Below are 496,086 nucleotides of genomic sequence, written 5' to 3' on the forward strand. Positions count from 1 at the left end.
ATGAATGAATGAGTGAATAAACCTACAGGACATAATGCAGAGCTGGAGGAAGGCCAAGCCACATCTGCCCTTTTTCTCTTCCAAATCTTTGCAAGACTGAAAGATGAGAGGCCATGTAGGGCAGTGGTTAAGACCATGGCTCTGAATTCATGCTCCACGACTTCCTAGCTGCGGGAAGTGGCCGAGTGACTTAACCTCTCTGTGCCTAGGCTTCCTTCCTGTAAAATAAACACAGTAAATTCTCAGAGCAGTGCCTGGGGGGGGCGGGGCGGGGAGTAAGTTCCACACAAGTGTTAGTATTATTATTTTTGGCGTGTTAATGGGAAGGCAAGCCTGCAAGACAAACCGGAAATTCTCTGCTGAGGGTGAATTCAGATAATTAGCCTATTGGTTTCATTCGCATGTGAACAATCACCTTTTCTTTCTCTTTGCCTTCTGGAAGCTTTAAACACTCAACTGCTCCGCCATCATGCCATTCACTGGCAATAGACAGAGACCTGAATTTTAGTTGTAGCTGCCAGCAGTGAGAGCTCTGTGCCTTTGCTGAGCCCTCTCTGGACTCAGTTCCTTTGCCTGCCCACGCGAGGTTGCAGGAGCGGAGCTCCAAGGCTCTTTTCTCATAAAACGGACTACGGTCCGGCATCAGCGGCCTCAGAGTCCACGTCGGATGCTGGACGCCACTGTACCCCTCGTACTGGGGTCTCACGACCGCTCCCAGGAGTTACCGGAACCCCGCACACTGCGCGCTCCGGCCGTCACCCCGCACAGTCCGAGGGAGTTGTCTCTCGGGCGCCCCCGCGGCAGGGATGTCGGTGTCCGGAGCCAGCGCGCCTTCTCCCGCAGCCTGCCCCGGGGCCTTTTATAAGTAGGGGCCGAACTCTCACTAATGTTTAACTCGGGGCCGAAACTTGCAAGCGGCGGGGCTGGACGCGCCTCTGGGTGGCTAGCCTGACTTCTGCCTGCCCTCTCCGCTGCAGACCTCAGTTCCGACGAGACGCCGAAGATGAAGGTGAGTAGCACGCCTCTTGCTTCCCCAGCTCCAGGGTTGAGCTGTGGGTGCCTCTTCACCAAACTCTCCCCAGATTGTCCCCAACACCCCTCGGAACGGGACCAGGGCCTCGCATTAGGCGGAAGTTCCCGGACCACCCTCTGACAGGTGAAGGGACGTCACCGAGTTCTCGCCTGGCTCTTGGACCTGCGAGGTTTCTGCTAGACCCAGGTGCTGAGGCTTGGACGACCCGGAGAACCTCCCATAAAACGCACGCCTGAACCCTCGCTTAGCTTCTGACGTGCAGGCGTAGAGTGCTCAGAGGCCACAAGTTCAAGGGCAACCGCTCTTACTTTTTCCGAGTGGCTCACTCCAAACATTCCCCCAACCCTCCGAGACCCTCTTCCATAGTGCGCCCACAGGCAAATTTGGCTGGCACAGGTGCAGCCTAGGCCCCGACCCTCTTATCCAGACTGGGGCTAAAGGGCTTCTTCTAATTGGACACGATCTAACCGGCTTACAGACACAATGGAAGGTGCTCCTGGGACTGCTGGGGACTGCTGCGCTCGTCACCGTCATCACCGTGCCCGCGGTTCTGCTGAGCAAAGGCAGTAAGTTTGAAATATTTTTTAAAAGGAATACTACAGTTGGAGACCAGGATCTGGTTCTGTTTTACCACACGGAGGAGAAAGAGGGGTTTTGCTGGGGGCTGGAACTGGCGCGACAGGTTGTAGCTGAGGCTTCCCAGGCGTTGCAGCTGCCGCTTGCAGGGCAGCAGGTAGATTGACTCACTTTGCAGGGTCTCCAGCATCGAGGTTTTGAGAGCCTCGCAGCCTCCGCGTTTTATGTGTAATGAAAACATACATCCTGAAATTAGGGGGAAGTCTTAGGATTTTTTGTAATACATTTAAATTACATTTTAAAAATGGTCGTGGTTGTGATCTTCAAAGAAAAAGAGGCAGTGTTTAAAGATCCGAAATGCCACGGGGGCTGGCTGAGGAGGAATAAGAAAGTAAGCCCCAAAGTGCAGTTTTGAGAAAACAGTGCCCAGCGCCTCCCTGTAGTTTCCCTTCTGGAACGATGGCAATCCGTCGGAGAGGGATGCGGGAAAATAACTGTTTGACAACTTATAGAAGTTATAAAAGTTAGTATTGCAGAGTTGAATCATAAAGCTGGTGTACTAGATAATAATATTCAGAGGGGGGTAGAATCAGTGATGCGTGGTGGGTTCTTTCATTTAAAGCCACCTTCACTTACTATAGTTTAGCAACTGTTCCAGTTCAGCCCTAGCTCTTAATATAAAGCATTCATATAATGGAATACACACTATTGGATGCAAGCAAGTGAGAACTGGGTCTCCTCTGACCCAACTCTCCATTTAAACATTCACTTTCATTTCAGTGTTACACATTCTAGGCAGCTAGCTAACCGAAGCATTGACGCTGGATGCTGTAGACAACCAGGAAATGGGTAGATGGCACCTATATTCTGAAGGTATCTTATCCAGATTTCAAGGTAGCTGTTCAGAATTAATTTCTAGAGCTATCAAAAATCATGTTTGCTTGGCAATTTCAGGGTCAGGGCAAAGATGTCAAAGGTTAACTAACCTGGTGTGTTAACCTATTGATAATAACTTTAATTACTTAAAGCAATGGTTATGACCATTTTAGACTGTTAAATGGCAGGTATCAGTCCACTTACATTTGACTCTTTGTTGTGAACTGCTGAAATACAACTCTTTTCATAAAATGACACTTTGTATATTCCCACACATAGAAAGCCAAAGGACAGGCCATCCATATGGTCAAATATCTGCATGTCTTAAATTGTGTTCCAGACACTGTGCTAGTTGCTGCAAAGACAGACTAAATTTTATAAATATGAAGATCTCTGACTTTAAGAAGTGTACAGTAGTTTAGTGGAAAGCAGATATGCAAACAAATCAAAGTAGCCAGAATAGCCATTTTTTCTCCAAAATATCAATGAGGCACAGGAACAGTAAGTAAAGGTAATTATCAGAAATTTTCTTAGCTTGATGAGCCACTTGAGATGGGTGATGAAATTGCCTAGGGGTGTGAGTCACACAGCTGTTTTCCTTGGGGTTTGGTCACATAAACTGTGCAGATTCCTGGTGGTTTTTGTTTTTGTTTTTTTTATTCTCACCCAAGGAAATATTTATTGACTTTTTCTTTTAGAGAGTGAGCGAGGGAGAGGACAGGAGGGAGAGAAAGAAGGGGGGAGAGAGAGAGAGAGAGAGAGAGAGAGAGAGAGAGAGAGAGAGAGAGAGAGAGAGAAGAGACATCTATATGAAAGAGAAATATAGATCTGTTGCTTCCTCTATAGACCCTAACCCACAACCTAGGTATATGCCCTGACTGGCAATCGAACCTGCAATCTTTTGGTGCACGAGACAATGTTCTAACCAACTGAGCCACACCGGCCATTGTGTGAATTTTGTTTTGTTGAGTGACTCATGAAGCCTAGGGAGAGGCTGTCTTATTATTTTTCTTAAAAGAGCACTTAGTGTCCTCCAAATAAAACTTGAACAAATATTTCAAGAATTTCCTCTTCAATGAGGACTTCTTGAGAAATTCATGTGTCTCCACCAATGATTGTGACTCAATAAGGTAATTTAGAGAGAGGCTTGAGCAAATTAATCTGGGGTTAGAAGGATTACTTCTGTGAAATTATGGGAAAGACTGTCTCAAGAGGGTCCTTTTGTGAGAAGGCTTGAATGGTTAACATCAGTCTCTAGAAGTAAGATTTTCCAGAGTGAATGCCTTGAGCATCAACACAGGGATGCATCATCTAATCTGGGATTGTAAAAAGACTCAGCAAGAGAAGAAGGTAGGGAGCGGGAAAAGGAGTACAATTTTAACCTGTAGGTGATGGAAAACTGCTGGAGAATTCTGGGCATAGCTGAACTGTTGAGTGTGGCAGTGGGAAGGTGGGTTGAAGTGGAGCAAGGCTGGAGGGAAGACGAGAGAAGTGTCCCAGAGACTGATGGTGCACAACAGACTATGGAAGCTATATAGAGCTACTGAGAAATGTGAATGACTAGATTTTGGTCATTGGGAACATAGGAAGTAAGGTGTGTGTGGCTAAGGATGCCTCTTGGGCAACTGGGTGGAGATGTGGTTTCACTGTGTACTTTATTTACACCACCTCTCAAGTTATTTGTCTCCTCATGTTTCTTAATTGGCATGTACAACATGTGTATTTGAGGAGAGAAGGGAAATCATCTTGTTTTGAGTCCTGGTTTATCACAGCATGTTCACTAAATTAGCTTCACCATTCCTGGGCTGTATGTACCATTGTAAGGGGCAGCATTCTTACAAACGAACAAGAGTTTTCACCCAAGAACTGTTCTGTATATCATCAATCTAAGTTTAAAATCAAACAAATACCTGGAAGTAAGAGAGGAAAGAGGAAATATAAATGGAAAGAAAAAGTAGAGAAAAGGATGAAAGAATAGTTTTGATAGAGAAAAACAAAATGTTAGCTATGTGGAAAGCAACAAAAGAAACAGCCAAAAGTAAATAGGGAGAAATGAGCAAACCCAAGTTCATCCCCTGAGAAGCTGGTTTAGGGGAAAGTTAAGTGTTTCCATGTGAAAGGATGACTTCAGCAGAACCAGACACAACCAGAAAGGCGGTGGGGAATGAGAGACAGGGAGATACTGCTTAATACTACTGTCATTTTTTTTTAGAATAAAAACTCCTTTATGTCAGGAAGTATGCATGTAACTAAGCAAAATGAAAAATTCACCTCCTTCTTTATACATAATAAATGATTGTATTTTGTTTTAAATTCCTCAAATATCCTGTTAAAAGTATATTACATATTTAAACATTCAGTTTCCCAGAGAATCAGTTGTAAAAAAGTATAAAAGTACTTGACTCATAATGGAATAATAGGAATTATCATAATGGCTTAGTAGTGGCAGTAAAATCTTCTCACTCCATGTTTGTGATGTCTTTATTTCCCTCGTTAAATTATATTATAGGCTAAGTTTTTAAAATATTTGTCAAATAATTTTATTATTGTATTTTGTTACTTGACAAATGGTTTTATTGTTGAGTTTTATTATGGGACAGAAACATACTTGTTCTTTCTTTTGCACCTGCTTCAGCAGTAACTTTCCTCAATACCCTTTTTTCAGTGCATAGGAAATTTGACTGCTCACCCAGCCATTCATAATAAAAGAAAACCCAAATGTGAGGGAGACAGGAATAATCAGAGAAAGAAAAGATAACATCTATGAAGTTTGCCTGAGGAAGTCCAGGATCTATTCCAGGCTTAAAAGCACAGAAATAAGCCTGAATGAAAGCTTTGTGTATATCAGGGACAATTTCTAAACAGTGAGCTCTGTAAAGGCTCACATTGACTCCAGCTAGCCTAGTTTACTATTGTCAACCTTCGTCCAGTGCTGTGAGGTCAGTGGGTTGGTCTTTTTCAGGCCAGCTATTTTGGCTTTTGGTTCCCCAGCCATAGTATGTGCCTTAGATTTTTCTCTCTTAGATATCTTGCCTCTCAACACAAAAGGGATCAGAGAGAAATGGGGAAGGCTGTTTGTCCAAATGATGGGTAGGGAAAGAAAACATAAAGGGACTGATGACAGCTAGATCTGTACACTTGAAATTTTATGACTTAACACAATGCTGAGGCCTACAGAGAATGTAACTGTAAATGCATGCAGGACCACCTTGCTTGTGGAAAGGAAGGAATGCAAATATGCAGTAACAGTGACATTATTCACTGTGGGCCAGGTATGGGGCTGAGGGCTTCCAATATATTTCTCATTTGATCCTTATGACACACTTTTGGAAAGCTACTATTATCATCTCCATTTTTACACCTGATTTTCAGAAACTCTGAGAGGGTGCTTTAGTTATTTATTACTGCATAATGAATTATCTCAAGACTTAAAACAACAAACATTATTGTGAGGTTACAGCTTCTGCGAGTCAGGAATTTGGCTGTGGCTTAGCTCAGTGGCTGTGGCTCAAGGTCTCCCATGAGGCTAAGGTCAAAAGGTCATCTGAAAGGTTGACCTGAGCTAAAGGATCTACTCTGAACCCTCTTACATGGTTGTTAGATAGAGGCCCCGCCATGGGGGCCTCTCCTTAGGGTACCAGGACAGCTGGCTTCCCTTAGAATGAAGCATCCTGGAGAGCAACCAAGTAGGAAGCTGCAATGCCTTGTATGACCTAGCCTCAAGTGTGACCAGTGGTATGTAACCATCACTTCTGCTGCATTCTGTCTGTCATACAAAGTAACCCTGATACAAAGTAACCGTGATAGGGCATTACACAAGGGCCTAAATACTAGCGGTGGAGATCACTGGGGGCCCTCTTAACCAAAAAAGTAAAGGAACTTGTTCTAAGTTCCACAGAGTTGGGACTAGGCAATGTGACTGAGAGCCGGTGTTCTTAAACACAAGTTATTGTTAGCTTGTGATCCAGTTTAAAATTAATGAGGCCATATTAGCATAAGCATTACAACCTCCCATCCACATGCCTATATTATATTTTCATGACTGCTAATCCATGGATGCTAAGTATTCTGAAGAAAAGTACCTCCTTTCTTACGTAAAGCTGTAGATGGGCAACACCTTCCAGCTCAGGACTGACATCCCACATTTTTGACTGGTCTTATTTAGTGTTTTCAGCAGTAGTAAGTCCAAATTTACTACTTGCACTGAATCACACTTGCTTTGTTTCCAACACAGGTTATACTATTTCATTTGATCTTCATGAAATAACTCATGTCAAAGACAGAGGTATCAATAGCTTGACTTTTTACACTGAAGTAATGGAAGCATAGAAGTTTAGGGCTTTGTATAATTGGTAGGCATAAAATAGATGAGGAGAGGTTAGGAATGGTATAGGAAACAGGAATCAAAGAACTTTTATGTACAACCCATGGACATGAACCAAGGGGTGAGGAATGCTAGAGGGCTGGGGGGTGCAGGGTGGAGAGGGAATAAAATGGGAAAAAAATTGGGAAAGCTGTAATAGCATAATCAATAAAATATACTTTAAGAAAATAAGTTTAGGGCTTTGTGAGTAAGTACTAGAACTTGGGAATCCAAGTCTTTTGACTTTTGGCTTTTCCTGAGTCTGCTGGTTTCTGTGAATAACTATTCTTAAAAAAATGCTTTGGTGAGAGTTTTTCTAAGTTAATGATAAATCACTGTTTTATGGCTTGATGCTAGCCCTTTTATTCTTGTAAACCAGTACCTTGTAGATATGTTTACCCTTAGTCTTCTCAGTGCCATTGTGACCTCGAATAGAGGATGTGTCCCTCCATCTGAGAGTAAAGTGAAACTGGAGCTTCTGAGTTGGCTGTTTTATTTTTGCCAAGTACTGTATTTGAAGTTTTACATTGTACTTCAAAATTATAACTTCCTAGGAAGTTTATTCTTAACTTAATAATAAACCATTTGCTTTACTCAAAAGGACACATTAATGTGCACATTTTTTTCATTATTTTGTTCACTGGGGGAGTTAGTAGACCCACAAGCTTAGGTCACATCATTCAGCATCTAAGGCCAAAGGAGCAGAAGTACAATAACTTAAGGCAGAGCCAAAGGCAACGGAGACTTTATTCCTGGTACGCCGAGGGCCATGGGGCTCAGGATGTATAATGGAAGAAGAGGGGGTCTGAGGAGTGGGTATCAGGTGGATACTACCACCCACCCCTTCTCTGACTTCACACTGGTTCCCCCCAAACTGGCTGAGTGGCTCCTGTCACCTTAATACCATCTTGGTAGAGCTGATATCTCCTCTTCTTGTTTCCTCAGCTGTGTAAAACCCCACCTGTTCAGGCTCAGGTCCATGGGTTTAATGAATGGCTTCTATTTTCCTGTGGTTTTTCTTTATTCTATTTATTTTCCTTTTATTCCATTTAAAACCTCTTCAGGGCAAAGGCCCTGTGGTGGCCAGATGCTGTATTGGTTAACTCCTCAACACACACTGAACATTCCCAGCATGGCAGATGTCATTGCAGGGACAGGGACCTGGTCCTAAACAGTAGATATGAGGAGCCGCTGCCATGGATCTTTACAGTCCATGGGGCAGGTAGGCAGCAGGCAAGCACAGGATGCTATCACACAGGAATGTGTACCAGGACAAAAACAGTGTGCCGGAGAGGACAGAAGGATGCAGAAAAGCATTTCTTTTTATTTCTAAGCCTGAGTGTGGCAGGATCTTATTTCCATTTCTGTAATATATCTCTGACTCCCGTGTAGATAATGGTGGAGGGAGATGGTGAGAGGTGGCCTGTCCAGGTGAGACATGGCAGATTGGAGTGGGTGGTAGAACAGGAAAAGTATTTTAAAAAAGGCAGGATGTATTTTGTAGGTAAGTCATAATGTACGGAACCATGAAGAGTGAGGAAGAGTAGAGACAGGGATGACTTCTTGAACAGCTTGCTGGATCATCAAAGTAGAGAATTCTCTCTTGCCCTCATGAATCTATCCTTCTGACAAGAGCCAATCTGCAGTGGTTCCCCTGACCTAACTCTCTCTTCCTACTGAATCCTCCTCCCCTTCCCATTGCAGAGCTCAGGAGGGCCTTCTGAGTCATGTACCCAGCACACACGTGTCTGAGGAGGTAATTCTCCAAGTCAGCACATATTTATTGAGGATTATCTTTGTGTCAGGTACTTTGGTAGTCACTAAAGAAATCATAGTGATAGGTAAGGACTTTGTCCCCAAGTAATCCACAATTTTAAAGGAAACATAAACATTAACTACAACAAAAAGTGCTAAATGTCTTTTTAGCGTATGATCAAAGCAGTTTGGCAGTATTAAAAAGCAAATGATAAATGCTGTCCAGGGAAGTGAGCACAGAAGGCAACCAAGCACGAACAGTGAACAGTTTACAGGCCTGAATGCAGGCCTTCCGATCGTGCCCCCGTCAGACTGGCACCCAGGCATGCAGCCACCGAACGTGTACCGCTCGACCACGCACAGCCCCTAATTCTGTACGAGGAGTGTGTCAGGACATTGTGGACTGCAAGTAACAGAAAGCCTGATTAGAGTTTGCTAAAAATTTGGACTTTTCTTATTGTGTTATCATTAGCTTTTTATGTAATTGGAAGTGCGGAATTAAGGCAGTTAGCACAGTGATCCAACAACATTCTCAAGGACCCAGGTTCGTTCTGTCCTTCAGCTCCGCATTTCAGTCTCAGACTGTGGTTAGCTTTTGTTCTCAAGCTTGGCTACTGTAACGACATAGCGTTTGCTCACACTGCTATTTCACAAGGCAGAGGGGGACGCTGTTCCTCATGCATAACCTGTTTGTTTTATCAAAGAGAAAAACCATTTCCGGAAGTCCTTCAGCCCAAGGCAGACTTTCCTTCATGTCTTTTTTTGTCAGATTTGTGTCGCTTGTCCACTTCAAAACTGATCATTGGCAAGGGGAATGAATTACCAAGCTTTGGACTCACTAGATCAATCAAGACTCACCTTTCTGGGATGAGGAGGAAACGCCTTGGAAGAGGAAGGTGGAAGAGGAAGGTTAATTACTTAAATTGAATTGGCAATTCTAAAAGAAAGAATTGGAGGTTGTCATGTAGGCATATTATATTTTTTAGCATTGCTCTTTCTTCACTGCATGAAAAAGACTTAGTTTGCTAACAAAAGAAAATGGATGTCAAGCCAGCTCCTATTGCCAAAGAATCTGAGCATATAATTCAGTCCTCCCCCTCTCACTTTCTTTCCTACCCACCTGAGTTTATAGCAAAATAAGGTGTTCAGATGCTGCCTTTTTTTATCCTGAGGGCATTTTGAGCCTAACACTTGCTTTCTCCTGGCATGCAAAATGATAAAGAATAGGGGAGACTGAATTCTACAAAACTGAAGATATAAATCTGAGACTATATAACAGAGTGGGTCAGAAACACCTGAGGGAAATTACTCTCAATGAGGGAAATTTTCTCATAAAAAGCACATACGGACTCTCATATTTTATCCAATTCATAATGCGAAAATGTGGCACAAGCAGTCAACATAAAATAAAATGGACAAAGCTTAAAAATACATGGTAAAAACTAGATCTGCAAAAGTTGACCCAGAAAGTAGGATTTGGAGTAATTCATGGCCATAAAATAGAATAAGTAGATTAATAAAAATAAACAAAATAACCTCACAATGTCTAGAAGCTACCATATGTTTAATCTGACATGGTTGTCAGACAAAAATAATCTGATGACTCAAATCTTTGTAGTAATATTTCCAAGGAGGAAAAAATTAACTGCATGAAAATGATTCATTAAAATGAAAATGTCTTGACTGTCCTGAAAATCAAATCCATAACCCAACATCACGTGACCTGTTGGTACTGACCAGCAGTGCTTCCATATTTCCCGCTTGCTCACTTGCCCACTCTCCTGATAGACTCTCCTGTGTCTCCTCTTCCTAAACCTCCACGCCCCCCATGCTGTTTCTTAGTTGATGACATTGCTTCCTATTTTCATGAAAAAATGAAATTCCTCAGAAAGCCACCAAAATAAAATTCCTCAATTCCCTCCAGCCTGGAAGCACCTGTGCACTCACCTGCACTGCCTCTCCCAGGACAATGGATGAACTCCCCTAGAACCAGCCCTTCTTTTTGCACTGACCCAATCCCCTTTAGCTTCCTCAAAAACATGTCTCCAGCTACTTCCCTGGCCTGCTGCATCACCATTTTTCTTCTCTCTATATAAACGTGATTTAATCTCCGACATCCTAGAAGGAAGGGAGGGAGGACCTCCCCCTTCAGACCACAAATCCCTGTCAATTTCCAGTCCCTTTTCCTGTTCCATGTGCCACAGAACTCTTTAAAGAGTTTTCTACTGCCACTGTCTGCAGTGTCTCTCCTGGCTCCCTCTTAACCCCACTGGAATAAGCTTTATCTTCACCCAGCCACTAAAACAGCTCTATTTTCATCGAAGTCCCTAACCTCTGTGTTACTAAATGCAGAGCTCCATTTTTCTTCTGAGTCTCTTGTGCCTTCTCAGTTACCATCCTCCTTCTCCACCTCCCTCTGGAGTTCCCCTCTCTCCTAATTTCCTTCCACTCCCCTACATGCTCCCTTTCCTTCTCCTTAGGAGTTCCTCCTTGTGTCAGACTTCTAAACTTGAATCACTCTCCAGGGCTCCATCCTGGACCTTCTTCCCCCTTTCTGCTAGGTGATCTCATTCACTCTCAGGGCCTTAAACACTGTCTATAACCCGACAATACCCAAAGTTTTTATCCCCAGGCCAGATCCCTTTCCTGAACTTGATGTGCATGTATACAGCTACTACGTGCACAGCTCTATCTGGATGTTTTCTGGCATCTCAAGAAGCAGCTTTCAAGAGTATTTATCCCTTCAAATCTACTGCTCCCTTAGCCCATCTTATCTCAACAAACAGCAATTCCATTTTTCCAGCTGCTGAAGCCAAAATCCATGCAGTTCTCCTTAACCCCTCTCTTTCATTCACAATCAATCAGTATCCAACCGGTCATCAAATTCTATCACTTCTCCCTTCACATTCTTTCAGAATTTGGCTGTATCTCACCACCTTCACTGCTACCACCTTAGGCCAAATACAGCATTGCCTTTCATCTGAATTATTATAAAAATCTCCCTATTTCTTCTCTTACCTCCTAACATTACATTTTCAACACAAGCAGACAAAGTGATTGTGGTAGACAGAATTTTAAATGACTCCCAAAATTTTCTCACTTTCTCGCATATACTGATTTCTGCCTAATCTCTGAGATTGTGAGTATGATGGATTTATTTCTGGTAATTAGGTTATGTTCTATAGTACACTCCACTTTAAGAAAGGGAGAGGACCTAGCAGGCCTGACCTAATCACACGACTCCGTTAAAAGCAGGATTTTTCTGGCTGCTCACAGGAGGGGTACCCAGAGATTTCAGGCACAATAAAAGTTCTGGTGTGCCACTGCTGACTTGGAAGATGGAGGAGACCATATGGCAAGGAATATGGGTGGCCTGCAAGAGGTGAGAGCAGCTGCTGGCTGGCAGCCAGCAAGGAAAGAGGTTCCCCAGTTCCACAACCATGTGGAACTGAATCCTGCCAACAACCTGCATGAACTTGAAGGCAGCTTTTTCTCCAGAGCCTCCAGGTGAGAACTCAGTCCAGCCAACACCTTGATTTCAGCCCTGTGACCCTGAGCAGAGACCCCAGCCACACCAGGCTGGACTTCAGACCTATAGAACTCTGAGCTAATATGCCTCTGTTGTATTAAGCCACTACATTTGTTATGCAGCAGGAGAAAATTAATACAGTGATCATTTTTAAACCTAAGTCAGATTCCATCCTTCTCTGCTCAGAACCATTCGATGGCTTCCCACCTCTCTCCGAATAAACAGAAGGGTCCTCACAATGACCAACAAGGCCCCCAGGATTTGAGCTCCACGGCCTTGACTCTCTGAGTTCCTCTCCTACTCTCTCCCATCTGCTCACTCACCCTGCCTCTGACGTTGTACACTTTGCTGCTCTTTCTGCCAGGAACCCTCTTTCCTGGGGCTGTCCATTGCTCACCCCCTCATCTTCTTCAGGTCTCTGCTAAAATGCCACCTTATCGGTGGGACCTCCCCTCACCATACTGTTGAACACAGCAGTGTCCCTAGACCTGATGCTCCTTTTCCCCTTCCCTGCTTTATTTTCTCTGTGGCACTTAGCACCTAACATGCACATTACTTACTTACTATTTGTTCCTATGTATCCCCTATTATGGGAAGCTTTCTGAGGGCAGGGTTTTTTTGTGATCAAGGCACCTTTATATCTAGTACCTTCAACATTGAAGAACACGATGTGTGCTTTTACTAGTTTCCCAGGGCAGCCATAACAGATTGCCACACACTGGGTAGCTTAAAACAACAAAAACTTATTCTTTCACAGTTGTGGAGGCTAAAGTTTAAAATCAAGGTGTTGACAGGGTCTTGCTTCCTCTGAACACTCCAGGGAATAACCCTTCTTGGCTTCTTCTTAGCTTCTGGTGGTTCGTGGCAAATCCTTGGTGTTCCTTGGCTTGGCACTGTATGGCTCCACATTCTGCCTCCATCTCCATATGGCCTCCTTTCTTCTGTGTCTCCGCATGGTCTTATCTATCTTCCAAGTCAACAAAAGCTTGTCTTCACACGCCTTCTTGTAAGAACATCAGTCATTCGATTAAGGGCTCACTCTAATTCATTATGACCTCATCTTAACTGATGACATGTGCAAATCCCTATTTCCAAATAAATTCATGTTCTAATTTCTAGCTGGACATGATTTTGGGTGGGGGAGGGGAGACACTCTTCAACCCCATAGAGCCTGACAAGTATTTGGTGAATTAAAGGCACTATTTAGTGCTTATATAAAAAAAATTTCTTTTAAAAAATATTGATTGATGAAATATGTTTAATGTTGCTTTGCTTCTGATTAAAATGCTTATATTACACTCATAAAGATAAGGTCAAGTCATCCAGTACTAGGTCCTGTGAACCTCCCATCTCTAGAGCACAGTGCTAACAGCCATGTGTAAATATAAAATCAATTCATCCTTCCCTGGAAAGGAAGTTGTACCACCCTTGTTCTCTCTTCCCTGGTATATCCAGTCACTCCCATCATCTTTTTAAAAGCTCAAAAAAAGCATTCACAAAATCTTGATAACAAGCTTCTTTTCTTCCTTTTTTTCCATGCTTCCAAGATTTAAAACATAACATAATCCTGTGCAACTCAGGCCCTGCAGTACACATTTTCAAGAGTATGTTGTTGTCCAGTGCAAAGATTCAATGACTCTGTTACAATGAACGCCCCCACAGAGCTCATTTTCCTCTCCTACTTGCCCCTTCCTCACGCTTTAGTCTTCTCCTTGGCTCTCAGCGAGACAAGGGGGCCTGCCTGTGCCTCAGGTCCTGGTCTTCTTGATTTGTTAGGGACTTTGTTTTTGTCTCTTCCTCCTCAGCATCTTCAATCATTTTCACTGCTTACTTCTACCTTGTCCTTCAGCCTGCCTGGGTGTATCCATCTTTAAAAAAATATTTACCTGATCCTGTCACTCCTCAGGCCATCTCTTGTCAAATAAGCAGTCCACATCTGTGGCTTTCATTTTCGCATGGTCCCTCCGTGCATGTCTCAATCGACCCCTTTCTATTTATACCATTTTCCCTCCTCATCATCTTTAATGCTTATTTTCTATACCACATATTTTGCCAACTAATCAAATAATTGTATACCATTATTTAAATCTTTAATCTAAACAGTCTTAACTGGAGTATACGTATACTTCCTTTCCAGGAAGTCACAGAGTTGCCATCCTTAGGAACAGTCCAGAGAGAAGGTTTTCAGAAAGATGTGGTTTCCCTTTGACTTAGGAGCACTAGAACAAATGATGTTCCAATGTAACCTACCAAATGACCGAAGTCCAGATGTTACTACCACCCTACCTAATGACATTAGTTTCAAACTTTGAATTCAAGCACTTCCATAAAGTCTAATTCATCTATTCCAATTCACAAAAACTGCCAACATGGCATTTACCAGGTGTAGTCCCTCTCCTAGGTACTTAGGTTATTTAGAAGAATGGTTACCTCCACAGTTTTGGGGCCACAGTGCTTATGTGGCCTGGTGCTACATCTGAACTAAAACTTGGTGCTACAAGTCTCTCTGACTAGTGAGTCAAGAGACTTGAGTTCAGCTATATTGTTCATTCTATCTGCACCTCAGTTTCCTCACTTGTACAATGGGAATGCAAATAAGTTATTAAGTGTGCAGTGCCCAGAATAGCCCAGCACACTGGAAGAACTCTATAAGCATTTGTAATTACTATTCTTTATATATTTTTAACTTTTTAATTATTTTAACAGTCCCTAAGGCAGGTACTATAATAACACTTGTCTCACACTCTTGAAAGTTTTGCCTGGAGTGGGCCATTTCTGTCTCAGTTTTGTTTCCCGATGATTATTTTTTTTCTTGAATCATGGAAGACACACACTTGGCACACTTGTTTGTTGACTATGCCTATAAATCTTTCTGGAAAGTTCTTGAATGATTCCATATTACAGCTTCCGATTTCCTCACATGCTGAGGTTCTCTAATCAGTTTTTTTTCCTAACACAAACTAGGCACTCTTAGCTTGTACTGTAACACGTTCTGTTGATGTCTTACTACAACTAGTTCAGAATAGTGTTCACGAGAAACCAGCCCTTTGCTAAAATAGTTGCATGTGTCACAGGTTTGTGGGTCATTTATCCGTACAGTTCAGAAGTTTCCATCTTTCAACTCTTTTTCATTATGGTGGCTTAATGTCAGTAGACACTGTAGGACGTAAAAACCTTGTAAATATTGTTTGGCCATTATTGTACTGGTCTTGTATACTCCCAAAAGAGTCCTAACAAAGGAAGAGGGAGTGATAGTAATCAGAAAAAAATAATAAAACAATTTCCATTTCATAAAAGAATACAGCAGGCCTGACATCCTGTTTACTGGAGGCTTCCTGTGTATGCTGAATCTCCCGACTCTTTGCAGGGGTGAAGGCAGAATGAATCTGGTGGTGTAACCTAGCAGTGGTGTTGGGATTTAGGGAGGGCAGGGAGTTGCAAGTATTAGTCCAGGGAAGAAAGACTACTTTAAATAAAGACCTGAGGAAGGCAAAGGAGTAGCAAGCCTTGGGTATATCTGAGGGAAAGAACATTAAGGCAGAGAATATAGCAAGGTCAAAGTCTCTGAGGCAGCAATAGATCCAGTGTACCTGTGGAACAGCAAGAGGCCACTGTGGATGGAGTGGAGTGAAGAGAGAGGGGGAGGAGGAGGAGGTAGGCTGGAGTCATGACAGACAACCCTTCTCCACATTAAATTGTTCTCTTTTTTCTAAATTGCTAATTCAGAGAAATGTGCATTGTATCATTTGGTTGGCTTTTCAGAGCAGACCCTTGAAAACACATTAATAATGTCCTTAACAAAAGTTTGGTCATCTGATACTCTAATCTTAGAGCAAATGCTAAAAAGTGTGCCATCCCACATTCTGCAAGCATCTGCTGTAGAAAAATGCAACGGCAATGCATTTTTCAAAGGGCACTTGATGTATCTTGATGTTTGTCTTATTGAGAAGGCAAATCTGATTATTGTGATTATATGCTAATGCTTCTTGTGTATGGTAATCAGAAAAACATCACTCTTCACAAATTCTCTAAGTCAACTAACTCCAACATTTTCCCTCCATACAACTGATTCCCACTATGGATGCTATGGATGGCATTTGCCATGTCAAAGGGAGAAAGTAGTGTTCATTAGCACTTAACAAATGATTAGATTGTACTTATCCTAGATATTTTCTTATTATGATGCTCTTATTAGGATCACTTGGGATATGAACATGGTGAAACTAAATGGCTATTACTTTAGTGCAGTGAAATTCTTAAATTCAGCACCACTGCTAGGTCCTCCAGGGGAGAGATTCTTCTATTCATCTTTGCATCATGAATGCCCAGCACACAGTGCGACATACCTGGAGGGTTTCCTGAATTTTAAGTCCTGAGCTCAGCACTTTACATATGTTATCTCATTTAATCATGGCAAATCCCTATGGGCTAGGTAAGGCTATTATTCTCATTTTATAGATTTAAAAAGTGAAGTTATGAAAGACTCAGTGATTTTCCCAAGCCTCCAGAGGGAGAATTAGACCTGGGCTCACTCAATTCCAGGCTCTTCAATGTCAAAGCCACTAGGACCCAACCCTTCACTGGTATTTGTTGAATTGATATAGATGAGTGGTAGCCTGCATAGGCTGCTGGGTAACACGGGCAGTGAGGGACCTTCTAGTCAATTTCTCCTTCCACCTTCTTGATTTTTCTTCCTCTGTGCCTATGTCAAGACTGCTATTTTGCTACATCAAATTCTAAAGTAACACCCGTTTTATTTCCCTAGTATCAATGCAAAATGTTAACTGATTACCATATGAAACACAAGAACTTTATAACCAGATTATCTTTTTCCTGTGTTTAACAGCTTTATGAGTTTATGAGCTGATAGAGCACATTTCATTTTAGTTGCATTTTATTAGCCATTTATTTATTAAACAGTTTATCTTTGTAAAATAGAAATATTATGTATCATAGCTTGATACAAACAAAAAAGTTTATTAGTAGTGAGTATAAAAATATTTAAAATATTCTATAGCCCTAAAGGAACAATTGATCAAAGCAAGAAGATTCCATGGGTTTATACTACCCTTGTACTTGGATCTAACCATTGTGGAATTACTTATGCTCAGAAATGACTTGGATCCCATAGCAAGGATTCATTAAGATGCACACACTTTGCTCTGGCTGGGGAGGTCAGTTGGTTAGAACATTGTCCTGATACGCCAAGGCCATGGTTCCTTCTCCAGGCAAGGCACATGCAAGAATCAACCAATGAATTCATAAATAAGTGGAACAACAAATATGTATTTCTCTCTTTCTCTCTCTCCCTAAACTCAACAATTAATTTTTAAAAATGAAAATGATATCACACACTTTGATGAGAATTCATTTGTAGGTTTAATCATTTTAAAAGCTGCTATTCTACCATTTTTGACTGAAAAAATGACATTTTAATGTGGTTCAACCTAATAGTTGCTCTCATCAAAGAAGTAAAGCATAAAATTGTTAACCTTTTTTTTTATTTTTAAATTGAGGAAGAAATTAATCTAAGAGTTTCTATGTGTGCTGATGGGTAACATATGATTAACTGCTCTACTTGGCTAGCACAGTGCTTTGAACTGATAAGTCAAATGAACGACATGTCCCAGGCCCACCAGGAAAATCACACAAGCAGCCAAAGACCTTCATCTGTTGCCACAGCAGTACACTGTGAGTGAGCAAGTAGACAGGAAGGAGAGACACGAGTGTGTCCTCTAAGTGTTTGACAGAATAGGTTGTAACTTGGCAGCAAACTATGAACTTGCTAAAGGTCAAAACCTGGACTTGGCACTTATATCTCACAGAACTCGCTTAGCTAGATGTTTCAAAAGTGTCTCCCAATGTGCGCTGCTTATCAAATAGCAAGGCAAAAAAAACAAGGAACATTTGTTGCTCTACTTGCTCCAATTTAGCAGTGTTGTTCTGGGCTGGGTAGCCAGGATATGGAAGCTGACTTGCAGGGTTATCAAAGGAGCCGAGTGCACCTAACACAAGACAAGGGTGGCCTGGGCCTGTCATGGGTGTCTTGGGCCATAGCAAGAGTGTGGCATCAATGTTGATATCTGGAACATCAGCAGACATCATAATCACACTGGGCCGATTATGAAAGGAAAGGAGACTGAGCGTGGTGCAGAGGATGGGTTCAGAAAGGCTATGGCATAACGATAAAACGAGCCCAGCAGTGTCTGAGGAGGGCAGGCAAGTACTCAGTGAGAGTCCCATTATGAATATGAAGAGCAGCACTCTGGGCAGCAAGTAACATCACAGGGAATTTTACCTCAATCAATTCAATATTCCAGGTGTAATTGTATTATTCTGGAAAACCTGGGTAAATACACTGTATGTGATCTATTAGAGATACTCAATTCATTCTCTTCTTACAAAATCAAGTCAGTGATAGATGTTCTGTGGTGATATGTCTGTTTTTTATATGTCTCAGTTCAGGCTGCTATAACAGATGATCATAGTCTGGGTGACTTAAACAAAAACATTTATTTCTCACAGTTCTGGTGGTGGGGAAGTCTAAGGCACCAGCAAATTCAATGTCTGGTGTCTAGTAAGGGCCTGTTTCCTGTGTCCTCTCGGGGTGGAGTCTCTTTTATAAGGGCCCTCATCCCATTCATGGGGCTCTACCCTCATGACCTAATCACCTCCCAAAGGCCCCACCTCCTAATACCAGCACCTTGGGGTTAAGATTTCAAATATGAATTTGGGGGGGGGGTCACAAACATTCAGCCTGTTACAGTAGATAATATATGTATGTGTGTAAAAAAGTGAGCTAAACTCTATGTACAGGTATACCTAGATATTTACAGGTCTATCTTGGTAATATTAGGACTGTGAGTGTCTGTAACCATTTATATCTTGATTTGTACTAATTTGGGATGTGTTTTATGTATATTTAAGACCAGTATCTCTTGATATCAGGGTATATGAGTTCTGTCCAGAAGGTATCCAGCCATGTTATATGAAAAAATAGAGACATTTATTGAAAAAGGTATAAGAAATGTTGTAAATAGGGCAATGATACCTAAGTCGCCTTCAAAGTAGGCACCTTGGGACCTCACACATTTCTTCCAATTGCCATCAGCTGCCCTGTCTCTCATTGATTCCTAAATCTCATTGGTGGTCTGAAACCTCTACCTTTTCAAAGGTGACTTTAGTTTTGGGAAAAGCCAGATGTCACAGGACACTGGATTTAGGCAATAGGGGTGCTGAGTCACCTAGGTGATGTTTCACCAAAAGACTCTGCACAAGTTGTGACGCATGAGTGGGCACATTGTCCTGATGAAGCTGACAATCACCAGTTGCCCATAGCTGTGGCCTTCTGAATTATCTGTATAGTTTCTGTGGAGGAATGTTCAAGCATAACACAAACTTTGATGCAGATTCATTGCTCTACTCACTCAGTCATTTTGAATGCTACAGCCACACAGTACACATGCTCACACAACAGTGTTTAGTGCCCTCACTGACTAGTACAGTAAAGTCATCATTGTTCACATATGTGCATTCCAGTCTACTCTCCTTGGCTGCCTGATTACATCGATGTTGCATAAACTGTTCTCATTATATTAACAATGGCTGGACTTTTTCCAGATAGACCTCGCATATCCTCAACAGTATTTCAGTAGTACTTACTTTATAGCTATTTGATGTATGAAAAAATGATTGGATGAATACAAACAACTGAGGGCATTTAGTGAACAAATCTAGATTTGTAGTTTTGTAGTCTAGTATGTTTCAAACAATGCTTTTTATGGCACAGACTTTACTCTTGTTTGAATGTGGACAAATCCAAGGGCTAGTTTTACTCATTTAGTGTATTTCTGCTCACAAACATAAATATCTTACTAACCTTCAGAGGTAAAATAAAATAAAATGCAGGTCTGATTTGACAAAACAAAAAAAAAGGTTTTTTTTAAACCTCTTCTACTTAATTAACAAGCTAGGCTTTAACAAACTAATGAAGTAATAGAATAAAGTGCAGCAATTTTATTTACTTGTAATTAAAGGTTTTATAGGCAGAATCAAGACTGTGCGATGAGATCCAAAGAAATAAAATCTTAAGAACATGTTTTGGAAGAGGATTCCTGTAAGAATAACCTTTCCATAGGCTGTAAAAAATTAGGAAGAGAACGTACTGCTGGCTTCACAATCCCCAAAGAGTAAACTGCAGTGGTAAGAATGTTATGATGGTAGCTGATTTCGGGAGTGTGTGTTTGAATGCATGTGGGAGAGGTAGAGAATTTGGAAAAAGATTTTAAGGTATTCATCCTCAGTGGAAGATGTAGGATTGAGGAAGAAGAATCACATCATCTTTACTATGCTTGTTGGAAGATATCTTGTGTCAATCAACAAAAACCAAAAACTTTTTTTGTGTGTGCCTACTTACTATGGCATAGAACTGTGCTAGTTGTTAAAGTTGATGAAAAAAAAAACAAAAACAAGGCCCTACATGAGCTAGCTGTATAGATGACATAGTAGCTGTAGGCATGGAAAAACAGTTATCACCAAATCATTGTTATAAGAGCCAAATGAGTAGCACAGGAGCAAAAGTCAGAGAAGGCAGAATTGAAATCTTCATTAAAGAAGTAGAAATTGGAGGGTGGAGGATTGTGGCAGCCAGGGAAGCAGTTGAAGACAGTGCAGGAAAGTGAGTTAGGACAAGGAACAGAGGCAGAAAAGCCTCAGAAGGCCTACTGGGTTCAATAGGCAGGTCAGTGTGACTAAGTAAGAAGGTTCATGCAGCAGAGAGTAGAAATGAGTTTGGAAAGGGAGTCTCATGTTACATTGTGGAGGGCACAAATACCAGGCTGAGGAGTTTGAATCTTCCTGAGGCATTGAGGAGTCACCGAAGAGCTCACCAGGATGAAAGTGGTATTTTACAAAAATCCACTGGTGCAGTGGAGGGATCAGATTGGAGAGAAACTGATGACAGGGGCACCTGGAGAAAAGGTTTCACAGGAAGAATCAAGAGGATTGTTTGGATGGGGTTAACGGTGAAAGAGAAAGACATCAAAAATGATTTTCAGATTTTGAATTTGGGTCACCAGTAAAAGATAAAACCACACAAACTTCCCAGGTAAAGCTAGTTTTGGAAGGAAGACAATTATTTTAGATAAGGTAGGTGTAGGACTACCATGGGACAACTCCACAAAAAAGACTGAACCCAGCTGGCAAATGTGTTTGGGGCATGGTAATAAGTGCAGATTTTGTCATTTATTTAAATGGAAAATGTGCCTTAAACTCCAGAAGTCACATTCTCTGGAGTTCCCTGGAAGGAATAATATGTAAAGAGAAGAGCAGAAAGCTGAAGGCTGAGTATCAAAGCATTTCTGTCTTAGAGATCAATGGAGAAAAATATTGTAGGACTCAAAGTAGATGATGGAAAAATAATGGTCAGTGAGATAGTAGAGCTGAGGTGTCCCAGAACCAAGGCAATGTTTTCATGAAAACTCCCACCAAGTTAAGGAAAAGTGACGACAGAAACAAAGATCCCTGAATTGGTTAATCTGCGTGCCTTAAAGGTCTGTGCATTGTGAGAGGGCTTGAAAGAAGACCTCGGGGCTCAAGAAAGGCCATGTAGCCTTTATAGCTATTGACTGGGAATGCCTCTGGCCCAACTGGTATATGCTATAATTATAAAATACATACAGGATTTCAAAGATTTAGTATTAAAAAAATAAAAAGAATGGAGTTATAGCAGCTCTACCTAATGCATAGAAACAAACACAGAAAGGCTGCCAAAATGAAGAGACAAAGAAATATGACGCAAATGAAAGGACAAATTAAAACTCCAGAAAAAGAACTAAACAAAATGGAGATAAGCAATCTATCAGATACAGAGTTCAAAACACCGGTTATAAGGATGCTTAAGGAACTTAGTGAGGACCTCAAGAGCATAAAAATTATCCAGCCAGAAATGAAATATACTAATTGAAATAAAGAACAATTTACAGGGAAACAATAATAGAGTGGATGAAGCTGAGAATCAACTCAATGATTCGGAACATAAGGGAACAAAAAGCAAGAAATCAGAACAATAAAAAGAAAAAAGGATTAAAAAATGAAGATAGTGTAAGGAACCTTTGGGACAACTTCAAGTGTTCCAACATTCACATCATAAGGGTGCCAGAAGGACAAGAGAAAGGCAAGAAATTGGAAAGGTATTTGAAAAAATAATGAAAGAAAACTTTCCTGATTTGGTGAAGGAAATAGACATGCAAGTCCAGGAAGTCTCAAGTCACAGAGAGTCTCAAACAAGATGGATGCAAAGAGGCCCACTCTAAGATACATTAAAATTAAATGCCAAAGGTGAAAGATAAAGAGAGAACCTTAAAAGCAGCAAGAGAAGTTAGTCACCTACAGGGAGTTCCCATAAGACTGTCAGCTGATTTCTCAAAAGAAACATTGTATACTAGAAGGGATTGGCAAGAAATATTCAAAGTCATGAAAAGCAGGGACCTACAGCCAAGATTGCTCTACCCAGCAAAGATATTGTGTAGAATCAATGGGCTGATAAAGAACTTCCCAGACAAGAAAAAAAATAAAGGAGTTCATCATCATCAAAGCATTATTATATGAAATATTATAGGGACATATTTAAGAAAAAGAAAATCAAAACTATGAACAATAAAATAGCAATAAATACATATTTATCAACAATGGAATCTAAACAACAAACTAAGCAAAAAAAAAAAAAAGAACAGAGACAGAATCATGAATATAGAGGGTGTTTTGATGGTTGCCAGATGGGAGAGGAGTGTGAGGGAATGGGTGAAGAGGTGAGGGTGGTAATAAGAACATAAACAATATCCATGGTAATGTAAAGTACAGTATAGGAAATTAAGTAGCCATATTTGTGACCCATGGACATGAACAATGGTGTGGGGATTGCCTGAGGGAGTGGGAGTTGCAGAGTAGAGGGAGATTAAGGGGGAAAAAATGGAATAACTGTAGTAGTATAATCAATAAAATATAATTTAAAAAAGAATGCTAAAGACCTCAGTATAACATTTAAATATTGATTATACATTGAAATATTTTGATATATTGGGCTAAATAAAATTTGGTATTAAAGTTAATTTCATCTTAAAATTTTTTAAATGTTGCTAACTAGAAAATGTACTTACATTATTTTTTCATTGGATGTCACTGATCTAGACATTTATAATCAAGGTCACTATTATAGCATTAATATACAGCAAAATGCACACACTTACATGTGCTTTAACAGTTAATGCATTTTTACTCCATCCACAATTTGAAATCTTTCAAAGTGTGCTCTGCATTTTGTGAGTGTACTTCTGTACCTTGTAACCAGTGTAGATTGTAGAGATCCATTTGTTTATTTTATGCGAAGCTTTAGTTATTTCATCTTATTGAACATTTGTTTTTTTATCAACCCGCAGGTGACGCTACACCTAATGGTCTCAGAACCTATACTCTAAGTGATTATTTAAAAAGTACTTTCAGAATGAAGTCCTACAACTTGCAGTGGGTTTCAGGTAAGGATTTTTTGGGGGGAGCAGGCAGATTTTTATGCTTTTGTTCATTGTAGTTAGGCTGAGTACCTTTTATGGCACCAAGAAGATACTCTTGTTTTTTGAACCATATGGGAGAGTCTTTTTCTACCTCAGGGTGAAAAAGGACTTAAGTGAGAAAGAAACCTTATTTCTTTGATTATGTACTATAAAAGTTAAATGTGAATTGAAACCTTGACAAAGTATTGGAAAAGTGTACGTATACTAGTATAATATTCATCATTTAATATTTTTCAAACTTACAAGTGCTTATTTAGTACTTGTGCAAACTTAAATCTTAAATTTGATTGCATAATTTTTAGCTTATGGGGATGTTTAATAGCAACTTGCAATATTGATCTGGCTGTTTTCTCTCTTTAGACCACGAATATCTCTACAAACAAGAAAACAATATCTTGCTATTCAATGCCAAACATGGAGACAGCTCTGTTTTGTTGGAGAACAGCACATTTGTATGTTTAATCCCATAATTAAGTCATCCTTTAAGGAAATTCTGGGGACTTTTTCCATACCTTTTAATTCCTGAGTACTATTGTTTCACATTGTTGGACTCTCTCTGCAGCATATGACAGTGGATCTTTCCTCCTTGGAATGTTCCCTGCCTTGGCTACTTTTTAGTCTTCTTTGACAATTCTTCCTCTGCCCATACTCCTAAATGTAAGTGTGCTCAGGGCTAGGTCTTTATTTGTTGGCTTCCCTCCTCGTTTTGCATGCTCTCCTTCAGTAAATTTCATACGTGTCCACATCCCACCTCAACCTCTCTTTCTAACCTTAATTCTCCAGCACACACTTTTTTTTAACACTAACCTTTGCTGAAGATGTACCAGGGGTGTCCAACGTTTTGACATCTCTATGCCACACTGGAAGAAGAGTTGTCTTGGGCCACACACTAAATGCATTGCGAGACATAGTCACACACACAAAATAAATCTCACAATGTTTTAAGTAAATTTATGTTGGACTGCACTCACAGGCATCCTGACCTGCACACAGCCCAGGGGCCACAGGTTGGACACCCCTGAAAATCTTTTTTCTAATTGTTTGCTTCTGCACATGAGTGGTCTGCAAGCATTTAAAACTCTGTATTTCACACTAAACTCATTATTTCTCCTTCACTCTCCTAGAAAATCAAAAGCATCCTATTCCTCTTCCTGAATTTCCAATCTTGGTAAATAGTGCTCTCTTCCAAGTCATGATACCCTTGATTCCTCCATCCTTCCCTACATTTAGCCACTCAACAAATCCTCTGCAATTTCAAGTGTCTCTCAGATTTCCATTTCCACTGTAGAATCCTGGTTCAAGGATTTATTTCATCTTGTCATAGTGAGTATTCTAATTTGTGTAAACTGCCTCCCAACTGCAGACCAGACCACTGCATTGCCCACGTCCGAGGCTGACACAACTCCTCTCATCCCATCTTGGTCACTGTGCCATCAAAACACCTTTGAAAAAGCAGATAAGATTCTATCACACCTATATACAAAAACAGTCATAGTTCTGCTGCTTATATTTAGGTCCCAACTATTTTTCTAAATTTATGTCTTCTCAGCTTATACTTTGATATACCCTATACTGTATTTAGGTTACACCTAGCCTTTAGACAGTCTCTCAATATGCATACACTTTTTGCTCATGCTTTTCCCTCTACTGAGAAAGTTCTTTGTTTCTAATCTCCTCCCTCACAACTGTCTTTCCTTGGTTAAAATGAACACTTCCTTCCCTGTTTCTCTAACCCTGATTACCTTCTACCTTACATCGTGGTCATTTGTGTGGGGGAATGTGCCATTTCTCCTAGATGGTGAGCTCCCAAGGCACAAGCCATATGTCTAGAAGCATACCCTCTATATAGTAAGTGCTCAATAATGGCAGTTAAATGGAATTAATTGTTCTTTTTTTTCTACTTGATTGACAGGAGAAATTTGACTACTCTATAAATGATTATTCAGTATCTCCTGATAGAAATTTTGTCCTCTTAGAATACAACTATGTGAAGGTAAATGAAATGTGTTCTTATTTTGACATTTAAAGAGTCCTATGAATGTATGATTTTATAACTGAATTGAAGGCTATGGATATTTAAGATTGATATCTTGTAGTATAACAGGAACTAAAAACTCATTGATTCAACATCAAAAAGAGAAATGGACATTCTCATTCATCAAAGATAAGTCCAGCAAATGTTTTAACAGAAATTTATTTGAGTGTTTTAAAATACTAAAAAGTGTAAGTAATATTATAATGTAGACACTAAAACAAAATAAGAACTTATAATTTAAAAGTAAATTTACATGTTTGACTTGTACATCCAGTAATATAACCCCTTATTTTAGTTGTCTCAGTTTTCATGTAGTAAAACTCTCAATAAGTATTTGCTTTAAAAAGAATTAAACTTCTCATCCTTCAGAAGAGACACTGTAGAGTGACTCACACAGCCCACTTCCCAGCCTTCTCATTCCACTACATGCAAACCGTTCTAAAGGGGCAGCCTCAGCCCTGTAAGAAACACTCAGCTTCCTCCAGTCACCCAGCCCAACATCAAATTCTCACACATTCGGGAAAGGTTACATTTAATCGCATATCCTCTTTAGGCTTAGGGTGGCTGCAAATCATCACTGCACTTTTACTGCACCTTGTCAGTTATTCATGGATTTGGCAACAGTGTTCGAGTATAGGAAGTTTTGAGATATATAAGAAAAATTAAAAACCTTTAGATATCCTGCACTGAAAAGAATATACAAAGCTGGGGATCCCCACCTCTGCTTTTTCCTAGAGTAAATGATAAATACTATTATAAACACATTATCTCACACACCACTGCTGCTGCACGCAGGGCAAGCAAACCATCCCGTATTCCATTTCCCACTTTGGGACGGTGACTCCCAATCATAATATTTACCCTGGATTCACTGTGCTGGGCTCCATATCCTGGACATGAAGACTAGATGATTGTGTTCTGCTAAATTTATCAACTATGAGCAAATCAGAGTCCTACACCAACTTTAGCACATCTGTTCCCAATTAATGGGTTATTGTTTGTTTAATTCAGTGGTTCTTACTGCTGTCTGTGGCTTAAAATTACTTGAGTTTGAAAAAATGTTCAGTGTCCAAGTCCAATCCTCAGATCAATAAACTGAAGTCTCTAGAGTGAAACCGGCATCACTATTATTTTTTCAAATAGTAGATTATTCTAATTGGCAACCAGGGTTAAGAGCCACTGAATAACAGGTATCCATGTTAAAGGCTAACATATAAAGACTGTGACATTAAGATAGAGATGGAATAGTAAATGCCAGCTCAATTTACTATTCAGCCAAGTTCAGCAAGTGCCATTTGATGTGCAGTAATGGATATATTTCCCTGATGGACCTTAGCTGGACAACAATCATTGGTAATTTGTGTTTGTTGTGGCGCTGAAGTTTACTAGCGTATGTGACTGCTTTTGCTGTTTCACTCTGTCCTTTCCTCCTGCCATCCACGCTTTCCAGGCAGTATCCAAAGAGCTCCCTTTAAAACCTAAATTATATTCTGTTATGCCTGTGCTTAAACCTTCATGGTCATTGACTTCAAATCACCCTCAGAATAAACCTCAAACTCTAACACAGCCTCCTCAGAAGCCTGGGTGAGTGGACCCCATTCTGCATCCCCTGAACCACTCTCTCTGCATTCACCATGGCTAGCCAGTGCTTCTCACCCTTCTGTGTCCCTTAGAATGACCTGGGGAGGTTTTTAAAAATGCAGATCCATGCAGCCTGCCCAACATCAGTTAAGCCAGTATAGCCATGGGTGGCCCAGGCACGGGTAGATTTAAGGGCTCCCAGGTGAGCCAATGATCCGAAGTTAAGAACCTTTAAATGCACAACTTTTTATTTAGTCAAACATCTCTTTCATTTCTTTCTAAGAGCCAAAGCACTTGTCACTGCTTTCTTCTGGAACCTTCTTCCCCCAGTCATCATCTGGCTCTTCTTTTTCAGTAATTCAGGTCCCAGCTTGCTTGGGTCATTTTATCTAACATTACCCTCTGTCACTCCGTTTCCATGCTCTCTTCATAAATTTATTTCAAAGCACTAAATTATAAGACTATTGAAAGTAGTGAACTGTGCCTCCTATTTGACTTCTCAGAGCATCCAATGAAATCTTCCGCTCAACATAAATTTGTTGACTAATCAGTGCTTAAGAAATCCATCCGGAACAACAACAAAAAGAAGTCTAATTTTATTCCATTCCCTTGGAGGTCTGCTACGCAGTTTTCTTCTCTCACATTTCTTTGCATAGCTTCTCTACGGCTGAGTTAGTGCTTCTAGAAAGATGAATTATTCCTTCTAAGTTACTTTTTAGAGTAATGATTACTTCTAAGTGGCTACCAAAAAATGAATGAACACAGTAATAAATAAGTAGCACCCAGCTTGGTGCAGAGGTTCCCCTGGCATCTTTCCAGCACTGCCTGACGCTCTAGAGATGGGAAGAGTAGCGTGGTCTGTCACGTGCTGCCAATTCCAGGAGCTTTGCTAAGCCCTTCATATACGTTCTCATGAACCTGAGATTTTTGTTGTCTTTTTGACATTTTCCTACAGAGAAAATTGAAGCTTAGAAAGAAACTTGTCTGCCATTACACCTCAGAGACTTCTCTTAGTCCATTTGGGCTTGGGTAGCAAAATACCACACTGAGTGGCTTAACCACAGATATTTATTTCTTTCATTCTGGAGGCTGAGAAGTCCAAAATCAAGGTGCCAGCAGATTTAGTGTCCAGCAAGGTCCTATTTCTGGATCATAGCTGGCCATCTTCTCTCTGTGTCCTCACGTGGCAGAAGGGGCAAAGAATCTTTCTGGACTCTCTTTTTTAAGGGAACTAATCCCATTCCTGAGGGCTCCACCATGACCTAGTCACCTCCCAAAGGCCCCACTTCCAAATATCATTACATTGGGGGTTAGGATTTCAGCATGTGATTTCGGGGAGGGAGGCAGAAACATTCAGTCCACATCAAGACTTGAATCCAGGGCAGAAGGCTCCAAAGCTGTACTCTTAAACATGATCCCTCCTGTGTCTGTATGCTTCAGCTTTTCTCTGCCATGATGCCTCGTTCACCTATTTGCCGTGTGGAAATCCTCTGCCACTGAAACAGCCCAAGAATCACCTTTTTCATAGGGCTTTTCCCCTCCCCAGTACCTAACTTATGATTCCTGCCTCACCCCACCCACCTCCATTGTATTCCTTATGATTCTTTTCTTGTATTTACTTGTCCATTTCCCCCCATTCAACTACAAGCTCCTCAAGGAGAAGGAGCCTATCTTAGCTAATAATGCCTCATGGAGGATACTTGCCAATGTTTATATCCTAAGTAGATTGATGAGTCTGTTTCAAAAGATAAAGTGAACATTCCAAACATGCTGGGCTTCTTTTCAAACACTGAGATGGATCTTATCCTGGAATGATCTCAAACCTTCTTAAATATCTCAGTGTTGTTAGCCTGTACCACACCTTTTGGCTTCAGCAGGTATCATACTCCCCCGTTTCCCAGAAACAAGCATAGGGTGTGTCAAAATAATCCAGGATTCAAAAAGAAATGTAGAACTTGCAAAAAGAAGGGACTTAATAAATATTTGTTGACATAAAATGTTGGAGGAGTGATCAATGATAAGAGGAAAATATTCTTCAAGGTTAAGAACCCTGGCTTGTGTCTCATCCCTGTTACTGCACAGTGAGTCCTTGGGTTACCTTATTTCATCTATTTCATCCTTATAGGTAAAATCTATTATTTTAACTGAGTTTCTTCCTTGAATACACACTCTGGGGCTTACACTAGACCAAGTGACCAAGTTCAAGGTATTTAAAGGTAAATAAGACACAATTTCTTTCCTCTAGGACAGGGGTGTCAAACTCATTTTCACCGGAGGCCACATCAGCCTCAAGGTTGCCTTCAAAGGGCCGAATGTAATTTTAGGACTGTATAAATGTAACTACTCCTCAACAGTTAAGTGAGAGCTCGATGCTGCCACCAGGTAGAAACAAGGTGCTGGGCCGGATAAAACAAGGTGGAGGGCTGGATTCGGCCCTCGGGCCTTGTGGTCGCCACCTGTGCTCTAGGAGTATGGTAGGAAAGACAGACATATAGATAAATAATTTCACTTAATTTACCTTTGTATTCACATGTAAATAATGTTTCATAAGTACAAATCTGTAGTCATGTATATTTTTTATCTTTAGTCTTTTTTTGCTTCAGATTTTTTATTTTTTTGTCTCATTTTTAAACTTGTTTTTCAAGGAATTCTCTCATTTTCTTTCATTTAAAATTTATGAGCAAAAAAATGTCTGTAATAAGGTCTTATAACTTTTTAATGTCTGTAGTCTGTTGTGGTATATCATTTTTATTTCTGGTATTAGTCATTCACACCTTTTTTTCCCTCTCACCCCATGTTCACAATTTTTCTAGTCTTCTAAAGAGGAAATTTTTGGCTTTGTTGAATTACCTCTATTGTGTTTTTTTCTATTTGATTACCATTTTTACCTAAAGTAGTATTTTAAATAATAATAATTATTTCTTTTCTTCTGAATTCTTTGGATTTGGTTTGCTTTTTCTTTTTGGGCTTCCTGAGATGCTTGTTTAAAATACTGATGGTATAGATATTTCAATTTTAATATAGCTAGTTGGTTTTCAAAATATCTATACTATTTTATATTTCCATGATTGATGTAGAAAAGTTAACATTTCTCCACAACATCACCAGTAATAGAATTACAGCTATGTCAAAGATTTTGCTAGTAAGGTGGTTGAAAGTGAATATGTGCATTCTTCCTAAACAGGTGAATTTAACATAGTGTGGTTAGTGCTAGGAATAAGGTTTGCAGAGGAAGTGGCGCGTTAGCCCACGATAGTCCTGGGCAGCCTTCTTGGCAGAGGTGATGTCAAAGTTGGGTTATAGATGAAGTCCAGAGGAATTTGTAATAGATAGTCTCTAAGGCTTTTTTTAAATTCTAAAATTATAAGGCTCTAGATAGGGAATATATAAGAAAAGATAACATTCAAGAATTGTAAAATGTTATGTTACTTGGTCTATCATTTTGAGCTCCTATAGCAAGTTGTAGAACTATCAATAATCACAGGTGCCTGAAATGTCTGTTTTCTTTTATAGAAATGGAGGCATTCCTTCACAGCTTCATATGACATTTATGACTTAAATAAAAGGTCAGTGACTTCCTCATAAAATATATCATGCTTTCTAGTGTAATAATTTAAAAACCAAAAAAACCATACTGTGATTTATTCATTTGGTAGTTGTTTCCTTTTATTTTTTTTTTCCAGGCAGCTGATTACAGAAGAAAAAATTCCAAATGACACACAGTTGATCACATGGTCATCAGAGGGTCATAAATTGGTTAGTGAGTTTCTTTTATTGTCAGAAAAATAATGGCTCAAATCTTTTATAGGCAGAAGCTACTAATTCTGATACAGAGCAGATGCTTTGGAAGCCAAAACTTCACTATCAAATATAGTGTTATTGCCTAAAATAATATTTCACTAGTCAAACATAGTAAATATAATTCCTGAATGTCTCTGAACTATCATCAGGGAATTGTTTATTTAATGGGAAAATGTTTATTAAGCTCTTAAATTCTAATTTCTGTTGTACTTAGGGTTTATTTGCTATTATTGTAGTTTGTGGGTTTTTTAATAGTACCTGCTTTCTGCTAGTTCTGTGACCCTCTCTGTGCCACTGTAGATATATCTTCTTGATTTGTAGCTAAGAGAATGTCCAAGGCCAAAAGAATCTAAAGAGGAAGTCAGAATGTTTATCTGTAGTTGAACTTCTCCCTCCAAGCACACAGCGGCACCCCCTCAGTCATCTCCCCCAAGGAACAATGCAAAGTACACATTGTTCTATGGAATCGGTCAGCTTTCCCAGTGTTCTTATGTACTTCAGCATCCAAATAGTGGCGGTTGTGAGTCTCTCCTTTTTAATATATTGAGTGATTTTTTAGGATTAATTGAGGTTATAGCTTGAATACTGATAATTTAATAATATTAGGGGGAAGAAATAAATGACTTTTCATTTTGCACAAATTGAATAACCTAAGGTAATCATTATACTAGTGCACCAATATTGCTTTAGGATAAAAGAGTTGATAACTGTTTTCTTGAACTTCAGGATAAAAATATATCATATCATGTTATTACATTTCAATATTATTTTCAATCTTCCTAGGCATATGTTTGGAAAAATGATATTTATATTAAAAATGAACCAAGTGCATCAAGTCACAGGATCACATGGACTGGGAAAGAAGACATAATAAATAATGGAATAGCTGACTGGGTTTACGAAGGTAGAGACTTTAAAGCATTATTAAATCAGAATACATGTAAGTTTTTAAAAACAGTCAAACATTTCTTTAAAAAGTGAGAAGTTCAAGGTCACTCTTGCATCTTTTAAATGTCATCAAATTGCCTTTAGCACGCACACCACCAGGTATCTTGAAGAGGAAGAATTTCTTAGCAGGAGTTAGTGCTGCTTCTGTCCTCATTGTTTCTCAATGCCCCTATTGTCTTGGGTCTACCGCAACAGAGGGCCTTTCTGTGCAGGCAGCTTTTCTGGGGCATAAAAGCCTGCAGATTATCAGATGTTTCTCTACCCAGGCCTACCTACCCCAGAAGTTACTAAAGAAAGCTAAGTACTCCCACAACATTCCTAAAGATGACAAAAAACTATTTGAAAGTTGCAGAGTAGAAGGGAGGAAAACGCCTGTTTTATAAAGGATCTGTGTTCATTTGAATTTGGACAAATTATAATTTTCTGATTTTAAAGAAGAAAAAAATTTAAAAAGGCTTAAGAAAAAAGTGGATCAAAATACGGCACTAAGATGATTTTTAAAAGAATAATTTTTTTAGGATAGTTTTAGAAAATATAAAAACACTTCAGCCCTGGCTGGTGTGGCTCTGTGGATTGAGTGCTGGCCTTCAAACCAGAAGGTTGCAGGTTCAATTCCAGTCTAGGTCACATGCCTGGGTTGCAGGCTAGGTCCCCAGCACAGGGTGCACAAGAGACAACCACACATTAATGTTTCTCTCCCTCTGTTTCTCCCACCCTTCCACCCTCTAAAAAATAAATAAATAAAATCTTAAAAAACACTGCCAAGACTTAGAAGATATTAGAAAAATAGTTTTCATGTCTATAGTTGTCAAGGTAAAAGGCATTTTGAGACTGTTTCAAACTGTTCACAAAGTTGCCTCATGCTTATTAATGATGACTCCTTATTTCATCCTATTACTTCTTCTTCATAGTTAAAAATTGTTTTTCTTCATAATCTAATTTTAGTTGGCTCCCAATTTAAGTCAAGTTTAATTAAATGAGTAATGTTGTTTTTTTAAAAATTACTTTAAAAAAACAATAAATTCCCATGGCTCAGAAATAAGTGTGTGATTAAAACTTATAATGAAATTTACTGAAACTAGTCACTTAAAAATTGAAAACCATCTTCAAAACTTGATGGACATCACAGCACAGCTTCCAGGGTCCCTGAAGTGAATAGGGTAGTGCCTCTTCCCAAAGTTATAACCTGACCATTTCTCAGGAACAGCTAGGTGTAAGGTAAGGACCCCCTAACACTGAAGTCTTCTCTAAGGTAGATAATTGTTAGAAGGATCTCATTTTGCCTGTTCATGACTAAACTATTCACAATCAGAAGAATGATGAATGACTTCACATTCCAATGTAGACCTGTCTCTAAAAATGACACTTTGGTCCCTATAGGGAAATTTCTATAGTTGCTTTTGTAAATATACAAATGAGCCATACTTAGAAAAGAACACACCAGTTTCTCCACGTATCAGATCCACCCTATCCACTGCAGCCACGAAGAGCTGTTGGACTCAGAAGAGAATATATTTTGAGAGTCTGTAGGTTCAGAACTAAGAGAACAAACAAAGCTGCGAGGTTCAGACAGGTCCATGGACCACACTAGGGACACTCCCAGAGGGGCCTCTACTCTGGAATTTGTGCCCTCCATCTCACCCAATGTCCCCAAATAGCTTTCTCTCTTTGTGTCTTTGTTTTCACTTTGTCTTATTTTGTGATATTCTAATGGATTACTCTAATTGATTACTTTTAGCTAATATGTATTTTTAAATGATAATACTTGATGTTTTAGTATAAAGCTAATTATATGATTTCACGCTTGAGTATGAATGTAATTAGCCTAACTCAGAGCTGAAAACAAGAATTTTGGTGAGAACAAGTATGAGAAGGTGTGGAGAAGGAAATAATTTTGGAAGATGGAACACTCTTTACCCCTCTGAAGTAGCAGTGTTGACATTGGGGGTGTGGGTAATTCAGTGCAATTCAAATTGAATGCCAAGCACCTGTGAGGTGCTGTGCCAGGCATTAGGAACACAGGGACAAATGCTACTCAACTGCTGCTCTCAGGACATTCAGACCAGAGAGGGAGACAAAGATGCCAACAAATAATTGTCAGGAAGCAAGTTAAGTGTCCTATTTGGGGGAGGACACAAAGTCCAGGGTCATAAGGAAGGTCAGGGTGGTGGGATGAGAGAGATCACAGGATCGTTCAGAGTACGGGGAGAGGGGTTGCTACAGACTCCTGTACTCAGACAGCTTGCTATCAGGAAGGGCTGAAAATTTTTTCTTTCCTTTTCTTTTTTCTGTTCTCCCTACCCATGATCTCTTCATTCTCAGGACTTTCAGTTTGACCAGAACTAGTTTGTTGTTTTTTTTTTTAGTTGAAATAAATTTTATATTTTTTATTATAGTTGACACACAATATTATGTTAGTTTCAGGTGTACAACCAAGTGATTAGATATTATATAACTTACTAAGTGATCATCTCTCTAAATCTCACACCCATCTGATACTATACATAGTTACTACAATATTATTAACTATATTCCCTATGCTGTACTTGTCATCCACATGACTATTCTGTAACTATCAATTTGTACTTAATCCCTTCACCTTTTTCAGCCATCCCCCAACTCCTCTCCCATCTGGCAACATCAAACTGTTCTCTGTACCTATGAATCTGTTTTTGTTCTGCTTGTTTATTTATTTTGTAGATTTTATTTTTGATAGGTATGTATTTATTGCCATTTTATTATTTTGATCTTTTTTCTTATTCTTCTTAAAGAATACCCTTTAACATTTCATATAATACCAGTTTGGTGGTGAACTCCTTAAGCTTTTTCTTGTCTGGGAAGCTCTTTATATCTCTTACAATTCTTTTTTTCCCCAGAGACTTTCTAGAGTAATTCTTTTTTTTTTAAACTAGGTTTCAAGTGTACAATTCTATAATATATCATCTGTATATTGTACTGTGTTTTCACCACCCAACGTCAAAACTCCTTTCATTACCATTTATCCCACATTGACCCTCTTCTATCTACCCCCACCTCCCTGTCCCTCTAATAATCACCATACTGTTATCTCTATGAGGTTTTTTTTTCCTTTCCTTAATCCCTTCACCTTTTTCACCCAGGTCTACAACTCCCTTCCTTTCTGACAGCTGTCATTCTGTTCCCTCTATTTATGAAACTGTTTATATTTTCTTTGTTAATTTATTTCATTCATTCAATTCTACATATGAGTGAAATCACATGGTATTTGTCTTTCTCTGACTGGTTTATTTCACTTAGCATAATATCTCTAGGTCCATCTATACTGTCACAAAAAGGTAAGATTTTCTTATTTACTGCTGAGTAGTATTCCATTGTATAAGTGTAATACACTTACACAATGCTTTTACACTTACAACTTTTTTATCCACTCATCTACTGATGGGCACTTGAGCTGCTTCCAAATCTTTGCTATCATGAATAACACTGCAGTGAATATAGGGGTGCATTTACTCTTTCAAATCAGTGTTTTGTGTTTCTTTAGATAAATTCCCAGGAGTGGAAGTGCAGGGTCATAAGGCAGTTCAATTTTTTTTATCTTTTTAAGGAAACTCTATACTGTTTTCCAAAGTGGCTGAACCAATCTGCATTCCCACCAACAGTGCCAACAGGGAATGAGGGGTCCCTTTTCTCTATATCTTCACCATCAATTGTTGTTTGTTGTCCTTCAATTCTAAATGATAACCTTGTTGGGTGGAGTAATCTTGATTGTAGGTCATCGCTTTTCACCATTTTTAATATTTCTTGCCAGTCCCTTCTGGCTTGCAAATGTTGTGTTGAGAAATCAGCTGAGAGTCTAATAGGAGCTCCCTTGTAGGTAACTTACTGCTTTTCTCTTGCTGCTTTTAAGCTTCTCTCTTTGTCTTTAACCTTAGGCACTTTAATTATGATGTGTCTTGGAGTGGGCCTCTTTGGGTTCATCTTGTTTGGGACTGTTTGTGCTTCCTGGACTTGTAAGTCTATTTCCCTCACTGAGGTTAGGGATATTTACTGCCATTATTTTTTCACATAGCATTTCAATTTCTTGCTCTCTCTTCTCCTGACAACCCCATATGCAAATATTAATACAGTTGAAGTTATCCCAGAGGTTCCTTATACTGTCTTCATTTGGGAGGATTCTTTTTTCTTCTTGCTGTTCCAATTGGGTATTTTCTGCTTCCTTATGTTCCAAATCTCTGATTTGGTCCTCTGCTTCATCTACTCCACTGTTTATTCTCTGTAATGTATTCTTCATTTCAGTTAATGTATACTTTATTTCTCACTTTTAAAATGTTTTCTAGCTTTGTTTATATGTTTTCTATTTCTCTGTTGAAGTTCTAAGTTCATCTACTCTTCCTTAAGTTCACTGAGCATCCTTAGAAGTGTTGTTTTGAAATTTGCATCTAGTAGATTTCTTATCTCCATTTTGTTTAGTTCTTTTTCTTGGGTTTGGTTTTGTTTGTTCATTTGGGACATATTTCTTTGTCTTTTCATTTTAGGAACATCCCTGTGTTTGTTTCTATGTATTAGGTAGAACTGCTATGTCTCCCAGGCTTTGTAAATTGACTTTATCTAATAGGTGTTTTGTAGGGTCCAGTGGCACAACAGACTCCTAGATCATGCAAGCTAGGCACTCCAGGTGTCCTATGTGGGCTGTGTACCTGTTGTAGTTGAGACTTGATTCTTGTTGGTATCTCAGTGGGAGGGATTTATTCCTTGGCTGATTGGTTATAAGGACTGTGGAAGATCAGCTGTTCCAGGGCCTACCCAAAGGAGCAGGACTTACTTCTGCAGGGCTCTGGCACCCACTGAGTCTGCCCCTTGAGTGTATCACTTATGAAGGTGGTTGGGTGGTGCCAGGATGTGTTCTGAAGCTGTCTACCTGGTGCTCTGGCTCTCAGACCTCCTCAGAGGTACAGGCCATGGTCAGCCTGCACCTGTGTTCTGCCTGGGGCTACACAGCATGAGCTAGAAAGCGATTCACAGAATCCTGCTACTTGTGCAGGGCTTGGAGGTGCCCAGGAGAGGCCAAACTGCAAATTAAGTTTGGCTGGGTCTGGGGCCACTTAACAAGAGGTACAGGGTATGCCGAGACCAGATGCTGCTTATTTGAGAGATTTTAGGAAACTCTGAAACATGAGCAATACAGGTCATTTGTATGGAAAATCCAATGAAAACTGCTTGAGTGGGTCTACAATTTGGGTGGAGCAGTGTCTCACAAAATCACCAGGTTGGGTGAACAGTATTGACCAGGTTATGGAGATTCAGATATGGTGCCCATCTACTAGCTAGGTTGAGAGAGGTCTAATAAAAGGAGCAATGGATTCTGCTAGTACTTCTGTCTGGGAGAAAACTGCCTCCCTAGCTCTCATCCTGGTGCCAGACAATTCAGTTGCTCCCTGTATGTTCCTGGACCTTTCAAGCTACTACCCCAGTGTTGGAACTCAGAGGGAGTGAGTCCTATTAAGTCCATGTGTGGGCCCTTTAAGAAGAACTGCCTGAGATTCCAGAATCCCTCCATTTCACTGAGCCACAATCCCTGCTGCTTTTTACAGCTAAAAGTTATGGGAAATTCTCTTCACGGCACTGGAACCCTGGACTGGGTGGCCTGGTGTGGGGCTGGGACCCCTCAGTCTTCAAGAGGCACCTTTGCAGCCAAGCTATCCCTCCTGATTTTTATCTGTCACATATGGGTGTGCAACCAGTCTGTTTGGCATCTCTACCCCTCCTACCAGTCTCAATGTGGCCTCTTCTTTACATACTTAGTTGTAGGACATCTCAGGTATTTAGCTGGATTTCATGTGGTTCTGAATGATGACAGTTCTGTAGCTTAGTTGTAATGTTGACATGGTTGTGAAGGATGTGAGTACCACATTTACCTATGCCTCCATCTTGACCAGGAAGCCTCAACCAGAAGTAGTTTTATAATAGTTTTAATATGTCATCAATATGGAAAAAATGTGTTCTGTATTCCAAATAACCACCAATTCAAAACAAAGAGCACCACCTGCCTCTTGAACTTACAAGAAATTTTAAAAACCATAACCTTGCTGTAATTGTATTAATTTTAAGTAATGGCATCTTGATCTTAGACTAGAACCAATAGGTAGAAGCCACAAGGAGTGAGACATCAACTCAGTATATGAAGTTCTTAGTGGAAACCTCCTTGACTTGAAATCACAAAGCCTGCATCCTAATTCACTCAACCCCTCTCAACCTTAGGTACCTTCTCTGTAAAATGGGCTGTGAATAGACTCACCCAGGGATCTCTGGGAAGATTAAATTAGATAAGTGTTTTGTAAATACTGAATTGTTACATAAATGTAAGTCAATGATATGGGTGTAAAGCAGTCAAGGGAGGAGCAGGCTTCCTTACCAAGAAAAGGTTTTCTGTTACTAGAGTTGCTGAAACAGTCAGGAATGACTGTAGAACATGGAGATGAAAAGCATGGACTCACACTGAACAAGTCTGGATTTAGTCTTCATTCTATCAGTCATTGCCTGTGTGATCCTGGGCAAATTACTTACTCTCTTTAAGCCTAACTGCCCCTCTTTGCTCATCTGCACAGTGAGTTGTCATGTGGATTAACTGAGATAATAGATGTCTGTTGCTTATCAATGTCTGTTGCATTCATTAAACACTAGCTGCTTGTCATAGTTATTATTGTATTTTATTGTTACTAATATTGTAATTACTACTCTTATTATCATTATTGAAAACAAGATTTTCGAAGAAACTTGTAAGGAAGCCTCAAGAATCAGAAAAGTTATTGGGATAAATGATTTCCTAATATAAGATTCAAGTTTCTATGCTTCTGTTTCTACCTTTACACTCACAGCAGAACATAAGATTCGTGGATTAAATCTGCATAAAGGATTAGGAGTTTCCATCTAGTCTACTTGAGTCCTCTATTCCCCATTGATAAAAGAGGTTCTGGCATTTTAAAAGCCACAGATTGGAAGTCCCATGAATAGGATTCATAATCAACGTAGGAAGGAGCTACGTTTGCCAGAGACTGAGAATGACACCAACAGTGTTCTGGAAATCAAGGCCTTTCCTTTCCTTTGCATCCTTCTTTGACCCTCTTTTCTCACCCATCAACTTATACATCAAAGCACGGAGTTACTCCAAGGAAGTCTTCAGTTTCTAGGCTAGGCAAAAGAGATATTTCTCAGTAGTGGTCGCATGGAGCTCCTTGCCATTCTAAATCCATCCTTCCCATATCTTGTTTATGCCAAAAGTAGTAAACGCTGGGCACCATATTGGTTTAATAGCATGGAGCCACACACCACCCACCCTGTTGGGAAGATTATACTGGCATGTTGACTGTTTGAAAATTACAAAGGAGAATCAGCCCCTTGTGTGAAATTTACTTTTAGTACGTTTTGCAGCATAAAGAGTGCATATTAAATATTGTGTGCTAAAATATTCTAAAACAGTCCAACGGGTTACTTATTTTTATAATCCAGATCTATCCTTAAAGATTTTATTTTTATTCATTTGTATTACTCTGATTTTGGAAGCCCAGCAAATGCAAAGTGGTTCATTAGTTGAACTCTACTGTAATTACTAAAGCTAATGAGAAAAATATTTTGAATGCCAGAGCCAATTTATCAGCTACTTCTAGTAACAGAACAATTTATGTCTTTTTTTTCAGAGGAAATCTTCAATACCCACTCTGCTCTGTGGTGGTCTCCAAACAGCACATTTCTAGCATATGCCCAATTTAACGACACTGAAGTCCCGCGTATTGAATTCTCTGTCTACTTTGATGAGTCACTGCAATACCCAAAGACTATGCACATTCCGTATCCAAAGGTCTGTGCTCCTATTCATATAGTGGTTCTGTGATTTGATGGGAAGGGAATGGTTTCATTTAATCCTTTCTTGCTAATGAAAATATTGTCAGTCTCTCTTCAACAGCTTGCTGTGATTACTCTTGCTGAAGTCAACAGCATCTGGCAATTTTAAAGTATTTTTATTATCCTAGGAAAGAGTGTGATTTAAGGTTTTGTAATTTCTCCAAAAACTTTGAGGAATGACAAGCCGAAAAAGATGGGGAAAATGCTTTTGAAAGAGGTAGGGGGACTGGGACTGAAATGTTTGAATGAAGGAAAAGAGAGGCTATAATTGAATCACAAGCTCATCTCATTTGTAGAAATTGGAATGTGCCCTAGATGAAGTTGAAAAGCTTGATTATATATCAGGTTGTATTACTAATTAACAGATACATGACTAGTTTTAGTGGTTCTATTATAGATTTGGCACTCGTGTTAATTTCACACATCCTACATTTGGAATAATAGTGTCATGTCTTGGTTTTCAAGGCTGTTCTCCGTCTCCGGATGCATGTTTATAAAAATTGAAAAGCTTTCTTAAGCAGTGTAAGCTGAGGAAGATGGGGATTTAGAAGGGAACCGTGATTCTTTACTAGGATCATATTAATAATGGCCACCGTGTTGTCCATAGGAAAATCTAATAGTAAAGTGTTTTTGTTGCTATAAGCAATTTGGAAAAAGGGATTTTTTATTTTTACTGACTCACTCAATTTGTTTTATGAAGGGCTGCCATTTTAGGAAGACAGAGGAAGTTAAAAGAAAAAAAGATCAGAGACTAAATATGGAGATATATTTTCAGTGAAATGTTATTTTTTGACGAGTGAAACTGGCAAAAAACAAACAAACCATAAAATGTTCTTACTAAAAATATATTATTTCTAACTAATTTGTCAGTAGAAGATCTATGTATGCATGTAAAAACGTTTTATAGATTTCTGTCATAGTATTTATTGCAAAGCTCCAACATGGTGAACCTGAATTTAGAGTGAAAATGGTGGTTTTCTAATTAGCATTATTGGCTCTCGACTCAGGGAAACTAATTTTCTGGGTGGATCATGTCTTTGGCTGAACCCAAGGAATTCTTCATAGTGGTCAGCCAGCAGACTTCTTGTCTTATGGGGTCAGGTTATATTTGCAAAATATCCGAAATGATTTTAAGAAATTTATCCCTGTTTGCATAAAGTATACATAAATTATGAATATTTCTTATTGAAATAGGAGTATTTTGGGCCTTATGTGTTTCTGCTTGAACATGAAAAGGTTGTATTTCGTGACCCTCCCTTATGTTCATTTTATCTATTTTAAATTGTTTGAATGTGTCTGATTGTTATAATTTTATGGCTGTAATGCAGACATTTTGTACAGTTTTAAACATTGCAATGATCTTACATTTTTTGTCAATATCAATTCCATGACTGTTTTTTCCTAGGCAGGAGCTGCAAATCCAACTGTAAAGTTCTTTGTTGTAAATACTGACAATCTCACCAACCCAGTTTCTGTACAAATCACTGCTCCTGCTTCTATGTTAACAGGGTAAGAGTCTTGACCCAAATGCATGGACAATTGTATAACTCCAGGGGCAACATTTTAAAAGATGAATAGCAGAATCAATGGTATTCTCCCATGGTGTCCCTCAGGCTGGCAGTCATTCATTCTTTCCCTCAACCACTCTTCATCAAGCACACTCATGTCTCTGTGCTGGGCAGGGTCAGTGATGGGGTTACACAATGAATAGAACAGCCAGGATCCCTAGTATCGTGGAACCTACAGTCAGGGTCATGGAGGTGGACAAGAACCAGGGAAACAAAGATATGTATAAAAAGTCAGGTGGTGACAAATGTTTTGAAGATGCCCAAAGCAAGGCAAATGTGACGCTGATGATGATGGAGGTGGGCAGGGGTGTCAGGGAAGGCCTTTCTGATGAGATGTTCTGTGAGCATTGATGTAAAGAAAGGGTAGGGTCTCACCACATGGATAGCTGGGGTCACTGTATCCAGGCAGAGGAAGAGCAGGTAAATGTAAAGACCCTGCAAAGAGAACATGCTTGGTGCATTAAAAGAACTGTGAGGAGGGCGAGTGACCAGAGCTACCTGAGTGAAAAGGAGAATGATGGGAATAAGGTCACATCACACAGGATTTCCAGGTTCTCTTAAGAACTAGAGACCTGATGCAGTAGCTTAGTTGACTAGAGCATTGTCCCAATCCATCAAGGTTGCAGGTTCAATCCCTGGTCAGGGTACATACAAGAATCAACCAATGAATGTATAAATAACAGGAACAACAAATCCCTCCCTCCCTCCCTCTCTCTCTCTCTCTCTCTCTGTCTCTCTCTCTCTCTCTCTGTCTCTCTTTCTCCTTACCTCTCCCTCTAAAAATCAATAAATAACTTTTTAAAAGAACTAGAAAACTTTAGGGAAACTGTGGATTAAATTTAAGGTGCCTCATATGCTGATGTGCCTCAGGAGATCAGTTGCTTAAATAATCCTTGGCGGTTTGAAATTCTACCACTAGCACCCTCAGCCCTTTGTTATTTTCCTGTAAAGATAACCACCACATTGCACGGAATTTGGGCCTGTCATGTTGCTTCTGATTCATTTCTTTTATTTGTACTGGTTTTGTTGTTGCTTTTAAATAAGAACTAACATGTATTGAGCACTCACTATGTGGCAGACACAGGGCATTGTCACAGGCTTTATTACATTAATCTTTAAAGTAACCATCTCTTTCCAACAACCATTATTATATGCCTATTTTACAGATAAGAAAGTGGGACCTAGAGGTTAAGAAAATGACCAAGTAGGATTCTGCATGCAAACCTGTTTTTCTGACTTGGAAAACAGAGCTTGTCAGCACTGTGCTAGGTGCCTCCCTCTGTGCGCAATCAGCGGGCACCCTCAGATTCCTGAAGTTGTCATCAGGGCAATATGGAAGCATCCCCATCTCAGGGTTGCATTCACTACATCGGACATGCTGTGGGCTTTGCTCTGTCGCCATTAATTCATCGACTTGTTTAGAAATATTTATATTAACCTATTTATTCTGAGGGGAGACCAGTTATCAGTAATTATTTTTTTCCCTGAGTTTGTCCAAAGATATAAAAATTTACCCAGGGGTTTTACAATCTGCTCTTTGGACCCATCCCACCTTCTGTTCAATCAACATTGATTGAGCACTCACGACTCACACACAAACGTCCTCAGAATGAGCATCTGCCCTCCTAAGACATGATCTGGTAGAGGGTACAAAACATTCCGATATAGGACTCTAGGAACAAATGTGACAGAGGTGTAAACAGAAGGCTGGAGGCATTGGGGATTTTTCATGACCCCAGGAATCCAGGACAGTGCCCTGGAAAATGTGCAGACTGAACAGGGCACAGCGGGGAGGAAGAGCCATGAAGTGGGAGGAACCTGCATAGGAAAGTGCAGGGCTGTCCAAGAAAAAGAGCAGCAGCCTCTGGTATGACCTCTAGGTCTACAACTAATACCTGAGGGGAGGATGAACCATGAGCACGTGCTCTGAAAAATTAGATCCAGAAGGGGCTTTATACCTCATCAGCAGCTGGCAAACTTTTAAAGACCCAGAAATCTTTGTTCAGTGAGCGAGCACACAGAAGTGCAGTGTCAGAAATAAATGGCCGGCTGCTATCCAGGTTGCAGGCCCAGTTCTCACCGCCACTCCTCCCTCTAGGAGTCCCAGGAGATTAGACAGAACCACAGAGCCTCCAGAGCACCACTGTGAGACACGTACAGGTGAGAGTACTGAGGTTCACACTGGGTAGGGAGAGTTCTCCCGAGGTGACTCAACTCGATAGCTGCAATGGCTGAATGGCTTTACAGCTCCCAGGACACATCACGTTCAGCTTGTCACCTACCCCACCCCATTCTCCTCTCCTGAGGGACACAATAAAGACGTGTTATATGTCCTCTGAACAGTTCATGACCCTGTAAAGTAGGGACAATAAGGTCTGCGATTGTCACACAGGAGATAAATGACCTGGAGTGAAGTACCCTGGCAACTGGTGACACCCTACAATAAAGGAGGCAGATTAGGAGCTCAGTTCTGCTCCATCTCACCCCACCCATTCCTCTCCTCAGCGATCTGTCAGAGGCCCCAGGAAGGCTGGCATCCCTGTCAGAGCAGAGGGTGGCATGGAGCCCACGGGCAGCACTGGCAGGACGCCTGCTTCCTTGGGGGATTCGCTGAATTAATCACTGCACCGTCTGCACTTGCTCTTAGTAGCAATTTTCTCTCCAATATTCTTTCCAGCTAGTAATGTGTACCTTATTTTAAGCACCTTTAATATACTAAGGGAAACGTTTATACAAATTTGGGGCATTAATGTCACTCTCCACACATTTATTAAGTGCCTACTGTTTGGAAGTCAACAGTCACTTTACCAAGGCATCCCCTGTATTATGACTTTCAAAAGCAAGTCTCTCCCAGTGCATGTAAATATGATTTGCTTTATCGAATTCAATTATTCAGTTTACACACACTCTCTAGGAATAAATAGATTTCCTGGAGTGATGAGTGTTATCCTGAAAAGAAGCAAGAGGGTGCGAGCTAGCAATGTTTACCAGAGGGATTGTGCGAGGTTCTACAGAGGGAGCGACAGGGAGCAGGAAATCTGAAGCCAACCGCTCCAACACTTCCCAGTGCATGACCTTGGGCAAGCTCCTTAACCTCTCCTCACTGCCATTCCCTTGTCTGTGCACCACGAACTCCGGCAATCCAGCAGGTGCAGTCGTCATGAGCTTTATGTTGAGCCCTTAGAACAGTGCCAGGCACGTCGTAGATTCCACATGGGCATGACCTATTATTGTGTCTGGAAATTACTCCATTGCTTTAGTATTAAAGTCAACCATATTGTCTGTGTGCTAACTCCCTTCTAGAAGTTAGAACTGGTTGAATCTGTGTTGATCTTGTCTCACAGGGAGGTCAGGTTGCCTGCACAGTCCCACTTTTACTCCCCCCAACAGCCATTACGTAATCAAAGTCTACTCGATAGTTGCCTGTTTTTGCACAATGAAATCAGCATGTAGTGCAAAGTATAAATGATAATCCTGCTTGTTGGGTTTTTCTGGTTTTAAAAGGGGATTTAAACTTTTTGATAAAAAGTACAATTGAGCCATTAGTTTCCTTATTTTTTTTTTTTTTATGATTCACTGACATCTGGTCCTGTCAGGATCTCAGCTCAGGGGTGGGATTTGCACCCTCATTCTGTCTCCTCCTAATTCCAAATCCTAAAGGAAAACTGTGATTGAAGAGAAGTGTGTGTATGTTAAATTAAAAAATCGCTGTGTGCTCTGCTGGTGAACTGTCGTGTTGGGCACTCACAGGGAACAGAGTGCACCTTGGGCAGTGGAGAGTGACAAAGGTAATGAAGAATACGGGTTCATGAACCTTCAATTTAGAAATGGGCAGGGAAGATGCCAGATGCATGCGAGTTTCCTGGCAGAGTTCCCAAATTCCATTACTCAATGTTTTCAAGTGGGGAAAATTTACTTTTCTATGGCTAATTTATGAACCCAAGAGCATAATTAATGGCTGTTTGTAGATAAAGTGCTTAGTACCAAGCGACCCCCACTAATCATGTGTAAGAGTTAACTTCCCCCCTCGTCTGTCCCTTGCCCAGCCAAGCTGTAACTGAACACAGGTGCAGCTGCTGGTCGCTTCAAAAGCCAATATTCGAGAGGCAGGTCTTGATATAAAGGAAAGTGATTTATTTTCAGGGCTGGTAATCTGGAAGATGGGGGACTCTGTCTCGAAGTCCATCTCCCTAGGAAGATAGGGCACTCACATCTCGAAGCCCATCTCTACCTCTCAGTGAAGGCAGAGCTTTTTGTAAGGAGGGAGAGGGGAACAGAACTAAGAGATCAAAGGAGGGGGTTGAAAAGTTCTCAGTGCAGTCCATTCTGATAGCGCAAGTGATGGTCTGGTGTGCATCATCCTGGCTCCGTGGTTGAAAGTCAGGAAGTCTCCTGGAGCTGGGAGGCCTGAGGTGGAGTCTGTATCTTTTGAAGTTAGTGCCTAGGATTCTTATGCAAGCATGCTGTTTATCTACATATTAGTCAGAGTCAGCACTTGCAGAAACAGTGTCAAAAGAATGGTAAGGTGGGTTACAGTTTCCCCCTGTTTCACTACCCACTGTTACAAGGCCACCTTAGGAAAGGGGAAGGCTCTTTCTCGAGCCTGGCCGCTCATGATAAGCACCTTAAGGCTAGTGGAAGCAGTGTGGAAGGAGGTTTCCTAGAAACCATCCTGGACAGGGGATGCTTGAGTAAGACCTAAAGGAGTTAGAGCACGGCAGTTGTTTCAGACTGAACACAAGCGGCACAAGCGCAGCTGGGAAGGCTCAGAGGATGTTCATGGAATACCAGCCAGCCAGCTGTGCAGACAAGATAGTGAATAGGTTCTTAATAAGCAATGGAAAGGACTGCAGTGGAAAGGAATCCCTGGGTGAAGGAGGTTGATGTTCTTTCAACATCTGCCACCTATATGGACAACCTAGAGGCCCTCATACTCCTGGGTGTGTGAACAGACTGTGTTCCCAGCTGTAAAAGGGTAAAAGTGATGTGGTGAGGGGCTTACAGTGCTTTATACAGCACCTGATCCATCCTAAGTGCTCAATAAGTACTTGGCGTTTGATTTAGTGTCTGTGAAGGGAGTGGAACGAGGAAGTGATCTGTGAATTCTGAGGAAGGACAGACTATTTAGACCACAAAAGACAGCATAGGATTTTTCCCCCTTTCTTCAGAGCTGCATTCCACAGAATTTTAGTGAGTGCTTGTCCTTCTAAGCCCTGGTGTTATGCTGTGAGCAGACAGTCGTGGTCTTACCTCAGAGAGCAGTCGACACAGTGACAAGAGGAGGGATGGGGGAAGCCTGTGAAGGAAAGAGCAAGGGAGGGTCTCAGAGCATTCGTGGGAGAGGGAATACAGCCACAAAGCCAGATTAGAAGATGCGGGAAGAAAAGATTCCTTCAGAATCCTTCTGACAAAAGGAGACAGGCTTTGATCGAACAGTGAAAAGGGCGATTTAAGAACAGCATCACAATGGGAGGTGGGGAGAACAAATCAAACAAAACTTCCAGAGCACATAGTGCTCTGCAAAGTAAATTATGAATTCCTTGCATCTCCATACAGATCAAAATGTAGTTCTGAAAATGTTTAAAGGTATGTGTGGTGGGAGGATGCACCCTAAGAGATACCTCTATTTGAATAAATTTACTTTAAAATACCAAAGGGTTTCTTAGTGTCTTCATATCGCTCATGGTTTGACTCTTGAGAGGTTTTATAAAATATAAGTATTTGATTTCCAAAGTTTGTAAAGATTCGAGTCAATTTTTTCTCCTTTGAAAATTCAATTGAGAAAAAGGGCAGCTGTAGTTTCACCCAAATAAGAAGAATTTTCTAGAGAAGCACTCAAATTACCAGAATACACTCAAAACTCAGTCAATGTCACTGGCCTCAAGGTAATGTTCCCACAGGACAGGAAGGAGATAGGGAAATGTCACTTTCGACTCCCAGAACCACCAAGGGCCAAGTTGAGCATTTGAAATATCCTGAGTCATGTATGCTAAACCACCATTTGATGTTAGCTGCTTTTTTTCCTGTCAAAGTTATTTTAATTTCCATTTAAAATCAAATTATACTTTGAGCTTTAAGAAAAGGTGTAATATTATGGTGTTAACATAACCCATAGAAAAAATTTGTAAAAGCTAATTTGAGTCCAACAGAGGATATACCTGGAAGTAAGACCCCCACACACTGAGAAGATGCTTTGGAAATTGGCAGTTAGCACCTTCCTTTATGCACCTGGAGTTAAGGTGAGCACGTAGGGAGGACTACGTGAAGGTGGAAGAAAGCAAGTCAGGATTGTGATTGGATTAGAGGATAGTTAGCATGATTATGTGCTCTCTTGAGGGTGGTTTTGCTTTTGAGGAGCTGAAAACAGACCTTTCTAAGGTACACTAGAGCAATGGACAGGGCTTCCTTAAGGCAAAGGTAAACCTTTTACTGAAGAAGTTAGACTGGGGCATGACTGCCCACCATGGCCTCCCCAGTTAGGAACTTATGGTCAGATCACCCTGTGAGGTTACTTCCCGTAGAACCTCTTTTTTTATACAATGGCATTACATGCTTTCAGCAACCATTTAAAACTGTATTTCCTTTCAGATTCATTTCATTGAGTAAAATGTCCATTTGTGCCAAGATCTGGAAATGATTATTTTCTCTTTCCTTCTTCCTCCTTCCTTCCTTCCTTCCTTCCAGGGATCACTATTTGTGTGACGTGACATGGGTAACCAAAGAAAGGATTTCTTTGCAGTGGCTCCGGAGGATGCAGAACTATTCAGTAATGGATATTTGTGACTATGAGGAGTCCAGTGGAAGATGGAATTGCTCGGTGGTAAGGTTAAATGGGATGTTCTGTTTCTGAGGTTACATGTCATCATGGAGGAGCTGTGCAAAACAGGGAGAAAGTGACAGTTTGGGAGTCAGGATATGAAGTTCGAACTTCTGTTCTTTCCAACTCTTTGACCCTCAGACAGTATGTAAGTCTTAACTAACTTTTAGCAATCTGGTACCTGTTGGTGCTTCTATTTCACATTCACTCACTAGTCACACTGTTTTAGTTGTGGATGCTGTCACTTGGGAAGGGTGGTGATTGGAAACTGAGAAGGCAGAATTTGATGTCAAAATTCAAAAGTCCAAGAGGACCAGGCTCTGAAAGGTCAATGAAGTGTGTTTCAATAGAGAAAATACAGGAAATGGATAATGATGGGCTGAGTATATATATGAGACAAAACAAATATCAAGAGGCTACAAATCTATACCATACCAGCAAAAAGCTGGTAGGCAGCAAAGAGCTTTAGAATTTAAATAGATAACTACCAGTCTGAGTGGGTGGCAACACTGAAGCACATGCAAGTTTGATCCAACCTTGAGGTTCTGGGATGAGGTAGGGTGAGGGTACAGCCAGGGGACCACGAGGTGCAGCCAGGCTGGTGGATCGCGGTTAAAGCTCCGTTGGGAGCCAGTCCCCACAGGAGGAGTAAAGCCTGGTAGAGGTTTGTGGGCATCAATCAGGGATACCTCTACAAACTGCTTTTCTGGTAATGGGTCCTGTGCACCTCCTCTAGCTGTTTCCATCCTGGTTAGGCACAGGACAGATTGTCACCTTAGAAAGTTTGGGCAACCCATATCTTGATTCATTCATTCATGTCTTCATGCAGCAAGCATTGAATATCTATTATATTCCAATGTCACTGTGAAAGAAAGAAAGAAAAAGAAAGAAAGAAAGAAAGAAAGAAAGAAAGAAAGAAAGAAAGAAAGAAAGAAAGAAAGAAAGAGAGAAAGAGAAAGAGGGGAGAGGAGAGAGGGAGGGAGGGAGGAAGGAAGGATTAGACAGCATGCTTTTCCTCCAAATTTTATCTTCTATTAAGGAATTCCATTATAAAAATCAACAATAATAGTTACCATTTCTTGAATAGTCACAGTAGCCACACACTGAGGAGACTGAGACTCAGTAAGGTTAGGGAGGTTGCTCTGGTCACATGGCAGCCAGAATGCACACTGTAAAACCTAAATTCTTTGATTTCTGCCAATTGAACTGCCCTAATACCAGGGCATTGTGCCCTAAAAAAGTATAAGCAAAGTGCAAGGAATATAGAGCAAAGGAATATGACCAATTTGATTGAGGGCAGATATAGTGGGGTGGGAGATGTTGTGGGAGAGACCTGGAGTCTCTTATTCTGGAATAAGCTGCCACATGTTGGGAAGCTAAGGGTATAAAGGCCCTCTGAGCAGAGGCTGTGCATTGTGAACAGCTCGGAGCATGCAGGGTCTGCAGATACACAGGACTAGGGCTTGGAAGAGAAGGACAATGGTGAGAACTGAAGTCAGAGGTCCAGACTAAGGCTCAGGTGCCATTCTGAGGAGTTTGGACATATCTTGTAAGACATGGGGAGCTATTTGGTGGTTTTAAAGAGGGTAGGATCATAATGAGATAGAACTATCTGTTGTGGGCTGAGCAAAGTGGAGAGATGACTGAAAGAACAGAAGAGCAGCAGAGTGTCCAACCAGGAGATTAGGGTAACATATCAAGCAAAGCCCGAGACCATGAACTGGGACAGTAGTGGTGGACAAAGACGAGAGAAGTCAAAGAACCAGATGACAGGGCTGAGGCGGGTGACTGGCTCCTCAGAAGAGTAGGAGACTAGAATAATTCACAGGTCTATGGCTTGGGTGAATTGGCCATTCACCAGGAAAAGAATGAAGGAGTGAGAACAAGCTGGTCAGGAGGGAGGAGAGAGAATGAGATTGCCCCCAGTTCTATACCTGTTGAACTGAAATACCAGGAGGGCTTCCAAGACAGCAGGTGGGTTTTGACCCAGGACAGAGCTCTAGGTAAAAGAGGTAAATGATTTAATATGGTTGGATATTTTTAAAATGCCAACACAGATATGAGTATATGAATGGAGAACTTTTTAATTATTTTAAGTGAAATTTTATTTATATTACCACAAATCACAGCTAAAGGATTGAACTCATGTCTCACTTCCTTTTAAAACATTTTGTCTTGTTTCCTCCCCAGGGACGACAGCATATTGAAGAGAGTACTACTGGCTGGGTTGGAAGAGTAAGTATTTAAGAGACAGATTTTTCTGTAGTATGCATCAAATACTCAGAGCTATTTAATATGTAGATATATCAAACAAGGGCCCTGTGTGATTTGTTAATAATCGAGATATTTGTTGACCTGTTTCTCAAAATATTTAAATGCTCCCTGCAGAGATAAGTTCTTATAGAGAATATTTAACATACTCAGCTGGAAAAAGTAAGGGGGCAAGTGGAAAATCAATGAAGAGCATACACTTGATCTCAGCCAAAAGGCCGAGAAGTGATAATGAGGAGCAGGCAAAACAAAGAACATACTCTGGGCACATTGTAGCTCCTGGTATGTTAAAAACAACCACTGCTGAAAGGCGGCCAAGGTACTGAATGTGCTTGTTGACCTCATATTTGAAGTTATGTTCTTTGGAGGCAGAAAACATGATTTGCATTTATAGTGTGCATGAATGCAGAAGATGGGACTACTCATACACCCAGCAGAAATTCAGTGACATACACTTCATCCCCCCATGCAGCTCTCTTTGGAGGAAATCATACTCATGTGGGTTCACACTTTGATAGTCCCCAGATGCAAAGCTGATTCCAAGAAAGAAGGATGACCCTCAGAGATTTCTCAGGCTTCTCACTCCCAGCACGCTCCACCTTGGGCAGCATCATTGACCAAGGTGTTGTAAGCTATGGAGTGAAGCAAGCTGGTGAAGGAACTCCCACCATTATGGCACCTCATGTGAAAGATGACGATGGAATCTCACCTAATTTTTGTGACCACTCCCATTAAGTCCCCTTTAAGAGAGAAACAAAGTGACACAAAACATGTCAAGATTTCTCCTCTCATTGGGTATTGATGAGAGTCCCCCATGTTCAGGAACATGGCCCCTTCCAGCTGGGCTGGGAGCTCTGAGAGCATTCACACGTCCTTTTTCTTCAGGCATTGATTGGGCAGAGGGGAGAGGTTTGCCAACATGAAAAGTGGTTTCCTCCATGGCAAGAGACGTGCTACACTTCCTCACGACTCTCTGAAAAAAATATGTTTTTTCCTCTCTGTATTTAACCAGACAGATGCCACTTTTCACACATTTCTCCTAGGCACAACTCCATCCAGGGGAAACAGGGAAATGTATTAAAAAGATAAGGCTGTGAACACAGGTCTAGAGAGGGGAATGTGTTTCAGAGCTCTGTAATGAGAACACCAAGTGTACTGCACGCCTCAGCTTGCTCCATAAATGAATTCGCTTCGAATCACTAAATAGAGCAGGGAAGCATTTTTCTTCATTTCCAAAATGGGAGCTGAGGAGAGGGAAACATCAAGGGAGAAGTGCACCAACAATTCTAAAAGACCATCTCCTACCTGCTCTCAAATGCAGTAAAGAAATCAAAGTTGTTAAGTGGCATATTCTTTTCAGGCTGGGGTAGATACTCTCCTGCTTAAACTACATTACATTCTGAGAATTTTCTCTATTGAACCGTAAAAAATGGAAATTCTGTTCTGTATTTCCATACAACTATTTTTGGTAAACTGTTGATCTTATTTAGCAAAATGAAAAGACTTATAATAAAATGATAACCCTATGAATGTTTCTGTGCTGAAATATAAGACACATTTCTTATGGCATCTGGTCCAGAAATAGTGAAGGACTTTCTGACTTTCAAAAAGAAATCCGTGCAAAAGACAGGCAGAAGAAGAAAATCCCTCAAATTACAAACCACCTCCAACCTGAAACAGTCAAATATAATATTAGTGTGTTTCAAGAAAGCACATTTGTGACGTGGAAGAAATTTGCTTCTTGAAACTGAAGAGCGAGGGCTAGTTTTTGCACACTTGTAGTCAGGAGTCAGAGTTATCCTCCACAGAGAGAAGATGTCCAAGAAGAACAGTAACCACTGCCATGTGTAGAGTACCCCACGGCAGCCTCTTCATGTGCCTTCTCTCATTCACTCCTCACAAAAGAATTTTCTAGGCATTAGATCTTTTTGTCTGCATTTTCTAGAAGGAGAATTTTTTTTCCAAGACACTGTGGTTTCATTTGGCAAGTAAATGAAGCATGGGTTTTATGCGTGGGTGTTGTAATTTCTAAAACTAAAGTTGGTACTGAGATGAGACTAATGTGCTTTAACATTTTTTTCTAATATTTTCTAGTTTAAGCCTGCAGAACCCCACTTTACCTCTGATGGGAACAGCTTCTACAAGGTCATCAGCAATAACGAGGGCTACAAACACATTTGTCTTTTCCAAGTAGATAAGGAAGTAAGTATTCTTACACAATTCCTTGCAGGTTGATCTCCCCCTTTTTTTTTAACTGACTTGAAGTGGAAGTCATTACATAAAAATTGATGAATGTGTACAAATAGTCAGACTATTTCAAATTCCTTGGCGGTATCTAGTAAGGTGGATGGGCTTGGGAGACCCAAGAAAAAGACTGGAGATTATCTGAACTCCTGATATAAATGATTTAATCCTCTTCTTAATCTTGGTTGGAGAGTCTAATCAACCTTTTTTTTTTTAAATCCCAATCAGTATTGCACATTTATTACAAAAGGATCCTGGGAAGTCATCAGGATAGAAGCCCTTACCAATGATTACCTGTGAGTAGTCTAGGATGTAAACGAATTTGTCATAATCATGCCCTCTTTGCTGAGAAATAGGAAAAAATCTTGTACAAATAAAGAGTAGTCTGTTTGGAATGTGTTCAGTACATTTTTTCTTTTTAACATATGGAAGCCTTAATGATTTTCACATATGCTTAGCAGATTTGATACCCTGCCACCAAGCAGCTCTACCTCTTGCTCTTACCTGCTTTGCATTAGAAGAGCTGTAGCCTCTTTTTCTGAACCATCCTGGAACACTGAACTAGCACCCAGGGGCATTTTGTTAAATTTCAACTGGCGCTGAATTTTGGGAAGGCTTGAAGAGTCTATTTCCTCTGTCCGTGCCTCGGCCTTCCTCTGGGAACTGGAAAGCTTCGCCGAGCCTGTCAACTCCCACGAGCTGGTGGGAAAGGGAGTGTTAATTTTCATTAGAATCTCAGGCACGTTTATAATTCCTTTCCGGTCTCACCATGGAAGAATGCGCCCACTACCCACAGCAGTTTCTGAAGGGTCTCTTTAGATGTGGCTCTGCTGCTCTCAGGAAGGTGGGCCTGCTGCCACCTAGCAGTTTGTGTTATAAATCAGAAAATAGGGAAAGCGGTATAGGCAAATTGTGTCTCAACTTTAGGTTGGCTGTCCAGTTAAATTTTTCTTACAAAAGACTTCTTTTGAGATGTTAATTGCCAATTTAGTTAAGGGAGCAATCCCTGCACTGAGATATTTTAGCCTGATAAATAAAAAGAATCTCCCATTTAGAGATGATGGGGAAGATGGCTTCTGGGGGCAAGAGGGCAGGGAAAATAATGAAAGAAGAGCAAGTGCTCACATGAGCACTAATGCTTGGTGTTAAGTTAAATGGAGTGTACTTGACTTTTCTTAAAGAATATAATTAATATATACTTCATTTATTTTCTTCCCAGATACTACATTAGTAATGAATATAATGGAAAACCAGGACAAAGAAATCTTTATAAGTAAGATATTTATCAAGTTGACTTGAGTCTTTTAAGCTGGTGCACAATTTCTTGACTCTTTTTTTTGCGGGGGGGAACTTGTCCTAACTAATATATTAAACTGAATTTGCTCCCAAATGCTTTTATTCCTTTAGAAATCAATCTGCATGTCAACAAAAGAAAATGATTTCATTAGATGTTTTGTGATATTTCCAAACAATGGGAGGTTTGAGGTTATTAATCAATTAACGTATATTTTTCACTTTTAAAAGTTTTTGAGGATTGTTCTGGCAATCTGACATCTTGGAATATATGGCATTATTTGACTTCTTTCTTTCATTTATCCTTTAACCAAACACTTAATTTCCATCATTGGTTTTACAGAATCCAACTCAGTAACTACACGAAGGTGACGTGTCTTACTTGTGAGCTGCACCGAGAAAGGTGTCAGTACTATTCTGTATCATTTAGTAAAGAAGCAAAGTACTATCAGCTGAGATGTTCGGGTAAGTCTGAACTGGCTACAGGGAGGTAGCGCAGCAGCGAGTACCCAAATGTCTATCTGAAGTAGCTCCCTCCATCCCCCGGCCTGCGAGCTTTCACTACCTTTCCACTCCCCAGCTGACGGCCCCTCTTCTCTCTGGAAAACCTTCTTACTACCCTCTTAGGTTAGGGTCTCCATCCCTAAAGTCTCTTTCTGTGTCCAGTTTAGGAAACATTATTTCTGTCCTGCTCAATTCTCTCTTTTTGAATCCAAGGAGTTCTTGAAATCATATAAGTCCTCTTCTTATCACTCATGTCTGAATGGTGAGTTAATCACCTTTTTTCCCCTTTTAACCAAGAGGCTTCTTTAGACTGAAAACAATCACACCCCAGAGCTCATATATCAGAGGCACTTCATCCTTATATATGCACATATAGTGTATTTTTTTAATTAAAAATTTTTGCACCTGCCCTTTTCAATGAGAAATGTATGTGGATGGTGCCTGTTACCCAGCAGGCTCACTGCTCTGTCATCTGTTTCTATTGTTATTATTGGGTTTTTTTTATTATAAATGAAGAAGCCTGAACAAGGAGAGCCAATAGAACTTCCACAGGTCACACAGCTACTAAAGGCAGAATTGGAACACGGGCCTCTGCCTCCCGAGCCCTCCATTAAGCACTGTGCTGATTACTTCTTAGCTGAATTACTCCTCAAAGTGACAGAAAGAATCTGGGTATTCTGAACAGAACTGTTTCTCACCAAAATGTGGTCTCCAAACCAGTTATCTGAATCTTTCTTTACTAGCATATTTTATTTACTCTTGTATTTTTCCTAATGGCTCTTTACTATGGCTATTTTCAGTCACCATTTCTTGGGCAGGTGTTTTATAATAAGCATTGTGCTAAAAGTTTTATATTCATGATCTTGTTTGATCCTTGAGAAAACTCTACAACGTAGGTAATACTGTGTTCATTTTATATGAGGAGATTGAAGCATAGATATGTTGTCTTAAGTCACACGGCAGGTTAAGCCAGGATTCAAACTCAGGTCTGTATAATGCCTTCACTGTGGTTCTGCTCAGGTAAAAATTAGTATTATCCAAATGTATAAAATTAAATAGCTCAAAAAATAGCTTTTCTATACATTACCTTCTTCTCTGCAGCTACCACAGTTGGGATAAATACTGAAGATATGGAAGGGTGAGAAAAACACGTTTGCATGCCAGGAAGGAATCGCTTAGCCAAGTCAGGCACTCTGCAGATGTGCCTCCAGGCTCTAGGCCTCCGCTGCGGGTGCGGCGGGAGGAGGGAAACCAGCCCCTCCCCTAGGCGAGGCTGGCTCCAGAGCCCCGCCCCGTGCAGGGCAGGCCCTGACAGCCAGTGTGACCCTCCTCAGACTGTGAATTTAGAGCAGGGAAGCATAGCAGCTCTCCAGGGGACCCATGGCTTAGTGCACAAATGAAGAAATTAGGCACAGGAATGATAACGTGACCAAGGCACCAGCAGGTCCAGAAGTTCATTTCTTCATTCTCCTGAGCCCGGTACTTTTCTGGTAATATTTCTCATGTTCTCATTCAAATTGCACTTATTTTAAGGAAGGGAAAGCAGCTAACACTTACCAAGCCCTTTATCCATTATGATATTTATTCTATCAAAGTTAAATACTATCAAAATTCTATCAAAGTTAAATAGTAATAAATGCTATTTTTGAAACATATGCTATCTTCTTTTTTTTTTTAAGAATACTTCACTAAAATGCATTTTTCCTGATTGTGTTAACAGGCCCTGGTCTCCCCCTGTATACTCTGCATAGTGGCAGCAATGATACAGGTATTTTCTCTTATTTCACCATTCATTTGTTTTTTAGGAAAGTGTGTGTAGATAGAACCAAAGTCTACTTAGGATAGTGAGATTTTATTTGGGTTTAGAGTGTCTTAACAGTGACACTGAACACAAGGTTTATAACCTGAAGCATGTATAGGCCCATCAGTGAATTGCCCACTTGTTTGTTATGCTTTGCACAATCCAGCTTCTTCACATTGTAATGAATTTCCATATCTCGAATATTGTTTAGAACTGAGAGTTCTGGAAGATAATTCAGCTTTGAAAAAAATGCTGGAGGATGTCCAGATGCCAAAAAAAGAACTGAACTTTATTACTTTGAATGGAACAAGTAAGTTAAATTTCTCTTGGAATAGAATTTTTCATGAAAACACCAATAAAAATAAAAATAAATATAATAACTTGATCTGAAAATATGTATTTCAGGGTATATATAAATCTAATTTAAGGTTATTTTCCTATGAACTGTTTTGTCACAAGAACTACTAGTTTTATATTCTTTTATGTTAAAATACAGAATCATTTATCTCAATTGTAACTCTGTTTGACTATTAAGTCTTAATTGTGTCTTTAACTTAACAATATCCTCATGTACTTTACCTTAACCCAAAGAGATCAAAAATATCTAAGATGATTGTGTAACAAAAATTAAGGCTGGCTATAAAACGTTGAAACTTCAGTCTCAGGAGATAAATCTTGAATTTTTCTTCACCCTTTTGCGTCAAGAGTTATCCCTGTCCTGGTTGCCTGATCATGGATTATATTCAAGGACCATTAAGAAAAATGGGTTTCTTTGAGGAAAAAATCTTGTAATTTGTTCATTTTTATTTGCTTGCTTGTTTTCTTTTTAAGGACTGACAACTCATAAAGGAGCGGGAAACCCATCAGGATTTATTTTAGATTTATTTTTTAAATACAGGATAATGATAGAAAAGACTCAACTCATCTAATTTTAAATGTCAGGAAAAGCACTACAAAGTGTAGGGTACTTCTGAAGCGTGGCCTAGAACGGTGCTATTCAAACTGAGTATGCATTATGTGTCTCCAGCCCCGCTACCTTGTTATCAGGCACATTCTGGTCAGGGTAGGCCCAGGATTCTGAGTGTGTAAGAAATGCCCAAGTACTGCCAGAGCAGCTGCCCCTTGATTCAGGCTCAGCTGGCAAGGGCTTCGAGTTCTGGAGAGCTCACTGGACTGCCAAGTGCAGAAGGCACTGAATACTGAAATGTGACCTTGTATTTTAGTTGGTAAACAGTGGGGAGCTCCAAAGGTTTTACGTCCAGGTAACCAGAAGATTGGGTGGATAATGTGATAGAAAGGGAAGGACAGAGCTGCCAGAAGGGGAGGGTCCAGATGGAACGTGATTATACCTTTCAAACTCTGGCAACAGAAGGCCCTGGGAAGTCTGCTAGGAGGGGGCAAGGGGAGATGGGACTAGGGATCAGAAACAGTCCCCCAAAGAACAGGCTGCACATCTTCAAAAAGGTGGAACTAAAACACTTCCAGTAAACTAGTGCTGATTCAAACAAAAGACAGATTAAAGGGTGTGTTTGGCATATTCATTAAAAGCATTATAATCAACTGATAATTTGAAATGTAATAGAGTAAAATGTTTGTTCTTATAAGCACATTTAATCAAAAGGCATAAAACAATTAGTAAAACACAAATTGAAGAAACTCCACATAAAGATTTGACTCCTACATCTTTCTTTTTTCATCAACTAAAATAATTGTAATAGAAAACAAAAACAAAGAAACGCAAGAAAGAAGTCTTTCTAGAGAGAGGGAAAATTTTCCCTGCAGGTCAAATCTATTGAAGCTGGAGGTGATCTTATTAGAATATGGAACTATCACTTTTTTCTCTTTTAGATTGATTAGCCAAGTTCATTATCCTGAATTTGGGAGCAAAGATAACCATTTCATTATTTAGGGACACATTTTATTAAACTGACATTGAATCAAGCACAGAGGACTAAACAGAGCTGTGAAAGGTCATGGAAAAGGTGCACAGCAGTTTGCTCCGTGTAAACCTGACTTCATGCTGTGAAACGCACAGCTGGAAATGGGAACTCAACTCTGGGGTCTGAGAAGGCAATAAGAATTACAAAAATGTCATTAAAATAGGGTTGGGGCCAACTAAATATCCTAAACATCTTCAAGGAAATTCAAGAAGAGGAAAACATTTTGGAGGCAAACTTAGAACATAGGCCATAAACAAACTAGATAAGTAGACCCGATGCCAGAGAATAGAACCATCAAAACAAAATAGTAGCAACTTTGAAATGCACTTTTATCTTATAAGACACTAATGTATTTAATAGATACATTGAAACAATTTATATTGTTTAATCTGAACTAGTATTTTAACCTGAAAGAGAATGGTTTTATTTCTTAAAAACATGCTGAATGCAAGTGGTTCATTTTCTTTTTCTATTCAAATTAAAAAAACTGTTAAACTCTAGATATAATTTATTACTAACAGATAAGGAACCAAAATCATGTGCTAATCATTGTTCTTAATTCACTAATTAATCTTTCTGTTTGTTTAGAATTTTGGTATCAGATGATCTTGCCTCCTAATTTTGATAAATCCAAGAAATATCCTCTACTAATAGATGTGTAAGTATTCAAGAGGAGGGAACTAAAAATTTAGAAGTTAATTATCAGACTTTTTTTTTGGCCTAATGCAGCTTACTGAAAAATGAAGCAAAACACATCCTTTCTCTCTCCCTGCATCACTGTGCCACAGTTGTACTATTTCCTCCACCTATTTTGCAGTCACAGACCCAAACATGCATTTTCTACCTTCTTTCTAATGGAGAAGAGAGACCCTCTTCTTTCATCATAAAAGCATAAGGATTTTGTTTTGATTTGTTCCCTTGAATTCCAAGGGAATTCCAAAGGAATTCTCAAGTCCCCATTTTCATCCTTTCATTGTGGAGATTTTAATGAGCAAGATGGGTATAAATAGCCTCTATCGTTTCCTTACCCCCAAATTCAGCCAAAACATTTTCCTTGATTGCCTTTGTTTCAATAGGACATCAGGTTTCTTTTTCTTTAGTTCCAGAAATATCACTGCCTGGTATTTTCCATTCCTCTTTTTGGTGAAGAGAATCATGTGATACAGGAAAGTATTCGTTACAATCCAAACTTCTTCAAATCTTAAAGTACTGAAATCACCAGTTTTCCAGCAGTGACTGTGAACTCATGTAACCTCTAAATATGGCAGCTTTGTAAAATATCTTTGATAATTATTAGGAATACATTTAACTTTAATCCTTCTAAAATTGCGCTGACTTCACCCATAATGCCACAATTCCACTCTTCTTGTTTGAGCGTGACTCATTTCCCTGATTAGAAACAAAACAAGTGTATTTATTGGGTGCCTGCTCTGTGCCAGCTAATTTGCCTGGTTTTGTTTACACTGCAAACTCATGTGGTAAATTCTATTGGGTCCATTATCTAGAAGAGAAAACTGAAACTCAAGTTCAGGAACTTGACTTTTCTGTTGTTATTAGCCAAAAAAAAAAGAAAGAATAAGAAGGAAGGGTACACATATTAGCATTAGACACAACCTTGTTCCATTGTATTTACAGTTTCATGTAAACAAAACATAAAAGCTCAAGGAGAGCGATATTTTAAACTTCCAGATGTGCTATTTGATTTTCACTAAGCCTAGTTTTGACTGCAGTGACACTGATTTCCTTTAGGCTTTAGCCTCAAGTCTAAAAAAGGACCCTTTAGAAAAGAGCGATATTTTGTCTTCTTTAACTACCCAGTGAGTAATGATTAGTCATCTACAATAAGAAAGTTAAAAAAAGAGATAAATTTAGCATCTATTTCTTTTTAATGATTTTGCTCTTCATACCTTTAGATATCTAAATCCTTGTTTTCTATTTTTAAAAACAATGCTGTTTAATGTTAGGATATGCTGGGTAACTCGATACATAGCTGCTACTAAGGGAAGCTGTTATTTTGCTGAATTTAATATCATTGAAAGAACCAAAGCATTTCATGTTTAAAAATGTTACAAAATGCAGACGTGCCCAAGAAATGCATGATTGTGTCCTTTTTAAAGTTAGAATGTTATAATATTTATTTTATAATTAAAGTAATATGATAATTTGTGTAAAATTAAAGTTCTTTTGACGGCCATCTCTAAGGTGAGGGAGGAAGATGTTAGTGAAGGCATGAATCAGACCTTGTCGAAACCTATGAGAGGGCAGTGAACAGCTGGGTGTGAAGTGGCTGGGGAGGGGAGAGAGTTATTGGAGAAGATCTTGGTCTAGGAGTCTGATGGTGCAAAGGTGGCATAGTTAAATGAAAAGCAATGAGCGGGTGATGGGAGCTTCTCTTTATTAACGAAGGGAAATGAGAGGGCTTGAGAGAGATTTTGCGTACAGTTGTGTGTGGGGTAAGTTTAGCTTGTGAAGACTGTAGATACAAGGGAGTTAAACTTGTTCATAAACAGAAGGCCGAACAACATACTCGATTTCCAATACAGTCTATTTCTGTCTCTTTTGAAGTTTTAAAGAGTCATGGCCATTCATCCTTTGGTCCGAGGGAGCGGTAGTGTGCAACGTGGTGTTGAAGAGTGGAGGAAATGCTATGCGTATCATATAGTAGTCAAAGTCCTTAAGGAAGTTCCAACCTAGGAAATACACTTGTGCTCTAGGAATGTTTGTAAGCTGATAGGGAACAGTATTTCCAAAGCTGCATTTGTTGTCGTCCTAATTATTTTTTCATAACATAACTCCCCTATCCCAACTATCAGAGAATTTATTTCTTTGATTTTCAAATTATATATGACTTAGAAAATGTTGGCCAAAGAAGTCCACTTGATAACAGTCTTCAAAAATGAAATATTTGCCATCTTTGAAAGAAGTGCTTGGCCATTATAGTCACATTGCCAAGTTTTAGAGTACCTACTGTGGATACCTTGGTGTCTGGCATGACTTCAGGCTCATGATCAGAAAGGATGCACACAACTTGTCCACAATGAATGTACATGCAAGTATTCCTTATTAAATTCAGGAAAATCACACAGGCTAAAAAATTTTTTTTCCACAGGTATGCAGGCCCCTGTAGTCAAAAAGCAGATGCTACCTTCAAACTCAACTGGGCTACTTACCTTGCAAGCACAGAAAACATTATAGTAGCTAGCTTCGATGGCAGGGGAAGTGGTTACCAAGGAGATAAGATCATGCATGCCATCAACAGAAGACTGGGAACACTTGAAGTCGAAGATCAAATTGAAGCAGCCAGGTGAGTGACTAGGAGATAAATTCAAAGCTCATCTGATTACCCCTCCCCACAAGTTATATTTTAAATTCATAAAGTACAAGGAATTTCAAGTGACCTGCCATGAATTTGTAATTTTTCATCCTTGCAGTGGATTTTTTGTGAAGATAATCATGTTTAGATAAAACTGTATGTCATTACAGGTTTATGTAAAGTTAAAAAAAAAAGATGTTTCCTAAATCCCTGTTGGTGTGTGACTGTAGAAAGGAAGTTGACTTATATGCTACTGCCTCAAAGGAACAGAGTCTCAGAATTCACCAAACACATGGACACACTGAGGGATACATGTACACCTGGGTAACATCTAATGAAGCAAGCAAACCAACCCTGCAGTTAGGGATTAGTAGCGAGTTCAGTGTTCATTTACTCTGGAGTAAGGTGAAGGCTATGAAGCCCTAGAAGTGACTCCCACCGCCGGCTGGATGAGGGTTACCTTACGTTGACTACGGGAAAAATTGTGAAGCACAACCCTCATTATTCACAATTATAAAAGCTTCATAAAGTATGAATCACATTTACTTCTTATGCTCTCTGGTGGTGGGACTATAGAGAAATGTGATCTGACTTAGATGGTTACTCCTTAATGTACACGTAAACGTGGAAAATGTTTCACCTGCATTGCCATTGAAGCTGTGCAGCTAAGCTGGGGAGGTGGATGTTGGTATTCCATGTTTCACATAAAGAAATGGACGTTCTTAAGTTAGGTAATTTGCCAGAGTCAGTCAGGATTTGAATCCAGGTCTGACTCCAACTCTTATATTCATTTGTATTCAACTGGTAAATGTGAAATGTAATCTTTGAGTATCTATAACCAAGTTCATGGATATCTGCAGAAACATACATAATAAGTAGGTGATTTAAATAATATTGTGAAATCATAAACCAAGAAATGAAGAAAAATCATAAGTGATTAAATGGGTGGAAGAAGAGACCTTTAAGCAAAGGAACAACTGAAGAAATGTCAATTTATTGAGCATCCCTGAGTCTCTTACACAAACATTAAGAATTAAATATTTTTGCCCTGGCTGGTGTAGCTAAGTGGGTTGAGCGCAGGCTGCAAGCCAAAAGGTTTTCAGTTCAATTTCCAAGCAGGGCACATGCCTGGGTTGCAGACCAGGTCCCTAGTGGGGGCCAAATGAGAGGCAACCACATGTTGATGTTTCTCTCCCTCTCTTACTCCCTCCCTTGTCTTCGATCTAAAAATAAATAAATAAAATCTTTTTAAAAATTAAATATTTTCCTTAAATCCAAAAAATGGAGAGTATATAAAAAAGGACAAATATGTTCAAAAGTGAAGCTATATGGCCCTGGTCAGGTGGCTTACTTGGTTGGCGCATCACCCACGCACCAAAAGGTTGTGGGTTCAGTTCCCAGTTGATCAGGGTTTGATTCTTGAGGCAACTGATTGATGTTACCCTCTCACATAGATGTTTCTCTTTTTCTCTCTCGCCCCATTTCCTTCTCTAAAATCCATAAATATATTCTCGGGTAAGGATTTAAAAGAAGAATGAAACTGTAATATTTTTTAAATAAATTTTTATGTATCCAGATTGGTCCTCTGTGAGAAAGGGCATCGTTTTCAGGGCCTCTCAAGGCTGACCAACACAAGGTCTAAAATTACAGAATTGAGTATCCGCAATAGAATACTGTGGTTTTTAAAAGTAATGAGCTGTAGTGTGCCTATATAATGGAGTAGTTTTTCAGCAACCAAAAAGAACTATACACAACCACACAGATGAATCTCATAGACAGACTGTTGACTGAAAGAAGCCAGGCATGAAGGAGTATATTCTACATGACCCAATTCACATAAAGTCAAAACCATGACACAGATTTAGGTGACATTTTTATGGAATCCAATAAAAGGAAAATATTACATTTTTTTTTCCTTTTGTAGCAGAGAAATGACCCAGAGACTTCTGGGTGATAGTAAGGTGGTATATCTTTGTTTGAGGGTGTGCTAACTTTGTAAAGATTAATAAACCTGCACACTCATGACTTGGTGTATAGTTTTGTACATATCTATTCTAAGTTTTAAAAGTTTACATGAAGAAGACAGTGAGTTGAAAAGTACATTAAACTCTTTAATAATATTGCCTAATTAATATTATTTAACTTGGGGCAGCCTAAGACATACATTATCAATTGAAAACACAGATTCTAAAGTCACATATAAGTCAGAGCAAGGGTTTCCCATGTCCCTCAATACTACAAAGTTAAGTGTCCCAATTGCTAGGTGTTTTAAAAAGTAAATAAATCATCTTTTGATGTAAGGCTAAGATTAACATTTTTAGCATAAAACATTTTTCTTCTTTCTTTACCTAGAATTCAATCCTGAACACAGCTGTGTGGCAAAAAGACTTCTTAATCTATCAGGGCAAAGTCTTTCTGATTTATTGTGCCTGAGGTAACTAATCCACACCCAGCATTAGAAGGGATTTATTTGCAGTGATGTCAAACTCATTTTCACTGGGGGCCACGTCAGCCTCCCAGTTGCCTTCAAAGAGCCACAATAATTTTAGGACTGTATAAATGTAACTACTCCTTAACTGTTAAGGAGTGGAAATTGCATCCAGCCATTTGAAGGCATCTGTAAGGTTGACGTGGCCCCAGTGAAAGCGAGTTTGACACTCCTGATTTAGGGAATGGTTTTTAAGTTCTCAGGTAGGGGGAGCTCAGATACATTTCTAAGTCCTACCCAGATGTTCTCCATGCCCCTATATTTCTCCATGGCAGAGACATTCTCTCTCAAACTGAAAAACATCTGGAGAGATTTAAATTCAATTATGTAAAGAAAAGTGCATCTGGGCTGCAAATTTTTGTACAAAGCTGTGAAAAAAAAACTGCCAGGATTTGTTTTCTGTGAATCATACACCATACATACACACACACACACACACACACACACACACACACACACACAAATTTTATGGACTCCAGCAAAAGTGATCCTATTCATCTGGCTCTGAAGGTAAAAATGATAGACATTTGTCTCAGGTATTTATTTGATTGCTGGCAGTAATGTATCTTAGTTTCTAACAGAATGAAATAGAGAACAAATGTCACACTTGTGCATTTATCTTCATTTTCTACATGCAGTGTAATACTAATTCGTAGACTTCTTCCATGTATTTTAGACAATTTTCAAAAATGGGATTTGTGGATGAAAAACGAATTGCAATTTGGGGTTGGGTAAGTATTTGTTTGGCTGATGGCTCTACACACATTTCTTAGTGAATACAACCCGGGGCTGGATAATGCTATACCTTTTGTATGGGAATATTTTAAGATGAAAATCCTGCCTCTCATTTCAATCTAAGAAGGTCCAAGTAAAATGCCTTAGATCTCTAGACAGTGAGTTCCTACCAGCCAAGCTTACCCCTTTGTCTATTATTCTGTGGGAGGGAGGTGAGGATGAAAAGAAAGAGAGAGGGAAGGAAGGAGAGAGGGCAGGAAGGAGGGAGGGGGACTTATCTCATGAGTCAAAGTCAGTAAAGATTTACTGTTTATTGTTTTCATTTTTTCTTTAATTGTGCTACCCAACAACTTTTCAATGCTTTTCCCCCCACACTACTAAGAAAAGGGACTAGGGCTCTGAAAATGTAGTCTTTAGATACTGCCCAATTAAGGCCAATTTAAGCCTCTTGTACCATGCTTTCTATCTCTAAAGAGGCACAGTATATAAAGATGTGAGAAATGTGGAAACTGCAACTCGCCTACCATATGTTCTTAATTCCTTTACCTCCGTAAAAATAACTGTTTCCATTCTTTAGTCATATGGAGGGTACGTAACCTCAATGGTCTTGGGAACGGGAAGTGGCGTGTTCAAGTGTGGAATAGCCGTGGCGCCTGTGTCAGCCTGGGAGTTCTATGGTACGTAATTGCTCTCTCATGCAAAGAGATCCTGAGTGTAGACCTTGAGTTCAAAAGACAAAACCATTCCTTTTTAGGTTTCAGTGTTTTTACAGTGAATAAGATGATTTATCTTACGTGTACTTTACGGACACCTTTAATAAAATAATCTCATTTATTCTGCTGTCAGAAAGGTTGGATGGCATTATATGTTATCTACACATTTAGTTATCAACAAATTCTGTTTCCAGGTTTCTTACCAACAAGTCTCATAAATAAATTCTGTTTTCCAAATTCCAAAACATCCCCAATCCTACATTTCTACAGAGAAACCTTTCCTTAGCTTTATTCTAACTTGAGTGTTGGGCTTAAAAGAAGCAGGGAGCTCTTCCTCTTCTGGTACAGATCAAATATAAGCAGGGCTTTGGGCAGAAAGAGGAGAGTAAGAGACAGGAATTCCTGGGAGGTTTGTTTTTCTCCATGGTCTCTAAGCAAGTGAAAGCAGCTCTAGACCATCATCTTCATTGTCGAGACAATCTTATTCTATTAGGCATCATATGCATGTAAGACTATAATTCCCAAGGGGGATGGAGTGAGTAGTGCAACAGTGGGTAAGAGAAAAGAGTCGGAGGTGATAAGGAAATGACATTTTTTTTGGTGCCTTTTCTTACCCCAGTTCAAGTTCTCTATGTAGTGTGAGGACAGAATCATTGATAATGAATATGCTCATTAAATATTTTAGGTCCTAACATATGGTAGTACCAATCTTGTGGAAAATGTTTTTTAAAAGCCTCTCCAAATCAGGAGAAGCCAACGTAAGAAAAATACATTGCTTTCTTTCTTATAAAAAATTGAAGAACATAGGGTTTGATCCTCACACAGTGGGTTTGTTTTTATATAACACTTTTCTGCCTGATATTAATAATCATTCTATTTATTGGATGGCTTGTTTTTGGAGACCTCTGGTGGTTAATAAAATAATAGAAACAATCTTTTTGAGTTTAGAACCATTTAATGATAAGAAGAGAGCTTCACTAAATGTAGATGGACCAATCTAACACATAAGAACTCTCTAGAATTCTTATGTGTGTAGATTTGAACAATTTTACATAAAAGATCACAGAGCAGGAACACATAAATGGTATTTTAAGGCATATTTCTAAAAGTTTAAACTGCATTATTCATTTTTAAAATACAATTTTAAAAATCTCACACCTTCTTACACTTATAAATTTGGTTAGCATAGGGAGAAAGGGTTATTATGTTCTAGGACAAGAAAAATTAAAGTCTGTGGTAGTTTGAGGAAAAATTTATTTTGCCTTTAGAGGAAATTCCCCTCACCCTGTCAAATGTGCAATCTAAGTTATTCATATTTAAATATCAAAATATATAAGCATTTTATGAAAATCTTATAAAGCATCCTTTAAAATATTACATTTCCTATTTTAGTGTCATCTAGGTATATACAATTACATACAGTTTATATTCATTGTAATCAAACTGATAAAATACTGCTCTTACCAATTTTGGAGGAAGATATTTAGACTTCCATAGAAATGGCATGTAAAAAGAAGACACGTGAAACAATTAACTCTCATTATCAATGCAGTTTTTAATCTACAATGCCAGTCATACAAAAAGGGTAAGAATGTCACTTAAGGTTGTGGTTTTGATGATACATTCATTTAAAGAATGAATGAGATCAGTGTTAAAATCCTGGTACCATTACAGTGAAATCCAAGCCATTAACTTAGGTGACACAATGGCAACCTACTATTCTTAAATTTATTTGTTTACTGTAATCTGGGCATTTAAGGGGCATCTTTCAAAACACCTATTTCAGATTTTTTAAGTTGTATTGGAATTCAGCCACAGCAAATTTTCTCCCTGATATTTTAGGATATATATATGTGTGTGTGAATATTATATATATAATATATGATAGATATGATATAATAGATGTGATATATAATTTAATTTTTAAAATAGAGCAAAAACATATTTAATAACCCAAAATAACCAAACCAATCATGCATATGTTTTTCTATCATATCTGTAGATTAAACAGTTTATATCATTTCAACAGACACTGATGTAATCTGTTTACAATACTCAACTACTACTACATCAAAATTGATGCATCTCTACAAAATGAAAGAAAATTAGTGTTTAACTTGCATTATGATGAAGTAGCTGAGCCAATATGGGGTTATACAGCAAATAAATGATAACCGAATTCTCTTTTTATCATAGGGAATTTCGACCTGCCAAAAAATGATTTAAGTAAGCAACTAGTAATCGAACTTTATTAGAGATTTCCAAAGTGTAACAGCATATTCTAAATTAGGGCTTACAATGTGTCAGGACTAAAACATTCAAAGCAACTGTGGCATGAAGTGACTTCCTAATTAAGATTCTTTGAGAATATCAGGTGAAAATGTAAAGATTTCTGACCTCCTAGCACCTCCTGTTTGACTCTCCTGAAGGTGGATTATTGATGGGGTTTTATTGATGGAGATCATCTAGCGTGATCTCTCTCTGCCTCATCACGAGGGCTGTGTGGGGATGGGCCAGGGTGAGTGTGGAAAGGCAGGGTTCTGAGCAGGTGCCTGGCCACAATAACAAGCCAGACAAAAGTGATCTGGAGGAGATACTTCTGAGGGTCACGCTATAGACCTATGCAAAGTTAAGGCATACCAAAGCACATAAAGTAACCTCCAAAAAGGAAGAAAAGTTCTTTTTTGTATGAATTAACTTTTTTTCTTTTCTCCATTGAAGACTCAGTATACACAGAACGTTACATGGGTTTCCCAACTCCAAAAGACAACCTTGACCATTACAAGGTAAGAAATGAGGAACCAGATCCATGTTATAACCTATTTATAAGTGGTTTAAGAACATTTAAAATTGTATCTATCCATAAAATATATATATTTTTATTTCCAACAAAATTCGTGTTGAAAAAATAACACAGGTGGTTTAAAGATACTCAAGTAGCTTCTCCCACTATATTCTGCATAATTACAGTCTATCATATGCTATATAGGTCACAATATGCATTCATTTGGAAATACAAAGCAACACCAGATAATTACTTTAATTATAAAAATTTCAGTTTAGAAAACATGTCAAATTCAGCATATTTTTTGAGCCCAGAAGACTCTAAACCTTTAGCTATCTATTACAAGTTTTATGGTATTTTGTAATTGAGATGTATGCACAAGCCTATAGTTTTCTTATTCATAGCCAAATATGTACAGTTTTTTTCACACAAGAGTTCAGTAATGCAAGTGAGGAGAAGGTGCAGTTGGGTGATACCCTGAAAAGTCCTTGAACCCTAATTACTCAAGTGCATCCAACAGGCTGGTTGCCTGATGGGAGACTCAGTGGGCAGGTTGCTCTGCAGATGGGCTCTAGCATTTGAAGTATGATCTGGGTGGCACTGTCACTGGCAGCCCCATGTGCTAGTGTGGATGCTACCACAAAGCCAGAGCTGCACTGGTGTGGATGGAAGTGTTAGGCTAAGTAGTAGGGACCCTTCTAGCAGTTTGGCCCATCCAGAAGGTTCCTGATTCTGTCGTGTTAGTCAAAAACCCTGAAACTTCAGATGACAAGACAAATCACCCGATGTTTACATTCTTCAAAGGAAATTCAAACCTCTTCCCTGGGCAGTTAATTAAAAAGAAAAAAGAATAAGAGAACAAAAGAGAACAATAAGAGAAAAAAGAATTTAAGAGAACAATTTATCTGTGCCACAATTCCCAAGATATGGGCTTTGTATTGATATATTTCTCTGGGCATTATCTGTACATTTTTGAAGATGTTTTTTACTATGGATTCTAAAACCATTTGATCAAAACAATAAAATTCAAAATTTCTAGTTTTGCAACATAAGTCAAGGCAGCATAGTTAAGTAAAACTAACTTTCAGTTTTATTTAACTAGGCTGGTGCGGGGTCGGTGGGGAGGGATATACATCTGTGTTTGTTCCTGTGTGTGTTTTTCAGTCAAGAAGGAAAAGTAACAACCTGTAAAGTGAGATGCACAAATCATCTTCCACTACAAAGCAGCCCTGTAATCAGGCTGTCCCCATTTTGGCTAAGTGTCCCACATGATACTTTGGACTCAATTCTCCCAGCTCTTTCTCCTCCACAGCCAATAAGCTGCTTCAGACACCCTTTCCTTTCTTCATAAGCTCATTGTTCCTGTCACGTGACTACCTCTCCTTTTACAACAAGAACCCAATTGCTCCCCCCTTAGCTTTCGTTCTACACTCTGTGCCCTACAGAGCTATGAGATCAACCCCCACCCACAGCACTGTAGTGGGCCTTCCCTGTGCACTCAACTTTCACCAGGTGTTCAACTCCCTTCTACAGTGTCCCAGTTTACCTGGCTGGTTTGGTGTTCTCGGAGTATTTGGGGCTCCTTTTTGCGGCTCTGTCATCTTTTCCCTCAGCTTGGAAGGACATTTCCTTTCCATAGAGACCGGTACTGGTCTCTGGAGGTGTGGCATCCTCTTTGGAATGTGTGACATTTTCCTCAGGTCTTTCTAATCCTCCATTTATCTCTCCTGGACTCCCATTTCCCCTCTGTGCTATTATTAGCGATTCAAGTTTTTACTCAAAGTTATATTCTTTTGATTACTCAGTGTGAAGTATAAACCTTAAAACTCTTCAAGGTTTAATTTTAAAACTCTTTGAAGGGAAACATTTTTATAAAAATGTGTCTCCATTACTTCTCTCATTTTACAGATGGGATTTTCTTATCAATGACCTGAACAGGATACTTATATTTGAAAACCATCCCTCCTATAGTACACTGTATTTGTTGAGTAGCCAAAGGGTCTTTTTAGATAGCCCAATGTACTAAAAACAAGCTCCCAAAACATTGAAGGTATACTGTCCAGAAACCTAACCCTGGCTCCAGGTGGTGGATAATGAGTCAAAAATTCACTGAAAACTCCCATGTTAAAAAGTCTTTGAACCTAGAAGCTCATGGTCAAATCCAAACTCTGCCATCAAAAGAAGCCTACCTCCCCAGATGAGCATCTGCCAACACGGCATTTCCTCTTAAATCAGCCCTTCTCTAATAGCATAATAACTTTTAATCTGCCATTGCATCCTCCTTTTTTAGACTTTCGTGTAAGCTCCTCATTCCCACAACGGTGGCCTCCTTCCTCAACCTACCCCCACTGCGATGGCCATTTCCATCTCCCTTCTCAGGTGTTCCACCGGGTGAGGTAGTCATATAAACAGAAGTCACTTCCTACTGCCAATGGCAACACACGCACACTGGGTGCACCAAGTTACTCTTTTGAATCACTGCACAGATGGCACCCGAGGACTGTTTAATCCTTCCACCGCCAGGAGTCGGGTTTTCTTGGCACAAAATTCATGGCTGGCAATGGACACACTAAAACTGCCAGTACCAGGGAGCTAAAGGTTCCCAATGTGTTACTCAGAAGAATTATTTGGGTGGGCAATTGTTAAGGTGGGCAGGAGAAAGTGAGGCAAATGCATTCACAGAATTCTTTCCACCCTGATTTATTACTTCCTCTAAATGTGGAGAACTGAATCTAAGCGCCTATATTTGGTGCACAGCAGGCTTTAGAATAAAGCTGCCCTCCTTTGTTTTTTAAATGAGCCTGTGCTTTTGTCTCTGGCAAGGATATATTCAAAAATTCTATTTTCCTCCAAGGCCCCAGCTGCCCCTCTGGACCCCATCTTTTTTTACTTCTTTTTCCCAGGTGGTTTATGTTGGTGTTCTCTCTCTCTCTCTCTCTCTCTCTCTCTCTTTCTCTCTCCCCCCGCCCCCTCCATCCTCCCATTGTCTTTGAAAGGACAAAGAAGATAATTTCTTAGAGGCTTTCAGTGCCCTGTGCATTTCCTGGGTCAGAAGGACATATTTTGAAAACGATTCCCACTTACTCTGGCTGGTTGACTCTCTTCAGCACATCCAGGATAGAGAGGCCCCAAGTGGGTGCAAGAAGCAAAGCCTTAAACTTTGTTCACCTTTTCAGTTAATGAACCATCAGTGCAGTAGCCAGCATTAGAGTCTTCAGGAGAGAATTAATTTTTAATAAAACTCAAATGAGGAAAAAGATTCATTCTTGGGTCATTGATGACCAATATTTGGGAGAATTTCAAGAAACCCACATCACCAAGAGAAGCACATTTTGTGAAATAAAAGTTCTACTTACCATTTAGGAAAGGTGCTTGGTGAAACCATTTGTAAATTCCAGTGGCACAGCCAGGGAGGCCACGGAGCACCCTGCAGCTCCTGCACTGCTGAAAGCCCGCCTGTGCTGCTCTCACAAAGGCGGGCGCCACGGAGGCTACATCCAACTAGGGAATGTGCTGCTTCCTGCCCTTACAAAACTGTTGTGTGGATTAGGGGACCCTGAAACTAAGGCTTGGGCCCCATGCAGTGACAAAACAGTGACTCCGTAAGACTCTTTTTGTTGATAATCACCCATCACTGCTAAGTGGCAAGGCAGGAGCACATTTAAAGGATACCAGAAACTCAAAGAAGAAGGAAATGTTCATCTCCTTAAAACTCCATAGAGATAGTCCCAGAAGCTCCAAGTTGGCAGCTAAAATGTAAGGGTGATGAACACAGCTAATAGGCAGTGTCGCTTTGTACTCACACATTTTTCTGCAGTGAGTCTCAGTCCACAGCAGATAAAAATGCTGACAGACTTGAGCAAAGAGTTGGCCAGGGAGACACGCCTCACCTCCATTAGCAATAATAAGCAATTAGCAACTGTGGCCAAACCTTGAGGAGTGTGGGTTCCTGACTAAATTGCTGCCTCATTCCTAGTATGGTCAGTCCCAGGTCTTCCAGTCAGAACCATAACAAGTATCCACATGTGGTCGACTTTCATTCGCCCATTTAAGGCCTTTTGGGGTTTTAACTGTTCAGACATTAGCTTGTTGATGAGACAAAACCATGCCCACAAAATTTTTAGAGATAAATAAAAGAGAGTAGGTAATAAAGCATGAACTTAAGTAAGCCTAAGTGCCTAATATGTACGAAAAAAAGTAGTGATTGTCCAGTTGTGACTGTAGAATCCCAGGAATTCTGTACCTTCCAAGCAGGAATGGAGGGGAAGGGAAGTGGACAAGAAATTAGGGTTTTGTCTTTCCACCACTCCTCTCAACCAGGAGCACCCTATTTCATTTATTTCCTTCATTTATTAAATGCTTGCTTTTGTGACCCAACACTATTCTAAGCTCTTTACATGAATGGGTAGGTTCAATTCTCCCTCAAATTCTCTGAGTAAGTGCTTCAAGTATCTCAATTTTACTGACACAGAAACCAAGGCACAAAAACGTCATATAAAAGATACCGAGAAGTAGGAAAGGAAGAGGGCATTTATCTGAGGCCAATCTAGAGAGATTCAGGAAGATGGAGAGGATGAGCATAGATGCTCTCCACAGGCTGCAAACAGGGAGGAGGCCCCGTGGCATGGTAGACACGTGAGTAGCAGACTGAGCTGGTTTTGTGGGGATCTGTGAAGCAGGGCCGAAGAACTGAGGGGTAACACCAAAGAAGGGTCGTGGGAAGTGCAGGCCAAATGGGGGTCAGTAAGGCAGGACATACGACTGGGGAGAGCATGGATTTATAAATACACGTAGGAGCAGAAGGTAAGATCGGGGGCAAGCGGAATGAGACCCAAGTCTTGAGCCTTGTTGTCGGGAGAAGAGGGCAGCCTGGAACACACAGAAGGGACTGATTTAACTTGTAGAGGAGATTTATTTTGCATTTTGCTCAAAATTTGATAGGCTTTTGGCAAGTGTATGAAACAGTCATAGATTTGGCAGTCTTCTGCTAGCAGATTTGAAATGTTCAATCCTTAAGAACTGCTGCATCGTTAGGTTATGCAAAACAGGGTGCAATTTTGTAAATATGCCATCTTGTACTGATTTGACATTTGTTCTATTATCCCAGAATATGCCAAAGGGAGAGAGACCTTCAGATTTAAGCCAAACCTTAACTTGTTTGTTGAGTGCTGATAAAATGTTGACTGCTGTGTGATCTTTAAAGAAGCCAGTGCGGCTCGCTCAGGCCTGAGGCAGAGCCCCCTGTCGGGCTGGTGGGAGCTCTTTCCTTGGCATCTCGTGGGGACAGTTGTTTGATAGATGTAAACAAGTAAAACATCTGATATAGTGGGTTGAATTAATTTCTCTTAAATATTTTCTGTGGCCTCTATTTCCTGTGGCATTAATGGTGCTTCCCCAAATAGCATCATTTAATGTTATTTTTAAAGGCTTTGATTTCAAGTGGGAGGATGCATAGAGAAGTTGGTACACCAAGGTAATGTGTCACTGAAGTAGTGGGCTGTCCTTTAGACCATGGCCATTTACTCTTTCTGTGAGGTCCTGGAAATGGTGCTGTGTTGCCTGGCTCTGATGTGAATGGGCTTTGGGATTAGCCCTGTACTCTAGTGCCAGCACTTACTAGCAGTATGAGCTTGGGAAGGCTAAGTAAGCTCTCTGAACCTCAGTTTCCTCATCTGAATAATGGGGATAATCAGACCCACCTCACAGGGTTACAACAAGGATTAAGAGAGATACCTGTGCCAGCCGTGATGCAAGCTTTCAAACCATGGCAGCCGTCCCCACTGTCCTCAGCAAGCACATTGTCCTGATGGTTCCCGGATGGCACAAGGGGTAGCTTAAAAACTGTTAGACCTTCTGTCTCTCACAGTATTTCCCCGCTCTTATCAGCTCTCTCTTTTATTTCAAAAATACAAAGATTTATTTGTTGGAAGGTAACTGAGGAACCAGCATGATCCAACGAAGTGCTACAGATGGTTCTTCTTGGGGCTTGAAGGAAAAGCTCCTTGCAGAGATGCTGTGGAGTCGGCACTGCCACTGGACCAATCCTTCCCACTTTGCTTTGCCAGGCTGTTGCTGGCAGCGGGGCTCTCCGGAAGTTTTTAGCCTCAGGAGGGTGCCAACTGCACCACCATTGCATCTTTGCCCATTTATCACTCTTAGCTTCCTTTTTAGTAGTTAGTGATAGACTATTCGGCTTCTAACTTAGTCATCCATTTCCTTTTTTACTTCTGTTTCCATCAACAGGCAAGTGGGGATTATCCTATTTGGGTGGGTTAAAATAGCACAATTAAATTGTTTCTAACTGTTAATCATGCATTTCTTTCATGCATTCCTTTCCCTGGCTTTGGGTGTGGACTTTCACAGGTTAAAGGGTACCATACAGTGGACCCTCAAGAGTCTTTTTTGAGAAACCAGAATGCTCAGTCTGCTAGGAAGTGAGGCGAGGTTACACAGCTGCATCTTTAGGGGGGAAGAATGTTCTCAGCAGGCTGAGCGCCTTAAAGCAGCATGCGCCTCGGGCTGCCTGTCTCCCTCCTCGCACAGAGAGGTCCCTCTTGAGGATTCTCCCTGCGAGCAGGGGGATGTGGGCTTTGGCAATGGCATGCTTATCTTGCAGTTGCAGGGGAAGCTTTTGTTTTATTTTTCTTTTGCTGCATTAAAGTATTTGTCTTTCTTTCTTTGTAGTGTAATATTGTTAATGTAAAACAATTTGCATCATGACACTTTTATCACAGTTTTCGTCTTTTTCTCAGTATGTTGCATTTCTCACCATGTCTAGTTCATCACAGCTACAGTGTGTACATCACAACATTTATCTTAGGCTCAGGGTTTTACTTGTTTATAAAAATTGTCTTCTTTCAGCCTGTATTCACTCCATTTAAGAAAAAAAAAGGCAGCCAGAAACTGTTTTGGTCCAAACTCCAGTAGTTATCACATTCCTTGCTAACTGTCCTGTGTATTTATATGTCTCCTAACCATTACTCTGTGTTTCAGTGTCAAGTCTCAGTTGTATGGCTCAGGGAGGTTGTAGTAGCAGCTTTTGCTGTTCAAGTTGCCAAGCAAGGGAGGACTGCAAGGCTTTTGGAGGTGAGGTGAGGGGACGCCAGCATATATTTGAGTCAGGTCTAGGTGTTAAAGTTGGCTGTCTTCTGCGGGCAAAGAGCTCTATGCAATGTGGTGAGAAACTAGGTGGAGGACACGGCAGTGCTACCAGCACGGGCTGAGACAGGGGCTGGCAGAATGGGCCCGGCAGAGGGCTCTAAAGGGCACCAGGGCCTGGGCTCAGATTCTTAATGTTCACTGTCGGGGCTCAAGTCCCAGCTTCTCCTGTCTCTGGCTTAGAATCCTCTGCTGTCCTTTAGAGAGGTTGATTCCGATCCTTTTCCTCTCTGAAGGACAGAAAACTGCTCAGGCCTCTGTTGCTGCTTTAGGCTCTGCCTCATGGGCACAGTCAGAAACCATGCCTCATAAATCTCGCAGGGCTTGCAGATCAAGATCTCACCCAATTAATTCAGTCTGAGCATAGGAGCCAAAGGGTGCCCATTGTATCTGTGTACTCCAAATTCCAGGAGAATTCATTAACTGTTTATTTCCTGCTGCTCAGTTGCTGGAAGACCAGATTACACGCAGTGTAGGACGCTGCTGAAAGGGCGCTGTTGTCAGACTTTGTGTCCAGCCCTGTCACTTTCCACAGATGAAACCTGGTGCGAGTTACGTGCTTCTGAATCTCGTCATCTCCACAGAGAAAGCAGGATCTCATAGGAATGTTATGAGGATTAAATAGAGCAGTGTTTCTATAAATTTATGATGCCTAGCACAGTAACTGACAGTAAACAATAAATGTTGGCTACTATTACTAATGGCCTGGTGTATGCATTGAGAGCAGGCAAAACATATCTTGGTACATTTCTGAATAAGAATATTTTATTCCACCTACCCCAGCTGTTCCCACTTGCCTCTGCAAAATTGAACAAAATATAGTGAATAGTACAACATAGGTGCTTAAATTTCTTTCATTTATTCACTTGATTAATATTTAACACTGTATTAGATGCTAAGGATAGAGTGATGAACAATAGAGACAAATATTTTTTCTCATGGATCTTATTGTTTAGTGGGGTATTTCACAAACAAATACTGGTGGACTAGATGAAAAAAGAATGAATGGATGGAAGAACGAATGGGGTAATGTTGGGGTGGATGGATGGATGGGTGATGAATGGATGGACGGACTCACACATGGATGGATTTACCTGGGACTTCTCACCAGATAAAACAGTTCTTTAAAATGAAGTAAATGTTACTTTTCACAGGTCCTAGGTGCTGATTCCTAGGGTCAGAAATGGGTCAGAAATGCAATGTGGTCAGGACACGTGGGAACGAGTCTGCTCAGGAGCGGGAGGGCATCTGTTCTAAGCTTTTCAGGACGACTCGGCTTTGGGAGCATCAGTCCCTGAAACACGCTGGTTAACTCTGTCCTGAAAGTTGTAGGCAGAATGTCTTTTCTCCAGGAACGCTGTGTCACAGCATTCTCACATCAGCGTCAGCAATTCCTAAACAAGGGGTGGGGGCCCATGTCTCTTGACTCCGATTTCTGTAAGGAAGTACGAGGAGTTGTTCTCGTTCCCATTTTATGGAAAACAAGGCTCAGAGCCCTGCCCATCTCCCAGTGTACAGCTCGATGATAGAGAACTTGAACAAGCACTCTGACCTTAGCCCTGTCCAGCTTCATGCCAGACAACCAGGTTCCCGTAAAAAATATTAGGCTGATACTGGTGTTCGTTACAAAGATGTCTAAAAGATGCAGACCTTGGCTTTGGCTCACCAAGATGCTGTGGGACTGTCTGGATGATGGTGAGCCTGCAGCGAGAGCTCTGGCTCTTCCCTCCCAAAGAAGCAGGCTCCAGCTCATGCCTTCATGCTCAAAGGCACTAACATGTCTATGCCACATTTTTACCTTCATCCCAACTTTGTAGACATCCCTGAATGAAGATCAGATGACCAGTTCCATACTTTCAAAGGCTTTTCCATCCAAGACCCCACCCTCATTCTGGGGCCACAAAGCAGTCTTCGAAAAGCAGACTGCCCAATATTTGCCCCTATTCCCCTGGCTGATTTCGGAACAACTTGATCCAATTGCAACATATTCCCTAATACGGAATGAAGCAGACAACAACGAACTGATTTCCAAAGGCCGTTCTTGATCTTTTTCACCCATTTCCCCTCCCATATGTTACATTTGCCTAGATTTTAAACATCTGCTCCCAAAGAGGTATACTTGCTTCTCAATCAGAGCCTAGCAATGTGGATCAAAGTTCACGTGACATATTGCAGAGTATGTTTACTTGCAAATGCTATGTACAGGCTCTTTGAAATGTAGCATGTATGGCACCATGTGACACATGGTTGCCATGACAATATACTTTTTGGCTGAACTACAGCATAAACCCATGGAACATATATTGCTAATATGAGACTCTGCCCTGTGCTAATGCACAGGCCACAGCCAATCTAGGATCTGGAACTCAAAGGATTTTGCATGCAGCCTGAGCGGCAGGTACCCTCTTCTTACATGTGCAGGGGAGATGTGGCATCTTCCCTCTCCAGTCCTGTCTCCCAGGCACAGGGCATGCTATGCATTCTGCCATGCATGCAGACAGCATTTGCTTGAATATCGGTTTGCTATATTTTGTATCAAAGGGGGCCCCAGCTGAAAACATTTTATTTTGTAAACTGAAGTGAAAAATCAGTTTATGGCAGATCTTTTTTTGAATAATGACATTCTTTTTTCCCAATTCCAGAATTCAACAGTCATGAGCAGAGCTGAAAATTTTAAACAAGTTGAGTACCTCCTTATTCATGGAACAGCAGATGGTGAGTTTCAGTTAATTAGACTTTTTAGTATCACAGACAGGTTTGCAATTTCACTACTGACAAAACAAAAGCATGAGGGGCAAGACTGTTACATCTACTTCAATAAAACAGTGTTGCTTTCCACAACTCACTTGTCTTGGGCTAAATGGGATGCTGAGTCCTGGAACTTCAAACAGCCCCTTTCTTTTTATGCCTTTCCCACCCTTCCATTATTGGAAACTGGAGCTGCTATTAGTGACTTTATGTTTCCTTTCTCTCCCCGCAGATAACGTTCATTTTCAGCAGTCAGCACAGATCTCCAAAGCCTTAGTGGAAGCTGGAGTGGATTTCCAGGCAATGGTATAGTAAAACTTTGTGCAGGGAGAAGGAACTTACTTTCTGATGGGTTCTGGTTCTCCTCTTTGGGATACTGTGCCCCACAGAGGTCTCAGGAAACAGGACAGGATTAAAAGGGGTTTTATGCTTCCAATGAGAAGTTGGAGAAGTGACATCCCTGAGCCATCAGCAGAGTAATGTTGAATAATATTAGAGAGCTGGGAGCTGAGAAGCACAATATTGCAAATCCTGTGAGTGTCAAACACTGCTTTCCTACTCATGTGGTGGTTTAGTCAACCTATTTGATTCCAAAGTAATCACTTACGCAGTAAATGCATGGCAGAGTAATTCTGATGGGAAGCATGATAATAGCCCAATTCAAATATGAAAATCTATTTCTGTCTATTATGTATTATTGGCCATTCTAACAACAATGGGGCATTAATAATCAGTACACTTCAGGTTTTACCATTGCCATATTATCTTTTCTTGACCAGCCACGGGCAATAAACAATTAGACTGTTTTATAAAGTTGGAAATGGCTAAAGCAGCTGTTGCCTAGACAGAAAGAGGTTTCTAGATATTAAGTGGAATTCCTTTTCTGCACTAGACATTTTCTGATTAAAAAAACAATATATACACATGCATATGTGTGTCTATGTGTATATGTAGGTGTGTTACATTAAACGTTTTTGTGTGAAATGCTGTCTTGTCTGTATTAGCTAGAACAGCCTGCTTTTCCTCACTCTCTTCAAACACGCAGCTCTGTGCTCGGTTCGAATGGTGCCCAGTCACTCAACACCCCAAACTCCTGCTAGACACCCTTAGGGTCAGATTCATAGAACAGGTTGTGGTTTATTTTTTCACTATTCAAAGAAAAGACATACTGTAATGAAGCAGTTTTTAAGAGTTAATTTATGCCTCCATAATATATGTTTTCCTGGCCATGACGTTCTTCCAGTCGCTAAATGCTGTAGGAGTCAATAGAGTTTTGCCTGAGGGCATCAACTCCTTCTACTCGAATGTCACACACAGAGATCAAAAGAAACTTCTGGTGAGAAATCTCAAGTGTTTGAAAATAATACATTTGACTTTTGACTTCACTCATGTTAAACATTTATATGGAATACTAAAATAGATTTTTCTAACTCCTGATTTTCCTATATACTGACATATATTAGGAAAAAATTGCCTTTTAAAAACTTATTTATTTATTTTCTCATTTATCGATTTTAGAAGGGAAGGAGAGAGAGAAAAAAACCATCAATTTATTGTTCTACTTATTTATGCATTCACTGGTTCATTCCTCTGTGTGCCCTGACAGGGCGTCTAACCTGCAGCCTTAGCGTATTGGGACAATGCTCTAACCACCTGAGCTCCCTCGCCAGGGCCAAAACTGACATTTATTTATTTATTTATTTATTTATTTTTTATTTCTTTATAGATTTTATTTATTTATTTTTAGAGGGGGGAAGGGAGGGAGAAAAAGAGGGAGAGAAATATCAATGTGAGAGAGAAACATCATTGGTTGCCTCTCATATGTGACCCAGCTGGGGACCAAACCTGCAACTCAAGCATATGCCCTGACCCAGAATTGAATTAGTGAATTTTTGCTTTGGGAGATGACACCCAACCACCTGAGCCACACCAGTGAGGGCCAAAACTCATTTATTTTAATATAGTTTATCTTACTACAGTGCAAGAGAAATTCGACACTTGATGATACTTAATCAAAACCAGTGAACTTAATGGGATAAGCATCCCTCCTGTGCTTGACATGGTTCTAAGTGTCCTTTGATTCAAATTTGAAAATGGATTTGGATATTTTCATTAGAATATACATATCCTTAAAGCACTGTGCAGGAAAGCCAAATTCACAGTGAGTTCTCTCAACACCATCTTCTGTAGGACAGAACAAAATGCCCGAGAAAGGCTCTGGGGAAATCAGAACTCTTGGATTATGTTTCAGTTCATACACTGATTCAGGAATTAAAACATCCTGTTTTATTCTCCACATGCTTATTTGAATTGATTGGGGGAAAAAGACAACTGATTGCCTAATTCTGACCTTTTTCTTTTTCTCTCCAGTGGTACACTGACGAAGACCATGGGATTGCCACCAACGCCGCACACCAACACATATATACCCACATGACCCACTTCATAAAACAGTGCTTCTCTTTACCGTAGCACCTCTGACAGAACAGCGTGCCACTTACAGTTTATTAAGACCACTTTGTTCTCATTATCTTAAAACCACACTGTCAAGATGATCTTTAAAAAAGATACTCAAATCAAGAAGTTTAACGTTAAATTTGTCCCCAAATTTCATATCTACAACCCTAACCTGGGACTACTGTCTTTGCAACAGATTATGGCCTTCCAAAAATTTGAATTACTCAGTCTGGTTTTATTATTTAAAATCATTTCTACATCAGTTGCTGAAACAATTATGAATTGTTTTTGGGGAAGTTTTGCATAGGTTTCCTGGCAGCATTTTTTTTCCCCAATGGACTAGTCCAAATCTTGTTCTCTTCTTTGAAGAAATGGCAAGATGTAGGCAGTGAAATCACTGAAGTGGGGGTGAGCAAAGACCGGTAGGGAGAGAAGCCTGCAGGGCATGGCTGGCAACCCAGGGCCAAGCATGCTGACCTGACCAGTCTGCTGTCAGCTCCTCTCAGACATGAGCTGTTCACAGCCAGAATGCCCATTTTCTGAGAAAGACTATTCAAACTGTCTCAGGAAATCATCTGTGCAAAGCATTGACTTCTGAGTAAAACCACAGCAGCTGAACAGACTCCAAGGAAATGAGAGAAACTGCCATCAGTGCAGGCCCCCCCAGGTGCCAGTAATGGCTACAGGTGCTACAAAAACACAGCAGGGGTGATGGCAAAGCATTTTAATCATACTTTAAAAAAACGCTGATGTTTCCTCCTGAAAGAGGCAACTTGGAGCTAGGATGTGAACATCAGCTTGCCCTGTTAAAAGATGAAAATATTTGTATCATAAAGCCTAACTTAAAGCAGTCCTTGCATCCATTTTCTTATTTCTTTGAGTGTCTTAATTAAAATAATATCTTTACACCCTGGCTGGTGTGGTGCAGTGGATTGAGCGCTGGCCTGCAAACCAAAGGGTTGCCAGTTCAATCCCCAGTCAGGGCACATGCCTGGGTTGCGGGCTGGGTCCCCAGGAGGGGGCGCATGGGAGGCAACCACACATTGATATTTCTCTCCCTCTCTATCTCCCTCCCTTCCCCTCTGTCTAAAAATAAATAAATAAAATCTTTTTTTAAAAAAAAGAATATTTTTACTTCCTTGGACTTGTTTTTAAAAATTAAAAATAAACTATAAAGTTCTGTATTACTGTTCCCATCCTACATACTATAGAGTTGCTCCTGGTCATTTAATAAATGAGCCTTCATTTTTTTTCAGAGGTAATGAGTTTTGTGTCTCCAATTAGACCTAAGTCACTTTGGCATATGGGCATATTTGTCTGAAAAGGCTCTTTTATTTTGTTTGTTATCCCAAATAGCCTTGTAAACACCGTGAGTTCAGTTCTTATCAAAAATAGATACATAGAAATGTGTTAAATTAAGCAGTTCATAGGATTCTTATCCAATTCATATATAATTTCTGTTACTATATGTTTATCTATATGTGTAGCTTTTGAAAAAACTTAAAATAATGTTGGTTATTTATATAGTAAATCACAATTCTATTCCAGGTAACTCTGATGAGGCTCATGTTGTAACAACAAATATCAATGATATCAACAATATCATCTTGGTAGCTCAGATGGCTCAGTAGAATTAAAGAGAGTCAAGTCAATCGCTTAAGGCTTTGACAAATTTTGGATCATACAACTATATTACTGAAAGCATAGATTTCAGAGGCTGACTTTAGCCTAGAAAAGTGATGCCTAGATTAACTGAGGAAACATGACGTTTTGCTCAATTACTTGCAAAATGTCTTCATTTTTAAAAAATTGATTTTATAAACTTAAACTTAGCTTCAGACCATTTGCTGGGAAAAAGTTATTTCAGACAGAGTAAGCTGTAGTATAAATATCTTAAAATGGAAGAAACGGGAAAAATCTGTTAATTCAATATTAAACTGATGAGTCATACATAAGAATGGACAGAGGATTGTAAAATTAGAGCTTCAACTATATTTCCAGAGCATGCCACTGAGTAGCTTCACTTCAAGTCTCAAATCCCACTTATCCACTGGAATTATAAACTGACATTCAAACCCTGTAGGTCTCTTGTTACAATTTTATTTCTTGATAGAATTCAATCATAGCGAGTAGTCGTACCAATTTTTGCAGAGTTCTATGTCCAGAACGGTAGTCATAGAGCATATGTTCACATCATAAAGCAAATTAAATACAAACTCTTTTATCTTAACTGAAATCATACATGTATAATATCAAATATTAATAACACCATTGTACAATATCTGATAATGTACAATGTCTGACTTGGTAATATTATAGAAGTCATGTACAATATCAAAACTAAGAGTCATTATTCTTTTAGTGTCTAAACATGCTAAATATTTTCTCTGGGGACCAGAGGTAATAAAATAATCCCAGCATATATTTTTTGCCTAATTAATAATGTAAATGATAATAATGTGACTGACATTAAAGTAGATTTCATTTGACCTTCCGAGGAGAAGCATTACTCTCCAATAGGAGTTTTAAATTAGCATTTTGGAAAAGGAAGCTAAAGAAATTGACAGCTTAGAGGTAAATTTAGTCTGCAAGTTTGAAACACCCAGGAACTAATGATGCTGGAAGGTGTGTGGACTGGCCTGGCGTAGACAGCTTCTGCGGGCACGTGGACACTGGGATCCCTTTCACAAACAACCTGTTGCAGAGCACCAACACCCAGGAGTGCATGCACCAAAGGAAGGGGGGCTGCTTCACCTCTCTTCCATGGATCGAGTTTGCTTAAGTTTTGATCAAGCTTTACAGAAAATCACTTTAAAAGTTATGTTTAAACATTTTGTGTTGGAAACCTTGCTAAAGTTATTACATACCTCTGTGCTTTCTAAAATAGCAAGCATAGAATACAACTCAATGTATCCTCAATGACTCAAGGTCATCACCATAAAGATCAATGAATACATCAGCATGAATATCGTTCTAGATGTTTCCTTTCTTATTCACAGGTGGTCACTGAGGCTACCAGCTCCACCACTTGGCATTTGCTGATTTTACTCTAAGTTGATGTAAGAATTCCAATTTATAAATCTACTAGATTTTTATAATATTTAAGACTTAATGATCTCTAAGTGTAAAACATACCAAAAACACAAGAATGCCTTTTTTCAGAGCGCAAAGTGAGAGAACTTTTTTCTACTGAATTGTGACAGTTCTTTTAGCAGTGTCTGAGAACCTTTTTAAATACAGCCTGAATGACCTGGAGTGTGTATTCAAGATTTCTGAGGGACACAAATGTTGAGAATGGGAGATGAACATACTAATAAAGCACAATGTCACTATCTATAAGAAAAGCTTGGAGGATGGTATTAGTAAAATGAATGTCATGCTCAGTAGAAATTTATCATCTTTCTGAATGTCACCTTTATATGATAATATTAATATTTAAGCCCAAGAATTTGAATTAATAAAAAGAAAGATAATTTTCTTACCATTAAATTGAGAAGAAAATCTTTTCTTGTATCACAGACTTGAAACTTCAACAAACCCAATCAAAGTTCTTATTCTACATAATCTTTCATCTGAACAATCATCCCAAATTTGTGGGATGTTTAAAATACAAGTATAGTGAGAAGTGTGACTCATCAAACAACCAAAACACTAACTATTCCATTAAGTTTCTCCTACCCAAAGTTATGATATGTGTGACTAATAAGCAAGGGAATAAAAAGGATTTTATTGAGTAGGTTTGGTTTCCAATGTTAATCACAGCTATATGAGTGACAAAGAAAATGTAATATAGCTGAGGAGAAATATTACACATCTTAACCCAAGTTTGGTCATATGAGCTAGAATTGAGTGCCCCGTTAAATGAGGAAGGCTTCTACACTTTGCCTCCTGCTGGAGATACAGGATACAGCAGCTGAGATTACATGGACATGGTTAGCATCTCAGAGCCCCCATTTTCAGTGAGAAACATTTTAAAGACCATTACTTAGCCTCCTTGAACCCCAGTTTCTGAATTTGAAGTGTGTGTATATATATACACATTATATTTTGCCATGTATAATGTATAATTTTTGCCCAAATTTTTGAGGGAAAAATAAGGATGTGCATTATACATGGGTATAATGATTACATACCATGGGTATAATGAAGGGTATCATAATCCTGTGTATAATGCACACAAAAATGTGGGCATGCATTATACACAGAAAAATATGGTATAGTCTGTTCAGAAGGTATCCAGCCATGTAACATGAAAAATAAGAGACATTTATTGAAGAAGATACAAGATACAAGAAACATTGTACATAGGATAATGATGCCTCAGTCCCCTTCAAAGTAGTCACCCTGAGACCTCACACAGTTCTTCCAGTCACCGTCAGCTGCCCCGTTGTATTTTCCTGAATCTCATCAATGGTCTGAAATCTCTTCCCTTTCAAAGATGATTTTAGTTTTGGGAATAGCCAGAAGTCACAGGGAGCCAAATATGGGCTGTGTGGGGGCTGAGTCACTTGGGTGATTTGATGTTTCACCAAAAAAACTCTGCATGAAACATGCTGTATGAGCGGGCACACTGTGGTGATAAAGCTGCCAATCAGCAGTTGCCCAGAGCTACTGCCTTCTGAATCCTCCAAATAGTTTTCACAGAGGAATGTTCAAGCTTAATGCAGAATTTGATGCAGATTCACTACTCTATTCACTCAGTCATTTTGAATGCAACAGCCACACAGTACACATGCTCACTCAGTGCATCTACCATCCCAACTGACTGGTACAGTGAAGTCATCATTGTTCATGCATGTGCATTCCAGCCCACTTTTCTTGCCTGCCAGGTTCCATACATGTTGTACAAACCATTCTCATTATATTAATGAGTGGCTGGACTTTTTCTGGACAGACCTTGTCGTATATGTGATATAGGTACTGTGTCTGGCATTGTGTCTTATGCCCGGCACCTTCCTTTCCCCTTCTCCCTCCCCCTAGTCACAATTATTGAGCTTCTTCTCTCAGTCTGATGCTCCATAGACTGCATGGGCTTTCACTTGAGACTTCGGTGTCCGCAGGTGCTAGACACGCCTTCAAAAAGAAGCATTTATTTTTGTTCAAATACTAGCATATAAGTGAGAATCTTTTTTGGATCTTTAATCCTTTTTAATAAACTGATCTTCTGACACACTGGACTTATAACTCTGTCCACATCCTTTGCTGGGGGGAAAAGATCACAGAACTAGGCCCTAGAGAGTTACAAAGGAGAGGGGGAAACACTATTCCTACTTTCAGGGAGCTATAAACAAATGACAGAAGTAAGTCACATGGCAGACATCTATGACTACAGCCATACTTGATGGCAAGACAATGTCGATACAAAGCTAAGTCTGTGGTAAAAGTGGATGTAATGAAGAGAATAAAAGGATGGGCAGAGGGCAGGTGGTTTTGGACCCAGATGAGCCAGACATTGGCTGAACTTTGTACTGAATATAGCTTTCATTCATTCATAGTCTCAGAATTACTGCTGATATCATGTTTTTCAGAACATTTTTTTCAAATAAAACCCAAGATATTTTATACCCAGGAGTTCTCTACATAAAAGGATTTATAACAAAGCTATCATATCTGGAGTGACCAATTAAGGACCCAAGGAGCTCTGTTTAAGCCTCTGAAAGTCATCCTGGGAGCAGCATCCCTGAGGAAGCGGTTCTACTTTTTCTCCACAGTAATCTCTACGGTGCAGCCAGACTAAACTTTCCAAAAACCCATGCTTCTCCATTACTCAAAACTCTTAATGGATAAAATTCAAATATCCTAATAGAGAATTCAACATGATTTATGTTTTCAACCTGTGCTCCTAACTTTTCTTACAGGTCTCCACTACCCTCCTAACACTCCAGCATATCGAGCTGTTTGTTGGCTTCCAAATATGCCATATACTAAATATGTCAGGATCCAGTTATAACACATACTTTAATTCTTTGTTTCATTTTTATTTCAATGCTGACATGTGATGGGGAATCTCTGCAGTTCTTGGAGTAGATTTCCTGCCCCATTTCCATCCTAATTCATATGCTACCTCATATAACATTTTCCTCAAACTCTGCCTTACTCAAAGTTCCATCCTTGATTTATTCACTGCTTTAATCATAACACCAACTTAGCTATGTTGTCTGCCCTGCCCTTAAAAGCAAGCATCGCAGTGCCATTTTCAAAGTTCCAGCCCAAAGGATAGGGGCCAATGAACCAATAACAACTGAATTGGAGTAACAGTTATATCAGTGGGCTACAGCTTTTTAAGGAAACACCCAAAGAAATCTCTAAAATAAAGTATTACCATAACCTGGAATGTTGGGTTTCTTCAAGAGGACTGATTACAAGTAGCCTTTCAAAGTAGGTAGTTAGAGAATCATCATATTATCCAAATTACATTCATAAAATTTTCAAGTGGTTGTCATCTCATTTCATTCTATTGTGTGAATATATGAGATGGATATTTTGGAAAATATGGAGAGCAGCCTGACAATTATAATAAAATGGTCAAGTGCCCAGGAGCAAATAGGCTAAAGTTAAACAGAAAGAGAAGTAAGTCAATGCAGATAACAAACTCACAACTATCAACAAGTGAACCTAAAAACAAACTAAGTAACAAGTAGAACAGGAATAGAATCACAGAAGTGGAGATCACGTGGAGGGTTATCAGTGGGGAAGGGGAAAGGGGAGAATGGGGGGAAAGGGGAGAATGGGGGAAAAGGTTCAGGGAATAAGTAGCATAAATGGTAGGTAGAAAATAGACATGGGGAGGTTAAGAATAGCATAGGAAATGGAGAAGCCAAAGAACTTATATGTATGACCCATGGACATGAACTAAGGTGGGGGAATGCTGGTGGGATGGTGGGTGCAGGGCAGAGGGGAATAAAGGGGAGAAAAAATGGGCCAACTATAATAACATAATCAATAAGATATATTAAAAGAAAAAAGAAAAAATGGGCCCCACTTTCAAGAGCCAAAAGAAATTCTCTAAGATCTAGAGATCACATTGAAATATGAGTTGCTTGTGGCTTGTCAGTGGGAAGTTTCGTTTCTATCAGGCTATGTATGAATTTAAACTACACTGAGGAAATATTCAGATTACATCTAGGAAAAAGCTTCCCAATATTGAAAGCTGTGAAATGGTAGCAATTTCAAAGTAAACTCACAAGTCAAGAGAAAAATATTAACCCAAATGTTCTGAATGCAATTGTCTCCCCAACAAACAGCCAGATGGCTACAAGAGAATAAGGGTCAACTGACCTACTGTGATAGACAGGGAAGAGACAGATTTTAAGAAATGCTTTTGCCATGGTGGGTAAAAAGAGAAGTGTAAGAAGTTCCAATAATGAGAAATCCTACTAATGACATTGGACACTCTTATGGGTCATGGTGAACAATGCTATGGGACCAGTACTGCTCTATGGGAAAATGAAGACATACATTCTAATACAGCTCTCAAAATGTTCTGTTCATAAAGTTCAATCTGTATTGATACTCTTGAAATGTCTACCAAGTTTTCTTTATATCACGGGTGTCTAAATTCAAGTATTAGATTCAAACAATCAAAATGTTCTACATCAATTTACTAATTAACTCTACAGGATAGAAAAGACAAAACACTTGGGTCACAATTTAAAATGTGCAAGAAAATTAGTTAGGATAAATATTTATTTCCACATAACATTTCTTATTGTGAAAAACACAATATCCTAGTCACATTTACACATTACTTTGCAATAAATTACATTCAAGATAGTCACTAATTTTGACCAGGAATCTGAAATTAGGAGGAAATATATAGCACTACATTTTTCCTATATTTTATATGATTTCAAAATATTAGGATTAACATAGGGATATCAAGATTCACATGAAAACAAAATGACTATAAAAATACTCAGAAATACAGAATTTCATCAGATATGATTGCTTATTCAAATAGGTGATCATGTGAAGGTTTTATTTCACTATGATCATTTTGAACAGAATGGTTATTAATATATTAAAACACTAAGAGGCTGCTTATGGGACTGACTGGCATGTACAACTAGTTTAAATCATAAAACAATGGGGAATGTTTACGATATAGTATCTGTATTATAAAATACACAAAGGCAACATATTAGAATGGAAAGTTTCTGTATTTTTCCCTTGGCATTTATAAACACAGACTTTATTAACGGCATATTCTTCTTGTATTTTTTAGGCTTATGTTCCATAAAATAAATGGCTCCTTAAGAGATTGTGAGGGGAATTTTTCAGAAGGTATCAAAATGTTGAACCTAATGAAGGCTTTGTGATAGTTTTGTTTCCCTCATAAGCTTAATCACAAGAGCATTTGTTTTTCATTGCTGTTGTTGCTCACTTTCACGCACACTTATACACAAAATATGTAATTAATAGCTTTCAGGACAGGGCTTTAAATGATTATGAAATTGGACACTGAAGATTATAATGTTGATGATCACTGATGATTATTAGGAAACAAGAGTACTATGAGACATAGTCTTTGTTAATTTGACATTCATCTAAAACAAAAGAAACACTGTATTTTTAGTAATGCTCAAAAATTCTTGACTTTTCTTCCTGTGGATAAGCTTAGTAAAGATGATTTCATATGAACTGAAATATCTACAGAAGCTTTTCAAACAGAATCTAAAAATTTCATTTAAAAGATTATTTTTTACAACATGTATTTAATTAAAAAGTGGAAAAGAGCTTTACAGAAAAAAATGTCAATGAGAGACCCATCAGTCTAACATCCGAACGTGATGCAGGAGCAGCATTAGCAGCACACTACTTTTAGCAGCAGAGCAACTGCACAGGAGTGGGGTTTCATGTGCAGTGACTCACCGTTGGTATTCCACGAGTGTGTGTGTGTGTGTGTGTGTATGTGTGTGTGTGTGTGTATACGTATGTATATATGTGTGTGTGTATGTATGTGTATATATATGTATATATGTATGTATATGTATATATATATACACACACACACACATATATATATATGATAGGTTTATTTGGAACATATCTGTTGCCAATAGGAGAGAAATTTAACAGCACATTTCTGATAAAGGTGTTTGGGAAATCTCACAAAACTTGGTTTTCTAAAGAATTTCCATACAAGACTAATATTTGATTATGTAAGCACAACTTGAATCTTAAGCAAATACTACTTGACTCTTTGCATTAATGTCTGATTCTTTTAAACAAGTTGTGAATAGGTCTCTCTGTATTTTGTCAAATTTAAATTTTAGTTACATACAAATTCTGAAGTATTAAATGTATCATATTAAATCAAGCAAGTGCATAATTCAGTTATTAAAAAATGCTTTCCAACTAAATTTTTGATTTGGGTCTTTTGAAATAAGTCACTAATGCTAATCTATAAAAAATAAGACTACCTTTCAAAATTCTTCTCAATGAAATTACCAGGCATCTTCAGGTCACTACAGTAAGAAAATACAAACTAGGTAAATATTACTTATCTCTTTAAGAAAGCTATTGCTCTCATAAAACTGACAATGAGGATCTAGTGTTTACAAATGCCTCACACACACAAGCAATGCAGAGGTTCTTGCATTAGCTACTGTAAATGCTCACAAGGGTGTCTCAGTGCTCAGAAGTTTAAACACAGAAATGAAACAAGTAGTGCACTACTTACAGTATGAAGGTGGGTTTGGGATGAGAGACAGAATTTACAATACATGATCAAAGCAGTTTTATTAATAATTGTGGCACTCTTCTCATATATTTATAAAAAATAAATTGAAGATCAAGTCATAGACAAGTCTCCCTGTCAACACCTTTCTGTGAGTCAGCTTTCTTCTCTTTTCGGCTTTCAGTGCTACAGAGGGGAGAAAAAGGAGACATTTATTACTGAAATCCAGCATGGCTACTGTAAGATCTGTTTGCTCAGACACAAAACCAACCGACCCCAAAGCAGTACAAGGGAACCTATGCATTGCTTTTTCATGCTCCAAAGCATACATAGATAGATAGCAACCATTAAAATCCCCTGTACTAAGTGAGATAGAGAACAAGAATTGCAGAAAGGGAGGAATTCAAAAACTGGACATTTTTAAAACAGTTTCCAAAGCAGACAAGATTAATACCATGGTTTTCATTTGGGCAAATGAATCACTGCTGATTAGTGAAAACTCCAGTCATGCCTTGTCTTAAGATAGTACTGGCTCTATAAATGACACAACCAAGGTGTCACAGAAGCTATTTCTGGGCTCTACTGCAAGAGGCCCTTCCTTGGTGCATGAACTGGATCCTGGTTCTCGGTGAGAACTGCGTCCTGGTCAGTAGGAGACACACCTCTGCAGGCCTGGAATGAGGCGGTCACCCTTTGTGCTGCCCGCCAGACACCTATGCTGCCCCTTCACAGACAAACTCTGTCCAGCACAGGAGCAATGTCTTACCTTACCTCTTCCAGCATCAACTGTCTCAAGCGGCTTCTATTCTATCTATTCTTCACTTAATTTTATTAATGGGCAAGCTGGTAATGTGACTCTCCCATTTGCATCTTCTTTTTATTCAGTATCATTTATTTTTCCTACTCTCATGTTGACAGTTTTTATGTAAAATTCGAACAATGTGCTCCTATCCACGAAGCCCACACCAAATGTGTGTGCTCCCAGAAGGGCAGAGTGCTGCCCCCCACCAGTTCCAGCCCCGGGCAGAGCCTTCCTTATCCGAGCTGCTCTGTGTCCCCCTCTGCTGCTGGCACCCTCTGAGGCCCTGAGCTCGGACTACCCAGGCATTGATACTGCTAACTTTGGCCCTTAATGTGAACTTATGAAATGGTTGCTGGTGGGGAAATCCTGGGCTTTATAACATTCTCCAAGTCACAAAGTGACAGTTGAAACCCTTTTTTTTCCACAGGGCCTCCTGTGCAGCTTTTATAATGGTCAATAACTTAGACACATTCTGAGAGTGTGTTTTTTTAAATTGTTTTTTCCTCCAATTCAAGCTAGAAACAGCCCTTCTCAGTTGTCACCACCACCCGGCACCATCAGGTAAGAAGTGTCGGAGCTTCTGCCATTGGTGGCACGCTGCCAGTGCTGAGAGCTGGTGTGAGCGAGCGTCTATGGCGCTCAGGTTTATGCCTGCCACACTTCTCAGCACACACTACTTACAGGTCAGAGTGAAGCAACTTTTTTCCCTTCTCTTCTCTCCTTCCATGAGAAGAGATGACAGTGTGCACATGATGTGTTGAGAGCCTTAACTCTGTATTTTTAACTTCTCTATCTAAATGACTCACTTTCTTCTACTTTAAGTTTCTTTCCTATGACAAGTGTCTGCTGCCCCACTTCCAAATTAACTTTTCCTTGGGCTTTACCTGACTCTAGTCTCATCTGCCAAACAGAGCCAATGGAAAGGGCCATTAGCGGGCAGTGAAGGAAGCCGGGGGCTTGGAACACAAAATTGCATTCAGTTCCCAGGAGCTAAGAATGAGCTCTATGACTTTGGCTTGGCCATTTAACTTCGCTGGAACTTTGTTTCCTTGTCTGGAAATTAGTTGGGACTAGGTGACCAAGTTCACATGTAGTACGAATGCCAAGCTTTTGAGGCTGGTATGCTCAACTTTAATGAACTCTTCTTGTCTTTTGAAAGATAGAATAGCAGATCCTGTCTGTGGGAGACTGAGGGGACAGAAACACACTGGCCCCCATACACACACAGTTCCTGTGTGCACAATGTCCTGCTATATAATCTTTTGATAAATGAGCACGTTCCTCGTGCATTATTAGTCACCAAGGGTGGACAAAGAGACTCAGAATGTCAACTTCATTCACAGACATGCTTGCAGCTGATGTCCTGCTTTGTTCATACTGGGTGTTTGGTTACAAAACCACTACCGATTATGATTGGGATTTTTCTTCTTTAAAACCAGTAATTTGGGTATTAAATTAGATTTCAGCACACTATGAAGCAGAAATTTTATAACCACCTCATAGTATCTATAAAAAATATCAACTTGAATTTTCTTACCCTATGGCAATTACTCTATTCCTTGTTATACTGATTTTTTCAATGCCCATCAGTTCTAAATTTTCATTATAATAAACAACATATATTTATTAACTATATATCATATCTATTATATATTATAATAAACATTAATTGCCATATATTGCCATTATATGTCATATATATGACATGTATTATATATTTAATGTAATATGTATTATATTAAATAGTATTTTGCAAAGATGAAGGTATACAAGATGGATGAGACAGTGTCCTTGACCTTGAGGAGTTACAATTTAAAATTAAAGAAAGTAATATTTTCAGAGAGAGCAAACCCTGACCTACCACATGTATGCTGCTAAGCAATCTTGAAACTGTTATTTTTCAATAACACCAAAATAGTTCTTATAAATGACATCAACCAAAAAGTTATGACAAGGCCTAGCAAATCAAAGCAAGAAAGAGAATCCAGGATAGAAGGTAGAGGGAGTGGGGGTACATGAGGGAGCAGGAAGGGTGTCCCATTTATAGGTTTAAAATAAATGTCAGTCATGGGAATTTGTGGAAGATTTGAGACGGTTGAATGCTTCTTATGGTATGATATGGATCCATAGTGCAAACTCTGTCTCTGGTTTTCTTTGGTTCAAGCAAGTGTTTTTATGTCATGATATTTTAGGTACTCTTTAAAGTAAACAATAAAGTCTAGTAATGCTTTTCACTAGAAAAACCTAGTTGTTTTAAAAAAGCACATATCTAGATTACTTTTGACAGGAGATTAACTCTAGTGAACAAAGTAATATGTTTTGAGCAGGTCTAGTTTTAAAGATCATCCTTTATATTTTGATATAACCACTTGTTTTTTATTCTTTGAACACATGTTCCCACTAGCATGAGATTCAAACTACTGTGGAATGAAAGTTTATTCATTTTTTTTATCTTTAGATGTGATAAAATCTGTAGGTTTCCATGTGAAAAAATATATCTTGGTTAGTGGTAGTCTCTCATTTTCATAACAGTGGAAAATGACGGGAAGAGTGTGGCTTCCAGAAATCTTAAAACCACCAATACTAATAACAGCAATACCTTCCCCAAGCCACTGCTTTCTGTTTGTATCTGTTGGGACATTGAAGTATGATGACCAAGAACCATAAAAATTTAGTGCCTGCTAGACTATACCCATTGGCAAAAACAAGCTTAAAGACCAGGACACCAGGGTCTGTATTTCTTGAGACCCCACCCCTAGTTTTCCATCCTTGCATAAGGCCTAAACACATGCCCAACACAGAAACCTGGATACCTTTTTTAGTGGAGTTTGGAATAGCAGTTATACTTTCTCCATTATTTCATTCATTTTACATTATCAAGAATATTTTATCCAGTTTAAGTGAAAGAAGGATCTAAGAACTAACTGCAAACTCTACCATATCTGTGGAATGTCTAATTTAATCCTAGTTCAACAGTGCTCTTCATACATGGGACAAGCTCCCCTGCAGCTTAGTGAACGGATTGGTGGAAACAGAATAGGTGAGCAACTGCTATGCTTTCTAAAACTGACATCCAAGATCGATATTTCTTGGGAAGGTACCTGGCAACACTGGGAAAAGCAGCACTTGGTTTTGCCCTGATGGGAGAGGCCAGGCTCTGGGGCCACCCTCCCTGCTCCCTGAGTCCCCCACACCCACCACCCTCTTTTATCCTGGATTCTCTTGTTTGCTCTGATTTCCTAGGCCCTGTCATGACTGCTTGGTAATGTTTTGGGTTCACTTTTTTTTTTAATCAGAGAAATGCCATATTTTTAATATTAAAGGGTCCATAAGCAATATTTCAAAGAGTTTGAGAAGTTACCGCTCTCCTAACTCTGATTTTCTTCCAAGATTCATAGCAAAACTGAGTCAGTGTGAAAATGACTCTCCCAGACTGTAGCAGGGATCTTTGGGAAAGGAAGATACAGCATGTTTTAGAATAGACTATGACTTCTGCTTGAGCTAAGCAAAAATATATATAAAGATTTTAAAGTCCAGTTAAAAGACAGAAAGTATCTACCAAAAGTCTTTGAGAGAGCCTACTGAGTAATTTACATTAAACTCCTTTGAAGTGTTAGAGGTAGTTGACAGAGGGGGTTGGGTGCAGAGGGAAGGAGGAAGACAGACACAGAGAGACAGAGACAGAGACAGAGAATGAATCCCCAGGTTTCTGGGAGTGAACTCTGCACATCTACTGTTTGTCTTGTTTATGCTGTTGGGGTTAGAGATGACACTGAAGCAGCATGCCATTTTGGGGTGACAAAAACCAGCAATAAGAGATACCCTCTAAGCATAATGTAGCCTCTTTTTCCGGCCCATGTTTCCAAGTATTTTTCAGGAAGGAGACAAAGCCTGCAGGTTTGGAAGCATGGTGGTGCAGAAATGGAAGTGCCCAGTGTTGCAGCCTCTTAATGCAAGGGATAAATCTCCTTTTCCAATATGGAAATTTCATGTCATTATTAAATACAGTTCTGTGAAGTATGTTGATTTACATAGGATGTATCTGTATAAATCATGTGGTGGAAAAGTTTACTCAAGTTTCAACCCTTTTTAAAGAGCTGAGTCGTCATAGGAATGCCATAAACACTCAGGCTGACACCGGATCTAAGCCCACGACTCTGCATGTCTTTTGCCTCCCCAAAACTCACACAGAGAACAAAGGCTGACCAGGTTTTAGGAGACATCACTTAACATAAGGAAATACAATTAAGGAATAGGTTTGAGGGAGAGAGTCTTACCTTTGGGGAATCAGCTTCTAGAGTGATTAGGAAGGGGAGCTTATGACAAAAATGTAATATAAAAATTAAGTAGAAAAAGTTAATTTAAGGTCATGAAAATAAAAGGAAATTAATAATTATTCACTGTCCCAAATCCCTCAAACACTCTTTAATAAGAAGAGATATTAGCATAACAGAGATTTTTCTTTAGATCAGCATCTAAGAAGGCTGATGGTTTGAACTCTTATTTATAAATTCTGGAAAATTCCGTTGGAAATCCTATGATGACTCTTGATATTTAAGGACACATTCTTCCCCCAGCATGCATTTAAAATTACCATGCACAACTACAGGAATTGTTTATAATATTTTCATACAGTAAGTAAGAATGAACAGAATTTTCTGGAGCTGAAAGTTTTGGGGTAAGAAGGTTAGGGAAGATTTTCAAGTGTATGAGTAGGAAACTGGAAATGTACTGAATATGAAACCACCATTTCATGTGCCATGTGAGTTTTAAAAAGGACATGAGGGAGTGCAAAATGTAGTCAGACATCAACAGTGTTCTTGGGAAGTGAGTGATAAGGGGATACAATACAATCCTACTGCAAAAGAGTAGGCCAAAGTGAATGTCCAAAGATGTCATGCATTGGGACTCATTTACAGTACCAAGTCCCCCCACTGTCATCATTTTGGAGTGAACTTTTAATTTGAAAGGGAGATGAAAAATATAACAACCAATGTGATAATTATAATTTTTACCCACTTTTAAAAAGAATTTTCTGAAACACTTTAGATATAAATTTGATGAAAAGTTATTACATTTTTGCTAATGGATTCATGTCATAAGAATGACTGGGATCAGTTTAAATTCACATTATTTTAGAATTCAAACCTTTTAGAAGGAAAGCTTGACTCCTTATCTTTTGAGTTATCAGCAGTAATCAGAAGGTTCCTCCACAAGGCAGTCTTTGACATTTCATCAGAAATATTGATCACAGATGGATCATCTCTAGATTGTTTACCGAAAATGAAATAAACATTAAATAAGTAGTTGAAGTTATCTAGTGATAGGAAATAAATATAGGACAGTCTTATATAGTATAGTATTTATGATAATTAAAAATTAAGAAGTATCAAATAGTTTTCTCAATTATTAAAAATGTTATGAAAAATGAAAATCTAAACAAAATATTCTAGCTACATAGAAACTGTTTTTGGCTACAGTTATCCAAATTCATTTCAAATTGTCATAGTCGGGTCTGCACGTCCGCTGCTTAGCCCCTTCCCCTAACGTTGGTAGCACAGCAAATCATTCACTACTCTGCTCACATTCTACAGTGATTTCCACTCAGAGTAAAAGCCAAGTGGATGGACAATAAGGCTCTGTTCCCACCCCCACCCTCCAATTGCATCAACTGCTCTTACACCCCTGCCCCTTTCTCTTCCACCAAAATGTAGTGGCCTCCCGACTACTGCTGACTACACTAATGCTCCTTCACATGCTACAGCCCTTTCCCTCCTTTGTTTAGATGCCACCTACTCAGGACTTCGCTGATTCCTCTGTTTAAAATTTCTACTTCCATCCCCTCATAGCACTCTCATTCCTCTTTTTTGCTTCTTGTTTTTACTGTATATTTCATTATCTGAAATACTATACTATTTTACTTTTTCATTCACTTATTTTCTGTCTCTCCCTACCTCTAGTCTTCTTGACTATAAACTTCATGAGGGATTCTTATAAGTACCGTGCACTAGCCACTGGAGCTCCTCATGAGGGATTCTTGACTATTGGTCCACTGCTGTTCCCCCAGAGCTTGGCACTTCCTACTTACTCAATAAATATTGTTGAATAAATGAAGGCAACCTGTGTATTTGGCAGAGGTCTTTCCAATGGCTAGGGGAGCTTGTAATATCAACACCTGTACAATGTTGGGTGCTTTTTTTGCATTTAAAATGGCACCAGTTATAGGTCACATTCATAATGCTCCAAAATATTTCTGGGCTACAAATAACCAAATTGCAGCAGAGATAAATCATAGGCCACGTCAAGGAAAGTTTCACTGAATAAGAAAATAGCACTCTTCTTACTACACATAGAAAACGTACTCTGCTGTGAAAAAAAATTAGGTTCTAAAGAAATCCTAGGCTGACCTCACATGACCCTTACTGGAGTTTGCTCACCAGAGAGCAGCAAATCCAACTTTTAAGAGAAACATTAAGGGTCTAGAGCAAAACCTTGGCCCCTTTTGTTGTCCAGTCTGGACAAGTGTTCTTTAATTCCTCTAAAACACCCAGCCTTTCGTAGCTCAAAGCATAAGATCAAGTAATTCCCCCCAAAATACTAGGTGGAACCCAGTTTTTTATGCTATTACGTGACAGTCTTATGAACAAGCAAGTATGGAAAATGCTTGATTAAACAGTTGAACTTTTTTTTAATGCAGTACTACTTAGATTTTTTAATTTGCCGATGTGATTTGTAAATGTCCAAGCCGGAATACAGTATAGGACATTTTCCAAACTTATTCAACCACATAATCCTTTTGAAAGTTCAGGTACCATGTGAAACTAGGTTTCTACAGAATGCATTGAGAATATGTTGATTCAACTAAATAATCAAAAGGATTTTAAAACTTAAATATTATTTTCAAAAAGATAAAATACTTTCTATATTTGCTCTCATGCCTAATTGGTACATAATTATATTTTTTAAATCTAGGGTATATGATTTTACAGTTAGATCCTCAAGATCTAGAAGATTCTCTCCTATTTTTTTAACACTATGACAAAATTTCCTCTTCAGAGAAAAGTCTTCTCTGCTTTTTTATTGGCATCGCCTTATATTTTTCTTAAGTACTTTGAGATCATATATAGAATTTTTGGCCAAACACTTTTTAAATTTTTTATTATAATTTGTAGGAATTTGTTTTCTTTTGCTATGCCTTTGTGCATGAAGACAATTCACATATTTTAGAGATGCATAAACATTTCCTAAAGTGATTGGTAAAACAGAATCCTTTAACTCAGAAAATAAATTATTTCTTTGGAAGTGCCTTTTAGCAACAATGTCCCAGAGTTTAAACATTTAGCTATGGTCAGTTTAGTGAATACATAGCTCATTTATCCCAGAACTGAATCTTCACTTGTCTTCAGGTACTATTTTCAGAGGATATGAAAAAGAGCTTTTATATCCACTAAAATATGAAAGAAGAAAAGACTTCAAACAATAACTCACTACCTCTCTTCATTTTAAGCTACTTGGCCAGTCACATAGCTGTTAGTGACAGAACATAGTACGGGGACAGGCTAATCTAATTTCTAGTTTCAGTTCTTTCTACTCTAATACAACTTCAGTAAAGCTCTAGAGGAATCCTTATAGTACAAAAGTTTTAAGTAGAATATATATAACAAAACGTTCTATTCCTCAAATTGCATGTTTTTACCTGTAATGCCCTTCCAATGGCAGTTGTACTGTGCCCTCATCTTCCATAGCTAGCATACTTTGTTCTTCCTGGAAAGATAAATGTGAAATATATAAAGTGAACCTGATGAGTCTTCCTTTTACATTGAGAAAAAACACAGATTAATGTTTCACTGTCTCATTAACCCTAGGACCTTCCACTTTGTTTGCATTTATTAATGCTAGCACAGGTCCCTTCAACAAAGAAAGCATCAGCTACCAAGAACATAAGTAATTAATGAGAGTCTCCTATCACAAAGTAATTTAAATGCTAACAACAATCTCCTTCATGTCACTCAATGTAAAATACGGTTTAATTTCTGTAAAAGCTCAATCTAATTTTATAAGGACAAAATTGTTTTCATTGTTATAAAATTGAAATTATATTCCCAGAATGCTCTATTAGAAGGGCATGAGAGATGTATTTAGAGCAGTGATCTTCAAACATTAGTTTATGTTAGAATCAGGAGCTTGTTAAAAATACACATTGCTGCCCTGACTGGTGTGGCTCCATTGGTTGGGTGTCATCCTGCAAGGCAAAAGGTCATGTGTTCGATTCCAGTCAGGGCACATGCCTGGGTTACGAGTTCGGTCCCTAGTCGGGGTACATACTGGCATCAGCCCTACTTGACATCTCTCTCTCACATCAACATTTCTCTCACTCTCTTTACTCCTCCCTTTCCCTCTCTCTAAAAATAAAATCTTTTAAAAAATAAAGATTACTGGGTCCCACCTCCAGAGTCTCTGATTCAGTGGGTCTGAAGTAGGGCCCAAGAATTGACATTTCTAATAAGTTTCCAGGTGACACCGATTATGCTTGTCTGAGAACCACTACTGTAGAGACTTCACGGACTTGCAAAGAGACAGTAGAATGTCTCCTTGTATGGACCAAGACTCCAATGTGTTTTCCCCTTAGGAATGCATCGCAGGCTCTGTTTTATGCTTCAGATTTCTTTTTCCAATGACAATATCTCACCTTTTCCAAAGAGTGGAAATACTTTATATATATATATACTATACTATATACTATATATGTGAAGAAACATATATGAAAAAGCTATATATGAGGAAGCTATATCTTTGGGACAAAGATATCTTATGTTACCATAATGAAATGTCCTGGTTTAGTTTTCAATAGTATTATCATCACCTTTTTTCCATATACACATGCAAAAAAGAAATTTAATTATCTGTAGATTATAGCTCCAGGTTAATGCATTTATTTTCAAAGTTTCAATTAGTGATGTTCAGATTCAATTAGCAATGGTATTTGGGACCATTTAGAAATGTTAGAATTATTGGCTCATACTCTAGAAATGGGATTTTAAGTTGTATAAAGATGAGGAGTTAGGTAACTCCCTGACCAAACGGGAACTGAAAAGAAAAAATAGGAATAACCAGGAGGCTGATTGCCTTCCCTCTTTCAGTAGCTTAGCAGTAGCTTGGCTGATTTAAATCAGCTTCCAGAGAGATCATGACCTTTGGCTGATATCATTGTTTTTGGCATGCAAGGCTGTTCCTAGCACTCTCAGAATATAGACCTTGGCCCTCAACTTGCATGTTGCCTAATCTGAAGTGCCCTAGCCATATTTCTTCTTAGTTAAGAAACAGTGTTTGCTAGAGCCTCTTCAACTAACCTACGACTATATAACATAATGTAGGGGCAGGTCTCATTTTCACTCTTAGAGTGCTTGCTTACATACCCAACCAGCTAACTAAGGCAGACTCCTATCTGCTGGGACCTTGGCCATGCTGCATGCAGAATACCTATGCTCTCCACAGTTCTAAGCCTAAGCTATGGAACTGTGGAGAGGCCAGAGAAGTGCATGAGTTCTGCTGCTTCTCTGCTTATAAGCACACCCCTCCAAATCCTATATTACATTTATACTCTGTGGTACCATTGGAATGTATCTGTGACCCCCTTTGCATTAGGGAAATTAACTCTATTCTCTTCTTCTGTTGTTCTTTAAGGATAATTTTTCTTTAAGAACCATCAGATATACTTTATTACTTGTGTATTGTGCCTATTCCCCTTGGCATTTGGCAGTACTATTAGAACAAATTTATGGTGAGTAGATAGTACCATTGGTTTTAAATCACACATTTAAACACCTAAGCCGGGCAAATCTGTAGCCTGGAATATGACATGACTTGCAAATGGGTTAGCCACTCTACATGGAACATAATACATATGACATTAACTCATGTGTACACCCTTGAGGCTATGTGCAGAGCATATGATTCCTTCCAGACAGACATGACTATTTATCTATAGAAAAGGTATGAACAGGGATGAAAATAAAGAGGAAACACTCAGTGCTCCCAAATGCTATTGAAGTAAAACCAAGAAACAACCAAAATGCAAATCTTTACTTGATTATCCACTAAAAGGTAAGGTTGGTGTATGATATCTTTTATGGCCAAATTTGAATAAAATGTCAAAAAGTCAGGTAGAATGGTTTAATAAAAGAGTAAACTTCCAAAAGCCAAAGAAAAGAATAATGTCATCAGTGCTTAGCTGACCTGGCAGCAGAAAACCAAGGCTCAAGATTCAATCTAACAGCAAAAAAATGGGACCAAACCTTCAGGAATTTTGTTTTTGCCTCAGATGATTTTCCACTTTTCTCTCAAATTGCTTTCAATAATTATTTTGCACTCTGTGGCTTGTTAGCATGTGTGGGCTTTATACTAGTCATAATTCTATCCAAACAAAAACTCATCACCTCTAAAGATAGCATTTGTAAGCCATGCTTATCTGAAGAGAAGGTGGCAGAGCAGCCGCTGCCTTCCGTGCCAGAAGGAGGCTGGGTGGGCCCCTGCACTTGGGATGGAGGGCCGGCTGCATCCCAGGCAGTGCTCTGAGGCAGCCAAAAATTGAGACTTTCTGGGGAAGAGCAGTCAAATCAGGCACTAGTCGTCACGACAATTACAACCTAGTTTATCTCATACAGGAAAAGAAAGAGAGAGCATAAAACTAACTGGGTATTCATTGCTTTGTAAGTCCAAACTACCTTAAAATGAGGTCCACTAGCCCTTCATTTACACAGCATCCATCAAAAATATGCTGAATCCCATCTACAACATGGTGAATATGTTAAAAGGATGATGATCATAGATGACCCAAGAATATTTGAAGGGTTTTGCCGATTTGACTAGAGGAATATTCATACTACAATTTGAACAGCATCTTTTAATTATGATAGTCCAAAGCATTTTTTAGATACTAAATAAGTGAATTACAGTTAATGCTATAGCCAGTAAGAGGCAGGAAAATTGAGGTTTTTAAAAAATTTATTCAAAAGCACTCAGACATTTACTAAGCATGTATTATGTGCTAGGCACACAGTAAGAATAATAATCCAGGAATTGTTTATGAATATATTCAATAAATATATATTAAACATCACCTACATGACAGGTAGTCTTCAAGGTACTAGGGGTACAGCAATAAAAAGAAAGATAGATAGATATAAACCCTATTCTCAGATGATGAAAAGCATCATGTTAAAAAACATAGGGACAGATGCCCTGGCTGGTGTGTCTCAGTGGATTAAGCACTGGCCTGCAAACTGAAAGGTCGCAGGTTCAATTCCCATGCCTGGGTTGTGGGCCAATGTTTCTTTCCCTGTCTTTCTCCCTCCCTTCTCACCTCTCTAATAATAAATAAATAAAGTCTTTAAAAAAATAGTACAGGGACAGAGGAAGTAGTATCTGAGTCCATTTTATTTTATCAGTTTGGTAGTAGAAAGGAAGAAACTCTAGATGAAAAGAAAATATGTAGGCCAAGGATAAAAGATGGTTACAAATAAGATGTGTTTGCATGACAATGAAAAACTAGTCTGGCCCTGGCTGGTGAGGCTCAGTAGATTGAGGGCTGGCCTGCCAACTGAAAGGTTGCCAGTTTGATTCCCAATCAGGGCACATGACTGAGTTGCAAGCTAGGTATCCAGTAGGGGGTATACTAGAGGTAACTGATCAATGTATCTCTCACACATTAATATGTCTCTCCTCTCTTTCTCCCTCCCTTCCCCATTCCCTGAAAATAAATACATAAAATCTAAAAATCAAACAAACAAACAAAAACCCTAGTCTGGCTAGAGTCAAAGGCTTGTGCTGAATATTCGTGGAAAATAAAATTAGAGTTAAATTGTGTTTGATGTATATGATAATACATATAAAATTACATTATGAATCTGAATTATATTTTTTGATAACATAAAAAATACAATTCTTAGCCCTAGTTGGTGTGGCTCATAGGATCAAGTGCCAGGCTGCAAACCAAAAAATACAGTTCATATACCAAGAACCTAGCAATTTTCTACCTTTAGTGGAACAGGTAGCATCTGGTACTATGTCCATTTCTCAGGTAAAGTCTTAATCTATGTAGGAGCCCTCAAATTGCCCAAAGTACAAATAACAGCAGACAGTCAATGTTCACAAAGATTCTTAGAGTATTGGAGAGCGAAATATCCGGCAATTTTGGAATTCATAGGTCTTAAGAAATGTGAGAGATTTCAGAAATCAAGTTTAACCCCTTCATTTTATCTAAGACATTAAGAATCTACCATTTCCTTTCTCGATTACTGATAGAATAGATAATGCTGCAGATTATTACATATAAATATAGATTATACATACACATACAATACTTGGAATACCATAAAATATTATATCTCTAAGATGTATGTCTTAAAACTCCCAAAGATGGAAGAGCCAGTACATACACTACTCAGCTTAATGGTGAAAGCTAGAAAGAATAAAAAGGGCAGAGGAGTAGTCCACACAGAATTCATATAAGTACATGGATGTAACATGTTTTTCATCAGAATATTTGACTGTCTCTATGTGAATATTATAAAATACAAAAATTCTCATTAAGTAATCTTAGCTTTAGAAGAGTATATTCTAGAGATAAAGATACGGTGGTTTTAGGAAGAGTCTTATCTCAAATTTAGCATTGATCAGAATCACCTGGAGGTCTGCACAAAACAGATCACTATCCTACCCCCAGAGCTCTGAATGGAAAATCTGGCATAGGGTCCAAAAGTTTGTCTTTCTAACAAGCTGCAGGTGTCAGCTGAAGCAGAAGTCCTGGGACTACACTTTGAAAACCCACTGACTGAAGGAAAATATGCTTACCTCTCTTTAAGAGTCACTTAGAAATAACATTTGTCTGTGTAATAATTAGGCTACATGTCCCAAATCCACAACCAATTCTGACCTTTCTTAGCAGTAAGATGTGTGCTGTAATTTGCTTAATTGTACTTGTTTTTAGATTGCTTTTGCATCTTCTTGGCCCGGCTAATGATCCTGTTTCACACAGATCACAAGTCTCACTTGCCCCCTTTTTGCCTCTTTCTGTAGCATATATGTTAAAGTGAATGTCGCATAGACCAAGAGGTGTCACATCATGATCACTGCCCAGAGTTGAATTTCCAGGATTTATCAAACATTAACCACCTTCTCCCTCCACCCAGGAGCAAACATTCTGCTGGAGCTTTCTGCTTTTAACAGCAGCCCTTTTGTCAAATGTGTACAATGTCCTAGAGAATATTTAAGTAGCAAGGAAGGCATGTTGGTACTCTGAGCACATTTGGACATCCAGAATTTGATTCTGCAGTCTTCCCTTTACACAGAGCAATGTGCAAAATGTCAGGGTTCCAATATTCATTTCTATCCTGATTATAATCCTTTCTTTCTAAAAACTGAAGCATATGCATATGCATATGTATGAAGTACATGAAAATTTGGAACAGAAGCTCTGCGACCTTGGACTGGCCTGTGTAGCTATTTATTCTGCTTAACGCATTATTGAATTTTAAGGTTAGACTAATGTTTTGTCAATGCCATAAGACCAGAAGTGGGCTAATGATAGGAAAACCCTGGAGGATAAAGGTACAAGCTTGTAACCATCAAGAGGACGAAGGGTGAGCCTTCTTTAAATTCAAGTCTCAGGGTGCTGATTTCTGCTTTTTATCATCTTCCAGATCAAATCAAAGTTACTCAATTAATTTAAGTAATTGCAGAAATGCAACATTTCTAGAGAACTTGTCCATTTACCACCTTCATGCACAGTCTCTAGCAAAACTGGGCCTCGGCATAGCCTGCCACAGTAAGGAGAGCACACTGTTCAGCAGAGTCCTTGCCCTCAATAAAGTGAAATACCGAGGTCCAGGTGACCACGTAGAAAATCAACCTGCATATAAGTTTCAGTGTGTTCCTCCTTAAATCTTCTTATTGACTATATTAATCACACTCTTTCAATACTAATTCCAAGTTAGAAAGTGAGTATCTTTAAACTTCCTTTTCTTCTTGTAGTTGTCAGATGGAGAATTACCTTTTTATTCCTCCTGGTCAGACCTATATTTTAATGTTCAATTATAGATTATTTCTTCACTCTATTACTAGTTCTCTTGTTTCTTTCCTTGTACTGAGGATCACATGAAAGTGTCATCATATTAATCTATTTGAAATGTTAAGGGTTCTTAAACCTCCCTGATTTAATGTACTGCAAAGTCTTTTCCCACTTTTTCTCATACACAGATCTGAAGGATACCACTGTAAATTTGCCTCAATTAGTCTTTAATGTATTTTTGTGTCCTGTTGGAAAACATGAGTTCTAGGAAATTTAGCAATATTTAATTACTTTTAAAATCATCTTCATAATAAAAAAACAGTAAACACCCACTGGAGTACAGTAGATCTGTATCATAAAAAGTTTAGATGTTCATCAAATAGCATCTCTGCCTATCTGAAGTCAATCAATTCCAAAATGGATGTTTGGTACACATGCATATAAGTACCACACATATGTAGCTATGTGAGTGGTTCTGGGCAATGGAAATGGCAGATTCTAATAGATGTATGATTACTATCAAATTTGTTCCTATTTCACAGACATATAAAGGAAGAAACTAAAATTGTCTAATGATGAAATATATAATATAATGTTATACAAAAATACCATTTTTTATTTTACAAAATTCTAAAAGGGCAAAAATATTCCACAGTATGTACCTAGAAGGAGAATGCCATGGAAGGATTATTATAGGAATGAGACTGTCGCTACCTTTTTCCTATGGAAGTAGTAAAGATATCTGACAGGAAATCAAAACCAAAAAATAAAGCAAAATTATGTTTGTAAGTTACTTAATAGTATTCTTATTATCAGGAAGATGATGGGAAAACTTATAGATTTTGAATTCAAATTATCATCTTTGGAATTTAAAACTTCTTGGAAATTGTTTTCAACTGAATAGTTTTAATTACATCAAGTACACATAATTTAAGTCTTCAAAATTTCTACATTCTGGTGCCCATTTTATTTACATTTAATTTATACCAAATCATGTTGTATTTTTCTTGAATAGTATCTGATGATGAGAGCAAAACTTTACCTAAACCCCCAAAAAGGAATAGAGACTATCAGAATATCCTCATTAAAGTATTATTTTCAAGCATATCTCATGGTGGGCTGGAATGGGAGTAAAAGAGAGAAAACTGTACTTGAACAAAGGTTAAAATTAAAAAAACTTAAAATAAATAAATAAAAATATCAAAAAGAAAAATAATTTTTTATATTTTTATATTTTAATTTTACATTAAATTTACTAGAAATATGAGTATAATAGACCTTTACAATATTTGATAAAACTGAAATGTTCATACAGTATTAAAATACATCATCACGATCAATTTCTAAATGCGGGGATCCACATTCTGTAGATGATGGAACACCGCAGGATAGTGAGGAAATGCCAGACAGTCGCACATTATGTAGCCATATTTGTAGCTGCACAGAAATCTCATTAGACTTTGTTTCCTAATTGGGGTTCAACCAATGACTGGATAAAACTTAAGAACATTGAAAGGTCTGCGAACAGGTACCCCCAAAAGAGAAGAATACACCCATGGTTTGAGAAATTATACTGCAGGTAAGAAACTAAATATATTTACTAACCACCTTGTAGAATAAAAAAAAGTGCAAAGAATGTACAATTTTCATCAGATATTTTCTTTCATCATCATTTCTAGTCACATGCAAATTTAGTTCCTATGTTTTATAATTTATGGGTTCAATCATTTTGCTAAATATTGTACTGGTCACTCTTTTCATTTATACTCTTCATAGGTTTTATATACTTTAAAAAAATACTATGATTACTAGCCTTCAAAATAGGCCTGGACTTACACATGCATTTTACTCCATAAAACTTATATAGTTTTAATACATGAAACAGAATAGGATAAATCAGTAGTCTGTCAAAGTAATTTAATCTCAAAAGTTTCTCAAACAGTAATTTTAAATCACTTTGAAAGCAGGTCAGATCATCATGTTTTCCTCTTAAGCATTTCATCTATTTCAAGAATAAATCATTTTATCCTTCGATTAAAATTATCTTCTGATTAAAACTTTGTGCCCTAGAAAAATACCAACAGCAATAAGGTCTCCTTTTCATTTCTCACATATTCAACCAGAAAGCAATCATTGAATGACCATAATTTGGAAATAATTAAGCATCAGTGAGTTTCTTCCATCAAACATCTGAGTAATCCGAAAAATAAACTGTACAATCTGGATGATAATGAAGTATAAAGTATTTTCATATTTCACTAGGGATTGATTTCCTACGTATAATATTCATGCTCTCTGTTTGTTCAAGTTCTAACTTTAAGATTTTAAAACATTTAATCTTCCAAACTTGTCCACCTTGCAGTTGTTAACCACTAACCATCTAAAGATAAACTCAGAAATCTAGTTTCGTAAAGAGCTCCTGTATGCAGGTGCTTCTTTTTCTTTGTAAGGTATTTACTCGGCTACGACTTACTTCTTTTTCAGCATCTTCTAGTTTCTTTTTCTTACTCTCAGGCATTAAATCATCTAACCAGCTGAGTTCCCGTTTGGTAAACAAAAAGTCCATCAACTTTCTTACAAATACCAGAGCTAATACCTGAAATAAATAATAAAATAGTGTAAAATAGGGAAAATTATTAATGTGATAGGTTTGTCTGTTGGTAGAAACAAGTCAATTTCAATTAGGACTGAGATAAATTTGAAGATATATGTATATAACAGATTTTGTCTCTAATTTTGCTTCCTTCATTTCTTTCTTACCACATGTTCCACATAATAGCTATGATGTCACCTACACATTATAGAAGTCATTTAAAGAAGCCATTTGAAAAACTATAAAATACATTCAACTGTTTTCTTGAATACATGTAGTTAATAGTTTGCTTTATATTAAATAAGTATAAAACATTCTTAACTATGCTGATAATATTTAAAGTTATAATCATTCAAATTCACTATAATTTTGAAGTACTTGAAACTTCTCCAAAATATTTAAGGAAATTTAATTTTTAAAAATCCCCCTAACTTTTCAGACTTGCTGGTGTATTTTTTAAAGTTAAATTTGGAAAGTTTGCATTTCCCACCCAACTTCAATTAATTCAAACTACTACCAACATTCAGAATGATAGAGACAAAACTAATATGAATCACTGCAATTCATATATAACCTTAAACCCAGTCTTAGTCCCCAGCTTTAGTGGTTCAAGTTTATACCAGGGTTTCCCATAATTGTCCAGAATGACTCTATTGTTCCAATTTCAGTTCGTGGGTTTCCAATAAGAGCAGAAAATTACAGGAAGAGAAAAAAAGAAGTTTCATACCATCATGGGAAAGACTATAGCAGCTCTTGAAACCTTTATTATCCACAAAAGGACAAGGCAACTCATCTGAATGACTGTGAAGAGATGGACTTTTCGAAGTGGTACATGCCTTAGGTATATAAAGTCTGGTTGATGTTTTGCAGGCATCCAGAAGAGCTTTATTCTATCAAAAAACTAAAAGATAAACAGGCTACATTGATTTTTACAGACAACAATAAAAGTAGAACAAGTAAACATTTGATGTGGTCCAATATTGTTCACCTGGATCACATTTAAGTTGACATCCGGGCATCTGGACAGCAGGATTGTTATGCATACACTCTGAAATACTATGATTTCAGTTTTATAATACTCCACTTTCTTGCTATAGACCCAGGTTATAATTTAGAAGAGTTTAAAAATATTAAAGACAATAATACTAAATGTTGCTAATCTAGAAGAATATTGCCTTGGGAGACAAAACACCATCATCATCCTCTTTTTCATTGTCACATTACAGCCTCTTCCTTTATTTGCCCACTTAGCACCAGGATTTCCTGGACTCCCCATTCTCAGTCCTTTTCTCTCCTGGGACGGCTCCCTACCCATGGCTTCAACTTCTACATCCTAGATAAAGACTCCCACACCTAGATCTCTACTTCCACTCTCTGTCTCCTGAGCTCTCCTACCACATCCAGCTCCTGAGTAGGATGTTGTGACCTCCCTATATTGACTCTGCTATTTGGGCTTTGCCGCACTGATCTCCAACAAGGTTTGGTGCTATTTTTTACAAATTGAATATCTTAGCCATAAAGATTTAACCTAGATGAATTGTTAATAAAGTGTTTTTAGAGCAAACTGTGTAAAGTCAATTTACAAATAACTTCATAAATTTTCTATACTGCATTGTCAAACCATTTATATATGAGGTCCGTCCAGAAAGTATTCAGCCATGTAACCTGAAAAATAGATGCATTTATTGAAGAGGATACAAAATACAAGAAACATTGTACATAGGACAATGACGCCTCAGTCTCCTTCAAAGCAGGCACTTTGGGACCTCACAGAGTTCTCCCAGTCGCCATCAGCTGCCCGTCATATTTTCCTGAATCTCATTGACAGTCTGAAATCTCTTCCCTTTCAAAGGTGATTTTAGTTTGGGAAAAGCATTGTGGTGATGAAGCTGCCAATCACCAGGTGCCCATAGATGTGGCTTTCTGAGTCATCCAAATAGTTTCCACAGAGGAATGTTCAAGAATAACACAAAATTTGATACAGATTCATTGCTCTATTCACTCAGTCATTTTGAATGCAATAGCCACACATTACACAGGCTCACTCAACAGTGTCTACTGCCCTCACTGACTAGTACAGTGAATACAGTGAAGTCATCATTGTTCATACACGCACATTCCAGTCCACTCTCCTTGGCCTGTCAGGTTACCTTGATGTCACCCACACCATACATTGTTATTTTAACAATGGCTGGACTTTTTCTGGACAGGCCTCATATTTTTCAATTGCATTTGATAAAAATTATTTTTATCTGAATAAATGTTATTTGTTTAAATTTACATAAAAGAAAGTACAACTTTTTATATAACTATATATAAATAACTATAACTATATAATGTTGTTATAGCTTTGGCTTGGTGGCCATTTTTATCCATGAAAGCTAATTTTCTCAATTAAATTTTTATATATTAAATTTTCAGAAAAACCTTAAATCTTTAATCACATTTTACTTACTAACAAACTGCATTGCATGTTACTTCATTTTATGTGTATTTTTGGCTTAATATTTCTCAGGCCAAAGTTATTAGTTTTGAATGTTTCCAACAAGAAGTGATTATTTAGAATATGCTTTTAATCACAGTTTTATTTCATGCCATTTCTACAGTATATCTGTTATGCATTTTTAAAAGAGTACTATTGGATATTATTCATTAGCTAATTTACAAGAAAACTATAAGCAATTCTTGTCAAATATTCCAGAATTACTCTAATATGCCAAGGAACAAATGTGCATTGAGTCAAGTGTTAGGATCAAAACATCTCCTTTTACCAAAATCTGCTTATATGTATAATAATCTCAAACTCAACATAAGCCCATCTTTCCTCTGTGTACCCCATCTTATGGTATGGCATGATCTTTCCTTGGTCTTCTAAACCAGAATGACATGTACATTAGCTCATATACTGTTCATTTATTTATTCATATTCATTATTGCCTTCCAAAAACACTTATTGAAAAGCTTCTCTGCAGAGTACTAAGTGCTGAATTTTTTCCTGATTCATCCCTCTCCATAATTCATTAGGTGTTTTAATTTCTATCTCCTAAATATATCTTAAAATTACATGTCATTAAACCAGCAAATAAAACTTGGTACATGATGGTAGTGGGAATAGGGAAGAAATAAAGTAAAATCCCCTGGCTTATTATTGAATGTTTCAGTTTCTATAGAATTTATTTTCCTCAGTCACCATTTCTCCTTTGTGAAGTTATGTGCTTGCATAAGTGTACATCAGTGTGTGGGTGCTTCAATTGTTATTGTTTAAATGGCACATTTGCTTTCCTTGGGACTCCTGAAGTGTTGGAATGAATATAGAAGCGGTTATATATCTGAGTACAGAAACAGCATTCATGAGAACACTGTGCTCTGTTTTTTCTGCCATGCTGCACAGTGAGCAGTCTGGATAATAAGTTTCTTAATATTGCGAAATGATCAGGTGAAATACAGGTTCCTACCACACACAGAGTAACTAATTAGCATGCTCTTTGAACTGCTGGCATTCAGCACATGTTTATTACTACTTCAGTAATGACAATCGTGATAAATGTAGTCTGAGTTTTGCATTTGGTATTTATCTTCTAATATCAATTTCCCATTTTCACACTGAGTTAGCCACAAAATTCCAAATATGGATTTCAAACCCCCTGAGCTCCAGGCTCTCTTAAATGTTCACTAACCCTCTTCCTCAGTGTGACACCTTCCTTGCTGTTCCATTTGTGCTATTTAAGACTCATTACATTTTTTCTCATGGGCCTTTGATAATGTTTTCCTCAATTTTCATTGGAGAGAAATAATTCTAAAATCTGATATTCTTGTTTAGTTCTAAACCTTATAAGTATAAAATCATGTAAGTAGAATTAGGGGGAAATCTGTTGAAATCTACCAAAATGATCTAACTTTGTTTCTTAAACTTCTGCTCCTATTATTTATGTGAGCCTGGGGCCTAATAGTAAACCCTTTGCAATTACAGATGAAATTAGTACCCATGGAACTTTTGCCAAAGGCAAAAAAAAAAAAAAGCAAAACAAATAACTAAAATCTCTTTAATACTCTTCCCTATCTGCCTTGTCAAATCAATTCTTTCAAAATACACTTTCATACATGCAATTATAAATGAGCCATTTAAAACTAATTTGAGTAAAATTTAAATGCATAACACTTCTCAACCATCTCCCCCTCCTAAGCTCATGTTACCCAGTGTTGGGATGAACAGAGTCATCCTATCCACTTTTGATGTTTGATGATCTTACAATGACTTCATATTAAAGTTTGCCTCAGCTCTAACACCTAGCACTGTCCTAAGGCCTAAGTGGTTTTCTTTCTCCCAAAGTCAGAAGCTGGCTCGTTGTTCCTGCAGGAAAGAGTTCCTGTGCTGCCTGTTCCTCAGTGTTGAGAGTTTGGCTGAGGTACTCAGTGGTATGGTTGCCTTGGCATCCATCTTGTTTGGCCTGGTGGCCTGCATTGATCTTGAATTACATCAGTCTCTCATGTAATTGCATTCCCTAAATAAAAGCCCACAGAATCACAAAAATGGAAGCTCCTGATATGACTTCCCCAACAGCCCTTGTGATCAACAGTCTCCCCTGCCTCCCAGTGCCTTCCCCTGATTGCCCCTGAGGTAGGACTCCCAGGGACTTACCAAAACCCTGCTCTCTAATTTTGAATTTACCCATCTGGCCTTAGCCCAGGAACTCCAAAACATTCTACCCACAGATCCTAATAAAAACATGTATCCTAGGTCCTGTCTTCCTCTCTCTGTCTTTACCTTGACCTTGCAGTCAGGCCCAAGGCCAGGTACTTCCTCCAGGACCTGTGAGTAACAAAGTTTTCTATTTCAATTTCTCTTATGGTCTGTTGTTGAACCTAAGCTCACCATCCCACACCCTGTGCTCTTAAGTGTTAATCTGATAAATTCATAACATTCTGTGAGATGACTTTTGTTTTATGTCTTTGAACAGCAATGAGTCAAACTGTGTGAAAAAAATGACAATTTATATTTTCCTTTCACTCAATAAAAATAAACTATACCATAATATTAATAACCCTCCTAATTAGTCTTTTTTTCAAGAAAATTTAAGTGTTTTAGATCAATAATGTCAAGTTACAAAACAATGTTATTCAATGACAAATTTAAGTAGAAATCTCTGTTAGTTTCCTAATGTTACTGTAACAAATTATTACAGCTTGGTGGCTTAAAACAACACAAATTTATTGTCCCATAGTTGTGAAGAACAAAATCAAGGTCCTTGCTGCACCAGCCTTCTTCTGAAAGCCGTAAGAAGGAAACTGTCCTTGCCTCTTCCAATCTCAGGTGGCTCCTGACATTCCCTGGCAGCAGAAGTCCAATCTCTGCCTCTATCTTCATGTGGCCCTTTCCTGTGCCCTCTCTCATTCTAAAGTCCCCAGTGATTAGATTTAGGGTTCACACTAAATTCTGGATGAGCTGTCTTGAGATCCATAATTAATTACATCTGCAAAGACTCTATTTCCAAATAAGGTCACAGTCTGAGATTCCAGGCAGAAACAAATTCTGGGGAACACTATTCAACCTACTGCAGTACCATAAGCAGGAACAATTTGCCAAAAGCCTCTATAAAGATTTAGAAAACACTTGCGTTGTTTTAAAATGCATCTACAAATTCTTTAGTGTTTTTCTCTTCAAAAGTCTAACTTCCTTCTCCTTGTGTGTGCGAGCTAGCCACAGTGATTTTGTTTCCGACAGTAAAAAGTGGAAGTGACCATGGGCAACTTTGGAGACTAAGTCAAAAGGCACGGTGACTTCCTCTCTTCTCAAATCGCCCACTCTGATGGAAGTTAACTTGCATGCCATGAGGACCCTTGGGTGACCTATGGAGAGGTCCATCTGGGAAAACTCTAAGGCTTCCTACCAAACACTAGGCAGGAACTGATGCCTCTTTCTCACAGCTGTGTGATATGTCTCTTAGATGCAACCCTCGGCCCTACTCAAACCTTCAGATGACTACAGCCTTTGTCCATATCCTGACAGCAACCACATGACACGTTTTGAGCCAGAATCACCTGGCTAATCTGTTCCCAAATTCATGACCCACAGAGGATGTGAGATAATAAATGATTGTTGTTTTAAGACACTAAATTTTACAGTAACCTGTTATGCAACAATAGAAACTAATACAACTATATTTATTCAACCAATACTTCATTAAACAATTAATAAGGTTTTCCTTATACTTTGAAACTGCCTTACCTTATACCTTTATTTTTAGTTCAATATTTAAAATCATCCTATAAATATAACTATGATAATAATAAAAACACAAATGCAAAAGAAAAAATCACCTAGAATCTCACTCTTAACAAATCGGTTTTAATTCTCTGTCTCCTTTTTTTTTAATATGGCTAACACTCATAGCTTTATAAACCCATAGTAGGTTCAACCTCTTCTCCTACTTTTTCATTTTGCCTATGACATATGTTTTTCTGCCATGTTACTTTTTATGGTCATCAGTAATTATCACTTCTCAGTGAATGTACCATAGATTACTTAATTATTTAGTGATGTTGGTTAACTGGATTGTTTCTAACATTTTGAAAGTATATGTTGCAATGAATATTTTTGTGCATAAATTTTTTTTCTATTCTCATGGATATCTATAACCATAATTACAATATCAGAGATTAAAAGTATTTATATATACTTTGAAATGTACTATGATTACTTTTCTAAAATAGTTGTGAAATCTAAACCTTTTAGTTTTAATACACTAATGGTAAACATAAGTGCCTTAAGATTATGCTGGTGAGGATCTTTAACTTCTGTAAATTCTGATCAGTTTAAAAAAATTAATTATGTTTCAAAGCTTGTTTCTAACATGATGTTATTTTCTTAATTATCACATGACTTAGCATCAATAGATCTTAAGTCCTCATAGATGTGCCTGTATTATTGTTAGTAATTTACCTGAATTCCCTTTAGAGATGAAGCACCCATATAAAGAAATACTCCATACAACACTGGCATGGGAATAAACTGTAAAAGAACAATTGAGGAAAAGGTACAAGTTATTTTCAAATAGGATATTTGGCTTAAAGATGAAGAATGGAGCTAATACTCAGACGTTGTTACTATATTATATCAGATATTATAAAATTGCAGATTGTTTAATTTTTCTCTTTTTCTTGGAATAGCTCAGCATCATCCTGTCTCTAGAGTTATTTATATAACATGTAAATCAATTCTTGCAAACATGCTTGTGAAATGATTAAATAAGAATAAACTTATGTAAACTAATTCAATTAGATTTTCAAATTATGGACAACTAGAATTTGTTATAATAAAATCTTGGAAATATCTGATAAACTTACAGGACAAAATAATTACTCTTTAATGCTCTTATGTTATTAGTTTTATGGAACACATAAAACAGTGTACGTGGCCATGACCATGACATTGCTCATTTCTGTACCTCTATCTTATACTAAGTAATGTTAATTGCAAATAAAGCTTTCCAGTGATTAGAAAATAAAAGCCTAATTTTGTGTAGGCCTGCAGTGAATTTAGGTCACAAGTTAGTCAGCAATAAGTGACTCTTTCCCACAACTTTGTCAGTAGTTCAAAATTATGGTAATAATTTACACATCATTTTACTTTGCCAGACCAAATTCTTATGTATTTAAGGATTTTAAAAATACAGCACATAATTTTCCCCATTAAGTTATATAAACATGGCAAAGAAATTCATCACTTTCATCACATGCCATAAAATATTTGCATATTGGTGTAGTTTCAAATGAAATTCCTTAAACAATAATAAATATATTTTGCCTTCTCTCAAATTCATAAAGGCAGATTTTATTACCTTCAGAATGCTGGTCATAAAGACTGATGAACCCATAAGAATAAAAATCATAAGTCCAGTAACTCTTTGCTCCCGAATGCCAAGAAATTTGGGTTGTTCTCCTGGAGCTGAACATTCTGATTCCAGCTTTAGACTGTTGACATGAGTGATGGAGAGAACAGTGGCAGCTACAAACCACGGCAGGCCCATGATGGAGCACACACCAAGCATGACAGCCACCATTAATAGATCCAGGTGGTATCCACAACCTTTCTGTTAAAGAAAAAAAGAGTATTCTCATAGAACCTGAATTTGTACAGAGACAACATGATCACCATGAAACGGTAGGAATAGAGGGAAGATGCTATATTAAATCTCATACAACTGATTCTAAAATGCAAAATAAATTAAAGATAAAAAGGTAAACAGCCTCAAGATATATAATTCACTTGAAGAAATATTGCAGATGTGTTCTTATTGCAATTATGATTATAGTGCCTTCTCTAACTTCTAAACTTTAACAGGCTTAATATATTTTTAGGTCAATGTTATATTAGCTTCCATGCCATTTTTATTGAATAAGTAAGGTCAGTATCAAATACAATCACTTCCATAGTTTCCTTATATAGGAGAGTCAATTCACAATTAACATTACTCACAATTCATTCATTGTTGATTAAAAAAATCATTAAGTGCCAACTATATATCAGGTATCAGGCTGGGAAAACACAGTAAAAGACTGTGACAACAACAGAGCTAAGAATGAGCTGATCGAAGACAGAGACCACTTCCTGGATCTTCCTGAGATCAATTTTTCTCTAACACAGTTTCCAATTGCCTTCTTCTCTTTCAACGGGTGACTTTGGGAAAAATAATATCAGGAGAACATGTATATATACTATCTTGTTCCCATTTGTTTCAGTTTCAGTGACAGGAAAAATTTAGCTTCTCCTTAAAAAATCATAGTTTTTGTGTTTTCTATCTTCTCTGGGATCCTACTCTATGACCACTAACTTCCCGGTATTACAAACTTAAGTGCTTCTTTGGACCAAACAGGAAAAATGGACGCAAGGGGCATATGGAAACTCGGGGAACTGAAGACTGATCTCTTGGAGAGGGTGATTAGGTCAGTCCTATCTGAGGAGAGAATGAAAATGGGGAACAGAAGCATTAATCTCTCTCTATATCCCCTTCAGGAAACTGACAAGTAGCAAAGGGCTTGGCCTCATTTAGATACCAACTCTTAGGAAAAGGTAGTATAGTAAAGTGGTTAAGGGTTTAGTTTCTGGACATAAGTGGCCTGGAATCAAATGCTAGATCAATCAATGACCTTGGATAAATGATTTACCGATATTTTTTGGATGATACCCACCTAGGTCTTAAAGGAGGAAAACAGGAAAAAGTTTTTGAAGAAAAAAATGTGGAAAAATATTTAAAAACATAAACAACATAATATTTCACCAATGTAAATGTAAACAAAACTCAACAGCAGCATTAACAACCACTATTCCTCCCAAATTTTAGGGCAGGGGAGTGCATCTTATAGTCTGAAAACTATGGCATTCTCTTGTACCTGCTTCCCTATTTGAAAAAATGGTGATGATGATTACCAACCTCATTGGGTTGTTGCAAGAATCACATTATTTAATTTTGCAAATAATTCAGAACAATAGTGCGTGTATGGTACACACCAATCGAACGTTAGAGGCTATTACATTCTAGCAGTTGAACAATGAATTTCTCTTTTGTCCTCATTTGTTTCAAGGCTCCTCAATAAATGTATATATCTTAAGGGCAGGTAATTTATCATATAATTTCTCTGTATTTCCCATAGTTTTTAGCACAATCATTGGCACATGATAAGCAATCAATAAGTTACAGACTTATTGACTTTTTAAAAAGGAAATATGCATCATTGAAACATCTTTTGGAATAAAATTTAATATGTGTAATTTTTAAGTAAGTGTAGCTGTTAAATTTGTTTTCATAATCATAAGCAGACATCACCAATTCTTCTAGAAGAATAATTTTGCCTTTTTTTTTCCACAGGCAGTTTTACCAAACTGCAAGCAGTTTGTAGTTAGTATGAAAGCTCATATAGCCTGGAGTGAAACATATTGAGTATTTGTTGCATAATTGTCATGATAGTATTTCTTTTCTGCTATTTTGCTTTGTTAATTGTTGTATTAAGAAAAACACCTTAAAGTCAGTTGTACTTCCCTTCCTTTCTGCCCATCCCTGCCAAATCATAAAAGTGCAGGAGGTGATAAGGAGAAAATGGGAGATAACCACATAACCACATTTTCCTTGTGCATTGCCATCAATTCAGTGGGTCAGCTTTGTCAGAGCAATGTTCCAATTCAACAAAATGCCTTGTGAAGATGACACTAGAAAATTTTCTTTTTGAGTAATGCAGGAGAGATTTTCATTACTAAGAGCTGAGGAGTGAAAAGAGAAACACCATGGTATCTGCTTCAACAAAAAGCTTCACCAGAGCCATAGTATGTTCCTCAGGTCCATTTGCAGAGCATTTTGGAAGATGCAGTGGTATGGAATAGAACTCAAATGTGGGTCCATTTAAAGGACAATGTCTTAACCAGTTAGAGGACTGTTTTGTCCTAGAGACTCTGGAGTGAGAGAGAGAATAATGAAGGACTTACTCAAGCTCCTGCCTCTGAGGCAGTAGAGTGTGAATGATGCCCCCTGGGGTTGTGCAAAGCTCTAGTGCTGCTGAGAGAGAATGGAACAGGTGCTAGCAATAGGGAGATAAATGTCAGAGGGCATAAGACTTGGGGCCTTGAGCTTGCACACTCGGACCCATGTTCACTATGGCTTAAAAATATGAGGAAGGAGTTCTTCATGATAGTGATTTCCTATAGCTCTTATTTAGTGTTTTAAAAATGAGATACAAATGTAAACAGTAAGATTCTGGATTGTAAGAAGCAGACAAAGTAATGCTTTCAGGGGAAATAATTTCCTTAGAAAGCTAGCTTTGTCAAGTACAAGTACATAATGAAAACAAAAAAAGAACCCCCTCCCACCTCAATGATTATGTTGTACAACAATGGGAGCATCTTAATTTGATATGACTCAAAGAAATAAAGCAATTCTGGCACTTCCACTAATTAACCATTGTCCATCTCCTTCCCTTTCATTTAAAATGTCTCTAAAAATTTGGTCTTTGTAACCAAATCATTAGCTGAGAGACATGACAGCCAAAGGGAAGTATCCCTTTGTCAGACGGAGAACTCTGCACCTTCTAACATATTTCTGTAGAATATTTTTTCTGAAATAAAGACAGAACCAGAGCTTTTATTCTCACATTCATCCATGAATCATGGGAAATGGACATATGGAAGGAAAAGGCAGCATAGCAACAGGTGATGCTACAGCAGACCCCACTAAAACCAACATGCAGCAAGACAAGAGGCCAGCCAAGAGGACCATCTGATACCCAGATGCCACTGCTGAAAAAAATTCATTTTGAAGCTTGGCAGCAATTTCCTGCATCTGTCAAGTTAACCACATAAAAGACTATAGATTGACATGAAGAACCAGGCTGACAAAGAGGGCAAAAAAGAACATATCAAATGCCATAATCATCAAGAGAATGTGGTGCCAAATGAGTGTTACAAATGCATTCATTTACTCAAGTGATCTGCGATTGTATTGCTGTTTATTAAGAATGATGTCAAAAGAAGCCTGAACTGTCTACAGAAACATGTAGAAAAGCCCACAGTTGTATCTGAGCAGAAACTTTCTTTTTCTGTAAAATAATATCTCTCTTCCCACTTTTAGAGAATACTTAAAAAAAAACAAATATTTTTAATGCTTTTCAATATTCTACTTCTCTTAGGAAGAAACAAACAAGCAAAAAATGCTAGATAAGAATATGGATCTATATTTATATTAATATAGGTGATAATATACATTCTCAAATTTTTATATTTGTAGATTTTACATTTTTTGTTAAAGTATAGTTGATGTACTATATTATATTAGTTTCAGGTGCATGACATAAATTCAACACTTATGTACCTTACGATGAGATCTCCATGAGCAACCCAGAAGATCATGGGGTACAGTGAGTTGGAGTTTGGCTAATTTTGAGCTTTTTCATTCTGAGAGAGGAGTAAGTTACTGAACAAGTGAGTTGGGCCTCACCGCTGCAGGTCAATGCAGCTTTCCTGTCTGTGTAGCAACACTCACTAAATAATGAAAACCATTTTTAGTGGCATGAAAACTCTAAAAGAAAACCAACCACTAGTTTTGGTAATGGAAATAAAGAAAAAGTGGAAAGACTTACGAGATAAGTTAGGAGAGATAAGGAATGAAAAAACTAAATTCCAAGGTGAATGGGATATATGATGTAGACCTAGGCTTAGATACATAATGTGGAATCCACCTGGTACTTGGTACAGAAATACAAAACATGCTTCATTGAACTATTTCTGGGAATGCTTCACCCAAGGCAAAAATGGGTTTTCGAGAGAGAAAAAAAAATTAGCTGAAAATGAGGTTAACTTGTGGTCTGGAGAGACAGTCAAGAAGTACTTCTCTTTTCATGACAATGTGGTTCTAGTCAGAGCTGGGAGACTGTGCGAACATTTCAGAGAAGCAACGGCAGGGGGAACGGCTACGGAGCTAACCGCTGCTCTGAGTGAAGAATGTCCCGAGAAAGTGAATTTTCATTATTGTCAACAGGAAAATCAGCAGCAGTAGACCACCAAAGCTTATAAAAGACAAAGGTTATAGGCTAACAAGGGAAAAAAGTGCTCAGTGTAGATAAAACCTGCCTGTACTGCAAGGAACTTCCTTTGCAAATATCCAAATCCAAGGAGGAAAATGGGGTGCTCAGACTCACAGCGGTCAAGAACAGACTGGCTCTTTCACTTGGGGAAATATAGCTGTTTATAATTAAGTCAGCTTTGTTCTGTTACTTACTAAATCCATGCTGTTGAAGGGCAAAACTATGAACCTTTTGATTACATGGTTATTTATTTGTATAATACAAAGTAATGTACAAACAATATAATATAGTTTACTAATGTATCCTCAAGTTGATTTTAGTCACAAAAAAATTAAATGTTTTTGTTCTACACTTAATTCTATAAATGCAAGTAGCTGAAAAACTATGTAAAGAACGCTTTCTTGTATTTTAGTTATTCCACATGGTATGTAAAGAAGGAAAACACTGCATTTGTCGGTCTGGCATTTGGCAAAGACTGTGGGTGTCAGGGGCCTACCACAGGCTCATAAAGAACAGAAGCAAGTGCTGTCCAATTTACAAGGTTGAGAAACTGGAAGGAGCAATGAGAGAGAGTGGTCAAAAACATAATATCACCTTCAGCAAATGTTCACTTACTGTCACATTTGCTTTAATATGATTCCATTAATACTTAGAAAAAATACTGCTGCCATCAGTTTAGCTGATAACCTTTAACAGGATAATTTTTCAGAGAAACTCTGGGATTTCTATCTTATTAAAAAAACAATTTTTTTCTTTGAAAGAGAACCAATGATTGTACAACTTATTTTCTTCTTAAAATAGGAGTCTTTCAGTTCATTTTAAAACCTGTGTTACAAAATAAAATATATGTACAGCCTTTTAAAATAATAATGCAGATTTATATTGTTGACATGGGGTAATTACCATGATAATACCCTTATGTTAAAAAATGCAAATGACATCTATAGTATGAAAATATATACTTGGGTCTATGACAAAATGTTAACTATATTATCTCTGGGTAATGAAATTATAATATTTTCCCACTTTTTTTCTCCTAACTATTTATATTATCTAATTTTTTAACTGAAATCATATATTACCTTACAATGAAAAGTATAAATGTTTTCAGTTTTAAAAAAATAAACTGATGTTTAGGCAAACTGTTTTCCTACTTCTTAGAGAGTAACAGACTAACAATGTAAAGTACTTAACACTTGTTTTATTGATCTATTCAATCAACTATGTAACTTTAATAATTAAGTTGTGGTGGCACTTGCTTTTGCAGAAGGCTAATATTTTAAAAGCAAATAATACTTTTAAGTGATTGATATTAAATAAGTAGGCTGTTAAACTTGGAGGTCTGAATTCCATGTGTTGAGGGCTGTAAATGATTCAAAGTTTCCAATGTTGAACTGCACAGTTCAGTGGCATTTTGGGAGCCAGCTCATATAGGCTTATCAGAGCCAATTGTTTAATTTTCAAAAAAATTTCCTGCCAATTGATGTCACACTGGTAGCATAAAATGGGACACGATGGGGGTATTCATACCATGGAAGTCAGCAAACATTATGAATAAGGATCTCTCTCTCTTTTTGATATGCAAAGGACTGGTTGTTAAACATACCAGCACTACTGGTTTAGTTTCTAAGACTTTTATGAGATATTTTTGTAAAATATATCCTTAAGAATTTTGACAAAAACAAGCATGAACTTTCAAAAGAGATTTTAATCACTCACAAGTTATTTTCTACAAAGAGAATGAAAAATGCTTTGTTTTAAGATAGACTCATTCTCTCTGATATAGACATAAAACTCCTTTTTAGCAAGACATTACAAATCATTGTGCTTCCTTACATTTATGTTATTCTACTTCCCATCAAATAGTTCAATCAGAGATTTTAATCTTTCTAACAAACATACTTATAAATTCTGTAAAGCATGATTTCTGTTGCTCTAACAATGGACCTTTTTCTAGAATTTAAAGAGAGTATACATGATACCAACACAAAACAGGATGGTGCATGCTTTGTTTTTATAAAGTTTGATTTAGATAATTTGTAACCACTCAATGATTTTGATTTTATTTAACACATTCTTATAAGTGATAGTACTCACATTGCTTATCTCAAATTGTATACCAGTAAACAATTTTATCATTTGCAGTTGCAGAATGATAGGGTCAGAATATAATAAATAAAATATATGCATATATATTCTCTTGATTAAAAATAAAAGAGAGAGGAGTCATTGAGATCTGCAATAAAACTCAATAAAGGTGTCACTTAAAAACTTTAACATTTACAAATGGGTTTTGTTGTCACAGGCATTATAGACAGAAGAATAATTGAAGAAATGAGAATATCTGAAGATGTAAGTTGTTCCAATAATGAATACAATCTAATAGACATAGTTGGACTCAAATCAAGAACTAGTGAAATCCTCAATGGAAGATAAATTGATAAAGCTGCACTTCAGCAAAGTACATTATTACTATTTCATTAAAATATGTTAGACATGGTAAAATTAAAATTTAGGCAATGTTTTTATTTTAAGCCCTGGAGATAAGGTTTCAGAGTTTAAAGCTCAGCTAAGTGCTATAAATGAATTAAGTCATTAAAAATAATGAAGTTTAAGTTTATTGTAAGACAGAGTATCCTGAATACAGACAATAAAAATTATGAACCTTAAAACATTATTTTAATATTTCACTGTACAAATGACTACAGAATATAAAGTAGAAGAACATCACTTGATGTCAATCAAGTCACCATGATTTACATTGAAATTAACATTAAGATATACCTTTAGCTTATGCTCTTTTCTGTTGATGATGACAGCTGTAATCTGCTGGTCCATGAAAATTAGAATGGTACAAAGCAAAGCTGGAATAACAGCAGCTATTACTGTCCACCATGGATTTGGACCTACAGGTGTAACGAACCAGCCACGGTCATCTCGGGTGGGCTATGAAAAATAAAAGAATGTGCATAGTTATTAACTGGATTAATGAGCACTTAATCAAATTGTATTTGACAGATACTACCAGGAAAACCCTAATCATAAATGAGTCTGCTGAGTGAGCTATAAAATTAATAATACTAATGTTTACAAAGTATTTAAAAGGTACAGGCACCATTATAAGTGCTTTAGATATTATAACTCATTTTTCCCTTCACAATAGATAAGGCGATACAGATAAGGACACTGGGACATGGAAAGGTCCTGCAAATTGCCCAAGATCCCAAAGCTATGTAAGTGGTGGATATAGGATTTGAATTCTGACATACTGGTGAAAAAACCTGTGTTCTTAATCAATACTCATATTAAATAAAATAATATCATTTACAATTGGCAAGTTTATTTATATTTACAAATAGTATGTTGACAACTGTGTGTAACTGTTATTTTAGATGGGTGCACAGGCCATTATCTGACAACAGCAAAAAGACACTGTGACATCAGGGGTTCAGGTAAAGGCTCTAAACATGGCTGGTACCAAAGACAAACCCCAGTGCAAGTCTTTCTTTCTTATTTATTTATTCATTTATTTGTTTGTATATTTATTTCCTCACCTGAGGACATTTTTTTCATTGTTTTGAGAGAGAGAGAAAGAGAGAGAGAGACATCTATGTGAGAGATACATCAATTGGTCACCTGTCATATGTACCCTCACCAGGGATTATACCCACCACCTGGGTATGTGCCCTGACCAGGAATCGAACCTGCAACCTTTTGGTCTATAGGAGGCTGATCCAACCACCTGAGTCACCAGCCAGGGCCCAAAATAAGTCTCTTGACAAAAATTCTGAGGGAGTCCCCGATTCCACTTGACAAGTAAGAAAATCGAGGCTCAGGGAGGTTCAAGTAACTGGCCCAGGGTCACAATCTTAGTAAGAGGGTCAGAATTCTATATCAGACCTGTTTTTATTTGTTTTCCAAGCCCTATCCATTGGGCAATTCTGCATCAAGATAATACATTTCCCGTATTTCAAAATGCTTCCTTATCTCTTAGCAGTGTTGTATATAGGTATTTCAACTGGAAATATTGACAGGAAAGTATTTTCAAGTGGCCTCTAGGTTTCTATTCTGTGGTTCCTATGTTTAAAATAATAGACCAAAATTTTACTCATGGTATGGGCATTTTATTAATCTATATCTTTATATTTTCATGAAAATCCCAAGTTCTAGAGTTATAACCATTATCTAAATGAAGATTAGGCCTATAAATATGAAGAAGTAAACAGTAAATGCTGTCATAAATTCACCTTGAAAACACTTGGTACTTGTAGTTTTGGAGATGGGATTCCAATGGCATAATCAATTAAAACCATACACAGAATTGTAAGAAAGACAGCAAAGTCACTCACTATGGATCGAACCTAAAAATAATGAAAACATTTGTCACTTGAAGAAACTAAATAGACAGGAAGACTCAGGAATGTAATCTACAGTCACACTTTATAAACACTTTATGACATAATATCATAATACATTTTATGCATACTATAATATTATCATTAGCTTTGTCAGAACATGAATATATATTTACATATCTTTGTCATTAAGATGAATATACAGTCGACCTTTCCAGGATAAGGCATTGTGAAAGAGCTATAATGGAGATCGTGTTATTTTTAATATTTATTTAAAAATCTAAGTTTATTATGAAGATAAGTGCATGAATATTGAGAACACAGACCAAGGCCATGTGGCAGGAATGTGACAAAATTTTAGGACTCTTTCTCACACAGGCAACACTTTAATATGATAAACCTGAAGCACCATAATATAAAATTATCATTTTTATTAAAGAAGCATAATATTTTAGTTAGTTTATCTGGGATATAAGTATGGCAGCAAGGAATATGCACAACAGAGTGGGCAAATTTAAAAGTTACTCTAGGTAAGTCAGTTTTAAAGCCATTTCTCATGCATAAATTTTTCTTTAAGCAAAAATCCTTATATAATTATCAACAAGATCTGGCTTCTGTATTAGTATGAATCTATGACACACAAACGAACACACACAAAAATGCAGAATATTATTGTTTTAAGCTCCCAAAATAATTTAATCAAATTAAACTTTTGAGGGAAAAAATACCTTCACCCTATGGAAAGAGGTAACAAAAACAGAAGTTTTTTGCAGAGGATACAGTTCTTGAAATATTTTCCCAGGGTGCAATTTTGATTATAATCTCAGCTCATCCTTAAGAAGCTTGTTTTCTTGGGTCTTTTTTTCTCATTTTTTATTGGCTGAGTCAGATATTATAGGTGTTACTTTGCAGTGTTAAATATTGAACTAAGCTGTTTCTCTGTTTACTTTCCTTTCCAAATATGCAGATGCAAACGTGGTGGGTTTGGGGGAGGGTCTGACACTTTAAAAATAAAAAAGAATAGTATTCCAATGAGTTTTGCAGGGGCTTTCCCAATTAGAGAATGCAACAGTGGCTCCAACGAGGTATCTGTCAGCCTGGAATAGTTCCCACTGTTCACTGGGCAAGGGAAGTGACAATCAGTAATGCAGAGAGTGCTTTCAGTTTCCAAAACCTAGGAGTTCATCTTTGGGATTTGAAGTTATGGAGAAAAGCCTGGAGGTCAAGTGCCCTTCCTAGCACCTGTCTCAAAAGTGCTTTCACTTTACCTCCCTCCCTCACCTATCTCCCCTCCTAATCTGGCAGCTCGCTTACACAAATGTTTTTTAGTGGCCCCTTTCATCACAGCAATTGCTCTTCCTTTTGTCTTAAAACATGTATGACTATAAAACATGCTTTATGTAGGTTTACATTTTAATCAAGAAAACTGTAGTCTAAGTACCTTGGTTGGAAAATAGCGGCTGGTCTTGAACTGCTTCAGGGTGGCTGACAGAGTAACTGTGGAGAAAAACAGGATCACTGACCAAAACAGAACATCTGGGACGTATGGGTGATCGTGACCGCAGGCTCGTCCAACATACTCTCCGTGCAAAGACTTGCATTCCTGCCAGAGGAGGTAAAACAAATGGGGTGATTAAGAGAAAAACAGACACAGCTCTTTCAGCAGTCTAGCATCTGAAGATCAATTGCAGTCGAGTTGCCGAAGCACTTCCTCTGTGGCTCTCACAGTGATTTAACAGACAGCACATTATACTCGACGAATTCTGTCAGGATAGGTCAGGGAGTAAGCAATATCAAAGGTTTATATTGTGTAAAATTTGAACATGAACCACTTTTAAGATGTTTGCCTTTTAAAATTAAATTTAAATCTATAAAACTAATTGCTGTACCAATCAATGTGTATTTAACCTTGTATCGACTAAGTTCCTAACACCATAGTTGTTAAAAACCTGACGCACTTGATAGTGAGAGATTACTAGGGTCAGACACTATGCCAAACCACTTAAATATATCTTAATTAATTTAAATGCATCATCTTAATTAATTTTCACATCAAGCCTATAAAATAGGTAGGTGTTATTATTTCAATTTCATGTCTGAGAAAACAGAGACAAGAAGAGTTTAATCATTTACTATGACCTCACTGCCGCTGGTAGCAGCAGAGCTGTGATATAAATATGGTGCCCATGGTGGAAATACTATTGCTTATTAAAGAAGAGCATGATTCTGTAAAATTATGGAGTCCAAAAGCTACAAAAAAGATGAGAAACTTTGAGGTTGGCCAAAAAGTTTGTTTTTTTCTATATGATGCTCTAGTAGCACTTAGTTGTCTTTAACTTCATTCAAAACAATTTCATTAGATTGTTATGACAGCTTTCATATCAGCAGGCATTTAAAAAAACATCAAAATTGGTAAATTTTTGTGTAGGCATTTAATATTGAAGATGGAAGAAAATATACATTTTCAGCATATTACACTTTATTACTTCAAGAAAGGTAAAAACACAGCTGCAATGCAAAAAAGATTTGTCCCGTGTACGGAGAAGGTGCTGTAACTAATCAAATGTGTCAAGACTGATTTCCAAAGTTTTGTGCTGCAGATTTCTTGCTGGATGATGCTCTGTGGTGGGTAGACTATTTGAAGTTGATAGTGATCAAATTGAAACATTAATTGAGAACAATCAATGTTACATCACACAGGAGATAGGTGACAGACTCAAAATAGCTGACAGACTCAAAATATCAAAATCAATAAAGTTATTGATGAAAATGAAAAATGTGTCTTTTATTTTATAGAACAATACATTCGGACTTTTTGGCTAACCCAATATTATTATTGAAATGAAACTGTGAGTCAAGGATTGGGCTCGAACTCAGATCACAGAACAAAACAGAAAATGTTACTCTATGCAAAGGACCGAGATCATATTTAGCACAACTTCTCCACAGTCTTTTTTTTCCTGGCGTATATTTTTATAAGTCCTGGAGGATCGTTTCTAATTACTGCCTTGGCCATGAGGTGGCAGCAAAGTCAAAAAAATTCTCTTTGTCCAAGAAAAACTGAGCAGTTTAAACACTAACATTTAGAAAATGAAAATTTTATTTTAAAATCATTTTGGCGTCTCTTATTTTAAAGAGTAGACTACTGAGATATTTTTATTTTAAAACAGAGAAAATAATTGTTTAAATAAACCAGTGACCTCATCAATCCTAGAGATATTCTGGACCAGAGCAGAAATGAAATGGTGCCATGGTACAGAGAGAGCTTAAAGAAAAACATAGACTGACAGATCGATCACCAACATAGAGTCCACTTACTGAACAATGCCTCAGGCCCTGGAGTCCCTGTATAACAGAAAACAAATACTTTCTAAAGATTCTAGAATAAACCACAGATAACTACACTATTATCCAAGAAAAAACAACCAACCAGTAAATCTAGTTGGGGCAGCTAACCCTAAGGCTAGTATTCTTAAGAAATTTTGTTAGTACACCTTTTAATTATCGGAAAGAATTCTTTCCCCTTTTCTAATCTAACTGCAAATACCTTCCTTGCTAGCTAAGGTTGAATTCCAATTATTCATATTAAGCTAATACAGAGCACAACAACTTGGCTAATTGAAAAACCAAAGAAAAATCCCTCAGGTCTTAATTATAGCTTTAATTTTCCCTTTCTCAAACTCTGTGAAAAATAAAGTACCAAAAATGAATTCTTGAGGGTTTTTTGTTCCTTCTCTTGTTCCTGCTCAGAGATACCAGTACAGCAATTACCAGACAGAGTAATGGAAAAGCTGAGCAGTAAAATGGGGAAGTACTGGTCAAAGGGCCCAAGGGTTCAGTTAGGCAGAATAAATAGTTTCTGAGGACCTAATCCACCGCATAGTAACTATATTTAATGATACTATATTATTTAGTCAAAATTTGCTAAAAGAGTACATTTTAACTGTTCTCACAAAAAAGAGGCAACTATGTGAGAGATCAGTATGTTAATTAGCTTGATTGTGGTAGTCACTTCATGATGCATACATGTATGGAAACTTTATGAGGAATACCTCATATTCACATTAAATGTGAATAATTTTTGTCAATTATACCTCAATAAAGCTGAAAAATAAATAAAAACAAGACATGTTAAATGGTACATTTGTGATATAAGACTATCTTTTCAAAATAATAATTAAATATTTAGGGAACATTCACTATGCACACAACAGTTTGGGAGAACCAAAGAAAGCTAAAGTTCTTTGCCCTTGGTGAGTTAGCAAGGTAATAACTATCATGACATGTAAAAATTCAATTTAAAAAATCTGTCAAATTACTATACAAAGTAAATGTTATGTTATTATCTTTATGAAGTAGTTATAATAGCCATTAGCACAGAACTTTATTAGTAAAATGGTTTTGGTGATACTTGTGATGATGCTTTTTTAAAAACCCTGGCATAAAAAAATTTTTAAAAAAGAAGTCCTGGTATAATAATTAAGACAAAAGAATCTCAATGGTCTTCACTGACTTAAAAATTGTAAAATCTTTTCACTATGTAGCATTCCTTTTGGTGATAAGGCTATTTCTGGTCAAGATTAGCCATTATCTAATGCAAAACTGCATAGCTATAAAAAATATGAAAATTTCTGACAGAACTTTAAAAATAAACTAAACACGGTGCTAGATAAACTTTGACTGCAAAATACTGTTCACTGTACTCTGCTCAACTCTGAAACTTCTAATACCGAAAATTAACTCACGGCAAGCCGGATCCATTGTTCTGTGAGTCTTGCAGCTATATTGAATGAATATTATTATTTAGTATTAAATTATTCAGAAAATATAAAGCACATAGAGTAAATTATCATGTTAAATAATTTGGAGATGGGACTACAGGAGTTTTTGAATTGATTCTTTAGACAGAATATCCTTATCATTTCCGAAAAAGAAAATATAGACAGAAGATATACCTCTGCATGGATCAACCATGGCGTAGTTATCAGTGGTCATCCATTACATGGATGAGTGAGGGCTTAGTCTAAAGAAAATTACATGGACAAAAATAAAGGTAGTAAGAGATAGGTCAAGACTGGATTTTAAACAGAGTGTAAATAATTTGATTTTGATTCTAAAGAAAATATTTAATGAGGAAAATTGACAATATAGGCAATAGGTCAAGTGCTCTTACAAAAATCCCTTTTATATTTGAAAGTTGCTGGGAGGGTGGACTTCAAAAGTTCTCATCACAAGAATCAAAATTCTGTAACTATGTATGGTGACAGATGTTAACTAGACTTATTATGGTCATCACTTTGTAATATATACAAATATTGAATCATTATGCTGTATGCCTGAAATTAATATAATGCTGCATATTAATTGTACCTCAACTTTAAAAAATCACATTTAGAGTTGTATATTTGTAAAACAAAAAACATTTCTTTGTTCCACTAATTGTCTCACTTACTAAAATGATGTTTCATAAAATGAACTAGAATTCACAGTTTTATGCTGATGTTACAATGGGATTTGAGCTTATACAAGTAGGTAAAATAGAAGATGCTTGGGATCATAATGTTTATAACTGAGGAGAATAAAAAAGAAACTATGATGACTCAGATTTTTAAAAAATATTTATAAAAGAAGACCCCTTTCAATTTTTCCAATTGTGAGATTTGACTAAACAGAAGTAAGGGAAGCAAATACAGATGAAAAAATAAGTGCACAAGCATAATAACAGATTCAGAAGAATGGAGAACTATAGCTGTGAGAGAAAATAATCACAAAACTGAAATGAGCAAAATAAAAGTTTTTAAAAGGAACAGGATTTAAGGTGCAAAATATGTTGCAATCCTCTTTCCTGAGTGGGAGTTAAGAAGAAAATACAACTAAGAAATCTCTTCCTGAAGGAGGTGCCAGAATTTTGTTAATAGATTGACTTCTGTTCTTCCCAAAGACTTCAATATTTACACTAAAATAGTAACAAACAGCCCCTCACCATCAGCATATTCTGAACAGCTGGAGCAGTATTACAGAGCAAAGTAGAAGAGTTTGAGTTTCTTTACACAGAAAGCCAACTTAATTCTGCCATATGGTTTCATGTAGGTCAACACCGTTCTTAGTTAATATGCCTTCAGTTAGTCTACTCACATTATGTGTATGTGTGCTTGTAGAGCAATTTAGGCCTACTGACTATTAGAAAAATTTAATAGTGAAAGAAAACCTCAGTTTACTGATGAATACTTAAAACAAGTAAAATTAAGGAAAAAAACAACACTTTTACAGTAGTATGTATTCAAAAAAAATTACATTAGTGGTGATAATTCACTCACAATGTTAACAAAAGCCCCCAAACCATAATGCAATTCAAAATATGACTTTTTTTCAATGTCTCACTTACTGACACAGTTAGGTTCTCCCAAATTATGTCAGAGGCAGAAACATTGGACTCCCTCCATTCCTTTAGTGTGTCATTGCTGGGATTATGGGGTTCCACACAGTTACATCTGAAAAGGCAAAATATGCAGTTTGTGAAATAAGCATCTTTTTTGTCATTGTACTCTAAGCAAATGTGGAATATGTCTTTCTTCCCTAGTCATGACCTTCCTCCAACTAAGAGATGAGGTTAGGTCATCCTACACTATTCTGGGATAGACCATTTCCAGAAAGCAGAAGAGATGTATTTCCAGGGCACTAGACTGCTCCATAGTGTTTCCTGGGAAGAGGTCATTCCCTCTCTGTCCCAGTCAAAGAAAGTTTTTTAAAGTGAAGGTTAGAACACAGGGCTTTGGGGACTTTCCAAGTCTGCATGCCTTCTAGACTTTAAAATGACCATTTGTCTCTAAATCATAAGTCAAGAGGGAAAAAAACCTAAACATCCAAATCTATGTTATAGTTTACTTATTTTTTAATATTATAAAATATATAACTGAAGTTGGAGTTATTTAATTCATATTATAAAGATCATTAATAACTTTGCTATGTGATTCAAAATTAAAGCTAGTTTGAAGTCTAGATATCTCAGGACATACTATCCCCCCCCCCCCAGTATTGAAGATAATACTTGAGTGTAGGGTTTTTTGTTATTTAATTTTTGTTCAAATACAGTTTTCTGTCTTTTACTCCCATCCCAGCACATGAAAAGAAGCTCAATATTGCTAGCTATCAGAGAAATGCAAATTAAAACCACAATGAGATACCACTTCACACCAGTGAGAATGGCCATCATAAACGCAACAAACAAAAAGTGTTGGAGAGGTTGTGGAGAAAAGGGAACCCTAGTGCACTGTTGGAGGGACTGCAGACTGGTACAACCAGTAAGGACATACTATTTTTATTCTGAGTGATAGCCATATTAAATATAGAACAATCAATACACATAAGTTTTTGAGTATCTACTACATATAAGAAACCACAATAATTGCTGGGTGGGAATAGCAGCAGAGAGAATAACAAAGAGTGATATTATTATGTAATAGAAAATAGTTTCTGATCTCATGTTCTTTATAACTTTATTACTCAATGAGAAAACACAAGAAATGGTAACCAATAAATTAAAGGCTTTAGAAAGTTAACTTCAATTTACAAGTGATTTATTTCCAAAAATTCATTCACAATCCTAGTATTAGTTTTTCGGAAAGCTTTTTCTTATAGAAACATTTTATAAATTGTGGTTGGGCTTCCAGATTAACCCACATATGCTGCATAAAATGAAAATTAGTTGTACCGAAGTTATAGTGGAATTAACAGAACTGTAGGACCTACCTACCATTTCTAACATTACCTCTGTAGGAAAGTATCTTCCAGTTTCTACTTAGTAAATCTCTCTGCCTAAGCAACGGTCACTCTTCAACATCAGGAACTTAATCTGTTTTCTTTACCACTACTCACTCATTACTGAACACTCACACTTGAGTGTCTATTATGGCAAGAAGATCCACCTGACTTTGGCAATATGGACAGCATGGTTCCTCCTCTCACTAAGGGAGGTTAGAGGATTTCCAGCTGAGCTCACTCAGCGCTGAGCCTCTAAGAGGACAGATGGTTCCAATGAGAAACTTGGTGACAGGATTTTAAGGGAATGGATATGCAAGCACTAGCTACCACGGGTAGCTGCAATGACCTCTATGACTACAGAGGGAGAAGCTATAGCAAAAGGGAAACGAAAGTACCTAACATGCTGTAATAGACATTTATCAATGCAGGCTATTCAAAGCTATAGGTTCCAAAGTCCCAAATTGGCCCTATGTAGTCATGGAAGACAGGCCTTTGTGTCAGAAAGCTCTGTTCTTTACTGGCTGTGTGGCCATGAGCAAATTATTCAAGCATTCTATTGTGAAGATTAAGTAACTTGATATATATGAATTGCTTGGTATGTATTTAGGCAGTTTTGAAACTGTGGCTGCTATCATATCATGATCACTATCAGTATTAATTCTGGTTCACTTTTTCAGTCTTTCACAAAATGCAGTAAAACTATTAACTTTCACCTTGATGTAACACGAAGAGAACACTAGGCCTTCTCTCACATGCTGATGCTCTTTTCATTTTACTTCCAGTGCTGCAAAGAGGTTTTACTTCAATGCTTCAAGAGATTTAAACTTTAGCCAGCATTAGAAGAGTTTTGCTACTATTGCTACAAATCTACAGAAAAAAATTTCCTGTTTTTGGCTCTGGGTCATTAGATCACTGGGAAAATATACTAAAGATACTACTATATGCATAAAAAGAGAATAATTTATTTAAAAATGTAAATTATTTTTTAAAGAAATAACACTAAAGCCATTAAATTGCTGAATATTTTCTAAAATTGAGAACCAGATCTGCTTCTGACTTAAAAAGGACTGAACTCACATACTTCTTTCCTCTCATTACCCAGAGTTCATTAAAGCAAAGGAATAGTATAAAAATAAACATGCTGGAAATATCAACAAAAGAGATATGTAAACCAATGAAATATGAAAAGCAAGATGTTTAAAAAAGCCAAACAGAAGAATAATAGCAATAATAGTACTTGTACCTACAATCCTTAAAATACTACTATTATGCATATGAAAATAAAGAGGGACAAGTGACTTGGCTAAGGGGACACAAGCTGACAAAGTCAGAGCCAGAATTTGAAACTAGGCAGTCCACTTTTAAATATCAGCTACAGTGGAGGAGGGATCTGGCCCACCCAGTAGAATTCCAAAGAGTTCTGGACTCAGAGAAGGGCTCACACTCAACAAAGAAGTAAAGTAAGAGTTGGAGCTGAAAACACAGGCACTAACTATTGTTCATTTCAGAAATCCTCCCTGCATACTGCATACACACAAACATGACTGCATAGAATGGCATCAGACTTTTCTCTCAGAAATACTATGAACAATACGAGGCAAATTACTTTGAACTTAGAATTTTATATTGAATCACACCATCAAATTAAAGGGAGAATTTTTTAAATGTTGATATTTTTGTAGATTTTACTGTTTTTCTTGCATGCATTCTTAATTAGAAAACAAATTAATAAATAAAAAAGAAGTTATGAAATGAGGAAAAGAGTAGATTCTAAAAGATTGTACACAAGAAACTGATAGAATAAATGAACTCAGCAAAGTTGTGGGACAAAAATCAACAGGTGAAAATCAATTACACTAACAATGAACAATCTGAAAAGGAAATTAAGAAAACAATCCCATTTACAATAATATCAAACATAATAAAAGAGTTAGAAATAAATTTAACCAAAGAGGTGAAAGGCATCTATCTACCCTTAAAACTATAAAACATTGCTGAAAGAAAAGAAAGAAGACACAAATAAATGAAAGATAAAAAAGTGTTCATGTACTGGAAGACTTAGTGTTGTTAAAATGTCCATACTACCCAAAGTCACCTACAAATTCAATGAAATTTCTATCAAAATCCCAATGGCATTTTTATAGGAAAAAAATCCTAAAATTCATATGGAACCACAAAGGATCCTGAATAGCCAAAACCATATTGAGAAAGAAGAACAAAGATGTTGAATGCCTTACATTTTCTGATTTCAAAACATATTACAAAGCTTCAGTAATCAAAAGAGTACAGTACTGACATAAATACAGACATATAGAACAATAGAACAGAATAGAGAGCCCAGAAATAACCCCCCACATACACAGTCAGATGATATTTGATCAGAACATCAAGACTATACAATGGTTAAAAAAAAAAAAGACAAATGGTGGATATCCATCTGCAAAAAAATAAAATTGGACACTTGTCTTACACCATACAACTCAAGATGGATTAAAGACTTAAATGTAAGACTTGAGTCTATAAAATTCTTAGAAGAACAGAGGGGAAAGCTTCACGACATTGGTCTTAGCAAGATTTCTTGGATATAACATCAAAATCACAGGCGACAAAAGCAAAAATATACAGTGGGACCACATCAAACTAAAGTTTTTGGATAGCAAAGTAAACAATCAACGAAGTGAAAAGTCAACCTTTGTAATGGGAGAAAATATTTGAAAATGATGTATTTCATAAATCATTAATATCCAAACTATATAAGGTGCTCCTATAACTCAACAGCAATAAAATAAATAACTTGATTAAAAAGGGGCTTACATGATTGTGTCTGGCAGAGCTGTAAAAAGGAGTGAAGACCCCAGATCTGGGACCAACTGGTTAAGTTGTAATTTGCTCAGAAGCGCTCAGAAACATTCTCTTCACTGATGTATGCTCAAGGAGCTCAATGTTTCTGCTCATGAAATTTCCATTTTACTGGAACATGAATGTTGACTACCAGATCATCCTGAATGAGGCAGTGCTGCTTTCCCGAGCAATTGTTCATTCCAATGACTCAAACCTATTGTGCCAAATGTTCTAAGAAATTAGAAATTGGGATGTATACCTATATTTTAATGATGGAAATTATAGATTAGTTTGGTAAAATACCCTGTTTTTATTGGGAGACCTTATTTTTATAAAGAGTAAAAATAAAGCTGTATTAAAATTATAAATAGAAGTATATCTCAATGCCTAAAGGAGATATATTAGCAATTATTAAGACTATAAACAGAAATCTATCTTAATGTCTAAAGGACATGTTAGCAATTATGAAACAATATTTGTATTTCTGAGAACTTTCTGTTGTTTCCCATTCTATTTTCCAAAAACAAAGGAAATCTTTATGTTTTTCCTATTTTTGTGTTGTTTGTGATTTGTGTATATGTTTGCAATATGGCTGGAATGGAACTTAAAAAAAATCTAAGCTTGGATCTGGCTGGGATGGCATACCATATTTTTTTATCTAAAGGATCTATTTTTCCCTTTTTACTTTATACTCAATACATAAAAACTATTTTAAAAATGTATAAAAGCCCAAGGTGTTCAGGTGGTCTGTTCTAAAATACAAGCACTGATTTTATCAGGATGTTTTCTTTGTCAGCTTTGCAGAAGGGGCAGATCATTCAGGGATTTCCAACCCCCCTCCCTTTTTTATTAATGCCACCCACCATCTTATTTATTTAATAAATCTGGAGCTCTGAGTGGAAAGAGAAGTAAAGCCTCCATTTGGAAGTAGTATGGAAATGAATCTTCACTCTGCTCCTTTGGACCTATGTGAACTTAGGAAATCACATAGCCTCTTTGAACTTTTATTAACAAATTTTACATCAAAAACAATTACAATAAGTGTGCCGTGTCGTGTTGAGGCTTTAAAAGGGCACTTAACATAAGTAAAGCTTCCAGTACTATTCCTAGAAATGTAATAAATGTTCACTATAAAGTGCCTTATATATCATTGTTCTGTGGGTTATAAAATGCTTTGATACAATAACAAATCTCAAATCATTCCCATGAGTGGTAGGACAGGTATTTTTGTGCCCATTTAAAAATTAGAAAGGACAGCTCAGCAGCTAGCTGGTACTATGGAAAGGATGAGGTAGGATATGGGATTTCTGGTCTGTACTCCTTATAAATGGAGCCTGTCGGAGATGGAGTAGGCAAAGGAAGCTCCTTTAGTTAATATTGTCCTATTTCCAGTCGAACTGTATTCTGTAGCAACCACCACATGCATGATGTGAGGCACTTTGTTTCTAGTTTGATAGTTTGATTTCTACATTTTACAGGTGGAGGAAACAGCCATACATGCTGATAGAATTAGATTTGAATGCAGGTCTGTTTGACCCTGAGACCTCTGCTCTTCAGTTAGTATATGCTTCCTCTGGATGTAAGTCTGTGCCATTTCCATCAGCATAGCCAGATGAACGAGATGGCTCCCATACAAATTAAGGAATCCACATTTTACTGTGTGGGCTTCCTAGCTTCCCCTTTCACAACCTGTCTCTTTTAAGATATCCCACCCCCCACAATGCCCAGCAGCAGCCCTGCCCTGTTATCATGATACTACACCACCACTCTCTAGATGCCCGTTTCTCATAGTGTCATCTAAACCTGGCCTGGTATGACCTCCTTCACTTGGCTTGTGTCTGTGCCATTCTCTCAGGGCCCTGGTTTGTTTCTCAGAGCGACTTTACTGTGTCAGTGAGGACAATGCTAAAATGTGTCACTCCATTCCCAGGAGTACACGGACATTCTCACAGTGCTGTTCTGAAAATATTAAGAAAGTTGTTATAAAAATGGTGAGTTCATAGAAAAAAAAACAGTTTTTTGGAGAGTCAGGTGTACTAGTGGACCTTGGTCACCTGTGCCTCCTTGTCAGGACTACCTTTTATTAATTACATTCCTCATCAGTAAATGAATTTCAAAATGGAAAACTACATTTTTAATCTAAAAGATATATTTTATACATCATAGATATCACGGATAGCCAACCAACAACGAAATCATTACTGTTTCCTGAGTAAGGTGAACGTGACAACTGCTACCTTAAGGAAACAGGCGCACTGCTCCTTTCCTTGGTCCGCACCTCTGACCGGTGAAATCGCAGCAGACAGTTCTCAGAGGCCACGTGCTGGGACAGGGAGTAAGAAAAAGATCTCTCTACCCAACCCTTCCCTTGTTGGTTCAAAGAAGGCTCTAGCTATTTAGATTTTATGTTCTTAAACATCAAAGGCAGATATTCTAAATAAATAAGTCAATAAAATGAGAAGAAAATCCCCACTTCTCTGTTTTTCACCTATACTGTTGAACTTAGTCAAATAACTTCAATCCAAAACTATAAAAAGAAGAGAAAAGGAAAAGAAAAAAAAAACACTAGAGAGAGCAATATAAGGAGATAGAAAGTTTGGATTAATTCTTCTGTCAATTGCATGCAAAGTAATTTTTAGTGACTCTAGGCATAAGATGGAAGTATTAATGCAAAAAAGCATCTTTAGGTACAAAAGTGCTTAGAATGCTGAACTTTTGTTCTTTAGCCAGTCTTCTTATGCGAAGTCAAATCCATGCACTTGACCTGAGCAACTTTGGACAAGTTACTTAACTTCTCTATATTTGTTTTCTTAAAGTGGGGATAATGATAGTAATCAATCTCACAGGGTCATTACAAAGGTAAAATGAGTTGATATAAGTAAAAGCACCAGGATCTGGCATAAGTAAATCTTATGTAGGTGTTAGATATCGTCATTATTGTCATTGTTGTTATTATTACTGTTATCAGACCAGAAAGTCCAACAATCCAAAGGCAATACAATGGGTAGTATCTGCACATTTTTGTATTTTTAAAAACTCCAGTATATAATGTCAATAATTCTGACTTACGGTATTGGACTGTTTGGCTTAAAATACACTCTTCACCAAATACTATCCTTTACTGTCCACCCCCTCCCCCAAATGTGTGTGCTCTAAGCCATCTTGTTTATGTAAATGACTACAGAGTGATCAGATAAACACTGTAATTAAATACCCTCATCCAAAAGTCTTTGCTTTGGTTTCAAGGCTAATGAAGGTGATCAATCTTCCTTCCAGAGAAGAGCCTGTGGCTGTCTTCTGGAAAGCATAATTTGGTAGAACTCCCTTCAACATTATTACTAATTTTAGTCCTGGGTTACAGATGATCTCTTTTTGTCTTTGTAGATTATTAGTGCCTTCCTGTGTGTGCTGAGCAGTCATGGTTTGTGATTCATTTTCTTTTTTGAAGTCTCTTTATTGAGTAAATTAGCCCCCTGAGTGCTGTGTTAATGGCAAGCTAGGTATTAATATTGTATACAGTATAAAATCAGAGAATTATGATCTATCTGTAGAAGCCAAACATATTTTATGTCCATTTTTTTCTATTTCAAAAGTATTTTGAGTTAGCAAAATAATAAAACCACACTATAGAACATTTATAAAATAAAAAAATCTTTCATAGTCTTTCCATCGACTACTGTAATTTTTGACATATTTCTTTCAGTAGTTCTTCTTATGTTTTCACCATATTTGTGAACATGCAGTATTTCTAAGCCCCACCAGTGGGCTTTGAGAAGCAGTGTGACATGCTCTGTGTTGGGTTGTAGGAGAGTAATTCTGGCGGCTTCATACAGAACAGCCTGTGGAAGAGGAAGTGTAAAATCAGGGACACCAGTTGGAAGGCAACTGTAATGATCTAGACAAGAGATTATTGAGGTAGAGAGGGTGGTATGTAGTGTTTAAAGTTTATATAGAGAGCCATTATATTTGTTGAAGAGTCTGGGTGGGTGAGAGAGTAGTCAAAAATAAATCCATGGGTTTTTTTTTTATCTGAACAGCTGAAAGAATGGAATTGCCATTAACAGGGGGAAAGACTTCAGAGAGTTAGCTGTTACAACTCCAAACATAAATAGAACTAAACTATAAGCATTTACTCAGTAAACTAGTTTTCTAGGGCTGCTATACCAAAATACCACAGACTGGGTGGCTTAAACAATTGAGTTATTTTCTTACAGTTCTGGAGGCTAGAAGTCTGAGATCAAAGTGTTATCAAGGTGGATTTCCTCTGGGGCCTCTGTGTTCAACTTGCAGATGCTACTCTCCTGCTGTGTCCTCGCATGGTCTGTTCTATGTGCAGGTGCATTCTGGTGTCTCTGTGTGTCCAAATTTCCTCTTCTTATAGGACACAAGTCAGAGTTAATTAGGACCTACCCATATGACCTCATTTAACCTTAATTACCTCTTTAAAGGCCTTGTCTCCAAATACAGTCATATTCTAACAAAGTGAGGATTAGGGCTTTCATAAAGTGAATTTTGGTGGAACACAATTCAACCCATGACACCAAGTGATATGATTTTGGAGTGAGTCAGAACCTCTCTTACTCCCTAAAGTCTGCTTTTATAATTGAAAAAAAATTTTACTGTAAGTGGTTTGTTCTTTTAAATACAAAAATGAAATTTTTAAAAATAAAACTAGTCTCTTACTAATCATCTTTAGAGCAAGTTTTTATAGACTGTGAAGACACCAGGTAGGTACCTATGCAATGAAGAGATGAGCAACATAGTGGGGAGAGTAGAAGCAGCAAAACTGGCCTCAACATAAACTTCACTGTGACTAGTAATGAACATTCATTCACAGAACATATTTTGTTACCCTTCACATAATATTTGAACAGTCTTGCAGAGAAAATATTTATAAAGATAGTTTTTTAGGTGATATATAAAAACTATTTTGCCTAAAACTGAGAGCTATGACAATAGAATGTTTTTACAGAGTAAACTTCTTTCTTTCCAAGAGTTATATATACATCTCTTCACTTGATGCTTTCCTGTTTGTTAAATAATAAAGATAAAGTTCATAAGCTGAACACCTTATATAACCAAGCATTGAACTTATACATGGAAAGATTATTCTAAGCTAACTGAACCTGGCTAGTTCTAGAAATACTGAGTAGAAACAGTGTTCATAGCAATTAACATAATAACTTCCATAGTTAAAGGGAAGTGTTTCTTATTCCAAAATAAATTATTAGCAATGGCTTTAAGCATTCTTTTAGCATAACTGAATCCATAAAGTACACAGTGGTGATACTTAAAATATCCAACAATGAATGAATAATGTAGCAACATTTTACATGAACAACATTAATTTGCTCAAAATATCCCCAAAAGAATGACAGATACCCTGGGTAAAATATCAAATCATATACAAAGGGCCAACGCTAGCATTATATTAATCTCATAAAGAATTCACGACAATATGCTGAACAGGTGAGATAAAGTTGAGCACAGAATGAGATCACACCATCTAACAGAGAAAGCAAAACACTGAGAAACATGGGCTCTACTCTTTGGTGTGCCTCTATGACTGTCAATAAGTCATAAGCCATTAACTTGCTCTATTAGATAGATTCTATCTGCTCCATAGGATTTTAGTAAATATAAATTGATGTATTTAAAAAGGTGTTTTAATTGTTATTTTCCCTGGAATTAAAACTTTAATTTATAAAATAAAACTTCAGTGTACTTATTTTAACTGATATTTAGAAACAAACTGCTGGACAGTTGCTAGAGCAATGGTTCACAACTCTTTACAGCTGTGTATTTCTATTTACTCTGTCAAATAACTTCATGCTTTCATTATTCATTTTTTCATTTACAATGAGTTTTAAGGATATAAAAATCCAGTGGAATTTTTGGAAGACTATTTTATTATAAATACCCAATTTTAAAAAAAATGTTGCTTATTTAAGCTTTCTCTGATTTTCTCTGATTGCATGGGTATCAGTGGTTGAGAAACAATGATTAAAAAAATTTCAATTCCAGCAGTAGGAAGAACTGTTAAGAAGCTGGTAGATCCCACTATCTACAGGCAAATAATACTACAATTTGTCTCAGAAAAACAAGGATGAGGGATACCATTTTTTCAGTTGCGCATATGGACATGTATATTAAAAACATTTATTGGGAAATATGGGCAAACATTTCATGCTTTTTTAATGAAAAAAAAACTGTACCATGGGTGCTTCACTCTTTTAGATATCTAAGTGAAAGTTTTGGAGGGAATAAAGTTAGCCTTCTATGAATCATTCTCTCTGAGAATGGTCATCACGTCTTAATGAAGTGAAATACTGTGTATTTGATATGCAAACATATGACCTATGGCCATTCAATGTATTTTTTTAAAGATTTTAAAAAATTTATTTAAGAGAGAGGTGAAGAGAGGGACAAAGACAGGGAGAGAAACATCAATGTGCAAAAGAAACATCAACTGATTGACTCTTGATGCACCCCAACCGGGGACCAGGCCCACAACCCAGGTATGTGACCTGACAGGGAATTGAACTGGAGACCTTTTGCTTTGTGGGACAACATTCAACCACCTGAGCCATGCTTGGTTAGGAAATTCAATGTATCTTAAGGAAACCATCAATCCTTGCTTAGCACTCTCCCTCTAATAGGTATGCTCATGCAAATTTTTGCCTTTTCATAGCTATTTGACAAGAAACTATGAAAGATAAATCTACTTAAGGTTTGCAAATCTACAGTTACAGAGAAAGAAAATAGCAGCTGGAGGTAGATCTGAGAAGTAATATTGTTAAAAGATGCTTAACAAAGGCTTATAAGTGTCTACTAACCCCCTGGATCTCTGGAGGCAGAAAAATGAAGAGACAATCTTCTAATTCAAAGATTCATAATTCATTAGGAACAATAAGGATAAACAGGTAACTAATAAACTTATACTGAATATTATTGCTACTGGAGATAAGACTTTATTAAAACAAGAATTTAGTTCAAAAGCAGGAAGGAAAAACAAAGGTAGCAAGTGTTTGGATTAAGAATCAACAAAAAGATGGTTGTCAGAAATTTCTTTATTGAAGAATGACTTATTGAGAGCTTACTATTATATTTATTTGATTCAAAGATGTCAGATAATCTACTTTCTTAATATCAGCTTTTTAATAGAGAAAAAACTCTATGTTAAAGGCACATACAAGTTGCAAGAAGCATTTCAGAAATATAAAACTATGAACAAACATGTTCATTTTATGATATGTGCCATGCTGCCACAGGGGTTACAAAGGTGTGCCTGCCTAATAGTCATAGAGATTAATCTAGTAGAGATACACATATATTACACAAATAAATACATAAAAATACAATTATAAAGTTATGTTGCAAGCAATTCTGGATAAACTTAGTCAAGTGTGTATGTAGTAAAAAAGTGATTAAAAAGTTGAGACACAGGGGTTTCTCTAAATGTGAGTTTTACTTTTTATTTATTTTTCACTAGTCAGAACTAACAGGTCGATGAGCTTTGATAACCTCCCTTTCATCCCCTTTCTCCCCACACCTCTGATCAACGTCTGGACCCGGGCTGCAGGCTGCAGTCCTGCCTCGCTTCCAGATGACTCTCCGCCATGCTGGCACCCTGTCTAGGTTTCAGTCAGAACTACTTCTATGAATTCAGTTTGTATATTTTTATCCCACATTAAGAATCTCATAACATCTCAAGTTTATTAAAACTTTCTACTTGAAATCTTTAAGGTTCATGTTAAAGATACTATAAAACAGCCCTATTGTCTTTATGGTCAAACATTATTCATCAGATGATGTCAATTATATTACAACATGTTCAGTTAATCCATGTGCATTAAGTACTACTATATTCTATACTATTATGCTGGGGCTACAGGAGATAAAATTGTTATGTTTTCTGCTCTTTTAAAGGAGGCTTGAATGTAGTTAAGGAGATTATAAAAAATATTCTTCCATGAGTATAAAATCACACAATAAATAACATTTATCCAAAATAAATCATTGTCCTGGGTTATGTAGAGGGATGAGGCTGAAAACAAAAACAAAAAGATAGGTGGAAAAAAAGCCCTTCCCATAACCTGGTAGTGAGATCACACTTGATAACAGCTTGGTAATTATTGGATATTATTCAATTCTAGTATGCTAATATATTGGAAACTAGGGTGATAGACCCTGCTCTTTGCTTTGCTCCAACCAATTGCAAAGAGTTAATAAGATCCCTAATCTTTCTTTAGCTAGCCATATTTGAAGATGTTAAATTATTACAATATATTTGAAGACACATTTCATCTCTTATGAGCAGAATGCTTTATTCTATTTTTGCCATTTCTTAGAAACAAAACAACCTAGAAAAAGTTATTTCCACAAACTCATTACTTATTGCTAACTTGACAAATTCAGCTTGATCATCCAGTGAAATGCATATATTCTTGAAGTTAAAATGATTCTCTTGACACTTGCTGTTGGCACAATGAAAGGAAAGCCACAGCTTCAAATACAAGGTCTACATAGTACCCCATTATAAGATTCAGATGCCACAGGTACAAGGCATTCTAGTCTTAAAGACATCAATACATTTTGTTAGTTGGTCAACAAAACTATGAATTTAAGGAGATATGCATATAGGAGGCCCGAGTATAAAAAATTATCTTTGAAAAGTAGATGAGGCCTCTTTTTCAACATCTTACACCTAGGCAAAATATGTAAGTGTAAAGGCATGTTAAAATTGCAAAGGCTGCAACTCAGATGTACTGCATCTTAGTTTTGACACTTTCTAAGAATTTGTCTCACAAAAACCATGAAAGCACAAGGCCAGCAGCATGAGTAAAAAACTCTAGGTGAACATGAGTATAATGACACTTAAAACTTAGGTCAGTGACAGGAACAGAAAACCACTGAAAATGTCATGTGAACTTCATGAAACACAAAATGTTTTGTGCAAAAGTGTGAGATTATACACTAAATTGTCATTATTGTTAGCAGTAACTTTTACTTATTTTCTTTAATGTACATGACTAAAAGTATGCTGATAAATTTATGCATTGCATGCATACCAAAAGAAAAGATTAGTTTTGCTTTTCCAAAGAGCAAGTAATGGCAAAACCTGATCAGAGTCATGTACACAACATGAGTGATTCAGGAAATGGGTGTGAAACAAAACAGAAGACAGTGCAGTAACCATGTTTCCCAAGGTGACCGTTACTCTCTGTGTTTCTCTTACACCCATTTCAGGTCCAGGAGACATTAAAAGCTCACAACCCATCAGAATGAATACATGTTTCCATGCCTCCTAACTCCCCAATTTTGGTTGAGAAGGGCACTTAGGCAATGGAACACAGTGATTAGCCCACATTCTTACTCAGCCTTCTAATAATTAGGTTTCAGATGTGCACACTGTGATAGAGTATGAAGTATATTCTGGTGGGAATCTTTTTTAAAAAAGCAGAGATGGAAACATAAAGCAAGTCAGGGCCTGTGTCCTCTCATCCTGATCTCCATGACAGGCAGGAACCATGGATAAATCAAACAATTTTTTCTTTATCAAATTAGTCTCTGAGTATTTGTTTTACTTAACCCCACAATTTGTCTTGATCTTACCACTCTTTGATTCCTGGAATTTTGCAATCCCATGTTTTTCCACCCTGTCTCTATTATCTCTTATCTCTCTTGCCTCTGTCTCTGTGTCCTCATTTTTAAACACATGCAGCTCTCTTTTTTTATCACAAATTATCATTCTCGTGATCTCATTGTCTGCTTGTAAGGCGCTGTTTTTCACTTTCTTTGACACCAAAGTGGCCTACACATACTTTTCTCATTTCTTTACCACCTACTTCCATCTTAATTTTTTGCAAACTGGCTTCTAATCATTTCTCTCTTCTCCACTCAAAAGAGTGTCTTAACGTTAACAATGACCTCTCTTTTTTATTCTCTTGATCTCTATAACAAATCTCTCTAGAGATTTCTTGATACAATTTTGTTCCTTGCCTTCTAAAACCTGATATTATTCATGTTTTCCCCTTTCTGCTGTCTCTTTCTAATTTTTTATCTGTTGATTACAATTTTTTTATTCTTCTACCTTCGAGCTGTGACCATTACCAGGGCTCAGTCCTTGCTTCTCTGATCTTTTCCCTTTCTAGACTAGGGTACTTGAAACTGTGATCCTCAGTCTGAAGTACCTTAGAAACTGCCATTAAGGGTACAGGGGACAACTGAAAAGGTGGATAATTGCTGCCTCCACACCACTTCAAAAAGAAGAATTCTGCTTTCACCTATTTTATTTGTTCATATTGTTTTTGAGAGCTTATTTGTATTCATCAGTGCACTGAAAATTATATCAGAGTTATCAGACCTAAGTCTGATTTCTCATTTGCCACTATCCATATGACTTTGAACAGATATTGCAAAGCACTGATGAATTGCTTGCATCTGGGCCTGTACCATTCCCTCCTTCTGAACCTCTCTGCAGCCCTATTCCTCAGCACCTTTCTAACTCCTACTCATTTTTTGGTCTTCTATGTCACTTCATCCAGGAAGTCTTCTCTGAACCCAAAATTTGAGTTAGGTGGTCCTCTGATATGATACTATAGCATTCTGTACCAAACCCTTAACACAGCACTCATTTCATTATGTTGTCTCTTTGTCTGCATTCCCTATTAAACTGGAAGCTCATTGAGAACAGAGGATTTTTCATGATTTCCTTAGCACCTGACATAGTTTCTGGCATACAGTAGGTTTGAAAACTCAAGCAGAATTAAGTATACATCCTAGCAAGGATATTCAAATTAGGAGACACTGTTCTTTTTGCAACTGAAGATAAATGGAAAGGCAAGTATCCTTGTTATCACTCATTCTGATCAAACTGCTCTTCCCATCTGCCTGCTTGCTGAGTGTCCCTGACACCTCCTTCATCCATTTCTGAACCCCATTCACAGCACCCTCACTATTTGCTTTCATTAGGAAAGTTATTTTGTTCCCACTCTGATTTTCTTGCCCCAAAACAGAGGTATACTATAAAGCTAGCTCTGAAGACCAAGAAAAAGTACTAAAAATCACGGTATTTCCAAAATCAAACATTAAAAATCATATAGTCACATCAATAGATACAATAGACAAAATCCAGCACCCATTTATGATAAAAACTCTCAGCAAACTGGGAATAGGGGGAACATACCTCAACACACGCAATGAAAACAAAGGTGTTTTCCTCAAAATCAGGAACAAGACAGGGATGTCCACTTTTACCACTCTTATTCAACATAACACTAGAAGTCCTAGCCACAGCAATCAAACAAGAAGAAATAAAAGGCATTCAAATTGGAAAGGAGGAAATAAAACTGTCATAATTTGCAGATGAAATGATAATATATATAGAAAATCCTAAAGATTCCACCAAAAAACTAGAACTGATAAAGCAATCCAGTAAAGTAGCAGGATACAAAATAAACATTCAGAACTTGGTTGCATTTTTATACACAAATAATGAACTACCAGAAAGAGAAATTCAGAAAATAATACCATTAACAATTGTATCAAAAATGCCTAGGATTAACTTTAGTCAAGGAGGTAAAACACCTATACTTTAAGAATTGTAAGATATTAAAGAAATAGAAGAAGATACAAATAAATATAAGTATATACTACGTTCATGGATAGAAAAAATTAGTATCATTGAAATGTCCATCCTTCCCAAACCAATCTATAGATTCAATGAAATTCCTATCAAATACCCATCATGTTTTTAACAAAACTAGAACAAATAACATAAAAATTTATATGGAACCACAAAACAGCAATTTTGAGAAAGAAGAACAAAGTTGGAGGTATCACACTGCCTGATATCAAACTATACTACAAGGCTATAGTAATCAAAACAACATAGTGTTGGCATAAAAACAGACACATAGATCAATTGAATGGAATGAGAGCCCATAAATAAATCCATACCTATATGGTCAATTAATATTTGACAAAGGAAGCAAGAACATATAATTGGGTAAAGACAGTCTGTTCAATGAATGGTGCTAAGAAAATTGGACAGATACAAGCAAAAAATGAAACTAGACCACCTTGGTATATCATATATAAGAATAAACTTAAAAAGAGATTAAAGACTTAACTGTAAGTCTTAAAACCATAAAAATCCTAAAAGAAAATATAGGCAGTAAAATCTCAAACATTTCTCTAGTAATATTTTTTGTGATATAACTCCTCAGGCAAGTGAAATAAACAAACAATAAAACAAACAAAGAAACAAAACCAAATGGGACTACATAAAACTAAAAAAGTTTTTGCATAGCAAAGGAAACCATCAACAAAATGAATATACCACCTACCAAATAAAAGAAGATATTTACCAATGATACATCCAATAAGGGGTTAATATCCAAAATTTATAAAGTATTCATATAACTTAACATAAAATAAATAAACAATCCAATTTAAAAAGTGGGCACAGGATCTGAATAAACGCTTCATCAAAGAGGACATATAAATGGCCAATAGACATGAAAAGGTGTTCAACATCATTAATCATCAAAGAAATGCAAATTAAAACAACAATGAGATACCACCTCATACCTGTCAGAATGGCTACCATCAATAAATCAACAAACAAGTGTTGGCAAGGATGTGGAGAAAGGAGAACCCTTTTGCACTGTTAGTAGGAATGCAGATTGGTGCAGACACTGTGAAAAACAGTATGGAGTTTCCTCAAAAAATTAAAAACAAGACTTCTTTATTACCCAGTGATTCCACTTCTGGATATATGAGGTCTGTCCAGAAAAAGTCCAGCCATTGTTACTATAACAAGAACAGTTTGTGTGACATCGATATGAATGGAGCCAAGGACAGTGGACGTGAACGTGCATGCATAAACAATGATAACTTCACTGTACCAGTCAGGGGGTGCAGTAGACACTGATGAGTGTGCATGTATACTGTGTGACTGTGGCATTAAAAATTACTGAGCAGCCCTGGCTGGCATAGCTCAGTGGATTGAGCACGGGCTGCGAACCAAAGTGTTGCATGTTCAATTCCCAGTCAGGGTACATGCCTTGGTTGCAGGCCATGACCCTCAGCAACCGCATATTGATGTTTCTCTCTCTCTCTCTCTCTCTCTCCCTCCCTTCTCTCTCTAAAAATAAATGAATAAAATCTTTTAAAAAATTACTGAGCAAGTAGAGCAATGACTCTGCATCAAATTTTGCGTTAAACTTGAATATTCCTCCACAGAAACCATTTGGGTGATTCAGAAGGCCTTAGCTATTGGCAACTGCTGATTGGCAGCTTCATCACCACATCATGCCTACTCAGGCATCACATCTCATGAAGAGTTGTTTGGCAAAATGTCGAATCACCCAGGTGACTCAGCCCTCCTACAGCCCAGATTTGGCACCCTGAAGCTTCTGGGTTTTCCCCAAAACTGAAATCGCCTTTGAAAGGGAAGAGATTTCAGACTGTCAATGAGATTCTGGAAAATATGACGGGGCAGCTGATGGTGACTTGAATTGTGTGAGGTCCCAAGGTGCCTACTTTGAAGGGGACTGAGGCATCAGTGTCCTGTGTAAAAGGTTTCTTGTATCTTGTATCTTCTTCAGTAAACATCTCTATTTTTCATATTATATGGCTGGATACTTCCTGGACAGCCTCATCTATCTGAAGAAACCCAAAACACTAATTTGAAAAGATATATGCACCCTTATTTTCAGTGCAGCACTATTTTACAAAGCCACTATATGGACACTACCCAAGTAACCATCAATATATATGTGAATTAAAAAGTGGTGGTACATATATGCAATGGAATATTACTTGGCCATCAAGAAGAATAAAATCTTACAATTTGAAATAGCATGGGTGGACCTAGAGAGTATTATGCTAAGTGAAATTACTCAGAGAAAGACAAATACTATACAATTTTACTTCTATGTGAACTTTAAAGAACAAAATAAACAAAACAAAACAAAATAGAAACACTCATAGATATCCAGAACAGACTGATGGTGCCAGAGGAGAGGGGGTTGAGGGTATGGATAAAAAATGGTGAATGGATTAAGAAGTACAAGTTGGTTACAGAAAAGTCACAGGGATGTACAACACAGCATAGGAAATATGGTCAATAACATTATAATAACTATGTATGGTGTTGGATGGGTAGTTGAAATATCAGGGGAATTAGTTTATAGAGGATATAATTGTCTAACCACTATGCAGTATGCCTGTAACTAATATAAAATAATATTAAATGTAAACTATAATTGAAAAATAAAGTTTAATAAGTAATTAAAGAAATAGATAAAGAAATAAAATTGTATTACTTTCAGTTCTATCATTGCATCTTTCTTAACAAAATTGCACTATTTTGGTCTAGTTTCAATAATTTTAACTTCCTCTAATAACAAAGAAAGATAATAAATCTTCAAAACATTTGAGACCATATTTAAGCAGTTAATAAAAACATTGGTGGTTGATGCAGAGGTTATAACTGTCTCATAAAGAACTCATAAAGAATATATTGCTTCAAATATTTGCTATATAAAAATGATACAAATGCGACAAAAAATTCAAAAAATTCAAAAATCCAATTTATATTGGGTTGGCCAAAAATTTGTTTGGATTTTCTCCATAAGATGGCTCCAGTAGCACATAGTTGTCTTTAACTTCATTTAAAACAATTTTGTTAGACTGTATTGTGACAGCTGTCATATCAGCAGGCATTTTTTTAAAGATTTTATTTATTTATTTTTAGAGAGGGAAGGGAAGGGGGGGAGAGAGAGAGACACACACACACACACATCAATGTGTGGTTGCTGGGGGCCGTGGCCTGCAACCCAGGCTTGTGCCGTGACTGGGAATTGAACCTGGTTCGCAGCCCACATTCAATCAACTGAGCTACACCAGCCAGGGCAGGCATTTAAAAAAAAAAACTTATCAAAATTGGTGAGTTTTTGTGTAGCCATTTTAATATTGAAGATGGAAGAAAATATGTAACATTTTTGGGATATTATATTTTATTATTTCAAGAAAGGTAAAAATATAACTGAAATGCAAAAGAAGATTTGTGCAGTGTATGGAGAAGGTGCTGTGACTGAACATGTCAAAGTGATTTGCCAAGTTTCAGGCTGGAGATTTCTCACTGAACAACACAGCATGGTAGGGGAGACCGCTCGAAGCTGATAGTGATCAAATTGAGACATAATTGAGAACAATGACGTTATACCACATGGGAGACAGCTGACATACTCAAAACATCCAAATCAATAAAGCTATAGATGAAAATTTAAAATATCTCTTGTTTTATGAAAAAAAAATATACAGATTTTTTGGCTAACCCAATATAATGTCCACACACAGTATAAAATACAGCCTTTGAGAAATTCTAAACTATTGGCATTCTAAAACTAGAAAGGGCAATAGGTCCGATCCCATTTTTAATCCTAAACTGTATATTAACTACAACAGGCAATATCTGAGTACTTCCATCATAAATGTCATAAGTTCTAAAAGCAATATTATATATTTTTAAATTGGGGTTATTTTGGCTAATACAATTACATGGGTTTAAGGTATATAATTCTATAACACATCATCTGTATATTGTATGGTGTGTTCATAACCCCAAGTCATGTCTCTTTCCATCATATTTCAATTCAGTGATTTTTGTTTAGGTTTTTATCATTTTCAAACACCAGTCTAATACAATTTAGACCCAATGAATCTCTTCCACTTCATTACTCTAAATCTGAAATCTTATATTTTCACTGTTTCTTTTGGATTATACTAAATTTAAAGGGCCCTGAGCCCTGGCTGGTTTGGCTCAGTGGACTGGGAATTGGCCTATGAACCAAAAGGTCACTGGTCTGGTTCCCAGTCAAGGCACATGTCTGGGTTGTGGGCCAGGTCCCCAGCGGGGAGCGTTTGAGAGGCAACCAATCGATGTTTCTTTTCCTCCCTTCCTTTCTCCCTAAAATGAAATAAAAATAAAATCTATTTAAAAATTTTTTTAAGAAAATGCCCTGAAACAACCAAAATCATATATGTTTTGCAAAAAATAAAATGCCTATATAGCAAGATTAACCTTGGTTCACTATCTACTTAATAGGGAATTCTTGACAAATAGAATCCCCAAAAGCTGTTCTTGGCAGAGTTGTTACACTGAGAACTCAAGTATCAGATGAGTGGCTCATTAGGTGACTTTTAAAATCCTGTTCAATCCTGAGTGTCCAGGATTTAGGTTATGAATCAATTTAATGCACTCTATCTGCTGAGTAAGTTCCTCATATTTCTTATAACAATAGCAATATTTGTAAAAAGAAAAGCTCACAGCCAACAGGGGAAATGGTACTTACGAGTACTGTGTCAGCAGTTCCAAATCATTATGCATGTTGATTGGATATGCTTCACTGAGTTCAAACAACTTCTCTAGGGCTTCATAAATGAAAATGATGCAAATAAGAGAAGCAAAAGCTTCTTCAGTAAACCGAGTGATATAGCAAACAAGGGAGCTTGCATCCGTAGCCACAAGTATGATACATAGGGTTGCAGTCCAAAGTCCAATACTAGCTCTTAAAGACAGGTATGACAGCCCATATTCTCTAGGAGGAGAAAAAGAATAGTATAAAGAAGGTCATTTAACAGCTTGCTACCATTTGAAACAGATGGAAACAAGTCTAATTCATGAAGTGCAAGTAAATAAGCTTCACATCCCCTGAATATCTAAACTCATGACTTTGTCTAAAGGGAGCATTTAAGGGGATACAACTAACAGGGGTTCTCAGGGTTGAGAACTGAATATAATTTTTTACAAACAATTACAAAACATTATACACAAATCTTTTCCCTTTTTCTTCATTTTCATGGAGAGACAAAAATGGCAAATGCAATCAAATCAGCCACTTCACCTCTCCCAGCAGACTGCAAATGTGATGTTGGGAGAACTATAAATACAGTAGAGAAACAGAAAGGAGCCAGGGGCCAAAAGTACATAACACTTACTTGCAAAACTTAAACAAAATCTTTTCAAACACCAAAACTGGTCCTGTACTGCCTAATATGGTAAGAGGCTGTCCACCAAAGAGAGAATAGGCTATCCCAGTCATGGATGCTCCAAAGAGAGATTCGATTGCACTCTGTGTAGAGATATAAATTATGTCATTATCTAAGTTGTATAGGCAACCATTATAACTAGGGAGAAATGCTTAAAATACATGGGGATATTTTTTTTCTTTTGTTTTGAAAAGCCTAGCAACCTTGGGCAAGATGTGGGATAAGAGAATAAAAAATGAGGCAGGCAGTCAGCAGAAAATAAATGGCAGTGAATAGGGATGTGGCTTCTCCATCTTCCTTATCTTGCTTTTCTTTTGCTTACTAAAAGTTTATGTATTTTCTGAAAGAGAATGGACAGAAGCACGACCTATATAAATGGGCTATAGACCTCCTGTGAAGGAAGAACCACAGCCTAAAACTAGCCTAGGATTGGGGGCCAGAGATGAAATGAGAAGCTTCTGTAAGACTCAGATTTAATTGTTATGTGATAGTCTACTTGCAGATCACCAGGTCTACCAGGCATCCAGGAAATTCACATGATGTTATCTGCCAGACCATATATCAGATATGTTCTCATAAAGGAATCCAAAATAAATGCTCACTTATCTAACTACGAATCTCAAAAACTGATGAATTTCAAACTTCAGAGAAAAGTGTAATACATACTATACGACCTTCAGTGGCTTCTCCCAGCAGTCCTCCAAATGTGATGACAGGAGACATACACGCGCAGTAGAGAAATAGAAAAGATGCTAAGCACTGCAGGCTGAAAGCATCTCTGAAGTCACTCCAGAAGTATGGAGCTTTTCTTTTGATATCTAAAATAAGTCCCCCAAAAATCCTAAGACAGGGGGGAAACACAATAGTGAAATCCAAATATAAAAAACATACAAGTCAAAATGCTCATTATCTTTGTTGCCAGGTCACAGTATAGGTTTTCCATCAGCTGAGATGAGACCCAATATTAATTAATCTGCTACAATGTATTATCATGGTTTACAGGGATGGCTTTGCACCTCTGTTTCCTCAGTTCCTAACCAAATGTGTCAACAACCAAAAAAATCCCAGGTTCTCTCAAACAAGGTTCAGAGCTGTTCAAATTTCAAACAAGATTTAGAATTACTGTAATTTCTGTGCCATTTCTACATCAACTTACTCCTGAACACAGGCCTACTATTGCAATTGTTGGCAGTATTTTCTAATTATTTGCATTGTATTTAATAAGCATAGATGAAAGTGACGGAGGGAGGGTAAACTGGCTTTTTTATATTCCAATAGTGAACATAAGCCTATAGAAAAAAAACAGTGTTTAACCAAGACTCCAGTTATCTACTCTCTCTGGCAAAAAATAGAAATAAAAAATAAACAAATGAAAACCTTTACCAGATACTGTTTCAACAGGCATCAAAATGGCCTTTGAATGAGACAGACAGGTCCACAGTTGTTTTCAATGTCAGGCAAAGGCAACTAACTAGGAAGAGAACTATCAATTTGAACTAATTATTGCCTAAATATATCCCAGTATCTGTCATTCACAAGACAATAATGACTTTACTTGGTATAAATTCATTTTTTTTTCAAATTTATCCAAACCACCATGAAACACTTGAAAGAGGATTAGCAGCAGGGAGGGGAGGAGATAGTATTAAACTGTGAAATGCTGCCTAAAATTTGAGGACTAAAATGTTTTTGGTCTATTAGGAATAAGAACATTAATGAAGAGGTATTCTCATTCTTTGAATGTTTAATAATACCATACAGATGTAACATTTGACTATGAAAAGCTCTCTGTGCTTCATCGAATAAAAACCCCGTGTTAAAATGAATGTGACTACAGTTAAGTTCCTACATGGAGGTTAAAAAAGTACCTATTTTATGTTCCCATACACTGCTGGTATGCTGACTATACTTAAATTATAGGACAATATTAAACTTTTGTTATTTATTTTCTAAATAGGAATATTCATTTGCAATCTAACAGTCACTTCCAAAATGACTGTTCTCTTGAGAAATACATTTACTTTGCCTTATAAATATACATCTTCAGAATAACTAAAAATTTTGAATATTATTTTTAATTTCCCTGAACTGACTGACATGCACATAATAGTACCGTATTAGTAACTTTCTCACTATTATGTGATTTATAGAATCATTTTGTTTTCCTAGTGACTTCTTCCATCAAAGGGACACGGAGTAGAAAAGGTTGAGAGGGTAAATTTTTAATTGGAAAAATGAAAAGGACATTTGAAACTCAGAAACTCTTGCAGAGAACCTGTGAAATTCACACACACACACACACACATACACACACACCATCTTAAGTTCCTCTACCTGCGTTATATAAAACATATGCATTTTTTTTATTTTGGGGATCATTTCTGAATGATCCATTAACTTGCCAAAGTCACAATTCAAAGTAGATTTAGTCTACTAGTCTATTTAATCATTCATTTATGATTTATATCCCACCTAATCCCCAAAAGAATTTGAGGTGGTTATAAACTATTCATTAGTAGTTAATATTTATAGGCTTGATAGCACTTTCTATTAGAACATTGTACGTATTAGACCATACATTAGTCTAAATAGTTCTTATATTACTGTGTAATCGTGTGCTTTTAGCGGCAAAAATCTAAATCCGGAAGTGGGAGGTCATTACAGAGAACAGTGCAAGAGCAGCCCAGATCAGATGTACACCAGGAACTCCGGGAGAGCAGATGAGTAATGGATACTTCAAGCCATGTCAGCAACAGAATCTGTGGAAGAACTCTGGAGAAGCGAAGATACCGGATATTGGTGACCTGGGAGGATTTAGGAAGCAGTAAGGAAAAGTGAACTTTGAAAAAAGTCTAGCTATGTGGCGCGTTACACCTGAGAGAGAGAAAACTATTACCACCAAAAATAAAAAAACAGCATTTGAAAATATGAAAGCAAACAGAAGGAGTAACAATGCTTCTATTAAAGGAAAAAGGAAAAAATTGTTTGAACCATCTCAAATAGGTATGCAGCCTGAGGAAGACATTAAAGGACATTTCCTCAGAGACAAACATAGATAAAAAGAAAGAACAGAGGAGAATTAAAATGCACAGAGTTGTCAGACACCAGGAAGTCAGCTTAGAAAACAGAGTGGAAACAGTACAAGAAATGGCCTTGAGGGGAAGGGAGTACCAATCCTGCAAAGCCTTTGCAATTGCCTTCAATTATAATGGAGGCTGTGTGCACACATTCTCTGAAGAGAGACCCACCCAAGGGTTTCTGATTTTCTGCTCACACATTGCTTGGAGAGAGACAAGCTGTCAAAAAACCATAAAGAATCATTTTAAGAAATAAATTGAAGCTTTCATCTCGTCAAAAATGTGTGATTAGAAAAATAAATCATATAGCTCTTTCAAATTACAATCATAAAAATAAAAATACTGTTATATACATCCTACTTGCATGTAATGACATAGAGTCTACAAGACTGAGTTCCTGCTATTTATTTTTATTTCCATCTTGAACTTGAAGCTTTCAATGAGCTCTTTGGAAGAGACAACTGACAGTTTTCTTATTCATTCTAAGAATCCGTGAATGTATTTTATGCATAGCAAAATAAAAGACTGGGTAAAATAATATGGAATGGTGTAGACACTTCTGACTAAATAATAATGACAATCATTAGTAACTACAGAGAAATAATATTAATTGGCTTTATTACTCCCAAAGAACAGGTATTCAAAGTGTTAAAAAAATTATACCTCAAAACAGCAATTCCTGGCACACAAGAATAGTATGGCATGTGGTTTTCAAAGTCACATACATGTGCCTTTGACTCACCTTCCTGTTCGCTGGAGTTCAGGTCCACTGTGTCCTCCATGGGGCTCTGCTTCCCCGTGAGCTGCTGTTCCATTTGGTACAGCAGGAATCTTCCTCTTCTCCTGTTGGAAGTGTGCTCGTTTTTGTTTGTAATACCAGATGCTAGTTTTAAATAACAAAACCAAAAATTTTCCCTTGAGGCAATATGCAGCGTAGCTAAGAACTCCAGCAAGTTAACTAGTTTCCCAAAGTTTCATACCCATTAATTTGATTGTGATTGAATTAAATGGGGTTTTGGACATTTATTTATTCTTTCATCTAATAGTTATTGAGTGCAGAGTGTGTGCCATTTATTATTATGGATGCTAGAAATATTCAAAGGTGAGCAAGAAAAGCATTCTATTAGTGAAGACAAGCAATTAACCTATAACATCAGGTAGAGATAGCTATGAAAAAAATAAAGTTCGACAAGGGGACAGAGTGACCAGGGTTGGGGTGAGGAGGTGGTAGATATGGTAGTGTAATATGCCTGGCATAGTCAACTGTTTGATAAACACTATTATCATTAGCTATTTTTTAACTGCATTTCTATCTTAGGTTCTAGCTGATATCTTCCTACCCAAGGAATTATTTATAACATTGTCCTTTCTGACTCATAGAGATCCTAAAGACTATCACAAAAAGGAGCTTCTAACAGAATCAATGCCAAATTAACTGAGGTTTATACAAGTGCCGTTTTCCCGTAAGTCTGGTCCACCTACTTTTGTCATTGAGAGAGATTTTTGAAAATCATAAAAATTCTATCTATTGGTAATCTTAGAGCACACCAATGTATTCAAAAGTACCTAAAAATAATAAAAAAATTAAATGGTGCAATTATAATTTTTACTTGACTGTCATTTTAAAATAATATAAACATATAAATGTGTTTTTCATGTTTATTGTAAACATGAAGAACAAAAGTGAATTATCAAAGGATCTTATGTACAATAGGACATTTTTCTCATGTTTTGAACCTGTACATTTATTAGCCATTTCAACAATCTGAGAGTATCATGATGGTACCTTGAAATGGGATATGAACAATGGGTACATAAAATAGTACAGATTTAGCCCTGGCTGGCGTAGCTCAGTGGATTGAGCTCAGGCTGCGAACCAAAGTGTCACAGGTTCGATTCCCAGTCAGGGCACATGCCTAGGTTGCAGGCCATGGCCCCCAGCAACCACACATTGATGTTTCTCTCTCTCTCTCTTTCTCCCTCCCTTCTGTCTCTAAAAATAAATAAATAACATCTTTAAAAAAATAGTACAGATTTAAAACATGAGAAAAATAGGCTTTAAAATGCACAAAATATAAGAAAGTTTATTGTTTAATATTTTTACAATTTTCTAGGAATATGATTAGATACAATGAACTGAAGTGAAATAAAGGATTTCTGTGAATTAATAAAAAAATTACCTTGGTAAGTAAGTAATTAGCATATAGTAAATGACTATAAAAGTGACCATCAGAATGTTCACTAACCAATCACTTAAGGAAAAAACATTTCTTAGCTTCCTCAAGTCTTAGAAAGCAAGTGATATTGTTGGATCTTCTGGGGAATTATCCATTAATGGATAAGTTAAATCATTATTTTACAGTGGGAAAGGCTATACATTGATAAGGCAAATAATAAACCATGAGGATATTTGCCAGTCAAAAGAATCTGTTTCCTCAAGAAGTGTTCATTTTGTAGTAAGGGGGAAAAAAATTTTGAAAAGAGAAGTTTGTATGAATATAGTGCCAGTGAATGCTTTGAAGAATAATATAGAAAATATTTTTGTTCAGAAACATACATATTTTGATATTTCAAAACAAATCAATTGTTGAGTAGATATTTGACCACTCAGATTTTTATTAATTCAATCAACAGACACTTAATTGAGAGTCAATTTGTGTCAGGTACTAGGCCCCACCACTGTGAACAGTGGACAAATCAGGCCTGTGGAGTTCACATTCTAATGGGGAAGGCAAACAATAAACAAATAAGTACATTAATTCTAAGGTACTTCGGAACGATTAAAAGCTATGGAAAAGTAAAATTTAGAGCAGAGTAGGGGTGGCTTTGAGGTACAGGATAGGCAGTGGGGAGGAGGGAGTGGCAATTATAAATACAGTGGTCAGGCAAGATCAGTGAAAAAATGTCATTTGAGAAAAATTTGAGGGAGTCAGGAAATTATCCATGACAATAACTGGGGGATATTCAAGCAGAAAGAATAGCCAGTGGGATAGTCTTAAGGCAGGAGTGTGGCTGATCGGTTTAAAGAACAAGAAGCGAAGAGGCCAATATGGTTGAAGAGGAGTGAACGAAGAGGGAAGTGGTAGGAGATGACTTCTGAGAAGTAAAGGGAGACAAGATTGTATAGGTTTAAGAGACCCTTGTAAGTGTCTGGCTTTTATTCTCAGTGAAATGAGGAACTTGTGCAGGGTTTTGAAGACAAGAGCAGCATGAGCTAACTTGGAGTTAGGCTGGCGACTGTGTTGAGAACATGTTCTAGGGGCCAAGGGTAGAAACAAGACCAGTTAGAAGGCAATTTCAGTAATCCAAGAGTATTATGATGGTACCTTGAAACAGGATGGTAGCAGTAACATTTGTGAGAAATTGTATAATTCTAGATAAATGTTGAAGGCAATGCCAAGAGTATTTTCTGGCAGAAGAGAAGTCAAGTATAAGAGAAAATAATAAATGTTTTTGGCTTGATCAACTGTAAACCTGGAATTAGTACAGTTGTAAGTGCAGAGTTAGTCCTACCAAGATGGGATGGTACAGATAGAATATAATTTAAGAAAAGATCGGTTTCTTATTTACTTCAGGAAGCATTATATTGACTTTTCCTAACATAAACTGCAAAGATGTATATAGGACAGAAAGTCGACAGTTTACTGTTCAGTTCAAACTTAGAACATGTTAAGTTTTAGATATCTAAAAGACATCCAAGTGGAGACACAGAATAAGCATTTGCATAAATAATTTTCAAGTTCAAGGAGAAAACTAAATTTGAGAGAGGATTTAAGGCTATGGAAACTGGAAGATATTACCAAGAGGATGAGTACAGGTAGTAGAGAGAATTATGACTAAGGACTGAGTCCTTTATCACTTCACCATAAAGAAATCAGAGACAAGAGGGAACCAGAAAAGAAGACTGGGAAGGTGTGATACCAAGGTGCAACGAGGAAAACTTAGAGTGTGGTGCTTTGGGACCAAGAAAGAATAGCAAGGAGTTATTAATGCTGTCAAATGCTGCTGATTGATAAGCTAAATAAAATGCAGATTGAGAATTAACCATGGAATTTTGTATTGTAGAGATCTTTGCTAACTTTTATGTAAGTAATTTTAGCAAAGTGATTGATGTAGTCAAAAGACTTATTTGATTAGGTTTAAGAGAGAATTGGAGGAGAGGAATTAGAGGCAGGTAGTACAGAGAACTTTCCAGTGGCATCTGGTTGCAGTGGAAGCAATACTCACAATTCCTTTTTAAGACACAAAAATTAGCAGTGTTGTATGCTAACAAAAATAATATAACACAGAACAAAAAAAATTGATGACACAGGGGAGAAAAAAGAGAATTGGTGTATAATGTTTGAGTTGGTGTGAACAGATGGGGTCTAGTGCACTGGTAGAAGGCTGACTTTGGATAATTCATCAGTAGTATTATACAGGAGGCAGAGTCTGTTGCTGCAGATGCCAGCAGATGGGTAGGGGTGGTGGTGGAAGTCTGGAAATTCTTTTAATCATTTCATATTCCTTAGGGAAATAGAAAGCAAGTCAACATCTGAGAGTGAAGGTCAGAAAGGATATGATGAGGGTTTGAGGAGAGAAAACAGGTGTGAAATGTCATCTAGAGAGAATGATTGGACTAAGGTAGTCGATGAACTTGCAACATTAAGAGCTCACTTGAGGTAGGTGGTCAAGAATTATGTGAGATCAGCCAGTGTAATTATGTGTTTTCTTTCAGCCACATTCAGCTGTAACAATGCAGGTAAGACTAAAAAGTTGAATTCACACAGGGTTATAGTTTTGACAAGCAAGTAAATGGCATGAAAGAAACAAAGAAGTTGAGAGTATACAAAAGGGAGTGATTATAATGACTGATACAAGTTATAATGATATATATAGGGTCATTATTGAGGTGACTGGTTATTCTCTTAACTGAAAGGAAAAGTATTTGAAAGTCCTTTTTTATACATTTCAAAAGAATAAAAACCATGGAAAGTAGTCCATGGGGGGAAGTATTATTTGAACAAGTATGAAGTAAGAATGCTTAATATGTTTGAATTCATTTTGCTCCATCTAAAAAAAGAAAACACAGTTTCATAGTATGTTACAACATACATTAAAAATTTTAATCTTGTACAGAAGCATACAGCCTATATCTAATTCAAACTCAGCATAAATTGTGCTAATATGATAGCCATTGGAAACAAGTAGCTATTTAAATTTAAGTTAAAGTTTAAAATTCACTTCCTCAGTTGCAGCAGGCACAATTCTAGTGATTAGTAGTGGCTTGGCTTATTATATATCATAAACATAGAAAAGCTCTGTTCTCACAGAAAGTTCTTTTGGACATGCTGATATAGAATGTCAATACAGACAGGTTAGAGCATCTGTTCAAGGTTGTACAAAAATAGATAATAGCAGAACACAGGTGTCATGATTCTTAATTCAATGTTCTTTCTACCACTACCTCCCAATAGCCAGAATCCCATAAATTCTGGTAGAGATTAATAAAAATAATTTTAAAAAATACAGAGCCCCCATGCTTCAACTTGCCTCAATAACATCATTTCTCAAAGTCAAGATGTTTTAAAAAATGCTCGTCTTCAGTTTTAATGTTTGAAAAACTAATTGATATTAAAAAGTGATTTTTAAAGTCTCAGTCTCAATATATTGATATTGTCATTAAATTTTCCAAATAAAATCAATTAAAGAGTTTCTTAGTACTTCAGGAAGCATTACATTGCTTTTTCTACTATTGTAAGTACAAAGATGTATGTACACAAGCACAAAAATAAGACAATGCATAAGCCTTAAAATTACTCCTTAAGCAACTTCTTTTTTAAAAAAAAGATTTTATTTATTTTAGAGAGGGAAAGGGAAGGAGAAAGAGAGGGAGAGAAACATCCATGTGTGGTTGCCTCTCACACACCCTCTGCTGGTGATCTGGCCCAAAACCCAGGCAAGTGCCCTGTCTGGGAATCGAACCAGCAACCCTTTGGCTTGCAGGTCTTCGCTCAATCCACTGAGCTACACCAGCCAGGGCCTTAAGCAACTTCTTTAATTTTAGTAGTGGGTCAATTGAAAGTATGTGGCTATACTTACAGAATCACAAAATTATAATTGCCAAGAAAAGAAAATTATCTTTAATGCTACAAAATGACTTCAGAATGAAAATACAGACTTAAGACAAATATCAGCTTATTTTCCTTAAATTGATAGTGGGATTAAGATGACTTTTTAAAACACTCATGTCTGAGTGGTGTACCTGTTCATTTGCCCACCTCTGGCTAACCCGAAGAACATCTCTATCCCGGGGTGGGCCAATTAGGCCATCTATTACTGCACCTAGTGTAGTTAAGTCAGACCAGGCTGGACTCCGTAGGGACGAGAGCCAAAGACAAGGCTGAGCAGATGACAACTGGGACAGTTGTAGGAGGCAGATTCAGTAGAAACAGAGGTGACACTATGAGTGGGCGTAACAAACATTTGATGGTGAGTCTTAACAAAGTCATGCCCCCAATGAAGTAACCCTAACTAATTACAACAGTCTTTGTTTCCATCTTTCTGGATTCTATATATAATGAGTACATGTACATTAGATCTTTATAGGCAGAATTTTTATAATTTTTATACCATGTACTCACACAAAAGTAATATAAACATATAAATTTTAATTAAAATATTTCCCAATCATTAAGATGATTAGAAGTAACAAGGAATTTTCTGTGTAATATGACTAAGCCATGCCTTTGAATTTTCCTAATACATGCTAACTTCAAGCCATGCATCAGAATATAGGAAGACAGTAATGAGCTTTTTCTTAACCATATTTTATGTCTTCATTTAAATTTAATTTTCCTCCAGTATAATATGTTTTAAGGTGGGTCTAAAGTTTTTCCAGGCATAGAGGACTGTTTGATTTAGTAGCATATCATCCATACACCAAATTTCTCAGTGAGGTATGTTGGATAAAATCAGGAAGACTTTGTAACTCCATGCCCCTGCCTTTAAAGGTTAGTTTCTAGTACCAGTTCTGAAGTGGAGAAAAGAGGGATTCCTAACACCAACAGGCAATGCTCCAGACACCAGCTGGGTGTCCTACAATTCAACTCAATTTGGACACTATCTCCCCAGAGATAGCATCAGGTACCACAGGTTGAAGGCTCAGTCCTGCAAGATGGCCCCCTCACCCCCAACGCCCACTTCAGATGCCAGTTGCAATCTCAGGTTGTTAACTGAGCTTCTGACTGACTTGGGAATCAGAGGTTCCCAAGACCCTCTGTTTGGGCTTCAACCAATTTGCTAGAGTGGCTCACAGAATTCAAAGAAACATTTTACGTATTAGGACACTAGTTTATTGTAAAAGGACATAACTCAGGAACGGCAGGTGTTAAGGATGTGTAAGACAAGGTATAGAGAAAGGGCAAGGAGCTTCCTGTCCTCTCCTCTCCGGGTGCATGATGCCCCTCAACCTCCATGTGTTCCACAGTCTTGAAGCTCTCCAAACCCTGTCTCTTTGGGGTTTTATGCAGGCTTCATTCATAGCCATAACTGACTAAACTTCTGGCCATTGGTGATTGAACTGAATCTCCCACCCGTGTCCCTTTCCTGGAGGTGGGCTAATCCCATGGTTGGTTTCACTAGGAATCAGCCCCCATTTTAAGTGAGTTCCAAAAGCCACCTCCGTAACATAACAAAAGACACTTTTGATGCTCTCATCACAGGAAATTCCAAAGGTTTTAGGAACTCTGTGCCAGAAGCAAGAAGAACTCCAAATTTGTATTTCTTATTATACAGCACAATATTACAGAGATTATAATTTAAATCACTTGAATCCTGTTGATAGGTTGTAGTATTTCGGTAGATGTTTGTAAAAGGCAAAAATTATAAACTTTTGAGTATTTTCAAATATACATACCTGGGAAGGAACATTTTTTGGAGGCTCTATACGAATGCTTGGATCCCATTCTCCAGGAGGGAGAACAGTAACCTGATCCAGAAATTCATCAATTCCTGAAACCAAGTCATTACGATCTTTAGCTTTGTAAGCAACATCATGAAACACCTATAGAAGGAAAAGAAATATCATTAATAGACTTTTAAAAAAAATTATAAAATCTTAATGCATTCAGTGTTTTCATTTCCTCGTCATCTCACATGTGAATATACAATTTGAAGAAACAGAAGTTTTTAATGTAACAAAATATTATAATTTAGTTTAATATATGAATGCCCAAAGATATATATTTTTTCTTGGAGTGCTAGAATGAATGTTGGAATTTCTGGAGGCAAGAATAAGGAAAAGGGCAAGGAGGATGGAAGTGAAGAGACCAAAATTCTGCCACCCGAAAGCTGCTTTTGAAGAGATATTGATTTTCAGCTATTTATTGAGAAACAAAAGACTCAAAAAGAACCTTTGATCTCTCCCGCTTCCAGCCCAAGAGATTCAAAGGGAGAAAACTGCTTCAGGAAGATCTTAGAATGCAGCCTTAGCCTGATTTGAATTCAGTATAGTAAACAAGAGGGCAGGTGCCAGTTTGCTAGATGCCCTCTGTGTCCCATTGTTTCTGAGTCACACCTAGCAAGGATTTTCCTGCCTGGTATGTTTCACGCTTCTTCAACTACCTGTAAATGGCCCATTCTCACTTCTGAAATCTAATACCCTGTTCCCACGAGTCCTGTTCTCTGTACACAGTGTCTTAGATACCCAATTTTGCCTCACTCTCTTTGGAATTTTCTGCCTGTGTGAATTCCCCACATGCATGTATTAAACTTTTATTTTCTACTGTTAATGTGTCTCTGTTAATGTGGTTATTGGCCCAGCCTACAAGACTTAGAAGGTGGGAGGAAAAGTATTATTATTTTTTTTAGCTCTCACAGAAGGAAGCTCATTAAAATAGAATTAATGATTCAAACACACCAAAGGTTATTTATGTATAGTAAATCAAACTTTCTGAAAGATGCCCTTGCTTAAAAATAGAGACGCAAATTTATAGAATATATTAGAAATTTTAGTGATATTTACACCCTGGCATACATAAACTAATTCAAAAGGTTAATTTTTTTCAATCATTAAGTAATAATAAGGTTATAAAATAGGGTTTTCTGGTATATATCTATACAGTTTGGAAAGTATATTTCCACTCAAAGTATGAGCTACATTTATACACACACACACACACACACACACACACACCCTGTGGTAGTCATTTTAGCTACAGACAGATAATGCAGGTCTTCTAGAGACAGAGTAGGAGTGCAGCCCTTGCTTTCTTCCATATTAGGGTCAGGTATGCTCTATTTAGGTGTATATATGTCACTTTCCAGTGGAAGTTATGAGCCCCAGTTGAGATTTATCACATAGCCTTTTGTCTGCCATAGTGACTGAGAAAACAGGTCAAGCTGAAGCTTCTATGAGCCCGAATGGCTATAATTAGCAGAGCCTCTCTGCTAGTTTGTGATGGACACAGAGCATAACAGAAATAAATCTTGGCTGTCATAAACCACAGAGATTTCAGTTGGTTATTTCTAGTTGGAGATTTCTAGTAAGATCCTTACTAGAAATCTCTTAAGTATGAATAACATATTTAACATATAAAAAGTAGGTAAAACAAAAATAAATGGGAAAAATTAGTTTATACTAAATATAATATAAATATTTCTGACATTTTCTGTATTTTGGATAATATGAAATTTAACAAACATTTGAGATTTGGGACTAATGTATTATTCTTTATGCTAATCTATATTACATTAACCAAATGCCCCAAACTTTACAGGAAAATTTTACTTTCACATACTCCTTTCTACTTTTAGACCATGTGTTTTAGTGAGTGGTTTGACATTCTAAACTGCTAAAGAAGTGATAATGATTTTCAAAGACTTTGTCTTTACCTTCCAACTAAGAACATTTCACACACACACAGATCACTGGTACAATAAATACACACTCCTTTCCTAGAAGAATATAAAGATATCAAAGATGTATTAATGGTTTAGTTATATTTTGAGAAAGAGAATTTTTAAATATGAAAACACAGATTTTCCTGTCATAAACCACTGTGTTTATGGCTCAGAATAGCTGTCCTCTTCTAAAGATCTTTATATGGCCAGGAGACCTAAACTGAACTTTTAAGAATTGCAAATGTTCTTAATCCGAATCAGAGTTAAGTTGCTCTACTCTTTATCTGCTAATTGCTATTCTCTTGAAATTTTTCTTGATTTAATCTCATTTAATTTAAAAGATGCTTCAAGAGATCACATGATCTTATACCTGCTTTAGACAGATGAACATCCAAATTCATCCAGAATAGATGATTCTTTATTATTTCAAAGCTCCTCAAAGGCGTGTATATATAGATATACATACATACATATGACATATATATATACACATATATATCAGTTTGATTTTATAATAAAAATTTTACTTATTATTGTTTCCCTATCATTTTCCCCAATAGCTTAATTACTTTAAATTGCTCTTCTCCCTTCTGTTTGTCTAGCTACCCTAACATCCTGATTTCAATATACATCTGACTTCTTGAGAAGCCTTCTCTGATCCACTCTCAAAGATTAGACACCTCGTTAGTACTCCCCTGACATCTTGTCCTTTTTCTTGACAGCTTTCTCTGTAATTATAATTACTCATTACAATTGCTAATTATTTAATTAGTTGTCTAATCCCTTTTTTCCTAATAAACATAAGCTCTGAACACTCATTCAATAAATATTTATCAAAGTATTTATGTGCTAGGGATAGAGCAGTGAACAAAACCAACAAAAATCCATTCCTTCATGTAGCTTACATTTTAGAGGGAGCGGGAAAATAAAAAATAAGCAATATAAGTATATAGTTTGTTGGATGGTGGAAAGTGTATGGAGAAAAATAAAGCAGAAGAGAAGAATAATGGTATGATGGGGATGCTGCAATTTTAAATGAGTTGAAGGAAATCCTCAATGAATAGACATTTCAGCAAAATCCTTAAGTAGTTAAGGATGCAAGACATGTAGCTATCAGAAGCAAGAGCTTTCCAGGCAGATAGAATAGCTGGTGCAAAAATTCTCAGGTAAGAGAACACATGTCATATTTGAGAAATAGCAAGGAGGCCACTTCCTTAAGGAGGAGTGAGCTAGAGGGAGAGTAACAGGAGATGAGTTGGAGAGGTAAGGTAGAGGAGGCAGAAATACATCCTGTAGGGCTTTGTAGATTATTATAAGAACTTTGACTTTACTCTGAATAAAATGGGAAGCCATTAGGGGGTCTTGAGCAAAATACTGACTGTGCTAACTTCGGGGTTGAGAACAGAATAAACGGTGCAAGGGCAAAGATAACAACTAGGAGTCCATGGCAACAACAGAGTAATAATGGGGATAGACCAGGTGATACGAGTGAAAGCCAGGTGATAACAGTTCGGAAAGGGAGAAGCAGTAGCATTCTGGAAATACTGTGAAACTAGACCCAAGAAGGTTTACTGATGAATTAGATTTGGGTGTGAAAGAAATAGAAGGGTCAAGGATGCCTTCATGGTTGTTCCATGAGGCCAGCAAACATGCCTTTAACTTCTAGCACTTTATCTTCAATGAACAGTGGACAATAAATATATATTTATCACAATAACATGAAATATGCACTAATATTATCATTCCCAGTTCGAAGATGAGGAAATTGAGGCAGAGAGAGTTGAAGTTAACTTGCCCAAGCTCGTACAACTAGGAAGTGTCTTCCCTTTTTTCTTTTCTTTACTTTCCTTCCTCCTCCCTTCCTCTTCTTTTTAAAAGATAGGAGATTTGGAACATCTTTGTCAGGTAATAAAAATAATATAGTAGAGTGGGAGAAACTGATAACATAGGAGCCAGAGTGGATAATTAAGGAGCAAATTTCTCCTCAATGCAGTGGGAGGGAAGAAGGAAGGATCTAGAAAAGAAGACTGAGAAAAAGCACCAGTGAAGTAGGAAAAAACAAATGAGCAAACAAACAAACAAACAAACAGCAAATGTGTTTGTTTTGTTCCTTCAAGTCTGCTTTTACTATTTTTGGACCTCTGTTCCATACATTGCTTAGAATAAGCTTATCAAGCTCCTTGACAAATCCTGTTGGGATTTTGACTGGAATTACATTGATTTCTCTCACCGCCGTTGCCTGCCTAGATTGTTGCAATGGACTCTTAAGTGGTCTCTGCTTTTATTCTTGCTCCTCTACAAGGGCTGAACCCAGGAGTTCAGTGATCCTTTTAAAATATAGAATATATCATGTCATTTCTCTCCTCAAAATCTTCCATTTGCATCCCAACTCAAAATCCTTACATGACCTACAAAACTCCTACACAGACTGATTGGTTACTTCTCTGATCTCATTGCCCACTGTTCTCTCCCTTTCTACCTCCTGTTCCACTGAGTTCTCCTTCTAGCTATTCCCCGGATATTGCTGGCACACTCCAGTTTCAAAGCATTTGCTCTTGTTTATCTTTTTCCTTGGAAAGCTCTTCCCTCAGATATCTGAATAGCCTGCTCTTCCTCCTTTAGTTCTCTGCTGAAATGTCTTCTTGGTAAGGCCTTCCATGACCACCTACTTTTTATTTGCAGCACTCCCCATCCCACCGCTGTCTCTCTTCCCTGATTTCATGGTGTCCTCCATAGCACTCATCACCACATATCACATTTTCTACTTATCTATATGTTAATCTGTCTTTCCACTAGACTGTTAGCTCAATGAAAGAAAGGATGTTGTCCAATTTGTTCACTGATACATCCCCAGTAACTGCAAGAGTGCTTGATAAATAGTTCACATTTGATAAATACATATTCAATGAAATAATGAAGAACAAAATGAGGGAGGGATTTGTCCTACTAGAGATGAAGATGAATTATAGTAAAGCTGCTGTAATAAAGACAGTGATGAGACAGAAATGGATAATTTTTGTTTGAATGTAGGCATTGCTATCCATTGAAATAAATAATGAAAAAATCAATAAATAGCACTAAGCCAAGTGATTATCCATATAAAAATGAAATTGGATCTCTACCCACATCTTACCAAATGCAATTATAGGTAGATCAAAAACTTACATGTGAGAGATAAAGTATAAAACCCATTGAGCATAATACAGAAGAGTATATTTATGACCTCAGGGTAAGGGATATCACAAATTTCAGAGATTTAGCACACAACTATTTTTAGCTGTACTTCACGGGAAAGAAAGAAAGAAGGGTGCGATAATGTCAGAGCCAATAAGATATCAAGTGACATGAGTACGAAAGACAGGATACACCATTTGAAAATGGTGACCTTACTTAAAGCAGTTTCAGTACAGTGGTAGTGATGGAATCACTGCAATGTGCCAAGAGATGAAGAAAGCTAAGATATTTAGGACCGGGTAGAGCCTGAACCTTAAAAGTTCTTGAGATTCAGATTCAAGCAGTACCTCAATGGTAGATGGTATAGTAAGCAGTAAGAGGTTTTATATTAAGGATGGGAAAAACCTGAACATTAATTTCAAATGAATTTCTTAAATAGCTACTATCTATTGGCTGTCTTTGCTGACTGAATGGAGTCACTGCTGACTTAAAATCTAGATGACAGAGAGAGAAAATTGTTGGCTCAAAAATGCAGAACAAGAAAAAGAAAAACAATGGCACTCAGCAATTTTCTTAGTTTTCATTTTTGCTTTTATTTTCATAAAACTGTTATTTGTGCTAATATACAATGGCTTTATTATTGTTCTATTTAAACAAATATATAATTTTTTAAATTCCCAATTTCAAGTTCTATTATGATCAACATTGACATACTATCTACATAAATAAAAGGTCATTGAAGTGTTTAATAATTTTCAAGGAATCAAAAGAATAATACATTGGTAGTAGTGCTAATAAATAAAATCATATGTTTTATCTCTAGTAATACTCAACAGAAAAATAGAAAATAAATGATTGGAGTAATTCAAGACAAGGTATTACTAAAAATGATTTAACACATTCAGTCTTCAGCTCCTTTATAAAAACATTTGAGCCCTGACTAGAGTGGCTCAGTTGGTTGGGTGTCGTCTCACAAAGCGAAAGGTCATTGGTTCAATTCCTGGTCAGGGTACATGCCTGGGTTTCAGGTGTGGGACCCGGGGACACACATGGGAGGCAATTGATCAATGTTTCTCTCCCTCTCTTCCTGTCACCCTTCCCCTATCTCTAAAAATAAATAAGTAAAACCTTTAAAAAAACTTATTGAGTCTATTTTTATTTTTGTTTATTTTATTCTTCAGATGTCACATTTAAATGAAATCATATATGATTATCTAACCACTAAGCTATATACCTGAAACTAATACAAAGTGATATTGAATGTAAACTGTAATTGAAGAATAAAATTTAAATTAAAAAAGAAATGTATTGAACTATGAGTGCCAGACACTATAGTAAGTCTGAAGATACAAAAGAAAAAAACAAGATTTCCCAGTACAGAAAGGAAAAACACACAAAGAGCTCATCAACAAATGTTTATTTAAGCTCCTGAGAAAAATAAGGGCACTAAAATGAGTAAGTGGTAACTGCTTTCATGGAATTAACAGTTTGATAATACAATCCAATTCACCATTTTCTTAAAGTGAACTTTATGAATCAACATGTTAAATTTAGTTCTTAATGTGTACAATTACTTAATAGCCTTCAAAGCACTTAGATAAGCAGAATAATTTTTCCTCATTGGCTTTGAACAAAAAATATTATTTTCTCTTTTAAAAGTTTTTAATCATTGTTGATAGTCAATGAATGTACTATTGTAATTAACATGTCCTATTGTCGTCAACAGATCTCTTCTTTTGGAGTAAATTTCCAACTGACTTTCTCTGCCATGACTTTCCATGCCACTGTTATCAGGGAGTTACCAAGTGCACTAAAGCTAAGCTCTAAGTCTAAATAATTCATGTCTGAATCCCCTTTAGGTGCCTCATTAATCAAGGAAATAAATGGAAGTCCTTATCTGCTCTTATTCTAAATCTAAAATTTAAAAAACATGAATGTTTCTCTGTTATTCCATGTCCACTTGATTAGTTAACAACCTGGACACTGACATCTTTCCAATGAGAAAATCTTAATTCCTAATTGGAGGAGGTTTAGGAAGTGAGAGACCTTGGGTATGTATGGCACCTGCCATGACACAATATGCTCTTTTCACCATGTAACATGATCCATGCCCCAGAGATATCTTAAAGTTATACCCCAATGTCTTACATGTGGAAACATAACATGAAATATATGCGCCCATGAACTTATAGAATACAAATAACAGCGTCATTTATTTTGCAATACTGTAAAATTGCAAAGTATTAATCAATGTGGAAATACTACAAGCAAAGATACTGAGTGTTATCTCATAAAGAGTTCTACTAGAGCAAGTTTGTGATCCTCATGAAGCCCTTTTTTTACTCTGTTATCTTCTCCCAGATTTCTTCAATAAAATGTTACATATTGTAGTGGATGAAATAGTGTCCTCATAATGAGGTGATATATGCATTGAGAGGATATATATATATATATATATATATATATATATATATATATCCACCTGAACCTGAGAATGTGACTGCATTTGAATTACACCTTTGCAGATGTAATTAAGGTAAGAATCTTAAGATGAGGTCATCCTGGATAAGGATGGGCTCTAAATCTAGTGAGTGTCTTTATAAGACATGGAAAAGTAGATGACACAGAGAGACACAAGGGAGAAGGCCCTGTGAAGAGGGAGGCAGAGACTGGGGTTTTGCTGCCACAAGCCAAGGAGTACCATGAGCCACCAGAAGCTAGAGAGACAAGGGAAGGTTTTCCTCTAAAGCTCTCACAGACCCACCCTGCCCCAAAATATGAGAAAATGCATTACTCTTGTTTTAATGATCCAGTTTGTATAATTTTTTATGGCAGCCATAGGAGACTAATATACTCAATAAGCTGTTTTTTTCTGAAACTGATGAAAAAAATGTGTTTCTTCTAACTTTTGGTTTCCTATATGTAGATATCAACAACAAACTGATATAAAACCATAAAACATAATTTGAGCAGATAGAGTAATTTCTATCAAACACAAGTTCAAATTTTCAGATTTCATAAGGCTATGAAAAATGATACACAATATTAATTTGCTCTTTTTACAGACTTTGAAGTATTCAAAGCTATGTAAAGTTCAGTAAATACATCATTAAATTATTTAGAAGAGATTCTAAAATTGTACAATCCCCATTTGTTATTTACTATTAAGTATTGAATTTATGCCCCTTCTGTGATCTTTTGCATCTGCTCCTCCTTAATAAGAAGAACAATAAAGCGATAAAAGTAGATCTCAATAAGGTGTTGGGGAATACAAGAAACCAGTTATATAATACTACATTTTATGTTCTTTTTTACATTTTTGAGATACAGCTTTGAGAAGCTGACAAAAGTTGTTTGCAGTTCAAAAAATCAACGTACAAATCTTCTACCTAGAAAATGTATGTGCTATATCAGAGGAATCACTTGAAATCCAACTATTATTTTCTAATGGTTCAAACACTCCCAGGTTGAGAACGGCTACATAAGGCCCATGGATGTTGCATCATTTTTATTGTCATGTATAGTATTCAGATAATCTGCCATTGTTTTTTCTTGAGAACTTAAAATTATTTTGCCCACTCACTGTGGTTGCATACAACCCTGAACTTACTAAAAAGCAATGAACTGTACTCTTCAAATGGGTACACATTATGTGCCATATGACTTTTATTTCAGTAAAGTTGTCAAAATTTTTTTTCAAGGCCTGACCAAGGTGTCTCAATTGTTTGGGCATTGGCCCATAGGGCAAAAGGTCACAAGTTTGATTTGGTCCAGACACCCAGGTTGCAGGTTCAGTCCCTGGTCAGGGTGCATGCAAGTGGCAACTGATCAGTTTCTCTCTCATAAATGTTTCTTTCCCTCTCTTCCTCCCTTCTCCTCGCTTTAAAAATAAATAAATAAATATTTTTAAAAAAACATTTTTAAATTACTTTCCCCAAAACAAGATTTGCAATGATAGTAATGATAATACTACTTGCTCTGAAAACATATATAAGGGGAATATTAATACATATATTTTAAATGTTACTAAATAACAAATTTTTAGACTATGAGATTTCAAAGCATTATATTCATGTGTGTGAATTTATTACCGCTTTTAAACAAATTTTTCCAAAAGAAATTTCATAGTGAAATCACAGAAGAAGGGATATTCAATACAGAGAAATTGAATTCACAGCAAATTGCCACAAATACAGGAGCCCCCAAAGTTAGGTGTACCTAGTGGGCAAAATGTTCCCAAAGAACTTGAATAAATACCTCATCTGTCATTAGGGTTGCAATTGATCTGCCAATCTCATGGTACTGTTGACCCTTTCCCAGGGGTCCCAGAAGAATGAACAAAAATCTGTAATTAAGAAAAAAAATAAAGCAAATGTTTCATGGTAGAAATGTAAAAATTATTTTAGTAGTACAGAATCACTCATCTAAAAGGAATTACTGCCAATGGGGATTTCTATATCAAACACTTTGGTATTTTTTCACCGTTAATTATTTTGAAATATTTCGTAATGCTTGACTCTTATGCTCTTAAGCAATGGGAATCTGTGGTTATTTTGATCTCAGTGTTTCCCTCATTTCAATACTGGTAGAGCCTACACAGTTGTTAGTGAGAAATGCAAGGATTCTATAATTTTTAGAGTAAGGTGACAAAATTAAAATCTGATTAAAACTTTCTGAATCATAAAAAAGAGAATTCACTAATAAACAAATTATAGAACTAGGTACACAGGGGGAAGGTAATATAATTTCTTTGTATGAACAAAGAAAGAACATATAATCAAAAAACAATAGGGTGTGTAAAATGTACATAAATAGAAAAAAAGTGTCATCAGGAATCAAAGACAAGTTAGGCAGGAAAAAATGGGGAATTAATGCTCTATTAATTCCAATGCTGGAGGAATAAAAACACTGGCTGCACTGTGATATTCCATCTAAATAGATTGAAAGGCTGGCAAACTTATCATCACAACTGGAGTTTTTGAAGAAATCAACACGTGCTCTACCTCTGCAGAACTGGTAGTTGTCCCGTCTCTGAAAAGGAAAGTGCTGCAGGGAAATTGTGAAGAATTTTAAATGTCCTATCTTCTACAATGTAACCACTTGTTCAGTGGTTTATGCTCTGAAGTATGAAGACGAATGTCTTTTTAAGGTATACAAAAATAGGTACTATAATTGTACACTTCATTTACTTATAAACTTTAGCAATTATACATGTTTTTACATGAAGCATATATTATACAGTCCTATAGGGTCTGACAGGAAGTTTTTGTGTCAGTTGAAAGTGAATCCAAGTCAATTGATTCTATATAGAAATGTCCTTTGAATATTTCAAACAGGAATAGTTTAGTATGGTAGCAGATGCTTTATTAACTAGCACACTTTTAAGAAAATTCCAACCTATGTACATGTCTCTTTCAGGTTTCTGTTCCAGGGCTATTTATAAAGTCCTAAAAGATTATTTTCTGACATTTTTACTATGTGTTACTATTATAGTCATGGAGTGACCTTTTGTCCTCCCAAGAAAGGATAATTAGGAACCTCAAATGACTTTCTTTATTCTACTCAATATTTGTCTAACTAACCTTCTATTTTTCACTGTTCCTAATGTTTTTAGTCTCTCCCTATACAGTGGCTCTACCATGCCCCTAATTTTTCCTCCACTGTTCTCTCCACATATTTTGCTCTGTCAGTATGAAATAAGGTCACCTAAACCTTGGCTGTTTTCAAAGTGTAGATGCATAACCCCATTATGACATTACTTTTGGGAATTTTTCTTTTCTTTCCTTTGAAATACAGGAACCATCATAAATGGCCATCATTTATTCAGAGTTCATCTGACACTATCTTAAATGGTGGAACAAGAATGCACTGCTTGGAAGACTAAAAAGGAATTTTAAACTACTAAAATAATACCTCTACAATTAGTAAATTTGACATCTTAAATCTTAATCCCAAACTCCCAGAATCTCTGGATAGGTTACAGAATAGGCGTGTAGAAAAATTAGCTTTGATCATACAGTAAGGTGCCACTTTAATGCACTCAGGTCATCCTTACCTTTTTATATAAATGTTGGTTTGCATCAGAAGTCTCAGTAGCCCTCCAAAAGGATGAACTTCTTTTTGTGACCTGACTGGTAACCAGGTTCCTTCCTTGAACCAGATTAGGGAATATGTACTCGAACACTGAATCCCACTTCAGTGAGCTGAGCTCTTACACAGTGAGGCTCTCCTGACTAAACTATTCCATATTTTGGGGATGTCTTATCTATAATCAAAGCACAGAGTAATATGATCTCCTATGTTTTGAGTTGAGGCCAAAGGTTCACAGAGGAAACATTTTACAAACCCAGATGCCACAGCAGCTGAACTTTATGTCATCTTAACCGAGCTGAGGCACTGGATGTTTGGGAAGAGGAGGCATACTAACAGTATCTGAAATGGAGCATCAAACAGCGGGCACCAGTCATGTGAAAGAGGAGGCCCCAAAGAGATATGTTTTTCTATGAAAAGAAGATTGGAGTGAAAGTCTTTATATAGAAATCACATTTGATGGAGGGGGAAGGGAAGAAAACAAGGTTCCTGGCTGAATTTGCTAGGAACCCAATGTGCTGAAGTCAATGATATTTTTCTGTACATTTTTTGCCTGTGGACAGCCTTATGTCTATAAAATGGAGATAAATTATAAACAATTACAATTCAGTTTATACTATCTCTAAATTGTTATTGGTTTTATGAATAGTTCAATGAAAAACAAGTTTAGATAATCAAATTAAATTTGTACTTTTGATTTGGATTCAGACATATTACCATGATGCTACTACCAATGATCCTTCAGAGTCTCCACTACATATGGGAGGTATGCTGTGCCTAGGACGGAAACACACAGCACATCAAGACAGCAAGGACTGGCTTCATCTTGCCAGTTACATGTACTATGAAGGGCCCTACTCATTCAAGCATAAACTAAGCCTTGAAAACTTTGGTTGTTTTGAGTTTGACCACACTCATATACAGGATCTTATTTAGCCCACAGTCAAATGCAATCTTTGAGAAAAGCCTAACACTTTATTACTTTTTATCAAAATTATAGGAAAGGATTTACTTGGTGATGTAGACCAGGGTATTTAGAGATGAGGAGTATGTCTACAAGAAAATATAAAAGTTTGAGGGGAAGGGGTAAAGAAAAGAAAAACTTTTGAAGAACTTTTCTGCCTCTTCCACAAACAAAAAGAAACAAGAGTTTTGTGGATTAGTTTCAAGAAAAAACTCTGAATAAATTATATTTATTCCCTGTTTCTTTTCTCTATATTAAAAAATGGTTTAAGAAAAATGCAAAAGAGGCTCTTATACTTTTTACCTGGTTGGGATGGGGACTTCAGCCAGTCCTTGAAGCAATACAGCTGGAGACAACCTGACAAACGCAACTACAGTTCGATCCAAAAACTCCAACTCCCCCACTAAGATGTTTGAAGCTTCAGCACCTGGAGGAATCTTTTTCATAAAGTGCAGATCAACCTGTAAGTGTCACGAAGTAAGAAAAGATAAATCAAAGTTGGAAAAATTTGTTCAATTGTGAACAGTGCTTCACATATGGTAATCCATCAATATAGTTTTAATAAATATAGGTTATATAAATATACTACAAATAAAATTTTTTAAGTAGTTAAACATGTCTTTTGCCCTTTAAAAATATCTTTATTTCTTTACCTGTGTATTTTCCTAATTTGTCATCAATAAACTGAATAGTCTAGTTTCTCTATTCAATATCTCTAAAAGAAACTTCTTCAGTATCAGCAATCTTGGAATTTTCAGGAAGAAAAGAGCATGCACTCAATTAAGTTAATATACTTTAATCATAATACAACTAGGATTTTCCAATAGATTTAAATATTTTATGTTACATTACCTGAACTTTGTGCACAATACATTTTAATTAATAAATACTCAAAATATGCATATTCAAAGGAAATATAAACACAAGTGTCCTTACAGAGTTAATTATGACTTTCGTCTTCACCTTTATTCCATATCCTTCACATTCTATACTTAGCCTGATCATTCTTCAATTTTAATTTCTCATCAGAGAATTTAGATACAGCAAAGTAAACAAGAATGAAAATATTAACATTTGTTGTGGCTAAAGAGCCATAGTTGAATTTCTTGATATGAGATGTCTATGATTGAAATGAATGCACACAAAACAAAAGTGATCCTTAACAAGAGAAAGTGCTTAGAGTAAAGGGTGAGGACTGAAAAATGAACGTTAATGTTCTTAAGAGTAAATACTACTTGTTATGCACAGGGCCTCAATGCAAACCAAGCAGTGACTTTAAAATCAATTTTACACAGCCTGTTTCTTGTTTCTAATTCATTTGAGTTGCTTTTTATGGAAATCACTTTGTAGGGAATCTTGGGAATAAGATTTTTATCTGCTGTAGTGATTGATTTTATGTGTTTGCATTAATGAAATGGGGGCCAAAGATCAAAGTGGGAATAGCCTAGGGAGAGAGAGAAAAGAGCTCTGGCAAACAGAGATGGGATAGAGATTTTTTTTTAAGACTAGATAGTTCTTTTGCAAGTTTAATACTTTGAGAACAATTTTTCCAAGAAGTTTAAAATGAAAATAATTAAACCTCTTAAGAGTACCTTAGAAAGTTCATAGGCTAGACTTTAAGTGACTACATTAAATATTCTGCTTTCCAAAATCAAGACCTCAGCACAAGTATTTAGAAGGCTTATAACTACATAATTTATCTGTAAAACAAAGGTATCACAAACGATAAAACCCATTATGTGGAGCTTACATTTTATCCCAAGGAATATAAAAATAATCTATAGTACTCCATTAAAATATCCAACGAAACCAACGTTCTATTTTAAAGAAAAAATGATTTAACAAAGCAAAACTGCCTGTAAAAATTATGACAAATATTTTAAAATTCCAAAGTCTTCATCTATAAATATATTTCCAAATACACATTTGTAAACCCATAAAGCACATACCTTGGGATATTATATGTAAGTATTTTCATCTTATAGAATCTAACCTTTTGATTTAAAGACACAAAAGTATTTATTTACCTTAATAATAGAAGGCTAAAATTTATAGGAATTATTATCATGTCTTTGTATTTCTTTTTCTAGTTAGGAGAAATGCATATGTTGAAATGTTTTCAATTACTAATGCTTTATAACTTCATTATAAAGCATAAATTCTCAAGAAGGGAATAAATTACCTATACATTATTAGCCTTGTGAAAAAACATAATAAATCTTCCTAAGTCTTTCAGAGCTTACAAGAGTAAAGAATTAAGTTTTCCCACCAATGTCAAAAACAATTATGCAATGTTAATATACTGGAACAAAATTTAACATAAAAAATAGCTTTTTAGGAAAATCTATAATCGATAAACAATATCAGTCATAATGATAACACCTTTGGTGACTTTAATGAAAAGTCTAAATTCCAATTGAAAAACTTTCTATAAACTCATTTGTTGCTTGAAAAGTGCTATAGTCTTAACTATTGAAGCCTGTGCCCTAGACAGGTGGCAATTATACAAACAACTGCTTTAAGATGTAACTTAATTAAATCAAGAAGTACATAGTGTGCTAAAATAGTTTAATTTTATAAAAGGAAATATATAGTCTTTAAACATGATTTTATTTTTGTATTACATAATTCCTGATATATAAATAATTCACATACATGATTTAGAAAAGGCATTAAATACAAAGAATTTTCAGGATTAACAAATTTATCTTTTTACCTTAAATATAATAAATTATAGTTAAATAATAGACATGTGGAATAACCATTATATTACACCCATTATAGTATATTATTCTTGAAGTAGTTATATATTTGGGAGGGTAACAGATTATATAATATATTATTTAATTATATTACTATATTGCAATTATATATTATTCCTGGGGCAGCTCTATATTTTTGCATGTATATTAATATATAATTCATAAAAATCCTTATTTGGCAATATAGCTACCTTTTAATACAACAAAAAGTCACATTTAAGGACAATAATTTGACCTGTAATACATTTATTATTTACAGGAACAATAATTGAGGAAGGAACTAGGTTGAATGCATCCCTAAGACAATCCTCAAGTAGATTAAAACACTTGGAATGAACATAAAGAAAGCCTGAAACTTTCTGCTCTAATGAATAGGACCTTAAAGAAATCAAGGTATACTCTTACAGATTGGGATTTATACCCCTGGTCCTGAGCTCTTCAGAACTTTCTGCTAAGAAGAGAAAGATGTTTCATTCTGGGCATTTGGTGCTCCGGTTGTGGGTGAGAAACAGTTATATCTCCAGGGAACAAGGTTAGACAGAAGATGGTGGTGGAACTGGGGATGTCTGGACAAACTACACACTGAGATGTGAAGGAAAAACAGATAGGACTTCAGGGGAAAAGTTTGTCTTAAGCCCATTACGGAAAGTACAAAAAAAATCAATAGGGGTTCTCTGGGGAGAAATGGTGCTGTGACACCAACAAGCCAGTGATCTTAAGCAGCTGTATTAAATCTCTCTGGGATTCAGCTTTCTCACCTTCTCAATAAGAAGGTCTCTAAGTTTTCCTGGAGTTCGTGGATTTAACAATAAAACCCTTTATACTATGTTTCACATACTCAGGATAGATGCAGAAGGAAGTTCTTTCTACATAGAAAATAATGTGAAGTTTTCTTTGGATCATTTGAAATAAAAGAAATACCACCAACAGTTGGGAAATACCAAATTAACCACCCTCTCTGCAAGTTGGTTTGAAAAATGAAGACATAGAGTGTTTTAACACATCTGCTTTTTAAAAACATTACAGAAAGTGACAACCTGACAACTTAGATTATATTCATAAGCATTCCTAAATTAGGCAGTTTGATGGGCCTATCCATTGAAAGGGTTAAAAAATGTAGATTGAATGTAGATAGACTATAGGATTAAGTCGCTTGAAATGAATACACTTTTTTTACCCTTAACGTCTCAAAATTCTACTGGGGTTTAGAAACTACATGTAAAAACTGAAAATATTTAAATGGACAAAGTAACCTGGAGACTAGCTGAGCTGTGTTAAAATTTACTACCAACTGAAATCATTAGGCTAAAAAACCTTCTCTTACGTACCTGTAAAATTTGGCATGAAATTTTATTTCCATAATGATAGATCAATCATGTTTGTTCTTTTCAAGCCCTACTGCTCTGCACTTCTGGGTTATAAAGTAATTAGTGTTACTTGATTATTCAAAAGCATCCCCAAACTAAGTGCTTAAATTATTTTGAATCTCACAGAATTCATTCAATGGTACATCCCAAATACTGTACAAGGGACTAGAGATCTAGTGGAGACTAAATCATATTAGATTCTGGTTCAGTATTTGTTTTTGACATTATACCCACTAATAATAATAATAATAGTAATAGCCACCTTGTATTGAATGTCTGCTGTATTTTCAGCACTCTGCCAGGCACTCTATATATTTCATTTGATTTTTACAATATAGCTATAAGTAGTATTATTACCCTTATTTTACAAATGAGAAAGCTGAAGTTCAGAGACATTCTTCAAGGTCAGATAGTTTATAAATGCAAGAGTTAGGATTCCAGATCTCAAGCCCTTTCTCAAAAGCCATATTCCCTCCAATGTGCAAGCCTGTGGATGAGAGACTGAGGAATATAGAGGGTTGGCACGGCATGCAGGGCTCTAGAAATTTAACTTGCCTATTATAAAATGAAATCGACAAGTAGTTGTAAATGCAATAGGAAGAAGAGGATTAAAGGAAAGAAAATCTGTTTTTCACTCTTCTGTAGTCAAACTGTTTTAGGGAACATAATGATAAGACTACTGTCTTCAAATGGCAAAATTTATTTTCTTTCAAATATAATGAAGCATTTTTGAGGCTGCTAAAGAAAGATCAGACAACTCAAAGCAAAACTGTATAGAGATATAAAGTTCAATGTGAAAGGGTTATATTCTTTTTTAAAAAGGTTAAATAGTAATTTAGTTGAAAGAATTTGATTTATTATCATTGTTTTTGAGAATGTTAAATATGCTCATGGTATACTGTTAATGCCTACATAAATAAATAAGCAATTTCTTATGTCACTGCTTTTAAGATATTATTTCAAATGAAGACTATCAGAAAATAAATGTATGGCAGTTTGCAACAATTTTATTCCAACTTAGAGATGAATGAAGATGTAATGTTTTAAAAAGATATTTTTTTGGAACAGCAAATGGATTACATTTGAACTGGCTTAATGTTTGAATCACATGCCTCCACGCAGTGAAATGAGCTTTGACCCATCGTAGAAACACAGCCCGAGTATGCCCTCACCTCTCTCTCTTGCTGGTGTGGAGGTCCTTTTTCTTGCCTTTGTTTCATCCCACATGGACTAGTATGCCCCTTTTGTTGGCCTCCCAGTCCCTGCGCGCATAATTAACAGACTTAAGCTGGTACACTGTGTTCCCACAGAGACTCCACCAGGCACCAGAGGGAGAGCATGCACATGACCAGACCTAGACCACTTAGGCTTTGGCAGAGAGATTCTGAAACAGCAACGAGGAGCTGATTGCTATTATACTTTTCAGAAGCTTGAGGCAGTCAACTTCTACTGCTGCCTCCCATTACCACCTCTTCCCGCTGTTACATTCATCGCCAGTGCTAAGGGCTTTATGGAGGGGAAAACACTTTGAGTTACTACTGTTTCAGCCACTCAGATAAAGAAAATTGTTGACCCACTTCATTGTGGGTCAGTATTGAAACTCCTCTTTCCTGTTTAAGTGTTAGTTTGCCATAGCCTACAATTGCACATATAATACGTCAGAAATTTGCTAGCCAAAATTACATTATTTTTACAGAATAATTTAAGTAAATGATTTCATTTGAATTAGCTCTAATTAAATATATCCCTCAAGAGCCCATCTTTATTATGCTTTTATTAGAAACTTTGCTCAGTTCCACTATGTTCTAGTGTGTTCCTACACTAATGCCTTTCTCTGAACTGTGACAATGAAAACTTTATATGATTTGCTTTTCCATAGAGGAAAAAATAATTTTGAAAAAAATAGACAGATATTAAATAATAAACTTCTGTTAAATTAGCTATGAAGTCCAGTTATTCTTTTTACTGGAAGAGATATATTATACTGAATGGCTCATACCTAAAGACTACGCATAAAACTTACACATTTGGTTTTATGAACAAGTAGAATGTTACATGTGAACTTAAATGCTAACACTATAACAACAACATCCTGCTTTGGCTAAGTAACAAAGACTGTGCATGCAAAAAATTGTGTCAACACCTCTTAAAGTGTGTAGTAGTTTCCAGTAATAATACTGTAGCTTACTTAAATGAGAGAGAGAGAAACTTACCTTGCTAAAGTCAACAGTGCTGTTTTCTCTGCTCACATCATTTTTATTTTCAACAGAGGCTGGAGCAGACTGTGGAGAAACAACCTGACCTGCTAAAAGAGATAGTTATTATAGAATACAAACAATTAGTTACATAATTCCAGACATATTGAATGAAATATGAATTAAGCTAAACTAATGTAGGTTTCTTAATGAGTTTATGAGGTAAGCACGAAGGGTCAATATAACTAGATCTCTATCAATAAAAATATTTTCATTTATCAGTTACAGATAGAAATAGGAGAATTCAGTCAAGAAGAGATAAACAAATTCTCAAATTAAAACTAATTAAGTAGATATTTCTTATTTAGAAACATGACCTACAAAAATTTTAAAACTAATTATGATTTTGAAATATCATTAATTTTTACATTTCATCCAATACTGATTTTTATATATTTTTAAAAGATAAGATAGGCATCTTATCTGTTATAATTTAAGCTTAGACTGAAGAATTTAAAATGCATAGTTTTTAAAATGGGTAAATATTTATCTGAAAATTACACAGCATATTTATAGCTTCTATTGCATCTGAAAAAAAACAAGCTAATGAGAAAAAACACTTTGACCATAACTTTTAGAGATTTCCATATGAAAGCTTCAGTTAAAAATGCCTGTACCTCACACAGTATGAAAACTATGAATATGATTTTATGCTTTCACTATTTTATTGTATAAGCATACAAATATAGGTCTGCAGAGAAAAGATCAATAAACTTGAATTGTATTAATTTTCCATTAACACTAACCAGAAACTTAATTACTTTGTCACCTTTCCCCAATTATAGGGAAGATTACGAGGTTAAGTGGGCAGTAGAGCTGGGAAGGTGACAATGGCTAGCAAAGGATAATTAAGTTTCATTATTCACTAATTATGAAACATTTTTTAATTGCAACTATCTGTAAGCTCTCCTTGTTTAGCAATTAAATGATAAAAATTAATGAGGTTCACAAAATTTCACATATTTCTCTTCTTCCTTAACCTCTCCCCACCCTTTTCTTGTGAAATGAGTGACAATGACCCCTCTTTAAAGCCATGACCATATTTACCATAATCGACTCCAAACTACTGCTCTTACTGTCATCAGTCTTATATGTCAGGAATATACTCTCTTGGGTCTGCCTCATTCTTCTCCATATCCACCTACATTTCAACTGGATTCAAAGTTCACCTTTAGTCTCACCTCCAGTTACTTCTGTCTGTACTCATCTGAACTTCTCTGAACTACTAATGCATCTACGAATAAAACCATTTCTTTAAATTTTCTCCTGAAATCCTATTTATTCATTGCTACCTAGAAATTACCAACTACCCTGGCTGGCATAGCTCAGTGGATTGAGCGCAGGCTGCGAACGAAAGCATCACAGGTTCGATTCCCAGTCAGGGCACATGCCTGGGTTGCAGGCCACGGCCCCCAGCAACCGCACATTAATGTTTTTCTCTCTCTCTCTTTCTCCCTCCCTTCCCTCTCTAAAAATAAATAAATAAAATCCTTTTAAAAATCTTAAAAAAAAGAAGAAATTACCAACTATGATTTAAAACACTAATTTACTTTTAAATATTACTAGAATTTTGCTTTGTGCACCATTAAGCTTCTCAGGGGTCATTCATTAATAGATAACATTTTTTTATGTTTTAATATTGTTATATTGCCTGAAAGTAATGGGCTTAAGATTCTTCTAGAACTGAAATAGTCTTTGCTTTCACTAAACAAAGTAAAATAATACATTTGGTGAAGATTTTTAAAATTATTTTTAAAGAAAATTTGCCTTTAACCACATACATAAATTCTGATGACAGCATATTCCAAATTACGTATATAAACTTTAGAGCAACACCAGAGTTAAGCAGAATAATCTCTTTTCATTCTCCCATTTCTAACTGCGATGTGCAGCTATGACTGTGCACTGTTCATTAGCAGCCATTTATCGTTCTCAAAATAATAACTGTAATTTTAAAAAAATCTTTTACATAATGCATTTGTGCTACAAACAGATGTCTTCAATCACCAGTTTCACATCATTCTCCATATTTTCATAAGTTAGAACATTAGATAGATTTAAACCTAAATTTTCTGAGTGTTCTGTAAAATTGAGTGTTGAAATTCAAAGCATGAAAAAAATTAAATAAACATATAATGTGCTTTCTTGTAATAATGTATTTCATGTGGTATAAAACTACATGGAAACCAATTATTTAATTCAGTCAGAAAAAAACACAAAAATGAGTCAATCTGATGCAAAGTAATAACTTCAAAGAAATTTAATTATAGAGTATGCTATAATTTAAATTGAAAAAACTAAATACCTTATGTTTCCATAAATATTCTTTGAATATAGAACATTTCACAAATTAATTTCAGCCTACCTGATATGTTTGCAGCATTGGTACTTGGATTTGCCTTGTGAATATTAATGTATTTTGAGGTTTATAGTTCTATGAAATTCTTGTTACAATATGATGAAAATTTTACACAATATTACCTCATAAAGCTGAGAATTAGGAAGGGATTCGAGCCTATTTTCTATGAGTATTTTAAGTGATATGGATATTGACCTAGTGGAGAGTACTTAACTAGCAGGAAACACACTAAATGGTAGTAAATCCTTGATTCTTTTGGATTTTAAATATGTACATAGACTATATGTTAATACGGAGGAAGAATGCACAAAAACTACCAGACTATAATACAGATATATAAAACACAAATTTGGTATCTCATTGATCAGCAGTAATAGTTAAATAACAATAGTAAATATTAGTAGTTAAAATATTTAATCACATCAAATGGCCTGCAAAGTTTAAAGAGTGCTCCAAAACTTATTTTCAATATGTATATTAATTTGTTAAAATGAAAAAATACACATTAAATGTGTACATCTTTAAGGTAGTATCTGAAAACTTGGCAGGATACAGAAAAGTGTACAGGTAATACAATTTTAAAATTAAACCGATAATTTTGGTTTGGGTTACTTTGGAAAAACTTATAATTTTTTAAATAAAGCTTAAAATTTTACTACCTATCTATCCAACTAAAATCCCCACATGAATTATAGTCTATCAACTACTGGAAATCTCATAAATTAGAATATTTTTTATAATTCTGTCATCAATTATAATCTTTATCTGTCTAAATACTAATTTCTTTAGATTATTTCAATTATCACTGTCTTTAAAAAAAAGGTGATGAGTCTGAATTTCAAAATGACTTTCATTACCTCAAATACTATTACATAAAAAGAATCAGTAAATTTAGGTTTTAAGAGAGCACCCTTTATTTTCTCACTGATGTCTAAAACAATAGTAGTTCATAGAATAACAGTTTTCAGGTAAGGACTTTACCTTCAAACAGAAGTGAATATGTTTTCTAAAAGAATAACAAAGGATTTGCTAGAGTATTTCCCCCTCCAGGACAAAATAGCATGAAGTTAGGATTTAGCACTCACATATATGTGTGGAAGCTTTATAAATGCTAATTTTATGATAATTTGTCTAATTACTAGGCCACAATGCTTAAGAACATACATTTTTTTGTCTACTTTCTTGCATGACCCTCATTTCACACACAAATCACTGTTCATATTAACATATCCCATAAGTAAATGTCATTGCAATGTTTACTCACATCTGTTATTAGCATGAAGATGACTATTCAGAAACAATGAAAAAATACTAACTTAATAACCTTATTACATTCAGGGTAAATTATTCTAAAACTGGTGAAAAATGGACACCATTGGTAAGAACTGGGAAGAGTTCATGACTATTTAAGTGTATACATTTGAGAAACCTAACATAATCCTACATATTTATCATATGTATTTGTTTTTCCAAACCTTTAAATTCAAAGAGTCCACCATTTTTAATGTTATCCATTTTAATATGTCACATACCTTATCAATTAAAGTGCACATTATGTAGTATTCATATTAGCAACTGCTTGAATAAATTTTCCTTCGAATCATGAATTCAGTTTTTTCCTCTAGATCTCCATGTAGGGATCACATATCAGTCAGATAAAAAGTTATTATAGACCAGTAATTTTTCCAAGGCAAATCAGGAAAGATGTGGGGCAAGCACAGGAGAAGCCTGAGAGTAACTCAGGTGGCTACTATCTAGGAAATGGAAGCTCTGCCTTTCTCTTGCAACTGCACACATTTTTTAGAGGTTCACTGTGAAACTGGCATAGACATTTCTCTTATTGTCAAGTTGTAGGGGGTAACATGAGAGTATGCCAGAAGTACTAATTTTACTCTAAGTAATATCAGTATCATTAAAACACCTTATTGAAACACAAAGGTAAAATACATTGTCAAAAAATCTTTAAGTATTATATTCATACATTTAAGTCCTTACCTATAGTCTCCTTCTTTAAATAAGTTATATACATAACTATTGTAAAACAGCAGCTTTTAAACTTCTATTTGGCCAAATTCAAATCAATAGGTGAATAATATATTACTTAAGGTATATCATTATTTGATTCTGCTTAACATACTGAAAATCATGTATAATAGAAGGAAACTGGGATGAAGACATGGAGGTACATTACTAGTATCCTAGAGACCAAGCTGGTTTACACTACCTCAGAAAACTTCAACGCATTTAGAGTACCCAAAGGGTAGGAGATGAGGGAGGTACAGAGATGAGATGAGCCTGTTAGAGACAGACACAAGACACAGCAAAATAAAGAAATATAAAGATGAATGACAAAGTTACATACATGTGTAACAATACATTAATTTATGGGAATAGAAAACATGAAGGAAAACCTAGATATTTAGAAAGTGGTAAGTGAGCCACACTTCACAAACATAAAAAGTATGCACATATTTAAACCTGGAAAAATTATTATGCCTGAAAATAGTTAATGTAACATAAGAAATAACAAATTTAAACACATCATACTAGAAATATTTTTGCCATTAAAAATCTAATCTTGGCATTCCAAAACTCAGTAGCCATAACACAGCCTCTAAACAGACCCATTGATTGTGTCAATGATTTCATCCTGATATTTGGGAAACAATGGAAAATACCTTCATTATGCAATATTTAATTCTCTCATCTAAATGAATCTTTTACTATCACTTGAATCTTTTCAAGTGATTCTAAGATTTGTTATTATAGCTTTTTTCTTCAAGATAGAATATTATAAGGGATAATCTTTAAAGTCTAGGTATCTTACGATACCACAGTGGTTAAAAAAATAAGAAAGCATATAAATACTAAACACGCATAAAAACATCATGTTTCTGAAAATAAAAAGTCCAACATTTATAAAAGTAGTGATTACAAGCCAATAAAAGTGACTTCCAAATGCCATAAATGAAAATCATCTGTCACCCATACACCTACATCGCTGTACAGGCTGGAGTGTGTGGGGTCTGAAGAGCCAGTACATGCCCCATCCTTCCAAACCTGAATGTTCTCCCATAACCTGAGGCTCTGAAAGTAAGTCAGAGACCTCCTGCTTTTTAATTCCTTCTGAGATCTTAAATAAAAGGTACAACTGGAAAGTGTTCAGAATAGAAAGGAAAAAAATATCTGAAGAAAAAGAATTCAAGTTAGAATTATCAATAAAAGACCCAGTGGAATGAAGATACCCTACACCTAAGAAAACTGATTCCTAAATTATTTTTTAAATATAAACTTTATCACTAAAGTAATAATATTTTATAATAGAGTTGTAATCTAAATGTCTCAAGATATAATTGCATGCATGACCTAAATGACACATACAAATACTGATATATTTTTTCTAGATAATTTAACATAGAAGTCTTATATTTATTTTTAGAAAATCCTCCTAGTTTCAAGGAATTATTTGAATATTCTTGATAAATTTATTTTGATAATTTTCTACCCATATCCTTTACAAGTTCTAAGGTTAAAGAAGACATTATTTTCCTATTACTTTTTGCTGTTGTTTTGCCGAAAGTAACTGTCATTTTTTATTGAAACAGAATCAGACATTTAATTCTCACAGTTTTGATGCCTAATGAAAAGTGAAAGTTAAACACAGCATGGTGGCATGAAATATGCATGGTGAATCCATAGTATTCTGCATCTTAGCCCTTAAGAGAATGTGCTGAACACCAAGAAAACAATTACACAAAAAAAACTAGTGTAGTATTTGGAGATGACATTGAATAAATTATCACAAATCACTAAAAAAATTGAACAAAATATTTTAGACTTCAGAAGGAGAGAAGCAAGGAAATTACTGCCTTACAAATATATAAAACCTATACTGGGAATAACCCATATTTGAAATTCAGATTGACTTATCTAAATGTTTAAACCTTGGGACTGCTACCCAAGGTAGCATGCTAAAAGAACAAGTCAATTAAGAAAGTAGAAACCTTATTCTATATCATTCTTTTAGACTTATTTACGTAAGAATCAGTTCATTCTTGAGGGAATTCTTATTGCTTTGCCTCTAAAATAAAAGTATATCAGAGAGGGGTTATTTCTATCCTATGCTTGGGAAGAAAAATGTTTTCTGTTTTCAAGTTTCTAGAAAATCTTCACTCTAATCCCTAGTCTATAATCTTAAATGAAAAGTCAGTCTTTTTACATGAAATCCTCTACTGAAAGGATTTTTCCTTTTAAATATTTTATTGTTTGTGCTATTACATTTGTCCCAATTTTTGCCCCTTTGTTCCCCTCCACCTAACCTGCCCTCACTCCAACAGTCGATCCTCACACTGTTGTCCATGTCCATGTCCATGAGTCATTCATACATGTTCTTTGACTAGTCCCTTCCCCTTCTCTCAACCAGTCTCCCCTCCCCCTCTCCTCTTACTGCTGTCATCTCACTTATAAATGGAACCTGAAGATAATTTTTAAATAGTAAGAATATTATTCTATTTTATACATTTTAAAATCTATTTGCATCTCTCTGTACTACTGCACAAAAAATTTAAATCTCTATTGCATATTTTGAAACAGAATCCATAAATCTATGTTGATGTCTATGAATTTTGATGTTTATTTATCTAGAGTTTGTCAGTTCATAAACAGATTGAGAACCTTAGTAATAAAGGTCTTTCACACTTTATTCACTTCTGGACAGATTTAATTCTAAATTGGTGAAGTCTATACATATTTTCAGAAGTCTCAATATACATATTTATGCAAAGTATGTGAGGAAGCAAAACAGAGTCATAAGGAAGTGTTATCAAGCCTAGACTTAGAAGACCACTTTTGACAGCATAGTCTACAACGATATTTAATTGGATGTATGAATCTTATTATAAATGCTTCCAAGTTTTTATTACTCTAAAGTACGCCTCAAAAGGATCTGTATATGTTCAGATAAAGGCTGATTGTACAGAGGTGACAGAATCACTTCAGAATTACTCACACTCTAGTTTTCAGAAAAAGTAAGCAGTTGTCTGAGCAAGACAAAAGACATGTTTTCAGAAAATTTTCTATTTGTATATTTCTATATGTCAACTTGTGATTCAAGTCTATAATTCCATCAGTTCTTTCTATATTTAACAGAAGTTTAAAGCAGTAACAAGTAGTGTGTCCAGGTTTATATGATATGATAATAAATGTCTCATATAGTAAATTTAGCACATTCTTTCCTTCAAGAACTTAATGAAATAAATTATTTTATAGCAAATATTATCCCCAGTGAAATTTGAGATATAAATTATGGCTAGTTCATAGCCCAAGATCCTTGCATCTTTGAGTACATGTGCATCCTTAATGTAGACATATATTTTATTGTCTGCTTTCCAGTGTAAGTAATGAAGTGAAGACACGTGTTTATTTCTTTTTAACATTCTTGCATTCACCAAGAGTTAATTCATTGGGGGAGTATTTTAATAAGGTTTTTGGAATCATGTGGACATAAGCCCATAGTCAAAATTAGTAAAATATCCAAGTCTGTTTTCTTAATATTATCACGCCAACTAAACACTAATATTGCAAGAATAGTAAAACTACTACATTTGGTACATTGTCTTGAAATATGAGAGCTACATTTTGTTATTTTATATATATATCATATTTTAAAGCAAATTATGACTTAGAATATGAATGCATTTTAAATATATGAGATAATACAAAGCAAGTTATAAATTCTAAAGATGTTCAGTGGAATTTACAAATACAAGTTGGAGTAAACCATAAAGTGCTTCTAACACTTCTTTGAACTTATAAGCACAACTATAGACTCTTCTGTATAATGATGATTTACATTCAGTCATTGAAGAGTCTTTAAAAAATCAAATGAGTCTTTCAAAAATAATTTTCCATTAAAAACTGGTTCTATGTTTTGAGACAATAGTACCATCTTCATTGATTTATTAAAATATTTATTCTACTTGTTTGTGTATTATATTTGATTCAGTAATATGTAAACTGATAAAAATTGCCATATAATGCAAAGTCTGAGGAAAATTCATGTTCAAGCATTTGTATTTAGGGCATTGCCAAAGCATGAAAATAGTAATGAAATTACATAAAATAATCCAGGCTGACAATACATATAATTTAGCCCACTTGTAGAAATCAGAATCTTTCTAGTAAAGCATTTGAAATTACATTTTATGATTTATCTTTTAAACTTAGAAAATTTCATAGCCAATAGAAGTTTAACAATTCATATTATCCTCATGTAACTTCATTTTCCTTCATAAGACTAATGGAAAGGATAGATAATAAGAAGAAATTCATAAGCAATTTCCTTAATGTAAATGATGAAGGGCCAAATGGATACAAGAAGGAACAAAATACACAGGGAGGGTAAAACAGTGTGAAGCAGAACCATAAGGAATAAGTCATGATTGCCAGAAAACAATGGTTGTTGTCTTTGGTATTTGCATGTGGAGATGGTAAGTGAGGTGGCCCTATGGATGTTGAAGATCCAGCAGTGCAAACAGCAATAAGCCCATGAACTGGAAATTAGGATTAATGTATGCAGAGCCACAGCAGTGTACTAGCTAGTCTTTTCAATTGTATTCTCTAATGGAATTGTTGACTACGAGCAACATGAAACCAGTATATTTTTTCCATAAACACTAAATAATGATTATATTCATTTTAACTCTAGGACTGTAAGTCAAAGCATTACATTGCATTCTCAAACTATGAGACAAAGACTAAGACTTGTTTGGGTTGCAACTAACTCAGTTATGTTTGGTACCTTCTATAACTTGGAGTCTATAACTTCTTATTAGATAAAAGTTTCCCTTGCATTCTTTCATAAACCTTTTAGGAAAATTAAATTCTAGTTACAATTTTTACAATCCGATGCTTGATAATAAAACTCCACACACACAAACATATACACATATGATATACGAAAAGAAGCAATTTTACAACAATCTAAATTTCAATAGATCAGTTTCAAATAAAATATATTTTAAAGGATTTAGAAGCACCTTGATATTTCAGACACCTATATAAACATAAAGAGTAAAATAAAGAAACATTTACCATTTTTATCCATGGAATTTGGTTCTGATTGTTTCTTGCCAATATCAGCAAAGGAACGAACAATGGGGATTCTATTGGTGAGTTTTTTCTGATTCTGGTGGTGATGCTGTTTCATCAGTGCTTCGTGGACTCTGTGGCGCACATCTTCATTGAGCTGACCTGAGCTCACTTGTTGGTCAAGGACCATATCTGAAGAGGGAAGGCAGGAAGATTAGCACTGCTTTCCTGTAGTGCACCAGCCGGGAACCACCGTGTCTAACGTCCGTCCTCTAGATAATATTATACATCTTCAATTAGAAATGCATTCTTTAAAAATCCCTTAGAACTTTGTGGAACTGTTGCACAACAAAGGCTTGGGGAAATTTATATTACAAATCATTCCATTTTAAATATGTAATGATCTTATAGAATATTATATTCAGACAGATATATTATTAATATGGTCTTTCTCCCTTTTTTAGTAGAGAAAAACTTCCATGTTTCTTCTTTCAGTGAACAAAAGTCCACCTGTAAAAATCTGATGCAGGAAGGCTTAGAAGAGTGTCTAGTTAGTTTCATCTGAAGAGTAAAGAACTCTTTCACACTGATATAAAGTCAGCCTTCTCAAACTTTCCTTGAAAACATGTTTATATTAAAAAGGCCTTCTATAACCATAAATCAAAGTATAAAAGGAAGATTTCAGAAGGCTATAATTAAGTAGATTAATATTTATCATATGGAGTGTCAGAAATACCTATAAAATAAGTAAGTAAATAAAAGCATTTTAAGTTTCTTGGTAATACAAAGATCATCTCATGAACCCTAGTAATCTGCTTTTAGATTATCAAATATTAACTCTATTTGATTTTTTTGAGACACTAACTCCTTATTTGAAGCAAGCAGATCACAATGAATTACCTTCCACTGCCCCACTGAACACACTAAAGATCTGAAAATTGGCAGAATTCTCCATTATAAACAATGCTTTTCTTCCATGTGAAAGGGAAATGGACTAGGGAAATAGATTTGGGTCATTGTACCACATTCTAGCTGTGTGGCCCTGTAAAGCTGAATAGTCTCAAGGTCTTTACTTGTAGGATAGAAATACTATCTATCTCACATGTTGTTGCCAGGACTAAGAACATAATGCACTAACTGGAATATTGAGGCCATCGGTAAAAAAATCCCAGTACAAAATTTTATTTGCAATTTTCATTAAATAGGTTATAGGTCCCTGGTTTGAATTCTGAGGTTTTAATACATCCATCTATATTTTTTAATAGTATATCAAGTGGAGGCAAAGTTTGGTTTATCAATAACAGAAAATCCAAATCAAACTAAAACAATGAATTTCATTGGCTTGAAAATCAGGAAGATCAAAATTAGGTTGGATTTGATTCCATGTCTCTGTGATTCCATCAGTGTTCTGCTTCTCTAGGTGGGAGCTTCAACCTCAAGCTGATTTTCCTTATCACAGGGTAGCTACCAGACAACAAGGAAATACATATCCATACATTATTTGCCTTTTTGTGACTTTCTCTCAAAAGAAAAGTTATTTTTTTGCCTTGCCCAGGAAAAATGTTCCTATGTCAACTAATATGGCCCTGCCTAAGCTGAACAAATCACTGGCAAAAATGAAGGGCCACCACAACTGGTTTAAACTAATCAAGAACTACCTTTCACTCTACAGTAAATTCTCTCTCTTTTTAAAAAAATATTTCATTTATTTATTTTTAAAGAGAAGAAAAGGGAGTTGGAAAGAGAGGGGGAGAAACATCAATGTGTGGTTGCCTCTCATGTGGTCCCTACTGGGTACGTGGCCCACACCCCAGGCAAATGCCTTGACTGGGAATTGAACCAACAACCCTTGGGTTCACAGACCCACACTCAATCCACTAAGCTACACCAGCCAGGGCTACAGTAAGTTCCCTAAACCAGAGATAGACAAACAGTTTCTATAATGGGCCAAATAAACATCTCAGGAGCGTGGATCATCCAATCTTTGTCACAATTACTCAGTTCTGTCTTTACAGCACAAAAGTACTCAAAGACAACATGTACACACATAAGCATGGCTGTTTCATTGTTATGGACAATGAAATTTGAATTTCATATAATTTTCATGTCACAAAATTTTAACCTTTTTTATGATTTTTCAGTCACAGAAAATGTAATAATTATTCTTAGCACATAAGCCTGACAAAATCAGGCAGTGCTCACCTTTGCTCTATCACTTTGCTGTTTAAAATGGAAAGGGGTAGAATGCATATGTGGAAGTCAGCTGTAATGTGGTGTCCACTATAATTACCTCCAAAGTCCCTTCCAATTGCAAAATGAATGATACTATAGAACAATTAATGTATATCTCAGTCTTTTGGGCATCAGTAATTGGGCATATAATTCTCCTGGAATAATTTGAAATAAAGAAAAAGATAAATTGTCAACATATGTGACTTTACACTGAAACCCTATTAAGATTGAAAAGTACATATAAAATATGCATTATATACTTCACATTGGGAGTTGTAAAGTAGGTTATTAAAACATCAAAGTTAAGCCAGTATAAAGTAATAAGTCATCATATGTATCCCCAGTTCAACATTCCAATCAGAATCAAAATGATTAATATAATAAACCATGTAGATAGTTATCATTTTTAATTTCTACTAATGCACAGTCTTTCTAGGCTTGAGCACTACAAAATCCTGTAAGTCACTAGCTTCACAGTTTTTCAGAGATAAGGTCTTTATTTGAAAGAGTTACACAAGAGAAAGCAAATGAGAAAAAAACACTCATCTACTCATTAGTCACACAGAAATACACATAAACTCCTCTGAGCTGTAATTGCATCAAATAGTACCTTAATGAACTGGGAAAGCTAATCATCTTGCTTAAGAATATAAGGTATACTGAGGTGATGTTTAAGTGCCAAAGGGAGTCTGATTCATTAATCATTTACATTGTTCTCTTCACCACTATAATATATATTAGTATTAACCTTGAAAAGTAGGAAAGGATAATGGACCATAATGGCTTTGGGCCCAGAGTCAAGTCCTACAATCTCAGCAGCTATGATGCCTAAATAATACAGTTTAGCCTGCCAAAGCACAATTCCAGGATCTGGATGATAAAAGGAGCAAGAAGAAAAAGGATAAATAGATCATGCTCTTCTAGCACTAAGATGGCTCTGGAAAAACTAGCAGCATTTGTGGAAAAAGGCCTAAGAAAAACAAGATATTACTTTATATCTTAATCAGGCAATTATTTATTTTTTGACTCAAAGTATATTTTTTTAATTTTAAATTTTTTATATACAATATTTTCACCCAGTCCTCTAACCACCCTCCCCTCTGGCAACCATCAGTTTGTTTTCTGTATCTATAAGTCCATTTCTCTTTGGTTTAGTCATTTATATTGTTTTTTAGATTCCATACATAAGTGAAATCATATGGCATTTTCCTTTCTCTAACTGACTTATTTCACTCAGTATAATACCCTCTAGGTCCAATCAGGTGATTATTTTATTATGATCAATCCATTTAACCACTGAATGAAAACCTCTAGAGACTATGATATTTTACAGATTCTCTATAAATCTCTGAACTCTCTAAAGATTATCATATAAGCTTTGTCCTACAAAACCATATAGTCATAAAAATGCTAGGGGAGGAGTAGGAAATAGGATGGATTCAAATTCTACAGTCTGGTTGACAGCACTACCAGAAATATACACACTAAAATTGTAAACTACTACAAGAATACTGACTTTCCAGGCCAAGTACTGTATATTACAAGCACATTGAAAAATGTATGACTGTTTGTATATTACACTAAATGGAGAAAACTATGGATTTTTACTTCAAAAAAAGATTTTAGTCAATAGAAGTTATTTTAATGAGTTGAGAGCAATAATTGATAACCTTCCCATGTTACTAACTTTGATTTAGTTTTAGTTTCTTACTCTCACTGACAGAATTAGGTTAAAGTGTACAACTACAGAAAGAATATTTTCATTATTCATCTTTATAGCACTGTATTTCAAAGAGATGAACATAGACCATATAATTGCCTATAATTTATAAAATTTAATTAAGAATAATTTTTAATATAACTGATTTCCTTATCTGACTAAGTTATGGTAAGAAGATGTATCTTGAAAATTTTGGATTTAAAAGAGTTAAGCAATATTTTGAACAAAGAAGTTTACATTTATTCTGAGTTCTTTGAAACATTGGGAAATAGACATTTTTAAATTAACTTTATCCAAAAGAAAATCCCACTTTAATTATACCAGAAATTCTTGACAGTCCTGCCAGATACAAATGGGATTTTCTCCTGCTAAGTCTATAAAACCTCTTTAAACAATTATCTGAGTCTTAAAAACATATCAGAATATTGATATAAAAATCTTTCATCATTCTAAAATAATATCTGGATCCTACTCCTCTGCTAGAAAATATCTAAAAAACATGAATGCTGCTGAAGCTGGGCATTTGCAAAATACTCAGGTTTAGAACCCTTAAAGGTAAACTACAATATCTAGCTTTTAGAAAACTAGAATGGGTGACTAATGTTAGTAACTGTCTAACATATTAAAAATATGATAAATAAGAGTTAAAAAGAAAATTTCAGGTCTTGTTAATCACTATGGTCATAAATTGTCATAAAGTAAAATAAAATCAAATTTATAATTATAAGTTAATAAAAAAATGACAATTCTTCCCCTTCTTTACCCCATTATCCCTCTGGTTACTGTCAGTTTGTTCTTTATCTCAACGTCTCTGGTTCTATTTTGCTTGCTTGTTCGTTTTGTTGATTAGGTTTCACTTATAGGTGAAATCATATGGTATTTGTCTTTTACCACCTGGCTTATTTCACTTAGCATAATTAATAGTCTCCAGATCCATCCATGTGGTAGCAAAAGGTAGGAGCTCCTTCTTTCTTTCTACTGTGCAGTATTCCATTGTGTAAATGTACCACAGTTTTGATCCACTCATTTACTGATGGGCACTTAGGTTGCTTCCAGCACTTGGCTATTGTGCACTGTGCTGCTATAAACATTGGGGTGCATAGATTCTTTTGAATTGGTGTTTCAGGGTCCTTAGGGTATAATCGCAGCAGTGGAATTGCTGAGTCAAAAGGCAGTTTCATCTTTAGTTTTTTGAGGAGATTCCATACTGTTTTCCAGAGTGGCTGCACCAGTCTGCATTACCACCAGCAATGCAGTAGGGTTCGCTTTTCTCCACAACCTCACCAGAACTTATTGTTTGTTGATTTGTTTATGATGGCCATTCTGACCAGTGTGAAGGGGTATCTCACTGTGGTTTTAAAAGGGGTAGGATTGAGGGTGGGAGGTGGGTGGGGTGGGGAAAAGTGGTGGCAGTAAAATGAAGACAACTGTACTTGGACAACAATAAAAAAAGAAATAAAATGAATATAAATTTAAAAAATTATTCCCATCTCTGTAAGTGGCCTCAGTGATATATTACTTAAAAATACAGCTTAATTGTCACAAAGTAAAAAATGGCAGCAAGTAAACAATAAGAAAATTACAAGTTATAGGGAGAAAAGTTTAAATGAGATTTTATTGAGGGTAGAAATAAATATCTTTGAATTAAATAAGTCAAATCAAAATCACTCAAAGAGAAGAGTCTGTTTTCATTAATAATTGAAAAGGAATCTAAGGATATAACAGTCAACATAAGTATTTTCAATAATATTTTTCTATGTGGTATTAGCTCTAAACTAGTATCTTATGAATGACATTTTACAGACTGATCCACACAGAAAATGGGGCATTCAAGTTGGACTACTTTGGAGACAGAAGAATATAAACTAATTAGAAGAGCATAAAGAAAACTAAAAAGCTATTTGGGATATTGGGACTTTCACTGAACTACTTCCATTTGTAAGGATAGACTCAGAAACTATAATTTGCTTTTAAAAGCTAGATTTAACACAGATAACAGCCTTGAGCTGAGTTTGAGGAAGGGGGCAGAATTAAAGAAAGGAAACATAAATTTAGACAATAAAACTGAATTAAGGTAATAAAATAAACAAGAGAGTTTTAGTCAGACTAATGGGAAATTTCCTGGTAGGAATAAATTTCTAAAGATAGCAGTAGAAATTATATGTTTTAAGAAATGTAAAGCCTGGTAAAATTATGAATGGTACTTTATGAGGCTAATTTAGCCAGACTGAGAAATTTTACAGCTTCATTATATGTAGTCAATCCAACATTTATTTGGATTAATCCATTTTCAAAGGTAATGCTATCACTAGCACAAGTAGCAAAAATAAACTCCTTACTTTGGGCACAACCTATAAACTTCTGAATTTCAGTAACTTTAGGTATGAAGTAAGGATAACAATAATAATACTAAGCCCCAAGTTTGTTTTGTGTATCAAAAAGACAGTGTAAAATTACTAAAAAGAGTTTCCTAAAGTGCAAAATACTATGAAAAGTCCAGTTATTTGATCCCCAATTAAAATATTTAAATGTTTATTAGAGAACTTTGGGGAAGGTGGGTCCAAAATGGGGACATAGAAAGACCTTGAATTCACCTCCACCCACCAACATACCTCATATACAGCTATACATAGAAGTATTCCTTCTAAAGAAGAACTAGGGCTAATTGTACAGTTTCTGCACAACAAATGATAGAGGAACCACACTGAAAAGAATAGGAGAGACAGAGACATGGTAATGATAGGGACTCCATGCACAGCACAATGACCTTTAATAGGAAGAACATAGCTGATTGCCCCCTGAAGACTTGCCTGGCCTGGGGCTCAGTGAGGAGACAGCAGGTAAAAGGCACCTAACTATACATGAAGGAAATCCATTTGTTAACACAAGAGTGTCTACCAATAGGCGAAGAACAGCTGGAAGTCTCTGTAGGATCAGAGGCACCAGTGAGTACCATTTTTTTTACATTCCCCCTTCACTTTTAATATAGCAAGTGGGAGCATAGTCCAGGCTTCAAGAAATCTGCAAAGACTGCCCCAGTGCACCTGTACCTCTGGCTCACACTAGCTTAAGCCATCATGCCAAAGCAACCCTAGTGCTACTCACTTTGGAATCCCCATGGCCAATGCCTATTCTAGTACCAGCTGTCCTGCCAAAAGCACCCCAGTGCAGCATGCACTGGAAAAGCTCAGCCCATGTTCCCTCCAACTCCAGTCATCCTACTTGGTGCACTCCCAGTGTGGTGCACTCCAGGACCCCCACAACATATGCCTGATCCAGCTTTGCTGTCAAGGGGGAACTATTGCAGCAGACTTCAAGACCTCCCAGGTCCATAAGCCCCAGCTTCAGAAATCTTGCCACTGTGCATCTGGCATGGCATGCTCAGGGACCCACCAGCCTGTGCCTGCTCCAGCTGGCCTGCCAAAACCACTTGGTACATGCAGTCTATTCAGCAGTTGTTCCCACACAGGTCCACTCATTCAAGACTGAGAGAGGTAGCTGTTTTGCCTAACTCATAGAAACATACAAAATAAGTAAAAAAAAATGAGGAACAAAGGATTATGTTACAAGTGAAATAAGAAGATAAAATACCATCCCCTCAAAAAAAAACAAAACACTAATGGAACTGAGGAAAGTAATTTCCTTATAAAGAGTTCAAATTAGCAGTCATAAAAAGTACTCACTGAAAGGAAGAGAATGAAGGAACACTGTGAGAATGATGTCAAAGATTTAAAAATATAAGAAATACCCAAGCAAAGCTGAAACATACAATAATTTAAATAAAATGGGGACAACTGTAATCGAACAATACTAAAAAAAACCCAGAAAACAAAATGCACTAGAGGGAATCAATACAGACTAGATAACACAAAAGAAGAGGCTGGTGATCTAGAAAACAGAATAGTAGAAATCGCTCCATTAAAAACAGCAAAAAGGGAAAAGAATCTTTTTAAATAGAGAATACTTTAAGGGTTCTCTTGGACAACATCAAATGTACTAACATTCACATTGTAGAGGGGCCAAAAAAGAGAAAAAGCAAGAAAGGGACAGAAAACTTATTTAAAGAAATAGTGACTGAAAACTTTTATAACCTAGAAAAGAAACTAGATATTCAGGTTCAGGAGTCACAGAGTTCCAGACAAAATGAATCCAAAGAGAACCAAGCCAAGATATATTACAATTAAAATGGCTAAAATTAAAGATAAAAAGGCAGCCCTGGCTGGTGTGGTTCAGTGGATTGAGTGCACCCTGAGAATCAAAGGGCTGCCAGTTTGATTTCCAGGCAGGGCACATGCCTGGGTTGCAGGCCAGGGCCTCAGTGGGGAGTGCACAAGAGGCAATCACACATTGATGTTTCTTTCCCTCTCTTCTCTCTCCCTTCCCCTCTCTAAAAATAAAGAAATAAATAAGATCTTTATAAAAGGACAATCTTCAAGGTAACAAGAGAAAAACAACTAATCACATACAAGGGAAACTCCATAGGACTATAAGCTGATATTTCAGCAGCAACTTTGCAGACCAGAAGGAAGTGGGAGGATATAATTAAAATGCTGAGAAGAAAAAACCTACATTCAAGAATACTTTACATGGCACAGATATCATTCAGATTTGAATAAGAGATAGAGTTCCCCAGACAAGCAAACTTTAAAGGGGTTCATCACCACTAAAGCAGCCTTTAACAAGAAATGTTAAAGAATCAACTTTAAGCTGGAAAAAAACATAGCTGCATATAAGAAAACATGAAAAAAATATCTTATTGGTAAAGGCAAATATATATATAATAAAGGCAGTGAAACAGCTACTAAAAATGTAGTGAAAAGTTTAAAAGATAAAAGTTGTAAAACCAAATATAACTACAAAAGTAGGGGACACACAAAAATATGATGTTAAAAACATAAAACAGGGAGAGTAAAAATGTAGAGCTTTTAGGATATGTTTGAATTTATGTGACTATAAGTTTAAAATAGACTTATATAGATATATATGAATTGCATAGTAACCACAAACCAAATACCTATAACACACAAAAAATAAAGAGAAAGGAACACAAATATAACATTGAAGAAAACCATCACACTGCAAAAAGAGATCTAGAGAAGGAAAACCAAAACAGAGATGAACTACAAAAATAATAAAATCAATTAATAAAATGGCAATAAGTACATGTCGATCAATAACTACTTTCAATGTAAACAGACTAAATGTTCCAATCAAAAGATATAGACTGTATGAATGGATAAAAAGTACAAGACCCATCTATATACTGCCTACAAGAGACTCACTTCAGATCTAAAGACATACATAGATTGAAAGTGAAGGAATGGAGAAGATATTCCATGTGAGGGGAAAAAAAGAAAGCTGGAATAGCAATATTGACATCAAATAGAATAAGCTTTAAAACAAAGACTGTAACAAAATACCAAAAAAAAAGGTTTCTAACTCATAGGTCAATCTAAGAAGAGGATATAACATTTGTAAATATTTACTCAATAATCATAGGAGCCCCTAAATATATAAAGCAAATATTAATAGACAAAGAGGAAGAAATTGACAACATTACATCAATAGTGGGGGACTTGAATACTCCACTTACACCATGAATGGATCATCCACACAGAAAATCAATAAGGAAACATTGGGCCTAAAGGAAATATTAGCAGACATGGACTTGATATAGATAAAACATTTGATTAAAAAACTACAGAACACACATTCTTTTCAAGTGCACATGTAATATTCTCCAGGATATATCACATATTAGACCACTAAACAATAAATTCAAGAAGACAAATCATATCAAGCCTGTTTTCTGAACATAACCATATGAAACTAGAAATCAATTCAAAGAAGAAAACTAGGGGAAATCCCCACAAACACATGGAGATTAAAGAACATCCTGCTAAACAAGCAATGTGTAAATGAAGAAATCAAAGAGAAAGCAAAAAAACCTTCAGACAAATGGAAGCAAAACTTTCCAAATCTATGGGATGCAGCAAAAGGAGTTCTAAAAGTAAAGTCCATAACTATACCTGCCTACCTCCATAAAATCATAAATAAAGAATTTAACTTTACACCTAAAGGAACTAGAAAAAGAAGAAAAAACAAAATCTAGTTAGTACAATAAAGGAGATAATAAAGATCAGAGTGAAAATAAATGAAGTAGAGATAAAAATAGAAAAGATGAATAAAACTAAAAGCTGGCCCTTTGAAAAGAAAAAAAATTAATAAACCTTTAGCTAGATTTATCAAGAAAAAAAAAGGCCCAAATAAATTAAATCAGAAATAAAACAGAAGTCACAAATAAGACCAAAGAAATAGTACAATTATATGCCAACAAATAGAAAACCTAAGAAAAAATGGTTAAATTACAAGACATACACAACCTTCCAAGCCTAGACCATGAAGAAATAAAAAATCTGAAAACACCAATTACAAGTATAAAGTTAAATCACCAATTTTAAAACTGCTAAACAACAAAAATCCATGACCAGATGGCATCACAGGTGAATTCTACCAAACGTATAAAGAAGATTTAATACCACCTCCTCAAATTATTCCAAAAAATTAAGAGAAAGGCATATTTCCACATTTATTTAAGAGGCCAGCATTAACCAATATCAAAATTAGAGACACCACAAAAAAAAACAAAATTAAAAACCAATATCTCTGATGAACATGGATATAAAAATCCTTGACAAAATATTAGCAAACCAAATTCAATAATACTTAAAAGGATCATATACCATAATCAGGGGGAATTTATTCTAGATACTTGAGGGTGGTTAAATGTGGTACACCAAATTAACAAAAAAAGGATAAAAGACATCATTTCAACAGATACAGAAAAATCATTTAACAAAATTCAACATCTATTTATGATAAAAATGATCAACAAACTAGGTATAGAAATAATGTACCTCAATATAATAAATATATTACCACCGCTCCCCCAGCTAACATTATATTCAATGGTGAAAAACTGAAAGCATTTCCTCTAAGATCAGGAACAAGAAAAGGATGCCCTTTTATTTGGTGTAGTATTGAAAGACCTAGCCATAGTAATTAAGCAAGGGAAAAAATATAATAAAATGCACCCAAATTAGAATGGAAGAAGTAAAATTGTCACTGTTTGCAGATGACATGGTACTGTGTATGTAGAAAACCCTAAATACTCTACCAAAACAACTATTAGAAATAATAAATGAATTCAGTAAAGTCACAGGATACAAAATTAATATATAGAAATAGGTTATGTTTCTATACACTAATAATGAGCTATCAGAAACAGAAATTAAGAAAACTGTCCCATGTACAATTGCATCAAAAATTAAAACAACTAGGGCTAAATTAAACCAAGGAGGTAAAAGACCTATATTTTGAAAACTATAAGACATTGATGAGAGAAATTGAAAACAACACAAATAAATGAAAAGGTACACTGTGCCCATGGAAGAATTAATACTGTTAAAATGTTCAAACTAACCAAAATAATCTTCCCTACAGATTCAAAGCAATTACCATCAAAATAACAATGGCATTTTTCACAGAACTAAAACAAAGAATCCTAAAATTATAAAGAACAACAAAAGACCCAGAAGAGTCAAAGCAACCTTGAGAAAAACAAAGCTGAGGTATTGTGCTTCCTGATTTGAAACTATACTACAAAGCTATAGTAATCAAAATAATATGGTACTGGCATGAAAAACAGACACATATATCAATAGAATAAAATTGAGAGCCAGAAATAAACCCACATATATATGGTCAATTAATCTATGATAAAGGGACAAGAATATACAATGGGGAAAAAACAGTTTCTTTAATAAATTGTGTCGGGAAACTAAACAGCTACATGTAAAAGAATGAAACTAGACCACTATCTTACACCACATACAAAAATGTATTAAAACTAGATGAAAGGCTTGAATACATGATCTGAAACCATAAAGCTCCTAGAAAAAAACATAGGGAATAAACTCTCTAACATCAGTCTTAGCACTAATTTTGGTTCAGCCTCCTTAGGCAAAGGTATTGTAAGTCAAGTGGGATTACACTAAAATGAAATGCTTTTACACAAAAAATGAAATCGTCAACAAAATGAAAATAAAACCTATTGAATGGGAGAAAATACTTGCAAACCATACATCTGATAAGAGCATAATATCCAAAATATATAAAGAAAGTACACAATTTAATATAAAAACTCAATTAAAACTGGGCAAAGGACTTGAATTAATATTGTTAAAATGTCTACGGTGCACACCTGAAACTAACAAGATATGTTGACTTGGGGCAGTGAATACACAAAGCAGTGTACAGATGTATTGTAGAACTGTGCACCTGAAACCTGTGTAATTTTGTTAGCCAGAGTCACCTAAATAAATTCAATAAAAAGGAAAACAAATTTATTGGGTATAAGCAAGACCCTATAATATAAAGCTAAGAAATTGAGCTGGACAGCTACTATACACAGGAAGTTTGCTAATTTTTAATTGAACCATTTTCAGTCGTGATGTAGTGTGATCCATTATTGAATCTAGTGTTTTTCTAAAAAATAATATACTATATTTAATTTTATACAGTCTTTTAGGCTCTAGTTACATATTTTAAACTGTAATAACCACTTCACAGATGTTGCATGAAACTTAAAGAAAGGCTTACCTTTCTTGTTTTATTTTTACTGAATATTATAATTCAAGATATCTTTCTATACTTAGTTTTCATATGTATTATAATATATGCATTCCTATCAGCACCAGCAACCAAATAAAAAATTTTAAATTAATCAAACTGCCATTAAAATTTGGACAACATCCCCTGGAAGCCTACTCTTGCTACAGACAGCAGTTGCAGTGTAACAAAAGGAACATGAGGCTAAAGTCAGAGCCCCCTAGATGGAGCCTGGGCCATTAGTATTTCAGAACTTCTATTTTCTCATGAAAAATGGGAATGACACTTCATGAGGCTATTCTGAAGGTTAAATTAAATATCTCATTTTTCTAATACAATAGTCTCTCACTTTTGTGATTGAAAACACATCTTATCTGTTTTCTTTTTTTATTCCATCTCTACAATATAATTATGACATTAAACTCTCCCTTAAATCTTTCCACTTCACAAAAAAATTCCACATACACATGCAACTGCTTTTATTTCTCCTCCAAAGTAGGAATTTTTTAAAAAAAATTGTCTGAGTCCTTGCTTTGCTTTTATTTTAAAAATGTCCATTAATAATTCAGTTATACTCTTTCAAAACTCATTTTTGTGTTTTTTGTATTATTTTGTTTTTACTAATTTTTTTTTGCTTTCCAGACCAGAACATACTTTCTTTACCTCTATTTCTAGAGTAACAGTAAGATGCTTCCTAAATATCAGTACTTGTGTTATACAGCCATCAAAGGCTTCTAATACAAATCATTCACCCCAAGGGCTAGTCATAGTATTAAGTTACAAACTAATCTCAATTGCATCACCTGGTATACTCTGGAATTTATAAATTATCATTCCTTTCTGTTCTTTTCTAAACTAACATTTTTTCCAATTTACTAAATGAAATGTTTTCATATCACTATTTCATGCATTTTTTAAAATTTTTATTCATTGATTTTAGAAAGGAAGGGGGAAAGAGAGAAACAGAGAGAGAGACATCAACTTGTTGTTCTACCTATTTACACATTCATTGGTTGATTCCCGCATGTGCCCTGCTGGGATGCAACCTGCAATCTTGGTGTATGGGAACAACTGTATAACTTACCTGGCCAGGGCCTGTTTCATGTGCTTTAATATTGAAAAAATTCGATCTCTAACTTCATTATTTTTTCCTTAAATTTTCTAATAGTGACATTCTAATTAAATACAATAGTGAAAAACAACAAATACTAAATGGAAGTCAGAATACCTAGATTCTTGTTCCAGACTTGCTATTGGACCAGTTTAACCATATTTTTCTGAGATTCAACTTGTTTTATCTTAAGTAAGGGGATAAGAAAAGTTATTTTTACAGCCTTATATGCTGATCATGAGAATTTTCTGAAGGTCACATATGTATAAAATTATAAGGAAAAGGTAATAAACAAATTCGCTGTAGCCATAAGAGTGATATAGGCTAAGGGGAAAAAGGATATACCTGCAATTTCTTCTAAAGTATTGGCATGCATGTCCAGCAACACGGTTCCATTCAGAATACAACTTCTCAACTCAAACAAGCTGTGCAATGACAGAGTGGCCACATATGGTTTGCTCCACCTCTCTCCCCCATCCTCCACATCTTCTTCAAACTTCAACCACCTGTACAAATAAACATTATCAGAACACTGAATATTATGTTGTAGATCAATGATGCTTTATGCCAATAATAAAAAGTACAAATATAAAGATGTTCACATTGCTTCTTAATTTCATGGGTTTTGGATGTAAGTAAAAGCTAGACCAAGTCATTCAGTTTATATTATTTTAATGTAATTTAACAAGCATTCTTTTTGTCATTGAATAACATATTGAAACAAAAAACTCATATTATTTTCTTTAGTTTGTCTAGCTCTGAAAAAATATTTTAATATGTTCCCTCAGTGGTCACAATGAATCTGTTATGGAACTAAGAAAGAGTATATATATACTTCATGAAAAACAATGGTAATTGGAGAAGATGCAAAAGAAAATAATACTCATTCATCTTTAGTGAGAGGTATTAAAACTGACTATTTGGGTCTCTTGATAATTTTTCCATTCAATTAAAGAATCTAGTATAATTTGGGGCCTATTCTATAGGAAAATACTTATTAGGCCTGTTTGGATAAAATCTAATGACTATAGTCACCTCATAGGTACTAAACTTAACAAGATCTGAGAGTCCTCATTCCCTAGGCCTTTCTGCCAGGAATGGGGAATAGAAGAACCTTGATATCATGGGGCCAAATGGTACACCACTGCCCACTTGCAGTGAAATAAACAGTAATATCCGAGATTGTTTCTCAATATAAATGGAAGTAATAAAGAGAAGCCAATAATTTTACTGCTTTGGCACAAGCACCAAAGCTCTTCTTCTTTTTGGGACTTGCTGCCTAGTCCTAGTAGATAACTAATTTAATTCCAACATCTATAATGAATATGACCATAAATTGTCCTTCCTTCCTCATCCTCCACCATTTTCCTCATTCTTTTTCTACTTATTTTGCCCTAACTTCCTCTCTCAATGCAATATCACTCAGATTTTCTATATGATATTATATTACTGTTTTATGTAACCAAATGATCCTACTCTAACAGAGGACAAATATGTTGCAGTATCTATTTAGGGAAGCAGTGGATCAGCCAAAGATAACCAACCAAAAAGGCTAGTCAGAATGATCAATGTGCAGAGTTCCAAGAAAAATAAAGACAACTATGTATCTTTCCTCACTGTTCAGGGAGCAAAAAGTTTGTGGGAAGTGAAAAAAAAAACAATTGGGAAGACTAGCTTACAGATAGAGAAGAATAACTATGCCTATCATAAGTTTATAAAATCCTTGAAGGTTAAAAAAATTTACATTTAAGCCCCAAATCACTGACAGTATCTCTAAAATTGCTGGCAGTTTTATAGGATATTTTATTTACATAGTTAAAAGTTTTTCATATTAGTTATTTTTAATATTTTCAGATCTTAACAGGGCAATAATACTTCATAAATCATATGATGGTCATAGCATAGTAGTATCATTGATAAACTATAATTGGTTCTCTTTACAGCAAAGAATAGGATATTACTACCTACCTCCCATCTAACTGGGTGAGGACATGTGCCTGTTGACTAGTTCTGGACATCAGTAATTTTCAAGATGGAGGCTGCTCTACCAGCTGGGTCTCTAAGTAGCTACAATGAGCAGATGTGTAGTTTCCACTAATCCATGATGAACATGTGTCATGAGACATGAGAAAGCCTTTGCAATTTTAAGCTGTGGAGACTGCAGGGTATTTTTTAAACATAATTTAGGCTATCTTAAACTGATACAGATTACCATTTAAGCTATTTATACCAACCTCAAATCATAATTATAATGATGATGACGGCAATAACAATTTTAACTAAATATAATAAATTAGTATTTCTCACCAGGTTTAGAAGTAAAGCCATGGTTACATTATTAATGTTAATATCTCAGAGGAGAAGAGAAGGTAATGTGAAAATCTTGGACTAGTTGAGAATAAAAAGAAATCTAGGTTTTGTCCCTACCCCCAGCTAAACTGCCCTGTGGCCAAGGGAAAGTCTTTGAGTTTCCGTAGGCCATGTTTTTCTCATCTATAAAATAAGACAAATTCAACACATTAAAATCTTGCCCAAGATCCCCAAGCCAGTGATCTTGTCAACCAGATTCAATTCCAAGTTGTTCTTCTCCAGAGTCTGTGCCCATTTTCCACTATAATACAATTACTTTGGTTGAATTTATGGACTTTCGCAGCTGAAATATATTTTGCTAATGTCTATAGTGGAAATAATTGATTTAACATTTGATTTTCATCCTTGTCTGGAACAAATCTCAGGTTAAAAGTTTTTCTGTTCTATCCTTTTTTACATTATCTATAGACATGGCACCAAGAGAGTGGATACAACTTTTATTAACCCTCTTATCACTTTGTATACTATTCACATCTGATGCTGGTTTTAGACAAAAAAAAAAGAGGCAAAAGAAGGGAGTCTATAGAAGAGCTGTTATTATGCTGTTATTTGGACTGAAGAAACATGTTTGATTTGATGTTTTCAGTCCTTTGAGTAATAAAGAAGACAGGGTTATGAAAGGGTGTAAAGGGACTATAGATTTCTCACAACTAAAAAATGTCTTCAATTAATGTTTCCAGAAATATAGTACTTTCTGTCATCCCTACCTATAAAATTGTTTCTAAAACATTGTATTTAAAAATTTTACTCAAGTAAGAACCTCTGAAACATTTTTATATTACTAAAAAGTTATACTGTTTCTTAATTATTCAAGTATAAATCTATAAACTAATCCACACAATAATATTGTTTGTGAGTTTTGATAACACTAATAATAAATTCACTTCTAAAGTACTCATGCATTTCTGGACCTATATAGACTATGAAATACTTTCTTATAAGGAAAATTATAGTTAAATTTTATACTTCTTTATAGGAAAATTTTATACTTCTAGATAACAGTGAAGATGATTAAATAAGTAATAAAACACCCAACTTATTTTATCTTGGCTCCTTTGAAAGTAAAAATTTAAATTTTTTTTAAATGGAGTTTTCTTCTTTTTTAAGATTTTATTTATTTATTTCTAGAGAGGGAAGGGAGGGAGAAAGAGAGACAGAGAGAAACATCAATGTGCGGTTGCTGGGGGTCATGGCCTGCAACCTAGGCATGTACCCTGACTGGGAATCGAACCTGCTACACTTTGGTTTGCAGCCCGCGCTCAATCCACTGAGCTATGCCAGCCAGGGCTATAATTTAAATTTTAAGAACCCTGGAAAAAATTGTGTGGGGGTTGTGTGTGAGGGTATAGTCCCGTGCATTTTTGTCTCACAATGGAGATACAAAATTGTTCTATCACCACAAAGGATCATCACAAGGATAGAACAAAACTGTTCCCTCATCACAAAGGATCTTGCTCATGTTCACCTTTATATTCTCACCCCTCACCATGCTTCTGTCGCGTCAGTCACTAATCTGTTTCTCATCACTATATTGTTGTCATTTTAAAGATATTATATAAATTGAATTACATGGTGTTCAATCTTTTGGGACTTTTTTCACTAAGCATATGCCTTTGAGATTCATCTAACTTGTATATACCAGCTGTTTGTTACTTTTTATTGCTGAGCTGTATTCCATTGCATGGATGGATATACCAGACTTTAACCACTCCTCCATTGAAGGGTATTTGGATTGTTTATGGGTTGTTGTTATCACAAATAAAGACCCTAAAAACATTCATGCAGAGGTTTTTGTGTGAGCATAAGTTTTAATTTCTCTGGATTAAATGCCCAAGACTGTGACTGCTGGGTCATATAGTAAACATCTGTTAAGTTTTATTTTTTTAACTGTCAAACTGTTTTCTAGAGTAGCTATACCATTTTACATTCATACCAGCAATGGATGAGAGGTCTAGTATCTCCACATTCTCATCATTTGCTTTATGATGACTTTTTTAAATTAGCTATTCTATTAGGTGTGAGGTGATATTTCATAGTGGTTTTATTTTGCATTAACTTAATGACTAATGATGTTGAACATCTTTTTGTGTGGTTATTTTTCATTGTATCTCCTGTTTGGTGAAATATCTGTTTATGTTTTGCCTATTTTTCTAATTAACTGTTTTAATACTGCTTAAATTTGAGAGTTCTTTCTATATTCTCTATATAATATTTTTGTCAAATATGTGTTTTACAAATATTTGTTCTCTGTAGCTTGTTTTTCATCATCTTATTAGGGTTTCTCACAGCATAAAAGTTTTTAGAGTAAAGTCAATTTATGGATATTTTCTTTTATGGATTGTGCTTTTGGTATCATGCCCAAAAACTCATCTAGCCCCAAGTCCTGAAGATTTTCTCCTATGCGTTCTCTAAAATTTTCATAGCTTTACATTTTACATTTATACTTATGATTTACTTTCAATTAAATTTTGTATTCACTGCAAGGTTTACATTGAGGTTAATAATTTTTTGCCTATAGATGTATAATTGTTCCAGTACCATTTGTTGAAAAGACAATTCTTCTATTTAATAGCTCCCTTTGTCACAATTCAGCAGTATTTTTGAATTGGATTTTCTCAGTTCCTTATTCTTCTGCATCAGTCTACATGTCTATCTAAAAAGGCATTTTAAAAACAAATCCATGTTGTCCCATTTGTTTATTCTTTCCTTTATATCCCTTATCCTAGGGAATGTGTCAGTGAAAATATTGCTGCATGGGATATCTGAAAATTTCCTGCCTATGTTCTCCTCTAGGACCTTTATGGTGTCAATGACTTATATATGTCTTTTATCCATTTTGAGTTTATTTTGGTGTATGGTATAAGTTGGTGATGTTGTTTCATTTTTTTGCATATACTTGTCCAGATCTCCCAACACCACTTGTGTAAGAGGGTATTTTTATTCCATTTTATGTTCCTGCCTTCTTTGTCAAATATTAATTGCCCATAAACACATGAATTTATTCTGGGCTCTCTATTCTGTTCAATTGGTCTATGTGTCTGTTCTTAGGCTGTTGTAATCAAACCACACTGTTTTGATTACAGTGGTCTTGTAATATAGTTTGATATCAGGTACTGTGATCTCTCTCACTTTGTTCTTCTCAAACTGAAAAGCTTCTGTGTAGCTAAAGAAAACTCATCAAAATGAAAAGGAAACCAACCATATGAGAAAACATATTTGCCGATGAAGGGTTTGATCTCCAAAATATATAAAGAACCCACATGACTCCACACCAGGAAGAAAAACAACCCAATTAAAAAGAAGACTAAGGTCCCTGGCTGGTATGGCTCAGTGCATTGAACGCCAGCCTGCAACCAAAGGGTTGCTGATTTGATTCCCAATCAGAGCACATGCCTGGGTTGTAGGCCAGGTACCCAGTATAGGATGTGAGAGAGGCAACCATGTATCAGTGTTTCTCTCCCTCTCCCCCTCCTTCCCTTCCCCTCTGTTTAAAAATAAAATAAATAAAATCTTTTTTAAAAGGAAGGCAATCTGTTTTTAAAAAATGGGCTAAGGACCTGAACAGACACTTCTTCAAGAAGGAAATACAGGGAGCCCAGAGACACATGAAAAAATGCTCAACATCACTAGTCATCAGAGAGATGCAAATTAAAACCACAATGAGATATGACTTCACACTGGTCAGAATGGCCATTATTAACAAATCAATAAACAACAACCACTGGTGAGGTTGTGGAGAAAATGGAACCCTAGCACACTGTTAGTGGGAATGCAGACTGGTGCAGCCACTGTGGAAAACAGTATGGAGTTTCCTCAGAAAACTAAAAATGGAACTAACTGCTTTTTGACCCAGCAAGTCCACTGCTGGGATTATACCCTAAGAACCCTGAAACACCAGTTCAAAAGAACCTATGCACCCCAATGTTCATAACAACATTTTTCACAATAGCCAAGTCCTGAAAACAGCCTTAGTGCCCATCAATAAATGAGTGGATCAAAAAACAATGGTTCATTTACACAATGGAATAGTATGCAGCAGAAATAAAGAAGGAAATCCTACCCTTCAAAACAGTGTGGCTGGAACTGGAGAGTATCATGCTAAGTGGAATAAGCCAAGCAGTGAAAGACAAATACCATATGATCTCACTTATAAGTGTAACCTAATCACAAAACAAACAAATGAGCAAAATAGAATCAGAGACATGGAAATACAGAACAAACTGACAGTGACGAGAGGGGAGAAGGGAGGAAGTTAACAGAGGAAAGAAGGGGAAGGTGCAAGTCAAGGAACATGAATAGAGGACTCATGGGTACAGACAGGGGGTCAGGATTGACTTATGGGATGGGGGGCAGGGCAGGAGAGAGCAAAGAGGAAAATGTGGAGCAACTGTAACTGAACAACAATAAAAAATAATGAATAACCCCCCCAAAAGCAAACAAAAATAAATACATAAAATAGCCCTTTATTTTCATTTAAAAAATGCAAATCCAAAAGGTATTCTTTCCTTTAGAATAATTTCCTTCAAATTGGGCACTTGGCCTTTTAGGAAGGAAGAATGAAATCTCTGGGAGTTCTGAGCAGTTTGGTAGTTCAGTAGACCAAATATACCTTACCTGTGTGAATGGTTTCATATAGCCACAGGTTTCATGACCATTACAGGAGGAAATGGAAGATCCTCTCCATAAGAAGGAACCCGCAAATTATAAATATCGTTACTAAATGTTTCAGGATTCAGTGCTTCATGCCAGTTTCAGAATAAGGCCAAAACCTTTAAGTTATTTAAATATTTTTAAAGACTACAATAAAATTTGTATTTAGACACAAATACATAAGCATGGTTATTTTCTGTTTTTTTTTCTTTTCATTGCATTTTATACTTCAAAGATAGAAATTAACAGATTTGGGAATGCACCAAATCCTGTTTCAAGATCTGTAGTCATTGAATATTCTGTCAGTTGCAAAATGTCTGATTGCTATTAATGACCTAAAGTGCTGCAATTTATTCCAGTTTTCAAATAAACTTAGCTGACACTTGTTTGATTAGCAAACCAAAGCAAACAAGAGTCTTGCGGGCATGAATGAGAAGTAATGGACAATGAAAAAAAATCAAGATTACAGGTCAACTGCATGACATTTTCTAAGGGGAGGGGCAGATTTAAACTATGAGAATATTTTCACTTCCTTTAGTTTGTCCAGATCTGTTTTCATCCATGATTAACACATTGGAATCTCTTTGTACTAAACAGCATCTGTTTGAGAATTAAGTTAATAATAATCTCTATAATACTCATATTAAAAAACTACAAAATAAAATTCTGCAAATTAGAAATAGATGTTTTCCATAGACATTAACTCTTTCTCTTTATTCTATTCTCACTAATTCTGTTGATCTTTCTAAAGAATTTTTATTCCCTCATTCTATTCATATAGTAAGTAAAGGAATTACTATATCATCCAAAATTATAGCCTCAGGGGAAGACATGGATTCTCAAGAGGAAACATCCTCTTTGGGGTAGAGCTGGGGATAGGGTGGGGATTAGAGTGGGAACATGGTTAGTGCAGGCCTGGGAATCACATATGTAATCCTGAAGGGCCTATTTTAACAGGAAAGGGGAAATATGAAATATATCCAAATGTAGAGTTTATAGACATTAGTTGTTTTTAATCCATATTATCTTCACACCTCACACTACACTGAAAAATCTTGATAACTTGAAGCTTTGCTATTTTTGAATATCAAATGCCTTCACAACATCAATAAAATAATTTTGAGGTAATAATCCTTTCTACACTATCAAGTATGTATCAGAGGCATAACCACTATGCCCTGTTTTTCCTCTTCGGAGCTCATTTGTGGAAAGCACTTTTAAAGGGCAACCACAGTGAGTCAAGCATGTCGTCTCCACAATTGCACAGCTGTGGTATCTCTGAGCACATTTCTATTAATAACACTATGCTATTTATAAGCAGAACATTCTAATTGTGTTGATTTCGTTAGGCCTTGTCATATGGCTTCTTTTGGGGTTTTTAAAAGTGAACAGCTGGTTTTCACAAACATTTATTAAATAATTATGATTTAAAATTTAGCTTCAAAATCTAAAACTTTGCTCAAGTTTTACTTGGCAACAACAGTGGGCATAAATTATTCAAGATGTGATGTATGACAGGTGCAATGTTCTGATAAAATGTCCTTTTTCCTTCTACTAGGGTAGAAAATTATTAATCCCTTTAGAATACTAATCAAAAGAGCGTAGTGCTTCAAATGGTTATGTTAGTGAATTTTAGAATTAAGTTGCATTTGAAAAATCCGGTAGAATAATGAATTAACTAAAATTAGCCTTTTAAAATGAATTAAGGCCACCAGAACAAAATTTCTTCTGCCACTTTAAAACCCACTGCATTTCTAAGTCTTCAATAAATATGTTCAGTTCTTTCTTGGTCTCAACCAAAATTCATCTACCCTCCCGTTCAATGTCTGTTACTATTTGATTGCTCATCAGATATCTCCCTGAACCTCATGTATAAGGTTTCAGAAGCATGGCTAAGAATACAGGTCCTATCTGATAATATTCAAGAATACTAGTAATTAACTGGATCATCTCTTTTATTCTTTATAAATAAATAGCAATATATTTTGGTGGTTTAGGATAAACAAGTTTTCAACTCAATCTATTGGAACATCATAAAAATCCTACCTGCTCAACTGTGACAAAGTAAATGACCAGATTCTAGCATTGCTCTGTCATCTCCTAGCTTTATGAGACTGGGAAAGTTACAAAGAAGTTACTGGCTAAAATGAACAGAGAGGTATTTGACCTGGAAGGTGAAATATCAACAAGCATTTTAAGAATAAGGGAGTTAAACACATATTCCAAACTTCTCAGCTCTATTGAAGGGGATGAAAGTAAAGAAAGAAATATTAAAGAAATCCTTCAAGTAATCCAGGAACGCCTACTTCTTATAACCAGTTGAAGACATGTTTCTAGTCTTACACAGGAAGTTTTGCACTTTATATTCCTTATAAACAAATCATAACACCAGTTATATCACTAATTTGTGAAGATTATTTTTTGTCAAGCAAAAAAAGATGACTATATGTATTATGTATATTAAAAACTCCAAAGTATTTAGTTTTTGATGTAATTGAAAGAAAAATATAAGGTAAAGTTTCTCAATCTTAAAATTAACCAAGTCATATAAAAATTATTTTAAATTTGGTTTATGTTTAAAATATTATAATAGAAAGCAGCAAAGAAAATTGATTAATTTAGTAAATCTTTTATTTAAAAAGGTAATTTACACAAAATAACATTCCATCAATTTAATGTATTAAAATAAGCTAATAAAGAGAATAATGATTTTACATAAAATGTGTAAATAAAAGAAGCAATTAGTTCATAGGCATAAAATAAAAACACGAAAAGATGTTCAATCCCACTAATAATTAACAAGTGCAAATTAAAACATTGAGGTTTATTTTTCATCTATAAAAATAAAGTTTGATGATTTAGTGTGAGAAGGATTTGGGGGGAAATAAGCACTCTCATACAATGTTAATTAGAGTATAAATTACTAAAAAATTAAGAAAGCAGTTTTTAAATACCTACCAAGGTAAAAAAAAACATGCTCTCTTTGGTACATTTCCACTTTTAGAAATTCACCCTACATAAATACCTACAAAATAATGCCAAAAAATGTATGTAAATAATCACTGCAGCAATGACCATAGTAAAAAAATAAAACAACCTAAATCACTATCAAGCCTAGCTAAATAAGGTTTATCCATATAACTCAATGTAACACAGTCATTAAAAGATGTAAATCTGTATTGATAACATGGAAAATGGTCCAAATATATTATTAAGTGAATGCTAGGAAGTATTGGGGGTTTTTTGTTCATTAATCTATTTCATTCATTAGATTTCTCTTGTAAATGAGATCATATGGTGTTTGTCTTTCACCAACTTACAATTACATTTTCAAATACCCAGTTTTAAGTATAGTCATCACCTGATAAAGTTTGGTGATTTTGAAGGGTTTTCTCTTTTAATTTAATTTTATATTATTACTATTTTTTAACATTTTATTGTTTATGCTATTACAATTGTCCCTTCTTCTTCCCCCCTACCTAGGCCCCCCACCTTTCCATAATCAGTCCCCACATGGTTGTCCATATCCATGGGTCTTTCTTATATGTTCTTTGACTAATCCCTTCATCTTCTTTCATTCAGTCCCCACTCCCTCTTCCCCTCTTACAGCTATCAGTCTATTCCATGATTCTATACCTCTGGTTCTATTTTGCTCCCTAGTTTATTTTGTTCATTAGATTCAACTTATTACTGAGATCATACGGTATTTGTCTTTCACCGCCTGGCTTATTTCACTTGCATGATGTCTTCAGTTACATCCAAGTTGTTACAAAGTTTGCGAGCTTCTTCTTTCTTTCTGCTGCATAGTATTCCATTGTGTAAATATACCACAGTTTTTTAATCTACTCATATACCTATGGGATTTAGGCTGTTCCAAAACATGGCTATTGTAAATAGCACTGCTATGAACACAGGGGTGCATAAATTCTTTTGAATTGGTGTTTCAGGATTCTTAGGGTATATTCCCAGGAGTGGAATCACTGGATCAAATAGCAGTTACATTTTTAGTTTTCTGAGGAAACTCCATACTGTTTTCCACAGTGGCTGCACCAGTCTGCATTCCTACCAACAGTGCTCGAGGTTCCCTTTTCTCCACATCCCCTCCAGCACCTGTTGTTTGTTGACCTATTAATGATGGCCATTCTGACTGGTTCGAGGTTATATCTCATTGTGGTTTTAATTTGCATCTCTTGATGGCTGGTGGTGCTGAACTTCCTTTCATATGCTTAAGGGCCCTCTGTACGTCCTCCTTGGAAAAGTGTCTGTTCAGGTCCTTTGCCCAGTTTTTTAATTGGATTCTTTGTCTTCCTGGTGTTGAGTTGTTTGAGTTCTTTATATATTTTGGAGATTGAATGCTTCTCCAATGTATTGTTGGCAAATACGCTGTCCCAAAAAGTCAGTTCCCTTTTCATTTTATGATGGTTTCCTTAGCCATGCAGAAGCTTTTTAGTTTGATGCAGTTCCATTTGTTAATTTTTTTTCCTTTATTTTCCTTGCCCTAGGAGATACATTGGCCAAAATATTGCTATGTGAGAGATCCAAAATTTTACTGCCTATTTTTTCCACTAGGATTTTTATGGTATCAAAGTTTATATTTAAGCCTCTTATCCATCTTGAGTACATTCTGGTGTACTGTATAAGTTGGTGGTCTAGTTTCATTATTTTGCATGTACCAGTCCAGCCCTCCCAACACCATTTATTAAAGAGACCATTTTTACTCCATTGTATGTTCATGTCCTCTTTGTCAAATATTAATTGACCATTAAGACTTGGGTTTATTTCTGGGCTCTCTATTCTGTTCCATTGACCTATGTGACTGCTCTTATGCCAGTACCAGACTGTTTTGAATACCAGTGGCCTTGTAGTAAAGTTTGATAATAGGTATTGTGATTCCTCCAACTTTGTTCTTCTTTCTCAAGATTGCTGAGGCTATTCGGGGTCTTTTTTGATTCCATATAAATTTTTGGAGTCTTTGTTCTAGACCTATGAAATATGCCATTAGTATTTTAATAGGGGTTGCCTTGAATCTATAGATTGCTTTGGGTAGTATGGCCATTCTAATGATGTTAATCCTTCTATTCCATGAACACAGTATATGCTTCCATTTATTTGTAAATTCCTCAGTTTCTTTCTTCAGTGTTCTATAGTTTTCTGAATACAGGTCTTTTCTCTCCTTGGTTAAATTTATTCCTAGGTACATTATTTTTTGTTGTTGTTGTTGCTAGAGTAAATGGAATTTTTTCTTAGTTTCTCTTTCTAATAGTTCATTGTTGGTATACAAAAATGCCATCAATTTCTGACTGTTGACTTTGAATTCCCTACTTTGCCAAATTGGTTGAGTAGTTTTTTGGTAGAGCCTATAGGTTTTCTATGTATGCTATCATGTCATCTGCAAATAATGACAGTTTTACTTCCTCCTTTCAAATTTGGATGCCTTTTATTTTTTCTTCTTGTCTGATATGCTCTGATAAGGTTGAATGAGAGTGGTAAAAGTGAACACCCTTGTCTTGTTCCTGATCTTAAGAGGAGATCAGGAATGCTTTTAGTTTTTGCACTTTGAATATGATATTTTCATATATGGACTTTATTATGTTGAGGTGTGCTCCCTCTATTCCCACTTTGCTGGGTTTTTTTTTTAATCATAAATGGGTGCTGGATTTTATCAAATGCTTTTTCTGCATCTATTGATATGATCATGTGATTTTGTCTTTCATTTGCTTTATATGATATATTACATCTATTGATTTGCAAATATTGTACCATCCTTGCCTCCCTGGGATAAATCCCACTTGATCATGGTATATGATCTTTTTAATGTATTGCTGGATCTGGTTTGCTAATATTCTGTTAACAATCTTAGCATCTATGTTCATAAGAAATGTTGGCCTGTAATTTTGTTTAATTGCTGTGTCTTTACCTGGTTTAGGAATTAGGATAATAGTTGCCTCATAATAAGAGTTTGGGAATCTTCCCTCTTCTTGAACTTCTGGAACAGTTTTAAAAAAACAGGTGTTAATTCTTCTTTGATTGTTTGGTAAAATTTGCCTGTGAAGCCATCTGGTCCAGGTCTTTTGTGTGCTGGGAGTTTTTGTATTACAGCCTCAATTTTGCTAATTGTTATCAGTCTATTCAGGTTTTCTGCTTCTTCTTGATTCAGATTTGGAAGAATTGTTTGTTTCTAGGAATGTATCTATTTCACCCATTTTGTCCAATTTCTTGGCATACAGTTGCTCATAGTGATTTCTTACACTTCTTTGCATTTCTGTGGTATCAGTTGTTACACCTTTTCCATTTATTTTGGGGGTTCTTGCTCTTTTTCTCTTGATGAATCTAATTAAAGGTTGGTCAGTTTTGTTTATCTTTTCAGAGAACCAGATTCTGGATTCACTGATGTTTTGAATTTTTTTTAATCTCTATGTCATTTCATTCCACTCTAATTTTGATTATTTCCTTCTTTTTGCTCCCTCTGGGCTTTGTTTGTTGTTGTTACCAAAGTTCTCTTAAGTGTTGGTTTAAGTTGCAATTTGAGATTTTTCTGTCTTCTTTAGGTAGGCCAGTAATGCTATGAACTTCCCTCTTAGGACTGCTTTTGCTATGCTCCATAGATTTTGGGTTGTTGTGTCCTCATTTTCATTTGTTTCCAGATACTTTTTGATTTCTTCCTTGATCTCATTGTTAACCCATTCATTATTTAAAAACATGTTGTTCAGCCTCCATGTATTTGCATGTTCTTGAGTCTTTTCTTGAGGTTTGTTTCTAGTTTCAAGCACTTGTGATGTGAGAAGATGCTTGATATGATTTCAATTTTATTGAATTTGTTGAGGCTCATTTTGTGGTGTATCTTGAAAAATGTTCCATGCGCATTTGAGAAAAATGTATATTTTGTTTCTTTGGGGTGAAATGTTCTTTAATATCAATTAAGTCCATTTCATCTAAAGTATTGTTTAATGCCATAATATCCTTATTGATTTTTCATTTGGAAGATCTATCCATTGTTGACATTGTGCTGTTAAAATCCTCTACAATGACTGTATTGCTCTCAATTTCTTTCTTAAGATCCTCCCAGATTTTCTTTATATATTTAGGTGCTCTTATATTGGGTGTATATATATTTAGAAGGGTTATATCCTCTTGTTGACTACTACTCTAAGTATTATGTAGTGACCTTTTTTGTTTGTTGTTATGGACTTTGTTTTTAAGTCTATTTTGTCTGATATAAGTATTGTTACCCCAGCTTTTTTTTCATATCCATTTTCATGGAATATTTTTTTCATCCCTTCACTTTCAGCCTATATAGATATTTTGTTCTGAGGTGGATGTCTCGTAGACAGCATCTAAGTAGGTCATGATTTTTATCCATTCAGTTACTCTATGTGTTTTGATTGGAATATTTACATCCATTTACATTTAAGGTTATGTAAATATGTAAATCCATTTACATTTAAGGTTATTATAGATAGGTACTTATGCATAGCCATTTTACCAGTACAAAGTACTTCTGTCCCTCTCACCCACCCTCTCTATTAGTCTTTCTATTTAAAGCAGTCCCTTTAGACTCTCTTGGAGCTCTGATTTGGTGGAGATATACTTTTTTAGCATTTTTTTTAAATATGGGAAGCTCTTTATACTTCCTTCCATTTTAAATGACAGCCTTGCTGCATAGAGTAGTCTTGGTTGTAGATACTTGCTTGTCATTACTTGGCATATTTCATGCCAGTCCCTTCTGGATTATTGTTTTTCTGTTGAGAAATCAGCTGATAGCCTTATTGGAGCTCCGCTGTATGTTACTAGCTGTTTCCCCCTTGCTGCCTTTACAATTCTCTCTTTATCTTCAAATTTTGCCATTTTAATTGTGATGTGTCTTGGAGTAGGCTTCTTTGGGTTCATCTTCATTGGGAACTTCTGTGTTTCCTGAACTTGCATGATTTTTTCCTTCACCAAGTTAGGGAAGTTTTCTGTCATTTTTTTCAAACAAGTTTCCTAGCCCTTGCTCCCTGTTTTCCCCTTCTGCTATCCCTATGATGCAAATATTGTTATATGTTGTGTTGTCCTGATGCTTCCTTAAACTATCCTCATTCTTTGTAAAGCTTTTTTTCATTTTGTTGATCTGACTGGGTGTTTTTTCCTACCTTGTCTTACAACTCACTGCTTTGATCCTCTGCTTCATCTAGCCTGATTTTAATTCCTTCTAGTGTATTCTTCATTTCTACCTGGTTCTCATTCATAGTTTCTATGTCCTTTTTCATACTGATGTAGTTCCCACTAAGTTTCTTGTAGTTCTCACTAAGCTCTTTGAGCATCCTTATAACCATTATTTTGAACTCTTTGTCTGAAAAATTGCTTGCCTCAATTTCATTTAGTTCTTTCTCTGGAGATTCCTCCTTTTCTTTCATCTGGGGGGCTGTTTCTTTTTCTCCCCATTTTAATTGCCTCTTTGTATTTGCTTCTAAGTATTAGATTGATCTGCTTTGACTCCCTTTCTTGTGGAGTAGCTTTATGTGGTAGGAATCCTGTAGGACCCGGTGGTGCAGACTCCCTGATTTCCTGATCTGGATGCTCTAGGAATATCCTTTGTGTGAGTTATGTGACTCTTCTCTTGTATTTTGGGTCCTGATTGTTATTGGCCCATTCATTGGTGGGAACTCCCCTCTAGTTGGCTAACTAAGAGGCTCAACTCCTACCCCATCTTGTACACTGTTGTTTAGGTGCTAGCGGAACAAACAAAACAACACAAAAACAACAAGACAAGCAACCCACCAACCACAACAGCAATATCAACTACAAAAGAGCAAAGAATAATAAAAATGGTAAGATAAATGGAATAGTAGAGAAAAGAGAAAAGGAAAAAGAATATGAGAAGAGCAAAAGAAAGAAAAGTGATAATTATAGGAGAAAAGAGAAGAGAACTAGTGATGAATCAAAAGAGGAAAATGGGGAGAAGGAACCCAGGAAGAGAAAAATTAACAAAAATAATACAAGGAAAGAAGGGAACAGTGGAGTAATGAAAGGTGAGAGTAAAATAAGAGGTATAAAAGAAAAAATAGAACACCAAAAATAGAAGAAAAATGAAAAAGTAGATACAAAAATAATGAAAAGGCTACAAAAAAGAAAAATAGTGAAAATGGTGAAAAAAACAAAATGGATTTGTCACTGCAGAGTTTGGTCCTTGCCTTCTGATTTCTCCCTTTGGATGCAGCTCTAACATCTGAGTCTGGTGTAAGCCAATGTCAGGTGCTGTCCACATCTTGCTCTTGGCAGCCTTATTGAACCTATAATCAATCCATAGCTTATGGCTGATTCCTCCAGGCTTTGCTGTTCCCAGGATTAACCAAGCTGCTCTGCAAAGTTGGCTTTTATCAGCACTGGATCCAGGGGTGTGTCAGCAAATGTCCCATGTCACCACAGGATCTATCTCTGCCTTTCTCTGTCTGCCAGCCTGCTGTCAATATTAGGCTAGTTGCAGACCCAACTATTTCTGAGAAGGCTTCTGATGGAAACAGTGGGCTGTGATTCCTGGATCTTCTGTGGCAGGTGCCTTTCAAACTTCAGGGAAGATAGTGGGTATGTTTCTTCTCCCTGAGCTACTAGTCTGTCTGGGATTTTGTCCCCCGTACTTGTCAGGGCAGGGCCCTAGTAGGCCTTGTGAGCCCAGCTTTTGGGTTTGTCAAATGCCATAGGGTATTTCTATGGCTCTCCTGTGAGAGGGAAGTGACAGTCTGTTTCCCAGGAAAGTGAATGGCTTGGCTGCATACTTCAGGCAGTCTCATACCCCTGAGTCTATTTATGTTGCTGTCTCCTTAGCAGGGGTTAAGATGCAGGATCGGAGAAAAGAAATAAAAACAAACAAACAAACAAACAAACACCAAGATAGAGTCAAACTGAAAATAGAACAAAAAAAGTGCAAGAAGGAGCTAAGAGGATTCCAGAGGGTGCTGGAATGGAATCCCACAGGGCAAAGTAAATGATTTTCCCCTGGAAAGGGCTAGCTTTTCTCAAGAAAGATGGCTGCTGTGGAGCCCATGTATATCTCACCCTGAAAAATTCCACAGCCACCCTTCCAAGTCTCTCCCCAATGCCTCCCACTCTAGATTTCCCTCCAGTGCCTCTAGTCCAACTGCCTTCTCTTCACTGTGAGCACAAACCCCTTGCTTTGACTGTTTAGGGAAAAAAAAAGATGGTGGGATAGTCTCCAGTAGTTTTTGTCTCTCCACAGCAGAGAAAGGCTCTGTGGCTTTTCATCACTGGTTTTGCTATGTGATGGGCTGTTCTCGGCACTGCTTCTCTGTGTTTGGGAAACCAGTCTGTGGTCCTAGCTTCTCTCCTCCCATGGGGAAGCTCTTATAGCTGTGCTGCCTCCTCAGCTGGCCATCTGTGTAAAGTAGGCTGGACCCTTTAAGATGTCCCAGTCCTTTTTAGCAGTCTATGGGTGGTCTTTTGCCATCCCTGGTTAAGTCTCTTTTTCAGGTAGCCGTTAGTGGGATTTGGATAATTGTTCTTTTCTTTAATTTTATTTCCAGTCTGATTCCAGGACAAGGTATATGATCTATCCTCCTACTCTGCCACCATATTAGAGGCCCCCTAAGAAGTTATTTTCTTTTCACCCTAGTGTTTTAAATCCTTGCTACTCAAAATGTTGTCTTCAACCCAAAAATATTCGTGTGACACCACCTGGAAGATTGTTAAAATCTGACACTGTGCCTGAGGCCTACTTAATCTACATTTCAACAAGATTACATGTGATTGGTATTCACAATAAAATTTTAGAAGCAGAGAGTGACAGTCCTAGGTATGCCCACAATTCCTTGGGCCTGCCTGTATCACAGAATTTATTATAGACCATTTACAACATTGTTTACTTGTCTAAATCTCCAAATTAGACTGTGAGATTATTAAAGGCAAGTTCTAAGTTTTTTGTTGTTATTGTTCTATATCCATTGCATCTGGCACAAAATAGATTACTCCAAAATCTTAATAAATGAGCAAGGATAAATAAAAAGTAAGTGCAAAATTTAGTTTATTATTTTTATAGTAATTCAACTATATAGCAATATAGAAACATTAATTACAAATGATAGAAAAAGTAATCTTTAGAAAGTAACTTTGAAAAACCACTGTGTTTGAGTGTATACATATCCTAGAAACACATTAAAAAATATATTTTATCCTCACCAAATTGTACATAAATCCAGGACTATACCTAAATCCTCTTATAATGTTTATCCTTCCTTTTTTTAAAAACCCCCCACTCAAATTATCATATAATATCACTAGTTTGGGCATAAGTCAGCAATCAAAAATAAAGAAATAAATTACTTTTAGATTTCTATTGTTTTCCTGATGACACACAAATGATGCTATTGTTTATCTCTAACTGCAGAGACTGCAGCGCTGCTGGCTCTGCATCACTATTTACTATAATTACTGCCTTCAGAGTTCATTCTGACCCATATCCCATTATAGGATATGTGCAGGCCAGCTGAGCAATTTTGGAAATTAGCAGCACTCATGGATGTTTACCAAATCCTAGCAGCAGAAAAGTGTTTTTCTAATAGCATGAAAATTCTTTAGTATACATTTACCCTTCAACAAAGATCCTCACCTGGCTGTTTCACGCCACTCAGCATCTTCACCTTCACGCCAGCAAATCTCATCCAGCTCTGTGAAAAGGTCATGAGGAATGTGCTCCTCATCATCATCTTCAGTTCCAAGAATAAACTGTACCCGCTGTGAAGGGGTATCTATGGAAAACCAGAGACATGAATATGCATTATCAAGACTTCATGCTCAAAATGTACTGGCTACCTCCTTCATCACCATTCCAACAACCCTACCCCCACTACCACACTCATCTAAAGTAAACATGGGAGTTAAAACTAAATTTAGCATTATATTAGGCCTAGCAAAATTTCAGAGAATAAATAAAATAGTAAATAATGTATAGATATCATCAAAAATAAAATCAAATGTGAATGTTATTTTGGATTATTTATAACACTCATGAAAACTACTTCTATTTCTCTCTCACACATATCTCTCATCATATATTATATATATTTTTAAATATCCAAAAGAATAGACTATGGTAAAATTCACTTAAACTACACTGAATATAATTTACCAAAAACTGCCTTGTGATATTTCTTTGCAGTCACACCCAAGTCTCTCCCCAACCTCCAGCAATGACTGATCTGGTCTCCACTTCTTACAGCTTTTCCTTTTCCAAAATGTCATATAAATAGAAAAATATGACACATAACCTTTGATGATTATCATTATTCATTTAGTATAATGTCTTTGAGGTTTTGAAATTTATCTGTGTCACTGAGTGTATCAGTAGTTCATTGTTTCTACTGCTGAGGAATAGTCCATTGTAGAAACATACAGTTTGCTTATCCATCTACTTGTTGAAGGATATTTAGGTTGTTTCCAGTTTAGGGCAATTATAAATAGAACTATTGTAAGTATTCTTCTATGGGTTTTTCAGTTAAACATAAGTCTTTATATTTCTAGGGTAAGTATATAGGAGTAGGATTGCTAGGTTCTTTCTCTCTTTTTTTTCTTTTTTGCTCAATCCCTCCACCCTCATCCTCGCCCCACTCCCAAGCTGTCAGCTTACTCTCCATCTGTGAGTCTGTCTTTATCTTGCTCATTAGTTCAGTTTGTATAAATAAATGTTTGTGGTAAGACCTGAACCCTACTTAACTCATTAGCCTTATTTTCTGCCACTCTATTCCCTATTCTGTTCTAGTATATTAGCCGTCTTTCAGATTTTTAAAACTATCATGCCTTTTCCCACTTTAGTGTCACTGCATACACCATCTCCTCTCCTATATATTGTTCAGTGTCTACTTCAATGTAATAAACACTTGAGCAAGCCTACCTAACCAGCCTTGCAAAACACATACACAAACACACATATAAGAAAATTCATATGCAAACAATTAAATAGGATATCTGTTATCCTAATTCATAGCACTCAATACTCTTTGTCACACTTATCTCAATTATAATTTAAAATTTCTTGTGTTATCATAACAATATGTAGTAAATAGAACATATATCCATCTTCCAGAATTAGTCTTTTGGAAGGAGGTAGGGCTAAGTCCCAAGAGAGGAAACTATGCATGTGAAATTATTTTTCCTATTATAAAGCATTTTATAAATGTTATTGATAATAATTAATACTGATGCTAGTGGGATGGTTATAATGATAATATAGGCCTCTCAAAACAGAGAGATTTAGTATTTGACACCCATAACTTTATACAGTGATGGAGACAAGGAGCACATTGATGGCAGCTCCTCTCTGAGAAATCTTGGGAAATAGCTGGACATATTAGTATGAATATGCCTTGCCTTATAAAAAATGAACAAAGAGAAAAAATTGGGAGTCTATAAACATTACAAGTCAATGGAAAGTCAAAATACCTAGATGGACCAAAGGAAAACCATACCTCTGAAAAATATCTACATCAGGATCAAAATAAAATGTCCATAATTTGTGGGGATCCTCACTAGACTATGAAAACAGACTCTACCAAGAAGGAAAACAAAAATGAATTAGGAAAGAACAGATGAAAATGTAAAGAAAATAAAATGAGATAAAAAAGAAATATAAGGAAACTAAAAATACAAGAGCAAAATCAATATCCCTAATAAAAGTAGTAAAATGCAAAACTGGTGTGGCAGATAATCAAATTAATAATATAGAGAGGGTGATTTTAAGATACAAAGGAAAATGATAAAGAGCAGATATCATAAATCCAGGATGCAGATAATTAATTCACAGATAAGAGAGCATAGTAAATGGAACAGAATTAGATAAAAGAGAAAAATGTTCTCTATGTGGAAAAGTATCTGTGTAATCAGATTAAAAAGGTCTTTTAATATACTCACCATTAGGCCTATCTTAGCAAGTTTTCTTAAATAAAAGGACACAGAAAAATGTCTATAAGCACTGAAGTTCCAAAGAGAAACTCCCAAAATAAAAAGACAAAGACTACAGACTTCTCCTCAATACTTAGCAAAAACAGTTATTGGATAAAGCAATATCTATATGGCATCACAAGTAAAATTGTTACCCCAAACTTCACATACCATTAAATTACTTCATATCTGAATACAGATGAGTGGGGGATTGTGATTTGAGGGAGGTTGGGAACTGTTTAAAATAGAGGAGACTCTAAACTGCTTGAAGGATGATGAGAATAATCCAGTTGAGAGGGAGAGGTCATTTAGGCTATAAATTGTTTAAATTTCCAGGTGGGAGAGAACAGGAAATAAACACAATTGAAAACAAAACTCCCTTATTACATTAAAAGGGGAAAAAGGATAGCTGCAGATGTGAACATACAGGCCTGTATATTTTAGAGGAGAGAGTTGAGTAAGTTCTTTCTGGTGACATATTTTCCTTCTGAGGTACAAAGCATCTGCAAAGTGATGGTGAAAAGGGGTATATTGGAGAATAGCAAGGAAGGTTAAAAATTTTTTTTTCAAAATTCAAGGAAATGCAATAGAAGTGGGAAGAGGTGTTGAAGCTCCACTTAGATCATGAGTTCAAATGGTTACAATCCACCCTGTTGCAAGCCTGTGTCCCATAGAGCATGCCTACTTGGGGGGCAGGGAGAAAGCAGAGACATGGAGGAAACCCAACATTAGTATCCATTTTTTTTAAACTGGGGGTGAAGATAAATAACACTGTAATAGGGAGCCAAAGATTTTTAGAATATTAGCAAAAGTATTACTAAAATTACAAGCTACAAAATCACAGTAGGATAAGAAAATAAATAAAGATTATTACATGGATAGAAAAAAGGTAAAGAGATCAAGTAGTTGCACAAGCAAATAAGAAGAGAAGTGGTGCTCAGAGAGTAGGGTGAGTGCATTAGTGAACTTAGAGGTGGAGTAATTAGGGATGGGTAAGTAAGCTGAGTGCAGTGAAGAAGGTCATAGGAGATGGGGAGGTCAAGGACTAAAAGCTTGGTTCTTGCTTACATCATGTACACAGGCTCTCATGGCTCTGAAAAATTGTTAACAATGGCCATATCACTATATGTAGATATTCTGTACCTACTTTGAAAGGAAGAACATTCAAAATAGTAGAAAGTTTATATCCTAAAATGAAATTTGGATAGATTAGCAATAGTGTAAGTGGGAACTTTGTAAAGTATTTCCCTCTGGATTTTCAAACTACTTAGAGTAATGACTATTATTTATATTAATTATCAAGAGATTGTACACCTAAGAATTTCTATTTAAGTATATTTTCCTCAATCACAAATCCAAGACAGTTCTTACCTTCACAAAGCAAATGCATAAGAGAAAAATAAAGATTAAGCTTTCTCTCTCCCTTCTTCCCAATCTGTCCAACACAACATATTTTAGAAAGGTTTAAACCATTTTATGACTATGAAGTATACTGTTAATCTGGATTGCACAAAGAAGTACAATATTATTACAGTCACAAATGTAATAAAAACAAGGCAATTCTTACCGAAGAAAGGTGACTCCCTTCCATCATCTAATCCCGAATCTCTCTCTCTGTCTCTCTTCCTGTGTTTATGACCACGATGCCTATGACGTCGATGGCTTTTCCTTCCTCCCAGGGGCACATGAACTCCAATAAATAGTGTCCGATGACCTTCATTACAAGTAAAAGCACAAATTAAACTCTAAATTATTCACAAAAGATGATAATTTACATACATGTTAATGGAAACTCGGTTTAAGTCAATCCAGCACATAGTTTTTGTGTTTATGATGGGTATAAATCTTAGGGGCTTGGTACTGTACTTTGATACTATATCTATTTAAGTATATACCACAGGTTATCACAAACACAATACTAATTATTTGGTTATATATTTTATAGTCACCATTAGTTTATTAACTGCCTTAATCTCTCTGTGTCTATTTCCCCAGTTTATAACTATACTATTGTCATTTAAAAATTCATTCTGGGACTTCTGGCCAAGATGGAAGTGTAGGTAGACATACTGTGCCTCCTCACACAACCAAAATAAGGACAACAAAAATTTAGAAACAAAAAGCAACCAGTAATGACAGAAACTTGAACTGTATGGAAGTTGGACAACCAAGGAGTTAAAATAGACACATTCATCCAGACCAGTAGGAGGGGTGGAGTCTGGCGGTTGGGTAGAGAGGGGCCACAAGAAAAAAAGCAGCGGCTGGCAGACCCTGGGCACAGGGTGGTGGTGGATGAAACCAGCGAGATGGTGGATTGTAGAGGGGCTTGGCACACAAGGCAGCTGGCAGACCCAGTGGTCCCACATTTGTGTGCAGATAAACCAGGTGAAACTGGGGAGCAAGACAGACTGCACAACCCAGGGTTGCAGTGGGGGAAATAAAGCCTCAAAACACCTATTGAAAACACCTGTGAGGGTTGAGGTGCCAGGAGAGATTCCCTGCCTCACAGGAGAGTTTGTTGGAGAGACCCACAGGGTCCTAGAACATACACAAACCCACCCACATGGGAATCAGCACCAGAAGGGCCTAGTTTGTTTGAGGAAAGTGACAGAAAAGACTGAAATCCAGCAGAGAGCAGAGTAAGCGCCATTGTTCCCTCTCTAACCCCGGCCCCACATACAGCGTCACAACCCAGCCACTGGGTTGACCCATCTGGGTGAACACCTAAGGCTCCGCCCCTTACAATGTAACAGGTGTGCCCAGACCAAAAAAAAAATGGCCCAAATGGAAGAACAGATCAAAGTCTCAGAATAAATATAACTAAGCAACCAAGAGATAGCCAACCTATGAGATGCACAGGTCAAAGCACTGGTGATCAGGATGCTCACAGAACTGGTTGAATTTGGTCCCAAATTAGATGAAAAAATGAAGGATACAATAAGTGAAATGAGGGAAAATGCACAGGGAACCAATAGTGATGGGAAGAAAACTGGGACTCAAATCAATGGAGTGGACCAGAAAGAAGAAAGAAACAACCAAACAGAAAAGAATGAAGGAATAAGAATTCAAAAAAATGAGGAGAGGCTTAGGAACCTCCAGGACATCTTTAAATGTTCCAACATCCGAATTATAGGGGTACCAGAAGGGGAAGAGGAAGAGTAACAAGTGGAAAAGTTATTTAAACAAATAATGAAGGAGAACTTCCCCAATCTGGCAAAGAAAATAGATTCCCAGGAAATCCAGGAAGCTCAGAGTCTCAAAGAAGTTGGACCCAAGAAGAAACACACCAAGGGACATCATAATTACATTGGCCAAGGTAAAAATAAAGGAGAGAATCCTAAAAGCAGCAAGAGAAAAGGAGACAGTCACCTACAAAGGAGTTCCCATCAGTCAGATGATTTCTCAACAGACACCTTACAGGCAAGAAGGGACTGGAAAGAAATATTCCAAGTCATGAAAGGCAAGGACCTACATCCAAGATTGCTCTATTCAGCAAAGCTTTCATTTAGAATGGAAGGGCAGATCAAGTGCTTCCCAAATAAGGTCAAGTTAAAGGAGTTCATCATCACCAAGTCCTTATTTTATGAAATGTTAAAGGGACTTATCTAAGAAAAGAATATAAAGAAAAAACATGAATAGTAAAATGACAGCAAACTCACAATTATTAACAACTGAACCTAAAACAAAACCAAGAACAAACTAAACAAACAACTAGAACAGGAACAGAACCACAGAAATGGAGATCACATGGAGGGTTAGCAACAGGGGAGTGAGAGAAGGAGAGAGGGGGAAAAGGTACAGAGAATAAGTAACATAGATGGTAGGTAGAAAATAGACAGGGGGAAGGCAAGAATAGTATGGGAAATGTAGAAGCTAAAGAATGTATGGCACATGAACATGAACTAAAGAGGGGGTATGTGGGTGGGAGAGGGCATGCAGGGTGGAGGGGAATGAAGGGGGTAAAATGGGACAACTGTAAAAGCATAATCAATAAAATATATTTTAAAAAAGACTAAAAATTAGCCATTACAGTTGATAATTAATGTTTATCCAAAATTTCTTGACCACATTTTGAGTAAATGGGGAAATAAGTAAAAATTGAAGAAGTTTAGACAGTGAATATTCCCTAGAGTTGCAAATGTAGGTTTTACAGAGAGGTGGTACTTAAACTAAACCTTAGATTGCTAAGGTTTTTAACAGTTACTGATTAAGATAACAATTCCCAGACAGACAAAAATAAGAAGCACCATGAAACTTGCTGGCAAGTCCAAAGGGTCTAGTTGGTTGGGTATGGCAAATGTTGACCTTGTTTGTGGAATGTTAATCTGATGGGCCATAGCCAGAAGTAATGTCCTAAGAAGTTGCCAAATCAAGACTAAAATAAACAATCTGAAACTCTATCCAAAATTAATCAGGTAAGAAGAGGATGCCAAGAAACACAGCTGAAATGATGTCTTGAAGATAGTACGTGCAAAGTAAACCAGGCTGAAGAAATTTCCTGAGGCAGAATCTTGCAGGGCTGATTAAAAAGTCAAGACATATTTGGGTAAATAACTATGAGTGTAATTGATGGATTATATAATAAACTATGTTTACCTTTGTTACAAACTGCAGACTCTTCCAAAGTGGCTATACCATTTTGCATTCCAATCACCAATGAATGAAAGTTCCTGCAGTACTGCATCCTTACTCGCATTTAGTGTTGTCATTACTTTGGATTTTAGCTATCCTAGTAGGTGTGTAGCAAGTGATAGCCTGATTGTTTTAATTTGCAATTCCATATTCTCAAAGTATGATGTTGAGCATCCTTACATATGTTTATTTACCATCTGTATATCTTCTTTGGTGAGATGTCCTTTCAGATCTTTTCCTATTTTGTAATTGGATTGTTTATTTTCTTATTGTTGAATTTTAAGAGGTCTTTGTATATTTTATTGATTTTTAAATTATTTTTAAATTTATTTTACTTTTTACTTCATTGTTTTTACTTTTTGTCTTTCTATTTTTAGATAACAGTCTATTATCAAATACATCCTTTGCAAGTATATTCTTCTAGTCTGTGGCTTGTATTTTCCTTTGCATAATTGCCTTTCACAAAATACAAGTTTTAATTTTAGAGATGTCCAATTTAATTTTTCTTTTATGCTGTATGTAAAAAGTCATTACCCAATTCAAAGTCACCTAGATTTTGTCCTCTGGAATCTAGAAGTTGTATAATTTTTGTTTTTACATTGAGCTCTATGATCCACCTTGAGTTAATTATTATAAAATGTGTATGATCTGTCTAGATTCTAATCTCAATACCTAATTCGCTTTCAGGTATTTGCCCCAATGAGTTGAAAACCAATGTCCACACAAAACTCAGCACAAAATTGTTCATATCTGTTTTATTCATAATTGTCAAAAATGGGAAACAACCAAGATGTCCTTTAATAGGTGAATGAATAAACAATGGAGTATTGTTCAATAATAAAAAGGAGCTATCAACCACAAAAAGACAGCAAAAACAAAAATGCATATTGCTAAGTGAAAGAAGTCAATGAGAAAGCTATATACAATGGGATTGCAACTACATGACATTCTGGAAAAGGTAAAACTATAAAGACAGTTAAAAAAATAAGAGCTTGCCAGGGATTCAGGGGGAGGGGTTGGAGTGAATAGGTGGAACATAAGGCATAATTAGAGAAAAGTGACACCATCCTGTGCAATACTGTAATGGTGGAGACAAAGAATGAACCCCACTGTAAACTGTGGACTTTAGCTAATAATAATCTATTAATATTGATTCATCAGTTTTAAGAAATGTACCTCACTAATGCAAAATATTAATAATAGGGGAAACTGCAGGGAAGAGCATAACTCTATACTTTGCACAATCTCTGCAAACCTCAAACTGCTTTTAAAAATAAAATCTTTTAATTTAAAAAATTCAAGACCTACAGCTACTCATAGCACTGAGAAATTTATCTTATGAGAAAGCAAAAGCATGAACAAATAAGGGAATATTTGTGTTAATGAGTAGATTACATATAAGGGGGAGAGGGCTAGCACTGTGTTCTTATGGTCATATATTTTAGGGAAATTTGTGAATTTAAGATACCTTCATGATGGGGAGCACTTGAGTGTGGACAATTTGGGAAATTCAAAGGAAACAGTTGGAGATATATTTAGGTTGGTTTAAATGAAACATATTTATGTGATTCACAGTCACTTCCACGTGAGTAAGGTATTGTTAGCTATCCTGGAGTAGGAATGGCTTTCAGCAACACTCCTAGTATCAATTGGGCCAAACTCACCTAACATTGTGACACAAAGGTTCAAGGGTAAAGTAGTCACAATATCAGAGGCATCACAGCCTGGAAGCATGTGGGTAGTAGAGAAGAAGCAAGGTTTCAATAGTACAGAGCCAGAGTTACTCTCTGGAACATTCTTCCAAATCTTATAGGTCATACATGCAAGAAGCTTGATAAGCATTTTCTTAAGTTTTAAGGTCACCTCGTAATTTTTCATGAAACTGTAAGTAAGTTGTAAAGTTGAAAGAAACTTTTCTGGACTATCATGAATAAAAACAAATTTTAATTAATCATGATCAAGACTGGATTAATTTTCTATATACTCAACAGAAAATAGTATTTTAAATGTTTGATACTAGAGGTAAAAAATGTAGGAGAAAAAATACAGATGTACGTCAGGCAGTTAATTAAAAATATTATGTTTTTTCTCCAAATGTTATAATTTTGTACTTTTATATTTTCTTTTTTTTAATATTTTATTTATTTATTTTTTAGAGAGGGAAGGGGGGCAGATAGAGAGAGAGAGAGAGAAACATCCATGTGCGGTTGCTGGGGGTTATGGCCTGCAACCCAGGAATGCACCCTGGCTGGGAATCGAACCTGGTACACTTTGGTTCCCAGCCCGCACTCAATCCACTGAGCTACGCCAGCCAGGGCTTATACTTTTATATTTTCAAATAAATATTTGTTTAAAATTTTCTATTCTAAATAAATATTTGCCTCTGTGCCTAATTTATATTCAAATTTTAAATTATTTTTCTCTGAGAATCCAGAAAATAGCATAACCTTCAGGCCCCATAAAACCTAAATCTGCTGGTAATATCATCTGATGTGGGCAGCTCCCAATTTTGTATCTCCAGTGCAAGCCTTTTTTCCAAACTCCAAACTGACATATCCAACTGTTTACCTGACACAAACACGGCATGTCCAAAGGAAATCTTAAAATAAACATATTCAGAACTGAACTCCTAATCTGCTGCCATCCCAACTCCCTCCAAAAAGCTGTTCCTCCACAATCTTGTCCATCTCAGTTGATGACAAAACATTTTTCCAGTTGCTCAGACCAAAACCTTGGAACCATAAAAGACTCCTCTTTTTTGTTAAGCCATAACCAATCAATTGGGAAATCTGTTGGGACAACTTTCAAAATACATCTAAGAATTATTCCACTTATTATTTTACTTCACCACTCTGGTCAGGGCCATATCACACCCAACCTGTGTTATTTCAATAGCTTCCTAACAGGGCTTCTCGAGTCTATCTTTAGTCCCGGCAGTCTGTTCTACCACACAGCAGCCAATGTCATCCCCTTAAAATGCAAGTTAGATCATGTCATTCCTCAACTAAACTTTCTGATGTCACTCCATTGCATTCAGAGAAAAAGCCGAGGGTTTGTTAATGCTTTACAAGGTCGTCTGTGATCTGCATGCCCCACTCCTGTAGTTCCGAATCCCCTCCTGCCGATATTCCCTTCACTCCCCGTCACGCCAGCCATAAGACCTCCTTACTGTGCTCACTGCCATCCTGGGAACTTCCCACTGTCTTGTTAAATATATTCCAGCTGGACAAAAAGATCCAAAACAGTGCTTGATAGTTCTTGGTGCTCAATAAATTTTGACTGAGTATATAAGTCTTTGCATAAGTAGACATATTTTAAGTAAAACATATAAATAATAGACATACTGTATTATCTAGTAAATTCATTCATAAAAGTAAGAACAGAAACAAAGCTAACGGCCACAAATCTCATTGCAACAGTATTGAAACTACCACATTTATGGTTATAAAGCCATAGAGAAAATATTTTCATGTTTCTGCACGATTAAGTTATCTAAAGCAAAGAACAGTGGAATCTGGGTTAAAGGATAAGCTTCAGAAGTTAAAGATTCACTGAATAGAGATCTTAAAGAGATATAGACACATCTCTCAGATTTATGTATTCACATTTTGAAGATAATGAAGCCCCAGAGCTACTGGTTTATATTTCAAAGGGTTTAAACTGGGGGCCTTCCCCCTTTTTCCTGAGATTGATTTGCGTAAGAGAGAAAAGATTTCTCTCCCTCTCTCAGTAAAGGAGAAGACTGCTATACAGTCTTCTGTATCCAAATTCCTATCCAAATTCCCAGGTTCGTAATCTTAGAGCTCTCCTCCTGTGTGTGCCACCTCACACTGAAGGGGAAGAATGGGGCATGGAGACCAATGTGGTTATTGCTGTAAGTAATAATAACAGTCTGCATCTGACCCCAAAACCTCATGTTTGCTTTCAGGACAATATTAATATAGGTATAAAAATTATCAATGGGTTTAGAGGTTTTCTACAAAGATTGTATGAGATAACACAATAGACAAAAATATTAAACACAAGGCCTATAACACAGTAGATACTCATATTTGTTAGTTCCCTTTCCCTTTCATTGTCCTCATCTTCAGTGTCTTAAATGAATGCAAAGGCAAAATAAAATTTTCCTGTCCCATTTCATTGTCTTCCTGCTTCTTTCTACACTGACAACTTTTTTATCCCAACTGTAATAACCTGACTTAAGGAACTAGAAAGTGAGCTCAGAGTCTGTGGAAAACAGTATTTAAATAAAGAACATTTCCAGGTTAATATTACCATAAATTTTTCCTATAATGCTATATTCAAAATTGAATTTTAATTCTCATAGATATTACTTAAGAAGAAAAAAATCAAGAAACTCAGTAATAAATGTTATTATTCTGAAATGACTTGGAATTTATTAAACCTAATCTAAATTAGTTTTAAAAATTATTAATAATAATTTTAATTTTATGATAAAGACCAAAATTGTAGTTTAAAGGGGGCACCCTTTCAAATGAGCATTTTTTAAATTAGTCAAAACAGTTTAACAAATTAACTTTATAGCATGCTTAAAAACCCAAAAGTAATAAAAATGCAGATCATTGAGATGTGAATATATTCTGAAAATATTAGGAAGAATGGAACAGCAATACTGAGAGTTGTGGTTTTTTTAGAGATAGGCATAGAACACTAAATTTTATGTAGAATTTACCTGTATGTTAGTTGAGGGAAAATACAATTTCCCCATTAGAAAACAAAGGGTTCATTGTTCAAACAACACTGCTTTTTGAGCACAAATCTTGCTAACAAATCTTGGGTTTTGATATTTAAATTGTGTGCATATTATCTTTTTGAGAAGGTCCAGGACTACTGTAAATATTTTTATTAGATAAGAGATACCAGTAGTAAAACAACTGTTGATGTGGCTGTGGTCATAGTATACTGTTTACAAAATGCAGTGAGGAAAGGGATGCATTTGGGTATGGAAATGTGATTTACTGTGATTAATAATAATACTAACAAACTATTCTCTTTTATTTAGCTGGCAGGAAAGGAGTCAAGCTTTCTGTTTTCTATGCAATGAATACAACACAGCTGGTACATAATTAGTGAGCTGCTACAGCCATTTTGTTTAGGATGCGTCAATCTTGGGAAAAGGTCAAATACATTAAGCTAACTGAGCATGTGATCTTTTTAATTGCATGGAGAGCCTAACAGTCAGAAAACATAACAAGGCATCATTTATCATAATATATCAAAGAACTCTAAGTAAAACACAAATTCTCACTGAGGGAAAGCAACAGAGAGAAAGAAAAGAGACCAAGAGGGTGTGAGTGACTGTGTGTATGCAAAGCAAAGACATACTATTAGGCTGCTGCCCTGTTGTTTCTTGCAGTTGTTTTGCTGAATGAGAAAGTCAAACACCAGTGCTGGTCAGAGTCACTCGACCCTAGGGCCATATTTGCAACCAATGCAAAACAAAGGCTGCATGACTGTGGCTATTCTCTATAGAAAATAGATATTTTGAAAGTGCCAGAGTTACTCATGAAAAAGCCACAGTTTAAAAAAGAAGTTGTTTGAGATTTATAAATTTAAATGTTACTGTGACATATTTTCAAAAATACTATTTCCTATAAGTTTCTAACACTGTCTTGAGCAAAATAGCAACTGTAATGCTTTGTACCTTGAGATAGCAATATTATTTTTTAACTTGGAACATAGTAAGCCTCAACATTTCTTGAATAAATGAATGAATCCTAATACATATTTTCTGAGAAAAAGGGATGGGGGAACTCACAATTTTGATAGGTTATATGACAGGATATGACACCTGCACTTAAAAAAGGAAAACCATCCAATCGTTGAGAGCTCAAATTCAAAGAGGACAGCAGCAAATAGTACAAATAAAAACAGTAAAAAAAAAACTGCATTAAAGCTGTTATGTGGTACCAGGCTTTAAATTCTGTAGGAGTTCATAGCAGAGTGAAACCAAGGATAACCTGGGCAAGTAAGGAAAGTTTCTGGAGAAAGTATGACTCGAGCTGGGCTGCAGTAAGTAGGTTCTGGATTAGCAGAAGAGTAGGAAATCTAAAAAAAAAACAGATAGTGTGGGCAAAAAAGAAAAGCTTTTAGGGGATGTTGGAGCAGGGCAAAAAGTAGACATAGGGCATCCATTTTTGTAATAACAAAAGCTTGCAATTTCACTATTATTTTAAAACACGTATTTTTTGTTTTATTTTGCAAGGAAGAGGGAGAAAAGAGAGGGCATATGTCCTAGGATACTTAAAAAATAAATACAAAAGAGAAGGTGGTACTTCTTACCTCCTCAACCTCATTTTAACTAAGTCATGATTTCTGAACAGCCTGCCACTTTGCTTCAGGGAAATGAGCAAAAATGCAAAACTATAAAATTTTCCAGATTTACTTTTGCACTGTATTAATTTGAAAGACATGCACATGTAGAAAGTGGCTTATTCAGGGAATTATAGTAATAAAGGACACAAAGGATTGCTTGGAAAAACTGAAGAGTCGTTGAGGAGGAAACAGATTTCCATGAAGACAGTTGCAAGATTCACCTGTGAAACTGAAGGAATTAAACAAAACATCTAAAAGCAAAGATGAAAAACACTTTTTATTCCTGTATGGATGTTTGCAAATAAGTAGATGCTGTGGTAGATTTTGTTTCTAATGGCCACAATATTTTTTGCAGTTCCTCCCATCAAGAGTAGAATCTATTCTGCCAACCTATAAATCTGGGCTTGTCTATGTGACTTGTTTTGACCTATGAGACATTAGCAAATGTGATAGAAACAAAGGCCTGGAGAGTACTTGGGCATTGGTTTTTCCCTCTATTGCTTCTAGGAACTTTTATGTCACCATGTAATCAGGTCTATCAAATATGTCTAATTTTATTATACATAACCACCAATAAGTTTTCCCTTAGCACCTTGAACTTCCAATAAAACTTTTCAAAATTCCAATTAAATAACTAATTATATAATCAGGTATATGATGCCTATGATAGGATCTACTGGAGGCAATATGGTCTGATTAATCTGTTTATATTTTTAGTATCTGGCATATTAAGAGTGCAGCAAGTATTTCTCAAACAATTAATTATTAAACCTTAACCACTTTTTACAATATTTTATGCTGCAGTAGACTGAAAAATTTAAACACTGGCTCATAGAAAAACAGGCTTAGAGGAATAGTATTTGTATCGGCAAGTGAAAAAGGGCAGTGTGGGAACACACATGGTCCAGAGATATGTATTAGCATACTTAATTTGTTTTCATCAGGAAGTAAACAGAATCATATGTTATTTCCTTAAACATTCCTTGCAATAAACATGGGTTCATACTGACATATAGAAACTGTTTCTTACTTTTCAATTTTTTTACAGGAAATTTTGGATGAAAACAATGACTTGCACACTACTATACACACATGAAAGCTGGCACTAGTCTCCAGAGTCAGGTGTGTACCTCTCTTCTTAGCTATGTGTTCAGTGAAAACACTTTGATGCTGTGAATTTGGCTCATTAAAATTGGCAAATAGCACAAATCAAGGCTGTGTAGCGGGGCAGGGGATGTTGAGTGGGAGGGTGATCAGAACAACACTGCCTGGTGCCTGATGAAACTATAAAGATGAAACTTCCTAATTTTTCTTTTTCTTTCTTTTTTTAGGTTGTCGACAATTTTCTCTTTTTTTAAGATTTTATTTATTTATTTTTAGAGAGGGAAGGGAGGGAGAAGGAGAGAGAGAGAAACATCAATGTGCGGTTGCTGGGGACTGTGGCCTGCAACCCAGGAATGTGCCCTGACTGGGAATTGAACCTGCAATGGACAATTTTCTGTACCTAGAGGTGATATGATCAATTTACCTTAATAAGGCTGACTTCACTTTCTGGAAAGATCCACTTTGCACAGTTCAGTAGTTACATGGACATTGAGTAAGTACCCACCTTTGAGTGGAGAATATAAAATAATCATTTGGGGTGATGGAAAAGCATAGGGCTAAGATGTTGGAAAGTGAAATTAGGGGGCATCCTCCCTCCTGCATCCATTTTTATCCTCAGGTTTAGGCAAGATCCAAAGAGTCGATTTGGAAGAAGAGAAGCTAAAGCCAAATTCCTTTGCTCTGAGAGTTAAAATTACTAAACCATATCTGAACACAGTACAGTGTTATAAATGAAGACAAGTAGGAACAGATAACATTCCCTTACTTCCACCCTCATCTGGAGGAAACATCACCACTGGGAAGGAAGTTTGGCCTGTTTTCCAAATTCAACAGCACCCACTACATTACAAAGGGTGTATGCACACACACACAGCTGGCCTTTGCCATCATGTAATTGATGCTAAAGGCCTTTCTGACAAAGTCACTTAGGTACTAAGGAACTTACCTTGAGTGGAGAAAGGCACACATGTGTGCCCTTACAATAAGGGATATTAATGGCTTGGGTCACTAAGAAGTTTAACATTTAAGGTTCAAGGTGGGTTTTGGTGTGTATGTATATAGAAGAGAAGGTAGTGTAGCTAATGGGACAACACTGTCAGATAAATTATGAAGATGAATAGCTTTAGTGGACAGGGCCTTGCACCAAATGATGGTAGGCAGTCACATAACTCTAGTGCAACTTGCATTATCTCTACTTCTTGGATGCCACCAGATTTCTTCTACCTGGTGGTGGAAGAAACTGAAAATACACTAATAGGCTAGGCTATCCAGTGTTAAATGTTTGTTGAGATCAAACTTGAGGGGCAAATCTAGCATATAAAGTCCATATTTTTATCTTTTATTTTTCACAGCCGATTCATTGGTACCTGGGAAAGGATCTGGCATTTAATAATAGGCATACAATGGAGAGTTGGAGGAATGAATAAATGAGTTAATGAATGAATGAATGAATGAATATGAAGTTCAATTTATTCTCACTGAGGGTAGCAACAGATTAGAGACAATAAAGTCTGATTTAACCACTTAGATGAATTAACTCTTGGGAACCTTGGGAGAATTCCTGAAGAAATACAATATACTTCCATAATACTATCAGGCAGGTAGTACCTCTGAGTCATTACATTTTGAATGTTAACCAAATATGATCTAATTATATATTTCAAGATGATAAAGTCAGACATAACCTTTTGATTAAAAAATTTATATTAGGTGGTATTTTTCAAACCTCATCTACCCTACTTTAATTTCTTTTTTCTTCAAAAAATATATAAGCCACTTAGGGAAAAACAAATACCTTATGATCTCACTTATAAGAGGACTCTAATGAACAAAATAAACTAATGAGCAAAATAGAACCAGAGGCACAGAATCATGAAATAGACCGACAACTGTAAGAGGTGGGGACTGATTGAAAGAAGGTGAAGGGATTAGTCAAAGAACATATATGAAGGACCCATGGACATCAACAACGGTGTGGACATGACTTGTGGAAGTGGGGGGTGGGTTGGGTGAACGGTGGCAAAGGGGAGGAAGTGAGACAACTGGAATAGCATAAATAATAAAATATTTAAAAAGAAAGAAACAAAGACACAAAATAAGTTTCCGTGGTTTTCAAGAGGCATAAATAATTTATAGGACATTCTTAAACCCTTCTTTTATACAGGGTGAAGAGTCCTTTTCAAATGTAAAACTAATGAACTTTTCTTGTCAGTCAGAATTAACAAGGAACATACATTTTAAAACACACTCTAAAAGTTCTCCTAAAGATCATAGAATTCAGAGATGGAAAAATCTTTAGAGATCATCTAATTGCAACCTCTCATTTTAACATATGAAGTAAAAAGGAGTTGAAGTTAACATTTCTAAAACTAAATATTTCTAAATAGTCATATCCAATAGAGCAGGGGTGTCTAACTTATTTTCACCAGGGGCCACATCAGCCTCGTGGTTGCCTTCAAAAGGCGGAATGTAATTTTAGGACTGTATAAATGTAACTACTCAACAGTTAAGCGAGAGCAGGGCGCTGCCGCCAGGTAGAAACAAGGTGGAGGGCCGGATTCAGCCTGCGGGCCTTGTGTTTGCCACGTGTGCAGTAGAGCAATTCTAAAAACTTAATAGATTTTTTCCTCATATAAAACTTTACTATTTTCAGGTAACATAAAATGATAGTCTATTTCATCTTCCATATAAGAATCTTTCAAATACTTTTAAGTTAGCAGTCATGTTTTTGCTAACTACACCTTGAACTATTTTCTCAACTAATATTGTACGAGATGACCTCTACTCTGTCATATTCATCCTCTTCCATGTACCTATCTTGGGTTTATTCATTGTATGAAGGTCCACAGGACACATCTGGAGTCCATATGGATTCCTGCAGCACTTATAGGTGGAAGAAACATTCTAGGAAGTGAATCAACTGGGGAGATTATGAAGAATGAGGGGAAAAAATCAGGGACATATGTGGAGAAAAACCAACATTTAAAAGATAGTTGAAAGGTCAAGTCAAGGAACATGTATAAAGGACCCATGGACAAAGACAACTGGGGTGGGGGAGGATTGGAATGTGGGAGGTAGGGGGCCCATAAGGCAGGAGAGAGCAATGGGGGATAAAATGGGGACAACTGTAATTGAACAATAAAAAATAAAATAAATAAATAAAAAGATAGTCGAGACCTGTCAAAGGTTTGAAGAAATAGATGGAACTTCCCACATTATATTAATAAGAATATATTTGAGTATAATCATTCTGGAAGACAATATAAAAATGTATCAAAATATTAACTTTATAATCATTTGACCCATTGATTCTCCTGAGAATTATATCAGGGAAATCAAGTGCACAGAGATACACATACAATCATGTTCATAGCAGCTTTGTGTAAAATAGGAAAATGAAAAATAGTCCAAATGTCCACTGATAAGGATTGATAAATTAAGCATCATAGAACCATACAATGAAATATTAGGTGCAATTTAAATAGATAATATTTATATTAACATGGAAAGATGTTGAACTTTTTGAATCAGAAAAAGAGTAATTTAAAAGATAAAAATGAACTATAATTCCATTTATATATGTAAATTAATTATCATTACATGTGTTTATAACACATAAATTAATATTTTGCTTAAAGTATTTATGTTGTTATTGGGTTCAGAATATTAACAGTATTATTAATATTGGTGGTGGCATTTGGAATTGTTTTGTTTGCCTTCCTACAAATGTTTACATTGCTTGAATTTTCTAAGTTAATATTATTTTAATAACTTTTAAAACAATGAAACTGTGAGAGGTATTTTAATTTTGGGAAAAACAAATGTCATACAGAGTAAAAGGGGCCAGTGGATAAAACAGAAAATACCAAGGAAGACATGATGGAGAAGAGAAGCAAAGGGGGAGAGATGAGAAAAGAGATGTAAAAACAAAGGTTTAGTTAAAAGTTTTAAAAGCAACAGAGAAAACTAAAGCATTTCCCTTAAGGTCAGGAACAAGACAGGGATGTCCACTTTCACCATTTCTATTCAATATAGTACTGGAAGTCCTAGTCACAGCAATGAGACAAGAAGAAATCAAAGGCAGCCAAATAGAAAAAGGAAGGAGGTAAACTGTCATTATTCACAGATGACATGGTATTGTACATAGAAAACCCGAAAGACTCCACCAGAAAACTACAAGATCTAATAAGTGAATCTGGCAAAGTAGCAGTATACAAAATTTATATTCAGAGATTGGTGGCATTTTTATAGATCAAAAATGAACTATCAGAAAAAGAAATTGGGAAAACAATCCCATTTATTATTGTAACACAAAGTAAGACACTTAAAAGTAAATTTATCCAACGAGGTAAAAGACCTATACGCAGAAATTTATAAGATACTGAAGAAAGAAACTAAGGAAGATACAGATAAGTGGACTCATATAGTATGTTCATGGATAGGAAAAATTAACATCATTAAAATGTCCATACTACCTGAAGCAATATACAGATTCAATGTAATTCCTATTAAAATGCTAATGGCATATCTCACAAATCTAGAAAAAATATTTCAAACATTTATATGGAGCCACAAAAGACTCCAAATAGCCTCAGCAATATTAAAAAAGAAGAACAATGGTATCAAGCCCTGGCTGGTGTAGCTCAGTGGATTGAGCGTGGGCTGCGAACCAAAGTGTCACAGGTTAGATTCCCAGTCAGGGCATATGCCTGCCATGGCCCCCACCACACATTGCAGGCCATGACCCCCACCACACATTGATGTTTCTCTCTCTCTCTCTCTTTCTCCCTCCCTTCCCTCCCTAAAAATAAAAAAATAAAATCTTTAAAAAAAGAAGAACAATGGTATCAAACTATTCTATAAGACTGTAGTCCTCAAAACAGCATGATATTGTCATAAGAACAAGCATATAAATCAATGAAACCAAACAGAGCACAGACATAAAGCCTTTATTGTCAATTAATATTTGACAAATGAGGCAAAAACACACAGTGGGGTACAGACAGTCTCTTCAATAAGTGATGTTGGGAAAATTCGACAGGTACATGAAAAACAATGAAACTACACCAACTTACACCATACACATACACAAGAATAAACTCAGAATGATTAAAAATTTAAATTTAAGTTGTGAAACTATAAAAATCCTAGAAGAAAACATAGGTAGTAAAATTTGAAACATCTCTTGTAGCAATATTTTTGCCTATATATCTCCTGGGGCAAGTGAAACAAATGAAAAAAATAAACAAATGGGACTATCTCAGACTAAAAAGATTTTACACAGCAAAAGAAACCATCAAAAAATGAAAAGGTAACCCACTGAATGGGAGAACATATTTTCCAATGATACATCTGGTAAAGGGTTAATTTCCAAAATATATAAAGAATTCATCCAACTGAACACCAAGAAGACAAACAACCTAATTAAGAAATGGGCAAAGAACCTGAGTAGACACTTCTCCAAAGAGGACATACAGATGGTCAATAGACATATGAAAAGATGCTCATCACTAGCCATCAGAAAGATGCAAATTAAAACCACAATGAGATATCACTTTACACTGTCAGAATGGCCATCATTAATAAATCAACAAATGATAAGTGCTGGTGAGGATGTGGAGAAAAGGGAACCATTTTGCACTGTTGGTGGGAATGCAGACTGGTACAGCCACTGTGGGAAAGAGTACTGAGCTTCCTCAACAAACTAAAAATGGAACTGTCTTTTGATCCAGTAATCCCACTTCTGGGAATATAGCCAAAGAAATCCTTAACACTAATTCAAAAGAATATATGCACCCCTATGTTCACTGCAGTGTTATTTACAATAGCCAAGATTTGGAAGCAGCCCCAGTGCCCATTAGTAGATGAGTGGGTTAATAAAAAAGCTGTGGTTACATGTACATCGAATTTTGAAAACTGTTTTCCCTATGACAGCATCTGATGTCTTCATTTAAAATGGAATTCCAAAATAAAGAACAGACTGACAGAGTTCAGAGGGGAGAAGAGAGGGAATTTCAGAGGAAAAAGGGAAGGGTTTACAGGAATGAGTATAAAGAACACATGGGTGTCCTTACTCATGGGTGGAAAAACTAGGGGTGGGTGGAAATGGGAGGGAGAAAAGGAGGGCTGGGTGGGTGGGTTGGGATGGGAGTAAAAGATAGAAAATTGCACTGCAACAATTAAAATAAAAATTTTTTAATATTTTATTTATTTATTTTTAGAGAGGGACGGGAGGGAGAAAGAGAGAGAGAGAAACATCAATGTGTGGTTACTGGGGGCCATGGCCTGCAACCCAGGCATGTGCCCTAGCTGGGAATAGAACCTGCGATGCTTTGGTTTGCAGCCCGCACTCAATCCACTGAGCTACGCCAGCCAGGGCTAAAATAAAATTTAAAGATAAAAAATAAAATGGAATTCCACAGTATTGAAAAAAATTAGAAAAAATATTTTGATAAAAAGTTATCCATGTTCTATTATACATCATATTTAACTGTCACTGCTATTAAAATAAAATGAAAAGGGCTGGGTGGGCTGGAATGGGAGTAAAAGGGAGAAAACTGTACTTGAACAATGATTAAAATTTAAAAAAATAAATAAAAATAAAATGAAAAGAAAAAGGGAAACTGTGGTACATTTACATAAGGGGATATTACTCAGCTGAAAAATAAAAGAAAAAAGAAATCTTAACCTTTTGCAACAGCATGGATGAACCTGAAGATTATTACACTAAGTAAGTCAGTCAAATAAAGGCAAACACCATATGATCTCACTTATAGTGGAATCTAATGAGCAAAATAAACTGACTAACAAAATAGAAACAGAGGCATGGACACATGGGACAGACTGACAGCTGTTAGCAGGGAGGGTGGTTGGAGGACCAGATGAAAAGTGAGGGGATTAAGCAAAAAAAAAATATATATATATATATATATATATATATATATGACACACAGACACAGACAACTGTGGGGCGATAACCAGAGAGAAAGGTGAATGTGAGCAAAGGAGAGATAAATTGGGATGAAAAAAGAATTTGCTTTGGCCCATGGGTACATGATTCAGGGAGTGTGCAGATGATGTTTTGTTGAGTTGTACACTTGAAACTTTTATGGTTTTGTAAACCAATGCCCCACCAATAAATTCAATTAAAAAAAAAAGGTATGACAAAAAGATAAAAAGCAACAGAGAACTCAAAATGGTGAGGACAGAGAGCCACTGTAGTTGGCAATAAAAAGTGCTTTTTTAAATAATTAACATAAGTTAATAACTCAACTTACTAAAAATGACTTTCATTTTCATGATCAATATGTTGTTATTAATTCTGTTGGTATTGCTGGCACTATTGTTTTGTATTAATCACTGCGATGTCATAAAATAATTTCCTGCTATACTATCATCTAAATAAATCATGACAATTCATCATTATAAGAAAAAACTGAGTTATACAAAGAAAAAGTAGGTATAATTCTAAATACTTTATCTAGAAATTAGAAATCTTTTGTTAATTTTGATTTCTAATTAATAACTGTACTGATTTTATCACAGATGCTTCTAAGGTAATTTAAAAGAAGTTTTTAAAGTAGTCAAAAAGAATATTCATATTTTCCTGTGACAAGAACAAACAAAAATTTAATTTACCAGCAGAATATTAAAATTTTACCTTCCCCTCATTAGGATTTCAATCATTTTGGTTTCCTTTATTATCTTCCCACCTGAAACTCATTAAGGGGTAGAAATGATAGAGAAAGTAAGGAAAGAAAATCAGATTTTTTTCATTATGCCATTAGCAGTTTTGGTGTACTAAGGCAGTAGGAATGACCAGGTAAACAGAAAAGAGGACAGATGGAAAGGGGGAGTAAACAAAGTTTCTGAGAGAATCAAGCACATTACCTCTTTTGACTATTCAATACATATTCATTATTATTAGCATTTATATCCATTGATAATTTTAAATGTAAACATTTATGTGCAAAGTGGCCAATGTGATTTATTTCCAGTACTCTATTGACAGCTCTAGTATCTAAACCTCCTTAGAGAATAAAGAGTATAAAGCAGTGTTTGTGTCCCATTAGAACTTAATTAATATTGGTGAATGACGATAGCTTCAAGAGAAAAGTCCTAATTGACTGGTTGTCTACTCCTGCTTATATTGTGAGAAGATGCATCAATGTGGACATTGCAATGATTGTGGTCAGAAAACCACTTTAGTTCTCTTAAGTGCTGAGGAATGCATTGAGTGAAATGAAGAATGTAGGAGGTTGTTACCACTGATAAATCAGAATTATGTTTTGTAATTGCTTTGCACTAGGTGCTTTAATTACATTATCTCTGGACTTTGGGTCCACTTTACAGTAAGTGGTCCAAAAGGAAAATAAACTAGTAAACCAACTATTTTTTTCCTCAAGTGGAATGAGCAAAAGAATATGAAGATGGGGCATAAATTTCTCTGTTAAATCCTTGGCTTTAAAGTAATTTAACACCTTCTAAAAGCAACTATGATATAGAAAATGTCATTTTTATTTAATATGTAGGCTTAGATTTAAAGATTAGTTTAAATTTTCCACTAAAGTTTTAAATTTATGAATTATTGAATAACATTAAAATGCAACCAGATTTATTTATCCTAATACAGTGAAACATAATTAGAAACTACTGTATTTACATGTTGCTTGAAAGATAATTAAATATTTGATGAGTGTTAACTATGCACCTAATTATATTTTATAAATTTAATTTCTTACATGATTAGTTACATATTATTGAATTATATATAAATGCAATTCAATACAACACATTTGTAGCACCTATCTAGTTTAAGAGGAAGTGCTGGGTATTGTGAGAAAATGTAATTTTGAGTAAGGTGAAGATCTGTCCCTCAACAAGCTTATAATCAAATAAGAAAAATAACAAATATATATAGCACAAGGAAGGGTGTAAACTCAGAAAGAGAAGTTGGGAGGAGAAAGATAATTATTCCACCAGGAGGGATCAGGTAATATGAATATATGGGGAGAATTGCCATTCTAATTCTGTGTGGAGGAAAATCACTAATAAATGGAGATGAGAAGGCACCAGTTTGGTATAGGGCAATCTAAAAGTTTTTTAACAGAAAGTCTTTAATAATTTTCCTGAGGTTTTACTGCCTTTTCTATGTTTTCAGATTATAAAAAATACCAGGTATTTTAAAATGAAAAATAATAGTCACTAAATAGGTTCTTTATATATCAATGATTTGGGAGGAAATAAACCTGTGGAGAAAACATGAGCTGTAACAGGTGTAATGTTAGGTAACAAAGAAATATGAAGAGTACAGGTATAGGCATTCTGTACCATGTACCAAAATTAATTCAAAATGAATCAAAGACCTAAATATTAAGCCCAAAACTATAAATTAGAAGAAAGCATTGGGGAAAACTTTATGACAATGGATTTGACAGGTTTCTCCAAAGATGATACACGAATGGCCAAAAAGCATATGAAAAGATGCTCAACATCACTATTAGGAAAATGCAAATAATAGCCACAATGATATATCACTTCACACCTATTAGGAGGGCTAATATAGGAAGGGAGGAAGGAAGGAACTATGGCAGGAAGGGAGGGAGGGAGGGTGGGAGGAAGGGGGAGGGAGGAAAGGAAAGAGAGAGGGAAAGAAAGAAAATCACAAGTGTTGGTGAGGATGTAGAGATACAATTCTTGTGCACTCTTGGTGGGAATGTAAAATTGTTTATCTGTTGTGGGAAACAGTATGGCAGTTTCTCCAAAATTAAAAATAGAATTAACCTATGATCCAGCAATCCCACTTATGGGTTATCTATTCAAAACAACTGAAAGCAGGATCTCTAAGACATATTTGCACACCCATGTTCATAATAGCACTATTCACAATAGCCAAGAGATAGAAGCAGTCATGTCCATCAACACATGAATACATAAAATATAGCATGTATGTGTGTATATACGTATATATACAATATGTATATCTATGCACACTATATATATACACATTATATAGTGCACAGTGTATGTGTATATACATACTATATATGTATATCACACATAGTATATACATATATAGTATATACATAGTATATGCATACATATAGTGTGTACAGTGTGCGTGTGTGCACATGCTATATATAGTATGTGTATATACACGCCATATATACATACTATGTGCACTCATATACTATACATATAGCATAAGTGTGTATGTATACATATTATATATATACTACATATATATACACAGAGTGTGTATATACACACTATATATACACATACACACGTATTAGTGTATAGTGTATATATATTCACACTATATACTCCATAAACCATGAAATATATTCAGACTTCAAAAGGAAGGAAATTGTAACACATGCTAGAACATAGATGAACTTTGATGACATTGTGCTAAGTAAAACAAGCCAGTCCCAAAAAAGCAAATACTTCATGATTCACTTATATGAAGTATGTAGTCAGATCCATAGGAACAAAGGGTAGAATTGTGGTTGCTAGCAGTATGGGGGAGGAGGAAATGGGGAGTTGTATAGAGTTTCAGTTTTCCAAGATGAAAAAGTTCTGCAGATTGGTTACACAACAATGTAAATATACTTAACACTACTGAAATAAATACTTACAAATGGTTAAGATGGTCAATTTTATGTTATGCATTTTTACCACAATAAAAATATTTTTTTAATTTTAAAAAAATCCAGTTGTTTGACAGTATCACCTTGACTGGAAATTGGTCAGTCAAAATGGCTATAATAGCAAACATCTTTAGCTATTATTTTCCTCTTTAGTATCATCTAATTATTAATAGGACATGCTATTTTTAGTGACTTGTCATTAATTTACTTTTATGCCTGCAGAAGGTATAACAGTGGTCGTATGTGAAGTCCACACATTCATTCTGAGAAAGGCTGGACCAGGATGAACAGCGAAGAGAGAGAATCAAGGTGAGTAAGAGTAACTGAAGGAGCAACGGTGATTTTTTTGGGCCCATTGGAAACTGACCCCACCTATTCATCTATCCACCCTGGAGTTTCAGGCTCAGTACAGTGTTGCACATTCTTTCATCCTTTAATCAAACTTGCTCGGGAACATACCCTGAAATGAACCCATCTTATCAAGTCCTCCAACACACTTGCCACTTCTTGCTCATTTAATCAATGTAGCAAACCAGTGTGACGCTCTATAGAATACTCACTCAGTCCAAATCCCTTTGGACTCTATCATGACACAAGAAAGTAGCATTAGCACAACCCGGGAGCAAGACCATAAATATATATTGTTGTACTTCCCAAGAGAATGTTTATTTCTGGTTCTCCTTCTTGACAGTAATTTTAAAAATGTAATTGCCAGATCACAGCTGCATACCATGCACCTGAGGGCATGTTAACCTCCTCTGGCAAAGATCGTACAACTGATCCAGCAGCTGTGATTCATGCTACCATTTGGCTGCTTTTGCAATACTCCACTACCTCCTCTAGGATTTGACAAGTTTCTGTAGTGGCCAAGCTGGTACATACTTTAGATGTTTAAAAGTGACAGGAATCTCTGCCATTTCCCATCAGATACAATACAGATTTTCATTTACTATCATAGCCACAGCAAGGAGTTTCAGAACCTTCTTAGTCTCTGCAATATTTCTCAACCCCATAGGCTAAGAAACCAATTTTAAGGTCCTGCCAATTACCAAATATGTCCATTAGTACTGTTCAGGGGCCAGGGAAATTATCAATAAAAAAGTGGGTCAACTTCTTCAGGAAACAGGCTCTGAGGAGTATTCCAAGGGTTTGTTGAAGAGTGTGGTCAACAATAACATCTGGGAGGAAATATGGGCAGCAGCATTGGGTAGTGAAAAAAATGAATTATGGTACAATTGCAATGAAAGCTTCAATTGATTCCATAGGAGACTCTGAAGCTGAGACAACCCTTCAAAGTTGTATCAAATTGAGACTTTTAAACTTCACTGACCATGAATTGAATTCATTATGCCCATAGGCAATAGGCAGTGCCCTTCAGCTAAAGGTAATTTCTGGGGGAGAATTTAGATATGAACCAACAGCAGGCAACACCTATGGCAACTGGCAAAATAAGTGACCCCATCCTTAAAACGGGCATATTGGTGATTCATCATAACATCCACCACGAGAGTTGCCAAGTTTAAAAATTTCAAAAAGATAAAAATATTACATGGTATACCTATACAAAAAGTTATCCCTTGTTTATGTAAAATTCAAATTTAAGTGAGCACTGTGTATTTTAGCTGGCCACTGTGTCTACTACACATGTACTAAAGGGCAAGTACAAAAAAGAATTTCAAAGATATTAATACATTACTCCTTTTGTAATCTTAAACTTTAGACACTACTAATCACACAACGATGTGGGAACCAAAAATAAAAATTGGTTAATCTGAATAATTTTTGCTCTACTCAGAATCCTGAGTGGTGTAATTATAGGGATTCAGTGCTGCTAACTACATTGTAGTATTGGAAGCAGAAGGATGTTTAGAAAGAACACTATTAAGGTGGGTGGATTGTGGGAAACACAGTACACAGTATACAGAAAGGGAAAGATTAGAACAGAGGCAGCAGGAAAACAGGAAGGGATGAGAACAGACACCCCTGAAATAGATTCAAAGAATTTATTGACTATATGATATAGAAAAAAATAAAGTTAACAGAATCTAGTAAAACTGTATGCTCTTGATTTTATGTAATAAAAGGATAAGACCGAGAAAAATGATACAAGGTATATGTAAAACAAAAGGATAAATAGTTTCACAGGGAGAAAATTATACACTTGACATATCATTCATCACAATGTGTAATATATGTGAATACTATAACATTAGAGTATTCATATGCACCAAGCTATTGATTTTGGTCAGTTAATCATTTTCCATTAAACATATTTCATGTGGAACTTTATACTTAACCACCTGGCATTTCTACAAGCTGTAGTCAGGATGTTAAATTACAGGAGTAATTTCATTAGCTAAGTACATGTATATGAGGTCTGTCCAGAAAGTATCCAGCCATGTAATATGAAAAATAGAGACATGTATTGAAGAAAACACAAGATACAAGAAACACTGTACATAGAACGATGTCACGTAAGTCTTCTTCACACTAGGCACCTTGGAACCTCACACAGTTCTCCCAGTGTCTCTTCCACTGTTCAAAACACTCTGCAAAATCCTTTGTTGGAATTATCATCAGCTGCTCCATCATATTTTCCTGTAGCTCATTGATGATCTTAAATCTCTTCCCTCTCAAAGGCTATTCTAGTCTTGGGAGAAGTCAGAAGTTGCAGAGCACCAAATCTGGGTTGTAGTGGGGGCTGAGTCACCTAAGTGATTTGCCAAAAAACTCTGCACGGGATGTGATGCATGAATGGGTATATTTTCATGATGAAACTGCCAATTTCCACTCACCCATAGCTGCAGCCTTTTGAATCATTCAAATAGTTTTCGCAGAGGAATGTTCAAGCTTAACACAAAATCTGATGCAAATTCATTGCTTTATTTGCTTAGTCATTTGAATGTGATGGCCACACAGTACACACACATGCTCACTCAGTGGCATCTACAGACCCCACTAACTAGTAAAGTGAAGTCATCATTGTTCACACATGTGCATTCTAGTCCACTCTCCTTGGCTGCCAGGTTACATTGATGCCACACAAACTGATCTCATTATATTAACAATGGCTGGACTTTTCCCAGACAGACCTTATATACACAGTTCTGAGAAACAGTAACTATCAAATTTAAAATTTTAATTGAAATGGTGATTGACACAAGCTGGGGGGGGTAGGGGAAATGGGGAAATACTGGCCAAAAGGTACAAACTTCCAGTTATAAAATGAATATGTTCTAGGGATCTATTGTGCAGCATGCTGACTGCAGTTAACAACACCGCATTACATATTTGAGTGTTGCTAAGAGTAGTCTTTTTTTTGAAACTCAAAATGAGAATTTTATTATAATTTGTGTTATAAATACCTAAGAAACTATTTTCTTTATACTGTTATTGCCATAAACATCTTAGCTTGTGTACGATTTCACATACTTGAAAAATGTGTTTCTTGGCTTTAGCCCCTAGAGACCCCATAAGAGTAGTCTTAAATGTTCACCACACATACACAAAGAAGGTGATTATGTGTGGTGATGGATGTGATGGAATTAATCTTATTGTAGTAATTATTTCTCATTACATTTGTATCATACACCTTAAATTTCAATTACATCTCAATAAAGCTGGAAAAATTAAATTCATTAATTAAATTTTAATTGAAAGAAGATTTTATGAAATGTGTTTTATCTACATTACTGAAGATACTCTTCAAAAGTAGAGCTCTGGTCTTTTATACAAAGGGAGAAACTACCACCACCATTACCCCTAGTAATGCTACCTTCCTAATTGGTGCTCTTCCACTACCCATTTTATATTATGCTGTCAGTTGATTTTTCCTAAACCACACCATCTATCACATTGCTCCTGCATTATTTTCTGATTCAGAGCAATTTTTTGTGCGTATCACAGCAGAACCCTCCATAGTATCCTCCAATGCTTGGATGTTTCGCTGTGTAGTATGGTTTGGGACCAAACACAATATTTAGAAAATCAATATAAATAAGGGTTTCCCTATTTTCCTTCAAAACTCTAAATGTAACATTACACTTGCATTCTGTGATGTTAATTTCAATCACCAGTAAGCCAAAATTATTCATTTCTGGGATTAAAATATCCACTATAAATATCAATAAGCAAAACAAAATCTGGTTTATGAATTGTGTTTTGCCAATCAGAAATCTCTTTTAATAAGCATCGTACACTGTCTCCCAAAGAAAATGTATATAATTCATGTTTATATAACTAAAATGACATTATAAAATATTATTTTTGCATTATGTATTTTCCATCCAAATGGGCCATTCAGGATTCTACTATAATTATTTGTAAATTATTAACTGTTAATTTCCAATTATTCATGTGTGGATGATCCATCATAGTCTTTCAACCCAAGATGGCCTTTCCCTGGAACTGAGTATATTTTTAGACTAACTTCTTAGTTTATTAGGTTTCCTTGTGTGTGTTTAGTAAATACAAGTGTAGCTGAAGTCATAACACAGGCAGGAAAATAAATCTGCTGCTGATATAATGGCATTTCAAATCCAAAAAAATAATTATTTTATGATCCATAATCCCTTTAGGTTTTGCAAATTTGTACTCCCTTCAATTCGTATAATGAGTATGGATAGCATAGCAAATCACACTACATGCACACAGTAAGTATAACCTTTCCAGACCTGGATATTTTCCATGCACTAAACAAAATGTCAAGCACATAGTAGTTATAGTTGTGGAAAGTTGTCTCTAAACATTATTTTTATTCTCCTGTTATTTAATTGTTATAGCTAAGGATAAAACAAAAGAACAATAAATTTAATTACAATTTAAGTGGTTATATTAAAATTCTTAAGGGGAATAAACCCTTACTTCTCAGCTGTGATGGATTATTAGCAGCTCTTTCTGATTAGTTTTACTTAAGATTACCTGGGTTTCACTTTTCAACCAAAAGATGAAAATACCATCTACCTTGTATCTCACTAGTAATAATTTCTGGTTAAAAATAAAAATGAACTAATAGTGTATATACATTAAATTGTGATGTAATGATAACTGTCAACACTTATATAACTCTTATGTCAGGTACTATTCTAAGTATTTTCCCCTTAATTATTATACAAATTTTAGAAAATATTTTCCATTGTTATCCTTATTTTAACATTTGAGAAAAAGAAGGTGCAGAGAAGTTAACTAACTAGCTGAGGCTTCTGTAGCAAATAAGGCAGAACTAATATTTGAAACCAGTACAACTTGGTTTCAAAGCTACTACAAGTCCACACTGCCTCCCTGTTGAAGTATCTGACCTTTTTTTTATTGTTGTTCAAGTACAGTTTTCTGCCTTTTTCCCTTCTTATTGAGGACACAAACAAATGGTGCCTCCAGCTCTCTCCCATAGATACCTGAGTAAAACTAGAACACCAAAGTGTCTTTAACTCTTCCACTAAGAGCCGACTCTGACAGCGCAGGCTAAGTTAGACAACCCTGCTGTCCTATTCTCCCCTCTTCCATAGTGCCACATGTGCTAGTATGTCATTTATTTCTTTTAATTCCCCAGTTGATTGTAATTCTTTGAAACAAGGAATATTGAAAGAGTGGAACACAACACAGGCTGGAATGTAGCAGAGGTTCAGTAAATGTCTCCTGGGTGAATGTTCTTACTGCTTTCAGGTCTGCCTATTGGCATTCCAGACTGCATCATATCCACCAACCACCACCACCATTACTCTAATATCAACTTTTGCAATTATCCACATCATGACGAATTTTACATTTCACTTTGAAACAAAGATAGGAAGAGCTATCCAAGCAGGGGAAATGTCTTACCTTCTAAATCTTCTTTCTCAAAGTGTGTTTTGAGAATAGAACGAGTTCCACCCCTATCCACAACTGCCTCTTCATCATTTCTCTGTGGGATGGGAAAAAAGAAAACCAAATGATAGTACATACATTCTCTTAATTGCAGAAAATAAACTTTTTTCAGAGATAAAAATGTTATTTATAAACTATGTTAAAGAAATAACAATATGATTAAAATTAATAAAGACATTTTAAGGTTAGAAGCTCATTTTCTTGTTTTCAACATTTTTAAATTAAATATATTGAGGTGACATTGGTTAATAAAATGTCAAGTATACAATTTTATGATACATATGTACGTTGCATTATGTGTGCTTACTACCCAAAGTCAAATCTCCTGTCATCATACTTGGGCCCCTTTAGCCTTTACTAATCCCCTCACCCTTCTTTCCCTCTGGTAACCGCCATACTGTTGCCCATGTCTATGAAATACTGCCATTGCAACAACATGGATGGACCTAGATAACATCACGCTAAGCAAAAGAAGTCATGCAAAGGAAGTCAAAAACCATATGATTTCACTCATCTTAGGGTATAAAACTAAAAGCAACAAATGAACAAAGGCAAACAAACATAAACACATAGACAACAGGAAAGTAAACTTTTAATATGATCTAATATTTTAGGGATTCAATTAAGTCACTTGTACATGATTATTTTATTTGATTGTCAAGTGTTAGTTTAAGGAATATAAAATTAATTTGGCTGCACATATTCAGAGAACGAATATCAACCAATTTTCCATGAAATTGAAGGCAATCAAACAGTCCAGTTGGCATCATTTATTAGTGAGATGAAAAACAGAAAACAGTTTTCTTGTCAATTTAGTTACATGCATTTTTATCTCTGATAAAGATTTCTTCTTAACGAGATGACATTTTGAACTATACATAGAAAATATGAAAATCATTAGTATTAACACCACTAATGCTACAGTTGACATAATTCCACTGCCATTAAAAAAGGGGTTGGGAAGATCTAATCCCTTGAAAGCAATTAGTAGCAATTATTAGGTAAACTACAACTCTAATTATTTTGCTTCAATATAATGCATTTTATTCAAACTAAACTGTAAAATCCAGTCAGGTGCATTAAACTTCCATTCAGTTTCTATTTTTTCAACCTATTTAAAACAGCAAGGCAGAGGTTCTATGTCTGCATTTTGTAGCAATACACTCATTTGGTACTCAATAAAATAATGGAAGGGAGGGGGAGTACAATTCACTTTGACCATGCAGGAATGAAAAAATACAAGATATTGAATAAAGTAAAATACACTTTGATTTTGGACACCTATTTAAAATTGTCTTAAAAGTGAAGACTAACAACAAAAGGAGAAATGAAAAGGTAGACTAAAAGATGAATGAATCTTCCAAAATTTCTGTTTCTTCTTTGAAAGGTTAATTCCTAAACATAATCTTGATATAAAAATTTAGTCTCCATATTTTACAAATCAGTACTTTCAACTGCAGAATTGGAGACAATATATTTCAGCCTAGAAAAACCAGAAAAATGGAAAGCAGAAGGACATGTTTTAAATCATGTAGTCCCTTGTCTTTCAGAAAATGTGAGCTGAGTCAGGTCAGGGCAAAGTGTTTGAAATCAGAGTAAAAGAACTCTACACTATGGATGAGAGAAAAACTAAAAATAAAGACAGAATTCACAGCTCATTACTTTTCTGTTTGGCAAAGTTTTAAAGATCTGTTGATTTGAGCAACGAAAGCAATAGAAAAAACTAAAGACATGATTTATATAATATTGCTGAATGAGACAAATGCAAGTTTCAGCCTCTTTAGACTCTGTTCTTGATACATTTACAAAACAAACTTATCTTGTGTACAAGACATACTCAAATATAAGCTACATTGGAAAGCATCTGTGCCCCTTGGGCCATTTTTAGGAAGAATGCCAAGAGCTAAATCAAGTGTTAATTGTCAAAGGTCAAAGGGAACGGTATTTCACTATATTTTACAATGGAAATCTTCCAAAACAATTGCAGATTTCCAACAAAATGGAGGTACAGGTAAACATGGCTCATCTCCTCACACAACCACAGCAAAAATTACAACTAAACTACAAAATAACTATCACCCAGAATCTTCAGAATATTGAACTGTATGGAAGTTCAACAACAACGAAGGAATTAAAGAAATCACATTAATTCAGATGGGTAGGAGGGGCAGAGACATGGGGACATGGAACAGGCATGGAACAGTCCCACTCCCATGTGTGGTGCATAAAATCGGGAGAGATATTTCAGGAGCAAGGGATTCCCAGCCCCACACCAGACCACCCAGCCCAGGGTTCCAGTGCCTGAGACAGAAGTCCCCATAACTTCTGGCTATAAAAAGCATTGGGGGTTGGAGCAGTGGAAGAAACTGCAGGATTCGCAGGCGTCACCTCTTAAAGGGTCTGCAATGGACTTAGGATGTATGCAGACTCACTGTCTGGGCTCCAGCACTAGGGCAGCAGCTTGACAGACACCAGTGGTACACAGGGAGAAACAAAGTGTCTGCCATTAAAGTGAGCACCAGCAGACAGCTTTCTCCCAGACAAAACTCCAGAGGCCAGGCAGCAGCCATTGTTCATTTCCTGAGGCCTCTACCACACAGACCCACAGACTGGCCGCACCATATCTGAGACTCCATCAACCTGGTTCACACAGATTGCCCCACCAGGTAATTACTTAAGGCTCTACCCCATTGAATTTATGAGTGTAATTTTCTACAACAGGCAATGCTACTAGGACAAGGAGTCAAAGCAGCCCTACCTAATACACAGAAACAAACACACGGTAGCAGTGAAAATGAGGAGATAAAGAAACATGGCCCAAATGAATGAACAGATCAAAACTCCAGAAAAAGAACTAAACAGAATGCAGATGAGCAATCTATTAGATGCAGAGTTCAAAACACTGGTTATGAGGATGCTCAAATAACTCACTGAATACTTCACAGCATAAAAAAAGTCCCAGGCACAAATAAAGATTACACTAAGAGAAATAAATAAAAACCTACAGAGAATCAACAGTAGAGTGGATGAAAATGAGAATCAAATTAATGGTGTGGAACACATGGAAGAAAAAAAATTCAATCAAAATAGCAAGAAGGAAAACAAGGACAGAGTAAGAAGCCTCTGGGACAACTTCAAATATACCAACTTCAAATCACAGGGCTGCCAGAAGAAGAAAAGAAAAAGCAAAAAATTGAAAACTTGCTTGAAAATATAATGAAGGAAAACTTCCCTAATTTGGTGAAGGAAATAGACATACAAGTCCAGGAAGCACAGGGAGTCCCAAACAAGTTGGACCCAAACAGGACTACACCTAGACACATCATAAGTAAAATGCCACAGGTTAAAGATAAAGGGAGATCTTAAAAGCAGCAAGAGAAAAGCAGTTGTCTACAAAGGAGTTCCCATAAGACTATCAGCTGATTTCTCAAACGAAACTTTTAAGGCTAGAGGGATTGGCAAGAAATATTCAAAGTGATGAAAAGCAGGGAACTATAGCCAAGACTGTTCTACCCAGCAAAGCTATCAGTTAGAATTGAAGAGCATAGAAAGAGTTTTCCTGAAAAGAAAAACTAAAGGAGTTCATCATCACCAAGACATTATTATATGAAATGTTAAAGGGACTTATTTAAGAAAAAGAAAATCAAAATTATGAACATAAGATGGCAATAAACACATACCTATCAACAATTGAATCTAAAAAAACAAACTAATCAAATAAGAAGAGAGACAGAATCATGGATATGGAGAACATTTTGATGGTTGCCAGATGGGAGCAGGGTTGAGGGAATGGGAGAAGAGGTGAGGGCATTAGGAAGTACAACTAGGAAGTTACAGAATAATCACGGGGATGTGAAGTACAGTATAGGCAACTGAGTAGCCAAAGAGCATATACGCATGACCCATGAACATAAGCAAAGGTGTTGGGATTGCCTGAGGGAGTCGGGGGTGCTGTGTGGGAGGAGTCAAAGGGGGGAAAATTGGGATGACTATAACAGCATAATCAATAAAATACAAATTTTTAAAAACATGTATTTTCTAACATATTTCACCAGATTATTTACATACTCTGCTTTAATACAATGCATTGTTACACTTCATTAAATAAGAGATACAGAATTTTAAGTTCTTGGTTTTCTCATTCATCTCATTACTTTTTATCTGAAATTATGAAACCAAGACATTGATATTAACATATAGATTCAATGTTAATATTCAACATATGTATCCATTATTTAATCTATAGAAATTACCATTTTTTCAATACCAAGTAGGTGCAGGATTTTAACTTCTTGGTTTTCTTGTCCATATCCTCATTAACTTTTATTTTAAATTATGAAATAAGTAAAATTAAACATTAACATTTAGATTCAGTATTAACATTCAACACTTGCATCCATATTTATTCTGGAGTTAGCCTTTTTTGTTCATTAACATGTAAGCTAAAGTATTATACAAATATAAAAGGGTCATCTCTTTAACCTCTAATCATACTATGCTGTATTAAATAGGACAATAGGTGTGAAAGCATAGGCTTGGATATTAACATATCATAAGAGTTCAATAAAATACTCCTTGAACTGAAATCTAAGCATATATAAGTCAAGTATAACTTTGAATTGCACTTAGTACGTTAGATTTTCATGAAATAATTGAAGCCACCTATTTTAACTAGTATATTACTTTGAAATTAGTTATTTAAAATGTGGTACCTACTCTAAATATGATTATACAACCTCTAGTAATATAAATTAAATCTATCTATTGTATATACTGTTTTAATTAAATCATATAAAATATATTCTAAAGTGGCCCAATAAGCCCCTCTGGCTACTCCCATATGTATTTGTAATAAAAGCCATTGAGTTCCTTTCTAAAGTAACTAATTAGGGAGGTGGCAATTAAATTTCATTCACTTATGCTAAGTAAATGTGTTATTTCATCTTTACATGTGTAAGAAAAAATAAAACTAAGAATAAGAATTGGAGACTAAAATGCTCTATCAGGGCTACAAAGGTACAAAGTGAATCATCATGTAAAAACTTTAACATTTCTCTTATCTTATTTGCTCAAAAACTCCACCCATGCAAACTTCAAAGATTACCCAGGGAAGTACACGGTTAGGTCAGGAAAGTTTGTTAGTTGACATGAAATATCCTAGGGTCAACTTTGGGGTTCAAAGGTTCAGGGGTGAAAGTCTTCCAATGCTATGCTAATCCTAGCTCAGAATTAATTTCATCACAATGTACAGAATTGTACTTATTACTGTCACTATGACCTAAAGAATATGATCTCTCCTAGAGATCACTGAAAAATATATTTGCCAGTGATACCCTGGATAAGAGTTTGATCTCCACAGTATATAAAGAACTCACGTGACTCCACTCCAGGAAGACAAACAACCCAATTTAAAAATGTGCAAAGGACTTGAACAACTTCTCCAAGGAGGGCATACAGAGGGCCCAGAGACATATGAAAGGATGCTCAGCATCACTAGCCATCAGAGAGATATAAATTAAAACCACAATGAGATACCACTTCACACTGGTAAGAATGGCCATCATAAATAAATCAACAAACAAGTGCTGACAAGGTTGTGGAGAAAAGGGAACCTTAGTGCACTGTTGGTGGGAAATGCAGATTGGTGCAGCCACTGTGGAAACCAGTATGGAATCTCCTCAAAAAACTAAAAATGGAACTGCCTTTTGACCAAGCAATTCCACTGCTGTGATTATACTCTGAAATACAAATTCAAAAGAACCTATGCACCCCAATGTTCAAATAGCAGCACAATTTAAATAGCAAAGCGCTGGAAGCAATAAATGCCCACTAGTAAATGAGTGGATCAAAAAACCATGATATGTTACACAATGGAATACTACACAGCAGAAAGAAAGAAGGAGCTCCTGGACCCTTTGTGGATGGGTCCCAGCATGGATGGAACTGGAGAGCATTATGCTAAGTGAAATAATCCAGGTGGTGAAAGACAAATACCATATGATCTCATCTATAAGTGGAACCTTATCAACAAAACAAACAAGCAAGCAAAATATAACCAGAAACATTGAAATAAAGAACAAACTGACAGTAACCAGAGAGGCAAGGAATAAATAAATGAATAAATAAATACATTAATTAATTAATTAATTAAATTGAACCCAATCAACAAAACGAACAAGCAAGCAAAATATAACCAAAGACGTTGAATTTGAGAACAGGCTGCTACAGGGGAGATGGGAGAGGGTAATGGGGGGAAAGGGTGAAGGATTTACAGCTATAAAGGACACATGGACAATAACAAGGGGGTGTAGAAATAGGGAAGGAGGTAGGGAGGGCTGGGGTGGTAGGGAGAAGTGGGGGGAAAAGGCAGAAAACTGTACTTGAACAACAATAAAAAATGTTAAAAATTACAAAAATAAAAAAATAAAATGGAGAATAATATGATAAAGTCTAACATATACCTAGTTGGAATTCTAGTATATAAGAACAGAGAAAATGAGGGAGAATACTGATTGAAAATAATAGGTAAAAATGATAGTCATGAATCCTTAGATTCAGGAATCACAATGAATAACAAAAAGGATAATTAAGACAATTTATACCTACACATAATATGTGAAACTGCAGAATGATACTTTTTTAAAGTGGCAAGGAATAAAACATCACCTACAAAGAAATGATAAGCTAATCAAAGTACAAGCTAGAAGACAACAAAATAATATCTTCAGGATACTAAAAATAATAATTATTAATCTGTAAGAGAATATCCAGCTGAGATAACATTCTTTTTTAATTGTTTATTTTAATTATATTTTTCCATTACCATTTATCCCCCTTATACCCTCTCCCACCAGAGAAACAGAAACAGACAATTTATTCAATTTATTATCATAGTATTCTTTCTAAAGGAATAATTAAGTACATAGTTCAAGAAGAAATAAAATGATTCCAAAAAGGATGTCTGAGCTGCAAGAAGGAATCCTGAGCCAAGAAACTAAAGGACGTAAAAAAATGTAAAGAAAATAAAAATAACATAAGTTGAAAAATCAACTCCTCTAAGGTCCTTTCTAGTTGGACAATACTTGAATTTTTTTATATTAAACTATTTCTACTTCAGTATAATAATCAGTTTTGATCTCTATTCAAGTACCTACTTGTGCTTTGGTGTAAGATAACAGTTATTATCCTTGCATATATCAATACCCTTCTCCTTTTCTGACATCTGAAACCCAGCGATCTTTACTATATGTTATAGACTTATAAGAAACATTAGTATCAATTATAGGAAGGGAATAAAGATATACATATACATTTTAATTATTTATCTATTTTTATTTTTTATTATTATTCAAGTACATTTGTCTCCATTTTCACCCCACCATGCCCTACCCCCACCCCGCCTATCCCTGCCTCCCAGCCTGGAACCCACCCATTTGGTTTTGTCTATGTGTACTTCATATATTTTTTAATAAAATTAGCAATTACTACCTTTTTCATCATCAATAAAGACCTATTCTTTACAACTTTGTAAAAATCTACAAAATTAGAGTACTGCAAAAGTATTTAGCCTTCTCATCATAAATCAGGACAGCTCCAAGTTGGCCTACATACACAGTAGTCAATTATGTAAATTATTTAAACTGAAATATGCCCTTAGTGTCTGTATTTTAATGATTAATAGGTGAATTGGATTTGAATAATCAATAATTTGCAAACTGAAAATATAAAAAAATTTCCTAATATTAGAAAACCAACAAACCAAGCCAGAGTGGGAATAATAAAATAATATTTGTAAGGTATTATGGATTAAATAAACAAGGAAATTTCAAAATATTTTTAGATAACTAAAATCATACTGAAGAATAAGATAAATAAAATATCAAAAGGTGAACTTCAATGATAAGAAAAGTAGTGAAAAGAAATAATTTTAAAAGTAAAGGTCGGTGATTTTTTTTTCTTTATCCTCAGTCATTGTTTATTACTGATATATTTTACCATATCATTAATAAAGGGGTAGAAATCTTAGGCATGCATATACTAAAAAAATGACTTCCATTACATTCAATATCCACTTTAAGTGAAGTGGTTTTCCTAATTATACAAATGTCAAAATGTGGGAGGTCTAATAAAGAACAAAAATAAAAATAAAAATATAAAATTTATGGTCTTAAATTTTCTAATTATCTTAAAATACAAGGGACATAAAGAAAATAAAAATACCCTAAAGAAGGAAAATATTGAATTACATTTAAAATCAGAAGCAATGAGAGGACATTATATAATTTAATAACATTCTTCTGAGTACTCAAAAGAGATTAGACTAAAGGCATTTGTAATAAAATAAAATCTGCCCTTTACTTTCATCAAAGTTATTGATGGCCTCATCAAACAAGTAAGCTAACCAAAACACAATTTCAATTCATAATAAAATTTATTAAATGACTAGAAATATGTTTTTATGACTCATCAACTGTTATTGGATTTAGAACCCCATAATAGTTACCTAATCATAAGTACTACATGTCTCTATGCAGAAGAGAAATGATAATAGTGTCAGTTCTTTCCCAGGTAGCAACCTTCAAAGTTCTTTGCTTCTTGTTATGAATATGGTTTGAAATCAGTTCAGTAGTATAATAGATTATCTATGAAAAAAAAGTATGCTTCAAAATGTGTTTCTAATTCTACTTTGCTGGCATTAGCTTTTCCCATTTCTTTCAATGAGAAGTTCCAATTTCATGCTTCCTAGGCATACAACATAAAATTTACAATGTAAATCATTTTTAAGTGTACAGAAGTGCTAACTATATGCACATTGTTGTGCCACAGATCTCTAAAATTTTTTCATCTTGCAAAAGTGAAACCCAACACCCATTAAATAACTTCCTCCACCTCCTGGCAATCACCATTCTACCTTCTGTTTCTGTAAAGTTGACTACTCTAGGTATGTCATATAAATGAAATCATATATTTGTCTTTTTGTGATTACATTATTTCATCTTGAAAATGTCCTCAAGTTTCCAGCATGTGATAGAATTTCTCTCTTGTTTAAAGCTATATAACATTCCACTAAATGTATACGCCACATTTTGTTTTTCCAGTTATCTACCAATAGATATTTAGGTTGATTCCACCTCTTGGCTATTATAAATAATGATGCAATGAACATAGGTGTGCAAATAACTGAGATCCTATTTTCAATTATTTTGGATGTACACCCATATGTGGAATTATTGAATCATATGGTAATTTTATGTTTAATTTTTTTGAGGAACCTGCCAACATACTGTATTTTTGAAAATTGTTTTGTAACCTATGGACATCATTTTTGCATTTATTCTTATTATAATACATCTTATAAATCTAATGACCTAATGGCCTCCTACAATTATGTTTTTAATTTGTATATAGTTCTATGAGCTTTATCACATATACATATTCTGTAAGCACTACCACATTGATATAGAATAGTTCTGTTACCCCAAGATACACTTTGTGTTTTCCTCTTTTAACCTCATTCTTTCATATGTTCATATCTCTGTGTTGACTTTGTATCCAGAAACCTCACTAAACAATTGGTTTATGAGTTCTGTTTATTGGTTTGTTAGATTCTTTGGCAATTTCTACATAAACAATCATGTCTGTGAACAGTTTTATTTCTTCCTTTTTAATCTGTTTGGTTTTCTTTCCTTTTCTTGCTTATAGCACATGCTAGGTCTTCTAGTACAATGTTGAATAGAAGTGGTGCGAGTTCCCATCTTTGCCTTGATCCTCATCTTACAGGGAGAATTTTCATTCAGTCTCTCACCATTAAGTATCACGTTTAACTGCAGCTTTGGGGAGATGCCCTTTAAAGGTGAAGAATTTTCCTTCCATTCCTAGCTTTCTGAGAGGCTTTTTTTTTCTAGAATGGATATAGAATTGTGTCAAGTACTTTTCTACATCAGTAAAATTATCATGTGCTTTTTCTTAGTCTGTTATTGTTATAGATTAATTTGATTGGTTTGAAAATATTAATCCAGCCTTATACTTTCAGGATGAAGCCCACCGGTGATGATGTATTATTCTCTTTAGAAATGTATGGGCTCAATTTACTAATATTCTGTGGAAGATGTCTGCATCTATGTTTATGAGGGATATTGGTCTGTACATTTTTTTTGTACTGCTTTTGTGTGATTTTGGTAGCATGGTAATTCTGGTTTCATAAAATGAGCTGAAAAATGTTCCTTCCACTCTAAATTCTGGAAAGGATTTTATAGAATTAGTGTTATTTCTTCCTTAAATTCTTTTTGCAGAATTCTCCAGTAAAAGCATCTCAGCCATATATTTCTAGTTTCCAGTCAGAAATAGCTAAGATAGTAAAGGTTAAAGGGGGCCAAATATATGGTGATGAAAGATGATTTGCCTTTGGGTGGTGGGCACGAAATGCAGTATGCATATCATGTAGTATACAAATGTACACTTGAAACCTTTATAATCTCATTAATCAATGTCACCCCAATAAATTTTATTTAAAAATGCTTCTCATTTGGATTCAATTTATTTAAATGTTAAATGACTATTTAGTTTATCTATTTCATTCTGAGATTTGGTAGTATGCTATTTTCAAGGAATTGATCTGTTTCTTCAAATTGACAAATTTATGCACATAGACTTTATCCTAGTATTCCCTTATTAACTATAAAATGTCTTAAGTATTTATAATAATATTCCCTCTTTCATTCCTATTGGTAATTTGTGTCTTCTTTTTTTATCAGTCTTGATAGAATTTCATTTATTTTCTTTCTGAAAGCTTTTGGGATCCCTTTAATCTAAGTCTACTGAAATTTCATAATGATGTACCTTCATGTGAGACTGGTTTTATTTATTGTGCTGGGCTTTTGGTGTGACCTTAAATCTTGAGACACATGTCCTCTATTCTCATAATATTTAAAATTTATTTTAAATTATTTCTTTTCTTTTTCCCTGTTCTCTCTTTTTAGAACTGCTCTCTTGGCTTTTGGACCTGTGTTTTCTAACATTCTCATTCATTCTGTCCTATGTTCCATTTTTCTGTCAGCTTTATAGGAGATTACCTCATCTTTACCTTTCAGACTTTCCCTTTAGTTTTTCATTTCTGCTATCATATTTCTAATTTCAAAAAACTCTTATTTGTTCTCTCAATGTTATTGTATAACAGCACGATCTTTTTGTTTAATGGGTGAAGTATCTTGTCTTATCTCTTTAATATTATCAGAACTTGCCAAGTTTTCATTTCCCATCATGCTCTTTGCTCCCAGGAGATTTAGTTTTACTATTTATTTTGTCCTGTTTTTAAATTGAAGTATAACTGGCATATAACATTTATATTAGATTCGAGTTTATGAAATAATTATTTTATATCCATATACATTGCAAACTGATCATCACAATAAGTCTAATTAACATCTGTCACCATACATAGTTACAGAACTCTCTTTTCTTGTGATGAGAACTTTTAAGATACACTCTCTTAACAACTTCCAAGTATGTAACACAGTATTATTAACTATAATCACCATGCTGTGCATTACACCTCCATTTCTGGAAGTTTATACCTTTTGATTTCCTTTATTCATTTGCCCACTTCCACCCCTGCCTCTGGCAACCACCCCTCTGTTCCCTGTATCTATAAGCTTGAATTTTTAAATAGTTTTCTTCTTTCTTTCTTTTTTTAGATTCCACATATAAGTGAGAACATATGGTATTTGTCTTTCTTTATCTGAATTATTTCATTGAGTATAATGCCCTCAAGTTCCATTCATGTTGTAAATGGCAAGATTTCACTCTTTTTTGGAGGGGGTTGGAATTTATTTTTCTTGTATTTCTTTTTTTTTATTTTTTACTGTATATTTCCATTACCCTTTAGTCCCCTTATTCATCCCTACCCCCAGGAATCACCAGGTGGTTGTCCATGTTGTCCATGTAATGTCCATGTAATGTTGTCCCTGTCCACAAGTTCAACCCCTCCTCACCCTCACCTCCCCCCACCCCTTATCTGTCATCCTGCTGTGGCTGAGTTTTATATATAGATGTATATATATCACAGTTTCTTTACTCATTTGTCTGTCAATAGACATGTAGGTTGTTCTCATATCTTGGCTATTGTAAATAATGATACAACAAACATGAGGGTACATATATCTTTTCAAGTTAGTGCTTTTGTTTCCTTTGGACAAATACCCAGATATGGAATTGCTGGATCACATGGTAGTTCAATTTTACTTTTTTGAGAACTCTCCTCTCCATACTGTTTTCCATAGTGGCTGCACCAATTTACATTCCCTCCAACATTGCACAAGGGTTCCTTTTCCTCCACATCTTCACTAACACTCATTTCTTGTTTTTTTTACAATAATCACTCTAACAAGTGTGCAATGACATTTTACTGTGGTTTTGATTTACCTTGTTTGGATAATCAGTAATGCTGAGCATCTTTTCATGTACCTGTTGGACTTCTGTATCTCTTCTTTGGAAAAGATTCTCTGTTTGCATCCTCTGCTCATTTTTCTCTGTTGAGTTGTATGAGTTCTTTATACATTTTGGATATCAGCCCCTTAACAGATGTGTAATTTGTAAATAGGGTTTTTCCAATCAGCAGGTTGCCTTTTAATTTTGTTAATGGTTTTCTCTGCTATTCAGAAGCTTTTTAATTTGAGCTAGTCCCACTTGTTTATTTTTCCTTTTGTTATCTTTGCTTTTGATGTCAAATAAAAAAACACACATGTGCCTCTATCTTTTATGGTAGAAATTTTGCTTAGAAGTGTCATGATGACTTCCGGCAAGATGGAGGCATAGGTGGACGCACCATACCTCCACGCACAACCAAGATTAGAACAACAACAATTTAGAGGCAAAATAACACCCAGAACTGAGAGAGAATTTATCTGAATTGAAGTCGGACAGCCAAGAAGTTGAAGTAGACCCGTTCATCCAGACCACTAGGAGGGGCAGAGAGGAGGAGCAGATCAGGGAGAACTGGGTGCGTAAGGCAACCGAGCGCATAAGCCTTCCGGGACGCGCAGTGGTGGACCCTGAGTACGCAAGCGGCGGCTGGCAGACCCAGTGAGGCGGCATTGTGGACCAGGGCAGAGTGCGCAACCCAGGATCCCAGGGAGGTTACTGACACCCCAGGAGAGCGGAACTACCACCATTGTTCCCCCCCACCCCCGCCCCCACATACAACGTCACAGCCTAGCAACTGGGGTGCCCAGCCCCGATGAACACCTAAGGCTTCACCCCTCACCGTAACAGGAGCGACCAGACCGGAAAAAAAAAAAGGAGAGAGACACGTCTCCAACAGAAGAACAGATCAATCCCCCAGGACTCATCCTTTTGAGCAATCAAGAGATAGCCAATCTATCAGATGCACAGTTCAAAACAATGGTGATCAGGAAGCTCACAGAAATGGTTGATTTTGGGCGCAAATTACATGAAAAAATGCAGGTTACCATAAAAGAGATGAAGGAAGATGCACAGAAAACCAATAGTGAAGGGAAGGAAACTGGGACTCAAAACAACAGAGGGGACCAGAAGGAAGAAAAAAACATCCAAGCAGGAAAGAATGAAGAAATAAGAATTCAAAAAAAAAAATGAGGAGAAGCTTAGGAACCTCCAGGACATCTTTAAATGTTCCAACATCCGAATTATAGGGGTACCAGAAGGGGAAGAGGAAAAGCAACAGATTGAGCACATATTTGAACAAATAATAAAGGAGAACTTCCCCATTCTGGCAAAGGAAATAGACTTCCAGGAAATCCAGGAAGCTCAGAGAGCCCCAAAGAAGTTGGACCCAAGAAGAAACACACCAAGGCACATCATCATTACATTAGCCAAGGTAAAAATAAAGGAGAGAATCCTAGAAGCAGCAAGAGATAAGGGGACAGTCACCTACAAAGGAGTTCCCATCAGACTGTCAGCTGATTTCTCAGAAGAGACCTTACAGGCAAGAAGGGGCTAGAAAGAAATATTCCAAGTCATGAAAGACAAGGACCTACATCCCAGATTCCTCTAACCAGCAAAGCTCTCATTTAGAATGGAAGGGCAGATAAAGTGCTTCTCAGATAAGGTCAAGTTAAAGGAGTTCATCATCACCAAGCCCTTATTTTATGAAATGTTAAAGGGACTTATCTAAGAAAAGAAGATAAAGAAAAAACATGTATAGTAAAAGGACAGCAAACTCACAATTGTTAACAACCACACCTAAAGCAAAACCAAAAGAAACTAAGCAAACAACTAGAACAGGAACAGAACCACAGAAAGGGAGATCACATGGAGGGTTAGCAACAGGAAAGTGGGAGGAGGAGAGAGGGGGAAAAGGTACAGAGAATAAGTAGCATAGATTATAGGTTGAAAATAGATAGGGGGAGGATAAGAATAGTATGGGAAATGTAGAAGTTAAAGAACTTATAAGTATGACACATGGACATGACTAAAAGGGGGGGATATGGGTGGGAGAGGGAGTACAGGGTGGAGGGGAGTGAAGGGGGAAAATGGGACAAATGTAATAGCATAATCAATAAAATATATTTTTAAAAAAAGAAGTGTCATGATCTACCGCTTTAAGAAAGAGAAGAAAAAGAGTGAGCGAGAGATGAACAGAGGTACAAAGGGGGAAAATGAACAAGTACCTATCAATAGTAACTTTAAAAGTTAATGGATTAAATGCTCCAATCAAGACATAGGGTAGCTGAATGGATAAGAAAACATGACCCACACATATGCTGCCTATAAGAGACCCACCTGAGAAAACTACAGAGCACTGAAGAAAGAAATTAAGAAAGACACAAATAAATGGAAGCATACACTGTGCTCATGGATTGGAAGAATTAACATAATCAAAATGCCCATACTACCCAAAGTAATCTATAGATTCAATGCAATCCCTTTTAAAATACCAATGACATATTTCACAGACACAGAACAAACATTTCAAAAATTTACATGTAACCATAATGACCCTGAATAGCCACAGCAATCTTGAGAAAGAAGAACAAACTTGGAGGGATCACAATACCTGATATTAAACTATACTACAAGGCCATAGTAATCAAAACAATCTGGTACTGGCATAAGAACAGACACATAGATCAATGGAACAGAATAGAGAGCCCAGAAATAAACCCTACTCTCTATAGTCAATTAATATTGGAAAAAGGGAGCAGAAGCATTAAATGGAGTAAAAATAACCTCTTCAACAAATGGTATTGAGAGATCTGGATAGCCACATGCAAAAACCTGAAACTTGACCACCAACTTACACCATACACAAAAATAAACTCCAGGTGGATAAAAGATTTAAATGTAAGTCATGACACTATAAAAGAACATAAGCAGGAAATTTTCAGATATTCCATGCAGCAATATTTTATGTCCCCTACAGCAAGGGACATAAAGGAATGAATAAACAAATAGGACTTCATCAAAACATTAAAAGCTTCTGCATGGCTAAAGAAAACAACAGTAAGATGAAAAGAGAAACAACCATATGGGAACTATATTTGCCAATGATAACTAGGACAAGGGTTTGAGCTCCAAAATATATAAAGAACTCACATAACTCCACACCAGGAAGGCAAACAACCCAATTAAAAAATGGGCAAAAGACTTGAACAGACACTTCTCCAAGGAGGCCATACAGAGGGCCCAGAGACATATGAAAGAATGTTCAGCATCACTGGCCATCAGAAAACCACAATGAGATACCACTTCACACCAGTCAGAAATGGCTACCACAAACAAATCAATAAACAAGTGCTGGTGAGGCTGTGGGGAAAAGGGAACCCTGGCACACTGTTTGTGGGATTGCAGACTGATGCAGCTACTGTGGGAAACAGTATGGAGTTTCCTCAAAAAACTAAAAATAAAACTGCCTTTTGGCCTGGCAATTCCACTGCTGGAACTATACCTTAAGAATCCTAAAACACCAATTCAAAAGAACCTATGCACACCAATGTTCAATCAGCATCACAATTTATAATAGCCAAGTGCTAGAAGCAACCTAAGTGCCCATTAACAAATGAGTGGATCAAAAAATTATGTTACATTTATACAATGTAATACTACGGCAGCAGAAAGAAAAAAGGAACTCTTACCCTTTGTGACAGCATGGATGGAACCAGAGAACATTATGCTAAGTGAAGTAAGCCAAGAGGTGAAAGACAAATACAATATGATCTCACCTATAAGTGGAACCTAATCGACAAAACAAACAAGCAAGCAAAATAGAACCAGAGACATGGAAATAAAGAACAAACTGACAGTGACCAGAGGGGAGGGAGGAGGGGGGTAACAGGGAAAGAAGGGGAAAGGGCAAACAAAAGAACATGTATAAAGGACCCACAGACAAAGCCAAAGTGGGTAGGATCATGGGTGGGAGGCAGAGATGGGTGAGTGGGGGGGAATAGTGGGGGAAAAATGAAGACAACTGTACTTGAACAATAAAAAATAATAGTAATAAACTTTTAAAATAAAAACAGAATTATCACTAAAATAAAGCAGTGTCATGATCTTTGGTTGTGGGCTCATATTTAAGATATAAAACTAAAAAGCTAATTGAAAGCCCTGAGCGTGGACAGGGAAGATCAACTTTGAGCATGCTATAAAGTGATTTGGTTTGGCTATTTCACTGGGGAACCACAATGTCAATATATCTGTGACTTCCCTCTTGAGATTGTTAGATTCCAGCTGGATGCCCCAATATCGCCTGGTGGATAAAAGCCTGGCTGCCAGCTTTCTAGGAGCAAAGTGGAAGGAAAGAGTTGGAATCACAGCATTCATATTGAATCCAGCTGTTTTGAATATGGTGCTTTCTGATCTTAACTGAACCTGGGTTATTTAGTCCATAAATATTCTGTTTAACCCTCTAAAGAATAAAACTCCAGGCTATTGCTGTAATAGAGATGGGATATTTGCCTGATTAGCTAAAATTAAGGAAGAAGAGAATCTGGAAATGTGATTGGATTTTAAAGCAGTAGTGTTGACTTTAGCACAGAGATTCTCTTAGAGGTAGCCAGTGTCTTTTCAGTATAAACTGAGTTGGTTCTCCGTTTTTGTCACTGCCAGTTTACAATTTTATTTTCTCAGTTGTCAGATCACTCGATAATTTCCTTCTGCATTTTTGCTTACAAGATTTTGTCACTGGTTTATTTCTTCTCTCAGTCTTCCCACTTTTAGTTATTTTTAGAAGAGAGAAAAGGTTAAAAAATATTGGTCTTTTTAATGGGATTTGGGGAGAAAAAGAAAAGTAGTTGTGTGTATTCTGTCCGATAATTCCAACTCCTTATGGTACTTCATTTTTAATCCTACCATATTTCCAGAATATATCAACAAGGTTAATAAATTCTTATTACTATTATTGTACTACTAATATATATTCTGCTACTCTTATAGTTAACTATAATTGTTAACATATTTCTAATTTCCAGTTCATAGTAAATAACTCCTTAATGAGCTTCAGAAACCTTTTTATTTTTGACTGACCTAAAGCATACTTCAGTACTCTTAAATTTATATGACATAATCTATTTATTGAGTCAATATTTACTAAAAATTTAACATGTGCCAGAATCTGTCCTACATAGTGGGGATACTGAATTAAAAGACATTACTTGTCTTCTAGGATACAACATTGTAAGTAAATGACATATAAGTATGTATTTTTCATATGCTATACCAGGAAGAGGCTTAGTATTCTATGAAATATATAAATGGCCACCTACTCTCACTAATTGATGCTTCAACTGAATCTTAAGGGACAAACAGGATTATCAAGGTAAATTAGTAGAAGAACAGTCCAGGCAATTGGCTCAAGAATGATGGTATCAGTGACTTCAAAGAAGATAAATTCCCACTCTTTTTAATTTGACAGATTTTTTTTTAGGCATTTCAAATCATTACAACATTCTGGCACAGAAAACATTAATACTACTACTTTTACCATAATTTTTTATATGAGGATATATATTAAGATACAGTCAAGATTTACAGTAAGCCAATATAGAGCTAGAGCTAAAATTAAAATTTTGGTTTTCTTTTTTTAAGTTTATTGGGGTGATATTGGTTAATAGGATTAAGTAGGTTTCAATTGCTGGTTTTCTGGTTACCATCAGAATGGTCAATCATTGGATAATTCCAACTCTACATTGTGAAACTGTCAGTCACTTAGCTGTCTGATCTTTCACAATGTTGCATATAACTGCAGTAGTAATGATAACTAACATTCATTGTAAGGATTATAGTGTGCCAGGCACAGTAATAAAACTTTACACACATTTACCCATTAAACAATGAGCATTCTAGGGCTTAAAGAGGCTAAAATACTTTCCCAGGAATCTTCAGTACTAAGAGGTAGAAATTGAGTTTGAACAAAGGTCATTATTACACTTAACTGATATGGTATACTACAATGGTATCACATTATGAAATTCTTTAATTTAACTTAAAACACTTCAGAGTCTAGTTCAAGTCTATTTATACATCTCAGCTACTATGAGCTCCTAATGGTCACCTAAGTCATATAGGCCATATTTCTCTGTGAATATTTCATATTCATTTCCCATTTTATTATTCAACAAAAATGTATTTATTAAGTAGACAATGTGTCAGGCATCATATTAGTGCTGGCTATAAAGAAATAAAAAACACACCCTGGCTGAGTGGCTCCACTGGTTGGAGCATTATCCCATACACCAAAAGGTTTTAGGATCAATTCTTGGTCAGGGCATACATCTAGGTTGCGAGTCCAGTCCCTGGTTGGGATGTGTACAGGATGCAACTCATCAATGTTTCTCTCTCCCATTGATGATGATGTTTCTTTCTCTCTCTCTCTACCCCCTCACCCTTTCTCTTTCTGAAATCAATATAAAACATGTCCTCAGGTGAGGATTAATAAAAAATAAAAAATCCCACCTTTGCCATTAAATAGTTCATACTCAAGACAGGAAAATCAATGACTACAATGCAGCATGTAAGAAATAAGTTTTTAAAAACCCTACCTATCACTGTAGGGATGAGGAAATGTTTCAAAAGGAGATGATGTGCAATCTAAATAAATGCTGAAGCATAAGAAAAAGTAGGCAAAACCAAAAAGGAATGAGGGGCCTAATGCAGAGAGGACAGCATTGGTTTTTTTTTAATCCTCACCCACAAATATATTTACTAATTTTTAGAGAGAGAAAGGAAGGGAGAGAAAGAAACATTGATTGGTTGCGTCCCATATCCACCCCAACCATGGATCAAACCAGCAACCTAGGTATGTGCCCTGACCAGGGATAAAAACCACAACCTTCTGGTGTACAGCAGGGATCCCCAACCCATAAGCTGCTGGACTGGGCCACACAGCAGCAGGTGAGCACTGGGCAAGCAAGCAAAGCTTGAAGCTTTGCTGCATTACTGTCTGAGCTCCGCGTCCTATCCCCTATCTTCACTGTCCCCAGCCCTGGGTCCGTGGAAAAATTGTCTTCCATGAAACCCGTCTCTGATGCCAAAAAGTTTGGGGGCAGCTGGTGTACAGGATGATGTTTGACCAACTAAGCCACCCTGTCATGGCAAGAGGACTACACTGTAAAGGCTTGAGAGAACCTGTCTCTCTAACTAGTAGAATTTAGACCAAGTTTAACTAAAGATGGCTAAATTTAAATGCCACTTCCTCATTCCTCAGAAAAGTAAAAATATAACTACCATATTATCCAAGAATTCCACTTCTGGGTATATATCCAAAAGAAATACAAATCACTACCTCAAAGAGATACCTACACTCCATGTTCTTTGCCATATTATTCACAATAGCCAAGATACAGAAACAACCAAAGTCTGGCAATAGATAAATGGAGAAAATTAATACAACAGAATATTATTCAGCCTTGAGTAAGAAGGAAATTTTGCCTTCTGCAACAACATAGATAGGTCTTGAGTGCATTATGCTAAGCAAAATAAGTCAGAAAGAGAAACTAATATTTTAAGTTCTTAACTCTGAAAATTACGGTGAAGGTAATGGGAAGCCATAGAATGAGTTCAGGTGGTCAAACGTCTGTTTCTGCTTTGCATGTCAGAAACAGTACTCTGGCAGCTGAGTGGTGAGTCAGTTGCTTTGGAGATAGGTGATAGGAAGAAAAAGAAATACCAATTAAGAAATTAGTCCAGGAGAGAAATGAATATGAACTCTCACTGAGGTCAAGACAATGGGGAAAGGAGGGGTAAATTTTGAACTCCTTAGGAGAAACAATCTACACATTTTGGTGAGTAACTGGATCCAAGGTTGGGATACAGAGGTTGAAAATTATTATGAGGTCATCATACCAGGAAAGATAAATAGATTTTGAAAAGAAAATAGTAAGTTTAATTTGAGACATACCAAGTTTGAGATGTAACATAAATGAGCAGAGATGCCTATCATGATGCAGAGTCTGGAACTCCTGACAGAGGTTAATATGTAGATCTGAGCTATAGATTTATAATTTATCAGCATGTAAAGCAGCAGTTCTCCATTCTGGCTGCCCATCAGATTCACTTGGAAAGCTTTCTGAAAATATAGAAGCCTGGGTTTTATCTTCACAGACTTTATTTAGTACTTCAAAGGTAAGCTTGAAGCATCAATGTTTTTAAAAATCTAAATATGTGGCTCTGATGCATAATCACAATGAACACTAGTGGGTAATTTAACTTATGACTATAGATTGGATTCATGGTTCTCAAACAGTACATTGCACCACATAGGGCATATTCAGAAAAAAATTATCAAATAGATTGGGATCATAATAACAACTAAAATTTATTAAACACCTATGGCAGGAACTGTGCTGATGACTTTATGTATACTGTTTGCTGTGAAAGAGAAAGCAGAAAGGAACATAATGAAAGTCAAGTCTCACCTCTTCTATGATATCTTCCATGGCAATTTCAGTTCACATTGATGTCTTTCATCTTAATTCATCATTTAGAGTATCACTTATACCTGGCTATCTAATTCAAGTGTATGTAACTCCAAGCAGCATAATACAATGGTAAAGAGCAAGAGCTCTAGAGCTAGACTTCCAGGTTTGAACCCCAGGTTATCCTTTCCTTTGTTGGCAATTTTGATCTTAAGCAAGCTACTTAGTTTCTTTTGTAGTATGCTATATATAATTAAAGTATAATGTGTGTGTGTATATATGTACTAAACATGGGTATATATGTGTGTGTGTGTATAGGTACAAGGTCTGTCTCGAAAAAGTCCAATTTTGTTAATAGAATGAGAACAGTTTGTGTGACATCAATACAATGTGGCAGCCAAGGAGAGTGGGCTGGAATACACATGTATGAACAATGATGACATCACTGTACTAGTCAGTGTGGGTGTTATGTGCCATTGAGTAAACATGTGTACTATGTGGCCATCACATTCAAAATGATTGAGTGGAGCAACAAATCTGCACCACATCTTGTGTTAAGCTTGAAAATACCTCCATGGAAACTATTCAGATTCAGAAGACCACAACTATGCACAACTGCTGATTGGCAGCTTCATCATGACAACATGCCCTCTCATGCATCCTGTCTCATGCAGAGTTTTTGGCAAAACATCAACTCACCCAGGTGACTCAGCCCCACCACAGCCCAGATTTGGCACCCTGAGATTTCTAGCTGTTCCCAAAACTAAAATCACTTTTGAGAGGGAAGAGATTTCAGACTGTTCATGAGATTCAGGAAAATATGATGGACAGCTGAAGGCAATTCCAACACAGGATTTTGCAGAGTGTTTTGAACAATGGAAGAGACACTTGGAGAACTATGTGAGGTCCCAAGGTGCCTACTTTGAAGGGGACTGAGGCATCACTGTCCTATGTACAATGTTTGTTGTGTCCTGTATCTTTTTCAATAAATGTCAATATTTTTCATATCACATGGCCAGATACCTTCTGGACAGACCTCGTATATAATACTTTACATATATGATAATGTAAGTTCCTTGAAGTAATGGATTTGTTTTATATCTTTTGTAGGTTTTTCATAATTCTAGAAATTAGCATATTAGTATCCCCATTTTACAGATGTCAATACTGAGGAAAGAGAGATCAGTTAACATTCCTAAAACAGACATTGCCAGTAAAGTGGAAGATACGGGATCCAAATGAGTCCAACTCTAGATCTCTAACTCTTAACTACTGTACTGCACTGCCTCCCTCCAGGCTGTCCAATACAGTCAAATTCCTAGTAGATTGAATGAGATTTGAAAGAAATAGAAATATATGGTGTACATTTATGCACAGCACACTTTGCAAAGCACTTCATCGAAACCAGGCTCTATTGCCCTTTAGAAAGAGAACCTTGATAAAGAAATATTCAATTCTCTTTTTAACTTATTCTTATCTATATTCCTGGACTATCATTTTAAAAAAAGGCTTCAATGGGGAAAGGATCACTTTACTAAAGTCTTTTATCTATTTTTGAGGGAAAATGTTTAAATATATTTCCAAGGTTTCTTGCAGACACAGGTCTATGATTTCAAACAAGAACTGAAAATGTGTTTGCTCTCTACCATATGCACAGCTCTTTCCTGAGTGGTGTAATGTCACAAGGGTTAGTAATAGCAACCTCACAAGAACTTCTAGAAAACAGGGTTTCCTAATATTACAGACATCTATTAGGAAGAAACAGAGTATTCTCAATTCTCTGGGTCTGCTATTGTTCTAAATATAGAGCAAGAAGAACAAGTGTGTCTGATTTCATTTTTACTCACCAGTTTTACTTCTGACATACTTTATATGGACAATGTACTAAATGAGAACATCAATTTCAATTTTTGTACAATTCTTATGTACAAATGTCATCTTCCTGGGCCTGATAACAAAAGTCACATCCCAGCTGTTACATCTAAAGGAAATCTGCTCTTGGATATTACCCAGCTTTTTAACTAGCCTCAGGAAATACTGGAATGCTTCTGGTGTACAGAGTAGATTTAAAGGTCATATTAAGAGTATTAGCAATGATGGTTTACTTTATCACTTCTAAATGAAAATATCCCTGTGACTTCCATTATTATAAATAGCAATTTCTATTTTCAATTTTCCCTAAGACAAAGTCCTTATTATTCAAATATTCACCATAGTGACATGCATATTCATTGTATTAAAATGATCCCTTTAGATTGTCCTTGGTCTAGGAAATGTCAAAAATAAAGCCAAAGCTAAATCAGATTACCAACAATAAAACAGAATTTACATCAGGGACAAGCAGGAGGTCTCTTAGGATCTGAAATCTAGGACTTCTAGTGGTTGTGCATACACCGAGAAATGCTCTCAAATGCAATTTTGATAGAGAATTTTATTAAAATCCTTCATTTTGCTTCTACCCCCTACCTTGTCTACTAACTACTAATAATCTACTCAGGAATTTAATTTTCATTTCCAAAGTCTCAGGAGGGTTAGAGCTATGAAAATGACTGTAAAATATAGGTACTGCTCTTTTGTTTTTTATTTTATTCTCTTCCAAGAATAAGTAGATCAGCATAGAAATGCTCTTAGTTTAGAAATCATAATCTAATACTCAAGACTTGACTCTATCTGGTCCCAACAAACCTTCCCTGCGATAATCGTCTAACTTACCCCACTGGGCCATGGCCAAAATGAACTATCCGTACTACTCAAGTGTATTACTTGCTTTCTGCTTCCCTATCTTTGCTCATGTTGTTTCCTCTGTCTGAAATGACCTTTCCCCTATCTTGTTCAGTCTTCAAGATCTACCTCAGAGGCTACCTTTTTCATATTTCCCAAATATTCCATTTAGCCTGCCTCTCCTCTCCCCTCCCTACTCAGTTTGAAATATCCTACCCATTGTGCTCACAGAAGGATACTTTTGCTTTTTTCATCTCTCTTTTGAATCTCTGTGGCACTCACTACTTTCCTCATTGTGTTATAGTTACAGGCAGTTAGAGTGTATGACTCACTAGCTATGACCTTCTGAAGGAAGTAACCCATCGGTGTTTATATCTTTGCCCAGTACTGTGACCAAAACACTGTAGGGTTCTGTATGATTGTTTGTTTTAACAAATTGAATTATGCTGAGGTTAGTGTGATACTGTGCCAATTTGGGGGAAATAGCTGTACATTAAGAAAATTGCTCAAGAGAAGACAACTAAAATGCAAAGATGTCACAAAATGTAACACTTAACCATTTAGATTTCATCCTAATGCCAAATTATTCACTTGTACTTAGAAGCATGACAATTTTTTAAGCAAATAGATGTTTTTATATTAAATAATCATCAGTGATTCAAAATATTATTCTTTATCAAATAGAAACTTGAAATATTCTATTCATATACAGTACTGTACAACATATTTCATATTAGTACTTCATTTATGATAATATTCATTAAAAATATAATTACTAAAGCAAAGTGCATTTAACTTTCAGTGAAGTTTTAATTTTTTTTTATTTTTTTGAAGATTTTATTTACTTTTAGAGAGAGGGGAAGGCAGGGGGAAAGTGAGAGAGAAAAACATTGAGTTGCCTCTCACATGCCAGCCCACCCCCCTGCCAGGAACATGGCCTACAACCCAGGAATGTGCCCTGACTGGAAATTGAACCTGTAATCTTTCAGTTTACAGGCTGGCAGTCAATCCACTGAGCTACACCAGCCAGGGCATCAGTGAAGTTTTTTATCCTAGGTTTTTTTATGATTTAAAAAATAACTCACATCATGAAATCTAAGCTATATAACTTGTTTCTATTATTTTCTTTAAACTTTGATTTTACTCCTTAATTTTACTATTCAATTATAACTAAAAAAAGACCCAACATTGCTATTAAATTTTCCTAGAAGCCCAAAAACTTTTTGATAATGAATGTACTTGGTATAACATAAAAAAAAGCAAAGGATCTACATACAGAATACTATAGAAGCTTAAATCAGCCTAGTAAGCAGATGCAAAAAACTTTAAACACAAAATTTTTCATCATTACAATTACTATAGTCAGTAAATGTTAGAACTTAATCAAAGGTAGCATGTTTTCTTTGCTTACCTTTTTTTATAATCATCTTTATGTGGTGTACCATGTTTTTGACTCAATTTTTATCTGATAAGGAGAATGAGAGAGGGAACAAAACTAAACTTCATGACTACCATTACCAACACTTGCCAATAAGCCATCCTATGTCTTTGAATGCATATAATAATACCTGTCAATTGTTAATGTTGGCAGTGATGTGCTTGTTACTCTTCTAAGTGCTGTTATACAATACACATTAACTCACTTGGTCTTCACAACTCTTTGAGGTAGTTGCCATTACTAACACCCTACATTAACAAATAAGGAAACTGATTCCCAGCAAGGTTAAGTAACCTGCCCCAGATCACACCACTGGTAAGTGGTATAGCTAAGATTTCAACTCATGAATGTGGCAGTCTGGATGCTTACCCATCAGACTATACAAACCAGAAGAATTTACAAATCAATTTTTATGCTCTAGTACCAGAAAACAGGTGCTTTGGAGGCACTATTGGGCAGCATGCCCCAGCTTGGGGTCCTGAGGAAACAAGGGTTTTGCATATGCTCTACCCACCCCCGATGCTTTCCACCAGCATACTAGTATGAAAGAGCAGAGAGCAGTCCCTGGATGTCCAACAGCCAGCTGGCTAAGGCCCACTTCCGTACTAGTTCCTCCCATTTCCCTTTCTCAGAGCCTGAGGTGAAACTTATCTCCTCCCCCCCATTCGTACAAAGGACTTCCCAAATGACTTTGTTGGCAGTAAACACTCCCAAGCTTGCTACTCTTTATTTCTAAAAGTTTAATCCCTATGAAGTCAAAACTCCCTTTCAAAATACATAATTATGCACAGCCTGGAATTAGACTGGATTGGTCACATTCCTGTTTTGAGCTAACTCTTGGGGACCCTGCTTCTGCCACCTGCAAATGAGCTAGACTGACCTTCGCTCTCAAAATAAATGAACAACTATGGCTTATAAAATGTACAAGGTCATTTTATTGATTCAATTTATAATGTCCTGGTGAAACAAATTATGTGTTATAAGAACTAAATGCAGTTTTCAAAATTATTAAATGCTTGATTATATAGTTTGACTCAATCTTTTATTTCTCTAATACCAAGACATTTGCATGAGAAAAAAGAGTTATGAATAACTCATTATAGGATCATCAGTTTATAAATTAAAACTGATTGTAGCATACAACCATTGAAAGGTCAATTCAAAATGTAGACATAGCTCATGTACATTTTCTCATTATCTTGGTAGCAGGAAACAACTTTCTTTTCTGTATTCCCTACAACAACCAAGAGAGAAATGTGCAAATGACCAGTTTGCACATAATGAGTACTGAATTGAACAGTTCCTCAAATAGTTGATTAAGATAGCTTATCTTTAGAAATCTTTATGATATGTAATGAAATGCACATGTAAAGTGGTATAGACAGAGACAACCATTATAAAAAGAAGGTGATATATTGTTATTAGGCAGACTTACAGTGAGTTTTACCATTCAAAATGTCAAGATCATCTTGCTGGACAGGCAAAATGGTTGACACTACACTTAAATGTCTGTGACATTCTAACCAATCCTTACTTTTTAATGTAATGTATTTCGACATAGCAACAAGAGAGAATCTCTCCTATTTGTAAAAGAATAACTCTAAGAAAGTAAGCTTTTTCATCTTACAAAACTTTTCAGATATCCTTATTTGAGTACCATGCAAGGAAAGAAACCAAAAAATCTTTATGATTTGGCTCTTTTGAAAGGTCATAAATAGAGTGAAAATAGCAGAATGCTGTGAAACCAATACTTAGAGGAATCCCAAAGCAATGCCAAGAAACAGAATGTACTCACAGTGACTAATACATGCAAATACTGAAAATAAATTCTAACAGATTAAACAGGTTTTGTAGCAACTAAAAGGTATATTCAAATCATTCCAAAACTAATCAAGCTTAAAATATGGCAATCTTCCCTACTAATACGAATATAAGCTGGCTAAGTAGCCTGAATAACATATAAATTATAGCCAATATCAGTAGGTATAATTTTTCAATGTGGTTTTAATTAAAAAGGAGAATTGAATTAAATAAATCACTGTTTTGGACTTCCACTTCAGTCTTTTGACAAATATATTCATTTTCCATACTATATCACTTCACCCTAAAGAAGCCTTAAATCCTAATCATGCCTCAAAATCACAAACACAAAACTATCTTTCTCTTGAGAAATGCTGCAGCATTTTACCTCTCTTTGCTCATATAATATGGAATGCCTAGTGAAGTAACCACCAAGTCCTCTAAAATTGAGGCAGAAATATGTATAATACAAAAAAAAGTAAAATATATTTCCTTCATAATCAGAATGTCAAACACAGGCACAGTTTCTAATTACTCAAGCATGTAATTCTCAAATATATGCTACCACAGACCAAAGTTAATTGTATTATAACTTGATAGGTAAAAACAGTTTAAAATAAGAGTGCTTCAGGATAAAATGGATATATAAATCCAAATTCTTTGCTGTGATGATTCTCTACTCTTTGTAGTTAATATCCCAAGTGTGGTCAAGTATTTTCATTCTGAAAGTGAAAGTAAGCAAATGCAGAAAGAATATCTCTGGGTCAAAAACCTTAAACAAGCTTAAATGTCACAAGCTTTCTTTAAAAAAAAAGATTTATCATCTGCTTTCATCTGTAAGCAATGCATTAGTAGATGTCGATGTTAAGAGGACAAAGGACATCATTATTTCAATAGACCTGAGAAATTATTAAAAACAATGCCTTTTAAGACAGTTTAGATACTGAAATAAAAATTTCAGGAAATCAGCTTATAGCTCAGATGCTAATAAACATGACTCTACTCATCACACTGGTGTTGCTGTGTGGTTGCACACTATAATGGTGGCAACATCTATTTCTAACCAGGAAATTCAAAATAAAACTGTTTTAATATGTCACTATATAGAAGCAGGTAGATATAAAGTATCCTTATCAACTTGAACAATGCATGCTCTTTTTATCATTCCCAATAAAAGATACAGTATTCATCCTTAATCTGGAAAAATCTGTAAAGCCCCAAACCCTGATTATAATCACACAAAAAGAATCTTTTCCTCAATCCCCACTTTCCCACATAAAAGCTAAAGTAAACACAAGCTCAAATACATACACACATTTCCAAAAATCATATTGTTTAGTTGGTGTCTATTACTCTAAATATTACTTGTTCAAATATCCTTTGGAAAATCTAATAATAAACAATCACATAGGTTAATATATCCCAAATGATTAAGGGCTAGAAAAAGCGATAACTTTATAATCTAATAGTATTATCGTAACTCATGAGGTCATACCTGATGACTTAGAGACTGAAAAGGTTCACAGGTTCCAGACTGCATGACCTTTCTATTTCCAGAAACCCCTAAAGATTGCATTTCCTGTCTTACAAAAGATAATCACAGCCATCTCTATGTCTCAGCATCTTCAGGGCTAGTGAAGAAAACATCAAACAGCAGATTAGTCCATCAGTATCTTTTCCGGTATTTTTTTTAAGCCATAATGAAGATATCAGATCTCATACACGAGTACTGCTTATTGTCTCCCCTTTGCAGTTACAAACACCCTGTATTAAGGGAGAATGACACAGTTGTGTTTGCTATTTGCTGAAGCTGCTAATGCTCTCTGAAAATAGTAAGCTTACTGCTTAGAGCAATTCTGCATCATCAAACACAGAATGATCCACATCATCCAGATTCCCCACTTCTGCTACTACAAAGATTTCAATTGCCAGGAGAGTTTTATTTTTTTTCCAGCTCTTTAAAAATAAGTAATGTTCTGTTTAATTAAGTATCAATGTATCTGTTGCAAATATCATGTTAAAATGGCAATTCTTAATTATCAGGCAGTTCTCTCTATATGTGACTAAGCTGTAGAATAATGATTTAACAAGAAAAACCGTCCTTTTTTAAAGGTAATCTTCCCTCCAAACTTTGTGTATGGTCAGTCAGCCAATCTGTTAAAATGAGAAGTCCCTAAACCTGAAATTTTTTTATTCTGTCAATCTTCAATAATTGTGTGTAACAGTAGACTGATAAGTAGGTAAAAGCATTTCACTTTTCTCAGGAACTTTTTTTTTTCATATTTTCCAGACCAACATGCTGCAAATCAAAATACCTTTATATGTTTATTTAACATCTTCTGGAAAAGACAATGTGCAAGTATCCCGAAAGTGCGTGGTAAGTCTAGGAATGAAACCTGTATTAAGTTATTGACCTTTTTCTTGTGATTTTTCATTGTGTCTTATTTGTGCTCATTAAAGTTCCTATAATGCTTTCTTTTACTACAAAATAGTAGAATCAGGACATTTTAAGACTGATAAAGTAGTCTGATAATAGAGAACCAATATCCTCTAAAATTATATTTAAAAATATTTTCTCTTTACCAAGTGACAAAATTATGTTTTAGAAATAAAACAAAAATAGAATAAAATTATTGTCAATCCATCTGAATTTGAAATTAGAACAAGTACAACTTATTACCCTAAAAGAGGTTTCCCATTATGGATAATCTGAGTTAATAAACACTTCATTTGTATACCTAGCAACACTATTTATATACCTGTGAAATAAACTAAATTAAATTTAATAACAGCTAAAGTGCTATACAGAAAATGTTTTTAGATAAATGTAGACTCGTAACAAATCAGTATAATTTCCCTCCTCCCACTCACAACATTTGATAAGCATAATATGTATTATCACGAAAACTAGTCAAAATGAGTCCTAAGTATTGGGGCTTGAGAGGTGGGGGAAAGGGGCGATGTTGGTCACAGAGTACAAAGACCAGTTATGGGAGGAAAGTTCTGGGGATCCAATGCACAGCATAGTGGTTACAGTTGACAATATTCTACTAAATACTTAGAAATTGTACTATGGTGCTGATCATTTTGCAATATAAAAGTGTATCAAATAGGTGAGTGGCAAATCAATGTGCTGCACACCCTAAACATACACACTGTTACATCGATTGTATCTCAATAAATTTGGGGGGAAGTTATTATACCCTAAAATTATATATTTATTTGTATAAAATAAGGAAATTAGGCTTCTTTAAAGCTTGATCCGTACCATCCCCTTAGAGAAATTACTGCTTCTAACTGCATAAGTTCAGACAAAGGGTTTGGTATTTTACCTAAATGCACACAATGACCTGCTTGAATGAAAAATTATATGCAGGGAAATATGTCTCATCTATGCAGTATTTATTCTTTTACTGCAATAAAAAAAGGTGCTCATTCTTGAAGACCTATCTTCTCTCTAAGGCTCTCATAAACTACACCACATCCCTTTCTATATTCACATATAAAATATTAAACACTGTCTACATGTCAGATACTGTACAGGTTCTGGAGACCCCACAAGGACAAAAATACATCATTACAAAAGCAGATAATTAAACAAGAATGTTTTGTTTTAACAGAAGAAACAAGAGATATGAGAGCAACAAAAGAGCATCTGATCCTGATCTAGAGAACAGAAAGGATCTCCCGAAGTAATTACTATTAAAATGGAGAAGATCCTGAGCAGGTCACATTCAAGAATGATAAGCACAGCATCGTTACACTATAAAGGGTAAGCAGGACAGAGAGGTAAGCGGAAGTGCAATAACCCGAAGCCTCAGAAGCCATTCAAAGAGTTTGAGGTTTATGCTTAGGAGAATGAGAGGTCATCAACATGATCAGTATCATAGCTTTAGACTATCCTGGCTCCACTGGAGAGTCCATTGAGTAAAACAAAATTGGAGGAAGAGTGACAAGTTACAGAACTTTGAACAGGGATAAAGATCACAGTAGGAATGGACAGAAATAGATTCCAGATATGCTTGTTGGTTAAAAGGGATAGGATTTGGGCATTGCATATGAGAGGTAAGGGAATTAAATGGGTCAATAAAATCTAGTCTAAAGGCTACTATGACTTTTACTACAGAACACAGATATATACAAAATTATTCAATGTTGACATACTAAGATTTTTTAAACAAACTATCTCAACATCATCTAAATCCAGCAGAAATTTTAAAGTAGGTAAAATAATTACCTATTTAGAAGCATAAAATGCTGACAGAATGAAACATTAGTATTCTTCCAAAGAAAAATTCTGCAAATATATTTTCTGTTGACTGATGGTTGGTTAAGTTTTAAGTTTTAAATTGGGTTAAGAAGAATATAAGTCCTGTTTTAAATTAATTATGTGAACTAGCACACTCACATCAAACATACTTCCTTCACAGAACATAAATCAAACAAGCATCTGGCCTGTTCTGGCCATAGCCACAAACCAAATAGTTCGTCATGCCTCCATGTGAATCTGTTAAAGCCTTTATCCTTATAATGCTTTTTTTCCCTGTTGCTTCTAACACTAATTCCTTTCTGTAAAAAAATATACACAGAAGCAGAAAGGCTGTATTTTTTTAACAACTGCCATAGTTTCTGAATTTCATTCATTTCATGGTACGCTGCTTAAGCACAATGAGGTCGATAAGAAGTAAAATATGGTCCCTGGCCTTAGGCAGCTTGAAGTATGTTCAGAGGGAAAAAAAGCTGTAAACAGATAAGAACAGGGCAAACATATAAGTTGTACATACAAGTTTCATGGGAGTTGAGGGTTCTGAACGCTTGCAGAGGTTTTCACGGTTAATTTTTTAATTCAATTTATTTGTTGCCCAACCCCACATTTTTTATGTTTATTTACAGTAAGCAGCTATAGTACCGGGTCACATATAATAAAGAATGTATCTCAAAGTCACACATGTTCTAGAAAAAATTATTGGAGAATGTAGGTAAAGTGAATACTAAAAGGGAAGGTCAGCTGTCCCTCAAGAATCCTCAGTGAATGTGTCAAGGTGTGTTCCTTTTAAACCTGCACCCTAAGAGACACAATTTTGTTCATTTACCAAAATTTACTAATGTATAGTACATGACTGCTGAGGTATTATTGTCTCTCAAGTCCATCACCTTGGAAAGCCACACTGCAAACAGAAGTCCTTTTTGTGAACACAGTACCAAAGCTAGATGGGTCAGTTATAAAATTCAAATATTTGATGGTTCAAAGTAAAGATATCTCATCTATATCTAGATAGGTCATCAGAGGTGTTAGACAGGCCGAGCACCCAATTCCCTACATTGGACTTGATGGATACTATCAGCATTTGACCCAGTGACCTTCCTTTGTCCATGATCTCCTGGCTGCTGACTATTCTTCCTAGCTGAATAGTCTTTCTTTAGCAATGTTAGTACTCAAATTGGTTTTAATGAACTGTTTTAGGTTTGAGGGTCATTTGGTCCTTTCAGGCAATGTTTCATAATATGTTTTGGCTTTAAAGTTTAATTTTCATAAGGAAATCTCACTATCCTACATTCAAATACTTGGGGAGCAACTTGCCATAACAAAAGTCTATCACAACATAGACAAGGAATATTTTTACACAATGAAATGAGTCAAATATTGTCAATGTTCAAAATTCCAACCAATAGGAAAATGTATCACAATAATTATTCTTATATTTTTTATTTGAATAATTTTATATTTCTACATACTTATATAAAATTTTTTTAAGTCTCTGAAAAATACTGCCCTGGCCAGGTTGCTTGGTCGGTTGGAGCTTCTTTCTGTATAGTAGCCAACCTCCCAGCCACTATACTGGTCCTTTGCCTGATAGGAACCAGGCCGCACAGCAGGAGGTGAGCGATGGGTGAGCAAGCTTCACCTGTGTTTACAGCTGCTCCCCATCTCTTGCATTACTGAGCTCCACCTGTCAGATCAGGGGCAGCATTAGATTCTCATAGGAACATGAACCCTACTGTGAACTGCACATGTGAGGGATTTAGGTTGCATGCTCCTTATGAGAATCTAATGCCTGATGATCTGAAGTGGAGCTGAGGCAGTGATGCTAGTGCTGGGGAGTGGCTGCAAATACAGATTATCATTAGAAGACAGGTTTGACTGCACAGAGACCATAATAAATCAATTGCTTGCAGACTCATAGCAAAACTCCATTGGTGAGTGGCAAGTGACAATGGAGCTGCATCTGGTGGCAGGCTGTATAGCAGCAAGTGAGTTGATGTACTTCAATTGTACAGCTGCATCTGGTGGCAGGATTTAAGTCAGAATCCAACATTTATTTTAGCCTGAGCATGGCCCACACATTATTTTATTTACCACTTCTGGCCACGCCTCTTTCACACACTCTGCACTTGTCTCAGTCACAGTTTCAGTAATCCCACAAGCTAAACATAGCCAAAATGAGTAAAAACAAATGTCACTGGAGAACTTCTTTGGAAAGGGGAAGGGACCCAATGATGATGCAGCAGAAGACTGTAAGACTGCCAACAAAAAGAAAGCTGCATTTAAAAGACCAAGAGTCCTACCTAAATTACAGGTTCATTTTAACAGGTGACTCACATTCTCGAAGCCCACTTTGTATAATATGTGGTGACCAACTATCCAACGAAGCCATGAAACTTTCAAAACTTCACCACATGGAGACCAAGCACCCTGCATTAAAAGACAAGCCTTTGGAGTTTTTTAAAAGAAAAAAAATGTAAACATGAAAAATGGAAGCAATTACTGAAAGCCACCACTTTCTCAAATGTGTCTGCACTGAGAGCATCATTCTTAGTGGCTAACTGCATTGCTAAAGCTGAGAAGCCCTTTACCATCAGTGAGGAGTTGACCCTGCCTGCTGCTAAGGACATTTGTTGTGAACTTTTAGGAGAGGCTGCAGTTGAAAAGGTGGCACGTGTTCCTCTTTTGGCCAGCACCTAACTAGACAAATTGGTGAAATAGCAGAGGATATTGAGGCACAAGTGTTAGGATTAATGAGTCACTGTGGTACGAAATCCAGGTTGATGAGTCTACCGATGTTGACAAAAAAAAACGATGATGCTTGTTTTTGTTCAATGTATGTTTCAGGAAGACATACATTGTATTCCCATAATGCATGGGAATACATTATGTGCACTTTCGTTGCCAACCAACACCACAGTTGCAGAACTATTCAAGTCTTTGAATGATTACATATCAGGAACCTGAACTGGTCATTTTGTGTCAGTGTATGTATGCATGGGTGGAGTGGCTGCCATGGCTGGACAGCTTTCTGGTTTCACTACTCCGGTCAAAGAGGTCACTTCTGAATGTGAATCTATGCACTGCATCATCCATAGAGAAATGTTGGCTAGCCAAAAAATGTTACCTGAACTTAACAATGATTTGCAAGGTGTGATTAAAATTATCAACCACATTAAAGTACATACATGTAACTTACATCTGTGCAGCTCTGTGAGGAGATGGGTGCAGAGCATACATGTCTTCTCTTATACACAGAAATGAGAAGGCTTTCTAAAGGGAGATCACTGGCCACACTTTTTGAGTTACAAGAACTGCTCCAGAGACTTCTTTTTTTTTATTGTTATTCTGTTACAGTAGTCCCAATTTCTCCCCTATTGCCTTCCTCTGCCCATCCCACCCCCCACTCCCACAGTCAATTCTCACCCTGATGTCCATGTCCATGGGTCATTCATACATGTTCTTTGACTAGTCCCTTCCCCTTCTTTCCACCATTATCCCCACCACTTTCCCCTCTTATTACTGTCAGTCTGTTCCATGTTTCTATGTCTCTGCTTCTGTTTTGCTCATTAGTTTATTTTGATCATTACATTCCTCTTATAGGAAAGATCATTCATCTTTCATAGACTGACTTATTTTCCTTAGCAAAATATTCTCCAATTTCTTTCATGCTGTCACAACAGGTATGAATTCCTTCTTTCTTTCTGCTGCATAGTATTCCATTGCATAAATGTACCACAGATTTTTGATCCACTCATTTACTGACGGGCCCTTAGGCTGTTCCCAGCACTTGGCTATTGCACACAGCACCGCTAATGAACATAGGAGTGCATCGGTTCTTTTCAACTGGTGATTTGGGATTCTTAGGGTATAATCCCAGCAGTGGAATTGCTGGGTCAAAAGGCAGTTCCATTTTCACTTTTTTTGAGGAAATTCCATACTGGTTTCCACAGTGGCTGCACTAGTCTGCATTCCCAACAGTGCACTAGGGTTCCCTTCTCTCTACAACCTCATCAGCACTTGTTTTTTGTTGATTTATTAATGATGGCTATTCTGACAGGTGAGAGGTGGTATCTCATTGTGGTTTTAATTTTCATCTCTCTGATGGCTAGTGATGTTGAACACCTTTTCATATATCTATGGGCCATCTGTATGCCTTCCTTGGAGAAGTGTCTATTCGGGTCTTTTACCCATTTTTTAATTGGACTGTTTATCTTCCTGGTTTTGAGTTGTATGAGTTCTTTATATATTTTGGAGGTCAAACCCTTCAGTGACACAGAATTGGTCGCAAAACTTGCTTACTTGTGTGACATAATCCACCTTCTCAATGAACTCAATCTGTTACTTCAGGGGAGAACAATAACTGTGTTGAAGTTAGCAGGTAAAGTGGTTGCATTCAAAGCCAAACTGGAATTATGGGGGTGATGAATGAACATTGGGGTTTTTGACATGTTTGAAACATTAGCAGAGATTTTGAACGATACTGAGCCAGGGCTATCTTTCTCCCAGCTGGTGCATGATCACCTATGCCAACTTTCAAAAGAGTTTTAACATTACTTCGCAACCACAAAAGACTCCCAAACTTGAGATAAATGGATCTATGACCCATTTATTAATAAACCAGGTGAACTAACTTTGTCTGCCCTAGAAGAGGATCCACTGCTTGAGATCACAAATGACAGTGGCCTTAGAAGTATATTTCAGACAACTTCAAATCTCCATACATTCTGGATTAAAGTCAAGGCAGAATATCCTGTGATTGCCACAAAAGGACTGAAAAGCCTGCTTCTGTTTCCAACATCCTATCTTTGTGAAGATGGGTTTTATGCAGTGACCACAACCAAAACGAGATATGGAGTACACTGGACATAAGCAACATACTTTGGGTGTCACTGTCTCCCATCACCCCGAGATGGGACCATCTAGTTGCAGTAAAACAAGCTCAGGGCTCCCAATGCTTCTTCATTATGGTGAGTTATATAACTATTTCACTATATATTACAATGTAATAATAATAGAAATAAAATGCACAGTAAATGTAATGTGCTTTAATCATCTAGAAACCATCCTCACCCCACCAAGTCCATGGAAAAATTGTCTTCCACAAAACCAGTCCCTGGTGCCCAAAAGGTTGAGGAGTGCTGCTGTACACCAAAAGGTGGCAGGTTCAATCCCTAGTTAGGACACATACATAGGTTGTGGGTTCAATCTCCAGTCACGGTGCATATGGGAGGCAACCGATCAATGTTTCTCTTTCTCACATCAATGTTTTGTCTCACTTTCTCTCTCTCAAATCAATAACACATCCTCAGGTGAGGATTTAAAAGAAAGTCTCTGAAAAATGCTAATTTATGCACAGACAAAGGATAACATTCTAATGCCTCGAACCACAGGTTCACAAGTCCCTCTTCTGGAGTGTTCTCACCACAGGGTCCACTTTGCTTCTTTTTCTCTTTTTTTTTTAAGGAGAATTTAAGTCTTACCTCCTAAGTAAAATTTTCCTCAACTGCCCTAAACCTAGATGATTACACCTCCCTCCAAAGCTCTATTATTAACCTCACTCATTTGACACTTAGCTTATGTAACTTCACATTTATTTGAACTACTATTTTGCCAGCTTACCATTTACAAACTAGTTTCATAATATTCATGTGTGTGTTTTACCTCCTCCTTAGCCTGTAAATTCTTAAGAGAGAGGGCTTTTAATTTGCATACATACACATTCAATAAATGTTTGCTAAACAAAAGAGTGAAGAGCTATCTCTTCAATGAGATTATAAATCTACTAAAGGCAGGAAACACATTTCATTATTCTTTAAAATCATAGACTTCAGGGCATAAGTGCTTGATATTATTTATTTTTTCAAACAATGACAGTAATAATTACCAATCTATAGAAACACAGCCTGTCATTTTTCAAATTAAATTTAAAACTTTTTCTTTGTTAAGGAGAATGAATAAACTATTGGGTTAAATCTATATAAATGTGTTTTTCATTTTGTCAATGTACAGTGAAAGTTTATATTTGTAACTCACTGCATCATATCTGATGGCAGAAAATAAACACAATTTAAAACATATTTTATATAATCTTTCTATGCACACATAGTCTATATTCATATATATGATTAATATTTATATAACATGGTCATCACCTCTTTCAAATTCTGGTTTAAGGGAATTGATTCTATGATATTGATCCCAGACCTTTTAGTATACAAATGGTGCCTGCCATAGTGTAAAAGAGTACCTCACAAGCTAGGTTTTGGTGCATAGTCCCAGGAACAGAGTAGATGGATTGGGCAAACATGCACTGTGATTTAGACACAGGAAAAATGCCAACAGTGCCTAAAATTCTCAGCTTCAGCTGTAATTCCATATTTTACTGGATTAAGAAATTATGTTGCCTAGACAGAGTTTTTAAATCCTTTCTGAAGGTTAGGATGTGCTGTGAATCCATTACGTTCTTTGGAAAACAAGAAAGTTTTAAGTAGCCCAGGAAGATGGGGTGTTTAGGGCAGAGCATATACCAAAAAGAATCTGGGTAAGCATCTCCATGGAAATGCTCCAAAAGAAAGGTGAAATGTCCAAAGGTGTATTTGTTTTATATGATTTTGCCAAGAGCCATCTGTACTTAGTGCATAGTCGAATTGCCCACTAAAGTGTCGGTTTAACTAGGAAAAAAATTTGCTGCCCAAAAGCATTAATAAAAAATATATTATAACATCTGAAAGACCTTGCTTTGAAAAGACTATGATTTCTAAAACTTAATTACTGAAAACTCAATATTTTCTGGTAGGACAGTACTTTATTTATTTTCATAATTTCCTCTTTATTCTTTCCTGATTAATGAAGCCAACACTAAATTATATTAACAGCATTGTGAAAACAAGTTTTTCTGTAGTTGTTAGTGGAACACTAAAGAAAGGACATAAAAGTGCCAAAGACATACTTTAGTTGTTTCCAACCCCCCAAAATTTATTTTCCATAACATCAAAGAAATAGTTCCAAAACACAATTTTTTGAAATATAGCTTTGATTATAGAAATTTTATCTAATAAATTTAGAAAAACAATAAATGAAATAATGTAACGGTTGAGGTCTTAACTATCAAACCTCATTGAATTCTAATGCATTTCAAACTCTACACAAGAGATGTATTTAAAGACTATTTGGGTCAATAACTTCATAATCGTTATTCTAGGGTATACTTTTTGTTATTCTAGATTTAAAAAATGAAGAAGATATTCTCTCTTTAAGGGTATAAAATTACAAAATTATAAGCATAGCAAAGGGTCACAAGTCAAATGATTTTGCCTCATTGAAAATTAATGACTAAGCTTTCTAAAACAGATGGTTTTTAAATCCTATTTCTTTGTTTTTGTTATTTAGACATAATTAGAATATGGAGAGCTTTTTCTTGGTAACACTATTAGTGTTTACTTTGAACAAAATTTTAAACTTTTTTAAAGTAATTTTCTTACTGTAAATTAAACCCATTTTCTTTTATTCTGATCATTGAATAAAATGTAATTATACTGTTATTTTTATGAGTAAAAAGTAATTACATTAAGGGAAAGATGAACATTGCTTACCATGTCTCTTAACATGTAGACATTGCTTAACAAAAGTCTACAAGAAATTTTCTTTGGAAATAGATTAGAGAGAAAAACCAGTAAAATTAGGACAGACTATATTAGAGTTTTAAATTATAATTTACTTTATGACATAATTGAACTGACACTTGCTAAATTGGCTTATATGATTATCACAATTTAAAAATCCAAGATACTATTTTAAGAGCATATCTATTTCTTTTTCCTAACCACTAAACTATGCTAGTTCATCACTGAGAACATGGGAAACAAAGAGCACAGAGAAGAAAAACTGACCTGCAGTTTTAACACATTAGGAAGATCGGCTGAAAGCATTTTGATGGGTGTCCCTCTAATACATACACACACAGAATAATACACAGGTTTTTGTAGCATTTTCCCTCTTAGGAATCCATCATGTGCATTTACTGATTTTCTGAAAAGTCTTGCACACCCCAGTGCTCCTGGTCAGGGCCTCAGTCCACTGCAAGGACCCCTGCCCAGTTAGCCAACGCCATTCCTGACATTTCATTGTTGTAAAATGTGCTGCAATACAATTTTGCTCAGACATTTGGTTATTTTTTTACTTTAAATGAGTTACTGGACGTAAAATTTCTCTCACAGGAGAAATTAATGCTCCCAATATGTCGCCAAAGTGTCCTCTAAGAGGAATCAAACTATTTCACCTGCACCTGTATGTGAATGGGGGTGCCCCTTTCCCTCTTCCTTCCCTCATCAACACTGGTTATTACTGACTTTCTGAACTTTAACAAATTGATAAGTAAAAAACATATATGTCAATTTTATACTAATTTCTCATTTCTACTACTTTTGAGGTGACTTGTGATTCTTTTGACAATTGCTTGCTCACTTTATTCTTCCACCAGGACGTTGACATGTGTTTGTAAACTTCCTGTCTCAAATCCCAGCAATCCTAAGGGATTTCATTTTAAGATTGTTTATAAAAGTGATTTATATGCTAAAAGTATTACTCCTTAAATTGAGGATCACATATGCTGTAAATCTTTTTCCAAGTCTGTACTTTGGATTTTAATTTTATTTATTCTATTTTTAATAATGTCCACTTGAATTTTGGGCACCCCTGCTTCAACAGGATTCTCTTCTCTACCTTCACTTTCTCCACCTTCCTACTGGGGGCTAACTCCTCTGCCCCCAGAACCTGGTATTGATATTATAGTATGTGATTGTCTGTTCTCATGATTAGACTATGTCCCCTTTGAAGGAAGGAACTGTGCCCTTCTTAATATTGCAAATCTTTATAGTACATAATCTCCAGTAGATGTTTAATGAATATTTACTAGATGAATAAAATGAAAGGCTAGGCCTCTCCTCTGGTACAATTTCCTGAGAAGAAATATAGTGTTAATAATAACACTATTACTTGAAAAAATACGTTAATGACTTCGTAGCATCCTTTCCAGGCTTAACTGCAGCATCTTTGATTTTGAATCATTTTCATGTACAGTGCTTCTTTTTGTAGAAATGTATGAAGTTCTTTAAATTTGTTTTCCTAATCAAAGAGAATTCTGCCTTTAACATTAAGTAAAATACTGATTATTTTATCATTTTAATCTTCCTCATCATATCTTTTAAAACTTAGTAATTGATAAACTTCTTAAATCAAATAACCTTGGATGAAAGTTATCAGGATATAAAAAAGAGAAAATTAATTTTTGTGTAGTGCTTAAAAATACAGTTAAGTAAAAGCGCTTGAGCTCAAATATTAACTACGTACTAGCCTTGTAATCTTGGACAAATTACTTAATCTCTCTAAGTCTCAAGTTTTTCATCTGTAAAATGGGATTGGTAATGGTACATACCTCACAGAATGACTGTGGGGGTTATACGAAATGACATAAGCAATGCACCTCACATAGGGTATAGAATATAGTAAATACCCGGTAAATGGTAGCCATTATTAGTTTTTAACTGACCTACCAAGTGTTGCTAAGAAGAATCATTAACCATAACTGAATAAATAAATCCCTGCTGTAATCACCCTGGATTTAGCAAAACTGAGTTGCCCCAGTGATAAGCAGCTCACCTTCAAGGCAGCACCTGCAATTAGGCTGTCTGCCCTCATGCTTCTCTCTGGGGTCTGTATGTGAACCTGTTGCTTACCTTCTCTTCCTACAACATCTTAACATGCATAGCATGTGATTCCTTACCTGGCATTTTTTGGACCTCACATTCAGCAACTCTGGACGATAACTACCCATCTCTGACTACACTCTCCTCAGCCCCCTGCATGATTATGCAACAAACCTGTATCTTAACTTACATCATCGCAAGCATTTGACCCATATTTGTGAAATCCACTATCCATGGCACAAGAACAGACTCACATACAGAAACTTCATTTTATTTATAACCTCTTGTGAGTCAAGTACTTTCATTTAATTCCTACAACACAGTGTGAGGTGAATGTTGTTTCTATATTTTACAGTTGAGGAGACCAAGGCTCACATAGATCAAGTATATTGTCGGAGGTCACACAGAGGTGCAATTCTTTCCCTTTCCCTTTATAAGATCCTTGTCCCCAGGCAAACATCATACTCTTCTTTCAAGTCCTGTTCAAGATCTTATCCAACCATGAAAAAAATACGGCTCTGCTTTCTACCTACAACTAGGAATGGATCTTTCATGCTTCTCTTCAGGGCACTTTTCCAGAAATTTTTTTGAACAAACAGAACTAGAAGAGCAAATACGAAGAATTCAAATAGATATCAGAGAGAGAACACATGCAGAAATTTTTTCGTTCATGCAGAAAAACAGTAACAGTTACCAAAATGTGGAAACAGTGCATATACATGTGTGTGTGTGTGTATGAGTTTACATATATAATATATAATATATATAATACATATTATATATATATATAGAGAGAGAGAGAGAGAGGGGAACAGGTGAATGGAGACAGGTAAATTTGGGGTGGTTTGTTATATAGATTAGATAAACAAAACAGCATCTCTCTGAACATATATATATATATATATATATATATCAACAGGTGAATAGATAAACAAACTATGGCATATACATAGAATGGAGTATTATTCAGCCTTAAAAAGGGCTGGAATTCTGATACATGCTTCAAAATGTGTGAACCTTAAAAACATTATGCTAAATTGAATATGCCAAACACAAAAAGAAAAATACTGTATGATTCCACTTATGTAACAAACCTAGAGTAGTTAGAAAACAAAGTATAATTGTGATTACCAGCAACTGGGGGAGAGAAAATGGAAAGTTAGTATTTAATGGGTACAGAATTTCAGAATGGGACAATGGAGAAGTTTAAAGGTGGGTAGTGGTGACAGATGCACAACAATGTGAATGGCATGCAGTGTCGCTGAATTGTACACTCAAAACAGTTAAAATGGTAAATTTTACTTTCCTTATATATTTTATCACAATAAAAAAATAAATGTGATTTCTACTTCTGATTATAACTCTAGAGTCTATTGTATTTTCTGATCTTACTAATCTTTATTTTCTCTATATATTATTAAAGATTTTACAAAATGGTAACACTCTATAAAAATGTGTCAGCTATTTGTCAAGCATTATTTCTCTTTCATTCTAATTAGCATAATACAAATTCACTAGGGCTATTACTTTTTCAAGTGCCTAAAAGTATAAAATTTGGTTAAATTAGAGATTTAAATACTTGAGAAATCTCTAAAAACATTTCAAGCTACCATCAAAGGAAGACAGAACAAAAAATGATATTTGCAGCTTCAAGGAATACAAATAAAGGCCTATAGTCTTTTCTCTACCTTAATGCTTTTTGACTTTTCTGCTACAATGAATACTGTAATCTACTGTCCTTTCCTTTAAAACTCATCCTTGGCTGGTTTTCTGACTGTTCCCACTCTGTGAATGATTTCTGTTGGTTCAGTACTTAACCCACTGCTCTTCTTTTTATAATCATCATATATTCATTTATTGCACACAAGTTTGTTGAATTCCTCCTAAGTACTTCACACTGCCCTTAGGGCTGGGAATGTAATAGTGAACCAAATAGAATCCTTGCCTCAATGTTCTAGTGTATAAAACAGATAACTAAGTAAGAAGTTTTAATACCTTCTTCTTAAGCTGATCTACCTTCTATTCCATTTGCTATATGGCATCTGTGGTAGTTTACTGCATGGTGGCCCCCAATCTACCATGCTACACTGTATTCACATCCTTCTGTAGTCCCATAACCTTGAATCTAAAGTAGGCTCATGACTTGCTTAGAAAGTAAGATGTAGCATAGACTATGCTGTGCTAATTCTAAATCAATGCCTTCAGAAAGCCTGGTAGCTTTCACTTTTTCACTGTTGGGAGCCATGAGCTGCCATGAAGTCTATCTACACATCTGGGGACACCACTAACAGAGACCACCTGGATAGGAAGAGAACCTAAGACTACATGGAGAGAGGAAAAAAAAATCTCATAGATCCAGCATCTTAGCTGAGCCCACTCCCTAGTCAACTCCTGATAAGAATCCTCAAGAACAACCAAAGAGCCATGCAGATGAGCCCAGGCCAGAGCTCAGCATCATAAACAAATATGTTATTTTTTATAATACAAAACTTTTTAAAAATATTTTATTGTTTATGCTATTACAGTTGTCCCAATTTTCCCTCTTTGCTCCCCTCCACCCAACCTGTCCCTCACTTCCATAGTAATCCCCACACTGTTGTCCATGTACACGAGTCCTTCATACATGTTCTTTGACTAATTCCTTTGCCTTCTTTCAGTCAGTCTCCACCATTAATTTCAGTGGTCTGTTATGTAGAATTAGATAAACAAAACAGCATCTCACTGAACACAAATTATGAAAATTTCCACATGATCTTAAAAACTAAAAACTGAATTCATTTGTCTTCCCATTCAAGTTCCATTCTAATCACTTCCTTTTCCCTATAGTACCTACCATTCTTACAAGTGTAGAGCTCTAAAAACATCATCTTTACTCATTCACTCTATGTTGCATTAGTACTAATGGATATTATATTCACAACTGTTGAAACAAAAATGGTTCATGGACAACTTAATTTATAAAACACTGGATTAAATGAAACTATAAAACTGTCTTTACTAATAGATTTCTTAGAGACTTTGCTGTTGAGTTAGTTAAATTCAAGAAAGGGATATAAAATGAATATTTTCAGAATATATTTGACATGATATTCTATTTTCTACACAGTTTAGTTGTACTAGTTTTTCACAAAATACACTTTGGGAAAATGAACAAATAAAGGACAAAGTGACACATTAGGTCAAGAAAAAAGAGGATAGTCTAATTGTTCCTGGAGGTCTTCCTTTTCTCAAAAGGCAAAAAGAAAATCATATTTTTCTGTATGTATACCATACCTTAATAAAAAGTATAGAAATAGAAACATCAACCCAAAGCAGAAATAGGAATAGGCATGACAATACTAAGAACCAATGGCATGAAATTGTAGTGGTTCATGTCAGCATAATTCCACAATTTCTTTTTTTTTAATTATATCTGCATTCTGGAAACAGAAACATAAAAATTGAGAAGAGGAAAAAAGAAGCACAGTGATCACATCAAAAGATGACAGAGCTTAGTATATTAGTGAGGAGAATATTAAAATAGCTATAATGTCCTAGAGACCAAAAAAGTAGTCATATGTAGTGAGAACACATTCAACAGAGTCAAGTACCTCCTGAATATAGGAATCCTAGTAAAAACAGGGAGTTTGTTCAGTGAACATAGGAATACAAGCAGCAAAGTTACCAACTTTCTGATCTATGAAAGGGCTAAGCATGTTTTGGAACACAGAAATTTAGGGTTAGAAAATATACTATGATATAATTGAAATGGAAGCATACTGCACTAAAATTCAAAAGACTTTGAATTAATTAGCTATGTTACAATAGATAACCCACTTAATATTTTTGGCCTCAGATTTCCATATCCAAAATGAATATGAACTGTACAGTCCTTTCTGCTTTTAGAATTCCATGAGCCTCTGATTCTAGGTGGATTCATGACACATGATGATTAAGTCTAAAACAGTGCACAGCTGATGAGAAGTGCTGTCAGTGAAGAATTATATGACTCGTGTGCATGAAAGTTAGCAGCTGAGTTCAGAGAATGAAAGATTGTCAGTCTGTGATAATTACAAATGGATTTGAGTGCATAGGAAATAATAATGAGAATTTTTATGTAAGTGGAATCTTCACAAGATGAAGGAGAGAAGGCTGCAACTTGATACTCTTTAAGTAAAATTGGGTAAGCCAACACTCCAGTTTCTTACTGAACTGAGGAGAGTTTTAACTTTTAAAAAATGTCCCAATCTACTGCTAAGTCATATCAATGTGTCCTTTAAAATATTACTTTGCCCTGACTGGAGTAACTCAGTGGGTTGAGCATCACTCCACAAACCAAAAGGTCACCAGTTCAACTCCCACTTAGGGCACATACCTGGGTTGCAGGCCAGATCCCCAGTTGGGGCAGTACAAGAGGCAACCAATCAATGTTCCTCTTGCACACAGATGTTTTTCTCCCTGTCTTTCTCCTTCCTTTCTCCTGTTTCTTAAAAAAAAGGAATAAACAAATCTTTAATATATTACTTGTTTCTATGTCTCACTCTGTATCTGCACAGCCATTACTATTGCCTAAATTCTCATCATCTCACCTAATTTACCTTGAAAGCCTTCTGTTTGATCTCACTGGCTCTACTCTGTCCTCTAAAATCCATTCTACAGATTTCTATTGAAATAATGTTACTTAGAACTTGCTTTCATCACATTATTCTCCTCTTCAAAAACCTATAATGGCTACCTCTTGCTTGCTATCCACACAAGCCTAAACCTCTCTATCAGATCCTCAAGGGCCTGTATAATCTGACCTCATCCCACCTTTTTCAGCCTCTAGTTTTGTATTTTTCAACACAAACAATCCTTTAAGTCAAGTACTTCCAACACAGGCCCTCCTTCCCATACACTACTCATTTCTCCTCTTCTCATACATATAATGCTGAGTCCCACCTCCATGCTTTTGCTATAAATCCCACCTTTTAGAAACACTTTATCTCTTCCTGTTCATCTGTAAAAATTCTATACAATAAGTGGTTAAAGTTCCAGCTAATCTATGTATTTATTGACCATCTATTAAGTATGATGACAGTTGCCTTACCCTCAAGGTCATAGTCTAGTAGAGAAAATGAATACATGAACCAACAATTACAATACTCTGTAAGGTAAATGCATGGAGCTCTGAATACATGAAACACAGAGAAGCAGAATTTAAACCAGACATAGATGGTAGATTAGAAATGGTTTCCTAAAAGAAGTGAACTTTCATCTAAGTCTTTAAGGAAGAGAAACATCAAGAGAAATACCATATACAAAACCATGGAATATCTTAGTAGATTCAGGAAGATGGAAGTAATTTAAGGTATATGGAAAACTTTATGTATACCTGAAAGAAATGGCAAGAATAAATTCTAAAAATATTGGCAGGGGCTAGAGTATAATCAAGTCTAAGGTAACATGCTAAAGAGCTGACTTTGCCCTAAAACCAATGAAAAAAAATTGAAGAATTTTAAGTAGGAAAGTGACTTCAAGTAATGAGACCTATCTGTTCAAGGAAGAATGCTCTAATAGAAGAATTGAAAACAAAGAAATGCAAAATGAAGGTGCAGAGGGCAGTCACAAAGCAATTTTAATATAGTACACATGAACAAACAAACAAACTAAAAATGCTGAACTGCAGATGCAGAAGAAAATGCAAAGGACTCCAGATATTTAGAAAGCAAAGTTGACAGCACTTCATCATTGATTCAATATGGGAAGATGAGAAAGAAGAGAGCTTCTAAAGGTAATCAAAGGAACACCAATATCAATTCCTTCTTCCTGTATTACTTAAATTCTACCACATACAATTTAGTACTTATATACCATCATTTACTTTGAATTACTCATTTTATGTGCATTGTTTTTACCACCTAAACAGACTCTACAATCATTGAGGGCAAGGACAAGACTTCTACCTTTACTTTTTGTAACCTTCCCAGCACTGAGCACATAGTTTAGTACTTAGCAAGTATAATTAAATATGTACTGATTAAATGATTTTGTGCTCCATTAAGCAAAATATGACTTAACTTTGGACTGTAAACTTGGACTATGTACATTTGAGCACCTTGAACACAATAAGCTCAAAATAAATATTTGTTGAATTGAAAAACAGGCTAAAGATAGACAAGTCTTGAATTCCTCCCTGTGCATGAAAGATCTATGTCACTGAACATTCACAAAAATGGCTAAAATTTAAGAATGGCATAAGAATAGTATGGGAAATGGAGAATCCAAAGAATTTATATGTATGACCCATGGACATGAACTAAGGCAGAGGAATGATAGTGAGAGGGGCAGTACAGGGTGGAGGGGAATAAGGGGGAGAAAAAAATGGGACAAATGTAATCACATAATCAATAAAATACATTTTAAAAAAGAATGACAATGCCAAGTGTTACCAAGTATGTGGGACAAAGAGAACTCATATATACTACTAGTGAGAATGTAAATTGATGAAGCCACTTTGAAAAATTTGTGGGCAATAGATACTGAAGCAAAATGTATGTACATCCTATGACCTAATAATTTTACTTTGAGTTATACACAAGAACATGGATGAATCTCACATACATAATGATAAGCAAAAGAAATCAGACACTAAGGGGAATGTATTGTATGATTTCAACATATATGAAGCTCAAGAACAGGTAAAACTAATCTATGGTGATAGACATTGGAGTGATGGTTATCTCTGGGTAAGAAAGAATAATGACTAAGAAGGGGCATGAAGGAGGCTTCATAGGTATTAGAAAATCTATATATCTCTATCAGAATGGGAACTACACAGGCATATGTGTACATAAACATTCATTTATTGTACACCTAAGATTTATGTACTTTATCATGTGTATATTATAATAATAAGTTTTAAGTATCTGTGTAATCCTTCATTTTGGCATTAATAAAACTTTTTCTATACTAATTTAAAGTCATTTCTGAGAGAAAATGATGAGCACCTGGCTCCATATGTACTGTACTTCCTTTCTATAAATTGTGAAAATGAGCAAGTTTTTAAGTAGGTAAAGTACTTTCTCCATGTCTTAAAGGTACTCAGAAGTAACCAAAGCTTAATGCAATGCTCTATTTCCATTTTGTACCCAGTCACTCCCAAGGATTCATTATGTAAGCCAACCACCAGATTAGGACAGATTTTGGTCCTCAGAGGAATTCAGTTGGGCCTAAAAAAAAGTCAAGCTATATGGAAGAACGGATCTCAAGTTAACACTTTGATGACAAGCAGTTTTATGAAAGCAAGGCTGCTAAAAGGATATTGAGCTAAAGGGAAGCATGATGCAGCAAAAAAAAAAAAAGGGAATCATCAAGGATGAAAAAAGGCAAGAAAAAGGAGGAGGAGGAAGATGAAGAAGATAAAAATGAAGATGATGATGATGATGATGAAGATGAGTAAGTTGATTCTAGTGTAGCTTTTCTTCCTTGTCTATAAAGCATTTAATCCCCTGTACACAATTCACTCCTTTTAAATAAAATAATTGAATGTAAGGTTGTATAAGGTTTGTTTTTAAGCTGTACAGTGTCTTATTTGTATAGTCAACATAGTACCAAACATGTCTGGTAGCCCTGCCCTGGTGATATTTTTAATAGTCACTAACCATGCCTGGTACAGTATGGTACCTACTGTACAATTTAGGTTCAGTTGTTGATAGTTGTGTTTGTTGTCATTTTCTTGTTCACAGTTTTTGATTTTATATTTATTAGATAAGTCCCTTTCATATTTCATAAAATAAGGGCTTGGTGGCGATGAACTCCTTTAACTTGACCTTATATGGAAAGCACTTTATCTGCCCTTCCATTCTAAATGATAGCTTTGCTGGACAGAGTAATGTAAGATGTAAGTCCTTACCTTTCATCACTTGGCATACTTCTTTCCAGCCCCTTCTTGCCTGCAAGTTTTCTTTGGAGAAATCAGCTGATAGTCTTATGGGAACTCCTTTGTAGGTAACTGTCTCCTTTTCTCTTGCTGTTTCTCTTCTTCTCTTTCATCTTGGGTAATGTAATTATGATGTGCCTTGATGTGTGCTTTCTTGGGTCCAACTTCTTTGGGACTCTCTGAACTTCCTGGACTTCCTGGAGGTCTATTTCCATTGCCAGATTGGGGGAGTTCTCCTTCATTATTTGTTTAAATAGGAGTTCAATTTCTTGCTCTTCCTCTTCTCCTTCAGGCACCCCTATGATTCAGATGTTGGAACATTTAAAGCTGTCCTGGAGGTTCTTAAGCCTCACCTCATTTTTCTTTTTTAGTTCTTAATTCTTTATTCTGTGCTGGTTGAATGTTTATTTCTTCCTTCTGCTCCTAATTGTTGATTTGAGTTCCAGTTTCCATACCTTCACTGTTGGTTCCTTATGTGTTTTCCTTTATTTCACTTTTAATAGCCTTCACTTCTTCCTCTATTTTGCAGCCATACTCCACCATTTCTGTGAGCACTCTGATTACCAGTGTTTTAAACTCTGCATCAGATAGGTTGTCTATCTCCTCATTGCTTAGTTCTTTTTCTGGAATTTTGATCTGTTCTTTCATTTGGGACATATTTCCTTGTCTGGGCACACATGTTATATTGTAAGAGGTAGAGCCTTAGGCATTCTCCAGGGAGAGGCAACCCTCTTTGCTGTGCTGTGGTGCTATCTATGGTGATCAGAAAGGGAACAATGCCACTTGCTTGGCTCTTGCACCACTTTCTATCACTTCCCTTGCTTCCCAAAATCAGATTGTGCCCTTTCAGGTGCTGATTCCCTGGTGGGTGGGTTTGTGTATGTCCTAGGACCAACGGGCCTCTCCAATGGACTCTCCTGTGAAACTGGGAGTTTCTCCTGCCTTTGCAATCCCCACAGGATTTTACAGCCAGAGGTTTTTGTGTCTCTAATTTCCTGTGCTGAAACCCTGGATTTCATGGTCTGTCTCACTCCCTCATTGCTCCTCCTGGCTTATCCGTGCAAATGTGGGAACACCCAATCTGCCAGCTGTGGCTTTGCCTACATGGTCCACCGCCTTGCCACGAGTCCTCTCCACCTGGCTGCCTATCTCTGCCCTTCCCACCAGTCTAGATGAATGTTTCTTTATCTCCTTGGTTGTTGGAGTTCCATGCAGTTTGGTTTTCTAGCAGTTCTGGCTGTTTTTTGTTTCTAAATTGGTTGTTATCCTTCTTTTCATTGTGCGAGGAAGTGAAGCATTTCTACCTATACCTCCATCTTGGCCAGAACTCCCATCCAGGTTTATCTCTGATTCTACCATTGGGCAACTTGTCAAAACTTGTCAAGTCACCTGTTTCTTTATGTATCAGTTTTCTCATATATAAAATATATGCATATAATATATAATATATATTTATTTATTTTTATTTTATTTATATATATTTAATATAAGTATATACAAAATAAATATAGTAATAGCACCTATCATATAACTAAGATAATAAATTATACATCATAAGCACTCAATAAATATTACCACTCCCTACTTGACCAAAATTTTATAGTAATTCTGGCAAAAATGTCTGAGTGTCTATCCCATATTACTTAAACTAAACTGAATAGGAGATCTGTCTAGAAGGTATCCAGCCATTTAATATGAAAAATAGAGACATTTATTGAAGATATAAGGTATAAGAAAACCTGAATATAGGACAATGACCTTCAGTCCCCTTCAAAGTGGGTACTTTGGGACCTCACACAGTTCTCCCAATCACCATCAGCTGCCCCGTCATATTTTCTGAATCTCTTTGATGGTCTGAAATTTCTTTCCTCTCAAAGGTGATTTTAATTTTGGGAAAAGCCAGAAGTCACAGGGTTCCAATTCTGGGCTGCAGGGGGACTGAGTCACTTTGGTGATTTGGTGTTTCACAAAAAAGCTCTGCACCTAGATGTGAGGCACATTGTGGTGATGAAGCTGCCAATCACTACTTGCCCATAGCTAAGGCCTTCTGAATCATCCAAATAGTTTCCTTGGAGGAATGTTCAAGCTTAATGCAAAAGTTGATGCAGATTTCTTATTTTACTCACTCAGACATATTTAATGTGATGGCCACACAGTACACATGCTCACTCAATAATATCTACCACCCCCACTGACTAGTACAGTGAAGTCATCATTGTTCACCCATGTGCACTGCAGTCCACTCTCCTTGGCTGCCAGGTTATATTGATGTTGCACAAGCCATTCTCATTATATTAACAATGGTTGGACTTTTTCCAGACACACCTCATATTTCAAAGTATATAACATTCAGTACCTCAAGAATAAGATAGCTGGTTAAATTCATTTGTAATAATTCCCTGGTGTTCTGCAGAGCACTAGCTTCACAAAATTTTAATAGATATGATTTTTTCCAGTTATCCAATACAATAAACAAAGTTAAAAATGTTACTATAGTGCCTCAGAGTCTTTAATGGCTAAAAGGAGATATACATAACATTTGCCAAGGGTGGCTATACAGCACAATATCAGAAAGTACCATCTACACTGAAGTACCAACGTGAGTCCAAAACACGGCAGCACTGCATTTTCCAAGCAATCTGAATATTTTTCTGTGAAGCAACTCAAGGTACTAATAACTCTCAAAATTTTTGAATTAAGATCAATTTTTGTGTCAATGTTTTATATAGTTTTAATATATAATATTATATATATAATTAAATTCTTCAAAGTAGATATTTTATTATTTTTTAGTATTTATAAAAATTACACTTAATTTATTTCAATATCGTTCTTACAACTTAAATACCTTACCCTCAAAAATAAACAACTTTAATTTATAAGTTATTGAAATTTCTTATCAGCTACAAAGTAAATTTTTCAGATAGCAAATTAACCCAACATCACCATATATGTAGAGTTGACATAAGACGTGAGGTACAGAGTACAGAAAAGAACTGGTATTTGTATGGCAAACTTCTCATTAAAATACCAACAAAAAAGGCAATGGGTGACCTTGTTTCTTACTTTAAATGGTATTTCAGCATTTGCTGCCATGGTCCATGATAGAGCCCATAGTCTTCTCAGAGGGGACATAAGCTGATCATTCCATCCACCCTAATACCATGGTTATGTCATAAAGAATCTCTCAAAGTAATACCTTTTGCCGATCTACCTGATGCAGTAAGTCATTTTTTTAGTTTTTAGTTTTGTGGGATAAAGGGTTTCCTTTGAAAATCTGATGACGGCTCTCTGCTCACATAAATATACAAAGCATAGCCACAGAGCATCGTGCCTACAATTTCAAGTAACTCACGGAGCTCTTGAAATATATCCATGGTGTCTGGCCCTCAAGTTCTAATCTGGAGGTTTAGCATAAAGGGTGTTTTCCCAGACTATTTAATTAAAACATAGGATTTTAATTTTAATAAAAATCTAAAAGAAGAAAATACATTATTTCATTGGGGAAATCAAATACTTGTGACAGAAGAGTTTTTAAAAAAGGAATAGAAAAGCTATAATCTCAAAATTTTATTTTAACTTTTTAAAAAAATAAACAGCATATGTTTTTACCTATTTTTCATGATTTTTTGGTAAAAATTAATAGGAGCAGAAATATAGCTACTTCTATTTAAATAAATAAAATGTAGATAGGTAAAAGGTAATATAAGAAAAAAGATTCACAGAGTTACAGAAGCACATAATTTTGGGGGAGTTAAGAAGGAGCTTAGAGGAGGTCTAGGCAAGTCCTCTCATTTGCAGTTGAGGACAAGGGAAAGCTAAAGAGGTTAAGGGCCTTGCCACAGTCATATGGCTAACAAGTATAGGATATGTCATAGTTTCTTTACCTTTACAACTTACTTTTATGAAACTTATAACTGTCTTCCAAAATAAAAACTATAATAATGCTCATTTTTGATTCTTAGGAAATTATTATTTGATAAAAGCTACCAGAGCCAAACATGGGCCCTGAGAACATGGCCGATGGGCACGACTTCTGAACTATGTGGCATTCAGAGCCCTGTAAGATGGGCAGGCACTGTGAGATCAGGTTCCAGGTCGTCTTCCCTCTGTGAGAAAGATATTCACCATGATTAAGGTCATCTTTGCCATAGGAAAGGGTCAAAAAATACAAAAATGGAATGGGAGAAAATTCCTGAGGTTTCAAGATGGCCCCAAGTGCACAATTAAGTCAATGGCCAAATAAGAGTTATTCCTTCATCCCGTAACTTGGGCTCGGCCTCAGAGGCCATTGTCACGCAAAGTTAATTACAGCTTCAGTAAGCTGGGCCAATTGCAACTGCACAATTCTAATCTTGAAGTGGATTTTATTTTCTTAAGATCATTGAAATAGAATAGGTCTCCTGTGTTAAGAACTTTTTATTAAAACTCCCATTAAGCTGCTATAACTTGGAGAGAGAAACAAGGTCCCATTTCAAGAAATGTCAAGCTTAAAGGTGTTTGGTTCCTTTCATTCTTTTTTAAATGTTTGAATGAACAAAACTAGTTCCCTTAGTTCTTTATGCCTGTCTTTCCAGAACATAGGCTCTTTAATAGCTGGAGTCATTTCTGTCTTGCTCACTGCTACATCCCCAGGACATAACAATGTAGCTGTGTCAAGTAGGTGCTCAGCAAAAATGTTTGCATATTTTATGGAGGGAGGAAGGAAGTGAGGAAGATCATTTTCTTTCCAAATTAGAGCATATATAAACAGGCCATGTATATATTTCTTAAACACGATGTCATCTATTCTCAAGCATATTATGAAAATCAAATCATTGGTGATACAATTTTAGGTGATCAACTAAATTTCTCCACTTTCATTAGAACAGTGTATTCCAAAAGGGAAGGGAACTCCTTCCTTTGGTACAGAAAGATGTTTATTCTTGCCTACTAGCACAGTACTTAGTAGAAGAAGAAGAAATCATTATAATAGTTACCATCTATTAAATATCTGCTATAATACAAGTACTTATTACCTGCCAGGTATCAGGTGCGTTAAATGCATTATCCATAATCCTCACAATTCTGTGAAATAGGAATTTTTATCTCATTTTATAGATAAAGACACTAAGGTTCACAGAGACTAAAATAGTTTCTGAAAATCACACATTCAGGAGTGGCAGAATCTAGGTTTCAAATTCAGACCTGCTTCCTACCACCTTCCACATCATTTTAGTACACCACACTGCCTTCTTAGGGACCACAGACTAAATACTCATCTAATTAATGACTCCTACAAATATAGTTTAAAGCCCTTCCAGCTGATACTAAATGTGATCATCATCTTGAAACTTATCTATTTTTAAAAGAAAATTTTAATTTCTTTAAAAAAATTATTCCAGTGTAATAACATGAAAAGGTAACTAACCTCCCTTCTCCCAATCCTATGTATGGAGTCAAGTGGTATTTGAAATATCAAGGGGACCACTTAGTAAAATATATGATTGGCTAGCCACTATGCCATGCATCTGAACCTCATACAGAATAATATTAAATGCAAACTGTTATTGAAAACTAAAACTAATAAAAAATTAAACATTAAAAATTAACTGCAATAAAGGTCAGTTGATATAAACCTGAATTAGCAGCCATAAATATATTGAAATGATTAAAATTAAATGTGAGGCAATAAGACATGTCTCACTTGGCAAGGGAAATAAAAGGAAAAAATAAAGAATGGGGCTATATTGAACTAAAAAGGTTTGGCATCAGAAAAATGAAAAGACAACCAACTGAATGGGATTCACCAATGATGTCTCTAACAAGGGGTTAATATCAAAAATGTATAAAGAACTCAGGCAACTTAACACCAGGAAAACAAACCACCCAATTTCTTAAAAAGTGGGCAAATGACCTAAATAGACACTTTTCCAAAGAGGACATAGAGATGGCATAGGTGCCTGAAACTTACCAATTTTAAAAAATAGACTCTATTTTTTGTAAACATGTCTGAAAAACAATGAATTTCTAATCCTCATTTTAAAAAAATACATTACTACTTAATTGCTTTATACTCAAGATTCTCACATATCAAGATTACCTTTTTAAATTTCTATATGGCATTATAATGAAATGTAGAAACAAAGATGTATTATTTTAAAAGAATGTATATTCATTGATATTGTATTCTTTGATATACATCAAAGATGTATATTCATTGCTCCTAGGGAAATCTTACCAGGTTGTACCTTTTATAGAATTTTGGGGAAAAAACGTTTATTCCTCTCCCTCTCTTTCCCAATTCCTGCCATTTGTTCAAAATTAATGCTAATTTCTCTTTTTAAAAATACTACCAACACCAGCGAGAGTGATTATAATTTTCCTAAGGTATTTCTATAAAATATTTCAAAGTACACCTTGACCTGATGAAACTGACCCTTGTAACAAATCTATCAACTGAAATCACAGCAAGGCATTGTGTGCTTTATTGTAAAGACAGGAAACTAGTATCTCAGGGTCACACAGTGAATTAGGAAAAGTCCAGATACAACCTCAGACTCTCGCAACATCTATCCAAGAAATGTAGCTAATCCCAAATTGCAAATTCCATTCTTCACTGGACAGTTTAGTGCATCATTCAGTATACAATTCATTCCCCAGGCCCCTGCCCAAAGCAGTTTCCTAGTACAATAACATACATTAACATATCTACCTGATATAATCATTGGCCTGATACTCAGAAAACCCAAGATGGTTTGACCTTTATTTGATGACCTAAAATAACTGTCCTCATTTTCCAAACTGCACCATCTCAAGATGTTTTTCTTTTACCTTGTACCTCTGTAACACATACTTTTATAATAACCAAAATCACTATAATTAAAAGAAAAATTAAAAATCCACTCACAGCACTCATTACACTTAGAGAAGTATAAAATTAGATATTCACTTTGGCATAATTTAGCATTGAGATTTAATACTGACTAAGAATTAGATCAATAATTAGGATCATGAAGTTAATGCCTATTAGCCCCAACTTTTTAAAATCCTCACCCAAGGATATGTTTATTGATTTTAGTGGCAGAGGAAGGGAGAGAGAAAGAGAAACATCAATGTGAGAGAGAAACATGTACCCTAACAAGGGACCAAACCCGCAACCTTTCAGTGTATGGGATGATGCTCCAATCAAATGAGCCCCCTGGCGGGTGTGTTAACCTCAGTTGTTAATGCCAGTATTTATTTTGCTGAGCAGTGAGCTGCTTGTTTATATAACATCCTGAAAGCACAAACATCTATATGCAAAAAGCTAGGTAATGCAGCATAAAAGGTTTCCATAGTTCTAACACTCCTCAAAGTAAAAGGCAATAGAGAAAAATCAATAAGGCAAAGAAAGAACTCAGTTCATCAGAAAGGATGTTGTCTCTATTTCAAAAAAAAAAAGAGAATGGTGGATATTTGTTAATTCATTTCTTATTAGAAATTTGGAGGGTTTTACGACATTAAATTACGAAAGGCACTCTTCAGATATTTCTCAAGTTTCTAAAAATGCATCAAGCAGAAAAACTTCTTATTAAAAAAGTAAAAGTTTCCTTTTTAAATTATTCAGATAGTATTGCTCTCTAAAGAGGCCACCAGGGCTATCATGCTTAAACAGTTTGGACTATATTATTTCACTTCTCAAAACCCATCAGGTCTTTGATAAACTGGTCCCAGACTACATCGCCAGCCTCACTTCTCATCACATCCCCCAAGTGCCCTGTCTTCATGTCATGACAGTTTGCCTGCACCCCCTTCTCTTTCTACCAAATTTCTTCCAGGACTCAAAGTTCAGCTCAGATGCCACACTGTTGGTTTTAGCATTCTCTAAATCACCCAATCAAAGTTAAATAGTCCTTCCTGCACATTACCAAAACACATTTCCTTCTGCCTTGACTTACACCTTTCCCCCCTTTCTGAATTACAAGTACCTTAAGATCAGAGATTATTTATATCTATTTACATGTCCCCCAGTACCTAGTATTATAATTATAATTTAGAAGCTAAAAATTTCCTAAACTCTGAAATGAAAAAATATTGAAAAGCTATTAAAAGATTTAAGTTTAATTATTTCCAGACAATGTTTGAATTTACATTTTACACTGAGATACATAATATAAAGAAACTATGCCTTGTGTCAACAAATCAACTCAACTGATATTGACTGAAGATTTATTATTATTCAGTACCAAATGCTGGCAGGCAGAGTACAAAAAAATACTAAAATAACTCCTGCATTCAAAGGCTACTCAGCAAGCACCATGAAAGAGGCTCAGATGAAGACAACAGGCCCTTGGAGAAGGAAGAGAAATCTCACACTTAGAATGGTCTAAAACAGCTTTACAGAAGAGTGGGTGAGGTTTGATCCGGACCTTGGAGAATTTAATTCCCTACCTACAGGAAATGCTATAGTCAAGTAGAAATAAACATGCATAAAACACTTTACAGATAGAATCAATCCTGTGACCTTGAAAACTATGTGAAAGCAAGGTTTACAGGGAAGAAAGTTATGTAGACATAAAACAAAACCTAGCTAAGAGCAGAAAGGACACAAAACTTGAAAGATAAGAAGAGTTGAGGGATCAAAGATTTGAATACAATTGCCTCATTCAACTCAGAGAGAGTGACCTTCTAGACCAGCAGATTGTTCAATCTAACAAACAGTGAAAGTGAAATTTTCTTCCCCTCATATCCAATGCCTAGAGTATAGTAAATGTTCAATAAATGTTTGCCAAAGGAAGAAGAAAGAGACAGAGGGAAGGAAGAAGGACTCTAAGTAGTAGAAATGTGATAGGTTGTTCTTCAGAAAACTAAATACTGTATAAAACCCTAGAGACTGAAATAATAGTAATAATTATTATTACTGTGTGCCAGGCACTGTTATGAACACTTTATATCTATTAATTCACTTAACCCTCACCATAACACTGCACTACAAGAAGTAGGTACAGTTATTACAACAAATCCATAGATATAAAAACTGAGGATGAGAAAGACAGCAAGACACACAGAGACAGTAAGCTGTAGACCAAGATTTTTAACTCAGACTATTCAACCCCAAACCCTAACTTATAACCCTGAAAAGGTGGTTGGGTTTTCATTAGCTTTTGGAAGTTATATCAAACCATGGCTTCAGAAGGGTCTAGTCAGTTGTACTGAGTCACCCAGTTTGAGGCCTTAATTGGTTACCTAAATTATAACTGACCACATTAGTACTTTATAGAGTGACAGCAAAAGTGAACATCTGTTTCCTCATCATTAAAAGAAAAATATGAGTAACATACCTCCCTCTGCCTATTCTAGATGTTAATCATATTTGTGAGGGTTAATCATATTTGAAAATTTCAACTGTGCCCTACATTTACACATCACATGATAGTCTTAGTTCCAAGTTAATACAGTAAGTCCTCATTTAATGCTGTCCACAGGTTCTGCAACTTTAAGTGAAACAATGTAAAAGGGGGGACCCAAAAAATAGAATCTATTTATTAAAAAAATACCTGCACTCAGAAAATTATACAATACTGAAGAAAGAAACTGACAAAGATACAAATAAATGTAAATATATACCATGCTCATGGACTGGAAGAATGAACATCATCACAATGTCCATACTACCCAAAGCAATTTATAGATTCAATGCAATCCCTATTGAAATACCAATGACATATTTCACAGATATAGAACAAACATTTCAAAAATTTACATGGAACCATAAATGACCCTGAATAGCCACAGTTAATTTTGAGAAAGGAGAACAAAGTAGGAGGGATCACAGTACCTGGTATCAAACTATAATACAAGCTATGGTAATCAAAACAGTCTGGTACTGGCATAAGAACAGACACATACGTCAATGGAATAAATTAGAGAGCCCAGAATAAATCCATGTCTCTATGGTGAATTAATATTCAAAGGAGAGCTAAGCATAAAATGGAGTTAAAATAGCCTCTTCAACAAATGGTGTTGGGAGATCTGGAAAGATACATGCAAAAAAATGAAACTCAACCACTAACTTACACCATACACAAAACTAAACTCAAGATGAGTAAAAGACCTAAACATAAGTCCTGACACCATAAAAGTCCTAGAGCAGAACATAGACAGGAAAACCTCAGATATTCCATGCAGTAATATTTTCACCGATATGTCTCCTAGAGCAAGGGGCATAAAGGAAAGATAAACAAATGGGACTTCGTCAAATTAAAAAGCTTCTGTGTGGCTAAAGAAAACAGCAGTAAGATGAAAAGGGAATCAACTGTACGGGAAATATATTTGCCAATGATACCTCAGACAAGGATTTGATTTCCAAGATAAAGAACTCATATGACTCTACTCCGGGAAAACAGACAATCCAATTAAAATTGGGCAAAGGACCTGAACAGACACTTCTCCAAGAATATAGAGAGAGCCCAGAGACATATGAAAGGATGCTCATCATCACTAGCCATCAGAGAGATGCAAACTAAAACCACAATGAGATACCACTTCACACCAGTCAGAATGGCCATCATAAAGCAACAAACAAGTGTTGGTCAGGTTGTGGAGAAAAGGGGAACCCCAGTGCACTGTTGGTAGGATTGCAGACTGGTACAACCACTATAGAAAACAGTATGGAATTTTCTCAGAAAACTAAAAATGGATCTGCCTTTTGACCCGGCAATTCCACTGCTAGGATTATATCCTAAGAACACTGAAACACCAATCCAAAAGAACCTATGCACCCCAATGTTCATAGCAGCACAATTTACAATAGCAAAGTGCTGGAAGCAACCTAAGTGCCCATCAGTAAATGAGTGGATCAAAAAACTATGGTACATTTACACAATGGAATACTACACAGCAGAAAGAAAGAAGGAGCTCCTACCCTTCTTGAGAGTGTGGATGGAACTGGAGAGCATTATCCTAAGTGTAATAAGATAGGCAGTAAAAGACTAATACCATATGATCTCACCTTTAAGTGGAACCTAATCAACAAAACAAACAAGCAAGCAAAATATAACCAGAGATATGGAAATAAAGAACAATCTGACAGTAACCAGAGGGGTGGAGGGAGGGGGATAACAGGGGGAAAGAAGGATAAGGGTCAAGTCAAGGAACATGTATAAAGGACCCATGGACAAAGCCAAAGGTGGGTAGGATTAAGGGTGGGGCAGGGGAAAGTGATGGTGGGAAAATGGAGACAATTCTATTTGAACAGTTATAAAAATAATAAGAATAATAAATTTTCTGAAAAGAACTGTGTATTTATTCTTACATGTTTACACTTCAGTCACCTTCAAAATACTCTCCATTTGATGCAATACACCTAACTGAGACATTTTTTCCACTACTCAAAACAGTTTTTTAACTAATCAAATTATTTAAAAACTAGTTAGTTAATTTTAATGCATTTTAGTGCTTCTGTTGTTTTCTGTTTCACCTCTTCCACATCAGCAAAACATTTCCCTTTGAGTACTTTTTTCAACCACAGAAACAAACAAACAAACAAACAAAAAGTTGCTAGGGGCAAATCAGGTAAATAGGTCATGCTGGTTTTGGTCAGAAACGGCTACACTCAGCACTCACGGGCAGGTGCACTCGTAAATCACCCATTCTGAAATGGGCAAAAGAGTTGAAAGAGTCTTAAAAAAATTCACTGAAGCCTCTCACCACTTCTCACAACAACACCAACTTGTACACTGATACAAATAGGTTCCTAAAACACTCACCTAGTGGGGAAAGTCTGTGCTTCAAAGGGGCCCACCCTCCAGAAGATAAATCCATTTTTTGTGGGTCCCCCCTCATATAATTCAATCAATTTTACCACAGGATAATCGGTATAAACAAAAGTTAAATTCCTCTAGTATCTCATCAGTGTTATACTGAGACGACATTAAACAAAAGGACATTTGAGAACCTGCTATACTATAAAAAATACGCATCAGCACTGCCTGCAAATCAAAGGGTGGCTGATTCGATTCCCAGTCTAGGGCACATGCCTAGGCTAGGTTGCAGGCTAGGTTCCCAGTGCGGGGTACATGAGAGGCAACCACACACTGATGTTTCTTTCTCTTTCTCTCCCTCTTCCCCTCTCTAAAAAATAAAATAAAATCTTTTAAAAATACCCATCATTATAAAATGATTTATATATCTAAGTGTTTCACTGACATTACCATTGCATGTTACAGTACCTGTGTACCAAACTAACTGCACCAAAACTAACTATGGCACATTTAATTACCAAATTAATCTGCTTAGGCTTTCAGGGGCAGTCCAAAAAAATGCTAATCTGTATTATTTAATATATAACCTCAAATAAGTGAAACAGACCACGTACCTTTTCACTTAAATACACCCTTCAGTGTTCCTGAATAAAAAAAATATTTGTCTATAAAGTTCACAAATCTACTCAATCCCATAACCTCAACTTAGTATCAAAGACATTGAATTTGTCTTATTTCTTCATAAAAATAAAAGAAACAGTCCACCTACTGGGCTGTTTTTTCTGATACAATGGAAATTATTTTAGTCATATACCTTGTAGCTAGTGTTTCAAATGATATTCAGAAGCTAATTTATTATAAATAATACAAAAGACAAGCTTTAACCTGAAGCAGATACAAACTAACTCGTTCAAAAGAGGTGGAAAGACCCTCTACACAAAATTCTTAGCATAAACCATAAAAGCTAGAACTTGACAGCACAACACAACGCTTTCATTTAACAATGAAAGTAGGATCCTGTAGAACATTCTAAATGAAACAAATCAAAAGGCAAAAATTCAGCCTTATTTCTCTGTGCACAAATTAGATATAGAAAACCAAGAATAAGGATACACTAATCCATTTGGAAATCTTTAGAGTCCTCTAAAAACGGAAAATTATACATAACCATATTCTCTGTATATAAAAATCAAGTAATATATTTCAAAAGACTATATTATAACCAGAATATATTCCAAGATACAAGAATTAAAACATACATAAAGAAAGTTAAGGATTCCTAGCCCCAGTAAAATCTGTTTTGGAAAGGAAAATCTTCAGCTGTCAAGGATAGGATCACAGGGTTGATAAACCACTATCATCTAATATTTCAATTCAATTCTCAATACAATCAAGTGATCACGTGTTGATGATGTGTTGAATACTTCTAATGATGGAGAACTCACTGCCTGCTCCATTTGGGGGTAAACTGTTTCTTTGTAGCACCCACTCACTGGCTCTAGCTTTATCCTCTTGCGACACACAGAATAAACCTAATTCTTCTGCAAATAAGCCCTTCAGATAACTTTTTAGTACTTTTTTTAAAGATTTTATTCATTCATTTTTATTGAGATAGGGATAAGGAGGAAGAAAGAGAGGGAGAAGAACATCAGTGTGTGGTTGCCTCTTGCATGCCCCCTACTGGGCACCTGGCCCACAACCCAGGCATGTGTCCTTACTGGGAATCAAACCGGAGACCCTTTGGTTCAGAGGCCATTGCTCAATCCACTGAGCAACACCAGCCAGGGCGCCCTTCAGATAATTTCAAACATCCATCATGTTCTCTCTAAAGTCTCTCTTCTCTAGGCTAAATTTTCTTGCTTCCTTCATTTATTCCTTAGTGGTATATTCAAGTTTCTTCCTCTCTTCCTCACCTGCAGCTGAACTTTTAAATGCAAAACTCCAAGAGGGCTCAACATCCCTTACTCTAGTGGCATATTTAAAGTTTTCTAACCAGAACCATGTATTAGTCAACTAACACATACATACTGCAACTTTAAAGCTTCTGTTACTGAAGCAACATAGACCAGCATTGCTGCTCCAATGAAAAGTATTTTGATACTTTTTTGAAACTGCTTTTGGAGTCAAGTTACAAGTAGAGAAGAAAATTAGACTGAGTACTTCAAAGTCACACTCTTGTTTGATTGTTGTATCTGTTACTTTATTAGTAGTAGTAGTAGTATTTTTAAATAAAAAAAATATTATGCTGTTATTCAGCTACCATATTTGATATATTTTGTTCTAGATAATTTTTGGTTCTTTTCAAAAACTAAATCTGTCCTCAAAGCATGAAAATGCATGCTACTACAGTCACAACATTTTGCCATAGGCCCTGAATACAAATCCAAAAGAAGAGGAGCAAAAAAATAGTTTGAATGATGGCAATGTTACTTGAATTTTTTTCTCAAAATAACTGATATCAACTCATCTTGGTAGGTAGATTTTGATATGTTAAGAAAAATCCACATTAGCTTATGGTCCTAGATTATACTGAACATATGGCTGAAATGGTAAATAAAGATTGTCCACAGTGTCTTCCTGTTCTACTTTGTGCAATTTCAAACTAGACATTTCTTGTTCTTGCTGAATTATAAATGGTTAAGTATGTGTACATAATAACCTCCTTTATAGGTCTTGTCATATATTAGAGCCTAAGCCCCTTGAGGGCAGAGATATTGGTTTTCATCTGTTTCCCCAGATCCTAGAACAAAACCTAGAACACAATAATAATTCTTGGCAATATTTTTAATATTTACAAACATATCATAATAAAATTATACAATTTTCTGCTCCTTTTCTTTCAATAGGCTGAAGAATATAGGAGAAAAACAGATCCTAATACCCAGACGCTGTTGCATGGGTCACCGGCCAGCAGTGACCACGGAACGCCGTGGATGGCTCGACGAAAACACGCGAGAAAAAACACACATGCACAGAGACAAACTAGTTTCTGTGGGGAAGTAGGGACGAAATGGCCACCCCCCCTAGTGGGGAGCACCTCGATTTACTATCCATACCTGCTTTTATTGGGGTCACTTTGCATAATAATTCAGGTAAAGTACAGTACTCATTAGGGGGAAGTAAGGAACCATAGAAAACAAGGAACTCTGCTGGTCTATTTTGAGTTGGGGTCAAAGAGCTGTAAGACTTCAAACTAACTTCCTCCTTGGACCCTTCTAATTCAACTGAGAGCATTCTAAACAAAGAAGGTTTCACAGTAATTTACATATTCTTTCTTAGGCCTGATCACCCAGGGAATCTGCCCTTTTCAGCACAGAGCTGCACCACTCTGTCATTGTTTCAGGCTTAGGTGGAGCAAGGGAACTAAGGCAACCGGGAGACAAGGAGGTTTTCTCCCAGACGCTGAGAACTCAGGCTATGTCAAAGCCGAGGAGCGAGGGTCCATCGCCCCCTTTTGCTGCAGCCCCCCCAAGTCCTTCTTTTGGGGGGCCTCCCAAAGTGATCGTGCCTGTCTTAGGTTGTTCCCCCCTTGGGGAATCTTACCCATCTTTGGCTAGCCGACCAAGCTTTTTGGGGTTCAGTTATGAATAAAGCAGCAGAAGCAGCATTCCTGCCAGGGAGATAAGCTTTTGTCTCCTTGCTGGCTTACAGTTCCAAGGGCGTTCCCTTAGCCTTAGCCTAGGCAGGGGTTTCAGCTTCTGATACCAGTCAGGGCGGTTCCCAACAAGACGCTACCTTCACAGAGGTTGCTTAAAATTCTCAGACCTATTATAGCCCCAAATATAGTAGGAAATGAAATGCTGCACATAGATATAAATACACAAACTACACATTGATACAAATCAATAAAATTTATCAACATTATTATGAATATTCTTTCCAACTTTAACAGTTCAAGAGTAAATTTTTCATGAAAGAAATATTTATTATTCACATCATAAAACTAAAAAGGACTTTGGAAGCCAGCCCAATAGTGTCCAAGTAACTGAATCTATTTTTAGAACATAACTTATAAGCAATGAGTTTTACTATTAAAAGATTCATTGTATTTTTTAAATCATTAGCATGAACAGCAATATATTTACATAAATTACATTGTTCCTTTCCAGCTATTGTTAACTAGAACATGCATTTCAACAGATGCTGGAAGGAATTATACTATGTTCAAGTAAGTAAAGAGCAAATCTTTAAGGACTCTTTCCATATTAAATGGTTTATATTCTTTATTATTTATTTGAGAAATACTACCTCATGAATTATTCATATATCTAGCCAGATCTGTTACATCAGGTGTCAGATTAATCTAGGAGGTAGAAAGTGCTTAGTTTTACATGAAGTATTCATTAAACTTGGTGAACTCATTAAAGTATGTTAATTAGGTAATAGACAAAGAAATGTGGTATTTGGTGGAGATTGGGCACTGTTAATACCTTGCTTCGTCTTAATACCTTGGCTGCAGGTTTTTTTCCCCTTAATGAGCACTGAGAAAAGCTGATTATTCCAAATGCAAAAAAAATCACATGTGTTACGTGTTGGAAAAATTGCCCCAGGTGACAAAAGGAAATACATACCAAAAGAACTGGCACTCTAACAAAGAGAGTATCATTTCAAAGCTCCTGAAATTTTCTTAGGTATAATATTTGTCATGAGCAAACTACATGTTAATTTTGATATTCTCAAAAATATTTCATTGTTAGAAATTACTCTTTGACTAATACGGCTTTTTACCTCAGTTTGGATATGCTATATCACAAGTACTGTGATAGAGCCTTTTATTATTATTTTTTACATTGAAATTTTAAATACCTGAGAGCATGCATGTTTATTTGCAAAAAAAAAAAAACACAAATAGCATCATTTAAATAAAATAATTTCTAACTAAATGATAGTTCTTTGAAGGCTATCTTAAGAGTTTTCCACAGAAAGATCTGAATTTGAACACAGAAAGAGCAAACATGTGGAGGGAGGCTCATGACACACCAACACACCAACCACCCTGAAAGATGGCCGCAAGGCTCTTTCCAGTTTGATCTCACTGCCTCAGATGCAACCGTTTAAATTACACAAGCTGGTTTTCTATGACTCAGTGTCATATGTGAGAGTGTACTTGTGTAGAATCCTTAATTTTTATACTAAAATGGAGTTTATTCATAAAAATAAAAATATTTATTTCCATTGTCAAAAAAGTTATTTGGTCTTTTTTTGATAGTTTAGTGATCCAAAGTATCTACTAACTATATATTTATTTTTTTTAAAGATCTTATTTTATTTATTTTTAGACAGAGGGGAAGGGAAGGAGAAAGAGAAGGAGAGAAATATCAATGTGTGATTGCCACTCATGCGCCCCCAACTGGGGACCTGGCCCCCAACTGGAGACCATGCCTAACCCAGGCATGTGCCCTGACTGGGAATCCAACCAGTGACCCTTTGGTTCACAGGCTGGTGCTCAATCCACTGAGCCACACCAGCCAGGACTATATATATATTTAGCTTTTAATTGAAATCCCCAGATCCAACATGAGTGGTGAAACCAATTTTCAAACATGCTTTCTTTTTCAGAGGACCACCCTCCTTGTTTTCTAGAAAAATTCTCCTTCATTGATGTGAAAAACCATTGCCACCTCACACATATAACTACAAAAATGAAATGATTCAGCCAAGATTAGAACATACGTATCATGTTTAGTTAGTGACATAGGACACCTCAGCTGGCTCTGTTCAAAATATGACCCTACCCATGCCACAGGCCAGGCTGAAATATTAAACTTCTACCATTGTCATCATTACACTACACAGCCTCTCAGATATATGGTCCTGAAAATAAAAATAATAATAATAGCCCTGGCTGGTGTGGCTCAGTGGATTGAGCCCAGCCTGCAAACCAAAGGGCCGCTGGTTCCATACCTAGTGGGGGTACATGCCTGGGTTTCAGGCCAGGTCCCCAGTAGGAGGGGCATGAGAGGCAACCACACACTGATGTTTCTCTCCCTCTCTTTCTTTTTCCGTCTGTCTAAAAATAAATGAAATTAAAAAATCTTTAACCCAAAAAAGTAATAATAACCTCTTTTGAAAATTTTAAGTGCATGATTATCTCATTTATCATTAATTCCAAGAGGAAAATGAACTCATTCTAAGGACTTACCACAGCAGCATTTATCAAAAGCTGCTACTATTTTTGGATTAAACCTGTCTTTCATAGGCCCCTTCAATTCTGCTTACAGAAGAAATACATTCTTCAGTTTCCAAAAAAATTTGCATACTGAATGTCATACAAGACTTTTCTAGATACATTTCAAATTTTAATTGTCGTATACTCTTTAAGGTAAAATAAATGTCAAAATAAAAATAGAAAATTTTTGTATTGCCACTGCTTTTTAAACTGTTTCTCAAGACTTCACATACCCAAAAAATGTGCCCACAAAGGAAACCACATTAATATGAACTGCAGGTCAGTGAAGAGACCTGACCTTGCCCGTAAAACCAACTATATAGTTATCTAATGTTATATCAATTCACTCCCCTAAAAAAGTAGGAATATCAAAATGGAAAAAAAAAATCCCCACTAAACTTAGACAAGAAAAAGTCAATGTTTCCCATATATATTTTCACTGTCCTTGTAAGTCTTTAATGTACATTACATTTTTAAAAGAGAAATATCATAGGAAAAGGCTATTTTAAAATATGACCTACACATGTAAGTGATGTAATTTGTTCCAGCAATGGATATTTTAGTCTCCAAACATACTACAGGAAGTTTGTTTACACAAAGACACTGTGATGGAATATATAATAGCTCCTGTAGGTGTCATTACCTCTGGTTACAAATTCTAAGAATGCTTTCCTATTGCTTTATTCATTAGACATCAAATATCCGATTTTACTCTGTATCAACATTGTACAATTTACCAAGGTTTAAGCACAAATACTGTTCTGGTTATTTGCTAGCCCAGGCAATGTTTGGGTATTATTTCAATAGCACTACACAAAAGTTTCAACTATCCTGTTCACTGAAGCATATTAACTTTTATGACATTGCACCACTGCAGTACACCGAATGTTTGTGTTTCCTCAAAGTTCATATGTTGAAACCTAATCTTCAATGTGAGAGTAACTGGAGGTGTGGCCTTTGGGAGGTCATTAGGTTATGAAGGTGGAGTTCTCATGTTATAAAAAGATATTCCAGAGAGCTCCTTTACCCCTCTAATATATAAAGACACAACAGAGAGATGGCTCTCTCTGAACCATAATGTGGACTTGCATTGGGCACTGAACCCACCAATGCCATGATCTTGGCCTCCCCAGACTCCAGAATTGTGAGAAATAAATCTGTGTTGTTTTTAAGCCACCCAGTCTATGGTATTCTGGGGATGGCAGCCCAAATGAACTAAGACAGTCAAGAGACTGTCCAAGCTCTCATGTATTTTATTAAGAAAACAGTAGTATTACATGCAAAATCAAAAAAAGAAGAATCAGAGTTAGAATTGCCACAATCACAGAGCGTCTTGCTTCCAGTTTTCTTGTGTCCAACAGGCCACAGCCACTATTAAAAATACTCCCTGAGTGAGGCCTGGCATTTCGCCAGTGCACTGTAGCAAATCTAACTGTGAAATGCTTCTCAAGATCACATTTTGTTGCCTCAGAAAATTTCTTGGAGGCTGAAACATAGCTTTATAAATACCTATTAACAAAAAACATATACAATTATGAAATATACAGCTTCCACATTGCTGCATAAATATCAAAGTCTCTTACTAAACCATCAGCTGTTAAAATATTCTTATTATAATATATCAATAATTTGATAAGATTATATTGTTCTACCAACATCTCTGGAAACAAATTAAAATAAAAATAATGTACCAATAAAATAAAACTTTTAGTATCACCGCTCCAACTTTGTAATTCCTTGCCACAGAGGTAGCTCTCTGCTTCCCCTTCCATACTACCACCCTCACCCCAGTTTCCTGGCCTCTACCTCCTTTAACTAAATAGTAGTATAGCTTATATTTTCTTCTACTTTATATCTTCTTCCATTAATAAGGTAAATCTAGACTCAAACATGTTAAAAGGAGTATTACTCTGATTGGCCTATTTCACATAGTATAGTGTTCTCTAGGTCCATCTATTCTCTTGCAAAGGGTAAAATTTTCTTCTTTTTAACACCTGAGTAGTATTCCACTGTGTAACTGTCCCATATTATGTGTCCATCTACCGATGGACACTTGGGCTGCTTCCATATTTTGGCCATTGTAAATAACACTGCAATGAATTTAGGGTGCTTAAGTTCTTTCAAATTAGTATTTTAGGTTTGGAAATATTTCCAGAAGAAGGTTTGCTGGGTCAAAAGGCACATCCATTTTTTTTTTTAAGGAAACTCCATACTGTTTTCCACAGTGGCTGCACCAGTCTGCATTCCCATCAACAAAAGAGTTCCTCTTTTTCCACATCTTCGTCAGCACTTATTGTTTTTCAGTTTATTGATGATAGCCATTCTGAGAGGTATGAGATAATATCTCATTGTGGTTTTAATTTGCATTTCTCTGATGATTAGATACGTTGAGCATCTTTTCATATGTCTATTGGCCATCTGCATGTCCTCTTTGGAGAAGTGTCTATTCATGTCCTTTGCCCATTGATTGCACTCATATGTGAATCTAACAAACAAACTGAACTAACAAGCAAAACAGAGACAGACTCATAGATGGGGAACAAATGACAACTAGTGGGAGAAGGGGGGTTAAGCAAAAAAGAAAAGAGACTCATGGACATGGAGTACAGGGTGGTAATTGCTGGAGGGAGGGTGGTATAAGAGGACTAAATGGTAATGTAAAAAATATAATAAAGATTATATATTTTTAAAGTATTACAAAATATGAAGAGGTAATTAAAAATATGCAGCCCCAAAATGTAGAAAACAAGCATTAGAAAAGTATGCAAGATATTTAATTTATAAAGATTTGTTTTTCTGAATTTGGGGATATTTGTATTGTTAAATATTTCTAGATAGTTTTTTTCATTTCAAATAAATACTGTCAAAAAATAAAAAACAAAATAAAAGGAGCATTAGATAATATTACATTCTAATGGGATACAATCATTATAATTTCATATTATAACTAAATACACAGTATTTAAAATGTAAAGCAAGAACCCAAAAGAACAAATATGGTAGGAACTAGCCACCTATAATAATTGTGCAGAAAAATGAAATTCTAACTCCAAGCCACCAAGAAAAAGATGAGTGTGAGTACAGAATGAGCCAAGATAAACTTCTCATGCTTCAGTTTTGGGAGGTTATATTTTGGGAGGAATACATTTCTTTTATATATTTCTACTAAGTGACTGGTTTCCTCTGAAAAACTTAGTCTGAGTGTTTTAAAAATTGCTCCAGTCCCTTCAGAAATAAAACAGGATATAAATAATCAAAACAAACTGTTATAGAGAGATTCCCAAAGGGCAAGCGAGGTACTGTGCAGAACAGCACGACACTGTGGTCCTACTTGACTGACAACGGCAAGTGCCCCGTTGGCAACGGCCCCCGCAGAGACGCACAGCAGAAGGAGTAGCGCACTCTACCAGAACTGCCAGGTTCACACCTGCCTTTCCTGTCAAGTAGAGGTTAAAGAGAAAAATGGTACCCACCTAACAGTCATCCTCTTCAACTAGTTAATTAACATCGACTTCGAAACAGAACAGATACTTCTAAGAAGCTTTATGTAGGACAAACACAGATAACATGGTTTCTCAAGTTTCAGGACCAATAATAGGTAACTGTTACCAAACATATTTCACTGGTTCAGTTCCTGGGTAAAGAAACTGGAATATTGATGTGTTAAGGCCTAGAGCTAAACTTTAAAAATGCATATGGCTCTGAAAGATCCTACTGTGGCCAAGACTGCGATGTGATGATTCAGTTTTGACTATTCAGGCCTTCACCTGACTAGCAGATTATATGAAAATCTGATGACCATGGGTCAAGACATCCGAGGGGAACAATGCAGGAAACAGGCAAAGTGCTTAGTTTCTATAACTATTATTATAGTCATACTGTATTCATAACAGCCTACCTACTTTGTCAGACTAGAGTATTAGTCACAAGGATTATTCCAAGAAAATGTTTTTTTAAAAAGTCTTGCATCTCCTGAGAGAAAAAGCTCTTTTAAATACAAACTAATTATAATAAATTACAAATTTAAAGAGGCTAGAGAGTCTGTCTGTATTTGCCTCCTCACACAATAAATAAAGAGGTTTGTTTATCTTATAGTAGATAATCTACCCAAGATAAGGGAAGAAACTGGATGAGCCCCTAAGGTCTCTGTAGCAATGGGCCATGACATCAAGGGTGTATACACCATGTATCACACTCACATGATGTCACAGCATTGAGAAGAAATGAAAGATTCCACAGAAATGAGATAGTATTCACTTAATAATAATTATTAATGAGTAGATTATCTCCAAAAAATCATATTTCATAAAACTACTATCTTTATTTTTTAAAAGTAACAGATATGAGAGTCCTATGTTTAGCTTATTAACATTACAACTTTAAATAAAATTCTGCTGCCTGAAGTAAAGTGTCCTAATGTTCTAAAAATTTCATTTATATTGAAAACAATATGTTGCTGAAAGATTATGTTTCAACACTTCTACTGCCCTCTCAGTTTTGGATGAATTATGTTAACTATATAGTTTGAGTAATTCAGTCTGCAAAATGGGAATGAAATCAGCAAACAAAAAGCCTAAAAATATAATGAATTCTCCAGACATCCATCAACAAATAACACTAAAAGATGAAGCAGTACATTTTCAGAGGCATTCTAAAGAATCTCTAAGACAATTTCACACAACATTTTTCATAAAAGAAGTGAATTATCCAGACTGTCTTGATTTCTACTCCAAATCTCATCATGCCTTCCACCCACTGTTTCATTAACATTGCCATTAAACATTATTCTTATTTTATTTTCTATCATACACTAGAAGATAAATAAATTAAATTAAAATACCCTAATAGGCAGCAATAAGAGAAAAGCATGCAGCATAAATTAAAATTGTTAAGGCTACAATTTTAAATGGACAACATCTGATCTGGGGTGTGCCTGGAATCCTATTCATATAATCAGAGCTTACATCTAAATTTAAATCAATAAAAATGGATACAAAGTATTTAATAAATACACCATGTGCTTTTATCCTTTACTTTAAGCCAAGAGGATTTTATATAGCTTATATAGTTTTTTGACCAAATATGGTTGAAGTCCTAACAACAATATGCTCTCATATATGTCCACTGGTTCTTACTGAAAATTCATCAATACAGAATTACATTTTTCAATTTTGGATACTCCTGACTTAGCAGATGGAACATGCCACACAATAAATGCTCAGAACAAAGTCAGGAGAGGTAAGAAAAACAGTAAATACTTCGGTTACATCAAAATGCTAGAATGCCATGCAATTTCATGTTGTTTAGAGCTTTATTTATATTTACAGAGTTGTATAGCCACCGCCCCTAAAAGAAACCCTGTGCCCATTAGCAGTCACTTACTTTTCCTGCCAACTCTCCTTTCGTCACCAGCCCTTAGGCAACCTCTAATCTACTTTTGGTCACTATGGATTTGCATAATCTGCATAGTTCATATAATTGGAATCATATAATATGCAATGTTTGTGACTGACTTCTTTCAATTAGCATAATGTGTTTAAGGTTCATTCATGTTGTAAACATATCAGTACTTCATTCCTCTTTGTTGCCACATAATATTCCATTATATAGCTGTACTAAATTTTATTTAACCATTCATCAGCAGAGGGCATTCAGGTTTTCCTACTTTGGTCTATTATGAATAATGTTACTATAATCATTTTTGTATAAGTTTTTGTTTGGGTGAGTGTTTTCCTATATATTCCATTTTTAAATACTCTTTTCTAAAAGATATATAAAAGTATTTTCTTAAATGCATAGTAAAAACAGTTTATGAGTACCCCAATACCTTTTCTTGGTGGTTACTATCATCGATAAAATATAAGTAATGTTCACCATATAATATGCAATTTCAGTTCTCCCTCTATTTTGCTGATTGACTTTAGATGTCTGTCCTTCAGCAGCTTAGAATTTGTTGGCAGTCTGAAATACACATATAATTTGTATACAGCATATAAGCTACAAAAACATAAAAGCAAAGTACATTATAGAGCAAATGAAGTGGGAATAAATAATGAGTAAACTGGAGTCGTATGAATGGATCATGCCGCAGCTCTCTAATGTCACCATACAAAGGAAGGGGCTCACATTTACCACCTACTGTGTGCCAAGTACCCCACTAGATGCTTCACATATAGCGTCATATTGAATTCTCACAATCCTATAAGGTGGAGTTATTATATCTTTATTAAATAAATAACATTGCTTCTAATCAGAGAGATTAAGTGACAAGACCAAAGTGGAGAGGGGAATGCCAGGTTTTATACTTAGGATACTAAGACTATAAATATCATTTTTACCAACTATTTAATGAGATAAAATCTTGCATTTTGTATATGGTTCAAAGCATTTTCAAAAATATTTTAGTTTATACTAAAACAACCCTGTAAAATAATAGTATATTTATTATTATTTCCACTCTATAGCTACAGAGACAACCATTCGGAGGTTGACTTGTCATTCAATTAGTGAGTAAGGATTAGACCCTGGTTAAGATGCATGATCTCCTACCTTTTCTACAATACTTTCCCCCATGAGTCAGAGAAGAGCCAAGAACAGAACTTGAGAGGAGGGGCACAAAAAAGAACACCCCTCACAGTGATAAAGCCCTACTTTCTACAAAGATCTAGTTACTTCCATCAGTCACAAATTGTATTTCATAGTCCATGTTATGCTTCCTTTTTTTGTAACCCTGACAAAGTAGATACAACTTGCAAATACAATGTCACTTGAAGGATCTGGCACATTTCTTTGTCTTTATTATTCTTTATACCTCTCTAAGCCTCCTGCAAAAATGACACAAAGCTAATTGCCCCAGTTTCTCTAATCTCCTAACTCTTTCATATGCTTTTGCTAATTTTTGCACTATCCATAACTGTTTTTAAACATTTCCTATTCCAATTGGCTCCATATTTTCCTCCAACTCCTTTTTCAGACCTGTAGCACCATATCTACTCCTCTTGCCTATAAAGATTCAGATTGTTCCATTATAGCCCTCCTCAGATGTCTACGAATCATATTATCTATAATATAGAATTAAAATGTTTTTAACTCAGTATTTTTTTTTCTGAAGAAAAAACAAGCGACTTCTGGTCAAGATGGAGGCATAGGTAGACCTGCTTTACCTCCCCATGCAACCATATAAAGAATTACAACTAGATCTCAAAACAAATAACACCCAGAACTGTCAGAAAACTGAGCTGTATGAAGTCTAACAACCAAAGATCTAAAGAAGCCACATTCATCCAGATGGGTAGTAGAGGTGGAGTCACAGAGACAGGCAGAGAGTTGTGGAGACAGGGTATGATCCAAAGAGGTGGCAGTGATGGCAGAACAGACAATCCCACATTCACACATGGTGGATAAAAATAGAGAGGGATACCTTGGGAGCAAGCAATCCCAGCCCCAGGCCAGACCATACAGGCTAGAGTTCCAGTGCCAGGAAGACAAATCCCCATAACAATTGGCTATAAAAACCACTGGAGGTTGGGGCCATGGAAGAAACTACCAGAATTTCAGGAGACTCTGCTTAAAGGGCCCACATGGATTTAGAACCTACACAAACCCACTCACTACTAGGGCAACAGTGGAAGGGTGCCAGTCATATATACGTAATGGGTGAAGGGACTGGAAACAGGGCAAGTGCCAGGAAAACCTCCAGAAGCCAGGCAGTGGCACTGTCCCCTCTCCAAAACCTCTACCCACACAGAGACACAGAGCAATGAAGAGGGTTGTCCTGCCCTGGTGATTACCTAAGGCTTCACCCCACACAATTTTCAGGTGCCTTTTCTACAACAGGCCACACTACTAAGACAGGGAGTTAAAGCAGCTCTACCTAATACACAGAAACAAACACAGAGAGGCAGCCAAAACAAGGACACAAAGAAATAGGGCCCAAATGAAAGAACAGAACAAAACCCCAGAAAAAAAAAAACTAAATGAAATGGAGATAACCAATCAGAGTTCAAAACACTGGTGGTCGGGACACTCAAAGAACTCAAGGAATATGGAAACAACATAAGGGAAGAAATGAAGGTTACACTAAGTGAAATCAAGAAAAATCTTCAGGGAACCAACAGTGGAGGGGATGACTGGGATTCAAAAAAATGATTTAGAATGTAAGGAAATAATAAGCATTCAACCAGAATAGCAAGAAGAAACAAGAATTCAAAAAATGCAGATAGTATAAGGAGCCTCTGAGACATCTCCAAATATACAAATATCTGAATCATAGGGATGCCAGGAGAAGAGAAAAAGCAAGAAATTGAAAACTTACTTGAAAAAACAATGAAAGAAAACTTCCCTAATTTGGCAAAGGAAATAGACATACAAGTCCAGGAAGCACAGAAAGCACCAAACAAGTTGGACCCAAAGAGGACCACACTGAGACATCATAATTAAAATGCAAAGGTTTAAAAAAGATAAAGAGAATCTTAAATGCAGCAAAAGAAAAACAAAGAGTTACCTACAAAGGCATTCCCATAAGACTGTCAGCTTGTTTCTCAAAGGAAACTTTGCAGGCTGGAAGGGACTCACAAGAAGTACTCAAAGGAATGAAAAGCAAGGACCTACAACCTAGATTACTCTACTCAGCAAATCTATCATTTAGAATGGAAGGGCTGATAGAATGCTTCCCAGACAAGGTAAAGCTAAAGGAGTTCATCATCACCAAGCCATTATTACATAAAATGTTAAAGGAACTTATTTAATAAAAAGAAGGTCAAAACTATGAACATTAAAATGGCAACAAATTCACAACCATCAATAACTGAAAACAAACTAAGCAAACAAGCAGAACAGGAACAGATAAATGGGGAGATCATTCAGAGGGTTGTCAACTGAGAGGGGGAAGGGGAAGAATGGGGGAAAAGGTGCAGAGATTAAGAAGCATAATTGGTAGGTACAAAATAGAAAAGGAGAGGTTAAGAAGAGTACAGGAAAAGGAGAAGCCAAAGAACTTACATGCACCACCCATGGACATGAACTAAGAGGGGATTGCTGGAGGGAAAAGGGGTACTGGGTGGAGGGTGGCAAAGGGGGAAAACTGGGACAACTGTAATAGCATATTAAATAAAACATATTTTTTAAAAGAAAAGAAAAAAGTTGACCAGAAAAGGTAAATGTTATGTTATTAAAAAATAAATGCCTCTTAGAATGTTTGAAATGACAAATATTTTTGTGATGTCAAAATATCTACAGTAATAATTAAGCTTTTATCAAATTATAATCACTTGCTAGACTTTTCTTTGTATGCCTTATTTGGTTCACTACTCATCAATACCCTCTATAAGTACATAACGTGTAGAAGAACTATGACCAAGATAACTTGAACAATATCAGGAACTTTTCCTGCACAAAATACTTCTCACTAACTTGCCTCTGCCCTAAAATCATTAGTAGAATCACTGCTGCTCGTGAGAACAAGTGTTATAATAAAATAAAATCATGTTAAAATCTAAAAATAGGGTAACCCCAAGGCCCAGGAGAGGGAACAAAGAAGCACATCCTTAGCAATAAACAAGGTTATATTTAAAGATTCTCTCTAAAAACTAGTGAATAGGATTGTCTATCACCAACTAAGGAAATATTTAATTCACTCTTACTTATTGCTCTTATACCTTTAAAAATTGTACAAAGAATTATAAAATTATTTTTTAAACTTAACTACCTCTTTTTATAGTAGTTTATTATGACTTGGATATTTTAGTTACAATGCACATCGATGATTGCTGTCAGATGGTGGATGTGAAATCAAATTTTATACCATAAGAACTAACCTTTTAAATCTTTTTATTAGATATAATCTAATTACTATAGTGCTATTTCCGACACAATGCAACAACAGGGGAGAAATGGAGACAACTGTAACTGAACAACAATAAAAAAAGTTTTGGAGCAAAAGAAGTTTCAAATCTACCTCAAATTTTTAAACAGGTCTTACAAATTTTATTTCTATCAGAATAGCATGGCCATCTATATACTCACTCATGCTTTGCCTTAAAAATTAATTCTTACAGAAATAAAAAAATAAAAATTAATTTCAGAAATAAAGCTATAAATTTACATGTAGTCATCTACTCTGAGAAATTCTGAGTAAGAATAGATATCATTTTGAATGAACAAACAAGCCACAAAAAAATAGCCATGGGACTTGTCTTTAATTGACAATATAGAATAAAATGTAATTCTATGTCTGTGTTTTCCTACAAAGAACCACCTAGAGATATACTTTAATTTCAATGCAAACAGCCATTGTAGAAAGGCTTGTACTTCTGGTAATGGTGGACTAGGTATTTCAGACAGGTTCCACTAATAACTCTAAAATCCTTTATAAACTCTAGATGAACTATAACTCAAATCTTTTTAAAAGCATTAAGAGATAGTGAAACAGTAAGAAATGACTGGGCAAGAAATAGACCAAAAACCAGACAGAAGAATGAAGACTAGAATTGCCGTTCTGAGCTGGTTTGATCTGGCTAGGAGGCTAAACCGTACTTCAGATAGCCCTTTGGAACTAGCTAAATTTGGAGGACCTGTGGCTGTGATTGAGATGTCGAAAGGCCCTAACCTGGATGGAAGAATAAACTGGAAGTGAAACAGCCTTCACACGATTTCAGTTATGCACTGAATTATCTGGATGTCACAGAAAATCTCACACATTCAAATCAGATTAAGCTGACCAAGAATTGCTGGCTCTCTGGATGCCTGGCAGTAACAGAGAAAAGAAATCATCTCAGATGATTACAACATCATTCTAGATTTTAAATTATTTCTATTAACAATGTTACAATGTGCAACACATGATCAAATGTAATCAGAGAAATGAGGAGCTACAATAACATGACTAAGAACAACCATAAAAAAGAGGCAACAGACATGGACCCAACAGTTCCCCATGGAAAATATTATCAGAGACAAAATGTTTTTTTAATGCATTTACTACAGTTATGGCAATAAAGGTCAAACTTAAAATTTTCAAAGAAATGAAACTATAGAGAGTAACATTGTCTATTTATGAAAGAACCAACTAGATAGAATTAAATATAGAATCAAACCTTATGATGAATAAAACTAAGATCTTGATGGATGAGGGATCGGTCAAAAGAAATTATCAAAAAAAAATGGTTAAAGAGGCAATCTATGGAAAATATAGGAGAAAGAGTAAGCAATATCATATCATAAATATGATGAGATGGGCCAATCTAAACAGAACTGGAATTCCAGAGGACAAGAGATAAGAAATGAAAGAGGCAACATTTGAAAATATAATTACTAGGAATATTCCAAAACTAATGAAAAGCATCAAGTCACATTTCAACAGGCCCAAACAGACATTGAATTAAAAAAAAAAAAGACCAAACAACTGAGAAATTTATATCCTTGCCAAGTTGGCAAAGGAATCTGTAAAATATGTTGAGACCAGAAAAACAAAAGATCAAAAATACTAAAAGTTGATTTTTCAAAAACATAAACAAAATTGACAAACCTTTAGCTAAACTAAGAAAAGAGAAAAGACTCCAATGAAATCAGAAATGAAAGCAGAGAGATTACAACTAATACTAAAGAAATATATAGGATCATAAGAAACTACTCCAATTACATGCCAACAAATTTGATAACCCAGAAGAAATGTAAAAATATGCTGAGGAGAGTGACTATCTTCTAATTTAACAATTCAGTTAACATCTAAATCCACACACTGCTTGCAGGAAAAGAAACAAAATAAGAAATGATGGCATGAGACCACCCTAAGTAGAAAAGAGGCAGGCTACTAACAAGTAAAAACCTCTGTCACTAATTGTCATTGCCCTGAGGCTTGCATCTTGGCCCCACATCTATTATAATTTCCTATTTTAGTTTCTTTTTTTAAAGATTTTATTTATTTATTTTTAGAGAGGGAAGGGAGGAGGAGGAGGAGGAGAGAGAGAGAGAGAGAGAGAGAGAAACAAACATCAATGTGCGGTTGCTGGGGGTCATGGCCTGCAACCCAGGCGTGTACCCTGACTGGGAATCGAACCTGCGACACTTTGGTTCACAGCCCGTGCTCAATCCACTGAGCTACGCCAGCCAGGGCCCTATTTTAGTTTCTTAAGATAGCTCTTTAATTTCATAGAAAGATCTCATTTTCTCCCCATGTTAATAATCTCCAAATAACAGAGAAAGCTTTAACATATTTATCAAATCTATCATAAATACCTATTTGTATATCACATGTAATAAAAAGTTGGTGTTATAATTTCTTGATAAAACATGATCCCAGCAAATTATGAGCATCAGCCCCATTGTTAAAAATAACTATTATAGAATTGATGTTTTTATTGATTCTTTATACATATTCATAGTGATCTAAGTAAATCAAATATAAGGAATATGCTATAAATAATTGTACACGATGAATACCTTAACTCTAAAAAAACTATTTCAACAGAATGAAATACTTTTATTTTTATAAATTTTGTATGGTATAGTTGAAAAAGAAGAAACTAACATTTGTGAATCAATTTTTATGTGCTAGGCTTAATGCTACATGTTTCTAATACAGTCTCTCATTAATTCCTCTAGAACCATGCAAAATAGGTATTATTAGATATCTATTTTTCAGATAGATAAACTGAGGTTCAGAGTAAGCTAGTTAACACTCAGAGAGGTTTATCTTTCCACTAAGTATCTATATAGAGTAATTAAAAACAAAAAAGAATATTCAGAGAGTAACATAATTTACTCCATAATGCAGCAAATTGTATTAGTGCTATTATTATTATTATTGCTTGTTACACTATTAGAAAAGACTTTAATGATGATATATTTACTTTTAAACTAACAAAATCATCAAATACCTCTTCAATATGATCTGAAATGTTTTGTCTTAGAATCCAGTAAATTATAAATCTTTGTAAATTTGACTACATAGTTTATATTCATCATGTTCAGGATACCATTTTCAACCCATTAACATTCTCAAAAATGTGTTAGTCAGTTATTTCTTATTTTATACATATTATTAAAATTCAGTCTCAAAGATTTTCAAAAATTCTGAATAAATAATTTTTGAGTAGTGATCACTTATGTTTTAATACATTCTGTACATCTTCACTTATTTAAAAACAAATAATTATACAATTAATAAGCAAAGTTGTTTCCCAAATGTTTTCTCTTGTTTCTGAATATATTTAATTTAAATTACCAACCTTTATATATAGTGGACAAGTCATTCACTACTTAATACTCTGCCACTAAAATATAATTAGACAGTAATAAGTTAAAGCAACTTTATAAAAAGACTTTTCAAAATACAAAAAAAAATCCTGAAAAATTAGATGTCCTACATCACTTAAAGTTCCAAGTATTTTCAAAGCAAAAGGCCACTACAATAGAAAAATTATATTTGCATATGTTATTACTTTTGAGTTTTTTAAATCCATAACATACATATCTTTTCCCTTTAATTCAACAAGGTCCTTCAAAAAAAACGATGAAAAAATTACTAGCAGCCAATCTGTAAATTCTCAAAGGCCAAAGCTGGAACACTTGAAACAAACAAAATAAATAACATAGTACTGTATTATATCCAAAGTATAAAGTAAATATGCATGAGTCTATATTGATATACAAATTATTAGCTTTGACAAATATATAATGTATGACATTAATATTAAAGGAAGCTAGGTGAAGGATATCTAAGTCTCTGTATCTTTGTACCTTTCTTGTAAATCTCAATAAAAAGGTTAGTTTTTTAAAAGTCACTAAGTTTGAAGTAATAAAGTAAAATATATGTCTCATAGCACTACAAAAAAAGTTTGGTTAGGTTAAGGATAAAAAAAATTAATAGAGTATACATGAGAAAACATATTTGTAAAGTACAAAAAGTAAAAATTGACAAATGAAAAGATTAATAAACTTGACTGCATCCACAATGAGATACTTGTATTTAAAAAAGCCACAAATAAGCAAACCTGAAAAATAAAATTGGTAAAGTAATTTTTAGACAAATATTATAATCTATAAGAATTCTATAAGAATCTATAAGAGAAAGATAAAGTCCTTTTAAAGTGGAAAAACAGTATGAATAGGCAATTCAAAGAAGAAATGGACAAAAAAACTTAAAATATATTATAAGGAAATACACGGTTTATGAAATAAACTAATATTTTATCTATTAAATTAGCAAAACAAATTTTTCACATATATTTGTAAAAGAGTATGGGTTAACAAAAAATATCATAAGCTGCACAAAAACTGGTCAGCCAATCTGGAAAGTAATTTTCTCAACATCTATTAAATTTTTAAATACAATTAAGTTTCTCAGTATCTACTACAGAGAACATATATAATTTTTTATAAAGGGAAAAAATTGAAATCAATCTAAATGGCAACAGAAAATAGTTATGAATATTATAAAATGTGCAACAGATAAACAATGAGGTAGATCAATCATCCAAGATGTATAGATCTCTAAAACATATTCTTTAAATTTTTAAAAAAGCAGTTTACAAAGCAACAACATGATTCAATTTTTGAAAAGACCCACAATGTCATGTATTATCTATGAATACCTACCTGCCAGTACCAGAAGCATGCTCACCCAACTGGAAACAGAGTTTAATTCTGTGGAGAATGGGCGGGGGGGTAGTTCTCAGGGTGCTGGTCAATTGCAACCTAAGCCTTTCTATTTGTTACAAGTATGAGGGGAAACCCCATAAAAGAGAATTATCTTGTGGAGGGCAGGCCCCTGGTAGTACAGGCTTCCCCTGCTACATGAGTGTTCTAGGAACCTATCTGTATCAGTGTACCAGCTGGTGTTGTTGTGAAAGGCTGAGTTCAGCTTCAGTGATTTTTTTCCTGAAGACTATTCCAAGTGTCTGCCCATTTCATGACGGGTGATTTACAAGTGCACCTACCCACACTGTGTTGAGCATTCAGCAGTTTTTAACCAAAAACAGCATGACCCCCATGCCCCACCCTCCCTATTCATCCAACCTCATCCTGAGCAACTTTGTGTTGTTTTCCCAGCGGAAAAAGTCCTCAAATTGAAATGTTGTGCCAATGTGGAAGAGGTTAAACAAAAAATATCAGAAGCACTAAAAAGCATCAAAATCAAAGAATTCAAAAACTGTTTTGAGCAGTGGGAAAAAAGTCTCAGTAGGTGCATTGCATCAAATGAAGAGTATTTTGAAGTTGACTCAAGTTTAAATAGGTAAGAATAAATACACGATTTTTTATAAATAAACTCTGCGGTTTTCTTGGGGTCCCCCCTCATAAATTACATTAATTTTTAAAGCCTGAGGAATTTGTTTTAAAGAACATTTAAGCCCTACTTACCTATTATTAGAGTCTCAGCAATAATAATAATACCCCAATAACATCAAAGTTATCCCTTCAAAATTCTGACCAAGGCAGCACCAATGTTATATGGGAAACTAAAATTAGCTGAACCAAGTCCTTAACACTCAGTGGCACATACTGTATGGCTGCAATAAATATCTGAATGAATAAGCGAATGACTGTGCGAGTAGCTACACAAAATACCTGCTTAAGGAAGCACGGTTGCACCTTCACCTGAGGAAATTATATGGGAAGTCTGCCCTTGCACAGAGTAATAGAAAAATGTTGACCAAATTAAGATTTAAGACATCTGAGTTCTAGTCCTGATTTCACCACTTATTGCATGATGGTCAAATATCCAACTGAACCTGAATTTGTTTATCGTATTTTCTGGAAAATGATGCTGCTTACCCTACTTATTTACAGAGAAATAGGGGGAGGCAGCAAAAATGTAATCATAGATACAATAATGTTTTGAAAAATGTATGGATTCTCTACTAGTAAACAAACTTTTGAAGAATTTTGGAAAAACTAGTCATCATGCTATGTAGTTGAATTAGTATCATTGCTCTTCCCTAAGTACTATTAGCAAAGAACCAGAGCATGACACTAGACCCACCAATCTAACCAGACTTGTCTGGTCTATGTGATGTCAGGATGATGAAGAGAAGTTTTACAATGTATGAAATGCAGAAATAGAAATTACCTGTACTCAAATATTTTACTTTCATTTTTAGCTCAATCAACCTAATTTTTTAGACTATAAGACACAGCCATCCCAAATTTGGGAGGAAAAGTGAGGTGCATCTCTTAGTCTGAATGTAGCTTACCTGGCTTGGTGTGGTGGGGGGCAGCAGTGGAGTGGGGTCACAGGTTATTAAATATTTTACCACATTTTTTGCTTCAAAAATGTTTTTCCTGTTTTCCTCCTCTAAAACCTAGGTGTGTCTTATGGTCCGGTGCATCTTAGAGTCCTAAAAATATGGTAGGTTTCCCTTTTTTATTCAATAGGAACACATTAGTAACTTATGCACATAAACTGTTGTGCTTGAATCTTTTTTACAGGAGTTCTTTTCTTAGACAAATTAATTTACACATTTATTCTAAGTTGGCTTTGAAACTAATTTCAAATTCTGGAGGGTCTCTACACTGGTTTAAAAATACAAATTATTTTGGTTCTGACCAGTGTGGCTCAGTTGGTTGAGCGTTGTTCTGCAAAGCAAAAGGTTGTGGGTTCAGTTCCTAGTCAGGGAGGACGCCTGCACCGTGGGTTCAGTCCCTGATGGGGGCTCCTACAAGAGGCAACAGATCCATGTTTCTCTCTCATATGGATGCTTCTTTCCCACTCATCCTCCCTACCCTTCTCTCTAAAAATAAATAAATAAAGTCTTTTTAAAAGTACAAATTATTTTGCATTAAATGTTCTAAAATACTGATCAAACACATTAAAAAGTTTATTACAGTCATGTACATTAAAAAAAAACCTGTGCATTGATTTGGACATATCATCTTGATTATCAGTTAATATTTCAAATTATTCATGGTTTAATCAACTTAATTTGGACATGAAAGTAAATATGTTCCTTCACAATCACCCTGACAGTTGAAATACCTAAAATTAGTTTGTTCAATTGTTGGAACAATTACAACCCTATTAAACATGATAGGCATGTAAATGTTGCTAACTACTTGGTTACGAGGAAATTTAAGGAGCCACCTAGTTTCAAAGTTAAATCCAGGTAAATTGATTTTTCCAAATGAGAAAACAACCGCAATAAATTCTGTTAACAGTCTTCAATTAAGAAGATTATGTATAATCAATCCAGAAAAAGAGAAAGCTGGTTTTTAAAAGCCTGTTCTAAAATCTCTGAGCATAAAAGACGTGCAACAACTAAAAGAATACTACCTACTTTAGAATTGTGAATAAATGAGGAAAATGTTAGAAACTGTGTTGTTATAAAATTCTTGTCACCTAAGATAATGAAAATTTCGAAACAATATATACAAAAAAGTAGGCTAAAGGAAGGATTCTAACAAATGAGAAAAGTTTTTATATCATAGGAGCTTGACCCTTGTCACTATATCAAAGATTAAAAATATTTGTGGCACTAGTTATGCCTAATTCTGAAAGAAGTAATTAATTTACAAGTCAGAAATCATTTGCTAGTTAAAATTTTAGAGTATAGTGAAAATTATAAAATATATATGTTACTTATTTAAACATTTGAAAACATATCCTCAAATCTCTAGATTCCCACATAGAACATCCAAATCAGTAAACAGTCTGTATAAGGATGAATTTGAGCTCTAATGTGTAGCTATTAAGACTTCCACACTATCTGGAATTAGAGCATGAAAATTAATAATTTAACATGACATTTTCTAGTTCATAGTGTGAAACATTTCCTATATATTTGTAATGTACAATTCAAACTGAGAAATTTTTGCACTGTTTTATTTTTTTCGCATTGTAAGAGTCAATTTGGTTTAAAGGAATTGTTAAACAAACTTTAGCTGCTGAAGTTGAAAACATCACAAAGAAAGGTAGCTAGTCTTTAATGGGATTAAGCCAACAGAGCTAAACAGAGAACACTCTCTAAATTTTCATTATGAGCCATAACCATACTTTATTTTTATATATCACTACCCTGATTCTAGACCTGGTTTCTATGGATATGTAATCAATTTATCTGTTTATCTGCATTATAAATACATAATAGAATTACATGAGCTATTTTAAAATTTATTTTATTGATTATGCTAATATGGTTGACCTGCTTTTTCACCCTTTTACCCCTCCACCCAGTACCCCCATTCCCTGCAGCAATTCCTCCCTTATCTCATGTCCATGGGTTATGCATATAAGTTCTTTGCATGACTTAATATCACCCTGTTCTCAATATCACTCTGTCTATTTTGTACCTATGAATTTGTACTTCTTAATCCCTGCACCTTTTCCCCATTCTTCCTCTTCTCCCTCCCAGCTGATATCCCTCCAAATGATCTCCATATCTATGATTCTGCTTCTGTTCTGCTTGTTTGCTTAGTTTGTTTTCAGATTCAGTTGTTGATAGTTGGGAATTTATTGCCATTTTCTTTTCATAGTTTTCATCTTCTTTTTCTTATGCAGTTCCCTTTAACATTTCATATAATAACGGCTTGGTGATGAAGAACTCCTTTAACTTTACCTTTTCTAGGAAGCACTTTATCTTCCCTTCCATTCTAAATGATAGCTTTGCTGGATAGAGTAATCTAGGTTGAAGGTCCTTGCTTTTCATCATTTTAAATACTTCTTGCCAGTTCCTTCTTGCCTGCAAAGTTTCTTTTGAGAAATCAGATGACAATCTTATGGGAACTCCTTTGTAAGTAACTCTCTGCTTTTCTCTTGCTGCTTTTAATATTCTCTCTTTATCTTTAAACTTTGGCATTTTGATTATGATGTGTCTTGGTGTGGCCCTCTTTGGGTCCAACTTGTTAGGGACTCTCTGTGCTTCTTGGACTTGTATGTCTAGTTCCTTCACCAAATTAGGAAAATTTTCTTTCATTATTTTTTCAAATAAGTTTTCAACTTCTTGCTCTTTCTCTTCTCCTCCTGGCACCCCTATGATTCAGATGCTGGTAGTAGGAACATATCCCAAAGGCTGTTTAGCCAATCTTCATTTTTTTTAATTCTTTTTTCTTCTTGCTATTCTGGTTGAATGCTTTTTTTCTTCCTTATGTTCCAAATCATCGATTTGATTCTCTGTGTCATCCCCTCCAGTTGATTCACTGCAGATTTTTTTATTACACTTAATGTCACCTTTTCTACCTGGGTCTATTTTATGCTGTTGAAGTACCTGGTGAGTTTCTTTAGCTTCCCAATAAGCAGTGTTTTGAACTCTACATCTGATAAGTTGCTTATCTCCATTTTGCTTAGTTCTTTTTCTGGAGTTTTGTTCTGTTCTTTCATTTGGGCCATATTTCTTTGTGTCCTCAATTTGGCAGCCTCTTTGTATTTGTTTCTATGTATTAGGCAGAGTTGTTTTGACCCCCTGTCTTAGTAGTATGGCCTATTGTAGAAAAACGCATCAGTAAGTTGTATGTGGGGGAACCTTAGGTAATTGCCAGGGCAGGACAGCTGGTTTGCTGCTCCATTGCTCTGTGTGAGAGGAGTGCTCAGAGAGGGGACAATGTCATTGCCTAGCTTCTGGAGTTTTGCCCAGGAGGGGAAGCTGTCTTCTGGCACTCACCCTGATGCCAGTCACTTCAATTTCTTCCTGGATGCCACTGGTGTCCTTCCAGCTGTTGCCTTGGTGCTGAATCCCAAAAGAGGGGTGTCTGGATAAGTCCTAAGTCATTGTGGGCCTTTTAAGAGGTGACTCCTGAGAATCCCACAGTTTCTTCCACCACCCCAATTCCCACTGGTTTTTACTGCCAAAAGTTATGAGGACTTATCCTGGCTCTGGAACCCTGAGCTGGGTGGTCTGATATGTGACTGGGATCCCTTGCTCCCAAGGTATCACTCCCAATTTTTATCCACCACATGTGGATATGCGACCACCAATTCCATATCTCCACACCTCTCCACCTCTCCACGGGTCTCTGCATCTCTGCCCCTCCTACCCCTCTGAATGAATGTGGCTTCTTCAAATCCTTGGATGTCAGACTTCCATACAGCTTGATTTTCTGACAAATCTGGGTGATATTTGTTTTGCTGTCCAATTGTAATTTTTGCTGTTGTGTGAGTGGAGGCAAAGTGTGTTTACCTATGCCTCCATCTTGACTGAAAGTCCTACATGGACTTTTACTTAAAAGCCACTAACATGAGAAACTTTTGTAAAACTATAAGTTTTACATTCAGTGGAAATTTAAGCTTCTGTCAAAAATTTTTTAAAGCCTGATTTAATTCATAGAATAGTCATGTGCATTAATAGAAGTCTATATAGAATCACCACTTTTTCCTTAAACTATTTCCTTTCCCTCGTCTATACATAAATGTTTACTAGTAATAAAGAGAGTTTAGTATTTAATTCAGGTGATAAAAATGAGCAATATTGTAAAAGTTTCTACACATTATCAGCATTTTATAAACATGCATTGGTCTTTATCTTAACTAGCTCTCAGATTTATGTAAAATTTCTTTACTTGGTTTTCCATTTAAATGTTCAGCCAATACTAAATTCTTTGGGAATATTACATTTTTAAAAAAATCTTAGCTTCTTGAAAATATAACTAAGTCCAAACAATACAATATGTTTTCTTGTGCAGGTTTCATCCAAAATAATCAGAGGTGAACTCTTGTCTCTTTATTCACATAATATAAAACCACTGTTATGGCTTATCAGAAGGAATATGTAATTAGAAAGTGAGGCCAAAATAAAATTATCACTAACCCACTTGTGAAAGGCCAGGGAACAAAACCAGGGTAAGGCTAATGAGAATTATATATGGCCTTCCCTATGCCTATCTATTAAGTTTCTATGTTAATAAGCTAATATATATGAGCTTTGGGCAAATATGTTTATAAGAAATTGGGTAGTATAAGAATATTACTGATATATATTAAATTTTTAATAAAACTTCTATCAAAGTCCACAGCTTTATGGGAGCATATAAAACCAAAAGGGAGAAAGTTACTGGGAATTCCCCAAATCCTTCTTAAACATGGATGTTGATAAAGTGAGATGGTCACACATGGCCTGACAGGTACTCTATTTTATCTCCTTTTTAAAGTAAATTTATTGATTAAATAGGATATCCATTTGTTCTGTTTTCTTAGATTCTGTATTTGTCTATCTGGCATCCATTTATTATCAGACCAGTTACAGTACTATGTTTTCTTATGGTCTGTATTATTGATGCTCTAGCATTTGAGACCTTACGGACTCAGGAAGAGACTGAGCCTACCAAAGCTAGCTAAATCATAAAGATGATTAACAACTTTCCCACAACACATGCCTTTGATATGCAAACCAACCAACCCTTAATCTATATCCCCAACTTCCTTCTCTAAGTCACACAATCAAGTCAATATTTCCACTGCCCTAAATCATCCCAGGGTCAACTACCTAGCAACTAGAGAACACCCTTATAACCCAAAACCAAAATTATTCAAACTGAACAATTCCAAATTATTTACCCTGTTTTGCCTTCTCTGTGGAAACCCCAGTAAAGGGTCTGGCCTAAACTCTTGCTCCTGTTTTCTGCCACCTACCCAAACCCTGGCATTTCCCCTTGGCCCCAAACCCTGGCATTTTCCCTTGGCCCTGCAGGAATGCAGCGACTCCCTCTCTAGGACCTATGAGTGTACTAAACATGGTTCTCCTGAACCTCTCCTATGTTTCCGCTTGTGGCCACACCCAACTGACCATTTTATAAAAGAACACAGAACAAAATTCTACTTTCAGGAATAAAGAATTCCCTTCCAATTCTCAATTGCTTCAATAGACAGACTGATAAAATATTCATGATATAGAGATCTTTATTTCTTCGGTTTCCTTAGTGCTTAAATACAGTTTTATAGTCCAAAGAAAACATAGATTGCCACATGTGTTTCTACCATGTTCAATCTGGAATATACCGTGAAGTAGGTAGAAATGAGTCTAACTTAATTTCCAAAATGTCCATGTGTACTACCATCATTTATTTAATAATCTGTCTTTACCTCATTATTTTGCAGTGTCTATTACAGTGGTCCCTCACCTATCATGGGAGTTACATTCCAGAGACCCCCGCAATAGGTGAAAATCCACAAAGTAGCAGCATTATATTTATTTTATTATTTATATATATATTGTAAGGCTTTATAACTCCTTTCCACACTCCTACAAACCTCTCCCACTCTCTTATTAACCTTTCCCACACTCTTATAAACACTTCATATGCTCTTAAACACTTTCTACACTCTTAAACCTCGTAATTTTAACAACATATAAAATTCTATATGGGTACTTACCAGTGAACTATACAGTCATCCCTCACTATATCGAGGTTCACTTATTGAGGCTTCACTGTATCACAGGTTTTAAAACACACATTTAAAAAAAAACCCCACGATACAGTGAAGCCACAATAAGTGAACCACGATATAGCAAGGGATGACTATATAATCATATTATCCCAGACACAAACATAATTTTACCTGATATATTTATCAATACCTGATTGACATAACAATATCAATATTTTATTAATATTGACAATTATTTTGTATGGAAGTATTCTCACATTATTATTTTTATATTTTTTTCTGTTAAGTTTTGTTTACAGTGGGCCTCCAGAATACGGTTATTTTGCATAACTGAAATCCTGTACCCTTTGACCAATGCTCCCAATGTTCTCCTCTCTCCATCCCCTGGCAACTGCTCTCCTACTCCCTGCTGCTATGTGTTTGGCTATTTAGATTCTACATGTGAGATTATGCAGTATTTGTCCTTCTGTGTCTAGTTTATTTCACAAAGGGTGATGTCCTCCTCAACTGCTTCTGATTATTAAATTACTAATCTGGAAAATCAAATAGTCTCTAACTTTCTGATACTTAATTACTTATCATGAAGCATTCTATTAATTAAGATCCATTTATTTTTATCTTATTTTAGTCATTGTCATGTCAAATTGTAGTTCAAAAAGTCCCAAAATATTTTAGGAAGTAAGTTTTATTCTGTTTAGTTTGCATTTTCTTGACGAATGGTTGATAGGGATGACCAATGAATGCTGTTTTTCTCATCCTCTCCTGTGTCTCTTCTTGTGGCCCCACATGACTAGCTGTCTCATAAAAAGAACACCACACACACAAACTATTAAATCAAAGAGAGATTCTGAATTATCTTTGAGTCCTATTTACTCACACCGATCTTACTCTCCCTTTATCAGGGAGCATCCGCATGAAGGCATCATGATCGAAGCTGTGCAAACGCTTCTTCAACCCAGAATTGGGACAGTGTACACTGCCTCCCTGAGTGGGCGGAGTCCTTGATGGATTTCTTAAAAGACAGTAAAGCTATGTCTTTATCCCTCTGTTCTTACCTGTAATTAATGTAGACAAATTAATTAACATTTCTAGATTTATCTAAAACTATGAACCATTCATGTATTCATGTTTGTGTTCAATTAAATTTGTCAAGCATTCATGCTTCCTGTTTTCTAACTAGGCAGGTTAATTTTTAAAATAAATGTAACTGTGTATATGAGTTACTGAAACACAATCATCAAATTACTTTATAGAACAATCCCAGTTTAAATAAACTTCAAAGCCTTTCCTTTCCCTCTTCAAGATATTTTTCTGAACCAAGAAAAATATCAGTATATGTTTCCAAGAAAAACTTATTCCAATGTCAAAAGTTTCAATGTAACCATGAAAGTTAGGTGATAGAATTCATTCTAAAATACTTGGTCTATCTGAAATCAAGATACATATTGAGCTAACTAGATATTTTGCATTGAGATATATCCATATCCAGGAACAAAGATATTTATTTATATTTATTTATTTATATAAATAAATATGTATATATATATAAGCTCCTTTTATTGTCATAGCCCAGACCATGCTACCATATGCAAAGACAGGAGAAATCAGTTTAGGTAAGACGAGAAAGACTAGGAATACCAAATTGTATACCTAAGAGAGATGGTAAAGGTAAGAACCATGTATGGAAGGAAGTGGAATAATGTTCTAAAATCATTAAAAGGAACAAGTGAACTTGTAATCTATTTAAAGCTGGTTTCAAGGCTTACTCAGTATGTTCGGTGTTTTTTTATCCTCACTGGGGGATATGTTCATTGATTTGAGAAAGACAGGGAGAGAGAGAAACATCTATGTGAGAGAGAAATATTGATCATTTGCCTCCCATACATGCCCCAACCAGGGATAAAATCTACAGCTTAGGCAAGAGCCATGACCAGGGATCAATCTACAACCTTTTGTTGTACAGGGAAATGCTCCCACCAACCGAGCCACCGGCCAGGGCTGACTCAGTATGATTTAAATGAATACTAGAGGGGACCCAAAAACCCAGAATTTATTTTTTTAAATTGTGCATTCATTCTTACATGGTTAAACTTTAGTCACCTTCAAAATACTCTCCATTTGATGCAACACACCTATGAGACATTTTTCCACTGCTCAAAACAGTTGTTGAACTCATCTATTTTGATGGTTTTTAGTGCTTCTGCCACTTTCTGTTTCACCTCTTCCACATCAACAAAATACTTCCCTTTGAGGACTTCTTTCATCCCAGACACAACAACAAAAAAATGTTGATAGGGGCAAGACTGGGTAAATAGGGAGGGTGGATCACAGGGGTCATGCCATTTTTGGTAAAAAAAAAAAACTGCTGAATTACACTCAGTGCAATGTGGGCAGGTGTGCTCATAAATCACCCATCATGAACAGGCAAACACATTGAAATAGTCTTTAAAAAATTCACTCACACTAAAAGCAGCCTCTCACAGCAACGCTAGCTGGTACACTGATACAGATAGGTTCCTAGAACACTCACCTAACAGGGGAAGCCTGTACTACAAGGGGCCTGCCTTCCAGAAGATAATTCTGGCGTTGTTGTTTTTTTTTGGGGGGGGGTCCCTTTATACACTATGGTTAGAATTTCTCAAATTATAAGAAAATTTCATGGATTTCTTAATGGACAAAATTGATATTAAGTTCACCAAAATTAAGTTTCTTTAGTTTGTCCTTACAAAGACTTGGCAAAATATTATATTACCTTATGCTGCAGAAAAAGTCTGTACTGGAGATTCCAACTCTTTCTGTTAGACTGGCACTAGTCTCTAAACAGCTTCTAATATTAGGCTAAGAGGCTTAATGTTTAGGATTTGCTGTTGTTTACCTGTTATGATAACCATTTATAACGGATATTTATGTTAAAGATATAAAAAGAAAGTACTACCTTACTCACAATGTGAAAACAAATGTAAAACAATTGCAGCTACTAAATTATTTTATTTAAAATAGATCAATCCTAATGTCATTTCTAAAGAACTAATTATTTTTTGATATCACATAAAGATAAAAAGAATTATTAACTCAGAGAATTATGAGCAGGGTCCAAATCATCATGTTTTATTTAAGTGACAACATATAGGAAGATCTAGAAATTTTACTTCTGTCAAGTTTGTCATCTACCAGGATCTTCAGGTACTTTAACATGGTTTTGATAATACTAAAGGTCACAGATGTTTCAAATAAGAATGAGAATCTCTCTGTAAGGAGTAATGAAGAGGAAAGTGCTATACATAAGAATCATCTTAATACAAAAATCAAATCTGAGTGCCTGTATCCAGTCTCTCGTAGACTAATAAATTGTAAACCCAAAGAAAAAGACAAGACCCTGAAACACCTCTTAACTGGATCTCTCCCTCCTTCATTTAAAACAAATTTTTTAAAGAATGTCTATGGTTTTTTAGGAAGCAGAGAAACCATTTCATTCATTCAAAGAATGAAATTTTTCATGTCTAAAATAGTATCTAGTACAGACTGTATCAGTAGGGCTAGAGGTTCATACCCTCACTGTGTAAGGAAGCCAATAAAAGAGATAAGTTAGTAATTGTCTTAAGAGGTAAGGGGCATTTCACCAATACCTTGAGTATGGTGAACAAAACTGAGAAATTTTTCAAATGGTTCAACGTTTCTTCTGAACTGTATTTAAAACAATAAACTGCTTCATAGAACAAAGCTATCTAATAGCAGGCAAAGTTGGAAATGCAATACAAAAGGAAGTGTTAGGAAAATGTTTACCAGGCCAATTGTCAAAGTTTTAAAGTACCAGTGAAGCTTTTACTGGAAATGAAGACTGGTTCTGCAAACTTTCTGGAAGGAATTTTGGCAATATTTATAAATAGCCTCAAAAATTAGCCTAGTAGCTCCCTGAAGAAATGATTGATTCCATGGCTGAGACAGGGAAAATGCAAGATGATCCTGGAAAATCTTGTGGTGCCAGATATTAAGAAAATGCTCCAAAACATGGGAGCACATTGAAAGGATGAGAGCCAATTGAAAGAGCTCCTAATGTCCAAAGATGAAATCATGTGTGCAACAAAATAAATACTGAGAGTATTGGAGTATGGTCCATATAATAAAATAAATCTCTCTGAGTCCATAACAAAATAAGCAATTGAATAAGTAAGTAAACAAATGGAGAAGTGACAGCTCTCCCCTAGAAAAAAAAATTCTAATTTCTAACTGCAGAAAAAGGGAGAGAAATAGAAAATCACCATTAGGCAAACACCACAGCACCACTGTAAAATAATAGGTAATACACAGAAAATATTCACTGCTGAATGCTAAAATCAGTTTGAGGAGAAATGGGATATTTGTATAGTTTCAAAGTATCTCTCCCAAAGTATTCAGATTCATTATTACAAAAGGGAAATGTTTAACTCTACAGTGGAAAACCAGGCAGACACCTCCATAATCGAGGTTAGTGTCCCAGAAATAAGACATTACCTATTCAATGATATGATGCACTAAGAAGGAAACATATCTCCAGTGGTATTCTTGACAAAGAAAAAGGCATAACCTCAACCTAATTTTGAGAACAAAAGTTGAGAGATGATCCACAAGAAAACTAACCTATACATTTCAAGAGTGTCAAGGTCATGAGAGATAAGGAAAGACTGAGTGACTCTCAAATTGGGGATGATTAGAGAGACATGACATCCAAACACAAAATAGTATTCCAGAACAGAAAGAGGACATTAGTGATATTGGTGATATCCCAATAAATAGCGTGGCTTAATTAATAGAATGATATCAATGTTAATTTCCTAGTTTTTATAATGAATGATGGTTATGTAAGATGTTAACATTATGGCATGGTAAATAAGAATCACCTAGAGAATTCTTTAAATGGTTGGTGGTATATTGGTACCACCCCCTTGATATTCTAAGCCAATAAGCTTGAGTAAGGTCCAGAACTTGAATTTTTAATGAGCCCTCCTGAAGATTTGGATGCAGGTGTTCCTTGAGTTTAAGGCTTTCAATAATCCTTTCTTTAGGACAAAAAAATACTAAATTTTTATATCTACTGGAAGTGTTCTTCAAAAATATATAATACCAGATTTTTTGACAGACATTTATATCATTAAATTATTTGTTAATAAAACACAAATTACATGGTGTGTACTCAAATAACAAGTTTCATTATACTTTATTTAGGTCTATTACTTGATATATACTTGTTTACTCCATTTTTTTAACTACATTGTTATTTCTGAGTGAATCAGAATTGTTTTGGTAGCTTATTTCCAGAGCAGTTTAAATATCAACAGAAAATCACCACTACATTTAAAAAAGAAGCAGTATGAATCTAACATTAATGAAATGTGCTTCATAAGCAGAACTATGTTTTGATTCAATTCAGTAGTTACTGTGTACTTAACTACTTTTTCTGGCACTTGCTTTCTGGAATTTGACCAGGTTATCATCTTTGATATCAAAGCCTCATTAGTCAAAAAGGAAAAAATAGTCATTAGGAAGCAATAGCTCTCTCTAAATAATTTTGGTTTCCCAGAATAAGCAAGAAGAAGCAGGGGCACAAATCAACGTTAGAGGCATTCCAGCAACGTAACACCTTCAATACAATAGAAAATCCTTCTTTAAAAACTTGCTTAAGATCCTCAGAGCATTATTTTCATGATGAATGAGCAAGTCTTAATAATAGTGACATAAAGACTATCACTAAATCAATACTATACAGAGTCCTTGTCTGTAATACATTCTTACTCTATCCTACTGAGTCAGCAGATTAATCTCTATTCTCACGCTTGGAGAAGACTCTGGAGTCCTGAACTATTTGGAATTGAGCCCAAGCTTAATATAGGAACTTTTATACAAATGGCACTTCAGGAATTTTCATGTCAACCTTGATATAGTGCAAAGAAGTCCTCACTAAAACAAATAAAACTACAAAATATTGTCATAAGAAATGAAACCGGTAAAAACATGGAGGGTCCATGTACATGTTTTGGAATACTTAATATTGTCAAAGGGCAATTCTCCCCAAATTGATCTAAAAATCCAAAGCAATCTCTATCAAAATCCTTGCAGATTTTTTTGTAGAAATCAACTAGCGGATCCTAAAATTTGTATGAAAATACAAAGAACATAGAATAAGCCAAAACAATTTTGAAAGAGAATAACAAAGTTGAAGGACTTATACTACTGATTTCAAATTTTACTATATATCCTCCATAATCAAGATAGTGTGGTATTAGGGCAAGGGTACACAAATAGATCAACTTCACAGCCCAGATGAAATAACCTTATAGTTATGTCAATTTAATTTCAACAAAGCTGCAAAGAAAATTTAATAAAGAAAGTTGGCCTTTTCAACAAACTGTGCCAGGGCAACTGGATACCTACATGCACAAACAAAAAACCCTTAGACTCATCTCACACTGTATACAAAAATTAACTCAAAATATTTATCATTGATCTACACATAAAAGCTCACTACAAAACTTTTGGGGGAAAAATTGAAAACTTTTGTGACCATGATTTCTCAGGCAGAGTTCTCAGATTTAACACCAAAAGCATAGTCAACAATAAAAAAATTGTAAGTTGTACTTTGTAAAAATGAAAAAATTTGTGTTCAAGTTAAAGGCCATAAAGTGAGAAAATACTTGCAAAATCATATTTCTAACAAGAAACTTAAATCCAAAATATATTTTTCATAACTCTTACAATTTGAAAAATGGGTGAAAAATATTAACAGACATTTCATTGAGGAAGATATACAAATGCCTAATAAGCACATGAAAAGATATTCAACATTAGTGCTATAGATTGAATGATTGTGTTCCCTGAAAAGCCTTATGTTAAAAACCCAATCCTCAATGTGGGATATTAGAAGATGGGGTATTAGGAGGTGGTTAAGTCTTTTACAAAGGATTAGAATCCTTATAAGGGAGCCCCCCCCCCACCCCCCCCCCACCCCACCCCCCCCCCGCCCGGGAGCTCCCTTCTCCCTCTGCTCTGTAAGAACACAGCCGAAAGATGGCCATCTATTAACCAGGAACAGGCTCATGCTAGATACCCAATCTGCTACTGCTTGATCTTGGACTTTCTAGTTTCCAGAACTGTGAAAAATCAATTTCTGTTGTTAACAAACCACACAGTCTGTGGTTTTTTGTTACAACAATCCAAATGGACTAAGATAATTACTTACTATGAAAATGCAAATCAAAATCACAAAAGCACACTCATTAGAACAGCTATTCAAAGAGACAGACAATACTGAGTGCTGGCAAAAATGTGAAGAAATCAAAACCCTTATATTACTGGTACAACTGATCCATACCAAATGGTACAACATGTAAATGACACAAGCTCATTGAAAGAATCTGGCAATTTCTTTAACATTAAATATAAACTTACTATGTGGTCCAGCAATTCCACTTGTAAAATTCTATCCAAAAGTAATGTAAATAAATGTGCACATGGAGACATATACATGAGAATCTACAGCAGCATTATTTGTAATAGCTAAAAGTTAGAAACTATATAAATGACCTTAGACTATCCAAAAAACAAAATGTCAGACATGCACACAATGTAATACCTTCCAGCAATAAAAAAGAACAAACTTCTAATACACATCACAATATGGATGGACCTCAAAATAGTTCACTTAAGTGAATGGAGCCAGGTACAAAACACTGCCTACTGTATAATTTCATTTACATGAAATGTTCAGAAAAGGCAAATTTATAGAGACAAAAAGCACATCAGTAGAAAGTAGATCAATCATTGCTTAGAGCTGGAGTTAAGTGTTAACGATAAATGGGCCAGAGAAAACTTTTGGGGAACAATGGACTGTTCTAAAATGAATTGTAGTGATGGTCACACAGCTCTGTAAATTTACTGAAAATCATTGAATTGTACACTTGCAATGGGAGAATTTTATGATATATAAGTCGTTTATGTATATATATATATATTATGACATATAAAAAATCTTAAGCATCATAAGATCTTGTCAGAAACATACTATAAAATCAGTATAAAATTTCTTTGGAGTTTGACTTACCATAGAGTAACATAACACTTTGTGAGGCTAAACCAACAACAACCTTAAGACAATGTTGGTAACACAAAGTGAGGAGTTATTTTTCTTAGAAATTTTGTTGTTCTATGTTCCTTATGTTAAAGTTTAAAGTGTATCAAGAGAAAATTCAGAAAAATGATTTGGAGAAGAAATAACAATTTGACCCAAGTTAAACAGTTCTCTTCCTTTTCTGTACATATTATATTCTATATACTCTCTTAACGCAGCTTTGAAGATATATTCCAAAAGACCTCTAGGTCTGCAAACAGTTTGCTAAAACCTGACCAACCTCAACATTATCTTCTCAAAGAAAATACATTTTGGAACTAGAGAGCATTATGCTAAGTGAAATAAGCCAGGTGGTGAAAGACAAATACCATATGATCTCACCTTTAAGTAGAACCTAATCAACAAAACAAATAATCAAGCAAAATAGAACCAGAGACATTGAAATTAAGAACAATCTGACAGTAATCAGAGGAGAGGGAGGAGGAGATAATGGGGGGGAAGTGGGGGAGGGTTTTCAGGAACAACTATAAAGGACGTATGGACAAAACTAAGGGGGGCATGGAAGCAGGGAAGAGAGGTGGGGATGGCTGGGGTTGGGGGGAGTGTTGGGGGGTAAATACAGACAATTGTACTTGAACAACAATAAAATAATTTTTTTAAAAAAAGAAAATACATTTAGTGGTAGAGACTGTCTGGGAGAGAGGGAAGGAGGAAGGAAGGGGGAGAAAATATTTTTAATTCTCATGATTATTTTCTTTCCCTTTATTTATATAAATATAACTGATATAAAGACTGTTTTTAGATCTTCAACTTCTCCCTGTTAATGATAATGGATAAACAATAACTTACTTTTTTGCATTTTAGATTAAATTCATCATTTTGCAGTGTATAATAATTCAGTGGTTTTTAGTATATTCACAATGTTGTACAACCATCACTACTTTCTAATTCCAGAATATTTTCATCACACCAAGAAGAAACCCCATAGCTATTAGCAGTCTTCCTATGACTCAGGCCCTGATAACCATTAATCTATTCTAGTCTCTAAGGATTTGCCTATTCTGGATGTTTCATATAAATGGAATTATACAATATGTAGCCTGCAGTGCCTCATATTTTATAGTACCTTATCATAGTACTTTGACTTTTGAAGAGGTAGAAGTGAAAGCCCATTTAATAATAAGATTGCTTTTTATTTTGTAGTTGCCTTTCATTAAAATGAACAGTTAATTAGATACAATATTTTCAAACCTTGGCTCAGTACTTATTAGCTATATGAACCTGAACCACTTATCCAAACCACTCCCTCCCCAGTCTACATTTTTATCTGTAAGACTGCATAACATTGGCAAGCTTTCAGGATCATCATGAAGACTATAGATATTTGTGTTTAGTGTGAACCTGAGACAATATCCACTATTAATTCACAAAGATTATCTAATTACCATCATCATTTTAATTTGACACTCAGCTGTTCATGCTAGAATAGGAATTATACAATAGTAGAAAGAATGATGAACTAGGTATCAAAAGATACCTAGTTCAGGGTTCTGATACCTAGGTATCAGGGCTCTATTCTAAGCTCTGCCATTAACTAGTGGCATGCCGTTAAATACATGTCCTTATCTTTTTGGTATTCAGTTTCATCACTTGTAAATTAAGGAGTTAGTCTAAAATCTAGTCTCCAGCTGACCTCTACAGTTCTTCTCCAACCAAAGCACACACGATTCCACAAAATAGGTGCATTGTATACTAATTATTCCCTCTTTCTTTTTTTTTTAAAGATTTTATTTATTTTTATTTTTAGAAGGAAGGAAGGGAGAAAGAGATAGAGAGAGAAACATCAATGTGCGGTTGCTGGGGGTCATGGCCTGCAACCCAGGCATGTGCCCTGACTGGGAATCGAACCTGCGACCCTTTGGTTCGTAGTCCTCGCTCAATCCACTGAGCTACACCAGCCAGGTATTCCCTCTTTCTAAATAAGAGAAACATACTCCAAGAAGTATCTGAAATAAAGCTTTTAAGTGGGAGTATATAATAGAACTTAAATTTATAGTTATTTTACCTAAAAGTAAATATCACTTAATATTTACTGTATACATTGAAAATGTATCCCCACAAAAAGCCAAATAACCAAGCTTCATATATCCTATGTGGCAAGAGAAGGGAAGAGTGAAAAATTTCCACACAGAAGAGTTGAGTGGTGCCCGCATTTCTTCATTCACCTGAAACATCACACAATGCTCTGTAGTCTGTTACGCCAGTTTTACTTCTGAAGTAACTGTCATTTCAAGGCTCAAAAGAAACGATGCACTGGAAGTATGATTAATTTTCTGCCCATGCTCTCTGACACTATTTGAGTTCCAGACCTTGGCCCGGATATTTTCTAACGTCTCTCATAAAACTATCCCACTTCCTTATCTCACCTCAATATTTTTATCTTAAACTTAACATTGAAGGCTTTAGGTGCAATCACTCATTACCAACCTTAGCATCGTATGTGCATCTTCAATTTTCACAGTCCCTCACCACTGCAGAGTAACAATTCAAGTCACACAAGTGGAAATGAGAATTGATTTCTTACAATGCTTTTTGCTTCCTATGTATTACCATGTGTAGTGAGTGTTTTCTTTAAATTCATAGTATATCTAAATTTACTTCAAGTAAAATAGAAATATCAATACTTAGCCAACCTAAGTGCTCTTTTTTTACTTTGTCCTTTTAGTCCCAGTCTCCTCTCCCTGATTTACAAACATAGAAGATTTTTCACAACTGTTTTTCACAAATAAAATGATTCAATAAATTGGGCCATTTAAAAACCTGTAATTAGAATGTAAAAGGTGCTAAATTCCACCATCTACCCTATACTATCAAATTAACTCTTAAAGGTTATCTTTACTTTAGTTCCATACCTCAAATCAGTTTTATGAGTAAGTTCAATTGAAAACAAGTTAAAAAATATAAGTTCCCTTTAGAACATCAGAAGTTTAGAAGGGACCCAACATGGACCAACTACATATCACCTTAGATTAAATGGCAGAAGATAGAAATATTTGTTATAAAAACACTTTCTTAGAAGCTTCTTCCATGGCCTGGTAATTCAAAGATTCCAGGTTACTCTTAGAAGCAGATTCAATGCTGAATGTCAACAGAAAATCTGAAGTATGTGCAATATTCTAAATTCCTGGCTTCACACTTTTAATGATTAAAATCATTATTACTAAAGTGATATCACCATCATGATTGCTACATATATATATACTCTCCATATATGCCCATCTCAAAGAGCTTATAACAGTGATTAAATATTTGAGGAGAAAACAGCAGTGTCTCAAAAAGTTCAATTGAACCCAATCTCTAGATGAGCTAGATTGTGAGATACACGAGACAGGGTTTCGTCCATCCTGTTCTTTGCTGCATCCCCAGCACCAAGAACATGTTTGACCAATAGTAAGCATTTAATAAGTGAATAATTCTTCTGAACATGGCTTGTAATAGCTTCAAACATAACATTCAGGTGCTATCAAACAAAGCCAGGCTGTACTCTGGGCCTACATGAGTTGAATTTCCTAACCCTTAGGCAGACTAAAGTGCAGCGATGCCTTGTCCAATGAAAGAAAATTATCAGGCCTAAGAACTGAGAGAAAAAGGAAACACATCAGGGCCTCCTCCACACACACCCTTAAGATGCACTTTATATACTAAATGAAGGTAAACCTTAGAGGCTTAAAAAGAATCTTTTCCTCCCTTTCACTTGAACGAAAAAGTTAATTTATTCACTCATTTGGCATGTTTGTCTATTCTTGTGATTTTTCTTCTCTCTGACTTCTTCATCTACCTATATCTGACTGCTTCTGTCCATATCTAATCCTGGTTTTTAATGCCTTTCTGATTAGTTTTCCAACTATCCTGCAAAGATTCCATACCTATAACTAAAAATTCTACCTTCCATCTTCACTGTACAGCGTTTTCCAGTTCTGTGTTGCCCCACTTTTCTTTCCTAGTAGGTAGTACTGACAAGCACCCTTCATAAGACCTGAAGTGTCGAATTCATCTCAGTGTCTACATTTCCAGGGGCTAAGGAGCTAACTATTACTGAGCCCTTACAAGTAAATGTCAGGTATTTGACGTAAGTTATTTCATTTACTCATCACAAAACCCAAGAGATGCACATTAGTCTCTTTCTGTTTCTCAGTTAAAGAAACTAAGGCTTACCACTCTCCCACATCACACAGCATGTGCACAGCAGTGCTGGGGCCTATAGGCTGTGTTTCTAAATGCTCTGCCATATTGCCTCTCTCATAACTATTTGCAAAGTCATCTAATTTTCTAAAACAAAACCCAAAACTATTTTTCTTTCTCTTCCAAGAATAAAACTCCAATCCAAAATCTGATTATAATAAGCCTGGTTAATAATTTAATATAAAAATAAATGCTTTTTTTCCTGAACTAGGTTTAAAAGACCTATATTCTAGTCCTAGCTGCCTTACTATGTGATCTTAGACATGATATTCAAACTCCCTGTGTCTTAATTTCTCATCTTTAAAATTAAGATAGTAAAATCCACTTTAACATGATGGATTTCAGAACTAAAAAAAAAAAGCTACAAAAGCATTCAGAGAAGTTGAAAATGCTATATAAATATAAAAGTAGGCCAATAATTCAGCTTCCTTTCTACCCTTTCTGGCTTATTTTTCTTGCAATGAACTGCTAACATGATCCTCTCTTGCCATGAAACTATGTAACTATTCTGTACTGGCCATCATCCACATAAAATGCAAACTTTTCACTCTTCAAAAATTTCCATCTACTTGTAGACCTTCTTTCCTAGACAAACTTTTATTTTCTCAGCTCTTTTAAGCCACAAACTGATTGCCCACCCAGCCCACAATATCAATCTCTTCTAAATTCCTCCAGTTAATCCTCACTTGCTCCCAAACCCTTCAATTGTTCCCCAAAAGTGACAGCTCATACGCCACATCAAAGTGACTTCAAACTGCTTTTTCTAGGACAACTTCCAACCCCCTACCCCTAAAACAGGTTTTTTCCCCTACGTTTTAATCTTCCATAAATCTGCATCCTCAAATTCCTGTGTATAGCTCCTCTCAATCATCCAGGGAACAATAGTTCCCTGACATTCTTGACACACTTTATTCTCAGTTTCCACAGAATCCTAATTTATGTAGCTATTCAAGACTGGGAAGACCTTTTACTCTCATTTTGTAAAATAACTCCACTCTGATCTGCAAAGAAACATCTCCACTTTTAAGCAGGCAGGCTAATTGGCATGCTTTCCTTCCCCCTCCCCCCTTCTCTGACACTGCCCCTACCCCTTATTTAGGCTCCAATCTCAGCAGTGATTCTTGCATTCTTCCCTCTCCCTGCTCCCTCCCTGCCCTAATCTGGCATCCTGAGGAGAACTGAGCATGCACAGTGGCCAAAGCCAATTCCAGGATGCAAACTGAAATCTTTTGCAGATTTTGAGCCTGCAGACGAGATAAGGCCCTAAAAACACAGTGGCCCAGTATTTGCCCCCTGCCCATGAGGTATTATTTGATTTAAAGGTGTGCTTAAAACCTAGGAATAGACTCAGAAAAAATGGACAGCTTGCTGCCAGTCCCTCATCTGCTAGGTGGGTCACCCACCTGAGTAGCAGAAAGCTGAGAACAGCCCCTCCACCTGGCTTGGTGCAGGGAGATTTCTGAGCTGTGAGCACTGATAGATGGCTGGAAGCTTTCATTTGGCATCTCTGGTGCATTGAGAAAATGTTGTTGGGTTTTTTTCTTTTTCTTTTTCCTTGAACACAGTAACATCAGGTGCTTCAGGGTGAGAAAGAAGATGTTGCCTGAGGATCTACAAAGTCTGTGGGGCAGCTAGAAAGCTTTGTGGAGAGGATAGACAAATCGACTACTTATCCCAGAATTAGGTCTAGGGATCCAGGAGGCTTAAAGACCCAGAGATAAACAGGTTTATTCCAAATGACAATTCAGGAACCTTTGAGATATTCAAATATGAATCATGTGCCTATTTCCCCAAAATGCATTATCTTCTTTGTATGTGAACCATGACACATTTCCCTTTGAGAAAGACTGACAGAATACACAAACACACAAAACACAATCCTTCTGGTCTCCTTTCCCCTGGTTTCTGCAGAGACTAAATCTCTGGAGCTGCAATAGCAGCAGATTCCTTTACCTCACTGTCAGGGGGATGAGGCATGAGAAGGAAATTTATCACGAATAAATATGATACAAAAGGGGCTTCTTTAAAGGGGCTTAAAACACCACTGCACAGACTGAGAAACAGAGATAGGCTGTAACAGGCAGGGGAAGACACACAGCTGCCCCTGCTGCTAAAACCTAGCCATCTCTTCAAACAGCAGCAAACATGAGACATTTCATCACCACAGTGCATCCATATTGAGGGGGGGTGGAAACCGTGTGCTTTGCGTTATGCATTTCAGTCACCCGAGATGGGAGGAGACCCCTGACCATATGCCGTGGGAGCTATCCACCACCCCAAAAGTACACTGCTGCACCTAGCTGGCAGATAGCTTGCCTGACAGCTTTTGCAGTAAACACGGTTAAATCTACATGACAGCAGGTTGTCTCTTACCGTAGGCAGCAGCGGCTCCATTTGGGCCCCCTGGTCTTTAATCTCCATGTTTTGCAACGCCTCTGGAATAAGCACCTTTCTCTGCAGTGTCTTCAGTGTCTTACACTCAGCCCGGCACTCGCTCTGCTTAGTATTCGGATCAGGTAGCTCTGAAGCAGGAGGCAATTGCACACTCCAACTCACCAGAGTCACATGGCTCCTACTCACTTGGGCTGCTAGCCAGGTTTTGCACCGAATGCCTTGAATCCCTGGGCCAGTGAGAGAGATCTCCCAACCCCTGTATCACTGCCTACACCTGGCTACTGGTATAACAATACAGCCTGTAGTGCTGTAAGTCTAATGAATCTCACCTAAGATGCTGAGTTCTTATATAGACTAGTCCAAGGTCGATTCCAGCCAGCTCAGCCAGATTTTTATACTTGGAGACAATTCACTTCATTCCTGTAAACAAGATAAGTTAATAAGGTTTACTAGTTGTCCCACTCTGAATACCTGAAGTCTTTAAAAACAAATAAGATGACAACAAAATTGGTATGTTTTAGTAAGCTTGAACTATGCACTAACAAAGAAATCAGACATTTAAATCACTTTTGTCTCAATAAGAACTGGGCAGACAGATGCTTTCAATATTTTAATTGAGAAACTTAAGTAAGTTACACACTATTACAAATATAACATGTTTTTCTATAATTTCCAATAAAAAACAAGGAAAGGAAGTATTTTGATAGTAGCAATGATTAAAATAATAAAGCGCTGTGAAAAGATCATGAATCTGACAAAAGTAACCCAAGTATATACCCCTTTTTGCCTTAAAACTCTCAACCATAGAGGGGTAGGAGATTCCCTAATCCATGGAACAAAAGGAGTCAGGGCACCTCTTTCATACAGAAAAATATGTGATAATTGTGGCTGAATGACTACATGTATTTCCTAAATTGATTATGGGTCTAGAATATTATAAGTAATGAAGTCCACATATTACTAGACCCTGGACTATTACAAATGATGAGGGGTTGAAAGATGATGCCTAAAAATTATTAAGATAGTTTACCTTAAATATGAAAATTTTCACCAGATTTTAAAAACCTTTTATCAACATAGATGAATATTAAATTATTTCAAGCAACACACCAAAATTTTCCACAATGCTCACCACAGATAGAATTATAGGTAACTTTTATCTGTCTTCCTTCTTGATACAATTCATTTTCTTTTTTAAGTGAATTTATTGGGGTGATCTTGGTTAATAAATTCACATAGGTTTCAGGTGCACAATTCTATAGTACATCATCTGTACATTGTATTGTGTGTTTACCACCCCAAGTTAAGTCTCCTTCTATCACTATTTATTCCCCCCATTACCTTCTTCTACCTTCCCCCAGCCTTCTTTCCCTTTGTAATCACCAGACCGTTATTTGTTTCTATGAGTTTCTTTTTTTTTCCTTGTTTAATCTCAACACCTTTTTCACCAGCCACCAATTACCTTCCCCTCTGACAGCTGTCAGTCTGTTCTGTGTATCTATGAGTCTATTTCTCTTTTGTTTGTTAATTTATTTTGTTCATTAGCTTCCACGTATAAGTAAAATCATATGCATTTGTCTTTCTCAGGCTTATTTCACTTAGCAATTCTTTATAATAAACTTCAATTGTTTTTATGATAAGAAAACATCTTGTTTTTTAACCATAATAATTAATATACTTGTGGTAATTTAGTGGTAATATAGTGGTAATTTTGTGCACAACATATTGAGATGATTCCAAGGACTTAAATAGAAAGATGTCTGATAAGTAATTTACTAAATTGGGGCTTAACTTGACATTCTACCATGGACTGATGAATAAAAGTTCCCTTCCCACTCAAATGACTATCAACAGATAATCATAAACAACTTATCAGAAAAAAATAACTTTTTGAAAAGATTATACTTACCTTTTAAGAAACCATAGGTCAGCCAGTTTATATTTGTTCCAAAAACATTTAAATGCAACTAGGAAAAAGTCTGAATCTTTATTCTAAGAGTCAAAATAAAAAAATGAGGTGATACATTAAATTACTTTTAATCAATATTTTCCTACAATGTGTATTATTAAACCAGGTAGGTACTTTGCTGGAACAATAATTTCTTGAGCTCTTACTATGTGCTAGAGCTACTATTTCTACCAGTGTAATAGAACTGAGTCAGAGTTTCAGCAGCAGATGTGCAACCTCTGAAGATATTTCCTCTCTCATCCAAGATGTTGAATGCTAGCCTAGCAAAGACAAACAAAAAAAGTGAAAAAAGAGAAAGTGATCCTCACTTAATTCACTACCTCTATCTTATAGCTCTAAAAACTTTGGAATTAAGGCCCATACCTCAGAGAATATGACCACACAATAAACAAGTCCCATAAAGAAGGTAAGTATAGAACTGATAACTTCTGAGAACAAAAGCATTACCAGGTAGTAGAATTTTTACTAATAAAATCATAGTTTCATAGACAGGCCCTTGGAGATCAACTTCTCCACTGATTTCCAGACTCCAGAGGTGAAGGGTACAGAAGCTAAGGAAGAGGGAATCCAAACGGAATGAACAGCTTTTGCAGCTATACATGTCTCTCTTGGAGGTTCTGATGGATTCTTGTTGGAGGCTAGAAAAGATAGTAGCTAAGATGTACTTTTTGAAAAATGTTTCCAGGTAACTTTTCCATTCCTCCAAGTCCAAACCTCTTTCCACTACAGTCAAGTTTCCTTGGATCTCAGATGATTAAAAATGGGTTTCTGTTTAGCCTGAGATTTCATTAGTACAATTTGATAGCCATAATTTCAAATATAGCATTAAATACTGTAAGACTGAATCTGTCCAAGTAGCTGAATGTTCCAGACACCCCACTGGAATGAGTCAATAGTCTGATTTCATTAAGACAGTCCTACTATGTGAGAGGGACACTGTGCTACTGAGGCTACTTTCTGTGGTACCCAGCAAAATCAAAGTGGAATTTTCCTCTCTGAAGAATGAATAAAAGTAGCAATCGGCCAGAAGCCAACCATACAAACAGGGGAATTACAGAAAGCACTAAACAGAAGAGGCACCTTCCTCTCCAGCTGCCCATGTGGTAGCCAGTTGGAAAGGAACACAGCCACCATGGTGTGCTTTCTTCCTTGATTTGTCCTGCATCCTGGGACTCTTGCTGACCTTGATTTTTACTAATCCCCCAAGGATTCAAGTTAGCATGGATCCAATGTCCCCATGGTTCCTACCTCCTTTTGCTATCTTAAGTCCCGTGGGTTAAGATATGCACATTAACATAATGTTTTTCTTAGAGAAGAGGCCATCTAATATTAATTGTATTTGAAGAAGACATGGGATTCAAAAAGTGACTGTCAACACGTTTTTCAAAAAAACACTTTTCAGTCCTGGTAGTATTGGGTTTCGGGCTTAGATGTGAAAGTCCTTTGTTTTGACCCTTTTTAGTATAAAAGTACTGAACTTTAGATAAGCAATAAGATCAGAAATATATTATATTATGTTGATGATAATATACTAGATCAAGATTAATAGTTCAAAAATGACATATGTGAATGTATCATAGCACTATTTATATTACTTACTTATCTGTCATCCTCTTGTATTTCTGTCCTCTGGGATTGGTACAAATGTTCTGAACAAATTATAGCATATAACAATATGTAGATTTGGCAGACTTATCATTCCCAAAGTGTTTAAGTGAATTTGGCAAACTAAAGAAATAACAAAAATGATCTTTCCTGACAGCTGCAAAAATGATGATATTTGCCCTGGCCAGGTGGTTCAACTGGTTGGAGTGTCATCCCATGGACCAAAAGGTTGTGGGTTCTATTCCTGGTCATGGTATATACCTAAGTTATAGGTTCGATCCCTGGTCGGGGCATGATCAGTAGTTCTCACATTGATCTTTCCCTACCCCTCTCTACCCCTTTCTCTCTCTCTCAAATCAATAAACATATCTTTGGGTGAGGATTAATTTAAAAAAATGGCATTTGACCACTAAGAAAAGAGGCAAGAATGCCCATTCCCAAATCTAGCATATAATAAGGAACCTCATGGTATAACACTAGAATTTAAAGGTGGCAGATCATACTCCTTTTACAGATGTTCTTGGCCACCAACCTGATAAAAATGATTCTAGCCATGAACTATCATTAAAGGAAATATATGAAATAAGTAATTAGGAAGCCCACTCCAATGTTAGGTGAATGTTCATATTTAAATGAGGATTAATTTCCACTTCTCTTAGTTCATGACTGGTTTTCCCAATCCTGAAGCTTAGGAAAAAGACTTCATTTTCTCTCTTTGCCCAAATTTACCCCTACAGAGGAACCCATGTAAGGACACACACTAGATTGAATACTAGAGAATAGCATCTTAACCCTATTTAACTCAATTTAATAAACATTTGAGTACCTACCACGTGCCAGCAACAAGAACAAATAAGACATGAACCCTGCACTCAAATAGGTCATAGTTTAGAAGAGAAGGAACATAATATTATTTGACAAGTGCTTAGGTATAAATATGTGCAAAAAACAGAGGTAGACCAAAAGATAAAATGATTAACTTTTAATAGCATTTTTCTCACCCTTACTGTACAGATTTAAAATCCATAGGCTATTTGTTTCATTAAAAAGTCTAATTTTCCAGCCCTGGCTGGCGTAGCTCAGTGGATTGAGTGTGGGCTGCAAACCAAAGTGTTGCAGGTTCAATTCCTGGGTTGCAGGCCATGACCCCCAGCAACTGCACATTGGTTTCTCTCTCTCTCTCTGTTTCCCTCCCTTCCCTCTCTAAAAATAAATAAATAAAATCTTTTTAAAAATCTAATTTTCCTTTACTTGTATGCGTGCCTCAATTTATTACTTCTCCAATTATCGGCCTTTATGTCTAATTATCACTGTCTTAGTTAAATAGTCCTGTGTGTATCATTTGTATTCCTAACTTGAAAATAATCAATATCACACTTATTACAGACCTAATCTTGTAGCTAAATAATCCTTAACTTGTCCTTTTTTATACCAGTTTATGAAGAAATACACTAAAATAATCATTATTCAGTGTTAACGTGAGAATTTTACTATACATTGCCAAATGATGACAAACCAGAAAAATCTCTCAGTTTTTGTTATTGAGTTTACACTGTCAAAGAAAGATGACAAATGTCACATAGAAAAAAGAGAAGAAAAAACCAAAACTCTTTCTTTTAGGAATATTTCAGCTTCATCACAAGCAACCCAACTATTAGTGAACTGAGTGTTCAGATACATGTAATACATGTTGTTCAGATACATTTTATATATGGGCTTACATAACCTAAGAATTTGAACTTGTGTTCCAAATTTACTAAAATTTTCAGAGTTCCATAATTCACATCTTTCCATATTACTTAAAAAACAGATTCTTTTTTTCTAATGGTGACAACTTTTCTGAAACTGTAATTGTGGCAAACCATAAAATAATTTTTGCTGAACTTCTTATTAGTTAATTCAACAAAAAGATGTATTAATTTTTGTGCTGGTGTGTTGGTATAAAAACAAGATATGATATCTTCTGGTCCATAAAAGGAAACAGATGATTATCTCATGAACTGTGGCGATAAGAAAAAGCAATGCCCAGAATGTGAAAGGGATGTGAAGTGGGAACACACTGCACAGCCAGCAGCGTGGGGAGATGAGGCCTGAGCTAAAGCATGAGCGATGCTTAGCCAGGCAAACCAAGGTGAAAAAGCTATGCCATTCTGGAAATATTTCAAAATTCAGAGCAGCATAAAGATAAAAATGACAGTCATTCATAATCCCACCACCTAGAGATAATCACTGTTAACATTTCACCATGTTTTATGTACAAACTTTTGAAAATTGGGGGCATGGGATGGCAATTTCTATTTCTTATTTCCATCATATCTAAAGCACTAGAATTATGTTATAAATAAGAATTGGAAGACCTGAGCTCCTATGCTGCATCAGGAATGAGGTAAACTTACAAAGCCTCTAGTAAGGAATGGCACAAAATTTCTCTCTGCTTTCAAATTTTACAAACCTGTTTGAATTATGTCAGTTTCTCTCCCCACCTGCTCACACCAGGGCTCAACTAATGGAGAAAGAACACAAGGCTTTTTCTCAAGGGTGCACACTGGCAACTCAAGCCCTTGCACCTTTTCAGTTCTTCCCTCCTCCATTCCAGAGGAACTTTTGCTATGGACAGCCTACCTCTTCATCGTTTCATACAGTGCTATTATTTGGAAACTGTGTTGCCTGGGTTTAGGCTTCTAAAACTTAAAGCAGACTTTTCTACTGTATCATCCATTAAGTGCCAGTGACTAAATGAGGAAATGCTAGACAGTTAAGTAAATGTAGAAGGCAAAACTTGATTAAGCTAAAAAAGATTATTTTACTTTGATAGTCATAAAGTAGGGCAAAACTGAACAACTGAAAATTGCTTTTATTTCTAGTAAGAAAGTTAATTTTGATATAGGTGTTTGAATTTAGTGCCACTTTTCAAGAATATAATCATCTCATAAATCAAGAAAGATACATAAAATTGATTTTTTCTTTTAACAGGCATTTACTAAATGCCTCCAAACTGACTCAAAATTGTGTTAGATGCTGGAAATCCAAAATTGCTGCCCCATGGAGCTCAGTTTAGAAGGGAGACAAACAATTAGACCTTTCTAAGGACAGTATGACAGTACACAGAAGAAACAGAAGGGCACCCTATCCATATGGGTGGAGGTTGGGGACATCAGAGGAGACTTCCCAAAGGAGATGATATCTGAGAGGAACTCGGAAGCATATGGAAGGGTTTGCCATATTAAAAAACAAATGTAGGAGAACATTACTACTAGACAAATAACACATGCAAAAGCATAAGCAGCATTACTATGTTCACGTTGCATACAGTTAAATACCAACTGTCTCTCAATATAGGATTGACGAGCAAGAATTAGTTGAATTTATTTCTAGGTTTCTGTTTGTTTTGGTTTTGTCTCTGTTTGTCTTCTTTTGCTTTTGTTTCAGTGTTCAAAGTTGATAGTCTCTAAACCAAGATTCAGTAATTAACACAAAGAAACTAAATACTTGACTTGAATTTGTTGCAAATGGTATTTTAATTGGACATTAAACTATAACCATAAAGATGTTTTTAATAGCATTAAAAATAGTTAATAGAAATATTAATGCAATTCATATGAAATCCCACCTAGAAAGTGCAGATGCTATAACTTCAAATACTCACAAATTGAGAAGTTTTCCACTTACTACATCAATGTTAGAGGCTAAGTAAATTCAATAGAAATAAGTTAATGTGAGTATAAAACATCTAAATCAGTTAACTATGCTCAAGAAAACACGTATCTTGTAGATAAGTATTTCCTAAGGTTTATCAATGAACAATTTACACCACAATAACCTTGCATGCTTCTGAAAATATTTGATTCCTACATATTATCTCCAGAGATGCTAATCCAACAAATTGAGTTGAGGACAAGGACCCTGTATTTTTAACAGGACATTCTGATACAGGTGGTCTATGCATCACCTATTTCAAGTTTGGTTTCCATACTTTATGTTATGGCCCTTATCTTTCTTATAAGAAAAATGATTGGCTCGAGCATCTATATTATTTTGGCAGACAATACATAGCATTATATTAGGATATATCTTTTTCATTACTTTATTGTTGTTCAATTACAGTTGTCTATATTTTCTCCCCACCACTCCCCCACAAACCCAGCCAAGCCCACCTCCCTCCCTTGCTTCCACCCTCCCCCTTGGTTTTGTCCATGTGTCTTTTATAGTAGTTCCTGAAAACCCTTCTCCTCATTATCCCCTCCCACCTCCCCTCTGGTTACTGTCAGATTGTTCTTAATTTCAATGACTCTGGTTATATTTTGTTTGCTTTTTTCTTTTGTTTATTGTGTTCCGGTTAAAGGTGAGATCATATGATATTTGTCCCTCACTGCCTGACTTATTTCACTTAGCATAATGCTCTCCAGTTCCATTATTAGGATATATCTTAAATGACTTAGCATGGTATCCACTGTTTAAAAATAAAAACCTACTATATATTTACTGTTTACTACATGTCAGGTATTGTGCCAAGTATTTTATATAATTAGTTCATGTTCTCCTCATATCAGCCTGACATGTATGCTGGAGCTCAGTGAAGTTAAACAACTTGCTGCAATCACACAGCAACTAAGCAGCAGAGTCAGAACTCCAGCCCAGGCTGCTTCCAAAGCACTTACTTTTTGCATCATGCTATAACTGATCCATAATTTGTACAGGTTACCAGATGAAATGTTTCCCCCATTCTAATTTTCACAAAGAAGAATAAGAGCACCAGATCCAAACTCAAAGTTGGTACTATGGTCAGAAATGCTTAAAACAATGAACCTGGTCAAGCCAAACATAAGGTATTGTTATCACCATCGATGCACAGAAATTCTGTTTCGTGTTTAGGCTTCTGTGTTGCAAATGATAAAGGCCGTGCAGATTCACACAGGATTCAGGCAGATGGACAAAAATTTGCAGAGTTGTTGGGATGTCTGACATGGCTTTATTCTGAGATGGGGTGATCCACTCGCACTACAAGCCACATGTTGCACCCCATGTCTCACCCCATGTTGTGCCACAGAAGTCCCAACTCCCTTATATACTAAATGCACACAAAGCCAGCAGGCTACCAAGATATTATATAACAAAGTGTGATTCTGCGCATGTCGGCCCATTCCCAAGGTTATGAGAATACTGCTTATCGCTGGGTGAGGGAGCCTGACTGACTCAATTTACCCTACAATCCACACCTTCAGGGCTCCTCACCATATAACCTACACAAGGGTGTCTTCCACAAGGGTCCCTTGGCAAGGGGGGCAAAGCCCTACACCCATCTGCTGCTGCAGTGGTACAAGTTGCAGCAGTAAGCAACAAATAAGGCCACACCTAGGTATAGCAGCCGGTCCGATTCCCAAGCAACTAAGGTCACCCATGTGAGCCACAAACCCAGAGGGCCCCTGTGGGAACCACAGCCCACACAACATTCCACACCTCCCAGCAATGCTTAAGAGTATGCTTCTGACACAGACCTATTGGGGTCCAGCCCACCTGGGCTTGTCCTTTAGGGTTCTCAATACAAAGAGGGGCTTGTCCAACAAACTCCATGGCCTCAGCCATGAGCTGCCCGAGTCATCCCATATAGAGCAGCCAACCAAGGGCCAGGGCCAGTCACACCGATGCTCTGCCCTAGTGCAGATGTCGGGCCAGGTCATGTTCCACAAGGAATGTGTGCACTGTTCCACTGGTGCTATAACCAAGCTCAATTTGAGACAGAAGCTGGAGAGATGTGCCATTGGAAGCTGGCAGATGTGTTCAGGAGAATTTCAGTACAGCCCCACCAAGCTGACTGGTTAGCCACTGAAGCAAAGGTATATACCCAGTCCACTGAGGTGTTATTTAGCAGTTATTGGCACTAACAATGGCAAATTATGACCTTCGGGCAATATACCAGGAAGTTTCTGGTCCGTCAACAAGACAACAAAACAGTGGCTGGCAGAAGGGGCCTTCCTAGGTGCAAATACACAATTACCCAAGGCATTATTTACAAGTTTCTCTCCACCCCTTGTCCCTAAAGGGCAACAAGAGCCACCCAATGCATGTGGGGAGCTTTTATTTCCCAAGGCCTCATCCAAGTGGGTGTTTGCCCTCACTCCAGGCCCTGAAGTGCAGGCAAGAGACTATCTCCTTGTTTTCCCATGCCTGGTCTCAGCAAAGCATCCTTAGTCTGTACCTGCAGCTGAAGTGGAGCAGCAGTCTGGTGGAGTATCGCTTCCATCAGAGCTGGGACCCTCTTCCGACTTCTCCCATTTAGAGTCCAGAGGATAGTCCATAAGCATTTCATCCAACTCCCCAGTGTAGTGGTGGCAGCCACAGCTCACAGGCACTGCTTTAAGAGACCACATACCATTCAATCATTCTAGCAGCTTGGCAGTGCTAGGCCACATGAACTTCTAGTCAATCTGCAGGTCTTGGGCCCATTGTTGCACCAAGGCCCCTATAAAATGGGTCCCCTGATTACTTTCAAGGATCAAGCGTCACCCATAAGCAGTGTAAACACTCCAGCACAGCCACTACCACTCTCTGATCCAGGTGTAATGCAGGGTAAGCAGGTGAAAGTCCAGTAGCTGTGTCCACACATGTGATTGCATACTTATATCCCTCTGAACTAGGCAGGCATTTGATTACATCAACCTGCCACCAGGTCAGCAGTACCCATCTCTGCACCACCTGCCCAGTAGTTAGACAGCACAGGTCTCACAAGCTCCCTGTACCTCTGCTAAGGTGTTAGGTAACCCCCAAGTTTTTATAGTACACAGTACGGTCTCTTGCCCAGCATGTAAGAGGCGATGGTGTAGCTACTGGGCTACTTCTTCCTGACAGGCTGGCAGGAACCGTTTCCATCTATCACACCTTGGCTACCATATCAGCCTCATCATTCTTGGGGGGAAGCAAGGAGTGCATGTCTAGTCAAGTGATATAAAGTGATTTGTTTCCGGTGGCCTAATTCCCATAGATCTTGCCATAAGGCCTGCCTCCATAATGGCCTATATATAGGCCATTATTTGCATGCCATGTAGCAATCCACAGTGTTAGTCCCCGGTACACCACCCAGCTATCTGTGCAAATAGTCAGGAGCCGTGCTTCATTGGCAGCCACAAGCTACATAGCTCGCAGTTCTGCCCACTGGCTACTCTGACCTACTTCAGTATTAAGCCAGACTATGTCTGTTTCACTGCTGTCACCCTCTGTGAAATTGCAACTGAACGGGGAGATCTTCAGCATACCCCCACAGAGAGCCTCAGCAGGCCCCCAGCTAAGGGCCCAGGATACTCAGAAATGTGGGATACCTAAACAGTGTATTCATTGGGGGCAAATGCTCAATACTCAGGGCAAGCCACACAACCTTCACCTTTATACTTCACCCCACCCCCCCGATTATCAATAAGAGGCCTTAGGCCACCTGGGAACTTGTCTGGGTTTCCATACAGGACAGTACACGTTGCTTCTGTGTCTACTAAAGCCAGGACTGCTGGACACTTGTAGGGGACCACATTTAGGGCTTAGTCACCCACACAGGTATACTTTTTGACTGAGAGGCAGAGGGGACTCGAGACACTGTCCCTCCCACCTGCTGTATCCCCTTGGGCCACCCCTCCATCACCACCTTTGCAGCCTCTGTGGCTCCTGCCTCCTGCTACCTTTGCCAGTTCTGGCATGCTCTCTCACAGTCGCCTGGGTCACGTGACCAGCTCCAGGAGTTGCCCCACAGGCAAAGCCACAGGCAAAGTGAGCAGCAGCACAGCCAGGCGGCTGAGCGCCAGCACACTCGGAGCCAGAGCCAGGGTCTGGCGTCTGCTCACAGTGGCCTGCAGCACCTCAGCCACCAGTGAGCCCTGCACTCCCCAACACAACAGGCAGGGCACGTTGGACTGTGTGCACGTTGAACCGCCTGTGCCAGGCTGGCTAGCAGCAGCAGTGCACCAAGGGCGCAGCCAACCCAGCACCTTGACAGCTCCAGGTGCTGCAATGCCCACGCTCCGCCTCAGAGCCACTCTTGTGCAGCACCTGCACCTCGGCCTGTGCCAGCGCCAGCATGCTAAACTAGGGGCCCCATGCCAGCTCTGCCAGTGCCAGTAGCCCCACCGCCCCCAGGCCAAGCACCCAAGGTGGCACCGCCTCCTGGAGCACCACTCAATGCACATGGCCTTAGCACTCAGGCACAGCAGCACAGGCAACTCTCCTGTAGGGGCCCCTGTCTCTTCCCCCTCCTGATTGTCTGCTACAATTCAGGTGGGTTGTCGCCCCACTGTTTGGAGGTCTTCTTCCAGGGCATGAACCCAAGCCTCCAAGGCTTTGCTCCCTCTCAGAGCTCTCCTAACTTCACCTCGCCGCATCGTGAAGCACAATCTCCTTTCCCTCAGTCTCTAAGACTTCTGCTCCATGATGAAGCTCATAGCGGCACTGCGTCACAAAGAGCAGTTTCCATCACTGCTTGCAAAGTTGTAACACCCAGCCTGCAGTCCCCACAGCTGTCTGGACACTGGGCTTCTTCAGGGTCTCCCCTGCCATGCGCAGTACATTCTCTACCATGCCTGGTCTACCATTAGCATCAGGCCAGTCCTGGGGGCCTGCCACCAAATACTACATGCTGGTAGCCAGCCACCTCACCAAGCCCCGCTCAAGGGAAGCCAGCTCCATACCGTTCTATGAGGAATCCTGCTATCTACACCAATTGTTTTGTAGCCTTTCAAGGCCAAGCAGGTTCACTCAAGATTCCCACAGACAGAGGAAAATTCGCAGAGCTGCTGGGATGTCTGACATGCCTTTATTCTGGGGTGGAACGATCCACACACGCCACAAGCCACTTGTCACACCACAGGAAGTCCCAATTCCCTTATATACTAAATGCCCACAAAGCCAGCAGGATGCCAAGATATTTTATAACAAAGCATGATTCTGTGCATGAGAGCCCATTCTTAAGGTTACAGGAATACTGCTTATTGGGCCCAGTGAGGGAGGCTGACTGACTCCATTTACCCTACAGCTTCTTATTGAAGTTCATTCAGAAAAGACTGAGTAGGAAGCATGTGATCCTATGTCTTGACAGAAAATGACTGAAGTGGTAACTACTCTATCAGGGTGAGAAATCCTGCGTGGTGATGCCCTGAATCTGGTGGTTTAAGTCTTTCTTTGTCCAAATTACACATAGCATTCTTTCTCCACACTTCTACTGTCCCTTTCACAGACATGATAATTCACAAATTACCTAAAGGTTCTGGTTTAGTATCAAAGAATGAAATAGTTATTTAACTGTTATTTTCTAAAAATAAAAAAGTTCATTAATTCTTTTAAAATATATGTATCAAGCGCCCCTTGTGTACCAGACACTGTGCTAGGTCCTTGACCAGCGCAAGGTCTCCATCCTTTAAAAGCTCAGAGACAAGAGGGAAAGAGAGACATGAGAGTACTTGCAATACCACATGACATATCCTATAATATAGACTCAGTAGGAGCACAGTGGAAGAGAAAAGCATTATTGTTGCACTTTTATCAAAAAGTGATAGGTAACATCTTAAGGCTTATTATGTGGCAGCCATTTTCTAAGGCCTTTATCATATTAACTTATTTAACCTTCATATTGGTCCTATTATGTGGATACTTTCCCTGATTTTACAGATAAGAATACTTAATTTTCTCAAATCACAAACTAGTAAATGACAAGGCTGTACTTAAGTCCAGGTAGGCTGGATTTACTGAACTTCTTGACCACTGATACTGTTCCTTACAGTGAGGAAAGCATGGGAGGTGGAAATCTCTATCTCCAAGTAGATCTGGAACCATGGACAGATTGTTCACTCCAGAACTTTCCTTACTCTATTGATTAAATAACAGGCTTGGACTAAATGTAATGTGTTTTGTACCTGCAGAATACTAGGTAAAATTGAAGACTTTAACTCAAATTGAAACCTGGAATAATTGGTTGAAAAGCTTAACTCCAAACTTCGGGATTCAAACTATTCTACATCTTATCATTCTCCTAGAATTTTTGTGGTATTTCTAAATGTGCGATGCAGTCATAAATCTCCAAACAATATCAAAAAGGAAACTTTTCCCTCTCTCTATGTCTGCATAATGAACTTTTATACTTAATCAGTCCAATCAGACAAACTGTCTCTCCTACTTACTTTCTTCAACTACTCAGTTTTGAAAAGTGTTTCCTCACAGGCAAAACCAAATCTAAACCTACTGATTTGGTTTTTATTTATATGTGCATTCATTCATCCATCCATGTCATTAATTCAGGGCTTACAAATTGTTAGCACATTATATGTTAATAAATGTTTAATGTTGTAACATTAAATTGTTACAACATTATATGCTGTAATAAATTATAAATTACATTATGTGCTAAATACAAATATATAAAGAGAAATGACACAAACCCTCAGAGAGCTAACAATGTACTTAGAAGTGGGGAAAGACACACATTTACTTAACATTACATATGACAACTATAATAAAGTAAGGAATAGGTTCTTGGGGAAAATAGAGTAAAAGTATTTCAGATGGGAGGAACCATGTAGTCCATAACTCTAAGAAATTCTGTATGTCTTAAACACAGGATATATAAAAGGAAGTGTCAGGAAAAAAAAGACAAAAGTGATGACACAGATCAGATTATTAAAGACCTAGTTTTCTATCCTCAAGAGATAGGACTTTATCCTATAAATGTTAGGAAGCTGTTTAAGGATTTTAAGCAGAAAAATGATATAAGAATACATGCAGTTAGAAAAATTTATAACATGGAAGATGTTGGGGCAAGACTAGAGGCACATACTCTAGTTGGCTGACAAGAGATATCAGCCTGAATGATGATAGTTGCAGTATTAAAAAGTAAACAGGTCGAAGAGATACACAAGAGGAGAATAGATTGACTAACTATTCAGATGCAGGGAATAAAGAAAATAAAGCTTACTATTCAGATGCAGGGAATAAAGAAAATAAACATGTCTAGGATCCTGGCTGGATGTATAGTGGTAACATTTCAACCACATTTTCCAATATGGAGAAGCAGTTTGAAAGCATATCTAAAGAATTTAATTGTGAAAGTAATTACAGTGGTTAAGAACACAGGTTTGTATTCAGAAGTGTCATTTAATATCTGTGTGACCTTGGGCAAGTCTCTTAAACTCCTAAAGTCCTGGTTTCCTCATCAATGCAACTAAGTTAATAAAACAATGCAAAATTACTGAGAATAATGAGAAAAGATTGAAGAGCAGCTGGGTTAACAAGCAGTTAAAATATCCCAAGATAGTTATCATATCCCAAGATGCCACTGCTCTGCTCTCATTAAATCAGCTAACACATACGAAGCAGTTAGAATAATGACAATTAAATGATAATTTCTCAACAAATAGTGGCTACTATCATTATTCCATGGAATTTGATGTGGCTGGAGGATGTCCAAAGCAGATGATCAGAAAAGAGCTGGAAATATGAGTTTGGGGCCAGGAGGAGGTAGCAGTATGGACTGTTTCTTTAAGAGGTTAGGCAGAGATAGAAGAACTCAATGAACAGATCTCTGAGGAAACACAAACATTTAAAAGTCCTCCAGACTTTTCATTGGTCCATTCATTAACCTAAATATTTCTTTCAACTACTGCTACTTCCCAGTTTATAACTATAGAAATTTTTCTCAATAAATTAAACCATTTACCAGCCCTTTGGAAGTACCCTTATATTCAATCTATTCTTGAAATTATTTTTATTTGTATAAATCTGTGTTGATTTTGTTTTTCTAAAGATTTTATTTACTTATTTTTAGAGAGACAGGAAGGGAGGGAGAAAGAAGGAGAGAAACATCAATGTGCTAGAGAAATTTCAACTGGTTGCCTCTCCCACACCCCCAACTGGGGACCTGGCCCAAAACCCAGGCATGTGACATGACTGGTAATCAGGTGCCCTGATGGGCAGCCTTTTGGTTCACAGGCCAGCACTCAGTCCACTGAGCCGCACTAGGCAGGGAAAATCTGTGCTGATTTTCTATTTGTCTATTTCAGTTCCCCTAGAAAACTGTAATGTCCTATGAGACCCTATAGGACTACATATGTATTAAAATATTTCTCCATTGACACATAAGTACCACCCTCGTATAATGGAAAGTTATTGATGATTTCTGTGTTCATGTACAATGTTGACTTCTGTTTAAGAGCTAGTGAGACCCATGTACAGTGTTAGTCCCAGAAAAAAAACTGTGACCAGAAACGGGGCTTAAAGGTGTCCTTGTTCTTTGGTATCTATCCAGTGGCACTACTTGCCACAATCTCAGAGTTCTTGTATGTGCTAATCTAACAGTCCACTTTTTGTCATTCAGATTCTCATTTATTTAAATCATCAAAAGATTCTTCTCTTACTATTATTTCCTTTGCACTCTAGAGAGAATACAGAGGATACCAGAGCTTCTGCAGGAAACACAATGATACTTTTCAGGCCTGAGGCAAGGGTAATCACAAAGACAAGGATACTTGCCCACAGAAATATAATAATTATGCAATATTCAACAAATGAGAATAATGAGAAAAAACTGAGAAGCAGCTGGGTTAACAAGTGAGTAGTTACCACGCACCAAAATGCCACTGCTTTACTCTTCTCTGATGCCTGCTGAAACATTTGTAAGATCAGAAGCTTGGTCTGCACTGTACTACCCCGATCCAATTCTCACATTAATAAAAAGGAAGGTCTAAAAATTAAACTCATGGTATTTATATCCAAGTAAATTAAAATCACACAAAACAAGAAAGAGTACTTTTAATAATAATACATTATTGTTTTTATTTTTAAATTATAGCATAATATTGTCCCTCTCAGTAAGCTACATCTACAGAAAACAAACCTATTCAGACTATCAGTGACCCAGTGAAGAATTATCCTAGTCACGACGAAATTTATTCCTTTCAACAAATACTTATTTGAGTATTTTTATGTGCCAAATAATTAATACTCACTATCCCAGCAACTGGAGAAATAGAGAAATAAAAAATTTAAAAATATTGGTTGGTGGAAGGGGAACAGGAGGACAATGAATAAAGAGGTATATAAATAAAACATAGTATGTGAGCAGATGAGAAGTTCAATAAAGAAAAAGGTGGCAGGAAAGGAAAATAAGGAGGGTTTGCATTTCTGATGTTAATTAGAGTAGCCAGACAACACCTTACAGAGAAGGTGACATTTGAATAAAAGCCTAAAGAAAGTGAGAGTGGGCCATGAGGCTATTTGAGTGTTTCAGTTCTCCAAACAAAGAAAGCAAGTGCAAAGGATAGACGGGTAATCAAGGGAGGAAATTAAGAAACCGGATAAACTATTGCAACAAGGCAAGCAAGATGATAATGGCTTGAACCAGATGAGAAACGATGTAATTCTGGATGTTTCTCAAAGTAGGATCAACAGTTTTTGCTGAAGGATAGAATGTGAAATGTGAGAGAAAAAGAGAAGTCAAGGATGATGCCAACATTTTTGGGCCTGACAAATGAAAGGACAGCATTTCCATTACCTACAATAGATTAAGTCTGAGAATTTCACTTGTATTTAGCAACAAGGAAGTTCATGTAGTGGTAGGAGGCAATTTAAGAGCAGTAGGAGGAGAGAGATTAAACAATTATAGTCCAGAAGATTATAAAAGAAGAGCAAAGAATTAGGGCAGGAGCTAGGAGAAGTGGGCTCAATAAGATAAATCATTATTGTTTACCTTGCAAACTAGATCAGTGAGGTGAAAATAAGTATTTTGGCTTTTCAAATTATTTTATCACATCTCATTTGTCAGTTGGTTTTCATTTTCCAGTTTGTTTGTTTGTTTTTGCCTCTTCCCTGTGAGAAGCAAGTTAGTAAAATAGTGAAGTACTAGGCTCATTCACATCAAATTACAACAATTAACAATAACATTTATAAAATAAGCAACAAATCTTTTTTATCACAAAGGGAGGTGAAACATTTACTGAGAAAAGAACTTGGCGGTTTGATCATCAATAAATAAGAGTCATTTCCTTTATTAAAATCCCTGATTACATAATAAGTGCACAAATATTTTTAAAATGTATCATAGTGTCAGTCCTCTCACCATGAAATTTTAATTCCTGTGGTCTGATAGACATAGATCTGTTGGAGACAGGAAGCAAAGAATGCCATTCAGCTGAATGAATGAATGAATCATTAAGGTAAACTAAATATAATTTCCAGAGTCAGGTCAGGACATCAGGAATAACAACAATGTGGCTCTCTTCATAAGGACATGGAAGTTTTTTGGGTTTTGAATTTTTTCCCACGAAGAGTGAAAAAGGATATTGATTTGGGGCTTCATTCAAAAGATTCCACTAGTCTGTGTTCCAAGACAGTATGGACTAATTTTGCCTTCCTCCCTATTGTTTTCCCAGGGTTTATTATGGTGCTGAATGCATGAATTCAACAACAATTCTTAGTAAAAAAGTGAATTAATAAAAGCGCACAAAAATTAGTCAAATGAATAAATAAATGAACAACACTTTAATCCTATAAAACTATATTAGACAATAAGTTCCAGGTAGAGTCCCACCTAATAAAATGCTTCTACAATAACCACCACACTTAACTCTACCTGTACCACATCTATAGAACAGTTTTAAGACTATATGTATGTTATCTATATTGATTATCCAAATCAAATATTATTACTAACCTCCCTGAGGTAGGTGGCAAAGAAAAACTTAATATGATTTTGTTTGTTTTAAAAGTACTAGAGGCTTCTAGCAGTTATTATTTTTAAAAGACTACCTTTATTTTGAAATAATAATCACAAAGAAATCTGTGAAATCACCACAAATATGAATGCTGGTGTTGAAGACTCAGAGGTGTGCTGTTTAAACAATATAAACTGGAATAATCTTTAGCCTCACTGTTCCCTCCCAGAATAAAAAATTACCTACATACAAGGTCCATCTGGAAAAAGTCCAGCCATTGTTAATATAACAAAAATGGTTTGAAGGACATTGATGTAACCTGGTAGCCAAGTTACTTAGTATTACTAAGTACTACTACTTAGTACTTAGAGCAGATGAACTAGAGTGTACATGTGTGAACACTGATGACTTCACTGTACTAGTCAGTGGGGACCACTGAGTGAGTACATGTACTGTGTGGCTGTCACGTTCAAAATGACTGAGCAAGTAGAACAACAAATCTGCATCAAATTTTGCATTAAGATTGAGCATTCCTCCACAGAAACTATTTGGATGATTCAGAAGGCCGCAGCTATGGGCAACTGGTGATTGGCAGCTTCATCATGACAATATAACCACTCGTGTATCACATCTCACACAGAGTTTTTTGGTGAAACATCAAATGACCCAAGTGACAGCCTTCCTACAGCCCATATTTGGTGCCCTGTGACTTCTGGCCTCTCCCAAAAACTTAAACCACCTTTGAAAGGGAAGAAATGTCAGATCATTGGTGAGATTCAGGAAAATATGAAGGGGCAGTTGATGGCAATTAAGAAAACTGTGTGAGGTCCCAACGTGCCTACTTTGAAGAGGACTGAGGAGTCATTGTCCTATGTACAATCTTTCTTGTATTTTGTATCTCCTTCAATAAATGTCTTTATTTTTCATACTTATGGCTGGATAGTTTCTAGACAGGCCTCAATATATCAATGTATCTCACTTGATGTCATTTATGACTAACACAAGCTTTTGAAAATATATTGTTCAACATTTTGATTTTCTTGTCTGGGTAATGGAAACTAGACCACATCTGTGGGTACCAATGAGACTTCCTCTAAAAGAAATAGATGATTCTCTGTCAATCATCCTATGAAAGGCCTTAGACTGGGCATGAAAAGGAGCTTCTCTGAACTTAGAGTTGAAGAATTATGATGCTGAGCCCAGAATTAATACAGATTTCTCTTTGTTGGGGATTGGGCTTATCTGGACACGTGATGCCACATGGTGCTACACGGGAGCAAACTGGTGTGGGGGAAAATAGCTTGCATAATAACTGCAGGGCTGTCTTTATTCATCAGTACATCTCTAGAAAAACAGTATTTCAGAATGTGAAAACTGGTAGAGGGCAGAAAGAACCACAAAGACAGATTAGCAAAACATATAAAAATTCTTTTGGTAGTCCCAGACATTAATTGGGTAAAGGAAAGCAGTAGGGAAAAAAATTAACTACCCTATCTATAGATTAAAAGTTTATAGCCATGTTTTAAATATTATATCAAAAATTATTGTTTTCTCTATCAGGAAAAGTAGTCCTTTCCTTCTTCTGGAAAATGTCACATTGAACCTTTTGACTAGAGTGTATTGATCCAGGGACGGGCACCTTAGCCAATACGAGCCAATCAGTGTCAGTATCCTTCCCCTGGCTTCTTAAACTTGATGTGAGACAGACCTGGTCTCCATGCTTCTCTAGTGGAGGAAATTAGAGGCACTAGAGCTAATGGAGACCTTGTCTCTTACCATAAGAAAAGTTCTGGGAAGAGAATGAATCTCTCTCTCTCTCTCTCTCTCTCTCTCTCTCTCTCTCTCTCTCACACACACACACACAGATGTAGTGACAAATAATAATTATCCCTGAGAGCTAGATATAATCTAGCACTTCCTGTGCTCTGAGTACCAAAGCCAACAAACTGCCTTTTTACAAAGCCAGTTTAAAATGGATTTCCATCTCTTCCATTTTAAAACCAGTACCCCTTTACTAACCACTAACCTATGCTGAAATTACTGTGTTATGGGCATCCTGACATTTACTAAAATATTTACAAAACTTGAAAAGTGATGGGCCAGGAGTTTGCAGAACTGCTTTACCTAGCAAATGGGATAATCTGAAAAAATTTATTAACTTTTTATTCAACATAATTTGTTAATAAAAGACTTGTGGTATATCTCACAATCCCCCCACCCCACCCCGCCAATACACCAGAAGCTTTGTATTCATTCAACAAATGTTTATTTTGAGAACTGAGTAAAAAAGAATAAAATATTAACCAGTGCTCTGTGCATATGAATCACCTGAGGGTCTTGTTAAAATGCAAATTCTGGCCCATGGCTGGTATAGCTCAGTAGATTGAGCACAGACTGCAAACCAAAGGGTGGCTGGTTTGATTCCCAGTCAGGGCACATGCCTGGGTTTCAGGTCAGGTCCCTAGAAGGGGGCAAGAGAGGCAACCACACATCAGTGTTTCTCTCCTTCTTTCTCCTTCCCTTCCCCTCTATCTAAAAACAAATAAATAAAATCTTTTAAAAAATTAAATTAAAAAATGCAAATTCTAGTTCAGTAATTCTGAAGTAGGGTCCAAGATTCTGCACTTCCCACAAATTCCCAGGTAATGCCAATGTTGCTGGCCTGCAAACTACATTTTCAGTAGCAAAGTGTTAAATACTCTGGGAGATAAAACAAATAAAGCATATTAACCATCTTTCAAAAGCTTTTAATGTAGAATGGAGTAAATATTATAAAATGATATTTTGGTGTAATATAAAATTTTATAACTAACGAATATGTTCAACAGACATTTTTATCCCATTGCTGAGGCTAGCAAAACTTAATTTTGAAGTAGTGTTCAAGTAGCAAGGAAAAGAATTGGTTAGAGGTCAGGAACTAGATGGAAGCAAGCCAAAGGTTAAGGTTCATGGTACAACTGGGCAGAAAGTTCAATTCTTTATTATGACTTTTTCTCCTTTCTTTCCTTTTGATTCAAACTGGCCTCACCCAGCACCCTGACTCACACACTGCCCTCTCCCTTGTATGTCCATTCCCTTTATCTTTAAGCCTTCAGGTAAATGAGGTTCTGGTCAGCATCAAATGATCTTAGGAACAAAGCCTCAGGTCTGTTGACCAAAGAGACAAAGTTTCATTCAAACTAGAGATAACATCTATGTCTCAGTTGTTTCAGTTCCAGGCCCCAAAAAGTGGAAAGACCCACTGACCACATCCTTGCAAAACTAGACAGAGTGATACCATAGCTGACATCAGGGCCAGATGCAATGATCAACTACCCTCTATCCTAGCCTTGACCAACCAGTAGAGAACATGACCCTAACCACAATCCTACCTCCCTAGGTTCCTATGTAACCTATTCCCTAGAAGCAATCAGGGAGCCAAGTCTCTGAGCAGAAGCTCACCCGTGACTCCATGCTTGGCATCATGTCCTTAATTAATAAACCTTCACTTTGTTGGCTACAAACTCCTGTTTGAGTTTGATTGGGCTTTGACCCATGAAGGCAAATGAACCTCTTTAATTCATCAACAATTGAAGAAAAGCAATCTTGCTACACATAGTACTTAAACTCTTAGAAGTATTTTTACAATTTACATCTGTCAAATGGCTACTTCAAATTGGCTGTAGCAGGATGACAGCTATTAGGGGGAAGGTTAGAGGGTGGAGGGATCAAGAAAAAAGGAAGAAGGACTCACAGACATGGACAACAGAGTGGTGATTGCTAGAGGGAGGAGGTAAATGAGGGTTACATAGTAATGGAAAAAATGTCACTTAAATAATTTATCCATGTCCATGAGTCCTTTTTCCTTTTTGCTCAAACCCTTTACCCCTAAACTCCCCCCCTTACTAGCTATCAGCTACTCTCCATGTATGAGTCTGTCTCTGTTTTGCTTGTTAATTCAGTTTGTTCATTAGATTCCACATATGAGTGCAATCATTAGGATATTTTTCTTCCTCTGACTGGCTTATTTCATGTAGCATAATGTTCTCCAGGACCATCCATACTGCCATAAAGGGTAAAAATTTCTTCTTTTTATGGGCAAGTAGTATTCCATTGCATAAATGTCCCATAGTTGTTTTATCCACTCATATACTGATGGACACTTGGGCTGCTTCCATATGTTGGCAATTATAAGTAACGCTGCAATGAACATAGGAATGCTTATGCCCTTTCAAATTAGTGTTTTGGCTTCCTTAGGATATATTCCCAGAAGTGGGATCACTGGGTCAAAAGGCAGATCCATTTTTAATATTTTGAGCTGTCTCCATGCTGCTGTCCACAGTGGCTGTGCCAGTCTGCATTCCCACTAACAGTGCATGAGTATTCCCATTTCTCCCCATCCTCACCAGCACCTGTTGTTTGTTGACTTATTGATGATAGGCATTCTGATGGGTGTGAGATGATATCTCATTGTGGGTTTTTTTTAACTTTTTTTTATTCTTGTTCAGGTACAGTTGTCTCCATTCCCCCCCCCACCAGCCATTCCCACTTCCCACCCTTGATCCTACCCCTCTTTGGTTTTGTCTATGTGTCCTTTATAAATGTTCCTGAAAACCCTCCCCTTTCCCCATCATTATCCCATCTCACCTTCCCCTCTGGTTATTTATTCATTTTTAGAGAGAAGGGAAGGGAGAGAGAAAGAGAGGGAGGAAAACATCTATGTGTGCAAGAGATACATCAATTGGTTGCCTCTTACACACCCCCAACCGGGGACCTGGCCCACAACCCAGGCATATGCCCTGACCGGTAACCCAACTGGCAACCTTTAGGTTTGCAGGCCCACTCAATCCACTGAGCCACACTAACCAGGGCCTCACTGTGGTTTTAATTTATATTTCTCTGATGATTCATAATGTTGAACATCTTTTCATATGTCTATTGGCCATCTGTATGTCCTCTTTGGCCAACTGTCTATTCAGGTCCTTTGCCCATTTTTTAATTGGGTTGTTTGTCTTTTTGGTGTTGAGTTTTTTAAGTACTTTATAACTTTTGGATATTAACCCCTTATCAGATTTCCTTATCAGCAAATATGTTCTCCCATTCTGGACAACAGTGTGGTGATTGCTGGGGTGGGGCAGGTATAAGGATACTAAATGGTAATGGAAAAAAACAGTAAAGCTTTATAATACAAATAAAAAACACAAAAACAGTAAAAACAAAACAAAATTCATTGTGTCAAGAGAAATTGGGAAGCAATAATTAGATTGGATAAAAGTCATTTTGGTGGTTGCTCAGGGAAAAAAAAATTTTTTAAGAAAATTACTAAGATTCAAATTTTCCTTTCACTATTTACTAGCTGTGTGACCTTGGACAAGTTCTTGAACCACTCCCAGCCTCAGTTTTAGCATCTTTAAAAGGGAGTAATAAAACTATTACTTACACTAAAAAAGAAAATGTCCTATTTCAGAGAAAAATGTACACACAAATAACAATTTGTCCAATAAACATTTTTTAAATTCTCCACACTACGCCAGAAGCTATTCTATGTACTGGCAATACAGGAGAAAACAAAATACAAAGAAATCAGACTATACTAACTAGCAAAATTGTTACTTATTTAGGGCTTAGAACCCTTGCACACACACACAAAAATATGTGCTAGAGGAACTTAGAGGAAAAAAGGTGTCTCTTCTTTCTGACTGAGGTTATCAAGGAAGACTTCAAGAAGGAAATAGTACCTGGTCTCAGCAAGGAAATAAGATTTCCAGAGGGGGAAATACAGAGTCTAGGACCAATAATGCCCATTTTTATAATAAAATCTTTTATTACACAACTATAAGCATGTAATTATATAACATAACAATATGACACTCAAGCACACCATGTGACATTTTACATGAAATGTTCAAATTAAAACTATAAATTATTAAACCCATATCATTACCCTACCAACCACACTCAAGCAGGCACTACTTCTGCCAGACCCTGTAAAATGTCATGTTATGCTGAGGAGATGGACTAAATGGAAAAAGAAAAGCAACATTATAAGTAAATGATTGAAAAGAGCTCAGATTGGCTGAATCACAGGACAATTACAAATGCAAAGGTTCAAAAGATAGGGTTGAAGAAGAGTAGTTACCAGAGGGGAAGCTGGGTGGGTGGAGAATGAATAGGCTAACGAGGGTCAAATATGTGGTGACAAGGGGGAGATTGGACTTTGGGTGGTGAGCACACAATGCAATATAGAAATGTTTGTTACAGAATTGTATATGTGGAACTTATATAATGTTATTAACCAATGTCAGTCCAATAAATTTAATTTTAAAAAAAGATAGGGTTGAGTCAAATCATTTGTTGCAGCTTCAGGGCATTTGTACTAGCAAGGTTTTTACCCTAGGCCAGAATTCTCCTCCCTCAGCTCTCTGAATGGCTTGCTTTCTCATCATTCAAGTGTCAAGTGAAAAGTTCATCCTCAGAGAGTTTTTCCCTGAACACTCTTTCAAAAGAGCCCAAATCTGAATTTACAGTAACCAACTTTTTGTTAATTTAGTTAAGTATCTGTTTCCCCTACCAAAATATAAGCTCTGTTGCACTTCTAACCATTGTGTAATAGCAGTGATCACATTTACCCTTCTGCGGAAAACTACATAAAACCTGAACAGAATATGTGAAACCCCAGTTTGCACACATTTTACATTAGGCAATGCATGAGAAAGTAAAACAAATGAACCCTCGGAATGCCCCAGCATACTGCTTAGAGAATGGTTATAGCACAGGAGTGGGGAATCTGGGCAGAGTTTTACAGCCTCCTGAAATTGAAGAGATGAAGCTGGAAGTCCAAACGGACCAAGATAGCTAGAGTTGGCAAGGCAGACCGAACAGGAAAGAGTTCCCCCTTTGTGTGCAGAAGGTGAATACATAGAGGGCCCCTTCCAGGCTTCAGCTGGGTAATGATTAACACAGGTGTGTAAAGAAACTACCTGAAGCAGGAAGGGATAGAGGAATGATTTCAGAAGTCACACAGAGCCAGGAATACTACATTTTCCCATCAACCAGAGTGCAAAACCTCATGATCCACAGGGCATTTGATAGAAGTCTCAGAACAGTATTGTCTCAGGTGTGGGAGCATAATTAGCCCTAATTTAAAAGTTGCTCTCCTTAAAAGCAAAGTTTGGAGGATGAAATTGTTTCCAAGTAACTTATCTATGTCCTGGAAGAAAAGCTCTAGAATTTAAGAATACGGGGGTGTGGGGTAGTGGGGGGGACAGTAGGTTTACAGTTGTTCATATGAAAAAATAATATAATAATTAATAATAATACAAGAATAAAATCAGTTTTGAACACTAATAACTATAAACATATTTTTGCACATCCCTGTATTTACTGGACTAATAATAATAATAAAATAATATTACCCAACAAGATAAAATTCACAATGGTTAGCAACTAATAAAAAATTGTCAGGCATGCAAAATGCAGGAAAATACAACCCATAATAGAATTTTTAAATCAATTAAGAAAAACAGACCCAGAAATAAAACAGACAAACAAAAGTTTTAGACAAAGACAAAATAATTGTCTTAACTATATTTCATACTTCAAGAAGGTAGAGGAATAAGTACCATATTTTGCCATGTATAATGAGCACTTTTTCACCCAAACTTTTGAGGGAAAAACAAGGATGTGCACTATACATGAGTAGTACTAAGTCCATATCTATATAAATGTTTTTAATTCTTTTATTTATGCTTATGCTTTAAAAGTGTAACTCCAGAAAGCAATAACAATATCCCTATGCAAAATAGTACCCTGGAGTACAATAATCAGTTTTGTTTCTAAATAGATACAAATACATAATTGAATTTAAAAATTAAAATGAAAGATTTTTTTCCCAAAAGTTTGGGCCAAAAAAAGTGGATGCGTATTATACTCAGGAGCATATTATACATGGCAAAATACTGTAATCATTTAGTTGAAAACATGGACCTCACTAACTTCCTAACAGAAAATAAAGGAATTATAAGGGAATATTATGTTGTAATAATATGCCAGCAAATTAAATAACTTACATGGACATATTTCAAAAATGACAAACTATTTAAACTGAACTAAGAATAGAGAACATGACTAGACCTACAAGTAAAACAGATTAATTAGTAAAACAACAATAAATAGATAAATAAATAATCTTCCTACAAAGAAAACCCCAGACATAGACAGCTTCACTGTGAATTCTACCAAATATTTAAAGAATTAATATTATGACATCACAAATTCCTCCAGAAAAAAGAAAAGAAGGGAACACTTCCCTGCCATTATGGGGGGAAAAATAGTATGGGGGTTCTTTAATAATTAAAAATGATCCAGCAATCCCACATCTGAGTATACATCTGCAGGAAATAAAATCACTATTTGGAAGAGATATCTGCCCCGCTGTGGTCACTGCAGCATTATTCACAATAGCCAGGACAGGGAACAACCTATCTATTAATGAGTGATCGGATAAAGTAAGTGTTGGGTATACAGACAACAGAATTCTATTCAGCCATAAGAAGGAAAAGCTGCCATTTTTGACGACATGGCCGGATACTGAGGGCATTATACGCTGAATGAAATCAGTGAAAAAAATACAAATATTATATGATCTCATTTACATGGTGGGCTCTAAAAAAGCCAATCTCATAGCAACAGTGGGTAAAATGGTGATTGCCAGGAGATGGGTATGAAGGAAATGGAGAGATATTGGTTAAAGGGTAAAAACTTCCAGTAATAATAAGTTCTGTGGATCTAATGTACAGCATGGTGACTATAGTTAACAATACTGTACTGTATACTTGAAAGTTGTGAAGAGAGTAAACAAATGTTTTTAACTACAAAAAAAGATAATTATGTGAGCTGATGAAGGTTATTAGTTAACTTTATTATGGTAATCATTTTGTGATATGTATGTCAAATCATATTATACATCTGAAACTTACACATTGTAAGTATAATATGTAATGTTAATTACATCTTAATAAAGCTGAAAAAATAAAAAGTAAAAGTTTCAAGAATAAAAATGTGAATACCCCTTTCTCCTATTTGAAATGACACCACCTCTTTTCCATATAGTAAATCCAGTATTCTAGCAGTTATTACACATTTGTATGCAGCAGAATCACCTGGAAAGCTTATTAAAATTTAAATTGTCAGGCCCCAAATTTTCTAACATGTTCCCAGTGATATTAATGATGTTGGTCCAGAGATCACACTTTGGAAACAGCAACCAAATCCTAATTCCACTAGCATGGTGTGTAAGGGCTCAGATTTGGGTTTAAATGCTGACTCAACCAGTTACTTACTGCCTTGGGCAAACCTATAATTCTCTCTAAACTTCTGTTTCCTCTTTTTAAAATGGGCATAATAGTTGTACCTATCTCACTTAACTATTGAGAATTAAATTAGGTAATATGTTTAAAGCCTTTAGAATACTGCCTGGCAAATAGCAACAGCTCCACCACTATCCGTTGTTGCCATTACTGTCTATGTGTGTATTCTGTTGGGAGATGTCAAGGTTATGTCCAGTTTTTGCTCTTATGAACTTTGCTGCCATGAACATGTTTATGCATTTCTCCTGGTACATTTGTGCAAATGCCTTTCTAAAGCATACTCTTACAGTAGAATGTGGAATTGTAAAGTATTAGCAAGTTCAATTTTACGAAGTAAAGCTAAACTGTTTTCCAAAGTGATTATATCACTTTGCATTGGCCAACAGTAAGGAATAAAATTTCTATTGTGCCACATCCTTGCTAACACTTGGCAAAATTTAATTTCCATTAAATTTTTTTTGCTAATCTTGTGGGTGTGAAATTGTATATTATAATTTTAATTTTTATTTACTTGATTACTAACAGGGTTGAGCAGCTTTTCTATATTTATAGGCCAATGTGTTTCATCTTTAAAGAAATTCCAGTTTGTGACTTTTGCCTGTTTTCTTTTTAATTTGGGTTTTTCATCTTTAAATTACTTGTTATATCCTTTAGATTTTTTTTGTAAAGAATTTGTTGCAAATATTTTCATCAGGATTAACTGAGGTTATATGTGTGGATAAAGTGTAAGCAAAGAAGTATTAGTAAAGAAGCTTTTATCTCTAGAGATGAAACATTTTGAGGTCTTTCATTTCTGGGCTAAGCACCTCCTCTCAAAACCCTGTGGTAACTCAGAATCCTCAGTGTCTACTCTGGTTCTCTCTCTAGCCCTTACATACAGGTGAGGAACCATGTCTTCCTCTGTCCTCCTGATCCCACCAATTGGGTGGATCGCCACTTTGTTTAAGGAACTATCATAGCGTTATCACATTGAAAGGGGCCTAAAATGTTTGTTTAAAGAACAATCATGGCTTTATCACAATGCAAATGGACTTGCATTCATAAGAAGTGGGGAGCATATTTGCACATACTTTAATCTTTTAATTTACTGCTGATTAGTTCAGTGTTCCCAGACTTTACTGTACTTTGGAATCACATGGGATCTTTAAAAAATAGTTATGCCTGGTTCTAATTCCTCTATATTCTGATTAAATGGTAAGGGCTGTGACCTATACTTGGGAATGTAACAAGCTCCCCAGGTGATTTTAATGTGCACTGGATTAGTTCTTGAGACTCAAAGTGTTATACACAGGCAGGCCATCAGCATTGTTATCACCAGGAGCTTATCAGAAATACAAATTCTTAAAATGCAAATTATGAATAAGACCTGAGAATCTTGAGTGTGTTTTAATTGGTGTTTGAGAAACACTGGCTTATTCACAGTCAGCTTTTGCCATTATTGTTAACCCTGAGGTTAAAAATCTTTAAGGATGTTATCTCAGTGATAACTCTGAGCTATCCCTACTTTGGTGGTGGTTGCTGTACTCTGACTTCTCCAACTTTCTGATGCCTTTAGCTTTTTAACTTCCAGAAAATGCTCAAATTTTCTTACCCAGTGATGGCTGCTTTCCTCTTTACTAATATGATTGTGAATTCATTATTGTTCTTACATATTTTTTTCTCATTTCAGTGGATTTTTTTGGAGGAAGGAGACATACCTGTGCTCGGCTAACCATCTTATTCCTGATTTTTAGATTACTTTTCAAGGTGGGCAAGGAGTTTGAAGTTCAATGGGAGAACTATAAAGAAAAATTCATAGAAATTATTTAAAAGTTCTTATCCTCTTAAAATTTAAGGTGAGGATAAGTCACTAAATCTACATACTCACATGTAGTAAAGTAAATGTTTTGTATACAAAATGACAATTGTAAGTAGTGTTAAAATGTGTATGTAGTTTAATTTGTTATAAAAGCACATCTGTACAAACACGCACAATTTTACACCCTATTTCAAAGTGTTTACAGACTCAACTCACCTGTGAACTCCCTCTTCTAATAGCAGTTATGCATTTAGAAAACTTTTTAATTAAAAAATAATGTATATTCATTATAAAAACTTTGGAGAAAAACACTTCTTATTTCACTTTTTAAAAATAGTAACATTAGTTGCATATTTTTTCAGTCTTTTATTTGTATATTCACACATTTAAAAAAAGGATAGTTCTATGATAAGTACAAATTTTAAACAGACATTTTTCTCTAAGTAGTTGCAGGAATTAAGTTGTATCATGCCCATTTGGGTAGTTTTTGTGAGTTGGATTAAGACAAATAAATAAATAAATAAATATTCATTTTTGAAACTAAGGAAAATGAAAGTATAATATAGAAAATTTAAATAACCTGCAATTCCATCACCCCAAGAGATCCATGATCTGTGTTTTAAAATGTTTCTTTCTGCCCTAGCTGGTATGGCTCAGTGGATTGAGTGTTGGCCTGCAAAACAAAAGGTTGCCGGCCCAATTCCCAGTGAGGGCACAGGTGTGGGTTGCAGGCCAGGTCCCCAGTTGGGGGCATGTGAGAGGCAACAAATCAGTGTATCTCTCACACACCGATGTTTGTCTCCCTCTCCTTCTCTCTCCCTTACCCTTTCTCTAAAAGTAAATAAATAATATCTTTAAAAGAACAAAAAATAAATAAAATGTTTCTATTTTTCCAACTATGTATAAGTATATAATCAATTTTTTCCACATAACACCATTAACTATCATGAACACAAAGAGGAACATCATACTTTGAATTAAATTTGTCTTCCTGACTTTATAAATGTTTAACTACAGCCATGGCTAACATTTTAATATCTAGAACTGCCAAGTATCATAACCAATTTTGACAAATTGTTTTTTTTTTTAACCTACTGGCCAGCAGCCACTTTGCAATTGTTTTATCTGGTCTTAGTATCAGGGTGATTCTAGCCTCATAAATGAGTTTGGAACTGTTCCCCCCACTTCTTCTATTTTGTGGAAGAGTATGAGAAAAAAAATGATCTTAGTCCTTTAAATATTTGATAGAATTCACCTGTGAAATCACCTGGTCCTGGACTTCTGTGTGTTGGGATGTTTTTGAGTATTGATTCAATCTCCTACTCAGCATGGGTCTGCTCAGCTTTACTGTTTTTTCATGATCAGTCTTGGCAGGTTACATGTTTCTAAGAATCTATCCATATCTGCTAGACTACCCAATTTGTAGGCACATAATTATTCATAGTAGTCTCTTATTTTTGTGGTATTAGTTGTAAAATATCCTCTTTCATTTCTGATTTTTGAGTCCTTTGTCTTTTTTCTTATTTAGTGTAGCTTAAAGTTTTTCAAAAATGAGTATCCTTTCAAAAACTGCTCTTAGTTTCCTTGTGTTTTGGTCTCTATTACATTTATTTGTGTTATTTTTCTGCTAACGTTGGGGTTATATTATTCTTCTTTATCTAGTTCCTTGAGGTAAAAATTAGTTTGTTTGAGATCTTTCTTCTTTCATTATGTTTGAGTTTATTGCTATAAACATATCTCTTAGAACCGCTTTTGCTTCATCCCATGAGTTTTGATATGTTATGTTTCTATTTTTGTTTGTTTTATGATTTTTTTAAACTTCCCTTTGGCTTATTTTTTCACTTATTTGTTGTTTAATTGCCACACATTTGTGACTTTTCCTCCACTTCATGATTTTTTTAGTTTCAGACTATTGTGGTGGGAAAAGATATCTGGTATGATTTCAATCTGCTTCAATTTGCTAACAGTTGTTTTGTGTCTTATAATGATGTATCCTGGAGAATGCTCCATTTCATTCTTGAGAAGAATCTGCATTCTGCTGCTATTGGATGGAATGTTCTCTATATGACTGTTAGCTCAATTTGATCTAAAGTATGACTCAAGTCTAATATTGCCTTATTCACTTTCTGTCTGGATGATCTATGAATTGTTGAAAGTAGGGTATTGAATTCCTACTATTATTATATTGCTGTTTACTTCTCCCTACAGATCTGCTGGTATATTTGCTTACTATGTTTAGATGCTCTCATGTTGGATGTGTACATAGTTATAATTATTATATCTTCCTGTTGAACTGACCCTTTTATCACTATTAATGTCCCTTTTAATCTCTAGAGACACTTTTTCACTTAAAGTTTATTTTGTCTAAGTATAGCAATATCTGCTTTCTTTTGGTCATCATTTGCATGAAATACCTTTTCCTATACCTTCACTTTGAGCTTATATATGTCCTTAAATTTTAAATGAATCTCTTCTTTTTAAATGTGAGAAGTGTTAAATATTCTTTGTTTGATATCACATAAAAACCACACTAAAATGTCTTTTATTTAATCTTCATTGTATTTTTCCCATTACCATTTAGTCCCCTTACATCCCCTCCCCACAGCAATCACCACACTGTTGTCCATGTCCATGAGTCCTTTTTCCTTTTCTCATTAAGTAAAAGGCAATAGTTTAGATACAGGAAATTTTTATTAAATTGGCATAGTTAGCACCAAAAGATAAAATGGACATTGCCAGCTTACCTTCAGCCCTTGCCTTTTAATAGATTAATGAACACAATTTAAAACACAAGTGAGTCTTGCTTTTCTAATAAACAGTGAAGGGATTTTCTCAGTATTTAAACATGCTATTATAACCAGTTACATAAATCTAAACATAAAACCAACCTCCTACAGGTTTTTGAGGCAGCATTTCCCATCTCTGTGAAAAGTTGAGTATTACAAATAAAGTCCAATCATACTTTTAGAAGGGGAAAATAGTAATAGCAGTTGCTGAACCGAAATTACCGTCAAAGTTAAAAAAGCGGATTATATTCATTTAACCACAAGCCAATATTATTTAAATCAGAATTGCCCAAAAGAAACACTCATGATCTAAATTCTGGTATATGAGATCAATTTTAATATGGTACACATAAAAAAAGTCACAAGACATTTGTATTAAATAAGGCCATGGCCAACTATTACTCATTAGTAGCTTCTTTGAGATAAGCTATTAAATCTGCCCTTTCTAAAATCTTCTTAATGCCAGCAAAGATCACTTTTGTTCCAGGGATGTACTTCTTCGGACTCCCCGAATACTCCAGCAGTGTAGCCTCTCCCCAGATGATGCTTTTGTTCTTGTTGATATCCATGGAAGAAAATCCAGGGGCTTCACCTGCCTTTTACCCAAATAGACCACGGAGATTTCAGCCCAATCCTGTCCTTGCCTCCCTTTTCCACAATATGGCACTGGGCACACTTCTGAACAAAAATCTTCTTGCCCTTCTCAACATCACTCATTTTAAAATCACTCTTTTGTTGCATGAAACACAGAGGTTCCCACTCACAAGCCAGACGTCCTACTCTCTCTAAAGTGAATCTCTTAAAAGATGGAGGCATAGATAAATGTGGCTCGCCTCCTCGCACAACCACAGCAATATTAGAGCTGCACTACAGAACAAATATCACTCAGAACCATGAGAAAATCAAGCTATATGGAAGTCCAACAACTAAGGAATTAAAGAAACCACATTCATCCAGACAGGTAGGAGGGACAAAGGGGAAGAGACACGGAGATGTGGTGCTGGCTGGTCACACACCCATGAGTGGTGGATATAAAATCGAGGGATATCTCAGGAGTGAGGGATCCCAGCCCCACACCATACTACCCAGCCCAGAGTTCCAGTGCCAGGAAGGTAAGTCCCCATAATTTCAGCTGTAAAAACAAGTGGGGTTTGGGTCAGCAGAAGAAACTGTGGGATTCTCAGTTGTCTCCTCTTGGAGGTCCCCTCATACAGATTTACTCAGATGTACTGCCCCTGGGCTCTGGCACCAGGGAAGCACCTTGAAGGGCACCAGTGGCTACAGGGAAGAACTGAAGTGTTTGGCATCAGGGTGTGTGCTGGGTGGCATCTTCCTCCCAAAAAGAACTGCAGGAAGCAGCCATTGTTCCTTTTCCGAGCTCTCCCCCACACAGAGCCACAGTGTGGCAGCACCATATCTGATTCTCCATCAACCTAGCTCACATGTTTAGCCCTGCCCTGATGACACCTAAGGCTCCACCCCATCCAACTTACAGGCCCACCCAAGCTGGTAACAGTGACTTTTCCAAATGAATGGCTGCACTGGGCACAGGTTTCAGACCTTCCTAAATCTGCTCAAAGAAGTAACAGCTGGCCCAGCCCCCATACCTCTCACTAATGGCCCCAGGCCCAGCATAGCAGCAGCCATCTGTAGATCACTTTATAGCTTATACCACATGTGGCAAACACAAGGCCCATGGGCGAAACCAGCCCTCCACCTTGTTGTATCCAGCCCAGCACCTTGCTTCTACCTGGTGGCAGCACCGAGCTCTTGCCCCTAGTTAAGGAGTAGTTACATTTATACAGTCCTACCATTATATTCAGCCCTTTGAAAACAACCACAAGGCTGATGTGGCCCCCAGTGAAAATAGGTCTGATACCCCTGGTTTACCAAGGGGCCCCAAAGAGAACACAGGTGGTGGCTAACCTTGGCCTGTACCACCCAGGAAACCCCAGAGCCTCTGCACCCAGCAGTTACAGATAATGTTGAAGCACCACAACCCAACCACCTCCATAAACCACAGAAGAAGGTGTTGCAGGCCAATGCTCACAGCCAGTCATACCATCTGTCTGGCCTAGGTTAATCCCTCCCAATGACCTGCTTACAGCAATCAAGACTCAACTACAAGAGGAAAGAATATTCAGCCCACACAGAAGAGGCATGAGTACCCATCTTGGTAATAGGGGAGGCTGTGTCACTGGACCCTACTGGACACCAATTACATTAGGCCACATTACCAAGACATGAAGTTAAAGCAGCTCTACCTTACTAGGAAAAAACACAAGGAGAATGCTAAAATGGAAGACAAAGAAATATGGCCCAAATGAAAGAACAGAACAAAACCCCTGAAAAAAAAATAAACAAACGGCAGATAATCTATCATATGCAGACTTCAAAAACACTGCTTATAAGGATGCTCAAGGAACTCAGTGGGTACTACAACAGCATAAAAATCACCCAATCAGAAGTAAAGGAGACATTAATTGAAATAAAGAACAATTTACAGGGAAACAACAGTAGAGTGAAAGAAGTTGAGAATCAAATCAATGATTTGGAACATAAGGAAGAAAAAACATCCAATTAGTGCCACAAGAAGAAAAAAATAATCCAAAAAGTTGAGGATAGGGAGGGGCCTCAGGGACAACTTCAAGCATTCCAACATTGATATCATAGGGGTGTCAGAAGGAGAAAAGAAAGAGTAAGAAATTGGAAACTTATTTGAAAAAATAATAAAAGAATACTTCCCTAATTTGGTGAAGGAAATAAACATACAAGTCCAGGAAGCACAGAGAGCAAGCCCAGGATGGGCACAAAGAGAACCACATCAAGATACATCATAATTAAAATGCCAAAGGTTAAAGATAAAGAGAATTTTGAAAGCAGCAAGAGAAAAGCAGGAAGTTACCTACAAAGGGGTTCCCATAAGGCTGTCACCTGATTTCTCAAAAGAAACTCTGCAGGCAACAAGAGACTGGCAAGAGGTATTCAAAGTGATGAAAAGCAAGGACCTGTACAACCTAGATTACTTTATCCAGCAAAGCTTTCATTTAGAATGGAAGGGCAGATAAAGTGCTTCCCTGACAAGGTAAAGGTAAAGGATTTCATCATCACCAAGCCATTATTATATGAAATGTTAAAGGGACTTATTTAAGAAAAAGAAGATCAAAACTATGAACATTAAGATGGAAATAAATACATAAATATCAAGAACTAAATCTAAAAAACAAAATAAGCAAACAAACAGAACAGAAACAGAATCACAGATATGGAGAACATTGGGAGGGTGGCCAGTTAGGATGGGGCTCTAGGGGGATGGGGAACAAGGTGAAAGGATTAAGAAGTACAAATTGGTAGGTACAAAATAGGCAGGGGGATGTTAAGAGCAATTATAGTAAATGGAGTTGCCAAAGAACTTATATGCATGACCCATGGACATGAGCAAGGAAAGGGGGTCACCAAAGGGAGTAGGATGTGCTGGGTGGAGGGGGGCATAGTGGGAAAAATTGGAACCACTGTTATAGCATAATCAATAACATAAATAAAATAAAGTGAATCTCTTGCAAATACAAATTGGTAGTTAGAAAATAGTCACAAGGCATAAGATAGCTGAATTGGTAAGAAAATAAGACCAATATATATGCTTCCTTAAGAAACCAACATCAAAACAAAAGATACTCACAGACTAAAAATAAAAGTATGGAAAAAGATAGTCAATGCAAATCAAAATGAAAAGAAAGCTGGGGTAGCAATATTTATGTTAGAAAAAATTGACTTCAAAACAGAAGCTATAGAAAGAGACAAAAAAAGACATTTTATAATGCTAAAAGGATCAATCCAAAAAGAGAATATAACCCTTGTAAATACATATGCACCCTATATAGGAGCACCTAAATATATAAAGAATATATTTACGAACATAAAGGGATAGATCGACAGTATACAGTCATAGTTGGGGATTTGAACACCCCATTGACATCAATGGGTAGATCTTCCAGACAAAAAATCACCAAAGAAACTGTGGCCTTAAGTTAACACACTAGATCAGATGGATTTAATTGAAATCTTCAGAGCATTTCACTCCAAAGCAGCAGAATATACATTCTTTCCAAGTGCACAGGGAATATTTTCTTAGGATAGACCATATGTTAAAGCACAAAATAAGTCTCAATAAATTTAAGAAGATTGAAATCATCTAACTGAGATGGTATGAAACTAGAAATCAATCACAAGAAACAAACTGAAAAGCACACAAGGTCATGGAGGTTAAATAATACGTTACAAACAGTGAATGGGTTAACAATGAGATCTAGGAAAACATCAAAAGATACCTTGAAATAAATGAAATGAACAAACAGCGACCAAAAACCCATAGAACACAGTGAAAGCAATCCTAAGAGAGAAATTTATAGCAATACAGGCCTATCAAAAAAAAAAAACAAGAAAAATCTCATTATAAATAATCTAACATTACACTAAAAGTACTAAAAAAAAGAACAACAAACAAAACCCAAAGTAAATAGAAGGAATAAAATTATAAAGATTAGAATGAAGATAAATGACATAAAGACTAAAAAAAAAATACAAAAGAGCATTGAAACCAAGAGGTGGATCCTTGAATAGATAAACAAGATTGGAAAACCTTTAACCAGACTTATCAAGAAAAAAGAGAGAGGACCAAAACAAATAAAATCAGAAATGAAAGAGGAGAGGTGATAAGTGATACCACAGAAACATAAAGGATAGTCAAAAAATATTGTGAAAACTACACACCAACAAATTGGACAACCCAGATGAAATGAATAAACTCCTAGAAACATTCAATCTTGCCAAACTGAACCATGAAGAATCAGAAAATCTAGCAGATTTTGCAACTAATGAAATTGAAGCGGTAATAAAAAAAACACCCATCAAACAAAAGTCCTGGACTGAATGGCTTCTCTGATAGTTTTACCAAACATTCCAAGAAGAGTTAACACCTCTCCTCAAACTATTCCAAAAAATCCAAGAGGAGGAAAGACTCCCACACTCTTTTTACAAGGCCAGCATTATCCTAATTCTAAAACCAGGTAAAGACACTGTAAACAAGGAAAATTTTAGGCCCATACCCCTGATGCATGTAGAAGCTAAAATCCTCAACAAAATAGCAAATCAGATCCAACAATACATTAAAAAGATTATACACCATGATCAAGTGGGATTTATTCCAAGAATATAAGGTTGTTACAATATCCATACACCACTAAACATGATACACCACATAAACAAAATGAAAAATAAAAATCACATGATCATTTCAATAGATGCAGAAAAAGCATCTGATAAAGTCTAGCCACATTTTTTATTAAAAAACTCTCAGCAAAGTGGGGAATAAAGGAAATATACCTTATCATAATAAAGGCCATATATGACAAAACCACTGCCAGCATCATACTCAATGGGCAAAAACTGAAAGTGTTTCCCTTAACAGGAATAAGACAGGGATGTCTGCTTTCACCGCTCTTAGTCATCATAGTACTGGAAGCACTACCCACAGCAATCAGATAAGAAGGAATAAAAGGCAACCAAATTAGAAAGGAAGAAGTAAAACTGTCTTTATTTGCAGATGGCATGATACTTTATATAGAGAACCCTAAACATTCCACCAAAAACTACTAGAACTGATAAATCAATTTAGTAATGGAACAGGATACAAAATAAATATCCAGAAATCCACTGCATTTTTATAAACCAATAGTGAACTATCAAAAAGGGCAACTAAGAAAATAATCTCACTTGTAATTGCAATAAAAAATGAATACCTAGTAACAAATCTAACCAAGGATGTAAAAGACCTGTACTCAGAAATGAATAAGATACTGAAGAAGGAAACTGAAGATGATAATAAGTGGCAGCACATACCGTGTTCATGTATAGAAAGAATTAACATCATTAAAATGTCCACACTACCCAAAACAATCCATAGATTCAACACAATTCCTATGAAAATACCAATGGTGTATTTCACAAAACTACAGCAAACATTCCAAAAATTTATATAAGACCAAAAAAGATAATGTGAATATTTAATACCACTGAAGTAAGTATACACTTACAAAGGGTTAAGATAGTAAATTTACTTATGTGTATTTTAACACAATAAAAAATAAAAAAACAGCTGCAAAACCCTCAGTGTCATGTTATATGAAAATAGAAATAATAAATGTATCTATGTAGAGTTTAATATATCTAAACATTTTTATTCTCTTCTTTACCAAGATACTGTTTTGCTACAGTACAAATTTAGAACTATAGATTGAAACAGAATAAAACAGATAAAACTAAATATTGTGATGGCCAAAAAGTTCATTTGTTTTTTTCTGTAAGATGGCTCTCATAGCACTTAGCTACCTCTAATTTCATTTGAAACAATTTTATTAAATTGTATTGTGACTGCTGTCATATCAGCATGAATTTTAAAAATGCTTATCAAAATTGGTGAATTTTTGTGGAGCTATTTTAATATTGAAGATGGAAGAAAATATGCAACATTCTCAGCATATTATACTTTATTATTTCAAGAAAGATAAAAACTCAACTGAAACACACAAAAAAAGATTTGTGCAGTGTATGGAGCAGGTGCCGTGACTGAACAAACATGACCAAAGTGATTTGCAAAGTTTGGTACTGGAGATTTCTGGCTGGACGATGCTCCACAGTCGGGTAGACAAGTTCAAGTTGATAGTGATCAAACTGAGACATTAACTGAGAACAATCAACATTACACCATGTAGGAGATAGCCAACATATCCAAATCAATAAATTCATGGGTGAAATGAAAAATGTATCTTTTATTTTATGAAAAAAATTAAATGGACTTTTTGGCCAACCCAACAGATATACTAGGAAATTTCACTAGTTTTTTTAAAATTTAAAATATTCATTATGCAATATAATATACAGATAATATACAATATCTGTTAAAACTATAAATTAGTTCCTGATTCAGGTAACACAAATCCAGCTGGACTGACAGACATACATAATAAACTAACTCTATAAATGTTACAATAAACAAATTATAATGAAAACACAGAATAGGGAGCAACTGCTTTTACTAAAGAATAAATGATATGTTAGTGAGTCCTTGAAGGTTAAGTAAGAACCTCACTAGCAGATGAAAAGGGAAATTATGTTCCAGGTAGTGGAAGCTATTAAAAAAAAAAGAAAGAGAACTTAAAATGTGTTGGAGTGATACCAAGGAATTTTTTAGTGGTGGCCAAGTCACAGAACCGGTGAGACTAAGGAGAGAAGGCAGAATTTATGTGCCTGAAGACATAGAATTATATTCCAAAAATGCCAGGATAAGGAGTTAAAACTTTTTTTCCTGGAGTTAATGAACAACCTGTGATTTCTTAGTAAAGAATGGTATGAGACTTCTGCTTCCATCAGGACAGAATTATCTCATACTAAGATGATCCTCACACAGAGGATCTGCCCGAATCTCTGGGCGCTCACTGAACCTTGCATGTATGGGCAGACACAAAGCCCACCAAAGACATAAAAAAAAAAAACTGAACAAATTGGCAGTTACAAAATAATCACTGGGATGTAAAGTATAGCATAGGGAATATAGTCAATAAATTGTAATAACTGTCGGGGGGTCACTTCATAAGTTATATAAAGGTCTAACTACCATGCTGTACACCTGAAACTAATATAATATTGAATGTCAACTGTAATTGAAATTCTTATATATTACATCAGATAATAAAAAAAAACTACATTGAGATTCAAGCTGCCACTCAGGAAACACTGTATTTTGAAAATTAACCAATAAAACTGCCTGCTAAAATAAAAATAACAGCACTCTTTATAGTGGTAGAAATGATCCACAATGCAACTTTCACAATGTCCAGTAACTAATCTAAAATAATTTAAAAAATGAATAACCAAAAAAAAAATAACCCATTCTCAAGAGCAAAAAAATCTATATCCCAACTCCAAGTTGACAGAGATGTTAGAAATAGCACATGAAGATTTTGATGCAACTATCATAATTACACTAAAAGAGGTAAGAGGAAATATGCTTACAATGAATGAAAAGATAGGAAATCTCAGTTAAATAGAAATTGTGAAAAAAAAACTAAATTTAGAAATAAAATTATAATCCCTGAAATAAAAATTATGTGATCTTAACTACAGATGATAATACAGGAAAGAGCCAGTTATGTCTCAGATAAACATGGAAATTATCCAATCTCACGAACAGAGAGGTTTAAGAAAATATTAAAATAATGAACAGAGCCTCGGAGATCTGTGTGAAAATAGCAAAAACACTAATAGTGTATAATTTGAATCTAGGAAGCAGAGAAGAGAAAGAACGGTGCAAGAAAACAACTATAAGAAATAATGGCCAAAAATCTCTCATATTTCAATGATCCAGTAAACTCCAAGTAATATAAATGTAGGCACATCTTGGTCAAAATCCTGAAAACCAAATACAAAGAGAAGAATGTCAAAAGCAGCCAAAAAAAAAAACGACAAAGTACTTACCCAGGAATGAGGACTCGCAAAGCCGCTCCATTTTCATCAGCAGTTACAGTGACCAGAAGGCAGGAGAACAATAGGAAAGTTCTCAAAGAGAAGGAATTAAAAGCATTGAAATCGTAAATATATGAATAACTATAAATATTACTTTTTACTCTTAATTTCTAAAAAAGTTAAATCATTGCTATAACAATAATGCTGATTGTTACAGTTGCAAAATTCTTATGTTTTAGGTAAAGTCATGTAATACTAATTCTAAATAGACTGTATAAATGGACTGTGTTTTGCAATCCTAGAGAAAATAATTTAGGAGAAAAATAAGTTACCAATAATGAAAACAAATGTGTCTAAAAATCCAGTAGATTCTAGAAAAAAATTGCAAGATATTAAGAATATACCTTTTCTCTAGGAGGAATATGTATACCAATGGAATATTAGCAGAAAAAAATAAAGAATTTACAGTTTAGAGAAGCAACAAAATATAAGTATAGTTTTCTTCCTTTGCCAAAATAAGCAAATACTAATTCTTTCAAGCTGCAATAACACTAATATTTCCCAAATTCAGTCAAATGTATGAACACACATTTACAGGTATAACTAACTAGTCTCTCAAGATGCCTGACTTCAGAAGCAATATTTCCTATGGCTACTGCCAACTATGAAGGTACAGGAGCTTTGCAACACAAATATGGGCATACTCTGTCTGCAGCCTTCTTCTAAGCACAGCTACCCACTGCCCTGCAAAGGAAAGGGGAAAATGTTCAAGAATAGGTTGCCAAGAGATTAATCATCTTTAGTCATTTTAACAGCACTTTACCTCTTGTTTTCAAATAATTTGCAAATATCAACAATAGTTTGATTAAATTTCCAGTTCCCAAAAATAACTGATTATCACACTAACATTTATTTCCTTTTTAGCTCAAAGGGCCTTTTACTGGTCCTTTTTGCACTTTTCCAAAGCCATGTCCATCAACAGACCCCTGAATCTTAGAATTTGAATCAGCAATATTTTATCTGTGACCTAGGCTTTAGTGCCACTCAGCGTTCAAATGATAGAACTGCAGCAAATGAAGTCACCAAATCTGTCACTGCAACCTAGAAATGTATTTTCTGGGTTTAAAGGCATCATTTAAGGTCTCTAATCCCTACCTGCTTTATTCTGCCTAATACGTATGAGCAAGATGAAAAACTCAACATACATTAGATACCTGTTGAAACTGATCAGGAGAAAGTGGCGACTGAGTGACAGAGATCTTTTTTATTTTCTTTCTGTTTGAGATATCTAGTACTATGCCACATCTCCAAATATAAATTGACTTACTGAAAACAGAGAAGAGAAAAATGATTTGCTCAGGAAGAAATAAAAGTACAGGCATCCAGGAACAAAACCTAACTAAGTCTCACATTAATAGAAAATAAAAATACTGATGGGAGTTTATCAACAAATGCTGAAATTAAATGACTGATTTAATTTTAATTCTCTATAGAGAACTAGGTTATATAATCTTACTTCTGTTAAATAATATAAAATAAAATAAGCAAGTAGGCATCTTTCATTTCTCATAACACATTCCATGCCAATTCTGTAAATTTTAACATTGTGGGGGAAAAAGAAGGATGTGAAGGACAAACACTGGATGATTGTGTTACAAAAGAGTAAAGAAAAAAACAAGAGAGGCAGGCTTTTTAAACTTTATTTTTCAACTACAGTTTATATTCAACATTATTTTGTAATAGTTTCAGGTGTACAGCATAGTGGTTAGACAATCATATTCTTTACAAGATGATCCCCCTAGTATTTCCAGTACCCACCTGGTACCATGCATAGTTATTACAATATTGTTGACTATATTCTCCATGCTGTACTCTCCACCCTGTAACTACTTGTGACTATTAATTTGTACTTTTCACCCTTTGCACCCATCCCCCAACCTCCCTCACTTCTAGCCACCATCAGGCTGTTAAGAAAGGCAACCTTTTGAAGTAAAAATGCCTCAAAAATAAGAAATATAAAGGCAAATATGAGTGTGGAGAAGTTAAAGAAAAGGAAAAATATAAATAAAACAAAGAAAACTTTACATGGAAATTATGAATAAAATAAAGTCATTCAAGTTTACTTGGGAATAACATTACTGATAATTATCTATTTTAAGACCAAAATAATGATCCACATGTACTGCTCATTAGAAATTAAAGAGTGACACCCTGGCCACCATGGCTTAGTTGGCTGCAGTGTCATCCCATAAACCAAAATGTCACAGGTTTGGTTCCCAGCCAGGGCACATGCCTGGGTCGGGGGTTTGATCCCCAGTTGGGGCACGTGCAAGAGACAACCCATCAATGTCTCTGTCTCTGTCTCTGTCTCTGTCTCTCTCTCTCTCTCTCTCTCTCTCTCTCTCTCTCTCTCTCTCTCTCTGAAATCAATAAGCATTTCCTTGGGCAAGGATAAAAAGAGAAAGAAATTAAAGAATAATGGAAAGATCAAAATGCCCTTTTTGCAAATCTGTGACTACATTTTAAAAAAAAATCTTGCATACTACAAGAAGTAATTTAAAAGAAATTCATAGTAACTTTTTCCTCTTAAAAAGATTAAAATTAAAATTGTAGAAAATTTGGAAAATTCAAAATGCTGACTTACAGTTCCACTAACTCCAGATAATCATGATAATCATTGTTTAATACTTTGGTATAAACTTTTCCAGGTTTTTAGCAATGCAAAAGTTTACATGTTCTAAATGGAACCCTAGTGATTTAATGACATGATTTATTCTCTTAATACATAGTATATATATTAAAATGTCATTTAAAAAGTACTTTAAAATGTCATTTTAAACAACTACTGGTGTTCTGTTTTATAGATGCATACTAATTTTTTTTAACCAATCTCCACTCTGGCTGACTCCAGTGTTTGGCTATTATAAACAAATATTGAGTTAATATACTTGTAACTAAATCTCATATATACACAATTACCTTTCTCAGAATAAAGAACTAAAACTTGAATTGCAATGTTAAAACCATACAGAACTTGAAGAGTTTTTTAAGATTATTTCTCCAATGAAAGGATTTATCAATTGTCTGATTTTGTTACATCTTGTTAGTAATAAACATGACCATTTTTTTAATCTCTGTCAGTTTGATATACAAAATGTGTTCTATTTGTATTTTCATTTATTTGATTTCTAGGTAGAGGAAAATTTTATATGCTTACTGGCTATTGAATGTCTTTCTTTATAAATTGTCTGTTCATGTCTCTGTCCATCAGAACGGGGGAGCAGTGTTGCATAGTGGTTAGAAGCATAAACTGTGGAGTTAGACCTGGATTTAAAGCCTTAATCCATTAGCAACGATGATAGCTCTCCAAACCTTACTTTTCCATCTAATATGAAGATAACAACAGCACCTAGCACTCCACCTGAAATGGTGACTGGGCATGTACTCTGTGCTCTTTTACATTTTAGGGGCTCTTTATGAGAAGGATGTCCCTCCTTGTTTACCATATGTATTGCCCCCACTGTCCCTAGTTGTCAGTTGCCTTTTAATCCTGTTTGGAGTAGATGTGACAGCCAGAAGCTTTAAAATTTTTGTAGTAATATCTATCACTTTTCTTTTCAGGATATTTGCCTTTGGAATCATACTTAGAAAGGCAACAGATTTAGAGGAGTAAAGATAGTAGAACATTTTCAGGAAAGCAAACTATAGCTGGCATGTGTATTGTGAATCAGACCAAAAGCCAGCATTCTTCTTCTCATGCACCTCTACTAAACATGCACAATTTTTAAATAACTTTGGCCTGAAAAAAGAAATGCAAAAAAATCACAATGTCAGGCATCATACACAAAACTTCCAATGATCACGGCCTATCTACTTCCCCAGTTTGGCTGAATGTTGGTCTTCTGCTTCAATAAAAGGTACATAAATAGCTCTGACTGGTATGGCTCAGTTGGTTGAAGTGTCATCCTGTACACCAGTTTGATTCGTGGTCAGGGCACATACAGAGATCTTGGGTTCAATTCCCGGTTCTCTATCTCTCTCTCTCTCTCTCCCTCTCTCTCCCCCCCCACCTCGCTCTCTGAAAGTAATTTCAAAAATACATCCTCAAGTAAGGATTAAAAAATGTATATAGACATATCATAGTAACCTAGGTTTCTCTTTTTCACCAATTTCCCAGATGATTAAAAAAATTATTGTGAAGTTAATTATTCCATAAATCAAACAGCTCCCCAGAATCACTCATATCTGAGGGAATTCAGCTTATATGTGAACATTTCCTAATCCTATCATCAGCAAATGTAAAAACACAAAGACTTTCAAAGTTTAAGCAAAATAAATCACTAGTAGAGGTAGCAAGGTTCTGTTTATTTGAACTAGGATAACATTTTCCAGCCAGCAGAGGACAGTATGCCCAAGCCGAAATGACCAAACTATGAACTAAATATTATACATGTGTGATACAATACTATTATTAATAACAGTTTCATTACAGAGACAGTACTCAGTAGATTAATATGTATAATTTAACACTATAAGCAGCAACTGTTGGTGGGAATACAGACTGGTGCAGCCACTATAAGAAACAGTATGGCAGTTCCTCATAAAACTAAAAATGGAACTGCCTTACAACCCAGAGATTTCCACTTCTTGGTATATATCTAAAGAAACCCAAAGCACCAATTCAAAAGAATACATGCATCCCTGTGTTCACTGCAGCATTATTTATAATAGCTAGGCTATGGAAGCAAACCAGATGTCCATCAACAGACAAGTGGACAAAAAAGCAGTGGTACATACATGCAATGGAATATTACTCAGCCTTTTAAAAAGAATGAAATCTTACCATTTGCAACAGTATAAATGGACCTAGAGGGTATTACACCAAGTGAAATGTCAGTAAGAGAAAGACAAACACCATATGATTTATCTTATATGTGGAATCTAAAGAATAATATAAATGAACAAACAAAACAAACAGACTCATAGATACAGAGAACAGACTGATGGTTGCCAGAGGGCAGGGAGCTGGGTGACTGGGTGAAAAAGGTGAAGGGATTGAGTATAGATTAGTAGTTACAGAATAGTCATGAAGATATAAAGTTGAGCACAGGAAATATAGTTAATAACATTCTAATAACTATGTATGCTGTCAGTTGAGTACTAGAAATATCAGGTGGAACACTTTGTAAAGTACATGATTGTCTAACCACTATGCTGTACAACTGAAACTAACACAAAATAATATTGAGTATAAACTGTAATTGAAAAAATTTTCAATATGTAAGTTGTAAAAAGACTATAAGCAGCAAAACATAATTAAAATTTTACAACAATTTTTCAAATTTTTCAAATTTTTCAAATCTAGTACTAATTTAATTTTAATATCTAAAATGGTTTAATATCCAAAGAATATCTATGGCTGAGAACTATTCTGTTGTGTGATACACACACACACACACACACACAGGATGGGGCAAAAGTAGGTTTACAGTTGTGAGTACATGAAACAGTTTATTCTTATATTATTATTTATTAATTATTATATTATTATTTTTGATACAAACTGTAAACCTAATTTAGCCCCACCATATATATATACATGTATATATGTAATCTCACATCTTCTTTATCCACTTATCGATCAGTAGGCATTTAAGTTTTTTCCATATCTTAGCTATGATAAATAATGCTACAATGAACATAAAGGTGAATATATCCTTTCAAATTAGTGTTTTCATATTCTTCAGCCTACCAGAAGTAGAATAGCTGGATCATATGATAGTTCTGATCTTAATTTTTGGAGGAACCTCCACAGTTTCTCCACAGTGGCAGCAACAGTCTGCATTCCCACCAGCAGTGCATGAGGGTTCCCTTTTCTCCACAGCCTCTCCAACAGGTTTTACCTTGTCTTTTTGATAATAGGCATTCTAAAGGTAACAGGTGATATCTTACTGTGGTTTTGATTTGCATTTCCCTGATACTCAGCCATAAAAAGGAAGGAAATCTTGCCATTTGTGACAACACGGATGGACCTCAAAGGTATTATACTAAGTGACATAAATCAAAGAGAAACAAATACCATATGATTTCACTTACATGTGGAATATTTAAAAAAATGAGCAAACAAAACAAAAACAAACTCACAGATAGAGAGAAGAGACTGTGGTTACCAGAAGGAAGGGGGTTGGGAGGAAGGCCAAAAGGATGAAGGGGATTGATTATGTGGTGATGTACAGTAACCAGACTTACAGTGGTGAACACTATTTAGTGTATACAAATACTGAATTACAATGTTATACACTTGAAATATATATAATCTTTCCTACCAATTTTACCACAATTAAATAAATAAAAGGATTTCTATTTCTATAACAAATATAAGTACAGCTCAATATTATATTTTCATTTATAATTTACATGCAAGTTCAAACCAAAAAGTTACACTGCCATATAAAGGGCATGTTTTTGATCATTGCAAGAAAAGTAATTCTGGTGAACCACTTCAGGAACATTAACAGTAGAAATATGTTTGCTATACTTAAAAAAACAAAGAACTATGTTTAAAATCTCATGATTCCTATTATGGAGATATTTCTGCCTCTTTCATAACTATAAAACTGTAGTTAAAAAATAAGAATCATAGAAAAAGCTAACGGTTTTCTCAAGGTCACAGACAAGTAAACAATCACATGTCATAAATTTTTCTGAGTGTGCTACTCTATCCACCACAGTATGTAATTTCTGCCATAAACATCTTAAAATATGTAAGAAGTCATAAGAATTGCTAATACTACTTTTCAGCACTGTCATATTTTGTCCGCTGAGCCAAACATGCCAGATGTCTTTAAATAAAAGATTTAGACAGCATAAAAATAAAGTGTTATGGTATATGGGATTTTTTAAATATACCGATACATTGGGGATACCATAAGGTTTAAATATACACTATTACAAAAGAGTGGGAGAGCTTGTAGATACAAATGGGATGCTCCTGAAGACAGGAGAGATAGTGACCATACATGTAGAAGGTTTAGAAGAAAACAATAAAAAATTAATGTAACATTCTGCATGGTAAAGAATATTTTATCTACTTTAGCATAATGAGCTAGAATCATACATTCCCATTTCTTGGAGAAAATATGAACTTTTCATTAATATAGCCCCATCAGTGTACAATTCTCCTAGACTCGATAAAAAACCACTTTTGGTAAATGGGCTGAAATGACTGTGGGGGATGAAGAGATTGTGAGGTGACTATTGGGATTAACTGGGTGCTACTATATTTAAACACATCCACTCACAACTAGTGAAAATGCAACTGTCTGTGAGAACAGATTTGAAACAATAGCTTCATCCTGAGCTTCACTTGTGCATCTGTTACATTTACACATTTCTATCTAGTAACTCTAGATGTTTAAGTGAACATTTCTCTGCCCAATTTCTAGCCACAGATGATCATATAGGGGAAAGCAGAATGGAAAAGAGAGATGAAGGCAGGATGGCAAATCTTACATCCACACATGTAAAAGAATATTAAATGATTCATACAGACATAAAAAAAATAAGAAAAATCATTATTTTTAAGTGCTCACTCAAATATCTTAAGTATGTCTCCTCATTGTCTACAAAAAGTGTAAAATTTCCTTAGTAAGACATAACATATTAAAGCCCTATACAACCTGACCCAACCTATATTTTCAGCCTCATTGCTCACCATTCACTGGTATAAACACCTTAGTCTTCACATCAATATTTGCCATTCTCCTAAAACCTCAAATTTTTCTGATTGCATACCTCTAAACAAGCCCTTTCCTCTGCTTATATCATCTTATCCCAGATTACCTAAAGAACTTCTACTCATCCTTCAGGATTCAGCTCTCTTACCATAAGATATTTTGATTATTTGCTAATTTGGGTGTCAGGCTACAATACACTAGACTTTGAGATCCTAAAAGGAAAAAATTATCTTAATTATCTTTGTATCCCTAGCACCAATTACTCTGCCAAGCATAGTATTAATTTATAGATGTTTACTGAGTGACGCATGAATGAAGCAATAATCAAGCAGAACTCAGATTTTATTTTCTAGAACTCATTTTTTTTAGGAATGGCAGAATGTTTTTATTTTCTCCCGTCAAACACTCAAAAAACACTACAAATAAATGAAAATGGAACTCTCTTCCTTTCCTCACAACTACCCCACTCTTGTTCAAAACAACTCCTAACCACAGTAGCAAATAAAAGGTCTTCTCCATTTTGAGACAAAAGACACATTTTTCCAGGAAGATAGAGTAGAGGTACTTTTCCACATTCCTCCCACTACATACAACAAAATATCCTGAACATTAATATAAATTAAACATAAGAAGACTAAAAGGTGGTGAAAAGGCAGGCGCTAAGAACATAAAAACCCAAGAAACAACACAGTGGTGAGTTCCTTGGGCTTTCTTTTCATCTCTTTTATACCAGACTTGCAACTGAGGAAGCCAGGAACCTGGAAACACCAACCAACACAGACAAAAGAGCCCCAGCAAAAGTTTGCTCTCTCTAAACCAAAGGACCAAGAAAAGGTCAGCCTAGTGAAACAGAAAACTTTTACACAATTATTGCTGTATTCCAGCCAAATACCCCAGGAAAAACTGTGACTCTACCCCCACTCATACTAGCAAAGGCCAAATGGGGAGCTGATATTTCCACCCTCAAATGACAGTAATAAGGAGCTTGAGGAGCTTCAATGCCATCACCACAGTGGTGTTAAATAAGGCCAAACAAGAATCTGGGACTGTCATCCCTGTTGGCCAGTAACATGATCTCCCCCTCTCTTTTGGTGTCACTGAAGACCACATAAAGAACTGGAATTTCCTCCCCCAACCAGCAGGCACCCTCACCACCCCACTGCGGGGGGCTGTCTATTTGCAGCAAGCCTCATGCAAACAGAACTTCTACAATCACCCAGTGGTAATGAGACCATCCTTGCCACAGTGTCAGAAGAGACCACGTGTGAAGCCAGAATCCCCACTTTCACCTCAGCAGTAAAAAGACCCTCTCCCCCTCAAGTGGCAACCAGCTAGACTTCTCCTCCACCTGATAGTAACATGGTAGCAACCCCCTCCATCCAATGACAGAGTGGTGTCAGACAAAATCAATTAAAAGGGAAGGTTTAAATAAAATTCATAATCTTATAATATAATAGGACTAAGGGGAACCACCTCAACTTGGCAAAAGCACCTACAAAAAAAAAAAAAAAAACATAACCAGCTACATCATACTTTTTGGTGACTTTCCTCTTAAGATAAGAGACCAGGCAAAAATGTCCACTTTGACCACTCTTGATTCAACAAAGTGCTGAAAGTGCTAACCTTGGCAATAGAAAGAGAGAGACAGAGACAGAAACAGAGAGAGACAGAGAGAGAAAAAAACATACTGATTAGGAAGGAAGAAATAAAACTGTCCCTATTTGCAAATGGCATGATTACTACATAGAAAACTCCAACGACTACACACACAAACACAAAAACTAAACTCCTAAAACTAATAAGTGATTTTGGCAAGGTTGTAGGATACATTAACATGCAAAAATCAACCGTATCTCTCTATAGTAGCAATCGATATATAAACACTGAAATTTAACATATAATATCATTTATAAATACTCAAAATGAAATAACTAAATGAATTCTAACAAAATCTGTCCATGATTTGCATGCTGAAAACTACACAGAACTGATGAAAGAAATCAAAGATACTATAAATAAATGAAAAGATATACCAGGTCCATTGGTAGACACAATATATTACAGATGTTAAATCTCTCCAAATTGGCACAGTTTTAATACAGTTCCCCATCAAAATCCCAGCAACATTGAAAACACTATAATAGCCAAAACAACTTTGAAAAAAGATGAAATGGAATGAATTATTCTGTTCAATTTCAAGATTTATTACATAGTCCTAGTAATCAAAACTGTGTGGACTTCCAGTCAAAATGGAGGTATAGGTATACACACTTTGCCTCCTCAAGACCACAAAAGGAATTACAACTAAATCTCAAAACAACACCCAGAACAGTCAGAAAAGTGAGCTGTATGGAAGTCCAACAACCAAGGATTGAAAGAAGCCACATTCAACCAGATGAATAGGAGGGTGGAGTCACAGACACAGGTGAGTTGGCAAGGAGACACGGTGTGACATGGAGAGGCAGCAGTGGTAGAACTGATGGTCCCACATTCACGTATGGTGGAAAAACATCAGGAGAGAGCCCTGGCTGGTGTGGCTCAGTGGATTGAGTGCATCTGCAAACTGAAAGGTTGCCAGTTTGATTCCCGGATAGGGCACATGCCTGGGTTGGGGTGAGGTCTAGAGTTGGGGGTATGTGAGAGGCAACCAGTTGATGTTTCTCTCCCTTTCTTTCTCCTTCCCTTCCTCTCTCTTTAAAAATAAATAAAATCTTTTTTAAAAAAGAAAAATCAGGAGGGATACCTTGGGAGCAAGCGATCCCAGTCCCAGGCCACACTGCACAGCCCAGAGTTCAAGCATCAGGAAGATAAATCCCTGTAACTTCTGTATGTAAAAAGCAGTGGAGGTTTGGAGTGCTGGAAGAAACTGTCAGATTTTCTAGGAACTCCACTTAAAGGGCCTGCACAGTCTTAATATGTTACAAACCCACTCACTCTGGGATTCAACACTAGAGCAACAGCTGGAAGGGTGCCAGGTGCATACCTGGGTGAAGTGACTGGAAACGAGGTGACTGCCAGGAAAACCTCCAGAGGCCAGGCAGCAGCACTGTCCCCTCTCCAAACTCTCCCCACATACAGAACCACAAAGCAGTCAGCAGGTTGCCCCACCCAGGTGATTACCTAAGGCTTCACCCCACACAATTTACAGGTGGCTTTTTGACAATAGGCCATGCTACTAAGACAGGGAGTCAAAGCAGCTCTACATAAACACAGGGAGGTTGCCAAATTGATGAAACAAAGAAATATAGCCCAAATGAAAGAACAGAACACAAGCCCAGTAAAAGAACTAAACAAAATGGAGATAGCCAACCTATCAGATGCAGAGTTCAAAACACTAGTGATCAGGATGTTCAAAGAACTCATTGAGGACAGCATCAACATAAAGGAAGAAATGAAGGATACACTAAGTGAAATAAAGAAAAATCTACAGGGAACCAGCAGTGAAGAGAAGGAAGCTGGGATTCAAATTAATGATCTGGAACACAAGGAAGAAACAAACATTCAAGCAGAACATAAAGAAAAAAGAATTTTAAAAATGATGATAGAATAAGGAACTTCTGGGACACCTCCAAATGTACCAACACCCAAATCATATGGATGCCAGAAGAAGAAGAGGAAGAACGAGAAATTGAAAGCTTATTTGAAAAATGATGAAAGGAAACTTCCCTAATTTGATGAAGGAAATAGACATACAAGTCCAGGAAGCAAAGAGAGTCCCAAACAAGTTGGACCCAAAGAGGACCACACCAAGACACATCATAATTAAAATGCCAAGGGTTAAAGAGAATCTTAAAAGCAGCATGAGAAAAGCAGAATTACCTACAAAGGAGTTCCCATAGACTATCAATTGATTTCTCAGAAGAACTTTGCAGGCAAGAAGGTACTAGCAAGATGTATTCAAAGTGATCAAAAGCAAATACCTAAAACCTAGATTACTTTATCCAGCAAAGCTACCATTTAGAATGGAAGGGCAGATCAAGTGCTTCCCAGACAAGGTAAAGCTATAGGAATTCATCATCACCAAGTCACTATAACATGAATTGTTAAAGAGACTTATTTAAGAAAAAGATCAAAACTATGAACATTAAAAAGGCAACAGATTCACAACTATCAACAACTGAATCTAAAAACAAAAATAAACTCTTCCCTGGCTGGTGTGGCTCAGTGGATTGAGTGCTGGCCTGGAAACCAAAAGGTCGCTGGTTCAATTCCCAGTCAGGGCACATGCCTGGGTTGTGGGCCAGGTCCCTAGTAGGGGGCATGTGGGAGTCAACCACACATTGATGTCTGTCTCCCTCTTTCTCCCTGCCTTCCTCTCACTCTAAAAAGAAATAAATAAAATATTTTTAAATAAAAATAAATTTTAAAAAACTAAGCAAACCACCAGAACAGGAACAAAATCATAGATATGGATATCACTTGGAGGGTTATCAGCTAGGAAGAGAAAGAGGGCAATACTGGGAAAAGGTTCAGGGATTTAAAAGCATAATTGGCTCTGGCTGTTGTGGCTCAGTTGATTGAGTGCTGGCCTGCAAACCAAAGGATTGCAGGTTTGATTCCCAGTCAGGGCACATACCTGGGTTGCAGGCCAGGTCTCCAGTTGGGGTCATACAACAGGCAACCACACATTGATGTTTCTCTCCCTCTCTTTCTCCCACTCTCTAAAAATTAATAAATAAAATCTTTAAAAGCATTGATAGGTACAAAATAGACAGGGGAAGGTTAAGAATAGTATAGGAAATGGAGAAGCCAAAGAAGTCAAAGACCTTACATGTATGAGCCATGGACATGATCTAAGAAGTGGGACTGCTTGAGGGAAGGGGTGCACAGGCAGAGAAGGGTAAAGGGGGAAAAATTAGGACAACTATAATAACATAATCAATAAAACATACTTTTTAAAAAGACTGTGTGGTATTGGTAGAGGGATATATATAGATCTATCATAGATCTAACATAGATCTATGTGAGATTGATCTATCCCACATAGATCAATGAATAGAACAGAGAACACAGAAATAGATCCATACAAATAAGCCCAACTGGTTTTTGACAAAAGTAAAGAAGCAATTCAATGGAAAAAAGATAGTCTTGTGAACAAGAGGTGATGAATCAATTGGACACGCATAGGCAAAAATTTCAACTTCAACAAAGTTTCACACCTTATACGAAAAGTAACTCAAACTGCATCACAGACTTAAATATAAAATATAAAACAGGAAAACTTTTAGAAGAAAACAGAAAATCTTCAGGATCTAGGTCTAGGCAGATTTCTGAGATAACACCAAAAGAATAATCAGTAAAAGGAAAAATTGATAAACTGAATATCATCAAAATTTTAGTTTTGCTCCATGAAAGACCTTGTTAAAGAGTGAAAAGACAAGCTATAGAATAGAAGAAAATATCTGCAAACCACATATCCAACAAAGGTTATTGTCTAAAATATATAAAGAACTCTCAAAACTCAACAGTTTAATTTTTAAAAATCAACTGAAAAATAAGTAAAAGGTTATGAAGAAACAGTTCACCAATGAGTACATATGGTGGCCAATCAGCACATGAAATGAGGTTCAACATCATTAGCCATTAGTGAAATACAAATTAAAAACACAATGAGATGTCGCCTATCGAAATGTCTAAAATAAAAAATAGTGACAATATCATATACTGGTGAGAATGCAGAGAAACTGGATCACTCATATGTAATTGAGTTTAATTGATATCCTAAGTAATTAAAATCAAACTCAGCACCTTTGTTTTGTGGCCTGATGAGCTATGCAAGCTCAGTAGAAGGAACCTTAGTAAGAAGGAAACTTAGAGGTCATCCAATCCAACTCTTTCACTGTGTAAAAGAAATGGAGGATCAAAGAGATTAAATGTTACTTCAAGTTTAAATGCAGTAGTGGAACTAAGCTTCCATTCAGCACATACAATATTCTTTTCATCACAGTACTCTGATTTACATATTCCCAAGAATGAAGACAGCCTCCTTGAGAGGTTTATATAAAGAATTATTTAAAGATTCTGCTGCACATTATCTGAAACTGAACTCTAACCACAGAGTCTCTGGAATAGAACGGGTTCTTTTATGTAGGATGGCTGATCTCCAAAGCCAGACTTTGAAACTGTCAACAGCAAAAACAAACATCAATAGCCTATAAGCTCATCATCCCTCCTGGACAAACACAAAAGAGAGCACCGCAAGTAAGGAGTCCTCTTGCCCCTTACAGACCAGGTAGGAATTTCATTTTGCCTTTTCCCTTTTGCTGTATTCCAACAGTCTGGCACCTATGGACGTTAAATATTTAATGAGTACTTATTAAATGCCAGTCACTGTGCTAAATGCTGGGGACAGTGAATAACACACTCAATACTAAGCTTCAAGGAGTTTGCCATCTGAGACAAACAGACAATTACATGCCATTCCAATGCCATCTGTTAATGGTTAAAAGTATACCCATAATACTTTGAGAGCCCAAGAGCGGCACCATCCCCTTCTGGGCAGGGAGGGAAGGTACAAATGGGGTGGAGGGAGTAAGAGTTCAAAATAACAGGGCAGTGGAGAGTTCAGTTCATTGTTTATTCAATGTACTCAACTGAGAGAGTATCTAAATAACACTACTGTTTTAGATGATACACAGTTTACTTTGAGACTTCCATAAACCTCATAATCACATTCTAATTTATCTATTTTGTAAAGTCAGCTTTTTTACATAATTGATTTCCTTTTTTAAAAAGTATTTTCACTATACTTACAAAAGACTACTGTATCACCTCCCCCCCTCACTCCCTAAATCAGTTCTGTCAAAAGAATTTTTTTCATTGTATTTGTTTGGGTACTTTAAAAAACAATATGTAAGTAAAACAACATGGTTTACATTTTTTCCAAGACTGTTGTGCCATATTTTGTCACACCCACTAATCAGATATTTTCCACTCATCTCTCTGTTGCATACGAAGTTGGCAGAAGACAATATTCTAAATTGCTTTCCAATCATAGCACCTCAAGAGACTTAAAAACACTTAACTTCAGACAAAATAGTATGCTTTCATTTTGCAGGAAAGTAAAATAATAATTATTGCCCCAAAACCTTCCTTAAAGGTAAAAAAAAAATCTATAAATGCAATAAAATTAGACAAAAGTTAACCTAGCCCTTAAAGAAATAAACTCTTGATATTGGAGTAAACATTTTGAAATCTCACTATAATTGAACTTCTTATGTGCCCTAATACCAAAACAAAGGAGTTAATTTAGGACACAGTAATCTTTTGCATGTTTTTTTATATTTGCAGCCTCATGGATATAAGTGTAAATTACTTGTCTACCTTAAAATACTTGCTCACATTTCAAATCAATAGATAAATGCTTAGAAAAAAAAGCAAGCATTTTGAACAATGCTCTTAATATCCCCACTGCATTGTTATACATTCTTCTGTTAAATTAAAATCAACAGCAAAAATGCCCCATTTATTTCAGTAGGACTAAAGAAAACTTAAAATTTTATGTAGTACAAACAATATGTGTGAGCCACCTGTTTGCTTTTTAACTAAATGGATTGGTATGGAATGACAGCTGCTGCAAAACCAACACTTCAAATACTATATATTACTTTGCCAAGAAGACAAAAATTTGGTATCATTACTTTATTACCATGGGACATGTTAATGGAGGTTCCTACAGGAGAGCACTATAGTGAAGGTTTCTAGCCACTGAGTGACACTTGCACAAAAAATTTAAACTGCATTGATAGGGGCATGGTGACTACAATCTTTTGAGTGGGCTCAACCAGAAAAAAATTAAGTTGTGTAATACACTGGAAGTAAAGCACAGGTACTGCACCAGTGTAAGCTGCATAACAGGAATTCCTGGAGAAAGAGGTGTTGCTCTCAGTGGAATGCCAGCCGATCAAATAGACAGTTTGTAAGCTTAAATAAGGTTTGAGCTGCACACAGCCTTGTAATCTGTTTTTACCAATATAAATGCCAAAACTGAATTGCCACTGTAAAGTCTGCCAAGTTTCTTTGTATTGTATGTCAGTATGCTGTTTTCCTTGATAGTGCCATCAATAAACATGTCTGGGGATCAACTCCTTGTAATCAGATATGCTACTTTCATTGTCTCAAGCAGAGCTGACACTTCATGAAAAGCCAAAGCCTGAGAGGTTTCATTCCAGCTTGAGCATTTGAGGGAAGAGGTAAGGCAGACTGTCCTTTACCCTGAATATAAATATTTAGGTTAATGATAGAATTCCCTCAATAGTCACCAGTTATAGACCTCTTACCTTACACACGTGTGAATTTTAGACAGCAGCATAATGCTTTGCCCCTTAGACGTATTTTAAAAATAATTCAACATATATTCAGAGTATAAAAGAACAAGATTTCCAACTTCCAATTAAGATAGAGGCATAGGGAAACACAGCACACCTCCTCACACAATCACAGCAAAAATTACAACTAAACTACAGAACAAATATCACCCTGAATCATCAGAAAATCAACCTGTATGGAAGTCTGACAACCAAGGATTTAAAGAAGTCATATTCATGCAGATGAGTAGGAGGGACAGAGATGTGGAGGCACAGAATGGACAATCCCACAATCACATGTGATAGATAAAAATCAGAAGGGATATCTCAGGAGGGAGGAATCCCAGCTCAACACAAGACTACCCAGCCCAGGGTTCCAGTGCCATGAAGATAAGTCCCCATAACTTATGGCTGCAAAAACAAGTTGGGGTTGGGGTGGCAGAAGAAACTGCAGATTTTCAGGTGTCTCCTATTCAGGGGCCCACAATGACTAAGGACTTACGCATACTCACTCCCTCCAGGCTCTAGCACTGGGACAGCAGCTGGAAGGTCACCAGGGATATACAGGAAGAAACTGAAATATCTGGCATCAGGGCAAGTGCTGGGAGACAGATTCCTCTGAGACAAAACTCCAGAGGCCAGGCAGTGGCCATTGTCCCTTTTCTGAGACCTCCCCCACACAGAGTCACAGGACAGCAACACCATATCTGAGACTCCATCAACCTGGTTCACATGGGCTGACCTGCCCTGGCAATTACCTAAGGCTCTGCCCCATCCAGCTTACAGGTGCTCCTTTCTACAGTACACCACACTACTAAGACAAGGAGTCAAAGCAGCTCTACCTAATTTCTATTTCTACATAGAAATAAACACAGGGAGGGTGCCAAAATGAGGAGACAAAGATATAAAGCCCAAATGAAAGAACAGAACTCCAGAAAAAGAACTAAACAAAATGGAGATAGGCAATCTATCAGATGCAGAGTTCAAAACACTGGTTGTTAGGATGCTCCAGGAACACACTGGGCACTTCAACAGCATAAAAAAAGGCCCAGGAAGAAATGAATGTTATACTATGTTAAATAAAAATAATTACTGGGAATGAACAGTGGAATGGATGAAACCAAGAAGCAGATCAATGATTTGGAACATAAGGAAGAAAAAAATTCAATCAGAACAGCAAGAAGAAAAAGGAATCCAAAAAATAAAGATAGAATAAGGAGCCTCTGGGACAACTCAAGTGTTCCAACACTGAAATCATAGGGGTGTTAGAAGGAGAAGAGAAAGAGAAAGAAATTGAAAGCTTATTTGAAAATATAATGAGAGAAAACTTCCTTAATTTGGTGAAGGAAATAGACATACAAGTCTAGGAAGCTCAGATAGTCCCAAAGAGTTTGGACCCAAAGAGGACCACAGCAAGACACACCATAATTAAAATGCTAAAGATTAACAATAAAGAGAGGGTGGTAATGGGAGGGAAGTGGGGAAGGTTGGGTGGGTGGGCTGGACTGGGAGTAAAAGGGAGAAAACTGTACTTGAACAATGATTAAAATAAAAAATAGAAAAAAAAACACAATAAAGAGAGAATTTTAAAAGCAGCAAGAGAAAAGCAGAGAGTTACCTACAAAGGAGTTCCCATAAGATTTCCAGCTGATTTCTCAAAAGAAACTTTTCAGGCTAAAAGAGATTGGCAAGATGTATATGAAGTGATGAAAAGCAAGAATCTACAACCTAGACTATTCTATCCACCAAAGCTATCATTCAGCTATCATTCAGAATTGAAGGACAGATAAAGTGCTTCCCAGACAAGGTAAAACTAAAGGAGTTCACCAAGCCATTATTATATTAAATAAAAGGACTTGAATTTAAGAAAAAGAAGATCAAAACTAGAACATTAAAATGGCAATAAATTCACAACTACCAACTGAATCTGAAAAACAAACTAAGCGAACAAGAAGAACAGAAACAGAATCATAGATACGGAGATCATTTGGGGGGTTATTAGTTGGATGGGGAAAGGGGGCAATGGGGGAAAAGGTGCAGGGATTAAGAAGTATAAATTGGGCCCTGGCTGGCATAGCTCAGTGAGTGGAGCGTGGGCTCCATTCCCAGTCAGGGCACATGCCTGGGCTGCAGGCCAGGTCTTCAGTGGGGGCCATGCGAGAGGCAACCACACATTGATGTTTCTCTCTCTCTTTCTCCCTCACTTCCCCTCTCTAAAAATAAATAAATAAAATCTTGAAAAAAAAGAAGTACAAATTGGTAGGTACAAAATAGACAAGGAGATGTTAAGAGCAGTATAGGGAATGGAGAAGCCAAAAAACTTACATGTGTGACCCATGGACATGAACTAAAGAGGATGATGCTGGAGGGAATGTGAGTGCACCAGGTGGAGGGGAGAAGGGGGGAAAAATTGGGACAACTGTAATAGCATAATCAATAAAATATATCATAAATAAATAAACACACAAACAAGATTTTCAACTATTCCACTCATCCTATGAAAAAGTCTTGCTATTTCAAAATAACAATATTATTTTCCTGGTTATGTCACCATATCATTAAAGAATTAAAATACATGTTGTTTCTGGAGTTTCAGTGTAGTTCAAAGATCTCTTCAAATGTTTTCTCTCAAAGTAATAAATCTATACTCAGTTACTCAAAATCTCTGTCTCTTCTTGAAAGACAGACTACTTTCATTTTGAAATAGTTTCTCTAGCTTCTACTAGTCCCATTAAGGTGGTTATGTTCTGGGGGCTTGTTTGCATGGTTTGGTTTGGTTTTTGTTTTGTTTGCTCAATCTTGAGCATTTCATGCTGAGCAATCTTTTATATTTATAATACAATCAGAAAAATTAATGATGATAAAAAATAAAGAGAAGAAAATAAGTACTTTGAAAGATCAGAGTAAGAAAAGTAAATTTGTAAGGGTAGGACTGGGCATGTAAAATTTTGTAAAAATCATATTTCTTTAAAAGTACAAATTTATATATGGATAGAATTTCCTTAGGCCTAAAAGTGGAGAGAAGACATTCATGTAGATGTAAGGGTATGACCAAAGATGTGGAAGTAGTGTATTTTGGAGACAGTGAGAACAATTACGATAGAGTAAGGGTTTCACATAAGGAAGCAGTAAGTGACACGGATTAAAGGAATTTTTGGAACCAGAATGGAATGAAAAACATGAAGTCAATACATTTTAACTCATACAAACTAAGTGATGATGGGAGCCATTAACAACTTTGAACACAAGAATGATATGAAAAAGTAATCTATTTAGAAGATTAATCAGACATAAATTTGGAAAGTTGAGAGGTGGAAATGACGATTTAAAACTATTTCTTAAGACTACTATTTCAAGGTTCATAAAAATGTCTAAACATTTACATCCAGTAAATTCTTCTATTGAAAAAGTAACCCATAAAAAAATTTTTAATTAAAGAAATAAAAATCCATAAAAGGAAAATAATAGGTACAGAAAAATACAGTAACATTTCTGAAAGGAAAGAAAAAACGTACCTTGATGTCCAATATTGGGGTAAGAGTGACATACATTCTTAAAGAATATTATATCATAGTTTAGTAATTATAAAAACTATATAAACCACATAAAAAATTAACAATGTATTATATATACATAAGACTATTACTTAATTACAATTTGAAGTACAAAAAAATATCCCCAGAGTACAATGTTTGTTTGCCTCAGAAACTAGTAACAAGGAACTTGAGAAAGCAGTTATGATAAATAACTTCCTCTTTGTGTACACAGAGGTACCCAATTCTCCTAGGAGAAGAGTCTAGGGGATCCATCCCACCTCAGGACATTGGCTGTGACAGAGGGCTTCATATTTCTCCGCTGTCTAGCTGTACTAGTCAAAGTCTCTCTTTTTTGGCCATTGTAAACATCTCAGAAAGATTACAAAATTTTCTGGATCATTTTTCATATATAAAATATGAATGATATGAAACTGATATGTAATGAAACTTCCAACTTAGAGCTTCATCCTTTCCCCTGTAGTACTATTGTGTAGGCTTTAAAGACTTAGAGTGAGAAAGAAAATTGTCTGATCTTTCACTTTCCCTCCCCAGCCCCAGTTCTGGCACCCTTTCTCCAGATTTGTTGTGGCAAGGAGGAAAGAGCTGGAAAGAGACAAGGGACTTTATCTGACCTCTGTTGATATTCTTTCTTGCATGAGCTCCGTGCGGCAGGTATCCAAATGCTGGCTCTTTCATTAAGCAACTGTGGTTCCATGAGGTAGAAAATCTGTACCCAACTTGCCCTCTTTCAACCCCACTTCAGTTTGCACCCCTGAAGAGTCCTTCACTTAACAACTTCTTTCTGCCACGATATACAGTACGTGCCTGGTAGCAAGTTCTCTTGAGTAGGCTTCTATCAAGATTGCTAAGGCCCAGCTACCTTCACACTTGACTGATCAGAAACTTCGACATTCTTCACAGGTCAGCCTGGGAGTGCAGGCTGTTCCACACTGCCCCTCACATGATCATGCATTCTCTCTCCAATTCTCTACTCTCTTGTTCAAATAGGTACTGGACAGATCAGCAAATCCACAGCATAAGCAAACATCCAATCAAAGCTCAAACATTTTTTTTCTTTTTTTAAATTTTATTTAAATTGTTGTTGCAGTACAATTTTCTATCTTTTACTCCCATCCCAACCCACCCACCCAACCTTCCCTCCTCCCTCCCATTTCCACCCACCCCTAGTTTTTTTTCCATGTGTCCTTATACTCGTTCCTGTAAACCCTTCCCCTTTTCCCCTGAAATTCCCTCTCCTCTCCCCTCTGAACTCTCAAAAGTTTTTATGAGTAAATCTCCCTTACTTGGCTTTGGGTGTTGAGAAACCCCTCTTTGTTCCCTGAATGAAAAGGAAAGAAAAGCCACAGCCCTCTCCTATTAAGCTAATGACTCAGCATCAGTACTTTCTCTTTCTTTCACCCTAGTTGCCTAATCTTCTGCATACACGTGGTACCTGGGAGGGAGGAAAGGGGAGAGAGTGATAAGGTTGGTGCTGAGGTGATGTTTAGGAGTAATAGAGCTGTCTACCTGTGTATGCCTTAAGGAAGTGCCGGGTCCATCCCTAATTTTCTCATACTGTCTTAGATACTTGATGCCTCCTTATCCCCAACCTTGAGTCCTCTGTGACAGGAGAAGTCCAACTCGACATCCTGTTACAAGAAAAAAAATGTTATAACAAGTCTCTAAACTAAGAAACTTAGATTTCAAAGAAGCAAAATATTTCTTAATACTCAAAAATGTTTCAACGTTGAAAACAACCCATAAAGGACAGGAGTGAAACAGAAGTTGAGCCTGAGTCCTCTCTGTGGATGTTGGAATAGTGGCCTGTAGTTATTACGCTCAGTAGAGGGGGAGTTTTTTCTTCACAAGTCCAAGTGCCACATATTTCCATTTTTCCTCTTCTCCTTTTTTTTATTGTTGTTCAAGTACAGTTTTCTGCCTTTTCCCCCCACCCCAAGCCAACAGCCCAGCCCTCCCCACCTCCCTCCCATTTCCACACCCCCCTCTCGTTATTGTCCATGTGTCCTTTGTAGTTGTTCCTGCAAACCCTTCACCCTTTTCCTCTGAAATTCCCTCCCCTCTCCCCTCTGGTCACTGTCAGCCTGTTCTCAATTTCAGTGTCTTCGGTTATATTTTGTTTGTTTGTTTTGTTACCTATTAAAGGTTCCTGTTAAAAGCAAAATCATATGGTATTTGTCTTTCACTGCCTGACTTGTTTCACTTAGCATAATGCTTTCCAGTTCCACCCATGCTGCTGCAAAAGGTAGGAGCTCCTTTTTTCTTTCTGTACATATTTCCATTCTTAAGGCTCAGGTCTGGGTTACAACCTCTTCCAGTTATTAAAACTGGTCCCCAAAGAGGTAGAATCAGTTGTAGAATCCACTACCTGAAAGACTGTGTCCTCCACCAACTCCACTGTCTACCAACACTCCCACTTCTGCTTCATTCTGTCCACCAGTCCCATTTCCCTCCCAGAGACACCTTGCTTATCCTCCCAAAATTTCGCTAACTTTAAATTACAGGGAATAATATTGGGGTCTCTTTTTTTCATCTTCTTTTTGAAACACTGCCAATGGTCTTCAGGTGCATAACAAATGTGGTCCAAGTACAGCACAGTCTTCTTAAATAAGTCTTCCCGGGGTTACCTCCTACCCCAAAACTCAGAAATAGCTAATTTTAAAAATGCACTTTTTCATTGTTTTCTATTGTTTTATCTTACTATATAACCATGAGATCCTTTTCTAGGTCAAAATAAAAATTTCTTGTAAATCTCCCTAGTTCTCATTAGAAGAAGCAATAAGTTCCTAAGCTACATCTGTGAATTTACCCCAATGGTAACAATTTCACACAAAAGAATAGTTGTCACCATAACCAATTATAATTTTATGATGTGCCATAGGCCATGAAGGGACCACAAAACTGAAGTAAATTTTAAACCTCCCACCCCTAATTCCAATTAAAGGAAAGACATGAAAGCTATATTTACTTAGAGCTCCTCAACTAGAAACTGCTACAGAAAACCAAGTATTGCTGTAAAAGCTTAACAGTATGCATTTACAATGAAATTGTGGTAATGGGGTCAGCTTCTGTTTTCCAGGGCTGAGTAGAATACAATTTGAGAAATGTGGGGGTTTGTAGGAAGAAAACTCTTAGAAACATTGTTTCAAATAAAATGAGGGAAAAGAAACAAAAATTCCATTTTTAATGAGCACTGCAGTGCTGTTTGGATTATCTCCTGAGCCCACTTCAGCTTCTCTAAAACCATGGCCACAGATTAATAGTATACATCGTTAGATACTAACTCTAACAGCACAGCCCCGGGGAACATATGTGCTGTCTGCATGGGAGGTCTGGAGGCTATAGCTAGAGCATGCAACAAAAAAAAAAAATGTGCGAAAAGCAGTGCACTTCAGAAAGATTTTACTGAATATTAGCATCCATTAAAATCTTTCTTTGTGTTGTGCACAACTCATAACCTTTATCTATCTCTCCCCTCCCTCATTCTGCAGTATCTGCATTCTGAACAATGGAGAGAACTAAATAATCCTCAGGCTACTCATTTAAAACTAAGCCTAAATACAATTCTTTAGAAAGATGAATTCTTAGTACTTTTAAGCTAATGAGGCTTCCCACAAGAACCTGGAAATAAGAGAAATAAGATGGTCTCCTAGAGTAAAGAGGCAAAGTCACCTTCAAAGACAGATGGAAGTCAGGACTGAAAGACATGGCTGTTATTTAATTATATGATGATGCTTTATTAAATGTCAATCACAGAAGAACTGGTCAATCGAATATATATAAGTAAAGAAGCCTCAGAAAGCTACGCTTTGGCACCACTGATTCAAGCACTTATACAATCTGTTTGGCAAAACAAAACCCCCTGAAAAAGGCCAATAAATTAATTTCTGCCCTAATTAATGATCAAAAAAAAAGAATATAACTTTACTTTCCATGTAGGTATGCCTATAAGGAGTAGACAGGCAACTCACATAGATCTGGGTGTTCTAGTTCTACTGACAGTTACAGTTCTTATTATAAATCAATCATTTGATATTTGGATTAAGATTTGGCTTCACAAGTAATTTGACTACAAGTTATCAAGAGCTAATCAAGCTGAATAGAGTTTTTCAGTATCTGTTCCAATTAAAGTTCTTAGTGCAAATTAACAAACATGCTTTATGAACTTGGTTACTGGTAGTTACCCATGACATATGGATTGAATTTAATGACTACGTTTAAGTCTGCTGAGTTTCTAAGTTTCTAAGTCTGCTGAGCTGAGGGTTTGATCCCAGGTTAACAAATGCCAATTTGTGGAGACTTTGAGTAATAGCCTGTCATCATTGCCACATGACAGAGATCAACTACACTGTCATCCGTATAAATGACTTACTGGAGCATCCACAAAATATTTCATAATTTTTTAGTGATTTTCATTTTTAACCATAAAAAAATATGGCCTTCTGAAATTCAGGTGTGGACATACAAAAATACACATAAAATTCCTTTACAGACAACAGAGTCATTTTAAACATAAATAAAAAAGCTACATCCTAAACATAGTTCATAAATACCCATTTCATGTATTTAAAGTTTTGACGTATAGGTGAGATATTTCAAATAGGTGCCTATGCCACTATTTCTCCATCCCTGCCCTTGGCAGACATCACAACGCGCTTTCCTCTGAGCCAAGATGCAGCTTCAGAACGGTTCTTAATGTAATCTCTTCTAAGCAGCCAGTCAATTCAAATTGGCAGGAAATAGACCTATCTGCCATCTTTGATATAGACCTTGCATTGTTTGGGATTGATATTTCATATTCTTTTCATATATTAAAAGTGTTGTTTTGAATCAAATTTACATGGGCACAGTGTATTGTGATGAAATTTCAGGGCTAAAACATCTTTTTTTCAGAAACATTGATAAAAAATAATAAAAAATGTTATGTTATTCACATTAGCCTTGAGATGAAATTTAAAAGAGAAAATTTAAATTTGATCTTAAATTATTTGTTTCACATTAACACGAATTATCTTCTCAGTTTTGTTCAACCTGCATAAGATTTGTTTCATAGTTTTTATCCTATTCAATCTCTGTATCATAAAGTTCACACTGATGATATAGTGTGGCCACTTTGGAGATTAAAGGCACATAGCCAGCTGGCATAAAGCTTGGAACAAAACAGAAGAGAGAAACTGAAAAGCTTAGTCAAGAGCCATGAAACACAGTAATCATGCTTTTTCAAACTGCATCTCAATTGCCCATAGAAAACATATATGATCTTACAATATGGTAGGGACAGAGTAATATGTTTACAGCAGTCATAAAACATGAAAAAAATTTTCATACTTAAAAAAACTATTAGTTTGTCCATTTCTACTAAAAAACTAACAATACAAATCAGGTTTAGATAAGCTGCCTGATAAAGAACTAAAACTAAATTACAAAGGAATTTTCCTCATCTACAAAGTTGCAAATTTTCCTCATTTACAAAATTGCAAATCAGTAGGGAAAACAGAGCCTTCAGTAAGTGTGCCAGAGGAAAGGATATTTTGATTGGGATGAGGAGATGGGTGAGAAACACTTGGTAGAAGCATAGAGAATGTGCAAACCTGGTGGGACTTAGAAGGAGCCTTGGGAAAGCTGGAAAAAAATGGTTGAATATATTCTAACTGAAGTCAGGAGTCAAGCTCTGCTACTATATAAATGCATTGGAAATTTTAGCCCAATCAAATTAAAAATAAAGAAATAAAAATTAGAAAGGAAGAGAAAAATTATTATCAGATGTCATGGTGATACAACTTGAAAATTCAAGAAAATCAATGGAAAAAACTATAATAAAATAATTTAGTAAGATTAACCCATAAATCAATAATTTTACATACAGATTAATAGATAAGAGAAAATGTCTAAACTGAAAAAGACATGTATAAACCTACATGTGAAAAGCTATAAAATTCTTATTAAACACATAAAAGAAGATGGGAACAACAGAAAGATATATCATGCTCTTGAGATTATCAATTCTCCTGAAGTTTAATTTAACACAATCTCAAAAAATTACCAAGAACTTCTTGGATCTAGGTATGTTAATTCTAAAGTTTATATGTAAAGAAGAATAGTAGGAGTGAGGGTGGCTAGTCCTATCAGATTTTAAAAACACTACAAATCCTCTATAATTTACTGACATATAAATAGACCAATAGAATAGATTATAATATCTAAAGACAGACCCATGTATATGTGAAATTTTAGTATATCATTAAAGTGACATCTCAAATCATTGGGAAAAAGAACTTTTTAATAAATGATGCTGGGGCAATTGGATAACCATTTGGAAGAAAATATAATTGGTCCAGTACATAATAAACTCCTAATGGCACAGAAATCTAAACATAAAAACTGAAACCAGTTCCAGCCAAGTGGTTCAGTTGGTTGGAGTGTTGTCTGTCACCAGAGGGTTGCAGGTTCAACCCTGCACAGACAGGTCATGGACAGTAGACAACCGACTCTCATGTAGATGTCTCTCTGTCTCTCTGTCTCTCTCTCTCTGTCTCTCTCTCTCTCTCTCTCTCTCTCTCTTTCTCCCTCTCTCTCTCCCTCTCCCTCTCCTTCTCTCCCCCTCTCTCTCCACCCTCCTACCTGTCCCTGTCCCTCTAAAATATGCTCAGGTGAGGATTTTAAAATATTGGAACCATATAAATGGTAATTAAATAAGAGAAATTATGTTTGAATACCTTTATAACTTGGAAATGAGGAAGTCTTTCCAACTACAACTTAAAATCCAAGAGCCATAAAATAAAATAACACTGACAAGTTTGACTTCGTAATTAAAAGTAAATTTTCACGGCAAAAAAAATACTTATGTATGTGTAACTATATGTAAGATACATACAAAAAGGAAAATAACAGTTCACACACATAAAAATACAGCCCTGCAACAAAATATTCCCTACCGATCTCCTAAGAGAGATGCAAATCAAACTACACTGAGATCCATTTTTTATCTACCAGATTGGCTAAATCCAAAAGCTTGACAACACATTCTATTATCAAACTGTACAGAAACAGTACCTTCAAACATCTGTGATTGGATTAGAAAATTATGTGATTTCTATTGGGAACAAGTTGGTAATATCACAAAACTTACAGATGTGTCTGCTCTTCAACCCAGTCATTCCAAGCCGGGCAATCTTCCCTGAAGATGCGCTTCAAGAAATACAAACAAGCCCTGGCTGGCGTAGCTCAGTGGATTGAGCACAGGCTGCAAACCAAAGTGTCACAGGTTCAATTCCCAGTCAGGGTACATGCCTGGGTTGCAGGCCATGACCCCCAGCAACCCCACATTGATGTTTCTCTCTCTCTCTATCTTTCTCCCTCCCTTCCCTCTCTAAAAATAAATTTTAAAAATCTTTAAAAAAAAAAGAAATACAAACAATATATGCACTAGATTATCCAATGCAGCATTAGTTGTTATTCCAAACAATTGAAAACTCAACTAGTCTTAAAAATAACAGATTAACAACTATGGTACATCCACAAAATGGATGGATACAATCCAGCCACAAAAAAAGAATGAGGAAAATCTTTGTACCACCATAGAGTGATCTCCAGGACATATGTGGAAAACAGCAAGACACAAAACATGCTTTCCTTTTTGTAAGAAAGGAGACAAGAAAATGTATATGTGCGTGTGTGTGTATTTCCCTAGTTTGCAAAGAAACCTTGGAAGAATAAACCAGAATCTAATACAAATTGTAAACAAATTTCAAAGATGTATGGATGCAGAGACTTATCTGACACTAAACACAACTTCTGCCTAATTCACGATTTTGCCCAGAGTCAGCACATGTGTGCACACACACACACATACTCACAAGAAGGCTATTTATCCCTTTTTAATCGCCTAATATCTGCAGTACCCTGACATAATTAGAAATTAAGAGCTACCATAAAGTCTAAGCTATCTTTTTGAGATATCCTTAGAGATAAATTTGGCTCGTAGCTTGAGGTAATTCATCATTTTACCTAGTTATGAATCAAAGAATTGGCACCATGTAAAAAGTCGGTGCCTGCTTCTCTGAGCTATTTGTTATATTAAATCAACAGAATTTACATAGTTTTTACATTGTGCCTAGGTCAGTTCCAAATGGTTTTGTAGATGCTGGGTCCATATATTACACAGGGGAAAAACCCTTCTTCGTCACATTATTGTTTTGGGATTACATTCATACAATTTGTATATTCATATAAAACTACATATTACTAAAATATGTCAGTTGAAAAATCCTTAATGAAACAGAAATAAAAGATTCATAAATATACTTTGTTACCTCCTACAGAAAATTCATCTTAAGGTAAATATGAATGAATTCTAAGGTCCTATATGAAATGAAATAAAATCATTACTAAGATGTCAATGACCATTAAAAGATTCAAATCAGGTGTAGCCTCTGAGACCATGCAAATAAATGGCTTGGAAAAAGAAATTAGAAAGTGCACATTAGCCTCTCCAGAAGAAGAGAACTAACACCTTTTTTCTCCCAATGAGAGACTGATTAAAAGTAGCACCATCTCAGCTATTTATATATTAAACTACTTTCAATATCAAAGAAAAGAAATTTTAAAGGTAAGAATATTATCTTTTGTTCTCATTAGTGAATATTCATACAGAAGAATTAGCATTTACTAGAATTATCTCATATTCTTTTAATTTTACTGTGAAATATTTGATACATGATACATAAAAAAAATGAGCCCACCACATATTTTTAATATGACAGCATTACCAATAGCATTAAAACTATCTCTGTTCCTCTCTGATCTGTCCCTCTGCCTCCCTCAAAGTAATCTCTATCCTGAATGTTACCATTCCTTTGCTTTAAAAGAAAAAGTTTCATCCCATGTATATGAATCCCTAAACCATGTATTCTTTAGTTTTGCCTTTTTGAAAGTTTTAAAATGGTGTCATACTCTATGATGATTCCTTCACTCAACATCCTGTGTTTAAGATCCATCCATATTATTATGTGAAACTGTATTCCAGTCATTTTTGTTCTGCACTAGTTCTTAATCCATTCTCCAGTCAAATAACAATTGGATTGCTTGCAGTTTCTTGCAATTATAAACAATATTACTACAAATATTTTTGTCCCTGTATGTTGGTGTACTTGTACAAGAGTTTATCTGAAACTGATACCTAGGGGAGGGTGGAAGCAAGGGAGGGAGGAAGGTTTGGCTGGGGTGCGGGGGAGAGGTGGGGGAAAAACGCAGACAACTATAATTGGACAACAATAAAGTAATTTAAAATAAAAAATAAAAATAATAAAACTGATACCTAGATGGAATAGGTGGGTTTTAGGATATGCATGTGTTCAGTTTTGAATTTAAAAGTTTTTATTTCCAGTGGGAGTGTAGCAATTTACAATCCCACCAGCCATATATAAAAGTTCTTATTCCTCCACATACTTGCCAACATTTTGGATTGTCACTTAATTTTATTGAAAAATTGGTATAAAAATAGTATCTCATTGTAATCAATGATATATTATTATGATGGATAATATAATGATATAACATAATCTAATGAGATTTAACATACTTTCCATAAGTTTCCTTGCCATTCATATCTCCTCTGAAATTTTCACTATTTCTTCAAATAGTTTATCTTGTCTTACTGAATTGTAAAAATTATTTGCATACTCTTGATACTAACACTGTGCCAATTTTATATCTTGTGAATATCTTCCCCCAGGATCTGGTTTGTCTTTTCAGATTATTTTTATGTCCTTAATTTTATTATAGTCAAATTTATTAATCTTTTATTTTATATATAAGATTTTAGTATGTTTAAGAAATTATTTCCTATACCAAAGTCATAAAAATATTCTTACATCTTATTTTAAGGTTTTAAAATTATGCTTTCATATTTGTCTTTCATGCAACTATCACTAATTTTTATATGTAGTAATAATTAAAGACCTAATTTCTATTCTTTTTTTGGTATGGTTAATCAATTTTTTCAGGACCATTTATTGGATATACACATTTTCATAATGATCTGCAATGCCAATTCCACAAAAATTAACTAACAAACTAATTCAGAAAAATTGTAGCATACAAGATCAACATTCAAAAATCAGTTGAATTTATATACACTAGCAATAAACAATCCAAAAAGAAATTAAGAAACGATTTCACTTATGGCAGCAAAAATAATAAAATACTTAGGAATAAATTTACACAAGCAGTTGCAAAACTTGTACACTTAAAACTATTGAGTATTGATAAAAGAAATTAGAGAACACCAGATCTGGCTGGTATGGCTCCTCAGACTGAGCACTGGCCTGCGAACCAAAGGGTCACTGGATCTATTTCCAGTCAGGGCACATGCCTGGTTTGCCGGCCAGATCACGTCCCCGGTAGGGGGTGTGCGACAGTCAACCACACATTGATGTTTCTCCCTCCCTTCCTCTCTGTCTAAAATAAATAAACAAAATCTTTAAAAAATATATCTCTTTAAAAGAAATTAGAGAACACCTAAATAAATATAAGAAGACATCTGGGTACATGGATTGGAAGACTTAGTATTTTTAGGATAGCAGTACTTCCCCAAAATGAACTACAGATTCAAAGTAATCCATATAAAAATCCCAACATCCACTTTTGCAGAAATGAAAAAGCTTAGCCGAAAATTCACATAGAATTACAAGGCTCTTCAAATAGAACAATCTTGAAAAAGAAAAACAGAGTTGGAGAACCCAGGTTTCCTGATTTCAAAGTTTACTGCAAAGTGACAGTAATCAGAACAGTGTGGTACAGGCACACAGACAGACAGACATTATTTGTATCTCAGCATCTCAGGAGGAATTGGTTCCAGGACCCCACAGACACCAAAATCCAAGGATGCTTAGGTTCCCTGGTATAGTATTTGCATATAACCTACCATACCCTCCCATATGCTTTAATCATTTAGATCACTTCTAACATCTAATACAATGTAAATGCAATATAAATAGTTGTTATACTGATTATTTGGGGAACAATAACAAGGCAAATGTCTGTATATATTCAATACAGAAGCAACCATTATAGCCCTAACTACATAGTACAGGTCAGCAACAAGGTAACTATTTTTTTAATATTTTCGATCTGGAGTTGGTAGAATCCATGGATACTGAACCCACAGATATGGAGGGCTGACTGTATACAACAATGGAATCGAATTAATGTGTCCACGTATAAACCCATATATCTTATGGTCAACTGATTTTTAACAAGAGTGCCAAGACCATTCACTGGAAAGAACAGTCCCTTCAACACACAAGCTGGGAAAATTGGATATCCACAAGGAAGTACAAACTGATGATAAATAACTTCAAAATTATTTAAAATGATATATGATAGAGTCATAATAACTTAAACAAATTTGCAATGTATTAAACCTAACCTTTTGAAACAAATACAAGAAAGAGAAAGCCCTCTTATAACATATCCCTTAGTTCTAGTAGTAGAAACTAAATACTGGGCAAGAAAAGCTCTGGGCCAACTTCTTATACCTGTTTTTACATCTGTAACTCACTATACTTTAACAAGTTCAATCTGAGTCTTCGCAACCTACTTTATCCCAAGACTGTCTACAAAACATTTCATTGACAGATGTGGCTGGTGGTAGGTTTCCATTTTTAACAAAAGTTAGTTTCCTATCTTGAGGATTGAGTTTGTTTGAAAATCTTTCTGTATTTTTTTTCTAATTATATCAGTGCATCCACTAAAACTCTGTTTTCATAACAACTACCATTCACAGATATCTATTTTTGTTTTACATGGAAGGAAAACTATAATTTAGAAACACAATGGCATATTTGTTAAATATTCACTTATAAATGGGTTAACTTTGGACCAATGAGCTAGCTTGAAAGAAAATGTTTACATTTTTGTTTCTTTTTAAAATTATACTAAAATTATTTAAAATCATTTATTTATTGTTAGGTTCAGAAAGCTTACATCTGGTGATGACACAGGTATCATACCAATGATTAAGCTCTTGGATTAGCAGTGCTAATAATAATTTGCACAAAGATGTTACCAAAAAAACCCTCTTCTTATCTTAGTTATATTTATTTCTCTGTAACATCCAAAATTTGGGGGTTTTTTTAAGTAAACAAGTTTCTGGCTCATCACCTACAAGTTGAAATCTACCCTCTGTACTTCTATCTTTTTTTTCATCAGTAACTACATTGAGGGTAAAGAAGTTTTGTGCCAAATTACTAAATATCTCAGAATACACCAGGGGAAAAAAAGTGATAGACAAGTGATTATTTAATTTAATATAAATTAAACATTCCAAATGAAGTGTTAGCATACAGCAATTTGTTCATTCCTTAAGATAAGATCTGCTGCACATCTACTCAACCATTTGATTGGGACCAAGCAAGGCACTTACAGTAGAGAATGGATAGAGTTCCTGTTCTCAAGGAGGTTGCCTGTTGTCGGGGTATTGAAAATAACTATTCAAATAACTAAATAATTTTAATAAAATCATGGCATGCCTCTATTTAGGTGATTTTTAAATTTCAAACATTTTAAAATTTACTTTTTAAAGCCATTATTAAAATATGAAGCACTAGGATAAAACTGCATTACCAGAGCTTTTCAAGATTAAAGCTTAATGTTTGATAATTCTTCCAAGACTTTGGCTCAAGCATTATAAGCATTAACAATATTTATGTGAACCTGGGGCATGCTCAGCAGAACATAGGGTCTTTCATGCTGCAAGGGATATAGATGCACTGAGATAGTGCAGGCTCACTGCAAGAAAACAGGGAAGAAAGGAAACTGACTGAGCTGCCATACAACCAGACAGCAAAAACACATATAAAAATAGTTCCATGTTGTCCAAAACACAAAAGAGGTTTTAAAGACTAAATAGCAGCTCTAATAACCAACTAGTGGCCCTGATAACATGCTCATCTACGATCTCCTCTGTCTCAGGTATGTATTGCCTTGTCTTATAGTAACTCTGCTAGTTTTGAAGTCATCCTTCAGTCTTCTCTTTCTCAAATGCCACAACAAAATCATTAGTAAATCCTGATGGCTCTAGATCCAAAATATAACCTGAATTCAACCATTTCTTATGACCTCCACAGCTAATACCCTATTTCAAGCCACCATCATCTCTCTTCCAGACTATGCAATTGCTTTCTAACCCATCATTCCACTTCCATTTTTTCTCCCTTAGTCAGTTCTCCACACAGCCTCCTAAGTTCTTGTTAAAGTATATATCATTTCATGTCACTTTTCTGATCAAAATCCTCCAAAGACTTCCCATCACATTTAAAATAAAACAGTGCCTCACCATGGTTTATAGGGCTTTATAAAATTTGATCCCTGGATACATCCCAATCTCATCAGCAACCAGTCTCACTACCTATCTTCCATTGCTCCAACAACATTGGCCATCTTCTTGCTGTTCCTCAAACGTGACCAGCATAGTCCTGCCTCAAATCTTTTCTCTGTTATAAAGACTCTTCCAGCCAGGGTTCTCATGGCTTTCTCCCTCATGTCATCTAGATCACTCTCTTCAGCAGCCTCCTAAAAGCACCTTCCTTGGCCACCCAATCTAAAAGAACTAACTCTATTCTCTTCTCCAATTTATTTTTCTTTCTGGATTTATCACTACCTGAAATAATACTATATAATTATCCTTTCTTTTTTGCCAGTCTCAACAACTAAAATGTAAACCCATGAAGACAAACCTTTGTTGACTACTGCATCTTCAGCATCTTAGAGTAGTACCTGGAACAAAACAGATATTCAATATTTGTTTAATGAACTAATTACTTCTTGTGATACAGTGTCCCTCTGTCTTCCTTTCTTTCTTCCTACTCTGCTGCCATTGGTCCAGAATTCTAAAACTTCTGAGAGTGTTGGGGACTGCCCTGCCTGGTCTCAGGAAGCTTCAACCCCCCATGACTTAGGCTGAGTGAAAGACCTCCGGACCAGGAGCCACTAAGGAGACAAAACTTATTTCCCTGGCATGAACGCTGCCTGTTCTAACGCCTGGCTCCCTTTGCATGATCAGCAGTCAATGACAGGTAAAAATTCTCTAGGAAAGAGAAGGAATCTAAGACAGACTCGATCACGTGGGAATGCCCTAAGGGAAGAGACTCGGGGCTGTGGAAATGAAGGGGTGATAGATATCAACCCCTGCCCCCTCGGCTTTGTCAAAGCCTGAGTCCTTGTTCTTAGAAGTGAGAAATCCAAGTCTCTTGGCTGCCTTTGTCTGTGTTGACTCAGGCCTGCAGAAATAGCAGGAGCAGTGCAGGCCAGACCAGAAGCAGCAGACCCCAGGGTAATCAGGCCTGGGACATAGAATATGCAAGATCCTGTGAGATCTGTTTGCTGGAGGATGTTATTACATTAGAATTTGAAGGCACAGACAGGAAACCAAAACTAGCCCTTTAAGCAATATGTTAAAACTCCAATCTCTGCCCAGAATCACAGCGGGGGTTCTGTCTGCACCTTTGTAAGTCACCTACTTCTTTTGATCTTTTCTGCCAGACTGTGAATCCACAAACTAAGTCTATATTCTCAATAAAAATCTGCTTGGGAATGGAGACAAGGCGCTCCCTACTAGAGAGAGTGGCCCTTCTGTCCCTATTTCCCCATAGGACCTGGTTGTCTCTGTGTATGTTTTTCTCATGTTTCAACGAGCATCTACAGCAGAGATGGATACTGCTGGCTAGTATCCACCTCAGCTGGCGCCCAATGTGGGCCTAGAACCCACGACCCTGAAATCAAGAGTCTCATGCTCTACTGACTGAACGTCCCTCTGTCTGCCTTTCTTCCTACTCTGCTGCCATTGGTCTAGAATTCTAAAACTCCTGAGCTCTCTCAGGACTCTCCTTGTCTGAGTTAATCACCCTTCAATAGAGAGTGTCTATTCAGACCAGGGTGCCCAATAAGCATCCAGATGTGTGTCTTCACTACAGTACCAATCCCTGGTCCCCAGTCTCTTATGGCCAGAGTGTTAAGTCACATGGTATAAAACATGAAGCCTCATATGGAGGGAATAATCTATGGCCACTTTTCTCAAGTTGTGTAAAAATATAATAGGCACTTAGCTTCTTGGTCTCCTCTCTAATAAAAAAATAACAAAGTAATTTTCTCGTTTTTATTTTCCTTCAATCTCCTGTCTTCCCATTCGTACCTCTATCTATGGTAACACATAGGGCCCGACCTCCTAGGAAATTCCTTTCTTCTCCCCACCAAAATGCTTACGCTATCTCCCTCCTCCCTCTGAGCAAACACCTTACCCCATACTCACTACTACCTTTCTGTTTTAATGGTGGTGCGGCAGAGGGGGGCAATTTTCTAATGTATGTTTGTGTGCTGTGGTGGATTGCAGGTAATTTACTACCTTTTTCTGAGGATTTTTTCAATTTCATATTTCATAGGGAATCTTATAGAAAGCAGCACCTTAACCCACACCAAGAACCTCTAATATGCAATTTTAGGCAATGTGATGATCACCATGGGAATAATAAACTGCAGCAAAATGGCCCTCCTAAAGTCCCTCAGATGAGGTCACTTGCACGACTACTGATAGTCTATTTATGAAATTACCTCTATTGTATGCAATTCTCATCCATTCACCCATTCATTCAGTAAATTATTGAGTGCCTACTCAATACATTTACTTTAACTAATGTCTATCATTCTTCCTCTTCTGTTTCACTCAATATATTCACTGCCTTAAAACTAGATTAAGGATTTCCAGCCTTTGCCATATTGCTGGTACCCACCATGAAATGGCTGCAATTCTGCCTAAAGTGCTATCATCCAATCATCCTATAGCTACCAATTTTTAAGTTGTCAGAGAAAGGTCATGTTGTCACTCTTGGCCATGCTTTAGCTTCTGAGTCCAAGGAGTACTACTTGTTCCCATATCTCAGAGAGTCCCTTGTGAAAGCTTCTTCAGTTACCACATTTAGCCTTTTCCACAGAATTGGATATGAGTCCACTGAGCCAGGTTATGGAACCAATACCCGAGATAGGCAATACAGCATTCCATTACATGCTTGCTTTGCACTAATTCAAAATCCTCCTTTCTTCAGAAAAAAAAAATTAAAGCAAAATGACTTCTGACCCAGTTCATAGAACATGCTGAAATCTGAATCCTGACAAAAGGTGTAGCTGGCATAGTTTGCCTCACTCCACCCCTTTACTCCCCAAAATCACATTAGGAGGCAATGAGGATCATTCTGGGGGAAAATACAACCTAAAGGAAGAAACAGGCACAAAGAACTAATAAAATCTTACTGTTCAAAGGAAAAGGGTAATTCTCAATACACCATGTTTCCAAAATTACCTTCCATAAACCTGTGAGTGATTCCAATAGTGAGTAGTGGTGTCTAAGCAAAATCTGCAAATGACATTCCAGTTCACTGTAAGATTTGGACACAGATGGCACTTCTTGATAGCCTTGTAATGGAGTATACCCCTAAGAGAAGAAAGGGATTCTCTACCAGTTTACCACAAACTAGTAATTCAGCCTGTGGTGTACCAGGAAAAGGCACCCAAAGGATAGCAGCAGATGTTCTACAGGAGCCTGAGGGACCTAGTAGGTTTCTGTTTTAAGAATGCATGTGAAAGATCATCCAGGCTTTCATGAGCAGGTGAGGTGAGGACAAAATTCAATGAAAAATTGCTCATTAGTCCTAATCTGACCCTTAAGTCTGGTTACAATGACAAGGGGTACATTTATTCAGTGCCTACAAAGCAATATAGGGAACAGATTTATATTAAAAACATTATTAGTCATTTATTTGAAATTAAAATTTAGCATGGCATCCTATATTTTCATGTGCTATGTCTGGTGAATAAAAATCTAGAACATGGCCCTGGCTGGTGTGGCTCAGTGGATTGAGCACCAGACTGAACAAAAGGGTCACTGGTTCAATTCCAAGTCAGGGCACATGCCTGGGTCACAGGCTAGATCTCCAATAGGGGTCACTCAAGTGGCAACCACACATTGATGTTTCTCTCCCTCTCTTTCTCACTCCTTCTTTCTCACTTCCTTCCCTTCTCTAAAAATAAATAAATAAAATCTTTTTTAAAAAATCTAGAAAATGACTTCCAATCCAGATGGAGGCATAGGTAGACATGCTTTGCCTCCTCGTGCAACCACAGAGAGATTATACTAAACCTCAAAACAAATAACACCCAGAACCATCAGAAAATCAAACTGTATGGAAGTCTGACAACCAAGGATTTAGAGAAGCCACATTCATCCAGGCAGGTAGGAGGGACAGAATTGTGGAGATGGGCAAAGAGGCAAGAAAATGAGGTGTAGAGCAGAGAGGTGGGGGCGGCAGTGGAACGGGCAGTCCCACATTCATGTGTGGTGGATAAAAATCCGGAGGGATACCTTAGGAGCAAGCAATTCCAGCCCCAGGACAGACTGCACAGCCCAGGGATCCATTGCCATAACTTCTAGCTGTAAAAACCAGTGGGGGTTGGGGCAGCAAAAGAAACTGCCAGATTTTCAGGAAACTTGGCTTAAACGGCCCACATGGTCTTAGAATGTATGCAAACCAACTCACTCTGGGATACACCACCAGGGCAACAGCTGGAAGGGCACCGGTCACATACGGGGAGTGGGCAAAGTGACTGGAAACAGGGTGAGTGTCAGGCAAACCTCCAGAAGTCAGGCAGCAACACTGTCCGCTCTGACTTCTGGCAACACTGTCCCATACACAGAGCCACAAAGTGGTGAAGCAGGTTGCCCTAACCTGGCACTTGTCTAAGGCTCTGACACATAATATTTACAGGTGCCTTTTCTACAATAGGCCATGCTACCAAGACAGAGAGTCAAAGCCGCTCCAGCTAATACACAGAAACAAACACAGGGAAGCTGTCAAACTGAGGGGACAAAGAAATACCACCCAAATGAAAGAACAGAAAAAAAGAACAGGAAAAGAATTAAACAAAACAGAGATAACCAACAGAGTTCAAAACACTGGTTATCAGGATGCTCAAAGAACTCATTGAGTATGGCAACAACATAAAAAACCCAGGCAAAAATGAAGGTTACACTAAGTGAAATAAAGAAAATTGTACAGAGAACCAACAATGAAGGGGAGGAACGTGGGATTCAAATCAATGATTTGGAACATAAGGAAGAAATAAACATTCAACCAGAACAGCAAGAAGAAACAAGATTTTAAAAAAATGGAGAGAGTGTAAGAAGCCTTTGGGACATCTCCAAATGTCCACCACCTGAATCATAGGGATGCCAGAAGGAGAAAAGGAAGAGCAATAAATTGAAAATTTATTTGAAAAAATCATGAAAGAAAAGCTTCCCTAATTTGGTGAAGGAAATAGACATACAAATCCAGGAAGCAAAGAGAGCCCCAAACAAGATGGACCCAAAGAGGTCCACACCAAGACACATCATATTTAAAATGCTGAAGGTTAAAGATAAAGAAGGAATCTTAAATGCAGCAAGAGAAAGCAGAGAGTTACCTACAAAGGAGTTCCCATAGGATTGTCAGCTGATTTCTCAAAAGAAACTTTGCAGGCAAGAAGGGACTGGCAAAAACTATTTAAAGTGATGAAAAGTAAGGGCCTACAACCAAGATTACTCTATCCAGCAAAGCTATCACTTAGAATGGAAGGGCAGATAAAGTGCTTCTCAGGCAAGGTAAAGCTAAAGGAGTTCATCATCACCAAGACATTATTACATGAAATGTTAAAGGGATTTATTGACAAAAAAAGAAGATTTCCCTGGCTGGTGTAGCTCAGTGGATTGAGCATGGGCTGCAAAGCAAAGGGTCACTTATTCAATTCCCAGTCAGGGCACATGCCTGAGTTGCCGGCCAGGTCCCCAGTGAGGGTCACATGAGAGGCAACCATACATTGATGTTTCTCTCCCTCTCTTTCTCCCTCCCTTTCCCTCTCTCTAAAAACAAATAAAATAAAACCTTTTTAAAAATATTTTTAAGATTTTATTTATTTATATTCAGAGAAGGGGGAAAGGAGGGAGAAAGAGATGGAGAGAAACATCAATGTGTGGTTTCCTCTTCCATGCCACCTACAGGGGACCAGGCATGTGCCCTGACTGGGAATCAAACTAGTGACCGTTTGGTTTGCAGGCTGGCACTCAATCCACTGAGCCACACCAGCCAGGGCAGATTTTTTTAAAAAATTTTTAAAGAAAAAGAAGATCAAAACTATGAACATTAAAATGGCAACAAATTCACAACTATCAACAACTGAATCTAAAAAAACAAACTAAGCAAACATCCAGAACAGGAACAGAATCACAGAAATGGAAATCACATAGATTTTTTGGGGGGAGGGGGAAGAGGGAGAATGGGAGAAAAGTTTCAGGGATTAAGAAGCATAATTTGTAGGTACAAAATAGACAGGGGGAGGTTAAGAATAGTATAGGAAGTGGAGAAGCCAAAGAACTTATATGTACGACTGGTGGACATGAACTAAGGTGGGGCATTGCTGGAAGGAATGGAGGGTACCAGGAGGAGGGTGTCAAAGGAAGAAAAACTGAGACAACTGCAATAGGATATTCAATAAAATATATTTTAAAAATCTAGAAGCTTATAATAAGCATGGAGATGCACCACCCAGATCTCCCTTCTAGGACGAACTTGCTACCCAGCAACAAGCAAAATGATAAACAGATCATCTCTAGCTGTCAGCTCCATTAAAGACTGCCTCAGCTGAAAAGAACTACTTCTCAAGAAATCATGTTTTCGAGGGGGGCCTGCATCCAGTAATTGAGCAAGTTAGGGATTTAAAGGCACAGCTTTAGCCTGACAATTCTAGAGCTCCCCAGTGAGCTGGCTAAGGCTTTGTCAGGCCTACTTCACAGTTCAACTTCTTTCTCTGCTCAATACTGTCACTTCCTCTTGCCTTTAATAAGAATCTATCCCTAACAAACATCTTGCACTCCTATTGCAATATCAATGCAACTTCCAGAGAACCCAACCTACAGCAGTTGGTGATAGGAGTAGTCTCAAAAGAAGGCAATAAGAAGGGGCTCTGGAACAAGAGCACTCAGTGCCTGACTATGGGGACCCTACCATATCCAATGGGTGGATGGGGCACAAATAACACCAAGTGGCAATCCAGTTGTTAAAACTTGCCTGGTGGTAAATTAGGAAAACTTCCTGATAGGAGGGGATGCACTAGCATGGAAGGAGTAGTAACTATAAGGGTAATGGGATTAGATTAGTGTTTCCAAACCCGACTGATGCTCTATCATAGAAAATGGGCAAATAAAAGTAAGTAACAGGTAAAGGTAAATAAAGGTAAGAAAGCCAGGTATGAAAGCCAGAGGACCTCTTCAGTTACACATAGAAAGCTCTCATCTCCCATGGGGATAGGGACAGCGGAAGCAAATCCAGAATGGAATTCTCAGAGTAACGGAACTTCAAAGACAATTACATGTGCAACCAAAACAGGTTTGTGTGTAAAGGTTGAGAACTACCTTGGGAAAACCTTCAACTGGAACAGATAGAATATGGACATCTGGTGGATACCCACAAAGATTTTGACTCCTTAGACGTCTCTTAAACCACAGAATCTGTAGAAGTTTCCTCCTCCCTACTAAGAGCTAATAAACCAACCTCCACTCATCCCCATCCCAAGTGCTAGAAGATAATGCAGAGGCCTCTGCCCTGCAAAGCAATGCATGCCCTCCTCAGGACCTATCCTCCCCTCCCTTCTGACCTGCTAGGCCTATAATTAGTATTAAATTGCAGCATAACCAGCCAAGTGTGTGCTGGTCCTTGTAAGAGGAAAGGAACTATAATCAAAGAAAGTTGCAAAATCTAGCCAATATATAACAACAAAAACCTGGCAAGTACATGTAGGACTAGATTCTGAACGTACTTAATTAAGAGCAGCAGAACATAAAACTGGACAAGGAAGAGTTTATTTGCTAAGGAGCATTCTCCTGTGATGAAGAATTATTTTCTAGCTTTATTGTGGTATTATGTTTAAAGTGTACCATGTAATGACTTGATACACAAATACATTGAGAAATGATTACCACAATAAAGGTATTTAACACCACTTTCCCCTTACATCGTTGCCATTTCTCTTTTGCAGTTATAATATTTAAAATCTACTCTCTTCACAACTTTCAAGTATATAATACAGTACTGTTAATTGTAGCTATCCTGCTGTACATTATTCATCTCAGAGCTAGAAATTTGTTCCTTTAACCATCATTTCCCCATATCCCCCATCTCCTCACGATGAAGAATTTAACACCCTGGCAAGGTCCCCTGGGAAATTATGTGAACTTGTTACTAGGGTGGCTGCTAGAAACATGGAAAGAGTCATGGCCCACACTGAGTGAATATGAAATACCAGAATGGCTATTGAAGACAATGGAGGGTAGGATTGAAAGGCTCAGGGAACTGTACAGAGTAAAACAGATGTATAGAAGGCCCAACAGTTGATTATGTTCCCCTGGAAGACCAAGAAGATATGCCATTTAATTTATCAAAGCCACAGTGAATATGCTGATAAGAAAAGCACCAGCATCACTGAAAAAATGGAGTCATGGCTCTCCTCCATAAGCCTCATTCGCAAGTAACGATGGGGAAAACAGGATGCCCAAAAGAAATGACAGGTGAGCACTTTACTGCCAGAAACTAGAAAGTCATAATTATAATGAGCAGCAAAACAGGAATGGCAGCCAAGAGAGTCTGTATGTGCAGAGTTGTACATGAGGCAGAAGTAAGTTCACAGTTGTGAGTAGACAAGAGTTTTTATTGTATTATTATTGTATTTTTTTTTCCATAGGGACAACTGTAAACCTACTTTTGCCCCGCCCTGTGGAGTTATAAAGATGATTAATAGAATATGGAGTCTCTGCGGGAAAATTAGATGGAAGCAAACAGGGGTACTACTTAGCTTGTAGTAAGAGAATAATTTAAAGACAAGTAACTGGAGGCTGAGATTAATGCACACAAAAAAATTAAGAAATGCTAACTCAGTTTCAGGATCTGAGACAGTTTTCTAATAACAGAAGAGGGGGCCAGGTCCACAGAATAAAGAACCCTATAGCAGTGTCATGGCTGCCTCTAGAGGCTTGTACAAGTTCACACCTGTGGTGGGGAGGATCTGAAGCCCACACCCGAAAACCTAGCAAGGTAAAGTTGCATCTTGACTGTGGAGGCGACTACTTCAATATGCAGTGATGGTGGTGTCCAAGCCTAGAGCATGGATGAAATATACAAATATAACAAGAAACAGCAGCAAGATATCCTGGTGTGAAGCCCTGAACTAAGGAGTCAGGAGGCATCATTACTTTAAGTACTACAAAATCTCAGCATTGGATCTACTGAAAATGGTGATGTACATCAGATCAGTGACAGGTTTGATGCTGGGAAAGGTGGATGGTGAAATGATGATCATTATGGACAGTTTTGCTTTGCTTTAGAGGGCACTGAAACCCAAGTAAAATGCTCAGGCTGCTGCATATGATGTGTACATGGCTCTGAACAGAGAAAATGCTAAGCAGGTGGGAAGCCTGGAAAATGCAAATGGCTAGAATCATAGCCACCCTGGCTATGGCTGCTGGCTTTCTGGGATTGATGTTTGTACTCAGATGCTTAATCAGCAGTTCCAGGAGTCATGGTAGCAGTGGTGATTCACCCAACAAGAACAGTATCTGCAAGGAATGTGAATCTTGGCACTTTCAGGACATTCCTTAAGGGCTAAAACATACCTTCTTGAGTGCAGACTATCCCACTTAGTAACATAGAAGGCTTTGGTGTACAGTGAAAACAGTATTATGCCTTAGAAGTCTCATATTTCAAGTTCTCTTTGAATCACAAATTGCCTGAGCAGTTGTGGCAAAAGCTGAATTCCTCTAGCTTGCTTATTAGTACAGACTGTACCACCAGTCAGGGCTTTGATTTGTCTAAAAAATTAGAAGCCAGAAGCCCAGCTGGGAATAGAGAGTTTCATATTGGATTTAGAAGCACACAAACGAAAGTCAGAAGACAAATTTACCAAAGCCACCTGAGAGAACTACCATAGAATCTATCCATGGATTGATGTCTCAAGTTATTAAGGATAAACCATTGAATCAGATTGATATCTCTTAAGCAATCACTAAATAGTACTTTTGCCCAAAAGCCAGTATAAGAAAAATATTCAAGTAGTACTTCAAAATCAGTTACCAAAACTCTGATTAGAAGTATAAGGTATTCTGAAATGTCCTGAACATTAACATCCTGTAATAAAAAGTCTTTAACATAAAAAAGAACATTGTAACACCTTTGTAAGTTACTCATTGTAATGATTTCTCCTGTACTTCTCCAAAGGGACCTATGGGCATTTACCTGGGAAACTATACATTGAGAAAAGGAGCATGTTGAGACATTTTGAGGACTACTGAACACCGAGTCTGAATTGACATTAGTATTTAAAGACCTGAAACATTACCATGTCTCCCCTATTAGAGTTGGCACATATGGGGATAAATGCAGTCCTGGGTCAGGTCCATCCTACAGTGGATCCACTAGGCCCACAGATTGATCCAGTGGTTATTTTCCTGCTCTCCAAGTATATAATAAAAATTAACAGATTTAGCAATTGAACCACATTGATCCTTGGTGTAAGTACTAACATGAACAGGAAAACCAAGTGGAAGTCCCTGAAACAGCTCCCTACTCTCACAGCCAAGATAGTAAATCAAAAACAGTATCACATCCCAAAGGTATAGCAACTTAAGAATATAAAAGAATGTTGGCTCCATCATATGCCCTTTAATTCATGAGTCTAGCTCCTGCAGAAAATGAATAGATCTTAGAGACTTCCAGCTAAGATAGAGGCATAGGTAGATACACTTCACCTCCTTGCACAACTATAAGGAGGATCACAACTAACCTCAAACCAAAATACAACCAGAACTGCCAGAAAATCAAACTGTGTGGAAGTCCAACAGCCAAGGACATAAAGAAATATTCATCCAGGCAGGTAGGACGTATGGAGACAGGGAACTGGGATGAAGAGGATGCAGTGTGGTGGTAGTGAGGTGGCAGCAGTGAGGCAGAGGCTGGCAGAATGAGTGGTCCCATATTCATGTATGGTAGATAAAAACTAGGAGGAATACCTGAGGGGCAAGCCATCCCAGCACCAGGCCAATCCATGCTGCCCAGGGTTCCAGCACTGGGAAAATAAACCCCATAACTTCTGGCTGTAAAAATCAATAGGGGTTGGGTGGTGGAAGAAACTGATGGTCTCTCAGGAGAGTCTGTTTAAAGGGCCCACAAAGCCCTAGAATGTATGCAGGCCCACCCACTCTGGAATTCAGCACCAGGGCAACAGCTAGAAGGGTGCCAGTCAAACACAGGAAGTGGGGGAAGTGACTGGAAATGGGGCAAGAGCTCAGTAAGTGGCATTGTTCCCTCTTCCAACCCTCCCCAACATAGATCACAATCAAGTGGTGAAGCCTGGCAAATAACTAAGGCTCAACCCCTTACAATGTAACAGGTGCACCAAGACAAGGAGTCAAAGCAACTCTACCTAATATACAGAAGCAAACACAGGGAGGCTGCCAAATTGAGGAAGCAGAGAAATATGGCCCAAATGAAAGAAAAAATCAAAACTCCAGAAAAGAACTAAGTGAGCCCTGGCTGGTGTGGCTCAGTGGATTGACTGCTGGCCTGTGAACCAAAAGGTCACTGGTTTGATTCCCAGTCAGAGCACATACCTGGGAGGCAGGCCAGGACCCCAGCTGGGGGCATGCAAGAGGCAAGCAATCAGTGTATCTCTTACATATCGATGTTTCTCTTCCTCTCTTTTTCCGTTCCTCCCTCCCTCTCTAAAAATAAATAAATAAAATATTTTTAAAAAGAACTAAGTGAAATGGAGATAGCCAATCTATCAGATACAGAGTTCAAAACAATGGAGATAAGGATGCTTAGAGATCTCATTGACTATGGCAAACATATAAGGGGAAAAATGAAGGCTACACTAAGTGAAATAAAGAAAACTCCACATGGAACCAACAGTAAAGAGAAGGAAGCTGGGGTTCAAATCAACTATATGGAACATAAGAAATAAATAAAGTCAACCAATACAGAATACAGAAAAATGAATTCAAAAATCATTTCAAACAAGGAGAGAATAGAAGACTCTGGGACATCTCCAAATGTCCACCATCAGAATCATAGCAGTGCCAGAAGGAGAAAAGGAAGAACAAGAAATTGAAAACTTATTTGAAAAAATAATGAAAGAAAACTTCCCTAATTTGGTGAAGGAAATAGACATACAAATCCAGGAAGCACAGAGAGTCCCAAACAAGATGAACCCAAAGAGGACCACTCCAAGACACAACACAATTAAAATGCCAAAGGTTAAAGATAAAGAGAGAATCTTAAAAGAACTGAGAGAAAAGGAGAGTTACCTACAAAGGAGTTCCCGTAAGACTATCAGCTGATTTCTCAAAAAAAAAAATTTCAGGCTAGAAGAGATTGGCAAAAGGTGTTCAAGGTGATGAAAAGCAAGGACCTACAACCCAGATTATCCAGCAAAACTATCACTTAGAATAGAAGGGCAGATAAAGTGCTTCCCAGACTAAAGGAGTTCATCATCACCAAGCCCTTATTTTATGAAATATAAGAGGAATTTATTTAAGAAAAAGATCAAAACTATGTAAAAAGAACATTAAAGTGACAACAAACTCACAACTATCAAAAATTGAATCTAAAAAAAAAACCAAAAGCACACTAAGCAAACAACTAGAACAGGAACAGAATCATAGAAATGGAGATCACATGGAGGGTAATTGGCAGGGCAGGGGAAGAGAAAGAATGGAGAAAGGGGTATAGGGATTAAAAAACATAACTGGTAGGTACAAACTAGACAGGGGGGGTATTAAGAACAATGCAGGAAATGGAGAAGCCAAAGAACTTATATGTATGGTCATACATGGACATGAAATAAGTGGGAGCATTGCTGGACATGAAATAAGTGGGGGTATTGATGGAAGGAAGGGTGTACCCGGTGGAGTGGGGCAAGGGGGAAAAGTTTTGACAACTATAATAGCATAATCAATAAAATATACTCTTTAAAAGAGAAAATGAATGGATCTTAGATGAAGACTGTAGACTACCACAAACTCGGCCAATGAGCAGACCCAGTCACAACCACTGTGCCAAATGTAGTATCTTTATTAGAAGTAATATACCCTGAGATATAAAGTATAATTCACTGATATGGTGAAAGTGTTTTTTTCTATCCCAATTAGAAAAGAAGATCGGGCTCTAGCTGCTGTAGCTCAGTGGACTGAGTGTGAGCCTGACAACCAAAGGGTCTTTGGTTCGATTCCTAGTCAGGGCACATGCCTGGGTTACAAGCCAAGCCCCCAACAAGGGGCACATGAGAGGCAACCACAAATTGATATTTCCCTCTCTCCTTCCCTTCTTCTCTCCCTAAAAATAAATAAATAAATAATGTTTAAAAGAAGATCAGAAACAGTTCGCATTCACATGAAACAGACAACAGCATGCATTGACAGTTTCGTTCCAAGGCTATGTTAACTCATATTGTTATATGGTCTATTATATCAGTGACATCATATTGATTGGACCCAATGAGCAAAAGGTGGCTAAGATGCTGGGGGCCTTGCGAAGACACATACAGTCCATAAATTGGGACATTAACTTTAAAAACTTTAGGAATCTGCTATGCCAGTATATTTTTAAGGGATCCAGTAGTTAGAGGCAGGGTCAAAGTAAAAGACAAATTGGTATATTTTGTAACTTCTGCCAAGAAGTCACAACAATTGGTGGGCCTCTTTCAGTTCTGAAGGTAGCATATTCCATACCTTAGGAATACTGCTTCTGCCCATACACTGGGTAACAGTTTTGAATGGGGCCCAGAGCAAGAAAAGGCTATGCAACAAGTACCAGCTGAGATTTCAAGCAGCTCTGCTGCTTAGCCCATACAATCCAACATGTCTCATAGTGCTGCAAAAATCTGTAGCAGGAAAAGATGCCATGTGGAGTATGCAGTAGCCTCAAGTGGGAGCAACTGCAGTCCTTTGGAATACTGCAAGAAATCCTTACCAACTGCATTTAAGAATTATTTGCAAGCCCTGGCTGGCATAGCTCAGTGGATTGAGCGCGGGCTGTGAACCAAAACATTGCAAGTTCAATTCCCAGTCAGGGCACATGCCTGGGTTGCAAGCCACAGCCCCCAGCAACTGCACATTGATGTTTCTCTCTCTCTCTCCCTTTCTCCCTCCCTTCCATCTCTAAAAATAAATAAATAAAATTTTAAAAAAAGAATTATTTGCCTCTGAAAATCAAAACCTGTGTGCCACTAGACCCTGGTAGACATGAAATGCCTCTGAGTTGAATCCTGTCAAACCCACAAAGTCATAAGGTCACCTGGCCCAGCAACAATCCATCATAAGATGGAAGTGGTACCTGTAGAATAAAGTGCAATCAGGACCAGAGGACACAAGCAAGATTCATGAGGAAGTAGTCCAAATCCCCATGGCATTTACCACTGTTGTAACAGCTCCCCTCCCTCAACCCACAGATACAGCCATGCAGCAGATCAAATAAGACAAGTTAAAGTAATAGGGAAAAGCCTGAGCTTGGCTTATGAATGGAAGAGCAAAACAGACAAAAGTGAGGGAGGCTCCACCACAGCATCACTCAAGGGCAGCCTTCAAAGACAGAAGTTAAGGAAATATCCTCCTCCCAATCAGCAGATTTAGGCAGTGATCTACTCTATAAAAAAGAAGCCTAAGGTTAAAATATATGGGCACTGGTGAATGGACTGGCTGGCTGGTCAGGTGCCAAACAATTAAAAATATTGGAAGATCAGACTTCCGGCAAGATGGAGGCATAGGTGGACGCACCGTACCTCCATGCACAACCAAGATTAGAACAACAACAATTTAGAGTTAGAATAACACCCAGAACTGATAGAGGATTTATCTGAATGGAAGTCGGACAGCCAAGAAGTTGAAGTAGACCCATTCATCCAGACCAGTAGAAAGGGTGGAGAGAGGACCAGAGAGGGCGAGCCGGGTGGGCGTGGGTCAGCTGCGTGCAGAGGTCGGGGAGAACTTGGCGCGACCCGGGACGCAAGCCATCCAGGGCGCGCAAGATCACAGCGGTGGACCCTGAGTACTCAAGCAGCAGACCCAGTGAGGCAGCGATTGTGGACCAGGGCAGAGCTCGCAACCCAGGATCCCAGAGAAGGGACTGAGATCCCAGGAGAACGGAACTACCGCCATTGTTCCCTCCCGTCCCCGCTCCCACTCCCGCCCCTGCCCCCACATATAACGTCACAATCTAGCGACTGGGGTGCCCAGCCCCAGTGAACACCTAAGGCTTCGCCCCTCACCATAGCAAGAGCGACCAGACCAGGAAAAAAAAAAAAAAGGAGAGAAAGGGAGAGACATGTTTCCAACAGAAGAACAGATCAGTCCCCCAGGACTCATCATTTTGAGTGACCAAGAGATAGCCAATCTATCAGATGCACAGTTCAAAACACTGGTGATCAGAAAGCTCACGGAATTGGTTGAATTTGGTCGCAAATTAGATGAAAATATGCAGGTTACCATAAAAGAGATGGAGGAAGATACATGGAGGAGAGTCAATAGTAAAGGGAAGGAAACTGTGTCTCAAAACAATACAGTGGACCAGAAGGAAGATAGAAACAACCAAGCAGGAATGCATGAAGAAATAAGAATTCAAAAAAACAAGGAGAAGCTTAGGAACCTCCAAGACATCTTTAAACGTTCCAACATCCGAATTATAGGGGTACCAGAAGGGGAAGGGGAAAAGCAACAGATTGAACACGTATTTGAACAAATAATAAAGGAGAACTTCCCCATTCTGGCAAAGGAAATAGTCTTCCAAGAAATCCAGGAAGCTCAGAGAGCCCCAAAGAAGATGGACCCAAGAAGAAACACACCAAGGCACATCATCATTACATTAGCCAAGGTAAAAATGAAGGAGAGAATCCTAGAAGCAGCAAGAGATAAGGGGACAGTCACCTACAAAGGAGTTCCCATCAGACTGTCAGCTGATTTCTCCAAAAGAGACCTTACAGGCAAGAAGGGGCTGGAAAGAAGTATTCCAAGTCATGAAAGACAAGGACCTACATCCCAGATTGCTCTATCCAGCAAAGCTTTCATTTAGAATGGAAGGGCAGATAAAGTGCTTCTCAGATAAGGTCAAGTTAAAGGAGTTCATCATCACCAAGCCCTTATTTTATGAAATGCTAAAGGGACTTATCTAAGAAAAAGAAGATAAAGAAAAAAACATGTATAGTAAAAGGACAGCAAACTCACAATTGTTAACAACCACACCTAAAGCAAAACCAAAAGAAACTAAGCAAACAACTAGAACAGGAACAGAACCACAGAAATGGAGATCACATGGAGGGTTAGCAACAGGGGGGTGGGAGGAGGAGAGAGGGGGAAAAGGTACAGAGAATAAGTAGCATAGAATGTAGGTTGAAAATAGATAGGGGGAGGGTAAGAATAGTACGGGAAATGCTGAAGCTAAAGAACTCATAAGTATGACACATGGACATGAACTAAAGGGGGGGAATGTGGGTGGGAGAGGATGTACAGGGTGGAGGGGAGTGAAGGGGGGAAATGGGACAACTGTAATAGCATAATCAATAAAATATATTAAAAAATAAATAAATAAATAATATTGGAAGATCAGGATTAAAGAGGTCTGGGGCACAGAAATATGGATAGTACATGGGATTGGGAGCAAAGTATTAAAATTGTATCACATGTTAACAACCATCAGAGAGCATCTACTACAAAAAGAGGCATAAAACAATCAAGTAGGCCAAATGACTCTCAGTCTATGCTGTGAAGTCTCTGTTACTGACCACCCCAGTCCTGGCGCAAAGGGCACATTAAATATGTGGTCACAGTAGGAGAATTGAATGTTGTACACAGGCCCCACAACAGGTACTTCCAATTAAGGTCTGATATAGCTAATGCTACCACTGAATGTCCAACTTGCCAACAGCAAGACCAACAATGAGTCATTCCTCTAGGAGACCAACCAGCCTCTTTGTAGCAAGTTAACTACATCGGTCCCCTTCCATCCTTAAAGAACCAGTATTCATACACATATTCATATTCCAGGAATGAGTTTGCTTTCCTCCATGCAGGACCCCATCAAGCACACTAACTGAAGGCTTATGATATGTTTGATCTACAGGCACAGAATCCCTGGTACTATAATATCAGACCAGGGAACCCAATATACATAGACAATGTAACAATACAACATGATTTTAAAAGTTGGAGGGGAGTAAGCCTGGAGGATATAAAAGAGCTAATATTCTCACTTTTCATATCAGGATGTCAACCAATTCTATCTAAAATTAAAATATTCATTTAATAAAATAAAATGCTCTAACTTCTTAGTTTTTTTTAATTTATTTAACCATAAGAAAAATCTTAAAATAAATAAATCTTGTGGTAAAGAGAAATTTATCTGAAGTTCAACATTGCTTTAATTTAGCCCTGGCTGGGTATCTTAGGTGGTTAGAGTGTCACCCTGGTACACCAAGGTCACAGGTTAGATCCTGGTCAGGGCACATACAAGAATCAACCAGTGACTGCATAAATAAAGCATAAGTAAGTGGAACAACAAATCGCTCTCTCTCTCTCTCTCCCCCTTCCTCCCTCTAAAATCAATTTAAAAAATACATTGCAGGGATGGGGGTGGAGGGATATAAGGGGACTAAGTGATAATGGAAAAAATACAATAAAAATTAAAAATAAAAATTAAAAATGCATTGCTTTAATTTCAGTCTCTTACTTTTTTCAAATTCACATAAAATGTAATATATTTAAAATAGAATCTATAAAATTATCCACATTATAAACCTATTTTTATGCCTTCTATCCTACACTATTTCTTTATTTCTACAGTCCCATCTGTGTGTGTGTGTGTGTACACAGTTATACATATAGAAAAATATCTGCAGAAACTACTGCATAAAGATATCTGGAAAACTACTTGCCCAGTATTAATTATGGTAATTTCTGAATGGTGGGATTTAGACTGTTTTTTCACTTTAATTTCTGTACTTGCCTACAATTTTTGAGTTCTTTACAGTGGGCATATGTAGTTTTGCCAAAAGGAATGAAAATAAGCAAAGGTTAAATATTTAAATTTTTGTATACTACCCTAAAGTGGTAGATTTTTTTATAAATCTGTGAAGATCAAAGGTTTTGAACTACTTTAAGATGGAAAATAAAGCCATAAGGACACACGAGATCTCCCAAGAAGGTAAGAAAAAGAAGAGAACCAAATATCTATCATTTTCATTCCTGAGGAGTAGGAACAAAGAGAAGAGAAATACATGAAGAAAATTTAGCATTCAGAGTGATGAGAAGAAAATCAGGATCCCATACTCTCATGAAAACTGAGAGAGGACATAGTGGTTGGCAGTGTCAAATGCTACAGAGAGACCATGTAGACACTAACTCAAAATCATAAGCAAGAAATTACTAGTAATCATGACAAGAAGGCTTTCAATAGTTTGACTGAAGGAGGAAGGCAAATCATGGCTGTTCATGAAGAAATGACTTATAAGAAGCATATACTAGTCATTTCAGGAGTCTAGATAAGGAGGAAAGAAAAGATCTCAAGATCCTGTAATTTAGAGAGAAAAGATTTTTAAGTTATTTTTTAATGATAAATATTCAGAGTACATATATAATGAAAGAAAAATGTCTATAGAAAATACGTTGAAAATAAAGAATAGAAAATGATTAGTCAGTATTTCATAAAAATAAAAAGGCATGGATTCAAAGCACAGAGGAGAATGAATGAACAACACGCTGATATGAAAGGAAAAAAGCTAAAAATAAATCCAGACAGAAGTAAGTTCCATGAAACAGAGCAGGTTATGAAAATCAGTATGTTCACCAGTTGCCTCATTTATAATAATTGGGATTCAAAGGATTTATTTTTATGATACATCATGATTTACGCATAAGCATGTTTAACATCACAATAGGAGCACTGAACAAAGAATATATAATTAACTAAAATATGGTGATGAAAGAGTGTGGAGAAAAAAGAAAACACATTATCATTGCTCAGAGTAGAAAACAATAGATACTATTTAAAATAAGAGAACTAAACATATTACATAAAGACAGTTACAAAAGCAACTATTAGGATAAAAAAACATAAAACCTTCTATCAAAGCAGAAGAATTATACAAAAAAGGAAGAGCTTTGACTGGTGTGGCTCAGTGGGTTGAGTGTCATCCCACAAACTGAAAGGTTGCTGCTTCGATTCCCAGTCAGGGCACATGCCTGGGTTGTGGGCCAGGTCCCTGGTTGGTGGCATGCAAGAGGCAACCAGTTGATGTTTCTCTCACACATCAATGTTTCTCATCCTCTCTTTCTCCCTCTCTTCCCCTCTCTCAAAAATAAATAAATAAAATCTTTTTAAAAAGGAAAAGACAAAGTAAAGACTTTTAAAAATTATTAACACAGAAAATTATGTGTTATCAGAAAATCATATTAACAATATGAAAATTATAGAACAGAATTAAAAGCAAGCATTTGTTATGTTAGTGGACACAAATAAGTTTAATTTAATCATTAGGAGAAAAAGATTTTCAAAATGAATCACAAAGCAAACACAATTCTACTATAATGCATCAGTTAAATATTTTTGGCCTCAGGACCCACCCCCTTTAAACTGGTAAAAATTAGAGAAGACTCTAAAGAGAGTCTTTTTATGTAGATTATATTGATTAATATTTACTGTTTTGAAAGCTTTAAATGAAATTATTTCATTCATTTATTATTCACTATATAATACATTTTTATTAAATTTAGTTATTAATTTATTTTAAAATAACAAGCTATTACGTTACCATACAAAACATTTTTATGAAAAACCTACATTTTTTCAAAACAAACAAAAAATCAGTGAAAAGAGTAGAATTTTGTTGCAAATTTTGTTAATAGCTAGCTTGTCCTAAATGATTTTATATTCAATCTATAAATTCTAGAAAACAGAAATAAAACAGATAACAGTCTGACCACTATGTAAATAACATCGGAAATTAAGTAAATCAGAAAATAAAAAGGTTCTTCCATTAGGAAGTTTTAAAACTCTAGTCAAAATTACTGTCAGGTCAAATAAAAAACAAACCAAAATAGTAAAAATTTTTTGATTTAATCTTTATTGTATTTTTTCCATTACCATTTAGTCTCCTTATACCCTCTCCTCCAGCAATCATCGCACTGTTGTGCACGTCCATGAGTCCTTTTTCCTTTTCCCTCAATTCCTCCACCCCTAACCTCCCCACCAATACCTGTCATTCTGCTCTCCATCTGTGAATCTGTCAGCATTTTCCTTGTTAGTTCAGCATGTTAATTAGATTCCACATATGAGTGAAATCATATGGTATTTGTCTTTCTCTGACTGGCTAATTTCACTTAGCATAATGTTCTCCAGGTCCATCAACACTGTCACAAGAGGTAAAATTTTTCTTCTTTTTAACATCCAAGTAGTATTCCACTGTACAAATGTCCCATAGTAGTTGTATCCATTCATCTTCTGATGGACACTTGGGCTGCTTCCATATCTTGGCAATTATAAATAATGCTGCAGTGAACACAGGGGTGCTTATGTTCTTTTGAATTAGTGTTTTGAGTTCCTTTGGATATATTCCCAGAAGTGAGATCACTGGATCAAAAGGCAGATCAATTTTATTTTTTGAGGTATCTTCAGACTACTTTCCACAGTGGCTGAACCAACCTTCATTCAGACCAACCTGCACTACAGTTCCCCTTTCTCCACATCTTTGCCGCACTTGTTTGTTGATTTACTGATGATAGCCATTCTGACAGGTGTGAAATGATAGTTCATTGGGGTTTTAATTTGCATTTTAGTGCAAATTATTAGTGCATTTAGCGCTGATGATTAGTGACATTGAGCATCTTAACATATGTCTATTGGCCATCTCTTTGCAGAAGTATCTATTCAGGTCCTTTGCCTATTTGTTAATTGGGCTGTTTTTTGGTGTTGAGTTTTATAATTCCCTTATAAATGTTGGATATTAACTTATCAGTATGTTCTCTCATTGTGAGTTGCCTTTTTATTTTGTTAATGATTTCCTTTGCTGTGCAAAAACTTTTTAGTTTGATGTAGTCCCATTTGTTTATTTTTTCTTTTGTTTTCCTTGCCTGGGGAGATATATGTGATAAAATATTGCTACAAACAATGTCCAAGATTTTGCTGCTTATGTTTTCTTCTACAATTTTTGTGGTTTCACGTCTAACATTTAAGCCTTTGGTCCATTTTTCAATTTATTCTTGTGTTTGGTGTAAGAAAGTGGTCTAATTTCATTTTTCTGTACACATCTGTCTAATTTCCCCAACACCATTTATTGAATAAACTATCTTCAGCCCATTATATCTGCTTGTTTCTTCTGAAAACACTTCACTACAACAAGACTGGTAAGGAATGTAGAAAAGGTGGAGCAAAATTTTTAAAAAACAAAATGATAAAAATATGTATGCAAATATAATTTGAATATATTATTGGGTTCAAAACTGAACAAAAAAAAACAGAAAATCTTAACAGACCAACTTTCATAGAAACAATTGGAGAAATTGCTAAAGATCATGTAGCTCATCCCCACCCCCAAAAAAGAACAATAGTTTCTAAGAAGTTCATGTAAAATTCAAAGGAAGATGGTCCCAATGATACTTAAACTGCCCAGCTACATAGGGAAACAACATTTCCATGTATTTGTATGAAACAATAACAATATCAAGACTGACAGAGATTGCACAAGAAAAGAAAACCACAATTAATATCATTTAAGAAAATTTATATAAAATTCTTCTGCTAAACATAATCCAGTACCATATGAAAGATTAGTACATAAAAACCTAATAAGATTTGTTCCAGAACTGAAACTTTGGTTGAAAATGACCAATGGGGATTTATTTCATAAATACAATAATAGTTGAAAACTATTAATAGATATTTTTATTAGTAGTTCTAATTTTTAAAAAGTTTCTCTCTAAGCCCTGGCTGGCTTAGCTCAGTGGATTGAGCACGGGCTGTGAACCAAAGTGTTGCAGGTTCGATCCCCAGTCAGGGTACATGCCTGGGTTGCAGGCCATGACCTCCAGCAACCGCACATTGATGTTTCTCTCTCTCTCTCCTTCTCCTTCCCTTCCCTCTCTAAAAATAAATGAATAAAATCTTTTTTGAAAATTAAAAAAAAAAAGGAGATTAGTTGCATTCTTTAAAAAAAAAAGTTCCTCTCTAGCCCTGACTGGCGTGGCTCAGTGGGTTGGACACTGTCACACAAAGCAGAAGGTCACCAGTTCTATTTGAGGTCAGTGCACCTGCCAGGATTGCAGGTCGGTCCCTGGTCAGGGCACGTACCAGAGGCAACTGATCAATGTTTCTCTCTCATGTTGATGTGCTCTTCCTCTCTTTCTCCCTCCTTCCCTTCTCTCTAAAAATAAATAAATAAAATCTTTTCTTAAAAAAAGAAAGGTTTCCAGCCCTGGCTGGCATAGCTCAGTGGATTGAGCATGGGCTGCAAACCAAAGTGTTGCAGGTTCGATTCCCAGTCAGGGCACATTCCTGGGCCGCAGGCCATGACCCCCAGCAATCGCACATTGACGTCTCTCTCTCTCTTTTTCTCCCTCCATTCCCTCTCTAAAAATAAATAAATAAAATCTTAAAATAAAAAAGAAAGAAAGGTTTCTCTCTAAAGTGCTAAAGAGAACTTGAAAAATCTATTTTTGGTTAAAGAAAACACTGAATAGAATAAAAATAAAGAGATATACTTATATGAGACTTCCGGCGAGATGGAGGCATAGGTGGATGCACTGTACCTCCACGCACAACCAAGATTAGAACAACAACAATTTAGAGGCAGAATAACACCCAGAACTGATAGAGAATTTATCTGAATGGAAGTCGGACAGCCAAGAAGTTGAAGCAGACCCATTCATCCAGACCGGTAGGAGGGGCGGAGAGGAGCAGCCAGGCGTGGGGCGCGGTGCGTGGAGAACAGGGAGAACTGGGCGCATAAGGCAACCGGGAGGGAGCTCGTAAGGCATCTGGGGCGCACAAGATCGCAGTGGGTGGACCCTGAGTACACAGGCAGCAGCTGGTGGACCCAGTGAGGTGGCAATTGTGGACCAGGGCAGAGCGCGCAACCCAGGATGCCAGGGAACAGACGGAGGTCCCAGGAGAACAGAGCTACCACCACTGTTCCCCCCCTGTACCCGCCCCAGCCCCCCCCCCACATGCAACGTCACAATCTAGCGACTGGGGTGCCCAGCCCCAGTGAACACCTAAGGCTCTGCCCCTCACCGTAACTGGAGCAACCAGACCAAGAGAGAGAGAGAGAGAGAGAAAGAGACATGTCTCAAACAGAAGAACAGATCAATGCCCCAGGACTCATCCTTTTGAGTGACCAAGAGATAGCCAATCTATCAGATGCATAGTTCAAAACACTGGTGATCAGGAAGCTCACAGAATTGGTTGATTTTGAGCGCAAATTACATGAAAAAATGCAGGTTACCATAAAAGAGATGAAGGAAGATGCATGGAGAACCAACAGTGATGGGAAGGAAACTGGGACTCAAAACAATAGAGTGGACCAGAAAGGAGAAAAAAACAACCAAACAGGAAAGAATGGAGAAATAAGAATAAAAAAAATGAGGAGAAGCTTAGGAACCTCCAGGACATCTTTAAACATCCCAACATCCGAATTATAGGGGTACCAGAAGAGGAAGAGGAAAAGCAACAGATTGAGCACGCATTTGAACAAATAACAAAGGAGAACTTCCCCATTCTGGCAAAGGAAATAGACTTCCATGAAATCCAGGAAGCTCAGAGAGCCCCAAAGAAGATGGACCCAAGAAGAAACACACCAAGGCACATCATCATTACATTAGCCAAGGTAAAAATGAAGGAAAGAATCCTAGAAGCAGCAAGAGATAAGGGGACAGTCACCTACAAAGGAGTTCCCATCAGACTGTCAGCTGATTTCTCAAAAGAGACCTTACAGGCAAGAAGGGGCTGGAAAGAAGTATTCCAAGTCATGCAAGACAAGGACCTACATCCAAGATTGCTCTATCCAGCAAAGCTTTCATTTAGAATGGAAGGGCAGATAAAGTGCTTCTCAGATAAGGTCAAGTTAAAGGAGTTCATCATCACCAAGCCCTTATTTTATGAAATGCTAAAGGGACTTATCTAAGAAAAGAAGACAAAGAAAAACCATGTATAGTAAAAGGACAGCAAACTCACAATTATTAACAACCACACTTAAAGCAAAACCAAAAGAAACTAAGCAAACAACTAGAACAGGAACAGAACCACAGAAATGGAGATCACATGGAGTGTTAGCAACAGGGGAGTGGGAGGAGGAGAGAGGGGGAAAAGGTACAGAGAATAAGTAGCATAGATTGTAGGTTGAAAATCAATAGGGGGAGAGTAAGCATAGTATAGGAGATGTAGAAATAAAAGAACTTATAAGTATGACACATGGACATGACTAAAGGGGGGTATATGGGTGGGAGAGGGTGTACAGGGTGGAGGGGAGTGAAGGGAGGAAAATGGGACAACTGTAATAGCATAATCAATAAAATATATTTAAAAAAAGAAAAAAAGAGATATACTTATATGATAAAATATTTCTATTGTGGTCCCAATACCTGCATCATCTTTTATAGGAAACATTAGAAGTATTGACATTATACTTGTAACAGGGTGCCGAGCTAGAGATCCCCCAAAATGGAGAAAACCCCACAGCTATTGCTTGGAGGATGGGGGAAGTAGAGCAGGGCCACTGAGAGTTATTTTGCATATCTAAAGAACTTGGCTAGTGCTTTAGTGCTGTTTAGTAGCTGCGGCCATTGAGAGTTACTTTGCATATCTAAAGAACTTGGCCACTGTTTTAGTGATGTTAAGTATCTGTGGCAGGCCCTGGAACCAGGGATGCGATCATGACTCTAACCTGTGCTGTGAAGTAACCAGAGGGTCTTGCTGAGCCTACTTGAGGGCAGGAAGGCAGTTAGCTCTACATCATGGTGCCTCCCTTGCCTGTATTAACAATGGCAGTCAAAAAAGGCAGAAGAAACTAGACTACTGGCTGGTGTAACCCAGGATGGGAGGAGTCAAAAATGGGATTATGGAGGAAGATCCACTCTGGGATTTCAACTCAGCCACAGGGACAGCCAGTCTCTCTCCCTCTCCCTCCCCCCCGCTCTCTCTCCCTCTCTCTCTCTGTCTCTCCCTCTCTCTCTCTCTCAGCCATACCAGAACTCTGGACCACGTGGGAAGGAGAGTAGGAGAGCCATGACAGGCTCTCTCTCTCTCTCTCTCTCTCTCTCTCTCTTAGCCATGTGGTTTGTGAGCAGAGAAGCGGGTCTTGAACACATGTTGGAAAGGATGCAGAAAGACCCCACCAGCCTACAGTGATGATGCAGTTTTGGATTAAAAGCAGGAGACAGGCCAAGCATGGATGACTGGAAGAAGCCAGAATACAGATGCAAACCTGCCCAGCTAAACTACAGGTTTCTTCTCTTTCTAATCCTGAAAGACGGTACCTCTGACTGGCCTGGCTTGGCAAGGCGGGGGGCGGGAATGTGTGTTTGTGGGTGTTTTTTATGGCTTCTAAAGGGAGTGAGATTTAACAGCAGAATTCGACCACTATTCTAAACCTGTAAAACTTTTAAATAAATAAATACTCCTTCATTATCCTAAGACTCTGGCATTGGGAGTCATGGTTCTTATTGGTAGCGGGCAATAGAACCCAGGGGTTCTGTTACATAGTCAGGAAAAAATAAACTACTATCACCACTATTCTTTAACATGGACTAAATGTACTACCCAATGCAATCATAAAAATGTAGATGATTTTATCAATACTTAGAAATATTTAGAAATTGAATACTTAGAAAAAATATATATATCACATGACTAATTCTCACTAATGAATGTAAGCAGAAATGCTGTGCGTCACCTCCGATATAAGACTTTCAAAAAGTAGATATGTTGTTTGTGTCACAGTCTTTGTATCTTTCTCCTGACTACATGCAGATGACAGACAACAAGGCTCTACAGAATGGTGAAGCCAAAAGCTAGAAGGAGACTAAGTCTCTGAAAGCAAGCTCTGAATAGAGCAAGGCATCCACTGAGGAGGACTAGCTTTACTGAACTGTTACAAGAGTGAGAAACAGACTTCTACTCTGTGTTAATTGAGTTTTATTCAAACTAGCTATTGGCAACCTTAATACCTCAATGATTTTAAAATATGGCACTAATGAATAAATAGACAAACATATTGATGAAATAGAATGAAAAATGCAGACAAGTCCAAAAATCTTGAATAATTTACTATATATTTAATATGGCATCTACAGCTAGAAGGGACAAGATGAACTATTTGATAATCTTGGAAGAGAATGATCACTTGATAAATTTGTATATCCACAACTCACACTATACAGCAGCATAAATTTAAAATTGATCAAATATTTAAAACTATAGGCCATAATAGTACCATGATTAAAAATTCAGAAACCATATGAAAAAATTATAATAAAAAATAAATCTTCTGAATGGTGCAAAAATATCATAAGCAAAGTCATTAGATGATGACAAACAGGTTAAAAAATTACTTGCTTCTCATGTCATAAACAAAGGGTTCATCTCACAAATTCATAAGGAGCTCATAAAAATTGATAAGAAAAAGACAAATACCCAAGAGCAAAAGAGCAAAAGAGTAGATAAGTTCCAGGAAAGAAAATGTAAATGGGTTTTTTTTAAGATTTTATTTATTTATTTTTAGAGAGGTGAAGGGATGGAGAAAGAGAGAGAATCAACATGTGGTTGCCTCTCACATTGCCCCCACCTGGGACCTGGCCTGCAACGCAGGCATGTGCCCTGACTGGGAAGTGAACCTGCGATGCTTTGGTTTGCAGCCCGTGCTCAATCCACTGAGCTACGCCAGCCAGGGCAGAAAATATAAATGGTTTTTAAATTCAAGAGTTTCCCAACCTCATCCAAAGCAAGATAAACCAATTAAATACACTAATTTTTGCCTAACAGATTTTTAAAAAATTCAAAATTGTAATAAAATCACTATTGGCGAGACTAGGAAAGTAGAAGATCTCATATAACACTGGTTAAAGGATTAAGGGGTAGAATTTAGCAATATTTATCAGCATTACAAATGCATAGGTCCTTTGATTCAATAATTCCACTTCTGGGTATATAGCCTACATATAAACTCACATATGTACAAAACAATTTATGTACAAGTTGACTTATTACACCATTGTGTATAATAGCAAAAGATAGGAAACAACTCAAATATCCTTCTAAAAAGACTAATTTTTATTTAATTATGCTATACCTACATAATGGGACATTATTTAAAAGAAGAAGAGAAAGCTTTTTACCTACTTCTATATCAAAATCTCTAATATCACGTTTAAAAAGAAACAAAGTATAGAAAATTACAATATATATAGTAGGCTACTTGTGTGCTTGTTAATAGTGGGTGAGCAAAACTACAAATATATGTAAATTTGTTTATATTTGCATAAAAGCAATTCTGGAAGGAAATACAAAAGCCGACTTCAGGGGTTAACTATGGTGGAGAGGTCACTGGATACATGGGGTAGGAGGAGACTCCATACTCGACTGTTTTTGAACCATGTGACGATGTTATCTATTCAAAATAAAATTTGCCATAAAATGTTTTCACATCCATATCTATCTTTCAAAAGAAAAAAAAATCATGAAAGTTTCCTCTTTACATTATCCTGGGATATATTTCTCAAATATCTTCTTTTGAAAAGCACACCAGAAAGTAGCAATACTCTGTAGCAATTCTCAAACCTGGGCATTTTCTTCTCTGGGGTCCTTATTAATTTTTTTATGGCTAAGGAAGCATCATTTATACCTTTCTTAAAATTTTCCAAGATAATATTATTTTGATTTTGCTACAGGAGGGCATAAATTATCCCTTTGTCTGTATGTTAGATTAAATTGTAATCACTTTTAAATATGGACTTTTGGCCATGAGTATGAGTACGCCCACAGCCTGCATTGCACTGGGGGTGGCCTTCCAGTCAGCCATGTGTCTATATTAGGCAACTCAATTTTCACAAGAGGATATCAGTCCTACTACCAATTCAACTGTCTGTTAAAGCATATGGGCTCTTATTTAATTGGCAACATACACTAGCAGCACTCCAGGTAGTTGTCAGCAAATACAGACTTGAACTCATGCTGTCCAATACTGATCAAAATCTTGGCCAAACAGAAATAAAAATAAAACAACATTTAGGAAGGACGGCTTGAAGGATAAAGTGGACATTTGCTATTTTTGGCAATTAAACACCAGATACCTTTGCTATTTTGGGGAGATCCCAAACTGGAGGATAGGCAGGGTCCTCCTTCCCCTTACAAACATCAAAGAGCACCCTCTAGAAACTAGAAGCATTCATGTAATCCAGGCTTGATCAATTAGATAATTTATTATCCTGCAACTTTGTATCATGAGAAAATGAAGCAAAATGCAGAAACAATCAGATTATTTGCCACAGTGGTAGCAGCAGAAGGAAGAATCATCAGAATGGGGACAAAAATCTATCTATGGCCCTAACTGGTGTAGCTCCCTTGGTTGGGCATCATCCGACAAAGAGAAAAGTCACTGGCTCAATTCCCGATCAGGACACATGCCTGGTTTGTAGGTTTGGATCTTCAGATAGGGGACACACAAGACCCTACTAATTGACAGTTTCCTCTCATGTTGTTGTTACTCTCCCTCCCCCCTTTCTTTCTCCCTCCCCCTCTCTCTAAAAATAAATAAAAATTAAAAATAAAAAGAATCTATATAGGAAAAGGAGGATCAAGATGTCGTTTGCAGATTAGGCCTATGTGATATCCTTCCAACAAATTATTTTTTTCCTTCAAATTAGATAAAGTTAATTTTCTCTTGTTTTCAACAAAGAATGCCAATATGATTTTGAAAAAATAGTTCTGGACTTCCAGTCAAGATGGAGGCATAAACTTGCTTCGCCTCCTTGCACAACTACAGATAAATTTACAACTAGACCTCAAAACAATTAAGAAACACCAGAAAATCAAGCTGTATGGAAGTCTGACAGCCAAGGATTTAAAGAAGCCATATTCAACAGGATGGGTCAGAGGGGTAAAGATGTGGAGATGGAGTGGAGAGGCACGGTGTGGGAGGCCGCTCTGCGTGGTGTGGGCCCAGCTCCCACTTGGAGATGCACAGGACCTGCACCCACGGATAGGTTCTCCTGTGGGGAATCAGGCCCGCAATGTACCTAGGCCACTGTGAGTCTTGCTTTTTGCTAAAACTCCCTCACCCTGATTTGAGGACATTTACTGCAAAGCAACTTCCTGAAAACCATATTAAACCTTCCAAGAATGAGTGTAACCAGTTCAACTACTTTTGCCTTTTCATTTGCAGATATCCCTTTTCTGTGATGTGATTAGCATCATTGGCTCCTTTGTTTTCTGTAAAAAGTAACCACCTGCCCTGGCTGGCATAGCTCAGTGGACTGAGCGCGGACTGTGAACCAAGCATCGCAGGTTCGATTCCCAGTCAGGGGACATGCCTGGGTTGCAGGCCATGGCCCCCAGCAATCGCACATTGATGTTCTCTCTCTCTCCCTCTCTCTCTCCCCCCACCTTCCCTCTCTGAAAATAAATAAATAAAATCTTAAAAAAAAAAAAAGGTAACCACCTAAAGCTAACCTGTGCATAGTTAATGAGGACCTTCTTGTAATGTTTCCAGTAAGACAATAAAAGCTCATTGGAGCAAGGGCTGAGGCTTTTGCTCCCCTTGAGAGAAAAGCCATGCTGTCCCTTTTCCTCCACCAGACTCGGTAGTCAGTGTGAATGTCTCATTTCATCCATAACGACTCGGACCCCACGAGCCAGGGTCGGCATCAGCACAGTGTGGCACAAGAGGCAGAAGAATGGGTGGTCCCACAGTCATATGTGGTGGGATAAAAATTGTGAGGGGTACCTCAGGAGCAAGGGATCCCAGTACCAGGCCAAACCACATGGCTGAGGGTTCCAGCATCAAGAAGATAAATCTTCATAACTTCTGGCTATAAAAACCAGCAGGGATGGGAGTGGTGGGAGGAACTGCTGGATTTTCAGGAGACCCCTCTTGAAGGGATGCATGGTCTTAGAACTTATGCAGACCCACCCACTCTGGGATTCAGCACCAGAACAACAGCTGGAAGAGGACCAGTCACACATAGGGAGAAAGTAAAGTGACTGGAAACAAGGCAAGTGCCATGCAAACCTCCAGAAGCCAGGCAGCAGCACTGTCCCCTCTCTGAGTCCTCCCCAACACAGAGCCACAAAGCAGTGAGGCAGGTAGCCCCACCCTGGTGATTACCTAAGGCTCTGCCCCACACAATTTACAGGTGGTTTTTCTACAGTAGGCCATGCTACCAAGACAGGGAGTCAAAGTAGCTCTACCTAATATACAGAAACAAACACAGGAAGGCTGTCAAACTGAGGGGACAAAAAAATATCACCCAAATAAAAGAACAGGGAAAAATAAAACAGGAAAATAATTAAACGAAACAGAGACAACTAATAGAGTTCAAAACTCTGGTTATCAAGATACTCAAAGAATTCATTGAGTATGGTAACAACATAAAAAACCCAGGCAGAAATGAAAGTTACATTAAGTGAAATAAAGAAAAGTCTATAGAGAACCAACAGTGGAGTAGTTGAAGCTGAGATTCAAATCAACCATTTGGAACATAAGGAATAAAAAAGCATCCAATCAGAACAGCAAGAAGAAAGAAGTATCCAAAAAATGAGGATATAATAACGAGCCTCTGGGACATGTTCAAAGGCATCATAGGGATGCCAGAAGGAGAGGAGAAAGAAAAAGAAATTGAAAACTTATTTGAAAAAGTAATGAAAGAAAACTTCCCTAATTTGGGGAAGGAAATAGACATACAAGTCCAGGAAGCACAGAGAGCCCCAAATAACTTGGACCCAAAGAGGACTGCTCCAAGACACATCATAATTAAAATGTCAAAGCTTAAATATAAAGAGAGAATCTTAAGTGTAGCAAGGGAAAAGCAGAGAGTTACCTACAAACGAGTTCCCACAAGACTGTCAACTGATTTCTCAAGAGAAACTTTGCAGGCTAGAAGGAACTGGTAAGAAGTATCCAACGTGATGAAAAGCAAGGACCTACAACCTAGATTATTTTATCCAGCAAAGCTATCATTTAGAACAGAAGGGCAGATAAAGTGCTTCCCAGACAAGGTAAGTCTAAAGGAGTTCATCGTCACCAAGCCATTATTACATGAAATATCAAACAGGTTTCTTTTAAAAAACAAAGATCAAAACTGTGAACATTAAATGGCAACAAATCCACAACTATCAACAACTGAACCTAAAACAAACCTAAGCAAACAACCAGAACAGGAACAGAATTACATATATGGAGATCATTTGGAGGGTTATCAGCTTGGAGGAGGAAAGGGGAGAATGGGGGAAAAGGTGCAAGGAATAAGAAGCATAAATTGGTAGGTACACAATAGGCAGGGGAATGTTAAGAACAGTATAGGAAATGAAGAATCCAAACTACTTATATGCACATCCTATTGACATGAACTAAGGGAGGGACTGCTAGAGGGATTGGGGGTACCAGGCAGAGGGAAGCAACGGGGGAAAAATTAGGACAACTGTACTAGCATAATCAATAAAATATATCAAAAAATAGTTCTATAGGTTAAATTAGGTAAATTGACAACCCTATTGGAGTTAGATCATATTATGAGGACTTCCTAAAATTATTTTATGGAGGTAAAATATCACGTGGTGTCACTGTTTGCATGTTACAACTCTAAAATACTCATCATTTTGTTTATAGTATGTCCAGTACATTATATGCTATTCTCTTTATATAAACTTTAGGAGTAATTTTTGTCATGAGATAGTATCATGAATACTTGGGTTTCCCTAAAGATTCAGTTAGGTTTATATTATGAATAAAATTAAGTGTGTGTCATTATTAATGATAGCAATATGAACATTTCAATTATTTTTAATACTAATATTCATGGTTGTAATTATTTCTTCCAGCTACCAACATATTAGAATAGAGAGGGCCAATTTTGAATTGTTTATGATCTGAAGTTGTTAACACTAGATATGGTGAAATGAAAAAAGGAGGAACATTGAGAGTGTTGACAAGATGGTAGTTGAATTTTATGTATGCTGGTGCATCGGCTGGACACAAATACAACCAAAAGGGTGCTGATACTTTGAAAGAAGATGGATCTTCAATGATCCTTATGTGTCAACAAGAGCCAAAAAGAAGCAAAATATGTAGAAATTTGTAAGAATTAGTAAAACAGAAAAGTGTTGTAAAAGAATAATAAGGTTGGAAGTTTAAGATTTCAAACATGGGCAGTCCCACTTTGATGTATGACTGTAGGAAATGTTTTTGGATCTGCAGGTAGAGAACATTTGAATGGATCTTTGACACTGAAGAATGATGACAAAATCTTGGGATATGCAGAAAAATCTGAGCCAGTATCAAAATCAGGAGTTGGGTATGAGGTAGAGAACCAGGAGTATAGGAAGAATCATTTTCTTTTTTTCCCAGATTCCTGCCTTGACCCATGAAATGAAACTTCAGGAGTATTGGGCAAGAAGCTTCTGCCCTTTCTCCATTTCTTATTAGTATTTACCTGAAAATATAAGAGACATACATCCCAGGGTCTATATTTCTCTTTTAACCATGAGTAATATGATACTTGTGTATATGCAGCACAGACACAATTTGACTGTCTACTTCAGAATTAATTACATGTCCAAAGGGTGTTCTTCTCTCTGATCCTGCCTCATCAATGTGATTAGCCCCTTCAGGCATGCCTACTCCTCTTTGGGTGAAAAACCTACTCATCTGAATCTCAGAGTACAAATAGGAAAGAATATACTAGGAGGAAGAGTGGAGTATACTAGACAGAAGAAAAAGCAGTTAAAAAAGTCTAAGTGTTGAAGACAATGGGTTGTATGTTGAACGTCTAACAAAACATTTTGAACAAAGCCTTGACCCATATGGCTCAGCTGGCTGGAGCATCATCTCATAACCAAAGGTTGCAGGTGTGATTCCTACTCAGGGCACATACCTGGGTTGCAGGTCCAATCCCCAATCCAGGAATATATGGGAGACAACCAATCGATATTTCTCTCTCACATTGATGTCTCTCTCTCCCTTCCTCTTCTTCTTTCTCTCTCTCTAAGGAAAAAAAAAAGCAAGAAAAAAAAGGTGGGGGAAAGGATGTCTTGAACACAGAATGCTTTTAAAAAGAGGACAAAGAGAGTTAGTGAAATGACAGGGATAGTAAATACCATTCTAAAAATTTTAGACTCTAGCTTGATAAGACAAAAGTCTGATACATTATCAGCTAACTCACTAATAACCCACAGGAGGTATAACTGTGGTCCATCCTTCTATTCAAATGTTTCCTAATACTACTAAGTCAAGTTACCACCAAAACTGTGAGCTCTGACAATGAATTGGGTAATTAAAAAAAAAATAACAATGGCCCTGCCTGGGTGCGCAGTTGGTTGGAGCATTGTCATGTACACCAAAAGGTTACAGATTCAACTGCCAGTCAGGGCACATGTCCAGGTTACCAGTTAGATCTCTTCCACTCTCTCTCTATTCAATAAACATATCCTTGGGTAAGGACAAAAATAAAAAATAAAAATAATAATATATTTAAGGGAACTCAAACACCTCTTGAAGAAATAACAGAAATTCAAGAAAAATAGCTGCTAGTAAAATAGAAATATTAAAGGAAATAAATAACAGTTTTAACACAAAAATAAAAAATATATGAGACTAAAGTATAGCATAAAAAGGACTTTTTATAATTATGCATGATTTTATGATTTCAAAATTCTACTGTTGAATATTTAAAAGGGATGAACACTATTACAAACTAAATGAGACGCCCAAGAAGAAATATCTTGAAGAACAGAGCAAAAGTATAAAGAGGTGGACTTCAGCCACTGTCCACAGTGAAGGAACTGCTCTGTGGTTTATCATTTTATTATAAACAACTAGAAGAAAGGACAAAATATGTAAAGCAACTCAATTCAGATATCAGACAAGAGATGGGACAAGGTTATACCTGAGAGAAGAGAAACTATTAAGGCAAACCCTATTTTACAGGTTGGTGGAAAGAAAATAGAATCCACAATGTCACTGAGTTGAGGAGGCAGAGATTGGAGTCCCGTAAACAGAGATGAATGAAAGTTGTAGGGTAATGCCACAAAGGATAAAGGTACACAAAGAATGAGCTCCAGAAACCTTTATTTTTAAAATATATTTTATTTATTATGCCATTATAGTTAACCCAATTTTTCCCCTTTGCCACCCTCACACCCAGTATGCCTTTTCCCTCAATGAATCACCCCCTTAGTTCATGTCCATGGGTTATGCATATAAGTTCTTTGCCTTCTCCATTTCCCATACTGTTCTTAACATCTCCTTGTCTATTTTGTACCTACTAATTTATGCTTCTTAATCCCTGCACCTTTTCCCACATTTTCCCCCTTACCCCTCCCAGCTGATAACCTTCCAAATAATCTCAATATATGTAATTCTGTTCCTGTTCTGGTTGATTGCTTAGTTTGTTTTTTATGATCAGTTGTTGACAGTTGTGAATTCATTGCCATTTTAATGTTCATATTATTTATCTTCTTCTTAAAGAAGTCCCTTTAACATTTCATGTGATAATGGCTTGGTGATGATGAACTCCTTTAGGTTTACCTGGCCTGGGAAGCACTTTATCTACCCTTCCATTCTAAATGATAGTTTTGGTAGGTAGAGTAATCTAGGTTGTAGGTCCTGGCTTTTCATCGCTTTGAATACTTCTTACCAGTCCCTTCTAGCCTGTGAATTTTCTCTTGGGAAATCAGCTGACAATCTTATGGGAATTCCTTTGTAGGTAACTCTCTGCTTTTCTCTTCCTGCATATAAGATTCCCTCCTTATCTTTAATCTTCAGCATTTTAATCATGATGTCTCAGTGTGGTCCTCTTTGGGTCCATCTTGTTTGGTACTTTCTGTGCTTCCTAGACTTGTATGTCTATTTCCTTCACCAAATTAGGGAAGTTTTCTTTCATTGTTTTTTCAAATAAGTTTTCAATTTGTTGCTCTTCCTCTTCTTCTTCTGACATCCCTAATTCAGATATTGGCCCTTTAGGAGATGTCCACAGTCTTCTTAAATTCTTGTTTTGTTTTTTTGGGGGGGTTTTTTTGAATTTTTATTTCTTCATTTTGTTCTGGTAGAATGCTTACTTCTTTTTAAAAAAAGATTTTATTTGTGTATTTTTTGGGACATGGAAAGGGAGGAAGAGAGGGAGAGAAACATCAATGTGTGGTTGCTTCTCACATATCCCCTCCAGGGAACCTGGCCAGCAACCTAGGCATGTACCTTGACTAGTAATTGAACCAGCAACCCTTTAGTTCACAGGCCGGCATTCAATCCACTGAACCACACCAACCAGGGCTGAATGTTTATTTCTTCCTTAAGTTCTTAATCACTGATTTGAATCCTGGCATCTTTTCCTTCACTGTTGGTTTCCTGTGGATTTTTCTTTATTTCCCTTTTATTTTCCCTTTTCTTCCCTTATATTTTACCATATTCAGTGAGACCTTTGAGCATTCTGATCACCAGTGTTTTGAACTCTGTGTCCTAGGCTGGTTATCTCCACATCGCTTAGTTCTTTTTCTAGGGTTCTGTTCTGTTCTGATCCTTCATTTGGGCCATATTTCTTTTTCTCCTCATTTCATCAGTGTCCCGTTGCCTGTGTACTAGGTAGACCTGCTTTGATATCCTGTCTTTGTGCACCTATTAAGTTGTATGGGGCAGAGCCTTGGGTATGCACCAGGGCAGGTCAAACTGCTTTGCACTTTGTGGCTCCATATGTGGAGAGGGGTCAGAGAGGGGACAATGTCATGCAGGCTGACTGACTTCTGGGGGCTTGCCTAGCACTCACCCCTTTTCCAGTCACTTCACCCACTTCCCATATGTGACTGTCACCCCTCGAGCTGCTGTACTGGTTGTGATTCCCAAAGTGGATCAGTTTATATACATTCCCACTCTTCTGAGAAACCTGCAGCATCTTCCGCTGCTCTAACCCTCACTGGGTTTACAGCTGAAAGTTATGAGGCTTATACTTTCCTCGCCTACACTGTTCTGTCCTGGGGCTGGGCTTGCTCACTCACAAGGTATCTCCGTTTTTTATTCTCCACATGTGAATGTAGGTCTGCCTTCCCCTGGCTGGTGCCACCTCACAACCTCACCACCTCTCTGCCTCTCTGCCCTCAGCTGGCTGCAGCCACACCAAGTCCTCTCCACCCTGACTCCCTGTCTCAGACCCACATACCCATCTGGATGAATATAGCTTCTTTAAATCTTTGGTTGTTGGACTTCATTATGGTTCTGGGTGTTTTTCTTTGTGATTTTCTGGCAGTCCTGGGTGTTTTTTGTTTTTAAGTTAGTTGTATTCCTTCTTATGGTTGTTCAGTGAGGTGAGGTGTGTCTATCTATGCCTTCATCTTGACTGGAACTCTTCTCTATTCTCTACCTTAAAAAATTTCTCTTTTTACATCAATTTCACACTTTTGATTACTTTAGCTCTATAATAAGTCTTGAAATCAGGAGTGATAGTCCTCTAGTTTTGTTCTTTTCCAAGATTATTTGGCTCTTGTAAGTCATTTATATTTCCAGCTTGTGACTTTCTATAGAAATACCTTTGTGATTCTATGGATAAATATAAATTAATATAACAATATTGAATCTTTTAATCTATGATGACAGTATATGTCTATATTTATTAGCCTCCTTTAATTTCTATCACAAGTGTTTTGAGTTTTCAGAGTTGACATCTTCTACATATTTTTCTAGACTTATCCTTATTTTCTCTATTGAAATGGTATTGATTTTATAATTTCATTTTCTGATCATTTGAGTCTAGCAGATAGAAAAACTGTGACCACTTTTTTAGAAGACTATTTTAAGGACTACTTTACAGTCTTTCTAAATCTACTCATTAGCTCCAGTGGCTGCCCTTTTCTAAAATATTACTTAGTATTTTCTATGTGCATGACTGTAGTGACAAAAACACATTTTATGTCTTTCTTTATAATCTGTTTGCTTTTTACTACTTTTCCTGTATTGCTGCATATGCTAGGATCTTTTAAATATTTTTATTGAATTTATTGAGGTGGTATTGGTTAATTATATTACATGTTTCAAATGTACAATTCTATAATACCTCATCTGTATATTGTATTGTCTGTTCACCATCCAAAGTCAAATCTGTTTCTGTCACCCTTTACATCCCCTTTACCCTTGTCTACTGTCCCCCCACCTCCTTTCCCTCTTGTAGTCACCATACTGTCATCTGTATCTATAAGTTCTTTTGTTGTTGTTGCTCAAAACTTTTGCCTTTGAAAAATGAGATAATAGGACTTCCAGCCAAGATGGAGGTGTGGGTAGATATACTTCACCTCCTTGCACAACCATAAGAAGGATCACCACTAATCTTAAAACAAAATACAACCACAACTTCCAGAAAACCAAACTGTATGCAAGTCCAACAACCAAGGCTTAAAGAAGAAATATCCATTCTGATGGCTGCACCAAGACAGTATCAAAGCAGCTCTACCCAATACACAGAAGCAAACACAGGGAGGGTATGAGGAGACAACGTAATATGGCCCAAATGAAAGAACAGATCAAAACTCAAGAAAATGAACTAAGTAAAACAGAGATAGCCAACCTATCAGATACAGGTTCAAAACACTGGTGATGAGGATGCTTAGAGATCTCACTGAGTACAGCAAATGCCTAAGGGAAAAAAAATGAAGATTACACTAAGTGAAATAAAGAAATATTCACAGGAAACCAACAGCAAAGGGAAAAAAGTTGGGATTCAAATCAACAATTTGGAATATAAGGAAAAAATAAACATTCAATCAATACAGAATGAAGAAATAAGAATTTTTTTAAATGAAGTGGTAATAAGAAGACTGAGGGTCATCTCCAAAATGATTCAAGTGACAACGTTTGAATCATAGGAATGTCAGAAGGAGAAGAGGAAGAGCAACAAATTGAAAACTTACTTAAAAAAATAATGAAAGAAAACTTCCCTAATTTGGGGAAGGAAATAGACATACAAGTCCAGGAAGCACAGAGAGCCCCAAATAACTTGGACCCAAAGAGAACCACTCCAAGACACATCATAATTAAAATGCCAAAGCTTAAATATAAAGAGAGAATCTTAAATGCAGCAAGGGAAAAGCAGAGTTACCTACAAAGGAGTCCCCCTAAGATTGTCAGCTGATTTCTCAAGAGAAAATTCACAGGCTAGAAGAGACTGGTAAGAAGTATTCAAAGTGATGAAAAGCCAGGACCTACAACCTATATAACTCTATCCACTAAAGCTATCATTTAGAATGCAAAGGCAGATAAAGTGCTTCCCAGACAAGGTAAAGCTAAAGGAGTTCATCACCAAGCCATTATCACATGGAATGTTAAAAGGACTCATTTAAGCAAAAAAAAAAAATCAAAATTATGAACATTAGGTCTGGCTGGTGTGGCTCAGTGGATTGAGTCCCAGCCTGTGAACCAAAGGGTCACTGGTTCAATACCCAGCTGGGGCACATACTTGGGTTGTGGGCAAGTTCCTCAGTAGGGGTCACTCAAGAGGAAACCACACACTAATGTTTCTCTCCCTCTCTTTTTCCTGCCTTTTCCTTCTCTAAAAAAATGAAACAAATAAAATCTTTAAAAAAATAAAATAACAAACGCAACTATCAACAACTGAATCTAAAAAACATAAACAAAAACAAGACTTTCTAACTTCTGGCCAAGATGGAGTCATAGGGAGATAAACTGTGCCTCCTCACACAACCAAAAGAAGGACAACAAATTTAAAAACAAAAAAACAACCAGAACTGCAGAAAATCAAACTGTATGGAGTCTGACAACCAAGGAGTTAAAGAAGAAACATTCATCCAGACTAGTAGGAGGGGCGGAGACGCACAGCCAGGTGGAGAGGCCTCATCGACTGGCTCTAGCAAGGTGGCAGCTGGCAGAGTGGCCTGTCCCACATCTCCATGAGGATAAACCGGGAGGAACAACTGGGGAGTGAGATAAGACCATGCAACCCAGGGTTCCAGTGTGGGGATATAAAGCCTCAAAACTCTGTCTGAAAAAACCTGTGAGGGTTGAGGCAGCAAGAAAAACTCTGAGCTTCACAAGATAGTTCACTGGACAGACCCATAGGGTCCTAAAATGTACACAAACCCACCCACCGGGAATCAGCACCAGAAGGGTCCAATTAGCCTGTGGGTAGCAGAGGAAGTGACTAAAAGCCAGAAGAGAGCTATACGAGCTGCATTGTTCCCTCTTGGACACCCCCAACCACACCCAGCACCACAACAGAGTGAAATGTATTGCCCCACCCTGGCAAATATCTAAGACTCCACCCCTTACTACATAACAGGCTTGCCAAGACAAAAAGAAAAAAAGAAAAAAGAAAAAAGGCCCAAATGCAAGAACAGATCAAAGCTACAGAAAAAAATACAACTAAGCAACAAAGAGATAGCCAACATATCAGATGGAGAGTTCAAAACACTGGTAATCAGGATGCTCACAGAATTAGTTGAGTATGGCTGCAAAATAGAGGAAGAAGTGAAGGCTATGAAAAGTGAAATAAAGGAAAATGTACAGGGAACCAATAGTTAAGGGAAGGAAACCAGGACTCAATAGTTTGGAGCAGAAGGAAGAAATAAACCTTCAACTGTAATAAAACGAAGAAACAAGAATTCAAAAAATCAAGAGAGGCTTAGAAATCTCCAGGACAACTTTAAACATTCCAACATCTGAATCATAGGGGTGCCAGAAAGAGAAGAGGAAGGGCAAGAAATTGAAAACTTATTTGAAAACATAATTTAGGATAACTTCCCCAATCTGGCAAAGGAAATAGGTTTCCAGGGTATACAGGAAGCTCAGAGAGGCCCAAAGAATTTGGACCCAAGGAAGCACACACCAAGGCACATCATAATTATATTACCTAAGATTAAACACAAGGAGAGAATCTTAAAAGCAGCAAGAGAAAAGGTGACAGTTACCTACAAAGGAGTTCCCATAAGATTATCAGCTGATTTCTCAAAAGAAACCTTACAGGCAAGAAAGGGCTGAAAAGAAGTATTCAAAGTCATGAAAGGCAACGACCTACATCCCAAATTGCTCTATCCAGCAAAGCTATCATTTAGAATGGAAGGGCAGATAAGGTCAAGTTAAAGGAGTTCATCATCTCCAAGCCCTTATTATATGAAATGTTAAATAGACTTATCTAAGAAATAGAAGATCAAAAATATGAACAGTAAAATCACAACAAATGCACAACTATCAACAACTAAACCTAAAAAAATAAATAAATAAAATGAACTAAGCAAACAACTGGAACAGGAACAGAATCACAGAAATGGAGATCACGTGGAGGGTTATCAGTGGTGAGGGGTGGGGGAATGGAGGAAAAGGTACAGGGAATAAGTAGCATAAATGGTAGGTAGAAAATAGACAGGGGGAGGTTAAGAACAGTATAGGCCATGGAGAAGCCAAAGAATTTACATGGACAGGACATGAACTATACTGGGGGACCACTGGGAGGAACTTGGGGTACTGGGTGGAGGCAGCAAAGGAGGATAAATTGGGATAAGTGTAATCCCATAATCAATAAAATATACTTAAAAAAGATAGAGAATAGATTAATGAAACAAAATAGTGAGTCCTAAAATAGATCCATGATGATATGATCAATTGATCTTTAAATCAAGTTGCCAAAGCAATTTCTAAAATGGTTGTACCATCTCATATTCCCACTAACTACTTTGGAAATTGATCTGGCAGTTTTTCATATAGTTAAATATGTGATTACCCTATGTCTTAGAATTCTACTTTTAGATATTTAACCTGCAGAAATGAAAATATAAGTATACAAAATGACAAGGAGAATATACCTAGGCATATCTTAGTACAAATTGCAAAATTCAAGGATAAAAAGAACTATATAACAAGCATCAGACCTAAAGAACTTATTCATAAAGGAAAAAATCAAGCTGGCATGAGCAACATAAGGAAATAGAAAGAATACAACATTGACAGAATACTAAAAGGAAATGCAATTCAAAAATCCTATACCTAGCCAAGATATCATTCAAAAACAACTTATTTACAATGGAAAAAGATTGTATCATGCACTTGCCAAGCATAATAAAGATGCCTGCAGTATATAAAAATGCAGACATAAGCCATTCAAGGAAAAAAATATTCAAGAAGTACTCTAACAAAACAACACATGCATAAGAATAATGACCTTTAAATATAAGAAAATGATGGAGGAGAGGAACAGAGATAAGCAACGAACCTTGTAATGCATATAGCTCAGGATTTCTCAATTTCACAGACAGCTAGATCATTATTTGTTGGAGGTGGGGGACTGTACATTGTGGGATTTGGCATGAACTCTGGCTTCACCCAGTGGATGTCAGTAGCCTCTCCCCTCCCTAGTTGTGAAAACCTAGAATGTCTTCAGACATTGCCAAATGTTCCCTAGGGGGCAAAATCATCCCCAGGTTAAGAAGCATCAATCTAGTTTATAATTATTAACTTAGGTAATAACAAAGTGACAAAAATTTCTAACATAAGTGCTAAATAAGAGTTTTTAAAATAGAAGAGTATTGTACTGTGTAGAATCTAATAATAATCTGAAAATAAAGAAATATCTCAGCAAAACCTGGGCATGGGATGAAGGTTGAAAATACAGTATGACAAAAGTAATAAAATAATTTGTTTTTTTAATATATTTTATTGATTATGCTATTACAGTTGTCCCATTTTCCCCCCTTCACTCCCCTCCACCCTGTACACCCTCTCCCACTCATATACCCCCTTTTAGTCATGTCCATGTGTCATAAGTTCTTTAGCTTCTACATTTCCCTTACTATTCTTACCCTTCCCCTATCAATTTTCAACCTACAATCTATGCTACTTATTCTCTGTACCTTTTCCCCCTCTCTCCTCCTCCCACTCCCCTGTTGCTAACACTCCATGTGATCTCCATTTCTGTGGTTCTGTTCCTGTTCTAGTTGTTTGCTTAGTTTCTTTTGGTTTTGCTTTAAGTGTGGTTGTTAATAATTGTGAGTTTGCTGTCCTTTTACTATACGTGGTTTTTTCTTTATCTTCTTTTCTTAGATAAGTCCCTTTAGCATTTCATAAAATAAGGGCTTGGTGATGATGAACTCCTTTAACTTGACCTTATCTGAGAAGCACTTTATCTGCCCTTCCATTCTAAATGAAAGCTTTGCTGGATAGAGTAATCTGGGATATAGGTCCTTGTCTTTCATGACTTGGAATACTTCTTTCCAGCCCCTTCTTGCCTGTAAGGTCTCTTTTGAGAAATCAGCTGACAGTCTGATGGGAACTCCTTTGTAGGTGACTGTCCCCTTATCTCTTGCTGCTTCTAGGATTCTCTCCTTCATTTTTACCTTGGCTAATGTAATGATGATGTGCCTTGGTGTGTTTCTTCTTGGGTCCATCTTCTTTGGGGCTCTCTGAGCTTCCTGGATTTCCTAGAAGTCTATTTCCTTTGCCAGAGTGGGGAAGTTCTCCTTTGTTATTTGTTCAAATACGTGCTCAATCTGTTGCTTTTCCTCTTCCCCTTCTGGTACCCCTATAATTCAGATGTTGGGATGTTTAAAGATGTCCTGGAGGTTCCTAAGCTTCTCCTCATTTTTTTTTATTCTTATTTCTCCATTCTTTCCTGTTTGGTTGTTTTTTTCTCCTTTCTGGTCCACTCTATTGTTTTGAGTCCCAGTTTCCTTCCCATCACTGTTGGTTCTCCATGCATCTTCCTTCATCTCTTTTATGGTAACCTGCATTTTTTCATGTAATTTGCGCCCAATACTAACCCATTCTGTGAGCTTCCTGATCACCAGTGTTTTGAACTGTGCATCTGATAGGTTAGCTATTTCTTGGTCGCTGGGGCACCGAGTTCTGGGACATTGATTTGTTCTTCTATTTGAGCCATCTCTCTCTCTCTCTTTTTTTTTTTTTTTTTGGTCTGCTCGCTCCTGGTGAGGGGTGGAGCCTTAGGTGTTCACTGGGGCTGGGCACCCCAGTCGCTAGATTGTGATGTTGTATGTGGGGGCGAGGGCAGGAGGGAACAATGGAGGCAGCTCCACTCTCCTGGGATCTCTGTCCCTTCCCTGGGATCCTGGGCTGTGCGCTCCGCCCTGGTCCACAATCGCAGCCTCACTGGGTCCACCAGTTGCCGCTTGCGTACTCAGGGTCCACCCGCTATGCGCCCCAGATGGCTTACAAGCTCCCGGTTGCCTTAGGCGCCCAGCTCTCCCCGCACTCCGAGAGCTGGGACTCGAGCTCGTCTCCGCCCCTCCTACCAGTCTCGACGAATGGGTCTACTTCAACTTCTTGGCTGTCCGACTTCCATTCAGATAAAATTCTCTATCAGTTCTGGGTGTTATTCTATCTCTAAATTGTTGTTGTTCTAATCTTGGTTGTGCGTGGAGGTACGGTGCGTCCACCTATGCCTCCATCTTGCCAGAAGTCTCAAAAATAATAAAATAATTTGTAAGGACAAGATAAAATAATCCTTTAAGAGATAAAAGATTTTACAGAAACTTCTGGTCAAGATGGAGGCATAGGTCAACATGCTTTTCCTACATGGACAACTACAGCAAAAATTACAACTAGTCTGCAAAACAAATACCACCCAGATTCATCAGAAAATTGAGCTGTATGGAAGTCAGATAACCACGGATTTAAAGAAGTCACATTCACACAGACAGGTAGGAGGAGCAGAGATACAGAGGCACAGAGAAGTGTGGAGATGCATGGAGAGGCGGCAGAATGGGCAGTCCCACATTCATGAGTGGTAGATAAAAACTGGAAGGGATACCTTGGGAGCAAGTGACCCCAGCCCCAGACCAGACCACTAAGCCCAGGGTTCCAGTGCCAAGAAAATAAATCCTTATAACTTCAGCTATAAAAACCAGTGGGAGTTGGAGCAGCAGAAGAAACTGCAAGACTTTCAAGAGACTTCAGCTAAAGGGCCCACAATGGACTTAGGACTCACACAAACACACTTCCTGTGGGATTCAGTACCAGGGCAACAGCTGGAAGGGCACCAGTGGCATAAAGGGAAAAGGGGAGAAAGTGAAGTAGCTGGCAAGGGGGCGAATGCTGGGAGACAGCTTCCTTACCAGTAACCTCCTGTGGCCAGGCAGCAGCACTATCCCCTCTCTGAGCCGTCCCCCACACAGAGCCATAAAGTGGTGAAACAGGTTGCACCACCCTGGTGACTACCTTAGATGCCACCCCACACAATTTTCAGGTGCCTTTTCTACAAATGGCCACACTACTAAGACAAGGAGTCAAAGTGGCTCTACCTGATACACAGAAACAAATACAGAGAGGCTGCCAAATTGAGGACCCAAAGAAATAGGGCCCAAATGAAAGAACCAAGCCAAACTCCATAAAAAAAAAAAACTAAATGAAATGGAGATAAACTACCTATCAGATGCAGAGTTCAAAACACTGGTTATCAGGATGCTCAAAGAAATCACTGCAACAGCATAAAAAAGACACAGGCAGAAATGAAGGTTCCATAAAGTGAAATAAAGAAAAATCTACAGGGAACCAACAGTGGAGGACATGAAGCTGAGATTCACCCTAACCATTTGGAACATAAGGAAGAAAAAAGTATTCAATCAGAACAGTGAGAAGAAACAAAAATTCAAAAGGCCAAGAACAGAATAAAAAGTCTCTGGGACATCTCCAAATGTACCACCATCCAAACCACAGGGCTGCCCAGAAGGAGAAGAGGAAGAGCAACAAATTGAAAATGTATTTGAAAAAATAAGGAAAGAAAACTTCGCTAATTTGGTGAAGGAAATAGACATACAAGTCCAGAAAGCACAGAGTCGCAAATAAGTTGGACCCAAGGGGGACCACTCCCAGACACAACACAATTAAAATGCCAAAGCTTAAAAATACAGAATATTAAAAGTAGCAAGAAAAAAGCAGAGAGTTAGATAATAGCAAAGCTATCATTTAGAATGGAAGGGCAGATAAAGTACTTCCCAGACAAGGTAAAACCAAAGGAGTTCACCATCACCAAACCATTATTACACGAAATGTTAAGGGACTTAAGAAAAAGAAGATAGCCCTGGCTGACATAGCTCAGTGGATTGAGCGCGGGCTGTGAACCCAAGCATCGCAGGTTCGATTCCTAATCAGGGCACATGCCTGGGTTGCAGGCCACGGCCCCCAGCAACCGCACATTGATGTTTCTCTCTCTCTCTCTCTTTCTTCCTCCCTACCCTCTCTAAAAATAAATCAATAAATAATCTTTTAAAAAAAAAGAAAAAGAAAAAGAAGATTATCTTCACAGAAAACTTATGAACACTAAAATGACAACAAATTCACAACTGTCAACTGAAACAAACTAAGCCAACAAGCAAAACAGGAACAGAATCGTAAATATGGAGATCATTTGGAGGGTTATCAGCTGGGAGGGGGAAGGGGAACAATGGGCAAAAGGTGCAGGGATTAAGATGTGCAAATTGGTAGGTACAAATAGACAGAGGGATGTTAAGACCAATATAGGAAATGGAGAAGCCAAAGAACTTATATGCATGACCCATGGACATGAACTAAAGGAGGGGAATGTTAGAGGGAATTTTGGTACCCAGCAGAGGGGAACAAAGGGGGAAAAATAGGACAACTGTAATAGGAAAATCAATAAATTATACTAAAAAAAGATAAAAGATTTTAGTGAAAATAGAAAAGTAGAATTAATAATGAAATGTGGTATGGCTTTCTTATACCACATTTCAGAAGGAACACACAGAAAAATCAGTAACTCCTCTCCATACTGCCATAACCATCTAGGAACAAAAATGAAAGCAGCTATTTACAATCATGACAATAAAACAAAATGTTTAAAAGCACATTTAACAAGGACTATATAGGATCTGCATGAAGAAAACTTTAAGATCTTACTAATGGACAAAAGCAGATTTATCATAAAACTAAGAAAAACTTCCTAGTTTCAGGGCTCTGCACTTGCCCTGTGTTTGGCTGAATAATGGCCCCAAAAGATGTTCATGTCCAAAACCCCAGAACTATGAATATGTTCACTATGTTACTTTTCATAGTAAAAGAGACTTTGCATATTTAACTAAATTACAGATTTTGAGATGGTAAATTACCTTGGGGCCTGTTGTAATCACAAAGACCCTTATGAAAGAGAAGCAGGAGCATGAGAACCAAAAGGAAAGACTTGATACTTTTTCACTGGCTTAGAAAATGGAACCAGGAATCAAGCATGCACACAGACTCTAGACCCTGAAAGGGCAAAGAAATAGATTCTCCCATTGAACCTCCAGAAGAAATGCAATCCAGCTGACACCTTGATTCTAGCCCAGTGAAACACATTTCAAAATTCTGACCTCCAGAGCTGTAAGAGTAAATTTGTGTGTGTTTAAGCAAATAAATTGGTGGCAGTTTGCTACTGCAGACCCTTTCCAATTTCTGGAAGAGGTTTCAGCAACAGGTTCACATGATAATAAGATTTTGTAAAATTTGCAAAAGTAATACACTTTAACCACAATTGATTAACACCATTGTCTCTTTTCACTCTACTCTTCTCATATGGGATAGTGCTAGAGTGGCTGCAGGCATGTTAAGGATCCTGCTAAGGGGAAGCTCATCAAGGACACATACTTTTGTTTTCATCACATATATATGTGGTCAGTTTTGTGAGTTATTGCTAGCCACCCCACTCTAGGAATGGGTTTCAGAAATACACATATTCCACACTGGTCTGACTCACCCTATGAAGGCACAAAGGTAGGGGTCACATTGCATGATAAAAGTGGCTTATAGCATGCACACTGAACATATCTAGAAATATTGCAGGAGAATGTCTGAAGCCATGTATGGACCCTAAAGCTAGTTTGATGGAAAATCTGTAAAACTTCAAGGGGATAATTCAGTAACCATGGTTACTATCAAACTATCAATAATTCTTTTAAATGTCCAATTAACCATATTAAAAATGAAGAGTCAGATAACTTCTTCTGATGAACAATCCTCCCTTCTACCATCATAAGGGTTCTTAGTAGAAATTTTGCAAATGTGTCATTACATGTTATTGCAACAGGCATAAGGCTCACCTTCGAGCCTTTAATTACCAGACCAGTGTATTCTAGTTATGGAAAAATAATACCATATATTGTCACTGGACCCTTCTGTCTTCAAAGCCAGTAAGTGTACTGATTTCTTCTCACATTGTATCATCCCAACTTCCTACTCTACTCTGTGTACTTTTAAGGACTCTTGTGAATACACTGGACCCACCTGGGTAATCCAGGAAACTCTCCCCATCTCAAGTTCTTAATCACATCTGCAAGCTCTCTTTTGCCATGTACAGTAACATATTCATAAGTCCCAGAATTTAGGACATGGACATGTTAAGGAGGCCATTTTTCTCCCTACCATGCTAGTTGATAGTACAACTACCAAGAAAGGAATATCCACATAACTTTAAAACACAGTGATTTGACGGTTCATCTTTAATGGGTATATCCCAAGTAGAAAAAAAATTGTAAAGAAATCTTAAACTGTTTTCAGTGATCATACTGTTGGTAGTACTATTGGTATTTTTATTGTGAGATGCTTGTGAGTACATTATGAGGGGGAAGCAATTAATTACATTACTGAGGTAGGAAATAGATTTTCAGCATGAGAGGGAACAGATACTTTCAGCATAAGAAAAACTCAACACAAATTTAAGACTGAAGATGGTTAAATAAAAACTCTAGATTCCTGCATTAGAATTGGAAACAATAGTGCAAATCCATGATGTATTTTATTTTATAATCTTATTACACATATATGTTTGTGTAAAATGGGCACCTTCGGCATTCAGGCTGTGGTTTCTAACTTCCATTTCACACTAAAATGAACTAGAGCTCCTTGGAGAATTAATTGATTCCATACAATGAGTGGCAAATGGAAGTTAGATGAACCATCTAGAATTGAAGATGAAGTTAAAATATATTGTTATACAAGAAAGGAAGAGATGCTATCAAGGGCTACATTCAGGAGTCCTGCAAAAAGGACTAAAGATTTACACTAAATAGGCCATCATGAGCCAAATAAAGGGCAAATAGATAACCACAAATGGATTAAACACATCAAATATGTTTAAATTCATGCATTCATACTGATAAAATAAATTAACTCATTGATCTTTGGAAAATGTTGGAGAGCCAACTTATTATTTTGAAAACTGCCAAATAAAGGGAAAGGATTCCTTTATCTTATAACCAAATAGGCAGGGTAATAATTTACATAAGTATTCTAAGTAAAGAATGAAAGAATGATAGAATTTTTAAATCCCATTTTGCCAACAGTAATGAATTAATAGTTCTAAGTTAATCTCTTGGCTGATAAAGAGACACAAAAGTGACATATTTTTTGGCTGCCAAATATGAGACAGACACTATAGAAAGACACAATATCATATTTGAGGTAATCTTACCACAAAACACCCTCCTAAGTCTAATAAAGCCCCTAGATCTATCAATGAATAGGTAAATGGGAATTCATTTTACTACTATCAAATAGTGAAATTTTCTATAATAAAAAGATTTTTTAATTTTTAGAATACTTCTTTAAAAGGAGAGGAAAGAAGACAAAAGTAAAATATTTCATAATCAACTAATGCATTATTCTCTCCTTTTAGACCTTTTGGGGCTATTTAAAATACATTTTTTTACCATTTAAGAAAGGTTCCCATAAAAATCTCTAAAATAAGCTTTTCCACACAGTATCAAACAGACCACCCATACTAGATAAAGCACTGGAGCAGCCTCCCTGTCTGCCAAAAAAATCACGAGTTCAAAGCAGGACCTTTGTTTTCAGTGTAACACTGTGATCCTCTTGCCGTATGTATCTTCAGGATCAGAGAAGAAAAATGTGGATTTCACTAGGTAAAGGAGGAAGTGGAGCTGACTACAATTAAAAAGGTAACAAAATAAATATGAAAGAATACTTAGAATTTTCTGTCTATCTCTAACATCTTTGCCATAACGTACTCAAATAAGTGAAAACTAGAGTACCTAGCTCTTCTGATACAATGTCTGGGCAAAAGTCCCCTAGCTCCCTTCACCCTTAGGCTTCTACAATGCTGCTTTCATTTTACAAAAAGGATAAGAAGGTATAACACAAGAAGAATGAAAAAATGATAAACTCTCCAGATCTAGTTTCTTGCATACATAAAAGGTATGCAGCTAAGACGCAATGAGAGCATATGAGTGGGAAGTTTGTGACCCATGCAGTTGATAGGCTGGATGCTTGAATGAAAAGTTGAAAGGCTTTATGATTAGCCCAGACTAGATAGATAGTGAGGCAATTAGAATCATTCACTGCTGCCAAGGCATCAGGCCAATGTGAATTACTACCCAAACTGATTGAAGCAGAATAGAAAATAGAAAAGCCTTTAATGAAAATGTTGGAGAACTCACAAGGGATGGGGAAAGTGCCAAATAACTGGAAGATGGCTACGTAAACTAAAAGGTCTATTCTCCTATCAATGCATAAGGGATTTACAAGTTTAACTCTCATTGCTGTTAATAGGAATTCTATGTGTGATCCAAGGGTGTACTCATGGAGAAAATGCATCTATTAGTGTCTCGAATGGCCTCTCTTGAGCCAACACTGGCAAATGTTCCAAATTGTGTGGTAGTTTGGTGACAGGGACTAACAGAGGCTAGAATGAAAACCACCAGCTTAGCTTCACCTTGTAATCCTCTGATAGTACAAGATCCCTGATGAGCAACGAGTAAAATATATTCTATGCAATCCTTTATAATGTTTAATTTGGAAACATTTGGAAATAAACTTCCAGCAATTAAAGTAAAAGAAAAAGTGAAAGGCAGAATTTTCTATATGACTGAAAAGTCTGTCTTTGAAAAAGAACAGCACATCTTTAAATCATTTTCTACCTGAAAAGAATCTTTTTGCTAACTTATCTAATAATAACAGCTATCACATTCCCTAATATGTTCAGACATTATATCCGATGCCTTACTAAGGATTCTACTTAATCATTACTAGTCCAGGAAATAAGTAGCATTTTCCCTATTTTCACAGTAAAGGACACTGAAACAGAGGCATGAAGAAATTTCCCCAGCGTCACTCATCTTGAAAATGGCAGACTCAAATCCATGCCAATCTAGCTCCAAAGCCCCTCTCACTGTCTACCTATGATAATACAGCAGCTGCAGTGCTCCACTAGGTCACTCTGACAAGGTGATTCGCTTCCTAACCTAATGCAAATTTTCAAAAGCCCTGAATTGCCTCTTAAATTTACATTGCATAATTTCAGAGTAAAATTATGTATTCCCCCAACAGAAAAAAAGGTGATATAATTTTGAAGTACAATAATAAACAGTTTCATACCACATACAAAAAAATGTTCATTGAGCAAGCATTTATTAAACCTATTGTGTGCCAAGGTTTATATTAGTCTGACTATAAAGACAAATACAGTCCCTGCAATCAAGGTCAGTTAAGTCGAATAGGAGAAATAGACATAGGCCACTCTTTAAGATACATTCTGCCACAGGATAGAGAAAAGATGGTACAAAGAATGTGGGGACACATTAAGCCATGTGTGGCTGTTGATTTGTTAATAATAGTAGCAACTTTTATTACTCTAATTCATTATCTTTATAACACTTTTTACTACAGGATAAAAAGGTGTGGTAGGCACCTAAAATACTACGTAAGAGTCATGTGTGGTGTTCTCATCTCCCTGCTGCTAGCTGGGCTCTGCTTTGCATGACCAGGAATGGTGCTGGCAAGCTTTACTGAAGGCTCAATGCTTTAATTTAGTTACAGCAAAATCTTCCTCTCCGAATCCCTCTAAAGTATGTGCAGCACAATCATCATTACATCCAAATTCCCAGTGGAGAAATAGTGGTTCAATGAAATTCAATGACTTAACAGAACTCAGAAGTAACTCCTAGTGCCACTCTCTATTTCCCCCAATACAAAATTAATTATTCTACAAGAATCTTACTTAATCCAAAGTAATACAGAATTTAAAGACTCCTCAAATAAGCTTAATTTCTCAAGAACAAGTTTGAACAGTTTCCATCAAATAATCTGAACAAATTTAAACAGCAAAACAATTTCCAAAACCGTAAGTAGATACTGGATACTCTTTTCATTTCAGTTAATTAAAAGTATATGATCCACTATGGTGTATCTCAGTGCAAGGCCTTTAAAAGAACTAAATCAATTAATCCATGCAAATTTCAGATAACACCTAATCTGAATGCCAGAGCTTGTAAACAGATTTAATCAAGTTCTGGACATTATTTATTGACCTATCCAGAAGAAGGTGTTTGTTTTTTACATTTTCTCCTACAAAGGTACTTAAATAATGGATAAGCTATCAAGGACAGCATCAATACCCATTATACAATGTGTTGAAATTTTTGAGAACACAGGTAAGAGTAGACTAAGTTAGAATAATTTGTTATTCAAAATGTCAAATATTAAGAGAAATAGCAATGCAGGTTCTTGGGGAAGGAATAAATTTTACTCCATTTTCTTAATTCCAGCTACATAGGGATGATAAACACAAATGAAGCAAATTATACAGGTTTTTATTACATACACAGTTCTGCTCAGCCTCTCCTCACTGGGTTACCAGTAATACCATGGCAGGACTAATGAATAAACTAAGAAGGCACTATCTGTGTAATGGAAACTTAAGGATACCAGGAAGCCTCCAGGATTAAAATACCTTCTTTCCACCTTGTCAGCTGATTCCTAAAGCAAGTTTTTCACCCTTTAACTCAATAGTCTCAACCCTGGCTAATCATTAGAAGTATTGGGTATTTATTAGCCTGGGTATCTGGTTTCTCTTTTTTTTTTCTTTTTTCTTTTTTGGAAGGATAGGTGATTCTAATAGGTAGCCATGATTGAGAAGCACTGGTAAGAGATATTCAAGCAAATCTGAATAGATATGAGAGAAAGGAAGAAGATAGGAGGTAAGCAAGAAGGAAGGGAAGCAACAAAGGGTGGGGCAAATGTAGGTTTACAGTTGTTCGTATGGAAAATAATACAATAATTAATACTAACTAACACAAGAATAAATTGTTTCACATACTCACAACTGTAAACCTACTTTTGCCCCACTCTGCATATAAAATGGAGAAGTGAAACACAGCCGGGGAAGTCTAGTGCCATCAAAAACAAGTGTTATAATTTTGCCTTTGGCTAACAAGGCAAACCCAGGATTTGTTCAGGGGAACACTGTTGGAGTGGAAGGAGAAGTAATGTCGGTGGGGGAAAATGAGTAAAAATCTAGTTTCAGATCATTTTACCACCACAGACTTAGGAGTGAGTCTTTTAGAGATTGTATTCACCAACAAGTTCAATGAGTTTTTCCGTAACAGGGTATGAACTAAACTAATAAAAATAATTACTAATGCATAAGTATTCACTCCCTTTTATAGACTTTTTCCTTGAAAGTTTAGACCATGAAATAGAAGTTTATTCATTAAAACACATAAATAAACATTTTTAAAGGATGGGAAAAATAAATCTCAATTTGCACATAGATAAGTTTTTATGTATTGATTTGATAGAGAGAGAGAGAGAGAGAGAGACATCTATTTGTTGTTTCACTTATTTATGCATCCATTGGTTGATTCTTGTACGTGCCCTGACTGGGGACTGAACACGCAGCCCTGCCATACCAGAACGATGCTCTACCCAACTGAGCTACTGGGCCAAGTACACACAGATATATTTAATTAAAACTCAAAACCCAACACAAGTAAAAAAGAAATACTTCATTACTATTTCCCTTTTTACCATGTTTCATTTATTTCCTTTTATTGTAGAAATTGCTCCTTTAACAAAAAAAAAAGTAGATTTACATTCTGAAAGAACAGTATAAAGAAAGCACATAAAATAGAGGATGTCCAACTTTAGAACAAAACTGTTACCAAACATGATCTCTCAGCTTAAATACCCAATGATGAGGCCTACCATGTGTTCTGTATAATTTTAGTAGATTACATTTTAGTAATTTACAACTACTACATTTTAGCAGATCTTGTTTTAATGACACATCAAAAAAACTATTAAAACTTTTAATTTTACTGTATTCATTTCTACCTTATTCAGCTCTGCCCTTTTCAGCTCCTTCAAGATTGTATGTTCTTACCTTGGTCTGGGTGGCTCAGTTGGTTGGAGCATCATCCCATATACCAGGAAGTTCTGAGTTCAACCCCTGGTCAGGGCACATACCTAGGTTGTGGGTTTGATCCCTGGTCAGGGTGCATATAGGAGGCTACTGACCTATATTTCTCCCTCTCTCTCACTTTCTCCCCCCTTCCTCTCTCTCGAAAATCAATAGAAACATATCCTCAGGTGAGGATTAAAACTTTTACTTTTAGCAAACCCATTCAAAGGTTCTAACCATTATTATTGGCCAAATGAGGTTCTAGATGATTCTCCGTTCATTGAACAAGTTTCTGATTAATTCTACAAACACCATCTTTAAAAATGTGCAATTTTATTGTAAAAAAAGTTTTTATCTAATTCAAAAAGTAACTTTATTTTATTTCTGTTGGACAAAGGAAGTCACATAACAAAAATGTCACTGAGACACTGATAATTTTGAACAAAAGCTGAAAACTTTTCAGTTCATGATCTATAAAACAAGCTTACATAGCAGAAACTATTTTTCATTCTACTTCATAGAAACTATAATCACGACAGACCAATAAAGAGGAAAAGATCCTAGTTCTTTTTTGAAAAGTGTAAGTTTTCATTTGTTTAGTTCATATTTACATCCTTAAAGTTCTAAAGAATCCATTGCAGATTTACTTTCTTCAGTTGTTAAGACCGATTTGATTCAATTTTTTTCTTCACACTGCTTTTTGTATTAGTCTTAGGGGACAAGATCAATATCCACTTCATTTCTCTTAGTACTGTGGCTAGTATTCATTACTCTGAACCCAGACTGCCTGAGATCAAATCCTGACTCAGCTACTATTTACTGTTGCCTTAGTCAAGGTACTGAACCTCTCTATTTTCATCTTTAAAATGGGAATAGTAACAGTATCTCTTACATGACTGTTATGAGAATTTATTTCATATCCATAAAAACAACCTTAGAACATAAGTAAGCATTCAGTAAGTAGTTATTATTATACTTTTGATAGTTGAAAAAAATCTGCTTTGTTCCAGAGTTGCCATGGTGTCTGAGATACTATTTTTACTTGGGGTTTTTTTTTAATCTGAATACTAGTTGATTCTTAAATACTTGATTTGAATTTCTATTCCATTTTATAACAAACTGAATCCAAATGCCCTAATGTGAGGTAAGGATTGGAGGTATGATGATAATAATCTGACAGGGAGTACAGTCAATAATACTGTAGTAAACCCTGGCTGGCGTAGCTCAGCAGATTGAGCTCAGGCTGTGAACCAAAGCATCGCAGGTTCAATTCGCAGTCAGGTCACAGGCCTGGGTTGCAGGCCACGGCCTCCAGCAACCACACATTGATGTTTCTCTCTCTCTCTCTCTCTCTCTCTTTCTCCCTCCGTTCCCTCTCTAAAAATAAATAAATAAAATCTTTAAAAAAAATAATAATACTGTAGTAACTGTGTATGGTGCCAGCTGGATACTAGAAGTATCAGGGGGCACACAGTGTAAAGTGTATGATTGTCTAACTGCTATGCTGTACACCTGAAACCAATACAAAATAATATTGAATATAAACTGTAATTATTTGTTTTAAAGTAAATTTATAATAATAATAATAATTTGAACAGAGGCATATTTTAGAGCTATGCATCAAAGTGCTGACAGGATTCTAAAAGGTCATCTCCATTTTTTTTCTCTCTTCCCAATTTCCACTCATCACATCATTTATATACCAGGCAGCTACATCCTTCCAAGATGACACTACTTCAATAAAAGTAGAATCCATATCTTCCTGATTAAAATTTCGATTAAAACACTACAACAATGTTTTGAAGAGATCATGATTTAAGGAAAAGGCAAATCTGGGGTTAAGTTCTTGTTCTAACATTCACTAGCTGCAAACCCATGGGAAAGATAATGTTTGTGCCTCAGTCTCTTACTCTGTAACATGAAGCTGATACCCATCTTGTGGGGTCGTTGTAGACAGCAGTAAGCTTTATAAAGCCTTGGGAATAATGTACTTTAACATCATAGCTGTAGAAAAAGATATAGACAAACCACATATTTCAGAGTTATATAATATAACCATAACAATGAGACATGCATCCTATGCTGAAGTAAATAATGACAACTGATTTACGATTTAAATGTTATTTAGAATATATTGAAAAGAAATTGGTGACACAAATATTTCTAAAATACACCTGTACTTTGATTTCTATATCTAGTAGATGAAAATGTGGTTTTGAGTTTTATTTTGACTTCAAATTAAAGATTTTGTGATGAAGAATATATTTGTTAAAGTCAGCATTTGCAATTTGCTTACTGAACCCCTTCATTATAGATGGGCAGATGGTAATTAGTATGTAGAGGTAATTCATGAAATTTTACAAGGGTTTTTAGATTATTAACAGCTAAGAAAGAGTGCATTAAAACAAAACTAAATAAAGAATTACCTATTTGCTTGTTTTGTGTTAAGTCCCTGAGATTTATTCCAGTGAGACCAATAAGCAGAAAGAATGAAATAAAAAAGGCAGAAGGCCAAGGTGTCATAGATGCTGTTAAAGTATTCGATAAAAGCTATCCACTTGAGGTTCATTGCAACACATTGGGGAAAAAATGATCTTCCCATATTTAGACACAAGTGAGAGCAAGCCAAACACTCTGAAAAAGATGTGATACTGTTATATAACAACACACAGTACCACATTTATTTTATTATTGCTACCTATGTGGCCTATAGTGTTAGTAAGAAACCTGATTTGATGTACACGATATGTTTGGAAGCTGCTCTGATTATTCTATCCTAATTAGCAGGATGTCTGGTAAAAGTCAGCAAACAACATAATCCCTCAGTTTGGTACTAAAAACTAAGTCTTAAATCTCCAAAATATTTTTAAAACAAACAAACTAGGACACGAATTTTTTTCCTGGATTCAACTTTTTCAAATATTTCCAAGATCGTTCCAGTCGATACATAAGATAGGGCACATATTGTCAAGGATAAGTTGTTAGAGTGAATGTGAAATGTGCTTCTCAAAATATCGTTTACACATTTACCAGATGGTAAAATAAACATGTAAATTGTTATCAAGTATACATTAAGTTTGTATTAAAATCTTAGGCACTGTAGGGAGGGTGTAAAAATTATCACATATTGTATTACTTGTTCACTTAATAGTTTATTAGCATTTTATAAATATTTTCTTAAAGAAAAATCTTATTTAAATGGGCAGAGGATTCCTATGGTATTGATCAGAACTAAAGAAGCTAGGAACTTCATTACAAAATTCAGAGTAACCATTTGTCTCTTATCCATTCATTTAGTCAAAAGTAAAGGAATATTTTTAATCCCAATTAAATCCATAAGTTAATACAGTTAATACCTTTATGATGTGTGGCATCAAAGAAGAAAACTGATTTGATGAACATATACCCATTTATACTGAAGATTATCCAGAACATCCCAGATTATATAGAGTCCTTTGCTCACAATTGCCCATTACCACAATAATTTAAAGCATTCATTAAAGAATATTGACAAAAAATAAATTAGATGTGTGTGAAGTTTCTCTCTTTTCAATTCAATCTGGTTTCATAATTGATGGAGAGTTTCAAAGGCCAACAGGAGCATTTTATGGCACCTCCAACCTCCTTTTGGATTTCATCATGAGTTTCATGCACAACACTAGCACTAGGGCTTTGGTTGCCTGCCACGTGTCATCGCTCTCCTACTCTGTGGCCAGATATATCTGCAGCATGTTGATTTTTTAAAAAGTAGTATTATTATAATGCAATATTTAAGACACAATTTCTGGAGTAAATCTACCTTTACATTGAATCAATGTGCTAATCATCCAAGCTTACTTAACATACCTCAGAAAAACCTCTTTCTTAGAAAGGAGAATATTATCATAAAATTTAATAAGCTTTTTCTTTTTTAGAGGGAGAGAGGGAAGAGAGGGAGACAAACATCTATGTGTGAGAGAAACATTGATCCATTGCCTCTCACATGCCCCCAACTGGGGACCTGGCCTGCAACCCAGGCATGTGCCCTGACCAGCAGTCTTTCAGTTCCCAGGCCAGTGCTCAATCCACTGAGCCACATCAGCCAGGGCTAATGAGTTACTTTTTAACTTTACCACCAGAATAACTGTTTTGGTTTAGGAGATCCTAGAAGTCAGGAGCAGACCCCAAAGCACCTAACCTCACTATAAAATTTCCCCAAAGACTCATGTTTAAAAGAAATCTAGACAGAAAAGAATCAATGAATCACAGCAGGAATGTTCTCTAAGGGTCACAGGGGTAGCATAATTTTTATTATGCTTACCCAGTTCATAGAAATTAATAAACAATATTTAAAACTGAAGTTCAAATATCTGTCTGCTTCAGCCAAGAAACCTAGAACCTAAAATCTTGGGCCTTTAAAATTTCATCTGTCAAATTAAGGATTTATTGTCTTCCAAGGAAAAGTGGAGCATGGAATAACCCATTGAGCAATCTAGGTGTTTTCACCTGGTGTCTCCTAAAAAGCAGGGACACCAAAATCGCCTAGAAAAGTGTTGTTGCTGCACTGTGTTCTCAACAACCTAGATATTGTCTGGGGCATCTCAGGTGTTGCTGGAGGAACTGAGGGAGAGAGGCCTGGTGATCAGGATCCAGGGACCTCGCCTTGCTTCAACAGAGCACTTCCATATTTATATGTTTTATATTCTGCATGTCACTGCACTTTGAAAAAGATGTCGTTTACAATATTTTAAAGTAGAAAGACAACATTCACCTTGGGAACCTTAGAGACACTGAAAAGTCATGATCTTCTGCCAATGCTTCTTTTTATTAAATATATTATCTTAAAAATGAATTAGCTTCTGTTCCCTTCAGTGAATCAGTAAACAGTGCAATGAGTAGTGTTAATCATGTGGTGACTATAAATCTACCAGTTAAAACTGTAGTGTAGGTTATGTGGTAACTATTAAAGAAAATTATTTGACACAGCAAATTAAAAAAAAAAATGACCTTTTGGTGAAGAGATGTAAAAATGGCCAGTTACAAAAACAGTGACAAGGATGTAATGTACAGCACAGGGAATACAGTTGATAACACTGTAATAACTATGTATGGTGTCAGGTGGGTGGGTACTAGATCTACCAGGGTAATCACTTTGTGGGTTATACAGATGTCTAATCACTATGTTGTACATCTGAAACTAATATAATATTGTATGCCAACTGTAATTGGAAAATGAAAAATTTAAGTGACCTTTTTTAATTAAAAGCAATATGTATTAAAAATATTTAAATTTATTTAAGGCAATGTCATACTTTGCTTACACCTGAAACTGAAAAAGGAAGAGAAATAGGTGTTAACTAAATTCTACTCTATGATGTTTTCAATAGGTATATGCAATATTGTATCAGAACATTTGAATAAATGAACACTTTGCCATTCCTTTTTTTTATATATTGATGGTTTGGTTAATCGATGAAAACACAGTTTATGCCTTATAATATGTGGATGGTTAGCACAGTAATAAAATTTCTATAGCACTTCCTAATAAGTAAAGTGCTATCATATACATTATTTAATAATAAAATAGAATGTTTTACTAAAAATATAAATTATACAGTTATATACTCTATTAAATATACATTATATTCTATAATTATATATTCTATCATTATACATAACAGAATATATAAAAGATATAATTTATATATTTTTTTTCTACATTCTACCTTCAAATTTCTTGGCTTGTTTTAAAATTAAAATATGCCCTGACTGGTGTGGCTCAGTGGACTAAGCACCAGTCTGAGAACTAAACAGTCGCCAGTTCAATCCCCAATATGGCACGTGCCTGGGTTGTAGGCCAGATCCTTGGTTGGGAGTACATGAGAGGCAGCTGGTTGATGTATCTCTCACACATCAGTGTTTCTCTCCCTCCCTTCCCATCTCCCTAAAAATAAATAGATAGCCCTGGCTGGTGTGGCTCAGTGGATTGAGTGCTGGCCTGTGAACTGAGAGGTTGCCAGTTTGATTCCCAGTCAGAGCACATGCCTGGGTTGTGGGCCGGGTTCCCAGTAGGGGGTGTGAGAGAAGCAACCACATTAGTGATGTTCCTCTCCTTCTCATTCTCCCTTCCTTCCCCTCTCTAAAAATAAATATTTAAAAAAAAATAAAAATAAATGAAATCTTTAAAAAATAAATAAATAAAATGTATTCCTCCCAGATATTTAAGTAAAATAACAACCTAAAAGGGCACGTAGCATTATTCCTATAAGTGTTCTATTAAACTGTGATACCATTTCTTACCCCAGATTGCACATCTTCCTAAGTTTTATGTTCTCTAGTTAATGAATACCTTCCTATTTTAGATGCCAGTTTTCAATGTCATCAATATGATCAAATTTGTAATTATGTCAAGACTGACATAGTTGGAACTGTGAGAGGGTAAGGAAACAAATTCTCATATACTTATGGAGTAACTGTAAATTGAAACAGACTTTAGCCCAGAAATTCCACTTTTTTGGACCGTATCCCGTAGCTATCTGACACAAGTATACAGAGACAAATATACAATGTAGCATTTTCACAATAGCACAGCTCTAATAACAACTGCATGAACATCATCAGTAAGGACAAGTTAGGTATACTTTATTCATATGTAAATGGTAAAGATCTTGAAAAAGAATGAGATCAATAGGTACGGTTAGAAATACAGCCTAAATATACTGTTAAATGAGAAATATGTGTTGTACAATAGTACACATGGTTTCTCCTAGTAGAATTCATAGTAAAAATCAGTTAAATCTAATCAATTGAGTTATTTCTATTTAATCAGCAGTCCAGTTTGTCTTAACAAAGTGTTCCATTATATGGCACCCAGCCTTTCTAAACATACCTTCTTACTCCCTCCTCCACCCACTCGATTTCCCAAACATCAAAAGTATTACCTACTTCCTAATGCTTCTCTACCCCCTCGACTTTGTTCATGACTTTTTTTTCCCGTCCAGAATGCATTCCCAGTCCGTGGGCTTCCATAAGTCCAGGCTCAACAAGTATCAGATCCACACACCATCCCATGACTCCCTGGGCCAGGTGTAATCACATCCTCCCCTGAGGTCCCAAAGGATTTTACCTGTGCTTCTCTTCTAGAACTTATCACTCAACACTTTCTATCTTCTCATACAGTCTTTTCACAAATCACAGAGAATCTGTATTTAATTCATCCTACAACCTCCATGGTGCCTTCTATAAGGCTCATCATAGTCAACAATCAACAAAGGCCCACTAAATTTAAATAATCAGATTTAATATAGAAAGTTCTTATTATGTCAGTTTATCTCAGATAAAGAATCCCCCCCAATTCTGTGAAAGGGAGCTACTTTTCATTTCTCAAAGTTGTGTCAACAATGGTAAAAGGAGAGAAAAACAGTTCATCTAAACTACAATAACCCTAAACAGAGACTTGAAATGGGGATCCACTGTTACTCTTCTCTCAACTGGTGACCCACAGGAAAAAAAGGGGAGTGGTCAATCAGTTCAGAGATTTGTCAAGGAGGGTTTCAAGAATAGCAGAGAAATCCTGAGCTTTGCTTCAGGTATTCCTATCCTATAAAGTTTACCTGAAATACTTATTCACTTGCAGTTCTGTGAAATGAACTATTAAAATGTTGCTTTCAGTTTGCAACAAAAATAAACTAAAACCTTTCATTTAATTGTAGTCTAAGACTGCAAAAAGAGCAAGGATGAATAAAATTCATTAGTCTGAATATTTCAATTTAGAAATATTTGTATCATCCTTCTTGCCAAATTGCATTCACTGATAAACAGATTTCATTTTTACCATAAACTTCTCTTTTTTGTTATCTAGTAAAAATAAGGAGTAAAAGTAATCAAAAGATTGGCAGATGGAAGCAAGCAAGAAGTAATGTACACAGATAATTCAGAAATAGGAATCATCTGAATTTTTTTCATTGAACATATATCATTTCTAGAAAGTATGTTAATTGGAAAAACAAAAGAAGTATAATTTAATCCAATATATTGGAAATCTCAAAAAATTCTAACATAATCTTAGCTAACTCTCTTAAAAGGATCAATTCAGTATGATTAGGATAATGAAATCTAGTTTCCAAACATAAATAAAATCCAAAACAAGGAATAAACTAAAAACTGTGCATTTGTTCCCTATTCCCTTTACCATTTCTCAATCTGGGAACACTTCTAAATTTAGGAATGAGCTATAATAAGCCATGGTCAGATGACTGCCTAGTTTCTTGAACATTAATAAATACTTAATTCCCACACAGATGAAAGAAAGATTGCGTTTAGGGACCTGGGAAGTGTAAAAAATAAGTAGAATCAATAACTTCAACGTTCCTTCTTGTTGATTCTCTTTTATTTTCAAATCCTGGTACCTGCATATTTCTAAAGACTGGGCAAACTGAATTGTTTGTACATAACAAGAACTAGGACTTTTAGCAAAGCCCAAAATACATTTAACCAAGCTTTCCCCTTTTAGTCTTGAGTTTTAACCATTTTGAGTCCTAGAGCTGATGAATTTTCAAATTCTAAATGATATTTCTCAGCAAACAAATAGATCCCCTTTCATCTTATCCTCTAGTTATAGTACAATGCTTTAACATATAAATATTATGCTAAAGATAATAAAAAATAATAACTTCACAGCAAAGCGGAATATGAATCTGAATGAAACAAAAACACAAAGGTTCTGATATTTCTATTGAAATATACTGAATACAACAACTTCTCAAACATGTAAATTAATTTGTGGCTCAGTTTGCTGGGTGATGTTCACATCATGACTCAAATGGATGCAACCACTTAAAAATGAATGACTTGGGAGGTTGCCATGGACTATGAAGCTCTCTGAGTAAGTAAGCTGCTTGTATCTGGCCTGTATTAAGGAGAAGAAATTTTCCCATCTGACACATTTTGGAGGTAATCCCTCCACAACCAAATTGAAATATGATACATGCCTGGCATTGCTATTCTGACTTCCCATCCTAGAATTCTGTATTTGTTCCATAGATTAGGACTATTCTGGACACCCTGGCATTTATTCTTTTGAGAATGACATCAGATGTCAAACATGCAATACTTCCAAGGACCTTTCAATTTCAGCCTATCCAGATAAAGGCTACCTTATGGATGATTGTACAGTTTCCAGAAACAGCACTAATTATCATGTTTTAATCATGATAAGCTGGAGGAGGAGTACAAACACTTTTTTTCACACAGAAATTGAGATGGTATCCTTCAGGTTGCTTTTCTCTGAAAATTAAGGGGATAAACTGTATTCTAAAACAAGACCACACTGTCACAATGATTTTTTAAAAACCTACTTGAAAATAGTTATTTTTAAATCTATGTATTTACTTTTAGTTTAAGAAAGTTGTCATTACCAGAGTTACTTTGCCACCATGGTTAATTGTGGCTAAACTTAAAAAAACAAACAAACAAAAAAAAAAACTTCTACCTTTTATTACCAAAAAAAAAAAAATCGAACATAAAAGCCCTAGTGGAGCAGTGCTCTGATTGTATTGCATGTTGCAGTTACCTAGGAATCTTTAAATAGTGCTGATACCTGGCTCTCACCACCAGACATCCACATTCTGATTTGTTTGAGATGGGGTGTGAATCTGGGCAACAGAATTTTTAAAAGCTCCCTTGGTGGTTCTAATGTGAAGCCACTCTTAAAGATCTGAGTTGGCCCTGGCTGGGTAGCCCAGTTGGTTATAGTGGTCTCCCCCAACACCCCATACGCCAAGGTTGTGGTTCCATCCTGGGTCAGGGCACACATACAAGAATGAATGCAGAAATGAGTGGAACCGCATCTAAATAAATAAATAAGTAAATAATTTGAGAAGTTGCTGCTATTCTCTTCCCCCCATCCAACTGTACCTTTGTGTCAGAAAAGGGAAAGAGGCAGTTCATGCAAAGAACCACACCAGCAAGTATAGGCCTGTTTGTCCCCAAGACTAGAAGTGACCCCTATTTCAATAAATCAAGATGCTTAGAGTAAGTACATGTATGTGCATGAGAGAAACGTCTGAAATATCTCAAAACAAATAAATAAGATTAAGTCTTACAGAGCAACATTAAAGAAAGAAAATGTAAAGATTTTTTTTAATTGCAAGTCATAACTGAAAGCATTGTAAAGGGCAGTCTCTCAGTCTTTATACCCAAATATCCTTTATGCCATACATTGAAGTAGGGTATTGAATAAGAAGTGATTCACTGTATATTCGGCTATTCTAGAAAAGAAATATTAAGATGTAGAGCTATAAGAGGAAACTAAGGACATTCTAGGCTAGTCAAATTAACAGTATCACTATGGCTGTGTTTTTCAAACTTTGAGTCACTGTCAATCAGAGAATCATGAAATAAACTTACTAGATAATAACCAGAATTTTCTTTTCAATGAAAGTGAATGTAAGAGGAAAATGATCAGAGTGTATCAAATGGGGGAAATATTTTGTGTTCACATGTGTACTTCATATTGCAATCTCCTTACAGCAGAACATTTGAATTCAAACTGCGTAGAAGAGCAGAGGTCCACAAAAGTTTTCTAAAGCTGAAAGATACTTGAAAGATTTGATTATGATTTCATTTTACAAATAAGGATATTAAAAATAAGACATAAAGTGTCTTGTTTGTGTCCAGGGTTTCCTCCTATGCCTTAGGAGTCAGGTTCCTATGAGACCCACATTTTCAAAACAAATGTCATGCAGGAATGTTACATACAAAACAGCCATTGCACCAACTACAAATTTTCATTTACATTATGTGAACATCTCTCTGACATGGTGGCATTTTCACCAACTTCTTACTCAAATGGAAATTATACTGTGTGCAAATTA

At 36.4% G+C, this 496,086-nt stretch overlaps 2 protein-coding genes and 2 pseudogenes across 7 annotated transcripts; 2 read left to right on the forward strand and 2 right to left on the reverse strand.

The window, feature by feature from the left end:
- Nucleotides 1–371: 371 nt before the first annotated feature.
- Nucleotides 372–81,762, forward strand: DPP4 (dipeptidyl peptidase 4). Its single transcript, XM_045859078.1, has 26 exons — nt 372–1,009; nt 1,512–1,599; nt 23,568–23,663; nt 24,060–24,151; nt 25,612–25,692; nt 30,829–30,881; nt 30,999–31,071; nt 31,900–32,020; nt 39,738–39,898; nt 41,348–41,451; nt 48,195–48,330; nt 50,518–50,562; nt 52,693–52,800; nt 53,071–53,138; nt 54,062–54,115; nt 54,479–54,600; nt 56,360–56,407; nt 56,652–56,750; nt 58,969–59,038; nt 61,490–61,684; nt 64,858–64,912; nt 65,494–65,593; nt 68,351–68,415; nt 78,215–78,287; nt 78,553–78,626; nt 80,691–81,762. The coding sequence occupies exons 1-26, from the start codon at nt 1,004–1,006 to the stop codon at nt 80,790–80,792; spliced, it is 2,289 nt and encodes a 762-aa protein (XP_045715034.1). The 5' UTR covers nt 372–1,003; the 3' UTR covers nt 80,793–81,762.
- Nucleotides 81,763–89,743: 7,981 nt separating this feature from the next.
- On the reverse strand, nt 89,744–358,561 carry SLC4A10 (solute carrier family 4 member 10). 6 transcript variants are annotated; one of them, XM_045850821.1, is made up of 27 exons: nt 358,421–358,561; nt 254,744–254,825; nt 227,770–227,916; nt 223,876–224,014; nt 205,602–205,762; nt 191,527–191,715; nt 182,034–182,125; nt 180,993–181,082; nt 175,995–176,152; nt 172,895–172,982; nt 163,479–163,625; nt 156,324–156,424; nt 153,171–153,345; nt 152,454–152,587; nt 151,808–152,053; nt 131,227–131,332; nt 126,283–126,444; nt 124,734–124,847; nt 123,271–123,432; nt 115,758–116,009; nt 114,860–114,928; nt 108,647–108,820; nt 107,800–107,922; nt 98,955–99,022; nt 96,407–96,523; nt 95,536–95,574; nt 89,744–90,642 (listed from the first exon to the last, which is right to left on the reverse strand). In XM_045850821.1, exons 1-26 carry the CDS (start codon nt 358,466–358,468, stop codon nt 95,562–95,564), a joined length of 3,357 nt encoding a protein of 1,118 aa, XP_045706777.1. In that variant the 5' UTR covers nt 358,469–358,561; the 3' UTR covers nt 89,744–90,642; nt 95,536–95,561. The 6 variants fall into 6 exon arrangements, with proteins under 6 accessions (XP_045706777.1, XP_045706645.1, XP_045706695.1 ...); XM_045850689.1 differs by lacking the exon at nt 358,421–358,561 and adding an exon at nt 283,128–283,358 and having other exon boundaries at nt 182,034–182,122; XM_045850739.1 differs by lacking the exon at nt 358,421–358,561 and adding an exon at nt 283,128–283,358 and having other exon boundaries at nt 95,536–95,549.
- A 32,458-nt stretch (nt 358,562–391,019) lies between these two features.
- LOC123813098 lies at nt 391,020–391,338 on the reverse strand (annotated as a pseudogene).
- Nucleotides 391,339–440,973: 49,635 nt separating this feature from the next.
- LOC123813565 lies at nt 440,974–441,863 on the forward strand (annotated as a pseudogene).
- Nucleotides 441,864–496,086: the final 54,223 nt, after the last annotated feature.

This window comes from Phyllostomus hastatus, unplaced genomic scaffold, assembly GCF_019186645.2.
Source record: "Phyllostomus hastatus isolate PE091 unplaced genomic scaffold, TTU_PhHast_1.1 phas_contig_1, whole genome shotgun sequence".
Lineage (NCBI taxonomy): Eukaryota > Metazoa > Chordata > Mammalia > Chiroptera > Phyllostomidae > Phyllostomus > Phyllostomus hastatus.

Excerpts from the sequence above, each read along its gene's own strand:
- DPP4 (XM_045859078.1), top strand. Across the intron at positions 31,072-31,899 it reads CATCAGAGGGTCATAAATTG|GCATATGTTTGGAAAAATGA; the intron begins GTTAGTGAGTTT and ends CAATCTTCCTAG. Across the intron at positions 56,408-56,651 it reads TAGTGGCAGCAATGATACAG|AACTGAGAGTTCTGGAAGAT; the intron begins GTATTTTCTCTT and ends AATATTGTTTAG.
- SLC4A10 (XM_045850620.1), bottom strand. The coding sequence starts at position 283,208 with ATGCAATCTTTAGGGGTTTCTGGAAATAGAAAGGTCATGCAGTCTGGA. Across the intron at positions 172,983-175,994 it reads GAAGTCCCCATCCCAACCAG|ATTTTTGTTCATTCTTCTGG; the intron begins GTAAAAAGTATA and ends TCTTAATTACAG. Across the intron at positions 99,023-107,799 it reads TAGAAGATGCTGAAAAAGAA|GAAGAACAAAGTATGCTAGC; the intron begins GTAAGTCGTAGC and ends TTATCTTTCCAG.